Here is a 571793-nt window from a genome sequence, read left to right on the forward strand (position 1 = left end):
GGTTCGTTGTTTGTTTCGCCAGCGCTGTAACTGCTCACCCAAGAAGCAGTAGGCAGGAACGTGCTGATCAACTGGCCCCCTCCAGCCTCCGCCCGTGTTTCGCCCATAACTTCAAAGGCCGTGGCTCCCCCCTTTCGGCGTTCAGGCAAAGCCATGGGGGTAAATGGAGGACGAGGTAATTGAGGTGGCTCGGCTTGGCGTGGCTTGGGCGGGGCGGGTGTTTTGTTTCCAAGCGCTGGGAGCGAAGCTGTGCTCGTGGCCCTTTAAGAGTCCAGAGAGCAGGGTTGGCTCTGAGCGCATAACCACAGCGGCCTGTGCCGGGGTGGGATAGGCTGCCTTGGCAGGGATGGACTGGGAGGAGTCATCCCGCATCTGTAAACTCTGGACAGGGAACGGTGGAAGGGGGTAGAACTGAGGGGAGGAGGAAGAGGAAGCAGAAGCAGACGCCGAGGGTGCTGTGTGGCTTAAGCTTGCATATCCTAGTCGCGCAGCCGCTGCCCGTCTTTGCAATCGCCGCTCTTAAAAGTTGCGTTTCGGGAGGAGGTTTGGCTGTACCGACCTCCTTCAGGAAGGGGGCTCTTTGGTCTCTTCCCACCCCCACCCCTTTCCAACGCAAGATTTGCACTATTTTTTATTTTTGTTTCTGGGGTTCGAGCTGCAGAGGGCCAAAGCTATGCCCCGGAAGAGTATCTTGGAGGTGAAGGTGCTGGACGTGCAGAAGAGGCGAATTCCCAACAAACACTATGTGAGTGGCGTGAATGAACTGCCCAACCGACCCACTGCAACCGAGTGGGTCGGTTGGGCAGAAGATCTTGGAGTGCTATGCCTGCTCTGAAAATCTCAATTCGTTCCTCTTCCTCAGATGCAAAGCAAACCCTTTGCCGTTGTTGGAGTTACTGTGCTAGGATCCTGCACAGACACCTTTCCCTGTGGAAAGAGGCGGCGTGGGGGAGCGAGTTGGCTAAGAGGCGAAGGGATCTCCTCCTTCACTTCACCTTAGCCACTTCTGTGTGGTCCTCTCCTTTCCCTGCTGAATCCAGAATGAGTGAATGTTGTAGTTAGAATATTGTGCCCATGTATATAGTGTAACTTCCTAGCAAGCCAGGCAGGAAGTTCTTACCGCCTGTTCTTTCTTTCTTTCTTTCTTTCTTTCCTTCCTTCCTTCCTTCCTTCCTTTCACCAGTGCGGACTTTACAAAGGCAGGACTGTGCATGTTGACCAGTTCATCAGCCAGTGCTCTGGATGGTCCCATTGTGGGATGGGGAGGGTTCCATCTCGCTTGGCGTTTGTCTTAAAAGTTTGCTTGAAACTGCTGGAGGGGATCTGGAGAGCAGCTGCTCTCCTGGCACAGAAACTGCTACATGGGTCTCTATTCTCTCAGAAAGTAGTGGCTTTTCTCCCAGATTCTTGTTCCCAGCTATGAAGTCAATGGTCTGGTTTCATAAGGCAGTATGCCTACTCCATTATATCTTTGATGGTGTGTGTGTTTGAGAGAGAGAGAGAGAAGTTTGCTCAGATGTGAGTATAGCCAAGGCAAGAAAACCTCTGGTTATTCTCTGCTTTTGTGCTCACTTTGCTCTGCAGGAATTGTAGGATGGTGGGAACCGAGCAGCAATGTGTCAAAACAGTGACAGATTCTATCTGGAGTGTGTATCCATTGGGGCTTGTGACTGGCAGACTGAATGCTGCAGCATGTCACTTCAGCTAAAGCAGGGTGTGTCTGCTGAATGACAAGCACCCCTTCTTGCAGGATCTGTTCTCCCACCTCTAGTATCCTGTCTATTCCATGATAAATCCTAGAGATACACTGTTTAGCACGGTAAACATACATTATGCAAGACAGAATACATGGGAATGTATTCCCTACCCCAAATAGTTGAGCAGGACAGTTCATTAAAGAATTAAAGGCATTGTTTAATTCATTCACAGCATGCACACACACACACACACACACACAGTTACGGGGTGAAACTGTGCAAATAGGAGACTTCAGAAACTGAAGATTGTGTTGACATATGGGAAGCTGGTTGTTTCGGAGAATAATGTAATAGCAAGTTGAGTAGGAGGTAGTTAGGATGCAGAGGAGAACAAGGAGTGAATGGTAGTATAGGATGAAACGGGAATAGGGAATACAGATCTCTTAACTCCTTATCCTCATATGCTGCAGTAGGTAATTACTGAGCACAAGAAACACAAATAGGTAAGGTGATATCTTTTACTGTACCCACTTCTAATGGTGTAAATACATTACACAGAACTCTTAGTGATCAGAAATCAGGTTTTTGTTTCCTTTTTGTGATAAACAGCTCTGTGAATCCAGGCACCTGTGATGGTTTTCTGATTATAATGTATTTATACAGTGCCATTAATGTATGCCGGGATGGGCAGATTTCAGGATTGATGGATATATATATATATATATTACTAGAACTTTGAGATCTACCAACAAGAGCAGTGGTAGCACAGTAGGTGCTACTGGTGGCACAGTAGGAGCTTCCGTACGCTTAGAATTAAGGAACAGAATACCACTGAGCATATGCTTAACCCAATAATTTGTTTTCATGACCAGAACTGCTATTCCAGTCCTTTCACATACAAATCCATTTCAGTTTTCCCCCTGATTCAGCAAACTTGTTGGGGTGGGGGAGGGGGGAGCCTTTTTGTTGCTGCTTTTGTTAAACTTTGGAAGTCAGAAATTTGTGGATCTACTGCAAATCACCCTGATGTCTACCAATAGATCCTCACAACAACCCTGTAAAGTAGGCTAGGCCAGCCTGAGAATGACTTACTCAGGGTCACCCCATGAGCTCAGGGATGGGTGGGGGTTTGAACATGGTCTCCTCACTCCTAGTCCAACACTAACCATTACATACCACGCTGGTTCTATACTACTAGTGGTATACCAAGTTTTGATATGAGGAAGACAACATGTAGCGGGGCGGGCAGGAGAAAGAGGCAAATAAAGGGTAGCAAGGGATGAATGTGATTAAGGGTGATTAACATCCTGTACATGTTTACTCACTTCTGAGTAAGTCCTACTGTGTTCAACAGAGCTTGTTCCCTAGTAAGTGTGTTTAGGATTGCAGCCTAAATGCAGTTATATGCACTTAAGCTTGACTAGAGTTGGGGATGAGTTCTGTATAGCGCAAAATGTGTCTTCTTGCTCCAACCAGGTTGCTGCTGCTTTTCATAATGCCTGCTTTGTTTAAAAAAAAAATGTTGCTCACAGCATGAGATTTCCTTATGTGTCTTATTAGACTGGGACAGAGTTAGGTCTTGCTCTTTGTTATATATAGTGCTGGACACATCCCTGTTTTAACATTTAGCTGCTTCTTAACTGGAATAGCATCACCTTCTTTGGAAGGATCCACCAATGACTATGAGTTCCACTTCTGTCTGAAACTGCATAGTATGCAGAAAATTATAGATACACAAGGGCAGAGGGAAGACTGTAGGCTACCCAGTGCTGCTGTTACACTGCAGATCACATACAGAGGGCCGTAACATATGGAGGAGAGCAAGTCATTTGGGAAAAGATAATCTTAGAAATGGTATCTTCTGCTGTACTGCAGTACAAGACTTAGTTTTCCTTAGGACAGGGTAAATGAATCAATATGGTAGTATAGCTAGCTCTTCAGTTCAGATACTCATAAGAATTTATTGGAAGAAAAAGAAATGCAAGAAAGCAAAGTGGCTGTCTGATGAGGCTTTACAAGTAGCTGAGGAAAGAAGGGAAGCGAAAAGCAAGGGAGAAAGGGGAAGATATACCCAACTGAATGCAGAGTTCCAGAGAATAGCAAGGAGAGACAAGAAGTCCTTCTTAAATGAACAATGCAAAGAAATCGAAGAAAACAACAGAATGGGAAAGACTAGAGATCTCTTCAAGAAAATTGGAGATCTCAAGGGAATGTTTTGTGCAAAGATGGGCATGATAAAGGACAAAGAAGGCAGGGACCTAACAGAAGCAGATGAGATTAAGAAGAGGTGGCAAGAATACACAGCAGAACTATACAGGAAAGATCTGAATGTCCCTGATAGCCATGATAGTGCGGTCACTGAACTTGAGCCGGACATCCTCGGGAGTAAAGTCAAGTGGGCCTTAGGAAGCATTAGTAACAACAAAGCCAGCAGAGATGACAGTATTCCAGCTGAGCTATTTAAAATCCTAAAAGATGATGCTGTTAAAGTGCTGCACTCAATATGCCAACAAATTTGGAACACTCAACAATGGCCACAAGACTGGAAATGGTCAGTTTACATTCCAATTCCAAAGAAGGGCAATGCCAAAGAGTGTTGGAACTACCGTACAATTGCGCTCATTTCACATGCCAGCAAGGTTATGCTCAAAATTCTACAAGCTAGGCTTCAGCAGCATGTGAACGGAGAACTACTGGAAGTACAAGCAGGGTTTTGAAGAGGCAGAGGAACTAGAGATCAAATTGCCACCATTCGCTGGATCATGGAGGAAGCAAGAGAATTCCAGAAAAACGTCTATTTCTGCTTCATTGACTACGCTAAAGCCGTTGATTGTGTGGATCACAACAAACTGTGGCAAATTCCTAAAGAGATGGGAGTACCAGACCACCTTACCTGTCTCCTGAGAAATTTGTACGAGGGTCAAGAAGCAACAGTAAGAACTGGACATGGAACAACCGATTGGTTCAAAATTGGGAAAGGAGTACGACAAGGCTGTATATTGTCGCCCTGCTTATTTAATTTATATGCAGAGTACATCATGAGAAACGCCGGGTTGGATGAATCACAGGTTGGAATTAAGATTGCCGGGAGAATTATCAACAACCTCAGATACACGGACGATACCACCCTAATGGCAGAAAGCGAAGAGGATCTAAAGAGCCTCTTGTTGAGGGTGAAAGAGGAGAGTGCAAAAGCTGGTTTGAAACTCAACATTAAAAAAACGAAGATCATGGCATCTGGCCCCATCACTTCCTGGCATATAGAAGGGGAAGAAATGGAAGCAGTGACAGATTTTATTTTCTTGGGCTCCAAGATCACCGCAGACGGTGACTGTAGCCATGAAATTAAAAGACGCTTGCTCCTTGGGAGGAAAGCTATGGCAAACCTAGACAGCATAGTAAGAAGCAGAGACATCACCTTGCCGACAAAGGTTCATATAACCAAAGCTATGGTTTTCCCAGTAGCAACTTATGGCTGTGAAAGCTGGACTATAAGGAAGGCTGAGCGCCAAAGAACTGATGCTTTCAAACTGTGGTGCTGGAGAAGACTCTTACGAGTCCCCTGGACTGCAAGGAGGTCAGATCAGTCAATCCTAAAGGAAATCAACCCTGAGTGCTCATTGGAAGGACAGATACTGGAGCTGAAGCTCAAATATTTTGGCCACCTAATGCGAAGAGAAAAGTCACTGGAAAAGACCCTGATGCTGGGAAAGATTGAAGGCAAAAGGAGAAGGGGATGGCAGAGGATGAGATGGCTAGATAGCATCACCGATGCAATGAATATGGACTTGAGCACACTCCGGGAGAGAGCGCAGGACAGGAAGGCCTGGCGTGCTATGGTCCATGGGGTCACGAAGAGTTGGACACAACTGAACGACTGAACAACAACCATGACCTGCTGTGGTTAAAATGAGGTAATCCTGTGTTCTAGCTAACTATAGGGTTGGGCAGTTGCTGTAGTATTCTATCTTGGGATCAGGTCATACTATATGTAATACCAAACCATGGTTTCACATTGCAGGAACAAGCCCTGTGGTTTTTCCCTCTCTCCTCCATTTCAGAGCCTTGTGGCAAACCATAGTATTCTGTTACATCCAAACTGGCAAACTATGATTTGCACATGCCCTACAAACATCCTGCAGGACATGCACAGACCATAGTTTGCTGGTTGGGATGTAACGGCATACTGTGGTTTGCCACAAAAGACAAACTAGTTGTGCACTTCGTTAAATCCTAGGGTTTGTCCTTGTAGCACCAAACCATGGTTCAGTGTTAAGACCTGAACTGACTCTTAGCTTTCCGCTCCTTCTATTTGTGATATCCATCTTGAGGCTGCCTTGTGCATGTCCTCAGTGTGTAGGCTGTTCATGTAATGGAGCATGGGAACAAACATTTGTGGTGGATATTTTCCATTGCTGGAACAGGAGGAAGACTGCAAGTTGCCAAGAGGGAAGACAACTTTCGATCCTTTACTTAGAGCAGTAATTCAGAACGGTGTTATGACATCACCAACCCATTTTCAGGCTACTCCAAGGGGGAGAAGTTAATATTGTTTCTATCATAAATAACTGAAGGAAGAGCAACACAGGAAAAAGTTCTCTGAACACAACAATGAGTCTGAGGTTTAATTCAAACAATGTATTTTTTTCTCAGTGGAAACAGTCCTAGGTATGCAATGAAATGGACAATCATATCTCAATCAGCTCATCAGGAGTACATGGCCAGCAGAAATTCTGCAGCCATTTGTTAGCTGCTGGAAAAGGTCCACTTAAACTATCTTGAGAAACTGCATCTGACTCCTTGTGTAGACAGTCTTGTTGCGCTAGACTTGCTCCACATGGCTGTGAACCATGACGTTCCCTGGATGATCTTGGACCAGTCACTGTCTCTGAGTCTAACCTATTTTACAAGGTTGTTGTGAAGATAAAAGGGTAAGAACTATGCATGTGGCCCTTAGGCTCCTTGGAGAAAAGGTAGGATATAAATGTATTTTTAAAAAATATATCCCTGCTTCTGAAATTCTGTGAATTAAATGAGTGTTGGCATGAATGAGAATACTGCATGTTTCCATCTGAATCAGTACATAAGAACAAGCAAGATGCCTGAAGACAGTTAATTATATACACTCCAAGCCTATTTTTACAGCAGTAAGTGGGGAGGATGAGTCATCTTGCCGTTTACTCCCTACAGCAGCCTTCCCCAACTGGGCGCCCTCCAGATATATTGGACTACAATTCCAAAGACAGTTAATTATATATATTCTCATCTGGAGGGCTCCAGGTTGGGTTAAGCTGACCTACGGGCATCCTGTGCGATATTACAGCCAACCACAAATATGTTTAAATCTTCTCTATTACTCGAGCATGAACCTGCTTTTCTGTTCCCTAAAGGCAGCTGCTCTAGTATCCACGAACTTGGAAAACCCCTACTCCCAGTGTGCCACAGTCTGATCTAGAAATGACCTTGAAATTGAGATCATTTTGTTTTCTGGATAGATCAGAACGTGTACTACACTCTTTTGGGGGCGGGGGAAGTATCTTTAAGCAGTGGGACAGTCATGGAGGGACTGGCTTTCAAGGAAAAGGTTGCTGAAGATCCAGCATTTAGTATAACAAGTGCTTGCTACTCACCTGCAGAGTTCTAGAAAGTTCTCTTGTGGTTCTGGTACTGTGCTCATTTATGTCAGTGGAGGCTCTAACAGAGAGTACAGAGTAATAAAGATAGATGTCTCCTATTTCTTGCTCCTTTCCCTGCCACTTTGGAGAAAACATGCATTGACTTATCCTGTGCCATCTAGTTCAGGGGTAGGCAGCCTGGTGCTGCCCAGGTGGTTTGGGCTACAACTCCCATAAACCCTTACCATTGGCTATGCTGGATGGGGCTGATGGGAGTTGTAGTCCAAAACATCTGGAGGGTACCAGATTCCCAACCCTAGTTTAATGGGAATTAATGGCACATATAGCTCGTGGAATTTGAATATGCATTGACCTTCTGTCAGCATATCGGTAATTTACATAGGAATTGTCTTTTCTGCTGGGTTAGATTCTCATATTAAACTTTCAAAAGAGTAAGCTTTTGTATGCATTTTGGAACCTTTTTTTTTTTTTTTTTTTTAACCGTTCTTGATCTTTCTGCATCTTGGAAACTGTGCTGTTTGAGGCTTGAGTATCTGTCCCATGAAAACAGAGGCCCTCATATGTTGTCCCAGTAAGTGTCTCTCAGTCAACAAAAGTTCCTTCATGTTTCCCCAGCATTAACAGAATAAGAAACAAAGGTCTTGTAGCACCTTAAAAACCAACAAATATATTATGGCACAAGCTTTCGTGGACTATAGTCCACTTTATCAGATGATCTGATCAATTGGACTGCAACAGACTAATATGGTTGCTCTCCAAAAATATTAACAGAATGAACCCAATAGAATGGTGCTTGGATATAGCTTGTCTTAAGATGCCACAATGGCTAGAAACCCTGTAGGGCATATGTGTTCACTATTTTAGTGGGAAGAACAGTATCTTTAACTTCTCCCCAAGGGGCAGTATTTGCTACCTGAACAAATGCAATGGCGGTAATCTTATGTCCTTCCACTCCCATTCTGGTCCTGTGTGCTTCTGTCACGTTCTGTGTAATTTGGAAAAGAACATTGTTTGCATGGTCAGTTTCTGCAGGCGGTGCTGGGGCAAACCATTTGAACTGTGGGCATCAGAGTTTAGATGCCTTTTATTTGTGTGTATTGTGCAAGTGACTTTTACTTCTGAATATGCACACATAGGATTGTGCTGAAAGCCCTATTAAATTTAGTAGGACTCTCTTCTAGGTAAGCGTGTATAAGACTGCAGCCTAAATCCCCCATCACACAGCCAACTAAAAAAGGTTCTTTTGTTTGCTGTGTTTGCTTCATTTGCTCTTTGTTTGCTCTGTTGTGTCCTCTGATTCGGACCAAGTGGTAGTTGATCTTCACTTCATTTCTTTGTTTATGACCTGTTTGAGTTCCAGTACATTTTTCTTTTGCTGCTGAATTCTGAGCTAGTTTCATTTTGTAGTGTAATATCTGTGCCCCATTTCTTGTATTGTATCAGGATTTCTGGACAACTGGAATAGAGAGACAGACATGCTGGAAACTGGCCTCTTTTTATCACGTGATTCAACCCCCCAATTGCTTTGCTAACTGTCAGGGACCATTATGAGCACAATGACTCAAGCTTTCGTGTAACTTCCCACTAGGCAAATACCCTCTTATATATGGTAATGGAAGGGGCAAATTATAAATTGAAATAAAAATACGTCTTTGAAGTTTCCTTTCAGTAAACAGTGATTGCAGGATGTTCTTGTCAAGAAAGCAGTAACTGGGGTTTTTAACTTCATAAGTTTGTCATTTTCAAGCTGTTAGTATCCTCTTATTCATGTAGCACAGTGGCAACCCTGTAGTGAGACTTTCGTTTTAATAGCTTTTCACTAGACTCGAGTATAGTTCCATTATCCTGTTTCATCATTTATTGTGAGATAGAAACAGAGTCCTATAGCTATGCTCTTAAAAGGTAAAGCCAATAGAGTTTTAAGAGAAGTGGCACAAGAATGTGCCTCAACATTTGCAGCCACCAACTTTTATTTATTTTTTGCTGGCTATTGGTTGGCATGAGGTTGGCTTGCTGAGCAGGGGCAAACCTGTGCATGCATTCATCAGAAAGCATGTCCATATCTCAGTACTCATGGAAAGCCAAAATCCAGTTTGCAACATGGTAGAAGTGCTTCTGCCTACATGGCTCTAAGTTCCAAATGCAATTGGCTATGGGTGTAAATGTGAGTTCAAACATTCTGATCAGAAGATGCTTTTAGCAGCAGCACCTACACGGCGCAATTTAAAAGCTGTATATCCATCTACTAAAAGACATTGGGCTCTGTTTCTGGGACACTGGCAAGGTGTGTTTGTTTTCTGCATTGTAGTCATTGTCTGCCAGATTTTAAGCTTTCATGGACAATATTGGCTGCTCATCTTTAAAAGGGCATTGGATCTCTTGGAAACCTTCCAGAAAATAGCAGTATGTACTTGCTGTATGATTGGAATGTCTGGAGAAAAAGCTTAAAGAACTGTCTGTTTAGTCTGAAGAAACAAGTGCTTGAGCAGTGACTTCATGAAATCCATTTGGAATGGTCATATGGTGAACTAGAAGTACATTTATTGACTACGTCATATAGCAAAACGTAGTGGTGTTGTGAAATGGAATTGAGAAAGTGGCTTTTCATGGTTTGCTTCCTCCTCTTTGTAGAAGCAAGTTAGGATGGAGTTATGATATCATTTTATTATGAACTGCATTTTGTTATGAACTGAAATGTTTTCAGTCACCTCACGGCTGACACTAATATGTATCCTGATCTAATGAAAGGTTCAACACATGTTCAGTGATAAAGACGTCTGATCATCAGAAGATAAGTGGGACCATACATAAGTCTAGATGTGCTTGTTGAAGAATTAAATTTCCAAAGGTATGATCTGTCCATCCTGTCCATTACTTCTCTGACTTACAGAATGAATGGCCATTTGCAGGCTTCTCCCAAACTAAAGCATGAAATAAATTGTCCCACTGTCCGCCTTGTCGATAAAGCAGCATGCTCATCTGGTAGTCACCAGAAGGTATGCTGGAAGCCTGGGGGAGTAAACCTGTTGCCTCCTTTTGAATGAGCTTCTTCTTTAATTTGGATTCCTCTTGTAGGGTTAGATTCATATTGCCTGAGTCTGTTGCTCCTCCTGAGTCTCTAGGCATGGGTCAACAGTGAGTGCTACCAATTTTGTTCCAGCTTTTCCTCACTCCTTGTTAGTTACTACTTCTGAGAACTTTGGAATGGTATTAGACTCGACTCCTGAATGTTTTCATAGGCCCAGCTCCAAGTGTCCCCACCAAATTAAGTGAGGTGGGTAATCACTAGGGAGAAGGCCTTTTCTTGGTGGCACCCCACTTATGGAACAGCCTTCCCAGAGCGGCTTATCTGGCACCATCTTTATGGTCTTTTCAGAACCAGAGGAAGATCTTTTTATTTGCCTGGTCCTTTAAAGTAAATTATGTTTTATAGACTGGGTCTCTCTACTTAAAGTCCATGTTTTAATTGTGTGTTAGGTTTAATAGGTTTCTGTTTGTTTTGTGAGCCACCCAGAAAACTTGTGCTATGGGTTGCCTATTATAAATATAGTAAATAAAATGAATGCTATCTGATCTGATGAAGACAATATTGTCAACTGGATGTGTGGTGTGGTAGAAGTTAACTTACTATGGCTTTCACCTGATTAATTATATCTTAGTTGATTAATTGTGTGCATTTAACTGCCTGAATCTACATACATTTGCCCATATGTAAAACAATAGCTCTGAAGAAAAGAGCATCCTTGTCATAGCAGCACCATCTTCAAAGAAGTATTTCCTTTTGAATGAGGCAGAAGAGGCCATGTTTCCCAAGATGTTACCCACTGCATGTGATTCGTGTAAATTAGGGGTGAACAACCTCTGGGCTGCATTCTGCCTGTGGGCTGCATGTGGCCCTTGGCCACTCCCATTATGGGCCACAAACCTGGCAAGATCCCTTCCTCTTTCCTGCAGCTCAGCTGATCAACTGGATGGCGGGAGGGAAAAACACTGTTGCAGCGCTGCTATTAATGCTCTGATTAAGCTGAGCATCATCTTACTCAAACTGATTAAAGCTCTAATATAAACTTTATCCTACTAAATACACAGAAATGTGAGTGCTGACTTTGGGGTTTTAGTGGTACTTGACAAACATGCTCTCCCTTTCAAAATTGGTTCTTATGTGTTTGTGCTGATGATTTTTCACATTAGCTACTGTGGGTGTTGTGGATGCGAGATGGAAAGATGGGTTATAAATATTTCATATAATAGTTCTGAAACCTCAGTCTTGAGGTGCTTCAGCTCCTAGTACTTCCAAACAAATGGCATTGTGTAGCTGTTCCATCTTTCCCTCTTTAACTGTTCTTTGTAGAAAGAAAAAAAGACCATGGAAAAACACAAGGTGTGTGAGTGTGGTATGAATGAAAGGCAACCATTTCTGGACTCCCCTTAAAATTCAGTGTTTGCACAGTAAAAGCCTTGATTGGAAGCACCTTTGGATTAATTTGGTGGTGGTGTGTGTGTAGGAGAAGGGCAAAAATAATCATTAGTGCCATGGTTCCACCAGACCTAGATTGGTGTCTGAATTTCTCAGTGGCAGCAGGAAAATGAGGATGGTCTTGCACTTGTTTGCAGTGTGCGCACAGCTGCTGATACATAAAGAGAAAGGATCTCTGTTAGGCGTACAAGGTCTACTGTCCCATTTCCGTCTCTGATACCCTCCAACAGAGTACCATGATACAATTAAAATATAGCCATTTACTTCTTCATAGAAATATGAGTAAGCTGGTTTCCTTGATACAGCAGCCATTTCATGGGGGTGGTAATATGATTAAAAGAGACAGAGGTGACAAAACATATTGCTCCAGAACTTCTTAAAAAAGGGGAAGCTAATAGTTGAGTATTCAGAGCTGAGTCAGGAGCTTGTGTGAAGGCAGGAAACAAAGTGATTTGGTGGTTTAGATGGACTTGAAGATTAGCAGTGTTGGATTTCTAGGGGTATTGGGACCCCCCCCCCCGTTGCAGCTGATGAAGGGTGCCTTTTTTGGTAGCTGTGATAGGTTTTACTCTCGTACTGCTAGTAAGTAGGTATGTGCATAAAGAATGGGCTCTTGATGGATGTCTTAATAATGGAATTGGCTAGTGATGCTACGCTAGTAATGAATGATGGATGAGGAAAGTAGGTAATTGAAATATTGGTTTGGGTATATGGGGAGAAAGGAACTGATATCTCTTTATAAGGTTTTGGATACGCTATTCTGAGCTTCGGTAAACAGTGTTAGCCCATGTCCTGCTCTGAAGTGAGGAGCAGCCAGTGACTGCAGTAGAGCGCTGCAGGTTCTACTATATTGATGATGTATCTCAATTGTGCATTACTTTAGTAATGTACAACTGAGCCACAATACAGATCACAAGGTGTGATGTTGGTATGCCTCTGAAGGAAGTTGGGCTTCTGAATTGATGCTTGTGCAGAAATTGCTGCTGTTCTGTTTTGTTTTGATAAAAGATTCGAAGATGAGCTGAAGGCTCCAAAGTCTGGCTACATTGTTACATAGGTGCTCTCTAATATGAACCTTGTGTGAATTAGGCAGCAAGCATCAGATTCTTATTTGGCAGTAAAGGTGTGAGACAACATATGTGGCCCAGTGCCTCTTCTAACAGTACAGGTACTGTGTACGCTCTCATCTAGTCCTGAGATTGGACGACAGCTATGCACTACACAGCTGCTACCATGAAAATTCAGAAATGGTAGCACAGCTGTGGCATTATTCTTCTGGCTTTCCAGCCTCTAGGCAGAAAATGGAGAGCAAACCAAATTGGAAAAAAAACAGCAGCAAATTAAATGAAGGGATTTTAAGAAGAAATCTCGATTGTATCCTAGAATTTAACTCCTTGGTTTCACACTCTGTGCGTTGTGTTTTCGTCTTATGCTCTGTCTTAGGCCATCTGCGCTGCTCTTGTTAACAGATTTAGACAACTGATTCCCCTGCTGATAACATTGGGTGCTATGTGATGCTACATCTGATGAACTCTATTCCCTTAAGCAAGATTTTCCCTGCTCTGGTGTAAGTTGCTATTGGAAGTATCCTGTGGCTTCAAGAGTTGAGAAAAGGGGTTGTGACTAGCCAGTTTTTCCTCCTCTCCCCATTGAATTGCTTGAGTGGCATATTTTTTTGACAGTTCCGTTATGGTTGGACAAATACCATTTGCATTTCTCTAGAAGCTTGTCACTTCTGGCAGTTTTCCTTTTGGCTATTTTTTCCCAGTCTTGTTTCTCTCAATATGTGCTCATTACATTTTTTGAAGGGATATGGAAGATTGGGAGGGAATTGTATTATATGGATGAGATCATACAAGAAGGTCTCTGTGAGGAACAATCTTCCAGCTAGGACTTACAGCCCCAAAGAATATTTTCCTCCTCCATATGCAGTGAGGTTTTAATTAGTCGAGGCTAAGCTTGACATAACAAAGACCACCTTAAAAATATGGTTGTTTAAATATCCATGCTGCTTCTAATTTTATATTTTGCAACTGAATGTACAAAGATATTTTATATGTAATCACTAATTAAACAAATTATTAGTGGGAGATAACATCTGCTGTCTGCAAAGGAGCATCCTAACATGTTATGTTACAAGAGAATTGTTTGCCTTGGTGTATAGTTATTACATGGAGAGTTTGCGAAGTTTAATGTTCATATTCTTGTATCCTCATGAGATGTTAATATGACAGTAGGGCCTCCAACACTGATCTTAAAGGCCAAGCAGGTTCATATGGGAGCAGTTTCTGAGGTAACCTGGTCCTAAGCTGTTTAAAGGTTTATTACTATATGGAGGGTGAGAAAGGGAAAAGGGGTCCTTTGTATTTTCTTACCTCCCTGTATAGTGCAGAGAAGGGAGGTTTTTAAAAACCTCATGGTGTGTATTCCACCTCCAACTATAATGCCTACCTCCAGGTTGCTATAAGTTCTTAGGTACTCATGCAGGCAAATAGCCCCTCCCCCAATTTTTTCTTAGGATTTCCACAACTGACTTGCATCAGAGAGATCACCCTGTGCTGGAGTTGACCAAGGAAAATGATGCTGGATGAAGCTATTTAAAAAACAAACAAAACCCACCTATTTTCAGAGAGCAATTTTTTGTCTTGGCAGTCTTATCATATCCTTATCTACATTATATATCTCCCACAATGGTTTCCTTCCAGGATTAAAATCTGGACCAGATGTTACTAAAGCAATAGGTGAATTGTCAGGACACAACCTATTTCTGTCTGCCTTGGTCTCTTAGTAAATAAGGGATGATATAGCGTTCATCACTCTTTTTTGGTCTGTCTAATTGCTTTAGCAGTTAAAATTTAACTCATTGCCATAGTAAAATGTGGAAGGGGAATTGGGATAAAAGCTTGCTCTGTTTCCTGAAATAATTTATGAAATGAATTATTATTATACTAGCCAGAAATCTAGTTAAAACAATTTGTATAAGAATTCATCGTGGCTGAGATCCAAAAAACCACTTTAGGTATGACCAAAAGGGCTAAGATGTGCCCAGTGAGTTTTTAGAATTTATACCATATTGCAAACTGCTTTTAGGGCTCTCCCTCCATTAAAAAAAAAGTTACTTGCCATGCAGCATGGTGTGCAGAGGAGGCTGTTCTTAAACAAATGCAAGCCCAAATGTCCATTACGTATGCAGAACTAGTTGCACAGTTCTTTAGATCATATCCAATATCTCCTAAACTCAAGCTTAAGTCTATCTTGTTCATTTGGAGAAGCTTATATGAGGTGGCTTCATGGTACTTTGTACTTTTCCTGAAAACAGTTTTCTACTTCTTTTCATCTATATAAATTGCTGCAGGTTGGAAAACAACATGTACTGAGAATATTCATATCATAGAATCATAGAATAGTAGGGTTGGAAGGGGCCTACAAGGCCATCGAGTCCAACCCCCTGCTCAATGCAGGAATCCAAGTCAGAGCATCCCTGACAGATGGCTGTCCAGCCCCGTCCCGAATGCCTCCAGTTGGGAGAGCCCACCACCTCCCTAGGTAATTGGTTCCATTGTCGTATTGCTCTAACAGTCAGGCGGTTTTTCCTGATGTTCAGCCGGAATCTGGCTTCCTGTAACTTGAGCCCATGATTCCATGTCCTGCACTCTGGGATGATCAAGAAGAGATCCTGGCCTTCCTCTCTGTGACAACCTTTCAAGTACTTGAAGAGCGCTATTATATCTCCCCTCAGTCTTCTCTTCTCAAAGCTAAACATGCCCAATTCTTTCAGTCTCTCTTCATAGGGCTTTGTTTCCAGTCCCCTAATCATCTTTGTTGCCCTCCTCTGAACCCTGTCCACTTTGTCTGCATCCTTCTTAAAATGTGGTGCCCAGAACTGGACACAGTACTCCAGATGAAGCCTAACCAGTGCTGAGCAGAGGGGAACTAGAACTTCCCGGGATTTGGAAGCTATGCTTCTATTAATGCGGCCCAAAATAGCATTTGCCTTTTTTGCAGCCACATCCCATTGTTGGCTCATATTCAGTTTGTGATGGACAACAATTCCAAGATCCTTCTCGCTTGTAGTGTTGTTGAGCCACATATTCCCCATCTTGTAACTGTGCATTTGGTTTCTTTTCCCTAGGTGCAGAAGCTGGCATTTATCCCTATTAAATGTCACTCTGTTTTCTGCCCAGCGCTCCAGTCTATCCAGATAGACAAAACTTTGAATTTTGTTTCTGTCTTCCAAAGTATTCGCTATCCCGCCCAATTTTGTGTCATCTGCAAATTTGATCAGCATTCCCTGCACTTCCTCCTCCAAGTCTTTAATAAAAATGTTGAAGAGCACTGGGCCCAGGACTGAGCCCTGTGGTACCCCACTTGTTACCTCTCCCCAGTTTGAGAAGGTCCCATTGATAAGCACTCTTTGAGTCCGATTCTGTAGCCAACTGTGGATCCACCGGATCGTTGTTTCATCTAGCCCACTTTGAGCTAGTTTGCTCATCAGGATACCATGGGGCACTTTGTCGAAAGCTTTGCTGAAGTCGAGGTATATGATGTCTACAGCATTCCCACAGTCTACAAGGGAGGTTACTTGATCAAAAAATGAGATCAGATTCGTCTGGCAGGGCTTGTTTTTGACAAATCCATGTTGGCTTCAAGTAATCACTACATTGTTTTCAAGGTGCTTCCAGATAGATTGCTTTATCATCTGGTCCAGAATTTTCCCAGGGATTGATGTCAGACTGACTGGTCTGTAGTTCCCAGGTTCCTCCTTTTTACCCTTTTTGAAGATAGGGACAACATTAGCCCTCCTCCAGTCATCTGGCCCTAGATATATCCATATCTAACAGTTGACCTGAAAAAGAAAATTTTAGTTTTTACCATATTTCTAATATAGATCCTCATTTCTGTCTATTAGCATGATTACAAATTAGCAAACTGATTTTTTCCCTTCTAGTTAGGAGTCATAGGGCTGGTTCACACAGTCTCTGGTGATCTGAATGTGTGTTAGGGTATTGTGTTCTGCACAGGGGAGTCAAAGCTTAAAAAGAAAGTACCTCAAGTTATTTTTTGTCCCAATACATCACAAGTATTTGACCTGAAATATTTGAGAGGGGAAATTAAGGCACATTTAATGTGATCTAAGAAAACACACACAAAGCTACTGAAAACTGCTGACACACTAAGGGTGCAATCCTATGCATGTTTAGACAGGAACAAGTCCTACAGCTCCCATATTGGCTGGGGGATGCTGAGAACTGTAGGATTTTTCTGTTTAAATATGCATAGGAGTGTGCCCTAATAAATGTTAGCAAACGAAAGAACTGTGCATGATACGTTGATAACCTCTCATCTACAGCCTGAAACTGCAAGGTGCCTAATATTATATTTGCGATGGGCATCCATTCATTGCTACTAAGGAACTCATATGAAATGGAAAAAAGTCCACAGAAAAACAGAGGGCCAGTACATTTTCTGCCCCACATCAGTGGTCCTGCATTGTCTCTTACTTTGAACAGGTGTCTCATTTGGTTCTGATGCCACACTGTACATATGGAATTATCAAAATGGTGAGTGTGTGAATCGTCCTACAGTTTCAACATGCAGAAGTTGTACTGATCACTGAATCAGTAGCGAGAAGCTTGTCGGAAAAGGTTCCCCCTGCCCTTTCTTCTTCCTAGGATGTGAAAATTAGACTCAATCTTATTCTGCAGCGTGATCAAGAATTCAGAGGCTATATCTCTGGCTAATAAAGTGTTCCATTTCCTCTAGTGGACTCCCAAGGTGCAATTGGTTCACCAAAAGGGCTTGCAGCAAAGCAGCCAGCATGACATCATTTAGGTCTCTGGCCTCTAGAAGTTCTGGCTCGCTAAGCATTCTATAGCGTTTCCGTAATGGATCACTTCTGGCAGCCTGCCATGCGGGAGGGAGAGGCTTCCATTGGTGCTAGAAAAGCCTATATCTTTGTTGTTGCATTCCCTTTTTTATGCTGCCTCTGTTTTGAGCATATTCTCATGAGACTTTAATCAGATTTGTGGAAACTACTTACAGAGGACTGATTTTATTTAAAGCTCAGAGTTGTAAAACAAAACCTGTGGAAATAAGGGCCAGCAATACACTTTAATACATAGAAAAAACAGGGGACAGAGAAATAAAAATCTTTCTTGCAAAAGTGATAATTATAGCTCCCTATTTTGGGTTTCCTAAATGGTATCCTTGCTAGGGTTGTAATTGTCCAGGAGCAAAGCTGTACTAGTTGTCCTGGGGGGCTCTTTCCTTCAAATGGGAATAATGCATTCTCTCTCTCTCTCTCTCTCTCTGTATGTATTATGTATACATGCTCTGGCAAGTTTCAGTTTAGCATGGAACCACTGATACCTGTCACTGAGTGACACTTTGTCTTCATGTATGCAGTGTGTAAAGAGAATCATAGAATCATAGGGTTGGAAGGGGCCTACAAGACCATCAAGTCCTTGTGCCATTGCATAGAAAGACTGGCGAGCAGGAGAAGAAAAAGTTATAGGACTTAATTACAACAGGATTGATGTGAAATTTGTAGGTGCAACAGCAGAAAGGAGTGGAGAAATGTGGGGTTTTGGCTGAGAGGAAGAATGACTGCTGCCAAGAAGCAGAAAGGGTGTGTGCATAGGTCAGGAAAAATGTAAGTACTCATAAAGGAGGTAGCAAAGGGCTGGCCAAATAAAAGGGCTTGGGTCATTCTGCAGTGTAGCTGGGATACCCAAGAGGGAAACTCTCTCATTCTCCAGCTGTAAAGAAGTATGAAGCCAACTGATGTTTATTTGTCCAGCATCTAAACAGATGGTGGTCTGTATGTAAGTGAAAACACTCTAGAGTTGTTCCTCCATCTCCAGGGAGAGTGAAAGAAAGAATGAAATAGAGCCTTCATTGGGAGTTTCCTGTCTATTTTGTCACCCTGCTTGGGGTGGAAGTGGGATGTGAAGGTGAGCTCACCCAGTGCTGGACTTGGCAAAGACCCTGTGAAAGATTGAGGTTGGATGAAATTAACTTTGCCAACAAGGAGGCCAGATATGCCAACAACTATCGCAGATACCCTTGGAAGATTCCCCTGGATTCTGAGAAGTACTCCTGCTGTCAATGATCAGAGGCTGCTATTAGCAGAAGACAACTGGCCTTGCCCCACTAGCCATACTTGAGGCCTGCACTGCTCTCTCCAGGCCTGCACTGCTCTCTATCTTTGGACACTCATTGTCCTGACATGGATCCCTAGAACTGTCATTCCACCACCCCAGAAAGGACTTGCATGCTTTATTACAGGGGTGGGCAGAAGGTAGATCTCCAGATGTTTTGGACTTCAGCTCCCAGAAGCCCCTGCCTGCATGGCCAATGGTCAGGAATGCTGGGAGTGAAGGTCCAAAACATCTGGAGATCTACTTCCTACCCACTTCTGCTTTACTATGTGCAAGTTGTTACTGCTTCTCACCAAATGCTCTTATGCATGCGCCCATGTTCCATGTTTTACTGCCTGCACCCTGACTTGTGATATCGAGCATACTCTAATAAAAAGATTATTCTATTTAGAGTGTATGCAGAGAAGCTTTGTGAGGGGGAAATATATTGGTACATGCTTTTGTGAATCAGATTAATAGTCCAGGATAACTAGTTAATGATTCATCAGTGCCATGGAGACTGATTAGGAGATGGTTCCCAATCATCAGGAAGCTCCTCCATGTGTTTGAATTAAAATAACCATCAGGACTTGGAGGTAGTGCAGCCCTTTTGAATTGAGGGAACAGGTATTTGGAGAGAGAAACTGCAGTTTGTAGTGTTGAAGAGTTGGAGAAGAAAGCAGAAAGTGTTGAGCAGGAATTAGCTAGAAAAGGGGGTATAGCCTTGAGGGTGGGTTGCCCAAGTTGCTCTTTGGGGACTTGCCTTGCAGGAATTTCTGTTTTACCTGCTTCTATATTTGAAATAAAGCAAAATGATAAACACACGTCAGGTCCCTGGCACTCTCCCTCAGAGGAAGCTAAGCCTGGTAGTACTGGCACTTTTCATCACTCAGGGAAGTGAATTCATGGTACTATGGGAATAAGGTTCTTTGCCACAAATATAGTTAGCAAGGCTGGGAAAAAGTGCTTGATACCACAGATCTTGGATGCAAAATTCTCATTTCCCCAAAGGTGGGCAAACAGCAGGGAAACAAAGACAGCAGAACTCCAGAAAGAGATATGGCCATTATAGGGCATGGCTAACTGCTAAAACTAACAGCTTATGATCTCTAAATATTTACCCGTTTTCCCAGGCTAGCAGATTCTACAAGTGGGTGAGAACTAGCTAACTCTGAAGAACTTTCCCGAAGGAGCAGATTGCTGATGCTGCTTCTAACCCATTCTCAGTGTTGGATAGAGAATCTGCTCAGTGTCACTGTTGCACCCAGACACTTGGGATTGTAGTGTAGTAATAAACTTATGCCTAGCAAGTGGAAGCCAAATTGAGATGTTGTTTAAGTGGAGTATGCTCTGTCTCTTCCCACAGTGAGGATCTGAGACTAGAATATAAATAGTATAATACTATAAAGGCACAATCCTATGCACGTTTAGACAGAAAAAAGTCCTACAACTCCCAGCATTCCCCAGGCCTGCCATGGTGTTGTAGGACTTTTTTCTGTCTAAGCATGCATAGGATTGCGTCCTAAGAATTCTTAAGTGCTAGTCATAGGTAATTGATTGTGTATGAAAGCAACAGTTTAACAATATTTTAAGGTGCCGTGTTTTTCAAAGTGAAGGTTCTTAGTTGTTGTTGTTGTTGTTCAGTCGTTTAGTCATGTCCGACTCTTCGTGACCCCATGGACCATAGCACGCCAGGCCTTCCTGTCCTGCGCTCTCTCCCGGAGTGTGCTCAAGTTCATATTCATTGCATCGGTGATGCTATCTAGCCATCTCATCCTCTGCCATCCCCTTCTCTTTTTGCCTTCAGTCTTTCCCAGCATCAGGGTCTTTTCCAGAGAGTTTTCTCTTTGCATTAGGTGGCCAAAATAGTTGAGCTTCAGCTTCAGGATCTGTCCTTCCAATGAGCAATCGGGGTTGATTTCCTTTAGGATTGATTGATTTGACCTCCTTGCAGTCCAGGGGATTCGTAAGAGTCTTCTCCAGCACCACAGTTCGAAAGCATCAGTTCTTCAGCGCTCAGCCTTCCTTATAGTCCAGCTCTCACAGCCATACGTTGCTACTGGGAAAACCATAGCTTTGATTAGACGGACCTTTGTTGGCAAGGTGATGTCTCTGCTTCTTACTACACTGTCTAGGTTTGCCATAGCTTTCCACCCAAGGAGCAAGCGTCTTTTAATTTCATGGCTACAGTCACCGTCTGCGGTGATCTTGGAGCCCAAGAAAATAAAACCTGTCACTGCTTCCATTTCTTCCCCTTCTATATGCCAGGAAGTGATAGGGCCAGATGCCATGATCTTCGTTTTTTCAATGTTGAGTTTCAAACCAGCTTTTGCACTCTCCTCTTTCACCCTCAACAAGAGGCTCTTTAGATCCTCTTCGCTTTCTGCCATTAGGGTGGTATCGTCTGCATATCGGAGGTTGTTGATAATTCTCCCAGCAATCTTAATTCCGACCTGTGATTCATCCAACCCGGCATTTCTCATGATGTACTCTGCATATAAGTTAAATAAGCAGGGTGACAATATGCAGCCTTGTCGTACTCCTTTCCCAATTTTGAACCACTTGGTTGTTCCATGTCCGGTTCTTACTGTTGCTTCTTGACCCTCGTACAGGTTTCTCAGGAGACGGGTAAGGTGGTCTGGTACTCCCATCACTTTAAGAATTTGCCACAGTTTGTTGTGATCCACACAATCAAAGGCTTTAGCGTAGTCAATGAAGCAGAAATAGACGTTTTTCTGGAATTCTCTTGCTTTCTCCATGATGCAGCGAATGTTGGCGATTTGATCTCTAGTTCTTCTGCCTCTTCGAAACCCAGCTTGTACTTCCGGTAGTTCTCGGTTCGCATACTGCTGAAGCCTAGCTTGTAGGATTTTGAGCATCACCTTGCTGGCATGTGAAATGAGCGCAATTATGCGGTAGTTTGAACACTCTTTGGCATTGCCCTTCTTTGGAATTGGAATGTAAACTGATCTTTTCCAGTCTTGCGGCCATTGTTGAGTGTTCCAAATTCGTTGGCATATTGAATGCAGCACTTTAACACATCATCTTTTAGGATTTTAAATAGCTCAGCTGGAATAGTGTCATCTCCACTAGCTTTGTTGTTACTAATGCTTCCTAAGGCCCACTTGACTTCACTCTCGAGGATGTCCGGCTCAAGTTCAGTGACCGCACTATCATGGCTATCAGGGACATTCAGATCTTTCCTGTATAGTTCTTCTGTGTATTCTTTCCACCTCTTCTTAATCTCATCTGCTTCTGTTAGGTCCCTGCCTTCTTTGCCCTTTATCATGCCCGTCTTTGCACAAAACGTTCCCTTGAGATCTGCGATTTTCTTGAAGAGATCTCTAGTCTTTCCCATTCTGTTGTTTTCCTCGATTTCTTTGCATTGTTCATTTAAGAAGGCCTTCTCGTCTCTCCTTGCTATTCTCTGGAACTCTGCATTCAGTTGGATATATCTTCCCCTTTCTCCCTTGCTTTTCGCTTCCCTTCTTTCTTCAGCTATTTGTAAAGCCTCATCAGACAGCCACTTGGCTTTCTTGCATTTCTTTTTCTTGGGGATGGATTTCGTTGCTGCCTCCTGAACAATGTTACGGACCTCTGTCCATAGTTCCTCAGGCACTCTGTCTATCAGGTCTAATCCCTGAAATCTATTCCTCACCTCCACTGTATATTCATCAGGGATATGATTTAGGGCATACCTGAATGGTTTAGTGGTTTTCCCTACGTTCTTCAATTTAAGCCGAAATTTTGCAACAAGAAGCTCATGATCTGAGCCACAGTCAGCTCCAGGTCTTGTTTTTACTGACTGTATGGAGCTTCTCCATCTTTGGCTGCAAAGGACATAATCAATCTGATTTCGATATTGACCATCTGGTGACATCCATGTGTAGAGTGGTCTCTTGTGCTGTTGGAAAAGAGTGTTTGCTATGATCAGCGTGTTCTCTTGGCAAAACTCTATTAGCTTATGTCCTGCTTCATTTTGTACACCAAGGCCATGCCTGCCTGTTATCCTGGTGATTTCTTGACTTCCTACTTTAGCATTCCAATCCCCTATGATGAAGAGGACATCTTTCTTTGGTGTTAGTTCTAGAAGGTGTTGTAGGTCTTCATAGAACCGATCAACCTCAGCTTCTTTGGCATCAGTGGTTGGGGCATAGACTTGAATTACTGTGATGTTGAATGGTTTGCCTTGGATTCGTACTGAGATCATTCTATCATTTTTAAGATTGTACCCCAGTACTGCTTTTCCCACCCTTTTGTTGACTATGAGTGCTACTCCATTTCTTCTAAGGGATTTCTTGCCCACAATAGTAGATATGATGGCCACCTGAATTAAATTCGCCCATGCCTGTCCATTTTAGTTCGCTGATTCCCAAGATGTCGATGTTCAGTCTTGCCATCTCATGTTTGACCACCTCCAGCTTACCTTGATTCATTGATCTTACATTCCAGGTTCCTAAACAATATTGTTCTTTACAGCATCGGACTTTCTTTTCACCACCAGACACATCCACAGCTGAGTGTCCTTTCGGCTTTGGCCCAGCCACTTCACTCTTTCTGGCGCTACTTGGAAATGCCCTCTGCTCTTCCCCAGTAGTATATTGGACACCTTCCAACCTGAGGGGCTCATCTTCCAGCATCATCTTTTTTAACCTTGTGATACATTCCATGGGGTTTTCTTGGCAAGAATACTGGAGTGGGTTGCCATTTCCTTCTGCAGTGGACCACATTTTGTCAGAACTCTTCTGCCATGACCTGTCCGTCTTGGGTGGCCCTGCACGGCATAGCTTATGGCTTCACTGAGTTACGCAAGCCCTTTCGCCACAACAAGGCAGTGATCCACGAAGGGGAAGGTTCTTAGTGCAAGGGCTTTATTTAGCTTAAGGGGACAGTTAGGGTTCAGCCAAAATTAATGATTGATTTTACTGTTTTTATCTTGCCTAGAGTGAAGCCAGGAAGCATTGCCCTTACTTTGAATTGACTTCAGATGTCATAATGTAGTCGAATCATATTGGTGTTGCATCATCATGTAACCAAATCAGAATGAGAGTAAAACTTTCTGCTTTTGTTCTGGCATCTTGTGTGACGATGATAGTGACTGTAAGAAAGATGAGTAAGAGGGCTTTCTTTAAATCTTTCAGCTTTTTCCCACCCCTACCCCAAGTTCCCTTTTGAGCCAAAACAGTTTGCTACTGAACTTCTGGTTCAGCACTTGGGTTTGTCGATCTCATGTGGAGCTCGTAAGTGACTGACACAATGGCCTGTGTACTATAGCCCTGTTCAGGTATTATGCCTGAACAGGGGATATGTACAGGTGCAAGAGGGACAAGGCCTTGTGCGTCAGCCCTGCTGCCAATATCTCTGACTCCCCTGTTGTTGAGCAGGGAGGACTCCAGGGGGCTCCAGGCAAATTCGCTTGAACACAAGTAGAAGCCTCCATGTGACAAGGAGCCCTGCTTTATCAGGGTAGTTTTGTGCACTGGTAGTGGTTTGACCCAGAAATGCTCTGAATCTTTTAGCTGGTGTGTGTTTTTACTTTGATTTTGTGTGTTCTTGTGTTCAGTTAAGATGTTTATAAATTACTACGTTCCGAGCAACCCCGGAGCTGCAGCCAAATGGAAGTAGCACGTCTTGCCCACTGCATCCATGGATACGACTGTCACTTTTTGGTAGCGATTTCTGTATGGTGGTGTGCTTCTCATCTCCTGCAGTTGTATGAATTACTGCCCAAATAAAGAGCATATTCTGTGGAACATGGTGTAGTGGTTAGAGGGTTGGAGTGAACTCAGGAGATCCAGGTTCTAGTCTTCACTCAGCTATGAAGCTCACTGGGTGACTTTGGGCCAGTCACTGGCTCTCAGCCTAACCCACCTCACAGGGTTGTTATGGGGATATAATGGAGAGGAGGAGGACCATGTAAGCTGCCTTTTGTTCTTTGCAAGAGAAAAAAAGGCAGGGTATAAATGTAATAAATAATAAAGAAAGAAATACTGAGACTTTGGAAGCATCTTATAATACCATCTGATATGATCTGACTTCTCTAAAGTATCTACCTTTTTTCTTACAGGTATACATTATCAAGGTCACCTGGTCCAATGGCTCCACAGAGGCCATTTATCGACGATACAGCAAGTTCTTTGACCTTCAGGTAGGATTCTTGCTATGTTCCTGTTGTTTTTCTGAGTTTTTTGTTCTGGTGGACTATAACGTTATTTTACCGAAGTTTGAGTCTGCATACTATTTTTGTGAGGCAGGAGTTTTATACTTGTACACAACTGCCCCAAACAATCTGAAAAACTCTACAGCTTCAAGTCACTGAGCCAGAGTACCTGAACAGTAGACCAACTGACCTAGATTGCTCTCCTGACCTCTGCATGCTTGTGGGAATTGTCAGTGTTACCACATCACACCCTCCTTCTTTCTGAAGTAAAAAGTACCTCATTACCCATCCTCTATTCCAGTCATGTTGGGGCAGGATGGTATAGAGCAGCCTTCCCTGACCTGGTGCCCTCCAGATGTGTTGTACTTCAGCTTCCTAGTCCAACTCATCTGGAGGGCACCAGGTTGGGGAAGGCTAGTATAGAGGGTTAGGGGGGTGGGTGGAGGGGGTGTTCTTTGGATGCATGGGGGCTGTCAGACACTAAGATTTAGAACTTTCTCTACAGAAATGCCCCCTTTTTTTTGGTCTAGACAAATACCCACTGCAGATGTTGACATCAAAGTTTTACTGGAGCTGGGTTGTGTTTTATTGCTCCTGTTGCCTTTGTGTGTTTTGAATTTGTTTTTTAACCGGTGGCTTTATTGCAGGTTTTAAATTGTATTTTTCTGGATTGATTTTAATATTGTCAGCTGCATTGGCTGAAAAACAAGAGTGGAAATGTAGGAAATAAGAGAAGCAGCAGCGAAGCTACTTCACAACTTTACCAGAGTTGCTATATGTCATCCATGCTCAGTGTGTGAATGTGTTCCTTAAACCGCAACCATGTTGTTATGGAGGAGGATTTTGTTTCTCAGAAAAAGTCCATACAAACCCAATGTTAAGTTAAAGTGCTCCTCTGTTTGAGTACATAGTGTTGGGACTAAGATGCCTTTGCTTCTGCATGGGTGCAATTTTGGTCTGCTGCAGAGGAGACTGTATCCCCTTCAACATCCCCACGTGCATTCTGTGAGCCTTATGGGTCCAACAGTTTTTTTTGCCTCTAACAGTAAGGGCAGAGATGATGTTGTACTTGAAAGCAGGGAAGATAATGGCTCGCATGTAACAAGAAGCCACCATGGGTGAATTACCGTGGCAGCCATTTTGAATATTTGGGGTGTGGCAGGGGTGCACCATAGCTTCTCGTTACATGCCAACCTGGCGAGGGTAGGTTGTTGGGGTGGTTGACAAGCCACCTGCAATCCTAAAACAGTTCATGGGTTTTGGGTGGCTTGTCAACCACCCCCACAACCCACACTCACCGGGTTCGCATGTAATGAGAATTCATGATGATGGGGGGCTTGGACTAGCAACCTGGTGCTCACGGGCTAATAAACCATGGGCTGTGGTGATGGTGCAAACCAGGTCAGCAAGTTGGCTTCATCCCACTTGTTGTACAGGGTAGTGCAAGCCATTCTCTGTAAAGATAAGGTGGATCTGTACCATTTGGTGAAGGAGTACTTTATTAGATCATCAGGCTTAACTCTGTTGCCATCTCTTATGTTGCTGTTTCAGATTTTGATCCAAAAAATCATGCCATTTGTCTTCAGGCTTCAATTCAAATCTCTTTCCTTTCTGGAAGCTGCAGGGTGTCCTGTCTCCAGGTTGTGTTAACATTCTTGTCTTTCTTTGTAAAGCTTATACTTTTTAAAAAATGAACTCAAAGTGGCTTACAAAAATAAAACATTATTATTATTATTTTATTTATTATTTCTATACTGCCCCATATCTGAAGCTCTCTGGGCTGTTTACAAAACATCATAAAATATATAATAACATGTGCAACAACAAGTAGGAAACAACAATGAAACAAAAGTCACAAAAGGAGCAGCATTAACATAACAAGCCAAAAGAATACTCCAATAGCCAAAACAGCAACTCTGTAAAGGTGCCCTTTCCAAGCCAATTTGATGTACTTACCTTTTTCATATATGCCATAAAGCAGGGGTCCCCAACCCCCGGGCTGTGGACTGGTCCTGGTCTGTGGCCTGTTAGGGACCGGGCCACAGTAGGGGTGTGGGAACCCCCCCTTACCTTAAGTCCGTGGAGGGGGGAGGCGATCCGTCCCTCCCCCCCGCCCTGGAATCCTCGCTGGCCCTGGCCGGTTCTGCTCCATGGCGAGTCCATGGAGCTGCCGGCTGGCTCCGGCCCTGTTCTTTGCAGTAATAGCCTGTTACTGCAAAGAACAGGGACGTAAATGGCGTCTGCTATGCGGACGCCATTTGCGTCCCAGCGGCCAGAAGTCCTCCCCTGGCTGGAGCCAGCCGGCAGCTACACAGCGAGTCCAGGGCCGATGAGGATTCCGAGGGGGAGGGACGGATCCCCCCCCCGCAGACCCAAGGTAAGGGGGGTTCCCACACCCCTACTGCGGCCCAGTCCCATCCCCCCCCCCGGGTCCGTGGAAAAATTGTCTTCCACGGACCGGTCCCTGGTCCCAAAAAGGTTGGGGACCGCTGCCATAAAGGGTCAGCTTGCAGTAAAATAAAAAAGAGCTATATGGTTGGATAGATGTTTTAGTGTTACTGTTTTTTAAAAGCCCACTGCTGCTTAAAATATAGCTTTGCTGTGTGGAGTGATTGTAGGATGAGGATTTTGTTTTCCCAGATAAATTGAGGAACACCAATGTTGAACTGGTGATGCCTTATTTCTGGTACTTCGCTGTTTTTGACTGTTGGCTTGAACATTGTATAAGCTTTTTGTATGCTGAATCAGAGTTGTTGGTGCTACTAAACGATTCAAGAGTTGCGACCTGCATGGTTAGCTCGAAAATAGCTTGCTCCAGTACTCTGGATTTGATTTTCAAACTTATATTGTATGGATTATATTTGTTTTCAATGTACCTTTTAAGTGAAACTCTTTTTAGCTCCTTCTCATTGTGAGTGGAATACATTTCTAACCTACTTTTGGGTGTTACTCACAATGCTTCTGTGACCCTGTGGTGGGTTAGTATCCAGTATTTAGGAATTGCTCCTTTCCTGCAAACCCCTTCATTCTGTTATTCAGCTACTTTTCTAGTTTCTCTTTGAACAATGGTTCTAGTGAATTCTTTTGCTGGTAGTACATACTATAGAGTGCATACAATTAATTGTATAGCATATTAGCAGAATTGCGTGTTTATAGAAAGAATACATCATGACGTTACAGAGTTGTCTTGTTTCTCTGCAGTGTAAATATACCCTATTTATAATTTTTATATATGCTCAGTGGCTCTGTGATTTTCATTTGTAGTCAGTGATTTTTTTTCAGGAGGATTGCTTGGATGGTCCTTATGAAGGACAAAACCACAACAGTAGCCTGTTTGAGAAGTGGACTGGTCTGATGTGAAAGTAGGGAGAGAGAAAAGAGGAGAATGCCTGAAGGCAGGTCAAGTAGTATCTTGGGGGAAGGATGCCATGATAAAGTAGATTTTGGTGATAGTGGCCAAAATAGCACAGAAGAAATCTAACTAGTGCTGAACATATAATGGAGAATGCATTTTTCCAAAGGGAGATGCGCCAAGGGAACTAGCTGTGCTTTTATGAGCCAGAACACAAACTTGGCTGCTGGACACAGGCAGCTCTGCATAGATCAGAGAGCAAAATTCAGAAAGATAGCACCTGTTGCAGCTGTTTCCAAATCCTCATAGTCATGGTATCTTCTCGATGTTTCTGAATCTGACCATGGTCAGGAAATCCCAGACCTAGGACATGGTTAGTGTCTTGGAACAGATTTCTTACCAAGTTACTAGTTCAGCCTGAAAATTGAGGAAGTTAATACTCTGGGTGATTCTGAACTTGATTTATTTTCTGCTTTCTAGCATTAGGTAATATAGATCTTATTCAGTGCTATTAGCTTGTAAAAGGATAGCCAGATGTGTCACTTACTCTGTCCCTCTGCAGAAGAATGAAGATTGGACTCTTGAGTTGTTGAGAGAAGCAATGATCCTGGAGACTGATTAAAGCTTGAATTGTTTCTTCAGCTGTAGTTATCAACCTCAGCCTTAGTGGCTGAGTTGTGTAGGGAAGTGGGAGAAATGACATCAGGCGTTGTCCTTGATTAGCCTAGCCTGTAGTGGCCTACATATAGTAAAACTTCACTTGGATCAGAATTTAGTTTTGATGTGGTGAAGGTGACAGGGTTAACCTGTGTGTTACTCTTCTTTTGCATTACCATGGGGATATTAAAGCAAATAAGCAAAAATCAGCTGTTGAGTAGCTTAATTCCACCATCTCATCTTTCACATAATTAAGGACCTGCTCGCTGCTGTGCCAAACCAGACCCAACCATTTCTTCTGTCATAATGTAGGCATTCGTTGACTGGACAGAGCCACACTACCTTTCAGAATCACATGTATGAATTAGTATCATCAATCATCATGTTTTAGTTTTACTTCTTTTGGAACCTTCCTGCATTTGCTACCCCTTTGTCGAGGAGATGGGAACATACATCAACAGGGATTGATGCCTTCCTGTCCGTGTGTACTAGGTTTAAAGCAGTGGATTTTGCAGAAGGAAAATAGCAGTTGGGTGGTCTAGAGCCAAGAACTGAAATATGCTCCACTACCATCCTTTTTGCCCCCAGCACCACTGTAATTTCTTTGCAGCCTAAAACCTTCCTGCTTCAACTGTTTCTTGACCAGTCCAGTATACTCAACTTGCATTGCAGCAACTGTTGCTGTTTTAACTTGAGGGTGATTAAGCAAAGTTAATTTGGAGAACAGCAGCAGCTGCTGCTTTTATTGACCTGGTTTTTTGAAGTCTGCCATCCTCTACTTTCAGAAATGACTTCTAGAAGAAAAAAGGATCCAACTTCTTTCCTTTTGTAGATGGCTTTCCAGCAGCTGTTAAAACAATATACCTTTTTCTGGTAGCATATTCACTGGTGAAAGAAGTTGCATGTATTGACGTAGGAGGATTGCCATTGACCTCAGACAATAGCATAGCTAAGCTTGAGGCTTAGCTATCTGACATTTTGCTTGTAAATTGACAGTTCTGTAATCCTGAGAAGTTAAGGTGACTGACTTTGTAACTGTAGCAAAATGTTATTAACCTGTGCTAAACAGCATTTTTAGAAATAGTTTTAAATGGATGTAGCAGCCTGTTTGAGAAGTAGTATAGTGTTGTGGCAAAGAGATGGATCTCTGAGCCGGGAAGTCTCTGGTTTACATTTGGTCTTTGCCATGAACTCACTTCTTGTATTTAACAACTTCCCCTTATTTCATGTGCAATATGGAGAAAGGTTAGTGTAATTGTCATAGAGCCAAGCCACATGATAGTTTGAAAAGGTAGCTAATGTTTGCCAGCTTCTTGCTTACTCTAAAGTAAGTCCAACCCCACCCCCCAGTATGGATCAGGACTCTACAATGGGGGGTGGATGGAGGTTTAACTGCTTGTCTCCCACTCTGTTCCCAATCCAGGTTGCCCCACGCTATGCCTGTATTTTTAATTGCCAAAAAGATCCATTTGTTTTAATGGATCTAGTTTTGGCAATTAACATTTTAGGGACACCCCTCCATGATCCTTATTGAGACCACAATATGGGGCAAAGAGTTAAAGCCCCCTATGCTGCATGCTGATCTGTATTAGGAGCCCTGCACTGGCTTTGGAGGATGGAAAAAAAGACATAGCTACTAGCTGTGTCTTCAGAATAATGTGTTGTATTTTGGATCTTAAAGTATTTGTAAGAATTACTGAGGATAATATATATGAAGTGGTTTGAGTACTCTGAAATGTTACATAAATGCCATGGTGGGTCACAACAATGGTAAAACAACAATGAAAGATGAATAAAATACAGTAAATAAACATATAATAAAAATATAACATTCAGCAGTGAGACTGATTACAGTGGCAGCTAACTACTTACACATGTCCAGGTAAACAAGATGGGTTTTAGCTTGGTGCTGAAATGTCAATAAAACTGGCATTAGGTGTACTTCTTGGGGGAAGCAGGGGGAAGAATAGAAAAAAGAATAAAAATAGGAGAAGAATATTCTTTCTAAGAATAGGAAAGGTCCTATTTCACGTCACTGCCCAATGTATTTCCCCTAATGATGGGGTGATAAGATGGGCCCTCCTCCCAGAACTCAGAAGAGCATGGGCAGGCTGGACAGTGCTCGAGTGCAACACATCTGGAGGACACCAGGTTGGAGAAGGCGGGTTTAACCAAGCTTTTCAATCATGAAGAGCGTTTAGATTATCTGATCATGGGGAAGGGGAGTAATAAAAGGGTCAACTCATAAGCCACTTCAAGAGCAGTTATGTGATATCTTGGCCAGCTTGACTCCACTTCTGCCCTCTCCTGGTATTCTCATGTAGGATCACCCACCCTGCCAGGCCTCTGTGAGTAGAAGAAGGGCACATTATAGTTAAGTAAAATAAAGAGTTCCACCATGTAAAAAGGCAATGTGGGGGGAGGGGAGGGGAGTCTCTAACCTTTATCAAACTGTTTCACCGATCTTTCCTACAGGTGCCAGAATGAAGTGTTGGTTTTACATACCCAGATGATTTCAAGAAGATCAGTGAAAGTTTGAGGAAGAAAGAGCAGTTTAAAGTAGGGGTGGGGTGGGTGGGGGGGGAACCTCACTCAGTCGAAAAGTGACTTTGAGAAACTGATTGGTGACTTTCTTTGCACACTATTTCTGAAAGAACTATGGGCTACTCACTTAAAACATTGATGGTTTCCTATTCCTCTTGTATTGTAGTTGGTGGAATGCTATTTCTTTTTTCAAAATTCAGTAACTTTTTAAAAAAATGGTTTTTAGCATGTAATGAGAGCCTGTGGGACTCTCATAACAACATGCAGCTGTGCAAGCCTCTCTTTCTCCCTTATTTTCCAGCATTCTTAATCATATGGAGAACCTCCATGGATAAAGGAGGCTCTCCTCTTCAGTCTGCTGCCCTTGATGCATACCGGATGATGGATCCGACAATGGAGAATGGTGGGGCTGAAGTGCTCCCTCTCCATGTGTGTTGACTGAATATGGTAATAAGAACCCCTGAATAGAGCGACCATAGGGTCCAAATGTAAGATGTTTAATAAAATGCCATCTTGAGCATGGACTCCCTCTGAAGACTGCTCTGTTTTTGGATCCTGGAGGGCAAGAGTCTTTTGGATGACCGAGGATTCTTTGTGGGGTGGGTGGTGGAGAAATACTTGGAAGTCTTGGCTCAGGAATGTACATTAGGAACCTTTGTTTTCATTTATCTGTTTTCCACTGCCTGCAATAATAGGTTGAGCACTGCAATTGTTAGCTGTGGGTTTTCCACAATGATCACTGCAACATGAATGGTCTGTCACAGAGATCACGCTATGGAGAGCACTTCCAGATCACTTAAACACAAAGGTTGCATTTGCATGTCACGCCAAACCATAGTTCAGTGTAACGTAAACAACCTGGAATGAGTTGCAGTAAGCTTTGGGCTTGTGTGCTCCCCCTCCTCTTTTTCCCCCCTGTATGGCTGGGAGGAGTAGTTCGGAAGCTTCTGCTTTTGCTTACTGCAGCTGGTCATTTCATCCAAACTGACAAATTGTATTTAACATTAACAATGGTTAACACTTTCAATTTGGCTTGTTCCAAACAAACCATATTTAATGTAAACTAGTTTGTCAGTTCGGATGAAATGACAAACCATGGTTAAGCAAAAGCTCCCAAACTCCTCCTCCTCCTGGCTGTGCAAAGGAAGTAGAGGGGAGGGGTGAGTACCCAAGCCTGAGGCTCTCTGCAGCTCAACTGGGGTCGTACACGTCACACTAAACTATGGTTGTACGTATGTATATGTATGTACATCATTTGTTTAATGTATTCATGCTGAATAGCAGTTGAATGCATATGAATCAACTCCACTGAAACTTAGTGACCACATTCTCATGTCACACTAAACTATGATCCAATTTCTATCCAGCATGCGTGCATTAAATAGTGTATATACATGTGTGAACTAGACACATATACTGACAAAAGGGAAGAAAGGTGCTTCCTTGGTTCTTATCACTGTCCTTGCCTTCTAAGCTAGATAAATAGCTGAGATCTTAATCAGTGGCCTGAATAGAAGGAACCTGCTAAATTGCGTCTCAGATCCCAATAGAAATTAAAGGTATCCTGTTAGTTATTGTATCTATTAGTAGCTCCCATTAACGTCGCTTATTCCATATTGTTTGCTGACCCCCTTTCATTTCCTTCCATTACATTCTGCCTTATACCAATGAGCCACATTTTGTTGGTATAGAAAACCTCTGGATTAATGTGTCATCTTGAGCTTTCTATTCTCTCCTAGGTTATTTCAGATGGAAGAATTGTTTTCATAGAACAGACCTTTTTCCTATTAGCTCATGTCGTGCTGTACCAGGCGATATGTTGGTGTCGCTACTTTAGAAGCAAAGTGTTTTGCCATCAAAATGGAGATGGGTCTATAATGTGCCAGTGGTATTTTGGCCACTGATCTATTTGGCAGATATGGTGGAAATTTTACCTGGCGTGAGTACTAGTAATTGTACACCAAGTGGCTGCCTTACATTATGCAAAAGGGTTCCTATTGAAATGTGCCCACAAGTTAAATTAGTGCACAGTTTGATGGTTTGTTTTTTAAAGGAAAACCCGAAAGGAAATGGGCCTAGAGTATAACATTTAATTTCCCTCTCTTCACATGCAGCTAACAATGGATTGGAAATCCAACTGCTCCTACTCAGAGCTATGGGTTGAATTTCCTTTTGGCAGGTTCTCCTATCTGCAGTATCTACTGAATTTCAGAAAACCATTGATCTGATTCATGCTGGTTATTCTTTTGCTTTCTTGTATCTTAATATGGGGTTTGGATTTTTAATTCCACCTCCTTGGCCATGCCTTGCTTTACATTTTGACAAGTAAGCCATAGCTGATGTGAAACTATATAGCAGTGGCGACCAGTGGCCAATCTTCCTGGTGGGGCAGGAAACAGGTCACTGGAGGCAGAGAAAACTACACCCAAAGTTAAGTTCGGAGGAGCATCGAAAGGTTTAAAAATTGGCAAGACGATGCAGCATAATAGCTTTGAAAAATGTTACATGGCCAAAGCCAGTTAAGGGCAGAGGAGCATGAAATTTTATTTATTTATTTATTTATTTCATTTCTATACCGCCCAATAGCTGAAGCTCTTGAAAGGCGTTGAAGCTGGCAAGGCCATGCAGCTTAGCAGTTTTTTAAGGCATTGCATGGTGCAATCAAGAAACACAGGTAGAGGAATTTGGAAAGGCAGAAAAGCTTGCCAGCCAAGTGGCATATAGGAGGGTTTTTTTTCAGATTTAACAGAGTCTTGGAGCCTAGGAACAACAAAGGTAGTGGAGCATCAAACAATGGCTGTATCTGCTTGTGGGTGTGGAGTCAATTTAAATAGATCTTAACACATTTATTCCATTGCATGCTCAGAATAAATGTATAAAGATATATTTAACATGATTTCCCATTTTTTAACTTGACCCACAGACTCACCAATTAATTTTAAAAGCACACAACTATTTTTCCTTTATCCCAGATCCACCAGTGAATTTTCAAAAGACATCAATTACTGAACCACAGACTCACCACTTTATTTAAATAGAGAGTCATCTTATCCATTTTTGAGGGAAACACAGAGCCATCTGGCCCATTTTAGAAACAGGTTGAAATTGCATACAAGCCCTTTTATTTATTTATTTGTAGCATTTTTATTCCATCTTTTAGCCAAAAGCCTCTCAAGGCTGCTTAAAAAATAAGACAGTCCCTGCCCATAGGTTTACGATGTAAAAGACATGACACAAAAGGAAAGGGGACTGGTAGGGAGGAGGAAACACAGACCCATGTTGGAAAAGCCATGTGGCATAGCAGTTTCTAATTACACATTGCAAGGTGCATACACGAAGACAGTGCAAAGAGGAGGACAATCAAATCAAACATGCCATAAAGGCTTTTTAAAAAATGGGGTCACTTTGGACAAGCCAAGTTTACAACCCCCCAACCCGATATGCACATTGAACACAACAAGCCAGAAATTTATTTATTTATTACATTTTTATACCTCCCTATAGCTGAAGCTCTGTGGGCAGTTCACAAACCTTTTGTTTAACTACCTCAGGAAATCACTAGGGAAGCAAACAGTCCATAAAGCCTTCTTAGGCTGCAATCCTATATGTACTTACCTAGGAGTAAGTTCCATTGAACTCAGTGGGGCTTATTTATATAGGATTGTACTGTTAAAAAGCACAATGGGATCACAAAAGCCTTTATTTTTTGAATTCATGCTGAATAAAGATAACCCAGTTGCAAGAATAAATTTCTATCTAAAGTAATTATCCTGGTAGGCAGAGATGCAGTATAATTCATTTTTCTTCTGCCAGAACCACCAAACCAATTTAATCAGCCAAACATTTTCATCAAGGTGATTAACCCCAGTCCCCAGCCACTAGATTAGTACAGCCCTACATACACATATACCCAACCAGACATTGATTTATTTTTTTAGGGGAGAAAAAAGCACAGCAGGTTGCATGCAAACCCCACCCCCCTTTCATTAAATTAATTTTTCCTCTCCCACAGCAGCCACCATTGTGTCAATTTATTTTTTAGACAGGAATTTTCATGTACCCCAGCCAGCCATGAACTAAGAGCAGAGGGTGCTTACACACATGGAATCCTTCAAAAGCAACAATGACTCCTCCCCACCCACAAAGCATAGCAAAGCAACCACACCTAATCCACCTTTCTCCTGAATCCCTTCTCTCCCTCCGCCCCCAAATAAAAAATCCACATCCTGAAGTGCCTGGCTGAGTCCTGAATCCTTGGCCTTTTTAAAAAATTTTAAATGAAAGCTCTCTCTCTCTCTCCACCCCCTTCTTCTCTTCAAAAATAAAATCAGCTGCTCAGGTTCAAGTGAGGCGAGTCTCAGTCTGAGTTGGTTGCTGGCTAGTTCCTGCTCCTCTCCTCCTTGGAGGCAAATTGCAATCTGCTACTGAGTCCTGCTTGCAAATTTAATCTTTATGCTCACATTTGACCATAGATAGATAGATAGATAGATAGATAGATAGATAGATTCATTACCAAGGTTTTGTTCTTTATCTCTCTGATATATTAGCTGAATCATTATCTTGTCTTGCTTGATCACACCTGATACTATTATTGATAATAATGATAATACCTGATACTTGATAATACCTGATACTATTATTTAAGAAGTCTTTCGAAAACCCCCAAAAAATCTTTACAGCAAAGTGATAATTGCTAGCAATTATCTAACAATTATTAGTGTGGTACTGCTAGCAATAGCTGTGCCTCATTTATAAATCCTATTTTCATTTATCTAATCAAAATGTAAGAGGATGCATAATACTGCAACACTTACCCAGTGCCCATTCCAGGTTTTGAGGGCCCTTGGGCAAGATGCCCTCAATGACCCCCATCCCTCTGTGAGTCTACCTTTTCACCACCAATGTCACCAGCTGCTGTTGCTTTTCATCCTCTTTCTAATCATTGCTATCGCTTGCTTGTCAGGGAGAGAGCCAGTGAGCAATTAGGCAGTGGCATCTACTGCTCCCCTTTTCACCATCACCGTTTTCTGGGCCAGAGGCAGGTGAACAAGCAGGTTGCAATGGTGAAGACAAGGAGCAACTTCATGGGGGTCTTGTTAGTGGGCCCCTGCTGGGGTGTGGGCCTTCGGCAGGTGCCCCACCTTGTGGCTGGCCCTGCACTTACCCTACATTATCAGTAGTCTACTGGCTGTTAGGACAGTAGTGACTTCTATAAAGCAGGTAATCTCCTAAATTATAAACCTGCAATAATGTTTAAATACTGGTAATTAATGTGCTTATTCAGTCACTTTGGAGCAGCTGTATCATAGAAATTTTGTGTGTGTGTGAATTCTCGCTTTTCTAGTCTGGTGTTACAATCTAGTTGAAAACTGGCTCCTTGGTCTTGATCCCATTTCTAGTTTTCTTGCATTGGCAGCTAGCAGAAAGCTCCTTCTGTCAAGTGCGCTAGTTGCCAAAGTAGGCCAGCCAGGTTTGGAACTGGCATTGACAGGCACACTGTCTGCTGCTTTTTATGTAGTGCTGTGAATGGCACCCCATCTGATTTTTTACCTCATGGAAATTATTTAAGAAATTCCTTCATAAATTGTGCCAAACAATGAAAACATCACTATTTGCACATAAGAGAAATTCATGAGGGGTACATAGCTTTGGGGCCCTATTTTTTTTAATCCAAGATCATAAATGATCTATTTATCACTACTAATTAAGCTTAAACTGACCATTAATAGGACCTTAGATCCAGCTCTTAGCACATTACTGGGCATGAGTTCTCTTTGGCACAGCAAGTGTGATGAGCATGATAGCTAGACTTTGCCACTGACACTTTTGTTACATTCATATTGGCCTAAGTTTAAAAGCATGTTATACAAGAAAGTGGATTCCTATTTAGGGAATAGGGACATACTGTTCTTAAATTGCACAAAATCTGGAGGGCAGAAGAATAAGAGCAATTCAGCGAGCATGGGTATGTACTCCTTATACATAGGAAACCTGAGCCCAGGGGTTCCCAAACTCTGTGCCATTTGGACAGTCAGGCACAGAAATGAACAAAAATATGTACATAGCCACATCAGTGGGACTACCTTGGTTGGACATCACTTAACTAAACATGTAGACAGGTCCATGGAGCGGGGGTGCAAAAACTCAGGCCTCTGGGCCAAATCTAGCCCTCTGGGGTTCCCCAGATGGCCACTCCTCCTTCTCCTGGTCCTATCCCCTTTCCCCCCAACAACAGATAGTTGGGTAGTTACCTGGCTTTTGTGCAGTTTTTTCCACATTCTAAAAGGATGAAACGCCTCTCCTAATGTTTAGTTAGGGCAGGAAGAGCTTTAAGCTGAAATATGCTGGTAATTTTGGTATTTGGGCCCTGGCCCCTTTGTCTTTTTATTTATTTATTATTTATTTATTATTAAATTTATTAATCGCCCATCTGGCTGGTCACCCAGCCACTCTGGGCGATGTACAACATACCATAAAACAATTTAAAACAATAAAATTCTACCATAATTTTTTTTAAAAAAATACCCTAACCCACCCCAAATGCCTGCCTGAACAACCACGTTTTTAATGCACGACGGAAGCACATTAAAGAGGGGGCATGATGGAGTTCCCTAGGGAGGGAGTTCCACAGAGTGGGGGCCACCACAGAAAAGGCCCTCTCCCTCGTCCCCACCAGTCTAGCTGTCCTGGCTGATGGGACAGAGAGAAGGCCATCCGAGGCTGATCTTGTTAAGCGGCCTGTCTGGTGTTGCTGGAGGCGCTCCTTAAGATAGGCTGGGCCGGAACCATATAGGGTTTTAAAGGTCAAAACCAACACCTTGAATTTGGCCCGGAAAACAACTGGTAACCAGTGCAACTCCTTCAGCACTGGAGTGATGTGATCTCGCCGGCGGCTGCCTTTAATCAGGCGAGCCGCCGCGTTCTGTACCAGCTGCAGCTTCCGAACCATCTTCAAGGGTAACCCCACGTAGAGCGCATTACAGTAGTCTAAACGAGAGGAGACCAGGGCATGTACTACCGATGGGAGCAGATGGTCGGGAAGGAAGGGGCGCAGCCGCCGTATCAGATGGAGTTGATACAGCGCTGTCTGGCTCACAGCTGACACCTGAGCCTCCATGGACAGCTGGGAGTCCAAAATGACCCCCAGGCTGCGGACCTGGTCTTTCAAGGGTAGCCGTACCCCATTCAACACCAGGTCAACATCCCCCAGCCTCCTCTTGTCTCCCACCAAAAGTACCTCGGTCTTGTCAGGGTTCAGCTTCAGCTTATTCCTCCCCATCCAGCCACTCACCGTCTCCAGACATTTGGACAGGGATTCTACGGCCAACCTTGGTGAAGATTTGAATGAGAGGTAGAGCTGTGTGTCATCCGCATATTGATGACACTGCACCCCAAACCTCCTGATGATAGCCCCCAGCGGCTTCACATAGATGTTAAATAGCATCGGGGAGAGGATGGAACCCTGTGGCACCCCACAAGTGAGCGGCCACGGGTCCGAAACCTCCTCTCCCAGTGCTACCCTCTGGTACCTGCCGGAGAGGAAGGACCGGAACCACCGCAATACAGTGTCTCCAATGCCCAACCCCTCCAGGCGGTCCAGGAGGATACCGTGGTCAACGGTATCAAAAGCCGCTGAGAGGTCGAGGAGAACAAGGAAGGAGCATTCACCCCTATCCAGAGCCCTCCTCATATCATCCACCAAGGCGACCAAGGCCGTTTCTGTCCCATGCCCAGGCCTGAAGCCCGATTGAAATGGGTCTAGATAATCAGTTTCTTCCAAGTGTGCCTTCAACTGCACCGCCACAACCCGCTCAATCACCTTGCCCAAAAATGGCAGATTTGAGACTGGGCGAAAGTTGTTCAGAACTTGAGGATCCAAGGAGGGCTTCTTTAAGAGCGGTCTTATCACTGCCTCCTTGAGGGCTGATGGCATCACTCCCTCCTCAAGGGAGGCATTCACCACAGCCTTGATCTCCTCACCCAGTCTCTCTCTGCAGCTCATAATGAGCCAAGATGGGCAAGGATCAAGTAAGCAGGTGGTCGGCCTTACAGATGAAAGCACCTTGTCCACTTCATCAGGAGGAAGAAGCTGGAACCGATCCCACAAAACCGGTTTGCCTCAGGCCGCCTCTTGCTCACTAACTGTATCCACAGCGTGCAGAGTAACACACCTAATCTGATCAATTTTATCTGCAAAGTGCCTTGCCAAAGCCTCACAGGAGGCCTTAGAATGCTCCAGTGGTTCCGGAGCCACAGGACCGACCAGGCTCCGGACCACTTGGAACAGATCTTTGGCCCAACCACCACTGGAATGTGGCCCCCAAAAGCTTATTCAAAATGGAATTTGGCCCTCAGGCTGAAAGAGGTTCTGCACCCCTGCCATAGAGCCCTAACATCTGCAATAGCAGCCATGGTGAGGTGTTAAGACTTAGAGGGGTTTTATTATTTCCAAATGCTGGCAGGGACTGCATGCATGTTCTGGCACATAAATAAATCCCTGACATGCTCACGTTAAAGATGCAGGCAGAAGACTAGATTAAAACTTTCTGCTGCTACCTTTCTCTATGTAGGGAGTCACATATGTGGGACAATCCTCAAATATTGCAGTCCCTAGGTACCAGAAGACCTATATACACGATGATTAGGAATATGTAGTTTTGGCTCCCAGTCCTTCAAAAGAAAATGTATCACTATGTTGGTTTCTCCATGTATTGACTAGTTCTGAGTCTTTCAGCCTTTGTGAACACAGCCAGGAGAACTGTGTCTATGTGTTTGTTTCCCAGTCCTGTGGGTGATGTGATGGAAGCTCAGCATCACTGTGTGGGTGTGCGCTGGAAAGAAGGCAACGTTGACACATGTGGAGTGAACTGGAAGATAGGATAACTTTAAAATAGGCTTTTGACTTTCAAGAGTGAGCTAATATTTCCTGCCTTCCCCCAATCCCTTGGGAAGTGATGTATAGTATATCTGTGAGTATATGTTTAAACACTTCACATCTGCACTGTTTCATTAAAAGGTATTTGTACCTCCCTGGCCTCAAGTTAAAGGAGTATCTTAAGAGTTTGAGCTAATGTTCCACCACCCCACAATCACTTAATAAAAACCTGTGGTAGAGAAACACAGCCAATCCATTATTGGTGGAGTCTGGCTGAGGCTGCAAGAACTTGTCTTATGTGCTGTTGTTGCCATCTCTGACCATGACAAAATGAGGCAATACCATATTGCCTCATACTGGTGGAGACATAGGCATTAATTGTGGCCATGGACTGGCTGGGGGTGGGGGGTGAAACCCAGTTTATGTGAGTAATTCTCAACTTCTGTCTCCTCTCACCATGGTCTGGTTCAAAACCAGTGGCTTACCACATATGCTGTTATGCTACACAAGCTTTTCTTCCCAAGTGGGTTGTCTAGCTGGCTATATTCCAGCTAGAGGGTTGTCTGGCTGGCTACATTCCAAAAGTAACTTGCAAAAGGGAGTGATGGCTTTTAACATTAGAGATTTCTTTGTCTTTATTGATTAAACAAACCAGTCATCCTTAGCAGCCATCACATGAGAGCTCCGATTTGTTAAAGGCATTGTATATATGTGTGTTTGCGCAGATGTGTGAACTATGACATGTTGAGAAAAGATACAAAAGCCTTGTTGATGCATCGGTTTGCAGTGTTGACTTTAGTAGCATCTTCTGCTGCCTTGTATGCAAAGTCATGCATGGAACACTCCATTTAAATTTTGTTCACCCTACCTATTTTGAGTTACTAAACAGTATGGAGATGCTTCTTTTACTTGTTTCAAAGAAATGTACATGGAAAATCCTGAATGATCTCACTAGGAGATACTAAGTGAGTAAATATGAACAAAAGAAGAACATTCTTTGTGTAGCTCCTGTGACATGTCTGAAGATTTTTGCGTCTAGATGGAGAGAGAGAAATGCAAGAATGCTTTTGGGGAACGTATTAATTGCCTGATACACTCAGCAGCACTTTTGTTTGTTTTTTGCTGATCTAAGCAAGTCATTTATTCTGCACACTGATGTCAGAACAGAAGGTTTGGATGCAATGCTGTGCCAGGAAATTAAAGCAGGAAAAAAAAGGCATGTGCCTTTCGTTAGCCAAAAATTTACTGTTAGTGAAACCCATTATCCCACACACAAACTGGAATCTTTAAAGAGAAATGGGCCATTCCTGAAAAAGTTTAATGACTACGTGGAGCACAATTCTAGGTATGGACAGACAGCAACAACCTATTCACTTCATGCATTTACAGTTGCCAGACTAGAGGCTATTGGGCAGAGATTAGTGACGAATTATTCTTCTAATACATATATTAATATATCAGGGAAATGTAATATAGATGCTGATACTCTGTGTCTCTGTTTCTCCATGTCTGGTAAAGGTGCTGATTATCAGCCAGTGAGTGGGGATATTAGGCAGCACGTGACGCTACTCTAACATAATTATTTACTATCTAAAGCTGTTCTAGATAATATGGGAGTAACTTTGAGTTTTCCAAGAAGAAACATTCTTGTGATACCTGTTTAATTGCACTGCATTAAATCAATCCCCAACTTCTTCTTTGTGGTCTCTGTGCATCACACATACAGTCAGGGCCAGAAATATTGGAACAAGGATAACTGTTTTGGCAGTTGGCCTCTGTACACCACCACATTGAAGTTGAAAGGAAACACACCCAGATGGGAGCGAAGCCAAGACTTTCAGCTGTAATTCAAGGGGTTTGACAAAAGTGGGACACTAACCACTCAAGAAGTCCAGCCAGTGGCACCCACCCCCATCATTGGTGGCTCATAAGTAATGGAACAAATGGCTGACAAGCAGCTGCATGGCCAGGTGTGGCCTGTTTCCTGGGTACCCCATGACCAATCAAGCAGAGAAAAGGCCTGGAGGTGGTTCTGAGTGTTACATTTGTATTAGGTAGCTGTTCACTGGAACTCCCAACATGAGGTCCAAAGAGGTGTCCATGTCAATGAAGGAGGCCATCGTTAGGCTGAGGAAACAAAATAAACCCATCAGAGAGATAGCAAAAACATTGGGAGTGGCCAACACAACAGTTTGGAACATCCTGAAAAAGAAGGAATTAACTGGCAAGCTCAGCAACAGCAAAAGGCCTGGAAGACCACAGGAAACAACTAAAGTGGATGACCGCAGAATTCTGCTGATGGTGAAGAGGAACCCTTTCACAACATCTAGCCAGGTCAAGAACACTCTTGCGGAGGTAGGCATGTCACTGTCAACATCTATAGTCAAGAGATGGCTTTATGAATGTAAATACAGAGGCTTCACAACAAGGTGCAAACCACTGGTAAAGCTCAAGAACAGACAGGCCAGATTAGCCTTTGCCAGCAAACACCTAAAACAGCCTGCCCAGTTCGGGAATAAGATTCTTTGGACTGATAAAACCAAGATTAACTTGCACCAGAATGATGGGAAGAGAAAAGTATGGAGAAGGAAAGGAACAGCTCATGATCCAAAGCATACCACATCATCTGTCAAACATGGGGGAGGTGGTGTTATGGCATGGGCATGTATGGCTGCCAATGGAGCCGGGTCACTGGTGTTTATTGATGACCTGACTGCTGATCAAAGCAGCAGGATTAATTCTGAAGTGTATAGGGCTATACTTTCTGCTCAGATTCAGCCAAATGCTGCCAAACTGATAGGACGCTGCTTCATATTGCAGATGGATAATGACCCAAAACATACAGCAAAAGCTACCCAAGAGTTTCTCAAGGCAAAGAAGTGTGATGTTCTGCAATGGCCAAGTCATTCACCTGATCTTAACCCAATAGAGCATGCTTTTCACTTAGTGAAGACAAGACTGAAGGCAGAAAGACCCACAAACAAGCAGCAGCTGAAGGCAGCTGCAGTAAAGGCTTGGCAAAGCATCTCGAGGGAGGAAACCCAGCATTTGGTCATGTCCATGGGTTCCAGACTTCAGGCAGTCATTGGCTGCAAAGGATTTTCATCCAGGTATTAAAGGCGATCCTTAAGTTTGAAGTGATGTTGGTTTGTTCCATTACTTATGAGCCACCAATGATGGGTGTGTGTGTATGCCACTGGCTGTACTTCCTGAATGATTAGTGCCCCACTTTTGTCAACCCCTTGAATTACAGCTGAAAGTCCGGACTTGGCTCCCATCTGGGTGTGTTTCCTTTCAACTTCAATGTGGTGGTGTACAGAGGCCAACTGCCAAAACAGTTATCCTTGTTCCAATATTTCTGGCCCTGACTGTAGGGGCTCTGCACATGTGTGGAGCCCCACTTCAGGAAACTTCTATAGCTGAGGATCATTTTGGCAGGAACCCTCCCCCACTATCCACTGCGCAAGTCTAGTGTAGGCTCCTGCCATTCCCTCAGTTCTTCAATCACCATCGTGGCCTTGTTGGGAACTTCATGCATCTGTTTGGACTGATTTACTTGTTGCTGAGGTATTATTCTGTGTTTTTCCTCTGCTGTTGTTTTTCTTGCTTTATATGTTGCTATTTACTTCTTCGCTTTTTGTTTGCGGTCTTTGCCATTGTGCTGTCGCCTCAGATGATATGGCCCTGAAGGCACCATTTAGGAAGTGCGGCCATTGTGGTAGCAAGCTGCTGCCAATGGGCAGCCACTCCCTTTGCCTCTTTTCTTTGAGAGTTGATACGTTATCTCGTTGCCAGTCATTCACAAAGCAAGCCAGGCAAAACTGCTTGGATAGACTTTGTGCAGTTTTGTGGAAATGAACACTGGAGGCTGTGGAGGCACCTAAGACAACCATAGACCAAGTACACCAAAGACTGCAGAACAGCAGCATGAGTTACTGAGCCCAGCCTTACCAGTCACTCTGGCCTTAGCCAGGAAGATCTATGGCATCGTTGATGGCTAAAAAGCTGTCTAAAAGGGTGAGGACTCCTAAGACATCGGCACCTTAGTGAGAAAAGAAGAAGGATTTGAGAAAAGATGGTGAATCGGTCTCTAAAACTCACAGGCATGTACAGGCTCCACCTCCTTTGTTGAATTCTCCGATCCTGGTGAGACAAGTCAACTTGGTACCAATGCGAGATGTTCCCCTGATCATGTTGACATTAGAGGGGGAGATAAGGGACTCCTCTCCATCACGACAAAGGGATGAGCCAGTGCAGCGTTACTGTCCAGCCCAGGTTGCTCAACACTGGGATGGCTGTCCGTATACATTAAGATCGGGTTACTACCCTTCAGAACAGAACAGAATTATGCAGGGTGTTTGATCATCAGGATCCGTTGTGGTCTCCTCTGTCTGGAATGGTCATCACCACCTAGGCGCACTTACTATTGGGATGACTGGCCGTACTGTAGGGATAGAGATGCAGATTATGGTCACCCGTCATACCACGTGAGAGAGCCTGCTTGGTTTCATGCACCCCCATTGGCAACTGTGTCACATTCACTGGATGAAGGGGTTTTTCTTCCGCCACAGCCATCGTTGGAACCAAGACCACAATATGCCTTACCATCACCATAACCAATTCTGGTCCTGCTGGTCCCAAGATAACCAGCCCCTGCCTTGTCAACCCACGTCGATGCCTTACCTTGTTCATCGACAGAGAAAGAGCGTTCTGTTCCACCTCCTGCATCTCCTTGCTCTGGCACTGAGTACCAATCAGACTATACTTCGTACGTGTTGGTAGCGCCTTTGATCTTGTGCCCTGATGGAGTGTAGGCTCCCAGGATCTGAGTTCACCATCTGAAGACATGGGCTATTTTTTGGAGCAGATACTGAGAATGGTCCAGTCATTGGGTCTAGAGACTCGGCAACAGGTTGAGCACATCAAGGATCCATTCTTTGCTGCTGTTCACCTGGAGACATCAGTGCAGGTGGCAATCCCATTCCTGTAGATAGTCTAGCAATCCTGGAAGGCCCTGTCCTCTATGGCACCAATTTCTAAGAGGGTTGAGAACATGTACCATGTTCAAGAGAAGGATGTGGGTTTCCTCTTGACACATCCCCAGCCCAATTCTGTAATTGTTGAACCCTTACAGGGCCAATCTCAATGAGTGCACGCTTCTCCGGTGGACAAGAAGGGTAGGAGACTGGATTTGATGGGAGGCAAATCTACTTCTCTGCCACTCTTGGGCTCCATGTAGCCAACCAAGCGACCATGTCCTGCTACCAACTTTTTTTTGTGGGAAAAGGTTGGATCCCTCCTGGAGCACTTACCGGAAGAGAAGTGGGAGCTGACAAAAGTTTTTCAAGCAGAGGCTTCTTGTCTTTGAAGGCAGCAGATAAATACAGCCCACCACCAGGCAGATTGCGGGGCAAAGTCAATGGTGGGGTCAGTAGCACTCTGGCATCATGCCTGGTTGCACTCAGCAGGTCTCTCACAGGGGAGAGTCCATTTTATTGTTGCTATTGTTGAACTATTGGGGGTCAAATCTGTGCCAATCTACTGCAGATCACCCGGAGATCTACCAATAGATTGAGACTTACCTTCTGCCCACCATGTTCTAATGATTTGGATTGAGGTGTCACTTATCTACAGATGAAACCCAACTTTCCCAACAGATGCAAATGAGGGTGTGATTATCTTGAATTGGTGCTTGGGCACAATAATGAACTGGATGCCAGTAAATAAACTGAGTCAATTCTGCCAAGACAGAGGGTAGTTTGTCCACCTAGGTGAGTGGTATTCAACCCCTTCTGGAAGGGATTTGCACTCCCCCTAAAGGGTCAGGTTTGCAGTCCGAGCGGTACCTGTTGCTCCAGCATTGTCATTAGAGGCTCAAATGGCTTCTGTGGCTCAAAGTGCCTTTTATCAGCTTTGGCTGATAAAATTAGAGGTGATTGAAAGATGCCAATTGCAACCACACCTAGATAGAAATAGCTTGGCCACAGTTACCAGTGCTCTGGTAACCACCTGTTTAGACCATTGCAATGTGTTGTATGTGGGGCTGCCTTTAAAAATGGTCCAGAAATTGCAGTTGATCCAAAAACAGAGCCATAAGATTATTAACTGGGACTCGCATTTTGATCCTATTATGCCAGTGGTTTATAATCTGCACTGGCTCCCAGTCCATTTCCAGGTCAGTTTATCTGAAAGATTGCCTTTTCCTGAATGTATTTACCCAGACCTTAAGATCCTGTTCAGAGGCCTTGCTCCATGTGCCCCCACTAAGTGAAGTGAGGCGGGTGGCTACTAGAGGGAGGGCCTTCTTGGTGGTGACACCCTTTCTGTAAAATAGCCTCCCAAGAGAGTGCAGGAAACACAGGCTATATGAGATTAGTACTAATCTCCCTGTATATTTTCTTAGCACTGAGGACTATTAGAGGCCTAAACAAACTAAACTTCACTGTAAGGGGGGGGGCATATTTTGGTATGGAGATCAGAGGAAAATTTGTACTCTCAAGTGGATAGAGACTTTCACTTTCTTGTTGATATTAGTAAATACAAAGAGAACCTCTGGCTGACATGAAATGCGAGGCAAAAGGGCAAAGCTTCTGCCACTTCCCCATATGAAGTGGAGGAACTTCACTAGCCTGGGGTTGTGGACAAAGGTTGGGCATGTTGGAGACCATACACAGAAGCTTTTTGTACTAAACATTTTGTGATTACAGTGCAAAACATCTAAGAAAATATATGGGAGTGCTTTTGCTAACAGGATCCCAAAAGGCAGGCTGACCTATGTTAAGCCCCCAAAGAGGGTGCAAAAGGAAAGTCTGTGTGTGTGTGTGTGTGTGTGTGTGTGAGAGAGAGAGAGAGAGAGACACACACACACACACACATCCGCTCACACACGCGCGTGCATACACACTTACTGTGGTAGAACAGAAAACTGAACATGTTTGCTTACTGTGACATTCCTGCCTGAGGCGCCACCTTTTCCCCTGCCTCCACCTCTGAAACTGAGAAACAAAACCCTGAGGAACGCCTGCTTTCACTTGGGGACAACTGTACCCACTGTCCCACAAGCTTCAGACTTTTACTCTCACTGGGTTCCAGGGTCACTCAATATGCTCAATTGGTTCTCTCAACCCACTGCAGGAGAAGTCTTGTAGGCCCCTTCCAACCCTACTATTCTATGATTCTTAAGTAACCAGTCAATCAACACATGGGAATTGGGCTTTTAAAAACAAGTACAGATTTATTTAAAGCATGAAAAGTTATATGTTGTTAACCAGTGCTTTTTCCTGACTTTCCTACCTACTCTAGGCTGAAGGGGCAGGATTGCAGCTTGAGAGTGATAGGCATATGGTCAAGGAGCACCTAATTACTTTAAATGAGTTCAAATCTCCAGGGCCAGATGAACTGCAACCTAGAGTAATAAAGGAACTGGCAGAAGAACTCTCAGAACCACTGTCTATTCTCTTTGAGAAATCATGGAGGACGGGTGAAGTGCCAGATGACTGGAGGAGGGCTAATGTTGTCCCTATCTTTAGAAAGGGCAAAAAGGAGGAACCTGGGAACTACAGACCAGTCAGTCTGACATCAATCCCTGGGAAAATTCTGGAGCAAATTATAAAGCAATCAATCTGTAAGCACCTTGAAAACAATGCAGTGATTATCACAGAATCATAGAATAGTAGGGTTGGAAGGGACCTATAAGACCATTGAGTTCAACCCCCTGCTCAGTGCAGGAATCTAAGTTAAAGCATCCCTGACAGATGGCTGTCCAGCCTCATCTTGAATGCCTCCAGTGTGGGAGAGCACACCACCTCCCTACAACAATTGGTTCCATTGTTGTATTGCTCTAACAGTCAGGAAATTTTTCCTGATGTTCAGCCGGAATCTGGCTTCCTGTAACTTGAGCCCATTATTCCATGTCCTGCACTCAGGGATGATCGAGAAGAGATCCCGGCCTTCCTCTCTGTGACAACCCTTCAAGTACTTGAAGAGCGCTATCATATCTCCGCTCAGTCTTCTATTCTCAAGGCTAAACATGCCCAGTTCTTTCAGTCTCTCTTCGTAGGGCTTTGTTTCCAGTCCCCTGATCATCTTTGTTGCCCTCCTCTGAACCCTCTCCAGTTTGCCTGCATCCTTGTTCAAGTGTGGTGCCCAGAACTGGACACAGTACTCCAGATGAGGCCTAACCAGTGCTGACTAGAGGGGAACTAGTACTTCCCGTGATTTGGAAGCTATGCTTCTATGAATGCAGCCCAAAATAGCATTTGCCTTTTTTGAAGCCACATCACATTGTTGTCTCATATTCAGCTTGTGATCTACAGATCTACAACGACTCCAAGATCCTTCTCGCTTGTAGTGTTGTTGAGCCAAGTATCCCCCATCTTGTAACTGTGCATTTGGTTTCTTTTTCCTAGGTGCAGAACTTGGCATTTATCCCTATTAAATGTCATTCTGTTGTTTTCAGCCCAGCACTCCAGCCTATCAAGATCACTTTGAATTCTGTTTCTGTCTTCCAAGGTATTAGCAATCCTGCCTAATTTTGTGTCATCTGCAAATCTTATAAGCATTCCCTGCACCTTCTCATCCAAGTCATTAATAAGTCTGGCAGGATTTGTTCTTGACAAATCCATGTTGGCTTTGAGTAATCACTGCATTGTTTTCAAGGTGCTTACAGAGGGATTGCTTTATCATCTGGTCCAGAATTTTCCCAGGGATTGATGTTAGATTGACTGTTCTGTAGTTCCCAAGTTCCTCCTTTTTACCCTTTTTGAGGATAGGGACAACATTAGCAATCCTGCTCCTTCAGCCTGTACTTCGCCTTTGCCAGAGGGATCATAGACCTTCTTTTGGGAGAAGACTGAGCCAAAGTAGGAATTGAGCACTTCTGCCTTTTCCTTGTCATCTGTTACCATTTTGCCATCCTTATTTAATAGTTGAACAACCATTTCTTTCCTCTGTCTTTTACTATGCATATATCTGAAGAAAGCCTTTTTGTTGCTTTTAGCATCCCTCGCTAACCTCATCTCGTTCTCAGCTGTAGCCTTCCTGACGCCATCCCTGCAATTCTGTGCTACCTACCTGTACCCTTCCTTTGTAGCTTGGCCTTCCTTCCACTTCCTATATGTGTCCTTTTTTGTTTTCAGGTCATCTCTAAGCTTTTTGTGAAGCCACATTGGCTTCTTCTGTTGTCTTCCTCCTTTTCCTCTTGTTGGAATTGTTTGTAATTGTGCCTTGAGAATTTCCTTTTTAAAAAACTCCCACCCATCTTGGACTCCTTTTCTCGTTAGAGTCACTTGCCATGGGACTTTACTTATCATTGTTCTGAGTTTATTAAAATCAGCTTTCCTAAAATCCAGGGTACACTCGACTTTTGCTTCCCTTAGAACCAAAAACTCCAGTATAACATGGTCACTTTCCCCCAGAGTTCCTGTAACTGCTACTTTATCCACCAAGTCATCTCTGTTGGTTAGGATCAAGTCAAGGATAGCCGATCCTCTAGTTCCTTCCTCTACTTTCTGTAGGAGGAAATTATCAGCAACACAAGTCAGGAATCTCTTGGAGGGGCCATGTTTTGCAGAATTTGTCTTCCAACAAATATCGGGGAAATTGAAGTCCCCCATTCCTACTGCATCATGCTACCTTGAAACATTAGCAATTTGCTTTTCAAAAGTTTCATCCTCGTCTTCTCCTTGATTGGGTGGCTGGTAGTAGACTCCGACCACCAGGTTCCTTTTATTCTTTGCTCCATTTATTTTAACCCAGATGCTCTCGATGGGGCTATCAAGCTCATCCTCCTGTATTTCTGTGCAGAGATATGTATTTTTAACATATCTCTTTCTGTTCTGTTCTTTTTGAACAAGTTATATCCTTCAATTGCTGTATTCCAGTCATGGGAGTCATCCCACCAAGTTTCAGTTACTATCAAGTCATAATTTCCCTCCTGTATTAAGAGTTCAAGTTCGTTCTGTTTGTTTCCCATACTCTGGGCATTAGTATATAGACATCGAAGACCATGTGCTTCATAGTCTGGCTTTCTTCCTACATGTTTCTGAAGACTATGATTGGGCGCTATTAGAGCTGTTCTCTCTGTTGTGGTACATGAGCCTTCATCCATTGTTACTCCCAACTTTACTTCTTCCTTCCCCGTAGGATTCAGTTTAAAGCCCTCCTGATAAAGTTCTTCATTCTGTGGCCAAACACATTCTTCCCATCCTTCGTGAGGTGCAACCAGTCCCTTGCCAACAGCCCATCTTCCAGGAAGTATAGCCCGTGGTCCCAGAATCCAAATCTCTCGTGCCAGCACCACGTTCGTAGCCAGTCATTCACCCGGAGTATTTTTCGTTCCCTTTCTATCCCTCTTCTAACTACTGGAAGGATGGATGAGAAAACTATCTGGGCCCCAAAGTTCTTGTATTTCCTTCCCAAAGCTTCAAAGTCTGACGTGATTACTTTGTAGCTCTGCTTGGCAGTATCATTTTTTCCTACATGGATGAGAAGAAAGGGATACCTGTCAGTGAGCTTTATGAGTGCAGGTAACCTTTCAGTCACATCTCTAATCCGTCCTCCCGGGAGACAGCATACCTGGCACGTCCATGGGTCTTCATGACATACTTGAGTTTCGATCCCACGCAGCAAGGAGTCTCCCACTACTACTACTCTTCTTGTTATAGGCCTTGGTTTCATTTCCTCTGCTTGACTGACCTTCAGCCTCTTGCTCGCTCTCATGCAGGTTCCCCTGTAATTCTTCCTCTGCAGGCTGTCCTCCAGTCTCATCCTCATGTACCTGGAAATGGTTCCATAGTTTCAATGCTTCCGCTGGTGTAGAGTGGCTTCTAGTTCTTCTGCTCCTGTCACCCTTTTCCAAGGAGTATCCTCTACTTCATTTTTCCTCACAGCATTTTCCTCTTCTGCCTCAGCTTGCTGTTGCTCTTCTAGCTTCTGTTCTTCACTTTGCTGCTGTAGTTCCCCCATTCTGTCCAAGAACTCTTCGTGTTCTCTAAGTCCCTGGATGGTCAACAATCACTGCTCCAGTCCTCTTACTTTTTCTTCCAATATTATAATCAACTTATACTTGTTGCACATGTAGGCCATGTTGATCTCAGGCAAGAAAACAAACACTGCACAGACCTTGCAGGTCACCACCACTGGAGAGTCCTTTCCTTCCATAGTCTCTATTCCCTTTATGTTTCTAGCTTTCTGATTGTACTGAAATAGCCTGTGCTTTGTCCTCTATTCACTGGGGGTTAAAAACAGAGTCCCACTGGTATGGAAGTGTGTGTAACAAGAAAAAGAAAGTTTTTTTAAAAATGAAAAAAATAAAGAAAAAGAAAACGTTAGGGGACTCCTCCTTGACCTCCCCTGCCGAACTCCCCTGGCCAACTCCTGTTTGCTTGCTCTTCTTGCTCTTTCTCTGGGAACTTGCTTCCTTGTATAGCACCTAGACCAGCTGGAGCAGCTTCCTCTGCTCTGCTCAGTTAGGAGACAGGATTACTCGAAGCCAACATGGATTAGTCAAGAACAATTCCTGCCAGACGAATCTGATCTCATTTTTTGATCAGGTGACCTCCCTTGTGGACTGTGGGAATGCTGTGGACATAATATATCTTGACTTCAGCAAAGCTTTCAACAAAGTACCCCATGATAGCCTGATTAGCAAACTAGCTCAAAGCGAGCTAGATGAAACAACAATTCGGTGGATCCACAGTTGGCTACAGAATCGGAGTCAAAGAGTGCTTATCAATGGGATATTCTCAAACTGGGGAGAGGTAACGGACGGGGTACCACAGGGCTCAATCCTGGGCCCAGTGCTCGTCAACATTTTTATTAATGACTTGGAGGAGGAGGTGCAGGGAATGCTGATCAGATTTGCAGATGACACAAAATTGGGCGGGATAGCGAATACTTTGGAAGACAGAAACAAAATTCAAAGTGATCTTGATAGGTTGGAGTGCTGGGCTGAAAGCATCAGAATGAAATTTAATAGGGTTAAATGCCAAGTTCTGCACCTAGGAAAAAGAAACCAAATGCACAGTTACAAGATGGGGGATACTTGGCTCAACAACACTACAAGCGAGCAGGATCTTGGAATTGTTGTCCATCACAAGCTGAATATGAGCCAACAATGGGATGTGGCTGCAAAAAAAAGGCCAATGCTATTTGGGGCTGCATTAATAGAAGCATAGCTTCCAAATCCTGGGAAGTACTAGTTCCCCTCTACTCAGCACTGGTTAGGCCCCATCTGGAGTACTGTGTCCAGTTCTGGGCACCACACTTGAACAAGGATGCAGACAAACTGGAGAGGGTTCAGAGGAGGGCAACGAAGATGATCAGGGGACTGGAAACAAAGCCCTGTGAAGAGAGACTGAAAGAACTGGGCATGTTTAGCCTTGAGAAGAGAAGACTGAGCGGAGATATGATAGCGCTCTTCAAGCATTTGAAAGGTTGTCTCAGAGGCCAGGATCTCTTCTCGGTCATCCCAGAGTGCAGGACATGGAATAATGGGCTCAAGTTACAGGAAGCCAGATTCCGGCTGAGCATCAGGAAAAACGTCCTGACTGTTAGAGCAATACAACATTGGAACCAATTACCTAGGGAGGTGGTGGGCTCTCCCACACTGGAGGCATTCAAGATGAGGGTGGACAGCCACCTGTCAGGGGACTTGGATTCCTGCATTGAGCAGGGGGTTAGGCCCCTTCCAACCCTGCTATTCTAAAATCCTATACAGAAACCCCACTAATTAGATATTGCTTCCATGATCCCTAAGACCCTATCTGACTTCTGTCAGTTCATTCCTTATATAACCTCAGAATCCTCACACACGTACAAGCCCCTCCCACCTTTCACTTACTTTCTGACACGTTATTAACCCCATCTTACCTGGGTCACATTTAACAATGAAAACACTTACATTACTATAATAGAAATATGTTACACTTAAGGATACAATTAAGTTACAAGTTGATAGCCTCCTTTGGATGCTGTTTTGCCTGATGAGTCTGCATCAATCTGGCTAGTTTGTCCTTCTTTTGCTTAGGACTTGTAGAAGATGGCCCTGTACTGAGAAACTGGCTTGGACTGACTGAGTATCTTTAGGAAGTATGGAGACACTGGATATACATACTGCTTCTGATTCATGAATTCCAGTGATCTGGTAATATGGGGGCGAGTGAGGGGGAAGCTAAATAAACATGTCAAAGAAAGGAAAACATTATGAGTTTCCATCAAATTGGTTCCAGCAAGCTGCCCTTCTCATCTCTGGAACTGTGTTGACCCTGTTGCTAAACTTGGTATGGCTTAAATCTAGAAACACTATTTTCTCATACTCTAGGATACCACTCTTCTTTGAAAGATGGGAGAGAGCACACTAATCACTTACATATAGGAACTAAAATATATGTGAGTTCATATTGCTTATTGACTAGTGTTAAAACTAAAACTTCATATATACACAGCCTCTTTTAAAACTCTGTAGCTAACATTTATTGGGAGCGTTTACATGACTAGTAGTTAATAGCAGTGGCTGTAGCTACTGTGGTGCATGGGAGGCCATTTTGATGGCTAAAGATGTTTTTAAATACTACTGCTAGTAATAGAACACTAGTTTGTGCATGACATGGCACCAAAGGTAGTAATCGTCTTCTGTGCACCTTTTGAAGTAACCACATTGGACCCATAGAACAAGAAAAAAATAAAGAAATGTAAAGTTTTGTTCTTCTCTACGGGTCAAAACACAAAACTGCTCTTTTGAACCCAGTTTTCTAGTCCAACACCTATTTCTCAGAAGGCAAACTGATGAGACTCAGAGATAAGCAACTTGACCAAAAAAACAATTATGAGACTGAGGGATTATGAGACTGAGGTGGGATCTGAGCCCCAAATACCAAATCACATATCCCCCACAAAGCACAACAAAACATCAATTTCACAGTAGGCACACTGGTGATGTTCAGAGAAAGGCATACAGGCAAATCCACACTCACTCTTTACAAATCTGGCAAAACACACTTATACACCCCCCCACACACACACACACACATCAAAACAAATGAACTAATATGACCCTCCCAGATATGCACACACAAACAGCACAGGCAAAACATCTCCTACTACCTCATGTAGCCCCTAGGATGCTACCTGCCTCCCCTTCTAGTCCCCCCATGACACTCCCTACCACTCCCAGCTTACCCTTTTATTTTTTTTTTAATGCTGCTGTCCTAGAGCCAGTTATCCTAGCACACTACTCCATTTTTTACTTAGCATCTTGGCTTCAGGTTCACACAAGGTTCCACCTTATCCCCCCATGCTCTTTAACATCTACATGAAATTGTTGTATGAGGTCATTTGGTTGTTTGGAGTGGGTTGCCATCAGTATGCAAATGACACACAGCTCTCTTTCTACTTTTCTTCAGAGCCAAGTGAGGCGGTGGGGTGATGGATTGGAGCCTGGCCATGGTAATGGACCAGATGAGGGCTAACAAACTGAATCTTAATCTAGACAAGACAGAGGTACTGCCTGTGGGTGGTTCCTCAGCCCGGGTGAGCAGGACTCAGCCGATTCTGGAGGGGCTTGCACTCCCCCGAAAGACCAAGTATGTAGCTTGGGGTGCTCCTAGATCCATTACTGTCATTAGAGATTCAAGTTACCCATGTGGCGTGGAAAGCCTTTTACTATCTTCAGTTGGTATCCCAGCTACAACCCTATCTGGAGGTAGATAACCCTGTTAACCTCCCATTTGTATTACTGTAATGTGTTACATGGGGCTGCCTTTGAAGGCGGTCTGGAAACTTCAGCTAGTGCAAAATATAGCTGTGAGTACTAACTAGGACCAGGCGTCATGATCATATTATGCTATTCCTCTCTCATCTGCTTTGAATTTATTTCTGGGCCCAATTTGAAGTCCTGGTTTGACCTTTAAAGCTCTAGACAGCTTGGGACCTCTGTACTAGATGGAACACCTTCTGACATATGTACCTACTCATACCTTAAGGTCATCCATGGCAGCCTTTCAAGACCCCCTCATTCTGAGGCTTAGGACTCAAACAGACATTACTTTAAATCTGTATCTAACAGCTATATCTTCTTTTTTCATGTTTACTCTTGAATAGATGCAGGGGGCCTGATCCTCATTGAGACCCTAGAATTGGGGTTAGGGGGCTTTTAAGATCCAGATCAAGTCCCCTGCACCTACTCTAGAGTAAAAATGGGTGGAGGGGGATGCAGCTGCAGATTTAAAGTAATGCCTGTTCTGGCCCTTCGAGGGTGATGACAAGAGAGAGGGCTTCTTTGGTGGTGGCTCCCCAGCTCTGGAATGTACTCCCAAGGGAAGCTTTCCTGGTGGTCACCCTGCTATCTTTTTGGCACCAACCTAAGACTTTTCTGTTCTCCCAGGCTTTTAAAAAATTTCATTATTTTTAGTCTTTAAAATATATTATTCTAGTCTCTGTGGTGTAGTTTTACCTGTTGGTGGTTTTAGTTTTTGCATCTGTATTATATTTAATGCTGTGCTAGTAGATCTATTGGTTTTATGTTGTTTTTATTATTATTATGTTTTAAAACTTGTATCGTACAAACCCTGGAGAAATCTATTTTATTAGATGTTTAATAAATCAAATAAATAAATTAGCCACAGGTTTGCTGTGTCATATGAACCTGACAAACTCTTCCTACTTTTAAGAATGGTTAGTTTAAGCTAACCATATTTAAGAGTAATTGACGTTTTCTGGATTCATATGACATGGGAAGCTGTAGCGAAGCAAACGCTTCCAGTCTTCTCCTCCTGGCCTCATGAACCTCCGGGGTTAGAGAGGCCAAGCTTATTCATGGCTCACTAAACTACCCTTCCCCACCTAATGCTGGCCAGATGTGTTGGACTACAACTCCTATTGGCGAGGCTGGTTGGGGATGATGGGAGTTACACCAGGTTGGAAAAGGCTGCAGTAACCCATAGCTTAGTTTGACATCTGAATGTAAACAGTGATTTGATTCTCATGACCTTTACATACTTACCTTTGTTGTTGTATGAGGGCAATTGCAATCCAGCATCTGCAATGTCTATCTCATTTAAGTTTTTGGCAGAGAGCATTTGGTGAGGAACTAAAGATGTGTGGCAGTGCACTGTTCATTTTTTTACAGGATTCAGATAGTGCTGAGCCTTTGTGGTTTAAGCAGAGAAGACAGCACTTAGCTTTTGAAGATCAGGATTATATTTCCCAATTTTGGCATATACTTTAGTGGCTGAACTGTTGTCTTGCTTAGCTAGGCATTCTTTCTTGGAAATAAACCCCACCTTCTCTGTAAACTTGGGAACAAAAGTTCAGTTGGTGGCAGTTTTGACTACCACCCAGGCCTGTACTAGACAGATCAAAAAGGCTTTACTCTTGTGAAGGGACTTTCCTTTGCTGAAGAAAGAAGAGGGAAAAAGCAGTTCATTACCATTCTCCCTTGAGGCACTCTTTTTCTTCTTACTCTCCTCTAAAGGGGAAGCTCAAAATACGTATTGAGCAAAATATTAAGAATAAGTTTTGATCAATCCAGGATTGGGGAAACTCGCATTTTGAACAAAGGAATTTTTGTATTAAGGATACTGTCCCAAATGGTCACATGTTCTCTGTTCTTGCCACACAAGTTGCGGAGTTTGCTTCACTTGAGGTATAGTAGCCAGGAGCAACTTTCTAGAAAAATAAATACACATAGAGTTGTGATCTAAAATAAAGGGCATTCTATTCTATAGGAGTGTATTATTTAAGATCTACTTTCGTTTTTGTGGCAGAATTGAGGTCCAAGCACTACACGAAAAGCATTTCCTTTCCTGCTTTTCTGCTACATAACCTCTAAGTGGCACTGTGGTATAGCAGAACAGCACAATTACACAAATGAAAAAAGCAGTTTCTTTTGCTTTCACAATTAAATGCCACATTTTCCCTGCTCTGAAAAAACTTCCTGAAAGTACTCGTTAGACACTGAAGTGAAACTGAAGGGTCACATCATCTAACAACTGTGAGTAAGGGAATGACGAGCACGCAATAAATGCCTCCTGTAGAAAAGCCCAAAGGGAGAGGGCTATTGTCATCTAGTGCTGCTTGTGGGCTTTCCAGAAGCACCTGCCTGGCCACTGTGGGAAATAGGATGGATTAGATGGACTGGTGATATGGTTCCCTGCAATCCCACATAAAACGTAGAAACATCACTAGCCTTGCTAGATGATGCCACAGGAAGAAACTGCACATTACTTTCTGGCAGCGTTAGCAGCTTTTTGTGATTTTTTTTATTTTAGAGTTTGGGAACATGTGATAAGGTGATTATGAATGTAATGTGTGCACTAAGGGGGACATGCTTGCTTAATGTTTGCTTGGTCCCTAACTGTTGCAGTTGTTTTCTGTGTCTGTGTGCTCTCTCCCCTGGGCTCTGGGAGGCTTTTTGTGTTCAAAAAGTACTTTATGCTTGGGTCCACAGATGTGTATGCTTGGGTCCACAGATGTGTTGAAACCAATTAATTATGAGCAAGAAACCCAAATCGTTTAAGTTTTCAGGTGTAAATATTATATATGATATAAGGGTCCCAAATGGTGTATTATGTTGGAGTTGTAGAGATCACTGAAGCAGAAGTCTTCACTCATCTGTAAAGTATTGTTTGTCAGAAAGGTGTGGGGACAGGCATTTAGTTGCTGTTATAAAGCAGGAATGAGTAATCAAAAATGGGCGAGGGGCTGAATGATTCCCCACCCAGTCCACCACAGGTTCCTGGGAGCACACAGGATGGATGTTCCACCCAGTGTGTCTGCTGGCTTTGCCATGTGTGGGGCTTCTCTCATCAGAGAAGGCCTGCACATAGTAAAGCCTCTTCACTTGCCCGCGCCATCTGCCATCGGGTCTGTGATTGGAGATAATAAGGGGATTCTTCAGTGCGCCACGCATCCTGCATTGGATGGGGGAGCAGTGCGCAGGTGAATCCCCTTGTTATCTGTGATCACAGATTGGAGATAACAAGGGTATTCCTCTCCCCTTCTTATTTATTTATTTATTTATTCATTCATTTCATTTCATTTCTATACCGCCCAATAGCCGAAGCTCTCTGGGTGGTTCACAAAAACTAAAACCAAACAACACACAATAAAACAATTTAAAATATATAGAACATTAAAACCACAATATAACAATACAACCACAATAAAACCTAGCAGCAGTACAGGAGTTTAAAATACAGATTTAAAACAGCAAAGATAAAAATTTAGAAAGCTAAAATGCCTGGGAAAATAAAAAGGTCTTCACCTGGCGCCGAAAGGAGTACAATGTAGGCGCCAGGCGAACCTCATTAGGGAGCTCATTGCAGAGCCGGGGTGCCACAACAGAAAAAGCCCTCCTCCTAGTAGCCACCTGCCTCACTTCCTTTGGCAGGGGCTCACGGAGAAGGGCCGCTGATGATGATCTTAAGGTCCGGGCAGGCACATATGGGAGGAAGCGATCCTTCAGGTAACCTGGCCCCAAGCCGTTAAGGGCTTTGAATGTTAACACCAGCACTTTGAATCGGGCCCGGAAATGGACTGGCAGCCAGTGCAGCTGGAAAAGTACTGGCGTAACATGAGCTCGCAGGCCAGTCCCTGTTAACAATCTTGCTGCCCTATTTTGGACCAGCTGAAGTTTCCGGACCGTTTTCAAAGGCAGCCCCACGTATAACGCATTGCAGTAATCCAGACGAGAAGTTATCAGAGCATGGATAACTGTAGCTAGGCTATCTCTGTCCAGATAAGGGCGTAGTTGGTATACCAGCCTAAGCTGATAAAAAGTGCTCCATGCTACTGAGTTCACCTGTGCCTCAAGTGACAGTTCTGGATCCAAGAGCACCCCCAAGCTACGAACGTGATCCTTTAGGGGGAGTGCAACCCCCTCCAGAACAGGTTGAATATCACCTAGCCGGGCAGACGAACCACCCACTAACAGTACCTCTGTCTTGTCTGGATTGAGTTTCAGTTTATTAGCACTCATCCAGTCCATTACCGTGCCCAGGCACTGGTTCAGAACAGCCACTGCCTCACCTAGTTTTGATGAGAAAGAGAGGTAGAGCTGGGTGTCATCCGCATATTGATGGCACCTCAGCCCACACCTCCGGATAACCTCCCCCAGCAGTTTCATGTAGATGTTAAACAGCATGGGGGATAGAATAGAGCCCTGTGGAACCCCATGGCACAATTGCCATGGCACAGAGCAATAATCCCCCAGCACCACCTTCTGGAATCGGCCATCCAAGTAGGAGCAGAACCACTGTAGTGCAGTGCCTCCAACTCCCAACCCAGACAACCTATCCAAAAGGATACCATGGTCGATGGTATCGAAAGCCGCTGAGAGGTCCAGGAGAATCAACAGGGTCGCACTCCCCCTGTCCCTCTCCCGGCAGAGGTCATCCCACAGGGCGACCAAGGCAGTTTCCGTTCCAAAACCAGGCCTGAAGCCCGATTGAAATGGATCTAGATGGTTCTTGCCTCTTCCGAAAGCCCCCGATAACCTCCAGGGGCAGGGAGCGCAAGCCTCTATGGGGTAGATGGGCAACCTCTGCGGGCTGGATCAGGGCCATGGTCTGGAGGCTGCCCTCCCCTCTTTTAGAGAATGGGTGTTGCTGTTTTTTCTTTGGCCCCTTCCCTTCTGACAAGGAGGAGTGAGCTGCCTTGCCATAGTTTCTCAACAATACATTGTGGCAATGCCTTTTTGTGTATGGCAGTTTTGATTTCCATTGAGAAATAGTCTGAGATCTTCCTGCCCTCTAACAAGACTTCACTTTTCTAATAATGGCATCCTGCCTGAGTTGAACGGTTCCTAATATCCTTTTGTGGCAAACCTAGGATGCTCCTGGCAGTTGTCAGCTTACACAGTACTGAATATTTATCTCTCGTTTTTATAAGCTGAAGCATAGTTGAAGAACTCAGACATTTTTGATGACTCTGCTAAAGAAATTGGCTTTGTCTCTAATGCCATAAAACAGAAGCTAACTGCCTGTCTGCTGTTGGTCATAAAGTTAAAAAGTCTTACTTTTCTGAATGGGAGTGAGGGGAGAGGCTTGTCTAACTTTCTCCTATATCAGTTACTGCCTTTGGGATATGGAATTAGCATTTAAAAGACTACAGAATTTACTTTTGCCATTGGCATTTTAGGGTGCAATCTTACGTGGATTGCTGGCAGCCTCCAAACTCCAAATATCCAATGCCTCCACACTCCAGCCGTCCTGCATTTCTGCTAGATGGGCAATTTTGCCCGTCTAGCAGCAGCACCTCAGAGAGGGAGGGAGTAAGGCTGGGGTGGCCATAGGATGCGCCATATCACAGCCGCCCCAGTCCCCTCTCCTTCCCTCCCCTGGGAATGCCCCCTTTTCCCTGTCTCCATGCTCTGTTTTCCGAGCATGGAGAGGTAGCCAGTGCTGTTCTCTCTGTGCTGGCTATGAGGGGGAGGGAGTATGGTTTTTCTGGCTCTGAGGATGGGGTGTCTCTGACCTCGGAGCCAGGAAACTGAACTATCCTATGTCACCACCACCCCAAAAAAAACTGGCTGGGTGGGCATAGGATTGCTCCCTCCATGGACATGGCAGGGGACCACTCATATGTCCAAAATTTATTTCATGTGAGAATATTTCTAAACTACTTTTTATCTTATTATTTATAAGCAAATCTCAATCTTATAAATGCTTCATGTATGAATACAAGTACAGGTAGTTAAACAAAAATGGCAATATTTACTTAACTTCTGTTGATATTATACAGTCTTCACTATACATTATCATGTCAAAATGGAGTATCAATGAAATACTATGATTATAGCATACATTCCAGAAGTTAACAAAGAAATTCCAAAGTTCCAAAATTCCAAAGACAATATGTCTTGATCTTATTTATACTTCCCCGATTATCTAACCAGATGTGTTAACGTCACTATAGATAAAACGTTCTATAGAAATATTCGGGGCAGCATGTTTCCTAGCCATTATCATCACTGGCCATGAATCCTCTTCACAGCAATGGTAACATAGTAGGGGGAGCAGGACCCTCACTCTCCCAAAAAACTTTGCATGCTTTTTACATCTTCAGAATGACCAAAGGATAGCTTCTTTTAAACCCCCCACAAAGGCTTCCATAGCCAGCTAGTGATTTGAGAATTCCTGGAGTGAACGCCTGAGTAGTGCTGGCACAGTACTTTATGCAATGCTTTACCCCCACTTACTGTGACATTTTCTTTTCCAATCCAAATAACAAAGCCAGGGAAGGAAATAACTGCCAAATGGTGAGAGGCAAAGAGGAGAGCAAATTCAGCAGCAGCCTTCTGCAAAAGGATCAGAAGCCCATTCAAAGCACCCACAAATAAGTATAAACATGGGTTTAAAGGAGGAACTCTCAAGAACTTTCTGGAATTAATATTAAAGATGGTGCATGTTAAGTGTGTGTTGTGTGCTGATTTTTCTTCACACACTATTGTTTCATACATTATGGCAGAACTCTTTCAAGCTGAATTTCTTCCATTTTTATTAGAACTTTTCAGCCTTGGTTTTTATAATATTTTTTAAAGTAAAAAGGTGTGGCTCTGTGGAAATGAACAATGGTCTGCTAATTTGTATTACCTATCCTCTACCTTTTTAAATGTAACTGGTTCCTACTGATAGAAGCACATGGATGCATGCCTTCAGGCATGCACTAGCCATGGTGATTTTTAACTGGGGGCAGGGCTGGGTCTACCTTTTGTGGAACTCAGGCAAGAGACCTTCTATAGTGTTCCCTCTCTCCTTACATACAAACACAGCTGCACCATTGCTGCTGAGCAAGAAGTGGCTTGGCCCTGCACAGAGGAGGAGGAAGGCGGAAGATGCTTCTGCTCCTTGCAGACTGTCTGCCCTTTCCCTCTGGCCCCAGTCCTCTGGCAGAGTTGGATGGCAGAGAAGAGGAGGAGCCATTGCTGCTGCCACTCCTCACTGCAACATTGGCCTAACCAAGGTCTTTTTCCTTCCCCAGCACGGGTGGTGGTGATGGTATATTTGCAGGCAAAAGAAGTACAGTCTTGCTGAAATGGTCAAGGGCCACAATGGTGGCTGCTTCACCACACTGTCACCAGACAGACCCAGTGTCTGTGTTTGGTTTCAGGGGCCCAAATAGTGACTTAAGGCACCTTCGGGGGTATACCAGCTGCTCATGCCAGGCCTGATAAGGGAAGCAACCACAAGTTATACAGATGGATGAAAGGCTTTTTTGAGAGAGAGAATGAGAACAAACAAAGAAACATAGCAAGAAATCTATCCTATAGCTGCACTAAGAGTGCTCATCTATCCCCACTGGTGATTATAACAGCTGCAGGCTGATTTACTTCTCTTTTTATTAGATTTAATTGGGAAGGTGTCAAAGTTGAGGTCAGCACTGCATAGTACTTGAAGCTGGCTTTAATGTGTTGCCAGTGCATTTCTGGGGACAGCCTTTATGCTATTTATTTTTGCCCTTTCCAGCTGTGGGCCTTGTACATTTTTCTTATCCTTAAGCTAGTTAGAGCAGTTTATAACTAAATGTATAAGATTTCCAGTGACTTCATAGGAAATTCCTTACAGCGTGCATGCTGTTGCCATCCGTTATAGCTTCTATTTCTGGCTTGTGTTCCCTCTTATTCATCTACTAGGCTACCAATACAGTCATTAATTTGCTTGATGGTGAGTCTCACTGTGTTCAATGGTGCTTACTCCTGGGTAGCTGTGCATAGACTTGCAACCTAAGATATCTTTTTACATGGCTGAAGCAATTAGTGTCTCTTTGTGTGTGATGTTAATAATACTTTTTTCAAAAGTTAATTATGGTTTATGAAAAATGGACCTGGAGAAAAAACACACTTTATTGGAACTAGTGAATTATATTACTGTTCTTTAAGATTCCATCTAGCATTTTGATTTCTGATTCTGTTATACTTGGATGCCAGTTTCACTTACCTACCCATTTCAGGAAACTTTTGAGTCCATATGCCATATGTCTTCACCCAGTATTTGAGTTGCATTGTAAAGAGGTGGTGCCTATAAAGAAACAGAGGAAAAGGCAAATTCCTATAAATACGCATTTTGTTTGTTAGATTAACTTTGTACCCAACTGTGTGCTTGACAGAGAGGCCCAGCTCGCATGATCACAGGGTGGTTAACAAGTTTGTTAACCACCCTGAACATGCCAATCGTGTGCTGGCTGATTTGCATAATCACCCTTGACAGGCAAGGTTTCTCATGTCGTCCAAACCTGGTGAGGGTGGCTTGTTAAGGTGGTTAATAAACCACCGAGAACCCATGTCCTGTTGTAGGTTGTGGAGTGGTTTATTAACCACTCCAACAAGCCACCCTCACTGGGTTCAGATGCCATGAGAGGCCAAGGTGGTGGCTTGAATCAACAACCTGGCACCCATGGGTGCTGCCACCCACTGTGACTAATAAGCCACAGTGGGCTGCAGTGATGTGCGAACCAGGTCAGACTTGTGATGTTGCTAGATCTGATTTCAAAGCCTATCCAGTTACTTATGCATTTAAGGGATTGGTCAGCATTTAAGGAAATAAAATTTGTGGAGAGCCAGTGGTAGTGGCTAGAGTGTCGAACTGGGAGTCGGGAGATTCTGGTTCTAGACCCCACTCGGCCAGGGAAGCTCACTGGGTGACTTTGGGCCAGTCACAGTCTCTCAGCCCAACCTACCTCACAGGGTTGTTGTTGTGAGGATAAAATGGAGAGGAGGAGGGTTATGTACGCCGCCTAGGGTTCCTTGGAGGAAAAAAGGCGGCATATAAATGCAATAAATAATAACAATAATAATAGAATTATTATATGTTAAAACTAGATAATGTCCTATTATTTATTTCCACGTAGTCTGGGTCTTGCGTAGTTCAAGTGCTAGGCTTTATAGTAAATTTTTGAAGTTTTATATATCCATTTTGGTTATTTTTGAGTTTACATTTAATTGGAAATGCTTTAGCTCAGGGGTTGATTTTTGGGGTTATGATGCAAAGCTTTTTGGTCACCAAGAGACTAGTCTTGGAATTCCGCTAGACTCTGTATAGGCTAAAATATGTGCTTTGGGTGCAGCAAGTTCTGTAAATAGTACTCAGAGCTCTTCTGTGATCGTACTATAACACTGTGAAATTTCTGAAATCTAAATTTCCATCCTAAAACAATATTTCTGATCTGACACCAAAAATGGCACAAGCAGTGTCACAGATATTCACATCTTTTTATATAAGTGAGTTTGGGATGGTGGTAGTGCAAGAGTGAGTGAGGGAGAGAGAATGAATGTGCAAGTGCAAATGTATTATTACCTTATTAGAGATGGACCTATGAAACACATTTCTGAAAAGATTGAAGAGAAGCTGTGCTTGTATCCCACACTCTTATTTCCCTACACTGCTGTCTTTTATTCTCTGGAAGAGAACTGGACTGCTGTACGAAGGGTTTCCTGTGGTTCCACTGCTACTTACTAAGTCTGACCATGCAAGCTTTCAGACGGTGATCACTCTGATTAATGTGTCTGTGGCATTTTCCCTGTTGTGTTAGGAGCAGTGAGAGAGACTTTCTTTTATCTTTGAACTTAGTTCCACACTTGCAGTTGGTTTGCTGAAGGAATAATGTAAATCTCTGTGTAATGCTGTGATGCTTGACCTAAGCTTTCTTCCCCTAAAATGTATTTTCAGTATAGGAGGGACTTCTTTGTTATGTTTTGTAAGTTATGTCTTTGTAAAAGGCGAGCTTCAGTAGTTACACCCTCCTCAACAGTCGTCATACCTCAAGTGGCAATATTGTGGGTAGTTCATACACAGCACCTGTAGTTATAGCCTGAGTTATAGAAAATTCTGAGGAAATAATTTCAAGTACCTCAGACATGTTCTGAGTGTTCAAACTCAGGTACATTTTGCTATGTGAATGTGCAGAATGTGCACTGCTGCACAACCTGGTGGTTGATGGAAGCAGATCATTGCAAAATCTTGGAGTCACGATTGTCTGTATCTGTCTACTACATACAAAGTTGCTGTTTTGGTACCACGTACATAATCTTGCACCTTATGGCATGTATATAATGAGTTTGGGGGCTTCTCTAGGGCTAATTTTATCTGCATTAAGTAAGCCCAGAGTAACGTAATGCAGATAAAACAAAAGTGCAGAAGCCTATAAAACAGGGGTGTGTAAACTCATGCTCCCATGAGAAATCTGCCCCTCTGAGGTTCCCCAGATTGTCATGCTCTTTAATAAGCTTCCGCCACACATTAAAAACATGGTTAGGGAGGTGCTGGGCTCTCCCACACTGGAGGCGTTCAAGATGAGGCTGGGCAGCCATCTGTCAGGGATTCTCTGACTTGGATTCCTGCATTGAGCAGGGGGTTGGACTCGATGGCCTTGTAGGCCCCTTCCAACCCTACTATTCTATGATTCTATGGTTGTTCAGGCAGGCATTTGGGGTTGGTTAGGGTTATTTTAGAAATGTAATGTTTTTAATGTTGAATTTTATTGTTTTGAGCTGTTTTTAATGTTGTACATCACCCAGAGTGGCTGGGTGACCAGCCAGATGGGCAATTAATTAATTAATTAATTAAATGCTCCCTTTCCTCCTATTGCCAATTGTTTGGTGGTTTCCCAGTTTTTGCATAATTCCCCCCCCCCCATTCTAAAAGGTTGGAATGCCTCTCCTAAGGCTTAGTTGCTGGCAGTAAGAGCTTTAAGCTAAAGGATGCTGCTATTTTTAGTATTTTGCCTCTGCCCCTTTTGCCTTTGGTCCCCCCACCACAGGAATGTGGCCCCCAAGAGCTTCTCTGAAATTTTTTAAGAATTGGGGAGCAAGCAAGTAAATCAGACAGGAAGACCACAAATTCAGTTTGTCTCTCAGCAGTGGCCTGCCACATCACACAGCTGGATGGGGGGAGCAGCAATCTCCCCATTCAGCAGTTTAAAACATAAGCTTGTGGCTGAAGAAAAGCTAATAATCCATTCCAAGCAAAATAATCTCTCAGCTGGCTTTAGCCGCCACACATGTTTTGTGTTATAAAGAAACAAGGGTGAATGTCCAGAGGTTCCAGGCATTTGGTCACAGATTGGTTGATTGTCCTTGATGACACAATCTGTAGCTCCAAAATCTGAACAGAAGAGGATTTGAAATTACGTAAAAATTGAACTGCAACAGCTGGCAGGGGAGGAGCTTGCATTTGCCCCAATTACTGGATTGACTGTTGGTTAGTGTAAAAATTGGGAAACACACATGAGTTAAAATTTATTTGTTAGCTTCCTGGGGAAAGGTGTTGGTGGTGGAGAGAGGATGGGCTGCATTTTATTATGCATTAAGTAGGTGAGGGATCAAAACTTTCTGCAGTTTTAAGAACCATCATCCTATTCTAGAGAATATATGAAGCTGATGTGTCAACCACTATGTTTTTATGGCTAAGTCTCACCGCTATGTTTCTGTGGCAGGGTTTCCTTGCCATAGCAGCTACCAGTTTCTGTTATGGGCCCACCATTATGGTGTGTGTGTGTGTGTGTGTGTGTGTGTGTGTATATATATATATATATATATATAGAGAGAGAGAGAGAGAGAGAGTTATTTCTGCATTCAGACTCCTATGTACTGATTATTTAGAATGGCAGAAGTCCATTCCTCATCTTGTTCCTTTGCAAGGACCAAGTGCAGCTGCAACTGCCACCAATTGAAAAAGAAATTTTCTCAGTGCTGCTAGATGATTTAAATCACCTTGACTTAAATCAATCCACTCTGGGCTTCTGCACATGGGGCTCATATCATGTGATCAAGACTGGTTGCTCACAGAAGTTTGCAGGTCCTATACACGATGTCGTCAGCCTCCAGGGCCCCTCCCAAAGTTTATGTCATTTATCCTGCCTTTGTAAAGTGTGGGGAAAGTCTGATTTTTTCTCTCTAGGAGGTGCTATGAAGTGCTTTACTTGCTGGGGGTACTTCTGTAATGGTGCGATAACAGCAGTGCTATCTAGTGGCTATAAAATTAAACATATAGAACTTGCAGAGAAATAAAAACAGGACATGTCAGCCTGTGTAAAGGAGCTGATCTTAATCCCGGAAAGAATCTGGAAGCAGAAGCCCTGGTAAGGATGTGGGACTTCAGCCTCATGTGGTGAAACCCGTAGTTTAGAACCAGTGAGACTGACAGGTCTGAAACCAAAGTCCTGCAGAGTAGTTCATCTTAAGGGCACCAAAAAGTATTCTGTACTTGCTACAAATACCAGAGTACAAAATGCTTGGCCACCTCCAGGGTGGATTGATTTAAACCAAGGCGATTTAAACTAGTAAGAGAAAAAAGGTCAATTTAAATCACGAATTTAAATCAAGTTTCCCATTGAAACTTTCTCAAATATTTCCTGAAGAATGGGGCGAATCTGACCGGTATACCATGTTTTTCGAACTGTGGTGCTGGAGAAGACTCTTACGAGTTGCCTGGACTGCAAGGAGGTCAAATCATTTAATCCTAAAGGAAATCAACCCCGACTGCTCATTGGAAGAACAGGTACTGAAGCTGAAGCTCAAATATTTTGGCCACCTAATGCGAAGAGAAAACTCTCTGGAAAAGACCCTGATGCTGGGAAATATTGAAGGCAAAAGGAGAAGGGGATGGCAGAGGAAGAGATGGCTAGATAGCATCACCGATGCAATGAATATGGACTTGAGCACACTCCGGGAGAGAGCGCAGGACAGGAAGGCCTGGTGTGCTATGGTCCATGCGGTCACGAAGAGTTGGACACGACTGAACAACTGAACAACAACAAAATAGAGTATTATTTACATAGTTTCATTCTTATAAGCAGGATTTGCATCTATTTTGCTTGCATTCCTTTTTACCTATAGAGGGAATGTCTTTGAACTATTCCCAAATAAGGCCTTTCTTATGACCACCATTCATGATAATTTGAGGTCAACAGCGCAATCCTATAAAAGTCTCCTCAGAAATAAGTTCCATTGAGTTGAGTGGGCTTGCTACCAGGTAAGCGGGTATAGGATAGCAAACTTAGCTTAAGAATACAGGAAAATGCATGCTGGACAATTTTGTCTTCTCTTTATCTTTCTAGTGTTGCTCCTTTCTGTTTTACTCTGACCCGGCTCACACTTCATGCTGCAATTTTGGTTGTTTAACCCAGGAATTGCCAGGGATGAGTTGCCTCCCGTACACTCATTGTTTCCACTTTCAATTAACAACCCAGCAACACCCTATTCTTGGGTTGTTTCATGACATGTGTCCCCGGAAATTCTGGGTTCTTTATGGGTTAAACAACCCAGTCTTAACAGCAAACCATGGGCAATTGTTCCTGGGTTGTTAACTGATAGCAGAAATGATGAGCGCGCGGGAGGCAGTGTGCTTGTCACTTAGCTCATCCCTGGCAATTTCTGGATTAAACAACGCAACCCAGGAATTGCAGCATGACATGTGATCTGAGCCTCTGTCTTGACCCACCCTTGCCTTCACAAAATTATTATTATTATTAATAATAATAATAATAATTACATTCCTATACCGCCCCATAGCCAAAGCTCTCTGGGTGGTTTACAGAAGTTAAAAGAAATACAGCATCAAAAGTTTAAAAGCCATTTACATTAAAGCACACAGACAATATACACAAACAACACATAACTGAAAACAACTAACTGTCAGACATAACTAAAGACACATCCAGGACCGATTAAAACTCATCAAGTAGGAGTAAAATCACTGCAGTGCAGTGCCTCCCACTCCCAATGCAGCGCCTCCCACTCCCAACTCAGACAGCTGTCCCAGAAGGATACCATGGTCGATGGTATCGAAAGCTGCCAAGAGATCAAGGAGAATCTATAGGGTCACACTCCTAGGGATGTACGAAAGTCACTTACCTTTTCGAAGGGTGACATTCGTGCGGGGGGGGAGGTGCTCCGTCCCTCCCCCCGAAATTCTGGGATTCTGCGGAGCCGCCGGCTGGCTCTGCCAGCGGCCTGACTTCCGGCCGCTGGCTAGCAGGGACGCAAATGGCGGCGGTCGTAGCCACCGCCATTTGCGTCCCTGCAGTCAGCCGTGATAGGCTATGTAAATGTTTACGCGCGTACGCAAATGGCGGCACCCATGGGCGCCGCCATTTGCGTTCCTTATTTTGGCACGTCTTAGTCTACGTAAACATTTACGTAGACTAAGACGGCGAAAATAAGGGGAACGCAAATAGCGTAGTGTCTACTATGGGCGCCACCATTTGCGTAAGCGCATTTTTTTTTCTTTTAAATCAGCCGTGATAGGCTACGTAAATCTTTACGTAGCCTTATCACTTTTTTTGTTTTTTGTTTTTTTTAACTGGAAATGTTGGCGGCGGCCGGTCAGAAGACCGGCCGCTGCGCCGGAGCCGCCGCCGCCAGGAAGATCTGCCCAAGGTAAGTCCCGTCCCGGGGGGGGCGGGGGGGCAGACCATTCCACCACCGATTTCTGGGGGCCGAATGCGCTGGCATTCGGCCTCCCCGAGATTCGTGGCGAAATTCTCTGACATCCCTACACACTCCCCCTGTCTTTCTCCTGACATAAATTATCATGCAGGGTGACCAAGGCTGTTCCTGTGCCAAAGCCTGGCCTGAACCCTGATTGAAATGGACCCAGATAATCAGCCTCATCCAAGAGTGTCTGGAGCTGGTTGGCAACCACTTGCTCAAGGACCTTGCCCAGGAATGGAACATTTGCAGCCGGCCTATTATTATTCAAGTTCTCTGAGCACAAAGAGCATCAGTGATGAAGCGTCTCAGCCCCAGTAACAAAGCATCAGCAAACAAGCGAGAAGCAACTGTGCGGGTTTAGCAACAGGGCAAGGATGCCAAGGCAGTCGATTCTTTCCTCCCTATTCCATACTCACAGTGAGTAACTGCAAATCAATAACTATAAATAATTTCCCCAACTTCATGTAGTAAACAACTAAGTTTTCCAGGGAAAACACACCCAAATAAAAAACCAGTTATGAAGGTAGAAAGCCAGCAGGGGGGTGGAGGTTATCCGTTGTATTGCATTAAGTTCCACATGTATGACTATCTGCCTGTTAGGGATGTATGGAATACCTACCTGGCTCCATGCTGGGCAATCCGTGGGGGGGGCACTCCCTCCCTCCCCCCAGAATCCTCGACAGGGGGGAGGCACTCCGTCCCTCCCCCCGGAATCCTGCCTGGCCGGCTCCGCTCTGCGGCCAAGCTGCAGAGCCGCCGGCCGGCTCCGGCAGCCCACAGCCAGACATCCGGCTGCTGGGCAGCCCTGCAGGGACACAAATGGCGCCTGTCATAGCCGCCGCCATTTGCATCCCTGTATTGAGCCGTGATAGGCTATGTAAATATTTACGTAGCCTATCATGGCAGGGGGGAAAACCCCAGCATACGCAAATGGCGGTAGCTGCCGCCATTTGCGTACACTGGGGTTCCCCCCCCCGCGCCGTGATAGGCTACGTAAATATTTACATAGCCTATCACGGCCTGCGCAGTAAGTATTTATGTAGCCTGTCACAGCTATTGAGAGGAGGAAGGGAATGGCGGCCGCAGGACGGCCGCCATTTGCAAAGCAGCGCGGACGGAAGCAGGTAAGTGCTCCGTTTCGCGTGCCTTTTGTGGGGTGGGGGCGGCGGGGACTTCGTCCCGTGCGCCTTTCGTGGGGGGGGCAGGGGCTTCGTTCCACGACGGATTTCGAGGGGCTGAATGCACTGGCATTCAGCCCCACCAAGATCCATCGTGGAATTCTGACATCCCTACTGCCTGCTGGACAGAAGTTGCAGGTGTGTGCTCAGTGTTCGTTCCCTTGAGGCCGAGGTTGCTGACCTGGAGAAACTAAGAGAGGCAGAAGGATTGGTGGATGAGACCCTCAGGGACCTGTGTCCTATTCCCAGGGTGACAGCTCCTCTGCTGTTCTGAAGAATGCAGGTCTCAGGGAAGGAGAGCGTCATTCTGAAGAAGAGGGAAATGATCCCTTAGGAGGGACTCATTCTGAGGAAGACGAACAAATATCCTCTCACACTGAGTATGTGCCTCAGGAGGGGGGCTTGTGGTAGTGGGTGATTCGATCATTAGACACACAGACAGCTGGTTTGTGATGGGTGTGTAGGCCGCATAGTGAATAGCCTTCCTGGTGCGAAGGTTGCAGATAATCATGTGCCGTCTAGATAGCCTAGTAGATAGAGCTGGGGTGGAGCCAGGGGTCATGGTCCAAGTTGATACCAACGATGTGGGGAAATGTAGTCATGAGGTCCTGGAAGCCAAATTTAGGTTGGTAGGTAGGAGGTTGAAATCCAGGACCACCAAGGTGGTTTCCTCTGAAATGCTACCTGTTCCACGCACAGGGCCAGCTAGACAGGCGAAGCTGAGGAGTCTCAATGTGTGGATGAGATAGTGGTGAAGGGAGGAGCGGGTTCAGATTTGTTAGGCATTGGGGAACGTTTTGGGACAAGCCGAGCCTGTAGAATAGGGACGGGCTCCACTTGAACCAAAATGGAACCAGACTGCTGGCGCTAAACATAAAAAGGGTGGCAGAGCAGCTTTTAAACGAAATCCTGGGGGAAAGCTAACAGGAGCTGGGAAACATCTTGTTCAGGTTAAATCATCCCAGAGGGATGATGAAAATGTTTTTGATTGCCCAAATGTAGAAGGGGAGGGAATAGGCCAGGAGTGCATGGTAGAACATAATAGCCAATCAAAGGGGCCAATGTCCCATAGCAAAATATGCACACACCAGAGGCATCTGGAGAGTGATACCATGCATGCATAGGTGTTTTTATGCAAATGCTAGAAGCCTCTGAGTCAAAATGGGAGAGTTGGAGTGCTTGGTTTTAAAGGAAAACCTGGATATAGTGGGCATTACAGAAACCTGGTGGAGTGGAGAGAACCAGTGGGATACGGTCATCTCTGTATATAAACTCTATTGGAAGGACAGGAAAGGGTGTACTGGGGGAGGTCTTGCCTTGTACATCAAAGAGGGCATAGTGTTGAGCGGACTAGAACACCTAAAAGGGGCAGGCTCTTCCACAGAAGCACTGTGGATGACAATACCAGACTATGCCATTAAGTGCTAGGAACATGTTATTGTCCCTCGGACCAGAATGCTCAGAGTGACCTTGAGAAGGAAAACAAAATCAGGGAGGCCTCCAAACAAGGAAGTGTTGTAATAATGGGCGACTTCAATTACCCCACATTGATTGGATAACTGCATGTTCCAGCCACAAAAAAGAGGTTAAATTTCTCAATGCCCTAAATGATTGTGTAGTTGGTCATGGAACTGACCAGAGGGGAGGCAACCTTGGATTTAATCCTGAGTGGTGTCACCCAGGACCTAGTATAAGATGTAAAAGTTGAGATGTAAAAGAGAGCCAGTGTGGTGTAGTGGCAAGAGCTCACTGGGTGACTTTGGGCCAGTCACAGACTCTCAGCCCAACCCACCTCACAGGGTTGTTGTTGTGAGGATAAAATGGAGAGGAGGAGGATAATGTAAGCCGCCTTGGGTTCCTTGCAAGAGGAAAAAAGGTGGGGTATAAATGCAATAAATAAATAAATAAACAAACAAATAAATAAATAAAGTTGTTGAACCAATTGGAAACAGTAGTCACAGTGCTATCAGATTTAACATATATTTAAGGGGAAATTGTCCAGGAAGTCCAACACAGTCACATTTGACTTCAAAAGAGGAAACTTCTCTAAAATGGCGGAACTGGTAAAAAAGAAATAAAAAAGGGGAGTCAAGAGGATTAAATCCCTTCAGAATGCTTGGAGATTACTCAAAACCACAATAATAGAAGCTCAGCTAAAATGTATACCACAGGTTAGGAAAGGTAGCACCAAGTCCAAGAGATCACTGGCATAGTTAACAAGCAGTGTTAAGGGAGCTATTAGAGAGAAGGGAGTTTCCTTCAGAAAATGGAAGTCTTGCTGAAGTGAGGAAAACAAAAGGGAGCACAAGCTTGCACAAAGGTGATGCAAGCAGACAATAAGAGTTGCAAAAAAGCATTTTGAAGAGTATATTGCTAGCAACATCAAGGCCAACAATAAAGAATTCCTTAAATATATCAGAAGCAGAAAACCAGCTAGGGAGGCAGTTGGACCATTGGATGACAATGGAGTTAAAGGAGTACTGAAGGAGGACAAGGAGATTGCAGAGAAACTGAATGCATTCTTTTCATCTGACTTCACTGCAGAAGATATAGGACAGATACCTGTGCCTGAACTGATGTTTTCAGGAAGGGAGTCTTGAGGAACTGAGGCAAATAAGGGTGACAAAAGATGAAGTTCTCAACCTTATTGACAAATTGAAAACAAATAAATTACCGGGCCCAGATGGCATCCATCCTAGAGTTCTGAAATAACTCAAATATGTAATTGCTGATCTTCTAACCAAAATGTGCAACATGTCCCTAAGATCAGCCTCTATACCAGAGGACTGGAAGATGGCCAATGTAACACCAATTTTCAAAAAGGGATCCAAGGGGGATCTGGGAAATTACAGGCTGGTTAGCTTAACATCTGTTCCGGGTAAATTGGTTGAAGGTATTATTAAAGATAAAATTAGTAAGCATATAGAAGGACAAGCCCTGCTGAAAAAGAATCAATGTGGCTTCTACAAAGGTAAGTCCTGCCTCACTAACCTTTTAGAGTTCTTTGAGATTGTCAATAAACATGTAGCGGGTGATCCAGTGGACATTGTTTACTTGGACTTCCAAAAGGCTTTTGACAAAGTCTCTCATCAAAGACTCCTGAGCAGACTTAGCAGTCATGGAATAAGAGGACAGGTCCTCTTACGGATCAGTTAAAGAAAAGAAAGCCTTTTCTTTAACTGATCCATAAGTAGGATCAGTAGGAATAAATGGTAAATTCTCCCAGTGGAGGGAAGCAAATCGTGGGGTCTGTATTAGGGATTTGGATTAGGACCAGTGCTTTTCAACCTGTTCATAAATGAACTGGAATTAGGAGTGAGCAGTGAAGTGGCCAAGTTTGCTGACACCACCAAATTATTTAGGGTAGTTAAAACAAAAAGGGATTGTGAGGAGCTCCAAAAGGATTTCTCGAAACTGGGAGAATGGGCATTAAATGGCAAATGCAGTTCAGTGTAAGCAAGTGTAAAGTGATGCCCATTGGGGCAGAAAATCACAAGTTCAGGTATAACGTGATGGGATCTGAGCTAGCGGTGACCGACCAAGAAAGAGATCTTGGGGTTGTCGTGGACAGCTTGATGAAAATGTCAACCCAGTGTGTAGTTGCTGTAAAAAAGGCAAACTCCACATTAAGCATAATTAGAAAAGGAATTGAGAATAAAACTGCCAATATCATACTGCCCCTATACAAATCTGTGGTACGGCAACACTTCAAATACTGTTTACAGTTCTGGTCACCGTACCTAAAAAAGATATTGTAGAGCTAGGAAAAGTGCAGAAAAGGGCAACTAAAATGATCAATGGGCTGGAGTATCTCCCCTGTGAGAGAAGGTTAGAACAGCTGGGATTGTTAAGCTTGGAAAAAAGGAGGGCAAAGGAAGACATGATAGGGGTCTACAAAATTATGCATGGTGTGGAGAATATGGATAAGAGACATTTTTCTCCCTCTCTCAAAATACTAGAACCCAGGGCCATCCTATGAAGCTGATTGGTGGGAGATTCAGGACAGATAAAAGGAAGTCCTTCTTCACACAGCACATAGTTGAACTACGGAATTCTCTACCACGGGATGTAATGATGGCCACCAATTTGGATGGCTTTAAAAGGGGGTTAGACAATTCCTGGAGGAAAAGGCTATCAATGGCTACTAGTCCTGATGGCTATGTGCTATCTCCAATACCAGAGGCAGTGAGGTATAACTGGCAGTACACCAGTTGCTGGGGAACGTGGGTAGGAGGGTGCTGTTGCGCTCATGCCCTGCTTTTGGGTTCCCGGTCGACAGCTGGTTGGCCGCTGTGTGAACAGAATGCTGGATTAGATGGACCGTTGGTTTGATCCAGCATAGCTTTTCTTACATTCTTATGTTCTTATTATTGAGGGTTTCTGCATCTAGGAAGGATTTCTTCAGGAATGGTCTCACCACCGCCTCTTTCAGGCTGCGCAGGACCACTCCCTCTCACAAGGACGCATTAATCACCTCACAAAAAACAAAGTAGCAAACAAAAACAAAATCCCAGTGACTGACAGGTCAAAGCAAGATTTGATAGTTTACTGGGCTGAAAAAATCCAATGTTGTGTGTGTGTTTTTAATCTGGTGTTCTGGATTATTTTAAAGCTTCAATTTTTATCCACTCTGCTATATTATCTTTCTGTCTTAATTAACTTATCTGCCTTGCTTGGCCCAACTCCACCACCACATGATCAGATAACAGCAGTGGTATTTAGCCCATGTCTTTGCACATGTGATTTTAGTCAGAAAAACTGAAAGCCCAGAACTTTCAAGAAGCAAGAACAGTTAGTTAGGTCAAACAGAGCCATTTTCATGAGATGAAAAGCTGAAATGAATGCCCATATTTGATTGGAAGGTAATTTTTATGAGGCTATAAGTGTAGGTTTAGCATGTTTATTATGAGATTTAATTGTAGCTATGTTATTTTTTGTTAGGTAAGTTTAATATTGTATTTATGATGTGTTTTTTAAAAAAACTTTAACATTGATTTAAATTAGAAAAATCCCAAGTTTTTTGGTTTTAAAAAAATCAGTGATTTTTATCCACCCTGGATAAGGATAATGATACATCAAACCACAGTAACCAATAGTCTGGTTTGGTTGCCACAACAACCCACATTTTTTTTTAAATTGTGGATTTTTGTGCACCATACAGCCTGCTGGAACACGCTGCCTGATTGCTCCTCCTGCAAGTGGGAGGGGCTAAGCAATGGTTTGTTCTTGGGTTATTTCTCTGGCATGTCAGGGGATAGACAAGCCAAAGGTCTGGGTTTGGACACAGTGCCAAAGAACCCAGGGATGGGGTATCCCTGGGTTGTTTAGCTGCTCTCATTCGCAGCAGGAGTGATTGGGCTGCATGCATGAGTATGCTACCTTGTGCACAAAAACCAGGGTTTAAAATAACAACAACCGGGTTGTGTCAACCAGGCCATTATCTGCTCTCCATGTTCTATTGTAAGAAAAGCAGATCAGGGAAGGAGCAAAATTGTTGCTTAAGGGGAACGGAGAAATTGTAGTCCGTTTTCTTACAGAAAATCTCAGTGGTGGTGTGTACAGTTCAGTTACCTTTCCCCTTCAGTTCAAGAGAACTGAAATGAGAAGACAATTCATTTTTGTCTTAGGCAACTATGGTATTGATGAGTGATACTGTATCACTTATTCAGCGTCTGCCATAAATGTTCATGGCTTTCCCAAACAGGAAGCATGTTGCTACTCATTCACATCCTGTACATAAAATGATGGTCCTGTAAGGGTTCAGTTTCAATACTGTTGCATAATCCTTTATTTTTACAGGAAATATGAGCAACAGGGGCATAATAGAAACCAATAATTCTGGAAAGATGTCACTGGCCCTGATGGTTGTGTGGTCAAGGAAGCAAATGTAGTCTGCTGTGATAAACAAGCAGTTGTTATCCTCTTATTGCTGTGTGCAATTGTCCTCAATTACTAATTACTTGAGAAGGGAACTTGGGCAGCATTCATGCTTCCACAGTTAGCAACTGGAGCATACTGTCTGAGAAAAAAAGCATTTTTAATATTGTTTAGCAAAGACTAGGTGGTGAATTTCAACAGAAAAGCAAGTAAATACTTAGTGTATTGATACAAATATACACATATATATTTCCATGAGAAGCCCATAAGAGACTCGAGAGCACTTCCATTTTAATTATGCGATTAGTGTATTTGTTTTGGGCCGTCCAATGTCTTAACTACTACATAAAACTGAATGTTTCATCCAGAACTTTGTGTATGCTATTCTACAGTGCTTTCACAAATAATTGTGAAATCCAGGATTGTCCAGCGTAATATATTAGATGAATCACTTATGTGTGCTATGCAGTGGAGCCCTTCATTCAGTTTACACAGCATGCTGCATTACCATCTTTAGGGTGGGAAAACCCTAGAGTAAAAATAACTGTGGACTCATTTTTTCCTTCAAGAAGGCAGCTGTCATCTCAGGTAATGGGGCACTGGTTTGCTCCTGCCCGTCTCTACTTCTTAATTTTTTAAATTTTACTTCTTAAAATGTTTAAATGTAATTTTTATGAAAACTTCTTAATGTTTTCTTAAACAGAAAACAATCATGGTTTCTGATTGTGTTACAGTTGTAGCCTGGCTTGATATTGTGTGTAGATGGTATTACTTGATGGCAGAAGACTTGTGCAACTGTTGCATGTTATGCTATAGATGAAGAGAGTGTTTTCTCTGCGCTCTGCCTCCTGGGCTTGTAGCACCCCCACTTTTGGGATGCGCCAGTTGTCTCCAGGTCACAGCTAGTGATGCACGTTTTATTACAGTCAAAGGCAAGCTTATCTGGCTGACTTTCATGGTGAATGATATTAATGGGCTAGTCAGTGTTCGCTTGATGGTAGTGTGAACTAAAAACAACAAAATACTTTGCATTAACTGTTTGAGCAAAGATACCTGCAGGATTTGCTTACCAATCAACTGTTGGGGAAAGGAAAGGGGCCTGCTTGCATTTATAAGATGGCCTCAGGTAGCTTGAGTAATGCAGACTTCGCCTGCTTCAACCTTACTATAACATCTGTTTGAGATGTATCTGTGAATCTATGTTATAGATCAGGGGTGGACCACTTGTGGCCTTTCAGATGTTTTGGCCTAAAGCTGTCAGCCCTAGGGATGATGGGAGTTGGAGGCCAAAAGATCTGGAAGGCCACAAGTTGTTGTAGAAGAAGAGGTTGCATGCTGAAAATTGCAGTGGCTCAAATGGCAATTTTTCTTATTGTAATCATCCTGCCCTAACTGCGGAACTCCCTACCCTGGGAAGCTGGTCTGGCATCTTCTCCACTGAGTTTTAGAAAGTCAGTGAAGACAGTTGCTTCAGATTTTGGGCTAAAGTGGAAACTTAAAACTCCTATATTGTTGGCTTTTAATCCTTGCCTTTTGTGATGTGTTATAATGATTTTTATTGCTATCTTGTGTGTTGTACTGTTGGAATAGTTTGCACTGTGAACTGTTTAAGAGACCTGTGTTATGAAGCAATATAAACATTTAATTGACATTTCAGCAAAGATATGTTTAGCCAGAGAGCCTGAAAATTTGACACTGCTGTTGGCATCTGTCAGATTTGGCTCCTGCCAAGTAAATGAGGTAATGTGGGAGAGAGGGGTCTGCATTGAGAAGAGACTCCTCCTTTTGACTCGAGCTCTGTGATGATGCCTGGTTCACAGTGCACTTGGCGTCTTGGTGAACCCACTGTGTTCTTATCTTGGTTGTCTGCTGCTCTGTTTCTATTCCTGAAAGGTGAATCGCCGTAGTGCCAGTTGGTGTTAGTTTGAGCATGAAAGCTGCCTTTTGTACTGCATCAGACCATTGGTCCAGCTAGCCCTACTGATACTGACACAGTGCAGGAGTGGGGAACCGTAGCCCCCGGGTCACAATCTAGCCCCCCGGGGTTCTCCAAATGGCCACTCCTCCTTCTCCTGGCCCTACCCAGTTTCCCCCAATCACTGATAGCTGGGTGATTTCCTGGCTTTTGTGCATATTTTTCCTCATTCTAAAAGGCTGGAATGCCTCTTCTCAGGCTTAGTTACTGGCAGGAAGAGCTTTACACTACAATGTGCTGGCATTGTTTATATTTTGGGCCATGCTGTCTTTGCCTTCGGCCTTGCCTACCACCGGAATGTGGCCTCTGAGAGCTTCTCTGACACTGAATTTGGCCCTTGGGCTGAAAGGGTTTCCCCACCCATGCTAGGCCCTAGGGGTGTATCTGGCTCAAAGACTTTTTCTACCTGCCACTTAAGAGTCCCTGGGAACTGAACCCTGGACCTTCCATTTGCCAAGTATGTGCTCTACATTGACCCTTGCCCCCTTCCCTAATTTGAAATCCTTAATTTCCTAGGGTGTGTAACTATTCCAAAAAGTTTAAGTACCTGATTTTATTACATGAGCAGTAGAAGGAGCACATAAGGTTTTCACAAATATGAACTCATCATTGTGTGAGATCGGGGTCATCAAATGTTGGGTATCCTTGGTGGCCAGCCAAAACTGTGTGATTGCCAGGACAGTGCTCCTGACCCAAGGGCTACAGTCTTGTCCCTAACCTTGTGCTGCATTTCTGAAACACAGCACAAGGTCAGGAACAAGTGAGCATGCTGCTGATGCACCTCTAGTGTTCCTTTCTAGCTTGGAGCTGTTATGGGATTATGGAGGCATAACAACCTTTGCCTCTACCTGCAAACTTCAAACACTCAGCAGGTTCAGAGGCAAGCATCTCTGTTTCCTCCCTCTAGGTAGCAATCAAAGATGGGAGGCGGAGGTTTGTTCTGGCTCTCTGCTTGCATCCAGAAACTGGAGAGCTTAAACAAATTATAAACATGTGCCTGTCTTTTAGGTTGGGGAGTGGACAGGGATCATCTCTCCCACTTTCTAGATTCTGTGTTGGGAGGAAACCTTGGGCTCATCTCACTCGCAGAGGATGGTTGAGCAGTCACCATGATAGTGAGGCAAGCATGATTGTAGAGCCCTGTGTGAGATCAAAGAAAAAAGTAACCAATTCTACTGGTATCAAAGAGGAGCTTGGTAACGACTCAGCTGTTACCAAAACATCAATATAATTCTGGCTTGCTGTGGGTTTTTTTTCAAAGTTTTCCTGCTTGACCTTCTCCCCTCACTACCATTCTCTTATAAAATTATGATAGCTAGGGGTAAATTATATTGTCTACTGTTCTCATAATTTCTCTGTTGAATCAGGGGGTGGGGGGGTTGCATGCATTATGTTTTTTTCTTCTTCTGTGGCTATTCTAATTTTATGTCTCCCACCCCTTTTTTTAAAGATGCAAATGTTGGACAAATTCCCAATGGAAGGAGGACAGAAGGACCCTAAACAAAGGATCATTCCCTTTCTTCCAGGTTTGTAAGGTGAACACCACAGCTGTCAAATGGGACTTTTGCTTCCCCCATCACCACCCTCCCTTTTCTTTGCATAATACATTAAAGTGAAACTGAGCTGAGAGGTTTTTCTGGGCTAGAAAGAAAGACCAGGATTCATCAATATGTGTTTGGGGAATTTTAAATGTGCTTGGTTAATTCAGTATAAGCGCAGCCACTTTTCAGGCTTCTTTCCTTTGCAGAAGACTTCAAAGGCACAGTAATGTTGAGGTGAGGGGAATACTCAGGCAGCCAAGAACATGAGACAAAGCAGAATCTATATGCAGGCACAAGGGTCAGTATCTGAGAGGTAGGTCATCTGGGTAACCAGGTCAAGAGTTATTGTGGTCTGCAATCCACAGTGTTGGCACTGTTGTCCTTTTTACTGAAGGTTTTGGAGACTGTTAAGCCTTGTTAATATTGGTCACCTGCTCTAGTCTCTGAGAACCTCCTCCCCTTTCCTACTTTTCTTGTTTTTCCTCCATTTGGCTTTCCTCCATTCATTAAACTGTTATAGCAGAAGGCAAGAGGGGGAAATCAGGGGAGCAGTACATGGTTAGCTTGGTAGTATGTCAGTACAGATGTATTTAACATTGATAGAAGTATGTGACACTCATTTTTATGTTTATAATGGCCTTATTGAGAATTGCAGTATATAACTTCATAGGAGCAGCCATCAGATGATCTGCCTCTTGGGGAACTGTAACTTCTCGTGTTAGTTTCGTATAAGTTCCCAGATCTCCATCTCAGACTGCAGGGCAAATGGAGTTTGGGAAGAACCGAGTAGGGGTGTAGGTATAGTAAGAGGGATTTCCGTTTGTGTTTACTTGGTCCCTAGGTGTTCCAGCTCCCTGACAAAATTAGATTGGAACTTAAGTTTTCAGACACATCTGCTATTTCAGATAAGTGCATCACAATCACTGGAATATATTTTCTTTTTGCTATTTGGTTATTTGGGTGTACACCTTCCATGATTGTTAGTTTGGCTTCTGATTCCCTCCACTGTTTCCCAAACTACATAACCCATCTAGATAGCATTTCACCCATTTCTAGATTAAGTAAGCAGTCTTAATCAACCTCTATTAATTGACCCATGATAAGTGCATGTTTTTAGAGCCAGTAGTTTGCCAGAGGAATTAAGGCCTAACTATGGCCCATGTAGACAAGGTAGTAGTCAAGGTTAATTTCTGTTGAATGTAGTTCCTGTTTAAAGTGTAGCAAGAGCTTAAATCCAATATAGTCTTCTTCTTTTTTTAAAGATGGATAGCTACATCCAGCTGTTTAAAAGAATACTCTGCCATTTTTAAACAAAATTGCCATGCTTGGTTTTCAGCAGTATGCTAGGTTTCATTCTAACAGTCTAACTTTACAATGCTCAAATATGTATTTATGCACTCAAAAAGCAATGCTCACAATTCCTAAGTAAGGATAGCATTTCCTTAAAACAAGGATGGGAGACCTCTTTCAGCCTGAGGGTCAAATTTAATTTTGGAGAAGCTCTTCAAGGGCCAGATACCAGTGGTGGGTGGGGCCAAAAAACCTCAAACACCAGCTTATTTCAGTTTAAAGCTCTCCTGCCAGTCACTAAGCCATAGGAGAGGTGTTTCAACCATTCAGAATGGGGGCAAAACTGTGCAAAAGCAGGGAAACCACCAAAATGGTGGTTGGGGCAAGAGCGGTCAGGGGAAGGAGCGTGGCCATATGGAGAACCCGGGGGGGGTGCGACTCCAGAACGGCTGGATTTGGCCCCAGTGCCTGAGGTTCCCACCCCTGCCTTAAAAGAGTAGGACCACAATTGTGGGGTTTGGTGTGTTATACCTTGTGTTACCGCTTTTTGAAGCTGAACACTAATATGGTCTATGAAAAATGCCTGGAAAGAGGGCCGTTATATACCTAGAGCTAAAAGTACTGTAGCCAAATGCTAGTAAATGTATGTCAGGGTGGAAACTGAGCTGGCAGAGATTCCTCCTGCCAGCATTCCTGAGATAGATATTGATCCTAGCAGTGAGAAAGTGCGGGAACGGGGCTTGCTAGACGCTCGACACAGACGCAAAGAGCGACGAGCGATGGAGGGTGCGGAAAGGAGGCGTATCACCCGTTTAGCGCGCAAGCAACGGCCGCCTCCCGTGGACCCAAGGGAAAGAGGGAGGATCTCTCCCTAGCCCATAAGTTCAGGGTCTTCAAGTGACTCTCCTTCAAACGGGGATCAACTGCCTACTTGGCTCATAGGCCACTCTGCTGTTCCTTGCTTAGTCACTGGTGATTAGCATCTGAAAGAGTCATTAAGTTGTAAAAGGATTAAAGCCTTGAAAAAAATCCTTTCGTCTGTGTCTTGAGTTGGCTATTGGAGTCTACTGAAAGAGGCCACTGGGGCACCTCCTGACAGTGTATTGAGTACATGTAGTTAGAGTCGCTGGTTCCTGTAATTCTCTGAAATTGCAGGTGTTCATAATAGGATAAAGGTAAAAGGTAAAGGTGTCCCCAACCAGTCGTGTCCGACTCTAGGGTGTGGTGCTCATCTCCATTTCTAAGCCGAAGAGCCAGCGCTGTCCCAAGATGCTTCCGTGGTCATGTGGCTGGCATGACTGAACACCGAGGTGCACGGAACGCTGTTACCTTTCCCACCGAGGCGGTACCTATTTATCTACTTGCAATTTCTTGCTTTCGAACTGCTAGGTTGGCAGAAGCTGGGACTGAAGACGGGAGCTCACTCCGTCACGCAGCACTCGGTCTCGAACTGCTGTCCTGTCGACCTTCCAGTCTGCCGTTCAGCATCTTAACCACTAAGCCACCGTGGCCCTCATAATAGGATAATTGGATATATATGTGTTCCTTTTCTTCTGGGCCTTTCTAACAATTTATTTCTTTTTGTGTGTGGTATGTGCAATATTTGTGTCCATTGTTTGCTGGAGATATGGAAGTCTCTTCTGAAGATTCTGCTTCTGTTGTGGGTCTGCTTCTTTTCCCCAGCACTTGAACTGTGATTTGTTGCTTATATGGTGTACAATCTGGAATGTAATTGTGAGTGCCTCATAGGCAGTTATTGGCTAGTTCCTGAGACTCAGCTTCTGATGAGGAGATGTACTCCCCTTCCCCATGCCCATACCATTTTTAGGCTTATATTTTTAAAAGCATCAACAATAACAACTCTTCCTGCTAATTTTCAAGCTAAAACTTCCCACTGTGTCACTCAAGCAGGATCACTGATTGTATCCTTTTAATATGTATGTTTTGAAAAAAGAAGAAAATAAACTCTGGCTATTTCCCCTTTAGACTAACTCCTTTCCAACATAGATTTTCTGTCCCCATAATTGATTGTGGGGCTTCCCATTTGTTATGTCTTGGATGACACTGATTATCAGGATCTATTTTGATCTCACATCTGGCCAGGTTTGGGGATGTAAACAGCCTTGGACACCCCCCTGGTGGATGACTTTTGCCAGAGAATGGTGAGTGCAACATTAGTTATTCTCCTGGATCTCTCGATTCTCTTGATGGTAGTATCCTCCTGGACTGTGGCTTCAGGATGGGACTTGGAAGCATGATGATACAGTGGTTCTGGTCCTTTCTGGCTGGGCAGACTCAGACGGTAGTGTTGGGGGACTTTTGTTCCACTCTTTGGCTATTGTCCTTTGGGTTGCCTCAGGGTTCAATCCTGTCCCCATCCTTGCTAATTTCTATATGAAACCACTAGAAGAAGTCATCCTAGGTTTGGGCTGAAAAGACAACTATACATCTCTTTTCCATGTGCTAGTCTCAGGAGGCAGTAGAGATCCTGAACAGGTGTATGAAGGTAGTTTTGGGATGGATGAAGGCAAACAAACTGCAGCTTAATGCAGATAAGATGGAAGTACTGTGAGGTGGGAAGTCTACTGATCTGGATGAAGGTGAAATCAGTTTTGGAAGTGATAGGTGTTGCAATGTAGAGTTTGGGAGAGAGAGTTAGTGAACTACAACCCCCCACCCCAAACCTTCTAACTGTGCCAACTTTTCAGTATAGCATCACAGTGTTTCAAACATTCTTACGCTGTTTAAGAAGGAAATACATTTTGGCCATAGGTCTGGTTAAGCCCTTTAAAAGATGCTGTTTTGCAGCTGTGCCTTTCCTCAGACATGGGCATAATTGCAGCTTAGTAACCATCATAGTTACATCCAGGATGTGCATTCTGATTCCAGCTGTTCACTGTATTGTGGTATCAGCAAAACAAAACTAACTCTGGCATAAATGCAAAAAAAAAGAGTCTGCTGTGCAGTTTTTCATGCCAGTGGAGTGGGATGGGAGGAGCATAGAATCAGGCCCAACTGCCAGCATCTAATAATTGGACAAACAGGAATTACAGTTTGGCTGCATTCCGTTTCTGAAGTGTTGTAACCTACATTTCGAAGGCAGAGGGAGGCTCACTTCCAGAAAGGTTCCAGAAAGGTTGCTCTGATGGGTACATTTCACTTGCTAAGTGTCTTGCCTTTACTTCCAGAAGCTAAACCGAAAACTTAGCTTTTGGTGAAAATTATTTACTCTGCCAAAGTTCTACATTGCCAATTGTTTACATTGCCAAAGGAATGATGCCAAAATTCTTCCAAGCTGGGTTCAGAGGAGAAGCAAATTTTACAAGCCCTTGAATACTTCTCTGGTTTGCATTTTAATCTGAGCTGGAGAAGAAGTACCACCTTCCCTGGCTGGCAAATGCTTTGCACCACCAGGAGAGATCTCTTCAAGCTGAGCAAAGGCTTGTCAGCCAGGGATTGTGACCATTTTAGCAACTGAATATCAAGCGCACTGATAGCTCTGTCAGTGTGCATGATCTCTGGTTACCAAAGCAATCAATGTCTAACCCAGCTTTTGGGACTGTCTGTGAGGGTCTCTGAGACTGAACCCTGTTGCTTTCGCAGTACTGCAGGTGCAAAAACTGAGGGTGGGGCAAAAGCCCACCCACGGATGAGGACCATTTTGTCCCTGCAGCCTCCTAAATCTCCCCCTATTCATCCAGTGGAACAACTTCTATTGTTTCCATGCTCAAATGGCTTGGAAATTCATGAAAGCAAGAAGGAACAGAAGAGCTTATGAACAACAGAAGTCTCTTTGTCAGATGTCCCTCTGACTTTGCCTTTTCCCAGGCAAGAAGCTCGGGTTAGCAACCAGAGGGGGTGGGGAGTCATACAGTACTTTTTGGGAGCCAGATTGGATGTGTGAGCTGCAAGCTGCTAAGCCGTTCTATAGATAAATTATGCCTGTCTGTATGCCACCTTTTCCAAACGGTGTACTTTGCTGCAACCCTCTCACATAGCTAACACTTGAATTTCATTACCAGTGTGGGGATTTTGCTTCTGCTTTCTGTTTCAAATATGCTGCTTTCTGGGAAACCCTGATTGGTAACATTATACTTGTGGTTTCTGACATCTCAAAAATGTTTCCAGTTCCCCTGTCCATCCAGCTGCCTGTAGCATTCTTCACAAACCTCTAGCACAGTCAGACTTAAGGCTGTTAATAGGAACTAAGGAGGGGTGTTTGATTCCGTGCTCCAGATATTTTTCTATCTAAAGCAAATAGTCTTGGCTATAGTTTGTTTTTTACAGCACCAGCCCAGTGAGTTCTTTCACCTTTCCCCTCTGGTTTTTAAATGAAGTTTTACTTTCCATCTGGGACTGTCTCTGAAACAGCACAGACTTTGGTGTTCAGATTTAAAGCAGATCTTTAAATCCTACCAGAAAAAAATATTTCTGCAATGAAAACCGTTCCCCATTCTTTTCCTCACTGCAAGTATTTATGAATGTGAATTTAAGAAGACTGAATAGCAGTAGGATTTAAGATATGGTGCAGGGGGAAGTAGGGCACTATTAATAGCCAGCCAGCTAGCCACATTCTGGGGCAGCAGGGATTTGTGTGTTGTTATAGGGGGCATTAGAGATGAAACATTTCTCAAAAAATTGAAGCCATAGGACCTGCCCGCCGTCTTTTTCCCATTCGGGGGGGGGGGATTAAAATGGGGGGGGGATGGGAAAATAAGAAATCTTCTTTTTTAGCACTCTTTACAGATCCAGAGTCACCATTGCTTTCAGACAGCCTTTCCCTACTTGGTGCCCTCCAGATATTTTGGACTTCAGCTCCCATCAGCCTCAGGCAGCATGGCCAACGGTCAGGAATGCCAGGCATTGTAGTCCAAAACATCTGTTGGGTACCATGTTAGGGGTGGCTGTTTCATTCATTCATTCATTCCATTTACATCCCACCTTTTTTTCCTCCGGCAAGGAACCCAAGGTGGCTGACATAATCCTCCTCCTCTCACAACAACCCTGTGAGGTAGGTTAGGTTGAGAGTCAGTGACTCGCCAAAAGTCACCCAGTGAGCTTCATGGCCGACTGGGACTAGAATCTGGGTCTCCCAAGTCCCAGTCCAACACTCTAACCACTACACCACACTTGCTCTCTGGCTCACTCATTTTAGGAACATAAAAGCAGCCTTTATGTTCCTAAAGTTATATTATGTATAACTTGGTTTGCTCATAGAATTACCGTTATATTTAAAAAGTGTTAAAAGAAAACTCAGGGAGGGAACAATCCTATGTGGATTGACAGTCGCCTCCAACCCTGGGGGCGACTGCCTATCCAGTGCAGGGCAGGAGGAGTGGGGGGGAGCGGATCTCCTCCTTGCTCTCCCTGCCCTGCTTTCGCATCTAGACAGCCGATTTTGGCTGTCTAGCTGCGGGACCTCGGGGCATGGGAAGCAATGACCGGACAACACATAGGATGTGTTGTGCCAGCATTTCCGACCTCCCCTCCCCTCCCTGCCCCTGGGAACGCCCCATTTTCGCTACTCCGCCCTACTCTTACGTGGTCCACGCTGCCTACAAGGTGGCATGGGACCGGGTGGAGGTCAGTTCTCCAGGAACCGACCTATCCTATGGCTGTCTAGCCACTGACTAGTGGCCATAGGATTGCGCCCTAAATGTATATGGACTAAATGTACTATCTGAATAAACTTTACTTTTATATTTAATATACCAAGCACAGTAATTTTATGAACAAACCAAGTTATATATAACGTATTTTAGGTTCCGATTTATGTCTGACTTCAGCAAGTAGTCATCTGAACCATCCTAGAAGCCAGAAGAAGTAGGAAGAACTGGAAGGAAAGGAAGACTGTTGTATAGCATCTGTTCTTGTTTGTAAGAAAGTTCAGGGAAATTCATAAACCTGTTGCTTTTTGTGGGGTGGAACTTACGGAAATCTGATCTGAAGGAAAAGGTATTGAGATTTTATTTAGCTGGGAAAGCCTCGGGTTAGGAATGCTAAGCAACCATATTTAAGAATCTTTCAGCAATCTCAACATATTATTTGAAGAGCAGCATTTTATTCACTTTTGTAAATAATTTATGTTAATGAACAGTTTTTGTTCATTTTGAAAGGTTGTTGCTCGTGGTAGTGTCAATCCCATGCCTATGCCATAGGAACCAGGCTATTGAGTTTCTTTTAGGTAGAGAGGGTTTATTCTAGAGACAGCAGTTAAAAGTTTTTATAGCTGAGGCAGTGGTGAGGTCTAATTGAGAACTTTATTACAAACTGTGGCAGTGATTTCTATGGGTCCAAGCCTCAAAGTTAATTTAAAACTAGGGATGTATGAAAGTCACTTACCTTTCGCGGATTATGTTGATGTTGGGGTGGGAGGCGTTCCGTCCCTCCCCCCGGAATCCTGGATGGGGGGGTGCTCCATTCCTCCCCCCTGGAATCCTCCGCAGCCGGCTGTGCTCCGCGGCAGCTCCACGGAGCAGCCGGCCAGGCCCAGCCAGGCCAGAGCTGTCCGCAGCCGGATTTCTGGCTGCGGAGGGCTCTGGGGGGGGGGGACCGCGTACGCAAATGCCACCGCCATTTGCGTTCCTTATTTTTGCCGTCTTAATCTACGTAAATATTTACGTAGACTAAGACGGCAAAAATAAAAGGAACGCAAATAGCGTAGCGGACGCTATTTGCATTCCCCTTATTTTTGCCGTCTTAGTCTACGTAAATATTTATGTAGACTAAGACGGCCCAAAATAAGGAATGCAAATGGCGGCGGCCGTAGCCACCGCCACTTGCGTACGCCTTTTTTTTTTTTTTACCCAGTCGTTTTAGGCCACATACGTAGCCTATCACGTCTCTGTAAAAAAGAAAAGAAAAGAAACCCTGCAAATGGCGGCCATGGCAGCCGGTCGGAAGACCAGCCGGAGCTGCCGCCCCCGCCGCCCAGAAGATCCGCCCCAGGTAAGTCTTGTCCCGGGCGGGATCGGCGGGGGGGTGGCAGGCCGTTCCGCCACAGATTTCGGGGGGCCGAATGCACTGGCATTCGGCTTCACCGAGATCCGTGGCGGAATTCTCTGCCATCCCTATTTAAAACAAAGGAACATAGGTGGGATAACCCACATGCTGTTCTGTTGCATCTGGTGACAGTGGCAGAATAACCTACCGTGGGATTTTTTCACATGTGGGTTTTAGATTAGAACAAATTTATTGACTGCAACAATATGTAACCAGAACAAGCCCAGAAATGCAGGACTCTGTAGAACAAAACCCAAACTGTCAAGCATGCATATTTTCTTCCATATTATGATATGGTGACTCTGCTCACGTGTTGGGAAACTGAGCATTTCTTGGAGCAACGCTTAATGTCTATCAGTAAAAGATACACTATATCAATAATTTTAATAAGGAACAGAAGAAATAACTGCTGGAAATCTTACAGAGAGGATTAAAAAACATTTTCCCACATGACTTCATTATTTCCAGACATTTTACACATCTAGTCTTTCTATAAAAGTCTTCTTATTACATAGTTTTTAGAAATCATTTCGCAGGGAGTAAAGGCTGGGTAACAATATATGAAAACCTTGTCTTAAATTCTAAAAGAAAATATTTCATAACCCAAAGCTGTTCATTTTTTCAGGGAAAAGCAAAAACAGCCCTTGGGGAAAAAACTAGGGGAAAATGTTTTCCTCCTGATATTTTCCAGGTTTTTTTTCTGGGCCTTCACATCTCTAGGAGGGGTACAAAAGTGGAGTCCATAAGAGCCTGTGCTTGACCTTGTTCAGGTTGTGAGATTGAACACTTTCTTTTTCTTGCAGATTGTTTAGAGTTGCCCTTTGGTTGTTTTCAGCTAGGTCTGTAGTCGGTAGATTCAGGTTGGCCTCCTCTGATTTTAGTTTTTGAAGCAGAAAACTTGTTCTGACAAATAGCGTCTTGCATAGTTAACATCTGACTAGACTGAGCTCTATAGGACTATCTGAAAGTTGTCTCCAAGAATTACGATAACTGCTCAGGTAGATTACAAGACTCAGGTAGAGTCTTGATCAAGAAGAATGTCTGAATAAGGCTAGTGCAAACGGGAAACATACCTCCTTTCTCTAGGAGCTAAATTTGTCAGTTCTGCTGATAGCTGGTATTGTCATTGATATGCATATGTTTGTACATTATGAAAATGCAAAACATGTGACTATGATTAAAACACATCCTGTACCCCACAAGATGATGTAAAAGAAAAGCTCTGCAGTTTTCTAAATGTGCGAGCGACTGTGAACTCCTCTGAGAATGAAGGGTGCGCTGGAAGGGAAAAGCAAAGGTGGAGACCCCAAGAAAGAAAGAGCTGAAAAAACAGATGAGCTTCTCTAGATTAGCTATGTATAGGTCCTGCCAAAGCTTTCAGAAAACAGCTTTTATAAGCAGAACTGAGTCTTCCAAACTCTATATATCCATGGTGATCTAGAGGCTATTCCCATCAGTGTTTCTGTGGAAGGGCTAGATAAAACTGTATGGAAAGAAAATTTTGCCAAAGCTGAAGCTTTTAAATTTGGCTGTGAAATTGCTTTTGTGGAGGCTTAAACTGGAAACTGTGGCAGTCTCCCAAAGAAAGAGGAGATTTGACAGAATAGAATAGAATAGAATAGAATAGAATAGAATAGAATGGTTGGAAGGGGCCTACAAGGCCATCGAGTCCAACCCCCTGCTGAATGCAGGAATCCACGTCAGAGCATCCCTGACAGATGGCTGTCCAGCCTCGTCTTGAACGCCTCCAGTGTGGGAGAGCCCACCACCTCCCTAGGTAATTGGTTCCATTGTCGTATTGCTCTAACAGTCAGGAAGTTTTTCCTGACATTCAGCCGGAATCTGGCTTCCTGTAACTTGAGCCCATGATTCCGTGTCTTGCACTCTGGGATGATCAAGAAGAGATCCTGGCCTTCCTCTCTGTGACAACCCTTCAAGTACTTGAAGAGCACTATCATATCTCCCCTCAGTCTTCTCTTTTCAAGGCTAAACATGCCCAGTTCTTTCAGTCTCTCCTCATAGGGCTTCCTCCTCATAGTACTTCCCGGGATTTGGAAGCTATGCTTCTATTAATGCAGCCCAAAATAGCATTTGCCTTTTTTTGCAGCCACATCCCATGGTTGGCTCATATTCAGCTTGTGATCGACAACAATTCCAAGATCCTTCTCGCTTGTAGTGCTGTTGAGCCACGTATCCCCCATCTTGTAACTGTGCATTTGGTTTCTTTTTCCTAGGTGCAGAACTTGACATTTATCCCTATTAAATGTCATTCTGTTGTTTTCTGCCCTGCGCTCCAGACTAGCCAGATCACTTTGAATTTTGCTTCTGTCTTCCAAAGTATTAGCTATCCCGACGAATTTTGTGTCATCTACAAATTTGATCAGCATTCCCTGCACCTCCTCCTCCAAGTCATTAATAAAAAATGTTGAAGAGCACTGGGCCCAAGACTGAGCCCTGCGGTACCCCACTCGTTACCTCTCCCCAGTTTGAGAAGGTCCCATTAATAAGCACTCTTTGAGTCCAATTCTGTAGCCAACTGTGGATCCACCGGATCGTTGTTTCATCTAGCCCACTTTGAGCTAGTTTGCTCATCAGGATATCATGGGGCACTTTGTTGAAAGCTTTGCTGAAGTCGAGGTATATGATGTCTACAGCATTCCCACAGTCCACAAGGGAGGTTACTTGATCAAAAAATGAGATCAGATTTGTCTGGCAGGACTTGTTTTTGACAAATCCATGTTGGCTTCGAGTAATCACTGCCTTGTTTTCAAGGTGCTTACAGATGGATTGCTTTATCATCTGCTCCAGAATTTTCTCAGGGATTGATGTCAGACTGGCTGGTCTGTCTGACAGAATAAAACATTATGTTAGATTGTTGGCTGCGTTCTGCCTCCTTCACAAGCTGTACTGCTTGTGATCCAGTTAGCCTTTTTAGTCAGATCTCTGAACCTTCCCCATAAAACCTTGGCAACTTAGGATGGGTGTGTACTCGCATGGCTATTTTGCTCAGGTAGTGCCTCTGATACAGCTCAAATGCCTCCCCGAGAACAGTTGAAAAGATTGAGCCACCGCTATCAGTATGAGGCACTCAACTCTCTCTCATGTTAAGCTTGCTTTTCACTGCGATTCATTGTATTTGATGGGTTGGATCCAGAGGGTCCTTCCATGAAGATAATCTGAAGTCCAGTCATGTGCTTCTGTTAGCATAAGGTGCTGTTCATACTCTTGCCACAAGACTTTGCACAACATCTCAAGATGCATGTTTGCATGAACTCCATGTTGTGCAGAGTCTTGTGCTAGCTCCTGTGCAAGCGCTGCAGAGCAGTGCCACTGCGTGATTTTTCCCTACTGCTTTATCATCTCTGTATCCAACCCAATATGTCCAAGAAAGGTAGTGATTTTGCTGCTCCTTATTTAGTGATAGTAGTGATAAGAATTGGCATTTGTATTTGGACTATTCTTCGCACATGTTGTAATCCTTATAATAGCATGTAGTATTATTCCCATATTGCAGATAGGGGATGGGGCAGAATGAAGGCTACCTAGTCAGTGCATGGCAGAGGTAAGAGTCGAATTACGGACTTCCTAGTTCACAACCTGGTCTCTTAGCCAGTGCAATACACTAGTGAGGGAATGATCAATAGGGCTGTTGGTAAGGCCTTGATCTTTCATTTTTCATTGCTGTTTGGGATGTCTGTCCAAATTCCTTCTTGATTTGTTTGCTGTATCTGGGTTGTTTGTGGTTAACAACCCATAGTTAAAACAAAGTGTACGGTTTGCATGTAATGGCAACGCACAATTCAGCAACAACTCATGATTCAACAACAACCCATACTCCACCCATACTCCGGGTTGTTGTTATGTGCAAAGCAGGTCACTCTACGTGTGTCTATATGTTCTCTCATTTGATACTTTTCACCCATGTATTTAATTGCACGCACATGTTCTGAGAAGCTGTGATTGGACAATACTTCCAACATGTTCATATCCAGTGAAATATACACAACCGTCGTCATCATGCATGGCCAATTGTATGCTAGTTCCTACGACATGGAAGTTATCTCAGTATAGGAATAGTGTAATATTTGAAGCACCCTTAAGAGGTGTTAGAAATTTTGGAAACTCTTGGAACCTACAAGTCATTAAAAATTATAGCTTATTTTGTATATGTATCCTGCATTAAATGTCTAAAATGACTCATTAGAGTTTTCGTAATTGTGACAAATATTTTTTCAAGTGGGACCCATGTATAACTCAAAGCATCAAATATCAAATTAAAATAATATAAGAGTGTTACTTTAGTACTATGATTGAATCAACTAACTCAGCCAGTTAGAATCACATTGATGTCATGTTTCAGGGAGTGCCTGACTTGCCATTTCTGAATAGCTGGGCCTGTAAAGAGGGCATAAAACGGTCACACATCATGTTGTGATTGGGAAAGAGAACACTTCTAGGTTTTTATGGGTCTTTCCACCTTTGATGGTTCAGATAAGTAGGAAATAACCTCTTGAGCTAGCATAGCTTCAGAAGCATTTTGGTAAATGAAATAGTCAAGAGAAAGGGGTATAAATAGTTGAATGATTAGCGGGGTTATGGTTGCAAACTGATGTCATTCATGCTAATTTAAAAGTTCTTTGCATGTGTGACGTGATGCCATTTGTGGTATATTTGTAAGCCTTGCCATGCCCTTTTAACTGGCCAGGATCTCTAAGATCCTGCATTGTGGATGCAAGTTTGTATAATCTACTTTCAGAAGGGCAAAAATTAAATAGTAGCATTTCCCTACACTGACAGTACCCCACCAGCACCTTAATTATACCTGAAACAACCGTACTTGCATGTGGCACATAGTGCAAAATGGGGTATAGATTAACAGGCCCAGAAGCATGTTTGTATGAGTATCTTTGCAAGGCTTTGGCTTTGAACTCTGTCCTAAATGTTGATCTGCCCATTTCACTGTTTTCTTCTTTAAAGTTGCATTGAACATGAATGGCTATTGTGCAGAAACACATTTGGTTTTCTAAAAAGCGTGCGGTCTGTTCACATGTACAAAAATGTGGCATAAATAGTTGGAGGGTGCCATCCTCGTTCAAGTTTGCCTCTTACTGTTTTTGTCTACAGAAGGTTATCTTGGATGTGTGGCTCTGTGCCATAGCTCCAAGTCCATGAAGTCCAGACACTTGAAACTTGCCATGCATATTAATGGGGCTTTGGGGGTGTGCACCTCAGGGTAGTTTGGTTTTTAAAGCACACTATTTTTTCTTTTTAATTAACAAGCTAATTAATTTTAATTAATTTTAATATGTCCGTGTGTTTGAAACCTGCATTAGCATCTTCAGTCAAAAGGAATGGAGCAGGCAGACCCCTCTTTCAGGGGACTGTAAGGGTGTACTATGGCAGGACTGTGACTAGGGGTGCCAGCAGGCATGGCTTCACTCAGATGGGGTGGACACAATGTATCCAACTCTGACAGTTAGGAAATGTTGCCTGAAGACTTCAGTGCATCAGACTAAGTACTATTGCAGTCTGTGCGAATCTGGTCCATTCGCTAGTTCTGACTGTGTGTGTTGAAAGAGTTAGGTGAGGTCAGTGGTCCACTTTGGGAAGGGAAGAGTATTAGCCAGATGAGAGGGCTGCTGTGATGATCTTTGAAATGTAAACTCCTGGATAGGGTTGGATGTCTGGGTTCGCACATAACGCTAAACCATGGTTTATGTTAGTATGGGTTGTTGTTACATGTGAACCCAGAAATATGGGCTAACTATGGGTTGCTCACTGTGAACAACCCATGAAAAGAACCTATGGTTTGTTGTTCGGTTGTGAACTCTGGGTTGTTTAAATCATGGTTTGTCTTTACATGTGAACCCAAACTATGGGTTGTTAATGGGTTGTTTTTTCAGGCTATAGAGGTGGCAGGCAAGAGTGGTTAAAAAAAAAAAACCCACCCGGACATTCTACATACAAGTATTACAGTGCCACAAAGGCATGTGGGATACAGGGAGAAAGGGATGGGAACCAAACAACTCAGGAATTGAAAAAACAACCTGCGGTTTGCTCGATGGTCTGGCAGCCAAATCATGGGAAAGGCAACAACCCATGGATTAATTAAACCATGGAATGTTGTTACGTGTGATCCAGTATATAAACAAAAAGTGCTTTCCCCCCAATTTTTTATTGTGAGTTTTAACAAAACAAACCAAAAATGTAACAACCCCCCCACAAAAAAACAGATTAAAAAAAATGCAACAACATATTCTAAAATCCTCAGTTTCAAATATTACAGTATTCAAGAAAGAAAGAAAAAAGGGGGGGGGGAAATAGGTTATACATACACTTCAGTAAAAGCAGACCAAATATCCACATATAAGTCCATGTGCAAGTTACGCCTATATACCACTTTCAAAAGTTGCTAGTGTTGTTAGGTCTTCAGTCCACTGCGTTATAGGTGGTGGGCTTTTATCCCAATATCGTAATATCAGTCTTTTAGCAACCAAAAGGGTGCAAAAAATCCATTTATGCTGATCATGTGTTATATTCCAAGAAGCAGGTGAGTCATTTAAAAGAACATTTAGATCAGTAAATATTAAAGAACTTGCCATTACAAAATTGATCTGTATAATAACTTCCTCCCAAGAGGAGGCGGCCATTGGGCATTTCCAAAACATATGAATAAGAGAAGCATTGACTGCATTACACCTCCAACAATTAGCCGAATTTGACAAGCCTTTATTAAAAAGACATTGTGGCATCCAGTAGGCCCAAAACAAAATTTTTTGCTGAATAAGGCATAACCGAAGATCCATTGAAATATGTGATACAGACGCCAGGACAGCAGTCCATTGATGAAACAAAATAGGGCGTTCCATTTCCCTGTTCCATTCCTACTGTAATCCACTTGTATCATATTTATTCATTGATAATAAATGTTTGTAACCATGAATCATAGGTCAATATATCTGCTCACCTTCAATAAGTATTTCCAATAGCGAAAAAGACTCCGAAGCAGTAAAAGCAGCAGGACCGAATCTAGATACCAACAAATGTTTCAATTGCAAATACTGCCATTCCGCTGTAGCAGCCAAATCAAATTGATCCCGCAAAGTTGAAAATAACAAAAATAATCAACCCCCACTAATTGATCCAGGGTTGATAGATCATTTTATCTGTCCAGGTCCACCATAAAAACATTTTCTTGCCAATCTTAAATCTGGATTTCCCCATAAAGTCAGTTTAGCATGGGGAAATGGATCAAACTGTAATTGACGTGACATTATACGCCAAACTTCTCTAACTGCCAAAATTGTGGGAGGAGCTCTGTCTACCTTGATATGTCAAGAACCTAATGCCATCCATTTAAAGAGACTCCAGACAAGAAGATTCCAACACTGACCAAGGTGGAAAATCTAATCTGAGTGGAAAAGACCAAAATTTAGTAGAGGTCAGCAATTAGGCCGGATGGCACATAGTTAGATTGGGAAAACCGAACCCGCCTTCATTAATTGGAAGTTGCATCCTTTTTAAAGATATTCTTGGTGAAGAGGAACCCCAGAAGAATTTATGAAACAAAGCATTAACTTTTTGGAAATATTTGCCAGATATAAGTATACGGATCCCACGTATAACATAAATAATTTGAGGTATGGTATTCATCTTAAGTGTATTCACCTTACCCCATAAACTCAACTTTAAAGATGCCCATCTATCTATATCTTGTGAAATATCATTATTCAGCTTGTTTAAATTTAACCAAATCATTTGAGATATATCTCTAGGAATAATTATTCCAAAGTAAGTAATAGACTCTGGGCACGGTCGAAATTGCCAATTGTCTAATACACTAGAGTATACCCTATCTCCAGTCAGCATTATTTCCGACTTTGACCAATTAATTGAATAGCTGGACAATTCACCAAAGGTATTAAGTAATTTCATCAAAGCTGGAACCGATGACTGGAGTCTTGAGATAAACAGCAAAAGATCATCAGCATAAAGGCTAATTTTAAATTTTAAACTAAAATGGACAAAGCCATGAATACTATTATGTTTGGAACCTCTTGCACACACAAGGGGTTCCAAACATAAATTGAATATCAATGGGGAAAGTGAGCAACCTTCTCTGGTACCCTGCCCAAGTAAAAAAAAAAGCTGAGAATAAACTGTTAGTCATTACTCTCGCTCTATTCAAAATTAGTCAGTGTGATAAACATAAGTTTCCAATGAATTTTGTCAAAGGCCTTTTCTGCATCCAAGGAAATTATGGCCACCTGGTCAGTTGTTTTAGAGTTTAAAGCAACTAAATCAACAACTAATCTAAGATTATCAGCCCCCTGTCTGTTTTTAATAAATCCTACCTGGTCTGGTCTAACCAATGCAGTCATGACTTGTTGTAATCTATCGGCCAGGATTGTTGTTAATATTTTGATATCTACGTTAATTAACAATATATGTCGATAGTTAGCACAATAGGTATGGTCCGTTCCTGGCTTAGGAATCACAGTAATATAAGCATCATTTAACAATGAAGAAAGGGAGCCTGCTTCAAAAATATGATTATAGAGGCAATACAACTTTGGGGCTAAAAATCTACAGAATATTTTATACCATTCAATTGGAAATCCATCCGGTCCAGGTGATTTCCCAGTATTCATTCTCATTATTGCACTCATGATTTCCTCTAAATGCAGAGGAGCTAAAAGGAGCTGTTGTTGTGAAAAATCTAAACGTGGAAAATTAATCTGATAAAAAAGCATCCCTATCTTGCTCTGATATCTTATTACTGGTACTATACAGATCAGAATAAAACTTTAAAAATTGTGAATTTATCTCTGTAGGAGAAGTATATACTTTGACACTCTCATCTTTAATAGCTAAAATGACATTCTGATGTTGATGCTGTTTAAGACGGTGTGCAAGGATCTTACTAGGACGTTCACCACTTTCCCAATATTTCTGTTGTAGACAGGTCTAAGCAAATTCTGCCTGTTGTGAAAGAATATTATTCAACTCATGCTTAGTATTCTGTAGCTATTGATAAAGCTGTGCTGTGGGGGAAGTGGCAAACTGAGTTATAAGAGATTTCAGCTGCTTTATTTAAGTACGTCTGTTGAGTTGTTTAAGCTTCTTTTGATAAGAAGCATAAGAGATAATTCGGCCCCTTATAAAAAGCTTTACTAGCCTCCCATTCAGTGGCGCATGAGCTTGATGTGCCTTCATTAATATTGAAATACTCTGTTAGTTCAACTAACATCTGGGTTTTAAACTTCTCATCATTCAGAAGAGAAACATTTAAATGCCAAAGACTGGGGGCCCTAGGAGTATCAGAAAATTGCAGTTCCAAACATACTTTGGTATGATCTGACACTACCAATGTGTCAATCTTGCAATCTTTTATTTGACATACTAAAGTTGTAGAAATAAAAAAAATAGTCTAATTGAGAGCAGTTACGGTGAAGTGGTAAAATAAAAGTATACTCTCTATCAGCAGGATGTAAAATTATCCAAGCATCAGTTAAACCATATTCCATCATATAAGCCTGGACTGCCAATCTCACAGCACACTAAGTCTTAGGAGAAGGTGTACTCCTGTCTAATAAACAAAAGGTGCTTTGTGGCTTCTTTTATAGGAGTTGTGAGAACCATCTCTACATTTTACGATGCTGCCAGAGCGCCTATATCTACCAGTTATACTGACAGCCAAGAAGCGGGGATATTTTCTACAACTGATTGGTTAAATTTTCTACAACTGATTGATTTAATTTTTGTGAACTGCCCAGAGAGCTTCGGCTATTGGGCAGTATAGAAATGAAATGAATGAATGAATAAATAAATAAATAAATAAATAAATTGGCTATTTGGCTTCCTGCCAACACTGCTATGTACCTTAATTTATCAAGTTAAAATATGGAATAGTTTAGTAGTGCCTTGAATATGCATGAATTGATTGGGATGTTCATAAGACTATAAAATTGCAGCAGCCTTTAAAGATTATTTCTTTGAAATTAGACACATTCATGTTTGTAAAGCTATCTTAAAGGGTTTTTTTTTACAAGTAACTGAACAAAACTATTTCTTAAAGCAGGTAAACTAATCTTGACCTTATGTGACATAACAGCAGTGATATATGTGGCACCAAAGTTGTTTAAATTGTCTGAAATCCGATAAATCGGCACAGGAAGCAGCATCAGCATGTCTGTCACCAGCTGAAAATATCAGAAAAAATATGAGAACTATGTTCTACTTTCTATGAGCGCTTGAAGAACACTTTTGCTTTTATATTCTATTGTCTGCTGCCTTAAAATCACATAAGTTTAAAAGAATGCAATATCTCTGGATCAGAAAGAAAAACCCTAATGTTCATAAATATGTTGGAGAAATGAGTATGCATTACTGTGATTGCTTGTGCAAATGGCAAGAGAGATTAAGTGGCCATTTTCTTTGATTGCCTGCATGTTTTATGTGCACATCAATAAGAAAATGTGGGCTATAAATTGTCTTTTAACTCTGGTGGCTGAGTGGATCTCGGAAATAAGCCAACCCAATTTCTGTCTGAATTCTAAATATAGAAAGAAGCAGTGCTGACCCTAGTTACAGGAATATCCAGTTGCTACCAATTGGGAAAATAACATGAAAATTCCTTGATGATTTTATTTGGTAGAAAGGCATGTTTCAAATTTACAATGGTGACCACAGAGAATCTGAACCAAAATACTTGCCAATAAAGGAAGCCAACACTCCCCCCCCCCGATAATTAAATTTGCTCCATTTAAGAGTGGGGAAGAAAGTAAACATCTTAACATTTTCTATGGCAGAATTGTTCACAATTGTGTCTGACTAGATGACAATTTGATTTAAATGCTTGTGATCTTTGTGTTAGAACATCAAGTTGAGGGGTGCAGACTCCAAAGGGGTTGGTGAACTTGGAAGCAAAAGATGTGAGCACCTTCTTTCTGGTATATTATATATCTGAAAAAATGCTCCCTTTCTGAATTCAGAAACAGCCCTCCTGCTCTGCTCCCTTCTTTGTCCGCCAGTCCAGGGAATTTCCCCTGGCAACCATCAAGACATCGGACTATGCATCTGCCAAGGCATCTCTAGTCGTCCATGTCGCTGGATGTTGTTCCATGCCTCTGCTCCCCACTGCTTCTCACACCTGCTCCCGGACTCCCTAGAGATGGAGCTGGGGAAAGAGAGTTCCTCTGTGGTTCTCCCATCTCCTACCCCAATAAGGGCTGCAAGTTTCTCATCCTCAAAAAGTCTGCTGTGTCAAAGCAAGATTTTTATGACCCACAAAGTAACAGCAGATTGATCAGAAAAGGCAGGAGAGAGACGCACAATGGAAGTCCAAATCAGTAAGAGTAGCTGGAAAAAGAGAGCCCTCATCTTCCTTCCACCGAAAAGACTTCATCTTGATCATCATAAGGGCTTGACAGATTTGTTGACAGGCAGATTTTGGAGCCTGCCAGCTGACAGTAGAGCTTTCAAAAAAGGAACAAAATATCATAAGTAATTATTTCAACAAGTACAGGCAGATATGAAGAGATGGTTAGAATTAAAGTTGTTATGGATGGGGAAGGTTTCTTCATTCAAAACGATGTCCTACCAAAATTTATTTTCCTATTAGCTAACCTTCCAGTAAGCCTTCCGCATTCAAAGAATGGCAAAATTTGTGCAATAGGTTTATTTGGCCAAATAATTGTCCTAAGATTGCATTAACCACTCTGAGTTATCCTTGGAAGTGGGGAGGAAATAATAATAGCTGGACTTAACTGTGTTTTACTTTATATTTCAGAATTACATTTCCAAGTTTTGTTTATCACCATGGATTTAACCAATAGACAGACTTGGTAGCATTCAGTACCTTGATAAGTAAATGTGTGAAACCCAGTTCCCTTATTCCTAAACCTTGGAAATAAATGAGAGGCTTCTACTAGATGAGCCTGTAACACTAATCTAAGGTTAAAACAACAACAACATAGAGCTATTTTTACAGTATAGCAATCTGTTAGGTGAGGTGAAGTGTGTCCTTGCCTAAGGGAGGAAAGAGGAGAAATTATGTGGCTTCTATAACTGTGCTTTTTCTTTTATAGCTGGAAATAAGCAGGCCCTTCTGTTACTGCCTCTGGCATGAATGCTTGCGTTTAATAACTGCTTCTAGGAGTCTGGAGACATGATTAATTTTTACTAATTAGGTATTTGATGTAATAACCATTTATTACCAGATGATAAACTTCCTGTTTGGATCACAAAAAAATATGGGAAAGGGGCTGTTTGTTGTCAGCTTGGGCAATGAGTTGCTCTAATTGCTCAATCTTTACCCTAATAGGGTATATGTGTCCTATAATTATACTTTAATAGCATCTGTTGGCTTAGTCTAAACAGTACATGGTTCTCCCTTTTTATCTGAGCCATCTATGATGAGCCCATCAGCACTTTAAATTTTGGTATACCAACAAGGTGGCAAAAACGAAACTCGGCTTTCCATTGATTGGTTCCATTTTATTTTTTGTCATTCATCTCCTTCCTGTGTTTATACTGTATGTGCCATTCTAGTTCACTCAGAAAGGGCTTAGAATCCTGGCTAACATCTAGTTTTCTTGGAGGGCCACTTTGCAAAGGAGTTGGGTTAGAGAGCCAAGTCCTTGATTCTTATTCCCCAAACCACAAACTGGCAACCCCTTTTGCTGTGGAATACTAGGTATCCTGGGGGCTGCAGGTTGTGGACCCCTGCTCTAAGGTAACCGTGCAGGACCTGATCTGGACTGGGACTACTGGGTGCACAGAGATTTCATTCTTCCCTCAAAAGCTGCTTTCCTCCTGCAACTCAGCCCCCTCTCAATGGGTTTTTCTTTTAACTATGTTCCGTGTGTGTGTGTGTGTGTGTGTGTGTGTGTGTGTGAGAGAGAGAGAGAGAGAGATTGAGGAGAGAAGAATTACACCTCCCATCCTCAGTTGTGGTAGTCTCCATCTAAGTCAGGCCCTTCATACTTACTTTAGAGTAAAGAAAAACAAGAAAAGGAGCAGAATGCGAGTTTGCCCCTGAGTGAGAAAAAGGAGTAATACCCTAATCCCTTCACCTCTTTTGCTCTTGCAAACATTACAGTCATAAGGCTACTCTTCCCTTTCCTAGGATGCACTGTAGGAAGGCAAAGCCAAAAGGAACTCTGGGATATTCCCATATGATGGGATCTCTGGGGGAGGAGGGGAATAATAACATGATGGGCTCCTGTTATTGAAATGTGGACAGTACAAGTAAGCCAAGCTCTCTGAATAACTCCACCAGAGTACCTAACACTGTTAACTTAGGTTCTTGTGAATGTAGCCTCTTTTAAGAAAGATGTGCATAGCTAATTTTAAAAACAACTTAGAAATGAAAAAGTAATGTGATCAAATGTGATAGTGAAGGCATGAGGACTGACATGTATCCCAGTACACTTGATTCCTGAAGAAACAAGCAGCCAAGAGTTAAAATAATCATGGATGTGAATAAAATGTTTTTTCTGGGGGTGTTTCCAAAAAAGTTAAATAGTTCACCTCTTCTAATGTAACATTTTCACTGCCATATGTCTGAATGCACTTATGGCAGGGATGGGGAACCTCCAGCTCACGAGCCAAATTTGGCCCACCAGGTCAGCTTATTGGCCTGCAAAGCCTTGAGTAAGGCCCTGCCTCCTCAGGAGAGAGGGACGGGGAGAGCGACTGGCTGTGGCTCAGTTGCTTTGCTCCTTCCTCTCCTTCCCTGCATAGGGAAGGCAATGAGAAAGTAAAATGGGCTGCACATGCAGCTGGTGCTTTGGGGCGCTGGCTGAATCTGCTTTGCTTCTCCTTTGCCTGCACTACAGACATGGAAGGTGATGGAGGACTGATGACACGGTACACTTAGCTCCTGCTTCAAGGCCCCGGATGAGTCTGCTTCACTCCTATTCCGCATTCCCTGCCCCAGAGACATGAAGGAGGAGCTAAGTCCCCAACCGAGTGCCAGCCGGTGTCCCCAGCCAGTGCCTCAGGTGGGGAGGTGGATTCACTCCTCCTGGTTTTTCCCTGCCTGGGAAACGTCTGTGCAGAGTGAAGCAGGCTCTACGACTGAGGCTCTGGCTGGAGGAGCTCCAGCCTGCACCATAGCCAGGGACCTGATGATGTCAGAGGCTGGGGCCCCTCCCTCTGATGTCATCCGGCCCATGTGGTGTGTGTGTGTCAGGGGAGGGAATACATTCCTCAGACCCTAAAAGATTATCCAGCCCTGGATTATGGGATCACTTCAAAGTCTATGTATGAGCAACTGACTAAAGATTACCATCAGCCCTCAGTGTACTCTGGGGGGTGAGTTTCTGATGGGCCCAAGTTTTACCCAAACAACCAATGACTAGAATTGCTCTTTCTTGTTTCTACTGTAGGCAAGATCCTCTTCCGCCGAAGTCACATCCGTGATGTTGCTATCAAGCGTCTTATACCCATTGATGAGTACTGTAAGGTGAGTGATATTTTCTTCCTAGATTTGTGCTGATCATTAAGATACAGGCTTGTTTTGTAGCTGGTTCCTATACCCAGTCAATAGGTGTCCCTATGTGTTGATACGTCTTTCAGTAGTAGTGGCTTGTGCTAATGCTTTTCCATTTGACCAGGAATCTCAGTAGCTATGGGCTTGAACATAGCTTACTCTGTAGACTATCTCTAGAGTAGTTTGCTGAAATAGCAAATCACTTTGGATACGTGCAATGCACTATATAAATGCCAAAGTGTTATTAATTAATATTTCAATGCTGAATTATTGGTATTATTTATAAGCTTCATGTAGTTAAGCAAATTACATAATAATCTCTCCTCATGATCTGGGTTGGCCTCGCTTCTTGCTTGAAGAGAAGGACCTTACATTACACCCTAGGGTTCATGATCTGGAGGGGAAATATTTGTGCTAGATTACCCTACTTCCCTGTTGGAATAGCATGCCAGTTGAAAATAATTCAGGCTGCCTCCTTCAATTACCAGTCTCTATAATAATGCTGATGCTCAGTTTACTATGACTATCTCTATGTAGAAGGAAGTAACAAACCTGGGGCTTGGGGAGTACAGTTGAGAACTCTACCAGCTTTCACATGGCAGGTGTAATATGTCTTTATTGGTAGTGGGGGAATTAGCTTCTATCCAGAATATCATGTGTCTGTAAAATTTTGTAGTGGAGGTGTGGAAGCAACACCGAATGGAGATCTGGGAGCTGGCTTGCAGGGTTGAATTCTTAAGGTATATTTACTTCAGCTATGGATGGGTTTAAGAGAGAGTTTTTAAGGTGGGCTGCAATGTATGGCCAAAGGAAAGAGACATTCAGATGGTACCTGCTCGGTTCTAACCTCTGCCATCTGACCATCCCTTTCAGGAATAGTATGTTGAAATAGCTAGTCATATTTTGTGACCATTTTGCTCTATTCTTAAGGCTTTAATTCAGTAAACTTCCCTAGGCCAAACTGAGAAAGTAAGCTTCAAGTTCTTAACCCACATCTGTCACCATGGAGAGTATCTTAACTCTACAGCAGCAGTGGCTAAAAACACAGGCTGACAAAGGGGCGTCCCAAAGGTCAGAAGTCGTGAGATTGTTCTATTATTTGGGCCTTTAATAGGATTTGTTACCTAGTGCAAAGGTAAACATGGTTCCTGTTTGAGCAGGGAAGCCTCTATTGTGTCCAGCTCTCAGGAGGCAGTAAACAGAACAGGCTGCCTGGCTTAGTTGATGGTACCCTTGTAGCTTTCTATGGCTGCCTGGGCCCTGCCTCCAGGTAATCGGTGTCATTGGCTAGCCTTTGGGGGTGTGGGTGGGGAGTCTTGGGAGGACCATATTTAGTTATTTATTTATAAGATTTCTAGGCCGCCTTTCAGGCATGAGAGCAGGAGTGGGGAACATGGGCCCCTTCAGATGTTGTTAGACTCCAGCTCCCATCAGCCTCAGCCAGCAGGACCAGTTGTCTGTGTTTATGGGAGTTGTAGTTCAATGACATTTGTAAGGCCATAAGTTTCCCATCACTGCCATAGAGGGATATGTATCCCTCTCATCCAGTTCAGGCCTCAATTAAACTCAAGCTTCTGACACCATAGGATGATGTGCATTGGTTTTCTCTCAATGTGACCACTTGGACAAACAATTGACTTCTCGGCTAAACTTAGATTGCTTTCACACACTTATTACCTACGAGCCACTCTTCTGGTGTTTGTGCATGTGTGAAAGTCAGAAATGCAATTTTAAATGTATTTTTATCAGGTTTTTGAACCACTTGATGGCCGTGGAGGATGGTAGACTTCTAACTGCATTTCAGTTTCCATGTGATCTGCGTTTTATCTGTGAATGGTGTAGAAATGAGTAGATGTCTGTCATTCTGTTGTTCCAGGGCTTGGCCCTTCCCTACATTCTGCTTCATATGCCTTTCCATTAATTATCTAATGCTTCAACCACCATGTTCCCAATCCCCAATCACTTTAGGATCGTGTTTTTTCCCCCTTCTTGTGCACACATGCTGGAGTGAATAGTAATATTTTAATTTAAAAAAAAGAAATTGGCAATGTTCTGTAGAGGTGAAATTGATGATCATGCTTGCCTAAAGCAATTTGTTGTGCTAGGGGAAGATGGGAAGGAAGTGTGGAAAGACAGGGTTACACTCTGCATTACTGAATTGCACATGAGTAAAGTAGCAGGAAAGGAAAGCCTCGTGTGAGCGCAGAGTGGTAGGCGGCTGTATAGCTCTCCCCACGACCTGAGTTCGATACCAGTGGAAGCCGGGTCTCGGGTAGCTGGCTCAGGTCGACTCAGCCTTCCATCCTTCTGAGGTCGGTAAAATGAGGACCCAGCTTGCTGGGGAGAAAGGTAGTCACGACTGGGGAAGGCAATGGCAAACCACCCCGCTACAGTCTGCCACAAAAACGCTAGCGCAAGCAGCGTCCCTCTAGAGGTCAGCAATGACCCTGTGCTTGTACAGGAGGAACCTTTCCTTTAGGGCCGCGGTGGCTTAGTGGTTAAGATGCTGAACTGCAGACTGGAAGGTCGGCAGGACAGCAGTTCGAGACCCGAGTGCTGCGTGACGGAGTGAGCTCCCGTCTTCAGTCCCAGCTTCTGCCAACCTAGCAGTTTGAAAGCAAGAAATTGCAAGTAGATAAATAGGTACCGCCTCGGCAGGAAAGGTAACAGCATTCCGTGCACCTCGGTGTTTAGTCATGCCGGCCACATGACCACGGAAGCGTCTTCGGACAGCGCTGGCTCTTCGGCTTAGAAATGGGGATGAGCACCGCACCCTAGAGTCGGACACGACTGGTTGGGGACACCTTTACCTTTTTTTTTTTTTAAAGTAGCAGGGCTCTGTGGGCCAGCATTTGGGACAGGCAAGGAAGCAGTGTTTCCTCTTGTACTAGGTAGAGTGGGTGGTGATGGCTGTAGCCACACTTAAACCAGAAAAAGCACAACATGAATGGTGAGTAATGCTCATTAACTAAAGTGGGGGAAGATTCTCAGCTGATAATTCAGGTGTGTTAAAATGTATGTGATTGTATCCTTTGTGTGCCAGTTATCACTAATTTGAGTTCTTAAGCAACAGTCTCTGAGTTTTATAGTCTTTAAGCCATTGAAATTAGAAATGCATTAAGGTATTAAGATTCTGTTTTTCCTAAAATCTGGGAAAGTCATTTTGAAATGCATGTGTGTGTGGGGGGGGAGTGTGTGTCTGTTCTTATTCTGTTTTTATCATATGCATGTTTTATGTGTTTGGATTGCTGTATAGTTTGTTCTTATAATCCCCAGTAAGTTATCTGTATAATCAGTTTTGGGCAGGTTGTTTCTTTTAGGAAATGCATAAAGTAGACAATAATATGCCAAATAGGCATTGGCGCAGACATGTATACATATTAATTTAATTTTAAAGAGGAAGGAAGCCCCTAATTGATAAGAGGCTGCATCTGTCTTCTACAGAGTAATGCTATTAATGGCATTACATAGAATGAATCCATTTATTTGACTTAACATTATTCATAATGTTGTAGGTGTTTTATGGCCACTTTAGTACTCCTCTCTTCTAGTTAATGATTGCCAGATAATAAAGAATGCACTCTTCCTGGCCTTCCAACTACTGGTACTTACTTGTCCATTTGCTAAGAGGCAAGGGTAGTTATGGGACAGAATTGCCATAAAGCCTTTATACAAGCAAGCCCAGCTTAGTCATGCTCTTTTCCTTCTTGCAGTGGTTTCTGTTATCAAAAGCATGGGAAAGTCATATTCCAGCTAAGCAAAAAACAACCCCCAACACAAACAACAAATCATGGAGATTGCTGTGGTTTGTGGATATATAGCACATGCTAAGCATTACAGGAATTAGTTATAACCACGTCCTCTTCAGAAGCTGCCTAAGCAACAATTGCTTCTTCTTTTTTTGCTTTCCTAGGAAAGAGGAGGAAGCATCATTTCCAAATTTAATCCTAGAACCTCTGTTTTCAAGGTTGCATGAAGGCCAGTGAAAGACTCTCCCAGTCAGGCAACATCATACTCCAAGAGCCCATGCTGAGATAATTACCTCATAAGAAACAGAAGAAATGGCTATTTAAATATATTCAAATACCTTCAGTGGCAGCTGGTGCTCATTGGGGCTGCTGAGGTGGAGGTTAGGGCAGCTGACAGTAGGCAGAGCCAAGGCAGCAACCTCAGGCACAGAAAAGGGAAACTGAAGCAAATTAATGCCTGAAAAACAGAGGATGGGGCAGGGGGAGGCAGGGGAGAGAAGGCAAAACATAGGAAACATAACTACCTGCTGGCTGCTCTGGTGTCTGGAATCCAGACTTGATGAGCCTAGAGTGAGAGAACAGTAGCTGTCCATTTGCTTCTTCTGTGCCTGTGCAAGAATAGATATTTAAAATATCAACTCGCACTGATTTAATGTAGGTCCCCATTTCTGAAATTTATCCCTCACTCCTCTGATTGGCTCAAGGAACTGAACATGACCATATATGACAAACAGACAGAGTAGTCCTCCCAGATGCCTTGTCTGATATGGCTGTTGCTGTTGTTTCTGCTGCCATGTATGAGTCAAGAGGTGGTGAAGGAGAAAGGACTGTGTACATAGCTCTGCTCCCTTCCTTTGTGCATGCGCAATCTAGAAGGAGAATTGTTATTGAACAACTGTGTACAGTGATGCACATGTCAAATAACTTTCCTTCCTTCATGGATGTTTAGCTTGCTTTTGTCTTGGGGAATGTGTATGTGTGGGGTGCCCACTCTGGGACAAGATCAGGGACACAGGTGAGTGTGCTTCTCCCCACCTACGTATTTTACAAACATTGCAGTACCTTTGAATTCTAACAATGTGGAACGTAGGTATAAGTTATATGAATTCTCTTTTCTTTTTCCTTTTTTAAAAAACATATCCCTATAATCTGGAAATACTGTAATTAGAGGAAAAGAATGAGATATATGCATGAAAATACTGTGCGGATGGGGAAATCTAAAGATAAAGATGAAGCTGTAGCTCTCTGTCAAGTTATTCAAGAGTAGTTGCTTCTTTTCATCAGGGTCCTTAAGAATGTTTAGTGCTCAATAGGTCAGATTTGTTTCCTTGCTTTGCTTAGGGAGCATAGCTTGAAAAATAAGATATGTGGTGCTTCCAGATGAGGCTTTTATCATGCAATCACCTTTCCTCATTTATGGAATTTTACAGGGGTCCAGACAATGTTGTCTTTCACTTGTAACTCTACTGTGCTTTATCACCACTTCTTCTGCCTTTTTCCATTCTACAAAAAAGTCTGTTAAGGAGAAAATGACAAAATAGTTGCACAATGTCTTTTGATTACTAGTGTTAGGAGCTGAAGTATCCATGGACTATTGTGGGGGGGATATTGTATCACGGCATAACCAATGGGTCAGTTTGTTGATGGACCTTCAGCCATGAAGATAATCTTGTTTTAAAACAGAAATGCCTGCATTTGTTATGAGGAACAACTAGGATCTCTGAAGTTTCTTCTCTTCCTAGATCTGCTGATGATGATTGAGAATGCTGAGGGAAAGTAATTTGTGCTGGGGAAGTTTCTTTTGTTTTGACAATGAATTGCTTTTCAGAGATGATTTTGCTTATACCAAAACCTTCCATTCCATAATTTTAGTCTGCAAACTCTTTAATCTGAATACCCTCCTCAAACATCAAAAACGTAGTGGATAAAGGACTGAATCAGGAGGTTCTTGGTTTCAATCTCACCTCATGATCTCACTAGGTAGACTTAGGCAAGCCTCTGTCTCTCATCCACAGCCCCTGCCCCTCCTCTGTAATACGGGATTAATAATGCAACAATCCTGTGTGAGGAGTACTGCAAGAAAATGTATGGAAAGTGCTTGCACTCTCTTAAGCACAATACAAATGCTAAATGTTGGCAGCTCCAGATTATGGGAGCATACAATCTCCACATAATTTTTCATAGTTCAGGAATTGGGAGATGAGATGATGTCACTTTACCCTAATCCCATCCCAAAAATATCTAGCAGCAGACCATGAAACTTGTATCATAAAATGTCACCCAGTAATTGCAATTGCAGGTGCAGTCCCAAAAGTATTGTGCTTTGAGTGTTTGGAAATATCCTTGGCAGTATCCTCAGATAAATAGGACTGCTGTATTGAGGGAAGTTGTGTGGAATGTTAGCAACACATGAGAAATAAATGTGCATTTATTTTGCTAAAAACTGAATAAACAGAAAATCTTTGATTTGTCAAAGTGCTAGGACACTGCTATTAAGTTTTTACATGCAGGTGGCATGTTATAGTAGTGATTGGCCTGAACAGCCCACAGGCTGGACTAGGTACAGCCTGTCTCCTGTTTGCACTATGAATGATTGGCACATCAGGTCTTCATTTTTCAAATGTGTGTGGTTTTATTTTTCAGGCTCTGATCCAGCTGCCACCATATATCTCTCAGTGTGATGAGGTCCTTCAGTTCTTTGAGACGAGACCAGAAGACTTAAATCCACCCAAAGAGTAAGTTGGTTATAAGCAGCTTACACAGCTGAACTTGGGAGATAGAGAAACCAACATATGCTGTCAATGAAAACCCTATTCTTAATACCCCCTTCCCATGCATAGATTCTATTTGGAAAAATTAAACCAAGTACAAAAACCACACACATCAAGCATGTGGTCACATAATATTCGTTTTATGTAGAAAACAGGATACCAAATAAAACAATAATGAAAAAGAATAAAGAAAACAATTTGAGGAAAGGTTAACAAAACCCACATAACTAGAAGATCGAACAAACATGCAACCTATATTGCATATTCAAGTTACAAAAACAAACCATTAACTTTCAAAGAGCCAATTCATAAAAATAAAGGTATACATACAGGACCACCAAAAAGATAACAGATTGTGAGAAGGTATTATTATGTCTGGCATCAATATATAGAAGTACATTTAAATCTTTAGGGAATATGTTGCTTTTCTTCAGGAGATTCTGTGGGTAGTCTCCAATGCTACCCATGTGCTAGCATGACCCACTGCTAGCGCAATGGGAAGCTAGCAGATCCTGAAGCAAACAGAAATGAGCAAAGAAGGAAGCTCCGCTGACCTGTTCCATTCCAGAAACTACTGTTTCTGCTCATTTCTGGGATGAAAAGATGTTGTGATGGTTGCCATCCTGAATATTTGAGCTGAGGCGGGGGGGGGGGGGCACGGTAGCTTGTCATTATGTGCAAACCTGGCAAGGGTGGGGTTTTGGGGTGGTTTAGAAGCCACCTGCAACCCTAAAAAAGCCTGTGGGTTCTGGGTGGCTTGTAAACCACCCCAACAACCTACCCTTACCAGGCTTGCATGTAACAACAAGCTACGTAGGATATTCAAAATGGCTGCTGCTGCCATAACAAGAAGCCCTGTGGGGAAATTCACCCATGGTGGCTTCTTGTTATGTACGAACCAAGCCATTGGGTTGTTCAGGGTGGCTTGTTTTCAGAGTGGCTTGTCATGATGTATGAACCCGGCAGGATGGCTTGTGCTTGGTTTGTTGGAAAGGGGCTACAGAGCCACCTGGCAAGACTGGCAAAAAATCCGGTCATTCTTTGCGATCTTGCTAACTATATCCCCTCCCTATTATGTCTTGAAATGACACTAGTCAATTTATTCCTCCATTTCGTCACCTCCCTAGACAGTGAGACCCTTTTTTCCCCACCTTCAGGCAGATTAGCGCAAATTTAGTGTTATGGGTTTCCCCCAACACACACACACACACACACACCCCTTTGGGGAGATTTGTGCAAATGTAACTTTTGGTTTTTAAAATGTTGCTTTTTAAAAAACTTTCGGGGAGATCTGTGCAAATTTGCTAAAGTGCAATAACTACCCTGAAAATAGGCTGCTGAGGTTGTGCCGCAAAGGCCTGTGGGATACATGCTGGGAGCAGGTGGGAGGGTTAAGGGGGAAACAAGCCACAGCAAGTTGCAGAGTGCCTGATTGTCTCTCAGGAATGAGTTAGCTATCAAACAACCATCCCACTGTAGCTTATTTTCAGGGTGGGTTATCATCATGTGTGATCCAGCCCACTGTATCAAGAAATGAAGTGACAGTGGGGGTATTTGGACAATCATAGGGGAAGAAGCCATCGTGGCTTCTCCCCCCGCCCCGCATGCGCCATGTGCATGCCCATCATTTACATAATCACCCACACTACAACGCAGATTGGCGTGTTGTCCAAACCCGGTGCGTGGTATGGTGGGGTGGCTTTGTACCAACCCTATAACCCCTACTACAAGTTGTGGGTTTTACGATGGGTACATTGCGTACCCTGCTGTGTGCCGGGTTCAGACAATATGCCAACAGCACGAGTAATTATGTAAACAATGGGCACAGACATGGGAGGAGAAGCCACAATGGCTTCTTTTCCCCCTGTGATCGTTCGAACCCAAGCCATGTCTGTCTTCATCCCTTGTTCTTCATGCACTTAGCATCTCACTTGAACTTCCCATTCACAGTGCTACATGCTATATCAGTTGCAGAGATGGGTCTTTTAATTATGTTGTCACTGCCCCATCCCTTCATATTACTTTTTGTATGCCCTCTATAATATCTAACTAGCAAAATATAATTTTCAGTGCCTAACAGCCTATAATGGTTTTACTCCAGAAGTAAAATGGTTTTTGCTCCAGAAGCAGGAGCAAAAGGCACTTTCCTGTTGCCAATTTCTTGAGAAATTTATACAGGCAAACAGCAACCACATGCTTGTGTTTTCCATTCAAAACAAGGGATGTCTGCAATCTATCTCTTTTTCCCTTGAATGATGCAACACTTGCCTTGTGACTATGAGCTGCTAGAAGCCCTCTTCTTAAGCACTTGGAGCATAAATATAAAAACATCAGCCATCATCTCACTGGAACGTGCAATTATGCAAAGAGATAGATTGCACAAGTCGAAATTAAGAAATATTTATATTTTTAGAGGGATGATAACAGAGTTATTTTGTTCTCTATGCAAGAACATGGAGCCCTTCAGCACCCAAGTTGTCAGTAAAGAGTTGCTTTCTTTTAGTGCTGGCAGGTTTTATCTCTGCAGTTGCCTTTGGATGGTGAATATTGCTTCTCTCCCTTCATCTCTCTCATTTTCTTGATTTGTCATAGCTTCTTCTCAGTCATTAGCTTTGTCATAGCTTTGTCATAGCTTCTTCTCAGTGATTAGATAGGTGCAAGGGCCCCACAGCCTATTAACTAGTAACATACTGTCAGCCTGTGTTCCCATCCATCCTACCCATAGTGTTGTTTGCCCATTAATGCAAGATCCCTTTCGTAATTCATCAGGCAATGCAGTGAAAGACAATCCAGTGTGGTGTAGTGATTCAGGTGTTGGACTGGGACTCAGGAGACCTGGGTTCATGTCCCCACCCGGCCATGAAGCTCACTGGGTGGCTTTGGGCCAGTCACTGACTCTCAGCCTAACTTTCCTCACAGGTTTGTTGTGAGGATAAAGTGGAGAAGAGGAGGACTGTGTAAGCCGCTTTGGGTTTCTTGCAAGAGGAAAAAAGGCAGGATGTTAATGAGTAAGACAGGCTTGTGTACGTAGTTCCTTGAATATGGAGGTGGGTGTAGGGAGTGGCTTTTTGTTAGGACTGCATTTCTATATTAGGGTGAGCAATTTTAGAAGGTCCAGGGGTTAATTTCCTGCCCTTGGATTCCCTTGGGGGCCGTGTTCCTGTTGCCATACCACCTACAGCATCAAGAATTGGTGGCAAACTGCTATCTAAACTCAAAAGGGCCACATTTAGCTTGAAAACAAGCTTAGTCTGGTACTTTGGAATCTCTGTAGCAGTTTGCCACCAAATTTCAGCAGCAATCATTTTTTTTTTTTTGCCTTTGCACCGCTAAATTGCAGCAATACAGGGGCAGCAGCAGGGGTGGCAGGGGATACACTCAAGGCTATGGGGGGCCACACGCAGCCCCCAAGCTGCATGTGTCCCATACCTGCTGCCTATTATAGGAGGGAGAAGTGTGTTTTGGAGAGGCCTTATATCAGAGCCTGCTCAGACTTTGTTTTTAATATGGGAGAGTCAATATAGTTTCAGTAGGTGTCATTCTCTCTGCCCCATCCCCTTACCATGGAGCTGGGCTGGAGATCTTGGAGATCCCACATGAAGATGAACATTTGCCTGCTCCAGCCCAGAATGTTCCTCTTTCTTCATTTTCAGGCATCTGTGTGTCCTGTGGGGTCTTAATCTTTGGCCCTTCCTGGATTAATTAACCTTCTGGTCTGTTTTCTTTGATTCCACATGGCCTGCATTTGCTCTAGCCTTGGCTCAGACTCTGCTAAAAAGTTTTTCACTGATCCTGCTTTTGGTTCATCTATTCCCTCATAAGACTGCTCCTGCTCCAAAATCCTATTAATCTTCTGAGGTGCTGCTGCAATGCCCTTGTATGGGGATATACCTCCTCTAAACACTGCAAAGGACCCTACAGTGACTCTTTTCTGACTCTCTTGTGATCAGCCTCCCATATAGATTTGCTATCTTGGATTGACTGGAATGGTGAATCTGAATGAAATTGAAATTGAAGGATCAGTTTGGAAAAGTATTTTTTTTTAATTTTAATGTATAACAAATTCTGAAGCATAATGTTGACATCTGCTGGCTTATAAAATTATTCACTGGTTTGTGTTTTAAAAATCAATGAATAAATCTTCAATGGTGATAGAAAAGATCTGTAGAATCTTAGTTCATTGCGGTTGCGTTTAAGGAAGTCTGGCATGCTTAAAGAAATAAATCAAGCAAAAATATGGGCATTTCCCATACTATATAAAGAAAAAGCAAATGAATCTACAAAAATTTAAATGTCCTTTTTGTTTGTCCAGAGGAACGTGTGTTCACCTTCATGTTACTTGAATTGGAAGCTGAACCATACAGTTATTGGGGTGAGCGGAATGACTTAAACTAGAACTGAACTGAACTCAATTGAATTAATTGGAGCCAAAAGTTGTTGATGATGGAGGACGTTTAGTCCAATGCAGTTCTTATTGGCACTTCTGAATAGGTTGCAATTCAAATTGCCAGTGCCTGGCATACAGGGTTTTTACCATAGAGATACAGGAATAAATGGACATCCTTATTGGCTTCCATAGAAAGTCATGGCCAAGGCCAGCTTTCAGTTTACCTTTGGAAGTTTATGTTGTGCCACTCTGCTTTTTCTAATCTGTAGTACAGCTCCTGACCTAAGATTCTTCTGAGGACTTTCTGTAGCTTTGGAGCAGAAGCTGCACAGTTCAAATCACCCAAAGGCCCGCATTCATATTTGACTAGCTTGAGAGTTGTAAGAAACCTTTTTCATTATCATTTTAATTTTATTATCATTTTAATTTGGTGCTTTCTTGTTAACCTCGCTGCTTCTGTCTGTATCTTACAGTCTGTGCTCTTCCCTCTCTGTATTGTGACAAGATTCTCTGAGCCCCTCTCTCTGTTGATACTTTCTACTTTTCTTTCTCTACTCCATAGCGTGCACACATTTTCTCATGCTCTGTGCTCCTCATCTGTTCCCCCCTCTTTCTGTTTCCAGACCCACAGGTCTTTCTGCAACCCCATCTCCATTCTCCCCTACTCCCCACTTCTTCTGTTGGTCTCTTTTTGCTACAGCTCAGTGACTCATTATCTTGCAGACTGCCCTATTCTTCAGAAAACGTGGATAAAATGAGAGAATTTTGTAGACTCTGTCCTGTGCTTGTTGGAATAAGGACAAATAAAAATACAATAAATAAATAGTGGCTACTTTGGGAAAATCTTTCTCAGGGCACACATTGCAATGATGATTTTAAGAGTTTTCTTTGAAATTATAAGGTCTGTTGGAAACTCAAAATTTAGATGAGCTCCTTAGACTGTAATCCTCTCTTCACTTACCTGGCAACATGTTCCATTGCACTCGGTGGGACTTACTTCTGAGTAGATATGTATGGGATTGCACTGTTCGTGTTCTAAGAAAGCTGTTGTTCACACGACTAAGATGTTTATATTCCTGAGCAAGCAGGCTGGATATGTACATGCTTGTGTCTATAACTGCGTTAGAGTGAGGCTTAATTTGTGCATCTTGACATCAAGACAGTATTAATGGAGGGAGCTCTTCTCTCTGCGCCTTGCCCTTTGGCTAGAAGGAAAGAGGAAAGAGGAGACTTACCATTCTAAGAGTAGCTTAATAGATTTTTCTTGGCTGCCAGCAGTAATCTGCAGCAGTGTCTCAAGGACATCTCTGTTGTGTTTCATGGCCCAGCTGGAATGCTTGAGGGGTATTTATTAGCTACAATTCAAAATGTTAATAAAAGTCCTTGATGCTCCTCTGGAGGGACTGGTGAACAGTTTGCCCAGTGCTATGCTGCTTGATACACAGCCAGCCTACCAATCACAATATGAAACCCATGATTAGGTGGCTTGTGGTGCTGCATCTGGGGCTTGGCTGGATGTCATAATTCATGGACAAGATAAATACTTTCTCTGGGACCTTGAAAGGGAGCCAGGTCTTGCAATAATAGGAAGATGCCTTTTCATAAAGTAGCAAATATATGGAGAAGGGAAGTACAGATTATCATGCCAAATATAGCAATCATTCTGATAATACAGTCCATAATATTATGGTACTACATCTGCATTTTGGCCAAAATGGATTATGCTCACTGCTTTATTTATGCACTGTAGATTGTTATACATTTAGCACCCAGTCCTGATAGTATTAAAAGTTTTGGATAAAGTTTGCATCCATTCCAGAGGGTTAGTTGTGTTAGTCTGTTGTAGAAAAAAACAAAGACTCCAGTTGGACTTACGCTAACGTATTTATAATGATGTAAGCTTTCAGGGACTAGGGCCTACATCATTAATGCGTCTGAGGATGTGGGACCAGCCACAAAAGCTTATGCCATTTATTGCATTGGTGGTCAATGCTAACAATTATCAGACAGGCCGCTCCTCATTATTTAAAATTTTCCTCATCTGTAAACTCAGTACAAAGTACTCTAAAGAGACCTAAGCACAAATATTGTTGTTGTAATAAGGAGACACAATTCTACCTCACTGTACATATAGGTACTATGAGAGGTAGGCTTGAATCAGAATAAAGGATTTTTCTGTCACACTACATGTGTTAATAGGTTTACCTAGTTGCAAGATGTTTGTGTCAGCAGCAAGAACTGTACTGTGAATGGCCCCTGCAATAACATGTGCTTTCTGCATTTAATTTTTTTCTGACCTCACTGTTTACAATTCTCTCTCTCCCCTTCTATGTATACCTGAAACTCTCGATAACGCTTCATGCATCTGATGAAGTGAACTGTTATAATCCACGAAAGTTTATGCCAGAATAAATTTATTAGCCTTTAAAGTGCCACAAATTTTGCTGCAATAGACTAACACAGATACCCCTATGGGGGAAAAAAATCTAGTAGAAAGAAGGCTCTTCTGCAGTGATCAGGACAAAAGGCCATTGCTGAGTCAAGGGATTCAGCTGCTAAAAGTCTGCAGCCAAGAGCCTTCTTTGCACAAGTTCTAAGTGGTTATTAAAATGATTTGCTCTGTTCGACCAGAGAGAAGCAACAGACAGAACAGATTAGTCTCCTTGCTGGCTTCTTGTTCATTCCAGGAAACATGTCCTGCAGACACCTATACATCATAGTCATCTATGCCCTAGTAACATTAAAGAGGGCAGAGCTATTGCTCTTAAAGGATCACTGTAAATGTAATACACTGTGAGTTACACTGTGGTGGAGGAGGGAGATGAGGATTTTTTTATTATCTACAACTGCATCCCTTTCAAGAGGGGAAGCAAGGACTGTGATGGAATGTGCCTGACAAACATGTTTAGTGGCTTATCTTTTCCTTGGTGCCTTATCTATAGATCTGCAGGATCACTGAGTGTGAGGCCTCTGGGAGTTGTGCCCTTTGATTACACAGCACCAGACCATGCCTCTGGAATGGATGTGCAGAATTTCAAACTTCACCAGCATTTAAACTTGCAATATGCACAGGGGGTGACTTCATATTAGTTAATTAAGAATCACAGTTTACCTGTGCAACAGGTTAATTAACTACATTGCCCTCCTAGGTATCTATGTATTAGTTCATTGGCATTACATCATAAGAAAATGTGTCGTAATCGAAAGACAAAATGTCCTTTCAAAATGGGGACTAGAGAGAGATGCTTGTGTGGTCCTTGTTTTAAATAGGCTCAAGTCCAAATGTAAAAGATCTACAGAATATTAAGTGCAGTGATATGAGGGGGGGGGGAATCTTAGAGGTACTGTTGGTCATCTTTTTGCAACCACACCCATTTAGGCCCAAGCTATTCTCCCTTTAAAAGAAATAGATATTAACTAATATTATATAGTTAAGTTAATCAAAGCATGCACCTAGCACCTGATCCTCAGCAGTGAGCTACTGCAGCCTGTTGCCAAACACTTAGAATTATGGAGCAGGGTTTCCTTCTAGGACAGTTAGCAGGGCTCTCACATAGGCCTAAGGCCTATCAACCCCTCCTCCCTCTCAAAATTATGCAGTTTCCTCATCTCTCTTGACAGGATTCTTTGGGAAGCCCTCCAAATGTGTTAAGTGTTGTATGGTTTTTTAGAGCTGATAGGAGTACTTTTGTGCCATGCTGGTCTTCCATATCTGTTCAATTTTCACCACTGATTAGCTGAAACTGTAGGAACTTTCAGTGCATAACTGAAACCTTATCTGGTTTTATTTTACTTTAACTCTGTGTTCTGGTAGGCAAGTCCTTAGGAACATACCTGCTATCATAGTTTCTTGGGATACACATCCCTATGCATGTCTGAAACCTACTTTCAGGGAGTAAGCTCTTAAGTTCTGGAACATGAGTGTTTAGAGAGAATTTCATGTTAGGACCAGGGGAACTTTTTCCTACCATGGCCCTGGCTTTTTCCTGCTGGAGCACAGGCTGCTATCAGTCAAGTAGAACTGGCCCAGAAACTAGCATGTTTTACTGAATACCACAGAAGTACAGCATGGGTCATGTTAGGAACTTTGATCAAGATAGTGGAGTGCCCTCATAAGGTATCCAGGAGGGAGTAACAGGGATGACATCAGAGCTTTTCTAGAAAAGGAGTGAGTGGGTTATTGATTGCAAATTACAACGTGAATTACTTTAGGTGTTCCCAGGGGAGAGACTGGGTAGAAAGGAGTGAAAATGAGAAAAAGAGTGTGCACTATTCCTAGTCTGCTGAGAAGTACATGAAAGGGAGGGGAAGTGGAGATCATTGATAGTGAGGTGGCTCCAGGTGGAGCAGATTATCTAGGTCACAGCAAGGCTGTACCAGGTAAGGGTACAGCCCTGATAACCCATGGGTTGTTGTTAGGTGCAAACCAGGTAACTGAGACAAAAGAGGAAGTGCAAGGACAAAATCAAAGTGAGCTGATGCACTTTAGTAACATTTATTTATTTAAGTTATAAGCAGTGGAGGCTGGTGGTTCTGGTGTCAGTGGGGTGGTAAATCTGTACCTTGGATAGCTCCTTTAGAGTTCTGACTGGTTCTGACTGAAACTGGGAGTGGATTCACCACCCTGCTGACATTGGAACCACTAGCCTCCACTGTTTAAAAGTCAAGTAAAAAAGATGTGTCTTGACTCCCTTCCTGAATTTAGAGAGGGTGGGTACTAATAACTTCGGCTTCAGCTATGGGGCAGTAATTAAATAAACAAACAAACTCTAAAGGGAATATGTTCCAGAGTCTGGGACACCGAAGAAAGCCATTTCCCATGGGCCTGACACATGGGCCTCTGCAAGTAGAGGGAGTGGTGTTCAAAAAGGCCCCCTCCTGTTAATCGTAATAATTGAGCAGGTTCACACTGAGGCATGTGGTTCCTCAAGTAGCCAGGATCTAAGCTTCTTAGAGTTTTATTGAGCCTGGAAAATGATTGGTAACCAGTGGAAATCTTGCCATATTGATACTGTGCATCAGTTAGCAGCCTAGCTGCTGTATTTTGGACCAGCTGAAGCTTCTTGCTGCTCTCCAAAGGTAACCCCATGTAGAGTGCATTGCCGTAGTCTAACCGTAATGTAACCAAGGCATGGATAACTGTTGCCAGATCAGACTGACTTGAGAGCAGTCGCAGCTGGTGTATATAATCTTAGTTGTATAAATGCACTCATCACTACCGGTGCCACTTGAAGATCCAGGGACAGTGTAGAATCAAGGAGCACTCCCAAGCTACAAACCTGATGTTTCAGGGGGAGCACATCCCCTTCCAGAACAGGTTGAATCCCAATCCCTGAACCAAAGTTTCTACTGACCAACAGCACCTTTGCCTTTTCTGGATTTAATCTCAACTTGTTCACCCCCATTCATCCCATTATTGAGCTTAGGCAGTGTTCAAGGGTGTGGGACGCTTCCTCTGAGTTAGGTGACAAAGAGCAATACAGCTGAGTGTCATCTCCATATTAATGGCATCTCACTCCAAAGATCTGGATGACCACTCCCAGCTGGTTCATGTAGATGTTAAATAATACAAGGGACAGGACAGGATACCACAGAGCAACAGCCATAGTGCTCAACATAAGAACATAAAAGAGCCATGCTGGATCAGACCAAGGTCCATCTAGTCCAGCATTCTGTCCACACAGTGGCCAGCCAGCTATCAACCAGGAACCCAGAAGCAGGACATGAGTGCAACAGCAACCCCCCCCCCCCAATGTTCCCCTGCAACTGGTGTACATAGGTTTACTGCCACTAATAGTGAAGGTAACATATAGCTATCAGGATTAGTAGCCATTGATAGCCTTCTCTTCCAGGAATTTGTCCAATCTCCTTTTAAAGCCATCCAAACCAGTGGCCATCATTACATCTTGTGGTAGTGAATTCCATCGTTTAACTATGCACTGTGTGAAGAAGTATAGATAACTCTGGTTTCTAGTATTATGAGAGAGGGGAAAAAAGTCTCCCTAGCCACATTCTCCACAGCATGCATACTTTTGTACACCACTATCATGTGTCTCCTCACCCACCTTTTCTCTAAGTTAAAACAGTCCCAAATGTTGTAACCTTTCCTCATATGGGAGATGCTCCAGCTCCCTGATCATTTTAGTAGTCCCCAACACCACTTTGACTTCCTGTGACATGACTTGACAGGAAGGACTGGGATATTGCCCCGAAGGCCCAGCCTTGCCAAGCAGTTCGGAAGGATACCACGATTGACAGTATTGAAAGCTGCCAAGAGGTCCAGGACAGTTAATAAGGATGCACTATCCCCCATCCAGTTCCCAGTGCAGGTCTTCCATCAAGGCGACCAAAGCAGTCTCAATCCCATATCCCAGCCAAAAGCCTGATTGAATTGGGTACAGATAATTAGTATCATCCAAATGTGTCTGGAGTTGCAAGGTTACCACCCTCTTAGTCACCTTGGCCAAGAATGGAATGTTTGAAACGTGCCTGTATGTATGCATTTGTTTGTTTCAGATTTTGAATTCTGCTTAGAAAAAATGTTTCCTATCTTAAAAGCTGAAAGAGAGAAGCTGACAGAGCTGATCTACTGGAGCACCAATATTTTCCCCAAAGCACTGTACAGCAAGAACTTGTCAAACACAGACATTCTAAGCAGTTAAGTGCATAGACTGGGGTCCCCAACCTTTTTGGACCCATGGGCATACTTGGGAATTGCTGTGGATACCACCACAAAATGCCTAATAAGTGGATTGCTAAAAGACTGATACTACAACATTGGAAGGATAAACACTCAGCTCCTGTAATGCAATGGATTGAGGACGTTACAATGCTTTCAGTATTTGAGCAGGTGGCATATAGACACCACCTTCAAATGGATACTTATTTAGGCATTTGGGCTGCTTTTGTTGAAGTCGTATACCTGCTAGAAAGTTGTATGCATTTCATGTGTATTCATTGCTGTGGTGATATACAAATCCAAGGATGTGTATTTTAAAAAGGGGGGGGGAGTTTTGTGGGTGCCCATAGGCGCCGCATTGGGGACCCCTGGCATAGACAAAAATCTCAGTTATTAAGAGCTGTCTTTGGATTACCATACTGGAAAGAGGAAAATGTCAGGTTTCCAGCCACTCCATTCCATTTCCTTCCTCACCCAGTTCCAGGGGAGGGGGATGTTCTGCAACATTCTGTCAGCATTCCATGCCCACTGAGCATGCTCAGTTCTCATTGGGCTCTGCACATGCGCGTGCATGCACGCACACACACACAGGATTTTTTCCCCTACAGATTCTTTTTGTATGTGTTCAAGGGATTTCCCTGAGCCTGGTGATACCACCCTCTTGTCCACGGGTGCTGCTGTTTTGGCTACACAAAGATCTACATTTGGAGAATGCATTCACTGTTGTTACACAGTAGGGGTGGGCAGATTTCAAGCTTGTGGCCTCTACTTGTTCTTGTTTTTTACTAGTCCTGCAAGATCCACTAGTCCTGCAAGAGTCAGGTGCACAAGGCATACACTCAGAATTGAAGAGTTCTGAGTCCAGGAATTAGCTTCATGTACTAGAACTGAATGGAGCTCATAGATCTTGCACACAAAAATCCACTCCTGCTTACCCCAAGCTGTCTTCGTTTCAGCAGAATAATAGGCTGGGGGTTGTTTTGTTGCTGCAATTGTTAAACAATTGGTGGTCAAATATGAACAGATCACCTGGAGATCTACTTGTAAATCCAGATCTACTTTCTGCTCACCCCTATTATGCAGGATAATTGGAGAAGCATGGTTAGATAAAGGTTGGAATTGCTTCCTGTAGCGATCCTGTGTGCTCAGAGTGCTGCCAGTAAATCTGAATGAGAGAGCCAGCTGGGCCAGAAAAAGAGTTCAGCTGATGCAATTAAAAGTACTTTCTTTAGGGAGAATGTGACAGCATCCATGCGAAGGCTGCCAAAAAGTATTTACCTATACTTTTTGTATAGTATAAGTGCTCGCCATGCAGCTGTCATTATGTCTAAAGAACTATGATCACACACTGGCCCATACATGTGCAGCCCCTCTGCAGGGCACCATGCAGGCTAAAAAATGTACAACTATTATGCCAGCAGTGTGAGACACCTATTTTTAGTGGCCTCTGTATGGCTTCCATCAAGTTTAAATTGGTCCTTTGGTGTGCTAAGTTTGAAGCATCTGACTAGTAATGTCAAATCACTGTAGGGCACAATCCTATGCATGTTTAAACAGAAAAAAGTCTCACAATTCCCAGCATTCCCCCAGCCAGCATGGCTGCCTTGGGAATGATGGGAGTAGTAGGACTTCCTTCTGTCTAAACATGCATAGGATTGTGCCTTCAGTCATTTTCAGAGCAGCACAATATGGACTATATTATATGTTTTCGCTATCAATAACAGAGAATGTAATTGTATTCCTAAGGCTGTATTTATTCTGCAAATTTAGAAGTCTGCTTAATGAGAGAGACCATGCCAGATGTAGCATTTGCAGACTGCAGGGTTCAGTTACAGGCCTCTTTTGTCCATTTATGGACAATGCCTCTCTTTTCTTGAGAAATGTTCTCCAAACATCCTGGGGTGCCTAGAAGCCCAAAGATAGTACCGGCATGTCTGTACTGAGTAAACTTTGAAAGTCCCCTCTTAGCACCAGCTAAGCTTGGCCAGAATAGTGAGGCAAGGAAGTAACTTGCTTTCTGTTTTGAGGACTGAATTTGTTATGGCCCCACTCCTTCCTCTATATCCTATTTTTCTAAGCATAATGAGATACATGGGAAAATGTTGGTTTTGTTTCAGGGTTTTCCCATTTTGGGTAAACAGCTAGATTGTAATTCTTTTATGGCAACGAGTCAGCAGAGAGCATTCTTGGATTTACTGTTCACCCCCACTGAAATGTGTCGTAAAACATTCAAATTCACATAACATCCTCATGTTCTTTCACTTGTTAGCCTTTCTCAGGGGTCTTTATAGGCTCATTCCGCATGCCTTCTCCAGCTGCTGAGTGAGACGATAGGCAGAGGGGAGGAAGCTGCAGGCTGCTGCGAGCTTATTACTGTTTCCTTTTTTGTCTGAGCTCTTGTTCTTGGAGGTGCATCTGCTCATGCCAGGAAGGTCCCAGTAACAAAGTAAAAGTACAGTCTTGCTATCCCCTCCTCATTCAGACAGGAGGGATATAGTGGAAAAGAGATAGAGGGGGATGTGTTTCACTTAATACATTTAGCAGGCAAGGATAAAAAGGCACCAGCCTTCAAGGCTTTGCAGTTGTATGCTAGACTAGAAGAACTGCTTGAGTTCCCATCAGAGTCTATTTTTCCCTTCCTGGCCAACAAAGGGAGAAAATGCTTAAGGCTGATACTGTCATGATTTTTCTTGTCCCTCTGCTGGGAGTGTGGCTCATGAGCTATTGAGGTGGGTTGGACATAATGCTGAACTGTGGATTCTTATGTGCAGGAGTGTTGGGTTTCCATGCCCCTTCTTCTTGGTTCTAAGCAAACATAATTTGCCATTTCATCTGAACCAGACCTTCTGTGGTTTGTGGAAACCTTAGTTTACTCGCAAACCAGAATTGCAAAATAATAGTTTACCATTACTCTTGGTCTTATTTACCTGGAGAATTCTGAAAACCCAGGACATTTACTTAAATCCATGTGCTGCCTTTGATCCTATGCCCAATAGCCTTGTCTGGTTTCTGTGTCCACACCAGCTGCTTTTTACAGTCTGCTGCTGGCATTTATGAAAAGAGGGATGCAGTTTGCATCACATCCTGTGAACTAGCATGATTTTGCACTTTGTGTGTTTGGGTGCAGAAACATGGTGTCACTTCCTTGTCATTATATCTTGTCTTCACTGTATCAATCTGTGTGTGTGCATTTCCCTCTCTCCTCTTTGACTGAAGCTACAGCCACCTTCTTCTGTTCCATTGTATCCAGCCACTGCCTCCTCCTTCAGCACCAATTTGTTTGCTCAGTCACTTGAAATCAGGAAGGCTCATCAGTGTTTTTTTGCAGATCATAGAACACTAGAGAATATTTTAACAGATTTTCTCCAGTGTGAGAAAATATGGAAAAAGTGGAAGAAAACATGGGATGAGGTGGGATGACAGCAGAAGACTGACGATGTCACGTGGGAGCCCCAAAAATCCCGCAAGCAAGGCAAGCGAATAGCACATTAAAAGCCCATCTGGAAGAGCCCTAAATCTTCCTATCATAAGAAAAAAGATTAATCTTAGTGTGCCAGATGTTTCTTAGAGCTGTTGATGTGATCCCAAAAATCTTATATGGGAATTGTAAGCTATCATATGGCAGGTTGCTTGTTTGAAATAGCTGTGATGGACTAGACCAAGAGAGAATATCCTGTGGAGTTCCTTTGCATCGCGTATGTGTGTGTGCATGCACACCTGCACATGTTTGCACATCAGCTCCATGGTGTACTTGGGTATCAAATTAAAAACACATGTTGATAGGGTGAAAGGCCAGTCTGTCTGTCACAGTTTTCTTTCCTTACAACAGTGAGATGATTCAGGGGCAAATATTGTAGTTGCAGGAATTGTGTGTTTTAAATACTGTTAAACTCAGAAAACCCAATCTATTTGGGACTTGGTAGGTGCAGGAGAAGACTGTGTTACATAAGTCCTTTTGCAGGACTATCTGGCACATTTGGAGTAATGCCGTCACGTTTTTGCCATGTGTGTTTTCTCATATAAAATTTATAAAGATCAACAATTTTTTATTTGTGATTAAAGAAATTCTGTGAAGTATCATTTGTTACTAGACTTAGGGCACATGTTTAGACAGAACAAAGTCCCATAACTACTAGCATGCTGGCTGGGGAATGCTGGGAGTTGTAGGACTTTCTTCTGTCTAAACATTTATAGGATTGAGCCCTTCACTGTCTTCTTCTGGAAGGTGATGAAATAGACACCACCTTCAAAATCTCATTCCCAAGAGTTCAAGCTTGTGAGGGGGAAAACAGATAACCATGCAAGTACTGGTTGCCTGTGTTTTCCCTGAAACTACTGGAACCCAAGTTAAAGGGACACACAGAGAGAATGGGCAGGACCAGCTCCAGGTGTGAGAAGGTCCTTGGCAAAATGTCCTCTGGTAGACCCCTTCTCTACTGGATGGCCCTGGTAGATTTATCTGGTGGTGGTGGGCAGCAGTGGTGGCAGCAGTGTTCTGAAATGTGTCAGGTGGATGGATCTAGCTGGCCCAATAGCTGTGATACTCCGGGGACATTGTGGGAAACTCAGATGGCAGCTAGACTCAGCTGCCTGACACTGCTTGGAGCTCCAGCCCAGGGATTTTTAAAGTGGGCAGGGGCATGGCACTAGCATCGGCAGTGGATCCTGCTTGGACTCTGGGGCCCCTGCAGCTGCCCAAGGTATTTACGTCAGTCCTGAGAATGGGTATTTGCCCTCTTGAAGTAACTTGTAATAAATGCTTTGTAGTTCCCCCTCACCTCTGTACTGCCGCTGCCTCCTCGGTCTCTAGCCTTCATATATGCCAACTGTTTTTCTTAAATTAAGGCAACGTGTTTTGTAGAAGTTATTCACCCTGCTTAAGATCTACAGCTCCCAGAAAATTGAAAGCAATGTGTTAAAAAAAAAAAAATGGCTATATCATATGGATGTGAGTAGTAGCCATGTACAGGTGAGCAAAGGAACATGATTATGAGGCAGCAAAAAGGGAGGTGAGAGCGAGGATAACAATTGACTTTTGTGTATCATTGTGTAAGATTCATATAGTTGCAAAAGGAAGGGAAGATTCTCTTTGAAAATGTGAATTTGTCTCAATTCTTCTATTGCCAAGCCAGTTGCATAACGTAATTCAGAAAGTGAATGGCTGGACCACAAACTATCCAGAGTCTGGAGTTCTGTTTCATCACTCTAACAACCCACTTTTGGGCAGATAGACAGGGTTGTTATATTGTCTTGCTGATCAGTCTTTTTTTCTTTTCCTCCTCAGAGAACCAATTGGAAAGAAGAGATCAGGTAAGGCGATTACTTGTATTTTTTCTCCTTATTTCTGTTTTTTTGATCTGTTCTAAAGTTATTGGAATTTGCCCACAACCATTGACAAGTATAAAGCCTGAGGTGAAGTACATTCTTCCACAGGCCATCCACAGGGAAGGAGATTGGAAGAGTCCATCCTGACATGCTGCTGTTTGTCTTTCTATTATGCCATATTTTATTTCTCCTTCAGTGTGCAGGCTAATGGAGGACTAAGGTACATGTGTCAAAAATGTGATTTTTTTGTATGTATTGCATTATTATATATTTGTTGCTAACTGTGGGGCCATTAGCCTTTATTATCTTATCCAGAAATCGTACAGACTTTCTCCTGTTATGGGATATCATAGTAGGAGAGACTGGAAGAGCATTATTCCAGTCTGTTTGCAGCTAAGGTTGCCATTTAGCCAAAATTTCATTGTTCATGCTTGAAGCTGGCTTTGGGTTATGAAGCCTGGTAAAACATGGCACTTGAAGATTTTTGGAGAGAGAAAGTGTCAGAGTTACTGAGAAATCAATAGTACACATGTAGTGCAAAAGTGCATGTAAATGTATCTTCGTGGGAGTGGTCCCTCCACTGTCTTGTCTGCTAACTTTTGACATGCAGAGCAGCTAGATATATAGTATGCTGCAGATATGTTGCTGCCTCAGTGCTTCACTTGTCTTCAGCTCTGTTGCAGCACAGCTGGGTCTGAATCCTGCCCATGCCTGTCTGTCATCTTCCAGTGTAGCATCTAACCTGCCTGCAGTGCAGATGGCGAGCCTGTGTTTTTTACTTGCAACCCGTTCGTTCGCCTCTGCATAATGAGAGATGAGGCAGGCAGAGGCAGCCTTCCACAACCTGCTGCTTTCCAGATGTGTTGCACTGCAGTGGCCATGCTGGCTGGATTTGGTGTCCAACACCTCTGGAGGTTACCAGGTTGGGGAAAGCTGCTGTAGGGTTTGCACAGCAGAAAGGAGAGTGTGGGAGAAGCAGTAGCCTATTGGTAGGAAGAGGATGATGAAAACGTGTTCTTAGAAGGCTTTTCCTTTTGATCAGCAAGCCCCAAATTAGGTATGTGTCATTGTAAGCATTAGCAGGAGACTGTGTTCTGAGCTACTTTGTTTCCCTTGTGTTTTATTGCCTGACAAAGCAGGCTGGCCAAACGTGCCTGGGGCTGATTGCCGCAAACCAAGTTACCTCCTAGAGCAATACTTCCAACAATAATTTCACAGCAGGTTCACCCTTATGTTTTGGTCAAAAGAGCATATCAATCACATAACATGCCTGCTTTCTGTTATGGCTAAACATGCAGATTTTTCTATTTTGGCTCTGGGGCTCAGTGCTAGCTAGCTGGTTGCATTCCAAAATACCGTTTCATCAGGAATCCAGTCCTGTAGGGCAATTAAATGTCTTATTATTTCCCTAGACCTGCCTGCTTGCTTCAGTTTCCTTATTGTAGCAAATGATACTATTTTAACTCCTGGCAGCCTGAAAATATAATACACTTTAGAACAAATTTGTTTATTCCCAGTGTAGAAATACTATTCGGCTTAGTTTTTTCAAAGCTTGAATAGAACAGTCCCACTGAACATATTCCAGTTCATAAATACATCACACACACGAGATAACGATGGATAGAGATATTGCCAGCAATACCAGTGGCTGCTGCTCATGTATTTACACATACCTTAAGTAGAAGTAGCAGATAAGGCATTGGGTCTTCTACCTCTTTTTGTAAGTGGTTCTGATTTTTACCGCTGTCTCTGCCAAAGGACAAACTACTTGTTCATGTGGGCCATCTTGTGGGCCCAACTCCATCCTATGCTACTTTCTTCCTAACTTACAACTCGTTTTGGAGATGGGGGGGGGAGATATTCCCACCCTTATATTAATCCACCTCATGTGGAATGAAGGTTTAGGTGCAATATCTGTAAGGATGTCTTTTCCCACCATAGGAAAATGTTCAGAAAATTTGTATATGTTCTGTGTGCACAACAGATAAACCAGGACCCTTGAGGAGATGAAGGGGTAGCTGCCCCAGGTCATGTAAATAGCTGAGCTCTCTAACAAATTACAGCGGGTAAAATAGAACCATTTATTCATTTGTTTGCTCCAAGCCTGAAAACACTTGACCTATACCTCCCCACACCCCTACTTAGGTTTTTTCCCCCCTAAAACTTTTTTTTGTACTTCTGCAATCCTTGGAGTTGCCCCAAGCCTGCTGATACCACTGTCTTGAGTGAGGATTGTGCTGTTTGGGCTATATGAGTCTATACTTGGAGTATGAGCTCACTGTTACTATATATGATACCGTCCCTCATCTTGAGGAACAAAAATGACACGTTTTTCTTTGGTTAATCACCCCATTACTTTCACATCTCTGTGTTTCTATTCTTATACCACCCTCATTGCCTTTCTCCACCATTTTTGTTCCTTTATTAGGATTTATCCAGAGAACGGCTTCTTTCCTCCTGAGAGGTAGTAAAAGCAACTCATTGCTTGGACTTGCTTTCACATTTCCTTTCTCTTGGGCAACACGTGCTGTTCCTCTTGGGCAGTCCAGGCACCGCTACCTTGCTACTGCTTTGTAGGGTTGCTTCTGCCCTCTGGATAGGGAATAGTGGGGAGTGTGTGTGTGTGTGTGTGTGTGTGAGTTCATTTAACAAATTCTCATTGACTATCACTATGAATGAGTTAACAAACCCCCCACTGGGCTGGTTTACAGCTAGCTAGGTGGCAACTCTACTGCTTTGCTGGTGGTGGCCTCAAGCTTTAATGATAGGCTGGGAAGAAATCACACAGTGGGTTTAATGAAAAACAAGTTGAGTGGCTGGTAGTATTGCCACATCAGGCACAAATGAGTAGCTATTGCTCATGTGCACACAGTCATTTAAATATATGCAAATGTAAAACTGACCATTTACTAACACTGAGGTTTAACATCATATATATAACATTTTAGCAAATAAAAGCCAAAACATTCAGATGGTGTTAAATCTGTTTCTTATCATTAGCTTACTTTCATATATGAGACTTCAATAAATGGGCTAGTTTAAAGCCGACTAAATTGCTACAAATATTCTGTTTTTTATTTATAGTGGCTATTGGCCATAACAAATGGAGAAGGTCACAGTCATATAAACAATGTACATAGAATGCAGTTATTACAAATACTGAAACTTAATGATGTGTCAGTCCTACCCAACCTTCTTAATGGAATCAGGAATCATACAAAAATTGTACAAAAATTGGCTCCTTTGAAGGGCAGATTTAGGTGTTCATTTTTTGAAAGGTTGTGTTTTAGTGTCTAAATCTTAAGTGGAGATTCCCTACCACCACCACCTTGGGCTCACTGTACATACATACATGTTTTCATATACATGCCCTTTATTTGTCAATTTTGATTTGGCTAATAATTTAGGTTTGTTCGCAGATAATTGAAGACTGTTTTAAATCTTCCGATAAAAACATCTAATTATGCATGTTTCCACAGCAGTTAGAGGTAATGTGAATTGGGGCAAGGGACTTCTTTAGTGAGGTTCATAACCTATTGTCCTCAACAGCCCCTGGCCTAAATATGTCAATGATGTGTTGATGAACAGCAGTTTGGTTAAATATAACTTCCCCACTCTGACAAAGCTTATCAATAAATGAGATTCACAGTAACAGTCCTCATAGGGTTTCTATGGCAGTTCATAAGTTCTGTCTTCCATGGTATCATGGCATACTTTGTGTAGGAAGATTGTGGGGAGGGAGGAGCCAAAGAGGGCATAAATCGTCACTCAGACTAGACTTGACCTTCTGCAGAGAACATGATCATGATCAAATAATTCATGAAATTAAGAAATCAGAGTGAAAAATAACTTTGCCCTTGCCTTTTTGAGTGGATTTTCTGTCTCTCTCCTCCCCTTCCCCCTCCCCTTTCTCTTCTGTACTACTTACTTACTAGTCTCTGAAAGTGATATAAAATATTGTATTAGAGACAGCATACTGGGTTCCATGACTGTGCAGGACAATCTTATGAGCAAGCCTAATCAGAGGAGATTCCAAAACTAGATTGGCAGTTTTAAGTAGTGCCATTTTCTAGTTTTAATTAGTCCTCAGTCATGTGCTGAACCCTTGCTTTTGCACTCAGTGGGGCTATTGTCTGTCTTTTCTGGTGTGAAGTCACCAGTACTCAGATCTATGTAGCATATTCAAGTCCAATAGCTAGAGTACAGTTGTACATTAATATTGCACTTTAAATTTGAGATTTGTGACCATCTTGCACAAAGAAACTTTCTATCAGATATTCATATTGGCGATATTCTTCTCAGTAGCACTTTACAGCACTTTTGATTATTTTAATAGGTTCTTTGACCAACTTTAATCAGTACTTTGACCCTATTCAAAAGACCACTGATTAAGTAAAAACTCATTAGAACAATAAGTGTACCTGTTTGTTGTTCCAAGTGAGTTAGTAGCTTTCAACAGAATGTGACATGTCCTCATAGAATCTGTTTATGTTTCTTGATCACCTTCATGCATGCATGTTTATTGTTTAATATCTAATCACTTGCCGATTCCCAAACAAGTGTGGATTATCTCCAGTGAATTGTAATTGTCACAATGTTCGGTAATATGAAGGATCTATCTGCTGTGATTAATTAGTTGTAATCTGTAATGGCTGATGGACACAGGCAAGTCACACCTTGATCTACGTGATAAATATGCACGTGTGAACTGCTTTCAGATTTCCTCCCTACATCGGATGCTGCCTCCTGTTGCCTTCTCTTTGGAGGTAAAAATGCTGTGGTAGTTAAAGAACCTCACACTTATCTCAGAGAAGGCAATTTTTCTTGTTAATGCAACCTCACAGTTTAGCGGCTGGGAATAATTGTCCTGAGAGAAGGAGCTGCTGAAAACAATTCCCAGCTTTTCCGCTCAGTGCTGTTTACTGCTTTGTGTTGCTGGTTTAATAGGTACTTTGGAGGTGCCAGAGCTGCATTTCGAAGCTGCAAATAGCCCCAGAGCACTATGAGTAATTACATGGGGAGTTGGGGGCAGGAAAAAGGTTCTCTTCTCTTTTCCTGTAGTTGTTTGCTGGATGACTCCACTCTTTGGTCTAGTCAGAATGGCAGTTGGCATCAAACAAGGGATGGGGCCTACAGTTCTAAGGCACATCCATTCTTTTCCAAGAGTTATATTTGTCTCATCCTGGCAGCTCCTTCCAATCATCTTCTCTGGATGGGATGCTGTAATTAGAAGTAACTACGCCTCTGCACCGCTCACCTGAAACATTGTGGAGAGTTGTTTATGGTATAACATGATGGAAGATTGTCTTTTGTTCCTTTCAGTGAGCCTTTTCTAGAAAAAAATCTAACAAAACAGGTCTTCCCAGAGATTGAATTTTCTGGCAAGCTTGGAATCCGATACACTAAAAGCTATTAAAACCTAGCCAAGCTCGTTTGACCCTCTGTCTCTCCAACACCACCAGGCTGTTCTTTCCACAAGGCCTTCTTTCTCCGGTGCAGTTTTCATGGTGATGTTTTCAATCAGTTTTCTCCACTTGAATGAGTCTGTCTTGCCAGCTCTTCAATTCAGAGCCAACTGATTGCCCACACTTGGGGAACCCAGCTTATTTTCACAGCCCACCATGAATGTTGTTGCTCTGCTTCCTTTAACCTATTTGCTTTGCTTTGAAATTTTAGCTTTTGAATTTAAAGCATAGATTTTCTTTTCTCATTTAGCCCGTACATCTTTCTTTTGCCTGGTGTATCGAAGGGGAAGCAATTTTTGCTCTTTCCCTTTACTTGCAAGACACCCAGTTGGTATGGTTGGCAGAACAAGATAAACAAACAGTGCCAAAATATGAAAAGAGAGACATGCTTTCTATTTTTTCCCCTTTCCCCAAACATATTGTAATTAAAGGTGTTTCCCTCCTTTTGCTATTGAGACATGGACAAACTGAACTAATCTGGTGCACAGGGGTTAACTAGCAGAGCCAGCCCCAGACACTTTGCTACCTGAGGCGGGGCAGCACATGGTATGTGTCTTCCCCTTCCCAGTCAAGGTGCATAGTACCCAAGGCCATCAGGTCATTTTGGTACCTAAAACAGAAAATCCTGCAAACACTTCTTTCCCTCCCTGGCAGTAACAAATACAGTAGTGATAAATTTGAGTAAGAAACAATTTGCTACCCTTTCATGATATCCAAAATCTGCTGCTTGATGCAGCTGCATCACTCTCCCTAATGGTAGGGCCAGCCCTGTTAACTAGAGAACAAATGTAGTTTCAAACAAAACAAACAAAAAACATTCAGTGTGTGTAGTCAGTTTACACTGAGTTGTCCAAACTGAAATGTTACATAGGTGAAGAGAAGTAGATCTGCATCTGAAACGTTTAAAAGAAATAAGTGAGTCCCGGACAGGCATTGCCCCAAGGCTGCACTTTTACGTACACTTATGTGGGAATAAGTCCAATCGAACTTGGTGGGATTTACTTCTGAAGAAAAATACATAAGATTGGGCTGTTATGGAGTTCAGGTGATCACCCACAGCAGCAGCTAATCGAAATTCTGCCTTGGTATGTGTAGTTTTATCAGATAGAAATGGTCCTTTGATTATTACTTTTTAATCTAGTACGTTACATTGCTCCATCTTTTCCAGTTCTTTTTGTATCTCCTTCTTCTCTCTTAATGATGGGTTTCACACATTTTCCTTTATGGGAAAACTCTGCTGCCCCTTAGCGGCTCTGATTTATTTATTTAGCAAATACCTGGGGTATGGTATCCCAAAGCTGCCTCCACAAACAGCAGTCAAGATGCTGTTTTGGAATGCAAAGGAAGAACTATGTGTTAAACTGCAAAGATCAGCTGAATTCTTGAGGGTTGTGGTCCCTGAGGCCTAAAACCACATCCTCCGGAAGTAGAGGCCTAGATTTCTTGCTGGGCCAGATGGAGTGACCACAGGAAATGACTCCAGATAAAGAGCCATGCAAGACCCTAATGTAAAGCGAGAGTTATGCTCCCTTGCAATTAATATAGATTTGCCCACTGAAATGAAGTTCTCTAGATAGTATAGCTGTGCTTAATTGGAAATATCTTAATTGTTACATAAATTTGAAAAGGCTTTTGAATTATCACACTCCTTTTTAAGCATTTTCACTATTATTCTTTTACCTTCCTAGTGAAGAGAGAGGCTTTGCACATTTGTAAGATTAATAGAATTTCTACCCAGCAGTCAAATACTGTAGCTTAATCCTGCAAAACCTTGAGTCAGTGGAAATGTTGCAGAAAGCTTTGCTCATGACTGTGCTTTTAAAGTGAGAATTCTTAGTCCGTACTTCAGTTTGCCTGCTCAGTCCAGTCTCTGTCCAGTCGCTTTCCTTGCATGTCCTGCTAGCTAGATTTTAATGATGAAAAAGTTAATAAAATTGATTGGTGGAGGACAGTGATGTGAGGGAGGCCTTAAGAATACCTAGAAAGGCGGTGTTTTTCCTATACCTTCTCCCCAGTCTATAGTGTCCAAATTATTCGATCAAGACTGTGTGCCCAGTTCAGTCTTATTATCGAGGTAGGCCTGATCTTTGGATTCTGTTAGTGTTTAAGTTGATTAATGATGACTGGTTGAAGGACATGTAACACCTACCTATTGTCATTAATTTTCTTAAATCTGAGGAAAGCCCCAAAGATCAGAGAGAGAGAGACTTGTGACAGACTGATGATGCATCTACAGTCAATTAGAAATATTGTCAAGCCTTGCTACACAACTTCAGCCACAAGTTGTCACAAAATTCTCCAGAGTGTATGGCTGAAACTAGATGGTACACAGATCTTCTGATGACTACCAAAAGCAGGTGTCCCACATCTCCCAGTAATGTCTAGTGTACTGAAATGCATAACATTGGTCTGGTTTGCATGTAATGCCAACCCAGAGTATGGATTGTCATTGAATCATGGGTTGTCGCTGTGTGTGAACCCTGCACTATGGTGTAACTATGGGTTGTTAACCGTGAACAACCCAGGAAGAGAACCCATGGCATGTTGTTGGGTTGTGAACTCTGGGTTGCTTGTAGTTAACAGTCCATAGTTAAACCATAGTGCAGGGTTCACACATAGCAACAACCCACAGTTCAACAATAACTCACAATTCAGTGACATCCCATACTCAATCCATACCCTGGGTTGTCATTGTGTGTGATCCAGTTCTTTATATCATCACTTTGGGAAAATTCACAAACAGCAGGCAGTGAAGTGGCATGGGAGAAGAAAATTGCAGTATGAGGATGTCACTTTACTACCCATTTGTGATGTGTGTCTGGTAAAGGAGTTGTTCTACAACTCCGAACATGGACAGGGCACAAGTATGTTAGAAGGACCTAGCTCAGGGGTGGGGAACTTCTTTTAGTCTAATGGCTGAATTCAGTTTTGGAGAAGCTCTCAGGGGCCTCATTCCAGGGGTGGGTGGGGCCAAAGGCAAAATGTGTGAGGCCATAATACCAAAAATACCAGCATATTAAAATTCTTACTGTCAGTAACTAAGCCTTAGGAGAGGCATTTCAATGTTTCAGAATGGGGAAAAAACTGTGCAAAAGTTGGAAAGCCACCAAATAATTGGCAGTCAGGGGAAAGGGGTTTTGGCCAAGAAAAGGGGGCATGGCTCTCTGGGAAACCCCAGAGGATTGAATTTGGCCCACAGGCCTGAGGTTCCCCACTTCTGACCTAAGCTGCATAAATCTTAGTTGTTGCCTGTTCCCATCTCCCTATCACTCTGGCTGTTATAGTTCTAAGCTCTAAGATGTCCCTTGTCCTATAGCCATGATCATGTGAAAAATAAGGAAAAACACATGGTGAGATGCACTGCACTTGGTGACCAAGTGTTTTGTCTTTTTCCCTATAATACAGGTGGAGATTTGGCATCTGCCGATCCGATGGTCCTGGAACAGTATGTGGTGGTAGCAGATTACCAAAAGCAAGAGAGCTCTGAGATTAGTTTGTGTGCAGGCCAAGTGGTGGACATAATTGAGAAGAATGAATCTGGTAAGGAGAGCTCAGCTGGAACATGACATGAAGTTAGAACTTGTAAAAAGGATCTCTTAATCCCCATAGGTTCCTAATAAGATATGAAGTCAAGTGCTGGTCCAAAGCGTGATTTGCTGAATCCATGTATCTAGAAGGTCAGCTTGTGAGAACTTACCTGTGCAAGTAATGCCGGGTTTAAGGGCTACTTAGCTTTTATCCCAGCTCCTGCCCCACATATTGCTTGTGTACTTTATGCTGAATTGTCCTTAGCATCAAGCTACCTAGGCCCAAGGTTCCCATTTCAGAGCCTCCATATTAGATTAAAGAAAGGAGGATGCCTTTCATAGTTGCCTTTCCAGCTTCTTTGACTGGCAAGTAATTCACTCGCATTCCTGCAATTATCCTAATTTATTTAGTAATTTGACCCATCTAGAGGGAACTATGCTTAGAACTGAATTAAACGTTGTTTTTCAAAGAAAATAATATGTAACATGTTTTTGTCTTGCTTATTTACATAAAATAAGAAATAGGCTCTGAAAATAACACTGGATTTGCATTTTGAGTTATAGGGAAAATTATACTATGTGATTATGCTAGCTGGCAATTCATTTTTTTTCAGCAAGATGAAGCAAATTAGTTGCTGCTGTTGATGTGACTTTAAATTAAAGAAAAGACCCTGCTACAGTTTCTATCCACAACCTACCCATTGTGAAGCAGGGATGTAAACACTGTTGCTGTTCCAAAGCATAATGTAGTAAATTTTTATGGATAGTTTTTAACTTTTTATTATTCTCTACTCAAATAGCTTTTATATAAATTACCCATTGTGATTTGCGTTGGTGTCATACACAAGTCAAATAATTTCATAGCTGTTCACTGAATAGTTTCGGTTTCCATTCAAAATAGCCTTCTTATGAATTCTGAATTCACATAAAAAGCAGTAAATGGAATGATGGTATTAATTAGGCTGGGTTTACTGTTCAAGCTCAGGGAAATGCAGGAAAAGTCTACAGAAGTAACATCACCTATATATGTAAAGTCAGCTCCCGACATATCATTATTCTGTCATGTTTTAGTGTGACCAAGAATGACTCCAAGGCAGGGCTATGCAAATAGGATCTGGCTTGATTCTCTATGGCTCCTATTGGGTTCTATGGGACATTATGGGCTGCTATCTGAGACCCAGCTGTGAGGGGGCAGAACCTGCTTTGCACTCCAGAAGTGAGTATCTTCAGGTGCAGTAGCAGGTTTAGCCCGCATCCTGTTGGTGCCCCTGAGTGAAGGCCTTTATTTTCAACCATATGAGCAAATGATTGCCATTCATTCCTATGGAGAAAAGCACTTATGCACTTGAGGACAACATTGTGATGGAGATAAAAATTGCCAATCACCCTTGATACTGGGTGACCCAAATATGTCTTCCTCCTGAAGGCTCCTTCAGCACTCTGGTTAACTGCAGCTTTCAAGGAGGGGACCGGAAAACAATCTTTTGGAACCGTACAAAGTCTTACATATATAGTAGCATGGGGGCTGTTGAAATGTGGTATGCGGTAACCTTGAGTTCAGTGTTTTAGTTGTGGCAATGGGTGGTGATTTGTTTTGAGGGATTTTTTTTTCACAGAGCCTAAATCAAAAAGGACCAGATCCTTTGAGGCTGGTGGATAGATAGTTGTCGAAAGCTAGAACTGGATGTGTCTTTCCAACTAAGAACACTTCCTCTTATCTTTAGGCTGGTGGTTTGTGAGCACATTGGATGAACAAGGATGGGTCCCGGCTACATGTCTAGAGGTTCAGGATGGAATTCAGGATGAATTTTCAATGGAACCTGAAGAAGGTGAGAAAACAGCTTGAGACACCCCTAAAGTAGCCCAAATTGTTCCCAGGTTTGTTCTTTGAACCATTTTAGTCCAGTTAAATTTTGCAGGGTTGTATCCAAGTAGAAAAAAAAAGACTTAAGCCACTTGATCTGATATAATTGTTAGAGAAAGTGATGCTAACAAGCTTGTTTGTGGGAGCCTCATCCTTCCTCAGCCTCAGCACCCAAGTGTTCCTCTATCCACAAGCCACAAGTGAAGTATTCCTCCCATCAATGAGCCTCAAGCCACACCAGCGTAGGCTCTGAATTAAGACCCCCAATACCAGGGGTGGGCAAGTTGTGGGCCCCCAGATGCTTTAGCCTATAGTTCCCATCATCCCTAGACAGCATAGCCCATGGCGAGGGATCATGGGAGTCATAGGCCAAAACATCTGGAGGGCTACAAGTTGCCCGCCCCTCCCCTGTACAGATGCTTAAGTGGCTTGTCTTGGGTAGAAACAAACAGCAGGACAGCTGCTCTTTATCCCAGAGCAATATTCATTACAGCGATTAACGCTGGAAAGCAAGAGTAATTTAAATGGAGCCCACAGTGGTCTCCCATCCCAGGACTGATCAGGTTCTCACCCACTTAGCGTTAACAATGCTACAATATTATGTAATCTCAGAACCAGCACCGGTGCAAGATCCCTTCCACCTGAGGCAGGAGACTGCCCTCTGTTCTCTACCCTCTGGCGATGACAGCAACCACCATGACCACCGCTCTTCCCTCCCCTGGCTGCCCCCACCTCAGGCCTCTCCCTTGAAGCCTTGATAAGGGGTCCTTCCTCAGAGCATTTGTTGGTGGGGATGTGGCCCTGAAGACTGCCTGTGCCATGGCAGCACAGGTGATCTCCAGGGCCACCTCTCCTCCAGTGCCTCACCCTGAGGAAGGACTCCTTACAATGAGGCTTTTGGGCTGGGCTCTTTGGAGAGCCATGCTGGGTGCTCTCTCTTTTGAGTGGCTGGTGGGGCTTCTCAGAGAGTCTCCCTGTTTGCCGCTGTGCTCTGAGGGATCCTCGAAATGAGGCATTGGGCGCTCCAGAGAGCTGTGCCAGCCACTCTTTTGTTGCAGCAGAGAGCGACCAGCATGGCTTTCTGGACTGCTGGATGGGGCACGCAGTTCTTCTGGCAGTGGGATCCTCCGCTCTTCAGGATCAGCTGCCTGAGGTGGGGGATTCACCCCACCTCATAGAAGAACTGCCCCTGCCCAGGGCATCTGTTAGACCCTTCCCATGGTAGCCTCTTGAGTTACGGTGGGAGGAGAAACATAGAGACAAACATTATCAGAGCAGGTCAAAGTGCTTCTAAAACGATGTCAGAAGTGCCCCCACATTTTTATGAAGCAGTTTTCTGAGTGTGTGTGTGTGTGTGTTGTGGGGTTGTTGTTTTAGAAAGTGGAGACGGATACTGTCATTTTCGTGTAACTCCTTTGTTAAGCAAGGCATTCGAGTCTTTGAGATGGACCGGGGAGGGAAACATGTTGTCTCATTGTGGAATTGCGCCTCCTTTTAAACAAGGCTGTTTCTTCAAGAGATGAAAAGTTGCCTCCTTACACCCTGTTTTGTCCCTCTCCTGCTTCCCCAACATGCTCCACCCAGTCCCATGGAGATACTGGTCTCTCCCCAGACATGTGGGCCGCCGACGGACTCTTGGGGACTTGTACACCAGTGGATGGGGTCAAGGTGGATGCTGTGGAGATTTCTTCTGTTGACCTTCTGTTGTGCTTTGGACATTTGTCTGCCCCTGTTTCTGCATGTGCTACCCACTGTGGTGTTTTGCATGCCTTCTTGCATGTGATATATAATTTATTCCTCTGTATTTCCTTGTATGCACTGTTGGTCCTAAGTGTTAAACTGTCTTACACTTGTGATTCCCCCCCACCCCCCAGTCCTGCTTCTGATACAAGGTAAATGCCTCATGATTACAAGTTCTGCTCTTCAGTGCATTGTGCCCAACCAGATGTGACTTTTCATCTAACATGCCAGTTTTTTCAAAATGCAAATTGCATCAGCTGGGAGGTCCAAAAAGATCCCAGGACTACAGCAAGGGAGCAAAAGGCTTAATTCTCCCTTTGTGCCTGCTGCTAACCTAGTAATTATAAATCATACACACACACAGCTGATTCTGTTTGCATTTTTAAAAACTTGTACATTAAATGCAAATTCAAGAGAGTAGCTGTGTTAGTCTATTGCAGCAAAAACATCAGAGAGTCTTCTGGCAACTTAAAGACTAACAAATGTATTTTGGCATAAGTTTTTGTGGACTGAAGTCAACTTCATCAGGTGCAAGAAGTGGTCTTGACAGTTTCATGTACACATACAGTACAGGGTAGGAGGGAGAATTGTAAACAGTGAGGTCAGAAGGAGGCTGAAGTGTTCTTTCACTGAAATTTGAACTTTGCCATTCTGATGTCATTTAGTCTTTTCTGTAGAGACTGGCCTATTTGCTGTGTGTAGAATGTAGAAGGGCATTGCTGAGAGAAGATGGCATATATCAGATTGGAAAATGAGCAAGTGAAGGAGCCCCTAATTTTGTGGGTGAATATTAGGTCCTGTAATAGTGTTTCCAGAGTAGATACGGGAACAGAGCTGGCATCTGGGTTTGTTGCAAGGTCTTGTCCCTGTGTTAGTATCCTTGTTATATGGATAGTGAGTTGTTGCTAGTGATAGTTGTTGCTAGTGAGTAGCTGTTTTAGTTGGGGGAGGCTGTCTATAAGCAAGTACAGGCCTACGACCCAAAGCCTGTGAGAGGAAAGTGTCATTGTCCAGAATGGGTGGGTAGAAGGTAGATCTCCTGATGTTTTGGACTTCAACTCCCAGAAGCCCCTGGCAGCATGGCCAATGGTCAGGAATGCTAGGAACTGAAGTCTAAAACATCTGGAGATCTACTTTCTATCCACCACTGGTCCAGGATGGGCTGTAGGTCATTGATGATGGATTTAACATCACATCTGGTTTGACACTCAGTGTGGGTTTCAGCTTTTTGCATTGTGTTTAGAACTTATTCTATGGCAAATCTAGAAAGGAGAGAAAGGTCAGCACAGAACCCTTGGATACAATGGGGTGCTTAGGAGCTTTCATGTTTCTGCCATATTCCATGTAATTCTGACTGTATCCTGATGCCATAACATCTGTCTGATGTGTTCAGTGTTCATTGCTGCTGACAGTCTACCAATGTCTTGCTGACTTGTAATAAGCCTGTAGTGAAAACAGTTGTTGTGGCTGATGTTTCAGAACTACAATGAAAAACATGCCGGTTGTGTGCTCAGCCATTTGGACACACTGATAACATAGGAACTTCTGGCTCACATGCAAATCCACCTAAGGATTGTGACTGTGATTGTTGCTTCTGCTCTTCCTTCCAGGGGGATCATTAATTGGCTTTAAAATTAATTTCAATATAATTTATTTCATGTTCTGCACTAGACATATCTAGAAATGAGAAAGCACTGGGGGATGCAGATGAATATAAGGGGCTGATACAAACTGTATGGAAGGGCTCTAGCTAGTATCAGTTTGGTGGCTCTGCATGGGGAAAGTAGGCAACAAAAGCATAATTTGTTCCATATTGGCAGTGCAGGTGTTCAGTGTGCATTTGTGTGACTTTCTTCCTTCTCTTTTCATAAAGTAAAGCTGTCACACTTCTGCTGTCATTGACACAAGGTGGTGGTGTAGTGGTAAATCTTGAAGTGCAGGTGCTCATCGTGACAGCCCCCGTAGCCATGTCCCCAAGGAGAGGACAAAAATTCAGGCAGCTGTGTTGATCCTTACCTACAAAACAATTCTAGCAGTTTTCGTCTCCACCAGGAGCAGGTCTTTCATAAAGTGATTGGGTCTTAATTGCCCATTCAAGACCAGGCTACCCCTAAATACTTTGCATGACAACCGAGATGGCTCACAACTATATATTATTCCAGAGAAAAGTCATTCCTCCACCCGAGCTACTGTGGGGATTGCAGCTACGCTCAGAGGGAACAGGGAATTCTGAGGGGCTGGCTGGCAGATGGCGTCAGCGTGGCTGCTCATCGAAAGGTCCTGGTGCTGTGTCCCTGTGAACTCTGGCTCCGCTATACCACTGCATGATATTCTTCCACCTAGGCATAGCTGGTGCTTCTTTGGAGAGATATTTTAATGCATAACAATCTGTGCAGCATGGCTGGAAATCTTTTAAAGCTTTGTGTTCCTGGTGTTGGCGTAATGTGTATTCTGTGTTAAGTTACCCACAGAGTAGCCCAGTATTTGGGAGGATATACGAGATGAGAAACAGTTGGCAAGGTGGTAGGACCTTGAGCTGGTTGACCCTGGTGTATGATGCACCCAACTGCAAATCTTCCTCTGCCATGCAGCCCAGTTCAGAGTGCCGAGTTAAATAATGTTCAAAGGGTTTTCAAAATATGGCTATCTTTATGGGCTGTGATTTCTTCCCAGTTATTGCTCACCTTTTTTGTTCTATTTTGCTTTGAACAGAAGAGAAGTATATGGTAATTTACCCTTACACTGCTCGGGACCAGGATGAAATGAACCTGGACAAAGGGGCGGTAGTGGAGGTGATACAGAAAAACCTGGAAGGATGGTGGAAAATCAGGTATGTTTTCCCACAGAGCTCAGGAAGAATTAATGGGAGGCAGGCATGTGTAAGGGACAAGCTCCTTTTTTTGACTGCAATCATCTGTACCAAAACCATGGTTGCCTTTTCTCTCTTTCAAAGGACCTTTAGGAGGAAGGGAAGCAACTCAGGGAAGCAACAGGAGGAAAGATGTCCAGGTTAGGACACACAAGGCTACATCAGTATTTGGATGCAGAGCAGGGTTATAGATCCTCTTTCAGCCCAAGGGCCAAATTCAATGTTGTAGAAGCTCTCGGGGGCCGGATTCCAGTGATGGGCAGAGACAAAGGCAAAAGGGGCGGAACCAGAATATCACCATCTTTTAGCTTACACCTCTTACTGCTAGTAGTGAAGCCTTAGGAGAGGCATTTTAACTTTTTAGAATGGCGGAAAAACATGCAGAAGCTGGGAAACCACCCAACGTTTTGGGGGCAAGGGGTGGAGCCAGGGGAAGGGGCATGGCCATCTGGAGAATCCTGGAGGGATGGATTGGGACCCCAGGCATGCTGGATTTGGCCCATGAGCCTGAGATTTGACATCCCTGATGGAGAGGTGCATTTCATCCTCTTTCTGGGGCCCCATCTACACGAGCCTTTTCCTCCGAGGTGGCTATGAGTCAAGGTCCCTTGGGACAGATGACGCAGTCGCCACTTTGCAGGCATCCATGGTTTTCTCCCGGAAAATGCGGATTTCCGAGGAGGTGTTTTGCTGTGATTTTTTTGGTTTGCTGCAGGTTTCTTCACGGTTGCAAGCCATTTGTCCCTTCCATGAACTGACTTTGCATTTTGCAGCAGGTGTGTTGTAGGTGTGTGTAGTGCTTGTGTCACTCTGTGACACCCTTTTACACCCCCCATCCCTTCGCCGCTGTGCAGTTACAGAGGCACAGAGAGGCATTTTCATTTATTTAATCACAGTTTCGCACATTTTTGCAGTTTCGTATCTTTGCAACGGTTGCTTTTGGACTCAATGCCCAAGGGCTTGGGGGGGGGGGGTCTTGGGGGAGGACCAACTTCACTCCAGCCTCCATTTCAGAGTGATGGGTAGGCACATACTGCTCAAATGAACCATCACAAGAGTCTCAGGCTGGGGAACTGACAAACAGAGCCAGTGTGGTGTAGTGGCTAGAGTGTTGGACTGGGAGCCCAGCGATCTGGGTTCTAGTCCCCACTCAGCCATGGAAGCTCACTGGGTGACTTTGGGCCAGTCACAGACTCTCAGCCCAACCTACCTCACAGGGTTGTTGTGAGGATAAAATGGAGAGGAGGAGGATCATGTAAGCCGCCTTGGGTTCCTTGCAACAGGAAAAAAGGCGGGATATAAATGCAATAAAATAAAAAAAATAAAAAAAATAAACAGATGGCATGGAAATGAAGGAGCACACAACACCCACTTTTTACCGAACAAGGGACGGAAAGACACAACAGAACTCCTAAAATACAAAACAGCCACTGCAGTATCGCACGCCCACACTCACAAGGCTGCACAGCTGCACATTAAAGTGTAATGGCAAAAAAAGGGCACGGCGGAGTCTGTTAGAGGATTGCACAGTAAATCACAAGTGTTTACCACCAAAAGCTAATTCAAAGCTGCAATGCTGTGCATTTGCGATGGGATAGGGGGTGAAAGCGGTGCCATGTAGATGGGGCCTAGGAAATAAAAATGAGACACAGGCTCTTGAGGAAGAAAAGTGGACACATAGAGGCAACTCGTTTGGGCCGTGTCGCCCTTTAAGTGCCTTGTTAAAAGGAATTGCTCATAGAACTATCAACAGATGGTATGTTACATCAGTACAGATTCATTATATTTGTAAAAGCGGCAATGGGGTGTGCTGGGTAGATTGCATGGAAAAAGTACAGTTTGCAAGTATGGTGGTCCTGTCAACACATTCGAGCATTTTGGAAACACATGAAGTAAATAATCCTCATGTAACAGGGCATAATATTTCACTGAAACTATATTTAAGATTGCCCAGTGGCTATAAAAAATGCTTTTATAATCTGTAAGCAGCAAAGTTATGCATAGCTCAAAGTTGGGAAAATACTCAAAACATCTAAAATCCCATAAAGGACAAATATATACTGGGAAACAGTAGTTATACAAAAGCTGACATATTTAGCCTGTACGGTTCAAGGACTTCAGAAGAAAAGAAAAACTTCTGGAAAGCTGGACTCTTTTTCTAATCTTTGGAGGTGGTCATAAATGCTGAAAATCAGGCCAATATAAGACAATATGCATGTTGGAAGAAATGATTTTGCACAAATATCTCAATGGTCATGTTTTTTTAAAAGAAGTTATACCTGTGGTCTTGGGAGTGGGCAGGAATGTGAAAGGTTTCTTACTCTTTGTGTGTTACATGCCCCCCCAATGCAAATAAAATAGTGCTTAAAAAAATTAGAGACTACAGTTCAAGTCAGAGATTTTATTTCTTTCTAGCAATCCTGATGTCTAAAATTGACAAATCGTTGGCAGGGAGAAGGGGGAGTTATTGGCCCAAATCCTGCTAAAGTTTTGGCTTCAATCACATCCTGCTGCAGTGACCTCTGTAGACCAGTTGCCTAATGTAGGAAACTTATTTCCCTTTAATGGTAAAATGCTTTATCACACAGTGTGCCCTTAAAAAAGAAAAGTCTGATGTAGTGACTGTTTCATTTGAAAGGGGCTTGGTAATGGTTTAAGTTCATCCTGCAGTTGAAAATGTTGGATGGTGCACAGGTTGGTGCATTAGATTTGATCATGGCATGAGACTTTTTCTTTTGCTTAGTCTGCCCCGTCTATTATGGCCTCAGTCACTATGGTTGTTGTTGCCTTGTAAGTAGGATATTATAGCTACAAAGGACAAAAGGACTGAGAGACAAGGAAGAGCAGGAAGTTCTTCTTCGTGGTCTCTGTGCAACACACATATGGGCTCAGCACCTGCACAGAGCCTCGATTTGGGAAACTTCTATAGCTGAGGAATGTTTGGGGGCAGCAACCATCCCCCACTGTCTTACTGCGCATGTCCTAATGGTTCCCGCCCAATCCCTTAGTTCTCCACGGGAACTTCCTGAGTCAGTTTGACCATTCGTGTGATTCTGGCTGAGGTTCAATTTCTTTTTGTTTTCGTTTTATTCTAACTTTTTCTCTTCTGTTGTTACTATCTTTCTCTCTTGTGTTTTTTATTTCGCTTGCGTTGCAATCGTTGACTGCTATCTGCCTCAGCTGGATGGCCCTACAGGCACCATTTCAAAAGTGTGTTCGTTGTGGGAGTAAACTCCCTCCCACAGATGGGCTCTCCTTGTGCCTATTCTGCTTAGGAGAAGCTCATGTGGTAGAGGCCTGCCCACGTTGCCAGTCTTTTTCAAAACAGGCACGAAAGAATAGGGCCGATAGACTGAAGGTGACCCTTTGGAAAAAGGCTTTGGAAGTGGTGGATACATCCAAGAAACAGAGGTCTTGCATTTCAGAAGCTTCTGCAAAATCCTCAAGTATGGCATCACCACCACCTATGTAGCCAAAGCAATCAACTTTAGCTACAGAGTGCACGGCTCCACTGATACCTGGTCACTCTTTGTTGCTTTCGGTGGCTAAGAAGCTCACAAAGAAAGCAAAGACTCCAAAACCATCCATGGACAAAGAAGAAAGAAAAAGAAGGAGAAACTCTCTATTCCTCCTCCTCTGCCGATACCGACTGTTTCAGCATTGGTACCGATGGCTTCAGTTCAACTGTAGATCCAGGCCATTTGGTATTGATATCAGAAAGTAAAATACGTGACCCTTGCCTGTTTGGTCACATTTGACTACACCTGTGTGGGTACAACATTATCCACCACAGACTTGTCACCCTGACACTCCACGCTTGAGAGATAGATCTCCAGAGTAACTACGATAGCTGAGATTGGATTGTAGAATGGACCCTTATAGAGACAGAGATTATCATGCAAGATCTAGATCACCAATGCGGGAGTGGGACCGATATTCTGATTACCGAGATGCAAATAGGAGATCAAATTATTGGGAGGATTGGGAACATTGTGATTGAGACAGATAATATGATCGTATGTGTTACCTGGGAGCACCGGTGCCTTGATACCTCCTTCAGCGGAAGGAGCTGCTCCTTCAGCGTTGCTTTCCCGACCTCCAGTGGAACCAGTCTCTCCACTGCCGCCTCCGCCAGTGGTGCATGATTTTCTTCCTCCAGTGGTTCCTCCGCGTTCTTTGTCATTGGTGAACACACAACATGAGCCGCACCATGACCTACCTCTTTCATTCACATCACCGTTACCACTACCACATGTGGAAGAGGTTCTTGTGGCCACAATGATCCAACAGTTTGATGTTGAAGACTACCAATCGGATTCTACTTCTCATTTGTCAGTGCCTCCTTCCATCTGGCCAAGACAGAGCATCACCATTGGAGGATATGGGGCATTTCACTGATCAGGTGCTTCCTATGGCACAATCACTGGGAATCGAGACCCAACAGCCTATGGCAAAGATACAAGATCCAGTATTTGATGCCATCTATACGGAGTGTTCCACTCTGGTAATGGTACTGTTTCTACCTGCCTGTCTACAAACAGTACATCTTTCGTGGAAGGCCCCATCTTCAATGGCTCCAACTTCTGAATACTTGGAGTCAATGTACAGGGTGCAAGAGAAGGAAGCAAGCTTCTTGTTTATGCACCCAAAACCAAATTCCATTATCATAGAGTCCTTACAGGGGAAATTGCAAAAAATACATGCTTAACCGGTTGACAAGAAGGGCTGTCAACTAAATCTGCTTGGTCAGAGGATCTATTTGTCCACCATGTTAGGACTTCATGTTTCTAATTACCAAGCAACGATAGCCAGAATTCAGCTTTCTTTGTGGGAGAAAGTTGGATCTTTATGTGATTATTTACTCGATGATCAATGTGAACTGGCCAGGGTATTTCAGTCAGAGGCGTTGAAATTGCCAAAGCAGCAAATAAATACTCCTTGACACCAAACTGATCGGTGTCATGCGAAAGTGATGGTTGGAGTGGTACCGCTCCATAGACATGTGTGGCTTCGCTCAGGTGATCTAACCCTGAAGGCTAGATCACGAATCGAGGATCTGCCTTTTGACAGGGCAGGTTTGTTTAATGCTGGCACCGATGAAGCGATGGATAATGTCCAAAAGGCCAAGACCACGGTGAAGAAAATGGGACTGGGACAAATTCAGCAGCCTTACAAGCCGCGTTGTTGGTTCTGACAACAGCCTTATTATGCTCCTCATCAGAGTAATGACCATGCAGCACGCCAACAACCATTCCTTCAACAAAGCATTCCTATGTGCCCAGTCACTATCGTCAGAACTGAGGGAAGAATGAGTCAGCCTCAAAACTTTCATCATCTTTGACTTCCAGCTCACCCGTGCCTCTCTGCTATTGGATCCATTATTCGGAGACCGTCTGGCTTATTTTTCATGAATTGGACTGTAATAACATCAGACACTTGGGTACTAAATATCATTCATGGGTGATACAGAATTGAATTCAAAGACCTCCTGCCCCTATCCTACGGACATACTGCTGTTGGAAGCAGATACTCTCCTTGAGAAGGGAGTCATCCAGCGTGTGACGCTGACTCAACATTCAGATGGGTTTTATTCTCATTATTTTATGGTACAGAAAAGGGATGGAGGGTTTCAACTGATCCTGGACCTCAGAAATCTAAACTTCTTCATCTTCACCAGGAGGTTTCAGATGACTACACTCGCGACCATCCTACTGCTTCTACAGGAAGGTGTGTGGTTCGCAGCAATCTGTCAGGAGTGTTTCTGAGTGCAGGGAGTGGGATAGTAGTTCAGATTCTGAAGAAGAACTGCCAGACATGGGGAAGGTAGTTTCCCAGGCTAGTCCAGATGTAGCTAGGCAGGCTCCTGAGGTTTCAAACGTCCAGCTGGAGGAGGTGGGTCCCTCTTTACCCCCCCCCATGAGAGATAGCAAACAGGGAGAGGCGGGGTTTGGGGAGTCTGAATTAATAGATGCGCAGAGCTAAGAGGAAGAAGGCCGGGGAGGAACTTAAACGGTCTACCCAGTTGGCCTTGCATGAACATCTGTGCCTAGAAACCTCATGAGAGAGACCTCTCCCCACCCCTTAAGTTAGGCTAGTGAGACTGCTTTCCTAATCAAACAGCAGGCAGCTTTCGTAGCTATCTTTTGAACCCCCTGAAAGCATTTCTTTGTAGACTGAGAGTCACTGAGAATTTGCATCTGTATGACCCTTGGAAGTAATGGATTAAAAGCCATAGATTGAAGCCTCTTGTCTGTGTTTGATTTGGCATTTGAAGTTCAGTGGGGGCAAAAGGAATCCTGACACAATCGATCTCAAAGATGCGTACTTTCACATAGCAATCCACCCTTCACATCACATGTACCTTCGCTTTGCTATTGGTCAACAGACTTTTCAGTTTCGAATGCTCCCATTTGGATTGGCCATGGCTCCGAGGGTGTTTACAAAATGTCCTTACCTTCAGACCCAGCTAATAGAGATATATCCATATATGGATGATTGGCTAATGGTGGGACAGTCCAGATCGGCTCTATGTCTACAAATTGCTCTTGTATGCAGTCTTTTGAAGATTTTAGGTTTGCGCCTCAACAAAGAGAAATCCAAACTTTGCCCATCTCAAAAAATTCTGTTTGTTGGGGCTGTCCTGGACTACAGAGTTGGAAGAGGCTTTCTCTCACCAAACAGGATAGTGGTCATTACTGGTCTAGCCACAGAAATATTCCATCGGAAAGAAGTGACAGCTTTTTATAACCAACGTCTTCTCGGATTTATGGCGGCTACAGTTTCGGTGGTGGAATGGGCTCGACTTTGGATGCAACCTCTTCAAAATTGGTTTCTTCTTGTCTTCTCCATAACAGACAATACCCATTGGGTTTGAATACGGGTACCGGATGGCATCCTACAATCTCGTCTGTGGTGGACAGCAGTTCAGAATCTTTGCCAGGGACTCCCTTTTCACCCAACTCCCCTGTACCGTGTATTTCACTCCTCGGGTGGGGAGCATGTTGTTTGTCTCTTCAAACTCAGGGTCTCTGGGCCACATCAGAGAAAAGGTGGCATATAAATCACCTAGAACTGTTGGCAGTGTGGAGGGCATTGAAGGCCTTTGAATGCAGCTTGTCCAGTCATCATGTACAAATTGTGTCGGACAATACAGCAGTTGTCTGGTACATAAACAAGCAAGGTGGGACTCAGGCATGGGGTTTAATATCTCTGATCCTAAAGATCTACCATTGGGCCATTAACAGAGGAATTTGCTTGTCAGCAGTACACATCGCAGGGAAAGACAACATACTAGCAGATTCTCTAAGCAGGATCTTTAGGCAATCTCACGAATGGCAGCTTGCACCTGACATTCTCCATCATCTCTTTCATATATGGGGGCCCCCTACAGTGGGCCTGTTTGCGACTCCAGAGAATACACTATGCGAGAATTTCTGTTCAAGAGCAGGGATGGGAAATCGATCTCTAGGAAATGCTTTTCTCCTTCCTTGGACAAGAAAGCACTTTTACATGTTTCCTCCCTTTCCACTGATATCAAAAGTCATCAAGAAGTTGATTGTGGACAAGACAAAGGAGATTCTAATTGTGCCCTTCGTGGCTGCGACCAAGCTGGTTTGCTCCCCTGCTAGCCCTTTCTAGGGGCAGGAATTGGCACCTCCTGTTGACTCCGAAGTCACCGAATCAAGGGCAGGTGAGGCATCCAAACTTGAGAACTCTCAAGTTAACAGCTTGGAAGATTCAATAGATACCTTACCTTCTGCTGTGTGGTCACTTCTAGAAACAGTGAGGAAACCCTCAACAAGGCACTCCTATGCTAATAAATGGAAAGCTTTTCCTACGTTTATCGCTACTGACAACATGGACCCTCTCCATTGTTCTTTGGCTTATATTTTTTGTTTTCTACATTCCTTATTTTGCAAAGGTTTGAAATCTTCTTCTATCCGAGTTTATCTAGCAGCTATTTTTGCTTTCCATTAGCCCGTTGATGGTTGCACGGTTTTTTCTCATCCTTTACTAAGACAGTTCCTCAGAGGACTGAAGAACATTGCTCCTCCAGTTCGATCACCAGTATCTCAGTGGAGTTTATCGGTGGTGCTGCATGTCAGGAGTGCCCTAGCTGCCTCTTACAGTCTACTCCAATAGCCAAATCATGACACAGACAAAAGGATTCTTTTCAAGGCTTTAATCCTTTTACAACTCCAGGTTAGGCAGTTGGTCCCTGTTTGAAGGAGAATCACGGGAAGACGCTGAACTTATGGGCTAGGGAGAGATCCTCCCTGTTTCCCTTGGGTCCTTGGGACGCGACCGTTGCTTGCGCGCCAAACGAGCACTACGCCTCCTTTCCTCACCCTCCATCTGTCGTTGCTCCCTGTGTCTGTGTTGAGCGTCCAGCAAGCCCCCCTCCAGCACTCTCTTGCTGCCAGGGTCACTATCTCTCCCAGGAATGCTGGCAGGAGGAATCTCTGCCAGCTGCTGTGCCTATGAGAGATGAGCAAGCTCCTCTCCCACGGAGTGCTGTTCCTCCTCAGAATCAGAACTGCTCTGGGGTTCTATTGGCTCAGTTTCCACCCTGACACTGCACGCCCTCACAGCTAAAGCCTTTGAACCACTTGCCTCGGTCGATTTATTTATTTATTTATTGCATTTATATCATGCCTTTTTTCCTCTTGCAAGGAACCCAAGGTGGCTTACATTGTCCTCTCCATTTTGTCCTCACAACAACAACCCTATGAGGTAGGTTGGACTGAGAGTCTGTGACTGGCCCAAAGTCACCCAGTGAGCTTCCATAGCTGAGTGGGGACTAGAACCCGGATCTCCCAGCTCCCAGTCCAACACTCTCACCACTACACCACACTGGCTCCCTTTACATCTTTTATCTTGGAAAGTGGCCTTTCTTGTAGCCATTACTTCGGCAAGAAGGTCGAGTGAACTTTCTGCATTGAGAATCGATTCTCCGTACCTGATTTTTCACAGAGACAAAGTAGTTCTCTGTCCAGACGTTACTTTCCGTCCTAAGGTAGTGTCAGAGTTTCACCTGAACCAGGACATAAATCTGCCAACCTTCTTCCCAACCCCCATATCTCCGTTAGAAGTATCTTTGCATTCGCTGGATGTTTGGTGGGCACTGGCTTTTTACAAAGCGCGTATTGACTCCTTCCCTAAGTCCAATAGACTGTTCATTTGCTACGGAGGACAGCGGAAAGGTTTTCTGGTATCATCACAACAACTAGCTTCATGGGTTGTCCAGACCATTCGTTTGGCTTATGAACTAGCTGGTCGGACGCTGTCTCTGCAGATAACAGCTCATTCAACAAGAGGGTGGCTACTTCTGTAGCATCTGACAAAGGGATGACTGCCTGATTTATGTAAGGCTGCGACTTGGGTGAAGCCATCCACATTCATATGACATTATAAGTTGGATGTCCGAGCAAGAGCAGACTGTACTTTTCAGTCGTGCAGTCCTATCATCTATCTTACATTGAAACACTGACCCACCTCTGGTAAGTTAGGTTGTTATTTGCCCATGTGTGTGATGCACAGAGACCACGAAGAAGAAATGCAGGTTGCTTACCTGTAACTGTAGTTCTTTGAGTAGTCATCTGTGCATTCACCCAACCCACCCACTGTCCCCACTTCGGTGTCAATGTCGATGTCAGTACCAATGTGTACTTTTCCCTTCAGTTTCAAGATCTCATTAGGCGGTCTCAAGGTCCTGAGGGATTGGGTGGGAACCATTAGGACATGCACAGTAGGATGGTGGGGGATGGCTCCCACCCCCAAACTTTCCTCGGCTATAGAAGTTTTCCAAATCAAGGCTCTGTGCAGGTGAATGTGTGAATGCATATGTGTGAATGCACAGATGACCACTTGAAGAACCCCAGTTACAGGTAAGCAACCTGGATTTCTGTCCTGTAGAACGCCACCTCTGGTTTCAGATGTTTGGAAAAACAACTCATCCATGACAAAAAAAAAAATTCTGTACCATGATCAAAGCTAGAAATTATTTTTTAAATCTGAAACACACTCGCATATGCAGTCACAGCCCAACTCTTGTAAATTCCAGACGATTCATACTGTTGCTAAAGGTTCTGGTCCCATATTCTTTTTTCCCCAGGGCAGAAAGCAGCTTGGGGAGGGTGATTATTTTAACAGAAACATCACTGGACGGGAAAGATTCCCCTGCCCCACACATTTTCCACTTAAAACTGCACCTCCATGGCTACATTTTGTAAAGGACAAAATTGTCTGGGACAAACTACCCACAGTTGAATGTCATGTAGAATGTTGCCTCTTCAGCATAATATGCAGGGCTAGTTGCTGGGTGGGGCTTCTTCTGAGATCTGTTAATTTGCAAGGCTCACCTTGATAACTGTAAAGCAACACCAGAGTTAATCAGCTTGACATCTTTTCTGGCTAAGTTGAAACTGGGCTGTTCTTAGAGAAGTGTATTGCGTAAGACAGGAAGCATGCTTTGATTTCCATAACCTTCCACTGAACCTGTAGCACTGGCAGCCATCACACTAGAAAAAAAGCATGTTGACATTTTGAAATCAGCTTCCCAAAAGCCCAAGCATTATCTGATCCCAGTATCTTTGCCTCTGGCCATTGAGGTGGCATTGCCCTTTGGCTGGCATCACTCAGTGTTCCATGGCAGATGTGCTTGGTGGATGTGGTCTCTGTGAAGGCTTAGAGTGTGGTGTATTTTGTATGGATGTTTTTATAAGGTAAGATTGGCTTTTTATGGTTTTAGCGTAGGAAAAGAAAACAAACTGTAAATGCTAAAAAATCAGACTTCTCTGTATTTTCCAAGGAAAAACGTTAAAAGGTCAAGACTCGGGCGGCTTTACACGTTACTGTAAAGTGGGTGCATCTCTTTTATACCAAGTCTTCCCATGTTGTTTCCTGAAATGTATGAGAAACAACCCCTCTCTCTTTTTTAAATTGTGCTTATGTGCCATGGAGGAGTGTGATTGGCCAGCGGTATGTATATACAGTGTATGTCTGATGAAAAAAGGACTGCCCCTCACATATTGGGGGAATTCCTAAATACTTAAAATTCTTAACTTGTACTGTCATTATCATCCACTTATGTGGCCTCATAGATGCCTCATAGCTATCATAGCAGTAGAAAACAAGAGCCATGTTGTGCATACAACAGTATAGACTGCGTATGATCAAAAACTCTGGGAGAGAAATACCGAGGACCTTGAAGAACCTGAACAATGTTATTGTAACAAAAATAACAGACATCACTGTCTTATACTCCTCAGAGTTGGAATCATATTAGAAAAGTGGCCATTTAATTCAACCCTAACTTGAAGATCAGTGTAAGAATAAAGGTGTTTAATTAAAATCAGTAATCCCTTATCAATATTTGTATTGTACAAATAAAACCAAAGTCTCTCTCAATCTACCATACCCAAACCTAAGGATAGATCTATGAATGCCATATAAACAGGTTGATCCTTTCTGGAGGCATATTTAACCATCAAATGATCCAAAACAAAGCATTGGTCTATTGTTGATGTCCCTTTTTAATATCAACTTGTTCTTCTGCTATAATATTCTGCTCATCTGCCCTCTAATTTCTCTGATTTCTGAAGTCTCTAATTTCAACAGTAAGTCGTGGATATAAATTTTAGATACCTCATCCAACAGATTTATAGGGCAATAATTGTTTGGTTTGCTCTTAGAGCCCTTCTTATGAATAGGTACTATAATGCTAGATCCCCATGCAGATGGAAAATTGCTAGAATCATTAATAAAAGTAAAATGTCTTGCAAGTACTAGGGCCCACCAGTCAATATTCTGTTCGTAAATTTCTGGAGGCATCATATCCTCACCTGGGCCCTTATTATCAGCAAGGCTGTGGATAAGCTTTCAGACTTCATCCTGTGATACTGGAAGACATGAAGGTATATTCTTAATATTGAGGAAAGTTACTTGCAGACACCTTATCAATGCAATATTGCAAGAATAGTTAAATAAAAATCAGCCCTTTGTGTGGCTGATACTTACGCTTCCGTGGCATATTTGGTTTCCCTTATTCCATACGATACAAAAGTCAACGTTTTAGCTGATTTTTTCTCCATTACTGCACAACCTAACTCTGTCCAAAGCTGAAAAGGGAAATTCTCTTTTTTTTCTTTTTAAGTAGGTTCCTATAATTTCAACCTTGTAAAATTAGTGCTTGCAGACTCTTCTAGAGACTCTTCTGCAGACTTTCCTCTTCTAAAAATTCCATCTGTGTGTGCTTAGGCAGTTCCACTAGTAGCTCTGGCTTGGTCTATGCTACTGCAGAATAAACAGGCAGGATATTTGCCACACTTAATGTATTATACAGGGCAGGTAATGCACATGTAACAAATGCTTAAAGGATCTTCCTTCTAAGTGTCTGTGATCCACCCAGGAATTGGTTGGACTCCCATGTTCCGGGTTAGTCTTACTGTCCTTGTATGTCATAATCCATTCCCAATAACGGAGGCTGGTTATTTCAGCACAGCACACTGCCATTTATGGTCTTCCTTGCACCACCCTCTTAGAATGAGGTGCAGCCATCTTGGATATCTCTGTACGGAAAGGTAGATCAGCTTAAGTAACAACAAATAGACATATTTGTGAAAATGTGGTGTCTTGCAAAATACCCAATAGTTTGAGAAAGCATCTGTCAGATTCCCAAAAAACTAAAATAGAAAGTCACTCTCTTGTTCAGTCTGACAACTCAAATTTAATTTGGAACACTGGTTGTGCCTCTTGAGTACTGGTATGGATCAGGCTGGCTGTGCCTGGGGCTTTTGACCAGGATAAGAACAAGAAGACAGTCCAAATGACTTGACTGACAATGAGTTCATACTTCTTCAGGTATCAGGGTCAGGAGGGCTGGGCCCCAGCGTCATACCTGAAAAAGGGGAGTGGGGACATGTCTACACCAAAACCGGGATCTGCTGCTTCTGCCCACTCGTACGCGTTGGATCTGGATGGAATTTCTCAGCAGCAAAATGCAACAGGCCGAGACAAGGATGGGCCAAACAACCAAAGAGATGGAAAGTTTGATGGTCGCCCATTGCCAAATGTGGACCTTAGGCGAAGTAAGTTGGCAACAGTAAACCAAGCATTGATTTCTCTGTGGGCTAAACTTTTGGGGCAAGATGCAGAAAAGCCTACAGGGCTCTTGAGCATTGTGGCCCCTTCAGTTTATGGTCAGATGAGCATGGGTTAGGTAATTAGGACAGTTTAAGAAGCCTGACCTGTGAAGTCTGGGGTCATTTCTTGTGAGCTATATTTCATCACATTCCCCCACTCCCTCTCTCTTTCATTAACAGAGCACTGAGAAGAGAAGTAGACAGTAGCATCACTCCTTTTCAAATAGAACTGCTGCATGGCTCATCCTACACATGCACTCTCATGCTAACTTCTGCTGCTACTTGAACGAAAAATTTCTCAAGCTTAGTGGCAGACAAAAGACGTCTGAATCTAGGAATACAGGCTATCCAAAATTTGAGTATAGCTTTGTATGTGAATAAAACTCTCACTTGCACACTTACTCTCTCATGCAGCCACCTATACCAGCTTACCTTCTCTTCCCTTGCCCTTCCTCTGGGTTGGTCAGTCGAATGCCTTTTTCCACTGGCATCTGGTCAACTGAGAGAAGAGGGAAAGCTAGAGGCGTGCTTGAGCTTCTCTCACCTTCTGGAGTTAGCTCCTGTTAGTGTGATATCTTTGAATCACAATGAAATATTTTCTTGACAGAGTCACCAAAGATGAGGCAGAGGCCCCCTCCACGTCGAGATCTCACAATAGTAAGTATTGTCCCCTTGCGTTTAAGTGGGGAATGTTGGAGCATTTCTAGGCTTGTGATTTAAAATAACTAAATATGTAGAACAAAAGAAACTAGACCCGTGGCAGGAGGAAAGGACACTTATCTGGCTACATTTTGTGCTTTAGCACAGATTCCCATGTGCCAAATATGGATATACCAAAAGCTCACTTGTGTTCTTTTACCCTTTAAAAATATATATGGAAGTGCGTAAATAATGTTCAGGAATGGATTGGGCCATTGCCCCAATGCGCTTCAAGGGAAAGTGGCACTTTCTACATATGTGCCCTGTACAACAGGCATGATATATGCAAACATGTTATACTCCTGGTATTTGTAGCAATGCACAAAATTACAGCATAAGAAGTTTCCCTAATGTTCCTGTTTGGGATTTTTATGTGCAATGGCTCCGCCATACGCAGCTGTTGCAGGAGTTGGGCATAAAGCCCCAGGATCTCATTTCTTCTCTAAGTCAGCTGAGGGGTTTTTAGTCTTACAGATGAGTTACACTGCAGGTTTGAAGTGGCTATATGAACCTCTTCCCCTGTGATTACATGTGGCAGGTAGCCACAGTCATCTACAATATACCACACCAGACGTGACAGTTACCATGGCGGGTGCTATGAAGTAAGCCTATTTTCCTATCAAATGTGACAGTATACACTGCATAGAGTGTATGAACTTACTCCATTCTGTGAGAAGTGGCTTAGGGAACTTTTGGTTATCAGCACTGTGCACAAGTTGCTGTAGGCATACAATTTCTCCCTCCAGGCTGGAGATTGAACAAGGAAACCTTGCAATCCTCCCGCAAGGCTGTGGAGTGCACACAGAGTCAGCAGTTATGTAGAGATGAGTGAGCTTGCCCATCCTCTCCTTGGAGTGGTTTTGAAATAAACAGTTATTTTAAAGGAAATCAGAAATAATGGTTTATTTTCTGAGCCATTCCATGGCTTAGAACATAAATGATGGGAGGGACCCTGTAACCCCAAGGTCCTCCATAGGGATGGATGGATTATTTTCCCCACCTTCACATTTCCTGGGGGCAGCTCTTTGAAACAGCCTTGGAAGCAAAGCTTTTCCAAAGGAGCCCCTTTGAAAGGAAAACTCAGGGAAGTGGGGTCAAACGTCTACCTCCATGGGGAACCTTCTTACCCCAGCAGTTCCCCCATGTTGCTTCTCTAGAGAAAGTGCTGCTGGGGGTGGCAAAATCCCACCCATACAGGGGATCCTTAGGGTAAAGAGGCTTCCCCGCAGGAGGCAGGTTTTTTCTTCCTCAGCTGCAGTTTTCCCAAGAGCAGTCTTTCAAACCAGGGCTTAAGCTGGGAACAGTCCTCCTGACCCGATTTTTAATCTGGAGAATTCTGGAGCTCCTAACATTCGCCTCTCCTTTCAGGCGACTATTATGAGTTCTGGAAGCTTCTTTCCACTCCCAAGGCCAGCAGACTTCACAGCATGTCTGATGCTGTGTGGCTGTACTGGAAAAATGGGTTTGGCAGCTGTCTCAGTGTATGGCGACTCTAGTCAGTTCAGTTGCTTGAACTTGTTTGCCAAACACTACCCTCCTTATGGGCCGTGGGGGAGTGTTGCGAGGGGGGGGGGGATATTGTGTGGCCTGTCTTCTTTAGATGGAAATCAGCTGATGTGTGCTGTGTGTGTCTGTTGCTGCTACAGCCACGTTGCCTCAACTTGCCCAAGCCCCCTGTGCCACCCCAAGTAGAAGAGGAATATTACACCATTGCTGACTTCCAGACCATTATCCCTGACGGCATCAGCTTCCAAGCAGGACTGAAAGTAGAGGTGAGACTTCATTTTGCCCTGCCCTTCTACATACCTCTTGGGATCTTCCACGTGGCTCAATATGAAAGAGATTAAGACAGCTTCTTGTTCACGAGAAGGTCTCTTTTCTACAAGAACTGGCATGGTAGCATTGTCCAAAGGCCAATTCTAATAGTATACATGCTATATCAGGGCTAGGCAACCTGGTACCCTCCAGATGTCTTGGACTACAACCCACTTAAGCCCCAGTCAGCATGGCCAGTGGTTGGAAATCATGGGAGTCATAGGCTAAAGCATCCAGATGGCACTCTGTGTTAAATCCTTTGTGTTTTGTGGTAGTTGTCTAGCAAGGCTGCTTTGTGCATGGAAACTGTTCCTGCATTTGTTACATGAGCAAGGGGGACAAAGGGGCATTCCAGGTGGGTGTGGCAATGTGACCTACATCTCTCAGCCAATGGCTGACAGAAATGAGGTCATACTTCTCTCCAAGTCTAGGTGAGCAGGGAAGACTGTATGCCCTATTGTGTGCTGTGCGGGGTGTCGTCTTCCAGTGTTCTAGTTCAGCCTTCTCCAAACTGGTGCCCTCCAGTGGCCATGCTGGCTGGGAACTATGGGTGTTGTGCTCCAACACATCCGGAGGGTGGCAAGTTGGAGAAGCCTGTTCTAGTCTGACTGGTGCTCTGGCGTGATTCTTTTAAGGGGCATAGGAGAGCGCCCTTCTCTCTGCCCACCCAACCTGTAGTGCTGGGAAGGAGGGATGCTGCATAACACGCAGGTGGCCCTCCATTATGAATGGAACATGTGGTCAAAATTAAACTTACTTTTAACTTGAGGTACTGTGGGTCATGATCTCTGCCACCCATTTGCCATGCATTTGCGATTCTGGCTTTGTGAGATTCTCCTGTGTTAATATATCCATATGTTTAAAGTAAGAATTGTGGATGGTTTAGCACCTGGACCTGCCTTGGGATCCTGCCTGTGGATCTTCTTAGATGGCTCAATACTGACATCTAGTGGCTGTGCTGTTGTTGTCTTTTGTCCAATCAGATACTTGCACTGTGCCCAGGTTGCATGCAGAAACGAGATGACTTGGAAAGTAGCCCACTACTTTTGATGCTCTGTACATGCATGGACACTCCAGCACAGGCTTACACTTTCCATTTAGTAGCACAGATCACCTGGAAATACTTGAATACAGCTTGTATCTTCATTATTAGTATCTGGGCTATTTCATACATTACACAGAGGCAAACCTCGATTTGCTGCTGAGTATTCACACAACAGGAAGTTGCAGCCAATCATGGCTCCTGATTAGCATACCTGTGTTATAGATCTGTGGGTTGCATTAGCATTTTACGTTTCTAGGTGTGTACACATAAAATATCTTAGTTTTGTTCCTATGAAATGTCGTATGTTCTCTGGCCTTTGTCATACCTTGAAAACTTCAGTAGCAAAAGACTATAGAGCAGAGTTAAGGGATGAGGTTAGGACAGTATAAAAATCAATCCAAGTAAAACTGGAACTTTCAGCAGTCCCTCACTTTAACTCTGAGGTGGAATGCTAACAAAAATCAAGGCCTCTATAAAATTGAGGGGACAAACTAAAAATAATACTTAAGAGAACATGATGACATATAATTGAGGAACTTGACCCTTTACTGTCTCATGTCACAGTGCTGCAGGGTTGAAGCTCGTAATTCAAATGGAAACAACTCCTTCTGCTTTGTGTCCTGCATAACTGGCATCTTGGTCTACAGTGTTGTGTGAATGGAGGTCCCATGTTGGTTTAAGGTGATGCTTCTGGAAGCTGAGGATGTATTGCCATGGTCTCAGATGTGATGCACACATCTTTTTACTGGGTGTGTCTCCCCCCCCCCCGACTAATGTAAGCCGCCCAGTTTTTACGTGACCAGATGAGGCAGTGTGTGTTAAAGTTCTAAGGCATTGTGGCTTTGTTTCCTTCTCCAGGTGATTGAGAAGAACCTGAGTGGCTGGTGGTATATTCAGATTGAGGAGAAGGAAGGTTGGGCACCAGCTACCTTTATTGATAAATACAAGAAAACTAGCAATGCATCTAGACCTAATTTCTTAGCACCACTGCCGAATGAAATGGCACAGCTCCAGCTTGGCGATAGTACAGCAGAGAGCAGCTCTAATGGAGAAGCTCTTGGGCCATCCAGGCCTCTGCCTGAAGCACCACCTAATGGTCCAGACTGTGGCGTGAAATGGAAAGGGAAGGAGGTCTCCAAGGGTGCCGTGCTTGAGAGTAGCGATGCAGCTTTTTGCGTTGGGTACGAAGAGATCTCTGATCGGGATGCAGAGGAGAAGCCAAGCCTCCCTCCTAGGAAAGAATCCATAATTAAATCCGAAGAAGAGCTAATGGAAAGGCAGCGGTTGGAGCAGAGGCCACCTCCAAAGCCTCCTGGCATGGTTTTGCCTGTGATTCCGCCAAAGCAGACTGTCCCTCCAAGGGACAACAAGAAACCGGAGCTCAAAACAGAGAAGGGGAAATTGTTTCAACTGAAAAATGAAATGGGATTAGAATGTGGGCACAAGGTTTCTCCCAAAGAGGTGAAGAAGCCAAACCTCCGGCCCATCGTCAAGCCAGCCAAGCCAAAGGTTGAGCCCCCAGAGGATAAGCTTGAGCCAGCTGCCCCAAACCTCTTCTTGAAATCAAAACCTCAGATCAGACCCAAGCCACCAGCAGCAGCCCCTAGGACAGATCCTCCTCAGGCAGATGATAGGCTGGACATTTGCAATCTGAGGAGCAAACTCAAGCCTGCAAAGGCTCAAGAGAAGCCTTCCGAACAGGACCCTGTGTCTAGTGAGAGTGCCTTCAGCAATCATGTGCTTCCGGTAGAATCTTCTGTCAGATCTCAGGAAAGGCCAAATGTGGAGATGAGGCCTCCATCCAGACCAGACAGCCAAGTCTTTAAGGAAGTGGCTTCACCTAAAGTTTCTTTTGGCTCTTCAAAGTCCTGTGAGAGTGATCCCAAGAGCAGCTTTCCAGTTCCCAGGGATCCACCACAGCGGCCCATAGTGCCACCCAGAAGGCCACCTCCTCCCAAGAAAGCTTCAGTGCCACCGCCTGCATCTTCATTCACCCCCTCTCCAGAACATAAAGCCTCACAGAGGGAAGTGCCTGAAGTCAGAGCTGCCCCAATGCCTGGCAGGCCAATGTTGGTTCCACCAAAAGCCAAAGGCTACCTGCCAGCACCGTGCCAAGATGATGCCAAAGCAAAGAGTGGCTTAGGCCAAAAGGCAGTACCGAAGCCCCTGGAGAGGGAGAAAGTATCCATCCCCATCACCAATTCAGATGTCTCCAAAGAAGCCCTCTATGTGGCCGTGGCAGATTTTGAAGGAGATGAAGAAACCAGCAGCTTTAAAGAAGGGACCGTGTTTGAAGTCCGTGAGAAGAATAGCAGCGGCTGGTGGTTTTGCAAGATCCTTGCTGGGGGGCCGTGTTGGGAAGGCTGGATTCCTTCCAATTATCTCAGAAAAAAGCCATAGTCCCTCCGTTGTCTTCATATTAAGCAGCAGCTCAACATTCCCCATTTCAGTATCAAAATATTTAATTAGCTTATTTATAGTTTTTCATAAGGCTGGCTCTACTACTAAAGGGGAAAAAAGTATCTGGGATACCATACATTCCAATTTGTGTCTTTTCCAAGAAAGAATAGTAAGAGAAACAGGCCTTCATGTAGTGCAGCTCAGCTGCTGTTCCTTCTCTTCGTAAGTAATTTCCTGAACACTTTTTGACAGGTAACCCCTTTCCCTTTCCCCAGCCTCTGTGTGGTTTAGGTCAACCTGCCCCTCACAGAAAGATGAAAATGTTTTTTTAAAATTCTCTGCAAGTTTTGGAGCAAACAGTGTCAAGCAAAACAGAGATAAAGGTTGGAAAATGTAAAAAATATTTGGTTCCCATGAGCCTGCATTCAGGGAGTCTGAGAAAGAATCTGTTTTGAGCTTGGTATGGAGTCGGTCCTGCCAGCCAAAGAAGGGAAGTGAGAATGGGAAAGGCCACTGTTTGGCTGACTGTCCTTGTTACATGTCATGTGCCATATGATGCTGTTAACTATAATCAGGAGCTAAGAGACTCCATGGCAAAGAGAATAAATAATAAGTAATTACTATATATCTAGGTGCAAAGGCCTGTCCGAGTGGATAAGAAATTCTTTTTTGTCTTGTGTCCTTGTGGCTTGTCCCTTGTTTGAACAATGCCTCTGCCAGTATAGTTGTCCTTTGGATGATAGCTGCTTTTACATAGTACCTCTTTTGCAGTTGTATGCACACATGTGCTAATGGGGTTCAGTGTGCTCTCTGCTGCACAGACCTCTGCATAGACACCTGTATTTTTCCAGCATTATGGTCTCACTTCAGTAAATAGAGCAGACATTGTGTTAGGTTATCCATACTGTTCAGTCATAACGATCTGAATAACTGCAGACATTTTGGCAGGGGGATTGCTGGAAGGATGTGGTGTTGCCTTTTCAAGAATAGATTGCAATGCTGCATTCACAGCAGCATCTGCAAGTAGGTCTCATGGGGCTGTTCTGCCATGATTCCCTTGGTCTAGTAGAGGACACCTGCCAGGTTGGTAGCCCCCCAGTGGGTGCTTATCATTTCTAGTGCCGGACTTACCTGGGAGTAGCCACCAGATTTCACAAAGGAGGAAGGTTTTGCTGTGCCTCTCCCCAGTTTACCTTATCCATTTGCCTGTGTGAGCCTTTTCAAAAAGCAAGTTTTCCACCTTTGTGTTGGTTGCAGGAAAAAATAATCATGGAGTGAATGTAAGCCACCATGTCAGTGTCTGCCTGAAACATGCAGTCAGACTGAAACAATAGTTCTCCGAGCGGTGTGACCTGTTCTCATGGTCAGAAGGCCTATGTGGTTCCTGGTCTCATTTTTCTGTGAGGCCATGAAATTAGTTCTCCCCTGAGAGGAGGGCTGGATTCAGGAGCACCTTGTGCCAAGGGCCCCTTAATATGATGGATGTATACTTTGAAACAGCAGCCAGAGGGCACTGGATATGGAGATGTGCAAGTGTGAGCGTGCGTGTGTATGTGTGGCACTTTTCCTTCTACAAAATTTATGAGGGCAGCTTGTTCCTTTCCTGATCATTCCTCATGTATATTTACAGGGACAAGCACAAGAAAAATACACATGTGCACATTTTTCTTCTTTTTACATTTAATGCATGTTCCTCTCTGGGGTGTGAACATTGCCTCCTGCCCTCAATCCTGGATGGGCAGACTTTGTCTAGGACTTTCAGAAATGCAAACCTGAATGGATTTACTGAGCTTCTAAGATACAACTGAGACCCTGATATGTAGAAAATTCAGCATGCAGATTGCATTGACCAAGAGAGGTCCGGAAAAAGACTCTGGCTTTAAAGGGCCTCCCCAGAGCTATACATTTGTGCATTATTGGCATGAATTTGCCTACCTTGAACTCCCATGGACTGAATCTGCTTAAGTTAAATCTTCACACTACCTGAAATCTTCTTATATGTGGATTGCGTAATTTTTTTAAAAGGAGGATTTAGGAGTTCAGCTCCTTTTGCCTTTGAAAATCAGTACTTGAAGTTCATGTGTCTGCATTTTTTGTAAAGACATATTGTTTTGGCTCCTGCTTAACTGGGCACTGGTCTCTTAGTGCTGGCATACTTCTTCTGTCCATCCCTTAGACAAAACGTCTTGGTCTTTGTATGGTCAGTAGATAGGAATCCATTTTGGAGGCCTTTGTGCCACATGGGAGGTGAAATTGATTCTTCACTTCTCATATGCGCCTCTTCCTGCTCTTATCTTCATGTGTTTCTTGATACTGCTAGAGCAATTATTGAATGATCTGCTATCTAGCAATATCAATTCAACCCACACCTGTCTAGTAGTCTGGTAGCAAGACTACAACATAAATTAGATGGCTTTATACCAAAATAATTGGCATAAAGGGAAATAACTTGACTCATCCCTCTGTCATCCCCCCACCCCACCCCAGTTCACTGATTTTTAATCCCGAAGGCCCTTTCTTTCCCATTTTTCTAGGTATGAAGGCACTCCCACAGTAGGAAAGACTAAGAACTCCTCTCTTAGTACCCTTCCCTGCCTTCCACCTCTCTATTCCGTATATTCCGTATTCTCTGTATCTTTGCAGAGAACAGACTGAGGATCCAGAATGACCTGTCCTCTGGGCTGCTAAAGCACTGTGACTGAAAGCAAGCCACAGCACACATCTGTGCCTCAGTTTTCATTATTACATGAAACAAACAATGGTCCTGACCTGCCTTGCTGGGGTATGAGAAGAGCTGATGAGCTAGCACTCACCTCAGGACCTGGTTGTCCTATGCTGAAAGGTAAATTGCTCTAAATATGAAAACTTACTACCATAGCATGGAACTCACACTGCCACACATTTACTGCCCACTGAACTCGCTGGCCACATACCAGAGACGTTGTTTACTACTGGGATAAAGGATACTCATCCTCTTGCTTACCAAAGCCCGCTTTACAGCCCCTCTGACAGATGTTGTGGCCAGGTGGAAGGCTGCCTAAATGGCTTTATGCTCATTTGCAATCTTTAGAAGCCTGTTTTAATGTCTAATATTATGTAAACTCGTATCAGTCTGTACGTTACTGTGGGTGGGTGGGGTGGGTGGGATTTCTGAGGATCATAGATGTAGCCTGTGTAAAAATACCAAAAAAAACATGTATACTTCCAGCATTAAAGGATGGTGGTGGTGTTTTTTTAAGTAAAGAAATAATAAAAAAAATAGGCTTGACTGGTTTCAAGCACAATTGTTACAATATCTTGGTGTTTTTTTCCCCCTTCTGTGTACCCTACTTGCTGAATCTTGTCTTACCAGTGAAAGGCCACCATTAGGTAGTTGGGGAGTGCTGCTCTTTTGAAGACCATATTTCTTCCAGTTCCATAGCTGTCAGCAGGACTATGGCCAGATCTGCAAGGATGAAGTGCTACTCTGCAGGTGTTATAAAAGAATATTCCATATATGATAATTTGAAAGTCTTGCTGTAGAAGCATCCACAACATGCAAGCCACTACCAACAGTGCTGGAAAGTGGTCCCTTTTATTTGGTGATCTTTTGAAGCTATGAAGACCAAGGGTACTCTTTCCTATACAATGTGATCCATCTTGCCAGAGCAAAATGTAAGGTATTTGCCAAGGTTCCATGGCTTCTTTCCTAATATACTTCTTGCCTTAAATTGGTGGAATGGAAGATAAAAGCTTCATTACTTAAACACAACAAAGAACAAGCCTTGCTTTTGCCAAGGTCACAACTGTCTCACCAAACATTTGGAGTTGTCAACTAGCATGTGGATAGGGGTGATCTGTTTGCCGAAAGCTTTTCTTGAAGTTTAATTATACAATGTCAAAGTCTCTCACCAAAGGCAAATATAATGGGGACAAGTCCTCTTACAGTTTAGTAACTGGTTAAAGAATAGGAAGCTGAGAGGAGTAAACAAGCAGTTCTCAAAATGGAGGGTAGTAAGCCATGAGGTCCTGTAAGGATCTGTATTGGGATCGGTGCTATATAATTCATAAATGATCTGGAACTAGAAGTGAGCAGTGAAGTGGCCAAGTTTGTAGATGTCATCAAATTATTGAGGTTGATGAAATTCCAAGTGGACTCCAAACAGCTCTAAAAGAATCTCTCCACACTGGGTGAATAGGCAACAAAATGGAAAATGACTTTAAATGTAAGTAAATGGAAAGTGATGCACAGTGAGGAAAAAATCCCAACTTCACATATCTATGCTGGTGGGGTCTGAACTGGTGGTGACTCTCCAGGGGAAGAGAGATGGGGCTGTGATGGAATGCTCAATAAAAACTCAGTATCAATATACAACCTCTGTGGAAAAGGCATCCTAGGGATTATTAGGAAAGGGATTGAAAATTAAATGGCCAGTATCATAATGCCTTTAAGTCTATGGTGTGGCTAAACTTGGAATAATGTGTACAGTCCTGCTTGCCCCATCTCAAAAAAGGAGGTTGTAGAGCTGGAAAAGATGAAGACAAGTCCAACCATAACTATCATAGAGCTAGAACACCCGGTTTAGATGTAAAGAATAAAACATTTGGGCCATTTTAGTTTGAGAGAAAAAAATATGACTAAGGAAGGGGGCGTGAAAGAGATAAAAGAACATTATGTATGGCGTGGAGAACAGAGATAGGGAAATGTTTTCTTCCTTGAGTCAGAGCCTCTGAATTAGAGTGGCAAGTATTCAGGATGGAGAAAACAGAGTACTTCAGTCTGTTCCATGCTCAATTCAAGGTCTTGGACCCTGTCTCCACGACCATGGAAGGGGAAGGGAATGGTGGCTGACCCGGATTTTTCTTGGAATCAGCTTTGGTCCGGGCAGGGCTCCACGAACGGGTGCACCACAGCAGTATAAATCACTTCACAAAATATACTTCTGGGTGGAGTGAGGGGATTTGAGTGAACATCATCTGACTGGCAGGGGCTGCTCAACCAATAAGAGAGGCTTCCCCCCCGCCCCCGGCTCCCTCCCCTTTCACCTTCGATAAACTCCCAAGAGGTTTTGTCCTGTGTCACTACATAAATCACTCTCCCCTCCCTTCCTCTCTGTCTGTCCACACCCCAGCATTATTTACTCCGTTAAAGAACAATCACTAAAGGAACGCAGTGTTCTCCTTCCCCTGAAACTGATGATGCTGGGAACAATCTCCTCCCACCCCCGTGTTATTTACTCCCTTAAAGAACTATCACTAATGGAACACAATGTTCTCTCTGCCCTGATCTGCTGATGCTGTGATCAATCGAAGCTTCAAAGCTTCGTCATTAAGGCTCCTAAATGCTTTATTTCGATTCATAGTAACTTTGGGAGTGTGCATTTTGGGGACAAGCCTCATGGACCACGATGGGGGTTACTTCTGAGTAGACACACACGTTTGTGATGGGAAAGACAGAGGGGAAATGAAGGGATGGGAAACCAGCCCCCTTTCCAACCCGATGCCACGCAGGATCCAGTGATCATAGGTGGAAGTAGTTACTTCCGAATGGCAATAAGCCAAACAATAGAGATTTCCAGCTTTGGGAAAGCACTTTACAGCCTTTAGGGAATTAGTGCTTTAAAATGTGCTATTTCAATTGAGGGGGATCTCTGTAAATGCTGGTGTGCGCATTCAGGGGACAAGCCTCATTGACCACCATGGGAATTACTTCTGAGTAGACACTAATTGGTTTGTGCTGGGAAACACAGGGACAGGATACACCCCTTGACCAGGGTCATGGTGAAAGGCACACCCCTGGGCAGGGCTAGCATACCCGAGCTAAATGCAGGGGTTGGGGCACACAACTATATACCATTGAGAACCCCACTTAAGAAAAAGAATTAGACCTTAAGCAGTCTCAGGAAATCTGGTTTTTCCATGATACCCTCATGTATCCCTAACGACCTCCAAACGCAGCCACCTCAGAGTAAATCATTGCTGGAGACACCCCCCTGGTTATGACCTGTAAAGCCCTTAATGGTTTTGGACCAAGATACCTGAAGGGCCACCACCTTTCAGATGAACCAGCCTGCTCACTAAGACCATTAACTGAGGTTTGCTTGTGCACAGCACCAACAGCTGCTGTGTGTTTGGTTGGGACATGGGAGAGGGCCTTTTTTTGTGGCTTCTGGAACTCCCTGCCCTCAGCTGCCTGCCTTACTCCCTCTCTGATGACTTTCCACCACCACCACCACATGAAGACTTTTCCATCAGGCATATATCCTTGGAGGTAAGTTGATTTTGATTTTCCCTGTCATTAGTGTCTCACTCGTGTGTGTTTTTAAACAATCTTTAAAAAATTGTTTCTGTATAGTTTTATATCCTCAGCCTTCCATGGAAAGGCAGGATTGAAATATCCTTAAACCAAACAAAGTCTTTGCATGATACATCATTTAAATAATGGAATTCATTGTCGTAAGCTGTGGTGACAGCCACCGGCTTAGATAGCTTTAAATGGAGGTGAGACCATTCTTGTAGGAGGATGGGTCTATCAATGGCCATTAGTTATGATGCCTATATATGGAGCCTCCCAGATCATCATCACCCTAATAGTGATAGCACCACACACACACAAGGTATCAGCAGGCTTACTTTGCAGAAGTACTGGAAACAATTAGGAACATGATCCTGCCCCCCAGCAGATCCCTCCCCCCCAGCACACTGTGTGCTCCGTGGCTATGGAACAGTGACTGGTTGTTGTGGGGGTGAGCCTGAAGGGAGGGGGAATGGTGTGTCCTCAACAGAAACACTCTACACTACAACATTTTGTTGCTAGTTCTGCTTGTATTTCTATCACTTCCTGGAGGGCTGTTGCCTTCATGAGCTGCTTGTGGGATTCCCAGAAGCATTATTTATCTCTGGAATGTATTTCCCACCTTTCAAAAGCTAATTGGCATTCCCAGGGTGGCTTACAATGGCTGACCTCTGTTGGAAACAGGATATTGGGACAGATAGATGTTTGATGTGATACACTAGGGCTGCTCTTGTGTTCTCATGCTGGATGTGAAGCAAGCCCGGTCATTATTTAACTAGTTCCATCCATTTTTGTTTTTTTAATTTAGAAATTGGTGTGTTGGAGAATCTCTTTGTGTAAATAAGATATTTGGTCAGCTCAGTTTGGACATGGTTATTGTTTCTTTGGATGTGGGAGCAAAATAAGACAACTGATCCTAGCAGCAAGCATTAGACGCTCAGTGCTGAAGAGAAGCCTGTTCCCTACATCCAGGTAAATACTAACGGGGAAGCACGATCACCAGGACTACAGTTGGACACTAAATGCTCCTGCAGCCTTGGCACCATAACTTAGCTCCCTGTTTTTGAGTTTGTCCTGGAGCAGAGTCCAGGGAATACTTGCCACGCATACGCACCCAGCTCCTCAGAGGCACCTTCCTAGACCAGCCCATCCCGAAGCCCTCCAGGTATTTTGTACAGCAACTTCCAGCATTCCTGGCCATTGGCCATGATGGCTGAGACTGATGGGGAGTTGCATTCTAAAGCGTCTGGAGAGCACCAGGTGAGGAAGGCAGCCCTAGATTATATTGTTTGTTATAGTTGTGCGGCTCAGGGGGAGCGATCGCCTGCATTGCTCAGGCATTAAATCACACATCTCCACACAAAATGTAAATCGCTGCTAAAAGTGATTTAGAAATATTTGTGCAAATCAAAAGCCTGTACGCTTGCCAAGGTAAGGTAATTCACTCCATGGGATTACTTTAGGTTGCTTATCACTCTTAGACAAAACTATCTAGAAGAACAACTGGAAGAGCAACTATTATTCGTTCTGGGAGAGAGAGATTATAGGAGCCCCCACTACTGTTAGATGCCTCCTTTTATCCTCTGTTAATGAGCACTTGTTTAGCGCTTCCGATGACCACTATGTGGTGCTGTTAATGCAGTTACCAAGTGCTGTGAGCTGTTGTTGTTTTTCTTGCACTGAGCAGCTTAACTGCTAAGCAGCACCTGTTAGCTGGAGGCAGCGTGGAAGGAAATTTCTTGGGTTCTGCAGCATCCTTTGATCTTTTGACTTAGTCCCAGAGAAATGATGCAGAAGCCATGCTATGGCCAGCAGCAGAAATGGAATACAAAAAGCTGAGAGTGCACTTAGGCTTGGATATGATTGGATCTGGGGAGCCTAACTTTAAACAGTCCTGCCCCTGTGCAATCAGGCCAAGAGGATGGGACTGCTACTTATACCGAGACAGCTAAAGGATACATTCACTCTGCTGTGGGATTACGGTTTTTCTGTGAAATACTGTTACTGAAAAGCAGCCAAGGAGAGTTATTTTGGGGTGGCGGGGAGGTGATTGCTGAAGTTTTACTGTCTGTCCCTTGGATTTTATTGTAGTTGTTATTTAAAAAAAATACATTGAGAGAGGTGCATGGGAGATAATAGTGCTGAGGTCTGGATGATGAATAAAATAGTTTTCTATTCCAAATATACCAGGTGTTGTACAATGAAGTTATACGAAACTATACAAAACTGAAACAATGAATCCAAATATACCCAGCGAAAAAGATGGCTTGTGATATCCCACCTAGCCTCATCAATTGATCATTCCCACAGGTTAAGTCTCATATCATCTTTTATAGAAGCATCCTTTAGATGTGTTGGACTACATCCCCTATCATCCCCAGATAGCACAGCCACTGGCTATGCTGTCTGGGGATAATGGGAGCTGTAGCCCAGAGGGTACCACTTTGGGAAAGGCTGGTTTTGACCAAATATGCGAAGATACATTGTGGCATTTTTCAACCTGGGCCCATATTCTATGGTAAGAAATGAAACCCTTTTCTCATAGTGTTTGAGATGAAAATCATGGTGATGACAAGTGACTGGTGCTATCCATTAAATCCAGCATGGGTCCCCAACCCTCAGGCACCTGGGTAGCTGAATTAACCAGGGCCAACGTCTCCCACATTTGCCTTTTGTTCATAAATGGTACTTGGGCCTAGCAGAGTACAGCATATGGCAAAGAAATGTCTCCTTAGCACAGTTTCTAGCTCTGGGGGCCTTGGGCTTGAATTGACAGCTACAGTGGTTATGTTCTACTGACTGGAGCGCGAGCTGCAGTGTGGCGAGTAGCCAAGCTTTCTGTTTCAGTCACTCAAAGCACATCAAGCCCAACACCAGCTTCCTTCCCGATGGAAAGGCACGTGGAGGGGGTTGCACCACACCCAGAATTCCCTAAAGCCCTGATAAAGAGAAGGTTCCTGGCAACAGCTTGAACTTTGAACTCTTAAAATAATTAGTCTGAAATCAAAACATGTGCACTGCTTCCAAACGTAAGCCCTCTTTTTTAGAGTTTTATCCACTTGGTTTCATGTTTGTATCCAAATAATGGAGGGAGTTGCCCTAGAAGGGGCTATAGATAGGTATTTCCGTTGTTTTCTCTGTCACAGCGTCGCTGCCTCGGTATGGCCCCATCCTCTGCTCTACAGAACAAATATATTTGTTTTAATTCTGCCAAAGGCCACCTTCCATGCCTCCTTTTGGTATCATTCTTCAGCCAGCACTTGAATGAAGAGTTTGGCATGGAATAGACAACTGATGTAAATAGTCTAATGCTTTATGCCCTAGGTTCAGATGTTCACCAGTGGTGACGAGCTTCGTAAGGTGGAGAAATGGTTCCTCTCCATCATGACACAGAAACCCATATGCAGGGCTGCCATGTTCACACCATCTTTTACTCCTTTTTTGGTACGAGAGAATGGTGCAAATAAAGCAGCTGTGCATATGGACCTCCTTATGGGGCAGCTGCATTACCCAAAAGTTTGGATGAATGGTGGTGGGGAGGGGTGATGCATGGCTGCTCCAGCAGCTTGTTGCTATTTCATAAACATCTGAACTGGTTCAGATAAATTTCCATCAGCACATTCATCTGCATGCCATGTTGTTTAAAAAAAAAAAAAAAGCCCTTCAAGACTGTGTGTGGTTTTGTGTATTGGCTTCATCTTAATAAGGATATAATAGAGCTGGAAGGGCCCCCTTGAATGAATAGTACAGAGAAATGGATATAATGGAGTAGCATGGTGCTTTTCAAACTATTTTGTAATGGCAGATACAGACTAAAAGGGAGCATCATCAGCATCACTATTCACCTCTCTTTTCCAGGATTGTAGAAACATATGCAGGCAGGCAGACTGAGCAATGCCTGTCTTGTGTCTTTCTCTGGTTTTATGCACTTTTAACTACTCGTAGGCGTGTTCCTCTTGCATGAGCAGCGTGACTTCAGAAAAAGGTAGTCATAGAATAGGGATACGGCATGGTGAACATGTGGATGAAAGAATAAATTTGCTAGTCTTTAAGGTTCCACAAGACTCTTGGTTGTTTATGTAGAAATTGGTCTTTGTTGGGTCTCTGGCAATGGGTAGGGGCCTGGGGGGTAAGCAGGGGGCTTGCAGGTTGCTTTGCAGGCGGGGAGTAAGCAGAGGGGTTTGGGTGAGAAGCCTTGGCAGTAGGCAGATGAGGGGCTTAGGCAGGCGGCTAGAGGGCCTGTTGGCAGCAACATGCTGAGGGCCCACTGGAATCTGCCGCCAGCTCTAGAAGTAGGTGCAATCCTGTGTAGTTCCACTGCTTGAATCCCATTAAAGTTGGTAAGATATACGCACGCAACTTGTATGATGGGTTGCAGTTGCATTCCTTTGTGTGAGCACCCTCCTGTGATGTTTCCCAGCTAAGATGAAAGAGTGCTGTGGCACCTGTTTTTATCAATCAATTGAAAACTATGTTATTCAACTAAAATCTCTTGGCATTTTCAGGAAATGCACTAGATAATGTAAGATGTTAAGGTTGGAATCTTGCTGCAGTTGTTTTGAGAAAGGATACTAATGCAGGGACAAATGTCCAGTGACTGGAATGACAGAGTGTCAAGTGAAAGAGCTTTGGGAATTGTCTTTAATGTCTGTAACATGGAGGCAAGGAGAGCTCCAGGGAGGTTAGAGAAAATATACTGCAGACTCTGTCAAGCTACCTACAGTAAAATGGAAAGGGATGTGACAACATAGCTTAAAGTGGGTACTGGCAGGCAGCTACAGATGGGCAAGGGACCATGACTCCCGCCAGAATCAAAGAAGCTGAACTGACACTTAGTCATAGCTTTTAAAAAAATAGCAAGTTATTGTGGAAAACACCTAAACTATCTTTTTGCTGCCTTGCATTTAATATTGTTAAATAGGTAGAGGAGAGTGGGACTCTTAAGGAGTGAGGAGCCAACATCAGTATAAGAAGTGGAGTACCACACTTCGAAAAAAATACTGTTACTGATCAGTCAGTATGAAAAGGCAGCAGAACATCTCAGGTAGAGAAGTAAGTGTGTGTGTGTGTGTGTGTGTGTGTGTGTGTTTAGAAAACGGCAACCCTAACTTACTCTGCATTTGACAATAGTTATTAAATTGTCAAGCCAATGGACTGTCTCAGCTCCTATAAGATGTTGAGTATTCATCAATGTGCTGCCTATCACAATGCTCAGATGTAGGCTATGTGTATATTTCACAATAATATGTTTACTTGCAGGAGGCTGTGTCTTCCATGTAAAAATGAAAATAATGTTTGCTTTGGCACGAAGTCCTGGGCTCATGACACAGACATACTCTGATGCTCTCTGCTTTTACTTTCGGCCAGTGGGAATATTTACAAGCCAACATTTTATTTGAGTCATAAACACATAAGTTTTTATATTAATGTAAAACGGACCAAAATAAAAAACACATACACACACGCACTACAGATCACAATGCTAGAGAGTATTAACATGTAGAGAAGTGCAAACTTCCCTCCCCAAATAATTTGCTTTGAAAGTCTATTACAGAGAGATTAAAATCTGGCTTATTGTAGAATGTGATGTACAGATCACAGTCATGAACCAGAAAAATATCAAGAAGCTTTAGAAATCTGGAAACTTTTTAAAAAGCTTTTATACAAAGAGGAAATGGGGAGGAGGGTGGCAGCAAAAATTCAATGAAAACATACAGTTTTTCACTCCAATATCAAAAAAAAAGCAGAGTTCTTGGTGAACACACAAAATTCTATAAAACTACCAGCCATCTGTGTTAAGTTCTTTTTCTCTCTCCATTTTTTAAAGTAGCATTAAAAAGGATAAAAAGTGCACAGACACCCTTATAAGGCACAAACAGATCTTCTGAACAGTTTCTTTAAAAGAAGAGCAGTAACAAGAACAAATTGCTAAGTAGTCTCCACTTCCTAAAAGTTATTTGAGAATACCTTGTGAGACTGGAATCAGTAGAGTTGCATTTCCATTAATGCTCTTTTCCCAAGCTGCTTCAAAACCACACTTTGGCTGCAGACTTGTTATCCTGCCCAAAACCCTCTGAGCCTCTGTCAGATGCTGCTCCTTTTGGGAAATCCATTCCAACAAAAAGAATTAAGACAACATATGCCCTTCCATCTCTGCATCGTGTCTTGTTTTGTACCATCATTTTAGATGTAAATTTCAACTGCAATGGCAGCTGGTAAACAGTGGCATACTGTTCCAAATTCATTTAAGAAAACTAGTTCTAGGCCAAGGGTACTGGGCAAATGCTCAGGTAGGTTTTGATACAACACAGCAGCTGATAGAACGGAACCAAAATGATAGCTCAAAAGAAAAAAGGAAGAACACCAATGTGCTCTTGGGACAACCAACCCAAAGCAACACAAAAAGTTAGTAGCAGAATGCAGGTATTGATTAGCACCCAGGCGAAACAAACTGGTTATTAAATTGCTATGCTTCCTTAGAATTAGGTTATATCTGCAAAAATGTAAGCCTGTTCACTTCTTTCTGGTTAGCTTCTCCAACCACTTTTCCAGCTCTGGCTTTTGAGACTAACCATGGAAGCAGCTGCTACAAAGAAATTCCATTCAAATTCTCTTGAGTTATAATCACCATGTTTTCTAACGGCATGCTAGGTAAGCAGGATGGAATTAAGATGTTAGGGAAATATCCTCGTCATGTCTGTGGCCCCAAGCATCGGGGGCTATGATCACACACAATTATAAACCCTCTGAAATGCAGTGAGCAAAGGAGCCTCTCGAAATGGTTCAAAACCAAATAACAGGCAGCAGCTTCCATGTTCAATAGCAGAAGGTCCAGGAACATAGTGTCGCTGGCTTGACCCAGAAAAATATCATGCTTGAGAGAAAACTTTTGGTTCACACAAACACATGTACCAAGTGATAACTACAACTACCAAGAATAGCTTGATCGTATTAAATCATCCTTGCAGATCAGTTTTCAGGCACATTATGACAAGTTCGTCTTCCCCTATTGTGCTATAAAACACTAAAGCTTATTACGTGAGAAATATCACCTCAACTGCTTGGATGAATTGGCCCTTCTTCAGCTTTAACAGAGCTTCTGCAGAGATTTTGCAACCAATGGCCAGAGATTCTCACAACACAGTCAAATCCACTGCATCTCTCAACCCAAGTGGTGTATCTCCTCTGCTGCAGCTACCCATCATGAGCTTGCATATGGATGTGCATCATTCATGCATACCAGATCAGAACTTGATGCCAGCAAAAGCCTGTTATGAAGCTCAAAGAATGTAGAGGCAAAAATCTACACTCTACAGCTGATGCAAGAAACTGGGATCTTCTGATGCAATGCTTGCTTTACACTGCTGCTTGCACAGTGTCTCCATGTTGTGTAATTGCAGCATATTTAAAAATTGTCCCTCCGTGGTGATCACAGGTGAGTCCTGATGCCAGTTTATAACTTCAATGCAAAAGGCCGAATTAAAGTTACAGTTTTATGGACGTTTTTATTCACTGAATATTACTGCTGGCGATTTTAGACAACAGTTATTTGTCTCACCATAAGGCAGCTGCATGCCATGTGAGCAACCAGTTGCCTAGACTCTAGAGGAACGGATTACATTGTGATGCTAAACTCACTGTCCTGCAAGCTTCCATGCAGTAATTTGGATACACAAGTATTGTAGAATTACTGATAGGTATCCAATGCACCACAGTGTTGTTTCAAATCACTCTAACCTAAGCAGGCTTTACTGTTTACCCAAGATATATCTGCAACTTAAAGAAGCTTGAAAGGGGGAAGCTGATTTGTATTGTTTGATGCCTTTGAAGGGTCTTTCCTTATGCGATACGTAACTGTAACAAACTGCAATTTAAGAGTGCAGGCAGTGCGCCGCTGGCATTCAACAACTTCAAATGCAGCCCACGAACAGTGAGAGCACTTTGGAAAAATCACTCTGCCAAGAGCTGAAGGTTATAAATTGTCATTATCTAAAGACTGAGCAAAACGATGCTAAACTATCCATGAGGTACAGCTGCGACAGTCATGTTGGACAAATAGTGTGGGGAGCCTGGTCCACACACCAGTAAACATGAGGGGCTGGAGCTACAAGAGGAAGAACTCCACTTACAGAAGGTCCCTCTGCCCAGTTTTTGGGAATCCCCCCCCCCCATTCAGCATGGTTTCCTGACTTGCTACACAGCATTTTCGGGGAACTGGATGGGCTGACGTGGGAAGGAGGGGACAGAGAAGTCCACTCCCACCAATGCAGTGGATATTGCTTAAACCTGGATCCAGCCTGAAGCGTTTTGTGGATATAAACTGATTTAGTCTCACTTCAGCCCTTGCAGCACCACAGGTTTAATTATGATCCTTGGCCTACCAAGTGATCCACATGCCTTACCAGCTTGAGGCCAAATTGGTTTGAACTAGCCTGCATCTCCCTTATAAATCACAACGCCTGAGTATGCCTCAAAGGGGGAAAGAAAGGAAACCTATCAGCCCCCTGAATGAGAGGGCACACAAGCCGAGCTGTCTGGGGAAAACCCAGCGCAGCCCTGTGTCAGGGCTGAGATTGGGTCCTAGCCTGCCAGGAAGAGCAATGAGAATCTGTGCTATATTAATCCCTGTGGGATCCTACAAGCTGCTCCAGCACAGTGGATCATAGGCTCAGATCATAAAGCAGCTTCTATACAAGGAGTTCAGCTTCGGAGAGCATCTGTTGCATATTGGACTGCAGTCCCTACCGCTAAGGTACACAGAGCTGTTCCATTCCCATCTAAATCGTTAGAATTTCATCATAGCAGGCTTCTGGTGAGTAGAAAGGGACTGGTTATCTAGGGCTGTGTGCAATGCAAAAGGATTCTGCCATACAAAGCCTGATTAAGGAAAGAGAATGAGCAAATGGGCCAAGCATAGTTGTTTCAGTGCTTGCATGGCACCTCTAACCTAAAGTCCAAGGATGTTTTACATATGATTCAGGCTGCCACAGTTCAGAGCTGCCAAACACCACAACCAAAACTCACTTATCATTTAAGTCCAAGTGTCTAATAATAGCTTACAAATTCTGTTTCTAACAAACAATGCCAAGTAAAAAGCTTTTTAACTTCAGTAAGATGTCTCTATTGTGGAATAGAAGACAGCTTCCTGGAGAGGAAGAAATTGCTGCATACTTTGTTGACAAAATCTCTGGGGAGGAATGGAGGAAAACATCAATCAGCTGTGATCACAAATCAGGAAACTCTGGAAGCTTGAAATTCTAAATTCTCCATCACCCTTCCTCCTCTGCAGCCTGATTATAAGGAAATCTCTATGTGTTACAGCCCACCCATGGCCCTTCCTAACCTCCATGGTATACAGTGTTCCTCTTCTGCAAGCAGAGACGTAAATTAAAACTCTCCACCTCAATAGAATAGCAGGAAGCTTCAAGTTGCAACTTACAGAAGAGGAGAATGTCATCATTTACTTTTAGTACTCAGAGGACATTTATAGCTTTTTGAGTGCCTCAGAGACAGACTTACTCAGCCATGCCCTTGTCTTGTTTTGGGGTTCACAAACTGTGACACCACCTCAAAGATGTGGGGCACTAAACCATGAATGAGTCGGCCACATTGGAAAATGGAAATGAATGCAACAAAGAAAACAGATTTAAGAATATGTCCTTTCTTAGGTTGTTTTGAAATATGGATTCACTAATTAGACCTTCCTTCCATTTCCCTCATACTCTCACTCTTGACCTATGAATGGGGAAAAAAATGCCTTGAAATGGGCAAATGTCACCTTGGTGCATATGTTGACCTCTGCACAGAACATTGGTTATGTTCCACAATTATGGTAAGGAAGGTGGCCAGAATTTTAAAAATTGGTTCAATGCTGATTTCTCAAATACCTTCCCTGAGAAGGGATAGCTGTATATTTTAATAAGAGCAACTGCATGAGACAATTCTCCTTTCTTTTTTGGGATTGACATGGCAAGTCTATTTATTCCTCAGGCCCCCACTTTTAACCCAGTAGAGCAGCATCTTTACAAAGCTTTTCCCACTATGCAGCGGTACCTTCAGCCTCTACAAGGACCAGAGTGTTCCCCAGTTCACTTAATTATCCCAGATGTTTCTACTGGTCAAAACATGGAAATACAGACAAAAGAGCCACTCAGTAACCACCGACCAGCACAATAACCCATAAGCAGGGATGGTAAGGTGTGGTAATTGCTAACAATATTCTTCCTCCTGCCCCTCACCAGTCACACCCTGGGGGTGGTGGGGTGAGGTTAAGGACGGTAGATTTTAATGATGTCTTTGATGACCCGTCGGCAGATGGGGCAGCAGGCATTGAGTTGCTTCTTCAGCTTAAGACCACAGGTGTTGCAGAGGCACATGTGTCCGCAGGTGTAGATCACCACATCCACCTCACTGTCAAAGCACACGGTGCACTCCCCGTTCTTGCTGCTTGAAGGCTCTGGAGGTGGGAACACGGGAGACACTGGAGGGCTCAGAGGAGAACTCGGCGCAGTCACTGCAAGGAATGGGGAACCAAGGCATGTTGGTCAGAAGAGCCACTTCCCTTTCACTGAGGCCTCTAGCTTGGGCTGGAAACAGACAGCCGTGTGCTTTTCCCCCGGAGAGCTCAAAGGGCAACTCTTCATAATACGCTCAACCACATTTTATCCTTAGCAAACAGGTTTTTGTAATGTTTCAAAAACCTACAAAACCTTGTCACAGAGATGACAGTAGGACAAAACAAATGTCTGTACACCCTCTGGAGATCAAAGCCTGAATCAATCCTGTTTCTGCTCCCAAAAACGACTGGTGGTCCTAAGCCTAAGACAATCAACATACAGGAGGATTTTCATAGAACCAGAGCACACAGGATGAATGGGGTGGGGTGGCCATCGTATAGTCTGTGCATGATGATTTATCTGTACTGCAGCTGTAGCATGAACCACTTTCTTTGCTGCTTGGCATGGAGAGCAATCGTGCCAGCATCAGCCACTCCCTCGAAATGGCCATGCTGGGCTGGGGGCTCTCTTTAGTCCATTCTGCTGTGTGTATTACAGAAAATTCTGATGAATTTTATATGGCAATGTAAGCATATTTTCATAGAAACAAGTTTATTCCTTAAAATATCATTTAATTGTGCTACAGCAGGTTTGCATTTAATGAATGGGATTTAGAGCTGTTGATAGTTACCTAGCATTAATGTTTGCATGTTTTATATTGTTTAAGGTTTCGGGACTTTTGCTTATTATTTATTTATTACATTTATATCCCACTTTTCCTCCATCACAGAGCTCAAGGTGGCTACGTGTGGTTCCCAGGTAGTCTCCCCTCCAAGCACGGACCAGACCCAAACCTGCTTAGCTTCAGCAAGGTGGCTGCCTCCTGTGCCTTCAGACTATGCCTTACTTATTCATTTGTGATTAAGAAAATGTTTTGAAACAGATACATTTGAACCAGCCTTCCATTGAGTCTAGTTCAGAAGACACTTTGTATTACTAAGTTCCATAAATGGTATTCTACAGCATCTGCCTTGAACCAGCTAAGGATGTTTACTAGCTGTGAATATTTCTGGAGCAGGAGAGCTCATGATAATACACGGAGCAGCACCAGCTTTTGGTGCAGCTATGGTTCAATCGATATGGACTCTTTTATTTCACTCATCAACAGGACATTTAATCCTTATCAGGATTTCAATAGCACCATACGGAGTGACATTGTTGTGAATGTATCTGTTCTTTATCCTTTCAACGGTTGTACCTTTAATACAAATTATTTTATATTATAATGTATCATATTCCATGTTCTAGGTTTCATTTATTTATGAACCAATACACTTCAGGATGGACTTTGACTGCCTACCTTCTCCCTCTCCCTTGGTTTTTCCAGGAAGAAATCTCCTTGCCAGGTGCCAGAAGGCTGGCCGAAGTTGCACTACAAGGGGCACCTGCAGCAAGGACACGCCTTCACCCAGAGGCTCCATATCCAGTTTGCAATGTGTGTTCTGGCTCACAGCCTAACCCAGTGACGTCCCCATTTGAGCAGATGATGAATGAAAGGGGAAAATATGCAGGTGCTTTTCTTTTTACATCCAAGAATGCTGTAAAGACCTATAAAAGGGAGGGAGGGACTTGCTACAACCCACTACTACAGCAAGCCCCTACCTCCTCTGGTACTGATCCTTGGCAGAAAGACTACTGGAGAAGGTGGCAGGATTCTAGCTTCCACTTTGCCTCTTCCTTCCCTACTTCTTTGCACTTCCTCCTGAGGCCACTGCACCAGGAGAAACACTGTACTGGGCATGGGGAGGGGACCTTTGATCTGCAAGAATGCTGTCAGGCAACATCCATTAGTGTCTGAGGTTCTGGCAGCTCCACTGGCACAATGGAGAGGTGTGTACAGGACACAGTTGCAGCCCTTTTTGAGGATCAGGAGCTGTCCACAAAGCCACTGAACTCTCACAATTTCTGAAGAATATGATATGGCTTAGCGAAACAATGGCTCTTGGGGAGTCTTGATACAATGGCTTACCACTTACTCCCTTCCCTCAGAATAGTTACCTGGCAGATACTGTATTCATCGGGATTGGGTGACATGGGTCTTCTCTTGCTTATTATGCCATAGATTGTGTGTGATACATTTGTGAAGTTGCTTTAGTTTCTCTAGGCTTCAGTTTTCTCTACCGTCAAAAAGGAAGCCATGTACGTCATCTCCCTTATGACTCTTTGGATTAACACCTGTGTGCATTAAAGCCCAACAGGACACTAAGCAGCAGCCTCAGGAAATCTAGGCACTCCTCTCTCACAGCAACGAAGAGCGGCGGTTTGGCACACGTTGTGCAAATTGCAACATGTCTTCTTTCAGACAAGGCAAGATTCAGCCTGTAAAGCTGGGTTCATACGGTTTGGATGTGCATATTCCAGTGACAAGAGTGCAGCGGACATAAGCAAAAGGTCACTTACCTAGGGATGACTCAGAAGCAGATGAAGACCTGTTCACGCTGAAAGCCATATCTGAATCACTGTCATACTGTGAGCCTCCAGGGGATCCTGAGGGGGAGACAGTCACAGGACTAGACTGCACTGTGCCTGAAAATACAAAATATAGGTTCAGTCAGCTTCGTGGGTGGGGCAGGAACCTCCCAGGCATTAAATGCCGAATTTAACCTGGGAGAATGGCATCCATTTAATCTCCACAACAGTCTCTACAAAAGACTTTGGCTTCCTAGTTACATTGTACCACTTATTAGCATATTGATTTGTTTAAAGAAAATAAGCTTGCTCTGTTCCCAAGCGTGCATTAATTGTCTGCATTGATAAGGCTCACTTCTGTTCCTAACTAGTTCAGAGACCATCAGGGCCACAATCTGACAGGGAGTATCCAAGCAGGAGGTTGAAAGCCTAGATCCCTTTTGTCAAGTGAAATTGGCATTTAACCTAGAAAACACTGCTGTAAAGAAAGGGTCTGCCTGCCTAGCTCTTCTGAACAGGCACTCAACCCTTTTCCATGAAAAAGGGCCCCATGAAGGCCATTTACAATGGACCTTACAAACACAGAAGCAGGATGCCCAAGATGGACGATATCACATTACTAAAATGCAGCCTACCTCCAAGCCACAATGATTCAACCAAATGAGAGAGACCCCTATCAAAACTTATCAGCCACAATAGCTACATGAGAGCTTCCTTGTTCGGAGGTGGTACCTGTCTCGGTATCAGATGCTGGGGACAAAAGAAGAACAGAACCTGGCTGACATCCTCAAGCCATCGTTTGGCTGCTCTTGGATAGAATGCTGGAGTAGGTGGATCTTGGGCTGATCATGCAAGGCAGTTCTTACGTTCTGAATAAGAGAACTGCCATAACTCCTATTCCAAATTGATTGTACCTTCCAACCAGCAACGTAAACCAAAAATGGTCTGATCTTATGGACTGAGAAAGGGGCCCAATAAAAAATGGTGTGACCATAAGGGATCTAGTTCTGATGCTAGAGAACAGTTCGCATCTTTGCAACTGTGCTGAAGACCACTGCAGGTGCTTGCAGCACTGCTGCACCACACATCCTTGCCCAGCCCCTACTTGCATGCTCCCGCAAATGTGAGCAAGATCCCCTCCCCGCTACCCGCACTGCGTGGATCTTTGGGGCCCACAGAAACACTGCAGACTAGCACGCACACCTTCCGCAGATTCAGCTTAGAAAAAGAACATGGAAGCTGACTGGCAAACGCAGCCGTCAGCTGGCCCTGCCCAGCGCACCAAGTACAAGATCGTGCTTTAGCAATGCCAGTGCAAATCACTACTTGTGCCAATGAGGCTTTAATTGGTCCATAAAATCAGAGTGCTATGCAGAGAGGCAATGCCCTGTTGAAGCCAGCAGGAACATACTGCTTCTCAAAATGTTTGCAATGGTCTGTCAGTGTTTCACTATCATCACTGCACTTCATTATAATTATTTATTTTTCAGTCACACTTACCTAATATTTTGAGCTGATTGATTACACCATGGATGGTGAAGAATACCCACAGCGACTGTGAGGTATCAACACACATCAGCATCCCACGGTTCATCCCATTTATTCCATGGTGCACTTCTCCATTTGGCAAGACCACAAAGTTGAGGATGTCGCCATTGTTGAGGACTGGGAACCCTCGGCAAACCACCCAGTACTCCTTGCGATCCAGAAGGAAGTCTGGATCAGCTGGGAGCTCATTTGTCCGTAAAGTACCTGGATCACAAGAAGTGATGCCAAACGTGAGGGCTCCGTAATACGGCAGCCCCAGGTGTCCTACTTCCACAAAGAGGCTTTCGCCAATGTGCAACGGCCGGTCAGAAAACACCAAAGTTCTGTTGCTCTCTTGCCACTTGGTGCAGGCAGACACCCGGTCCTGAGAGAAGTTAACGTCAGGCCCATGGGTAGGGTGGAAACGCAGATCTGTATCTAGAAGAGCGGGCACCACCTGGGCAAGCTGCCGCCTGCTTGGGCAGCAAGGGATGCTGTGGTTATCTGTTGGCAGTCCAGGCATACGACTCAAGTTCAGACTGGCAATTTTGGCCACCACTTGGTTGTTCTCTAGTTCGTTGTTGTTAAAGTTGGCTGAATCGTGGCTGCTCTGCGGAAGGCAAGTGCTGAGTCGTGCATTGCTGAGACGGGTGGAGGTCATTGTCTCAGCAAACATGCCATCTGTAAGACAAGGACAAGCTCTCTTAGAGGCAAGCTGAGAATAGGGCCCACCCTGGCAGGGTAGTTGTTTTTCCAGCCTCTCCTTCGCCACGCTTAAACATCGCAGCTGATATTTTACTATAGCTTTCCCCAACCTCCCATCAAGCCCAGCTAGTTGGAGAGGCTGGGAGTTGTAGTACAATGCTTCTAGAGGGCACCAAGTTGAGGATGGCTGCTTTTCTAGTCCAACTGTGTTTCCATTTTTTTAAAAAAAACACATTTTAAGAGAAAACGACATGGAAGCATAGAATTTACAGGGCAGCGAAGAATCTTTCCATTAAACAACTTGTTATTAATGACCGCCCCTGTCCACAACCGTATTCTGGGTGTTTTGTGCAGGAATCCCTGCTCTGTGGAGCCTCTTCTTTTGCACTCACAAAAAGGGAACTCCACAAAGAGAAACCTGTTTCTGCTCACTGCTCTCTCTTTTGCTCTTGTTGAGTTGGGGGGTGAGCAGATTTAGCAAACTCTACTTGCTAGGGAGAAAGCATTCCTTCCCATGTCCCAACTCCCTCAGCCCTCCTCCTGTAGTCCTTGCCAATGTAGTTCACATAAAAGAGACTGGGAAAATAATACATTTAATCACTTTACAGACCATTAATAATAAATTGTGTAATACACTGCATGCTAAAATAGCACCAGTGACCTTTTAAAAATGTTTCAAAGCACAGTAGACTCTTTGTTACTGACAGGCCATGTGAGCAAGCAACAGACTCTCTCCCAGACCCGTGTCCCCTCTGATAGCATCAGATGTCAAGAAGATAGACATTTCTAGCCCACCAGCGTAAACACTAGAAGCAGATCTCTCCATATTAACCATCGTTCTCATGCCTACTGAGCGTTCATAATGAAAAAAAGGGAGGGTGATTTTAGCCAGACATTTGAGTTAGGATATTCAGATTCTGGGCAGGGCAACAAACCATGGCTAACCATGGGTTAAATAAAGCATGGGTTAGCATTATGTGTGAACCAGGTCAATATAGCATTTTTGTGAACCACCCAGAGATCTTTGGCTATTGAGTGGTATAGAAATGCAATAAAATAAATAGCAAGGTGGATAAAAAAAACATTTTTTAAAAAAGTTAAAAATGGATTTTTAAAATTTGAATTTGGTTTAAAAAAATGTAAAAACTAACTTAAATAATAACAAGGTTGACATTAAATCTGAACCTAAGCATGCTAGCTATAAGTTAATGTCTAAACTGAATGAATGCCTCTATCAGATACATAGAGTTAAAGGAGGGTTTTCTATCCAAATGAAAAACCAATTTGATTATTTCTCAAATATGAATATTTATACCCTACCCAAACCTAAGCATTTCATTTTCACCCGATGAAAATAAACTGTTGTAGTCCCCCCAGTAACTATAAAACTTTGTTTTGACCTATCATTTATGGGCATTTCATTTATTATTTCTAAGTATTTGTGAGGGCAAGGCTGGGCCAAGAAGACAGAGGGAAACAGAAAGGAGCAACACCAGAAAGAAAAAGAGAAGACAAAATTGACCAGTGTGTATCTGCCTCTATTCCCATACTTAGGCTGCAATCCTGTCACCACTTGCCTGGGAGTAGGCCCCACTGAACTCAATGGAATGTATTTCTGAGTTATTTCTTTCCACCTCAAACTGTCATGGGTGCTGGTCATAAGAAAACTTCTATATGGGAATACTTTAAAGACAAAGAGATGGAAAGCCTGCTTGTAAGAATGCAACTGTAAATAATCTCTAATTGTAGATTAACATAGTTTAGTAGTCAGATTTGCAGCATTATTCAGGAAACACATGAAAAAGGTGCAATGGGGAACCTGATTTAAATTGACCTTTTTCATTACTGATTTAAATCACCTAGATTTAAATCAAATCAATGGATTTAAATCCATCCCGATACATTTTGACATTCTTAAAAGTGGAATGTCTTGAAATGAGTTTCAAATGCTTAATATTGATTGTCAGTTCAAAATACAAACGAATAAAGCATGCAACTTGCTTTCAACGTTGATCAGCCCCAAACCTTTTCCTGACAATGGGCGTCTAGGAGGGGATGTCAAACCACATTCCCTCTTCCTCAGGGCCCCCATGTAGGCAGTTCAATATTTTAATGAAAGAAAAACTGGGTTTCTCAGTTTAGGTAGCAGATGTTCAGAACTGGTCAAGTAAGATGCTTCATATCTACCATCTTAACAGTTGAAACAAGACATTTCCACATGGTCCCAGTAGTGAGCAACTTTGCACTTTATGTAGTTGCTACAGTTCTATATTCTGGATACAGGATGATTATAAAGAGAAATACAATGAAGACTGTAAAACACTTTTCAAACTCTGCCCACAATCCAGCAGGACTTAAGTGCACTTACATCCATTGCATTCAATAGGCTTTAGCATGCTTAATTCCAATTTGGATTGTGTCCTATTTAAAACCATAAATGGTGGTTATACAGATGTTTGACAGGGCTCTGACAGCATGATCTATTGTAATGATGGGGAACATGTAGCCCTCTAGGTGTAGTTGAACTATGACTCCCATCATCCTTCACCATTGGCTATGCTGGTCAGGGTTGGTGTGAGCTGCAGGCCAACAACATCTAATCTATTGCTTCTAATGGCCGCAGCCCAACATCAATATGGTCTAATGGCCAGATTTTCAAATCAGCTGCATCCAAAGACTACCTAGAAGTTTGATCATCACGTCACAGAAATGGTTCTGCTCAACTCTTAAGTACAGGATCTGACACACCAAAGACCTCAATTTCTACTCCTTTTGTTAAAAGCTCTGGAACACTGCAGAAGGGCACAGGTATAATCAAATGAAAAGGTAAGGAAAATTTTCAGTAATGTACTAGGGCTCAGTAAGATATAAAGATAGGTGATGCAGAGCACAGGGTGGGAACGGTAAATACTAGGCACAAGGGCCGTGGCTAATAACATTGGTCGGTGACTGTTCAATCTTCAGCCCCTCATTTAGGGGTGAGAGGAAGGACATGGGCAAGAGGCTTGAGAGTCTGGGAGTCAGCTGAAAAAAAGAGGTAGTACTGATGGTTTTTTAAAAATGGTTTCCAAGTTTTAGGCAAGCTAATTTAAATGATGCTCACTTCAAAATAATTTGAACTAAGTCTCATTAAAATGTATTCATTATGTCATTTATAGAGCACCAAGTTAACATTATTGCTGATGCTAAATTATCTTTTGCAATCATGCCCACAGTAACATGGCAGGAGTACCAAGTCCTTTTATGTCAGCTCTAGAGCTGCAGATATATGGAGTAAATTAACACCAAAGAGGTAAAGCAGGGTGGATTGTGGCGGGTTTATTCAGATAACCCTACAGGACCCTAGAGGCATGTATCCAGCTCATGTTCTGAGAAGAGTTGAGGCAGCAGATTATACATGACAGGCAGCACCCAAGATTCCCAGTGCTTTGTAAACACATACTAATAGGCTTGTCTGTAAGGACAAAAATAAGTCCACAATCATGACTTATTGAAATGTACTTCTAGGTAGGCTGATGGAAGCCAAGTTATCACCTGAACACTGCAGGACAAGGTGATAAATCAAGCAATAAACCTCTTGTCTAAATGGGAGAGATTCAAGAAGGGGAAAAACCCAACACTTTGGAAAAGTTTCCAAACTCTTGGAAAGAGAATTATGACACTGCTGTCCCTGCTGGAGTTCTTTGATAAGCAGAGGAGCTGGCGTTTCTTTGGTGTCTAGGTGCTGCACTTTCTAAAAACCCTGATAGGGCAGGAATGTAACATGAGAGGCTCTAAGAGGCTCCTCAAAGGAGATAATAGATATAAAGCCTGAGCCAGGGAGGGAGAAAAAGGACGCATCTTAAGGATGAGTCATAGCACTCCAGTGGACCACAGCGCACACCAATTTGTGGAGCCAATGCAGAAGTGGAAGAGGCCACATGCCATTGGCTTGGTGTCCTTGGTCACTCATGTACACAGTTCCAGAAGTATAAATCCTATTTCACATTAAGGACACGACTGCAACATATCTGCAGCTTTAGCAAGGGAGTCTGTGCTAGAGAAACATGCTGGCAAATGTTGTCAACAGCTTCTGGAATTGTTTTTTTTAAAAAAATTATAAGTACTAACACATCAATTTTAAACATCTGTGATTATTAAATTCTGTTCCCAGCATGTAGGAATCATGATACAGTTTAGCTTATATCCAAACCAGTAGAGAGGCCACGTCTGATTTCCACTGGGTTCCTTGAGATAATACTTTCTTCGTGGATCCAACTGGTGACATACGGTGTTTGTAGTCAAGATTTGGGGTGCATGCTGCTGGTGTGCTTTAATTCCAGAGCTTGCACTGGAGTCACCAACAGCAACAGGCCACACATGCTCCGTTCACTGGGCATGGATAGTGGCAGGAATACTAAACGCCACCTGCAGTTTCAGGCTGCAAGAAAGAGTAGAACCCCTGGGGTGGCAGCTGGCAGGGCAAGGAAGGGAACACACACCAGGGCTTTAGGATAAGAGACCAGAGGCCAATTCATACGAAGAAGCACTGTACACAGGCTGCTTCATATTGCTCCTCATGGTGGCAATAGCCTCTGGATAGAGAGCTGTTGGACTACAGAAACCAATGGAGAAGAGGCGCCTTCTATTACACTACTGTAAAGATGGTGCAGTGGCAAGAGACTTTTGGATTTTCTATGTGGTATATTACCATAGGCAAACATGGCAATTTGAAGCAGCCTCCACACAGCTATTTGTTCATGTGTACCAACACGAAGGTGGCAGGCAAGTGGAACTATTTCACACTTAAGCACACCAGTCTGCGTATAGCTGCAGCTTTATCGAGGGAGTCTCTGCTACAGAATCATGCTGTCAAATGCTGCTAACAGCTTCTGGCATTGGTTTTTGTTTGTTTTTTATCTTTCACAGAATTGAAATAGTTCTGGATTCTTGAAGAATTAAAAAGGATGGGAAAGAGATGGGGAGGGAGGAGATAAGGTCCTTTCTGTGCCCCTAGTGGAGGCTACACTTAATCTGAAGGTTCCCCATTTTCAAGCAGGGATTTGTTTAACTGACTTCGAGAGGTGGTGCTCCGAATCTTTCAAGGGTATTTGCCTCTCTCTCTTCACAGCCATTGGAGCTAGAAAGGAGTTTTGTTTCAAAGTGATAGTTGAGATGCTCAGAATGCTGATTTGCATGCCAAATCATACCACATCCTTTGCTTTTTGTGTCCACAAAGGAGGCCTTTGCTACTCTGCTCTAGGGCACTACTCCTTGCCCAAGTAGGACGCACAGCTCTTGTGGTCATTTGTGAGGAAAACATATGTTCAAAGCTATTTTGAAGTCTGTTTATCAAGCCACAGATTTTTTTTCAAATGCAAATTGTGTGTTTTTTTAAAAAAAATCCTCCTTTTTGGGTATAAGTTCTTGATGCCTCACAATAAAAATAAACTAGAAGAAAGGCAACACCAAGCTACTAAAACACAGGTGGGCAACTCATAGCCCTCCAGATGTTTTGGCCTACAACTCCCATCAGACCTATCCAGCAAAGCCATAAGAACAGCCCTGCTGGATCAGACCAAGGGTCCATCTAGTCCAGCGCTCTGTTCACACAGTGGCCAACCAGCTGCTGACTGGAAACCCACAAGCCAATGGTGATCCCTCACCATAAGAGTTGGAGGCCAACATCTCTGGAGGGCCACAAGTTGCCCTTTTATACAGGGTGGCAGAGGCTGGGCAATCTTTTCTACTCACCATCACCTATGCATATTCCAATGGAGGCTCCATGCTCCAAGGACACAATGAGTAGCCTCTACCACACCTAAGTGAAAGGCACCAGAAAAAGGTTCCAAAAAGCACACACCACTTTAGTAGGGTTTAAAGAGCCAATAGACAAATTATATAATAATGTGAGTTTTTTTGCTTGCAGCATAATCAACCTCCATGAATTTTGCTAGGGTCTCTTCTGCCAAAGGGAAGTGAATATATTTAGAGACAGAAAAGTACTAAATAGAAGTGAATGGGTAGAAATGAAAAAGTAGAGTTTGGTATCTGGGTTTTAGATTTTCCGGCATAAGCAGCTGTTTCATTTGAGTTCCATTGCTCAAGACATTTAGATGGGAGAGACAAAAAGAACTCTGTAGGAAACTAGAAAACATTAGTCTTGTAACTGGGGCGCACTGGATCTTTATCAGTCGTACCTTCTGTGGTCCTCCTGGTTTTCTACTACAGGGTCACGTTTGACCAAAAGGTAAACCACAAAGCCAAAGACAAGTAATATGTAGCTGCCTTATCACAAAGGCTAGAAATTCAATTTGCTTTCCCTGTGAACATTTAACTGGTTTTGAAAAAGATGAGTTTATAGAGGGCTTTGAAAAAGAACATATATACATACCTAGTATTTGCACTTCATGGGTGATTCCATAGACATCTATCAGTGCCCAGAGAGGCCCAGAGACTTTGACGCCACAGTGAAACAGAATTGGCTCTTCGTCATTAATGCTATAGAAAACTCTCCCATGGCGATCAACCCAGAATGCCAGAATGTTGTCCCGTAGCGCAAACCTCTCTGGCAGAGCTTTGGCCCAGAAGCCTGGCCGTGTCACCAGGTCTGGACAGGCATACTTCGGTATGTCATCTCCACTCATCTGAGACGGATCGTGAGTGGTGAAGCCAAAGCGCAGTGCCCCACTCCACCCATGGTGCACGGACACCAGCTTGAGCCGCACTTTCTCGTAGAGGTGAATGGGCCGGTTGGTGAAAGTGATGCCATTGCAGAAACTGTTCCTCCGGGTGGCCTTGCGAGAATGGGCATCTAGGCGTATATTTTTTCCTTTGGCCTGGAAGTGGAACCGCGGAGGCTCAGCAATGGTGAGGACAGACCGCCTCTCATGGCTACCATTAGGCAGGGTGTGATACGGCCCGTGGGATACTGAGCGGGCCTGCTGACTGGTGTCTGCAAAAAGGGGGAAGAAAAGGCATTGTTAGGAATTTCTAATTTAAAGTAGCCATTCTAATTTAGATTGTATTACTAGGAATATGGCTTTCCACCGCCTAGTACAAAATGGAGAGAGTCTGAGCTATTAGATTTTAATAAACACATTTTGTACCAACCTAGTCCTTATTTGTGCAAAGTTCAGATACTTCTTGCTCTTGTAATCCCGATGAGAGAGAACAGCTCACAAAGGCCACAGCTTTCGGCCAGTCTTTTACTGGAATCCGTTTTAAAATGGATGTTCTGCTAAAATCCACTTAGGGATTTTATTATATTAAGCCGTATGTAAGTATTACAAATAAATAAACGTAGCCATCACCTCAACAGGTAAAAACAATATTAATTAGCAATGGTGCAACAGCTGGGGTGTCTAAATGCAAGCAACCAAGCATGTGACAGTCCCCAAAAGATACCCTATTCCATGTGCTAACTGCTGTATCGCACCTGCATGGTATCTACAGTATGCTTTGCAGCTCTAGAAACTGAATTTCAGTTGCAGTTGCTTTAATCCTTTAGATGATAATGGCTTAAATACTGGAAACTCATTTTGGGCATCTTGATTTCTGGCCTTGAGTTTCAGTATAAATAGTATGTATTTTCCCTTATCTGTTTTTTTTTTGTTAACGTGCGATGCCAGAGCTGAACAACAAGATTAAAAATGGTGGGGTAGGGGGAGAAAAACGCAGAAAGATAAATGAAGTTAACTAAAGCAGCCCAATACATGTGGGATCTATGAACAAAATTGGCTCGTATGAAGCTGTTTTTGCAGGTCTAACCTATGACTTCTCCTTATGGCAGGAACAGTGTAATGGCAACTATTCAGTAACCATTTCCCTTATTTTAATGAATGACACACATACTAAAAAACCTCAGTAAAACAAGATAAAAGCTTTTGTCCTAATAAACCACATTCCACAAAACACAAATATCAAAATAATTTTATTGTTCCAGCAGCCATTGGCCATGACAAGTAGCCACTTGCCAAAATGTTCATACAGCTGAAAGACAACACGCACACGCACACGCACACACGCCTCTTACATATTTTTCACCTATCCTACCAATCTTTCCTTCCAGATTAGCACAAATTTGGGGAAGGGATGGTTAAAAGGATGAAGCAGTTGAGATTTATGAAAAAGCAAACTCAGCCAGTATGGTTCAGTGGATGAAGTCCTACAGTGACATATGGGAGACCGGAGCTCAAATCTCATTTCAGACATAAGACTTCGTGAGAGCCAAACTACATGTTTAGAACTGTTGCACTGCACAGCCATTTCTGGACGGTACCATTTCAGACTCCAGGTGAGGATCATGGACTGAATGCTCCCCCATGATAAAAATGTGCTGTCTGTGAAAAATGTGCATATTTCTCCATGCTCTTGTTTTCTCTATGCAGTTTTTTTCCCCCTTTTAATGCGGGGAAATAATTCCAGAGTTTGATCCAATGTCTAATATGCAGCCTGAAGCATGGAAGTCTAAGAAGGGGAAAGGGCTGCCTGACACTGTAGTTCTTAGAATGTGGATGACTCTGGGTCTATCCTTTAGCCTCAGACCTTCAACTATATAGCAGGAACCACTGAGAAACTACTTCACATGGCTCACGCGGGGATAAATGAGATAAAGAAAATGCTGTGACTAGTCCCGAGCTTCAGGGATGAGAAAGATCATGTGATACTACTTATTTATATCTCTATCTCCTCTCCCCACCCCCTAATACTAAATACTGTTCACCAGCAGGGCTGGGCCTCCCAGGAGGCGGGGTGAATCCCCCACCTCATGCAGTGAACCTGGAATGGTGGCGGATCTCCCACGTGAGCAGCTGGGATTTCCAATGCAGCCGCTGCCACCCTGTGTCTCTCAATTTGGGGCACAGGGCGGGCAGGCATTCTGGAGAGCCCTACTGGCCATTCTCCTGCTATGGCAAATGCTGCAGCAGGAAAGCAGCCATAGTGGCGCTCTGGAGCAGCCTCTGCTGTTGCTGCCTCCACCACTGCCCCTCCTATGAGCAGGGCTGGAGCGAGTAAGGCACAGGCAGGTGGCCACCCGGCACAGCTCTCCACAGAGCCTGCCCAGCCAAATGCTCGTGCCAGCCCTGTCGATGAGACAAGCAAGGTAAACAAAACTTCCTAGAGTTACAGTCCATTTACAGGCACTGATAGAAAATATTAAGAGCCCCAGAAGTGTGACTTACAGTGGTTAAGACTCTTCAATAGACTTTCACCACCTAATGAAATGAAGCTTTGGTCCAGTTAATATTAAACTGGTGGTGGTGGTGGTGGTGGTAGTGGTAAGGTGCTTCTCCTGAGATTACAAGCATGGTCCTCGACACTTGGAGGAATTGGATTTTGTTTTAATAGCTTTTTACCTACATCACACTAAGGAGCTTCAGTACCACTGAACTGGCATTAAGTGGGAGAAGAGTTACAATTGCTTCAAATATTGAAGATACTTCACTTTTAAAAAATCCTAAACATTTAGACATTTACCACAGAGCAGTGAAAATGGAAACAAGCAAGGTAGTAGATGAACTCAGCAGCAACACTCTGAACAACCATAGAACCTCTATCTGAGCAGGTATCGGCTTTTCTTTTCCAAGGCAAAGATCTTTCTATCCCTACTCTCAATCCCCCTCAGAGATGTCCCCAGACACTGCCCAACAGCCAGAAATGCTCTTTTGTTTGTATATTTTTTAAAAACCCAGTTGAGTGTTAAACTCTCAGGTGCAGATTCTCAACAGCACTTCATGGGATCCAGACCATTCTGTGAAAGCAGCCAGCCTAAAGAGTGCAATCCTATCCACACTAGCATGTGAATACATTCACTGAGCACAGTGGGACTTACTTCCAAGTAAATGTGCACAGCATAGGACTGCATGACATTCACCCTGTCAGTTTCGGTGAGAAAGCCTGTTCCTCCCCACCCCACCCCACCCCTTGGGGTTGCCTGACTAGAAAAAACAGACTGGCCTGTTCCCCTGTCTTTTAACAGCAGCTTGACCTATAGAAATCAGCAGGAGAAACTTTTCATGACCTGGAGGTACGCACTATCACCTGCTAATGTCTGCAGATGAAGTTGCTTGTAAAGATGCAGGAAGAGGGGCTAGTAAAAACAAACAAAACCACAAACAAACCTGGCAACAATACTGCTTGAGCAATATCTGAAACAGGCCAAATCCATAGCAGAAGTTATGCTTGTAATATAAACATCCTGCCAAGGATGACAGATACGTTTTAAGAAACACTTCCCAAAAGGAGTGAAGCAAGATGACTACTAAACCTAAATAAATAAATGGGAGGGGAGCAAAGAGTCCCAAGAAAAGCATGTGGGCTGGAAACCACTCTCTGGCCTTTCCTGCACAAGACATTCACTTGGAAGAGTGGGGAGACCTGTAACCACTGGCAGCTTCCCACAAGTGAAAATATGCTGTTTGTGGCCACAGCATCCTGAGAATTTCACTTCATTACATTAACACCTAACTACATGACAGGCATGGAGAGGTGAGAAACACCTGCCCTTTTCAGGATTTCGTTTTAAAAAAACCCACCATGGGAATGGCATAACCACACAATTTTATCTTTAGATGAAAAATAGAAACAGAAACGGATCTCTGAAGATATTTCTTTTCATTACATTTATCAAAAGAACAAAGAGATATGGGGAAAGAATAGACCAAGAGATATAATAGCAGTACACACTTTGCTGCCTAATGAGTAATGAGTCACAGATAGGCTTAATAGTAAACATTCTCAGGCATTCAGGATAAGGTTTGCCCCACTGAATTGCGGAAGCTTTATCGTAAATTTCAATAAGACCATGATAAGGCTAAAGAACTCAGAAACAAAGACGGCCATGCATGAATGCATTAAGGCCTTAACAAACAGACTTTTGTGATTGGGCTGCAACCTGCTCCCATTTATCGCTATTGGTATGAACAATATAAAGTGGTTTGGGAATGATAGTCGACCTATTCACTATGGTACTGTAGCTTCTACGAAATCTAATCCACTTTCGCTAGCACTAACTGCAAGGAAAACCATTGTTAGGATCTACTCCTCAAGTTTTTAAAGCTGCATCTTCCTCCAAAATTGTCTTCTTTCCATTCTCCTTAGTAGACGAACTAGAGATGACAACTGCTACAATCAGACACCAGCCCAAGGGCCTTGATCAGAATGGCTGCTGGAGGAAGGGATATAGTGGGGAACATTTCAATAAATATACCTTTTGTATATACAAAACTGTTTCTCTATCTTCAAACACAGTGTTTGGCTGAGTATAAGCTATGCAGAAGGTGCTATTGTGGTATTTTAAACACTGACTTAACAGTCTCCATCCGTTTTTGTACAAGCTCAGTCCCATAACTTGGTAACACACAGGCCTAGCAAAGAAGGAAAGTATGCAAACAGAGAAGAACATCTAGCGGGGCAGTTTTATTATGATGAGAATTATTACACAGAATGTTCTGTGTATTGAGTTGTGGAATGGATAAAACCAGAGAATTGAAAATGAGACTGACCACTAATGTCAAATGAGATGGAAAAGCAGTTGCACAGCCAAACTGCCACCTTCATTCCAAGCTGATGAACAGGACGTTCAGGCCAGGGGTTATTTTTTTAAAAAACAACAACACAGGAAAGTGTGTTGTGATTATACAATAGGAAATTATCCAGAAGGAAATGAATGGATAATTTATTTATAATGCCATCCTCTACTAGCACGAACACCTGTCTGTTACCCTGTTAAAAATAAAGCATTTGGTTTGAGCCAGGAGAGGCATTAAGGCAAAGAAAGAGCAGCAAAAATGCAGCTGCCCTGCAGCAAGCATAATTTTTTACAAGATACTTTGCAAGACTACTAGCTTAAAATCTGTACTCTCCGCAAGACATGGGAAGAGAAGAAAGGCAAAAACAATGTCCATGCATAAAAACCCAGCATAGTCCAATAACTCCACTTTCACCCCAGGGGGTACCTTAACCACTTCTATTCTCAGGTCCACAAGTGAAGAGAAACTAACAGCCATAATGGCTAACCAGGTGTTGGTTTGGTACCTCATAGCGTAGCTTCAATTGGCCAGTAGGTGGTAATGGCCAGGAACTAACATATGCTGACTGAACATATGGCAACTTATGGCATCAATTTGGGATGATGTTTAAATCAGCAAATACAACATGACCAATATTGGGCCTCACTCACTAATCGACAGAAGATGGATCCAGATTTAAGCTGGATCAACGGCACTGGCAGAAGTGGACTTCCCTGCCCCTTCCTTCCCATAGCAGTCCCTCCAGTACCCTGAAAATGCTATACAGAGCATCAGGAGACCCTGCTGAATGAGCTGAGCTATGGTGTGGGAGGCAAGGGGATCCCCAAATATTGAGCGGAGGGACCTTCCATGAGTTGAACTCTTCCTCTTGTGGAAGGTCTTCTCCTTGCAGAAGGCAGAGCCAAAATCCAACCCTATTTTGTTAATAATAATATACTATTTTCAGCATTATGGCTTAGATATCACTTACGGTCTAGTGCTGAGTAGCAATATATTCAATTACAGCATCTGCTGGAGTCTATATATGGGCCATCAGCGCTGAGAGCTTTACCACTTCCTATATTGCTGGAGAACCAATTCATTGGTTCTTTACAGAAAGCTAAGCCTACACTAGGGGTCTATAAATGTCTTTTGGAATGTTGTAAAGTGGATGTTCAATATGTTAGAGGGGAGTTGCCTTAGCTTCCATATGTACTATTTCTGCAGATTTAAAACTGAAGCCAATTAAACAAAAAATTATGTTTCGTGTATATTAGACACCACAGAGGCTTATTAGGAAGTTGGCTAGCTCTGCTACATGCTGGCTAAGTAATGCGGACAGTGCTTCATTGAGGCATATAATGTAGGCATGCCCTGTGGTGGCTTCTTTTTGGTTGGAAATCATTGCTCTTATAAATTTTGTTCTTGAAAAATCTGTGATAATTGTGGATTTTCATGCACTTTTAAATTATATTCCTGTGATGTGGGGATTAACAGATGGACAGCAAAAGTACACTTGGAGAGCCCTCCTAGAGTTGCAGAGAGACTCAAGCTTGGAAGGATAAAGACCTATAATTCAATGGTCTGAAGATCTTACTGTTCTTGCTACTTCTGAACGTATTTCCAACAGTCGACAACTTTGTTTGGATGCTTATTTAGATATATGGACTGATTATATTAATGTATAAATTTGCAATATAATTTTGAATCTCCCCTACCCCAATTTCTTTTTCTTAATGGTGTTATGAACAATTAGGGCACAATCCTATGGCCACTAGTCAGCGGCTACTAGTCAGCAGGGCTATGAGGTCGGCTCCCGGAGAACTGACCCCACCTCCTCCCACACCACCTCGTAGGCAGCGCGGATCAGCCCCATGCTCTGCGCTCATAAGAGCAATGTGGAGCAGTGAAAACGGGGCGTTCCTGGGGGCAGGGAGGTCGGAAATGCCGGTACGACACATCTTATGTGTTGTCTGGCCGCTGCTTCCTGCGCTCCGAGGTCCAAAATTGGCTGTCTAGCTGCGAAAGCGGGGAGGCAGGAGTGGGGAGGAGATCCACTCCTCACCACTCCCCCCACCCTGCACTGGATAGGTGGTCACCCCAAGGGTTGGAGGCAACTGTCGATCCATGTAGGATGGCTCCCTTACTGTGGAAATGTTTTTATGTCATATTCTTCCTTTTCTCTCTCCTTTTTCCTCTTTCATCGCTCCCCCCCCCCTACTTTTCTCCTTTTGTTTTTGTTATATTTGCACAAGAAGAAAAAGAAAAAAGGATGTTATGGTTCTTCCACATCAGACAGAAATGGACACATAGTCCAAAGTAACCTTGATGGCCACATACATCTGGTAATGAACATTTTACATCTATTGGTTGAAGCCTGGGACGTAGCCGCAGCATCTGTTATATAGCAAAATTAAAGAAAAAGCAGAAACTCACAGGAAGCAAAGAGTAGAACTTAAAGAATATGGGGCATTCAGAATGGAGAAAGTCTTGCTCCACGTAATGTAGGCATCCTGAGGTTGTGGGGAGGTGGTGGTGGGAACTGTAGTGGCTATATTTACTAATAACATGAATTTGCCGGTATGTGGTTCTATACCTTAGAAAAACTGGAAACATTACAGAGGTCATAATTTTAATTCCTTCAGACGACTAGTTTGCAATTCTTCCAAATCATCTCCCAGCTCATGCTGTAGCCCCTTGCCCAGCTTAGTCATATACATACAGACACACACACACACACACACACACACACACTTCATGTCTCTTTTGACTGAATTAGTCAATTAACCCAGAGGATTTGGAGGAGCCTGGCTGGCTGGAAGTGGGATACAGATGCTGTATCCCACCCTGCTGGATTCAGAAAAGCTCTTGAATATCAACCCTGAGGTTTTTGTTCTTTTTTTATGAATTATTAATATAGAATTTATAAAACTATGATTGATGTGTCTAAAATCATGGGTTTGGTTTGATGGGTTTTTTAAATAATAAAAATAAGTTAATAATAGTTAAACACGGTACATTTCTGGTATTGTTTGGCATTGCAACTGGGAAAACTGTAAGGACAAGCAAAATCTATTTTTTTAATGTGAATTGTATTAGCCTCACTGCAGCTTTCAAAATTCTATTTTAGAACAAAACTCCTACAGTAAACAATACTTAAACCCAAAAAGATTCCCCAAGAATACAGCTTGCATCCTCTCCTCCAAAGCATGTATCTATTCTGTGCCTTAGTTCTCAGCCACACTTATCAAATTCACAATCACATGATGTTCATCTCTTGAATACTCAGGCAGCTTAACTTCTTTGGTGTCTCTGGAGAGCAACAGCAATAATCCAAACAAACTGGAGGAAAGGCTGAAATTAGAAGACGAGTTTATATAGCACACACGTCTTACTAAAGTGCATAGGAAGAGTGGCTTCAATGAATCATATTGCTTAAGGGGTCAGAAAATAATCTAGTCTAATGCCCTACATCATAGCAGGACTGCCACATGATAACCCACCCAATATTAATTTATATAATCCAGTCTACAATGTCCCACAAGCAGAGGGCAGGAGAGAACAAGGAGAACCAGGCAAAATGCCTAGAGATCAGATAGTGCCAGATGACAAAGAAGCCACACTCTACAGGAAAATGTGAATCCTTCCCAATACCTCCATTCAGGCCAATAGTCTATTTAAATCATGAGAAAATTCCTTCCCAAACCCAAATACGGCAAGAAATTAGACCTTGAGCAAGAAACAAACCATCCACTGAGTCTCCCTCACAAGGCCATTTTAAACAGGTCTGCTCTGTCCAGCATCCTGTCCCAAGCTGTGGGAGATTCAGTATCCCAAGAGAAATGGAAAACGATCTCAGGTGCGTAAAAGAATTCTTCCAGACCACAATGAGTCACAAGAACATAGGCATCAGATTAAGTATCATAAGATACTCTTCATAAATGTATTCAACTAGGGAAACTACTCATGTATTGGACTTTTAACACTCTTCACACTGAGCTTTTATCCTGCGATTGAGATTGCTCCTTCACGGAAGTTTGCAGGCTCTTTACATGACACCGTGATCATTCAAGGCGTCTCCTGCACTAAATGCCCTTCGTTCCATTTTTAAATAGATTGCAGATGAGCTATCAAATTACCCCATTGTGTTCTGCTTCAGTTTCTTCGGTGAAAAGAGCAAAAGCGGCAAGAAGAGGAGCGAGATCAGTGAAAGATAATGGAAGACTCAGATACGGGGAGAAGGAGGGGGAAGGTGTGGGGGAAAAGGAAGTACGTGAAAAAGGGAGTCGTTGTGTTCCTGCATTTAAAACAGAAGCAGAAAGCTCTGATTTAAATGCAGGATTTTAGGCTGGAGAAGAGATACCCTCTCAGCAGCTCTGTATGCTACTGGGATTTTTTGAAATTATGCACTGTGTAGAGGAAATGGAGAGATACTTTTTTTTAATCCAATGAAACTGATCAGCAGAGGCAGGAGCAACAAAAGGTCACATGCCTTCATACAATGCACAGTTAGTAGTCATGACTAACTTCAGTCCCATTGATTTCAATGGGCCTACTGTAAGTATGACTAAACCTGGATCCAGCCCAGTGTCTGGAATTTGCTGTCAGAAAATGTGATGACTGATTAGATGAATTAATGGAAGATAATCTGTCCATGGCTACTTGGAACCTCCATGTCCAGGGGCTGTTTGCCATTGAGTACCAGTGGCTGGGAAGCAACAGTAGGAGGTGCCCCCCTGCTTGTGGGCTTTCCAGGGGCATCTGGTTAGCCACTGTGGAACGCAGGATGCTGGACCAGATGTGCCTTTAATCTGAAGCAGTAGGGCTGTTCTTGTGAAGCGCTGGCAGAAGAGTCATTTGTGTATCCTCAGTTATGCTTCAAGTATTAACACGTGAAGGGGGAAAATCATACATCTCTGTGGTGAGGTTTCCAGATGTGTGTGAACTTCACACATCTTGCTATGTGTACCACAGATGTTACAAAGGAACCATGAACAGAGGATGCCTGTCACATCCTGTATTGATGCTTCTTAGTAAGATCCAAAGCTTCCCTTGGAAACTTTCCTCCTCAAATATTGTAATGGCTATTTCAGAACCATTTCTATACTCTTTCCCCACCCTCGCACACACGTGCACACACACAAATTTCTCTCTCCTCCACCTTTTGCATATTCAGCTGTTTTTACAGATACAAATAATATCCTAGCACAGGACTGCTTCCCACATTGATTTGCTCTGGCATGTTGAAAACCACCTCTTATCAAATGAGGCTGCATTCAAACACTGTTTTACGGTATCAATTTCAAGTAGAAAGGTCACCACACCAAAAATAAAAAGGAGAATAGGTCCTCATCTCTGCACCCTGAGCTAAACAGCAACCTTCTGGTCAGAGATAGGTGCTACATTCCTACAAATATTCTAGAAGCTCTTCTTTGCACTTGTTAACTTTTGCATACATTCGTCTACAACAGAGATTATTTAATGGTGTGGATGCAGTTTTCAAGATGAACCTTAACAGTGATTCATATATAATCATTAATATTTCCCTATCCAAATAGAAATGCCCCTCCAAATTCATCCAACAATTGCAATTACTTTTTCTGGTTCCTCCAGATCCAGTTTTGCAGTTACTTGGGCCATTCTCATAGCACTTTTCCAAATGACAACACTTTTCCTGGGGTGGCTGCAAATTACCTTTGCATTGCTACCGTACACTTTCTGTAGGGTCTGTCATCAGACTTCTAACCTGGACTGTAATCTGAACCTACCTTAAAAAAACAAAATAAGGGCTGGTAAGCCTTATTTCTTAATATAAATTAACCTGAGAAAATGCATTTTAGTAAAATTGTTGTATATCAAAGAGGTACAGTAGCTAGCAATTGTGCCCTGTCTACATACTTGTCCTGGCTTGTACCCTAAAAATAAAACTCTTTGGTGTCATGTATACAGAACACTCAACTCTAACCATCAACACCATGTAAAATCTTGTCTAAACCAAGTTGTGTCTTTTACCCAAGTCAATAGAACCATAGTTTAATGCCTGATGAGTTCATGCCCTCCTATAGTCCTGAGGCACACTGCCTGGTCTCATTTACACAGATGGAAAGCAAGAACAATTCTACTAAAAGCACAGTCTAAAGCACATGAGAAAAGGACCCCAGAGATCCCTATCAACAAGTCTCAGAGCTTGTTCTCACAAATCAATTACTGTTTAATGCTTTTCCATTTGACTTTGTTCTCTCCTGGGTGTTTAAAACAGTGTTTCAAGTACTCCCTTTGAGAACATGCTATAGAGGTTTTAATTAAGTCAGAATATATGATAGAGAGAACTTACAACAAGTAAGGTTATAATTATGGAATCACTTTAGGAAAGAGTGTTTGTTCAGTATTCTCCCCCACCCCCAGGTTATCTCCTGTGAGAGCCCCTTCTTCCCTATGGCACAATACTGCATTAGTTTATTATCCCATGCATGATAAGCTTCTACAGACTTTGTAAGTGTAGATGGAAATAATTTTGGGACAGTCAACAAGAAAAAAGAGACTGAGAACAAACCTGATGGGTGTCACTTTGGCGGCAATTGCTCCAGTTTTAACCTCAGAAACACAAAGTTATGAGAACAACCCCTTAATGACTAGAATTTACAGACTTTGTTGGAGTAATAGCACTACTGAAGATGTGTATTTATTATCTGAAGGTTGCAAAAGCACTTCTACTGGCACATATTCTGCAATGAAGATGCAACTGTGGAGAAGGAAGAAAGTAGTGGAATGCTAGAACTGTTCTAAGCAGAATAATACTATAAACCAACATTTTGGAGTAGCATATTTGTTGCCTCTGACAACGCAGCCCTTTTGTGGGATGAAGCCCCATGTACCTGATGAGCAATCAGAATTCATCCAATCTCTAGGCTTTGGATTACTGGGACCTAGTGAATCATAGAATGTAGGGTTGGAAGGGGCCTACAAGACCATCGAGTCCAACCCCCTGCTCAATGCAGGAATCCAGCTCAGAGCATCCCCGACAGATGGCTGTCCAACCTCATCTTGAATGCCTCCAGTGTGGGACAGCCCACCACCTCCCTAAGTAATTGGTTCCATTGTCGTATTGCTCTAACAGTCAGGAGGTTTTTCCTGATGTTCAATCTGGCTTCCTGTCACTCGAGCCCATTATTCCATGTCCTGCATTCTGGGATGATCGAGAAGAGATCCTGGCCTTCCTCTCTGTGACAACCTTTCAAGTACTTGAAGAACGCTATCTTATCTCCCTTCAGTCTTCTCTTCTCAAGGCTAAACATGCCCAGTTCTTTCAGTCTCTCTTCATAGGGCTTTGTTTCCAGGCCCCTGATCATCCTTGTTGCCCTCCTCTGAACCCTCTCCAGCTTGTCTGCATCCTTCTTAAAGTGCGGTGCCCAGAACTGGACACAGTACTCCATATGGGGCCTAACCAGTGCTGAGTAGAGGGGAACTAGTACTTCCAGGATTTGGAAGTTATGCTTCTATTAACGCAGCCCAAAATGGCATTTGCCTTTTTTGAAGCCACATCACACTGTTGGCTCATATTCAGCTTGTGATCAACAACAATTCCAAGATCCTTCTCGCTTGTAGTATTTTTGAGGCAAGTATTGCCCATCTTGTAACCGTGCATTTGGTTTCTTTTTCCTAGCTGCAGAACTTGGCATTTAACCCTATTAAATTTCATTCTGTTGTCTTCTGCCCAGCACTCCAGCCTATCCAGATCACTTTGAATTTAGTTTCTGTCTTCCAAGGTATTAGCTATCCCGCCCAATTTTGTGTCATCTGCAAATTTGATCAGCATCCCCTGCACCTCCTCATCCAAGCCATTAATAAAAATGTTGACAAGCACTGGGCCCAGGACTGAGCCCTGCGGTACCCCACCCGTTACCTCTCCTCAGTTGGAGAAGATCCCACTGATAAGCACTCTTTGCGTCCGATTCTGTAGCCAACTGTGGATCCACCTTATCGTTGTTTCATCTAGCCCACTTTGAGCTAGTTTGCTCATGCTCACTCGCTGAATCGTCACCTTGCTGTGGTGAGTGGGTTTGTGTGTTCCAATGAACCCTGTGGGCGTAGCCGTCGGGAGTCATGTACTCCCAGTAGGGTCACCCATGGCGGTAAGGTCGAGGGGGATGAACCAGACAAAGAACGATCCAAGAAAGTCCTCAAAGGCAGAACAGGCAGAAGATAATAAGGTGTATGTTACAACAGCTGAGAAGGCGGATGAAGGCTGCAGCAAATAAAGGACCACTGACTGTCATGATATCCATGCCACTGGATTAGAGCCTTTTTCTGTGAAGACTGTGTCATTGATCATTGTGCACTGATCTCCACACATAAAACCAATTCACGCACAGGCATCTTCCAATCACCCAAACCAACCAAAAGTCCCATGGTAATTGGCGAATGGCAACGGGGGCAGGACTGTGAAATCCAGAAGCCCCTAGTCATGGACCGGCAAATGGGCGGTGGATACAGACTCAGTCGTCCTGATTCAAGGACCGAGGCAGTTGAGTAGTTTGGCAGCTGTATCCATGACTGAGCAGTCCTATTCAGGATCCACTCTGCTCACCCCATATGGGGAGGGGGCTAGAAAAGGTGCCCTAAACATAGTCTGCCTCATCTTCTCCCTGACTGGATTACCGTGTCCAGTGGGGTCACCATTTAGCGGTCGCAAAAGACAAATTAACTTTGGAACATGGAATATATGGACACTGCTGGACAATACAGATAGTGAACGCCCTGAACATAGGACTGCCATAATTGCAAGGGAGCTGAGATGTTTTAACATTGACATAGCACCACTCCAAGAAACTCGAAGAGCAGGAGAGGGACAACTGAAGGAAGAAAAAGGAGGTTACACCTTCTTCTGGAAAGGACTACCTTTACAAGTACGACGAATACATGGAGTAGGCTTTGCTATTAAAAATGATCTTATGAAACTCTTGTCAGAAGTTCCTACTGGCATTAACGAATGACACTCAACCCTCCGAATAAAACTCGCCAAAAACCAGCAGGCAACTATTCTAAGTGCCTATGCACCAACATTAGGTGCTGATGAAGACAAAGAAAAATTTTACTCCCAGCTGGACACCATCCTATCAGAAATCCCTAAGGAGGACAAACTCATCCTCCTGGGCGATTTCAATGCAAGAGTTGGGCGTGATTTTAATTTGTGGCCAGGGACCATTGGGAAAGGAGTCAGCAATAGCAACCAGAATGGAATTCTACTTCTGACTAAATGTGCAGAGCATAATCTTGTCATTACCAACACACTTTTAATCCAGAAAAATAAATTTAAAACCTCATGGAACCACCCTCATTATGTAATTGTCCATGCCAGAGATCGCTCCGATGTATTCCTCACCAGAGCCATGACGAGTGCTGATGACTGCTGGACAGACCACCAATTAATTCGTTCCATGATGGTCATTAAGATTGTCCCTCAACGTAGGCTCCAAGGAAGAAAACCAAGGTATAAAATGAACACTCAAGCCCTTCAAGATCCTATTAAGCAAGCCTGCTTTCAAACAACTCTCAAGGAACATCTACCTATGGAAACCCCTGAAAATGTTGAGGAACACTGGAATAAACTGAAGACTTCCATTATCACAGCTTGTGAACAAACTATTGGATAGCAAACTAAGAAACATCAGGATTGGTTTGATGAGAATGATAGGGAGATTGATAAGAAAAGGAAAGCCTTCCAAATATGGCAAAAAGACATAAACTGTGCCGCTAAGAAAAAAATCTATGCCAGTGCAAAGGCTGAGGTCCAAAGAAGAACTAGAGAACTTAAGAACACCTGGTGGACAAAGAAAGCTCACGAAATCCATCATTTTGCAGATGCCCATGATGCATGGGGCTTTTTTAATGCCACAAAGGCCATCTATGGACCAACAAACCATGGTACAAAGCCCTTACACTCAATAGATGGTGCCAAACTTCTAAAGGACAAAGAGTCTATTGCACTGCGTTGGAAAGAGCATTACCACAACCTCCTTAACCGTAACTCTATTGTGGCTGATGAGGTTTTCTCGCAAATCCCACAAAAACAAACAAGAGATGAGCTTGCAGTATCCCTTAGTTTGGAGGAAGTCAGTAAAGGCATTAACCAAATGAAAAATAATAAAGCTAGTGGACCCGATGGGATCCCTGTTGAAGTCTTTAAAGAAGAAGGGCCTGAAGCTTCACAACAGCTTCACAAGCTCATTGAAAAAATCTGGATGAGAGAGGAGATCCCAGCAGACTTCAGGGATGCCATAATTATGACTCTCTTTAAAAAGGGTAATAGATCAGATTGTGGAAACTACCAAGGCATCTCCCTTCTAGCTACGGCAGGCAAAATCCTGGCAAGGATCCTCGCAAACCGCCTTCTACCTATCTCAGAAGACATCCTCCCTGAATCCCAAAATGGCTTCCGCCCCTCCAGGGGGACAGTGGATACGATCTTCACCTCACGACAGTTCCAAGAAAAATGCAGGGAGCAAAACCAACCCCTGTACATGGTGTTTATTGATCTGACTAAGGCCTTTGGTACGGTAAACCGTACTGCTCTCTGGACCATCCTTCTGAAAACCAGATGCCCTAGTAAATTTGTGAACGTCTTGTGGCTCCTCCATGACGACAACAATCTTGGATAACAATGGCTCTCAAAGTGATCCATTCAAAGTGGGATCAGGCGTTAAACAGGGATGCGTCATTGCTCCAACCTTATTTGCTGTCTTCATCGCTATGATTCTATACCCTGTTGAAGGGAAACTTCCCACTGGTGTAGAAATTATATATTGAACATATGGAAAACTTTTTAATCTTAGTAGGCTGAAAGCAAAAAGTAAGGTAATTACAACCTCTGTCATAGAACTTCAATATGCTGATAACGTAATCAGAGGAAGATCTCCAAACTATCCTAAACATCTTTGCAGAAGCATATGAAAAGCTCAGCCTCTCGCTTAACATAAAAAAAACCGAACTGCTTTACCCGCAAGCACAAATCAATCCCTCTGTAGCACCATCAATCCAGCTTAATGGTGTGATGCTGGAAAATGTCTGTCATTTTTCTTATCTTGGCAGCCATCTCTCCACAAAAGCTGACAAAGACGCTGAAATTCAGCAATGCCTGAGCTCTGCAAGTGTAGCATTCTCCTGAATGAAGCGCAGAGTGTTCGAGGATCGAGACATTTGCAGGGAGACCAAAATGCTTGTTTACAAAGCTATTGTACTACCGACCTTATTGTACGCCTGTGAAACATGGACCATCTATAAATGCCACTCCCAGCTTCTCGAAAAATTCCACCAACGCTGCCTCCAAAAAATTCTGCAAATTACTTGGGAAGACAGATGGACAAATGGCAGCGTACTGGAAGAAGCAAAGACCACCAGGGTTGAAATAATGATTCTCCAACATCAACTCTGCTGGATCGGCCATGTTGTTCGAATGCCTGATTATCGTCTTCCAAAGCAGCTACTCTATTCCCATCTTATGAATGGAAAATGGAATATTGGTGGACAGCAAAAGAGATTTAAAGATGTTCTCAAAGCTAATCTAAAAAAATGTAACATAAGCATTGAGAACTGGGAAGCTCTAACCCATGAGCGTTCCAACTGGAGGTCAGCCTATATTAAAGGCGCTATGGACTTTGAAGAAGCATGAGTACAGAGCGAAAGGGAGAAATGAGCTCAGCGAAAGGCACATCAAGCAAACCCTCATCGTGACCGCCTTCCACCTGGAAACCTATGTCCTCACTGTGGGAGGCGGTGTAGATCAAGAATTGGCCTTCACAGCCACCTGCAGACCCACTGCTAAAACTCTTATCTCTGGAAGACAATATTACTCGGTCACGAGTGATTGCCATGATGATGATGAGTTTGCTCATCAGGATATCATGGGGCACTTTGTTGAAAGCTTTGCTGAAGTCGAGGTATATTATGTCCACAGCATTCCCACCATCCACAAGGGAGGTTACTTGATCAAAAAACGAGATCAGACTCGTCTGGCAGGATATGTTCTTGACAAATCCATGTTGGCTTCGAGTAATCACGGCATTGTTTTCAAGGTGCTTCCAGATGGATTGCTTTATCATCTGCGCCAGAATTTTCCCAGGGAGTGATGTCAGACTGACTGGTCTGTAGTTCCCAGGTTCCTCCTTTTTACCCTTTTTGAAGACAGGGACAACATTAGCCCTCCTCCAGTCATCTGGCACTTCCCCCGTCCTCCATGATTTCTCAAAGAGAATAGAGAGTGGTTCTGAGAGTTCTTCTGCCAGTTCCTTTATTACTCTAGGGTGCAATTCCTTGACCTTATGCCTATCAATCTCAAGCTGCAATCCTGCTCCACCAGCCTGTACTTCGCCTTTGCCAGTGGGGTCATAGACTCTCTTTTGGGAGAAGACTGAGCCAAAGTAGGAATTGAGGACTTTTGTGTTTTCCTTGTCATCTGTTATCATTTTGCCATCTTTATTTAATAGTTGAACTACCATTTCTTTCCTCTGTCTTTTACTATGCGCGGAGCTGAAGAAAACCTTTTTGTTGCTTTTCGCATCCCTCGCTAACCTCAGCTCGTTCTCAGCTTTAGCCTTCCTGACGCCATCCCTGCAATTCTGTGCTACCTGCCTGTACTCTTCCTTTGTTGCTTGGCCTTCCTTCTACTTCCCATATGTATCCTTTTTTGTTTTCAGGTCATCCCTAAGCTTTTTCTAAAGCCACACTGGCTTCTTCTGTTGTCTTCCTCCTTTTTTTCTTGTTGGAATTGTTTGTAATTGTGCCTTGAGAATTTCCTTTTTTAAAAACTCCCACACATCTTGGACTCCTTTTCTTGTTAGAGTCACTTGCCATGGGACCTTACTTATCATTGTTCTGAGTTTAGTAAAATTAGCTTTCCTAAAATCCAGGGTATGTGTTTGGCTACACTCGGCTTTTGCTTTTTTTAGAACCAAGAACTCAAGTATAACATGGTCGCTTTCCCCCAGAATTCCTGTAACTGCTACTTTACCCACTAAGTCATCTCTGTTGGTTAGGATCAAGTCAAGGATAGCCGATCCTCCAGTCCCTTCCTCTACTTTCTGTAGGAGGAAGTTATCCGACACACAAGTCAGGAATTTCCTGGAGCGGCCATGTTTTGCAGAATTTGTCTCCCAACCAATATCAGGGAAATTGAAGTCCCCCATTACTACTACATCATGCTTCCTTGAAACATTGGCTATTTGCTTTCCAAAAGTTTCATCCTCGGCTTCTCCTTGATTGGGTGTAGATACTACAGCCAAAGACTAAAGGTAAAGAGGAACAAATCAATTATTATTAACAATGCTCAAGGCAGATAAATGGGCCTAAATGGAATTATATTTTATTGTAAGAAAAATATTTATTCCTTATATAGAGTTCAAGGAGATGTTTAACTACATCTTGAGTACTTTCAATTCTGAATACAGCAAGCAGTGTTCATGCCTCAGTTCTGCACAAGCAAAGAAAAGGCAGATTTTAATACTGAGTGCAAAATTCAAAATCCTAACAAATCAGCTTTCACTCTCTCTTTTTTTTTTTATAAAGCAAACTTTAGTCCAGGCCTGTGAAGATAGGCTTCTAAGTGTAGGGCTTGTATGCTGTACATACGTAGAGAAAGAAAACAGACTTTGCTGCAACTTTTTCTAAGAACAGTTACTCTCTTAAAGCATGTAAATTAAAAATGTAATGAACGTTCAATAAATAAATGCAACAGAACAGCGGGTATATTTTACATGTTTATTTAATTATGTGATCTCATCTGGAGACCAAGGGATAGAATCTGCCATAATTTTATATACACTGCTTAGAATGTTACAGAAATATGAGATAATTTCTTTAAATAGGTTTTCATCTTATATGTAGCACACTTTATTTTGAGATCCCATTGTTCAAATGACATGAATCAATTGTGATAGCTGGGTGGTTGCTGGATTTTTCGCGGGCTCCCTCCCTATCCAGGCAGCTCTTAAGGACTTCAAACAGCCTTCTGAGTGGGAAATGGAGAGGGGAGCCTTAGCATTGCCACAGATTCAAATGCAATAATTTCCTTTCTGAATTTTGGAAACTGTATGAAGGAGGGCTGCTGACTGTAAGAAGAGAGAGGGCCTGGCCTTCATGGAACTGGAAACAGTTTTGCGTTTTACATTATGCTATCTTGAAATATGCAAGTGTACAGTTTAGCTAACTAAGCGTTGACTTAACGGTCATATAAAAGCTTTTGCATTTGTCCCATGGGTTAGCTGACTGGAAGGATCCCTAGAACAACAGGCAGAGGTCCTTTACCAACTAGTAAGGGGCTCAGTATGACTCAAATTTCCAGACAAAGACAAATTGTGGGGCAAGGAACTAAGGAGAGAATGTGTGGTAGGAAATGAAACGTTAAACAGCATAAAGTTCACAAAAATTGCACCACAATTTCTATTCCACACAACCTTCATTCTATACCAATACCACATTAGCCCCATTATTTCCATGTGGAAATCATACCATTAGGACTAACATAATTACTAAACGATTATCAGTCTGGCATGGCAAGACATAGCAACCTATTTCCTTCTTGTAGTTTCATCTTGCAGCTATTGACTTTTTGTATAGCTTGCAGAACAGTAAACTGTGTTGTCCCCAGAGCAAATTTCTTGAGTTTCACTTGTGAATTTATTTTTCTCCATACCACCTTAATAATCTACCCTGTGACATGCCCTAGAGCAATGAACCTTTGTGCATGGCATTCCTCTAAAAATAAGGACAGTCTCATTCTCTGCAACTGGAGAGCTTATACAAGGCAGAGTTCAGTCCCATCATTAAAAAGCCGTGCACAATAGAAATATTACCTTGAAAGAGAAAATAACCTCAGGGCCATGTCATCCTTGTTAGCTGAGCATCCCTTCGCCATATTAGTGTCACAAGTCAAACTGCTGAGAGAACAAACAAGTGTTTTACTGAGGCTAGACTGAAATGGCCCTAGTCGGCTAACAAAAATACACAAGGCAAGCCTTATTTCAACCAAAAAATGATTTTACAAAATCTTCACTAAACTAGAGGCAATGACTGTGACAAAATACTCCATGGCCACCATTTTCTCCTTCCCTTCATGAGTAAAATAGGATATTTATTATAAAATTATTACTTTTAGATCTCCAAAATACATTCTGATAGTGTCCCATTCCAAGACAGCACATCCTTCATCCAAGCATTCCTGGGAGGAACAAAGGCCTGTTTTGGAAACAATAGCACTATGTGAATGAGCAGCAGTGAACCTTGAGTGTGCATGATCCCCCCTCTCTTCCCCTCCTCTGATGTGCTGCAAGGTCAATAGCCTCTGCTTCCTGTTTTAAACAGTCTGACATGGGAAAACTCTAGTTAGTTTAAATCTTTAAACTATGGTTTGTTCACAAGCCAGGATTCTGGCTTGTTTCAATAAAGGCCCAGATGTTACTCATTTACTATAAAGCAGGGGTGGGCAACCTTTTTGGGCCTGTGGGTACATTTGGCAATTTGAGAAACAGTCCTGGGCATTACTAAAAAATGGCTGTCATAGGAGGCGTGGCTAGTTACAATGAACAAGTAATCTCCCCAAACAACTGAGCACAAGGCAGAGATGGGGTCTGAGCCCCAACATACTAAACAACTCCATTGAACCCACAGTTTTCAGCATCAACAGAAACCTATTTCATAGGAGGGATACTTTGGCAGCCAAATAATTCCCCCTATCTCTTTTTCTCTCTTATTCTGGATCACTACCATGGATTCTCTGTCATGCACCCATCCATTCTTCCCCCCACACGCACACACACGAAGAAAGGTGCCCAGGGTGCACTGGTGTCTGTAGGTTCCACATTGCCTACCCCTGCTATACAGCACCCACATATATTTTCCAAACATTTAGGGATATCACATTTCTCTAGAGCTCAAAAGGAAAAAGAATGTTGTTGAGAAAAAAAATGCATCATGAGCATTTCCATTACTGTTGTAAAGACTGTGTGGAATAAGGGTGCATGAGTGTCACCATGGGACTTTACTGGATAGTGCGTGAACACCATTACTGATAAGTGGCAGTGCCATGATTCCTCCCACCATATACCCACATCACTGTGTGTGTTTACAACATTTTAGAGCAGCCCCCTCCAACCAAGTGCCCTCCAGGTAAGTTAGGACTACAATCTTCATCATCCCCAAGCAGCATAACCAATGGCCATGCTGGCTGGGGATGGTGGAGGTTGCAGCCCCAACACATCTGCTGGATATCTGGTTGGAGAGGGCTGCATTAGAGGTTGTACAAATCATGTAGGGACAGGACTGAGCTCTAGGAGAGCTGCTGGAACTCTCATACAAAATTCAAAATGCAGCTGAGGGATGTTTTCAACAGTTGTGTGGGAAAGCTCTAACCTCTAAGGAATGGAACAATATTGGAAGCACTAAGGACAGAGGAGGGTCTACCTGCCACTTAAGCAAATAATACTCTTCTATAAATAATTTCAGTCAAAAATCTACGCGTCTGTTCTTATTGTTAGGTCCTATTGTTTCCTCACTTCTCTTTCTGGCTCTTTCACTTCCTTTAGCTAGTGATCATGTTCGCACAGCACGATAAGTCAGAATTAAAAGAATGGCATGGCTGATGACTCTGGCTTTTCTGGGGAGAGGTAAGCCAGGGTTCCTGGTTTGCACATCCCATTAAACAAAACCATGCTGACCAGTTCACAATAGCAAGAATTCTTTAGAATTCTGGCTTATCGTGCCATGTGAATGTCTAATGTCTTTTGCACAAGCTACACAAAACTAACAGTACCGAGCAGCTAGCAGTAGTGATTATGACACTCCACATTTATGGAAACATTAACTGACGATTTTAAATTAGATTCAATGGTTTGTTCCTCACTCACAAAACAGTATTGTAACAGCATGTTATAACTAAAGGCAATACAATTAACACAGATGTTTATAGGGTTGGATCCATAGAAGCATGAGCAGACCTGTGCTCTCTCAACAATCCTTTACTGGTTCCTCCTCCCCACTGCAGCCATCCAAAAACCACTCACAAGGGTCAAGAGACCATCTGGAATGACATGCAGCAGGCACCAGGGCTGCAGGGAAATTGCCGGAATTCAAGGAGGCTGCCTTGTGTGAGTGAATGGAAGTGCCTTTCTGTTGGTGCAAGACACCTTTGGATTCAAGCCAACCAATACACACCTTGCTTTCTAGTTTCTGCTTTGTTTTGATTCAGCAATATGCATTCATCCTGAACTTCAAGTCCTCTTAGGAAGTAACTCTTTAATTCAACTGAAGCTTTTGCTTCCTTCATCAGCAAGTTAAGCATAATTTAAAAGGCAGGCTATAAAGTCTTTTACACTGAGACACTATGGCTAGCAATACCTTAAGATGGCTTTGGAAACATGGGAAGCACACACAGATCCATGTCCTCGGTTGCTGTTTCTGTGTAACATCCAGACTGCTCTTGGGTACTGATCTTTCCTAGCATGGCCTTAGGGCAAGACCCCAAAGCAGCTTGGAATGATCAAATTACCTTCACCACAGTGGCGGCTGGCAAGGTTTGGAGTTGGTGTGCTCAGTTTCTTTCTTTGGCTCGTGCATAATGTGCATCACTACAACAGTTGTAGTGATGCATGTGTACAACACACATGTACAGTTTTCTTGTGTGTATGCACACTTTTGGATAAACACTATATGCCCCAAAGCCCTTCACCGGCAATTCCTCTGTAATGTATTTTTCAAAAGCATTAACCTGCTACTCCTCTAGAAAATTGCACCTGATACAGTCACATCTTCCCTCATTATCACACTAATCTGATAATAATTGCTTGTTTATTTATATTTTTTGTAAATAAAGTTAGGCACCCCGAGGCCAGTCTATAGCATACCTTTGGGATTGTCAAATCCCAAAAACGATGAAGAAGGGATGTCCCCTTACATTAAAGATTCAAAGCTACAGTGTCTGCATCAAAATATACAGCCAACCTGATATTGCTTGATTCCATTTCCCCAAGTAACCTACATTACACAAATTTTATCATTGTTAATGAAATTATACCAGTGATGAGCACTCAGAAACATTATATAAATACTATTTTATTCTCCATACTGAAACCAGTTTCTGTATTTCCCAAAGATGGTCTTTCCTATAAAACAAATATAAGAACATACAGACACGTTTCTACTTTACACTCTGCTCATGCTCAAAGCCTTTCAGTATGAGTGCAGTAAAATAAACAGCCTCCATATTGGGGGCTCTGTGAAGCAACAACAAAAAAGACAATACAACCCTCTCAGGACCCCAGAGCAGGATAGGGTGTCAACTCTGACTGAAGTTATTCTTTGAGTCTTCCTCTCTCTCCCTCCACCTTCATATTTTACACAATAGCAAACTATTAAGATCTCCAGGATTACTTTCAGTAATGTCTTGAAAATTAAAACCAATTCCTGGAGACTTCAGGCAAATCCTGGAAGGGTGGAAATCCTAGTGCAGACCTGCACAAATTGATACTGCAAGACCTGCAAGAATATTTATGCTTTTTTTAATCTATCAAACAAGAAGTAATATTATACATTTCAGACCCTCACGCAGCCATGTAGCTAGATCACAGGGTGGCCTTAAGTCAGTCACTATCTCACAGCTTAACCACAGGGTTTTTGTGAGGATAAAAGGGGCTAAGGGAATGATATGTCTTCCACTTGGAGATCCTTGGAGGGAAGGTACACAAATGTGGATGTAATTCCTTGGAGGGCAGGAGGGAATAATGGGGTACAAATTTTAACATAAAAGCCTACTAGGTCAGGCTACCATTTTACACCAGCCAGGACTGTTAGAGAAACCAGGCTTGCTGCAAATGGCAAAGGAAGGGGGAAATCTATTTTAGATTTGTGACTTTTCTTCCTATTATGGCAATTGATTTCCATATGGCCCTGCCCTAGCAGAGAAAAGTCAGCCAATTGGAGAGGAGTAGTATCCAACAGGCATCTGAGGGGCAGGCCCTATTCAAGGCTCACTGGATTTATCCGATTGGCTTAAAATTGCCTTACAGCTGCTGGCAGCCTCTGGAGCAATTCGCTAAATGTTGTGCCAATATCTTGAGGAGAGGGGCCCAAAAGTGAAACTAGCAATTGCGTCTCCCCTGGAGCAAGGGAGTCTTGTCACACAAGTCTCTTGTCTACAGGCCCCTCATCCTTGCCCTGACAGCATCAGAGAGGCGTGAACAAAAAGCCACTCAGACATGAGAGAGAAGCAATGGGACCGGACAGCCAAAAGAAAACCAGTATTAATTAGTCAGTGACTTAGCCTAGGTCCCACAGAAATCTTTAATTGCTTAATTTAATGCAATTAAATATTTAAATGCTTTTGTTCTTGGGCGGGGGATTCCATTTGGCCCTATGAAGGAGCCTCTAATGCTTCACCACATATCTTCAAGTCAACTGTTCATACATGCATATACATCACTTGATAACTTGCAACTGAGTATCTTATCCGGCTATGATGAAAAGAATTGTGCCAGAAGCTATATGAAATGTCTTACCTCTGGGGTTTGATAAGTGATAGTTCATTCACACATGTAATTTTCCATTTGATGCTGCAATCATGTGGTGATGAGCATGCATCAGTGATGAATCAGCCCTTGGTTTGACCCTCAAGAGGGTGCAAAGTTCACAAGGAAAGAGTGTACAAAATGACCTTCAGTTTGAGTCAGCAAGCCTCCATCTTTCATAGCAGGTTTTCAGAGTGAAGTAGTGAGAGCAAGAAAGATGGATGGAGAAATGGCAGGGCATAAGTATTTTTTAGTCTGTTCCAGTACTTTCATGCAAAGGATAATAAAAGCAACTGCCTGATAGACTGGAACCTTGGAGGCTGTTTTGATTTGCTGTAATTGATCACATCCATTTGACACCCAAGTTCCTTTGCTCTTATATTTTCTTCCAACACTTTTGAAATTTTTGTCCATGTGCAAGGAATTGAAAGAATGAAAATAAAGGACACAGAATTGGAAGGAACCTTTGGCCATGAGCAAAGAAAAATGTGCTGTCAGCAAGTCAGGCAATTCATCTTACTACAATTAAATCTGCCTGTCATTTTCTAGACTATACTCATTAATATGCTTGGCATATAAGTTACAACACTGTGGACCACTAGACTCAACCAATGTTGGTTAATCCCACTTTGTACCAAGGTAACAAAATCTGATACACAAAGTGCCCCCACTTCTCCTAAAAGGCACCAATTTTAATTTTAATGCTTGTGATTGTTAAAGAAAATATAGGGGTTTTATTCAAGGGGGGGGGTGTTGTCTGAATATGTCATAACCACCACCATCCACTTAACATTCAGGTTGTAATCCTATGAACACTTACTTGGCAGTAAGTCCCACTGAACTCAGTGAGACTTACTCCTGAGTAAGCATGCACAGAAAATGGTTTTGTTTTTCAAATTTGAGCCATGTGCCAAAATGATATACTATGTCCATTTAATTGCCACTGTGATATGCCTTTCCCACAGATACGCCTGCCATAGTTTGAAGACTTGATCAAGGAAAGAGTTCAGTTCAGAAAACTGTCAATCCTACAAACTTTGGCACTAATATCAGTCTTTAGCATTCCACAACAAAAATGTGTCTAAATATATTGTATTAAGCATTAAATATGGATGCTGTATTAGCATCTAAAAACTATTCTATAAAGGTATTGCACAACACAAAATAAATGACAGACTTTGGCCCAAACTGCTGTTGTTTTGTGGCTGTTGCCTTAAACCTTGCTTAAGAAATATCCCTTTCTTTCAAAAGCATATCAGCTAAAGCTACAGGATTCCTCTTAAGTCCTGTTACAGCTGCTAGTGTCATACTCAACTTCTGCATTAAATTTCTATTATAAAACCTAACTCAATAATTCTTTTAAAATATTTATACTCAGACTTTCTATCAATGGATATCAAATATAACTGAAAATTATATTTTCAAAAGGCTAGAACCATCATAGGTGGAAGGCAACAGAAGAAGCCAATGTGGCTTCCCAAAAAGCTTAGAGATGACTTGAAAACAAAAAAGGGCGCATACAGGAAGTGGAAGTAAGGCCAAGCTACAACGGAAGAGTACGAGCAGGTAGCACAGAATTGCAGGGATGGCATCAGGAAGGCTAAAGCTGAGAACGAGCTGAGGTTAGTGAGGGATCCTACAAGCAACAAAGAAGCTTTCTTCAGTCACATGCACAGTAAAAGACAGAAGAAAGAAATGATGGTTCAACTACTAAATAAGGATGACAAAATGATAACAGATGACAAAGAAAAGGCAGAAGTGCTCAATTCATACTTTGGCTCAGTCTTCTCACAAAAGAGAGTCTATGACCCCGCTGGCCAAGGTGAAGTACAGGCTGAAGGGGCAGGATTGCAGCTTGAGATTGATAGGCATATGGTCAAGGAACACCGAGTTACTTTGAATGAGTTCAAATCTCCAGGGCCAGATGAACTGCAGCCTAGAGTAATAAAGTAACCAGCAGAAGAACTCTCAGAACCACTGTCTATTCTCTTTGAGAAATCATGAAGGATGGGTGAAGTGCCAGATGATTGGAGGAGGGCTAATATGATGTGGCTGCAGAAAAGGCAAATGCTCTTTTGGGCTGCATTAATAGAAGCATAGCTTCCAAATCCTGGGAAGTATTAGTTCCCCTCTACTCAGCACTGGTTAGGCCTCATCTGGAGTACTGTGTCCAGTTCTGGGCACCACACTTGAACAAGGATGCAGACAAACTGGAGAGGGTTCAGAAGAGGGCAACGAAGATGATCAGGGGTCTGGAAACAAAGTCTCTGTGAAGAGAGACTGAAAGAACTGGGCATGTTTAGCCTTGAGAAGAGAAGACTGAGGGAAGATATGATCACGCTCTTCTAGTACTTGAAAGGTTGTCACAGAGAGGAAGGCCAGGATCTCTTCTTGATCATCCCAGAATGCAGGACATGGAATAATGGGCTCAAGTTACAGGAAGCCAGATTCCAGATGAACATCAGGAAAAACCTCCTGACTGTTAGAGCAATATGACAATGGAACTAATTACCTAGGGAGGTAGTGAGCTCTCCCACACTGGTGGCATTCAAGATGAAGTTGGACAGCCACTTGTCAGGGATGCTTTGACTTGGATTCCTACATTGAGCAGAGCATTGGACTCGATGGTCTTGTAGGCCCCTTCCCACCCTACTATTCTATGATTCTATGATAAGACTACAACATTTGAAGATAACCTTGCTGATAGGTAAGCTAGCAGTAGTGTTTATGGCATTGTGTTTATGGGAGCATCTATTGAAGATCTGATTTTAGATTAGATTTAATGGCCTTCAAAGCTGCCCATCCTTTCGCATCCATTCACTCACAAACAACAGTGTATCAGCACATTTTATTCTGTTCCATCACTCAGACACAGTCGGACATGGAAAGGGTGTGTTAACGTGTACACCATTTCATACGGTGATACACTGTTTTCTACATAGGCAGGAACAAGGGGGGAAAAAGTTGTCTGTGGGAGGCAGGAAATCCATCCCATCCCCTTTAGACATGAATGGTCAAGGCATTACACCAGGACTAATTGGTAAATCATTGCAAAAAGAAATGTAAGCAAGTGTAAAGTGATGAATGGTGGGACAAAAAAGCCCAGCTTCAAGTATATACTGGTGGGAAGGCAGCCTAGAAATATTTTAAATAAATAAATAAAATAGGGGTGACTGACCAAGAAAGAGATCTTGGGGTTGTAGTGTACAGCTCGATGAAAATGTAACCCAGTGTGTGGCAGCTGTGAAGAAGGCAAATTCCATGTTGGGCATAATTAGAAAAGGAATTGAAAATAAAACTGCCAATATCATACTAAAAAGGTAAAGGTGTCCCCAAGCAGTCGTCTCCGACTCTAGGGTGCGGTGCTCATCCCAGTTTCTAAGCCGAAGAGCCAGCGCTATCCGAAGACGCTTCCGTGGTCATGTGGCCGGCATGACTGAACACCGAGGTGCACGGAACGCTGTTACCTTTCCCGCCGAGGCGGTACCTATTTATCTACTTGCAATTTCTTGCTTTCGAACTGCTAGGTTGGCAGAAGCTGGGACTGAAGACGGGAGCTCACTCCGTCACGCGGCACTCGGGTCTCGAACTGCTGTCCTGCTGACCTTCCAGTCTGCAGTTCAGCGTCTTAACCACTAAGCCACCGCGGCTACCTATGTACAAATCTATGGTGTGATCACACTTGGAATACTGTGTAATTTTATATTAACTGTTCTTTCTATATTATAATTCTTACAACAACCCTGCAAGGTTGGGTCAGTGGTATCCCCATATCAGTATTATCCCCATATTGCAGATGTGGGGCTGAGAAAGAGAAAGAGACTTGTCTAAGGCCACCCAGTGAGTTAATGACAGCAGTGACATTTGAAGCAGGCACTTGCATTGTTTTGTGCTGATAACGAACTTCAGCCTTGACCAACCTGGTGCCTTCCAGAGGTGTCGGACGAAAACTCCCTTTACCCACAGCCAGCTTTTGGCCATGCTGACTGAGGATGATGAGAATTGTAGTCCAACACTTCTGGAGGGCACCAAGTCAGGGAAGGCTAAGATTGTTGTTGTTCAGTCATTAAGTCAATTATTCATCCCTTATTACCCTGGCCTATCCCATGCCATCCCTCCCAATGTCAGAAATTAAAACTTTAAGCTCCTTGGGCCAAAGACCATTTTGGTGGTGGAGTGTTATCCTATAAAGTGCCATTTATATTGATGGCACAGTACCATCAGTCCCTCTACTTCTGAAGTTTGGAGGCAAGTGTGAATCTTTATCTATCCAGAATGGCACCATCCATAAACAAGAGCCTAAGGTTTGCAGAGAAAAGAAAAAAAAAAACCTTCAGCAAGAGGGGAAAAAACCCTAAGGGAAGGGAACCCGCCTCCACAAGCAGCCCAATATTTCTAGTTTTATTCTGTTTTAAACTTTTAAATATTTTTATATATTTTATTATGTTGTTATGTTTTACAGTTTTATGTCTTGTTTTATGAATTGCCCAGAATGCTTTAGACTACTGGGCGGTACAGAAATCTAATAAATAAATGAATAATGAGTACTAAGCATGCTCAGTGGCCACAGAAAGCTGACTGGCTGTTTGGAGTGGGGAGGTGAAGAAAAAGCATGTGGGAGAGGGAATATAATGGAGCATCCTCTAGGAACGCATGGCTGGCTGACTGGAACACTGAACAGAAGCGCTCTACAGTGCAATATTTTGTTGTACGTCCCACTTGTAAATACTAGTTGTGAAACACTCATTATGATTAATGTGATTAATTATGAAAATGATACAAATGCTATGAATTCCTATGCACATTCCTGTTGATGTAGAATACTTATTAGTTTCCTGCTTGCAGCCTTTCTAATATATTACACACAGACCATTCTAAGCACCCTGACAAGCTTACAATTCTCAGGGTTTGCTGGGGAGAAGTGGTAATGGTCGAAAAACATTTAAGCTGTTTGTTTTAATGTAAATGTGCCACCTCTCCCAATTTCAATTCCCATCTGTTAAATAGAAATACTGGTGACCCACTTCATGAAATTGCTGCAAGGACAAAGCTAAAGTCCACAATGGAACTTGGCCATTAGGAATGCATTCCTGTGCACAGTTACCTGGGAGAATGCTCCACTGAATTCAATTGGACTTACTTCTGAACAGACATGTATAGGATTCTGCACTAAAGGTGCAATCCTATGGATACTTACCTGTAAGTAAGACGCATTGAACAAAGTGGGACTTACTTCTAAGTAAGCATACACAGCAGTGGAGGCTGGTGGCTCCAATGTTAGTGGGGTGGTGAATCTGCTCCGGGTTTCAGTCAGAACTCTAAAGAAGCTATCCAAGGTGTGAAACCTCAAGTGGATTCACTGCCCCACTTACATAGGAGCCACCAACCTCCACTGATAGACAGAATTGCACTGTAAAAGTATACCTTATTAACAACCACATATGGATTAACATATGGAATTGGGGTGTTCATTCATTCAGGATCCAAACTCCTTTTTTACATGACAAATTAAGCTTGACTATTTATATAAGTAAAGTGTTGAGACTGTGCAAAGGAGAAAGACAAGCGCTCACCTCCCAAGTGACAAGCCAATGGTCAGACACGGTCATTTTGCTTTCTTAAATATCGTTATGACAAGAACCATGCTGTATTCAGCATTCCTGTTACTTTTCCTTCTCTTTTAGATAGTTGAAGAGCACAAACTCTCACTCATTTAGCCCCTTCATATGGTCCATGGGGTCACGAAGAGTCGGACACGACTGAACGACTGAACAACAACAAAGCAGAGTGATTATAGTCCCTTTTTACCTATACCAACTGATGTACAAACTGTTACCAAGAACAGATGCAGTTTTGTTTAAAAAAAAAAAGCGGCGCGGGGGGGGAATCATAGGACGGTTTCAATTCATGTAAGAAAGATGGGCAACCAAATTAGCAGTAGTCTCAACAAAGGCACGCATACAGAGTTTCTGGCCTCTTTAAAGGGAGCCACGAATTCCACAGTGAACAGAGGCTTACAGAAAAATGTTGCTTCCAAGGTCCCTGGACCCAGTATGATGCTGGATTGTCATCTGGTGTTTTACTTTTTATTTACACAAGGTTTAAAGAGGGTTCTGGCAAAGAGGAAGGAAAATGCTCAGGCGAAGAAGCTAAATAATCAACAACCTGCTTTTCAATCACTGCATTTATTTTATTTTTACACAGATCCCGAGATTGTAACACTACACTTTCAAAAATGATATATAGGGAATTCAGAGCAGGATAGTGGGGGAAAAGTTTATAGGTAATTTCAGAGAGGGAGGAAATATAGCTTTCCTGTTTGCTTTGTTACAGTTTATTTCTATTATGCCTTTTGGCCAAATAGGCCTTAAGGCGGTTCCTGAAAGGTTAACACAAATACAGAGCTCAAACAATAAAATGAAACTTACAAAAGATCAAGACAACCATATCTCAATAACATATCATGTTTATCATATCATTTAGTGGTTCAGTCAGGGATTCTTTTCCTGGAAAACGTTTATAGCTTGTAGAGTTTGGGGCAGAGCACAGAAACGGGGTTTAACAAATGCAATTCAGCAAAGAATTCAACAGATCTATCACTCAGTCCAAACCACTGTACCCACACGAAGATTTTTACAGTAGGCCACATGGTACACCACCATTAAAACATTGCAAAGAGGGTGTATTGGGGACAGTGTCAAATGGACATAAAAGTGTTGCCCCGCAAGGCTGCCTTGCATCTTACAAGAATGCTAATTATAATGTCTATAATGCTGATTCCAGAACAGAGCAATTGTGTCTTTGGAGCACCCCAGACCAGACCTATCCAAATGTAACTGGGAGAGCTGTTCCTAAGGCAAGGATTAAGTGTGTGCAATCAAATGTGTGAGAGCCAGTGTGGCGTAGAGGTTAGAGTGCTGGACTGGGGAGATCTGGGTTCTGCTCCCTACTTGGCCATGAAGCTGACTGGGTGACTTTGAGCCACTCACTGATTCTCAGCCTAACCTACCTCACAGGGTTGTTGTGATGATAAAATGGGGAGGAGGACTATTTGAGCTCCCTTACAAGAGGAAAAAGGTAGAATATAAATGTAATAATAAATAAAATAAATCTCAGCTCTGAAAACAGTACATGGAGCAAAGAAACTGAAAATTACTGTCCCCCTCATGTCATACAGCATAAAGCCAAAGAGATATATCTATCAAAGTGGGCTCCAGTCACCAAAAACGTATGTCTCAAGAAATCTACTCACCTTTTCAGGGGCCACTTTTGTTTTGTTTGTTGATGCGACAGACAAATCCACCTGGAATTGGCTCCTTATGTCAGGTAGGTCATGATGAGGAAAAAATTAAAACATCGCATCTTAATTCTCAAACAGGAAACCATCTATATAGACTTGTTGGGTGCAATAGGACTTTTACAGTGCAAACCTATGCATATTTACTTGGAAGAAAATCCCACAGTGTTCAGTGGTGCTTTCTTTCAAGTAAGTGTGCATAGGTCTGCAGCCTTAGAATCCTTTTTCTTGTTGCTAAATAATCTCAGCTTTTCTGTCTTCAGGGCATGATACAAAGCCAATTACATGTATTTTCAGAAGCTGAAAGGAGCTCTACTTGTGCAAAATGGAAGACATTTGGTGGGAGAAACATCCCCCCCTCCCATATCTCTTTAATACAAATAGTCTCTTTAATAAAAATAGTTATACCAAAGCAAAGAGAAAGCCATCACTACAACATAAAAACAATCTCTTTATCACCAGAAAAACAAAAATATGAGAGTTGCTAGAGTTTCAGGCACAAGTTGTGCTTTCCCTGGAAAAAAAAAACCATTTGTCAAAATGGCTGTCTTATAAAAATCCTGCTAGGGATGCCTACTTTGCCAGTGGAGAGGGATATGGTTCATTTTACACTTGAACCCTGGCCTCATTAAACCTTAATTGAAAGGAGCACAGGGTAGGGTGTGGAAAGAGAAACAACTGTTCTACGGGTGGATGTAAGCGGTGTCTCCCCCCCTCCCCACGGAAGGACATTTAGAGGCTGTGGAAATATGCACCCAGTGCATCATAAACTTCACATAGACAAGCTTCATTGAAAGGATAAGCTTTGCATGGGAGTTCTGAGAATATATATAAATTCATCTGTCATTCACTTCCAGATTTTGGTGGTTGGTGGAAAGGAACATGAATACAGTGCTGGACTCCATCTTTGACTCTGCTAATTACAACTGATCCATTTATATGTCACAATATTTCCCTTCTTTCTTAAAAAACAAACAAACCAAAACCTTGTCCACCATTTCAATGTCCCTAACAGAAGAGTAAGATCTTTGACATATTTAGAAGTGCTGGTAGAAGGAAGGGGGTTGATGGAAGGTGATTTTCTTACCCTCTCCTCCTTTGGAAAGCCTGTCCTGAGGGCCAGAAAACTGAATGGGGTGGGCTGCAGCTGTCAGGAGCACCCTAGCTGCCTCTTACAGTCCCCTCCAATAGCCAACTCAAGACACAGATGAAGAGGATTCTTTCCAAGGCTTTATTCCTTTACAACTTAATGACTCTTTCAGATGCTAATCACCAGCAACTAAGCAAAGAACTGCACTGGGGTAGTTAGCAGAGTAGCCTAAGCTCCAGGTAAGGCAGTTGGTCCCCATTTGAAGGAGAAGAGCAGGAAACCTCTGAACTTATGGGCTATGAAGAGGTCCTCCCTCTTACCCGTAGGTCCTCGGGACACGACTGCTGTTTTAGCGCTAAGCGGGCAGAGCGCCTCCTCTTGGCACCCTCCATCTGGCGCCGCTCCCTCCGTCTGCGCCGAGCGTCCAGCAAGGCTTCATCCCCCGCTCTCTCGCTGCCAGGGTCACTATCTCTCTCAGGAATGAAGGCAGGAGGAATCTCTCCCTGCTGCTGTGCCTATGAGCGATGAGCAAGCTCCTCTCCCATGAGTTGTTGCTCTTCCTCAGAATCAGAACTGCTCTGAGGCTCTATGGGCTCAGTTTCCACCCTGACATCAGCATAGGAAAGCTGAGAGGAAAGGGGTCACCAAAACTTGGGAGGAGGGTGATTCTGCCCAATTTCTGATGATCCCCCCTGCTTCCCCTTAGCTCCGCACGCTATAATCCACCCCATTCAGGTGGGTCCCCTGGCCCTCAGAAGACGGTTATGGGGGGCTATTGGGGGGTACAGGGTAAAGTAACCTTCCACCTGTTTCACTGTCCCACTCTGACAGAACTTAGCAAAATGTTTAATGTTTGTATGTTTAATGTTTGTATATTTTATATTGTTTTACTGTGCATTCTTGGTTTTAATTTTTGTGAACCACCCAGAGAGCTTCGGCTATTGGGTGGTACAGAAATGAAATAAATAAATAAATAAAATGTACTTCCAAGTGAATGTGGTCAAGCTGTTAATGGAATAATGTGAGAAAAAGTCTCCAACATCAAGATCTTGGGGGCAGTCTGTGCCCAGTCTCTTGGGTATGGCCAAACCTTTGCTTACACAAGAAACTGTTGCATGCTAGAAGTCTTACTAACTTTAAATAGGTCACACAGATAACTGGACCATGTTATTCTTTCCTTTAGCCCCACATTTAAGAAAAGACAAGTGCCTGAGCATGACTTCCTTGCCAGAACAACAGTCAAAGCTATAGCACAAAACATGAGCTGGTTGTTTTAGGCTTTAGCCAGTCTTACTACATTCAAGTCAAATACAGTAAGATTGCTTGTAAAATATATTTATGCATTCGAGAGTCTAAAGTTAACTGCCCTAAGGAAAGGCGTTCCTTGTGGAAACTTCTAATTTTGAGATGAAGGTTGTTAGGCAATAGTGCACAGCTGTTGCAACTCTGGGACGTGAGATTTTGGCTGTTCCCTCTCATGGAATTAATAAAACAAACCATGAACTACTGACAAACGTTTATGTTGTTCAGACAAAAAGTGTCAGGGCCTTAAAAGCATGAGTGCCTCAGCTGATCTCAGGAAAGAGAAAATCACAGCCCTACTGAATAAGGCCTTGCATGCACAACAGTTTAGAGGTGCTCAAGGATGTGTATATTTTGTGGGGCGGGGGCAGGACAGAGGGGCAGCAGGTAATGGTAAAGTAACCCAAATTCTCCTTCAAGTACAAGAAAATTCTGAGACTTGTATATTATTATGCAGATTGATATATATTTGCTTAGTTGGCAAAATATATTCTGCTAGCCATAGAGAAGGCATTAAAGGTATAACCCATGTTCGCTAAAAGGCCTGTTCAATTTCTTCCCCAGGAGTGTGGTTTTACAAGGCATTATCTATATGCTTTGGAACCTATTTTTGCAACCTTGATAAGCTTGAAAAACTTGCTTTAGGAACCTGAAAAGCTGAAATTCTCATGGTGCTGAACTTTGCACCCAATACCAAATTCTGCATTTATGCAGTGTGTTTGCAGAATACACACAGTGCTTGATGTACCAACTTCAAAGCATGTTAAGACACTACATGTAGACTTTGAGCCTAAGCCTTCCATCAGTGACAATGGGTCCCCCCCCCCTTCATCTTCTACTTCCTTCTGCTACTGACTCTGTTCTGCCATTGATCTTGAGGGTGCATTTGAGACTACACTTCCTCAAAATATACTGCAATGAGGCTTTACAGTTTTAAGCATAAGATACACTAATAGGATTCCATTGGGGGAGGAGAGGGGGAAAGAGCAGAGAGAGTCTCTATAGGCATGACTTTTAAAGTCAGCATGAAACAATGTAATTGATCTGTGTCTTTAAGGCTTCAATCCTATGCCCATTTTCCTGCGACTAAGCCCCAACAAACTCAATGGGACTTACTTCTGAGTAGGAGGATTGTGCTGTAGATTACTCTTCAGTTGTCTTTTCCACTTCAACAACAAGGGAGGAGAAATGATTCAAATAAATACACATTTCACCTAGTCAAAAGTTTACATCTTCTCAGAAAAATCACAAATGGTCTTAGAATTCATAAGGTCAATTCTCCTTTCACATTTAAAAATGTGTAGCACTTAGGGCACGACATCTCAAAATAGTAAAAGTCGAAAGTCTAAGAGCCACTTCCATAAGGAACATTTTCTTCTCCTACCAAGAGACATTTAAGGAGGTGAATTTGCAGTAAAGTATTTGCCTTGTTTAAATGTGTGTGTGAAAGTATAAACCTCTCACACATAACAGGGCAAGAGGAGAGTTTAAAATGTCAAATATGACCCAAGTATGACCTAGGCAAGACATTTCCATTAAAATTTTAACAGTTTAGGGGGTATTACGTTTGCAGGTACAATTGCCTGAGAAGCCAACACCTTGTATTTTTGCCCCCACAACCCCGCACAAATAAGTGGTACAACATATCCTGCTCCAGTTCTATATTGCTGGTTTTCATCCTTTGTGAAGCATGAGTGGGACTCAAACAACAGGCAGAAAAAAGCACAATACAAGTTATGATGGGATCCAAACTGGTGAGATCTAGGCATTTCTCCATAGGGCTTCCAAAGTTTAAGTGCAAGCCATCCAGCTATGCCAGAGTTCAACCTCCATTTACTTCAGCACAGCATAGGCAGAGTACTTGTTAAACGGAGCCCATTACTACAATATGGGATCACTGTGCTACTACAATGGACACCAAGATTTATATCACTCTTTTTTATATATATAAATCACTTTTAAAAGTATTTAAACATTTTTCAAAAACATTGCAAATGTAGAAGTGCATGCACTAGTTACTAGTCAATATCATTTTTAAAAATCACTGTTTAAATCCCCTCTCACACATTTCAAATTTACTTTCTTTTATCATTTTCAGCAGTGGGCTCTCTAGCAGTATGAGCTGAAAAGCAGGGTGGGAACTCTAACCAAAATGGTGTGGGGAAAATACGATTAAGAAGAACTACAACTAGAGGAGCTGTCCATCTGGGTGCTTCCAGATGGACAGCTCCTCTAGCACAACCAACAAAAGGCACTGTGCAGCTCTTCCATCTTTCCCTCCTTAATAGAATTTTGTTTTGTGGTAAGAAAAAAGATGGAAGAATCTGTGTGAAAACATGGGAGGGTTAGAAATGGAATACATTTTATATCAGGACATTCTTCTCCCACCCTTCCATCTAATTCTTCTAAAACAGAGGTGTTGTACTTCTTTTGGCCCAAGGGCCAAATTCCATTTTGGAGAAGCTCAGGGGATGCATTTCAGTGGTGGGTGGAGCAAAAGGGGAAAGGTAAAAAATTCCAAGCGTAACAGCATGTTTTAGCTTAAGCCTCTTCCTGCCTTAAGAGCCCAACTATGCCTTAAGAGAAACATCTCAACCTTTTAAAATGGCGGGGGAGGGGGGAGGCACAAAGATGGGAAGCCTCTGAACGATTGGTGGCCAGGAGAAAGGAGAAGGGATGTGGCCAGTGGGGGAACCCTGGAGGGCCAGTTCTGGCCCTCAGGCCTGAGGCTGAGAATCCCTGTTCTAAAATGTGTATACCATGTGTTCAAAAACAGCATGCTTTGTAATCTAAGTTATAACTGTCAACACACAAACTGCATTTATTTGCCTAATTTTAGCTCCTATTAATGGCCTATTCATCTTGCAGCTCAAGAGTCAACATCAAAGCATTAAAATATAAGCAGAGTGATTTGCCGTTTATATAAATAAATGCTAGTTATGTGAGGAATTTTTTGGAGAAACAAGACTTCCAGATTACTAACCTAAACAGTTTAGAGTTTAAAAATTACTTACTGTAAACTAGTGTATGAACAGAAAATTATTCAAATTAATTTAACACAAGACACTTCAAATTTAGGAAACCACAAAAAATTCTTGCCACAATTTAGCCCATGTGTGAACCCACAGAAGCCTGTTAGACAGATGAGCAGAGTTGAATAGGCTGGATCCTGGCTTAGTCATACTCAGGGTAGACCCACTTTAGTTAATGAAACTTAAGCTTGGCATGACTAATTTAAGTCCATTGATTTCAATAAGTCTTCTCCAGGTACGACTAAATCTGGATACAACCTACTGGCCCCTGACAGACATGTAACAAGTGACAAAACTCTTCACTTAAAAAAACAACAACCTGCACAGTGAGAGATTCTTGTAAGTGCCCTCCTCCTACACAAACAAATACAAAGCAAACAAAACACTTCAGAAAAGCTCAGGCATTTGCAGATTGCTGAGTCAATGAAAACCATTTCCTTTTTAAAAAAAATATTGAATTTTGTCTACAATAATAAAAGAGGATGTGTGTGTCTCTGTCCGTCAGCACCCTACCTCCAAGGCCATGTAACCTAGACATCTGAAACTTGGCATGAATATTTAGGGAACCATAGGGGTATGCACTTCAGGATAATTTGGTTTTAAAGACAAATTAATTAATTTTAATGTGTCTTCAGTGTTTGAAGCATGTTATATCATCTTTGGTCACCAGGTGGCATATGTCTCTACCCATCATATAATTTTGCAGTTGATACAGCGTGAAATCGGGGCAGTAGTCTGGGAGAGTCAGAGTTGTATGGTTACTCACCCACCCTCTGCTGTGGACTGATACCCTCCCTTAGGGGCTGCAGGGGTGCACCATGGCAGGGGCCATGCTGAGAGGTGCCAGTGGCCCTGGCTTTACTCAAATGGCACAGGCACAATGTGTCCAACACTTACAGCTTTGTAACTTTGCTTCAAAGCCTCGCTGTATCAAACTAAAGGCTATTCCAACCTGTTTGAAGCTGAGACCATTTGACAGAAAGGAAGAACATACATAATACAACAAGATCACTAACAAAAGGGAAAGGGAAACCCACGGAGTACCATCCTTAATATATCATGGGTAAGCTTGATTGGAATTGGATCAGAAGTTTGAAGAGCTTCCAGAAACCATTCCCAACAACACACAAATGGGTGATGTTGCTCGTGGTAAAAGCCCCAAACTAAGGAACAAGGGAAGAAATTGAAGTATGTGAAATAAGGAAGAATGTAAACGGTGGCTTTGTTTGCGTTTGTCCAAATGTTTACCTGAAAGAAGAACTACGGTATCTACAGTATGTCTCACACCAATAGCCATTTCCACCTTTTTGTTAAACCTTTTGCTTATAGTTTACTTTGTCTTGCTTTGCTTTCTATTGAGGATTTTAAAACTTAGGCTACAATCCTATACATGCTTACCTGACAGTAAGTCCCACTGAACTCAGTAGGTCTTACTTCTGAGTAGACATATATAGGATTACACTATTATTCTAGATGCAGGTTTCCAGTGGCAAAGAATGATTCTTGGTGTAAATACCTTCAAAGATCCATCAATTCTTAATGGGAAGGAAGGAAGGAAGGAAGGAAGGGATACATGATTACTAAGAAGGAACATATCCCCAGCAAATCACCATTAAGAATCGTGTTCTGAAATCATGGTGAGAAATTAGAGCAAATTCTACAACCCATCCTTCACCTTATTTATGTATTTATTACTCATACATCTGGCACTAGTGTTTTTTAATCAAACAACTCATTTTATCAAAAAAATTTTCTCAAAGCGACTTATGAAACAGAGCAAAAATTTAAACCACAAAACCCAAAATGAAAAGTCAGCAATGTTAACCATCAACATTTGAAACACTAAAACACACATTCAAGTCCACATTCAAGCCAGCCAGGTAAACAATAAAAAGCTAATACCTCAGAATGAAAGATTAAGGGTGCAATCCTATGCATTTTTAGACAGAGAAAAGGCCTACAACTCCCAGCATTCCCCAGCCAGCAAGCCCATCTAAACATGCATAGGGTTGTGCCCTAAAAAGGTGACCTGAAATTTAAAAAATGTCTTAAGGCAGGGGTGGGGAATATGTAGCTCCCCAGATGTTGGGGACATAGGATAATATCAGTTTCCTGGCTCCAAGCTCGGAGCCAGGAAACTGTGCTCTCTGCCCCCTCCCCGCCAGCATGGAGAGAACCACACTGGCTGCTGTTACGAACTTGCAAACGCGAGCTCATGGGGGTGAAAGGAGGCATTCCTGGAGCCAGGGAGAAGACTGGGGATGTGGGAACACAGGGCATCCCCAGCCATCCCCAGCCTCCTTTCCTCCCCCTCCCTGAAGCCTCCACGAGATGGGTGAAATCACTTGTCTAGCTAAAATGCAGAACTGAGTATCTGCACTGGATACTCATAAGCCTTTGAGTTGGGAGGCTTATGAGTACCCAGAGTGCATCCAATAGGATTCCCCCCTTAAGAGCTCACCTTAAAATTAAGGTTTTAAAGCAACGTGAAAGGTTATGCTCATAACCCTGAACGAAACTTCAAATCTCTGATACAAGGACAATGAGGGCCAATTTACAGTTTATGTTTGAGACTGAAGAGTCCACAACAGGGGTAGAGAGCCTTAGGCCCAGGACCTAAATCCAGCCTGCTGGGATTCCCCAAACTGCCACGCCCCCTTCCCCTGGCCCAGCCCCTTTCCCGGGTCACTGATTGTTTGGTGCTTTTCCAGATGTTGTGCAGTGTTTCTCCCATTCTTAAAGGTTGAAACGCCTCTCCTTAGTTCCTGGCAGTAAGAGCTTTAAGCTGAAATATGCTGGTACGTTTTATCTTCCCCCCATCCCTTTGCCTTTGGCCCAGCCCACTTTTGCCTTTGGCCCCACCCAGTAATGGAAGCACAGCCCCCAAGAGCTTCTCCAAAATGGACTTCAGCCCTCAGGCTGAAAGAGGTTCAGCACCTCTGTCCCACACAGTGACTATAGTGCTTCATTTCCATATGGGGAACCATCAGCGTGCAAAAGAAAAAAACAAAACTCTGGTTTGCTACAGCAGTTCTGCAGATGCGATCATCTCTTATGTTTCCACATGAGGGTCATTTTCCAGTAATTATTTCCCTTATACAAATAAGGTGGCATTTGAGAAAGCGTATCAGTCACCCATTCCCTTATATAACACCTACGTTTATATGACTAGCTATACTACATCATCATTAGCAGAAGGCGGCGGAGTTGAGAATTCACAAAACCATCAGCTACATATTAGCAAAAAACATCAGTCTGATCAGTTAAAAGGGAGTGACGGGAGCCTGACAAATATCTTGTTTACACAGAAAAGGAGTAAATCATATGAGTGACTAAAACTGATGTCTGTAGAATAGAAGTAATCAAAAAGACTTGCTCAAGCCATTTATTTATTTATTTATTTCATTTATATCCCGCCTTGTTGGTTGGTCAGTCATTATGGTGCGCCCAAAGCAGAACTCTTGTTGCATTTCAATTTAACCCACTTGTGTTAAATCTGTGGGCATTTTCTATATATGCACACTTAATTCCATTTATTTTGGTTAAATAAAAGTTCCTTTAAAAAAAATAGTGCTGATTTTATGTAATTCTACTAGTACACACCCTCAATATATTTAAATCAGTTTACTTCAAAAAGGCACAAGGACCTCCAGATGTGATCATATCACCCTCAGGTTCTGAGCTCCCTCATACTTTACTGTGGTAGTGTGGCAGAGGCTTCCCCATGTTTTCTTCCAGATCTGAGGCAAGCACAGCCCTGCTCACAGCCTGATTCAAGCAGGGTGAGCAGAGCTGTACCCGCCCCCCCGGTCTGTGAGCCACCTCTACCATCTCCCTCTGCACCATACTCTGGAAACCCAATTGTTTGTCCCATGTCTCAGCTAACGGCAATACCTGACAATACCCAAAAACTTTCACTTGGGACATGGGAAGAAAAAGGAGATATTCACTCCCAAGGCCCATGCAATGTGCCTTCTCTGACCAGGGGCTGGGCCAACTGGTCCGAGAATTCCCTGCAGAAATAATGCATATAGTGACAGCTTCCCATCGGGAGACTAGGATTGGGTCCTTAGCAGGACAAGGGGTATCTGCTGCTGCTTCCACCACCTTCACTTGCCCCCAAACACAAGTTCTTGGGTTTCCTGGCCAGGGTGGGGAAGGAAGGGACAGCAGGGAAAGCTTTGTGAGAGTATATTTAAGCCTTTTGCAAATGTTTCAGGGGAAAGCTCAGAGAAGTTCAACCCATTTGGGGGCAAACTATGGGAGGATTGTGCATCCTGAGTTGCAAAGCCAGAAGGGAGGACACCTACCTCATGAGAAGAAACCATGTGCTTGGTTTTGCCTTCCAGATGTTATTGCAATGGAATGGGAAGAAGCCATGCCACTGCGATAAGGTGTGAAGAGTCCCTTAGCAAGGCAAATGGATGCAACTGCACAAATGCACAAAACTGGGAAGAAAAAGGCTCTGAAGAGGAGATAGGAGAGATGAATTAATTGCCAGGATGCAACTGCATCCAGGAAAGGGGGAAACACAGACTTTTCCTTAAGACAAAAAAACTTGTACTGGTTAACAAAGTTCAAGCTTTTGCTTTAACTCCACCCCACTGGAATTAGAGGGCAGTGACAGATCAGAGGATGTAGTACAGATTGCATCCCAAACGTGTGTGAATATCAAGTGCAGACTGCGAAAAAGTGCTATTCTGAACACACATTTGTCTATAATCAAGCAACTTGCTTAAGACTAGTCACTTCGAAATCAAAAGGTCTTCTTTAGAGAAAGTAATTTCAGGGCTTGTGTTAGATAATCAGTCACTTCATTCTGAAACTTATGGCCAGAGTTATCTTTACTGCTCAAGAACCTAATAAAACTGTCCTCAAAGCTCTGAAAAGCATTTACAAGGACAGATGATACAGTGAACAGAAGATATGTGGGAGAACCTGGCAGGCTCCGCAAAAGGCACAGGAAAACGTAAGGAACAAAATATACTTCAGAGGCTAAGAAATGTTCTAGTTAACATACTTCACTTACGTCAGTCCCCAAATGCTGTGAATATCCTCAACAAAAAAGCTCTGATCAAGGATCATACAGCTTATAGTCAGCATATACAAAGCTTAAAATACCAGAGCTAAGGAACAACGGGTCCCTCTTGCTGCACACCCCCAGGAGCCAGTTGTGTTTTTTGCCTAACTTGGGTTGTGTGGGTGCAATGCTTCTGTGTTACTGACCACAAGTAAATGCAGTGCTCAAAGAAGAGAAAATTCAAATGTTCCTTCTCCTTCCATAAAACTGAACTGCTTTCTGTTTCACCTTCTCTGCAACGTTTGTGCGCAAATATGAGAGGCCATAGCTCAGTTGCAGAGGACATACTTTTATAGAATCATAGCATCATAGAATAGAAGGGCTGGAAGGGGCCTACAAGGCCACCGAGTCCAACCCCCTGCTCAATGCAGGAATCCAAGTCAGAGCATCCCTGACAAATGGCTGTCCAGCCTCGTCTTGAAGGCCTCCAATGTGGGAGAGCCCACCACCTCCCCAGGTAATTGGTTCCATTGTCGTATTGCTCTAACAGTCAGGAAGTTTTTCCTGATGTTCAGCCGGAATCCGGCTTCCTGTAACTTGAGCCCATTATTCCGTGTCCTGCACTCTGGGATGATCAAGAAGAGATCCTGGCCTTCTTCTCTGTGACAACCTTTCAAGTACTTGAAGAGTGCTATCATATCTCCCCTCAGTCTTCTCTTCTCAAGGCTAAACATGCCCAGTTCTTTCAGTCTGTCTTCATAGGGCTTTATTTCCAGTCCCCTGATCATCTTTGTTGCCCTCCTCTGAACCCTCTCCAGTTTGTCTGCATCCTTCTTAAAGTGTGGTGCCCAGAACTAGACACAGTACTCCAGATGAGGCCTAACCAGTGCTGAGTAGAGGGGAACTAGTACTTCCCAGGATTTGGAAGCGAAGCTTCTATGAATGCAGCCCAAAAGAGCATTTGCCTTTTTTGCAGCCTCATCACATTGTTGGCTCATATTCAGCTTGTGATCGACAACAATTCCAAGATCCTTCTCGCTTGTAGTGTGGTTGAGCCACGTATCCCCCATCTTGTAACTGTGCATTTGGTTTCTTTTTCCTAGGTGCAGAACTTGGCATTTGTCCCTATTAAATGCCATTCTGTTGTTTTCTGCCCAGCGCTCCAGTCTATCCAGATCACTTTGAATTTTGTTTCTGTCTTCCAAAGTATTAGCTATCCCGCCCAATTTTGTGTCATCTGCAAATTTGATCAGCATTCCCTGCACCTCCTCCTCCAAGTCATTAATAAAAATGTTGAAGAGCACTGGGCCCAGGACTGAGCCCTGCAGTACCCCACTCGTTACCTCTGCCCAGTTTGAGAAGGTCCCATGGATAAGCACTCTTTGAGTCCGATTCTGTAGCCAACTGTGGATCCACCGGATCATTGTTTCATCTAGCCCACTTCGAGCTAGTTTGCTCATCAGGATATCATGGGGAACTTTGTCGAAAGCTTTGCTGAAGTCAAGGTATATGATGTCTACAGCATTCCCACGGTCTACAAGGGAGGTTACTTGATCAAAAAATGAGATCAGATTTGTCTGGCAGGACTTGTTTTTGACAAATCCATGTTGGCTTCGAGTAATCACGGCATTGTTGTCAAGGTGCTTCCAGATGGATTGCTTTATGATCTGCTCCAGAATTTTCCCAGGGATTGATGTCAGACTGACTGGTCTGTAGTTCCCAGGTTCCTCCTTTTTACCCTTTTTGAAGATAGGGACAACGTTAGCCCTCCTCCAGTCATCTGGCCCTTCCCCCGTCCTCCATAATTACTCAAAGAGAATAGACAGCGGTTCTGAGAGTTCTTCTGCCAGTTCCTTTATGACTCTAGGATGCAGTTCATCTGGCCCAGGAGATTTGAACTCATTCAAAGTAATGAGGTGTTCCTTGACCATATGCCTGTCGATCTCAAGCTGCAATCCTGCCCCTTCAGCCTGTACTTCGCCTTTGCCACGGGGGTCATAGACTCTCTTCTAGAAGACTGAGCCAAAGTAGGAATTGAGCACCTCTGCCTTTTCTTTGTCATCTGTTATCCTTTTTCCATCCTTATTTAATAGCTGAACAACCATTTCTTTCCTCTGCCTTTTACTATGCACGTAGCTGAAGAAAGCCTTTTTGTTGTTTTTAACATCCCTTGCTAACCTCAGCTCATTCTCAGCTTTAGCCTTCCTGACGCCATCCTTGCAATTCTGTGCTATCTGCCTGTACTCTTCCTTTGTTACTTGGCCTTCTTTCCACTTCCTATATGTGTCCTTCTTTGTTTTCAGGTCATCCCTAAGCTTTTTGTGAAGCCACATTGGCTTCTTCTGTTGTCTTCCACCTTTTCTTCTTGTTGGAATTGCTCGTGATTGTGCCTTGAGAATTTCCTTTTTTAAAAGCTCCCACCCATCTTGGACTCCTTTTCTCGCTAGCATTGCTTGTCATGGGACCTTACTGATCATTGCTCTGAGTTTATGAAAATCAGCTTTCCTAAAATCCAGGGTACGCGTTTGACTACAGTCGGCTTTTGCTTCCCTTAGAACCAAGAACTCAAGTACAACATGGTCGCTTTCCCTCAGAGTTCCTGTTAACTGCTACTTTATCCACTAAGTCATCTCTGTTGGTTAGGATCAAGTCAAGGATAGCCGATCCTCTAGTTCCTTCCTCTACTTTCTGTAGGAGGAAGTTATCCGCCACACAAGTCAGGAATTTCCTGGAGCGGCCATGTTTTGCAGAATTTGTCTCCCAACAAATATCGGGGAAATTGACGTCCCCCATTACTACTACATCATGCTTCCTTAAAACACTGGCTATTTGCTTTTCAAAAGTTTCATCCTTGTCTTCTCATTGATTGGGTGGCCGGTAGTAGACTCCGACCACCAGGTTCCTTTTATTCTTTGCTCCATTTATTTCAATCCAGATGCTCTCGATGGGGCTACCAAGCTCCTCCTCCTGTATTTCTGTGCAGAGATATGTATTTTTCACATACAGTGCAACCCCACCTCCCTTTCTGTTCCTCCTGTTCTTTTTGAACAAGTTATATCCTTCAATTGCTGTATTCCAGTCATGAGAGTCATCCCACCAAGTCTCAGTTATACCTATCAAGTCATAATTTCCCTCTTGTATTAAGAGTTCAAGTTCGTTCTGTTTGTTTCCCATACTCTGGGCATTAGTATATAGACATCGAAGACCATGTGCTTCATAGGCTGGCTTTCTTCCTACATGTGTCTGAAGACTGTTATTGGGCGCTATCAGAGCTGTTCTCTCCATTGCAGTGCATGCGCCTATGTCCATCGTTACCCCCAACATTACATCTCCCTTCCCCGTAGGATTCAGTTTAAAGCCCTCCTGATGAAATTCTTCATGCTGTGGCCAAACACATTCTTCCCATCCTTTGTGAGGTGCAACCCATCCCTAGCCAACAGCCCATCTTCCAGGAAGTATAGCCTGTGGTCCCAGAATCCAAATCTCTCTCGTCGGCACCACCTTCATAGCCAGTCATTCACCCGGAGTATTTTTCGTTCCCTTTCTATCCCTCTTCTAACTACTGGAAGGATGGATGAGAAAACTATCTGGGCCCCAAAGTTCTTGAGTTTCCTTCCCAAAGCTTCAAAGTCTGATGTGATCTCTTCGTAGCTCCACTTGGCGGTATCATTTGTTCCCACATGGATGAGAAGAAAGGGATACCTGTCAGTGGGCTTTATGAGTGCAGGCAACCTTTCAGTCACGTCTCTAATCTGTCCTCCCGGGAGACAACATACCTGGCAAGTCCATGGGTCTTCGCGACATACTTGGGTCTCGATCCCATGCAGCAAGGAGTCTCCCACTACTACCACTCTTCTCTTCTTCTTGTTGTAGGCCTGGGTTTCATCGCCTCTGTTTGACTGACCTTTAGCCTCTTGCTCACTCTCATGCAGGTTCCCCTGTGATTCTTCCTCTGCAGGCTGTCCTCCAGTCTCATCCGCAAGTACCTGGAATCGGTTCCACAGCTCCACTGCTTCCACTGGTGCAGAGTGGCGTCTAGTTCTTCTTCTCCTAACTGTCACCCTTTTCCAAGGAGTATCCTCTATTCCATTTTTCTTCACCTCAGCATTTCCCACTGCCTCATCTTGCTGTTGCTCTTCAAGCTTCTGGTCTGCCCTTTGCTGCTGTAGTTCCCCCATTCTGTCCAAGAACTCTTCGTGTTCTCTTATTCCCCGGAGGGTCGACAATCGCCGCTCCAGTCCACTTAATTTTTCCTCCAGCAGCGTGATCAACTTGCACTTGTTGCAGGTGTAGGCCATGTTGTTCTCAGGCAAGAAAACAAACATTGCACACACCTTGCAGGTCACCACCACTGGAGAGTCTTGTCCTTCCATAGCCTCTTTTCCCTTTTTGTGTCTAGCTTTGTGATTGTTCTAGACTAGCCTGTGCCTGCTCCTCTCCTCAGTAGAGGTTAAAAGCAGAGTCCCACTGGTGTGAAAGTGTGTGTTACAAGACAAATAAATGGAAAAAAGTTAGTTAAAATAAAAAATAAAAATAATTAAAAAAAAAGTTAGGGGCCTCCCCCTTGACCTCCCCTGCCGAACTCCCCTGGCCAACTCCTGTTTGCTCCCCCTGTTCGCTCGCTCTCTGGGAGCTTGCCTGCTTCTGTAGTCCCTGGACCAGCTGGAGCAGCTTGCTCTGCTCTGCTCTGCTGGGAGGCGGGAAACAGTTATCAACCTGATATTTTTCAATATCAGGTTGATATCAAAAATATCAGCAACCTGATATTTTTCATACCCTAGGTTCAATCCATAGCATCCCTAGTTAAAAGGATCTCACATGGCAGGTGATGTGAAAAACCCTGTACCTGAGACACTTAAAAAACCACCAATCGGAATAGACCAGCCTTCCCCAGTCCGATGCCCTCCAGATGTGTTGGACTATAACAAATGAGATAGATGGAGCAACTTTCTGACTCTGAATTTGTACTGATTCCTAGATTAAATTCACTGTTGTTAGAAAATATATTTTGGAAAAATCTCTCCCCTGCAGTATAAGAGGTACAACAGCACTGTACCATATAAGAATGCATTTGGAGTAAGCATGTAGATATAGGAGTGGAGAGCACTGTGTCACAAATAAGAGGCACATGAAAATCCTGTGTTTATCCCCTAGCTCCAATTACAATCCCATAATGCTTAAGGCAGTGCTTTAAAAAATGTGGGAGGAGCTATATTGAACACTGTAATTTGGTAAAGCTCTCTTTAAAGGGAGCTCCCAAAAGTTAATTCTCAAGGAGTTTATTTTTTTCAAAAGCAAAATTAATTGCAGCAATCCGTATTGGGTCACAACATTAACGCTCAAAAGTGTCATCTAAGCTCAGATGGCTAAGGCAATCAAATCCTTCTGGAGATGTTTTGGGTACTATTAGAGACTTCCCATCACCACCATCACAAATCTTGTCACATGGTACAGCAACCTGATATACCAGAATGTTAATTTAGTATGAAGATAGTTGTTGCCAATAGTATTAATGCACAGAAAGATATCTGTTCACAGAAGATTATGATAATGAATAAGCATTTGCTTCAAATTCTTACTAAAAAAATGTCATCTTCCAGGCTGCCTTCCTGTGTTGATGTGGCCAGCAGGATGACGACTTCATATAAAATATTGGGACGGTATAAAAATATCGAGCACTGTTAAAAATTACTTCCAAAGTTGGGTCAGGAGAATGAATCAGCATAGGAAAGTGCAGACTATATTGAAAAAGGTATACATACCAAGATGCGCCAGTCAGACATTTCCAAGTCAAGGAACAGAAGACACAGACTGGGTTCGGACAATCAGCAGGGGAAACAACACAGCATTGGTTGTTTCCCCCACCCCGTGCATGTCAGTCATGCAACTGGGATTACCCTAATTACCCGCGCCGCATGTTGCCATGTTGTCCGAACCCAGTGCCCGATGCTGCTGTGATAACTTTACACTCACTCTACAACTTGTAGAGGCTTGTAGTAGGGGTTGTAGGGTGGGTAAAAAGGCACTACAGCTGCACCGCACACTGGGTTCAGACAACATGGCAACCTGCAACATGGCGCAGGTAATTCGGGTAATCCCAGTCACACGACCAACATGTGCGGGGGTGGGGGAAACAACCGACACTGCATTGTTTCCCCCACTGATTATCTGAACAACCTCAGTGTGACCTGGTTTGCAAGTCACACTGCAATTCCTGGGTTGTTTAACCCAGGAATTGCCAGGGATGAGCTAAGTTATGAGTTCAGAGCCTCCCATGTGCTTGTCTTTTCTGCTTTCAATTAATAAACGTCTTGTGACATGCAAAACCAGAAACTCTTGAGTTGTTCATCGATTGAACAATTAATGGCTAAACAATCCAGAGTTAACCCAACAACTCTGGGTTGTTTAACCCATAAACAACCTCATTCACATGTCACAAAACCACCCAAGAACTGCAGCATTGCTAGGTTGTTAATTAAAAGCAGAAACAAGCATGCGGGAGGCAGCGCGCTCATTGCTTCACTTGTCCCTGGCAATTCCTGAGTTAAACAACCCAGGAGTTGCAGTGTGGTGTGCAAGCAGGGTCAAACTCAACTGGGGATTTTCTGGTTAGGATCTACTGAACTAATGCTGCCTTACATTGAACCGAAGTAAACACCACAGCAAGATCCCAAATCTTCTGTGGGATCCTGTGTTTTACTGCAGGATATATGCTTCATCAAAATACTGATAACAACACTCTACTGCTACATGGAGCTCAAATGTAGTTAAGGCCAATTTGTCACCTATTTGCCCATGGTGAATAAAACATCTGTTTAGGTAGTTGGGGCCAGAAAACTATAGAGGGACCCTGGAAGGAAACCAAAGAGCTGGCACAGCAGTAAGGCTGCCTTCTCTTCAGCCTTAAGGGTGGTTAAGGTTAACCATTCCATTAATAGTAGGGATGGGCTGATCACTTACCCCGTTCCAGGTGGGGGGGGTCTGCGGGGGGGAGGCGATCCGTTCCTCCCCCCGGAATCTGTCCAGGCTGGCTCCGCAGCGCTGGAGATATAGCCGGCCGCCATTGCCATGACATATCGCTGTGCTAAGTCCGGATGCAAATAGCATCTACTATGCCATTTGCATCCCTGTTTTCACGCAATAGGCTACGCAAATTATATTTACGTAGATATTTGCATAGCCTATCATGTGAAAACAGGGACGCAAATGGCGTAGTGGACGCCATTTGCATCGTGATTTAGTACAGAGATACGGCACGGCCATATCACCAGTACTGCAGAACTGACGGCCAGCTCCGCAGGATCACCACTTGGAGCAGCCAGCCTAGACGGATTCCAGAGGGGCATGGAGGTGAGTGCTCCGTTCCGCCATGGACCCCAGTGGAGCCGGATTCTTGGAATCCGGCCTCACTGGGGTCCATGGTGGAATTCTCTGACATCCCTAATTAAAAGCACTTCTGTTAACCATGGATAACATGACCCATGGTTAACACTAACCATGGTTTTGAGACTGTGGCTGGCCTTGATTAAGAGGGAGCTTATTTAGCATTAAAGACAGTTAACATTGGTGCCCATATACTCCTTAGCTCAGGGGTGGGCAACTTGTGGCCCTCCAGATGTTTTGGCCTACAACTCCCATGATCCCTCACCATTGGCTATGCTGCCTAGGCCTGATAGGTAACTGGTTATAGCATGCAAGGGAAGGGGTGGAGCTCATGCCAGAGATGGAAGGAATGGGATGGTCATTCCCATGGGCCACTCCCTGTTTGTGGTTAAGAGATCACCAGTGTTATGCCAGCATCAGTCTGGTGTGCAGTTGAAACCTTTGCTTGAGTTTTTACACATATAGTGATATTCAGAAAGTGAGAGAGCACTATATCCCTGTTGTCACCCACGGTGAGTATATAGAAATGTTTAAAATGCAATAGTTGCTCCTTAGCATCCTTTATCTATCCTGTTATATTCACAATCAAGGTGATTAGAGAAAATGTACATTTTTTTATCCTTTCACTGCATGCTTATATACGTACAGGATTCTAATCTATATTAGTGGTTGAGAATACAGAACTGAAGTACGGAAATTATTTTAGATTAGCTAACTGGGTGCAAGGGTATGTATGTAGTGTGAGAATTGTGTGTAAACAACTTTCAAAACATTTCCACTTGTCTCTAAGTGAAAGTGTCTTATTCCAAATTTCTCCCCAAGACTTTTGTGGTCTCATCTCCACCTATAGTTTGGTTCTTGCCTTCCCCTCCTTCCTCATACCACCGTCAAACATGGAAGGACTCCAAATGAGGAACTCCCCTGCTGCTTGTTTGTCTGTGGTACAATAGGGATAAGGCTGCGTGGTGCTCAGGGACTAGCCCTCCACAAGGGCAGTAAGACTTATACAGGCATTTCTTGATGGTTGTGATGTGTAAAAACAGGAAACACATGTGAGAATGCAGCTGAAATTAATTTGACAAACAGCTATTCCACAGGCCTTAAGTTTATGGCAAAGTGAGATATTAGGGCTGTTCACACAACACGCTAACCCACATTCAGTTGTTGTTGAACTGTGGGTTGTTTGTTGAACCATGGGTTAGCATGTTGTTTGAACCCAGGACATTTTCCACAGCTTGTTAACCACGCAGTATGGCTTGTTAACCACCCTGAATAACCCAACAACAAACCATGGGTTCTCAAAGTGGCTTGTTCGAGGAAAATAAACCACACTGCATGGTTAACAAGCAACCCTGTGGAAAATGTCCTGGGTTCAGACAACACGCTAACTCATGGTTCAACAAACAACCCACCATTAAACAACAACCCACAATTCAACTACTGAGTGTGGGCTAGTGTGTTCTGTGAACAGCCCCAATATGAGACATGTCTTCCGGAAGTGTAGTATGTCCCCAACTCTGTGCCATTCCCTCCCACCTGCCACCCCCATATTTATTTGTTTCAGTATGCCAGCAAGGATGAAATAATACACATTAATAGTTCCTACAGGAAAATTTAAATTAACTTCCCCCTGTTCATGCCAAATATTGAATCATGTATTTATTCATCTCTCTACATAATCACCATCTTGCACTATATTAGTTCACCAAGTCCAAATCTCCCTGTTCTCACCAAAATGAGGCCAATTTGTTGTGTGTGAAAGTGCCCTTTAAAAAGTCTGCACGGAAAATCAAGGTTAACTTTCTATTTATTCCCTGTAGGTTGAAGAATTGATTAAGTTTAATGTCAGGGCCTTCCCTATGAAACATATATAAATCACATTAAAAAAAAAACAGCCTTCTAACCATAGTGTTGAAATATAAGAGAAAGAAGATAAACATAAGTAGAATTACTTCACTGTGCCCGTCTTCCCAGTTTAAAATATTGGGTATTTTTCATTAATCTCCAGCTTGTCAAGCATGGTAAGCAGCTTTAACATTTAACAGGTTCTCAGAGAAAGAAGTAGTAAAGCAACTTTACTTTTGAAAAAGCAGAGACACAATGGAAAATGTTCTCCCTGGGGATTATAGTGGGATCACTTTCAGTGATGTTCTGGCATTTGCATTTCTTGTGAATATTCCACTTCTTGTGGCCAATGACACCATCTTGAAGTTTGTGACAAAATTATTGTGATCTCATAAGAAACACAGAGACAAGTTTCTAGGGAATGAAATTCTTACTTTCAAGTACATAGTAAAACCAGAAATGCCTTCTTGCAGAAAATTCCCTGACAAATAGAGATTTCAATACTGCAACCAGAGGACAACTATTAGAGGACTCTAGGGCTTTCTGCTCTCACTGTCTTGTTATGGTGAAGAGGCTTGCAGTGAAGCCATAAGCTATGCCGTGCAGGGCCACCCAAGACGGACAGGTCATGACAGAGAGTTCTGACAAAATGTGGTCCACTGGAGAAGGAAATAGAAACCCACTCCAGTATTCCTGCCACGAAAACCCCATGGAACGTATCACAAGGCTAAAAGAGATGATGCCAGAAGATGAGCTCCTCAGGTAGGAAGTTGTCCAATATACTACTGGGGAACAGCAGAGGGAATTTCCAAGTAGTGCCAGAAAGAGTGAAGTGGCTGGGCCAAAGCCGAAAGGACACTCAGCTGTGGATGTGTCTGCTGGTGAAAAGAAAATCTGATGCTGTAAAGAACAATATTGTTTAGGAACCTGGAATGTAAGATCAATGAATCAAGGTAAGCTGGAGATGGGCAAGACTGAACATCGACATCTTGGGAATCAGCGAACTAAAATGGACAAGCATGGGCGAATTTAATTCAGGTGACCATTATATCTACTATTGTGGGCAAGAATCCCTTAGAAGAAATGGAGTAACACTCATAGTCAATAAAAGGGTGGGAAAAGCAATACTAGGGTACAATCTCAAAAACAACAGAATGATCTCAGTATGAATCCAAGGCAAACCATTCAACATCACAGTCATTCTAGTCTATGCCCCAACCACTGAGGCCGAAGAAGCTGAGGTTGATCGGTTCTATGAAGACCTACACTTTCTAGAACTAACACCAAAAAAAGATGTCCTTTTCATCATAGGGGATTGGAATGCTAAAGTAGGAAGTCAAGAAATCACTGGGATAACAGGCAAGCATGGCCTTGGTGTACAAAATGAAGCAGGACAAAGGCTAATAAGGTTTTGCCAAGAGAACACGCTGATCATAGAAAACACTCTTTTCCAACAGCACAAGAGGCAACTCTACACATGGACATCACCAGATGGTCAATATCGAAATCAGATTGATTATGTCCTTTGCAGCCAAAGATGGAGAAGCTCTATACAGTCAATAAAAACAAGACCTGGAGCTGACTGTGGCTCAGATCATGAGCTGCTTCTTGCAAAATTTCGGCTTAAATTGAAGAATGTAGGGAAAACCACTAAACCATTCAGGTATGCCCTAAATCATATCCCTTATGAATATACAGTGGAGGTGAGGAATAGATTTCAGGGATTAGACCTGATAGACAGACTGCCTGAGGAACTATGGACGGAGGTCCGTAACACTGTTCAGGAGGCAGCAACGAAAACCATCCCAAAGAAAAAGAAATGCAAGAAAGCAAAGTGGCTGTCTGATGAGGCTTTACAAGTAGCTGAGGAAAGAAGGGAAGTGAAAAGCAAGGGAGAAAGGGGAAGATATACCCAAATGAATGCAGAGTTCCAGAGAATAGCAAGGAGAGACAAAAAGGCCTTCTTAAATGAACAATGCAAAGACATTGAGGAAAACAATAGAATGGGAAAGACTAGAGATCTCTTCAAGAAAATCGGAGATCTCAAGGGAACGTTTTGTGCAAAGATGGGCATGATAAAGGACAAAGAAGGCAGGGACCTAACAGAAGCAGATGAGATTAAGAAGAGGTGGCAAGAATACACAGAAGAACTATACAGGAAAGATCTGAATGTCCCTGATAGCCATGACAGAGCGGTCACTGAACTTGAGCCAGACATCCTAGAGAGTGAAGTCAAGTGGGCCTTAGGAAGCATTACTAACAACAAAGCTAGTGGAGATGACAGTATTCCAGCTGAGCTATTTAAAATCCTAAAAGATGATGCTGTTAAAGTGCTGCACTCAATATGCCAACAAATTTGGAACACTCAACAGTGGCCACAAGACTGGAAAAGGTCAGTTTATATTCCAGTTCCAAAGAAGGGCAATGGCAAAGATTGTTCAAACTACCATACAATTGCGCTCATTTCACATGCCAGCAAGGTGATGCTCAAAATCCTACAAGCTAGGCTTCAGCAGTATGTGAACCGAGAACTACCAGAAGTACAAGCTGGGCTTCGAAGAGGCAGAGGAACTAGAGACCAAATCGCCAACATTCGCTGGATCATGGAGAAAGCAAGAGAATTCCAGAAAAACATCTATTTCTGCTTCATTGACTACGCTAAAGCCTTTGATTGTGTGGATCACAACAAACTGTGGCAAATTCTTAAAGAGATGGGAGTAACAGACCACCTTACCTGTCTCCTGAGAAATCTGTATGAAGGTCAAGAAGCAACAGTAAGAACCGGACATGGAACAACCGAGCGGTTCAAAATTGGGAAAAGAGTACAACAAGGCTGCATATTGTCACCCTGCTTATTTAACTTATATGCAGAGTACATCATGAGAAACGCCGGGTTGGATGAATCACAGGTCGGAATTAAGATTGCTGGGAGAATTATCAACAACCTCAGATACACAGACGATACCACCCTAATGGCAGAAAGCGAAGAGGATCTAAAGAGCCTCCTGTTGAGGGTGAAAGAGGAGAGTGCAAAAGCTGGTTTGAAACTCAACATTAAAAAAACTAAGATCATGGCATCTGGCCCCATCACTTCCTGGCACATAGAAGGGGAAGAAATGGAAGCAGTGGCAGATTTTACTTTCTTGGGCTCCAAGATCACAGCAGATGGTGACTGTAGCCATGAAATTAAAAGACGCTTGCTCCTTGGGAGGAAAGCTATGGCAAACCTAGACAGCATAGTAAGAAGCAGAGACATCACCTTGCCGACAAAGGTCCGTCTAATCAAAGCTATGGTTTTCCCAGTAGTAACGTATGGCTGTGAGAGATGGACTATAAGGAAGGCTGAGCGCTGAAGAATCGATGCTTTCGAACTGTGGTTCTGGAGAAGACTCTTACGAGTCCCCTGGACTGCAAGGAGGTCAAATAAATCAATCCTAAAAGAAAACAACCCTGACTGCTCATTGGAAGGACAGATACTGAAGCTGGAGCTCAAATATTTTGGCCACCTAATGCGAAAAGAAAACTCACTGGAAAAGACCTGATGCTGGGAAAGATCGAAGGCAAAAGGAGAAGGGGACGGCAGAGGATGAGATGGCTAGATAGCATCACCGATGCAGTGAATATGAATTTGAGCACACTCCAGGAGAGAGCGAAGGACAGGAAGGCCTAGCATGCTATGGTCCATGGGGTCACGAAGAGTCGGATACGACTTAACGACTGAACAACAACAAGGGCTTTCTGAAATGAAATACAAACCACAACTACATAATCCCAGAAGGAGGAAGCAGAAAAAGGAGTAATTAACTAAACACATTCAATGAGCAAACCAAAGAAGCTGTTGCTTCTGACAAAGGTAAAATGAAAGTATTTGTCAGAGTCCTACATAGCTGGCTAGGGAATGCTGGGAGTTGTAGGACTTTTTCTGTCTAAACATGCACAGGATTTCACCTTTAGCTAGCTTTTCTTTTCTTTTTTTTAGTAAGCATCTCTGGTTTTATCCAATGTGTGAACCTGACCTCATCTACTCCCAACAAAAACAGAAGCAGTAGCAACCCACTGAGTTGTCATGGCTTTAGATAAGGGGAAAAAGTCTCCCAGGGAATCAAACCGAATCTGAACCAAAAACCAGAATGAACCTTTGTTTTTCTTGAGCTAGAACAGAACCTGAACCATTATCTGAAAGTTTCTGTTTCTAAATAAGAACTGGAACAGAACTTTGCTGGGGGGGGGGGGATGAGGCTCCTACCAGTTCAGAGTAACCATTCAACCAAACAACAACAACTCCTGATGTAGTACACTCACAAGATCCATCAGAGAAAGAATCAGAACAAGCACATAAAACCAATGTACTGGAAGATTTGTATACTTTTGGTATGTACAGTCTTCTATACACTGCCCTCTTCAAGGGCTGGGCCTGGGAAGCATTAGGGAAGGGACTGGACTGAGGCCAGCTTCCCCTCTGTGATGGGTTTGATTGGTCAATATCCAAGTTGCAACATGGAAACTGATTTGGTTGAATCTTTGCCTAGAACGCATGTCTCTATACAATTAAAATGAAACAGTACCAATAAAACAACCATGTATTTGTTAAGTACTTAGACATTAGTTTTTGTTTCACACACACTTCAGAGTACTTATTGCTAACGCTTAGTTGCAGTAATTTTAGAGCTATTAGCTTGCTCCACCCCACTGTGCAAGTGATCATTATAAATACTTCATTTTAAATTTTCTCATTTTAATTGGAACTGAACCTGTTGGCTAAGTGCGCTGAACCAGTTACTGAACCTTTATTGGCCTGAATTGGAACCAAACCAGAAAAACATCGATCGCAGTTGAACCTGAACCACAACTAAATGAAAAAAATGAATGATGCGACTTCTTGCCCCCATGACGTCTGAAACCCAAATTCAAGTAAACTAGAAAAAGATGCTGGCATGTTCAAATTGATCTTAGGTGTTACAAAGAAGATGTACTAGGTAATCTAGTGGTTCAGAGAACAAAGAGGAGACAAAAGATTATCAGAGGGGAAGCTACAAGGATAGATTGAATTAAATGGAAGTTAATTTGGATGCATGTGCTAACAGGATTTTCCTTCCCCAAAGGGGGGAAACTTGGAAAGAAGGACAATGGGGTATCAGTACAATAAGCTATGTTTATCCAATTTCCTCCTCTCTGTCTTTCAGAGACTTTTGACCCAAAGTGATATACTTCTTTTGGGGGAACCAGACACAAAGGAGGATAAGCTCTTGTATCCTTTCATGCTTGCAAGAGAGAATTTCAGTACGTGTGACTTGGTGAGAAAGCTGCCACAGAGGGAATCCCCTCTTTCATACAACCATGACTGGTTAAAGGAGCCTGCTGCATCTGGTTCCGCTAGAAGATGCATGTCACTCCAGGTAAAAAGTATCTGAAAAGGAAAAAAAGGCAGTTAGGCAGAGGGCAGCATGGGATAAAATTGGCTTATTGTAATGACACCATAGACACAATATAAGGTGGTTCAGTAATTTTAAAACTATAAGGTGGCAAATTGTGACAAGTGTTCCTTTAATAGACTCCTCTTCCTTCTTGCCTTCTCGTATGAGATACACTCCTGCTTTCTTTTGAGACCACATCATTCATAGTCATCACACACCTTGCCACTATCTTATCCATTCCACCTCTGACGCTAGTTATAAAACAGCACTCTGAAAAATTAAAGTAAATAGAGCAGCCTTGCCCAACCTGGTGCCCTTCAGATGCGTGCTGGAGTTGAAGTCCAACACATCTGGAGAGCATCAGGTTGGGGAAGGCTGAAATGAGAGGGACAAGGAGAAGTACAGAATGGAAGTTTCCCTTTAAGGCAACCACATGACATAGGAACATGGTAAGCTGCCTTATACTGAGGCAGACCATTGGTCCATCCAGTCCAGTATTGTCGACACTGACTGACAGCAGCTCTCCAGGGTTTCAGGCAGGGTTTTTTCCAGCCCTTCCTGGAGATGCCAGGGATTGAACCTAGGACCTTCTGCATGCAAAGCAGGTGCTCTAGCACTGAGCCATGCCCCCCCCCCCCATGCCTGCAACAGGCTCTGCTTACAAAGAGCTAGTTTTATTCATGGGTGCTGCCAAAGAGCAAGATGTTTATTTCCATCTTTGATTAGAGCAAGAGTGGAACTGATTTGCAAGAAGATTTTTAGAATACGAACACGGATGTTATGTAATCTTGCAAATGAATCATTATTATCAGTCACACATTAAATTTCACATTTTCAAACAGAAGATTTTGGAACCCTAACATTTTCTCTATAATTGGGTGCTCAGATTATCAACATTACTATGGGCATTCCAGAAAACAGAACAGTGTGAATGAATAATGAATAATCCAATGGCCTGCAATAATTTAAATACTGCCAAAAATGAGGTAACAAGAGAGACAGAGCAACCAGTTAGGAGATAAAACTTAAATGAGCATAATTATTTGAAATTGGCAAGCATGTGGCATAGAAAGGACTTTTGACAGTTATGCATTTGGAAATACACAGAGGAAACCCTAATATGAGGCAAGACACAGCAGTCACTTCAAGCATTAGATTTGGGGCACTTTTAGGGAGTGGTAGAATGGGGGCAGACAAATCTCACTCATAGGGCACAATCCGTCAGGAGCTTTTCATGTGCAATTTCCCACTGAAATGAACGTGAGATACAAAAGAGCATAATATTACAGGGGAATGCCCTGGGAGGTCACACTGACCACATTAATTAGTGCTGGGGTCTCCAACATAGTGCCCATGAGTACCAACGTGCCCACGGGTACCTCTCTTGGTGCCTGTCGGGCTCTCTGCCCCTCCTGATTTTTATTTCTGAAGATTTTTTAAATTAAAACTTTTTTTTAACTGGGAGGCTGACATGTTGCAAAGCAAAGGGCTACCCTCCAGCATCATCATTATTTGGGTTCAAATAAGTGGTTTTGTGTTTTAGAGCTCAGTCCCCAGCTCTGCCTTGTATTTTAAGTTCTTGGGAAAGTCACTTTTTTAGTCTCACCAGTTGCCTTCTGGGATATGCATGTTTTGTGACCAGCCATGCTCACTACGGCAGCCGTTTTATGAATGGGCAACCCCCCGTGGCAGCCATTTTGTGAGTATGCCCACCAACTTGGGGACCCCTGCATTAGTGGGATGGAAAATGGGAAAATCCATTCGAACCTTCTGCCTCAGACACCAAAATCTCACTGACTAGCCCAGGAAGTATATTATCGAACCAACATTTGAACCACCTTGATACATGCAGACAATCACACAGCCCTGAACAATCCAAATGATGACAGCAAAGTCTGGATTCCTCAGTACCCAGTGAATGAATTTGTTCATAGCCAGTCTATTTACATATAGCGAGGAAATGAGCTACATGAACATATCTTAGGAATAAACAGCAGTTGCACTGGTTTGTTATCATAGCAGTTTCCCTTACCAATGAAACATGCAAGGCAAGTCTATTTAAGCTATGACTATGTGACTGTATTAGAAATAAAGCAATTTATTCAAGATTACAATGAAGTCAGGGCAGCTTCTCACACCACATCGTATACTCAGGTTCACAGATCAGAGTACAAAAATACATGCTGCATACCACAGTCAGTTGCAATGGATGCATGCATGTAATTTGTTACTTTTCTTTTCGAAGAACACTGTGCATATTTAAGCCCCAAACTTTTGACTATAAAGGCTGCAAGCTGAATTCCACTGAAATCTGTGCATCATCCTTCTCTCCCCAGCCCTATTTTTCTCAGTGAAGTCACAGTTTCATCCAAACAGAAGAAAGCAAACATGTTCTTGTGTTCATTAGCTTGCAATGCTCTTCCCTAGTATTTATACCACTGAACATGTCAGTAGAAAGCAAAATTCTAGGTACAGATATTAGCTGAGAGGCTAACTGGTATGTTTCTCAGTTTGTGCTTTGGCCAGCTGCTCAGATTATGCCTACATGCCTACCATTTATTCTCTAGGGTTGTTCACTGCCTTCCCGCCTTCCCTGTGACTTTCAAACTATCCAGGACAAGTCATCTCAAATGTGTGCACTTTATCTATATATTACTAGCCTCCCAATTCAAGGTGATCCAATTTAGGGATTCTTCAAAAATGTCTCTCTTAGCCTGTCTCAGGCAAGCCAGGAAGTCTTTCAGTGCCTTCTGGACATCCAGAGAATGCTGTGAGGTCTCCTAAAAAGGAGAAGAGAAGCAATTGGTCTGAATGGAGAACTCAGAAAATAAGAGATGTAGATGAGGAGAAAGAAGAAGATGACTACGGAGCCAAGGCATAGAGGAGGAGTCAAGCTTTGGACAGATGCCACCAAGGGCAAAGGAGAATGGGGTGGGAGATGGGGAGAGACTGTAGATGGGATGTGGATTTGCAACAGAAATAATAGATGTCAGGGCAAAGATATGAGAACAGCATAATGGCTAAGAAATTAGGGGAGACAGATTCCATTTGATACTCCTCAGTATAATGCAGTATACCCTTACTTGGTCTGGGGATTGATTTGCAAAAGAAGGGGGGATTTTTTTGGAACTTTCAATAAATTGTTGTTGTTCAGTCGTTCAGTCGTGTCCGACTCTTCGTGACCCCATGGACCATAGCACGCCAGGCCTTCCTGTCCTGCGCTCTCTCCCGGAGTGTGCTCAAGTTCATATTCATTGCATCCGTGATGCTATCTAGCCATCTCATCCTCTGCCGTCCCCTTCTCCTTTGGCCTTCAGTCTTTCCCAGCATCAGGGTCTTTTCCAGGGAGTTTTCTCTTCGCATTAGGTGGCCAAAATATTGGAGCTTCAGCTTCATTATCTGTCCTTCCAATGAGCACTCAGGGTTGATTTCCTTTAGGATGGACTGATTTGACCTCCTTGCAGTCCAGGGGACTCGTAAGAGTCTTCTCCAGCACCACAGTTCGAAAGCATCAATTCTTCGGCGCTCAGCCTTCCTTATAGTCCAGCTCTCACAGCCATACATTACTACTGGGAAAACCATAGCTTTGATTAGACGGACCTTTGTCGGCAAGGTGATGTCTCTGCTTCTTACTATGCTGTCTAGGTTGGCCATAGCTTTCCTCCCAAGGAGCAAGCGTCTTTTAATTTCATGGCTACAGTCACCGTCTGCGGTGATCTTGGAGCCCAAGAAAGTAAAATCTGTCACTGCTTCCATTTCTTCCCCTTCTATATGCCAGGAAGTGATGGGGCCAGATGCCATGATCTTCGTTTTTTTAATGTTGAGTTTCAAACCAGCTTTTGCACTCTCCTCTTTCACCCTCAACAAGAGGCTCTTGAGATCCTCTTCGCTTTCTGCCATTAGGGTGGTATCGTCTGCATATCGGAGGTTGTTGATAATTCTCCCGGCAATCTTAATTCCGACCTCTGATTCATCCAACCCAGCATTTCTCATGATGTACTCTGCATATAAGTTAAATAAGCAGGGTGACAATATGCAGCCTTGTCGTACTCCTTTCCCAATTTTGAACCAATCGGTTGTTCCATGTCTGGTTCTTACTGTTGCTTCTTGACCCTCGTACAGGTTTCTCAGGAGACAGGTAAGGTGGTCTGGTACTCCCATCACTTTCAGAATTTGCCACAGTTTGTTGTGATCCACACAATCAAAGGCTTTAGCATAGTCAATGAAGCAGAAATAGACGTTTTTCTGGAATTCTCTGGCTTTCTCCATGATGCAGCGAATGTTGGCGATTTGATCTCTAGTTCCTCTGCCTCTTCGAAACCCAGCTTGTACTTCCGGTAGTTCTCGGTTCGCATACTGCTGAAGCCTAGCTTGTAGGATTTTGAGCATCACCTTGCTGGCATGTGAAATGAGCGCAATGGTGCGGTAGTTTGAACACTCTTTGGCGTTGCCCTTCTTTGGAATTGGAATGTAAACTGACCTTTTCCAGTCTTGTGGCCATTGTTGAGTGTTCCAGATTTGTTGGCATATTGAATGCAGCACTTTAACAGCATCATCTTTTAGGATTTTAAATAGCTCGGCTGGAATACTGTCATCTCCGCTAGCTTTGTTGTTACTAATGCTTCCTAAGGCCCACTTGACTTCACTCTCGAGGATGTCCGGCTCAAGTTCAGTGAGCGCACTATCATGGCTATCAGGGACATTCAGATCTTTCCTGTATAGTTCTTCTGTGTATTCTTGCCACCTCTTCTTAATCTCATCTGCTTCTGTTAGGTCCCTGCCTTCTTTGTCCTTTATCATGCCCGTCTTTGCACAAAACGTTCCCTTGAGATCTCCAATTTTCTTGAAGAGATCTCTAGTCTTTCCCATTCTGTTGTTTTCCTCGATTTCTTTGCATTGTTCATTTAAGAAGGCCTTCTTGTCTCTCCTTGCTATTCTCTGGAACTCTGCATTCAGTTGGGTATATCTTCCCCTTTCTCCCTTGCTTTTCGCTTCCCTTCTTTCCTCAGCTACTTGTAAAGCCTCATCAGACAGCCACTTTGCTTTCTTGCATTTCTTTTTCTTTGGGATGGATTGAGTTGCTGCCTCCTGAACAATGTTACGGACCTCCGTCCATAGTTCCTCAGGCACTCTGTCTATCAGGTCTAATCCCTGAAATCTATTCCTCACCTCCACTGTATATTCATCAGGGATATATTTTAGGTCATACCTGAAAGGTTTAGTGGTTTTCCCGACGTTCTTCAATTTAAGCCGAAATTTTGCAAGAAGCAGCTCATGATCTGAGCCACAGTCAGCTCCAGGTCTTGTTTTTACTGACTGTATGGAGCTTCTCCATCTTTGGCTGCAAAGGACATAATCAATCTGATTTCGATATTGACCATCTGGTGACGTCCATGTGTAGAGTCGCCTCTTGTGCTGTTGGAAAAGAGTGTTTGCTATGATCAGCATGTTCTCTTGGCAAAACTCTATTAGCTTTTGTCCTGCTTCATTTTGTACACCAAGGCCATGCCTGCCTGTTATCCCGGTGATTTCTTGACTTCCTACTTTAGCATTCCAATCCCCTATGATGAAGAGGACATCTTTTTTTGGTGTTAGTTCTAGAAGGTGTTGTAGGTCTTCATAGAACCGATCAACCTCAGCTTCTTCGGCCTCAGTGGTTGGGGCATAGACTTGAATTACTGTGATGTTGAATGGTTTGCCTTGGATTCGTACTGAGATCATTCTATCATTTTTAAGATTGTACCCCAGTACTGCTTTTCCCACCCTTTTGTTGACTATGAGTGCTACTCCATTTCTTCTAAGGGATTCTTGCCCACAATAGTAGATATGATGGTCACCTGAATTAAATTCACCCATGCCTGTCCATTTTAGTTCGCTGATTCCCAAGATGTCGATGTTCAATCTTGCCATCTCATGTTTGACCACCTCCAGCTTACCTTGATTCATTGATCTGACATTCCAGGTTCCTAAACAATATTGTTCTTTACAGCATCGGATTTTCTTTTCACCGCCAGACACATCCACAGCTGAGTGTCCTTTCGGGTTTGGCCCAGCCGCTTCACTCTTTCTGGCGCTACTTGGAAATACCCTCTGCTCTTCCCCAGTAGCATATTGGACACCTTCCGACCTGAGGGGCTCATCTTCCGGCGTCATCTCTTTTAGCCTTGTGATACGTTCCATGGGGTTTTCTTGGCAAGAATACTGGAGTGGGTTGCCATTTCCTTCTCCAGTGGACCACATTTTGTCAGAACTCTCTGCCATGACCTGTCCGTCTTGGGTGGCCCTGCACGGCATAGCTTATGGCTTCACTGAGTTACGCAAGCCCCTTCGCCACAACAAGGCAGTGATCCATGAAGGGGTTTCAATAAATACATAGAAAAAAATCTTAAGTACTGAAATCCTGTTTTGGTGACCCAAGATACATTATGAGCATGATCTAATATGGCCATTATGAAGACTAATCACTGAGAGAAGTATCTGGACATTTTTGTTGCGGGTTCAGATGCAATCTCCTCTAAGGAGCATTTCACACCTACACACACACACTGATATTTTGTTGTCTGGTCCTGACCCACAATAAGTACCATATAGAAATGGCAGAACAGAGGAAAAAGGTGGTAATTAGACATCCACAGGGATAATTGATGGAGGAGGAAGAAAAGGTGAAATGAATGCCAATGGGGAGCCACAAACCATAGTGAGACGAGATCCACTGTGAATGACGAGCAAGCTGTCAGCTAATTTAGATAAGGGAAAATTAGTTTCAAGCCATAAAGGGTTATCATTACCTACAAAGCCAGTGTGTCACAAAAATATACGTTGGCATGTTGCTTATAATCCAACAACATCAACTTTGCCTCTCAGCCAGTTTTTCAAGGCAGAAAAAGCCTTAGCCATTCACTGCAATGTTGCAAACCTAATTCATCAGCCAGGTAGGAAGTAGGAGACCAAGCAACTGAATCTTGTACTCTTGGAAATGTCCTAGGAGCTACTAATAGAACAGATGAGCCCAAGAATAGTTTCATAATTCCCAGCATTCCCTGGCAAAAGATCATCATTAAACCAGCTGAAGTCTGGGGCACTGATATACTGAAAGGGTGTTCCCAGTATGCCCTCAGTAACTCCCCCCACCTCCTCCGAAAGAACAAGATCCTAGCCCCATGTTTTCCACTGGATGGAATGGGAGGTCTATGGGAGGATTTCTGCTCCCTAGACATTTGTTATAATTTACAGATCTGATATATCATGTAAAATTGTATTTACTTATATTTTAATTTATGAATGTGCACACCACCTTCAATGACAAGGTTCAAAGAGGAATTTACAACCATAAATATAACAATAAAAACATATAATTGTAAAACAATTCATCAAGAATGTTAGAATGGAAAATTCAATTAAGGGAGCAATCCTATGCAGGTTTAGACAGAAAAAAAAATCTGACAACTCCCAGCATCCCCCAGCCAGCATAGCTGGGGAATGCCAGGAGTGGTAGGACTTTTTTCCTTGGGCTTGCATGCTCCCACTCCCCTCCCCTCCCCTCCTGTGGCACAGCAGCCAGAATAACTGAAGTTAATCCAAAATTGAAAGTTTCCAATATCCTCCTCATAGCCACCCCAGAAAAGGGGGGAGTGCACAAGCCTGAGACTTGCTTTGGCCTATTGTCAACATGATAAACCATGGCTTATCGTGAAGCCTCACCTGGCTCAAGGTAGACCCCTGAACAACCTTCCTTGGGCGGGAATTCCAAGGGTGACACTTCAGTAGCCACTTGAATCTTGCATTCAAATATCTCTTAGCCACCCCCAGTATGAAAATGGCGTTTCATTCACCCTATTTTACCCATTCCAGAATGGTGCTATTGTTGTGAATATAACAATTGCCTTTATCTTCAGTGTGTTGACTACCAAATGCTGGTCAAGTAGATGTCAAAACCAAGATCCTCCCTAAATGTTCTCTTAGTGTTAAGAGCAGAAAGGAGAATAGTAGCTTTAGCTCAATGCTTAACAGCAAAACAATCCTACATATCTACTCTCCTATACATGTCTACTCAGAAGTAAGTCCCATTGAGGTCACTGGGACTAACTCCCTGATCAGTGAGTACAGCAGGGGTCCCTAACCTTTTTCGATTGGTCAGCACATTTTGAATTTTGACAAAGTGTCATGGGAACTCTCACAAAACGGCTGCCATGGGATGGGGCTTGCCCATTCATCAAATAGCCAATGTGGTGGGCATGGCCAGTCACAAAATTTCCTATAATTTCCTATAAATTTCCTATAACTGGTGAGGTTAAAACAAAAGGAACCTACCAAAGAACCAACTTACAAGGAAGAGGTGAGTCTGAGCTACAAAGCTCAAATCCACTCTTTGGCACTCAAATAAAGAAGATGCTGGACAGCAGCACTTTGCTCTGCCGTATGCCAACTTCCCAGTAATTGTTTTTAATTAAAGAAAATCTTTAAAATTAAAATAAAAGCCAGGAGAGGCAGGGAGCCTGGTGGGTGCCAAGAAAGGTGTCTGTGGGCACACTGGAGCCATGGACACCACATTGGAGACTCCAGGAATATAGGATTGCAGTTTTACAGTGCAATCCTATACATATCTACTCAGAAGAGCAAATTACTTACTCCCTGGAAAGTGGGTATAGGATTGCAGTCTAAGGGCGCAATCCTATGCATCATGAAACAAACAAAAAAGTCCTACAACTCACAGCATGACTGGCTGGGGAATGCTGGGACTTGTAGGACTTTTTTCTGTCTAAACTTGCGTAGGATTGCACCCTAAATACCTTTAAAAGCAATAGGAAGATTACTTCAGAACTTTCAGTTCCTCCCAGTATTTCCCATTAAAAGTTACAGTATCAAAGAAATAGAGTCATGTTGATTATTTGGACTTTTTCCATGATGTAACTGAGAATAGTCTGTCTGGAGTTTCTCTGCATGCAATCAAAAGAAAATTATCCCCTCCAACTTCAAAAACCATCCAATGCTGAATTCAAGAAAACAAACAAAAATAAACACAGCAATGAGTTTGATGCATAGAATACAATTTTTGCTTAAGTGCTGGTCTAATATTAGGCTGATTTGTCCTAGCTTTTTCCAAACTGTTGCTGCTTTACCAACAGGGAAAAAAAATGTTTATATATTTAAACAAGAAAGAGCATCTGCTGTCGCGATTTAAAGAAGGCACTCTTCAGGTTTCTGTGAAGAAAGAGATGAAAGATTCCCAAAGATACTAAGGCAGTCATACAATCATTCTAAACACCCATGGCATTTTCAAATGGGAATTGGCCCAAGAATTTAAATATGCACAGAAGAATTTTTAGTTCTCCAGCAACTGTTGTGGAAAAATGTGAAGACATGCCATGATCTAGAATGACCATTTCAAAAGGAGGAGCATCACCTGTGCAACAAATTACAGGCATAATCCTGCATATCCAGATAATGTGGAGTGCAAATGCCATATTTCATATATTTGTAGTTTGTGCTCTACATGTTAAAGAATGTGCTGTCTTAACATAAATAAAATAAACTGGTCTTTTCCTATTTTAAGTCTTTTATAAAGTAATATGTTCGCTTTTTATCAGTTACTCTTACTTAGAACACACATAATTAAAAAACAGAACATTTCTAACAATAGACCCAGCATACTACAATTTCAATTGGAATCAGGATTTAATGATGCAAAAAAAATTTAAAGGCCTGTGACAAAATGACATATTTCATAAATTGTACAGCTTCCCCACAACAAAGTGGGAGAAATGGATGTTTATCACTAGGAACTGTTCATGCCTAAATAAAAATAATTATCTGTAACTTCCTACTCATTATTAATCTACAATGTTAGATTCAGTTAAAAAAACAAAAGGGCATAGCAAATAAATGGCTATTTGCAAGGAAGAAATCTGTTCTTTGTCATGTACGTTACAGTTGTGCAATCAAATTCAGAATGGAATCCAAATGAATACCCATATGTACAAGCAATGGGGTTTTTTATAATTGCAAAAGCAACTCTGCGCAGTTCCAACTGTATGTTGTAAAGCGTGGGAGAGTGAGAAAGCTCTGTGCTAGATAAAAGCACAAGTCCTTCATGAGTTAAGGATGTTAAACTCCTAGCTATTAACATTAATGTTTGTGTAGGGTGCTCCACTCAAAAGCTGGCTTGGTAAAGATAAGCAGCTAAGTCTAGCAAAATGACAGAAGTAGCCTTAATAACCTCTTAACCTTTGTGCATTGCATAAATGAGCTTCTCATTGCTTTCCACATCTGAGGATGTAGAGCTTAAGTCTTCCACCCCTCCCTGCCTACCACCCTTCTGAGGTTCTGCAATTTAATGGGTATCATATTCCCCCATCCGCATGTCAAAACACTGTCAGCTCAAACCTACGCAGAGTTCTTTGCAGATCCTATGTTTTCAATGGGTATGCCTAACTGTGCTTAAAACTGGGCTGCCTGTGACTCTTTAGCTAGTGGGCTTGAAGCTGTCATCAAGCCTGTTTCTAGAATCAATTTTATGGAGTAAGGTGAAAATAAATCAATTCTGATCCTTCAGATAGCAAGAATGCAGTTCTCTGGGTATATGATTTGTAAAAATATATTTGTAGCCTGCCCTTCCTCCAAGGAGTTCAGGGTGGTATAAATTGTTTTTTCCCCATCCATTCTATCTTCATGACAACCCTGTGAGGTAGGCTGCATTGAGAGATAGTGACTAGCCCAAGTTGTACACCTGTCAGTGATGAATATAAGGCAATGACACAGCTGCAGCTACAGGTGATGTTTTCAGACAGAAGCTTATCTTCTTGTTCTTCTTGCCCCATGATTTCATGCACCTTAAAACTCGGTGTTAGTTTCAAAGGTCTAAAATATCTTTCAGTGGCACAGCTAGTGTATGGATGAATAACTTCCGGTAATATCCTCTTTGTAGAATCAACTGCTTGACAGATAAATTAAGGGCACTATTCTATGCATGTTTAGACAGAAAAAAGTCCTACAACTCCCAGCATTCCCCAGCCAGCTGAGAGTTGTAGGACTTTTTTCTGTCTAAACATGCATAGGATTGCACCCTAAGTAATTTATTTTGGATGTCTAATCCCACCCCTAAGAATGAGGAAGAATTAATTAAAAAAAAGTCCATGAAAATCAAGCTAAATAAAGCATGGTAGCATTCCTTAATGCCAGCTACCAAAAACCAGCCCATATTAAAAAGTTTGCCAACTTTACCCAGAGAAGTTCAGGCTTGGACTCTTATGCCCCCTCATGCAGCAAAGGAGCTGTGAGACAGCCAGATTGGGAGTGTGCCTGTAGCTTCACTAACATAGCCATGTGTATTAAACTTGACATATAAGATTGCTGGAAGGAGAAGGAAAAGCAAGAGAAGGGGAGGGAGGGAGAGGCAGCTGAAGACACAGGTTCACAGGAGCTTAAGGCAGTAATTCAATACTGCTAATTCTTCATCAACCAACTGCCCACTGACTCATAGACAGGGATGAACGGAGGACTCTCAATTACAAACATGTAAGCAAATAAAGAGGATTTGGTTTCCGTTATATCAGAACAATACTGGCTGGGGATGAGGGGCGGGGGCGGGAGGCAGAAACCTTTATCAGACCAAACTGTACTGAATAGATTTCAGATGTGCTTTCAAATTATTTTTTCCTTTTGAGTTGCTAAGTAGAAACTACATACCAATTCTTCAAAAATAAAAATAAAGGCCAATATTCTCTCTCTCACACACACACTTCACAATGAAGGGCAGTGTCTCCAATTCAGTTGCATAAATGGCTTTTTTTTTTTTAGCCAGAAACACTAGTTTTGCCTTCTTTTGTTTCCCTTGTAGGGGATCATGAAACATCCCAGCTGCTGCTCAAGTTCATTCTTTTTATTTTGATGGGGGGGGGGAGGTGCTTTTAAAAGCATATTCTTTCTAAACAATCCTGCCCAAGAAAACGGTCTGTCTCTGAAATTGTCCATTTCTGCTGCCAGCATGCCACTTGGCTACCGAACAAAAGCCACCAGTTCCAGCATCTGTTCCCTTCACACATGTCTAATCTGCCTACCATGCTCGTTAAAAAGGCAACAACAACACTTTCTCCCTGTACATGCCCCAACCCTCTTAAGTTATTTCGTACCCATTTCGAAACATATTTATTTAGAAGGAAGTCCCACTGATTTCCACTGGAGTTTACTTTCAAGTAAGTGTACTGAGGATCACAGCTTTTGAAACATACATCGTGTTTAATACTCTTTTACACACAAGACTGTATCAAGTGGGATACATTGAGAGGATACAGATATTTAATTCATATCAAATTGGGCTTTGATAGTTCCCTTCATGTCAAAATGTATTTAAATACAGAGAAGACAGCTCTTCCCTATGAGCAAATGAAGTTGCCTTACACCCGGGTCAGACCACTGGCCCATCTTCCTCAGTATGGTCTACTCTAACCGGCAGCAGCTCTTTAAAATCTCAAGCCGGGGTCTTTCTCTGCCCTGCAAGCTTTTAATTAGAAATGCTAGGGTAGAACCCGGCGCTTATGCATGTAAAACAGGTTTGCTGCTACTGCGCTATGACCACTCCCCCTTTCTAAGGTTGCGCGGTCCGATCCCCACTTACTAGAGAGTAAATCTTAAGAATGCAAGGGTCACCTGGGAACAAACAACCAGTGCAGAAAAACTGGGAAGAGTCCAGGATCTGCCCTAGAATCATAAATCACAGAGGACTAGAACGTTGCTAGAAATCATCTAGCTCAATTCCCTGCTTTGAAGGTTCTAATTTTGAAGGGGGGGAGTCTTTATTGAAACAGATTTTTCTTTTAACGAGGTTCAAATGGCAAGAAGGCAAGGAAGAAATAATAATAGCAAGAAAATAAGCTCTCCTCGGTAAAGTCACATATCTTCCGTAACCGAACCCTACATATTCAGTCATGCCATCTAAATCAGACAGCTTGTCACAATCAGAGTGGAGGGTGGACCGGTGTGGCACAAATAGCCTGTCCTCCGGAGTAGGCGAAACAGCGAGTGACAGAAAGCAGCACGTGCAGAGCACAAGAAGGGGAAAAGGGGTGCGGGGGGGGGGGCTACAGTAGGATAAAAATGCCAAATACCACTGCTTTTTGCTCCAGCAAAAGAGAGCTGCAAAGCACCCTGGACAATAAGACTACAAAACCAATGCAAGAGCCATTTGCTGGGACACACAGAGACAACTGCTTCCAAGGAGGTGCGGCAATTCCTTCAACAACACGCGCGCGCACGCACACACACCAGTTACACAGCTCTGCATTAGTGCCCGAGCGGAGACGAGACGAAGGGGGTCGTCCTTGCCGAGCGGCTTAGGGAAAGGGGCTCCTCCTCCTGAGAGACGCGAGGGAAGCTGGAGCCCCTTTCCCTAGACCCGCGTCCAGCACGACCTCGGCAGGGACTGGTGCTGGAGGAAGATGGGGGGCGCCCTTCGACGACCAGCCACCGCGCCCCACTTACCTGCCAAGGTCTTATGCACCGTGTTGCCCATCACTCCCTCTCTCCCTCACGCCGCGCGGACAGGCTCGAGGCACGAGGCTCCCGGAGCGCCCTGAATCAGGGCCATTGACGAGCGCAGAGAGGGAGGGGGGCTGCCAGCTCCTGCCGCCCAGGCTCGGCTCGGCTCGGCGTTTCCCAGCACTCAGCCCGGACCAGCACTGAACCAGCCCTGGCAGTCAGCGACAGCGCCCCGAGCTCCGCGCGGCCAGGGCCGCCTCCAAAGGGCTGGCCGAGGGCTGGGAGCCCAGCCCTTCTCCCCGCCCAGCCGGGGTGGAGCCCGCCGCGCACGCATTGTTTGAAAGTTGGCGACTGCCTGGCTGGTATACGTAGGGCGGGATGGCTGGGGAGGGGCGCGGGGGCCGCCGCGCTGAACCCACGGAGGACGCAGAGGCGATTCTGTCGTCACAATTGCCCGCGGCGAGAGGGGAGCGGAGGCGAGCGCGCCGCCGCTGTCACGTGAAAGCAGATCGCCGCAAAGGTGGGGAGAGGTGCGCTTTGCCATCAGGTGCCTTCTGGTTCAAAGCAAAACACTGCCGTTTAAACTTAAATCCACGGCCCCGCCCCACGACTATTTATTTATTTGTTTGTTTGTGGGGGGGGGTTGAAACTCACGCTTGAAAAAGAAAGCATCCCGAACCCCACCCATGATGAATGCATGGGGGTAGCTGGAAGACGCTGGGGAAAGACGGTCACGGTGGTGTATTACTGGGCTGGAAAAATAAAAAGAGGGCAAATTTATGGCGAGTCACAGAACGCTTGGGAGTTGGAATATAGCTTGAGGTCGGTCAAGACTGGCACAATGGCTTCCGTTAGGGCCAATTCACGCTCACACAGCAGATGGATTTCCTATTTGGCGGATGCCTCTAATATGGTTAATGCTGGGCTGCTTAAAAATGCACCTTGCATTACGAATTACCAGCACTTACGGTGTTCAACCAAACCTGACAAAGCTTCTTGTAGTTTTTGGGTGTTGCCAGAGAAGACGTTTATCTTGCAATCACCCTGCCTCATCCATAGAATTTTACGGGAGAGGGGGGCATTGTTTTCCTACCCTTCCATCTTTTTTCTTTCCACAGGAATTATTATTAAAGAGGAAAAGATGGAATAATTGCACAATGTTTCTTAATTGGTAGTGGTAAGAGCCCTCCATCTGGAAGCACCATTTAACTTTGACAGTACCAAATAGATTTTGCTCTTTTAAACCTGCATGGTATAGGGAAACAACTTATCCATAAAGATCTGTTCTTCTATTGGATGCCAAATATGAGTTCAAAAAGAAAAAGAACAAACTTTGTCACTTTAATGTATATTTCAAAGTATTATCAAATACAACATGTAGTGTTCCTGTGCTGATTTCATCATCCTATCAGTTGTAGATTCTAGTGTGCTTTTAACTTTTTGAATTGAGGTGAGCTACTCCCCAGCATATCACTGTGTAAAATGACACTATCAGACTCACAAAATGGTAGCATATAAATAACACTGAACACACAGAAAAGCACTTTCATTTCAATGCAGCAGTTATGTAAGAACGTGACAGTTTTATAATTTTCCCCTCCACGCTTCTAGTGTTGAGACTTTTATACATCTGTAACTATGGGGTGCCTTGGTATTTCTAAATAATTATACCAAGTATACTCAAAATTGCTCAAAATCTGTGTTTATTAAATGTACAAGACTAATTATTTACTATAACTTCTCTGAGTCCTGATCAAGAACTTTAGGCATACTCAATGCCCTGTGTGTATCCCCATGTAATGCTTTATTTTCTCTTTGAACAGGAGACCCCAGTGCCATTTCACAACTTCTTTCAGTTTCAGAAGTGATTTGCCATGCTGCATGGAGGTCTGCTCCTTGAGATATATGTCCAAAGCACACAAGGGTACATAGAACTAATTGTTCAGATCTTTGGAACTTGGCACTTACGTTTTTGAAACAAGTGGGCAGATCCCAGTTTTTTACGTGTGCAATGTAATCCTGTTTTAACTGAAGTATTTTAAGATGTTAAAAATTGTTTACATGTTAACAATTACACTTGCAGCTATATCCCAAGCAATACACTTGTGGGCTCTCACACTCCAAATAATACCATAAAAGTATTAGCTTTGTTTTCAATCCATAACTGATAAAAATTGAGTCGATTTTGTAAAATTATCAGCATACCAAGTATACCAAAAATAGTTTCATTCTGAACAGGTATAAAGAATATAAGAGGTTCAGTATTTATGAAGGTCTGGAAATTATTGGTAGAAGATTCCAGCTCCCTGATCAGTGGGTATTTGGAAGATTTCAAAGGCTGAGCATTATGTATGCTACACAGCCATTTGGTTAAAGAAGGTCTGTTCATAATATAATTATTCCACAAAATCAAAAGTATAGCTGTGACACATTTTAAAATATACACTGGAAAGACATTTTGTTCCGTCATCTGCCTCAGTTTATATAACATATCCTAATTACTTTAGTCCAAATACATGTATTTTGTGTAGAGGTCACATTTGCATGAAAATGTGACAAAAATCCAGACATTTGTAAAGCATTAGCAAACCTTGCAGTTTTGGGATTGCTGTAATTAACACCCTTACATAGGTTTATACATTTCCTTGAACCTACTGTTCCCTCTATTCAATTGAAGGTGTTTTTATCCCACTGTCATTCTCCAGCTTCATTCCCAGGAAGGTCAATTTCAGGGATGTTTTCCCCTGAAATGTGAGTTTCTTAGGAGTTCATTGTCAGATGATTCTCTGTTTTTGTGCAAACAAGCAAATAGTTGCCATATTCAGGCATTCTTACTGCAAGGAGCTGCCTGGTGCATAGTCTCAGGTCATCCTAAGGTGCTCCAAGCTCTGCTGCCCATAAGGTTGATTGTATCACCATTTTCAAACAAGCACAAACTTTTTTTTATATCTACACTGCACTCAATTTGGGGCTACTCTATTTCTATTTTTCTTCTGCACAAAGACTTTGAGGAGCAGGATGATGTTGAAAACTGCCTTTTGTTCTGCTAAGACAAATTCTGTATTTCCACCCCAACCCACCACCTCTAACATGAGAACTTTAAAGTTTGCCTCAAATCCTGGCCTACGTAGTGCCCAAATATGAATACACATCAGGGTTAGACATTTGGACAGGCATCTCCTTTGGCTATTTATTAGTAATTCATATGAGCATTCAAGAAAAAAAAAAAAACTGCTCATGAAACTATCCTGTTATTTTGTCCTTTTGTGCCACATGCAGCACAATCTTATTTGTGTGTACTCAGAATTAAGTTCCACTATGTTCAATGGGGCTTACTCTCTATTAGCGTGTTTATGACTGCAGCAACCCAATCTTATTGGGGTTTACTCAGAAGCTACTCCCACCATGTTCATTGGGGCTTACTCCTAGGTATGCATGCATGGAAAGATTGTAGCCTTGCAGCACAATCCTGTTCTTGGTTACTTCGAAGTAAGTCCTCCTATGTCCAATGGAGCTTACTCCCTTGTAAGTGTGTTAAGCATTGCAGCCTAAGACCTCACATTTCTGAATACAGTTGCAGGGTATGCAACTGTTGCACTCATAATACAAAGGAAAGTAGTTTCATTATGGCATTGGCTAAGAATACTCTTCCTAGAATTAATGAAAATTAGGGTGGCTTCAGACATCAGTGTAACATAACAGAGCCATTTGTTTTCCATAGGTGTGTTATCAGAGAAACACTAGATTCTAGATAACATGTCACAACATGTACGCACTAAAGATAGCACAACACCAAAAAGTACTAACCAGGATGCTCTTTGGTGCCATGAATCTTTCGCTGATACCATGCAATGACACACAGATATGCACATCACACCAAGTTATCTAATAACATGCCTACTCAATAACATGATTTAATCCAACTGATCCAGGTGTTAGCTTATAAAACCATTACATCACTGCATGGAAAACTTGCCACAGCACAAGCACCTCATGATCAATATTCCCAAGTGTAGAATAGCGTGGAACATATACGACTGTATTCTGTTTGCTAGGTTTTTTTCCTGACACAAAATCAGCTCAACGATTTTTCAAAGGTACAAAGGTCAATGACATTCACCAAGATGTTTTTAAAGGGAAGAACATGGGAGCGTGGCAAAACTTTGTTCTTAGATCAAACTTTGTTTAATAAGCAAAGAAAAAAAAAACCCCGAGTGCAGGGAATATTAACTGATGCAACAGCTCCTAAAAAGTTATCCATACACAGCATCCAGAAAAATGCAGGGGGGATTAGTAAAAAGTGATGGTATAAAAAGTCATCAAAGAGTTACTGGTTTTCTGTACATGAACACACAGAAGAGTTCTCAGAAGAGAAAAGTGATTCATGGTAATTATCTTTGTTTGGGGTGTATCCTCTTTTTTTCTTTTTTTGCTGTCTAGAGCAATCTTCCACTTATTAAAACTACTGACAATGAAAGGTGGTTTCCACTCTTCTTCCTATCTATATATTCTCCAAGGGTAACAAAAAATCCTGTCTCTGGAAAATGAGTATTCTAACCACCCATCATACCAATTACTATTAAGGATCACTCCCCATCTCCTACTTTGGATTTGGATAGCTGGGGAGATGCAGTTGTGCAGGCTGTGTGCTACCTAGGTCCTTGGGGCACTTTGGAACATTTTCCCTACAAGCTTGTCTGACGAATGACCATCTGCCACCTCCATACTGGCCCTGGACTGTGCAGTAGAGCAGGAAGGTACTTGATAGAACCAAGCTTTATTAAAACCTGCCCATGATTCAAAGCCCAAAGGACGGGAACAGAATTTTAATTTTTTTCCCATTGATCAAAAGCTGCCTGGACAGAGTGCCCAAGAACTGTGGGACTCAGTGCACAAAATTGACAGCCATTGAAAGCCAGCCTATAGAGCAAATCAACAAATTTTCAGGAGAATTAAATCTTTTAAAGAGAAGAGAATAAGACTTCTCTGGCAGCATATGACAGTAATGCCACCTGCCACCCTCCAGCAACCTCAGTCCTGGCCTTGAAGTGCCCCGGCCTAGAAGTGTTCCACAAGTCAATAATAATCCTCAACCCTCAGCTTCCTCTCTCTCACATTCTGAAATGGAGGGATCTGCCTTTTATGACTTCCTCTCCCTTCCCTGATCATCCCTGGAGGAGAGAGAACTCCCTCCTATCACAATGCTGGCTGAGTGACAGCGTCATCCAAGCTAGAGACAATATGTGCTATTGGTCCGGTTGCCCTGAGTAACAAGGCAAATATAAAACCTGTCCAAAATAACCAACACTAAACCCCAAGAATCAGTTCACTTGAAATACAGTATGCTCTTTCAGCAAGGAAAGTGTGTGGGGGTGAGTGAGATGGACAGAAAAAAGCAGAGGGGAAAATGCTCCTCATTAAAGAGCACAGGTTGGGGTTGATTTCAAGAAGAGAAATTTCCCTTCAGCTAATTCACACCTCTGAGAGAATTGGGGCAGATATAATTATAGGGCTTAAAGAACTTGAAGAACAGAAGGGTTGTGGTGTGCAGCTGGGTTGCCATCTTCTAAAAAGCAGGTTGCTTTTGCTTTCCCGAAAGAACAATGACACAAAGAATTGCTCCCACACAACCCTATCCATTTCAATGAAGCTCAGAAGGAAATGCCATGCACCTTATATTTCTACTTTGGTGAAAAAAGCCTGCACAACAACATAGCGCAGAGGATGTCAGGAATAACCAGAATCCTCGTCTTTGGCCTGGGATAAGCATAATCGAAATAAGAATGAAATAATGATACAATATATAGGACATAACCAGGCATGAAAGAAAGGCAGTAGAAGTATATTTCCTTATACCTTTCCCTGATGAAAATAAGTGCAGGCCGATTATTGTTTTGTAGTTAGGATTATTTTGACAGATAACACCTGTCTAGCTTACTCTCCCACATATTCAGACATAAAGAGAGAAATCTGAGAGCCTCTAATCCTTTTAGATTGCCTAATCTTCTACCAATACAAGACTAGATCAATTGCTTTTCCACCCTTCCTGTTCCCCAGGTGTGTCAAAATGGAGCAAATGGAAGAACAGCACCTCGCTCTGAGTCCTAAATGGAAGTCTGGCATCTATAATCCTCCCCCACCCCTTCCACCATCCAGACATCCTCTGTTGGTGCTTTGGAGGCATAAAGGCTCCTACAGTTTCTCCCTCTCCTGTACCAACGCCAGATAAAAGAAATATGACATCACTTCCTGTTTTTTCTCTGCAGAGAAGGCCAAGCTACGGGCAGAAGTGCCTTCCAGACACAGGAAGTGATGTGTCATCTTCTTGTCACAGAACATCAAAGAGCTGTGCTATTCCAAAATATGTTAGTTTTTAAAAAATGAGTACAAGAGGCAGGCACCATATATTTGCTCAGGTGCCTATAAATACTTCCGGCATTCCTGCTGTTCCCAGTAGAACTACCCAAATATAAAACCAAAAGCATAATCTCTGAGCAGTTCACAATTTTATTTTTTTTAAAGATACCCACTTCCCCATGATACATTTAAGTTATATGCCACTAAAATGCTGGTGGACAAGAGACAGAGGGAAACTTCTCATTCTGCTTTTAATGTATCAGGTGAACATACGAAGCTGCCTTATTTTGAGGGTGTTTGGGAGATCACGGGAATAAAAAAAGCCATTGTGCCTTCTCCCCCACCCCCCGCATGCTATTGCAATATTACCTATGATGCAATGTGGGTTTCCATGTTATCCGAACCTGCCGCACCCCAGGTTTGGATGATATGGCAACCCATGCTGTGTCATGGATAATTATGCAAATGGTGGCCGCGCACAAAGCATGCATGGGGGGAGAAGCCACAATGGCTTCTTTTACCCCTGTGATCATCCAAAGCCAACCACTGACTCAAACCATTGGTCCATCTAGCCCAGTATTGTTGACACTGATTGGCAGTGGCTCTCCAGAGTTTCAGACAGGATTTATTTTCTAGCCCTACCTGCAGATGCAAATTATTGCACCCTTAAGAGGTATATATAACAAGTGGGGCCTACAATAAAATGTGGTAATGTGGCATGCTCCTGTTTAGGGTGCCAGCCAGCCAGCCATGCAATCTTCCAGGATTTTCCATTTCATTCCCATTCTCCACACCCCCGTTTTCTGTCTCCCCATCCCCCTTCAACAGTCAGCCAGCACCACTGGATGGTGCTATTCTGGTTACATAAGAATCGGAACTCAGAGAACTGAGTTGACTATTTGTATACGTGATGAAAAGACTCAACAAATGCGATGCAGATTGTTAAACAGATCAAGAAGAATAAAACTACATCAAAATTAAACCCCAGAGTGCACAACTATCTACAACTGAAAGTTATAAGAGTCCTAGCTAACTACAAAACAGGAAAAGAGAGACCAAGGAGCAATCTACATGAGTGATTTCATGCGAAGGGAGAGCAATGTGAGTTCCTTTGCAACACATGATGTCATAGCCAATCCGCAGTCACCAGCTGCATCTCTCTTGAAAAGCTGCATTTTCTGAAAATCCTTTTACTCTGTATTTTTTACTTGAAGCAGCTCCCAGAGGTTCTCCTGCAGTATGCCCTGCCCCTCTGTATTAAATCTGTACATCATGAGAAATGCCGGGTTGGATGAATCAGAGGTCGGAATTAAGATTGCTGGGAGAATTATCAACAACCTCCGATATGCAGACGATACCACCCTAATGGCAGAAAGCGAAGAGGATCTCAAGAGCCTCTTGTTGAGGGTGAAAGAGGAGAGTGCAAAAGCTGGTTTGAAACTCAACATTAAAAAAACGAAGATCATGGCATCTGGCCCTATCACTTCCTGGCATATAGAAGGGGAAGAAATGGAAGCAGTGACAGATTTTATTTTCTTGGGCTCCAAGATCACCGCAGATGGTGACTGTAGCCATGAAATTAAAAGACGCTTGCTCCTTGGGAGGAAAGCTATGGCAAACCTAGACAGCATAGTAAGAAGCAGAGACATCACCTTGCCGACAAAAGTCCGTCTAATCAAAGCTATGGTTTTCCCAGTAGTAATGTATGGCTGTGAGAGCTGGACTATAAGGAAGGCTGAGCGCCGAAGAATTGATGCTTTCGAACTGTGGTGCCGGAGAAGACTCTTACGAGTCCCCTGGACTGCAAGGAGGTCAAATCAGCCCATCCTAAAGGAAATCAACCCAGAGTGCTCATTGGAAGGACAGATACTGAAGCTGAAGCTCCAATATTTTGGCCACCTAATGCGAAGAGAAAACTCTCTGGAAAAGACCCTGATGCTGGGAAAGACTGAAGGCAAAAGGAGAAGGGGATGGCAGAGGATGAGATGGCTAGATAGCATCACCGATGCAATGAATATGAACTTGAGCATGCTCCGGGAGAGAGCGCTGGACAGGAAGGCCTGGCGTGCTATGGTCCATGGGGTCACGAAGAGTCGGACACAACTGAACGACTGAACAACAACAATGCCTCTGTGACCTGGCTGTGAGGTGGTCAAGGGGTGGGGCTGCTCACCCCTGCATTCCCTCTTTTCCCCCATTGACACTAGTGTCACTAGTCAAGAGTATCTACCCTGTCTTTCCAATTCATAAAAGTGCTAGAGTGCTGTTTCTCCTTCAGAATCCCGCTGTACTTGCTTTTGCCAGTTAGAGTATCTACCCTGCCTTTCTCATTCATAAAAGCTTCTGAGCTGGCTAGGAACCAGAAACCCTCCCCCTGACTGGTTAGGAAAAGAGGAAAAAAGGGTGGGGAGAGGGAGGAGACACAGGGTGGGGGGAGAGACATTGGTGTTTCCTTTAATAGACATAGGAAGTGGGATTTTCTCTTCAGAACTGGCAGTCGAGCATTAGCTTCCTGCCTATGTCTACCTCCTTGGAATGAACTTTGGGTAAGCCCTCGGGGTGCCTGAGAACCACCTACTCCAAACTCTTCTCCCCTCAGCAGCTGCTGCCCTGCTTCTTCCATTCTTCCTGCTCCCATCACATCAGTGCCCACAGCTCTTTTTCCCTCCATCCCCCTCAATGCAACAAACATACCATAATACACTACATCTCCTTTAAAAAACAAAGGCACCTTTCCCTTGAGAATCTGTAGCATCTTTTTCCCATTGAGAAAATCGGAGCCACACTGCTGGTTTCCCCTTTCTTTTGCTATTTCAATGGGTCAAGATAGGGGCTTATTCATAGAATGCATTCTTGTCCCTTCTTAAAGGCGCAGTTTCACTATTCAGATCAGTCAGGATAGCAGCTTGACTCATTCATAGAATGCAGGCTGTTTTCTCCATTCATAAAAGTGCAGTTTTAATCTTTGACATATCTCAATGCTGGATGAGAGTCTCTGTGAAGCCATCCCCCTGACTTGTGTGCATGTTTACTCAGAAGTAAGTTTTGCTCCCCAGTAAGAAGTAAATTTTGCTCCCCTGCAGTCTTAAGCAGGGGAGTAAGCCCCACTGAGTTCAATGGGACTTAATTTCAAGTAAGCCTTCATGGGGAACATGCTGTGGGGTTTGTTTTTTCTCGAGCTACAGGGCAGGGATTCACCCAATGCTGGATGAGAGTATCTGTGAAGCCACCCCTGCCCCCCGTGTATGCATGTTTACTTGGAACTAAGTTTTGCTCCTCAGTAAGAAGTCAATCTCGCTCCCCTGAAGTCTCAAGCAGGGGAGTAAGCCCCACTGAGTTCAATGGGACTAACTTTCAAGTAAGCCTTCATGGGAATCATGCTGCAAGGTCGACTTTTTCTCCAGTAAACTTCCTTGAGCAGGGGAGCAAGGACAGGGGCTCTCATTTGCTGAGCAGCACCTACAGGGTTGATTACATTTTTCATGAAATCAGCTTTGGCCCATTAGGGCACATGAAGCAAGAAAAGCGGAGTTTTAGGTAGTGCATACTTGGCTTATCTTGCTTCGTGTGCTGCTGATGGGCTAAAGCTGATTTCATGAAGATCTGGATAATACCCTGACCTGCTTCTCACCCCATTGTCGTGTAGATCCATCCCCAAACACAGTAAAACATCTGGTTCAGTGATTCCCAAGCATTTTACAATGGGAACTCACACAATAAAACTGAGACTCCACCTGCTGCACCCATTCCACGACCCAGCAGTTATAGCTGTGCTGTTGTTAGATAAGATACAACTTGTAATCAACAAGGCTGGCTAGGAGATGGAGTTTGAGAGGACACAAGGAACAAGAAGTAGGAAGGAACAAGAACTGGTGGGACCTAGACAGAATTCTAGAGCTATGTAGCAGTGATACAATTTTAGTTTGGCTAATATACTGTGCTGGAACTTAAACTGTGCCTCAAGGTAAAACAGGGCCAAAGCCAGGAGGGGGAGATCTCCCTCTGAGAAATATCCCAGGCCTTGTTAGCTTTCATTAAAAAATAGCAGTAAGTCTCTAGCCCTTTTATTTGTGGAAATATCAGGAAAAGTGTGCAGGTAGTATTCTACTGACAGCTCACTAAGGGCTAAGCTACACACTACATTAAATATGTAGCATGCAGTGCTGAGCCTCACTTTTTAAACCTCCACATAAGCGTTTGGAGCCCCCATCTGGAGTGGGATGACTGTGTGCAGGGGTAGGGGAGGTTTAAACCTTCCCACCCAGCTGCTTTCCCCCCCAACCCCCTCACACAAGGTAAAAAACCAAGCCCCCCCCCCCGCCACTGGCGCCACATGCTGAGCATCTGGCAGCCATGGGAATGGCTCCTATTCATATACAGATATACATGCATAGAGCTCCTCTACCCAGCTTCCTACCTGAATACATGCTGGATGCTTGTTTGAACACTCCTCCTGTCTTCACCACTATGTGTTACCCGACATAACATGTACCTGCTCAGGTCATCTTCACAGGCCCTCCTCCAGATGTCCCCACCACAGGAAGCTAGGCAGGTGGCTACAAGAGAGAGGGCCTTCTCAGTGGTGGTACCCCACGTAAGGAATAAACCCAAAGAGGTTTGCCTGGTGCCTACATTGTTTTTGCCACCAGGCAAAGACCTTTCTTTTCTCTTAGGCATTTTAGAGACCTAGTTCTAGATTATGGATGTTTTATTGATTCCTGTGCTGTTTATTGTTTGCATTATATTGTATTTTATTCTTTTAAATATTTGTATTGTATTTTATATTTGTAACTGTGTTTTAAAATGGAATTTTAGGGTTTTTTTTTAATTGTTGTAATTCCCCCAAAGAACATTAGTTATTGGGCGGATTTGAAATTTACTAAATAAATAAATATAAATAAATAAATAACACATCTCCTGCTTCAGCCCTTTTGTGTCACTTCATTCTAAACCACTTACATCTGTCGACCTGCTGACCTACTCAAAAAGCTTCCATGATTCTGTGGGCAAAAACTGCTCTACAATTTGGGGGACACTGATCTTGTTGTATGCCCCAACAGATGGCACAGACCAAATGTCATCAACATGCTATAAAAATATAGATTGTGAAATATATTTGTCTATGGCAGTTCATGCCACAATAAGCTAATTAGGATCCGAGATGCCACAGTCTTTTTGCTGCTGGATGAGCATACTTTCTGATGAGATTGGAAGCATGTTGAAAGCAATAACTAGTATTTATTTGCACAGAACTGGAGAAGGAAAGAGAGTTATTGTGGTAGCATGTAGAGTCTATAAACTCCTTGGGGCTTAGGTTCTTTGGAAGGACAGGTATATATAAGTGGAAATGACCATTAATATCAGCCAGCATTCTTGAATTTAATAACCAGAGGTTGTACGTAACTATAGGCTAATCACTTTCATTAAGGCAATGATGAAGCATCGATACAAACCTAATGACAGACCATAATGCTGCAGACAGCCTAGTTTCCAAACTGCTTTTTGGAAAAACAATTGTGACATTCTCCAAATGCTTACTATGGCTATAATAAATTGCCAGTTGCTATGTCCCTTTCCCTAATTAATGTCTTGGACTCATAATTACTTACTCTGCTTTAGTTACTCCCTTAATACCGTTTAGCTTTGCCATTTTTATCTTATGTCAGCTAGTCTCAAGTTTAATGTGCGCTACATAAATGAAGTTCTGTACTCCTTCTGGAAGTGGCCAGTTAACAAGAGAGAGTGAAAAAACAACAGCAGCAAACAAAAGTAGCGGTGTTGACCATAAGAAAAATTCCAAAAACCACATTAGTGTGATGCCTTTATTAGGCCAACCAAAAGATCACAAAAAATTGCAAGCTTTCAAGATCTCCAAATCTCTTCATTAGTTACAAAAAACAGGGGTGGAGGGAATAGGGGAGAAAAAAAACCTGACTTGATTACTGTGACTTGACCATCAAGTCAGATTTATTTTTCTTCCCTATTCCCTGCTGGGTTGTCCTTACCTGCAAACCAGGCCATTATCTCAATAAACCTGACCACACCCTTGCAAGCATTATCCTCTCCATACTGTAGTGGGGTGGGGGCGGGGTGGTGGTGAAGCAGGGAGATAGTGGCTTGCCTCAGGGCACCTAGCAAGTTCATTGCAGAGGTCATTTCAGTTAGGAACTTTCCCTCCCATACTCTTAACTACAACATTACACTAGGCCTTAATTCTTGTATACATGGTTTAATGTATTGTTATCAGAGTGGAGCCTTTGTGATTAGATGGGCTAGAAATCTAAACAAATAAGCAGCAGCAGTGCACACTAATATACTGCAAATCTGTACTCATCGGGTACATGACAATGTGGAACTGACTGGAGGAGCAGCAAAGGACGCTCTAACATGAGATAAAGTGACACACTTTCCTCATGGCAGATTTTGGTTGTCATTAGGATCAGACCCATGGGCACCTTCCATGGGAGGTTTTCCTATCCAAGCCCCAAAGAAATTAATGTGAACATAGCTGGAATTGTTCATTCATAGGCTTACATAATATAATTTTAGATTTATTTTGTTTTGAAGCATTATTATGGGGCGGGGCGGGGCAGGGGGAATGCTGCACTCAACCCTGAGCTAGGGATAAGATAAAGTACAAATCCAAACAAAAGATAAATACACTTATCACATAAATAGGAGGTTGGCAGGATAAATCTTTAATTACACTTTAATTTAACCTCTTTAATTCTCTTCCTGAACAGAAGGAATACTAGATCACACTCATCTTGTGCTTCTGGCACTTTGGGACTTGAGGCAGAAAGAAGTATAGCTACAGTAGCTCCCAACACATCCTGAAATCTAGTTCCAATTCTCTCTACCAGCTTTCAAAAACTCCCAGTGGAGTCTTTCTAAGCTACCTTTCTATGACCTTGTGTTCCATCCTCCTTGTTTCTTTTCATGCATTCTATTAGCATAATAGGATTTAGATGAATGAATGTATGATTACGGGAGGTGTCCTTAAAGTACAGGTACACATTCTTTCGGTTTGAACCACACTCCTGTGGTTCATGTGTTGTTTAATGATCTTACCAGCAAAAGGCACCAATAGGTCTTAAATACAATGGACTTTTTAAAAAAAATAGCAATAGCCATTGTTCTCGCTCTGACTGCCTTTGCCCATGGTTGAACCCAGGGCCTAGCTTCAACAAACATAAAAGGCAGAGGCCCTTAAAAATACAGGCACACATTCAACTAAATCCTTTTGCCCTAACATGTTGACCTTGTGTGTTGCCCCATCTACAGGGACAGCACAAGACCTCCAGCTGCCGCCACCCTCCCCCAATTCCTCCCTCTCCCTTGCCAGCCGTAGCCACCCACCTTCCCTTCAATACCTCGCCCAGCCCACACAGCCTCTTGGGGTTCCCCATGGAGGGATCCCCTCAGAGAGCATCCCGGCTGCTACGTCAGATGTCAGAACAGAGATAGCAGTGGGGAATGCTGGGCAGCCTGGGCCTGACTAGCCCACAATGGGGAGAGCTGTCACTCTTCCCCACATGGGCTTGTCCTGGCACCCCTCATTCCCACTGCTGTCTCTGAGATAAGAGACAGCAGTGGGAATGTGGGGCAACCTGGGTATTGGGACTCACCCATACCAGGGAGAGCGGGCGTTCTTCCCCACGCACAGATGAGTCTCAATGCCTGCTGCTATCTTCAATCTCAGGTAGCAGCTGGGAGGGGGCCCACTCGCCTTTCCCTCAATACCTTGCTTTGTGCTACACTCTCCAGGCCCACCTCCCCGCCAATGCCTCGCTCTCACAAATGACCTCTCACTCAAAGTCAGGCAACTGGGCTGGACAGGCTCTGTGGAGAGCTGCACCGGCCAAGCTCCTGCAGGGAAGTTGCCAGCATGGCTCCCAAATGAGCCTAACTGTCTGAAGAGTCGCTCTATGGGGTCCTCAGAGCAAGCCATCAAGTGGGCACCACTCCAGGGAGCCGTGCTGGGCACCCTCTTGCTGTGGTCGGTACAGCTCTCCAAAGTGAGGCATGACTGGGATCAGAGACATAAAGCAGGTGGCCGCAGTTGCTCCAGAGAGCCTCAACAGCTGCTTTCCTGCTGCAGCATTTGCCACACAGCAGGAGAGTGGCCAGCGAGGCTTTCCGGAGCAGCCACCCTCGCTGGCCTTACTTTGAGAGGCACAGGGCATCTGCGACATCGGGATCCATGGCCCTCCCGGCAGCAGGGCAGGCAGGATCTGCCACCCTTCCAGATCCACTGCCTAAGGCAGGGGATTCACCCACCTCATGTAAGGACTGGCCCTGCCCATCTAGCCAGAATCCTCTGTCCCCCTAAGATGCATCCCCCTCTTTCTCTCTCACATAACTCCCCTAATGTACAGTAAGCACAGAAAAAGAAGGATGGTATCTGAGAAATATGACACTAGGTTCGTAATTAATCTAATGGAACAAAAACATACTGGAATTATAAAACCCCATGCACTATAATGGGAATCATTTTTCTATTTAAACACCGCTTCACCCATTTCAATAAGTAATGGCTGCTTCCATGCAGAAATTATGCCCTTAGTCCTCCCTTCACCAAGTATTCTGAAAGCCTTCATTTAAGGACGGGGCATTAGTTTAAGTATGACAGGACTTGTTGTTGTTGTTGTTCAGTCGTTCAGTCGTGTCCGACTCTTCATGACCCCATGGACCATAGCACGCCAGGCCTTCCTGTCCTGTGCTCTCTCCCGGAGCGTGCTCAAGTTCATATTCGTTGCATCCGTGATGCTATCTAGCCATCTCATCCTCTGCCGTCCCCTTCTCCTTTTGCCTTCAGTCTTTCCCAGCATCAGGGTCTTTTCCAGAGAGTTTTCTCTTCGCATTAGGTGGCCAAAATATTGGAGCTTCAGCTTCATTATCTGTCCTTCCAATGAGCACTCAGGGCTGATTTCCTTTAGGATGGACTGATTTGACCTCCTTGCAGTCCAGGGGACTCGTAAGAGTCTTCTCCAGCACCACAGTTCGAAAGCATCAATTCTTCGGCGCTCAGCCTTCCTTATAGTCCAGCTCTCACAGCCATACATTACTACTGGGAAAACCATAGCTTTGATTAGACGGACCTTTGTCGGCAAGGTGATGTCTCTGCTTCTTACTATGCTGTCTAGGTTTGCCATAGCTTTCCTCCCAAGGAGCAAGCGTCTTTTAATTTCATGGCTACAGTCACCGTCTGCGGTGATCTTGGAGCCCAAGAAAGTAAAATCTGTCACTGCTTCCATTTCTTCCCCTTCTATGTGCCAGGAAGTGATGGGGCCAGATGCCATGATCTTCGTTTTTTTAATGTTGAGTTTCAAACCAGCTTTTGCACTCTCCTCTTTCACCCTCAACAAGAGGCTCTTGAGATCCTCTTCGCTTTCTGCCATTAGGGTGGTATCGTCTGCATATCGGAGGTTGTTGATAATTCTCCCAGCAATCTTAATTCCGACCTCTGATTCATCCAACCCGGCATTTCTCATGATGTACTCTGCATATAAGTTAAATAAGCAGGGTGACAATATGCAGCCTTGTCGTACTCCTTTCCCAGTTTTGAACCAATCGGTTGTTCCATGTCTGGTTCTTACTGTTGCTTCTTGACCCTCGTACAGGTTTCTCAGGAGACAGGTAAGGTGGTCTGGTACTCCCATCACTTTAAGAATTTGCCACAGTTTGTTGTGATCCACACAATCAAAGGCTTTAGTGTAGTCAAAGAAGCAGAAATAGACGTTTTTCTGGAATTCTTTTGCTTTCTCCATGATGCAGCGAATGTTGGCGATTTGATCTCTAGTTCCTCTGCCTCTTCGAAACCCAGCTTGTACTTCCGGTAGTTCTCGGTTCGCATACTGCTGAAGCCTAGCTTGTAGGATTTTGAGCATCACCTTGCTGGCATGTGAAATGAGCGCAATTGTGCGGTAGTTTGAACACTCTTTGGCGTTGCCCTTCTTTGGAATTGGAATGTAAACTGACCTTTTCCAGTCTTGTGGCCACTGTTGAGTGTTCCAGATTTGTTGGCATATTGAATGCAGCACTTTAACAGCATCATCTTTTAGGATTTTAAATAGCTCGGCTGGAATACTGTCATCTCCGCTAGCTTTGTTGTTACTAATGCTTCCTAAGGCCCACTTGACTTCACTCTCTAGGATGTCCGGCTCAAGTTCAGTGACCGCACTATCATGGCTATCAGGGACATTCAGATCTTTCCTGTATAGTTCTTCTGTGTATTCTTGCCACCTCTTCTTAATCTCATCTGCTTCTGTTAGGTCCCTGCCTTCTTTGTCCTTTATCATGCCCGTCTTTGCACAAAACGTTCCCTTGAGATCTCCAATTTTCTTGAAGAGATCTCTAGTCTTTCCCATTCTGTTGTTTTCCTCGATTTCTTTGCATTGTTCATTTAAGAAGGCCTTCTTGTCTCTCCTTGCTATTCTCTGGAACTCTGCATTCAGTTGGGTATATCTTCCCCTTTCTCCCTTGCTTTTCGCTTCCCTTCTTTCGTGAGCTACTTGTAAAGCCTCATCAGACAGCCACTTGGCTTTCTTGCATTTCTTTTTCTTTGGGATGGATTTCGTTGCTGCCTCCTGAACAATGTTACGGACCTCCGTCCATAGTTCCTCAGGCACTCTGTCTATCAGGTCTAATCCCTGAAATCTATTCCTCACCTCCACTGTATATTCATCAGGGATATGATTTAGGTCATACCTGAACGGTTTAGTGGTTTTCCCGACGTTCTTCAATTTAAGCCGAAATTTTGCAAGAAGCAGCTCATGATCTGAGCCACAGTCAGCTTCAGGTCTTGTTTTTACTGACTGTATGGAGCTTCTCCATCTTTGGCTGCAAAGGACATAATCAATCTGATTTCGATATTGACCATCTGGTGACGTCCATGTGTAGAGTCGCCTCTTGTGCTGTTGGAAAAGAGTGTTTGCTATGATCAGCATGTTCTCTTGGCAAAACTCTATTAGCTTTTGTCCTGCTTCATTTTGTACACCAAGGCCATGCCTGCCTGTTATCCCGGTGATTTCTTGACTTCCTACTTTAGCATTCCAATCCCCTTTGATGAAGAGGACATCTTTTTTTGGTGTTAGTTCTAGAAGGTGTTGTAGGTCTTCATAGAACCAATCAACCTCAGCTTCTTCGGCCTCAGTCGTTGGGGCATAGACTTGAATTACTGTGATGTTGAATGGTTTGCCTTGGATTCGTACTGAGATCATTCTATCATTTTTAAGATTGTACCCCAGTACTGCTTTTCCCACCCTTTTGTTGACTATGAGTGCTACTCCATTTCTTCTAAGGGATTCTTGCCCACAATAGTAGATATGATGGTCACCTGAATTAAATTCGCCCATGCCTGTCCATTTTAGTTCGCTGATTCCTAAGATGTCGATGTTCAATCTTGCCATCTCATGTTTGACCACCTCCAGCTTACCTTGATTCATTGATCTGACATTCCAGGTTCCTAAACAATATTGTTCTTTACAGCATCGGATTTTCTTTTCACCACCAGACACATCCACAGCTGAGTGTCCTTTCGGCTTTGGCCCAGCCGCTTCACTCTTTCTGGCGCTACTTGGAAATACCCTCTGCTCTTCCCCAGTAGCATATTGGACACCTTCCGACCTGAGGGGTTCATCTTCCGGCGTCATCTCTTTTAGCCTTGTGATACGTTCCATGGGGTTTTCTTGGCAAGAATACTGGAGTGGGTTGCCATTTCCTTCTCCAGTGGACCACATTTTGTCAGAACTCTCTGCCATGACCTGTCCGTCTTGGGTGGCCCTGCACGGCATAGCTTATGGCTTCACTGAGTTACGCAAGCCCCTTTGCCACAACAAGGCAGTGATCCAGCAAATCATGCCTTGGTCAGAGAGATCTTTTGGTGTTCTCTCATCTTGTGATGTGGTCGCCTCAAAGCCAATAGGCTGAGAACATTAATAATAATTACCCCAGCCATGGCAGAGCAAATTGATCAATGCCCATAAAGAACATTAATTATAAGAATTTGGGAAGGGTTTGTGTACATCGTGTCCTCAATTCTTGTACAGAGCTATCATGCCACCCACACAGCCTACATGCTAAAAGCAATTGTTTTCTTTCCCCTGCGCCCTTCCAGCACAAGCATAGGATGCCAAGAATCTCAACGGGTCATGCAAAGGAACAGTTTTCGGGGTGGGGGATGGGGAGTCAAGGGAAGCAGGAGCTTCCAGTTCAGCCAAAGGAAAACCTACACCCTTCAAAGAGCATCTTGAACTGCCCTTGGCTGCAGAGCAACAGAATGTGTTTCCTGCTGGGAATCTCCACAAAGGCCTCTAGGAAGCTTAAATTATGGAAGTGTTTGTTTATTCAAATGTCAAGTAGTTTATGACTTCTTGTCTTCAGAGATGTCGGGGTATGGCATAGGAACTGAGAAATCCTCAAACCACATTCACCAGATTAAGTAATAGTGAATCCCAGATAACTGCTCCAAATGATTTGAGGACTGCAGCCTGAATATGGCCCATGGTTACTCCCCTTTCCTTCATAGGGAATTTGCTCATAAGGTGGCCAGGTGTCCAACTTTATAGGAGACAGTCCTCTATTTGAACGTCTGTCAGAGGACAGTCCTCAATTTCAAGGCGGCCTCTATTTGAGGGGCCGTCCAGTGCAACTCTGGTTTCAAGATGAAGAATCCTAAGGGGGAGGGGGATGAAGTTACCCATCAACAGGTAGCACCTGGATATCAGACTGAGCAGACACACAGGTCACCTGGTCACAGTCTTCTACACTATGGTGAGATGTCTTGTATTTCTATTTAAACTATTAGCAGTTATTTCTAAATGTGCATTTATATGTATAAATTATCATATGCAATTTTTGGGCAACCCTGTGTTCTCTTTTTTGACAATGTATACCTGGCTGCTTTACTTCACAATGGCTGCACACTCATAATCCTTGGGCCACAGGCAGCATATTAGTCATGTAGTGTGCCTTCCTCACTGTTCGATAACCTTCCCTGGCAGGTGACAAAAATAAGTTACAAACACCTGCGAGCTGCAGTGCATGGCTGGTGTGTCATGTGCAGCTTGGAGTCTATGAATTTGACAGACCACGCCAACATTTAATACCGGCATGAAGCAATAGTGGGCATCTTTAGAATTGTAGCCCCTTCGAAATGTACCATGAACTGGATGGAGAGTTGCGTATATAAAGCTCCTAATGCAATCTCAACTATTCAAGGAGGAGTTCTATGCCCATGATCATTTTGATTTGGCACCTATCAGAAGCTAATCTAATTTAAGTCATCTAACACTTTCTGTACTTTATCTTAAGACTGTTACATACTGCAGAGTTTGGGATTTTTCCAGCATGCCCTGAAACATTTTCTCTCTCTCTTAACCGTTGCTTTTTTGTTTTATTTGAACATTCAGCCTGAAGAAGTGTTCTGGGAAATGCAAAAGCTTACTCACTGCTTTCTGTTGGTTCCAATAAAAGGTGTTACACTACTGTTGCTTTTGGATTTTTTTTCTAAATGGACCAACAGAGCTACCGGCAGTAACTAAGAAGGTGGCTTTGAAGAATGCATGCACACACACACACACACACACACACCATCAGCCCCCCCCCCTTTACACACACACACAGAAATCTGGAATTAGGAAAAAGGCCTTACAGGAAAGCATTGTCTACAGGAGGCAGCCCTCCAGTGTCATCTAATTCCAGGAACCATCCCCTATGAATAAGACATCATTTCCTGCTGGGCTATGTAAGTTGCAACCCACAATTAAGCTGTATGATGTGGAACTGTACAGCACAATGGCAGGTACGTAGATCGAGCCATATGCTATTTTAGAGGTGGGTGGGAATTGTTCTGTTTTTGTAAGGAATCCCTGAAAAACACAGAGAATAGGCTTTGGCTTCCATATTCAGAATCTACAAAGGACATGTGATTCAACGATTATCCTGCAACACAGTAACAAAGGCCAAACTCAGCTATCTCCCTACCAAAAGAAGAACACAACAAGTGGACATTTTATGACCTAACAACAAGCAGCAGTGCACTCTGGATCCAGGTCCAAGTCACACTCAAGCAGAGTGACTCATGTGTATATTTGTCTGGCTGTTTGTTACATTTATATATATCTTTTTAACAAAAGCTCTCATGATAGTTTACATTAAAGTAATTAAAATAAAAGAAAGTTATAAAATAACATATTCGTCCATGATTAAAAATAATAAAGCAGGCAGCAAATTACTGCAGATTAATAAACATTTCAGTAAAACCAATCCAGTAGTTGCAATTTCAGCAAGCTAAGTTTTTCAAACCAGAACCATACATGTTTTCAGTCAACTGCAACATTGAGACTTTTTAAAAAACTTTAGCTCCGCTCCTTTGCCTTAAACAAAACCTCCATACACACAAATTAAGTAGATGAAGCTTTTTCCTGGCATGGAGATAAATGATGGGTGGGAAAGAAGCTCACCGCCTTATTTTCTGCATATCATCATGCTGTTAAAGGTGCACAGAATTGGGCCTTTCAAACTACAGGCATTGGTCCGCCAAAGAAAATTTCAAATGGTGTCAGTCCCGTTCGCCTGTTGGGGGTATTTCTAACCTTCATTAAAGCCAGAGGTAAGGCTTGAGGCCATCTTAGGCCTGTTGACTGACTAATTTTTGCTTCAGAGTTTTTCAAGGTGCTATTTATGTGTTCCACCATACCGAAGGACTGTGGATGATATGGAGTGTGAAATTTTAGTTTTATGGGCAATGCTTTGCATAGCAGCTTCACAACAGCTGCTGTGAAGTGGCTCCCTTGGTCAGATTCCAAGTGTTCTGGCAGGCCGAATCTTGGGAGAATGTCGTGTAGTAGGACTTTTTCTACTGTTCTCTGGCATGGGAAAGCTTCTGCCCATCCTGAGAACATGCACACGAGTACCAGACAATACCTTTTCCCTTCAGAAGGGGGTAACTCCATATAATCCATTTGCCAAGCCACCGCAGGCACCTCCGGACGGGGTGTGAATCCTGGTTGTGTTGGACTGCAAGCCCCACATTATGAGCAGCGCAAATAGTACATTTTTGAGTAATTTCATCTGCTATGGCATGGATGCCTGGAATGTACCAGTGCTTAAGAAGGTTAGTCACTACCCCCCGTTTGCACATGTGTCTTTGTTGATGGGACAGGTGTGCAAGCCAATAAGCTAGGATTCGAGGTGCCACTGGGCAAAACTGTAAAGCAAAACAATCTGTAAAGCAAACAATCTGTTAGTTTGTTGGGAGACTCCAGCTTGAACCCAAGCCTTCTGTTCTTCTGGAAAGGCTTGATTCTGGAAAAGATAAATTTCAGAAAGTTTTAAAGGGGTAAACAGAGACAATTGCATAGAAAATGGGGGCAAGGGTTTGGACTGCAAGGCCGCTTTTGCTGCTGCATCAGCTCTTGCATTTCCTCGGGCAACTGGACCTGAGATGCCCATGTGGGCCCTGCAGTGAGTAATGGAGACAGTGTGAGGCAAGTGTATGGCATGCAATAAAGTGGCAATCAATGGTCCATGTGCCACTCCACTCCCATTGGAAGTCATGAAACCACATGAGGGACATCAGTGAGATCTGAGTGAGGTCTAGTGTCCAATTCAATAACTTCCCAAAATCATGCAAAAGCTCATTGTCTTCAGACGGAACTGGGAGCAGGGTAGTAGGATTTAACACATTACAGCAAGCAATAGTAATAACAGGGTTAGACAATAAGGCTTGTTCATAAGTAGTCTGTCGACGGACAGAGAAGTGCTGAGTATGATGCACAGTTAGGAGAGCAGTAACAGAGTCCAGTAGTTGCAATTCCAGCAAGCTAAGTTCTTCAAACCAGAACCACTCATGTTCTCAGTCAACTGCAACACTGAGACTTTTTATAAAAAATAGCTCTGCTCCTTTGCCTTTAACAAAACCTCCATACACATAAATTAAGCAGGTGAAGCTTTTTCCTGGCATGGAGATAAATTATGGGTGGGAAAGAAGCTTCACCAGCTTATTTTCTGCATATCATCATGCTGTTAAAGGTGCACAGAACTGGGCCTTTCAAACTACTGGTCCAATGAGCAAAGTAATCTTGCTGGTGAAAGCTGGCACAAGGGACTCCTGCAGAGTTGACCCCAGGTATTCTTCAAAGAAAGAATTCATGAAGCATAGCAGTGCAGGGCATTGTGGCATCTTGTCTTTCTGTTACTATTTTGCCAGAAAGACTTGTTTAAAAAGGATTACAAACTAGGAGACTTGCTTCTGAGGATGTGCATAAAGATTTCAAGATGTCACTGTTAGTAATGTAGATCTTCCATTCAAGGAGCCCTAAATGTGACCCAGGCAGTTTCCAGGGGTATCCTAAACGCAATATTTGAGAAACAGATTTTGCTGAATTTGTTATGCATATAATCAGTCATCTAACTCATCCCCACCCGCCACACAGAGCTAAGCAACAAGAAGCTGGCTGGAGACACATCTATTTTTAAAGTGTGTGTGTGTGTGTGTGTTCTTGCCTCCTGAAGCTATGAGAATTCAACACCCTAGGCTCTGTTCAATCACAAAATTATTTAAATAGAAAAATGCAAGATTTTGGATTTTTTTCTTCCTCAAGGCACTGCTGCTGAATGGTGTGGGAGCAATTAAGCTTCATGTTGCCCAGGCAACATGGCCTGTGAGATCTGAATATTGCATGTACTCCACTGGGGAGACCTACAGTTAAAAATACACGCACCGTTCCCCATGTAAATGTTATAGGGTAACTTCAAGTTTCGCTGTTGTTTTTCTCTCGTTACAATCTGGCAACATATCACCTCTGGCACACAAGCACATGCCAATGTGCCTCATAAACTAACCTATAGACCCCAGCATTATGAGCAGGAAATAAACCACGTCAGTGTCCATATTGTTTATCTAATACTTAATTGCTGCTTGGCTTGACAGCAACAAAGAACAAACCATCAGATATGATACACTGCAAGGGCCGAGCTCAGTAAGTGCTTTGCATGCATTCAGTAGCAGGCCTGGCAACTCATTAAACTGGCTCTCAGGTAGCAGGGATGGGGAAAGTCCTCTCCACCTGATATTTGGATAGCTGATGTCAGTTAAGAGTAGCCAATGTGAAGCTACCTGGAGTGGGGAACCTGTGAACTGAGGGTTCTACACAGGGCCGGCCCAAAACATTTTCCTGCCTGAGGGAAAGGGCAAAATGTTGCCCCTTCCCATTTTGCATACAAAAGCTGACTGGGCTGGTAGCTGGCTCTTTCTTCACTGCTAGCAATGGAGTACTACTGTCCAGCACTCCTGAAGGCAGGAGACTAGTTTAGGAGACGCAGGGCAGGTCCGTCAACACCTTGCTGCCTGAGGCAACTGCCTCACTCTGCATAATGGTAGGGCCAGCTCCAATTCCACAGGTCGCATGGTATCCACAGATTGCACAGCATCCACAGGGGATCGCTTGGCCCTGTGGATGTTATGGTCCTTTGCTTGTTCTCTGGACCATCCCTTGGGAATCACTTCTTCTTCCGATCTATGGGGTGTGAAGGAGGAGAGAAAACATGGGATGGCACAGACACAGACAGGGGTACACAATCCTCCAATGCTGTAAATTCCACCCACCGGGTGGGCTCTGGCTCCACCCACCATCAGCTGCAGCCCCGGACTGACTTTTCTCATGGGTCAGTGGCCCTTCATAGGAAAAAAGCTCCCCATTTCTGGGGTATGCCAACAGTCTCTCAGAATAAGACAATTTCATAAGTAATAAGTAGTAGTTTCTTTTTCTATATAATAGGCTATTATAACTCAGAATACATGCTTTGCATGTCTACAGTCCCAGAATCATTCCATAGCATCTTCTGTGGGGTACAGGGAAGGGAGAAATAGAATCTTAGCTTGCAGTGCTCAGTAAGACTTCACATGGGGACCCTGGAGAATCACTGCCAGCCAGAGCAGACAGTACTGTGCTTAGGACTGCCACTGCGTTTTTTGGTCTTGCTCGTGTGCCTTTAGAAGCCCGACATCCAGAATACAACAGGTAAACCTCTGTGCTAGGAAAAGCTTCACCCCATAAATTTCTATGTATCAGGGCTGCGGTTACAGACACAGGAGCAGGGTAAGTTCAAAGGGTGGCCACCCAAGCTGGGACAGATAGATCAATCCCCTGAGAATCTAAGGAAGATTTATGTGGCTGAACATATGGCATCATATGAATGTTTTCCTACTGGAAAGTAGACTTAAAGAATCAGCTTTAAACTAGCCATTATCACAGAAGAGCTTTTAAATTCAGCTAGGCGAGGTGGACTAAAACCAGCAGTCTTGAACTGCACATCTGTAAATGCTATAACCAGTCCCCTCAAGCTATCTATTCCCCATGTTTTGGTTAAAAATAAACAGGTCCATATTTGGTAAAGTGTCCTTAGCTGTTGCAAAGCTCTGACACACATTCTGAAAGCTAACACATGTTGTCCTCTGGTTAGCTGCCTGCCCTCATTCTGAATCCCTAAAGCTTGGCTCCGCTCATGTCTCTGACTGCAATAAATGTGCTGCTGCTAAAATATCTCAGGAGCCACATGTGTATACAGGGAGGGAGGGTCACAAGAGGCAGCCTGGAGGAAAGGAATGCTAGCTGCTTAAACAGCCACCAGCATCAGACAGGAAAATATGGGTGCATACTTTCAACTTCCAAAATGGAGGGTCAGTGGGTTTAAGTGAACAAAATGAATTGACATAGTCGTTTGGGCATATGATGCATTACTGTAATAATGAGCTCGCTATTACCTCATTTGGGTTTTTTAATGCTTTTATGATTGTGCTTTTATAAATTGTTTATTTCTTGTTAAGTTATTGATTTTTTAAAAAACAGGCTGCTTATAGTATCCTGCACAGAGCTTGGAATAGAGTCAGATAAAATTAAAAGTCATGGTATGTATTTGCTAGCCCAAAGAGTTGCCTTCATACTCAGACAAAGGCATAAGGTAATATATGGAATGAATCAGGGCCACAATTTTATTTATATGAATTATCTGCAATGAGACTAACCACTCATCTACTGTCCTATACCCTTTCTCAGTGTGGGTATTGCTCTTATAAAAAGGGCCAGGATGACTACATCATCCTTTTTGAGGAAATCACCCTTTCTCCTAGCCTCAGTTCAGCCACTGTTTGATTTCTGCTCCTCACAGTCAACCTTCGCAGGGAGCTGAGAAAAATCCAGACAGCAGCATCCCCTCAAGCCATCCAATGTTTGGGGTCCATAAAGCCACCTGTGCCCCCTAGGAAGATCCCCATCCTGATTCCCTCACACCTGTCACCCTCCAGGGTCAGTCTGGTTAGTTCTTTATTTTATTTGTGCTGTAAAATATTTACATCCTGCCTTCCTTTGGAAAAGTTCAAAGTGGATCACAAACAAGTACCGTAACATTAAATGAAATCAGAACCACAATAACTAAACAGAACAGCAGACAAGAGATAGAAACCGTTAAAACACCAGCAATAAAATATCCTAAAAACTCTTCTTCCCTTCACCACCTTGATGTATACACCCATATCCTATTGGAACTGACCCTGCCACTTATGGCCAACTACAAGTGCCCCATGCCGGGTATCTCAGCCTCACCAATGTCCAACAATGTGAAGTATGTAGGTAGAAAACAAACAAAACTGCCAACCCACAACATTCAGGCAGGAAGCAAAGCGTTGAACCCTATAAAGATCAGCCTTACACTGAGGCTTGGGGAGGGAAGTGCAGTCTTCAAATAGCTCTTCATTCCTCACATTTCACTTCCTAATCACATACTTTTGCCCCTAAGAGGTGGGGCAAAACCGTTCCTTCCCACTGATGAGAGGGGGGAGTTATAACCTTCCACCCTCTTTCAGTTACAAAGATTTGCTCTGTCAATAGAAATCTGCATAATTAGTCCTCCTTAGAGTTGTCTAATAACCAGCTTTCTTTTGACTACCAGCAAGGATAGAGCAACACCTGTCATGTATGTAGCATGTATGTTAGCAACAGGCAACTTCAGTTATGCTGCTGGGGAAAAAGTAGAAGGTGAGATATTGGAAGGCAGCAGACTGCTTTTGCTTTCTGGTATGCAAAAGGGTGCTTGTACTGCTTAAAGGAATGGTTTTATTTACATTTGACTGACAATAATGAAGGTGCTATGCAACATGTATACATTCCGGTGAGCAGAAGGTAGATTGGGATCTGCCAGTAGCAATCACTGGACGATTTGCAGTAGATTAACTGCTTGGAGATTTTATTATATTAATTTTATTGTATTCAGTATTACTAACATATAATAATAGATTGGGAAGGGTTTCTGACTCACATATTAACAACAGCAACAACTAAAGGGCATCCTCTCCTCCCCCCCACCCCCCGCAATCCTGTGCATACTTACTCAGAAGTAAGTCCTAGAAGTAAGTCCAAATTGATTGCAACATCAATTAGGAAGTTAAAATGGAGACTTCGGGGGGAAACCGGGGGGGGGGGATCTTCACGACAACGGAATGAGAAACAGGTTGGATTATCTGGATTTTCATGGAAACTAAAGAATGCGGAGAGGGAGGAGAGGAGGCGGCCAGAAGAGGCAGGAGCAGCAGCAGCGCTAGCGGAGGGAGGCAAGTCCAGCCAGCCCTTTCCCTCCATGCAGAGAAGCAGCAAAGTTACACAAGTATCAGAGAAGGCTCTCAATGGGGCTGGGCTGGAAAATGGAGGCTACTTACTCCCACTGGCAAAAAGGAAGTATGGCGTGATTCTGAAAGCAGGAAGAGCGTTCCAAGTTACGCTGTGATGAGTTGGAAAGGCAGGCTAGTTCCTTTAGTTACCTAAGTTACTGAGGTCACAGCCAAGTGAAAAACACACCCCTAGGAATGCCCGAACATACCGAATTTAAAGAGGAAGGATGCGCACACAGCAGCTGAACCGCAGGGGAGCCGTATTAAAGGGGGGGGAGTAAAAGTACTCTGCAAAAATGTGGTTTCCCCACAGGTAAACTCCAGGGTGGCTTCAGACTGGCCATGATGTCATGTGCCACAAAGCACCTCCAAACAGTCCCCATCCACAGCAAATCACCCATGAAGTCAGGCCCCAAGTGTGGATTTTTGAGTGATTGGATTGTGAGCTCAATTCTGGTCCTGAAAACACATTCTGGAGCTGGGAGCATTCCTTAATCCTCAGGGTATGTCTACAACCCTGAGCTACTGCATTGCACCTGTTTCCATTGGGTTGACCTTAGGATTCTACTAAACACAAAATAGGTCCCACAAATCTGGCCACTCCGGATAACATTAAACATTTGTCATTTCACCCAAGTAACTTCAACTCATGATACTAAATTCTGTATGCAGCCCCTAAACAAGAACTCCCCTGCATATTATTAAATAGAAAGAATTTAGTCCCTGCTTACTTAATATAGTAAACATGGATTAAATGTTTAGAACTGGCAACTGGAAGTGAGGGATTAATTTATTCAGGAGATCAGAGAGGAGATATGAACTTGCTATATCCATGCTAGCAGTTGGCACTTTAGATCCCTCAGTAGATAACATCTGTAGGTTGCTTAATAAAGCATACAAAATCAGTTGTTTGGTCTCGCCCTATTTCCCAATAGCTAGGCGGATACTTCTAAGGGTTTGTTCGCACATTTATTCTTTAGTCCTGAAAGCCACACAGTGCTTTCAATATAACCTGCAGCGCATATCTCCTTTCTCCTTGCAATGGTTTCTTGTCTGTCTCAGTGGGCTTCCCTATTCTCGTAACCCCATGCAAGCAGAAGAACAATAACATGGGTACTAGGGAGGCATGGAAGTGTTTGTTTAAATGCAGAAAACACGAATCAATTTCACCTTCCTCTTCACAAGAGGGAAAAGCACTGTATGATATTTATTTTAACTGCCTTGCAGGCTCCCTCTCCCTTCTAATTGGTTATAAGGCTCAGCAGAGGTAGATCACACCACCCAAAGGGGAATGTATGAGCTCTAATAATAAAACTTCTGTCATTTTCTTCCTCTTCAGATCCTAAACTTCAAGCCAGCTCAATCTTCCCATTGCAAGATGTCTCACATTTCCCCCCTTCACCTTAGATAATGCGACCTCTCTCATTAAAGCCCTATTTAAAAGGGGGCTAACAGCAGGTCACTCCATAGCTGTGGGATTCCTTGAATGCTTGTTCTGAAGCACCCGATCCTGGTCACTGTGAAAAGCATTTGGGGATATACAGAGTATTAGCCCTGATCCAGCCTTACAGCACTTGTGTTTTAAGCTCATATTTTAACATACATGCATTTCACTACCTGTAAGAGATAAGGAAAGTAATATCTCCATTTTACAGATGTGGAGTGATGAAGCTGAGGGTTTATTTACACATGGAGATTTGCCAGAGCCAGGAGCTGTTGCCAGTCTTCCCAAGCTTCAGGGGTCTTCTCTTTCACTGAATTGGAAAGCACTTCTTACGTTATTAGTCCTCCTCAAACTTGGGATCACCCAAGGCCAAAGGAAGTCCTTTTTTTCTTTTTACACAACATATTGTTATTTCACGGAATTCGTGATCAAAAGTTGTGGTGATGATTGTCTCAGATGTCTTTTTTAAAGGATTAGGCAAATTTATGGAAAACAGATTTATCAAAACTTTTATTTATTTATACATTTATAGCCGGCTTTTTTTCCTCTTGCAAGGAACCCAAGGCAGCCTAGATGGTGGTCCTCCTCCTCTACATTTTATCTTCACAAGAACCCTGTGAGGTAAGTGAGGCTGAGAATCAGTGACAGACCCAAATTCACCCAGTGAGCTTCATGACTGAGTGGGGACTAGAACCCACGTCTCTTGAGTCCCAGAAAGACTCTAACCACTACAACACACTGGCTACTAACCTTTATGATCAGTGGCAACATATGTCTGAATATTGGGGGCTGAGGACAAACAATAGGGGGACGCTGTTGTCTTTATGTCCTGCTTGTAAACCTCCCAGAGGCATCTGGCCAGCTACTTTTGGAAACAGAATGTTGAGCCAGATGGAGTTTTGGTCCGATTCAGCAAGGTGATTCTTATGTTCAATGGCTGACAATCATCACTAGCAACATGAACTGACATGGGTTGTTCTTTAAAAAAAAAAGGTTGGTGTGTAGTAATAAGATGTGGGGGCAATATGAGAATAGCTTCTCATGTCTGTCTACAGGTTGCATCCAGCTTGAGACTTGACAACAAACTAGCAAAGAGCAATCACAAATAAATGTCTTGGAGCATTAAATTTGTGATTGAAAACATACATAGTCATATGCCAATTGCAGAAATATAGGTAGTCAAACGATAAAATTTCAAATCCAGAGCTTTCTTTCTGCTTTCCTGAAGTGATCATTCACACCCGATAACGTGTCTCTGTGCAAATATCTTCCCGAGCAAACACCCATTACAGAATTAGCACAGGCAGCCAATTTGATTGAGATCTGTAATGTCTGAAAATATCCTTTCTTTGAACTGGCATGATCACAATGTCAGCGCAAGATAGAACAACCCTGGAGCCAAATTTTCCTAAACATGGAAACAACTATGCCATCTACTTTCAACACAGTTAGAGAATGGGGCACAACCTTATCTGAAGCATGGGGAAGACCTCTGGGTACTATGGTAACACTTCATCCCTGATTGTGGGCGATGGTTTAAAATGTGGTTGATTGTTTAAAAAATTGTTTTTAGATATATGTTGTCTGTTTAAAAAATTGTTTTTAGATATATGCTGTCTGTGTGTCTGCTATATGTTTAAATGTTTTTATGTAAATAGTTTTACACTTTCTATAATGTGTTTTTAATGGTTTCTAACCTTTGTGATCCACCCAGAGAGCTTTGGCTATGGGGCAGTATACAAATGTAATAAATGACATGAAATGAAATGATTGGTCCCCCAAAATATTCATACTTGCTGTACTCAGACAACTACTGTTCAAAACAGGAGGTGAAGAAATATTAGGGATAAATTCTGAAATTTATTCTTTTTTGGCCACTCCCTCATCTCCCATCACAGGAAAAATATCTGCCTAGCCCTTTGATTTGTTTTGCTGTTTTGTTTTTATCTAAAATTGAAGATGCTAAATAAATACCTTATTCATATAGCTTATTAAGACAGAGCAGTATGCACTGATAGTTCTTCTTTGAAGGGCAAGGAACAATTTTGTGTTGGGGAGGAAGGAATAACAAATAGCTGCATATTTTAAAATAAATGTCTGTAGTCAAGTGTCACATAGCTATTAAAACTGAAACAAACTGACAATAGAGATGGGAGAACCAGAACCCGCCCTGCTCATTTGCTGTTACACACAAAACTATCTTCAGTGCTATGACCTCCTCCAAGTAAAGATTTTGAGAATGAGGTCATCCATTTGTAAGGCCACTCTGAGAACAGAATTACATTTGCCTGCTTTGCCAAGCACTTTGCACCCACTTGGGTGATTGATATAATTAAACTTAAACCCATATCTTTCCAAGCCTGATCTTCTAGCTTTTCAGCAGCCCGCATTCAGCATCCTTGGGTGCGTCTGACATGTTGCCGCCCTTATCCCCAGACAAATGACAAAGGATCCAATCCACAATGTTCTTCTTGGGGGCACATTTTGCAAGATATGATTAATAGCTGTATACATAGTGTGTTCTCATTCTTGTAGCAAGCAGCCAGTGACAGCATGGCTTAAGTAGCACTTCTGAACCATACCATTCTCTGGTCCAACAACCCACCCCTAACTGAAAGCCAACAAGAAAAGACATCATGTTGTAGGAATGTTGCAGAAGCTGCTGCATATACTGTTGCCTTTGTTGCCTTTTTTCCTTTTCTTCCCTATCCCTTTTAATTTCATGAAACAAGGCCCAGTTCCAGCAGGCAAGGGAAACACAGCTAGATCGTGCTTCTATTTTCTCTGAAGGCCAAGAAATCAGATTTCAAAAATGTACTCAGTGGGTGTTTGGTGGGACAAGTTCTCTCACAACTCAGTTTTAGTTCTTGGTAGTAAAAAGAGAGGAGATATAAGATGCCTCTGTTGTGTATTTTCTATTCTTCCCTTCTGCTGCCAATTCTCTAAGCAGGCATAGTATATATTTCTGCATATGGCTGTAGAAAATGGCCAACCACCATTTTTAATTGAAAATCCATTTCAAAGGCAGCATGCTTTAGACTTTTTGAGCAGGACTTGGCAAATAATTAGAATCAAATTTACTAATAAATTAGTTGTTCCTGAATGATAATAATGTACAAGGAACCAGTGGAGTGCAAGAAAACCTAAATTGTAATAGAAACTAAGAGACCATATGGTACGATTCATTCTTCATATGAGAGATGAGTTTTGATGTTGATTCCATTGCATGGCTCCCAGTCAATACCCATATTGTTTGAAAGGGAAATTTGTATCTGTAAGTACGTAGGAATGGATCTAGGAACTATCAATCACATCTGCCTGATGTATGTATCTATGTACTTATGGATAGATATTTCCTCTTCAAATATGTTACAAAGGCAAGCAGAAAACTTACCTGCAGCAAACAATGAGAACTAGCTGAAAGAGATTGGTTGGCTTCCAGTACAGGAGGAGTGGGGTATCCTACCCCCCCCCTTGTGCCATTTTCCTACTGAAAATGGCCTCTCCCATTCCCACTGCTTTTACCTTCATAATGCAAAAGGTTTGGGGATCCATATCATTTCCCCAACAAGTAAAAGCAGTGAAGGGAAGCGATTTTGAGTGGGATAATAGCAAAGGGGAAAAGGTTAAGAAGCCATTTCAAACTGCAGCCTCAACAACTGTAAATACACTATATGTTATGTGTAGTTCTGCCCTTAGGTGTTGCTGCTCCTGGAGCTATCCAAGTAACTGAATAAGATTGCAGTCTTATACAAACTTACCTGAGAGTCCCATTGAACGCAATGGGATTTACTTCTGAGTAGACATGTATAGGATTGCACTGTTAAAAGTTAAAAGCAGGAGCTAGTTTAAAAAGCCACTCTGGATCTTTGAGGGAAAAGAGACTAGACTGCACACACAGACAGATGGAGAAGCAAAACTGTTCTTGGACTGTACCACTTCAGACTGCGTGTGGTACTGGTGGTATGTATTCACCCTCCTACACACACACACACACTTACTACACACACACAAAAATCAGCATGTCATGGAGAAGGCTACACTACAACCCACTCTTTCACATCTAGTTTTCTATGAGGAGGGAGATTTTTATACAGGGGAGACTCCCCATCAACAGTCTGAAGTGGTACATCCAGGAAGTTTTACTACTACCTCAGTTGCTATTCATGTAGAGACAAAGCCACTGTTAGAAGCTGGGAGATATGTCTTTGGAATAGCTGAAGGACAGTGTATAGGTGAGGAGGCCATGGGGCTGGGAAGACAGATAAGACATTTGCTGGCCTAAGTGGAGGGGTGTGTGTGTTTAGAATTGTAAACACTTCTGCATTATGAATTATCTCCAAGCATTTTGCAAACTTTTGCAACTCTGAAGTACATGTCCAACTGGTTTTTAATTAGGCACATGTTTTTTAAGGAAAATTTCATCACCAGGTCATCCTTGCCTTCAGAACATTCCTATTAGTTTCAGTGGAGTTCCACCAGAAATAAACATTGTGTGTGAAAAACAGCAGTCCATACAAAAGAGATGAATAACAGTTGCAGGGGCTTCAGTAGACAATTGTGCAGCCTAATCTCTATGGAAGGGGTGTTGAGCCACTTTCAGCCCAAGGGCTAAATTCCATTTGGGGCTAGAGGTAAAAGGGGCAGGGCCAAAAATATTTTATTTATTTGTTTTTATACCACCCAATAGCCAAAGCTCTCTGGGTGGTTCACAAAATTAAAACCACAAAAATACAACAGAAAATACAATATAAAATATAACAGATTAAAACTACAGAATAAAAATACAACCAGAGTAAAACCTACTAGCAGTGCAGATATTTAAAACGCAATAGCAGATTTAAGACAGCAGAGCTAAAAAATTAGAATGCTAAAATGCTAAAAATACCAGCATATTATAGCGTAAAACTCTTCTTGCCACTAACCAAGCCTTAGGAGAGGCATTTCTACCTTTTAGAAGGGGGGGGGAAGTGCCCCCAAACGAAGAAACCACCAAACTATAAGTGGTTGGCAGAAGGGGACATAGGCATTGCAATAACCCTAGAGAACCGGATTGGGACCTGAGGTAAGCTTGATTTGGCCCCTGAGCCTGAGGTTCTGCAGCCCTACTCTACTGGATGAGAGGTCCTACCTCAACCCCTAATTCTGTAAGACTTCGGGGTGGGGGGTGTCACCTTCATTTACATTTTGTCTGTTCCTGCATCAGCTTGCCAAGCCAATCTTTGGGCTGAACTGAGGTATCAAATAAGATGGGGAAGGAGAACCCACATTTGAGTAGAAAACTAACGAATGGCCATGCTTGCATGCAAGTTGTCTTTACTGGCAAATATGAAAAAGGGGCGGTGACGATGACAGACTCTGTGACGATGAAATAAGTTTGTAAATTCAATAAATTGCCATTTCCCATAAACTCCAGACAGTTTTCTCAAAAAGTGGATGCGTTTTCGTGACTGCTAATGTTAAAATTTTCCCCAAGGGCACATGGGCCTAAACCTGCTATCTTAGCTGCTCAATAAAGGCAGGATATTAAAAGAAACCACAACAAAACCCAAGCATCAGCAGCTTAGGGATGAAGACAGGAGCCCTGTAGCTGTGGAACAAAGTCTTAACTTTAAGTAACCTTCCAAAATAAGCTTGAAGGGGAGGGGGCAGAATCTGTGGACGGAGACAGCAAAGTCATAGCTCATTGCAAATATCCTTCAACCAATACTCAACTTAGCCAAAACAAAATGGCATGTATATCTCCTCCACCATTATAAACAATGCTGCAATCATGAAAGAACTTAGGGCTGATTCTCTAGATGGACGTGTGACATGCTATATCTGTTGCTGGTGCTGATTTAAAGTTGCACAGAGCTGGTGGTTCACAGGCTTTTGTATATACAGAACTCAGTCTTCACTGATTTTAGCACACCCCTGAGTGTGCTGGGTAAGGCCTGTTTACAGTAGCATGCCAAAAGTCAATGTGTACCAGATTCTGTATGCACTAGCAGCCTGCACACAACCACCATCACTCAGGCTACCAACAGTTTGAAGTCAGCTGCCATAACACCAGTGTCCATGAGAGTAAGAGCTCACACCTAACGAAAAGTGCTACTAGCCACTAGTAAATGGCTTCTGTACACTCATTTAGAGATTGTTCTTGAAACAATTAAATGGGAACAGGATGAAAGAATGAATTGGGAGAGGATTCTGCTCTCTCCTGCAATGGTGAAAAACCTCTGATGTGTGCTGAGAAAAACAGACTATAGTTGGCTGATGCCTTGAGAGATAGCATAGGGATAGCTCTTTGATATAAAATCACCAGGGCTGGCCCTACCATTTGGCAGAATGAGGCAGCTATAATTGGGCAGGGCTGTGTGTGTAACTCTCCCCCTAAGTTAGCCTGCTGCCCTCAGGTACGGTGGAGCACATTGTATCATCTCCAGCATTCAAGCAAGTTTCAACTTTTGGCTTCTCTACATGGAATGGGGAGAAACACCATCTTGTCCTTTGCCTCAAGCAGCAAATGTCTGGAGCCAGCCCTGATCATCACTTTTCATAGGCACAGCTGTTGACGCAAGGCACCTGCTGGACACTTTTCATGTTACAGCTGAAAGGTACGAGTGCATGCAGGAGTGAAGTTTAACACCGGGACCATTAGATGTTAGCGGACATGTAGAGCAAAGCTAGTAAATGGCTCTTCAGATTACTATTCATTTTCACTCCAAGACTGGTAACATTACTCCTATATCTCCAGAAGGCAGCTGTTTGATACTGGCTTATTCTCATATAGACACACAGGACTATGGTCATGCCAAGCAATTATTCCAAACTAAAACCACAAGCCAGATCTAAATTAGCAAACCATCTGGATTTCAGGGGATCCTGAGCATGCTGTACCAAGGTTTGTGATTATTCTGATCCTTCTTCCCAGACATCACTGCAAAGCTCCCTAGAGAGCATGGAGACTTGGGATCATGTCTGGCCATGAATATAAATCTGTGCAATGCTCTGTAAATGGTAGCTTGTGTAAGTCCAAAGGGTTAACCAGAGGAAACCAGAGGATCAGACTGTGTATTACAGCCAAATGAGGGATGCCTAAGAGCAAGATGAGGGAGAGATTTCTGGGGTAGGGGCCTGTTGGAAACTGAAGAAGGGATGACAAAAGACAATAGGAACGCTGGAGAAAGGGCAGAATCAGGAAACCAGGGCTGGAAAGTCATGGGAAGTAAATGTGTTGGGAATCCAAGACAGGTTTGAAGGACAGGATCCAAGAAAAGGCTCAGTTTGGAAACTCTAGCAGTTTATCTCCACTTCTCATGTGAGAGAAGATCCTTGAGCAAGGGTTGTTAAACAACCCTCAAATAACCCATGACTTGTTTCAGGGTTATTTGAGGGTTGCTGCCTGGGTTCGCACAACACTGCAAGCATGGCACCCGGCATGACTGGACAGCCCCCACACGTAAATTAAGCCATGGTGGGCTGTTGTGACATGCGAACAGGCCCACTGTGTGTGCAGACTCAAAAATGCTTATTCAAAAATGTATAGGCTGAGTATGGCATGTGAGGATTAAAAACAAAAAATGTTGTGTGAAATGTAATAGCTTCTGTGTGTTTTATATCATGGAAAAGCTGGAACACATTTCATGGAAAAGCTGAAAGATATTTGCTAAAAGCCAGGTTGTTTGAAGTCTTTTTTTCTTCTTGTTAATCACAGCATCAAAAGTTTTTAAACACCATGGGATCTATAGATGTGGTGATAAGAATGATTTGACTACAGTATGGACAGGTTGGATATGAGCTCTCAATTTGTATGAAGTTGTTGTTTTTTATTCGGTCAGTCGCTTCCGACTCTTCGTGACTTCATGGACCAGCCCACACCAGAGCTTCCTGTCGGCCGTCGCCACCCCCAGCTCCCCCAAGGTCGAGTCCGTCACCTCCAGAATATCATCCATCCATCTTGCCCTTGGTCAGCCCCTCTTCCTTTTGCCTTCCACTTTCCCTAGCATCAGCATCTTCTCCAGGGTATCCTATCTTCTCATTATGTGGCCAAAGTACTTCAGTTTTGCCTTTAATATGATTCTCTCAAGTGAGCAGTCTGGCTTTATTTCCTGGAGTATGGACTGGTTTGATCTTCTTGCAGTCCAAGGCACTCTCAGAATTTTCCTCCAGCAACACAGTTCAAAAGCATCTATCTTCCTTCGCTCAGCCTTCCTTACGGTCCAGCTCTCGCAGCCATAGGTTACTACGGGCAATACCATTGCTTTAACTATGCAGACCTTTGTTGTCAGTGTGATGTCTCTGCTCTTAACTATTTTATCAAGATTTGTCATTGCTGTCCTCCCAAGAAGTAAACGTCTTCTGATTTCCTGGCTGCAGTCAGCATCTGCAGTAATCTTTGCGCCTAGAAAGACAAAGTCTGTCACTGCCTCCACGTTTTCTCCCTCTATCTGCCAGTTCTCAATCAAGCTGGTTGCCATAATCTTGGTTTTTTTGAGGTTTAACTGCAACCCAGCTTTTGCACTTTCTTCTTTCACCTTCGTCATGAGGTTCCTCAGCTCCTCCTCGCTTTCAGCCATCAAAGTAGTATCATCTGCATATCTGAGATTGTTAGTGTTTTTTCCAGCGATTTTAACTCCAGCCTTGGATTCATCAAGCCCAGCACGTCGCATGATGTGTTCTGCATACAGGTTGAAAACGTAGGGTGACAGTATACAACCCTGCCGTACTCCTTTCCCAATCTTAAACCAGTCCGTTGTTCCGTGGTCTGTTCTTACCGTTGCTACTTGATCATTATACAGATTGCTCAGGAGGCAGACAAGATGACTTGGCATCCCCATACCACCAAGAACTTGCCCCAATTTGTGATGATCCACACAGTCAAAGGCTTTAGAACAGTCAACAAAACAGAAATAGATGTATTTCTGAAACTCCCTGGCTTTCTCCATTATCCAGCGGATATTGGCAATTGGTCTCTAGTTCCTCTGTCTTTTCTAAACCCAGCTTGTACATCTGGCAATTCTCGTTCCATGAATTGCTGGAGTCTACCTTGCAAGATCTTGAGCATTACCTTACTGGCATGTGAAATAAGTGCTACTGTTCGAGAGTTTGAACATTCTTTGGTGCTTCCCTTTTTTGGAATGGGGATATAAGTTGATTTTTCCAATCTGGTGGCCATTTTTGTGTTTTCCAAATTTGCTGGCATATGGCATGCATCACCTTGGCAGCATCATCTTGCACAATTTTAAACAGTTCAGCTGGGATACCGTCGTCTCCTGCTGCCTTGTTATTAGCAATGCTTCTTAAGGCCCATTCAACCTCACTCTTCAGGATGTCTGGCTCTAGCTCACTGACTACACCGTCAAATCTATCCCCGATATTATTATTCTTCCTATACAGATCTTCCATATATTCTTGCTACCTTTTCTTGATCTCTTCTGCTTCTGTTAGGTCCTTGCCATCTTTGTTTTTGATCATACCCATTTTTGCCTGTAATTAACCTCCGATGTTTCTAATTTTCTGGAAGAGGTCTCTTGTCCTTCCTATTCTATTATCTTCTTCCGCTTCCACACATTGCTTGTTTAAAAATAATTCCTTATCTCTTCTGGCTAACCTCTGAAATTTTGCATTTAATTGGGCATATCTCCCCCTATCACTGTTGCCTTTTGCTTTCCTTCTTTCTTGGGCTGCTTCCAGTGTCTCAGCAGACAGCCATCTTCTTGATTTTCCTTCTTGGTTTTCTTTTTCTTTGGGACATTTTTTGTTGCTGCCTCCTGAACAATGTTGCGAACTTCTGTCCATAGTTCTTCTGGGACCTACTAATAGATTTATCTACTAAATCTAGTCCCTTAAATCTATTCTTCACCTCCACTGCATATTCATTAGGAATATTAGTGAGCTCATATCTAACTGAACTGTGGGTCTTCCCTATTCTCTTTAGTCTGATTCTAAATTGTGCAATAAGAAGTTCGTGATCTGAACTACAATCAGCTCCAGGTCTTGTTTTTAACAACTGCATAGATGTCCGCCACCTTTGGCTACAAAGGATGTAGTCAATCTGATTTCGGTGTCAACCATCTGGTGAAGTCCATGTATAAAGTCGTCTCTTAGGTTGTTGAAGAGAGTGTTTGTTATGCACAGTGAGTTGTCTTGGCAAAATTCTATCAGCCTATGTCCTGCTTCATTTTGTTCTCCCAGACCATGCTTGCCTGTAATTCCAGATGTCGTTTGACTACCCACCTTAGCATTCCAGTCTCCTGTAATGAAAATAACATCTCTTTTTGGCGTACTATCCAGTAGGTGCTGCAGATCCTCATAGAACTGATCTACTTCTGCTTCTTCAGCATCTGTGGCTGGGGCGTATATTTGGAACACTGTGATGTTAAATGGCTTACCCTGAATTCGAATTGAGATCATTCTGTCATTTTTTGGATTGTATCCAAGCACAGCTTTAGCCACTTTATTATTAATTATGAAGGCTACTCCATTTCTTCTGTAGTCCTCTTGTCCACAGTAGTAGATCTCGTGGTCATTTGATGTGAAGTGGCCCATTCCAGTCCATTTCAGTTCACTGACACCCAAAATGTCTATATTTAATCTTGACATCTCCCCAATAACCACATCCAATTTGCCCTGGCTCATAGATCTTACATTCCAGGTTCCTATGGTGTGTTGATCTTTAGAACATCGGATTCGTCGTTCACCACCAGCACCATCAGCTGCTAGCCGTCCTTTTGGCTTTGAGCTAGCTGCGTCATCACATCTGGGGCTAGTTGGACTTATCCGCTGTTCCTCCCCAGTAGCATTTTGACCATCTTCCGACCTGGGAGTCCCATCTTCCGATGGTATACCGACATATCTCTGGTTGTACTGATCCATTTAGTTTTCATGGCAAGAATACTGGGGTGGGTTGCCATTTCCTTCCCCAGGGATCGTATTTAGTCTGACCTCTCTGCCATGACCTTCCCGTCTTGGGTATCCCTTCACGGTTTAGCTCATGACGTCATTGAGGTGCTCAAGCTCCAGCACCACGACAAGGTAACGATCTCCTTTGCTGAAGTTGTATGAAGTACCCATAGGTAATGTGCACACAGTGGCTTTGCTTCATGGAACAGTTCCTAGACTGTGGAAATTAGAGGTTCATGCCAATTCAGACTTCTATGCAGGCAAAAGGAGATTTCAATAGTAAAATCTGTAATTTTTAGAATAAAAAGTCTATTTGATCCTTAAGCACTATCGGGAAACAAGTGATTTCCTCATCCCCTACCATGCTACATACTATCCTAGACACAGTCTGCCACCTAAGATTTTGTCTCCTATTGAAATACTTGTGTCAGAAAGCACCAGTCTCTTAAATGGTGCTTTCAAAGCTTGTGAGAGTCTCTCTGGATTGACTCCAAAAGAGTCACTGGACTGGTACCTTCACCCCACCAACCTGAGTTATGCTCTCCCAGTCAACTGCAGTTTTCAGCACCTTTATGCTACTCCTGACCTGTACACAACTTAGTTAGCATTTCTCTTCTGAGCCACAGCATCTGCTTCATTTCCAGTTCTTGGCATTAACTAAGGAAACTGTCAGGAATGTGCAAAATACAAGAACGCTCCATTGTAGACAAAAAAATTAGCTTAGGAATGGATTCTCAGTGGTCATCTACAGAAGACACAGAAGATTGGGTTTCAAAGGCACAAAAAAAAAAAAATGCTCCAGCATTTATTAACATTCATGAATTAATTAAATCACAAAGGAATCAGTTAGCACCACTCCAAGTTCATGGGCTGGACTTTCATCTCAGAGGCCTTTTTTGGTGCAAGGTCTTGCAAACAGTTGTTCAGGATACAGTGTGGGCAGCTCTCAGGGAACTTCTGTATTTCCCTGTATTATCTCCTTACTGGAACTATTTTCCCCTTTCATTGCTGAGCAACCTAGGGCAATGGTCCTGGTGAAAGGGAGGCAATGGTGTAATGGAGCCAGGGCTCACAGGGTCAAAGCACCAGGTCTCCAAGTACGACTAACACTGGATACAACCCAATGGGAGAACCCCAGAAAAGGTAGCCTGTAGCTGAAACTTTTTTTTGTGGCTATGTTATGCAAGAAAGGCTAAGGGATGTGTCCACCATTCTGCCTCACCTGAGCAGGAAGGGAAGGCGGAACCTCTCCTAATTCACACAAGAGGAAAAGTAAGTATGGTAAGTAATCCCTACAAAAATTTTACCTCACTGCAGCACCACCTTCTGTATGAAGTTCCTGCTTAATTACCCAAGTGAAAATTATTTCATCTACTTATTAGTCCTGACCAACTGAGACAGGTCTCCTTGTATATCAAGCATACTCCCCACAACCTATAAATTACTTATGGACCAACTATATCTTGGTCTACATTAAAAAACAAAACAAAATAAAAAACATACTACATTTTTTAATGACCAGTAAACAGGAAAGGAACTGATTCCCCCCCACCCCCCTTGAACTCTACTGGAAAATGCTGTAGGATATTGCAGCAGGACAGACTATATAAAGGGGTACATGGTTGCTAAGAATGTGCACAAACCTGACTAACAGGATGTGCACAAACCTGACTAACTCCTTCTTGTGGGAGAAGTTAGTAATAGGAATTGGGTTTTAATAGTTCAAGTGGCTTGCACAAAAAAATACTCTTGAAAGTAAGGCAGTCATGTACATGTATGTATTCAGTTGTGAGCTGGCATGAAAAAGAAGGGAGGGCAAATTGCAGCATTTGATATATCACAGATAAATTTTTTTTTTCCTAAGCGATAACTTAGCTGAAGGACTTAATTCAGAACAATACATAATCATCTCCCCCTAGGTTTTCACAATAATCAGGTAGGAATAGTATTCAAGGAGACTGACAGCTTGTTTTGCTTGCCCATCTTGCAATGCATTATTCTCCGTTTGTATTTAAGTTAATGCACATCTTACCTGTGGTATTTGCATAATGCACAGGTGGAAGTATCTGCATGGTCTGAGTTATTCAACTTTAAAGAATAAAGAGCGCTCAGCTTCAGTTTTCAAGACTATAAAATACGTATAACTAACTTAAGTCCCATTCATTTCAATGGGTCTACTCTATCAAACATTAACAGTGGATACGACCCAATGTATCCTTTCCTCCTCTGGCACAATCCTCGTGATTGTGCCTTTTAAGTATTACATGAATATGCAAGAGTATTGCAGTAGCTTTTTTTTTTTTTTAAGGTTAAAAAGACAGAAAGTAAACCCCACCCTTGAATCCAGTTATCATAAAATAATTCGATAAGTGTGTAAAGCAAAAATGACACTAAGTATGCAACATTGAAACATGGGAAGAAGACGACCATGCAAAGCAAATGAGCTGTAAAAACCTCAAACCAAAGCCGCACAGCATGTTACCAAAATAATCTATCTGTACATTTGAGGATGTTCAGAGGGGTTAATTCAGATTCAGTGACATAATTTGCTCTAGGGTGATGTTCACATTTTTTCTATTCACTCTCACAGCTGCTGTAAGAAAGAAGTCTGTGATTCTCAATCTCAGTTTTTCCACTCTCTGGGTGGGAGTAGGGTGGGGGACTGCTACACACGCTTCCCAGTAAAAGAAATAAAATTGTGCCAAGGTTTCTTGCAAACGAACTTACTTTTATTCCCCTTTAACAGAGGGATGATGCACGCACAGTATAGGAGTTGTAATTACACTATCTCAGCAGTGATGAGGGCTATTAAGGTGCATTTTGCAAGCTCTCCTATCTAGAATGACTCACCAGCCCGCTGTGTAGTCATTGTACTGTGGCTTTCTGGTGCACTAAAGCCTGTCAAACACCTTTGGAATAAAATGCACCCTGTGTGCAGAATTCTTTCTTAAAAGACAATGTAGATCTCTGTTTGTGGTACTCATACTGGTGAAAGATTCCAGATTGACAGCTCTGGAGGCTCATGCACACTCTGTGAAATTTAGTTATATAACAGTCATTGCATGTACTTTCCAAGCAGTGCCTCATACTTGTCATGATAAATAGGTCACCTTTTAAGAACAAAAAGGAAGTCCAGTCTACCCCATGCTTAGACCTCTCATTTACTTCACCAGCCCAAATAAATACCCAGCAAGTTTTGGAGATGCAGATGGTTCACTGGAACTGTGGTCGACATCACTTCTTAAAAGCCACCAGAGAGCTGTCAGTTATATAGTTTTTTTGAAGATGCCAACTCTGTCCTCATACCTACTCTGGGAACATTACTACAGGACCTAAAAATGTAATGCACAACACCAGGGGTTCATTCATTTTCCTACGTGATAGATGCCATCATTTGGCAGCAGTGCCTTTCTGCGTTCTACGTAGGACAAACTGGTCATTGCCTTTTTACACACACAAACACACACACACACACACACACAATACATGGACACAAATCTGACATCAGAAATATTCAAAAACCAGTAGGGGAAAATTTCAGCCTTTCAGGCTACTTTGTACTGACCTTAAAGGTGGCCATTACTGAACCAAGGAATATCAATGGGTGACTAAATCAAGAAACTGCAATTCATCAATTTTATCTCCTGTATAGGTTTGTTTGTTCATTTTAAATCATATTACATGTGTTAATTAACTCACCTGATGCCAGGATGGTTGTATTATCAGCAGCAACTGTTTTGTGAATGGCCACTGTTAATAATGTTAATTGTCACTCTGCACTTTCTCCATTTCATTTCACTGTTTACTCCCAACACCCCACCCTAACTACACACACACACACCCCTGCAGCTCAGGACAACACTTGCTGGGTATTTATTTGGGCTTGTCAAGTCAGTGAGATGCCTAAGAATGGGCTAGACTGGATCCACAAAAGCTGACACCATAAAAAATGTGTTAGGTGCCACAAGACTCTTTCTTATTAACACAGCAACCTCACTGGAAAACAGTTTATAGACATTGTTCTTTAACAATATGGAATTCTTTTTTTTATCTAGCCTTTGTATTTAGCCTTTTTATTTAGCCAGAGTCTTAAGTTGCCAAGAGACTCAGAAAGGTCACCCGTGTCTTTACTGACTCTGTGGTCAATCTGGTCTATTATGTATTACTCACCTATTATTGTTGTTTCTTATTATTTAGTCTTGCCTGGCATTGTTTCTCAAATATTCCTTTTTTAAAGGCACTGGCTCTGGCTCAAGGGATGACGGTAACAGGAGCAGTAATAGAAACAGATGCAGCTCTACAGAAAGCAGCAGTAGCCAGAGGATGAAACTAAATGTGTGAAGACAAGGTACTTGTGCCCTTTATAGACAGCAGACTCCTTGGAGCACACACTGGCTGTTTTGATATGTGGTAAGCATTTCAGATAGGGATGAAGTCAAAAAGGGAGGATCAGAGATGCTGCCAGGTTTATGATTTCTAGGATGAGGATGGCATCCAAGAATAGTCCACTTCTCCTCCCAAGACCATCAAAGTCTCAAATGGTTTCCTTTTCCTCAAAAAGGAAACCAAAGTGGGACAATTTTTTTTTTTAAATATGCAACAGTTCAACTGCTAAAGCGAAGAAGAGAAATGTGGTTTATTTTAGGCCTGTTGCATCTCAGAATGCAGGGAATCTAAAATATAAACACAGAAGGTAAATGCAGATGACTATATCATCACTCATCTGCAACTGGTTTGTTTGTTTTTATTTAAAATATTTCTTGGCCATCTTTCAGGGCAGAAACCTCCCAAGGCGGCTTATAGCAATTATATAAAAACAGTTAAAATATTAAAAGTGATAAAAACATAAAAACAATAAAAACAACAATAAAAGCCAATAATAAAACCAGCAACAATGTTAACAGCAGTAACAGCAACAACAGCAGTCATATCAAGAGAAGGCCAACGTAAAATAATATGTTTTCAAGGCCTTCTTAAAAGTCTGCAATGATGGAACACGGTGGACCTCCGATGGCAGCTTGTTCCAAAGGTATGAGGCCACTGCAGAGAAGGCCCTCTCACATGATGTGTAGTAAAATTCCAGTTACCATTTAAGAGGATGATAAAGTGGCCCCATTTTATCCCCGTGATATTTTTAGACTTTTGTGTGATGTCTGGTTTTAGCCTCTGCTGCTTTTAATTGATAGCTCTTTTTAGTTGATTGTTGTATTATTTTGGTGTTTTAAAAAATTTATATGAATTCTATGTGTGTTTTTATATTATACATTGTCCTGACAGCTATTAGTTGTAGGGTGATTAATACATTTTAGAAGTAAATAAATGTACTCTGAGAGCTGCTTTTCCATATGTTCACCCCCATGGTGTGACCACAATGGCAGGACCAGTCTTGGAATCAACCCATGTGATTTGCCCTGCAAACGTGGCTGCAGACTTCTAAATGTTACAGCTCCAATATGGGATGAACCTACAGAAAAACTGCTCCTACAGCAGCATTGTAAGATGCAAAGGTACCACAGATAACCTAGCTATCCTGTTGAGGAGAAACTCACCTTAGAGTCACCTGTATGGGCTTTGACAAGCAGCTTAATGAGTTTACATGCACATTGTGGTACATTACAATTTGGTAAATGTTCACCTGTATTCACCCACAGATTTGTCTTCCACTGATTTTTAATGACAAAAGAAGTCTTGATGAAAATCCATTCTTATGTCATTTTTTCATTACACAGGCCTTTGAACTTTACTCAGTAAACCTCATGAAAACAAAATAAAATTAACCTTTTGATCAGAATAATTTCAAAAAAGCCTAACATTATGTCTGTTTGATAGGCTTGTTTGTACACTTGCTCTTGCCACCAGAAGAGAAAATGAAATGACACCTGAGCACCCACATGATAATTAGCAACGCTCTTGTTACATGAGCACACATTCCTTGAGACCTTTAATGATGAGGCAGGCCCCTCTGCTCTACTTGTTTCCTCCCAGCATAAGAAAGGGCTTCAGGCTGCAATCCTGAACCCACTTACTTGGGAGTAAACACCACTGGACACCACAGGGTTTACTCCTGAGCAGACATATGTTGCACAGTCAGTCAGTTAAAGTACCTCTCTGCCTAGCTTGTACTTCTTTCAGCTCAGCATCTTTAATATGTATGCAGGTACAGCACAATATAAAGCACCAGTGTGTCTGTGTACGTTTACTGACACATACATGGTCACAGGATGAAATATGCTACAGCACAGAAAAACAAATGGAATGAATATATGGAATTGAATCCAGAACCTTGGACTTAAGTTCACAAGATTAGACATGACATCCCTTTATGACTGGATCTTAAGAAGGTGCAAAATAAAGTGATATTCTGCTGGCATTTGACTAATGTCAGATTAAAGGAGACGGCCAAGCTATACGCACGTTGAAGATGTAGCTAACATTTACCTCTTTCTTACTCTAAAGTAAGCACAGGGCCCCTGATCTAGACTGGGACCCTAGCTTGATGGGTAAAGTGGATTTAACCCTTCTAGATCGGAGGCCCTGTTCTCATTACGTGGCCATCTTAGCACAGATCTAACATGGGGGGGGGGGGCTTTTCCAGATATAGTGCTCCATACCATGGGCTTAATATTTCAAAGCACTTTGCCGCATGCTGACTATAGCATGCTGCAGATATTTAAATTTTCCCTTTAGTTCCCCCCCAACACACACACACACACACAAAGTATCAGCAGAAGAACCAAACAGATTAGGCTGGACCTCTGGTGTCCTGAGGTTGTTCAAATGAGCAGACCACTTTGTACATTCATCCAGCAAAAGGTAGTCATTCTGTGGAGAGAGTGCATGAGCAAGGTTAGGAATCAAGCCTCCATGCATAATGAGGTCCTGGCTCACAAAGTGATTTATATACGTGGTAGGACGAACTGACTGTATAGATAGTGTCATTATACAGTTTAGCCACTAGGAAGCACTGGACTTAGCTGTATCTGGGTGGAGTCAAGAGTTTCTTACGGCTGTTTTGTTCTTATTGAATAGAGACAATAAAGTTCTTGTCTAGCTTCCGGGCTGATGTGTCCTCTAAGCCTTTCATACACTTCCACACTTGTTGCTGTTGTTGTTCAGTCGTTAAGTCGTGTCTGACTCTTCATGACCCCATGGACCATAGCACGCCAGGCCTTCCTGTCCTCTGCTCTCTCCCGGAGTGTGCTCAAGTTCATATTCATTGCATCGGTGATACTATCTAGCCATGTCATCCTCTGCCGTCCCCTTCTCCTTTTGCCTTCGATCTTTCCCAGCATCAGGGTCTTTTCCAGTGCATTTTCTCTTCACATTAGGTGGCCAAAATATTTGAGCTTCAGCTTCAGGATCTGTCCTTCCAATGAGCACTCAGGGTTGATTTCCTTTAGGATGGACTGATTTGACCTTCTTGCAGTCCAGGGGACTCGTAAGAGTCTTCTCCAGCACCACAGTTCGAAAGCATCAATTCTTCGGCGCTCAGCCTTCCTTATAGTCCAGCTCTCACAGCCATACATTACTACTGGGAAAACCATCGCTTTGGTTATACGGACCTTTGTCGGCAAGGTGATGTCTCTGCTTCTTACTATGCTGTCTAGGTTTGCCACAGCTTTCCTCCCAAGGAGCAAGGGTCTTTTAATTTCATGGCTACAGTCACCGTCTGTGGTGATCTTGGAGTCCAAGAAAATAAAATCTGCCACTGCTTCCATTTCTTCCCCTTCTATATGCCAGGAAGTGATAGGGCCAGATGCCATGATCTTAGTTTTGTTAATGTTGAGTTTCAAACCAGCTTTTGCACTCTCCACTTTCACCCTCAACAAGAGGTTCTTTAGATCCTCTTCGCTTTCTGCCATTAGGGTGGTATCGTCTGTGTACCTGAGGTTGTTGATAATTCTCCCGGCAATCTTAATTCCAACCTGTGATTCATCCAACCCGGCGTTTCTCATGATGTACTCTGCATATACGTTATGTAAGCAGGGTGGCAATATGCAGCCTTGTCGTACTCCTTTTCCAATTTTGAACCAATCGGTTGTTCCATGTCCGGTTCTTACTGTTGCTTCTTGACCCTTGTACAGGTTTCTCAGGAGACAGGTAAGGTGGTCTGGTACTCCCATCTCTTTAAGAATTTGCCACAGTTTGTTGTGATCCACAAAATCAAAGGCTTTAGCGTAGTCAATGAAGCAGAAATAGATGTTTTTCTGGAATTCTCTTGCTTTTTCCATGATCCAGCGAACGTTGGCGATTACTCCCTCCATAATCATCCTCATCTCTCACAGGCCTCAGCCAAAGTGTGCAAACTGACCTCAAGGGTTTGTTTTCAAAAGCATGCCACAGATTATCCAATAAATATTTATGCCACCTTCACAATAACCTTGGAATCAGCAACTAAAGAGATTGCACTAAAGCAGCAGCTGCTCAGAACCTCTAATGAGACATAAAGTATGTCAATAACTTGAAAATGCATGCAAAAAACAAAACCATTTTGCAATGGTAGAAGAATCTCTTTGGTCAGGAAACACAAGCCCCACCACCTGGCTTGTTTAATCTGTAGAAAACTTCCTAGTAACCAAACTCTACCTTTAATCTTTGCCCCTTGAAGTCACAAGTCAGCTACAGAAGTAGGTTTTTAAAAATATATATATAAATGCATCAGCATATTATTATGTCAGAGGTTAACACCCACAGGAACTTTGTCCCCATCCTTACTCACCTGTCAATAAAGTTGAACACATCAGCTTTTCAGAGGCATTAAAAAGAGCCAAGACCAATTCTTCCTATGTAATTTCTATTCGATGCTAATTATGCTTCTGCAGGTGTAAACCAAGTAACTTACCCCGTGAATAACTTGGACGCTTTCAATCATTTCAGCAACTTGTTATGCAGTCCACTGAGAGAGGTATATTAAAGCTGATACCTGCATAACTAGCAAGATTCCACATTTCCTAGTCACATCAGATTGCCTAGGGGAATTCCGAAGTTTCTGGATGAGATGCTGCAATTAGACTGCTAATTCTCACCTCATAATGGCAAGGGGTGGCTGTGTGATACCAAAATAGTGTAACTAGCTGAGTTTTCAACAGAAAATCTATTTTGGGAGCTGGGTAGAGGACTCCTTAACCTTCCCTCTGGGAAAGAATTATTGCAGATGATCTCACTTGGTGGCTATCAGTGTCCAGTGGCTGTAAGATACCTTATGCTCTTGGACTTCTGATCACGCATGCATCTGCCACACTAGCTAATTAAAGAAGCAGCGTCTGCGCTTTCTCCTTCTGCTTCTTCTTGCTGCTCTCTGTTCCAGAGATGGTAGCTGATGCATGACAAACCTTGTGATCCGAGGCTCGTTTGTGAGCTAAGATGAAAGAAGCACTCACAAAATAAGTTGGAAGAGGTGGAGGGGGGAGATTAAACACCTTTAGCTAGGGAATTGCAATACACAGAGCGAAGAAAAACCAGCTGTGACTCTTAGGAGTCCAAGGTTAAATTTGTGGGAGATTATATTATGAAAAGGAACCGATTATTTTGCGGAAGGGCCAAACTAGTTGTAATGACGGTAGATTCATGTCTCAGAATCAGGTTGCTCCTGAATCCTACAAAGCAGTGTTTGGAAAAGACTTAAGAGGGGGGGGCGAGGAGCTCAGCCCTTCCCCTGCCTACACTCCCCCCTTCTGAAACTGCCTTTTTAAAAAAGCAATTTTTCTCTCTGTTGGGCCCCATGACTGGAAGAAAAACAGATTTAAAAAGCTGTTTCAGGGTGAAATACATATGTGGGGGAAGGGTTCCACTGCCCCACTCCCCACCCAACCCTGTCCAAGCCGCCTATGCTGCTACAAATCTCCCCTGCTTTGTAGGGATTTGCCAGGAGCCAGACAGGGTTGTATCACATTATGTCCAGTTTCACCCTAAGATGAAATGTAGAAGTACTCAATATCTGAGACACCATCGGGGTGGGGTGGGGGGCAGACTTCATGTGTTTCTATGACAGTCTCTCCCTGGAAGATGGAAAGGAAAGAAAGAAGGAATTCTGTCACAATTCCAACTGACTGCTGCTGTTTGTTCATAGTTGGGAACTTTCTGTGATGCACCTATAGTAAACATGATGATGATGATGATGATACTTAGGAGCTCCAAGACCCCCACATACATTTATCCCTCTACTATTTATTACATTTATCCCTCTATTATTTATTACTAGTTAAGCACCAGTTGAGAGCACCTCTGTGATTACAAGACAGTTCCAGAGGTCAGGACTGAATTCCAGACCAATTTTGACACATACTGATAGGGAGTTTTGCAATTTTATTACTTTCTTATCCAAACAATGATTATCTATGCTATACAATCACTTAACTCTGGTTTCATCTTCCCCATGACAACCAGGGACTCCCCCCTCCCGCACAGGATGTTTTACTGCAGGGATGACCCATAGTTAGCTCATAGGAATCTTAAACAAGCATCTATTGACTTCTGTTGGGAGGTGAACTTGGTGGTTCAGTTTAAGCTATACTGAAAGGAGATTCGTTTGCACCCAAATGGGAGTTGTTCCACATCTGGCAATCATATTGCGCCAATATTTTTGTGGCTATTCTGACTCTCTCAGTGCCTAGTCCGGGGTACTTCCCATTGCCTACACATCTACACACTCACTAAACTTGTGCTGGTTTCAACATGTGATCCTTTCACAAAGTGTACATCCGATTATTGTGGCAGAAGCAAAATTGCGTGTCTGCACAAGTGAATTTAATTTGGGATTAGAGAACTAATTTGCTCCAATAGAATTCAAGGTTAAATTCTCTATTAGATAGGCAAACAAGCAGGCCTTATACCTTAGTACAGGTCTCAAAATCTATCTTGTGATTAATACTAAATCTAATTTTGTCCTACTGAATAGAAGTGAATGGCAGTATCACGGAATATTCCATTAGCATTGCAAAGAGGTTATATCCAATTCACTTTTAGTACCTACCTAAAGAATTGCTTGTGCAAAGCACAAGTATTAGAAAGAATGGTGATAAGAAATTTGAGTAACACACCTAAGCTCCATCCTCCCAACACTATTTTCTGGACTATCTAGAAATAAACATCAGAACTGTCAAGCGACAACCTAACCTCCATGCTGCATTTTTTACTGAGGTCCTGGTAACTCATGGGGCCCAAATATCTCCTACAAAATGACTAAAAAGAATTCTTTATGTGCAAAAGAATAGCCTAAAACCACCACCTGGTTAACTTTCAGTGAAAAGTGCTCGGCTTCAAGGTGGCACTTCAGGTAGCCATTAGAGGAAGTTACTAGAGGATGCCCTAAACATACTCCAAAACAGGTACAAAAAGTGTGGTCCATGGGCAACAGGCAACCCCCCACCCCCAGGCCTGTCCGGTCAACCCCAGACTCTCAACATCTGTCACAGTGAGGGGAAAAGAAAATCTGGAGAAAGGGCTCTAGGAACAGCCTCTATGGTTCCTAACATAGAAGCCTTATTCCTAGAGCTTCCCTGAAGTTCTGGAAGGCACCCCTATAGCATCTAAAAGATGGTGAAAACCAACCAGTGCCCTCTGTCAGGTATGCTGAGTGTACACCTACTTCGGGCCCATCTACACCGAGATGGTTTCCAATGCAATTCAGTTAAAAACAGCATTTTCATAAAATCAAATTTGCTCCTCCCATGGTACACGCAGCCAATTAAAGCAGCATACACAAAGAAACGGCATTGGTTTGGGCATATGTAGCTCGAGTTTCCAGACATCAAGCTTCCTTTAAAAATAACAACAACCCAGCTTCGTGCTGAGTAAGTGCAGTGCAACTCAATGGGAATTACTTCTGAGTTGACATGTGTAGCAGGCTGCTTTCAGGGCAGAAGTAGAGGTTTCAAAAGAACAAAAGTCATTCCACAGCAATGTGCTGATTTTAAGGCTCATTTGGGGAAAAACAAACATGTGCAGTTCCAGTCCTCTGGATATGATGCAATTTTCCCTTCCTCCTATCAGCGCTGCACCCCACAGCCCACGCCGAAGACAGTATTGCTAGTTGAGGTCACACAGACTTCCAAACCACACTGAAGCCGGCACAATGGGAAAATCTGTCACAAAAGGACTTTGCAAAAATGCGGATTTTCTGGCATGAAAACATGCAGCTGCTGTGGGAGGGGGGACTGTCATATGCCGGGATCATCTGTGAGTGCAGTAGAACCGGAGTAAATCCCCTGTGTGGATGGGGCCCAGTAGATCCCTGGCCCCATGCTTTCTTCCTTAAACAGGGTGGAAGGGGGCAGATGAATTCAGTAGAAAAGTTGCTGTAAAGATCACCTCTACTACATTCCTTTATGCAACGTGGAGCTGATCTGAAGTGAACAATCCATTCCTCAGTCTGATATAGCTTCTCATCAGTTTAAGTCTTAGAGCCTCTAATACTCTAACTTTATCTCTAATGTGTTCACTGCACACTAAAATGAGCGGTGGGAAATGTAGTAGGAGTCTGATACTTTGTGCCCTCTCCTCAACCCTTGTTCAAAGAGCTAAACATGTGTGTCCAACTCTGTTACACTATGCCAAAGGGCAGAACTTCTATTCTTGTCCACTGTGCCCAGCAGCCCTAATGCAAAATTTCTGCCTTGGCCTTCTTCAGCTCAGCCTCTCTCTACAGGAACCACAAATGAATGAATGCTAGTTTACAAGGGACAGAAAAATAAAACCAAACCTCAACCACAGGAATGTGTTTGTCATTTCACAAAAAAACCCCATCCCTTTGGATCTCTGCCACCTTTGCAAGGTTACAAGGTACGGTGGAATAACAGCTTCTTAGCAGCTATGTATGATACTGGGGAAGAAAAGTGTAGCACATCTGCCTGGGGTGGAAGGGCAATCAGTGCAGTGCCTGGATTTATTTTAAGTGTACAAGTAGGAGTGTCCATCTGTGCCCTGACAAGACCTCTTTCTGCTCAATTCTAGCCCAGCCCCAATAGATGCAGGATTTGGAAATAGCCAAGACGCACGGAACATATGCAGCACTGCGGCTCCTCCCTTCATCTGTACATTACATGGACACCTGGGCCTGCTGCCAATTCCAACATTAGGAGGGATTGCTACAGCTGACTTACCAGTTCCAGCTGACACACTCCGCTTACGGTGTGCCTAGAATATTGCAAATATGGCCTCGGAGTTAAAACAAGTTGAGCACTATTGGTGTAAAGCACACTTCACACCTGTTGTGGTACTTTCTTAGCAACAGAAAGCTATGCAGTGCAATCCTAGGCTTGTTTACGTGGAAGTAAGTCCTACTGTGTTCAGTGGGGCCCATCTCCCTAATAAGGATGTTTAGGACTGCAACTGAAGTGTGCAAAATGTTCTATCACATTGTGGCATCGGCGATATACAGGAGGGCCAAATCCAAAACAAACTCCTTTTCTTTTATGCCCTCAGTACTTTTTATGCCTCGCTTTCCCATGATTTTCTCATCTAGACAAATCAACCAATGGATGTGGAGATTGTGGTACCATTCATCGTCCTGGGCAGGAAGCACAACGGCAAACATTAGGTACCTCAGATTGTGCTGCAGTGGGGTCAACAATTCCTGGAATTTTTGTCAAGTTGGCTCAGGGCCATGCCCCGCCTCCTGTACAGCAGTATGCTGTTGATTGACTGATTAATTTAAAACATGTATATCCTACTTTTCTCTTTAAAAAGTTCAAGGAGGCTAACAGCCTTGGGTGAAATGGGGTCCCCAACCTTTTTGGGTCTGGCATTTTGAGAGTGTTGTGGACATTCTCATAAAATGGCTGCCACGGTGGGCGTAGCCAGTTACAAAGCACTCATGGTGAGACTAAAAGAAAAGTAACGTGCCTGTGAACCTAAGTACAAGGTAGAGGCGGGCTCTGAGTTCCAAAACACAAAACCAGTCTTTTGATCTGAAATAAAGATGGTGCTAGAGGGCAACACTTTGCTTTACAGCATGCCAGCTTCCCAGTTAAAAAAGGGGGAATTAGGAAAAAAAGGAAGGAAGGAAGGAAGGAAGGAAGGAAGGAAGGAAGGAAGGAAGGAAGATAACATCAGAACAGATATGGAGCCTAGCAAGTGCCAAGAGAGGCATCAACAGGTACCATGTTAGAGACCCCAGGGTTAAAACAAATACAATCAACTTTACAAAATTATTTCTAGAGCTTCCCTGGTTGCTAGATTGAACCTGGGACCTTTTCTGGGCAAAGCATGTGCTCTACCACTAGGCTATTGCTAGCACAGGCAATCCAATACCTTCTCCCCCACCCCTCATTTTCTTCCACATAAATGAATTCTCGCTTTGCCCAGCAAACTGGAATCAGCACCTATTGTAAATTGCTGGCCCATAACTTGCCCTTTGGGACATCTGGCCTAAATTACATTACAAGCTCTCCAGGGAACAAATGTTGTAGTCTGGCAAAAATTACACTGAAGAACCAGGTTGTGGCTCTTGCTATATGTACCACAAAAGACATGAAAGATGAAAGGCTAAAAGGACCATCATTCAGAATTTCCCTTTCTGCTCCTCCAGGAATGACCATTTTTGACCTGTAAAATTTTCCTTTTGACCAGAGATAATGCCGCGGAATGCATCAGTGGGTACAGTGAAGTGGACAGTTATTCTAATTTCATTCCTTGTATTATAATTAATTGAATGTAATACTCTATTAATGTTGGGCCTTATCTTGTAAGGCTGGGGGATGTTGACCTGGTGTTGAATGGGGTGCGGCTACCCTTGAAAGACGAGATCCGCAGCCTGGGGGTCATTTTGGACTCCCAGCTGTCCATGGAGGCTCAGGTGTCAGCTGTGAGCCGGACAGCGCTGTATCAACTCCATCTGATACGGTGGCTGCACTCCTTCCTTCCCAACCATCTGCTCCCATCGGTAGTACATGTCCTGGTCTCCTCTTGTTTAGACTACTGTAATGCCCTCTACATGGAGTTACCCTTGAAGATGGTTTGGAAGCTGCAGCTGGTACAGAACGTGGCAGCTCGCCTGATTAAAGGCAGCCGCCGGCGAGATCACATCACTCCAGTGCTGAAGGAGTTGCACTGGTTACCAGTTGTTTTCCGGGCCAAATTCAAGGTGTTGGTTTTGACCTTTAAAACCCTATATGGTTCCGGCCCAGCCTATCTCAAGGAGTGCCTCCAGCAACACCAGACAGGCCGCTTAATAAGATCAGCCTTGGATGGCCTTCTCTCTGTTCCATCAGCCAGGACAGCTAGACTGGTGGGGATGAGGGAGAGGGCCTTTTCTGTGGTGGCCCCCACTCTGTGGAATTCCCTCCCTAGGGAACTCCGCTATGCCCCCTCTTTAATGAGCTTCTGCCGTTCATTAAAAATGTGGTTGTTCAGGCAGGCATTTGGGGTGGGTTAGGGTATTTTAGAAAATGTTTTTATTGTAGAATTTTATTGTTTTAAACTGTTTTATTATATACTTGTACATCGCCCAGAGTGGCTGGGTGACTAGCCAGATGGGCGATTAAATAAATAAATAAATAAATAAATATTGAGCCATTTTGACTGCTTGTAAAAAAAGACAAATAGGTTATAAAACTTCTTAAAAAATTAAATGGCGAAAACAAAATTAGGGTACAATCCTATGTTTGTTTAGACAGAAAAAGGTCCTAAAACTTCCTACAATGGTTGCTGGGGCATGCTGGGACTTGTAGCACCTTTTCTGTCTAAACATACATAGGATTGCACCCTTAATGGTTTACCACAAGTACTTGTCTATATGACAAACATGAGGCAGAAAAATGTTAAGCATAAGGTGGCTGGAAGAAAAAGATAAAATCACACAATCTCTGTTTCTGCCTGCTCCACACGCAATCCTCCATCATATTTTCATGTAAACCTGCAGTTCTGCTACAGTAAAATAGAATGGTGATATTGCCACAAATAACTTACCTACCTGAGCAGGATCCACTGCTCAGATTCAAGCACCAAGCCAACCATCAGGTGACCTGGCAAGGACTAAATATATTTATAATTTCTGTATCACTTTTTGGTGTACAAAAAGGTAGGTCAAGCTCAGAAATGGTGATTTCCTAAGGCAACCTAGTGACCTACGTGATTCAAGACCAAACTGGACAAGACATGGGGAATCCATATCGGTTCTCTCAATATTTCCTTAAAATTAACAACAACAACAACAACAACAACAACTGAAGGGGGAGTTGGTCTGGGCTGCATCAGTGGTTGACAGGGGAGATTCAAGCCTTCCTGTGTATACCATTTTCCACATTGAAAGCACCCCCTGAAGCAGCTATTTGCTCAGCTTGGAAAAAAATGCGTGTGGCAAACAGCAACTGGCGGGGGGGTACAATATATATATGGAAATGGTATCAGGGAGTATTAAACCCAGTACAGTTGCCCTAATCCAATTCCCGGCCCCTTGCTTCAGCATCTCATCCACTTTGACCTTGAGCAAGGATTTGAACCTGGGTCTCCCACATCCAAAATAACCCCATTATCCAATAAGCCCCACAGGAGGGGTCTTGGGGGCTAATTCATCAACCTTTTGCCTCCATAACTTTTTAAATAATATCCCAACATATGAACTCCAGTTAGGTATTTTTAAGTGAGGTGTGCTTGCAGCCACATTGGTAGGAAAGTATAGATATGGTGCTGTCATTTATCTAAACAACTTGAGTACTTGTTTGCTATGCGAAGCTCTGAACTGCACAGAAGTCTAAGGTAGCCTTACTGAATGGCCTTTGAAATGGTAGCCTGCAGGTAACAGACAGATAGGGTTGGATACTTAAGCCTGTTTTCCTAGGGCTCTACACACCCAGCACCAGCTCCCCCTCCCCAAACCAGATTGACTGGCAGTGCAATCCTATGCATGTCTCCTCAGAAGTAAGCCCTGCTGAGTTCAATGGGATTTCTTCCCAGGTAAATGTGCATAAGACTACAGTCTACATCAGGGGTGAGCAACTTGTGGCCCTCCAGATGTTTTGGCCTACAACTCCCATCAGCCCTAGCCAGCATAGTCAATGGTGAAAGATTATGGGAGTTGTAGGGCAAAACATCTGGAAGGCCACAAGCTGCCCACCCCTGGCCTAAATGAAGGCTATCTACAGATTTCTGGCCTAGTCTACCACATGTGTAATTCTGTTCCTCCCGTTTGAAGGCTAAAGAAACCATCACAACCACTTTACTTCTCCATTACATTAAAATGCACTTTTATAGAGATTAGTCTTAGAAATGGAATGCTTTCTTCTCTGTCCAGTTTGCTTGCTGTAATCTGGAAAGTACAGGATTCTCTTGCTTCTGGTCTTTACGATAACCAGTAAGAAGACTTTGCTCCATTTGTTTTTTTACATCACCAATTACTTCTCCACAGCTCTGGAAGTATGATTTCTTAATTAGCTTTGACACCCTCTGCTGGCTGGCCCAACAAGAACTGGAGGAATACATTGTAGGGTCACAAACACAAATGGTTTGTGTGTTCTCTCACTGAGTGACACCAGATGGGATTTGTCTCTTTTAAAAAGCCAGACTATCAACGGTTACAACTGCTGGAGTTACGAAAGCTCTGCCTCTCATTGTCACCCATGCTGGACAATATTGTTCATGATGGTGAGAAAGGGGAACAATGAAATAGACCTTGGCCTCCATTTGTCCTGAGTTCAGGTCCTATATCCCACTGAGCTTCCAAAATACCTTTAATGGATTTTTGCCAATACAGTAAGAAACAACAAGCAAATACCCACAGAAAAGGAAGTGCAGTCAAGCGCATCATTTCAGGCAGCTTCTTATCTAACAGTTTCCACATCTTTTTGTAAAAACCCCGGAAGCTATGCAGGAGATCAGTATAGATAATTTATTTTCAAATGATTAAAATAATTTTTCCATATTATGCCACACACTTTTCACATTATTTATACCAGGGCTTAGGGCTAATATATTTCATATTCCCAGGTTTTTCTTCAGACTTTTGAGAGATCACTCAAAACCTGTGACAGGAGGGGCAGCAGCAGGAGACAGAATCTAGCACTATTTCTGAATATAGTGCCAGATTCTCTCTCCTATAATATAATGACTGTCTGTACTAGTATCTGAAGGTCCATCAAGTCAACTGCATTTTCAGCAACTGGGGTGAAAAACCCAGCTGGTTGTGAGGCTTACAACTTCCCTTCATTATACATGCACATAGCAGTTTAACATTGTCTGGCAGGAAGAAAGTATCTCACCCAATCAGACCTGACAATGACCTGAAGCATCAATACTCATAAATTAATTAACAGATGTCAATAAGGTTGCCTGGATGTAGACAATGTTCAATATTTTTGACTGAATCTTGTTAAGCTCTGTGCTCCAGTAAAACAAATTAAAATGAGTTGCAATGTGTTAATTGCCTTTTATCTGCTATAGATGTGTTGACTTTTTAACTTCATCAACGTATTCTTGCTTTTTTTATGCCATGGGAAAGCCATTTACCCATTTGGCCTTCATGAGATCATTGAGTATTTTATTTTAGCTGGCTAGGTAGGCTAATATTCTGTACATTATGCTATATAATACAGCAAATACCCCAGTTCTGGACTGCATAAAATATAACCAAGTCGAAACATGGAATTTTCAAGTCCATGAACACCCCCACCCCTTCTCTCTCTCTCTCTCTCTCTCTCACACACACACACACACACCCCTCTTCTTTTCCCATAATGCTCTTGCAAATATTTGCTCTTACATTTACAAGACTAATATCTCTATAACTTCAGAAACGTTATATTTAATTAAAGATTTGACCTGAAGTGGCTGTTAAATATATGCAGAAGAATAGAGTGAGGGTATGTGCTAACTTTATATCTATGACTTGCAATGGCTGCTTATAACTCATTGCCTGAAGGTCAAGTAGACAAGACATGAGGGATCTGTGATCGGATCCCCCATTTCCTTCTTTTCCCCGTCAAAGCAGCCACTGGGAGCCAAACTGGATCAAGACTGTGTGGAATTTTAATCCTTTCCCCCCTTTCTCCCCATGCCATTTTCTCCATCTAAACTGCCTCCTCCCTGAAGTTGTTAGTTGCCCCACTGGAACAAACATACTGTATGTTTCCCCAGCAATGCCAATAGCAGCTTCTCAGGGGAATGGGATGATTTGGCCTTCTTCTAGTTTGGCCCTGAGGCTATACTCAGTCAGGCAATGTGCAGCACAGCCAGCCCTGCCCATATCAATCAGTGTTGTTTTTATTTGTCCTACTTTCCTGCCACCAATATTCCAGGACTGCTCAGTAGCTTTTATTTGTTATCACGTATTTTTAAAGTGGATTTATAGCCCACTGCATCCCATGAATGGATAACATTATGAACTCATGAAAAGGGTATTTTATACTTATAGGAAGATGATTGTTTAAAACAGGGGTGGCAGAAGGTAGATCTGGACCCACCGGTAGATCTCTGGGTGATCTGCAGTAGATCCACAAGGGTTTCGGTCTCCACATTGTTTAACAGCAACAATAACGGAAGGACCTCCCACACCTGCAAATTATGCTGCTGAAGCAAAGAAAGCCTGAGGTGGAGGGGAAACCAGGAATGAATTTTTGTGCAAAAGGGCTGCGAATTCATAGAATCACAGAATAGTAGGGTTGGAAGGGGCCTACAAGACCATCAAGTCCAACCCTCTGCTCAATGCAGGAATCCAAGTCAGAGCATCCCTGACAGATGGCTGTCTAGCCTCGTCTTGAATGCCTCCAGTGTGGGAGAGCCCACTACCTCCCTAGGTAATTGGTTCCATTGTCGTATTGCTCTAACAGTCAGGACATTTTTCCTGATGTTCAGCTGGAATCTGGATTCCTGTCACTTGAGCCCATGATTCTGTGTCCTGCACTCTGGAATGATCAAGAAGAGATCCTGGCCTTCCTCTCTATGACAACCTTTCAAGTACTTGAAGAGCGCTATCTTGTCTCCCCTCAGTCTTCTCTTCTCAAGGCTAAACATCCCCAGTTCTTTCAGCCTCTCTTCATAGGGCTTTGTTTCCAGTCCCTTGATCATCTTCATTGCCCTCCTCTGAACCCTCTCGTTTGTCTGCATCCTTGTTCAAGTGTGGTGCCCAGAACTGCACACAGTACTCCAGATGAGGCCTAACCAGTGCTGAGTAGAGGGGAACTAGTACTTCACGTGATTTGGAAGCTATACTTCTATTAATGCAGCCCAAAAGAGCATTTGCCTTTTTTGCAGCCACATTACATTGTTGGCTCATATTCAGCTTGTGATGGACAACATTTCCAAGATCCTGCTCACTTGTAGTATTTTTGAGCAAAGTATCCCCCACCTTGTAACTGTGCATTTGGTTTCTTTTCCCTAGGTACAGAAGCTGGCATTTATCCCTGTTAAATGTAATTCTGTTGTTTTCCTGCCCAGTGCTCCAGTCTATCAAGATAACTTTGAATTTTGTTTCTGTCTTCCAAGGTATTAGCTATCCCGCCCAATTTTGTGTCATCTGCAAATTTGATCAGCATTCCCTGCACCTCTTCCTCCAAGTCATTAATAAAAATGTTGACCAGCAGTGGGCCCACGACTGAGCCCTGCGGTACCCGGTTTATTACCTCTCCCCAGTTTGAGAAGATCCCATTGATAAGCACTCTTTGAGTCCGATTCTGTAGCCAACTGTGGAGCCACCAGATCATTGTTTCATCTAACCCACTTTGAGCTAGTTTGCTCATCAGGATATCATGGGGAACTTTGTCGAAAGCTTTGCTGAAGTCAAGGTATATTATGTCCATAGCATTCCCACAATCCACAAGGGAGGTTACTTGATCAAAAAATGAGATCAGCTTAGTCTGGCAGGATTTGTTCTTGACAAATCCATGTTGGCTTTGAGTAATCACTGCATTGTTTTCAAGGTGCTTCCAGATGGATTGCTTTATCATCTGCTCCAGAATTTTCCCAGGGATTGATGTCAGACTGACTGGTCTGTAGTTCCCAGGTTCCTCCTTTTTACCCTTTTTGAAGATAGGGACAACGTTAGCCCTCCTCCAGTCATCTGGCCCTTCCCCCGTCCTCCATAATTTCTCAAAGAGAACAGACAGTGGTTCTGAGAGTTCTTCTGCTGGTTCCTTTATTACTCTAGAGTGCAGTTCATCTGGCCCTGGACATTTGAACTCATTCAAAGTAATTAGTTGTTCCTCGACCATATGCCTATCAATCTCAAGCTGCAATCCTGCCCCTTCAGCTTGTACTTCGCCTTTGCCAGGGCGGTCATAGACTCTCTTCTAGAAGACTGAGCCAAAGTAGGAATTGAGCACCTCTGCCTTTTCTTTGTCATCTGTTATCATTTTGCCATCCTTATTTAATAGCTGAACCATCATTTCTTTCCTCTGTCTTTTACTATGCACGTAGCTGAAGAAAGCCTTTTTGTTGCTTTTAGCATCCCTCGCTAATCTCAGCTCGTTCTCAGCTTTAGCTGAGTTCTGGGACTGAAAATTTCTTTGGATGAGCATGTGCTCAGACTTACTCTGTTCCTAAATTTTAAGTGTGCCCATCCCTAGTCACTATTTTGCACCTACTTCCTGTTGGACCTTTATATAGCTGAGATTGAGCAAACACTCACATTACTCTTTTGTACCAGATATGGGTAGGTTTAGTTGCAATCATGCTCAAAACTACATAACAAAACAAGCAAGTTCAGAAACATGGGTCTGAAATTGTCACCTTGCCTTAGGTCTTGTAAGTGACTATCTATCCATCTCACTTCTTGAGCTAAAATATCTCTACCATTGGCAGCTAGGATAATCTCTGTCACTCTCTGTTGGTAATGGATTTAATATGATCATTGGGAAAGTAACTAATGTCAGACCTACACTAAAGAGACAACCAAGAAGCTTCATGACTACCTTTTTCCTATCCTGAGATGATTTTTCAGTGACTCTGACACGATCCACCTGGATCATAGAAGTGTATCTTTTTTCTTTTCTTTTTTAAGGTTCATGCTCATATTTAATTTCTCTGCCATAGCACAATGGACAATGTGTTGTCCATTACAACAATTCCAACCAGAAAAAAGGGTAGACGATAATGGAAGAAGCCAATGTGGCTTCACAAAAAGCTTAGAGATTACCTGAAAACAAAAAAGGACACATATAGGAAGTGGAAGGAAGGCCAAGCAACAAAGGAAGAGTACAGGCAGGTAGCCCAGAACTGCAGGGATGGCATCAGGAAGGCTAAAGCTGAGAAACAGCTGAGGTTAGCAAGGGATGCTGAAAGCAACAAAAAAGCTTTCTTCAGATACGTGCATAGTAAAAGACAGAGGAAAGAAATGGTGGTTCAGCTACTAAATAAGATGGGAAAATTATAACAAAGAAAAAGCAGAAGTGCTCAATTCCTACTTTGGCTCAGTCTTCTCCCAAAAGAGAGTCTATGGCCCCCTGGCAAATGCTGGAGGGGCAGGATTGCAGCTTAAGATCGATAGGCATATGGTCAAGGAACAACTAATTACTTTGAATGAGTTCAAATGTCCAGGGCCAGATGAACTGCATCCTAGGGTAATAAAGGAACTGGCAGAAGAACTCTCAGAACCACTCTCTATTCTCTTTGAGAAATCATGGAGAATGGGTGACATGCCAGATGACTGGAGAAGGGCTAACGTTGTCCCTATCTGCAAAAAGGAGGAACCTGGGAACTACAGACCAGTCAGTCTGACATCAATCCCTGGGAAGATTCTGGAGCAGATGATAAAGCAATCCATCTGGAAGCACCTTGAAAACAATGCAGTGATTACTCGAAGCCAACATGGATTTGTCAAGAACAAGTCCTGACAGACTAAGCTGATCTCAGGTAACCTCCCTTGTAGACCGTGGGAATGCTGTGGACATAATATACCTCGACTTCAGCAAAGCTTTTGACAAAGTGCCCCATGATATCCTGATGAGCAAACTAGCTCAAAGTGGGCTAGATGAAACAACGATCCAGTGGATCCACAGTTGGCTACAGAATCGGACTCAAAGAGTGCTTATCAATGGGACCTTCTCAAACTGGGGAGAGGTAACAAGTGGGGTACCGCAGGGCTCAGTCCTGGGCCCAGTGCTCGTCAACATTTTTATTAATGATTTGGAGGAGGAGGTGCAGGGAATGCTGATCAAATTTGCAGATGACACAAAATTGGGAGGGATAGCTAATACCTTGGAAGACAGAACAAAAATCAAAGTGATCTTGATAGGCTGCAGCGCTGGGCAGAAAACAACAGAACAACATTTAACAGGGATAAATGCCAAGTTCTGCACCTAGGAAAAAGAAACCAAATGCACAGTTACAAGGTGGGGGATACTTTGCTCAAAAATACTACAAGCGAGAAGGATCTTGGAATTGTTGTCCATCACAAGCTGAATATGAGCTAACAATGTAATGTGGCTGCAAAAAAGGCAAATGCTATTTTGGGCTGCATTAATAGAAGCATAGCTTCCAAATCCTGGGAAGTACTAGTTCCCCTCTACTCAGCACTGGTTAGGCCTCATCTGGAGTACTGTGTGCAGTTCTAGGCACCACACTTTAAGAAGGATGCAGACAAACTGGAGAGGGTTCAGAGGAGGGAAACAAAGATGATCCGGGGCCTAGAAACAAAGCCCTATGAAGAGAGACTGAAAGAACTGGGCATGTTTAGCCTTGAGAAGAGAAGACTGAGGGGAGATAAGATAGCACTCTTCAAGTAATTGAAAGGTTGCCACAGAGAGGAAGGCCACAATCTCGTCTCGGTCATCCCAGAATGGAGGACCCAGAATCATGGGCTCAAGTGACAGGAAGACAGATTCCGGCTGAACATCAGGAAAAACGTCCTGACTGTTAGAGCGCTACGGCAATGGAACCAATTACCTAGGGAGGTGGTGGGCTCTCCCACACTGGAGACATTCAAGATGAAGTTGGACAGCCACTTGTTAGGGATGCTTTGACTTGGATTCCTGCACTGAGCAGGGGATCTCAGTAGTCTTGTAGGCCCCTTCCAACCCTACTATTCTATGATTCTATGTCTCGATGGATCTTGCCACCCATCTAGGGGGGATGGGGCACTATTGCACTCATGTCCTACTTGTGGGTTTTCCATAGGCATCTGGCCGGCCACTGTGTGAACACAATGCTGAACTAGATGGACCCTTGGTCTGACCCAGCATGGCTCTTTTTATGTTTTTAACAAGGATCTAAATATCACTGTATAGAAGAGACACACACACACAAAATCTCCCTATAATGGAGAGCAGCAGTAATAAAAATGCAGGGGTCTGTATAATGTAGCAAGTCTTTGGACTGATGGAAGAGCCATCTAATTCAGAGTTCTGAATTACATAATTTCAGTAGTGATGGTGCTGTGGAAGAACCTTCACCACATTCTGAGGAGATGTATAACCTTCTCCCCATTCATTGTAATGCTTGATATACAGCTGAATCTCATTCTGCACAACTGCGACACCTGTGTGCATATAATCCCACACCTAATAAAATTCAAGGACTTAGCTCAAATTCAAGGACATTTGTTACTGTCCCTATTTTTTTTCATCATAGGATGTTAGAGTTAGGTACCTTAAGAGGTCATCTAGTCCAACTCCCTGCTCAATGCAGGATCAGCATTCAAGAAGCAACTACAACATCCCTGACAGATGGCCATCTAGCCTTTGCTTAAATACCTGCAGTGAAAGAGAACCCACCATGTCCAGAAACACCCTGTTCCTCTGACAGACTGCTCTGGCTGCAAGGAAGTTTCTCCTAACGTTAAGCTGAAACCTGCCTCCTTCCCATTTCCACCAATTAGTTCTAGTCCTGCTTTCTAGAGCAACGAAGAACAAACAGCAGTGCTATTTGCAGTAACAGTACTACAGTTTTTCTCCTCCTTAGTATCTTCAATTTGGATTTTAATTCACCAGTTGCAAAGGTAATTGGTTATCTGTCTCCTTCAGTGAATAAACTGAACGAAATTATAATAGCCACATTTTCCACTGAGAACAGGTTATACAATGCACCCTAGTCCCATTTGTTGCATACAGCTGCTTATAACAGTTAAATCTAATCATCACTTTCTATACATGGCATGATTAAATGTTTTTTGTTTATATTACCCACTCCTTATACTGGACAAAATAAACTTGCACTGACATAAATTTGCACTGACAAAGGAAAAACTCCCCAGGGCTAATTACAGCTGATTCGAGCTGGCTGGGCCCGAGCTCCCTGGGAAGACACTTATCTGCCCAGCTCGGACGCCGAGTCAGCCATTCGAAGCCTGGACCAGGCAGGGGAAGGCAGCCGGGAGATCAAACAGAGGCAGGTGGGCCAACTTACCACCTTATTGGCCCTGACTGGGACTGTATTGCTGCCAGTGAGAAGCCACCCCCTGGCTGGAGGGGAAGGAAAAACTCCCCCGGGCTAATTACGGCTGATTCGAGCCAGCTGGGCCCAAGCTCCCTGGGAAGACTCTTATCTGCCCAGCTCTGACGTGGGCCGGCAGCACCCCAGGGGTGCCGCCACCGCCAAAGGCGGGGTCGCCCCTTTGGGGGGAGACGCTTTGAGGGAGACACAAGGGCAAGGGCCACCCCCCTAACACTGGGTTGACTGGTCCTTGTGGCTTCTGTGTGTGGGTGTTGGTTATTGTGTTTTTGTTTTGCTTAGGATCCTGTTATTTGCCTGGGTGAGAAGATATATGGCCAAGGTCAGGCACTTGAGGGGGCCCAATTAGTGTGGTTACGGGTCAAGGGAGGTATGGCGTTGGGAGGAGGGCTAGCCAAATTAGGGGAACACGGCCCAGACAGTTAACGGCTGTGCTGTGTTCCGACCCTCCCCCCAACCGCAGGCATGGTGGTTGCCCTGTCAGCCTGCCCTTGGGTCTCCGGATGCTGCTTTTAAATGCCAGATCAGTTCAAAGTAAGACCTCCCTCATCCATGACTTAATAGTGGATGAGGTGGTCGATCTGGCATGTATAACTGAGACCTGGGTGGGTGAGCATGGAGGAGTTAGTCTCTCCCAGCTCTGCCCACCGGGGTACTTGGTTCAGCATCAGGGAAGGCCTGAGGGCTGGGGGTGTTGTTGTTGTGGTCTATAGGAATTCCATCTCCCTCTGCAGGCTCCCTGTCCATGTGACTACTGGTCTGGAGTGTTTGCACCTTGTGTTGGGCCAGTGGGACAGATTGAGGACTCTGTTGGTGTACTGCCCACCCCGCTGCTCAACAGACTCCCTATCTGAGCTGACAGAGGTGGTCTCTGGTGCGCCGTTGCGATCCCCCAGACTGTTGGTTCTGGGGGATGTCAACATTCACACTGAGGGCATCTTGTCTGGGGCGGCTTAGGATTTCATGGCCTCCATGACGACCATGGGACTGTCCCAACAGGTCATTGGCCCAACACATGTAGCAGGGCATACTCTAGACTTGGTTTTCTCAAATGGACATAGAGATGGTGGTCTGAAGGTAGAGGACTTTGCATCAGTCCCCTTGTCATGGTCAGATCATTACCTGCTGAGGTTTAGACCTACAGCAGCTTTCCCCCTCTGCCAGGGTGGGGGACCTATTAAGATGGTCTGTCCCCAGAGGCTAATGGATCTGGATGGTTTCCAGAGGACTCTGGGGAGGTTTCCAGCTGATATAGCAGGCTCTCCTGTCGAAACCCTGGTTGATCTGTGGAATGCAGAAATGACCTGGGTGGCTGACATAATTGCTCCTGAGCGCCCTCTCCTGAGTAGAGCTCAAACTGCTCTGTGCTATACCCCAGAGCTGAGAGCGATGAAACAAAATAGGAGACGGCTTGAGTACAGATGGAGAAGAACTCCTAATGGATGCAGTCGAATGCTGGTATGTGCCTATGGTAAAGTGTATTCAGGGACAGTGAGGGCGGCAAAAAACCGTCATCTTGCTGCCTCTTTTGAATCTTCTATCTGCCACCCAGCAGAGCTTTTCAGAGTACTCCGGGGGCTATTAAATACCGGCCCTAAGGACACTGTAGATTTCTCTGAGGCCTGCTGTAATGCATTTGCTAGGCACTTCCAGGATAAGATCTCTTGCATCCGCCGGGACTTAAGACTCCAGTGTTACAGCAGGGGAATCTGGTGAGGTATCCAGAGCACAGCCTTGTCCTGTTCTCCTGGATGAGTTTCAGTTGGTACAGCTCAAGGACGTTGACAAGGTGCTCGGACAGGTTTGTGCAACCACTTCTGTACTGGATCCTTGCCCCTCTTGGCTGATAAAAACTAGCAGGGAAGGAACAGCTGGCTGGGCCAGGGAGGTGATTAATGCCTCCTTGAGAGAGGGAGTGGTCCTGGGCTGCCTCAAAGAGGCAGTAGTGAGACCACTCCTAACGAAACCTTCCCTGGACCTGGAAATTTTTAGTAATTTTACGCCAGTGGCAAATGTTCCTTTTTTGGGCAAAGTTCTTGAGCGGGTGGTTGCCAACCAGCTCCAGACACTATTGGATGAGATTGATTATCTAGATCCATTTCAGTTGGGCTTCAAGCCAGGTTTTGGCACGGAAACAGCCTTGGTTGCCATGTATGATGAACTATGTCGGGAGAGAGACAGGGGGGAGTGTGATGTTGATTCTCCTTGATCTCTTGGTGGCTTTCGATACCATCGACCATGGTATCCTTCTGGGACGATTGTCTGAGCTGGGAGTGGGAGGCACTGCATTGTGGTGGTTTTGCTCCTATTTGGTTGGTCAGCTCCAGAAGGTGGTGCTTGGGGAATACTGCTTAGCCCCATGGATTCTCCAGTATGGGGTTCCACAAGGGTCAGTTCTGTCCCCCATTCTATTTAACATCTACATGAAACTGTTGAGTGAGGTCATCCAGAGTTTTGGGGCGCGTTGTCATCAGTATGCTGATGACATGCAGCTCTATTTCTCCTTTTCATCTTCTTCAGGTGAGGCTATGGATGTACTAAATCGATGCCTGGCTGCAACAATGGACTGGATGAAAGCTAATACACTGAAGCTCAATCCTGGCAAGACTGAGATGCTGTTGGTGACTGACTGGATGGAGGGTGCTCAACCTGTTCTGGATGGGGTTGCACTCCCCCTGAAGGAGCAGGTTCATAGCTTGGGGGTTCTCCTTGAGCCATCTTTGTCACTTAAGGCTCACGTGGCCTCAGTGGCATGGAGTGCCTTCTACTAACTTCGGCTGGTGGCCCAGCTATGCCCCTATCTGGACAGGGGTAACCTGGCTTCAATTGTCTATGCTCTGGTAATCTCCAGGTTAGATTACGGCAATGCACTCTAGGTGGCGCTGCCTTTGAAGATGTTTCAGAAGCTGCAGCTAGGGATGGGGGAGAATTTCTCCCCGAAACTTCGGGGGGCCAAGTGCCAACGTATTCCGCCCCCCGAAGTAGTTTCGGGGAGAAATTCTCCGCACACCCCCCCCCCCCAGATGGGACTTACCTTTCCCGAATGTCCCTCCCAGCGGCAGGTCCCGGCGGCGGTTCGGCAGGTCTTCGTCAGGGGCGGGGGGGGGCAGCCGGTCTTTCGACCGGCTGCCACCGCCGCCATTCCAATAAAAGTAAAAAAAAAAAAAACGCCCCCGTGATAGGCTACGTGACGATTAACACAGCCTATCACGGCTAGATTTGCAAAGTCAGCTGTGATAGGCTACGTTAATCGTCACGTAGCCTATCACGGGTGACTTAAAAAAAAAAAAAAAAAGCGCGTCCGGCTAATGGCGGCCCCCATAGGGAGCCGCCATTCGCGTTCCTTATTTGGTCGCTGTAGTCTACGTAAAGATTACGTAGACTACGGCGACCAAATAAGGAACGCGAATGGCGGCTCCCTATGGGGGCCACCATTTGCGTACGCACTTTTTTTTTTTTTAAAGTCACCCGTGATAGGCTACGTGACGATTAACGTAGCCTATCACAGCTGACTTTGTAGATCTAGCCGTGATAGGCTACGTAAATCGTCACGTAGCCTATCACGGCTGACTTTGCAGATCTAGCCGTATAGGCTACGTAAATCGTCACGTAGCCTATCACGGGGGCGTGTGTTTTTTTTTAACTTTTTATTTCGCGGCCGGGCGAGGCAAGGCACCTCCTCCCCAGCCTGAATTTCGGCCGGGTGAGGCGGGAAGCCTCCCCCCCGGCCTGAATTTCAGCCGGGCGAGGCGGGAAGCCTCCCCCCTGCAGCCTGAACTTCGGGGGGAGCAGCAAAGTGCCTCCCCCCCACCGTGAAGCAAGCTGCGAGACCAGGTAAGTGGCTTTCGTGCACCCCTAGCTGCAGCTCGTGCAAAATGTGGTGGCCAGACTGATAACGGGGACCAGAAGGTCCAAACATATAAGACCGACTCTGGCCCGCTTGCACTGGCTGCCTGTACGTTTCCAAGCCCGATTCAAGGTGCTGGTTTTAACCTATAAAGGCGTACACAGCTTGGGACCACAATACCGAACAGAGCACCTCTCCCAACATGAACCTACCTGTATACTACACTCAGCATCTAAGGCACTCCTCCGGCTTCCTATACTGAGGGAAGCTTGGAAGACGGCGACAAGAGAGAGGGCCTTTTTGGTGGTGGCCCCCAAATTATGGAATGATCTCCCCAACGAGGCCCGCCTGGCTCCAACATTGTTATCTTTTCGGCACCAGGTTAAGACCTTTCTCTTCTCCCAGGCACTCTGCAGCATATGGTAAGTTTTAATCGATCCTGGAATGTCTTATGGTTATGGTTGCTTGCTTTTGAGATTGTTTGTTTAAAGTTGTTTTAGATATTTTTTTTGTGTATGTTGTCTGCTCATGTGTGTTTTTTATAAAAATGGTTTTTAATCTCTGTATATTGTATTTGTAATGTTTTTAATCTTTGTAAACCACCCAGAGAGCTTCAGCTATTGGGTAGTATAGAAATGTTAATAACAACAACAACAACAATAATATCAGCATCCAAAATAAATTCAGTGCACAGTGAGAAAAAAAAACTTCCAGGATATGGAATTTCCAGACTGTAAAAAAAAGTAGTATCAAAACTATGAAAAGAGGAAAAATAGACAAATTTAACAACCAGTCCACACAGTAATTTTAATAGTAGTCAAGTCCTCATGTGAAAATGGGATGGTAAAATTACCACATGGGGAGCAATTTTGTAAAAAATAAACCACAACTGAAAAATAACACTATCATGCCAGACAGCCTTAAAAAAAACACACAGGGGGAAAATTTCCACTTTAATATAAAGTCTCCTTTAAAAAAAAAACCCAATACTCTGGCTCAAGTAAAGGAGTACGTCCCAAAGCCATGTACTAGGGAGGTAGTGTGAGAAAAGCACATTAGGCTGCTGAGCTTTACTTGTACACTCAAAATGTGCATTTTGTGCCTGCTTTGCTGTAAACAGTGGAGGATCTACACTAGAGCCCCTTCCATGTGTGAAGCAGTGCTGTGGCAGTATTTCTTCAAAATGTAATAGTTTCCATTGAGGCAGACGCTAATGAAGACGACGTAGTATCCACTGTGTTCATAATGCTATCGTCTGTCACACAAAAATGCATAGTGTTCTAATTGCAGGAGAAGTAGGAGGAGATTGAAAGGCCATGTGAGCATAGTTGTGTCACTTTATAATGTAAATCTGTGCCACACGTTGCTTTGTCGAGCTTGGGCTGTGTTATAAGGAAGAGCTGCTGCCTCTGGTTTCTCTCTCTCTCTCTCTTCTTTCTTTTTTGACTCAGCTGACAGAACACACACCTGCGATGGTGCAAAGCAACAAAGGTTTTCGAACAATTCAGAGCTCCGCTCCACCATACGTGCACAGTCAAAAGTAGCTGGGGAAAAAAACTGCAGAGAAACAGGAGAGAAAGGACACTGAAGAGGGGGAGAGCTTCTTTTGCATGGCAGCACTGAGCAAAATGGCCCCTTGCTGCGCCCCCCCCCCATGTCTCTGTCCTCTTTCTCCTTTCATTCCTTGCTCTTTCCTCAGTGACAGCAGCAGAGAGGGGCCATTTTGCCAGGCAGCTATGTGACACCAAGTGAGAAAGGAAGAATGCATGGGGTATAGGGTGTTCCTGCTCACAAATCTCATTCTTCGCAGATGCGGAGGTACCCAAGAAGAATGGGGGGGACCCCAAATTGGTGGATTTGATCCACTCCCAAGGATAGCAGCAAATGTTGAGCAAACCCACTCCATACCCTGTACAGCCACATACTAATTGTTCCGCCCCCACTGAGGGATTGACTATCACTGAAATGAAGCCACTCCCAACAGCACAGGTAACAAAACTGCAACAATAACACACACCACAGCATATAGCCTGCAAGTAAACCGCACAATGGCCCCAAATCATTATAAAACAGTCTTGGAAATTCTGGAACATTAGGGCTGAAATAGCATGAGAAAAACGGATTAGGGAGTCCATCATGTGCCATGCAATAACAAAAAAACAGTAACAACCCTCTAGTATAGATTATCCCCAGGTTTGAGCATGTCATGAAGAAAGGAAACCCGGGCTGCAAACCCAAGCACCATTAACGTGTTATGGAGGCAATTAGGATGTTATTTAGGCCTATAACCTCAGGTGGGAGAATTGGCAGAAAGAAAGAGTTGAACATCCAGTTCTGTGCAACAGTTGTTAGTAAAAGAATGCATACAAGAAACTCCCACCCGAAGGGCAGATAGCAACTAAGCAGCCTCTTTAATGAAGGGCAATGTTTTCAGAACCTTCCAGAAGGAGTCTCGGGCAAGAAATGAAAAGTAATTACCCTAGTTGGCAATAACCCAAAGTCTTGTTTAAGGAGTTGCCTTGGCCTTAAAAACTGAGGTGAAGTCATGTGCATACACTTTTTGGCCAGAAAAGCTTGAAGCCAAACTATGTGATCATCATACCCTCAGTTACCATGCCACTGAGGAAACTGTGGTAAGTATTCGTAATTTAGATGGAACACATTTTCCTTTCTAGTTGAGAAACCTTAAACCCTGGGCTTGTTTCAGAATGCAGCATGTATGCTAACAATGAGGCCTCTAGGAGAACAACCCTATCATCTTGCTAAAATCCATGCCTTTAATATGGAGCTGCATTTGCATAAAGAACCTCTTGAGCTCAGACTCAGATGCTTCTCAAACAGTGCATGATGGAAAGCTAGTCTAGATGGATTAAACATTCACAATGAGGGCAAGGGTAGCTGAAATACGATATATTTAGAGATACCGACTTTTAGGTGGCTGCAATCTACAATCCAATTACTATGGAGATGTTCACCATAGCTCACTGGGACTTCTTTGAACTAAGGCAGTGTTTCTCCTCATGGGAGCAGGTGGGGCACCAGCAAGCATTGCAAACAATTTGAAATATAAAATGATAAAACACCATATAAACATTCAATATCAGAAACAACAGTTTGCAGCATAACAATTTTCAGCAGAGAGAAAAAGTAAAACCAGGTAACTCCAAAATACACAGCACATACAAACAGTAATTCACAACACTAAAATCACATATTTGTTAAAATCACATATTTTTTTAAAGGCCTGAAAGAATTAAAAAAAGTATTCGGCTGGTGCCAAAATGACCATAAAGGAGACTCCAGGCAAGCCTCTCTGGCAAGGGCATTCCACAATCAGGGAGCCCCAATGAGAAGGGTCTCTTCCTAATTGCCTCCTACCTTACTTCATTTGGCAAGGGCATGTAGCGAAAGGCATCTGAAGAGAATCTCACAGTTCAGTTAGGTATAAAGGGAGAAGGCAGTATTTCAGGTATTCTTGTCCCAAGCTGTTAAGGCAGGGATAGGGTACCCCCAGCCTACGGGCCTAGTAAAACCCATGGGGGTTCCCATCTGGCCCAGCAACTCCTTCACCTGGCCACTCTGCCACTGAGGCAAAAGCTTTTATTTCCTATCAGCAGCTGATTGGAGATGGGCTTTTCCTTGCTTAGCAAGGACCCTCTTTCTCAGTGCCTAGCAGGGGAAAGGATTTATCTCTGTTCAGCTGCTGATTGGAAATAAGAGCTTTTCCCTGCAGGTCAGAAGGTGATTCAATAATGCTCCCTTCTGAGCCTTGCCCTACTTACTTCTGAGTAGTTCTGTAGAGGCTTGTACTGCTTCCTTCTGAGTAGACATGATGCTCATGCTTACTTCTGAGTAGACATGCTTCCTAATAAAAATGGGTAACAACAGAATTGGGGAGTGGGGTGGATTTTTCAGCCACTCCCACTTTTGCCTTTGGTTCCACCTACCACAGAATGTGGCCCCTTAGATTCTCCTAATCGGAATCTGACCCTTGAGTCAAAAAAGGTTCCCCATCCCTGTATTAAGAGCCTTAAATGTTAAGACCTGCACTTTGAACTGGGTCTAGAAATAGACTGGGATTTATAGTTAACTAGCTGATATACCCGGCGTTGCCCGGGATGTAATTTTGTCATAGGCACTATTTGTTAGAAACACATTAAGGTAGGTTTATGCTTCTCGGAAAGGCCCCATAAGAAAGGTGAAAAGCTGAATCCACCAGACTTGATTTAAAAAGCACACACAATTATAATGAGCAGATTGAATAAAAAACACTACTAAAAATGCAAGAGACTGAATCTGTAAACACTACTACAATATAATCCACACTGAATCTCATACCACTATTGAAATGTTCAACAGAGGCTTCCTTGCTGGATATTGCAGGAATAGGGGGGAGAAACTAAATGCTCTCCACAGTCAGAAAAGAAACCATGAGTAAAGGGGAGGGAGCAAACAGCAGCCAGCCAATCCAAGGTGACGGAAGTCAGAGTGAATGGGAGAGAGACCAATAGAATGAAAGATGGCCAACAGGATGACTGGTAGCTGAAATCAGAAACCTGGCCTGTACCATGATTGAGAGGGTGTACTTGTTAGTAAGGAAAAGTATAAACAAAGTAATAATGTAACCCAGTGACTCCTGTCATACACTCTGGCAAGGGAGAACGTGAACTAAAAGTGGCAGCAATTCTAGGGCCCAAATGGCAGGCTCAGTGGCTCCTGCAGTGTGATTAGGCCCAGGGCAGCTCCCCCTTATTCCCTGCATTACAGACGGCCCTGCAGCCAGCCACAAACACACAAACCCAAAAATCTTCAATTCAGCTATACGTAAAACTCCGCTATTTTGCCCTTCATTTTGCAATTGCCTTCTCAATTCCCCCCAGTTCAGTCTTTTATGACTAAAGCCCTAAGTCTCCACTCTACTGTGTCATCCCAGCCCCTCAGACAGGCGAGCACACACCGCACCACATTTCACATTAGTGTTAATCACACACTACTAACAGATACATCTGGCATTGAAAGGGGTAAAGATATCTAACACTAACTTGCTTGCTCGCTGGATATTGCAGGAAGAGGGGAGAGAAACTAAATGCTCTCCACAGTCAGAAAAGAAACCATGAGTAAAGGGGAGGGAACAAACAGCGGCCAGCCAATCCAAGGTGAAGGAAGTCAGAGTGAATGAGAGAGAGACCAATAGAATGAAAGATGGCCAATAGGATGCTCATAGCTGAAATCAGAAACCTGGCCTGCACCATGATTGAGAGGGTGTACTGGTTAGTAAACAAAGTAATAATGTAACTCAGTGACTCCTGTCATACACTCTGGCAAGTGAGAATATGAAGTAAAAGGGGCAGAAACTGTAGGGCCCAAATGGCAGGCTCAGTGGGCCCTACTATGTGATTACACCCAGGGCAGCTCCCCCTTATTCCCTGCATTACAGATGGCCCTGCAGCCAGCCACAAACACACAAACCCACACACAATTTTTGACTTTTATATATATATAGAAAATAATATAGACAAAACAATTACAAATCTCACATATTGTTTCCTTCAACAAACAATGCATCAAGGAGATTTGGCATCTCTTATCATTAGCAGACCAGTCTTGCAAATAGCCACTCATCTGTGAGTTGAGAGTTTTTGTTAACAAGAATTACCCCCAGCCAACCAGGTGAGTCCTCATTCCCCCTTCTAGTCTTAAAAAGCTACTCATACTCCCAACTATAGTCTAAAGCTATGTGCAAAGGTTAGCTCTCTCTTCCTTCCAGTTACAAGTTCTATAACTGGAAGGAAGGAACAGCTAGCTCAATGACTGACCTCAAGAAGGAAAGAGTAAAGATGTGAAGATGTGGGAAAAAACCAGAAAACTTCCCAAAAACCCATCGTTTTTTTCCGGGTTTTTTTCCCCCAAGGACTGTTTTTGTTTTTTTCTGAAAAAATTGAAAAAATGAACAGCTTTGGATTATGAAATATTTTCTTTTAGAATTTAAGACAAAGTATTTATATATTGTTACCCAGCCTTTACTCTCCTCAAAATGATTTCTAAAAACTATGTAATAACACTTTTATAGAAAGACTAGAAATGTAAAACATCTGGAAATAATTAAGCCATGGGGGAAAATGTTTTTTAATCCTGTCTATAAGATTCCCAGTGTAGTTATTTCTTTCATTCCTTATTAAAATTATTGATCTAAAGTATATTTTACTGATAGACATTTATGCTCAGTTTCCCATCATGTGAACAGAGTCACCATTGTGCATTCTTGACAGGAAATGTGCATTCTTGACAGTTTGGGTTTTGTTCTAGAGTCCTGTGTTGCTGATGATATAGCAGCCATTTAAAATAGTTGCAAGTGTTAAAATATGATACTTTTATGAGCAAACAAGTTATATATAAAATAACTTTAGGAACAGATAGGCTGCTTTATGTTCCTAAAGCAGCCCTCCCCAACCTGGTGCCCTCCAGATGTTTTGGCCAGTGCCCAACATTCCTGACCATTGGCCATGCTGCCTGAGGCTGATAGGAGTGGAAGTCCAAAATATCTGGAGGGCACCAGGTTTGGAAAGGCTGTCCTATAGCAACAAAGTCATTTTAGATCTGTAAGGAGCACTAAAAAAAGTATTGCTTATTTTTCAATTTTCCCCCAAATTCCCATCCTGCCCTACCAAAAAAAGGGGGGGGGGGAAACAGGTTTTTCCATGGCCTCAAAATTTCCAGAAATTTTACATCTCTACAAAACAGCTTCCTCGCTGTCAAGAGTTGCAAAAGACAAATGTTAAGGGGAAGGGGAGGAGAACACTAGCCACTGACTCATGCTCCAATGAAAACCTGGCGCCTAATGACTATTATTCAAACCTGACCAAACACAGTCTTCTTTTTTTGCTCATTGCAAAATCCAGTTCTGTAAATTCCCCCACCATTTCACTTTTGGTTATGCTGTCCACAATGCCAATGGTAAAGTAGTTCCAGCTGTTTAGAGCACTGATGCAAACCCAATAAAAACAAACTACCCTCTTATTGATGATTTTGGAGGTTCTTCTGAATCCACACCAAGCTACATTAGAACTCCTACTCACTCAATTATCCATTCTTGGGGCAGCCCAGTCAACAACCACATCCCTCAGCTCAATCTCAAGTAGATTAGATAGCCCCAACTGTGCAAGTACAGCGCACATGGACCCATATACCCAACCAGAAGGATGGTTCCACTTTGAGTGTCATACAGACAGCAGATAGCTGCACTTCCCACCACTGCTAGTTCTGAGAAAGAGAAGTGACGTGGAATCGTTGGAGAACACATTCTGCTGTGAACTAGACACCCACATGCAGTTTCTTCAACTCTGCTTCCCAGAAACAACCAGCTAGTAATGGCTGGAGTATGGAACCAAAAAGCAGGAATGGCATTGCCCAGACACTGGCTGCACAGCAATCCCGTAGGCAAAGCATCCAGATAAATACCCCACCTGTCAAGCAAAACTGAATAAAATATCCACAACAGCCACTCTAATTTTCTCTAGCTGAACCTTCACAAATGGAGCTGACATGCGGAAAATCAAGAGGTTGTATCTGATGTTAGTCTAACTTAAGTCCCATTCATTTCAGTGAGTCTATTCTAAGTAGAGGTAACACTGAATATGACCCAAGTCCATGAAATTCAAGATGGCTTTATTCCCTTGTTGCCATTGGCTTCCAGACTTGTCTTCTTAAGTGCCCACTCCCAACTTGCATGCTGTGAGAACTAATGCAGTCCTGCTGTGCTTCTTTCAATCTATAATGGTAAGCGTAGGTGACAGACTATAATCCTTTAATGCTGTCTTTCCATCTTTCCATTCCCATGACACTCAGGGGTATCTGAGACCTACACATGTGTCACCATCCCATCCCATGACTCAGCCTATTGTTTTTGTATCTTCCTCCAGTCCCTTCTGAAGCAATGGATCCAATTTGTCATTAGTATGACTCCAGGATCTTTAATGAGGATGAATCTGACCTGGACTCTCCAGCGTGACAGGAGAGGGGGGAAATGTGCAATGTGGTAACTAAGTAAGACCTGACCAGAGGCGATCAATGACATTTAGCTCACTTGGCAACCAAGTATTCCTTTCAACAGCATTGTTGGAAAAGTACAACCAATGCATCTGTAAAGAAACAAGAGTGGTACGGTGACCAATATATTTCCTCTAGCAAATTTAAATGATTCCCAAAAATTAATAGTGGGAAATTAAACATTTGGACTATTTGCCTAATATAATATGTGACTCCATTTCATGCAGAGGGCCCCTTTCCCTCACATTTCTCCCCATATTGAAGCCTCGCACAATGCTTTTATTTTGGCATTTGTTATTGTCAGCATGCAAACACTCCAAACACACATGGATTTGATTGCCTCATGTAAGCCAATGGAATTCTATCCTCTCCCCAAAAACAAGAGAAATCCCCCAGTTGCAGGGAAGACCCCTTTAAGCAAGTAAGCACAGTCCTGCAGTCTTGAGCAAAACAAGACAAAAAACAAAAGGAAAAAAGGGTGGCAGCATTTCTGTGCTCTGCTTTTCAGGCTAAATGTCTCCTTTTAAAAGCCATGGCTTGGCCTTGTAACACTCATGATTTGGAAAAGCCACAGATGGCCCAAACAACAGCTGAGGATTACTTTGGTGCAATGGGGTTTACTTGCACATTGAAGGACAAGCCCTCCTCCACTGCACCCCTCTGCAGAGTAAAACTGGCATCCAATCCACAGAAGCATTGTACAAGGGCCTCTTGCAATCCTGTTGATTCTACCCCTTGTATCAGCAATGCCATATCACAGTATCAAGGTATCTTGGATGGGAAGGATGAAGCAGAAATGACGGCCATGGCAGAGGAAATATTAATTCAGCTTCAGTGCCTCTGAAGAAATGATATGCTACCCCCTATGGAGAATAGCAGGGGACTAGCTCCCTCCCATTCTGAGGCTACGAAGAACTCATTTATTCACTTACACTATGACGAGCCTTTAAAAAACACAAACCAATAAATGCATCCTAGGAGGGCCTCTCAGCTATACTTCTGTCCTAGTGCGTGTCTATAACTGGACCAGAGGAACCATAAAGTAAAGGTGGTGTCCTGGGAGAGAACCACTGATATTTCAGAAAGCTAGGTATAATGTGTCAAGCAAGCCATCCAAGGAGAGGGAAATGTCCAACTAAGCCACAGAACTGCAGAAATGGATACTCAACCAAGTGAACACTGGATTAAACACACACACACACACACACACACCAAACTCAAAATCCAAATATCTCAGATATAGATTTCTACAATGAAGAAAAAATAATTTCTTGTTCACACAGTCCACAGTCAGGAGATGACGCTGACATTTTCCCTCTATATTTAGCATCCTCATTGTCTGGCACTAATGTGTGGCTGTCAGTGGCTGCTTTTAATTAGATGACAGAAGAACGAAGACGTCAAACTCTATTCCATTCCCCACAACCACTACTTTTGCAAATAATCCTTGAGCAAATCTATCTTCTAGAGTGATTGCAATTCAGAAAGATGCAAGTCTGCCTTTTTTTGGATGGGTTTCTCACCTTGTCCCATGTTTTCCCCTCATCTACTTTGATTATTTAAACATCCTAAAGGGTTTCTTTGCATTTAATCTACCAGTCATCACAGACATTGTTTCAAATTGCCATAAATACTTATCACTCAGAAGAAACTGCTGGAGCACTTACCAATTTTCATCCACAGATTTTAAGCCACTTGTCAAAACTCAGGTAAACATCAAATATCCCTCTTTCAGGAATGTTTTTAAAGAACAAAGCAGGGAACTCAGTGGGGTAATTAGTGGACTCACAGTAGTAACTATAACTATGACCCTTTATATTTGATTATCTGTACTGTTCCTTATATAGCTATATCATACAACTTTTAATAGGCTAACACTTCTACATTATACACTATACATTGAGAACATGGCATGCAATTTTAGGTTAAATATATATTCATTTATTTATAGCTATTGCAAATATTTTCCCCCTAAACATGCGTTCTACCAATGACAGAACAAAGACAAATATCTGCCAATGACAGGACGTTTTTCCACGTTCTCTGGAATAGATGGGGAGCAGCCTGTTGCTATATTATGCCATCTGTGAACCAAATCTGCACAAAACACAGAATTATTAAGCCAATACTTCTATTTTCTAAGACTAAAGCTTTTGCCATGATACAAACAAAAAGCTTACAGCCCAACTCCACAGACCCCTGCTTTTGCCATCAATTTTTTTTGGCAAAAATCACAAGTGAGTGACAGTGGGAATTTGGATCCTGGAGGTTTAATCCTCTAAAATATACTCTATTGACATGGAGTCAGTGGCCCATAGCACCATATTCCTCAGGCTTTCACTACCACTTGAGGCTGGCAGAATATATAGTTGCACCACGAGTTTCCAGGTAGTGATGATTCAGTTGGCATAGGCCACCCTATTTAAATGGCATCAGAGGACAAGTCCCAAGAATGATGGCAAATTCCCAATCCTGCTCCTCAACGGGCACTGCTTCAGAGCATATTAAGCTACCTAATGCTTCAGCTGCAAAGCTCTAGTAGTTTGATGAATAAGCTAGAGTCCAACATCATAAAAGATCATTACCTCTGCATATCTGGTAGACTATATGCCCTTGTAATATTAGCCAATTTTAACTTATTTTTACTCATTACTCATACTTTCCTTTTAGAATGTATTCTTGTGTGCAAAGCCTTAGCCTTCTTGCAAAAGTAAGGCAGCTTTGTTGGGAAACAAAAAGTGAAGCGAAATGTTACAATGAAACAAAAAAGCCAGCGTCAGTTATTATTTATAGCAGCGTGAATGCTCCCAATAATCTCAAACAATAACTAGGAAATTGAAAGCATTGCTGCTTTCTTAAATGTTTGGCTTGAAGGTCATTCCCCTGGTGTCATTCACAGCTGCCTCTAATTGGATCATTAATGGTAGACAAACATTGTGACAAGAGGGCCATTGAAAACCATAAATGCATGCCCCTGAGTACCAGCCACAGGAAAGCGAGAGCAGGAGGCTACTGTTGCCTTCATGTCCTCTTGTGGGCTTCCTAGAGGCATCTGCTAGCCACTAGACTAGATGGACTTTTGGTCTGAACCAACAGAGCTCTTCCTATGATAATTATTTGCAACAAAATTTCCATGGATATCGATTTGTATAACCCAGGATTGGAACCACTGCAGAGCACATAGGGAGAAGCATAAAGCCACAAATCCAGGAAAATTCCTTTGGTGAGTCAGATAAAACGTAAATCCTATTGCCAACAGTAGCCACCTAGATGCCTCTGGAAAACGCTCACAAGCAGGGTATGATAGTGATGCACAGCTCTACTTTTTATAGCCGTATGCAGGCATTTGCCTTCACATGCAAGGGCTTAAACTTGGGGTCAGGGGAAGAGATGCATGTGAGCCCCAGCACAAACATCCCCAGGCAAGGAGGGTCCTCTAAATACCTTTTGTTCAGTGCTAAAGACTGAAGAGGGTTTGTAAGCACTTTCAGCCTAACATGCTTACAACCCCCCTTCAGACATTACTGCTAAATGGGCAAAGGTCTTTAGGGGACCCAGGCATGTAAGAGGCATGGGGGGGGGAGGCTTGCATGTGCGCCCCTGCCCCACCACACTTTTAGTCTTCATGTGAGTAGGCTGAATACGTGCATAGGGTTACTAGCATAAGGCAATTAGATGCATATTGCCTTTCTCCATGGAACGTCCATTTGGCTGTCACAACTAGTAGTAGCCACTGAAAAACCTATTCTCCATTAATTTGTCTAACCCTTACAAAGGTTTCTGGGCTAATTCTTGTTATGTGCTAGCTGTCAAGAGTTTTATAATTACATTTATTGGTTCATGCACATGCGCGCGCGCGCACGCACACCCATCCTTTAGCAATGCCCTTTCTTTACCAGAACAATGTAACCAGAGCAGATGGAATCAAAATTACGCAAAGGCTGCTAGAAAAGGAGTCATTTCTTAATCCTGGCATGGGCATAACATTGTAGTACCAACTCTTAAGTTATCATGGAGCCTGCCATGCAAAGTTCAAACACCAGTGCTACCCTTCTAGGAGGCAGGTGCTGGTGCAAGCATTCTCTATATAAGGATCTACAATGACATGATGTCCATTGCAACACCTTATGTTGATGGACTAATAATCACTTCAAAGCTTTTTTCACGCAAGTTTTAGTCCTAACTCCATCACTTGATTTCCAGAGAGGCTCTTCACACCCAGCTGCCATTCAAGATTACTAAGAATGGCTAAAATTCAGCAAACAGGCCCAGAGACAAAGACAGCAGCATAAATTCAAGCAGAATGAACCAGGAAATCCAAAGACCCAAGACATTTTAGTCTGCAAGAGGCAGGTCTGCTCAAAGATCACGACCTTATAATGGTTTCTGCAGGCAGTCTCCCATCCCTTTATTTCCCCCATGCACACACAACCCTCCCTCCTCGTTTTTTTAAAGTCTAGTGTGTAAGTCTGAACATCTACAAAAATTAAACATGTCCTTCCTAGTTGAAATAAAAGTTCTCCTCTTCAAATCTTTTAATCACTGTCATTTCTAATGTTAGAGCCATGAGATGACAAGCATTAGATTGCTCGGGGAGAGGGGGTGCCAAGGGAAACACAATGGATGTATTTATTTCTTGGCTCCTTGACATCTAGGTCACCTGTTCTGCTACCACCAACTCCCATCAAGATGGATGTTCCTTATCATATGCAAGCGCTGTAATCAGAATAGTCTTGGTATGCAAAGGGACACCTCGTATGCACAATGTACAGGGTACTGTCTAGAATAGGTAAAATGGGAAATCTGTTGGGAAAGTATGCATTGTGCATAGTTCGTAAGGTTTCGCTGATTCTTGTCAGAGTAATATGCATCTGCCACATTATTAACAAAATCTGTGTTACCATGAAGATATAAGAGTCCCCCTGGAACTATACCACTCCAGAATATAGGTGTGAGATTGCCTGTTTGAATGCTCCCCCCAATAAAATACCTCCCTTTCAGCAAAAACCTACCATGGTAGAAAGGTTTCCAGTCAAGCATTTTCCTAATGTGGCAGTTTTCCAAGTACAGGGAATATTGTATAAATACATGATCTGCTACTTATATTCTGATGTAGTACAATCCCAGGAGGATTTCTGGACATGTATTTCAGCTCTGTAGTTTCTCTTTAAATCAGATCTATTGGGTTTGCGATAATCTGAGGGCTGATTCTGACATTATTTCGACTTGGAATTCTGTACACGTATTGGGAGCTGGGGCAGCAGGTGAGCACTTGCAATGTGGATGTTGTATGCATATCCTATAAAGGCACATCTGATTTGTGCAATCCCCACCAACACCAACACTTCGGGGGGGGGGGGAGTAGTGGAAAGGACCACATGAATCAGATGTACACTTTTTCCTCTCTCTTCAAAATCTTCCGAAGTTCATGGCAGCAAAAGAAGTTGTGCAAGCCAAAGAGAATGGAGCAAACAGTGACAAGCACTAAAAGCCACACAAACTGCACTAAGGGAAGGAAGAAAATATGGCTCTGTGCACTACCCGAGAGAGATGGGCTCCACAGCCTTTTTATGCCTCATACAATAGAACAAAGGTAGTCAATTCACTGAATCTATTTAAAGAAGCAGCGGCAGTTTGATCTGTCTGTTGTCAAAGCCCTCCCAGGGGTGCGCACACCACTGTTGTTGAAAAGACTGGAATAGCAGGTATCAAGAGGGTAATATCCTCTCCAGATTTGCACATAGCAACTGTGCAGGTTACTATAGAAACCTGAGGATTATTTTTAGAATTTATCATGTTTTAACATTAGCAAGCCCATCATGAGTCTTCAAGAGGAAGGCTGAATTCTTCCCCACCCCACCACTCTTTTTCCAGTTTTGTATGATGTCAAAACTATTCTGTGATGTCTGCGAGTGCGTGTGCGATGAAAGCATTTTGCCCACAACAAAAGCAAAATTATTCCTTGTCAGTCACCATGTACTTGCAGAGAGAGTCCTTCATCGCATTTCTTCCACAATGGAATCATACTTACTAAAATGGTACAGCCCAAGGCCAAAGAAGAAAGCGCTAGGAAGTGGGTTAAGGAAATAGAGCTGTGAGTGAATCAATCTATCAATACTAAAGCAAAACAAAGTAAATCAACTGCATATGGAATTGTAGCACCCTACCAATGCATTGTGCATGCATCAATTGCTAAATCAGAGCTAAAGGACTGCTGTTGAAGGTCATCTGTGCAGAAGTAGACTATCACAATAGTACCAGGCAGAAGAGGGTATTGAGGGAAATGGCCCATCATCAGCTTACCTACCATAGCCTTATAACTGGGCATATAAGCTGCCCAGTTACTCTTGCATTGCTGTGGCTGCTGGAATGAAGAAGGAACAAAAAGGATTCTAAATGCAAGCTCTAATTCCCACACTCTTCTTTAATTTGCTCATCTGCCTCAAACACAGTACAATATGAATCAGCCCAAGTCCCCAAAGTAGTACTCTTCTAGTCTGCCATAAAATGGAGATTTATTTATTTATTTATTTATTTATTTCTATACCGCCCAATAGCCGAAGCTCTCTGGGCGGTTCACAAAAACTAAAACCAAACAACACACAATAAAACAATTTAAAATATATAGAACATTAAAACCACAATATAACAATACAACCACAATAAAACCTAGCAGCAGTACAGGAGTTTAAAATACAGATTTAAAACAGCAAAGATAAAAATTTAGAAAGCTAAAATGCCTGGGAAAATAAAAAGGTCTTCACCTGGCGCCGAAAGGAGTACAATGTAGGCGCCAGGCGAACCTCTCTTTACGTGAGATGGGAAGAACCTCACGTAAACAGAATGTCCCTGCCTGGTCATACTTAAGAGATGCGAATGCCTGGGGGGAAAACATGAGGAGAAATGGGATTCAGGGGCAAAGGTTTTTTTCTGGTTTTCCCCATGGACAAAAAAAGTCCCTGGAAACAATTGTGTTTTTTTTCCTTCAAGTATTTCCATTTTTTACCTGTCTCTCTCTCCGCGCCCCCCCCCCCTAGTTTTTTGCCAGGTCCAACTAGCCAAAAAGATTCCTGGGTTTGATGAGCGTTGTAGGCTCATCACTTATTACAGTGACTGGACAGAGCCACTTGCAAAATACTACAAGCAGAGAGAAAGAGCCACCTAATGCCTTGGTCACATGTCACAAATCCCATTGAATGTGCAGATGATCTAATGTCTGGATTGTTTAGAGATCTCCAAAACTTCTAAAAAAGAGTGAATAGGAGAACCTGATGGGAGTCCTCAGAATCCCAGATATTTCAACTTAAGAACATGGAAGGTGGTGTCTTTTTCAAATCTCACAGAAAAACACAGCCTGTTTGGGTATCTTGCACTTCTAAAGAATCTTAGCTCACATCTCCCAATCCTGCTCTTGCCTAGCCATTGCCCTGTATGTCCCAACTCTACTTCACTAAAACAAAAAAATACCTCCAGTGGGATAAAGAATGCATATCAAACAAATTTAAATAAATTATTTTGCATAATTAACTACAAACCACAAGAACTGGACATGTATGTCACACAACTGTGCTTTTATCTTATTATTCTAGAGCCAGCAACTAATATTGGCCTTTGGGATTAGAATCAGCATAGGTATCCTAGGGCACAATCTCAGCTCACCCATTTAGGAAAATTGTCGATATTGTTTTCCTAGGGGTGCAATCCTATGCATGTTTAGACAGCATGGCTGGCTGGGGAATGTTGGGAGTTGTAGGACTTTTTTTCTCTCTCTAATCATGCATAGGATTGCACCCTTAGACAATGAGTTGGGTGCTATGAGTGACTTTTACTGTCCCTCCACTCCACCCATCCCTGCATACTGCACTGCATTACTTTTTTTTTTTAAAACCTTTTATTTCAGAGCTATTTTGAGACTTGAGAGAAATGAGAATTGTAACAACCTGCAACACCCTTGACTGAATGCAGTTCATTAGAACGGCTGCTGCTGTTACCACCATATGGAATCTTTCACGCCTGCCAGTTTTCCTTTAGCACAGAGTTTAAAAAAAAACTAATGTCATCCACTTTTCTGAATGTGATTACATGCCTCACATTCACAGAAGGAAATTAAGTCTCACAAGGTGTTAAAATTCAGGATCTTTCAACATTGCTTGTTGTACATTTCGAAAAGCAATGAGGTGCTGCTAAGAAGCGTATCAGGTGTTCCCTGCTGAGAGTACTGAGTCCCATGATGTTGGTCCCAATGCACATGGGAGATGGAAACACTTTCATTCGTTTGTTCATGGAGATATTTAGATACAAGGTGCTGCATTTCATGGTCTCCACTGCCTTTGATTTGAATCAGCAGCCAGTGGAAAGATCCAGAAAGTGATGACAATGAGGACAACATTCTTCCATTTAACACTTCGTCATACTGGCCAGTGGAAATCTTCAGGAATAGCAAAGTGGGATGTATGTGCAGTTATGACACATTTGGTAGCCTATGTCTGCCGCCAATGGTTTGCAGTCCAGAAACCAAGATTCTAATAGAAAGTCCGTGTTGTGGGCAAACTTATGAAAAATAACAGAACAGAATCTTTTGAAAAATAGGTCTGAACAGGAGCTTTTACAGGATACTTTCCATAGCAGGAGTCAAACTGAGAAGGACAGGGTCCCAGGAACAAGGAGGCAGAGCCAAGATACTGCAGCAAGGATACTGCAACTGCTGATCATCATGCTTGCAACTTTCTCTTGCTTCCTTTTGAACAGTCTGTTGGAAGGCAATGTCCAACACAGTTTGGCTAGTTGAAGAGGATGAAGGCTAGCTAGGTGCAGAATAGGTCAGAGGAGTAACTCCTGGCACCCCATACTGATCAGATAAGTCCACCATACTTTTTTATTGAAGCGTGTACTTTTATGGTTGTCCTGGACCAACTAACCACTGAGCCTAGGTGCCTCCCACTTTTTGCTAAATGTATGCAAGGATGTAGGGCATTATCTTAAGAATATGAAGCCCATACTAGGCTGTGTCTGCCAATTATGAAATTACTGAGTGTGAGGTCCATGGATGTTCAAACACATTTTCACATGCCAACCAGAACCTAACCACAAAGCCCCTAAGGCAAGTAAGCAAATGAAAACAGAGAAGCTTTAGGTTAGTGGTGCATATTGTATAAATAAGGCTTCATGGTTTGGGCCCTTGTATCACCAGTTAAAAGGTTTTTGCTACCCAGAAAACCTTCTGCCTGAGTCCTTGGAGGTCTAAATTCATGATCTGCTGCCAATAAGTCATACTGGGCTAGACAGATCACTACTGGGCTTAGTAATACAGCAGCTCCTTTATGCTCTTCAATGGGAGAGCACATGACTTTGCATGCAAAAGGTCCCAGGTTCAGTCCCCGGCATCTTACAAGGGGCTCAGGTAACAGGTGAGGTGAAAAAACATTGCTGGAGATCCTGGAAAGCTGCTGCCAGTCAGAGTAAACAAATATTTGGTTAGATGGACAAATAGGTGGACCTGGTATAAGTCCACTTCCAATGCTCACCTATGTCCCCTTCCATGACCTACTGTATGCCAGGGGAGTCCTTTCAGGTCTCTGTAGTGCATGATGAAAAACATTCAAATATCAGTGGTTGGCACTTCCTTGGCTTCTGTGCATTTCACTCCTTCCTAAGGTGACAGAATATTTTTTCTAATTAAAATATAACAGTGAATTAATTACCAAAATTTTTTTGTGTGAGGAGAGTGAAATCTATTCCAGCAAAGTGTTTACCAGAGCTTCAGGCACTTCTAAAGATGAACACATTGCTGGGTAAGGCAGGAGTTAACATCCCATGAATACCAACGTTTGCCCTATCTGAAGCAAATTATGAGGACAACATTTTCAAAAGCTTCCAGGAGCAGAAGTACACATTATGATAAACACACAGGGCTTCCACCAAAAATGGTACCCCCTTTGGAATTCTCCCCCTTCATAATGTACAGTGAAACGGACCCATGTCCTGTTGTCATATGGTTCCCTACCCCTGCTCCATATTATTGGCTGCTGGTGGTGTGGTTGGGAACACTATGCTTTTTTACAAGAACGTATGATATATAACTCCTTTGGTACTACAGTTAAAGAAACCTTGATAGAAATATTGTGCATTATCTGTAGAATTACCAAACTCTTACCTATATAGTAATTAGTACATATACTCCAATGACCACAGGAAAAGTTACCTTTTACTTCGTCCTCTAAGAGGGTTCTATCAGCCAATTTGGGTTTAGGCCTTCAAGTACTGTGCACCAATATATATCTAAAGTTCTGTTTTCATTTATATGCAAACATAAGACCACCATGACATCCAGGTATATCTTTCAAAAGGTGCCAGCTTCTATTAATAATGTCACAAATTTTACTAGTATGTTCATCAAATGTTAAAGGGACCACCATCCTTTCTATCCTCTGTTGAGTCTCGGATAGCAGTAACTCATTTCTGTTACTATTCAGGGTCCCACACATGGCCCCTCTTATCAGTTTCAGTGGGTATCTTCCACTCAGTTGGGTTGTAAGTATTTTTGCCTGTTTACAGAAATCTTGTGTGCTGCTGCAGTTTCTTTGCAATCTAAGCATCTGTGAATAAGACAGATTGTGTTTCATGTGAACAGGATGGTAACTATCACTTCAGAAAAGAATTTGCACGTGTATTTTTCTGATACAGATCAGTAATGAGAGACCCATTCTTAACTGTGACTACAATATCTAGGAAGTTCAGCCTGGATTTGTTATACCTGATTTCAAATGGCGATGGGAACACATAACATCATGATCTCACAATATGGGGCAAGTGACACTAGTTATTACAGAAAGGAAGTGGGGAACTCAGCACAGGGCTGCTGTTTACCGTAACCTATAGTTCCAGCCTAAGTAGCTTTCATTGCTGCTCAGGGGTCACTTTTTCTGAAAGTAAAACACTCAGATCTGATTCTATAGTCTCCCCACCCCCACCCCCAAAAGCTGGATACTTAATTCCCAGAAATCTTCCCTTCAAGGCCTATGCTTTAAAAGTAACTCTGGCATAATCAAATGAAAAATATATTGATTTTTCCAATCAGATAGACAGTTCTCCTGTCTCATTCTCTGGGTTGTACACACAGGGACTAAGTCATGTCAGTAATACAAGCAGTTTAATGACTCACCACAACCCTGGTCCTTATAATAAGGGTACTCTGATCCCACAATGCTACTGAAGTATGTTTCACAGTGATTCCCAAATGATATGTGGCTGAGATCCAGGTTCTTTTGAACATTTTACTCTCCCCCTTTAAATTTATTGGGAATATAAAAGGAGAGGATGTCACTGAAGAGCTTGTAGGAAAATAGAAGCAGGACTAAGAAACATTCAAGAAACATCCTAAGAAGAGTGCTTGGCAGATGCACTATTTTTGCAACTTATAACACCCACATGTGAACGGACTAGGAGACAGCATGCAAGAAGCACAAATGTGCAAAACCATTTTCTCATGGAATTCATACACCGGAAACAAAATGGAGATACTGTGTAATCCATACATATCTACTTATAAATAAGTAATTACCTGTTCACTGAAGATTCTGTAATGTTGTCAAATGCACGCAAATACAGATCATCAGCCCACCAGTCCCCCACCCCTATTCCCAGACCCCTCCTTCAGACCCCAAACCCTTACTGGCACCAGAAGGACGTATCAGTGCATAGACATAAGCATAGTTCTACCACCCTCTGAGGCGTAGCAAAAATCCACCAACAACAACTCCAACAAACAAGCAAACAGAAGGAGAGAGATGGGGGGGTGCAGAAGGAGAGAGAAGTTCTTCTTTCCACAATGGGTTCACTTTGTCAAAAGCATATACTTATAGCCTCCTTCCAAAGGTCGGCCATAGGAAAAATGAGCTTACAGTCTTGTTGACAAGAGCATGACAAGTGTGTAACATCATTACAAGCTTTTGACTGCAAGTTCTGAAAGAAGCAGGAGCACAGCACAGCCAACTGTGCATGTGATCTTTCCATAGTCGGTGACCTTATTCAACCTGGTAATTGGTGTCCTACTTAGCTTAATCCCTGGATATCCTGGACTATGACCTAAAAGACCTGCCTGCAATGTGCACAGTACTATAATTAAACCACAGATTTTTCCCAAGAGTTTTGTAGACCTTGGGCTATAGTTCCATTCTACTCTGTTGGCTAATTAGTGATTCCTAATGCAGAGATTAAACAGCATTAGATGGCACGTGGAAGGGAAAGTACCTAGTTAACGATTACAGGGAGCTTAACTATAGAGAGAATATAATAGCTTCAGATATTGGGCGGTATAGAAATGTAATAAATAAATAAGTATACTCCGTAGACAGTATTTAAGCACAATTCAATGACAGCCAAATCTAAAGGATGACCTGGTTTGCACAATCACCACAGTCCACTGTGGCATATTTAAGCCACAAAAGGCTACGGTCTGTTGTTCGACTCTCGAACAACCCCTGCTGCCCAGGTTCGGATGATAAAACAAACCATGGCAACCCCCTGCTGGGGGTTGAATATTCAAAATGGCTGTCCACGCACACAGCAACCTGCCGTGCATTAAATAATCATGCAAACCAGCATGGCTACAAAAAGCTGCCTGACATTTAGACGCAGGTCATAAGCAAACTACTTTGCATAAAAAGACAGACCAGGTACCTGACGGACTACCTGTTTGTCAGATGCCTTATCCAAATGCAGCCACCTGTAGAGGTTAGGCAAGTGGAACCAGAGACGGGGCCTTGTCTGTGGTGGCACCCTGGTGGTTGCGTAGCCTCCCTAGAGGCACTGAAATGGTGATTACTCTATTAGCTTTTAGGCACCAAGTAAAGACATTTTAGTTCTCCTAAGCTTTTAATGGATGATGTGTTTTTATTTCCATTTTATTGCTCTTTGCTGACGATGATGATGTAAAAGGTTTATGTTATTTTATTGAATGCTATTTTATTGTTCTTAAGTGACTGATTTATAATATTTGTTCTTAGGCACATTGTAGGTTTTACCCTGAATGGCAGGATTATAGTGTTTTATATTAAATGAAAAAACATGAACAATCTTCTTAATGCCAGATACACATGGCCATATTTAGGAAGCTGTTATAATTTCAGCATTTTGCTGACATTTGTTCCTCACAAATCTTATTAATGCCCCTTAGCAGTTCTCTCTACTGGAGATATCAACTACTGAGGCAGGTGCTCTGCCATACAACAAGGTGCTCCCAGAATTAGCCTGATTACAAAGTATGCCAGGATACATACAATATAAAATGTCTGCCATGTTTGCAATGCATTTCAGTGGCAAAGCCTGCTGATGCCTTTTTAGAATTTAAATCATTCCAATTAATTCCCTCTTACTAGGCAAGGAAACAAACTATATAGAAATAATTTGGGCTATCATCTAAACCCCCCCACTCTTTCCCCATATCCATTCTGAATGAACAAATTACCAACCAAAATGTTAACAGAGGAGGACCCCCCTTTCTGCTCACACAGGACAAGGCAATTCATTCTGGATTGGCCAGAGAACTTTGCCATCCCATGAAGGGCAAATGCTTCTGAGGCTGACCATCTGGGCTGTCCAGAAAAAGCAAATAGCTCTCTGGACCAAGACAAGAAGCAGAAAGAGACAGCCCAGAGTAGAAACTTTTATTCCAGGGGAACAGGCTGTACCTTTTTCATAAGCTTTGACAAGACAATGTGTACTGCAGACAAGAAGCCCATCCTCCCTTGGATTATTGTCATGTTTGCTCTGACAGGAGGATGGAATACTGCTATACCAGCAGCCGTTACACATCCTTGGCTTCATCTTGCTATAGCTGTTGCTTCTCATCTTTGGAATGGTAGCCCGCCCTGGATATGTCAAATGGGGCTATTAGCAGGAGTAAGCATGACCTAATTCCAGCACCAATGGGGCATGTCAGGCCTCACTTATGAATTAAGAAGAAGGTAGCTCCCACCCCCCGACCCCACCCCCAGATGATAGGATATAATTATGTTCTTCCCTCGCCATTAAACAACTTGTCTGCCTACTCTTCATCAAAGCAAACAGACTGCCAATTCAGAAATTAGACCTGACACATTATGTCAAATTGTGGTTCTTTGCACTGCAGGCCATCACTGAGCACTAAGCACCTAGGCAAGATGTGAGCTAAATAAACAGATGACAAAAAATCTGAGGCATTCTGGAACCTGCTGTAGTCTATTTAATGGTTGGGTTGTTTGTGTATATTTAATCTTTTGATTAAAATAAAAATATTTTTTTAACCTGAAATTTAATTATCTAGATACTTCTACTGTTTTCTGTTAACCTAACATGAGTAAAAGGTTAAATACTGGAGGACCCAAGATAATAATAACAATAAAGTAGACTGGGCCCACCCTTTAAAATAACTTATATTTCATATTGTATTTTCTGTTGTATTTTTGTGGTTTTAATTTTGTGAACCACCCAGAGAGCTTTGGCTATTGGGGGGTGTAGAAATGTAAATAATAATAATATACTCCACCTCTGGATTAAGGATACTTTTAAAAAATACTTTTTATTCTATTTTTTATCTTTATAAATGAAATAAACAGTACCAACATCCTAGTCATTATCTACAGTTTCCAGCAATACAATATTCTTAGAGGACACAGCAATAACAAAAAAGAAATAAAACGAACAGAAGAAGGAAAAGGAAGAAGAAAGCAAGAAAGAAAAAGAAAAAGAAAAAATATTAAAACGTTACTTAAAAGGATTACATTTAAACTGCATTACACACAAACTTCAAGTATCATTCTACTTAAAGGTTATACCTATAACATTGCCAATATTACAATTCAGTACAGCATAGATAATCAACCTTACATTTCAATATCATATCTTCAGTCTTATAGCAAGGGAGCAAGCCTACAATTCATTTCCAATAACCATATATTGCCCTTCAGTTAACATATAATAGTAAAGCTTAACAATTTAACCAGCCAAAAATATTACTAATGAAAGTGTCATAATAATGATAGTAATAATAATAAAAAGGAAGGAAATTAAGAAGGATAATAATAATAACTTTATGCGATCTGTATTTTAGATAGTATTTCTAAATCTATGTACGAATGTATACATATCTATATACACACAAACAGGAATTTTATTATACAGTATATCATGTCTAATGCAAAAAAAGAAGAAGTAAGAAAAAGAGAGAGAAAAAAAGAGGATATATGTAAACAGTCCTCTGGACTGGTGTACTGCCTGGACCTTATAACGCAAATAAATCCAAAGAAGAACTGAAAAGTTCCCAGCTCATGAGGCTGGGGAAGATGTTTCCCGTGCCTTACTTTGAACGCCAGTTAGCCAAGCCTCCTCCATTTCATGATTTAAAAACTTTTTCATCTGGCCTTCAAAAAGAATACAAAATATAGCAGGATATTTGATATGACATTGTAGATTCATTTGTCTTGCCTGATTTCTCGCCTTGGTAAATTGCCTTCTTTTGTGAGTGATTTCTTTAGTGTAATCCGGAAATAACATAACTTTTTCTAGTGTTGGCCCCCCCAAAAGTTCTCCCACTTCCTATGCCAAGTGCAAAATATGATTTTTGTGGAAACACTTGCAAATTGAACTATAACAGTATAGGCAGTCCCTTTGGTGCCATGAACTGGACCTGGAACACAGTATGCATGCTCAATATCAAGTAAATAATCAGATGGCAGAGCGAGTAGCTCATGCAGAAATTTATCCAAGAATATAAACAGACTCAGCAGGCAGATCTTTGATACCAAGGATATGCAGATTCGCTGTATGAGTATATGCCTCCAGTTGGGAAATTCTCGCAGACAGGATATTATGGGAGGCATGCATAAGGTGTCTCTTGTGCAGACACCTGGTCTTGGAGAGCATTAACCTTCAATTCCATCTTTTGCAAATAACTATTAATTAGATCCACAGCCCCTTGAAGGTTAGTAATAGAATCTTGGATTGTATCCAGCCCCTTAGCCTGCTCTGTTAATTGAGAAGACAAAGTTTTTATCAGAGCCAGCAACTCCTCTACATCTCCGGCATCTCTAGAAACCTTTGCCAAGGGAGGGGTTGAGGAAGTTGGCAGTGGTCCCGCAGCTTTTTTCCTTCCCCTTGATACTGCCATCCTCCTCTTCCGTAAAGAAAGCAAGTAGGTATAATTACAAACAGTCACTTCAACAGATTTTGCAGGTCCTCAGATACTGTTGGTATTTTTAATTCATAAATACTTTTGGAACTCATCAGCCCTGAAGTCTCTTAATTACATAGGAGTTTCAAAACAGCTTTGAGTAGATAATGCTCCGGAAAACTGACCTTAGAGTCCAGCTCTTCTGCTGCTCCGCAAAAGGAGTTGTTCTTCCAAGATCTTATCCAGATGGTACTCTAGCTTCCCCTTTTAATTCCAGGGGAAGATTAAAAGGTTTTTCAACCTCTTAAAAGCTGTTTGAGGAGGCGACATGTGGAGCCTCCGCATGACACTTGCCAGGGCAACATGGCTCCTACCAGAAGATCTGGATTAAGGATACTTCTAAACAGTCTGGATTATTTTTGTTATTAGGTGGTACATAAATATTGAAAATAAATAAATAAGATACATTTCCCTGTGGTTGAGAAATCATGACATGTGAAACCTTCAAAATCCATACCGTCTACATGTATCTGGGAGGATAGCAGGATCTGCACACACCTTTGGCCAAACAAGAGCAGTCCCTTCACTCGTCTTACTAGCAGATGGTTCCTGTGATACCTGTCTTCAGAACAATTGTGCCTTTCCATCATTTAACATATATGTTATTAAAGCCTTGTGATACATTACCACAGACTACATCTTTTCCAATAAGGAATTCTTTGTGGCAACATGACACCCTACCTCTTACAAGTGTGAAATAGCTGTAAACTTTCAGTTAATTACATGCTCAAATTTATCATGTAATGATAAATTCTAATTTCTTCAAGGGGGAGGGGCCGTAGCTCAGTGGTAGAGCATATGCTTTGCATGCAGAAGGTCCCAGGTTCAATCCCTAGCATCTCCAGGTAGGATTAGGAAAAACTCCTGCCTAAACCCCTGGAGAGCTGCCGCCAATCAGTGCTGTCAATACTGGGCTAGATGAACCAATGGTCTGACACAGTAAAAAGCAGCTTCTTATGTTCCTCAGGCTGAAGTATTAAATCCCCTAAAATGTTGCAAAAATAGCCTCCTTGATAGGTGTGACAGAGAAGCACTAGGGGGAAGAAGGAATAGAACCAAGGGACATTTCAGTCAATCAAATAATTAGTTCTTAGATTCACTTTAGTTTGTTTAACCCACGAACAACCCGAAGTATCCAGGTTCGCATGTCACACAACAACCTACAATCAGGCCTGTCGGAGGTTGATTATGCAAGGCCAAAGTGGCTTGTGCACAGCATAGAACCCGCCGTTATGTGTGAACAGAACCATTATTTTTCAGCTTTAGCACTGCCATCTGCAGTACAGGGATAATGAATATGCTCATATGCCTGACAGAGTTGCTAGAAGGACTACTGAGATAATTGCATAATACAGTTTGAGAACTCAAGACATCCTATATAAATGGTGGGTATCACTATTATTTGTGTTGACAATACTACAAAAGTTTGTATTTTCCACTCTTTGGCAGTAGCAGCAGCAATAATTGAAACCTCCTGGAAAAGTTCAGCAGATTTCTCTATCAGACTTGGTTTTGGAGGTTTTGTATTCTGGTACCTATTTTTGAGGTATGTTGATCATACATCCCAGATCCACCCACTCCTGATCATTATAAGCTCTTGCTGACCTACTAAGAGAAAATAATTATCTGAAGTTTTTGTAATTCTGTACTCTAACCTAGTTTGCATGTAACAACAACCCATGGTTTAAACAATCCATGGGTTGTCAAGCACAAGTGGGAGAGAACGAGTGTGCTGCCTCGTGTGCACCCACCACTTCCGCTTTTACTCGACAACCTACAATCAGCTTGTTCATAGGTTGTTGAGCATGATATTGTGAACCTGGACCAATGGGTTGTTTAAGAGCTAGGTAACCCAGTGGTTAACTCATGATCTGTTGTTGGGTTAACCAATTGGGTTGTTTAGAGGTTAAACAGCCCAGTAGTTAATCCATGGTTTATTGTTGGGTTAACTGCTGGGTTGTTTAGCCCCTAAACAACCTATTGATCTGGGCTTGCACGTCACCCATAGTTTATTTAACCCATGGGCTGTTGTTACATGTGAAGTAGCTCTGCATCCTAACTAAATATATTGTGTATGATTAACTGTTTTCTTTTAAAATCTGGCCTATGTTTAGCCTGTTTTCCTTGTGTAATGGAAAATTCTATATAAAAGTAAAGTATAGATCTATATTTTTATCACAAATTTAGATAGTAGAAGTGATTCTTTGTGCTGTAGAGTCATGAACATGTGTGTGGTAAATGACACTTGACAAACGTGCTTCCTGCTAGATCCCCCAGTAAACTCTGCTGGAGGGCATGGCATGTGTGTAGCTGGTATGATAGATGTCCTCCATTGTGGGGACGGTTGGCTTGCTTAAGGATGAATTTGATAAGTTACATTCACAGTTGTTCCAAGAATAGATCTATATATAGCAGTCCCTGCCATAGCACTCTTTTGTTCTGAAATTTATCACCTCTAGGCTGTTGTGTCCTTCCACCTTATCCAGAACATCAGTGCACAAACCATCATTTACTGCCTAGTTTGCAGCCCCAAGGTAGTTTTTAAAAAACCTTTCTGTTGGTTGGCTGGCTGGGTGAGGCAGAACTTTATTAAAATTAAACTTTACAAACATCTGGGGGCAAAGCCATAGACAGGCTTAACTCTACATCTTTCATGCTAATCTCCCTCCCTTTAAAAATCTCACTTGCATTCAGTTGACTCTTTTCTGTCCATGGCATTTATTAGAAATTATGAAAGAGTTTTGTGGCAATTGCTTTACTTCAGAGTTATTTGCTTACACAAGAGATACCAGGGGTGGGAGTACTGTCCAGTTTTTGGTTTGGTGTATCATCTTTGAAAATAAAGGCTGCTGTGCATTGAACTTTGACAGATAGATGGGCAAAGGTGTTCTGAACACAGGAATAATCTGATACGAAACCACACAAAGGGTTGTTCTCATGTGGCTAAGGGTTTGTATAGCTCCTGCCACCTCATCACACACACAATTGTTGTTATGGCCAATGGTATCCATGGTTCTGTGCTAGTGACCTCTGGGGTTACTGCCAGTCTCCTGGAATTTAAAGCATGCAAACAAACATAACATAACATGTTACTGATGGGAGTGATAAATTCTTAGGTAGTGGTGCTAACTACTCTCCCATTATTTCTCTTGCCTACAAATATCTCCAACTCACTCCGAATAACACTTTCCCCTTGTTTTCATCCACTGCCTTCCAAGGTTTATTTCCAGAATGCTGGGAATACAAAAAGTAATCAGGTAGAGAAATGCCTAGAGCAAAAATGGTACCTTAAGCCACATAGAAACACAGTCTACAGAAACATGGAGAATTAAAAGGCACTGATTCCCAGACAAGGGTCTATATAACCACCTTGTGTACAGCCTTGTACAAGGTGGTTATGTAAACCCTTGTATAGGAATGGCTTTTTAGCAGATGGTCTTGGTGACATTTTAGCAGATACAGTGGTATATAAATATTAATAAATACAAAAATAACAAGGCAGCCTCCTGAATACCCCAAATTGTTTGGAGTGGTACAATGGGATGGATTCAGCTTTGATTTCAGCAGCCAGGGCAGCCCTTGAGCAAAGTTCCACTCAGAATGCTCCCGCCAACAGAAGAGGGGAGAGGCCATCTTCACCAATTCCCCCTTCCTCTGCAGCCCTCAACCCCACCTCCCCCACTGTTCCAGAGGGCCCCCAACCCTCCAGAGCAGATTTTCTAGGGGTCATACAGTGGGAGGGCTGAACTGACAAAGATCACCTCTGTCCTGTTTCAGAAGCCTCCTGCAGAGAGAAGCCTCCTGCAGCCTCCCTTTGCATCTCTGGGAGGGTTGCGCCCAATATGTCCCTCACTACCGCTTGTGGTTATGTAGTGTCATGATCCAGGAGCGCAGCAATGATGTGGACTCTGAGGCCGAAGACCCAGTGGTGCCAACAGAGAAAACTCCAGGTCTGAGCACCACTGCAGAACTTCCAGAGTCCTCCGAGCCCAGTCCCAGCACCAGACCACCACCCTCTTCTGCAAGAGCCCCACATTTCAGGAAGCTAATGCATCAACGCCGACAGTGTGCCAGGCATGAGCTCTTGGCAGGCTAGAGGAGTGCTAGGCTACAGGCCAGAGGCCTGTCCCTTTAAGGCTCCTATTCTGCAGGAGAGGGTAGAGTCTGGGACTGTAGCATAAAAGGCTTCAGTTTGGCCCCAGACCTGGTCGGAGCAAGTTGCTCATTAGGAGCTCTCCTGGGTGCTAAAACTTCTAGCCTGCTTTGCTTTGACTCGTTGCTACCTGGTACTGAGCTTTTGCTCAGTCCAGAACAGGACACGTAAGCCTTTTGCAAGGTAAAAACAAATTAGGGACAGTTAGTTTGAGATTGAATTGATAAAGGTACATTCCAAGAAAGGAATAGAAGAAGTCACTCCAGTGGATTATCCAAAGAACCCTGCAGACCTCACTTGAAATAAATCCCCATTCTCAGTATACTTCATGTATCTATGTACATTCATAAACAGTACTAGTAGTTGCCCTGTGAGGGTCTGCTTGCAACAACACTCTAGTCGCTATTTGTCCATTGCTATCCCAGAAACAATCTTTGTGTGTTTCCAATCTATACACACAATTCTACTCCTAGAATTGAATGCTCGGGATTTTATTTTATTTTTATTAATAAAAGTTTAATGCACTGGTATATCTGTATTGTCCCCCACTGTGTCGTTTGATACAGTGTTTCCAAAATGATGGGGAGATATTGTCTCTAGATTGTGATGAGTTTCAGGGTTCATGATGCAGCCATATTGAAGCTTCACGAAGCTTTATATCCCCTGCTAGCAGTTACAATTAGTAAGTCATCCAGCTAAAAGTATACAGTAGTCAATTTCACAAAAGAAAGAAATAAAGACAAGGCTCCAATAGTAACAGATGTGGGGAAGGACAATGCACAGGAAGTTACTAGACAAGATTTGGGTGTGCACCAATCATGGCTAAATTATGAGGAAAACCAATAAAGGTTGCACATACTAGTGACTGACTGCAGGATGTGGTGCTGGCTGCCCCCTTCTTATGTATATATCTGCAAGTAGCAGCAGAAGTCATAAAAAAGGGCAGCTAGTGAGGACAAAATCTTATGTATATACACAAAAGGGGAGGGCAAAATCTGAAAAAATATACCTTCCATTTGAAGGAGGCATTTTGCAATCTGACATCAAGAAGAACCTGGTAACATAGTTAAGAATAAGCGTAACATCCCTTAATGCTCAAGTCAATTGTAAAGCTCAAGTTGCTGTCAGAGGATGCCGATTCAAGAGCACAGTCTGTATGGACCTGACAATATAAAACACATTTGTAAGCAGGACAGGCCATTGGGGCACTGTAACAGAGTTGATCCAGCAATTCTTGGCACTGCAACCCTTCATCACTGTGCAACCCTATATTACTCAATAAGCATATTCACTCTCTGATCTCTGAGAGACCATATCCAAGTTATTCCTTGTCAACTGGAACACCACAATCTTGCTTGTTGTTTTTGTGATACACAAGAGGTTCATGCAGCTCATGACCCACAATGTTAGGAAGAAAATCAGGCTCTTCTGTATGTCTGACCATAAATGCTATCCAATTCATCCAGAGACCTTTAAAACATAGCCCACAGTATCAGCAAGAAGGACATCTACTATAGTAATTTCATTTCTCCTAAAGATAGCCTTCCAAACGAACAAAACCAAACTATAATACAGAGGTTTCTACCAATTTCTCTCAATTGAAAGCATATTCAGGCATTGAGGAAGTGGCCTGTATCACTACAGAATGGTGGTATAGAGTCAGATAAGTGACTGTGTCAGCACGCCTGTATCTCCCTCAATGTGTAAAGTTGGCATCAAATAAAAGCCTTCCTTCCCCCTGATGTGGTAGTTTTGCAAATGCAGCAAGATGAGGATTTTGCCACATACCCCTTGCAAAATGTCTAGGGCTGCAGTCCTATAATAAATTACACTGAACTCAATGGGAATTACTTCTGAGCAGACTTGTATAGGATTGTACTGTAAGTCAGTTTTTGCACTAATCTGGGAGTCAACCATCTTCTTTGTTCAACATTTCCTTCAGCCTACACAAATAACCAAGACAAGACGTTTTGCTGCCTAAAGCAAAGAACAAGATGGTGCCACCTCCCATTCCATGTACAAAGACCAACTGGACTGGCAGCTGAATCTTTCTTTAAGCCTGATGAGAGGCGAGCATCCTCCACCGCACCTGAAAGCAGCAGACTAGCTTAGGGAGTGCAGGGCAGGCTCCGTGGCATACAGTTCTGTCCTCCAACACCTTGTTGCCACCTCCCAGCCTCTGCCACCTGAGGCAACCGCCTCACCATGCTGAATGTTAGGGCTAACCCTGGAAATGGCATGTACTACGGTTCTTCCTGGAATATACCACTTTAGAGTGCAGTGGGATAGGATTCCTTATTTGAATGTTCCTCCATATAAAAACCTCAGAGTGAAGGGGTTTAGCCTCGCCTTCTGTATTTGAAGGGGGATATTTTGGCATATATCGACTACATTTGTTCCCCCCGCCCCCCACCAAAGATTCCTTAGAAGGCTAAAGAACTAGTATAAGAACAACCAAAATGAAAGAGTCCTCTGTGACACTTTCAAGATGATAAGCTTTCCAACTAGTGGTGTATTATAAGTTGGAGGATAAGATAAATGTCTTGAAGAAGATTGTAACACAGGGTAGCTGCTCTGCAACTTCACATATCAGGCATTATACAGAAGGCCCTGAATCACTGCAGAGGGTTGGACTGTTTGACTGTTCAAGTCCACAACTTTATGGTCCTGTCATTGTGAGAAACTGGAGAGAGAAAAAAAGACTGCCTCAAAAAAAGCAGCTATGTAAGAGGATGTGTGTGTTTTTTTCAAAAACAGCCCAGCCAATAGTTGAGAGGTGTTGTTGTTGTTGTTGTTCTTGTTGTTTTTAACCAAACACAGCACACACACAAGTTGAACAGATGGTGAGAAAGGCTCTGGAATATCCTCCAGTCTTTCAAACTAAAATACCAACAGCTGAAGAGAGATTGGGTTCTTATTCTCAGTTATTTCTAAATTAAATAGTAAGGGCTCAATCTTATGCATGCTTAGACAGAAAAAAGTCCTACAACTCCCAGTATCCCCCAGCCAGTCATGCTGGCTGGGGAAGGACTGGAGGATATTCCAGAGCCTTTCTCACCATCTGTTCAACTTGTGTGTGTGTGCTGTGTTTGGTTAAAAACAACAACAACAACCCCTCTCATCTATTTGTCATGCTGGCTGGGGAATGCTGGGAATTGTAGGACTTTTTTCTGTCTAAACATGCATTGGATTGCACCTTAAACAAGTTAGAAAGGTCTTTACAACAACAACAAAATTAAACAGCAAGGATGTCCTATTCCATTTGCCTTGCAAACTTGCTTTGTGCAACCTGGAACATGAAGGTTCAAACCTTAGCTTTGTTCTTATTTTCTGACAGCATATTCCTGTTTACTCAGACTGGATGGACTTCCCTTGAATTGTGGTATACTTGGCAGCCGCCTGGGAACTTAAAATCCATCCGATTACCCCTCAGCCATGGGAAGATCTAAACTAAGACCAGTGAACTGCAATCTTAACTAAGGCCACTGAGCTACAGTCTTCATCCTCAGCTTCCACTGAGATTTTCTTCTAAACAAAACAAAAGGAAGATGAACAGAGAAACTGATGCTCTAACAGCCTTCCACAATCTGATGCTTTCCAGATGTGCTGGACTATAACTCCCATCATCCCCAGCCAGTAAATCATTACATATAGCGCTAACAGGATGGTACTGCTCAGAAAGTTGAAGAATAGCCAACACTACTGAGTTTATGTTGCTGGTTCTTTTTGGTATATATAAATAACACATGGGTGTATTATTCATGTTGTGCAGGGCTTCTCTCACTAACTTGTCCTGGGGTACTTCCCTTCTCTTGCATTTGCTTGTATGCATCACCCAAACAGATGACTACTCCCAAAGCCCTATATTTAAAGCCCTATCCTACCCACCTTCTCTTTTAGTTTCTTCCTTAGAATTTTTATTTTCTCAGAGATTAATCAGGCCTTCCCCAACCTGGTGCCCTCCAGATGTTTTAGACTTCAACTCCCATCAGCTCCAGCCAGAATGGCCAATGGACAGGAATGCTGGAAGCTCTAGTCCAAAATATCTGGAGGGGACCAGGTTGGGGAAGGCTGGATTAATACATCGTAGTCCCCTTTTCCAAGTATTAAGAAATGACTATAGGAGCTGAGGAACCTTCTGACTAAGGTGAAAGAAGAAAGTGCAAAAGCTGGGTTGCAGTTAAACCTCAAAAAAACCAAGATTATGGCAACCAGCTTGATTGAGAACTGGCAAATAGAGGGAGAAAACATGGAGGCAGTGACAGACTTTGTCTTTCTAAGCGCAAAGATTACTGCAGACGCTGACTGCAGCCAGGAAATCAGAAGACGTTTACTTCTTGGGAGGACAGCAATGAAAAATCTTGATAAAATAGTTAAAAGCAGAGACATCACACTGACAACAAAGGTCCGCACAGTTAAAGCAATGGTATTCCCCGTAGTAACCTATGGCTGTGAGAGCTGGACCATAAGGAAGGCTGAGCGAAGGAAGATAGATGCTTTTGAACTGTGGTGTTGGAGGAAAATTCTGAGAGTGCCTTGGACTGCAAGAAGGTCAAACCTGATATTAAATGATATTAAAGGCAAAACTGAAGTACTTTGGCCACATAATGAGAAGACAGGATACCCTGGAGAAGATGCTGATGCTAGGGAAAGTGGAAGGCAAAAGGAAGTGGGGCTGACCAAGGGCAAGATAGATGGATGATATTCTGGAGGTGACAGACTCGACCTTGGGGGAGCTGGGGGTGGCGACGGCCAACAGGAAGCTCTGGCGTGGGCTGGTCCATGAAGTCACAAAGAGTCGGAAGCAACTGAGCAAATAAACAACAACAAAGTCCCCTTTCCCAAGTATTAAGAAATGACTATAGCAGACACAATTCAAACTGATAATGGCATAGCTTCAAGAAGTTGTCAACTGCATTACTTTTATTTTGTTCCTCTGTTAATTAATTATCCCAGCCTTATTTGCACAGCTTGTCTATGCAAGCTGTAAACTTTGCTGGGCAGGACTCCTCTCCTGCTCAATTATCGGTTACATGACCCATATTTCGTGCTTCATATTGTAATAAAAAGAGATGGAAGAGTGAAACTGTTTTGCAAGGCACAACCCAGCAGATAATTTAGTTAGAGCTTCTGCACTCAAGCTGTGCATCATAGGGCATGGCAGAGGAGTTTGTGAATGGTTGCATAGCAAACAATTGCAACAAAGTCCTCAGCTAAGAGGCAGAAGATCCGATGCCAGCCAGGGCATCTCACAGGCACCATCTGGATCAAATCATAAGAGCTGCATGGAGATATGCCAATTGACATCAGCTCATGCTGAGCCCTCCGAGCCACAAACAGGGCTCCACCAACAAACACCACAGCATTATATGAACTCCCTTGGCACTGGTGGAGCAGGCCTGGCATGCTTTCTTCCTTTCTTTCCTTTTTGCTAAAACAAAGTATTATGCTGCTCTACAATACAGCATCTCAGTGCCAAACCCCAGAAAACTTATCTTCCATAAAAGTAAAGCAGACGGCAAAGTCTGATGCCACGTCACAATCCTCCTACCAAAGACAATGCCCTCGTTATTCAAGAATCAAGGTTTTCTACTGCCCAGAGATTTTCAGAGTGGGAGGAACTTCAAGTGCTGCTACCATGCCCCCATCCCTTGTGGCACAACAACATGGCCGCTGTTGTTGTACATCCTTGGCTTGCCTACTGTTTGACTTCACTACTGTCATACTTGGCTCCACCTGGCTTCAAGTGAGGGAGAGGAGAGGCACTGAAAACCCTTCCTTTGGCCTGGCTGGGATCAAACACCGTTTGGTTCCTCCTCCCCTAGAACATTTCCCCTCCAGCAGCCATTTCCACCTGGCTGCATTCAGGCATGACATCAGCACCCAACCTGGTGGGGGAAATGCCAGGGCCCACCAGAGATGATGCTGTAATTGCACCCCTTTTAAAAATATATTTTTAAGAACTAATCATCCAGTGCTTTGACAAGAAGTGCCAAGTGAAACAGCTGCAGCCACCACTACCATCTTTATTACCACATAATGTCTCTGGGCCCCAACAGAAGGTAAACTGGCAATTTGGTCATTTAAGAAGTACAAATTGGGTGATAAAGGAGAGGGGAATTTTTTTTAGAGAGAAAAGCATATAGCATTGCAGCTGTTGAGCATGTAGACTTTATGGAATACAGACCTCTTTACAGATTATTTTACAATATCAAGGTCTTGGGATGCTTCCTTCCAAGTCTCCTCTTCTACTCTCTACTTCCTCAAGCTCCCTCTGTATTTGTGCAGCTGTTTGATACTACACTGCACTCAATCTCTCATTCTATACGTATAGATAAGCCATGAAAAATGTCTATTAATAACACAAGAAAGCAGTTCTCAGCACCATCTCTTTCTTCCATGCTCTGCAGCCAAAAACAACAGAACTGTAGCTGGCTCTAAGGCAAATGTTTCCCCTTCTGAGGTGGGCCTACAAAATAACTGGGAGCTTCAGCACAGACATTTCATTTCTAGAGGATGCCTCGTTCTCATGCCTGCCTCTTCCTTTAATATCCCAAGGGACATTTACATAGTTTCAGAGCTATGTTCCTCCAGATGGCAAAATGAGCTTGCTGCTCAGATGCCTCAAGGGCTGGACTTATTTTGTTGTCTTACATCAACAGCATTGAAGAGGGTTTGCAGCTAAATAAAACAGGGCACACAACCATTTCCTGAGAACCCACCGTAGGACATTTTCACACATGCTTCCATTGCTTGCAATTCAAAATTAAAGCTTGCATATTATGAGTGAACATTCTGGGCATTTACAAATGCTTGTCTGATCACTTATTAATAGTGCTGTGCCAAAAATCTATCCCACATTTTTTGACCATTCTCATTCAATTTGATAGAAAAGAAATTGCTTTTGAAAAGAAATTCAAAGGAGAAGAAATTTTAGAGAAATTCTCTTGGGTTGGGTTTGGGGCTCTTGTTCTTACTTTACTTATGAAATGGCCATGGAATGTGTATGATTTTCCTGTTGTTCACTGTACAATAATCTCTGTGGCAGCCTGTAGCCTCCTCAGCTTCCCACACTTCAATTAAAGGCATCGTTAGGAAGACTTCATGAAGCAATGGGCTTTTTCAGTTCAGGAAGTGCAAGTGGCCTGGGAGGCTGCAGAGCAACGGAAAGATGTGTAATAGAGAGAGAAAACACACACAGCACCCTTGGCCACCCCGCAGTGATTAGGTAAGCTCAAAAACTATAAGAAATTCAAAATTCTGCCTCAGAAAAGTAGAAGTCTCAACATAGTTGATGCTGTTGCCACTTGCAGGACCAGTGCCATAAAACAAAAACCCTTAGGAAAAAAAGAAAGAACCTGTGCTACAACCCCTGGCAATAGTGAGCCCTATCTGCGAGAAACTGTTGGAGAATTCCTCCTCTCCTACGAGAAAGTCAGTAAAATTGTCCCCCCAATTTCTCTAACCACAAATAGGCTGGAGAATTTTGAGAGGCCATTTGTGCACAGCTCTACTTATTAACATAACTGGAATGAAAGAGGCTTAGAGACAATATAATCATCATGTATGAAAACATGTTTAGTCTTGACCTAATAACTACAATTGGTTTGCTTCCTGCAGACTCTAGCATTAACAGGGCTAAAACAGCAAGTCCTTTATGTTAGCGGATGGAAGCTTCCCACCCTGCAAATACCTGATCAACTAAGTCTCAGATCTTCCTATGTTACCACCCAGCATCATACAGAAGCTGCCTGCAGACATTTGTCATTCTTCAGCCTAGCCCTATGATTGGCCCAAAGGTCTCTAAAGCTTTCTGGTTCAAGTCAGCTCCCAACTCGGATTTCTAAGTAATCTCCTTCCTGCTCCATCAAACCCCCTTGTCTTCTGCATTGATATCCTAATCCTGCAATCCCATCCTCTAGTTCCCATCTACCCTTGTTTGGCACATTCCCCTGCTCTATGGATTGCCTCTGTGGTTAATGACTCCTTTTTTGCTTTAATGATCATAACACGCATTTAGCCCTTACAAATTGTGATCTTGAATGCCCCATGCAAATCCAGGTCTCAGATCCCACTTCCGTCTCGTCAAGTGTCTTAGGTAGTCTCAAGTAACAGTAACACAAAACAAACTCAGATTAAGAGGCACAGGGCATAATTTTTCAGAACTGATATTTAAGGCCTGATTTATTAAATAGTCTTATTTTAAAGGTGATCTTAAAAAAAAGAAAAGAATGTGTTTGGCTTCTCAGCTTTAAGACTGCACTCCAGCTACAGGACCATTTTTCCCTGGTATAAGCACAGTGCCTAGAAGCGTAATGCTTGTATTGTGACATATGAGTCCAGAATCTACAACAATCCACAAAAACCCTGTGCAGATGGTGATCAAATGCATAAATTAATGTGCACCCGCTGGCCCTGCCTTCCAAGTAGTTCATTCCTTTTGCGGAGGGTCCTAACAGCACAGGCTCCCCATGATTCATAGTCCCAATTTTTGAAGTGTTCAGAATGTGTGCAGACCCCTGTGCAAACATGACCTTGAATGCATGAAGGGTGGAGCAGAGCCAGCAGGCCTCATCCTGATCCCCCTCCCTCCATATGTTCATTTGTAGATGACCATCTACATAGGACTATACCTATTCTTTTTCAGCAAGAATTTTAAAGAGGTAAGAACTGACCCCCATCCCCATTTAAGATGTTGGATTCCTCTCTGCCTGCCCCCCTCCTTGCTTAAATTATAGCTTTTTTCTCCAGTGGAGTTATATCCAATACTTCCTGTGTAGTAAGTTATCTTTATAACCAGGAAATGTGCCTTTCCATCTGGACTCTGTCAGTTTTTTAGCTGATCCAACACAAACTTCAAGAAATCCATATCGCTGCCTTCTTATCCACCACCACCCCACCCCAACCCAAGGAAACTTGGACTTCTTGTTTTATTTTTCTGGATAGACTCCAAGAAAACACAAATCCCATAAAGCCCCAATGACTGTGGCAATCTTCCAAATGTGATATGTGGACAAAGACACAAAGAAACAAGTGTCACAAGTAAACAGAAGAATTCAGGTTATTTATTTATTTATTACATTTCTAAAGTTCTTGGCTACTGGGCGGTTGAGAAATGTACCATATATATCAGAATCATATATACTGATCTGAATATATAAGACTAGTAACTGGTTAAAAAGAGGAGCTGTTGCATCTACTCTTGCCCTTATGCCTCCCCTAGCATTTTTCTTTTTAAAATATTATTTGTCAGCCAAGGACAAGCACATTCTAAGGAAGAGACTCAAGAATATGCAGTAAATCGTAGTGCTTTTTCACATGTAGGAAATTCAGCTGTCTATATAAGGGGTGAGCAGAATGTACATCTCCAGATGTTTTGAACTTCAACTCCTAGAAGCCCATGCAAGCGTGGCCAATGGTTAGGAATGCTGGGAATTGAAGTCCAAAACACCTGGAGATCTACTTTCTGTCCACCCTGGGATCATAGGCAACGGGCATTTATGAAACATGGAGTTTATGTGTAAGTCAGTGTACTTGTACTTCTGAGGCAGGGAAAGTGAACAGGCGCCTACTTAGTGGTCAAGTCTCAGTGGCTCGCCATGAGCCTCTGGAGGTGGAGTTATGCAGGAGGTATGTAGGAAACACAACACAGGATGCACCCACCAGTACAAACTTATAAATTGGGTAGACCAGATAAAGCCCATAGGCTGTATTCAACCCATCAAGCCTTCTCCTGACCAGTACAGGGAAGAGTCACTGCTTAGACAGACACAAGACTGCATGGGTCTGAGGTGTGTGTGTGTGTGGGGGGAACACTGGAGGACCAGATTCAGAGCTCCTTCACACAGAGCTTTTATCCTGAGATTGAGATTGCTCCTTCACGGAAGTTTGCAGGCTCTTTACATGATGCTGTGACTCTGCCGTGACCCTCCAGGGCATCTCCTGCACGAAATGCCCTTTGTTTCGTTTTTAAACAGATGGCAGATAATGAGCTATCAAATTACCCCGTTGTGTTCTGCTTCAGTTTCTTCCATGAAAAGTGTTAAAGTGGCAAGAAGCGGAGCAAGATCAATGAAAGATAATGGAAGACTCAGATATGGGGAGAAGGAGGGGGAAGGGGAGGGGGGAAAGGAAGCACGTGTAAAGAGAGTCCATTGTGATCCTGCATTTAAAATGGAAGCAGAAAGTCCCTTTTTAAAGGCAGGATTTTAGGCTGGTGTAGAGATGCCCTCAGACTTTACAGCTCTGCCTTAAGACAGCTACTCCAGCTTGTAATCAGAGCTTCAGTGCACAGAAAGAAAGATGCTGCTGCGAGAAAAACAACCATTAGTATCGCACTGGAAAATGTCGCATTGTAAGAGTAATAAGGAGTCTTAGAATTCTTGCCGTCAGTCAAGGTATTCTCCATTTTGACGGTAGCTATTAAAGCTCCAGTAACAGGTCCAGCCTTTCATATTTCAATAATAGGAAGCAATATTTTATGATAAAACTCTGCTCACAATATGATAACCAATACATGATAAACAATAGTTTTAGCTTGCAATAATCTGAGTGGCTGCTGAAAAGACCATAAAACTTCTTCTATACAATCCTTGTCCCAGCCAGTGCAAGACTTGTGTCCTGTATGTCACCCCATTTAAAATGGCCAAGGTGTTCAAACTAGTGTCACATTCTTATAGTATACAGTACATCTCAAATGGAAAACGATTTGCCTGTTTTATCTTTATTTTCTGTTTTATCTGTATTTTATTATAGTTAGCCACCTTGAGTGCCATTTTTGCTGCAAAGGTAGGATATAGATTTAGGGCTGAATCAATTGGTACTGTTCCGCCAGCGGAAGGGAAATCACTGGCGGAACAGATTTCCCCTCCCCGCTGCAGCCCCCCCCCCCCCCAGCACACACTCTAAATCTGCTCCAGGGGGATGGGGGAGCAGATCTGGGAAGTGCACAGGAGGAGGAGAGGACTGGGGAGTGTGCAGGAGAAGGAGAGGATGGTCACACTGTACTGGATCCAGTCCTTAATAAATGAATAACATTTTTAAAATGTTTCCAACTACAGTATTCATACTACTTGGGGAGGGGGGAAGTTTAAACATGTCCTGTGCCATTGGAAGGGATGGGTAAAGGGTAGTGAACATGTCTAAATGTATGCATATACATTCAAAATAATACCAGTGCAGCCAGAAGAATTATATCACATTTCACAAGACGCATACCGCCCCCATTCTCCATGGCTACAATTGAAGTTTTCGTTAGCCATTATTTAGCAACAATAAAGAAATCAGCCATGGGAACCTTTTTCAGCCCAAGGGTCTCATTAGTTCTGGGCAAGCCCATTGGGATCCACATGCCAGCTCTGGGCGGAGCCACAGCACAAAGTGAGTAGGATGACCGCCACAGCGACATATTCTTGCCCAGACAAACAAATACACGCACATGCATTCACACAAGCGCAGCACTCACACACATACTGGGCAGCGCCAGGGGAGAGAGATCATGATCTCCCCGCTACCACAGTGCTTAATTCAGTGGAACCACCACCTCAAGGTGCTCCCAGCACCTTCAGGTGGCAGCTCCCCAATGAGTTGGCTCTGCTCGGCTGTGCAAAACCTTGTGGAGATGCCATCTCAAGGCTCTCCCAGCAGCTCCCCAGTGAGCCAGCTTCATGCAGCCCTTGCCTTTCCCAATGGGAAAGGCAAGGGCCATGCAAAGCTCTACACTCCCAGCAGCTTGAAATGGTGGCTCTTCTGTGAACCAGCTTCACTTCGGGACCACTGCTTCAAGGTGGCTCCCAAAGGAGCCAGCCAGCTCCTCTCACTTATGAAAGAAAGAGGCCAGGCTGGATATGGAGGCCTGGTGGGCCAAATTTGGACTGTGAGTCAGAGGTTCCCCATCCTGTTCTAAGCCATCTTTTCAATCAAACAAAATATGTCTAACAGTGCATGTTTGTGATGCACCATCTTTTATATTTTATCTCTTCCCACCCGCTTTACTTTACAAAGGCAATGATATGCCAAAGAGTCATTCCAATTTGGGGCCAAACTAGATATAATGCTACATGTGTCTTGCTGCTGTTAATAGTGGGGACAATTTTCACCAGGTCTGCAACAAGCTTTTGTTTTTCATCCTTTCTTCCCACCCCATCCCCTCATGAGCCACAGCAGCATTATCCCCATCTAAAACACACATATAAAAGAGCCTGAATATGTCAATTCAAAAAAAGAAGACTTTCTCAGATAATCTTCCCAAGGTTACATGCAAGGTACAGCTTATTCCATGGCTGCTGTATCGAGAGGTGATTCCGTCATTTGCTTTCAGGCAGCTGCAAGCATATGCCCAACCAGTAACTAGAGATAATCCACTAGAGGTAAGCAAAAGTGTACCACTGAGTACCTGCTGCCTAGCGGAACATGGGAATACATGATAAGCACCTTGGAGTAAAATGAATTTAAACTAAAGTAGATCGCACAAAAATTAAACAATGGATAAACCCTCACTATTCTTCACTATGCCCAATAATTTTAAGTACACCTTGCCTCACAGAAAAGAAACATAATGTTCCACCTTCTCTTGCACAGTTAAGTGTCAAAATCAGAGATCCCCGAGAGCCATTATTTTGAATTCTCCCAGCCTTCTGAGGGTTAGATGCGGGCCTTTAGAATACCATTTTCTCAGGTCCCTGATCTATTTAATGGCCATATAAATCCAGCAGTGACAAGAGAGTGTTTCTTGAAGCAGACAGGACAGGATGTTTCCCTTTTGGAAATGCAGTCTTTATGGAAACATATCTGTATTTTCACAAGATAAGGACTAAATGCCACTTTGTGGTAGGAAAAAAGAGTGGGAGGGTGTCAACCTTTGCTAAGAACCTTCCCTCTTGAAAGACACTGGAATATATTTTAAGAAGCAAAAGTTATCCAGGACATCTTTATATTCATTTTCAGCATCAGTTACAAGCAGTGGTAGTGGTACATTCCAAAGTGCAGGAGCTCATCATGACAGCCCCATAGCCATGCCTCCACAGTGAATCCATAGTCATGCTCCAGGGACATATATATTTGCATGCTTTGTTTCTATTATTTATACTCAAATGACATAACGCTCTGGCTAAAGACTCTATCATAAACACATCCAAAACAAACAAACAAGACACTAATAAAAGCTCACAGTTACGTTTATGGGGCATGACTACAATCCAAAGTACCCTGGGAATAAACTCAATTTGACTCAATGGTGCTTCTGATTGGATACATTCAACTTGTAAAACACATTGAGCTTTAACGAAAGGTCATCAGCCAGACTGAAATGCAGCCTTTTGCTTTTAATTAAAAATAGAAACAATCTTTCAAACAAGTGTTACCATTTAGATTGCTAACATGAAGGAGAAAACCCATTAAAGGAAAAAAAAGAAAAAAGAAAAAGGAAAGATATATCCAACCTCTGCTTGATTATTTTCTTCATTCTCTGACTTCCTCTATGCCAGTGTTTCTCAAACTGTGGGTTGGGACCCACCAGTGGGTCTCACCCAACCTTCAGGTGCGTCTCGGTGCTGCAGACTACCCAGTGCCCCCTGGCCTCACCATGCATAAGCAGGTGTACCAGTGGGAGTTGGTTAGACAGCAAGCCTAATATTTAATTTTATTTTTTTTTTAAACTGGGAAGGGGATAAGAGAGTGAAGCTGTTATAGGACAAAGTGAACGCAAAAGCAGCTGGAGGGAGTCATGAAGAAACAGGCAGTTAAGGATAGGGTACAAGTTAAGTGTGAAAGAAGAAGGGGAGAAGAAATGACAGGAGATGAGTAAGAAGACTTAAGAGAGGAATGTGGGGAGAGGAGAAAAACCAATATAAAAGAAACAGTTTTCTCTACTTAGAGCAGCAGTCCATAACCTTTTCGGGTTGGTGGGCACATCTGGAATTGTGAGAGACTCATGGGCACTCTCACAAAATGGCTGCCACAGAAGGGCTTGCTGCCATGGTGGGCATGGCCAGTCACAAAGCACTCATTTCCCAGAAGGCAAACTGGTGAGACTAACAGAAAAATAACTAGCCCAGGAACCTAAATACAAGGCAGAGGTGGGGGGGGGGGTGTCTGAGCTCCAAAATACAAAACCACTCTTTTGAATCAAAATAAAGATTTTGGCCAGAATCTCACGTGTCCTTCGCATGTGCAGCCAGCCCCACCAATTCCATTCCATAACAGCCTCACCACTTCCAGAATGGCGATTTAGCGCTTTCGGGGAAACCCGAATCAAGCGGAAGCACTCGTTTCTAGAAGGGGGCATGTCGGTGGAGCTCATATAAGGGATCATCTGCCAGCTCTACTAGTGGATGGGCAGCATTGGATTCTGCCCCATGAACCCAAATACATGGCAGCACTTTGCTTTGAAACATGCCAGTCTCCCAGTGACCCCCCCCTCCAAAAAAAGATTTAAAATAATCTTCAGAAGTAAAATTAAAATCAGAAGAGGCAGGGAGCCTGATGGGCACCAAGAGAGGTGTCCAAGGGCACATGGGTTGGAAATAGGGATTTATGGATTATGTTAAATCCGTTCTGTCTGTGTTTCACAGATTGTGAGGTATCTTTCATTCTGTCATCCGCTCATTCACAGAATCGGAATTATTTTTAGACACGAGACGTTTGTTCCAATTTCAAATGCACACTTGTGTTAATGCGGATTAGCGCACCTGTGCACATTCACTAATGCACAATTCTGCAAATTCCCCCCCCCCCAAGTAAACTGGTACACAAGTCTGCAGAATCCGCGCAACTCAGAAAAAGCCAGTCTGCTGTGCAATCTGCAGGTCGGATTCATAGAAATCCGAACTCATTTAAATTCATTTTGGATTTCTCTGACATCCCTAGTTGGGAACCCAGACTTAGCTGCCTTGACTGCCATTTTTCTTGGAAGAAAGGCAGGGTACAAATCAAATCAAATCAATCAATAAATAAGACCTTATGTACCTATATTTCGGGAAGAACATCTATATTCTTCCCAAAATGGGGAGGCTGAGCCCATTGGGTCTGATACCTCCAGAGCCAATGTGTTATACTTTGAGGAAAGCTGAATTTGGAACTCCTTGCTACAAGGAAATGACTTGCCTTAACAAGAAGGTCTGTGCATTATTGGTAGAATCATAGAATAGAAGGGTTGGAAGGGGCCTATAAGACCGTCGAGTCCAACCCACTGCTCAATGCAGGAATCTAAGTCAAAGCATCCCTGACAGATGGCTGTCCAGCTTCATCTTGAATGCCTCCAGTGTGGGAGAGCCCACCACCTCCCTAGGTCATTGGTTCCATTGTCGTATTGCTCTAACAGTCAGGACGTTTTTCCTGATGTTCAGCTGGAGCCTCCTTCCTGTCACTTGAGCCCATTATTCCGTGTCCTGCATTCTGGGATGATCGAGAAGAGATCTTGGCCTTCCTCTCTGTGACAACCTTTCAAGTACTTGAAGAGCACTATCTTATCACCCCTCAGTCTTCTTTTCTCAAGGCTAAACATGCCCAGTTCTTTCAGTCTCTCCTCAGAGAGCCTTGTTTCCAGTCCCCTGATCATCCTCGTTGCCCTCCTCTGAACCCTCTCCACTTTGTCTGCATCCTTCTTAAAGTGTGGCACCCAGAACTGGACACAGTACTCCAGATGAGGCCAAACCAGTGCTGAGTAAGTACTTCATGAGATTTGGAAGCTATGCTTCTATTAATGCAGCCCCAAAAAGCATTGGCCTTTTTTGCAGCCGCATCGCATTGTTGGCTCATATCCAACTTGTGATCTACAACAGTTCCAAGATCCTTCTCACTTGTAGTATTGTTGAGCCAAATATCCCTCATCTTGTAACTGTGCATTTGGTTTCTTATTCCTTGGTGCAGAACTTGGCATTTATCCCTGTTAAATTTCATTCTGTTGTTTTCTGCCCAGCACTCCAGCCTATCAAGATCACTTTGAATTTTGTTTCTGTCTTCCAGGGTATTAGCTATCCCACCCAATTTTGTGTCATCTGCAGATCTGATAAGCATTCCCTGCACCTCCTCATCCAAGTCATTAATAAAAATGTTGAAGAGCACTGGGCCCAGGACTGAGCCCTATCGTATGGAAGTCAACTGGATGTAGACAAAATCCACTCAAGATATGAGGGAAGAGTAAAGTTTTTTTTTCTTTTTATAAAAGAAACCCAAGCCCCATTAACTTTTTTGGGGACAGAGATTTCAGAGTAGCAGACATGCACTGTGAGCTATGACATGATAACTAAGGAGGTCTCTGGTGTGGGAGAGCTAGGGTGACCATGTTGTGTCCTAACTTACAGTCCTCTATTTGAAGGGCTGTTAGTAGACAGTCATCTATTTGAAGGCATCCTCTATTTGATGGGTTATCAGTCTAAATTTGGTTTAAAGATAAAGAATCATCAGAAGGGAGAGCTGGGCCTTGAATTTGCCCATCAACAGTTACCACTGGACAGCAGACTGAGCAGGCACACAGGTCACCTGGTCCCAGTCTTCTCCACTAGGATGAGATGTATTGCATTTCTATTTAAATTATTGTAATTATTTCTAAATTGATATTGACACAAATTAGCATATGCATATTATATGCAGATCTATGTCCTCTTTTTTGATGATACATGAGTGGCCACCCTAGAAAGAGTGCTAAATACTAAATAGTCTAAGCAGGTTCAAAAACAGGTTAGGACTAATGCTGATAATACATGCCAAGTGTATTCAGGGCAGCAACAGTCACCTGCTTAGCATGCCCCTTAATATCAGAGGCTCATGACCCAGAGTTCAGGCCCAATCTATATGCTACATAAAGTGAAAATATTTATCCCAGTATTAAAAAGAAGAAAATCTTATGCTTTTTATTACAATGACTATCAACAGTGTCACCAAAGGGAAGGAGGAAGAAAGACTGATGATGCTCTGTTGAATACACAGTTGATGGCCATCCCCAAATGGTTTCCATTGCCCTGAGTGCTGTTCTGCATTATCAGTGAGGCCCAAGTTTCCATGTCTATATAATTAAAAACACTGCGGTGCTACTAATTTGTCTGGCTTGGGCTTGGCAACATTTCTGCGTTAGGAATGCCACAGTTCACAAAAGAGGTCTCTTCGCTCTGCCATTCTAATCCATCTTTACTAGCAAAGATGAGTGCTGGGTATAAACAGACCATACTACATGTCAACAGCCTACAGGCCCATGTGCAGCAAGAAACCGACACTTCCTTCCTCTTTGCAATCTGGAGGACACCAATAAACCAGCAAATATTTAAAGCGTCAGTGCTTAGGCTAACTTCAATAGGCTGCAGCTTTGCCATTTTTATTGTGTCATTTATTTGTAGGGTAATATTGTGACATTCGTTTTATTTTAATTCTGCTTCATGAGTTACTTTGAGTGCATTCATGTAGAAAGGTGGGGCATAAATTGAGTAATAAATAATAAATGAATAAAATATCCAGAGATTAACCTTAGTTCCTGGTGTGTTGTGCCCCTTATAAGCCACGATCACAAACCACACTTTGCTCTTGTTTTATGAATCTTGGCTTGTTTTGAAGCAACAAGCCAAGAGCCTTGGCTTACAGCACACTAAACAAACCATTTCTGGTTTATTTAGCAGCCATACTAGTGGGGAGGAGCAAAGTGGGAGCAAATGGGCTGTGTGCACCAGCATGCTGCTTGTTCACAGTAAACCAGGATTCTCTGGAATCCTAGCTTACTATTGCATCCAACATGGCCAAAGTGACAGAGTAGGACCAGAAAGACCTCAGTTCAAATCCCAGGTCAGTCATGAAGTTTACTAGATGACACTGGGCCAGCCACTCTCTCTGAGCCTTCCTCCTGATAAAATGGGGGAAAATATGTATACCGCACTAAGTTCCTTGGAGGAAGAGTGAGGGAAAACTTGTAATAAGTCATGAAGACAGAAATGATTGACTTTGATAAACAGAGACAGAATAGTCTGGCTTTGTGTTATGGTTGGCAAGTTTGCAGGGAGATTTCACTTTCAACAAAGTGGGGAAAATATAAAGTAATTTTTCCTTACTCTGGACTGTTACAATGACCTGGAAGATAAACTAGTATGCAGATTCATCTAGAATCTCTGTCACTTCTAATACACCCTTTACTATAACATCTGCACATAGGGTGTGTGTGTGTGTGTGTGTGTACACATACACACACACGTACAGACACACACACACACACACACACACATATATATATATACTAACCGAGTATTCAAAAATATACTTTAAGCTAAACATTTCAGCTTCCGCCGTATATATATATGACACTGTTTTACAGAGAAAAAGCTACAAGCCTAAGTGTTCAAGGGACAATGAATGTTTGCAAATACCAATTAGTATAACTAACTTCAAAATTAGGGTGGGACTGATGCTCAGAATGCACATCTGTCTAATGGCTATTCGCCAAGTGAATTAGGAGCAGCAGAAGTCACCTGCTCAGGATATCCATAGCGATGGGGAAATCCATATTTACCTTTATGTAGTTACAGAGTTCCGCAACTTGATCGGGTGTGTTGCACAAGCATTTCTCTGTGAGAGTTTTCATAATGCAAAAATAGGCTTCTTCTAAAGATGATCAGAAGCCATGTATCATAAAATAAACGGCAGGGAGTGAAAATCCCAATGAAAAAGCCTGTCACGATGAGGAGAGAAGTACTGGGGTTTTATCAGAGGAATGTTTCTTTTGAGACTAGTGTGTGTATATATATGACTAGCAAGTCTGCTTTCTGAATAAATGAATCAAAGTGCATGGCATGCACATTATTATGGGGTTGGCCTGAATGACATTTTCGGAGTTCCTTACAGCCCAGTGCCTCTGGTTGCTGAGAGATTCAGGATCCCTTCTAACTCTGTAACTCTTGACTCTGAGGCTCAGAATAGACATTACTTTAAATCTAGCAGCTACATCATTTTTTATTTTTTTCTTTAGAGGAGGTATAGGGGGCATGATCTAGATTGGGCCCATAGTGGGGAGAAAGAATTAATCCCCGCTACCCTCCATGCTAGGGTCCTGATCCAGGTCAGGGGCCCTGTGCCCTCTCTAGTGTAAAAACTAAACTCTGTAGCTGCTAGATACCAATCTAATATAATGTCTGATTTCTATAAGTACAGCTATCAGCGGGTGCCCTAAGGCACTACCTCTTAAGGCCTGCCAAAAGACAATGAATAACAGATAACATTCTGCTGATGTGTTTCAGTGGGAGCTAAGATGGCCCCCAAAGGCATAGGTGATGGGTGGTGATGAGTCATTTTCTTCCCCCTAGTAGACAAGGAAAGGGGGTGAGTGAGATCTGCATGTGTAGTAGGAAGTTAGTCTGTGCTGGAACTAAGACTGAAAGGAGGCAGCAGAAAGCTCTCTTTCCTCTCTTCAGGAAGTCATATGGCACTATGGGTTTCCCTAGACTCTAATGGGGAGCAGGAATATGTTGGAGTGCTAATGCTGTGAGCCCTCATCTTATGCTCAGCCTGTGTATATGTATAAATAAACCTCATAGAAACATTGTAAGTCTCCAGTGACCTCCTTTTATGGAAACTGAGACCTGAGTAAGCATTGGAATACCTGAAACTTCTCACCAGTCAGATGTGGGGGGGGGGGAGACACATGTATAACCATATATATCTTGGGGCCAATCTACATGGCTGATTTAATGCAATGGTAGAGCACATTGGGGTCATTTGCAACAGATGATGCTGTCGCCAATCTGCCACCAACCTGTAGCATCCGTCCCCAAAATGCGTATTTTTGGAAAATCCTTTTACTCCATTGTTTTCTTTAAATGTGGCTCAGGAACAGTTCAAACGGCAGTCTGCTCCATCCCCCCCCCCCCGCACTAAAACCCAGGTGTGCCTCTGTGACCTGGCTGTGACCTGCAAGTGACGTTGTCAAAGGGTAGGGCCGCCTGTCCCCCCCCTTCCCTCTTTTTCCCCATTCGCAGTAGGGCAGCTTTCACAATAAGTAACCTCCTTTTCCCATTAATAATAGCAGTAGCGCTGTTTCATTCAAATAGCAGAGTAGCCCATTTATATGTAACACACAATGAAAAATACACAGAGCTGAAGGAGAAAGGGCAGCCAGTAGCAGGAGCCTGCAGCCGTGGTATTTCAGAGTCATGCTACTGCAATACACCTACAACTTTGCAGCAGCATGCCACACATACAATCAAAGAATACCCAGAACAGAAGGAGAGAGGGTGGCCAGCCTCAATATTTCACAGTTGCAATACACCTGCAACTTCGCAATAACAATACGCCTATAATTTCGCAGTCACACAATACACCTACAACTAAGGAATACCCAGAAGGGAAGGAGAAAGGGGAGCCAGTACAGCAAGGTAACATGGGACAGGGCAGGCAACAAACCTCCCCAATGATGGAATCCCTCTGGGTCACCCCTTCAGAGCAACACAGCAGTTTGCTTTTTCCATTCACAGATAGCAGCCACTGATTCATTCATGTCTCCATTTCAGAATAGTCCCCTGTGTGTGTGATTTTCCTGTGCGTTTGTGGGGAGGAGGAGGCTTAGTTCAGGTCGGGGAAGTGGGGACAGCTGCCGCTGCTGACTCCAGAGCGCTAGCAGAGGGAGGCAATTCCAACCCTTTCCCTCCATGCAGGACCTCCTGTCTGCCTGCCTGTAGGTCTGTCACCAGGCTTCAGTATTGCTGGTTCAGAGTCAGTGGATGCGAAGGGAGAGGTGTAGGGTAAACTATCCAACATTACTCATCTCTTCCATTAAACTTCCCTGAGCAGTGGAACATGGAGAGGGGTGGGAGCAAGCCTCTCTCGTTGGCTGAGTGATGTACACTTCTACTAGTGGGACTCCACCCATCCAACCGTAAAGTAAGGCAGATGAAAGTGCAGTTTGACCTGTGAAAAGTGGGTTTTAAGGTAGTGCTTACTCCGCATTTTTTGCTTCCTGTGCCTGGGACAGACCAAAAGCAATTTCATGAATACCAAAAAGCGATTCTCATTCTGTTTCCATGTAGACTTCCCCAGGGAGAACTCCTCTGGACTACTAGGCAATCAGAGAGTAAAAGACTGAACCCAAATGAAGAGCTGTAAGGAAATCTGGGAATAGAGGTACAAATGTCAAGTTCTACAAATCTCTTGCCTCTTTAAAACTTTCCAGTTTTCTTTACATAACTGAAAACCCAGAAGGTTGGTGGGAAACAGAGATCAACACAAATAAAAAGTTAGCTTGTATTATGAATTTACCAGAGCCGATGCCAAGTTACAGGTGATTTAATCAACTGCTCTATTGAAAACATTAGGGAAATCTGAGTAAATGCGGCCTGAAGATATAATTGCATGTGTCAAGTTGCATCATTTCATTGGGCAAATGTTGTAACCAATAAAATGTAAAAGTTAAAAAAATGTGGAGAGAAATATCTGAATTAGCCTCCAACACAACAATAATTGTTCTTCTATGGTGGTCAAGCAGGCCTCTCTGTGCCTTTCTTCCCTAGTTCCAGCAAGCACAAATAAAAACATGATCATGAACCAAGCAGGCCTATTTTCCATCTCTCATCTTTTTAGAGTTCTTTGCACAGTTGCACACCTTCCTATGCAATTTTTTAGTTAGACAGGCAGAACTATAAAGCCAGAGCAACACAAATTGCAAGGAACATCCCACAGGTAGGCAAATAAAGCAGTGGGGTTCCTGTCCATTTCAGTGCCTATCTTGAGTGTTTGTATTTTGTGTTATATGCTCGGGACAGATTAGGGATTCTGCCCACCTGCCTGAGCGGATGAACGTTGTCTTAGACCTGTTGAGAACTCTCAGCATTTTTCTGGGGGATCATAACCTCCATGCTGAGACTGCCATACCCAGGCAGCTCAGGACTTCATGACAATGATGGTGCTGTCCCAACATGTCATTACCCAACAGAGTGTAACATTCTCCGTTCGGTTTTCTCTGCCAGGCAGGAGGGTGGTGGTCTAAAAATGTGGGAGTTTATAGCTATTCAATTGTCATGGTCAAATCACTTCCTGCTGAGATTTAGATGTAATAAAATGACTCTTTCCCTCTACCAGAGAAGGAGAGCTATTAAAATGGTCCTCCTGCATAGCCTAATGGATTCTGTAGGATCCCAGAGGGTTCTGGGGGATTTTCCAGCTGGTATGGCTAGTGCCCCTATCAAAACCCTCCTTTGTGTAACGCAGAGAAGACTGTGTAATTTTCGAGATCCATTTCAATTGGGATTTTGACTTGATTTTGGTACTGAAAGTGCCTTGGTTGCCCTGTGTGATGAACTTTGCCAGGAGAGGTGTCTGGGTGTGGCAGGAGGTGGGGTGGGGGGGTGCTACCCTGTTGATTCTCCTGGACCTCTTAGCTGCTTCCAATAGCATCAACAATGGCATCCTCATGGAGAGCCCATCTGACTTGGGTACTGGAAGTACTGCTTTGTAGTTACAGAGAAGGATGATTTTAAATGCAGCTTTAAACATATTATTGGCAGTAAAACGAAATAAAACAAGCAGCAACTAGAAATTAAATTCAAAGGCCTGAGAGAATAAAAAGGTCTTCACCTGGTGTTGGAAAGTCAACAAAGGACAGAACAAAGGAATGCCTTCTTGGCAGGGCATTCCGCAATTTGGAGGCTTTCACAGAGAAGACCCACTCACAACAGCCACCCGTCGATTCTCTGTATGTGGGGGTGCTCAGATCAGGGCCCCGGATGATGATCTCAAGGTGCAGGCAGGAACATATGGAAAGAGGCAATCCTTCAGACACTGTGCCCCCAAGCTGTGAAGACCTTTGCAGATTAACACTAACACTTTGAATTGGGCCTGGAAACAAACTGGATGGCAGCAAAGATGATACAATACCGGCATAATATGGCCATAGCACCTGGTTCTCGTCAGTACCTTAGTTGCCATATTTTGCCCTGGCAGCCCCAATATTTAAGTTTCCTCCAACCATAATTCTGGGAATCCTCAACATCAAATTTCAGACCACCTCCATCAGAGATTGTCATCTGAGGCCATTCTTCAAGTTCCCCCGCCAAGTGCAGTATGGCAGGTGGCTACAAGTGAAGGGGCCTTTTCAATAGCGGCACTCCAGTTATGCAAAAACCTCCCCAGAGGGGTCCGCTAGACACCTACTCTAATGTCCTTCTGGCACCAAAGACCTTCTTTTAATTTTCCCAAGCCTTTTAAGTATTGTTGTAGCTTTTGACTCTTTTTTAGCTTTACTGTTTTTTATTTTCTGCTTCTGCTTTGTTTCCAATCTTATCATGTTTTAATGTGTCATTTTATCTTATCGTATTTTTATTGTATCACTGTATATTTTCATTTGTTGATTTTATTTTGTAAGCTGTCCAGAGAACTTTCTGTTATGGGGCAGACTATAAATAATCTTAATAAATTAATAAAACAGACTCCACCTATATAATTCTGTAGCTGTTTTTAAAATTAGATGGTCTGATATAAAGGAGGATCAGGTCCCGCAAAGTAACACCAATGACATTTTGACTTCAGTGGGCTTCAAGATACACAAGCCCTAATCCATTGCCTTTTTGTTCATTTGACAGTGGAAAGTAGCTCAAGACTGAGTCCAGATCAGTCACAACTGACTACCTTTTCTGGCTTTAACAGAGTTGTGAATATATGTGGGGTTTGCTTGTCTTCTCCTCCATGCTACGATTATGGCATAGCACCACAAAAGACAATTACTCATGTGGTGGAAAAATGCCCAAGCCAACATCTGGAGTGCAGTTTCAGTGGCTAGAATTCCTGGATACAGAGTCTGTTCTCAGGCTCTTGGAACATGACACAGAGTTCTGATGGACCCCTAACTTGAAAGAAAGATCCAAAGACTGGTCAAAATATTTCCTGAATTAAGACGAGCCAAAATGAAGTTAGGTGCACACCTATACACAAAACACTTGCATTGCCACTTGATATTGCCAGGTATCAATCAAACAGGCACAAGGAGCCTTGAATATACATGCATATGAATAATTATGCACACTGGAGGATGTTTTATGCATCACATTACTTGTATGGTTATGGTAGCTTATAAAGGAATCTTCATGTATTTTATATGGCTCAAGCCTAGAGGGCCATTTACATAGGTTATGACAAGGTATACCCTGAATGTTGATTTAACCCTCCAACATAGGCTAACACATATGGACAGAGGTATATCAGACATTCCAGAGTATAATAAAGCAAGATGCTGGGTATCTCAATACTGAAACTACAGGACCTATCATAATCATAGTCAGAGTCAATTTACTTGTATACCACATTTTCAACAATACATTATGCTCAAAGCAGTTCATCAAAACAAACAAATAACCAGGAAATATTTGTACCAAAGAACTACTTCTAACAGGTGACTCCTGGGTTAGAAAACTTTAATGTACAGGTGAGCATGATATAGCAGAGGGGTACTGCCAGGTTCTAGAACATCCTGGAGTTCAAGCTTGTGCTCCTACAGAATGTGAACAAAGTAAGAAAGCACAACACCAAAGGTTTTGTTAAAATAAGGTAGCAATTACTAATCATTAATAGGTGTTTTGCACCACTTCTAACTGCAAATACGTCAACAGAAGGCCTGAACTCAAACCCACCTCTACACACCAGGGCTTGGCAACACGCAACCTTAATTTCAACATATATCATGGGATTGAAGAGGAACGTTACATCTGTTGTAGGATGTCAGCAGTTATTTTCTCATTTCCAGTAGTGTTTATTAATTTGGGAAGTACACGGGTTGAATCTGGCAAGGCAGAGCTGAAGCCTCTACTCAAAACTCTATGACCCAGTCAGTTGCATAATTTATTTATTTATTACATTTCTATACCGCCCAATAGGCAAAGCTCCTTGGGTGGTTCACAAAAATTAAAACCACAAATACAGCATAAAACAATATAAAATGTAAACCGCTTAAAAGTACAATGGTCCATTTGTTCCCAGATAATGTACCAGTTGCTTCAGAAGAGCAGGAAAACAACAGGAAGATCTTATAAGCACTAACGGTCAGGGGTGACACCACCCTCCTTGATGAACAGTCAATGCATTATTTTAAATTACGGCTATGTTTAACCATTTAATAGCTCATATTGATAGATTAACAATGTTTTGATCAAAAGTGGCACCAGGTAAGCAGCACCAGATTTTATTAATGTTCTTAGTAATTTTCAGTGCAAGACTTTATAAAAATCTTAGGTAAAAAGCACCATCTTAGATAAGAGGCATTCGCCTCCCCATCCCCCCCCCCCCGCTTGCTCTGGGCCATTCTAAACGGAAGCGATATGGGTAAAATCCGCATTTTCGCAGAATCTAATTAGCTCTTTCCATGGTACGCACAGTGCTATATTCCTCCACTTCTGACGTTTATGCGGGAACTGAAGCCGCATTAGTAGGGCTGGGGTCCATGAGTCCCACTGCAAGTAGAAATGAACGTCAGCAATTGCGTAGGTGCAGGGCAGCCAATGAGCAGAGGCTTGCTCCCCTCCCTCACGTGTTCAACGAAGTAGGACTTGCTTATGAGTAGATGTTCATGACAAACCCTGTATACCCCACATACACACGCTTTTATGAGGTAGGCAGGGAAGCAGGCAGCAGCTGCCACCCAGAGACTGAGCAGAACGAGCGGGAATGCAAGAGGCGCTGAGAGCAGAAAGCGCAGAGGTGGTGAGGAGGGAGAGTGACTAGCGCATTGACTTTGATGTATATTAACTGCTCAGTCAACAGGCTTCCCCCGCTCCACACACACAAACATGGGCTCAATGAAGTGCTTCTGAGTATGTGAAAATCCTTTCTTAGCTGTGCAGCTTTGAATCAACAGCCATCCACAGTTTCTCAGCTGTGCTCCTGCGCAGCTGCTAGGGATGGGCAGATTACTTACCCCGTTCCAAGTAGGGGCATCCGCTGGGGGGGGGAGGTGATCCGTCCCTCCCCCCGGAATCCTCCCTGGCTGGCTCTGCTCCGCAGCAAGTCCGCAGAGCCACCAGCTGGGCCCGCGCGCAGCCGGACTTCTGTCCGCCACCAGGCTGCGGCCACAAATGGCGTCGGGCATAGCGTGCACCATTTGCGTCCCTGCGTTAGCCGTGATAGGCTACATATATATTTACGTAGCCTATCACAGCAAAGAGCAGGGACGCAAATGGCGCCCGCTATGCCATTTGCGTCCCTGCTATTTTCGTGATAGGCTACGTAAATACTTACATAGCCTATCATGGCTAACACAGGGAGGCAAATGGCAGCCGCAGACTGGGGCAGCCATTCACGGCCACAGACTGGGGCAGCGGACGGACTGGACCAGCCAACACCAGGTAGAGTCCATCCTGGAAAAATTTCACGGGGTGGCAGGGGGGACTGCTCTGTTCCACCACGGACTCCGGGGGGGCGGATTCTAAAGAATCTGGCCTCATTAGAGTATGTGGCGGAATTCTCTAACATCCCTAATAGCTGCACAGTTTCAAAACAGCAGGGCTGGCTCCCCTGCCCCCACTCCCAAGCTCGTCTATTTAAAGTAAGAGGCAGCGACGTGGAACTAAAGGCAATGAGTTACTTCCGGGTAGACATGTTTACCCCTCTGCTCTCCCCATGCCCCTGTTCCACACTACTTTCCCTTCCGCCAATCAGCATCACTTCCACCAGCCCACGCCAAAGCCAGCTGAGGTCACACAGACTCCTGAACAGCACTGAATCCACTGTGACAGGAAAATCCAAAGTGAGTTTGGAAAAAAACCAACAGATTTAGGGAAAGAAACGCCAGGCTAGCTATGGAGAGCAACGTGCGTCATCTGACACTATCAATTTGGGGGTGGAGTAGAACCACAGTAAAAGCCCCATGTAGATGGGCCATCTCAGGCCATATGTATCCAATGGGCCTTTGCAGGACATCAGCAACCTTTTCCACTAATGAGCGCAAATGCATTATTATAGTGGATTCAAGTTTATTTTGTAGAATTGTTTTTCACCTTCGGGGAGATTCGCACATATTTAACATTTTTTTAAAAACCCTTTGGGGTAGATTTGTACAAATTTGCTAAAGTACAATAGCTACTGCGAATAAGTGCAGTTGTCCTGTTTCAGTGCAGGCAAGGGCCTTGGGAAAGGCGCAGCTAGTCCTAGTAGCAGCAGCGAGAGAGCAACCAGGTCAGTCCAAAGTCATACACAGAAGTTCCGAGGAGGGTTTGCAGGCAGAGGCGAGGTCAAGGCAGCCAAAGGTCAGTTCACCAGCAGTCCATTTTAGCAAGTGTCAGGGGGATGTCCGAAAGTGTTGTCTACAGGGGTAGCCAAAAGCCTAGGAGCCTGTCAGATCGGGTATCTTGAAAGCAAAGCCAAGGTTAAGGCGCTGTTTACAGCAGAAAGCTGGCGTCGGCGAGGCTGAATTTATAGCTGGTCGTTAATCAGCACTGCTGGCTAATTCAGTCAGCACGTTGCTTTTAAGCGAGGCCCCACGCTGTGACTTCCTTTTGTTCTTTTGCTGCTCGCGTCTGATTCTATGCCGTTCAGAGGGATGGATCACCCCAGAGTCTGCTTCCAGCATTTGGGGAAGTTCAGGAACTCCTTGAGAGGGGCCAGGTTGCTAATGTTTCCACGAGAAGACTGTCAGCCAAAGCCTCCTGTTCCTTGCTGAGCTCTTCCTGGGGCCCATTGTGCTGGCTCTCCCCCTCCTCTTCTTCCTCAGATGAATCTTCCTCCAGGTACAGCATGATAGCAGTAGACTACTGTGAATTTTAGCAAATTTCCCCCGAAGTTTTTTTTTAATTAATTTGCGCAAATCTCCCTGAAGGTGGGGGGAAGCGTCACTGTCTAGGCAGGCGACAATGTATCAGAAGAGGAGCAAATGGCAGGGGGAAATGGAAGCGGGAGGTGGCACTAGCAAGATCACAAAGAGCAACTGGGTTTTTTGCTGCTCTTGCCAGGCAGTTCTGTAAACCTTTCCGACAAGCCATGCAGGCGCATTCATGCCAGGTTCGCACGTCACCATAAGCCACTCCGAAAACACACCACCCTAAGCAACCCAATAACAAGCCATTGGTTCTCAGGATGAACACAGGGTGACTTGTGCATGATTAACAACCCATGCTGAGGAAACTGTGCCGGGTTAGGACATCACCCTGAAACAAACAAGGGTGACAACCCACTGTGGGTTATCTTGTTGTGTAAACCAGGTCACTGTTATCTTACCAGAAACATGTGTGGCCAGGGAAGAGGCTACAACCACAATACTATCCAATGAAGTGTTATGTGCACTTTAGCCCACTGAAGTTAATGTGCTTAAGCATGTTTAACTTTGTTAGATTGTGGACTACAGCTTTTTATCAACAAGTTGGTCACATTATCATGATGTGTTAGAGCTCACTAATCTTTTCCTTTACTGGATGAAACCTGGTAAATGTCTCAGTGAAACCAGATAAATTAGACATGGGAATATTTTGTGTATCTTCCATCTTGTCTAGTCATCAAGCCACAGAACATGCTGTGCTGTTATTGATTTAATCCCGAGCGTTTCCAAACTGCCTTGGGAGAAACAACAATGGAATGAAGAGAGACCATGGAATTGACAAGAAAAAATAAACTTCTATATTTTATGTATATAAAAATACAGGCAGAAGGCCAAGCATCTTCCCCCCTCTTGGAGAATACAAATGCAGGGATCTCATTTCGCTCCACATGAATTACTGTTCTGCTTTTGTAACTATTGGACTCCAGCTGCACATTTTTGAGCGGCACAGCCTTTATCAATATAGGGAAAATATTCTAGCAGCTGGGAATTGGGACTGAGTTTCTTTCCCAACTCCAACACCGATTTGTTGAGTGATTATAGGATACCCTATGAGCTGATTCAGTACACAATAGATACGATGAGGAATCACAGCTTACTCTTCTTTAAACCAGACACACACATTTTTGAGGGGAAGTTTCTGTTTCGGTCCAGTAAATACCGTACATCAATATTAATAATTGTGTAACAAGAATGACAGCAATTTATGGGAAGTCTGGGGAAAGATTTTGTTCATTAGAAAGAGAAATGAATAGTTCTCTTGCTTTTGGGGGGGTGGGAGGGAGGAAGCATTTCCCAACCGGCTTTGTTGATTCTTTTCCTATAAATCTTTTGTCTCCTATTCTATTAGTACTGGAACAACATTCAGTTAGATCCACTGCTGTCTGTCCACCAGGAGAACAGAAAATGCTGGCAAAACAGGTTTACTCTCCTTCCTGCAATTCCCCAGACCTTCCTCCAAATCTGCTCTGAAGGGTTGGAGGACCTTCAGGAGCAGATTTGGGGTATACACGGACCTCTGATGGGGAGGAGATCAAGGAGAAGCTCCATTGTGTGAGTGGACAGCCATTGGATTTAACCCATTGAATTTGATATGAAACTTGAATAAATGTTTAATGTAACATCAGGGCCATTTCTGTACTATTCAGAAGGCCTTAAGTTGCAATATGTGGAGATGTTGTGGTGCAATGGCTAGAGTTTGGGGTTTAAGTATAGAACATCGAAGTACAAACGGTACCTGCTTGGCTATAGTTTACTTAGCAAATCACAGAACTGGTTCACATGCAAAGCTCCCTGGCTTCCTAAACCATGGAACAAGCCAGAATGAATGTCGGGCTCACACACACCTCCCGTCCCGTCATGCACCAGTTTCAGCACGGTGATCCTTGTTTGTATAAACCAGAGTTCTTCATTATGTCTGAAAACAGGGAACTCTGGCTTAATAGTTTACTAACCAGGATCTTAGGATCAGATTGTCTTTTGGATGAACTGTGCAATATGTTCTAAAGAGGCCACATCATCCCATTTCAATTTGAGTCAAATGCAATGAGGCTCGTATGGCCAGGGCGCCACAGTACCAATTCTGGGGACACAGTTCCAGCTGTTAGCAGAGAATGACAGCAGCTGTGTCTTATCAGAGCCACAGTGCTGTTAATATAGTCTGTCACTGCTGGATCTGAAAGGGCCTTTGTTTTATTGCAGCCTTTCAGGAGCCTGCAAAATGGTGCCAAAAGAGATTCATTTAATGTCATAGCAGCAAGTGTGTTCTGCCTCAAATTATGAGAGCTGGAAGGATTGGCACTTAACAGCCTCTGAACCACATTTTAATAGTCTGCTGCTGCGGCAGTTATTCCAATGTCTTGCAGCAAGATCCCCGTCAGGCAGCCTAAACCTGAATCTCTAATAACGCTTCAGGAACAGAAACTTCACCTTAACCTCTGAATATTGACATCAGATACATTTAACAGAGAAGGAGATTCTTCCGCCTGTTTCAACCTGGAACAAGTTTTAGTAATCCACAGAGCAATTCTGGAAATTTTACTTGTAACTTGACTTTGGTTCTAGATCAGGGAAAGATCCATTCAACCACTCCTTGGTTTCCTCCTCATTATTTGAGGCATGTCTGCTGTCAGTTAATGGCTTCTGGATCCAAATGAGCAGGAAAGCCCATTCCTCAATCACATGGCCATTTCTTATGCTCTTCCTTATTCTAAAAGGCTGGAAGGACCCAAGACACTTATGAATCTTTATCATCGTATTCTCATGTTACTCACCTCAATATAGTCTTAGAATATACAGGATAGATTTCATGATACTGGTAATTATAAACCATCCATTTGTGACATTTGAGAATTGACAATCAACAATAAAATGCACGGAGTATTTTCATATGTGCCAAAATTCGTTAAGACCAAACTAAATGTTACACCACAACTGCATGTAACATTAGTAGGATGATAGCTTCTCCCTGTCAATGCACCCTCAGCAATGGGTGATGTGCACTGAGAAGCAGCTGGAAGGAGTAATTTTTCCAACCAGATGCTTTCCCCTTGAAACTCTCCCCCTCACAGCTGCTTCCCCACCAAGTTCCAGACCCATTTGTGAGTAGGAGTCCACACATTTTTGCTGGCTCTGATGGCCAGTCAAAACTATGTTGTCATGAGGACCATGCCTCATGTCCAAAGGCCGACAAGTCATCCCTGACCTTGTGCTGTGCCTCTGAAAAGCAACTAGATGCCAGGGGCAATCCCCTGCTCCCTTCTCTGGTTCCAAGCTTTGAGCCAAGTTGGGGGGTGGGGGAGGTAGAGTTTTCCACATAATGCAGAAACAAGCCCCCACCACTTCCAGCTTGGAGTTGGGGTGAAAACTTGAGGCACTTCCAGATGGAGGGCTCCTATCGCTAACGATCGAAAAGCCATTCTTTCTTCCTTAAGATGAAACAAGCAGGAGGGCTACAAATTGAAGATGACGATGTCTGGACCAACCATAAAATTCCATGAATGAGGCAGGATGATTGCACAATAAAAGCCTCATCTGGAAGCATCCTATGTCTCTGCACTTATTGGGTGCTCAGAGCACCTGGCAAGTGCAGAGCCAAGCCAACAAGCCCCTGCCTCCCCTCCCCAGCTCGGAGCTTGAGGAGGAGGGGGGCTTTGGTTCTGAACTGGCAAAGACTGCAAACCCAAAACAAGTCCCAGGTTTCCTTCAAACATTTCCAATGAATAATAGCTATTTGTGCATTTTAAGAGGAACCAGAACAAAGAAACACAAGACAAAACCGAGCTCACCTAGTATACCATTTCAGCTTCGTATTCAGCTTAGGTAGGGAGGGCTGTTTTCTGTTGTTGGTTTTTCAATGAATTAATTTTATTCCTATTTACATAAGTCGGCCAAAGTCAATGCATTTCTGTCAGTTTCCATCAGTTCTGCATATGCATGTAATCATATACAATACAGACAAACACAGTATCATACAATACAGACAAACACAGACATATTCATTCTCAAATATATTTTCCAAAAGATTGAAATATCAACCATATTACATCACTTCTACTCCCTGTCATAGAATGTCTCAATGTTTTTAGACTTTTCCCCAGAATCATTTTTAACCTGGCAATGAAATAACAATGTATGTTGCCTGTTATTATACACTGGATGATCAATAACAAAAAACAGTAAGGTGACAACACAAAATGCCTTTCACAAGAGACAAGACACATTATCAGCAGTATGACCAGAGAATTAGGGACCATATACCGCCTGCACTGAAGCCCTATAGATTACTTTAAAGTACACTCGTATGCAAACCTGGACTGTCTTTACTGACTACTTCCTAGATAACATATTCTGGTTCTTATAACAATGATAGGGAGATGAATGGCCTCACAGAAATGGCCTCCACAGTGGGTCAAATCTCTCGGGGTTGGTTGATGCAGTATTTTGGTCAGGTTGTGAGCCATTTCTTACCTTTAGAATGACTGCAATTTCCATTCTTCACTTCATCCCTCAATGACATTGATTCACAAGGGTCGGCACATGCTCCTGGGTTTCTGAGCTGTTCAACAAGCCCTTCCATCTTTGCCCCAAATTTGTTCATACCACAAACCGGTATACAGAGTGGTGTGGGACTGCTTCAACCTCAAGTTACCAGAATACTGCCTTCTATCTGGCCACGCTCTAACCCAGTAATGTTCCTGGAGACTTTTATGTGAGAGGTGCTGGAGCTCCCCTTAGGGAAACCCAATCCAGGAGCAAGAGCAGTTTTGAATTACCAAGCCAGAGAAATGGGACTCATCTACCATATGGGATGCAGAGGATCAGTGACACTAGGAGCTGCACAGCTGCGCTAGGAGACCATGCATTCATTACTCACTTGCAGCAGGAATGAGGACTGTAGACATATTATTACACTAGGAGATAGTTGTTAATAATGCAAACATTCACTGAGTAATGCCAACTGAAATATCCCATATATTTTTCACTTTCTATTCCATTAACCCACTGGAGAGACTTTAGCTGGTTGAGAATAGGACTAACAGAATACCAGTATGTAGTAGTAACCCAGAATCCTCTCTCTATGCAACCTGGAGTGCAACAAATGCAAAAGAAACTGTATACATTAAGATTGTATACATCCCCCCCCTTTCAAACCTGTATGGGTGAGCTGTTGTTGTGGGGCCTTTTTGGAGTGAGAAAACAGCATGCAAGGAAAGGATTATACATTCCTCCCTACCTGCTGCTTTTCTGCTTTGTATCATTTCCTCCAGAAGAGGCTTTTCCTCTTCAAAAATGGCTGTCAGGCTTCCCTTGCATCATGAAGTTTGTCCCTTATGCACAACTGTTAACAGAGGCATCATAATACACAAGCCCACCTGGGCACGGGCCCTGGATCTTTTGAGCTGTGCCCCAGATCTTTTGAGCTGTCCTAATTGCCATTTTTTTTACATTTTCCCCTTGACTTGCATTGGAAAACAGAAATGGCCATAACTTTTGTAGTTTGTAGGATAAATACATGACATTTGGAAACCTGGTAGCCCCCATGGAGCTGATTGAACCTGATTGAAGTTAGGTCCAGTGGCTTTTGCGCCAGTCACAGGTAAAATTAGCGATTTTCAAGAAAATCTGTCAAAGCAAAGACCTATAATGTTTTTGTGCTTCCACCTAAGTGCATAGAGTTTGGGGACCTGGCAGCCTCTGTAGAGCTGACTGAATCTGCCAAATTTCAGACAGCCCTAGTGGCTTTTGTGCTGGCCACAGGTAAAATTTGCTTTTTTCAAGAAAATGTGTCAAAGCAAAGAGCTATAATTTTTTTGTTCTTCTACATAAGTGCATGGAATATGGGAACCTGGCAGCCCCCATTGAGCTGACTGAACCTGCTAAATTTCAGACAGTTAGATTCAGTGGCTTTTGTGCTAGCCATGCATAAAGTTTCATTTTCTCAAAGACCAAAACAAAAAGTTAAAAACGGTCAAGCCACACAAGGGATTAGAGACCCTAATCAGAAGGAGTGTAAGGTAACCATTAGGAGGTCACTATCCCTAATCTCTGGTGTAGGTTTTTTTGAGGTGCAAAAAACTTCTCTCCTCCTACTCACACACACACACACACACACACACATACATACATATATATGCGCAAATTTGTTTTATGTGCCTGTGCCCCAGATCTTTTAAGAACCTAGCAATGCTCCTGACTGTTACAAATCAGGGAGTGACTCTATTGCAATCAACTGTTAATGTAACTAGAAGGGGAACTCTGCATGGAAGAATCTCTTCCACAAGTTCCTGACCTTGCAAAGCTGAGTTTTAGAGGAAAATTCTCCCCCCGCCCCAATGCAACACTGTATCTTAAGTAGTCTAATGATAATGTCACCCATGAAACAATTAGCATCTTTTGCCCACAGACTGAGGCACCAGCTCCCTATCAGTTAGCTCCTTAAAGAGAAGTGAAGAGGCCCCACTTGAAGAGGAGGAGCAATTGGTGACTTTACTGCATTACACAGTATCAGTGAAAGTCTTGAACTAATGCCATCCACACTGTGCCTACTGAAATGCAAATGGAATTTGTCACCTTCAGAGAGGATCTTTGAGGTTGGTGGGGGACTCTGAATTTCTACTGCACACCTACAGAGCGGGATTTTACATCTAACTGAGGTGACCTGAGACATTTTGGCTACATCTATCCTTCCCCAAAATGTGTCACACAACTTGACTGATTTTTCTGTAGGCAACTGTGTGGGAGGACTCAGTGTTGGAACAGTAAACAATCTGCCCAGCCATCTACAATGGATCAAGAACAGCAAACTATCATCCAGTACCAGAATAGGAAAGTGATAGCTTAGCTGAATTTCCACCCCAGCCTCCTTGATCCATCCCCATACATACCTTCTCTGAGAGCGAAAGCATGCGAAAGTCACCTCTGCTGCCACAAACCAAGCCCAGGGAATTGTAACCGCGGGGTTCACTTCCATTTCGATGTCCTACAGAGAGACTCTGGCTCACTTACTGAGGGTGGAAGGCTTAAGCAAACAACTATCACTCAACTTCCCATCTATAATATGGGGATAATAATACTGGTCTACTTTACACGGTAATGTATTACTGAAGTAATGTATGTGAAGCACTTGAATGTCCAAAAAGCACTATATACAGGCTAACAGCACATTCCTATGCATGTCTACTCAGAAGTAAGTTCTACTGAGTTCAATAGGGCTTACTTTCAGATGAATGTGTATAGGATTGAGTGTGTATAGGATTCTAACTTCAGACTGCAGTCCTATGCACACTTACTTGCGAGTAAGCATGACTGAACATAGTGGGGCTTTTGAGGAAACATGCACAGGATTGCACAGTCAGTATTTATAATTGTATTCCATTTGTGGTATCCTCTGATGTTGATTGGCTGGGCTAGTGGGAACATTCAACTCACAAACATTCCAAACCCCAGGAAAGAATGATATCAGAATGTCTGCAGAAGAGACAGGGAACTGAGGCAAGAAGAAACCTTATAATGTTTGAGGTCAAGCAACACTGTATGATATGGTAAGGAGGGAGACCAGAGCTGTAGGGAGACAGGTCAAGAGAAAGATTGGCTGGAGAAAGTGAACAAAGTACACAGTGGGGTGAAAAACAGGGACATGAGGAAACCATGGATGATGAAGAAGGTTAAGAGTTAAAGAAAAGAAGGATACTGTGAAAAATAGGAACAAGAAGGTCTGTGCATTATTGGTAGAATCATAGACTCATAGAATAATAGGGCTGGAAGGGGCCTACAAGGCCATTGAGTCCAACCCGCTGCTCAAAGCAAGAATCTAAGTCAAAGCATCCCTGACAGATGGCTGTCCAGCTTCATCTTGAATGCCTCCAGTGTGGGAGAGCCCACTACCTCCCTAAGTAATTGGTTCCATTGTGGTATTGCTCTAACAGTCAGGACGTTTTTCCTGATGTTCAGACGGAATCTGGCTTCCTGTCACTTGAGCCCATTATTCCATGTCCTGCACTCTGGAATGATCGAGAAGACATCCTGGCCTTCCTCTCTGTGACAACCTTTCAAGTACTTGAAGAGCGCTATCATATCTCCCCTCAGTCTTCTCTTCTCAAGGCTAAACATGCCCAGTTCTTTCAGTCTTTCTTCATAGGACTTTGTTTCCAGTCCCCTGATCATCTTTGTTGCCCTCCTCTGAACCCTCTCCAGTTTGTCTGCATCCTTCTTAAAGTGTGGTGCCCAGAACTGGACACAGTACTCTAGATGAGGCCTAACCAGTGCTGAGTAGAGGGGAACTAGTACTTCCCAGGATTTGGAAGCTATGCTTCTATTAATACAGCCCAAAACAGCATTTGCCTTTTTTGCAGCCACATCATATTGTTGGCTCATATTCAGATTGTGATCTACATCAATTCCAAGATCCTTCTCTCTTGTAGTATTTTTGAGCCAAGTATTTCCCATCTTGTAACTGTGCATCTTGTAACTGTGCATACACTTCCTTCCTGGTAGGAAGGAAGTGTATGTGTAAGAAAATGTTAGGGGGCCGAGGACTCCGGACTAGGGAGCATAGGATTGCTAAGACTACAGTCTAGACCAGGGGTGCAGAACCACAGGCCTGGGGGCCAAGTCTGGCCCTCCTGGGATTCCAATCCAGCACTCCAGGGATCCCCAGATGGCCCTGCCCCCTTCCCCTGGCCCTTTCTCCTGACTGCCAATTGTTTGGTGATTTCCCAATTTTTACGTAGTTCCCCCCGCCCCCTAATTCTAAAAGGCTGGAATGTCTCCCCTAAGGCTGAGTTGCTGGCAGTAAGCTAAAATATGCTGGTATTTGGGGTATTTTGGCCCCAGCCCTTTTGCCTTCAGCTCCATCCACCACTGCAATGTGGCCCCTGCGAGTTTCTCAAAACTGGGATTCAGACCTCAGACCAAAAAAAGTTCACCACTCTTGGTCTAGACTATAACAGGAATGCTCTTCTAAGGGCAGGATCCAATGGGCACTTACACCCCCACCGATTCCTTTCCCCCCTGCCGATTCCCTTCTGCAAGTGCTGGGTCCCGCTGATTCTGCTGCGTAAGTGGGACCCATCGCATACACAAAGGAGATTTAGCTCTTCCTAGAGGAAGCCCCAAAATGAGTAGAAACACTGGCTTCTGGAAGGAGGCAGGTTGATGGAGCTCCGTTGTGCAAGCTCCATGGGCCAGTCTCCTTCCAGAAGGCAGGTTAAGGTTCAGGTTGTCCCAGGAAGCACTAAATCTCCCTTGCATAAGCAGTGGGCACTGCTTGTGGAGGGGAATCTCTGGTGCTCAGGAGAATCAGGAGGGGCATAAGCACCCTGTTGGATGCTGCCCAATAAGCTGCATAGAAGGGGAATTTTGCCAGCTGTCGCTTCTACTGGCACTGCCACATAGTGATCTGCTGACCCTAACGGGGTACTGAGGGCCAAGAAGCAGGGAAAGAATGGAAGCTGAATTTTACATACTGATTCAACTAAGCAGCAAGTTCCTTGACTCCAGGCTTCCAGATGTTATTTGCTATACTTCCAGTATACGTCCGACTGAGTTCAGTATGTCTTAGCCACAGGTAAATGTGTATAGGATTGCAGCCTTCTTTATCTAAGTACGTGGACAATAGTTCTACAGCACTGTATACAGTGTATAATGACACCGAGGCAATAAAAAGGCCTAAACTGTTCTTCGATTTATGACTAAAATGTCACATTTCAGGAGATGTAAAACATATAAATAAGATGCTGCACATTCAGATTCACTGCAAGTATAAAACCACTACCGCATAAAAGATAGCAAAGGCCTCACTGGCAGGCAACTGCTTTTCTCCCTCTGAAGCAAAGTTAGCATTGCAGCACTCTGATGGGCATCTAGCTAGAATGCCTGGATTAATAAATGCAACGCAAACTCTGGCTCCTCCAAATTAGCCTCACTGCTCTTCAAGCCAGTACTGTGCCATCAGCAAAGGTGCTACAAGTGCCATTAAGGCTAGGGACTCACCAACACCACTTGTCTCTGGTATTGCTGATACAGAAAGGAACTCAAACTGATAAGGAAAACGTATAGAGGCTGTCCGTATCACCACCTTCCTGGAGATACTAGGAGATTTTCAGGTGGTGGTATGTAACACTTAGCCTTTAATAGCCACCCTGATCCAAATGGGGCCATTGCACTCCTATCTGATGCTCTTCTTAGCACCTTCCACTCACGCCTCTCAAACCATTAAACAATTATGCTTTAAAAAGGACTCCTTGGCTAGATAAGCCATATTATAGTATTTTCCATTCCCAGAGTTGATGAAGTGCAACAGGCAGGCTAAGGACAGTTATCCTGCAATAGTCAAGTAACAAAACTACTACCAGCCTCTACACTGATGTGGCTCAAGCAAAGTATATACTCTAAATCAGCCACATAGAATTTAAAAGCTAGAGGCCATTTATTGGCTGGAAATGATCATTTGCCTGATAGGTAAAGCCTGAAAGAGCAACCCTTAGGAAATATGACAAGGCATATAAGCATTCCTAAATGGAATTATAAATAGTGGTGATTGAAATGATGCAGAATCCATTTTAAATGTTAATTCCCACAATACACAGGGTCACAGACATAGGAGTGTCCATGCAGACCACACTCTCTCAGGAATTTCCGAAACCCACTCCCTAAATCTTCAGCTTTCTTTTTAAGTGTTCGGGGGGGGGGGGGGAGACAGAGAGAGAGAGAGAATGACCAAATATGCTTCCTAAGAATCTCTTCAAGAAGCAGACTGGCAGTGGCCCTTTGCTTTTCCAGAAAGTGCATGGAGTAGCAATTAAGTAAAGTTTACATGAAATACATAATGAACATTTTCCTTAAAAATGAAACTTTTGAGAAAATATTTTATGACATTGCTATGTAGGACTGCTGGGGGCTAGATAAAGTTAACCTAGCCCATTGCTGAGGTAGGCTATTATTACATAGCATGAAGTATCTTGAGGGGTTTTGTTTTACATTTTCCCTTTTAACACATTAATATAAGCAGCTATTGAGATCGCGCTGTTTGCTTTGGGGTAAATTCCTGGAAAGTTTCCATCATGGCATGATCAGTGTGGAGAATACACCTAATATTGAGGCTCTCCATTTTTAAAGGTATGTCTGTACCAAAAAGAAAACTGTTAAAAGAGTTCTTGGCTTCATTAGGCCTCACTGCCTTTGGGGCTGTTAGACTTCTCTTCCTCCACTAAGCCAGTGCACAATATTCTCTCCTACACAAATGTAGATTGTCAGATAAACAGGAATGTATTGTAGCTGTTGGGCTTGTGCTTTTTAAATGAGAAAGTGCGGGGGATACCTTTTAAGGAAAAGACTAGCCTGGTTACAGTTCCCTGAATAATAAATATTCATTACCTTTGCTCTGAAATACATTGACAACCCTACAAATAGAGTCACAAAGAAGTTAAGTGAGTCACATAAGTAAAATCCTCTGTTATCCAAGTATGGTATCATAGACAGACTGTTGGGTTTAGATGTGGAAGGTACTGGACCAAGTCCCTCCTCAGCCCTCCGAACACCATATGTGTCCTACTCATGAGCCAAACTCTTTATTCTACCTATTCTTATGCCCATGTCAATTGAAGGTATTTGTAACAATAGGAGAATGTAAGCTGCTATGTATTATTTTATTTCTCGCGTATATCACCCATTTATGGCCTAAGCTTCCAAAGTTGCAGGTTTATGATATAAAATGCAGGTTTATTTTACAAAATGGTCTTCTGTGAACTAAACTGAAGTATCCCCTGTTTTGGGGTAGTGTTTAGAAAAGAAAAAAACCCAAAGATCAGTACTTTAATTCAAATGAGTGCAGCCTTCCTAGAAAGTGCTATGCCTTCTGAAGGAAAGACATCCAATTATTTAGACAGAAAGACAAATCTTTTCCTACAACAGTGAGGTCCCAAAAGAGACAAAACTTTGGCTATTGGGCAGTATAGAAATGTACTAAATAAATAAAGTAATTGAAATGGTCATTTTTCTCCCTCACAAACAGCTGAGGGTAAACTAATAGAAGAAATAATAGAAATATAAACTAGCCGACTCAGGCAGCAGAGTGGTGAATTGCACCCTCCCCTCCCCCTGCCAGGATGGTCCTCTGCTACCACCTTGCTCCAGCAGGTCCGCGCTACAGCAGGTGCTCCAGAGCGCCCCACAGTTACTGCAGTGGGAGGGCAGGGCTGGCAGGACTCTCCAGAGTTGCTGCCCACCTGGTGGCACAACAGTAGATGTTCCAGAGCCCCACCAGCCCTATTCACCTGCTGTGGAAAATGCCGCAGCAGGAGAGCGGCTAGTGGGACTCTCTGGAGCAGCCACCAACCCAATGTCTTGCTCTGAGGATCCCCTCGGAGCAAGCCAGAGGGAGGGCAGTCAGGCTCTCTAAAGCGACCCAGATGGGCTCAGTTGCACAGAGTACCTTTTACCAGCTTTGGTGGTTTGCCAGCTGTGACCATTTTTTGATCAGGATAGTCTGGCCATGGTGATTCATGCTCTGGTAACCTTCCGGTTGGATTACTACAATGTGTTATATATGGGACTATCTTTGAAGATGATTCAGTAGCTCCAATTAGTGCAGAATATGGTGGTGAGGCTATTGACTGTTATGTCTAGATTCATATACATTATGCTATTTTAAAAGAACTTCACTGGCTGCTTGTACACTTCTGGGCCAAATTCAAGGTGCTTCCTTTTAAAGCCCTAAATGGCTTGGGAACGAAGTACGTGAGGGAGCACCTACTTCCATATTAACCTGCTCATGCATTAAGATCTTCTGCAGCCCTTCTTTGAGTTCCCCTTGTATCAGAATTCCATCAATGCATGGTTTCTCATTTGCAGTGCCCCGATTATAGAAAGCCCTCCCTAAAGAGGCCCTCCTGGCCCATATGTTACAATCTTTTCAGCACCCTGTAAAAAAATTATTTTCCTAGACATTTTAATTTATTGTTTTTAGGTTTTTTTAAGCGTGTTAATGTTTAATTACTAATTTATATTGTTTTATTGTGAAATAATTCTAAATTGAATACCACCCTGAAACCCAAATAGGATGACGGGGGTGGGGTGGGATGGGAGAGTATATAAACATTCTAAATACATGTATACATGCATGCATACAAGTTTTTTGATTTCCTACAGGGAATTTAGAATACCTGCCACTCTTTGGAGCAATTTCATCTGAGCTTTTGTGTTATTTTTAAGACAATGCTGCCATTATAGCTTTTCTGACTCAACCACTTATAATGAAGGAAACATCCTTTTTGATCTGCTCTAGTGAAGACCTATCTTCTTTAAAAAATAAACTCACAAAAGCAGCTACTTGGTTAGAAAGTAATAAAGACAAAGAAAGTACAGGGTTAAAAGGAAGCAAATTTCCTGCCCAGATGGACAGCTGCCCTTCCAGTTTTCCCAAAGCAGTCAAGGAATGAAAAAAGATTGGCCAATTACTTTTATTTTCCTTCTTGATGTTATTTGTGTAGCTTTCTTTCGTGAGATTCAGCATCTCTGCCCTAGCAGCTTCCAGATTCCGTTGTCCATTTTACATGTTATCAGACGCATCATGTTATGAGTAGCCAAATGAAGGCATCAAATCAGCAATTGAATTTGCCTTTTCTAGTCTTGCTACCGCAAGCAGCAGACTGAAGATTCTGTTTGTCCTAGATGTTTTTATAGGCTTTCTAAGTTGCTACAGATGTGCAGTGCTGATAAATGGTTTAGCATAGCCATGTGCACTACTGTGAAGAGAAGTAAGGGCATGAGGGAAGATTCCAGAGGTACATTCAAACTAGCACTCCTACTAATATTGTCTTCCTATCAATATGTGTTTACATATACTACTTTTAAGGAATAAAAATACAGTGCTTTTAAAAAGATAGCACCTACTCGATTGTAGGTGCTAAATAAATAAATGCTTTTGGGCTCCGTATATAACCTAGAAGGCACTGGAATGGACAGTGTTTCAAGTAGAAGAAGATACTGAAAGTGTTTTTAAAAAAGACATCCTCAGGAAGAGCCACATTCCCAGCATCCCCTAGTAGCAGAGAGAGAAAGATTCACACAGACCAAAGTGAATTCCTGGGAAATTAGAGTTCCCTTCTGTGTCCACTTGCATAACGTATTTTTATTCCATACAGCTCTTTAAATCATTTCAAAGCATTACAATTTAAAATATTACTTAAAAAAAAACAGGAAGGATGATAATGACCATACTTTGCCAACAAAAAACATTTTCAAATATCCCTAGATCTAACGACAGCAAATCACAGGAAATAGCTCAAGCAAAGCTGTGTTTCAAGGGCCTCTCCTAGCATTAATAATAAAGGTGTGCTGCAAATATTACACTATTTATCTTACAGAGACAATCACAATAAGCATGTCCAATTATAGACCCAAAAGACTGTTCCAACTGTCAGCTGGTTGCAAATATTCCCTTTTGGGGCATGGTGCTCAAGTGGTTGTGGCAGTACAAAGTCAGGCATTCTTGGTTGACACTGATTATCTGGATCCATTTCAATCTGATTTCCTGCCTGGTTTAGGCAATGAAACTGCTTTAATCATCCTGATGGATGTATCAGGGTTCAGTCCTGCCCACATCTGGAAACTAGTGTCTCCTTGGAGGATGAGGATACCCCCTTCCTAGCAGACTCCCATACCGCCCCTCCAATCGCCCTGAAAAGCCTTTGAACCAAGTCACGACAGCCCAAGAACCAAGGTCTGCATGCCAGTAGCTTGAGTTCCTGGCTGGCTCTCCCTGCCCGCCCCCCAGCACCCCCAGGACTGCAGGAACTGAGTGTGCCAGGGAGGAGTTTCAGTGCTGCCACTGAATTGCACACATCAGTCTACTCCAGACAAGGGGGAAGCTCATGTCTAGCTGATAACCAGGAAGGGATGGGGCCTCCAGCTCCAATATAAGCTCTCAATCTCAATTGCACCATTGCAGTGAAAACAGCTTCCTTAAAGCTCCAAGCTGCAGTGCAAAGCCTTTGTGAACTGGGGAAATAGACAGCATAACTTGGTCTGTGAAAAGGGACAGTGGGACCCTGCTGATTTTTCTGGACCTCTTAGCAACATTTGATCTCATGGACCACAGTACCCTTTTGGACCAGCTGCCTGGGATGGGAAGCAGGGATACTGTGCTCCAGACAGTGGTTCTACTCCTATCTGGATAGTAATCTCTAGGAGGTGGTGCTATGAAAACACTGCTCTGCTCATTGACATTTGTGCTATGGTGTTCCCCAAGGCTCTCTCCCCCCCCCCCATGCTGTTTAACACCTGCATTTAATTCCGGAGTGGGCAACTTGTGGTCCTTGAGATGTTGGGCTGTAATTCCCATCATTCCTCACCATTAGCTATGCTGGCTAGGACTGATGGGAGTTGCAATCCAACAACATCTGTAGAACCACAAGTTCCCCATCTCTGGGTAAATTGCTGAGCTCATCCAAAGATCTGGAGTGAGTTGCCTTCACTCTACTGATGACATCCTCCTCTATTTCTGCTTTTCACAGAATTCAGCTAAGGTGGTAGAAGTGCAGAATCACTGCCTTGGATTAGTGATGAACTAGATGAGGGCCAAAAAACTGAAGCTCAGCCCAGAGAAGACAGAAGCACCATTAGGAAGTGATTCAATATTTTGGAGAAGTGGTGGTGTTCAACATGTCGTGGATGGATCTGCACACTCTCTGAAGGACCAGGTTTGCAGCTTGGAGGTACCTGTAGATTCAGTCTTATCTTTGGATGTCCAAGCAGCATCTGCATTCTGCATTGCCTTTCAACAGTTAAGGCAAGTAATTCACCAGCTATTCTGGCCAGGGATGCTGGGAATTGTAGTCCAACACATCTGGAGGGCACTAGGTTAGGAAAGGATGGTTTAAACTGTTTTTAAGTTGTCTTAGTTATGCTTTCTTCTGTAAGCTACCCTGGAAATGTGTACATTAATAGGGTATTAATACTTAAAATAAACAGAGTTGAGAACACCTTCATATCTCCTCTGCAGACAAGAGGGAACATGGAGTGTGAGAGACGCAGCTTTTCACATGGTATTATGAAGGCAGGTAAATACACTTGAAGGTTTGGGAGTTTTAGAGGTGTGCTGGGTTTTTTAAATTATAGTTACCAAAGGCCGGGAACTTTTTGTCACATTTGTCTATGTGAAAGTCCATGCCAAGTTCACTGCCAACTAACAGGCCTTGGCATTAACAACTCCTGATGTGTCTAGCAACAATAGTAATACAGTCATAAGGGGATGATGAGCCACCCTCTGCTCCACTCACTTGTCCACTTCTCTTCTCCTTTCCTACGCCAGGTCCTCTTCTTCAAGCACTAAAGAGCTTCTGGCTTCTAACATTATGAGAAACAGCGAGAAGAGAGCTAGAGCCACCTACATGCAGCCTCACTGGCTATACTCTGTGCTTTACAGAAAGCAGTGATATGGAAAGTCAGGCATTGCTCCCTCTCCTTTAGAGTCAAAAGGCTACTAAGGGAGCATTCCTATGCATGTTTAGACAGATAAAAGTCCTATAACTCCCAGCATGCCCCAGCCATGCATGCACATACACACCCCATGCATGCATGCATGCATAGCACGGTTCTACTAATGTGCCACAGGCAGCTCGTGACTTGGCTGTACCTTTGGGGTTTGTTGCCACTCACCCTAAGCAAGCAGAAGAATGGCAAGCTGCAAGCAAGTAATGGCCAAGCTAGGGATCTGAAACTTTGTATGTTTATGAAGGAAAGCACTGGCCATTTGCTTAGCTCAGGTAGCTCATGGGGTAGGTTGGCTACTAGACAGGGAGGGGCCTGGTGGCAGGCAGAAAACTATTCTTGAAGCTTGTCATATCCAAAGTAGCTGTCCACAGGTGAGAAGGAAGTGACAGGAAGAAGAGCTTAGATGAAGCTTGCATACTAGGAATTGGGGAGGGGGGGAGGAATTGGCAGCTAGATGCTATTGTAGATACCTGATGCTGTAGCTGTTCTCAGACAAGCCAAGAGAGATTTTCACTTTATGCTTGGAATTGGCTGGCACAGTCTACTGCTGCTTAGAAACTGATCTCTAGTTGCTGTTGAAAGCTTACCTGGAAACATACCCAAGTGGATAAAATGCACTGCTAGCTTGGAGCAGCAAAATCAGCATCCAAGCCTTGCTAATTCAGTTCCACCAGCTTATATACCGGCTGTTGAATACTGCATTTCTTTAAGGTGTCTATTGTAATTAGCATTATTTATATATTACATTTCAGTGAAGTAGTTTTCTATTTACTAAATGTATGCCCTGCCTTTCAGTCTAGCAAACCCACAAGGTGGCTTGCAAGAAGAATCATAGGATCATAGAATAGTAGAGTTGGAAGGGGCCTACAAGACCATCAAGTCCAACCCGCTGCTCAGTGCAGGAATCCAAGTCAGAGCATCCCTGACAGATGGCTGTCCAGCCTCATCTTGAATGCTTCCAGTGTGGGAGAGCCCACTACCTCCCTAGGTCATTGGTTCCATTGTCGTATCGCTCTAACAGTCAGGACGTTTTTCCTGATGTTCAGCCGGAATCTGGCTTCCTGTCACTTGAGCCCATTATTCCGTGTCCTGCACTCTGGGATGATCGAAAGAGATTGTAGCCTTCCTCCCTGTGACAACCTTTCAAGTACTTGAAAAGCGCTATCTTATCTCCCCTCAGTCTTCTCTTCTCAAGGCTAAACATGCCCAGTTCTTTCAGTCTCTCTTCATAGGGCTTTGTTTCCAGTCCCCTGATCATCTTTGTTGCCCTCCTCTGAACCCTCTCCAGTTTGTCTGCATCCTTCTTAAAGTGTGGTGCCCAGAAGTAACGGGTCAGAAAGACCCAAACACAAAAAAATAAAAATCAATGCCTAAAGAATACAACAATGTTGAAAGCATTTATAGCAGCTTAATTGCAAGTTATAGTATGCAGTAGTATATTGCTAAATACTGTTCTTATTCCAAGTGTCACTGAATGATTAAAGGTGGCTTTTTGGTAGTCTCAGGCTAATTTTCAAGACAGCAGTTTCGCTGGTGACAGTAGTCACAAAGATGGAAGCAAACCAAGAAGAGGTACCTATTACCATAGGAGGGTTGTGCAAATGTTTGTTGCTCCCTTCATGCCAATAGTGCAAGGATGTTTGGACTAACAGTGATCAAAATAGTGACTGGCACAACTGAAATCTGATTTTATTTATTTTAGAAATTTGTATACCGCCCTTCATCTACAGATCCCAGGGCAGATTATATCTTAACAATAACATATAATCAGTAACCAGGCTGGCATGTCAGTGATGAAAGCACTATGACGGGTGGAGACAGCCATCATGTGAAAGTGTCCCTAGTCACCAGTTTCCATTTTAAAACAGTGGTTCAAGCTGAACCAGATCAGGCCTAGCTATCATCTTTTGTTTATAACCTAAAGGGCCAATCCTCTGTTCCCCTTAATTTCCATGGAAATTTAGAGTTAGATGAAAGTATTAACTTGATTTAGACAAGAGAAAACAAAATGAATCCTGACTACCTTTTCCTATAATGTAGGGTATTGATGAAGAAAAGGGAGACATTGGTCAAGAAAGGGAAGGAAGGTCCATGCCAAGTTAAGAAGAGAGGAAATGAAAGGAGAGATAAAGGACAGAGAATATGAGTGGGAAGAGTGTGGCAAAATAAGTGGGAATGACACAAGAGCAGAGTAAATTACAGTACTGATTAATCTGATGTTGCCAGTATATCCACGTAATACCTGGTAATGAACCAGAAGTTATTGTGAGGTGCCTAGCAGTTATTGTGAGGTGCCTAGAAGACTAGTGACAACCAGTCAGAAAAGCATAATTATAGTTTTCTTTAAATCAATAAGTACTTTTAATAAATCTGGTGGCAGCATGCCTGTGGCTCTATGCCTTTTAGGAGATACCTAATGAACAGCAAGTGCCATGTTCTTTATGGAGAAACAGTCAAGTACTGTAGTACATTGGTTTTCATTCTGCAGATTAGTCTCAAAATCATTCATGGAAACTGCAACATCTTCAATGGCTAACAAGGGGCTATTTAAAACTTAAAGACTGGAGGAAAAAGGTGGGGATCCAGTTAAATAATGTAGGGCACAATCCTATGCATGTTTAGACACACACACAAAAAGGCTACAGCTCCCAGCATGTCCCAGCCAGCTGTGGGAGTTGTAGGCCTTTTTTCTATCTAAATGTGCATCAGATTGCACCATTAGAAGCTGAATAAGTACACAGCTAGTAGCAGGACAGGATGATTGACAAAGGCTAAGGGAGGCCCAGAGGAGAGTGTGAAGGGAACATACGTTAGGAATTAAAAAGAATAACATTGGGTAGTTATTTTCTCCCCCTCAATATGCATTTGCAATTGCTTGGAAAAAAGGAGAGCAAGGGTAGACATGATAGAGGTCTACAAAATTATGCATGGTGTGGAGAATGTGGATAGGGAGACATTTTTCTCCCTCTCTCAAAATACTAGAACCCGGGGTCATCCTATGAGGCTGATTGGTGGGAGATTCAGGACAGATAAAAAGTACTTCTTCAAACAGCACATAGTTAAACTATGGAACAGTTGACAGGATGTAGTGATAGCCACCAATTTGGACGGTTTTAAAATGAGGTCAAATTCCTGGAGGAAAAGGCTATCAATGGATATTAGTCCTGATGGCTATGTGCTACCTCCAGTACCAGAGCCAATGAGTCTGTGTACACCAGTTGCTGGGGAACATGGGTAGGAGGGTGCTGTTGCACTCATGTCCTGCTTGTGGGTTCCTGGTCAACAACTGGTTGGCCACTGTGTGAACAGAATGCTGGACTAGATGGACCCTTGGTCTGATCCAGCAGGGCTCTTCTTATATTCTTATCTGCCTGGCTGAGAAATCCATTCAGCAGTGACTGAGCAAAGATTGTTATAACAGATGTACTTTTGTTAAAATAGTAAAAATAGGTTTTAGACTCTACTTTATATTTGGACAACTATGTACCTACCAGGAAATTGAGGTTAACAGCTATTATGAAATTTTGGCTTTATTCAGGCAGCTTACCTATGGTTCTGCATGGCTGGTCATTCTACATGCTCCCCTGAATATCTCTGGCCAGCCTTTATTGCAAATTCCACATAGCGCTATCCAATCCTCTAACCATTTCTTTTAGGCAGATTTATTGAATATTCTCAAATGTACAGAAGCTATTTTCAAGGACTGTCATGTGTGACAGGTTATTTTCTGCATGCCAAGCCACAAGGCCCCTCCCCCAAATGTCCCCAAAATACCCAGAGGAAGAGCTGAAGCTCCAAATGTGTCAGGATCCTTTCATACATGTTTTATACCGTTTGGGGTTTTCTTCTTTTTATCACCTTTCAGAGCACTGTTCTTGAGGAGCTGAACATAATGTCCTGGTCAAATCCTGATAGCTGTGCCCCCCAACCTCACCCCATAGAGTCCCCTCTTCCCCACTGCCCAGTTGTTTTCTAACTCACCTTCCCTGCGACCGCCCCACTCCCCATGCTGCTCAGCTGGTGGGAGTTGTGTATGCCTGCCTGCGTGTGAATGCTCATTTTTGTATCTGGCCTTGCCTACCACAGAACGCGGCCCCTAACTTGAAGAATGATATTCTGGCACCATAATTTCCACTCATTTCCTATGTCGAGACACTTCACATTTTTGATAACATTCCAACCAAGTACAGTTGTCTGTATTTTTTCTGATTAATATGCAGAACCACACAAAATTACATACACTTTCACATGCTCCTTTTATATGTTGTAGAAGTTGCATTTTTATTTTCATTAGATACTGAGCTCCTACTTAGGCCGTTTTATTGTACATGTTCCATAAGCATATCTGTTATAGATTCAGATTTATAATTAGTGCATTATTTTGTTTCTTTAGTGATTTTGATTTATTATGTACATTCTTCTTTTTGTTGCCTTTATTTTGTTAACCTTATTTCGAAGTAAAATAAAATTTCACGAGAATGTGGTCCCTGAGAGCTTGCCCATGCAGAATGCAGCCCTCAGGGCCAAAAGGGCTCCCCATCCCTGCCATAGAATACTAAGGAATAGTTATCTGTTTTTCATACTTTCTCCAAGGAGCTTAGGGCAGTGTACATGGGGGTAATTCCATTATTGTTCATACAACAACCCTGCAAGGTAGATCAGGTTGGGAGAATATAACTGGCCCAAGGTCACACAGATTTTCATGGCTGAGTGGCCTCAGATCTTCCCAGCTCAAGTCCAGAACGCTGCCCACTACACCAAAACTGAGAGCCAGTGTGGTGTAGTGGCTAGAGTGCTGGACTGGGAGTCGGGAGATCCGGGTTCTAGTCCCCACTCGGCCATGGAAGCTCACTGGGTGACTTTGGGCCAGTCACAGACTCTCAGCCCAACCTACCTCACAGGGTTGTTGTTGTGAGGATAAAATGGAGGAAGGAGGAGGATCATGTACGCTGCCTTGAGTTCCTTAGAGGAAAAAAGGCAGGATATAAATGCAATAAATAAATAAATAAATAAACAATAAAACTGTTGCGACATTTCAAGGGGAAAAATGTACTAAAGACACTGAGAAATAAAGGGATGTCCCATACTCTGCCATTCAATTTCCAGTTTCTGGCAGCCTGATATTTAGCAACAACAGTGTGCTGAAGCTTGCATTCCCTGGCTTTTTGATTATTCATCACTGCTATAGATCTGTCTCCTGTACAATATCTATTTATTTTTCTATTCATTTCTCACTTTGCAAACCCAGTTACACTATTGGTCATCGGAGTATACAGTGACAAGAAGATCAAAAGAGTGTATAAAAACATAAAAACTTCTTGGCTTTTTTTTAATATTGGAAGACACATAATGAAATTAACGACCAGCTATCTGATCACTATTAATTTTATTAGGTATCTCCCAAAAGCCATGAAGTCACAGGCATGCCATCATCGGATTTATTAAAAGTACTTATTGTTCTAAAGAAAATTATAATTAATTATGCTTTTCTGACTGGTTGCTACTAGCCTTCTAGGCACCACACAATAACTTCTGGTTCATTACCAAGTCAAAGTCATAACCAGTGGAATCAATCACGCTTAATATAGCAAACAGCAATTTGAACAGAATCCACATTTGGGGACAGGAAGGAATTTCTCCCACTGGCTCCATTGGTCTTGGGAGTTCTTCCAACTTCCCTTGGAGCATTAAGCAAGATTTGCATAGCAGGAAGTATAAGTGATCCAATGAATGGAACATGGATTACCATGAAGAGCTGTAAGTGGAACGTGACTTCTTTCGTATGGTCCTCAATAAAACATCCAAGCTTTTCAGTTCCTTGGGTTTCCCTTCTGAAAAGTAGGAATGATCCTTCCCTGACCCTCAAGATCTACAGATTATTTACACATTTAACAGCGTATGGCTCAAGTCCTGTATCTCAGCCTTGAACAATAATCCAGCAATGGGGCTATCTGAGCCAGGGATGACAGCAGTGAACAATTACTACTGCAAGTCACTTACCAACTTTCTTCATAAAAAGACATCCACAAATAGCTACCAATATTACAGACAGACAGAGACAAGACAGAGACAAGACAGAGACAGAGACAACCATGGAGACTTAAATAAATACGTAACAGTTCCAGTCTGATTAAGAGGTCTAGGGATAAAGTATCCCAAAGAGAAGCGATATATGATTTGTCTTCTCTATTCTGCTGGTGGATGACATCAGAGTATGTGTAGGAGAGCAGTTCCCCAGAGGTAGAGTTGCCAGAATTAAGTCAATGGACACTGGAGCAGAACTATAGAAGAGCGAGAGCACTTCCAGACAACAGGGGCTGGAATATAGGCAAGGACAGTGTTCCATTACTAGTCCTTTTGGAATAATGCTATTGAGTCCTACACAGGAACTTCTGAAATAGCTTTAAAAGGATGAAGGACTGATTATTGTCTCAGTGGTAAGCTTATCACTGGATGAAATTACAAATCTCTTTTCCTCAAAACTAGTCTGCATCTGCTCCATAGACACACATGGATATATCTGTTTGAAATAATCGCATTTACTCCTGCATGCATTTAGAGTTACCACCATAGACCATAGTAGCTTTGCCACCACATAACTAAGGGCGCAATCTTATGCATATTTAGGCAGAAAAAGTCCTACTCCCAGCATTCCACAACCAACCATGCTGGCTGGGGAATGCTGGGAGTTGTAGGCCTTTTTTCTATCTAAACATGCATAGGATTGCACCCTAAGAGGCATTTCAGAAGTGATGATTAGAGTGGGAGGGAGGAAACAAGAAAGCACAATGTATTGGTGTTCTTGCTATCCACGCTTCTTCAGCAAGGAGATGCACAAACTCCCACTGCAGGAACAGCTTGTGCATCTCCCCAATGAGGAAAATGTGCAAGATCTATTTCAGTCAAGATGGGAAAGCACGGACAGCAAGTAGCACACATTAATAGTGTTTCCTGTCCCCACTCTTTCTTATTGACATATCCAAAATGGATCTAGTCTCAGACCATTTGTATAATTACACTGGTCAATATGATGCCTCTAAAAGATGTTGTTTGAGGGTTGCAACCTAGTAGTGAAAGGTTGCACTAGTAGGTCAAAGTGTTCCCCACCCCCAGAGAAGTAATATAATGCACCCATGCTCCACCCAACACCTGAAGGTGTTAAATCAGCCTTCCCCAACCTGGTGCCCTCCAAATGTGTTGGACTACAACTCCCATAAGCTCCAGGCATTGGCCATGCTGGCTGGGAATTATTGGGAGGTGCAATGAACACATCTGGAGGGCACCAGGTTGGGGGAGGCTGTGTTAAATACTACAGTTCATAAAGAGCTCTAATACGTTCCAGCCATGAAATTCCAAAGGCAAATAGGGCAACTTCAGCTTGTATTTTGATAATACTTGCAGAAATACCCTCACTGCCTCATAGCCCACCTTGCCTTCCACTCTCTCTTAAACTTTTGGAAGTTGTGTGACTTGCTTTTTCCTGCCCAGATGTTCCAGCTGTTTTATTTGCAACAAGATGTTCAAGTTTGTTCCCTGACGACTTGCAAAAAATCTAAAACTCAAAGCTAATAACTAGTGCCCGCATACAAGATTAATAATCAAAGGGCTTGAGGGAGAGCACACGTGGAAAGAAATCATTATTCCCATCTCTTAAGTGTTTTGCTTAAACAGAAAATGTTTATTTACCAGATTTCCCAGAAGCGGAAAAGATGACAGAATGCCTCATTGAGAACCTCCTGTTTATCACTATGCTAGTATGCAACTAAACATTCAAAACACGCACACATTTCTTGGTCCAGCCTAGAGACATTCCATTCTGGATCTCATCCAAAAACTTAATGGCTTTTATTTGGCACAAAAGAAAGTGCCACTGAAGGACAGCCTATACGTTATTCACCCTAGTCACTTCCACATAGTGACTTCCCACACACACACACACAGCAGCTATAATATCTAACTCTAGTTATTACCATATAACACCTTCTTATCACATGGCCAGTTTCCACCCAAGTGCCAGTTATTCTTAACAGAGACCAGGGCTTGTGAAGAAATTGAATTTCCATATGGTAGGAAGCAGTTAGAGAGAAATAACTGGAGTTAAACAGCTGGTGTTGGGGGTGGAAAATTAGCAGACAGAAGCACTGAAAGAATGGATAACGTAACATATACACCAGTCCCCATATCCATGTTCTAGTGGATGGCTTTGACATAAAATTAAAGAGCTGAGATGCTAGATCAGGAACGGAAACTCAGGTGAACAAGTACTCTGACTATTCCATCACCTGGGATCTGGCATGCAACTTTGGATTGGAAACACTGATAGTAGGCAACCTCACTTTGCATTGGCCAAACAACACAGGTAACATCTTCAAATGAGAAACATTCTGGAAACTGATCTAGCTCCACTCTTCTAAGTCTTGTCCTTATTGCTGTTTCTTCTCTCTTCCTTGCTGCCTTCTTTCTGGCCCCCATGCACGACAAGGCCCCCATAACCCTCTGCAAGGTCAGAACCTGGCAGGGGCAGAAAAAAAGATTCTGGATCCTTTTGCAGCAAGATAGTTGGGCTGAGATGACTGATCAAGAGAGGAGATGAAATCACAGTTGGAGGGGCAAGGTGAGGTCAGGAAGGAAGACAAAGCAGACAAGCCAAGCACAGAAACAGAAGCACAACTGGTGGCATCAAGGAACCAGGGGATGTGTTGTAGGGCCAGTGAGTCATGCAGGAACAGGCAGAGGTAAAGCAAGGACAGGAGAGTATACTGTAGGTGCTTTGCTGCACAAGCTGCCTGCTAAAATTTATACAGGGATAAGAAAGTGCAGTGGTTGAGGTGAAGCAAGGCAAAGAGCGAGTAAAGCTATGTGGGCTACAGGAGGCCTATGGTTTCCAACAGAGGTGAGGTGTTTTGCCTATGGTTGGTACTCTGGTTTGCTCTGTACAGATCACCTACATCAGCCTTCTCCAACCTGGCGCCCTCCAGATGTTTTGTACTACAACTCCCATCAGCCCCAGCCAGCATGGCCACAGGTCAAGGTTGATGGGTGCTGTAGTCCAAAACATCTGGAGGACACCATGTTGGGAAGGCTGACTTACATGATCCCACAGCAATAATGTGCAGGATGATCCATCCACCCTTCCTTCCCAATCCACTCATTATATTCTCAAGTTATTTCTTACAGATGTATGGAATTCTGTCAGAACCACATCATCATTACATGTATATGGTGGCATAAAACAGTAGGACCATCAATGGAAACCAGAAATTTTAGCAGAAAATAATCACCTAAATCTGAAATAGCAAAAGTCATACTGCAGTGGGTCAACTGAGAGGCTAAAGACACTATTAACTCACTGCCCACTCACAATTTCTAATTTAAAAATTTAGTGATGCTAACTGGAAACACTCAGACTTATTTGGATAATCAGCAAAGATATCTTTGGAAAAGGGATATCTTTGGGAAGGGAGACAAGGAATCACAAAATGGAAACTGTCATTTTCTCAAATTGTCATTCTGTTTCATAACCATGCAACTTACTGTACACTGCTGTCTTGAAGATCACCTTCCAGTTAAGCTGACTCATTAGAAAACAATGCACATTGCCTGTGAAGAATTATTTTGACACACTGTTAACCTAGGCTTCCCTACAGTGCTGCTCCAATTATTTATAATTAACTCTTTATTCTAAGTAAGAACTTGTCAAGGCCAGCTTACACAAAGATGTTAATCTACATTAACCTTTCCTTGTCCTTCCCAACAGAATGTTAGTAGTTTCCCTACGTTGACCTTTTTTTAAAGAAAAAAATGCAATGATTTCTCAGTTAACCCCCCCCAAACACATCCAAGTGTTGTCAAGGTTAAGAATGTAGGTAATTGCACTACATGAATAGTGCTAAGACACAGGAGATCAGAAAGCATGTAAAAAATAGGATGAAATCCTAGATCACAGGCAGTTTTACTGGTATCCCTTTAACTTACCAATCAAAACGTAATTAATTTCATCCAAAAGCAAGATCCACTAGAAACGTAGGAAGTTGTCGTATACTGAGTTGGATCACTGCAGCTGCTGCCGCTGTTAGGAATGTATGAGAAATTCGTTCCAGTTCGTTATTTTATCAGGATTTACCCACTTCATAGCTTCCGGACCGAATACAGACTTGGATGCAATCTGCTGTTGAAGTCCGTACATTTCCGAGCTTGCAATGTGATTCACGGACCAAAAAAAAATGTGTTCAACAGCATTAGTACATTTGAAAAATGTGCATGAAAAAATGCGTACTTTTGACAAATGTGCATGAATACACTTCAATCATTAGACAAATGCGTACATTTCAAAGATGCACACAACTGATGCATACATTTGAAAAAATGCACACAAAAATGCGCCCGGATTTTCATGTGAAAAGAAAAAAACGCTCACAATCTGATACGGACAGACTCAAGTTGGAACAAGCTTTGAGATGGAAGTTGGAGAACTTCATTCTTGAGTTTTGCTGATTTGCACATCCCTAGATGATGATGAAAAATATTTCTAGGCTGCTTTTCAGGGCAAGAGCCCTCCGAACGCAGCTTACACAATGAAGTTCCATACAGTAAAAACAGCAAAATGTAATACAATCAACATCTTGGTCAGCATTGTCTATACCAGCCTTCCCCAACCTGGTGCACTCCAGACATGTTGGATTACAACTCCCAGCATCCCCCAGCCAGCCATGCTGCATGGGGATGCTGGGAGTTGTAGTCCAACACATCTGGAGAGTGCCAGGTTGGGAAAGGCTAGTCTATACTGATGGGCAACCACTCTCTGGGATTTCAGACAAGGTTTTTTCCTAGCCCTACTAGGAGAAGCCAGATATTGAACATGGGACCTTCTGCATGCAAAGAACGCTCTCTGTCACTGAGCTGCCATGTCCACACACACACACACACACACACACACACACGCAAAGTCATATAGTCCTTTTCTCTTAATGCTAGCAGCACCCAACAACATCATCTATTCAGTCTAAGGAAAACCCTGATGGATTCAGGGCTATGCTAGATGGGGATAACTCAGTATACTTGGGTCACAAACACCGCCATGACACATTCACAATGCCTTAAGAAAGCCCTTCCCACTATCTCTGACCAAAAACCACAATATTGCTGTTACTTTCCCCATTTGTAACATGAGATTAAGAACATCCCTCTGGAAAGATTGTTAGCTCTCTTTTTTTAGCCCCATGTTAGTGCTAGCACTTAGCACCATCTGCAGTTCCTTGCACATAAAAAGAAAAAGCATCTCTCTTATCCGGGGTGTTTCCAGACAGAGGACTCCTAGCACTACAGTTCGGAAGACCCTGAGCAGCTATTCCGTCTTTTCCTCCTTAACAGATTTTCTGCATTAAAGATAAAGATGGAAGAAACGTTAAGAAAGTGGGGGGGATGAGTAGAAGATGACAACAAAGTCTGGACCCTCTGAAAACATCTGTGAATAAGGCAGTGGTGCCATAAAAGCCTTATCTGGAAGCACCCTTATTTCCATCCAAAAGCAACCATTCTCTCTTAAAACTTTCTCCCCATCACTTTTTCTGCCTATAATTTTGATTTAGAAAAAGAACAGAACGATAGACTCCATTTACTTGGGACTAGTGTGCCTCCTCCCTTCCCTTTTCTCCCCACCCACCCCATCCAACTGAAGTCTCCCTTGAAGAAATCACCTCTCATTTTTCTTCTGTCAGCCCTTTTTTGACCCTATGCCCTCTTGTCGTAACAGTTTGACATATGTTCTCTCTTGTTAGTGTGCACAACACTCCTTGGGTAGAATGTGAATACATTTACATTCATGCACAGGAGCCATCTTCTTTGCAAAAATGTTATCTAAAAGGCATTGTCCATGTCATGCATGGCCCCCATGACATGCAGTTTCCAGAATCTGTCTGTCTCCCCAAAGACTGTGATCTTTAGTGTTGGTGATCTGTTTCCTGCCTCCCAATATCCCATCTTACAGCTGCTATTAAAAAAACACACTTCCTCACTAAGCAAAGCCAAAAACATCAAACTATTGTTCCTCTTCATCCCAGATTTCTCTTTTCTCCCTCGCTTCTCCCTTCCCTGAAATTTCTCCGCCCCCAAACCAACGCAGAGCAAAAACATTAGAACTATGTAACCCTAGGTCGCATTTCAATTACCAAGGGTTAAAAATGGAATACGTCTTTACTTTCCCATAGGAAATCTGTACTCCATTTACCCACGGTCAGAAGGGGTCGTCTGACACTTTTTCTAAAGAAAAACAGCAACATTTCCCATCCCTGCGTGGACAGTCTTTCAGAAACCCTTATAATTCTCATGGTCCTTCTGTGTAGAATTAACATCTGTCTTAAAATGACACATCTATTTCACTGGCACAATGTAATACAGATGTTTGAGAAAATAGGGGGAAACTTTGCTGAAATGCTAGATGAAGCAAAAAGTCAAAAACATTTACTCCCATTATCCTTTTATTTCTGTACTGCAAAAGAAAAAAGAGCACTTCTGCAGTGCTCTTTTCCCCACACAGTCGGTTAAGCACTGCGGAGCAAAACTGGAGGTGTCCTTACGTGCAACGCAGCACAGGAGAACCATCTGTCAACACTGTAACTGAGTCTTGGAGACTGCACAGCCCTACAGCTAGATCCATTTGTAGTGCAGACATGAGGGACCAGTTCAGGTTGAAGAGATCATGTATATGTTCTATGAACACTGGATTCACATCCACCACCCCATAAAAGCCTCCAGATTTAATGTGTCCTAAGTCTGAGGGCCCATGAAGACATATACATATTTAAATCCTTCCTGTTCATTTTCGCCTCTTCTGTGCTCTCTATCATGTCTGAAATCTATATGATAGTGCACTAAGGGATTTTTAGTGGCAGCAGGAAAACTCCCTGCCCTTACTGGTTGAGCTGCTGTGATGTCATTAAAATGTTCAAACATAACTGTTGACAGAATGCAACTTCTGTGAAGATAGTGAATGATAGGACAACCCCCTCACACAGGTCTAAGGGACAGGAGGATCTAGGGAGAGAGGCATGAGGACTAGAAAGCTCAAAGGAAAGAGGTCTCAAGTGGCACAGGTGTTAAAGGGCAGGGAGCTGAGAAGGAGCATAAATAAAAGGCAGCAAATGAGTAGTGAACTAAAAAACAGAAAAAGACAGATATCTGAGGAAAAGACGAGCACACATGGCAGGAAGTTGAGGAAAGACAGGCAAATCAGAAAGGGGGCAGTGAGAAAACCTCACAGACCTGAGATATGTAGAAATTGGTATATTGTTGGCAGGAAGAAACTAGGTGGACATAATAGATCAAGGCAGTGAAAGAGAGTGGCCTGGAAAGCAAAGAATCTAAGAAACCTTCAAAGCAACCTGTTGAAAGGAAGGGAGTGGACAAAGGAACTTTGAAGACTTGGAGACTGTGCGCTAGGGAGCCAAGGAGCATATGGTTGCCACATCTAGAGCCTGAGAGGGCTCCTACAGAGTTAAAAAATGCATGGAAGGACAATTTCTACTACAGCACTGGGACCTGGTAACCTATGAGGCAGTGGGAGCCAAGAGGCACTGCAGGGAGGCTGAATTTCATATATTGATTTGAGCCAACCTGCCAATCATTTCACTGCAGGCTCCTAGTATTCTTTTTGGAGTCTGGTTCAGACGTAATGCTAAATCAAGCCATGGTTAAGAGAAGGAGCAGTGGTCGGCCTTGGCCTCATGCACTTCCACTCCTCCTCATTTGTATGCAACCGAAGGAGATTGAAAGTGTGCACTTTTCAGTTTTGAATAAACAGAAATTTCTCATAGCATCTGAATGCAAAAAAAAACAGTTTCAAGAGAGCTTCGGCTATTGGGTGGTATAGAAATGAAATGAATGAATGAATGAATGAATGAATAAATAAATAAATAAATCCATTCTACATGGTTAGTTCAAACAAACCAGGATCAAAACTGTGGTTTCAGTTTCTAGTTTGTTTGAAATAACCAGTTAGAATAAACCACAATTTCCCACGTTTACAGGGAAATTGTATCAGGAAACACTGGTTTATTCAAACCAAGTGTGCAAGCTTGCCATCTCCTCCCTTCACACACAAAGGAGGAAGAAAGGGAAGAGGAGCATGTGAGCCAGAATCTGTCTCATTGAAGACTGTTCTTGTAATGCTGAACCATAATTCAATGCTAACCCATGAACTGGGCCAGTGTGTTTCAGTTTTGTTTACATTAGGCAAAATAAACTATGGACTCATTATTTTGGAGTAATACAACAGATACAAGGTTGACAGATTGTATGGATAGCTTTTCTGCCTACATTATCCCCCCGCTGAGCTTGTTTTTGTGTTTTTCCCACTTCAATATTGAATAATGCTTAAGCTAAACATTGATGGTTCTTCTGACAACAGATACTATAATCGAGGATACCTCTATGGCTCCCATAGTATCCAAAGGTTTAGAACTATCCTTCAGAATGGTAATGTCCAAGCAAAATGGCTGAAGTCAAAGCTGTAGATAATCTCCATTTTAAATTGCCTCTTCCTTGAATTGCCCAAGACTTGAAATGGTCAGGAAAGGACACAATTGTGTCATGTAGTGGTGCTTTTGAATGAAAAAATCTCACAGCTCCTCACTTACTAATATCAAAGAAACAACCATTTGATTGCTTGAAGTTGACAACTGAGTGTGCAATCAGCAGATGGAGAAGGCAACTAAGCCCCCATGTAGACCACCACATCAAAATGTACGTGCTCGAAATGCTCGAAGCTTCACCACCAAACTGCACAATGCCTGCTGGGTGCTACAGGCATTAAGTATACTTTCATGTGGCTGAAATCAGACCCACACTTGTTCACTACCAAATCCCCACCTTGTAGCATGTTTCAAAATGCACCTAGCATGAATCTGGCCCATTTCAGAAACAAGAAGTGCCCCTTTTCATTCCTTAATTTATGTTAGGATAACATCTCTTCCCAACAGTACTGCAATGCTCTCCCTCCTCACAATGTCCCCTTGCCCCAATAAATTATTCATTTCTCATTTGGCTAATTATAGAACTTGTTCCACGTCCCATCCAGCCCAGGGCAACCCATTAGCATTATGATTTCTGTCCAAAGCTGTTTCTTTTTGGATTAGAACGTAGGTGGCTGCAAAAGCAAAAGGCATTGTGGAAAGGTTTTAATTTTCCCTATTCTCACCCACATGCTCTCTACAATCAAAAGCCATTAGCTACAGTGTGGGAGCTAAGAAGCTCAGGTCCCTCGGCGCTTTAGTTTATTCAGCTCTGAAATGAAGGAGGGTATTTTAAAGGAGGAAGAGAAGCAGGAGCTGAGAAAAGTTTACACAACAGGGAAGGGTGTAAGCCATATGTCTGCCCTTCATAAGTGTGTCCCCTTTCCTGCAAGTCTAGCAATGTGGGGTGATATTTTTTTTTTAAAAAACCAATAGCACATCATCATACGGTATAGAGGAAATTGGCAACACGCCCAGACATAAAAACCTGCACTGCAGAATGAGAAATGGAATCATCATACCCTCTGGATGGCAGATTTATGAAGGAAAAGCTGGGGTGCTGTCCTTTTCCTTTCTGCAGGAAAGGCGATTTTCAAGCCTTGGGATTTCCTTGTGGTTTCTGCTTGTTTTCTCAGACATGCAGCTGCTGATGAAATCATTAAGATCTCTGGTTTCAGAAATAAATACATAATACAGCAACTTTCCAAAACCTCATGACTACAGAACAAAGCTTACAGAAATGACTGTAGAATGCCCCAAGAACTCAGAAAAGGGGGAGAAATAAGGTAAATCCAAATATAAAGGGCTTCATTTAAAAAATTATATATTTGGCTAGGAAAAGACTCTGCTACTATCATAGAGCAAACTCACTGCAAGGAGGATTTTGAAGATATACCAAACTTCAAACACTTCCAGGCAGCATCTTTGATCGCAGCATCTCATCAAAGGCATTCATCTTAAACCAAAGGCCAACCAGCTGCAAACCCAGAAAACTTCCATTAAATACGAACACAGATTTGTTGTAGCATCAACTTAAGCTGAAGGCCAAACATGGCCAGAGAACAAACAAGGGCAATATTGCATGACAATGACCTCACTGTATGACCTTAGACAAATTATACTGAGTTTCTTTCAGTTCTCCCTTTTACACTTATACTGACTGAAGAATATGGGGAAGGGAAATATTCTCCCTCTTACAGGAACTTTAACAGCCTCATCAAGTTGAAGTATCCAGGTTTAAACCAATCTAGTGTTTCATTCTACCTTATAAAGCAGCTACAAAGTCTGCCTTTTCCACAAGAAAATAAGAGGAGTCCTGCTGAATCAGTACAACGGGCTATCTAGTCCAGCATCCCGTTTCCCACAGGGGACAACCTCAATGTCCATGGGAACCCCACAAGCTGGACATAAGGTAACAGCCCTCCCCCCCCCCCGTTATTCCCCAGCCTCTAATCCTGGAGATATTAAATGACCATCATGACCAATAGCCTTCAATAGTCTTATCCTCCATGAACTTTTCTAATCCTCTTTTAAAGTTGTCTTAGTTGATGGCCATAAACTCCTTATCATTTATGAACAAATTAAAAAGCACTTATTCAGATCCTTAGTGGACCCCACTTTTTACATCCCTCCATTATGAGAACTGTTCATTTATACCTACTCTCTGCTTCTTGTTCTCTAACCAGTTACCAGTCCTTAAGAAGGCACATCCTCTTATCCTATGAATGCTACGTTTACTCAGGAGTCTTTGGTGAGGGACATTGTCAAAACTCTCTGAAAGTTCAAGTACACAGTGTCTACCAGATTACCCTTCACATGCTTGCTGACACTCTTGAAGAACTCTAAAAGATTAGAGAAACAGGACTTACCTTTGCAGAAGCCATGTTGATGCATCTTCAGCAAGACTTGTCCTTCTATATGCATGATAATTTTATCTTTAATAACACTTTCCACCAATTTACCCAGAACACAATCTTTAAGCTAACCAATCTTTAATTTCCAGCAAAAGGGTACCAGACAGCTCAACCCATCAGCAGAACTGACCTTGCTGTTTAATTTAACAAAAGTTGTCCATCTCTGAATGTAGAATCAAACCAATCAGTTGTTTGGTTCATCTATGCGGCCTACAGTGCTCTAGGACATCACACACAGCAACATCATAGCAGCTGAAAGGCAGCTGATTCATTTGCAAGAATAACAAAACCCAACTGTGACATCAGGAGGCCTGAAATAGCTGATCAAGTTTTATTGGCTTTAGAGACTTCCTTGGCAAGAGTCAGAGTAGATGGGTTTGTCTGACCAAGGGGGCAATGTCCAACCTGTTGTAGATGGGGGTTTGCTCCCCATAAAGGATCCAGTTCACATTTAGGAGATCTGTTAGATCCAATGTCCTCCCCCAGGGCAGCTCACCTGGTGCCTCATCTAATAAATTTTAAACAGGCCAAAACCTTTCTGTTTGAGGTTTTATTATTTCCACTGTTAAAAACTACAGCTTTGTTTATTGTTTTATGGTTTGTATTTCTGGTGTGATTATATTATTGTTTTTAAATGTGTTTGTTTTGATTTGACTATTTTTGTAATGGTCTTCTTCTGAGACCATTTACACGTAATAGGTTCAAAACCTAATATGCTGTAGCAGAGGGAATTAAAGATAATTAATGTTCTATTTCAGCAGTCAATCAGATGGAATAATTGTGAATTATCCCTTTGTTACCATGAAGTTTCCTTTGTTCCTTTGCTTTGGTTCTGCGGATTTCAGCAGTTAGGAATCTGTTGAAGACAGGGCAATAATACAGAACAGATGAAACAGAATGGAAAGATGACAGCACGAGAAGTTCAACACTCCTGGTTTAATGGGCAAGCCCTCAGTTAGAATGCCTAGAATACCAGTACTCTGGTCCAGTTGACTGGGTTGGAGATTGGGCTGTAAGGTCCACAAATTAAAATAATGTCTTTACATGCAAAGCAGTAGTAGTGGTAGTAGTAGTATGCCCATCCCGCCAAGTGTCTTTTCACTGAGGCCTTGTTTGCATTTTCCTGGCTTAATTACAAGTACAAACTTCATTAAAAGATTGCACACAGATCTGAGAATGGGAATACAGTCAGGAAACTTGGAATGGCGAGGCATGACATAGGAGGTAGTATAGACTCCATGCAAAGGGGCAGTAGGCAATATCTTCTGTCCTGCCCACCCCCTTTTCAAGCTATGGGGCACCTATTCTGTTTTATTCAGTATCATGGGCCAGCAGATGGATCTGAGCTTGTGTAGCCCTGGGCAAGTCACAGTCTCAGCATCAGTTCCTCACCTAATAGTGGGGAAAACGTTCCCAGGAAGGTGACTAATAAAAAAGGACTACAGAGCAGTTTGTCATTTTAATAGAATTTTCAGTATGCAAATAATAATGTTTGGACTATGTAGCATTTATTACATTTTTAGTGCATGAAGCACTGGGAATCTGCCTCTTAATTCTTGAGTTCCCTGAATCACGAAGGCCCACCGCTAAATGTGTAATTCATCAGATGAAAACCTAACAGAGCTTGAATAGCTGCAAATGTCATGAAGCTACACAGCAGCCTTTCAGCTTAAAAGGACACCAACAGCCTGGGAGAAAGGCTTGCAAGCTGTGTAGTGTTACTAAAGGTCTTCCCTTCCAGCTGTTAATTCAAGACTTCTTCCAGTTCAGATCAAGAAAACTGGCTGTCTGATACACAGCCATATTGTAACACAGTGAATGGAAAGAAACCACCTGTAGCACTAATTCTGAGCCCATCAGCATATGGCCACCTCCTGGAGCTGGATACTTGAGTTCACCTATTATTCCCAGACGAACACCTGAGAACTAGATAGGATAGCAGAGTACTAGTAACAAAGGATGGGAATAATGTGGCACAAGAAGGAAGGGAGATCCCTTTGGCATAGGGCTTGAGATTTCTATTGATGGATTTCCAAGATGTTCAGTGTAATCAAACCAAAGGCCCACAATTTGATGCAGGACCCAGCCAGTGGAAATCTAGATGAGGATCTCAATGACCTCTCCTAGGTTTTGTCTCCATAGCCCACCTGCAGAGCATATTTGGGAACCTGGTCCCCCAAGGACCCATTTGATCCCATGCATGGTATGATATGTTCAGAGTGTAGTGAAATATACACAGTCAATATGCCACAAGTCATTGCAATTAGCATTCATTGGCAAGGAACAGAAGCGATATTCCATCCCATTCCCCTCTGCTATGGGGAACAGTGCCAGGAGCAGGTTTCATCCATCCCATGAAGACAGAGAATGGCGCAGTGGCTCTGACTTTTGTATTTAGAATTGAGCTGCATGGGATCTATCCAACATGGGTGGTGGTGAACCCTGCCTGTCCTGGCAGAGTTAAGCCGCTGTTTAGAAATAAAAGGAAGGTAAGCACAAGGGTCACACCACAGTTGTCATGCCTCAGGGGGAACATAACACTTCTAACACAAGGGGAGAGGAAAAGGTCTGGGAGCTTACGTGCTGAGGCACCCAGGTTCTTTCACATAGACATACCAAGAGGGTCGGAGGTGACAATGAGCATCCAGTGATGGGAGTCAGGCAAAGAAAGGTCTCACAAGGGCGGTAGCCCCAGCTCTACATCTCTTTGATGCCCAGACAGGCATTGCATGTGTCTAGGCAGGAGGGCAGTTGCTTCTTAGTCTTACCCACTCTCCTCCGCTGCCTCTCTAGCCATCCAGAGAGAAGGATCCATTTATTATCCTGGACCTCGAATCTCTGCTCTGCTGCCCCATTCTCTTTGCTGTCCCTGAAACTGGCCACTGCTTGTTACCATAGTTTTGTTTTAAGGCTGCATGGCAGCTGCCTGGGAGCTCAGCATTCATCAGGTGAGGTGCTGCTGGCACAGCCTGGTACAGCCAGAATCCCGGAAACCTGACAAGGGAGGGGGACTAATCAGGCAGGACTGGTTTGTAGACTATTTTATTCTGACAGCAATGCAGGCAGCTATCTTGTAATTACATTGACTGCCCATAAGCACACATTATGGTGCATAGAATAGCACCCTGCCCCCCCCCCCCGATTTTCAGCCATCCTAAGCAAGTTTTTCCCAGTGAGCTCAATGGAACTTGCTTGCTGGGAAGTATGCTTAGGACTGCAACCTTAGCAAAATAAAACTAAACACACATATTTGGCGAGCAGCAATTCACTTTAAGAGAAACGTAGAATAAGCGTGAGACTTATGAAATGGTGCTGTCTACTCTGAAGAGAGCTAATCTTATTTTGAACATTAATGAGCTAGAAAGTCAACACTGACTGGTGGTGGCCCTCCAGGGTTTCAAGCAGGGTTTTCTGCAGCCCTATTGCTTTGTCCAGTCTTATCTTTAACCATGACTTACCCCCATTCCCCTCTATAAAATACACAATCTTTCCACATCCTATGCTGGACAATGGCACATGCAGTAATATCCAGCCCACCCCCTAGGTTCTTTCTATATACATTTAGAAGCACGTTGGAAAGCAAAAAAGTGTCCCATTAGCTACAGAGTTTGCTAAAGAGCAAACAATTACTAAACACACACACACACACACACACCTTGTAGGTTTGTTTAAACCATAGTGAATGTAAGGCAGATGATTTGAGTCTATAAAAATGCATCCAGCACCACTTTCAGTAAATATTTGTGAAAGAAGATGACTGCAAGCAGAACTTCATGTGCCAGCCAAGAGTGCAGAAAGTTGCTCCCGGTTTGGAAGTGTTTAAATAGCTCCTAGGGGCTTTCATTGATGACCTTACTCAGAACACTAGATTGCCACACGCAACAGGATAAAGTTTCCCACACTGGTTCCCGGTTCAGGATGCAAGAATGCAGATCTAGTAGTCTGAATTATTGCCCTGTCATGCCACAATACAAGCATTTCTGCAGAGCAAAGTTTGCCGCATTATACGATTTGTAGTATTTATTTCGAAGATTTATTACCCACCCTTTAGCTCAGCCTTCTCCAACTTGGGGCTCTCCAGATGTTTTGGACTATAACATCCATCACCCCAGACCATCCCCCATGCCAGCTAGGGTTGATGGGAATTGTAGTCCAAAACCTCAGGAGTGCACCAGATTGGGGAAGTCTGCTGTAACTAATGGCTCTCAAGGCAGCATACAATACAAAGTATGATGGAACAGCCCCAGTTGTCTATAAGAAAGCTAATGGGATCCCCACCACCACGGTAGCATGCGATTTCAAAACAAAATACTGAACAGAATGATGCAGAATAATGGCAGCCCACCTTTTTGAGGCCCAAGTATTAATAGTGTCATTCCAGTGTCTTGTTGCCTTTAGGCTACTGAGCCAGAAAGTAGGTAGTAGTACAACACAGGAGGAACGTAGGCTTGATTATATGCCATAATCAGACCTACAGGCAAATGTTCCTGTTGGCTGTGCCATTTTTGGCACCCATACTTCACTAGTGATGAAAGAGAGCCACCTTGAGCACAATTCTGGGTGGAAAGGCAGGATATAAATGTAATTAATATATAAGCAAGTGATAAACCAGTGGTCTCATGCCTTCTTTCTTCCCATCTTCCACAAATACTTGGCAAAAAGAAAAAAGCACAAATTATACACCAACTGGTCTAGCTCAATACAACTGCTTGGTCTTCAAAAATCTTCACCCTAACCACACTCTCAAGCTACGGCTTTAAAAACAGAAAGAGAGGGATTCCATAGCTCCTCCAATGCACCTACTGCATCGTGTGGAAAACGTGTACTGCCAGTATAGTACTAACAATATATTACAAGTCTGATGGGTGAAAGGTTTGCTTCTTGTACACTGCACATGCACTGCCTATCATGAGCCCCTTCCTGAAGGCACTACTTGGAATGCAGAGAAGTCTATGATATATGCAGTCATTTAGTCCCACATGGCAGGTCTCCAGCTCTTTAAGCAATTTTGGCTGAATGTGCAGGGCCTCCCAGTTGTAAACACTATCCCAACATGCTTGGATTACATTGTCTAGCATCAGGCCAAGCAAACACAGTGCATATTTATTAATGTGAGGAGATCATTTCAAATAGCCTTTTTATTTCACACAAGTTCACTCTGAGAACATTCAGGAATAAACATTCTGCAAAATGTTTTCTCCATGCAGCAATGCTAGCCACAGGGAAGGCAGCCTTCACAAGTTTGTACAAATGATTATTCCTCCCTGCATGAAGCCGAGGAAGGGGGACAATGTTAATCAGTTACATTATGTTTTTTGGCATTACAATAGAAGCAGGTATGGCTTGAGCATAAGGCAGAAATGTTCTATTAAGCCAGCCTTTGCCGAAGTCAGAAGGCTGTATAGTGGAATCCTGTAATTAGCACCATGCTATGGTAGTCACTGCTTTGGGGCTTTGCTTTACAGAATGAAACAATGTTGCTTAGAAACATTTTTACTCCTACATCATGTCCCCAAGAGAAATATATTTCAGACATCTGTATTTAAAATCTAAAAACTATACACAATAGACAAAGTTGTCTATCAAAAACAAGAACTCTGTGTGTGTGTGTGTGTGTGTGTGTGTATGTGTGTGAACACAGAGAGAGAGAGAGAGAGAGAGAGAGTTGTTTTCAGCCAACCCTGATATTGCATCTTTCCTACAAAAGTGATGTGGTTTTACAGCACCTATATCCTTTGTACTACTAGCTACAATTTCAATTCTGGACTAATAAACCATCTCATGTTATTTTGACCTCATAAAAATGTAAAATATCATCTTCCTGAAACTGACATGCCCAGTGCATTCTGGAAGGGAAACCTGAGAAAACTTACACATGCTCCTATAGCGCAGGAAAAAAATCAGTATACTTGTCATCTAGCCATGATGCACATATACTGCCGCCACCTACAAACATAGTAGTTGCCCCACACACATGCACAGGTCCGGTTCAGATGTAACGATTCATAATGTAATGTGTGTCTGAACCAACACCGTCTCCAGGTTTTCGAAGGCCCTTGGGCTAGACACCCCCAATGGGCCCCCTCCCTCAGTAAGTCTACCTTCTCACTGCCATTGCCACCAGCTGCTATTGCTCCTCATCCTCTTTCTCAGCACTTGCTTGCTTGACAGGCAGAGAGCCAGTGAGCAAGTAGGCCATGGCATCTGCTGTTCCTCCTTCTCACCACCACCGTTGTCTGGGCCAGAGCGAGAAGCAGGTGAATAAGCAGGTTGCACTGGTGAAGAGGAGAAGCAACTCCAGGGGGCTCCTGTCAGTGGGCCCCTGCTGGAGTATGGGCCCTCGACAGGAGCCCAACCATACTTTCCCTTGATGCCGGCCCTAGTCTGAACACTCCTCCCTCCCCTCACACACCCAGCTTTGGTGGCTTGTTAAAACACAGTTTCCTGTGATGATATTTTCCCATTTCAGCTAGCCGAAGCCAGGCACAGAAGGGATAGGCGGAAGTGGAGGGCCAAGGAGGGAGCACATGGCTCATTCTCAGGCTAATAAACTAAGCTCTGGTTGGTGGATCTCAGGGTACTGGTAAACTTAAGTAGATCCCACAAGCCTGAAGTATGCCGATACCTAATTTAGGGGAGGAGCTTTACTTCAACATAAGCAATAAAACATCTAAACCAAAAGGGGAAATTTTTGTACCCTACTACACTCTGGAAAAGTATTAAGAGAAAAATATTCTGCCCGGTCAGGTCAGCTGGTGGCCAACCTTTCTAGAATCCCTTCATTACCACACTTAAGTCCTGCTTTGCCCTAAAAGATCCATACAAATACTTCCTTAATGTGGAGGAACCATATCTCTGTGCCAGAACACATGATGTGCGTACAGAAGGTCCCAGATTTAGCCCTTGGCATCCCTTGTTAAAGGATCTCTCATGTAACAGGGCTGGGAACAACCTCAGAAGAGAACTTGGAGAGCCACTGCTGGTCAGAGGACAAGACTAGGCTAAATGAACCAATGGTTCGACTCCATATAAAGCAGCTCCTTACTGTAATTCCTTCTCACTTATATTCCTTTCTAATTGAAGATATCAGTCTCTCTCTAAACCCCAAAGTTTGCCCATCTGCTACTCAGATGCACCATTTCACAGTTCCAAGAATCACATGTACGCAAGTTGCTGTTAGAAAATGGACTTCCTTCAAAAAGATACCCAGCCCATGTACATCATCCTTACTACAACATACCCAACCATCTACATAGGGATAGGTCCTGTGTGCTGCTTCCCCTCAGAGTCCCTAATACCCTCTTCTTCACAGTACTAAACAACATATCCATATTAGAGATTTAAATCAGTTAACAGTTATTCCCACTTCTCAGAGACTCCTGGGAAATGGCGGTTCTGTGAAGACAGAGTTATGTTTCTCTGAAAAGAATTCTCAGCACCTCACCAAACTACAATGCTCAGGATTCTTTGGAGAAGCCACGACAATTAAATGCTCTATGTTTGGAGAGCAGAGGTGGGCAACTTGTGCCTCTCCAGATGTACTGGCCTACAACTGCCATCATTCCTCACCACTGGTTATGCTCTAGCTAGGGCTAGCGGGAGTTGTAGGCCGAAACATCTGGGGGGCCTGAAGCTGCCCAGCCCTGTTGTAGAGTATACAGGGAGAATATGTAGATATGTTCCAGGAGGTTAGTGGCATCAATGTGGGTGCATAGTCCAAAAATAAAAACAAAACAAGGCAAGGCAACTGCCTATGTTTGTTGCACAGAATCCTGTGCAAAAAAAGGAACTGCGAAGACTCAGATGCCAATTCCTTTGTTTCCACTTCAGCACTAATTTACACATCCAGCAATACATGATTAACCATTTGGCTGTGGCCTAAGCTAGGGATGGACACATCAGGCCATCTCCAGTTTGTGTCCCTTTCACATGTGTTCACTCATAAGTCTGTTCCATCTTGTTTCTGCATTAATCCAAGGTTATTATTTTTTTAATCCATGCAAACTATTACTGCAAAATATGCATTTCTAAACATATTTTCTCTGAAATACTCTTTTTAAAATGCATTTCGATACATTTTTGAGCTGAACTGCATCAAAACATTATAGAAGTGCAAAAGCCAGTGAACAATTAAGCTCTGATCCTCACATGCATCTGGGAGTTGCATGTCAGTTCATTTCAGAATTCACAGAGATCAGAATCCTCAAGCAACCATAGCCTAAGACTTTGCAACCCTCCTGATCAGAAGTCGATCACCTAGCCTTGATAAAAATCCCCTAGAATATTTAATATTAGATATATCAGTGCACTGTTCATGTCAGGGTGGGGAACAGCATGTTTCTCGACCTACAGTATTCAAGAATGCATGGTTAAGTAGTACACTTGCATCAACAAACTTGCTACATTAATGAGCAGTAAAATATTCCAGAGGAATATTAGCAAGGAATTATAATTCTGTAGCGAAGAGGATCTCAAGAGCCTCTTGTTGAGGGTGAAAGAGGAGAGTGCAAAAGCTGGTTTGAAACTCAACATTAAAAAAACGAAGATCATGGCATCTGGCCCCATCACTTCCTGGCATATGGAAGGGGAAGAAATGGAAGCAGTGACAGATTTTACTTTCTTGGGCTCCAAGATCACCGCAGACGGTGACTGTAGCCATGAAATTAAAAGACGCTTGCTCCTTGGGAGGAAAGCTATGGCCAACCTAGACAGCATAGTAAGAAGCAGAGACATCACCTTGCCGACAAAGGTCCGTCTAATCAGAGCTGTGGTTTTCCCAGTAGTAATGTATGGCTGTGAGAGCTGGACTATAAGGAAGGCTGAGCGCCGAAGAATTGATGCTTTCGAACTGTGGTGCTGGAGAAGACTCTTACGAGTCCCCTGGACTGCAAGGAGGTCAAATCAATCCATCCTAAAGGAAATCAACCCTGAGTGCTCATTGGAAGGACAGATAATGAAGCTGAAGCTCCAATATTTTGGCCACCTAATGCGAAGAGAAAACTCCCTGGAAAAGACCCTGATGCTGGGAAAGACTGAAGGCAAAAGGAGAAGGGGACGGCAGAGGATGAGATGGCTAGATAGCATCACGGATGCAATGAATATGAACTTGAGCACGCTCCGGGAGAGAGCGCAGGACAGGAAGGCCTGGCGTGCTGTGGTCCATGGGGTCACGAAGAGTCGGACACGACTGAACGACTGAACAACAACAAAGAGATGGGTGTGCAACAACATTGTATGCTCCTAAGCACTCCCACGTCCAGAAACTATGAAGGGGTGCCATATGCCACACTTGTATACTCCTCACTGCATCACATCATCAGTAGAAGTAAAAAAAAACACAAAAAAACAGCCAACAAATACTGGGCTTAAAACATTTTTTCTCTCCATCTGCACTTAGTAAAGACAAATGCAAGGATATATGACTCCATGTGGTCTTATGAGGGATGCAATTTATGAAGCACTCTTTGAAACTTAATTTGGCCCATTTGGGCCAATATGAAAGTCCAGACTGCACAGAAGTTGCACAGCTGCTCCAGAGAAAGGCAACCCTTGACAACTAGACCATCCTAGCTGGTATGCTAATCTCTAGTCAGAGAACAGAAGAAAAGGAATAGAAAAGGTACTGATCATTTTCTGTGAAGCGTGTATTTGAACAACGCAGTAAATCCAGCCAGCACCCCCACACACACCCCTTACTGGCTGCTCTCCTTTGCTAAGAAAAATGACAACATAGAATCCACAGTGAGGTTTAAACAAGCATTCTTATTTTATCTTTCATTGTTGCTGTGGTGGTTGTTATTGCTGGAGAAACCCTCAGGTTTGCATTTGATCACTCTGGGAAAAGTCCAGAATAGATTAAATAGAATTCTTTACACAAAACCTCTGCTGCACCAAGTGGCACTTTGCAAGCACCAAATGTCAGTTAAGTACCTGTTCTTTCTATTTGCAGCAGATTACACAAATACCTTCAGGGGTACATACAGTGAATGGTAGGGAAGGTAAAGCTGGATTGTGTGTAGAAATGGAAAACAGGAAAAGGAGATATGAGAGCTCCAGGTCTGTAGTAGAAAGACATAAGGACAAGTGACCAGTATGAACATGACTTTTGAACGTTCTGTTTGTGAAATTTTATTTATTTATTTATTTGCAATATTTATATACCGCTTCACATCAGAAGATTTCGGAGTGGCGAACAACACAGTAAAAGAATAAAACAGGTTAAAAGAGTTAAAACGTTTTTTAAAAAGTCAAACCCCAATAAAGTGGAATGTAACAAACCACAGCTGGTCATGCAACAAAGGCCTCTTGGAATAACAAAGTCTTCAGGAGGCGCCAGAAGGAACACAATGTTGGTGCCTGCCTGACCTCTAAAGGCAGGGAATTCCACAGGAGGGGGCCACCACACTGAAGGCTCTTTTCCGGGTGGACTCCAACCAGACCATGGGTCCATGTGGAACCACCAGGAACATGCCCTCTGCTGACCTCAGTGATCGGGCAGGTTGGTAAGGAAGGAGGCGCTCTCTCAGGTATCCTGGTCCCAAGTTGTTTAGGGCTTTGTACACTAGTACTAATACCTTAAACCTGCCCCAGTAGCTAATAGGCAGCCAGTGCAGTTCCTTCAGCAGAGGAGTTACACGCTGAAAAGGGGCAGCTCCCGACAACAGCCGAGCTGCTGCATTCTGCACTAGCTCCAGCTTCCAGACCAGCCTTAAGGGCAGCCCCACATAGAGTGCATTGCAGTAATCCAGTCTTGAGGTTACTAATGCCTGTACCACTGTGGTCAAGCTATCCCTGTCCAGGACAGGCCGTAGCTTGTGAACCAGCCGAAGCTGGTAAAAGGCACTCCGAGCTGCTGCGACCACTTGGGCCTCCAGTGACAATGATGGATCTAGGAGTACCCCCAGACTACAGACCTGATCTTTCAGAGGGAGTGCAACTCCATCCAGAACAGGTATCTCCCAGACCTGGGAAACACCCACAAGGCTTTCGTCTTGCCAGGATTCAGCTTCAGTTTATTGGCCCTCATCCAGCCCATTACAGAGTCTAGGCACTGATTCAGGACTTGAACAGCCTCTCCTGATTCAGATGTCACAGGGAGATAGAGCTGCGTGTCATCAGCATACTGATGGCATTTAGCTCCAAATCCCCTAATGACCATTCCCAGTGGCTTCATATAGATGTTAAACAACATTGGGGACAAGATGGTACCCTGCGGCACCCCATAGCTCAATTGCCAAGGGGCCGAGGAACAGTCACCCAATGTTACTCTCTGAAATCAGCCCCGTAGGTAGGAATGGAACCACTGTAGCACAGTGCCTCCAATACCCATCCCACGGAGTCGATCCAGGAGGATACCATGGTCGATGGTATCAAAAGCCGATGAGAGATCGAGCAGAATTAACAGGGTTGCACTCCCCCTGTCCCTCTCTCAATAAAGGTCATCCATCAGGGCGACCAAGGCTGAGTCAGTCCCGTAACCAGGACAAAACCCAGACTGAAATGGTTCTAGATAATCAGTATCCTCCAAGAGTGCCTGCAGTTGGTCCACCACAGCCCTCTCAAGTTCCTTCCCTAGAAAAGGGGTATCTGCGACTGGGCAGTAGTTGTCTAATACCGTTGGGTCCAGAGTGAGCTTCTTCAGGAGCGGCCGCACTACTGCCTCCTTAAGGACAGCAGGGACCACCCCTTCCCATAGGGAAGCACTTATCACTCCCTGGACCCACCCAGTCATTCCCCCTCGGCTAGCTTTTATTAGCCAGGAGGGACAGAGATCAAGAGGGCACGTGGTCGGTCGCATTACTGCAAGCATCTTGTCCGCATTATCAGGCCGTAACAACTGGAACCGATCCCACAAAATCGGGCAGATGGTGGCATCAGACACCTCGACTGGTACTGCACTAACAACAGGAAATGCAACAGGAGTCATATTATCACAGTGTACATTAAGGCTACTGTACTTAAGACCCTGTACTTGAATTGCATCTGTGACATTGGAAATAGAAGTCCAGCACCTATTTTTGTCTAGATCCCCAGGGTTAATGGTATTTGGAAAAGAGGCATTCCAGTTCAATTTTATACATGCAACTAAATTCAGAAAAAAACATGAATTAGCATTTCTTCTAATGAGACAGGAGACTTTGTGGATGAATTGATCTAAATGACCTCTATTTCAAATCGCAGCTAATCACATTACAAACACACACAAGCTTCGACTTAGGTCTCTAGTTTTACAGCATGATCCTAAATATGTTTATTCAAAAGTCCCACTGTGTTCAATGATGCTCACTCTTTAGTAATTGGAGTTAGGATTGAAACAACCTCAATCAACTTTCCAATTTCTACTCAACTCACATAAATATTAGAACTTGAAGCAAAATGGAGTGTGTTCATTAGATCTGTTACTGCTTTTTGCTAATGAGGAAGGTAGCCTGTAATAAGTAATACAAAGTATAAGTAATACAAAGGCTGGTAGTACAACAGAGCTTCTTCATGAACTGTAGCACTTCATTTCTATGCTTTACACTAAGAACATAATAAGCGCCATGCTGGATCAGACCAAGGGTCCATCTAGTCCAGCATTCTGCTCACACAGTGGCCAACCAGCTGTCGACCAGGAACCCACAAGCACGACATGAGTGCAACAGCACCCTCCTGCCCATGTTCCCCAGCAAGTCGTGAACACAGGCATACTGCCACTGGTACTGGAGTTGGCACACAGCCCTCAAGAGAAATGTAGTAGCCATTGATAGATTTCTCCTCCAGGACTTTGTGTAACCCCCTTTTAAAGCCATCCAAGTTGGTGGCCATCACTACATCTTGAGGAATGTGGAAACAAGCAGAAACTATGCATGGGCCATTGTACCAATGCAACGTTTCGAGTCACAGCGTTGCACCAGTGCAACAAAACACCCAAAAGATTGCACCAGGGTGGCAAGCCAGAAGAGAAGCTTTCATGTTTAATCTAATTTTTAAAAGAGCAGAGAGGGGTGTGGCAAAACTGGAATGGAAGAGAAATGATTAAGCACATGTTAAACCCATTGTCAAAAACAAAGTATTAACTTTAAAACTATGAATACCAAGTGGTAATGCCTAGACAAGTCCCCACAAAATGGCAATTTTAAATTCCACCTTGCAACAGCTATCCCCATATGGCAAATCCTTCCTGCACATCATTTTGCCATGTGGATCAGACAGTCTTTCCCACACACTGTCAGGGCCCCAAAAGCAACAAAAATGTCTGCTGCAGCATTTATAAAACTGCCTGATCCACGTAACAGGTTGATGCACACAAATTTCTTTATATGTTGAGACAAGCACACATATCGTGTTCACCGGCTATTAAAAGGCCAAAACACACTTTACTTTAAATCTCTATCTAGGAGCTACATCTTTGTTTCATGTAGAGCAGATGCAGGAGGCACAATCTGGATCTTAAAAGGGCCCCAAAGCTCCATACTAGCGTCCCAATCTGGATGACGGCCCTGTGCCTACTCTAGAGTAAAAATGGGGGGAGCACAGCTGCTAGATATGGATTTAAAATAATGTCTGTGTTGGCCCTGAGCATCAAGTATTTTGTCATGGAAAGACCATTTTCCACTTACAGACTGAATCATAGAATAGTAGGGTTGGAAGGGGCCTACAAGGCCATCGAGTCCAACCCCCAACATTTCTGGAAAGTCAGGTGCACTGAGGACTTTCGCTATGCCAGCCTCAAAGAATTATCATCATCTAACTCAGCTGATTATTTGGAGGCCATGAGCCTAACTAACAAAGCTCAGGAATCCTTATTTGAACCATATAGTGGATGCCAGTGGAATGCTGGAGTAAGAAGTAAAGCTGTCAGAATGGATTAACAGTTGCCCACTGATGCCATTTTGTCTCAATGAAAGATCTAGGAGGCCACATCACATGAACTCATTCCACAAATAGGAAATGATGAGTCTGGTGAGGAGGAGGAGAGGAAGATCATGAGGCCGGATGGCTGGGGAAGATTAGACAGCCTTCATAAAAAAGTTGATTACTGGAGACAATGTTGGACTGCAAACCCTCCTCTATTGTTTGAGATTCCTTCCGAGACAGCTGGAAAAGAGCATTCTTCCTTCAGTACAATGTCAGCCTTTCCAAACCCCTCTGTTTTCTTTGGAGCTGAAATTAAGTGGCACTGTTTAGCAAGAGCTCCCAAATAAGAGGCTTGAGGAAGCAAGAGAAAAGAAAAGGGGCATTTTTGCCAAAAGAAGCATTTTCTTAAGGGTATAATTTAATTTAGTGCTTAAAAGCTTCAACAAAGCCACTTTAAAAACAATTTTTTGTCTACAACTTTTCTCAAAAAGTATTATGCCTCAAAGCACTTGAGCAAGTTCACGCTCACAAGTCAAGACAATGGCCAAGAACGTTAACGTAACTTTCTTGTGATCATATACGACGGTCAGTGGCACAACTCAATAAAATAGCACAACGAGGATGTTAAGAGTACAATCCTAGGTTTACAATGAGCTCAATGGAACTTACTCCCGAGTAAGTGTCACTGCCAAGTAAGTGTCCACAGGACTGCACCCTAAGCCTCCCGCAGTAGCCATGAGAGAAGTATGTCTCATGAAACTAAGCTGTGGTAACTGGTTTGTGCTGAATTTCATAGACTGATTCAATGGTATGATGGTGAAGAAAAGGAATTAATAGAAATTAATCTTCCCTGAAAGATCTGGATTGAGCCCAGCTGCACAGATGCTTGCATCTTAACCCTTTTTAACCTTACTGTCAATCCTTCACTCTTATGTTCAACATGGCACAAACAGAAAATTATTCCATAAAGAGAAATTCAAAACTTTGAAGGAAAGGCATCATTAAAAGGTTACATGAGCCTGATGGACTATGAGAAAACCGGAAAAAATATATAAGTTTCAGATTTATTTATTATTAAACCATATCTGTGTCCTGCCCGTCCTTCTAGGAACAGAGGATAATGCCCATGGAAATATTGCTCTCTCTCATTTTATCATCACAACTCTATAAGGTAAGTTAGGCTGACAGAGTAGAGGGCATTTTTCCAAAGGACTACAGGGTTAGCTTCATACTGAAAATCCAGTTTTAAACTAGGGAGACCCACCAAGGTTCAAGACAGTAACAATCCAGTTAAAACAGCATCAATAGAGAAAAATATCTACAGACCTTAGTAGAGATGTGAAGGCCTAGGAAAAAAAAAACCTGGAAAAATTCAGGGAAAACCCTTTTCCTTTGTTTTTTTTCAAAGGACTGTTTTTGTTTTTTCCCAAAAAATTGAACAGCTTTGAATTATGAAGGTGTTTTATATTGTTACCCAGCCTTTACTCCCCCTATGCCAAATGCTTTCTAAAAAATGTGTGGTAAGAACACTTTTATAGAAAAAGATATAAAATGTCTTGAAACAATAAAGCCATGGGCAAAAATTATTTTTTAATTCTCTCTGTAACATCCCAACATACTTATTTGTTCCATTCCTTATTAAAATTATTAATCTAATGTATCTTTTACCGATAGACATTTAGGGATGCTTCAAATCATGCTGACTTGCCCAATATGTGAGCAGAGTCATCATATCATAATATAGAAGAAAATTATGTTTTTGGTGCCCACCAGATGTTTTCGACTACAGTGCCCAGCATTCCTGACCTTTGTCCATGCTGCCTGAGGCTAATGGAAGCTGAAGTCCAAAATATCTGGAGGGCACCAGGTTGGGGAAAGCTGTCCGAAATCAAAAAAGTAACTTTGGATCTGTAAAGAGCACACAAAAAAATATTGCTTATTTTTCATTCCCCCCCCCCTCCCAATTTCCATTGGGGTGGAATACAATTTGTTTCCCCATGGCTTCTATTTATTTATTTACCTATGGCTTCTATTTATTATTTATTTATTTATCACCCAATAGCTAGAAATTTTACATCTCTAGACCTTAGATCTCAAGTCTGGTTCAACACAAGAGTATAATTTTATGTAACATGAATGTTGGAGAAACAATCTAGTAGAAATGGTTATACAATTAGTTCCTTTTTTTTTTTTTAAACAAAATACAACTCTCTACAACCCAGGGTCTCAGCAGTTCCGTGCACAAATGATCATTCACATTGAACATGACTGTATATGCACAGGTCACATATCAGCAAGTGCAACCAAAATGCACTGCTGTCTTTTTAAAACAAACAAACTTGTGAACAACAACAAAACTATCAGAAAGGATCAGTGTTAGAAGAAACCCTATTCTCATAATGCAACAGAATAAAGCCCATAATTCTTTTTTAACATGCATTTTATTTAGGAAGCTGCGTTATGCTGAGTCAGACCGTTGGTCCATCTAGCCCAGTAACGTCGACACTGGCTGGCAGCAGCACTCTGGGGTTTCAGGCAGGAGTTTTTCCAGCCCTACCTGGAGGTGCCGGGGATCAAACCTGAGAGCTTCTGCATGCAAAGCCTGTGCTCTACCACTAAGCCATGGCCCCTCCCTCTATTTCGAAAAATTTATAACTGATCTTGGTGAAGCATACGTCTAAGCAGGTGTTCTTAGGCTTGCAGGTGTAAGTTCTATATACATGCACAACCTATTCCACTGGTGGTACATTTTCTTCATTAAAGTACACAAAGGAGTAAGTTGTAGGAGTGAATGTAGGAATGTTATTACAGCTCATATACCACTTCTGAAAGTCAGAGCCACTAATTGTGTACACACCAATATCAGAAACAGTGCAACACTTGTGTTATTTTATTGTGTAGACCATAAGTTGGCAATCTGGTGCCCTCCAAATGTTTTGAATTACAACTCTTATCAGCCCCAGCCAGCATGGGCAATGGCCAGGAATCATAGGAGTCATAGTTCCAAACATATGGAGGGTGCCGTGTTGCCTACCCTTATTTAAGAGAACCCCCTAAGTGGTTCTCTTAAATAGTACACTTGGATTAGTGTAGCTTGGATTTAGCCCATGAATGAATCATTAGATTGCTAAATTCTATTCTGTTCAATGGTACTCACACCAGCATAGCACTATGGCTAATCTCATTGCAATATACAAACCACTTTACCCAGTACATGTATAGATAAACTTGTTTTGCCCCATTAAAGATAACTGGTCTTTAGATTACACTATAAATTATCTGATATTAAGGTATCTCAGCATCTTTCAAAGTAAAAGACAGAGTATGCACTGAGAATTTTAAGCTCAAAACTCATATTGCTAAGAAAGGAAATGCTTAGCTACTGGGGGAAGGATATGTTCTTCTCCAACTGTATTAACGTATCCTAGCTTATTAAGAATTTTTAAAAATCCAATGTAGTGTTTATCCAAAGTGTATTTTTTGTTTATACAAAAATATATTGCCTATCCAAAGAATATATACAAAAGTTTGCATATACTTGCATTTCATTTCATTTGAATGATTGAAGGGTCAATTTTGCTTTCTCAATTTCAAATCATGGTTCTTAAATTCTTTCATAACTCAGCAAATACATCTGGCAGGAATCTAAATTTCTGACATGTTTAAAAGCAAGAGGGAGAGGCCAAATGAGGGGAGAAACTCATGTTCAGTATTCCAATGCAAGTCATTTAGGCGAAAGCCTAATTACTGATGCATTTAGTTTTAAATGCAAGTTTTGGCCAAAACACTGGTCAACCATGTCACTTTAACCCTCTTTGATGGCTGAAAACTACAAGTGCTCAAGGGGGATTTGTGAATGAAGAAAAGGGCACTTTCCACTCTCATCTGTTACAGCTCTCTGACACTTTAATTGATTTTCTCCCCACACAATAAAAAATGTGGGTTGCTTTATTCCTAATGCAGCAGATCCTTCACCTTAGCAAAGCTGCCACAGGACACAGAAAATGTTTGCTCACTTTATCTGAAAAATGCCAACAAGGTCCACAGAGCCAGCTTGTAGGGTGTAATGAGAAGGTCTTCCTTATCTCAGCTGTATAAAGAATTTACTCCAAATACCAAGTGGGGAGGCAACAGACATGAGAATTGTCATTTCAATGTTTATGTTGCTGCAAGTCCTCCCTCCTCCAGCCCCCCTCACTCCCAAAGTTCTGGCTAGCAACGACATTTTCAAGGAATGGCCGATGGCATCATCTGAACATGCATAGTTTCAAGCCTGAGAACATCTCTCCCCAAAGACATGACCCAAAGGATTTCCCCCACCCCCTCCATAACCTTGGCCAGCTCACTGTTCTGTTTGGGATTTGTCAAAACTTCCCAGGGCTTAAATCTGTGGATCATTAAATGTCTAGGCATTTAATGGAAACTAGATTGGGATTAGAGAGTTTCATACCCCTTCTTGCAGGCCCTAAAAACAAGAGGAAGTTCATACAGAGAAATGGAAGTGAGCAGACAGTCATTTCAAAGGCATCGCCAGAGGGGTAGCCATGTTTTTCTTGCCTTTGCTGCAAAAGACCAAGTCTTGGGGCATCTCTACACTTCCAGTTTATTGCACATTCATGACTGGCCACTCCCTGAATTGTGCAGATCTATTACATGATGCTGTCATCGTCCAGTCATTATCCCACCATTTCCACCCACCTATTCCGTGTTTTCCTCAAATGGAAAAAATGTGGTATTTTTCCAAATATGAGCAAATGGAGCACCATGCCCTCCCCATGTATTTCTCCCCTAGTGCGAATGAACCGCTGCGTGTTGGCAGCTGTGGGCGTGTGGTCATGAATGGCAAAGGTGGTGACAACGGGCTGTGGGGCATCTTGCCTTCCCGTGCCTGCGCCATTTTGGGTCCTCACCATTTTTGGCCCGCAGCATTCTGAATAAGGTGGCACAGCAGCAGGTCAGCAGAGCAGCAGGTTGGGACTGCCGGGACACCCTCCCCCCCCCCCCCCCCGTTGTGCACTCCCAGCAAGTAAATGGCTAAGGAAATGGCACAGATTGTCAAAAACACTGAACAGGGAGGCAGGAGGCCCAGGGAGATTGGGGGGGGGCTGTCTGCATGCCAGTCCCACCCCCACCAGTAACATTCAAGGGAAGGAAATGGGGAAGGAACCAGGGAGGAATTGTTACACCCCGACTGCATGTAATGCTTCTTTGCAGAAAGGTGGCAATGCCTCTAAGCAGCATCACCGCCCCCGTGAGAAGGAAAGAAACGAAAAATAATGAGATGGGGACAGCCATCTAAAGAGAATAACCCAGTCCTACAATGATACCGGATGGGGAAAGTACCGGCACTGATGTGGAATTCTCCGCCCATGTGATGAAGTCCTGAGTGGTCTTTTTTCCATGGAAGCTTTTCCCAGCTTTCCCCAACCAGATGCCCTCTAGATACATTGGAATACAACTCCTGTCATCCATGTCATGTATTTGTTAGTGCCAAAAGACAGCCTCAGTAATTAATCCAAGTATGGGCAACACACAGCTTGCATGCAGCACCCCCATCTTTGTCCCCCCCACTCCCGCTTCTGCATTTGCTGCAGAAGCAGCAAACAAATTGGCAGTTTGCCACCAAAATTCAGCAGTGGCAGCAAAAGGGATTATTTTACTTTAAAACAAGGCATGCAGGGAGCACACACCTTGTTTTCAAGCAAAATTATGCTCTTGAGAAGATGCTTGAAAACAAGGAGCTTCCAGGAGCGTGATTTTGCTTGAAAACAAAGGTACATGTTCCCTGAATGCCTTATTAGTAAAATCACCCCTTGTTTTCCCGCCACTGCCCCACTACCAAATTTCAACAGCATGTCTAGTGGCGCAGTGGCAGGGGGCAGGGTTGCAACCCCTGGTGGGGACCGGGGGGCAATGTGGTCACCCAACCCCAGAGGCTGCCACCTCAAATTAGTCCTTTACGTTGTCGCTTACTAAATGCAGGCCTCTTCCATGTATTTTGATCATTCCCCTTTTTCATTACTTTTCCAAAACCAATTTTACCTATTATGAAGACAATCATGAATTATATTTCACATTGTACTTTTAAGATACCTGAAGGGTATTATTATGGAAGATTATCACAAACTGATATTGTATCTTCTAACTACTATAAATATAAACACAATTTTTAATTGAAAATCTATGGTACCATCACCTTTAATAGATTGGTATGCAAGTATGAACAGTGGCATTCTTAACTAAGCTAATGTACTGTTAACTCTCCTCCTCCTCCTCCAAGCAGTGAGAAGTTCCAGGGGTATAGCACTTACCTAGATTCAGTTTCCTTTGGAAGGAGATCACTGGAAGTTTATGGTGTTCTGTAATATTTGCATTTATTTACAAATATACTGATTTAGGATAGGTAGGGGCAAAACTTCCCAATATACAGCCAAATCCATTGGCCCACATCATGCTTCAGAAGGAAGCACCCCTGATGTTGTTCGTTTACAGAGCCTCAAAAACTCAGCCCAGGTCTCTGTGTCTTTTTCAGTCTGTCTCCATGCCTCACACTGCAGCTTCTATTGTTTTTACACACAGAACTGAGTTACATCATCCTTAACTAGAGGTAGGAAGGCCTGGTTTCCCCCACTGTGAAGACTTTAGGAAGATCCAGCTATCAAGAACAATCATCTAACAATTAGCTCCCATGAAAACACATCACCTGAATACCCTGGGCTATTATCACTCTTTTGTCAAATCCAAGACTCTGGCTAGGTATTGCCTTAAGGCAACCAACAGTGACAGTCGTATTCATAGAAATCTGATAATAAAATCCATTACAGAACTGTAAAAAAGCAAAGGAACACATTCTTTGGATAGATTTATGGACACATTGATTTTCTCATTGCAGCTATTATTTATTTTGCCTTGGTATACAACAGGGGGCCCCAACCCTTTTGGACCCATGGACACATTTGGGAATTTGAGAAACTGCTGTGGGCACCACCACAAAATGGCTCCCACCGAGGATGTGGCTAGTTACATAATGGCTGCCATGGCAGGCTAGTCAAAAGTGAACTAAAGAGTGGGAGAGAGAGATAGTGAAGCTAGATGCTGGGAGGGAGGAGAAAACAGCAAGGCAAATGAGTAGAGGGGAGAGAAAGAGCAAGGCTAGAGGCTGGGTGGGAGGGAGGAGAAACAGCAAGGGAAAGAGGTGGGGAAAGAAAAAGCGAGGCTGGGATGAAGGGGGAAATAGCAAGGCAAAGGGCAGGGAAAGCAAAGGGGGAGAGGGCAGAGGGCAGAGAAAGAGCAAGGCTAGAGGCTAAAAAGGGAGAGAAAGAAAACTGCCCTAACATTTTCCAAGATTTAAACAAAAAAAGGGCAGAAGAGAGCTTTTGAAGGGGGCAGGGAGGGGAAAGCTTTGCAGGCACTGTTGGAGGTCCCTGTGGGAAGCACGTTGGAGACCCCTGGTTTAGAGTAAACACACGAGGAGAGGGAGTACACTAGCCCTCTACTTTCGTCTCCCTCCATATGTGGAGGGTGACTTTCTGAAGAGGTGAGCCTCCTATATCTGTGGAGACTCTCCACACAATTCAGCACACTGGAAAGTCAGCATTCTGCATCAACTAGAGAACCTCCACAGATACAGGAGGCTCTTATCTTCAGAAAGTCATCCTCTACAAGTTCAGGATGACAAAAATGACAATGGAGGGGGGTGGAGCTAGCACACTCCCTCTCCCCACATATTTACCATACACAGAATCAGAGCACCTAAAGACAGCTAACAGCTTCAAGCAACCGCTTTCTTTCTCAAAGCTCTTTCAAAAATGTCTCTTCCTTTCCTTAATACCATAAGTACCCACATAGGGGAGGGGAAATCGTAGTAATGGAAGCCAGAGGGTTCACAGACAGCATCACTAGGAGGGGTAGTTCAACCCTAACTACCTGCATATGAGATAGACCAACACACAATCGTGGCCAATAGGACACAAATGCCATTGCTTGTGCGTTAATTACTTGGCATACTGTAAAGACTGTTTGCAGCTATAACTTTAACAGCTCCAACTGCACACCTGCCAGCCTACCAAACAGCTGTGTTGGGAGCCCTATTCTGCTAGGAAAAAAGGTGCACTCTCTGTGTGCCTTGTTTCCCAGGAGAATCACTGGGATTTCATGGTTAGTGGTGGTAAGGACCAAGGAGGGGACACAAAACGGCCATGGCTGGCCATGTCTTGCCCACCCATGAATTACATCCACTCAGCTTCACTTTCGTCTGCTGTGGGACAAGTAAGTCTCTGCACTAGTTGTAAGAGTCACTTATCTTAGGTATGGTTTGAAAGAAGGGAGAGGTAAAATCATTTGGTGGGTAGCTTGCATGCTCTAAAATGGGTTTCTGGAATTAAAGAATTATTGGGTTAAACATGCTTCACATTAACAGAGCCAGTTTATTTAAATTACAATTGACTGAACCCTTTAGGGCCTAATTAATGCAGGTCAGGACCAATCTAACCAAATCTCAGGACCAATCTAACTAGTGTTAATCCATGTGCAACACACACAGCATGTGAGAATTAAGTGTTTTACAGAATAATTTGAGCTGTGTGGCTTGGAAAAAGGCACACAGCAGGGTTGCGGGGGGATAACATATGCATGAGTGATGATCCAAAACCCCAGCAGTTTGTACGTGCAGCCTTCTGAGAACACGTAGCCAGTTAAACTACCCATTCTCCATTAGAATTGCTACTTTTTTACTAGCCCCATTCTTGTCATGCCTTTAAAAGCAGCCTGACATAAGGAGATTAAGCGGGCAAAACTTCTTTCCCCCACCACTAATCTCCTTGCAAGGAAAAGCTTCACCTGCTTCATTTCTTAGCATCAGGCTGACGTTAAAAAGCACAGGAGCTGGCCTGGATTGTAATTTTTTTAAGTGAGAACCCTATTTTTAGGCAGGATTTAAGATGTTGACTGGCACTGATATATAGATATATTTTAAAACTTGTGCCTGGCCATTTGAATTTTAAGGCAAGCCATATATATTTGGCACAAATGCAGAATCCTAGCATTGCAAATAACAGGCATGGGGGAACTTGATTCTGATTGGGACCACAGCGTGGGCAAAAGGTTAAAGACCCCGACCCCAACACACCACAGTCCTGATCCGACTTAGGGGAAAAGTGAGGCTATTTGTTTGTTTGCTTGTTTGTTTTAAATCTTGCATGCTAGGGCAAACCACGTGACAAACATAACATCTAGTTTGGCCCTTAAGAAGACAACTAAGAAAAAACTATAGTTGAGAAATACTTGCAATAAGCACTGCAGTTTCAGGCCAAACTACACAACATGCGAGATTTGTGATCAGATCGCATGACATTTTTTATTTTTGTGTTAACGAAGGTGCGGTGGGCACCAAATTTGCTTGGAACAGCATCACTGGAGGGGGGCAATGCTGCTTTTTCCCCTCCGTGCCTTTTTCTAATCTCAGTTAGTCCCAAGCTGTTACTAGATACACAATGGGGGGGGGGGTGACCTGCAGGCAGGGCAGGAGGAGGTTGGACCTGCAGACACCACTGCAAGTCCAACCTCAGCTTGATGGAAACTGACTTATATCAAGAAAACAGTGGGGGTAAGATATGAAATCGTCAAATCCTGCCCCCATCGTCACTACTCCTGTCAAATCCAGAACTTCCCCACCCCATCCCATACCTGATTTAAGTTAAAAATTAAAAGATTGGGAGATTCAATCACTGTGCCATGTTCAGCCCTTGCACACCCTGAAAATAAGCAGAATACGAAATGAGTGCACCATGTGCTCACACTTTTCAGAAAAACGAGAGTGGGGAAACGAAACTATTGTGTAAGCAAAGGAAATCCCCCCCCCCCAGATTTGTTCTAGCTGTGGTCATAGTTATGATACTGCGGTCTTAAAGTATTGTAAGCCAACTTCAGTAGTGCATAGGGGGAGGGGGGATACAGACATTTTTATATTAAAAAGCAAACAAATAGGCAGTCTAAAAATCCCTTTTCTAGATCCTCCTAGACTGAGTGGCACAACTGTCCACCCCAAAGAGAATATGGAACTCCCACCAAACTAGAGCTTGTATCCCACCATACAGAACAGGGGTGGGCAAGTTGTGACCCTCCAGATGCTGGATTGCAACCCTTATGATCCCTCACTAATGTCTATGCTGGCTAGATCTGATGGGAGCTGCAATCCCTGGAGGGAAACATGTTGCCCATCCCCTATAATAGAAGGTTCTAACAGCACTCAGGGAAAGCCCTATCAAGCACACTGGCAAGACTGGAAAATGAAGAAGAGGCAGAATTCCATGATGGGAAAAGGCGTTGGGAATCCAACTGGTGCAAGCTGTTCAACAGCCCACAATGAATTTAGGGCAGGCTTGGAGTGAGACCTACCTACTCCTACCAAAAACATGGACTTCTCCTGCAGATTTTGATTAGTACTTTTACAGAAGCTGAGGTCAGTGCCTACTCCTCTATCAGTGTATTCCAAATGTTGCTATCTCTGGAACTAATTTTTTAGGAACCATGGGAGAAGAATATTACATAGTCTCAACTTATTTAGCCAATGTTCTGTCACTTAAAGCCAGCGCCGTTTCCTTAGCAATGTCTTCCTCCCACGGTTTCCTGTTCCTGCAAGCTACAGTAGACAGATGCATTATGTACAGCAATGTGATGCACAAGCAGATTTGCAGCCTCTAATCTCTCATTCTCTCATATATATATATATATATATATATATTTGTACATTTAAAATAAAGCAACCGAAAGAAAGAAGCTTACATTTGAGAAATTGCAAAGATTTCTGTGGGCTTTGTAAACCTAGCCTATCCATGAAAGAAGGGAATAAAACATTTCCCCCCAGTGCCCCACTTAACAATTTGGATTGGGATGTCAGTTTGACATCCCAGTCGTGAGAGCACCAAGCTTACACACTGCAATACCTCCTTAACACAACAGCCTGACATTGTTGCCTGCAGGTCTCCTTCGAATGAACCTCAACCCAGTCTGTAGCCTCCTCCAATTCACAGTGTTACTGAAAAGCTCAGCTATGATGGCTTTAACACATGCATTTTGTTGGCATCACCCGAGCCTGCAAAAGGCTGCATGTGGCAGCCAGAAGCAAAAGGATACTGATGGTAAAATGCAAGCTATGTATCCAAAGTTCATGACCTGTGTGCCCTTTACTGTAATGAAATGGAGTTGCCATTCTGTGAGGAGGCAATCATTGGGAACTCCAGATAAAGGTAAATGCTTTTCTGACTTCTAGGTGACCACCCTAGTCAAGCAACCTACAGGGTAACTTAAATTGGACGGGCTAAAACTTTGGTGGGAAATGTGGCCCATCCTGAAGCATCCTCACCACAAAATAGATCAGAACATTTAAGCACTACCAGGCAGTGCCATCTCCAGGTTTCTGAGGGCCCTTGGGCAAGGCACCCTCCATAGCCCCCCTCCCCCAGTGACTCTACCGTCTCACTGCCATTGTCACCAGCTGCTATTGCTCCTCCTCTTTCTCATCATGGCCACCACTTGCTTGACAGGCAGAGAGGAAGAAGGCAGTGGTATCTACTGTTCCTCATTCTCACCACCGCCGTTGCCTGGGCCAGAGTGAGAGGCAGGTGAACAGCCAGGCTGCAGTGGTGAAGAGGAGGAGCTACAAGAGGAGTTTCTTGTGAGTGGGCTCCAAACAGGGAAGCATTTGCAAAACGGAAGATAAATTTGGTACTCTCTCATGTATATTGCAGGCCACCAATAAGGTGTAAATGTGTGTTCAAGGTCAGGGTGGGTTAACGACAACATGTACTTGCCTCTGTCATCCCCAAATTAACCCTGTAAAGATGGAGACACTTAAGGAGATATATGCTGCAAAACCTTGGACTTCTAGGGTACTTCCAGATGAGCCTTTTAGCACACCAGCACCCTGCCTCATTCATTAAATTTTACCGGGCAGTGTGGGGGTGGGGAGGTGTCTAGACAACATCATCTTCCAGACATAACCCTCCCATATTTTCCCAACACTTCTTCCGGGAGGAGGGGTTACTGTCGGAAATCCGTTAATGAGATGAAGACAGAATAGCTGCACAATGCCTCCTACTTGGTAGTGCTAGGAGCCCTCCATCTGAAAGCACCCTTGGTCTCCCAGGGCCAGCTTTTCCTGGACCACACTGACTCCGGAAGTCAAAACATCCAATCCTTCCTGCCATTATACAGAACTCCTACTTCTGTTCTCCTGTCCCCTTTTGGTGAGCACCAGCCCAGAGGCAGGTGGGCTTTGTGCTGAATGTGCTTAGGCACATTCAGAATGAGTTCTGTTTACATTTACTGACAAAAGCAAGTGAGGTGCTGGATTTGTTTGGTTGCTTAGTAAGATGATTTAAAGCCAAGGAGATAAAACCCTTGAGGTTGTGCTGTATATGAGAGAAGGATTCGTCATCTTCTTCCTGTTCACTCCAGCCAAGTCTCAAGTTTTGAAAAGATGAATAACTATTACAAAGACTCCACTGCCTCCCACACATTCCACTCAGGAATCTGAAGAGAACACTCTGACTCCCATCAAAGTAAGACAGCACCATAGACAGTAGACACAAACACCCATTTCTCTTCCTGAACTTCTGTGCTGAGCTGAGGAAAGGAACACGTTCCTACAGCCAACGTGCTGGCAGGAGAAATTCACTCCCACTCCACCACATGCCACAAGTCAAACAGCAGCCTGCCTGCTGCTTAGGCACATAAGAAAAGAGGCATACGCACCCTAGAAACAGCGTATCTTGCCTGCTGGGGAATCAGTACAAGTCAATTCTGTCACCACACAACAGCTACCCACACTCCTGACTGCAGGTCCCACAGCAAAAGCTCTGAAGAGTCTCCTCAGGACAAAGTAGGTACTCTGTTCCTCTGGGGCACCCCCATCATGCCAGCAGTGGGAAGCCTGCCATGCAAATTCAGAGTCCAGGCTGGTCCTACCTACAGCCCTCTCCCACATCACCTAGTACCTGAATGTGGAAGGAACTCTTTGTGTAAACTGCAGGGATCAAATGTACTGCACTAGCACATTTACAAATCCCAAATAAATGCTGTAAAGGCATGCCCACAACAGGCGGGTGGTGCTGTCCAACTGGCACTTGCCTTCACAGAGGGAGCACCAATTGAGTTTTTCTTTCTTATTTTAGCCCCCATGCAGGGGGTGGGGATTCGAATTTAGGGGGAGACACCTAGGTGGAAAGGTTTAATGCCTTTTACCTGTGAGCAGTGGGTCCCAATCCAGATCAGGGGGAACATGCACTTACACTCAAGTAAAAAGAAGTTAGGATCAGGTATACACTCTACCAGGGGTAAGCAACTTTGGGGGGCCTGTAGGCACATTTGGCAATTTAAGAAAGTGTCCTGGGCACCACCACAAAATGGATGCCATGGGACATGTGGCAAAGGACAAGTAATGTGCCCAAAAGGCTAGGTACAAGGCAGAGGTGAGGTCTGAGCCCCAACACACACTAAACATCTCCTTTGAACCTGGAGTTTTCAGCACAAACAGAAACCTATTTCACAACAATCCCAGCTGCCAATAAGAAAATTTCTTAATTTTTATTTTATTTTTTAAGTGGGAGGAGTAGGGCACCTTGGCAGGAGGAAAAAAGGTGTCCAGGGGCACATTGGTGCCCATGGGTACCATATTGCCTGCCCCCTGCACTATGCATTTAATGTAGCGTGTAGTTTTGCCCTGATCGTTTAGGACTTACAAATGGCTCCTTTAGACCACAACTTAATTTCAGCATGTGCTGCTCATATTGTCTCACCTACATAAACCAAACACGTGATTCTTTCAAAATGATTTTCCTCTTTATGGGGACTTAACCCAGTTTCTGGAGAGACCTTAAGAAAGACACAATAGCTTACAACAGGTAGCTTAGCGGTTGTGTATTAATTTTTTCTTCCATAGTCCGTGTCTTTGCTCAGCAGTCTTACCTTACTCACCACTGACCAGTTTTCTTTACCTGTTAAATTTGATTTGTCTGTTTATTAGTTTCCTTGGTATCCTACCCTTCCTCCAAGGAATTCTCAGTAGCATTTTAGCTCCACAGCTATCCTGAGAGGTAGGTGAGGCTAAGAGACAGTGACTTGCCCAAGGCTACAGAGTGAACATCATGATCAAGCAGGATTTGAACCTGCATTTCCTACTTCTAAACCAATACTTTCGCCATCGCACTACACAGAGTCTCAGAATATTATTTGTTACATCTGCAACCATTCTTTTCCCAAAGAATTAATCAAAGTGGATTACATATGCCACCCACCCCAAAGACCTTTTCCATCAAGGCTAATGCGCTGGGCCACAGCTACTTAGCTTCAGCAGTAACATTGCTTATGTAGCTTCTCTGGGCCAGTTTAATATGCTCCTTGAGGAGGACCCTCATTTCAAGGCCAGAACTATCTTGGAGGTCCCCTCACAAGCAAAACTCTTGCCCACTTATATGGGTTCATTCCAACTGGGGGGCAGGCGGGATGCAATGTGCCATCAATATCAAGAGTGATTCCTTCCCAGTGCTATCCTTTTTGGCCCAGACTTATCCCTATATGATGGATCATTAAACTAGCATGTTTCTCAAATGGAAGGAGTTTCAAAGAGATGGCAGGTGAAACACCCATTCATTCAGTCAGCCAGTCAGTCATGACAGTCAGTCATCATTGACATTGTCATCACTAGTTACTACCAACTCCTACAGAAAGACAAGGACTTTTTTCTAGACTCATAGAAGTGTTTAGTTTAGGCAAGAAATAGCATTTTTATAACTATTGTACATTTTATACATTAGTATGGATTGCCCCTGGCTCGAGAGTTCAGATCACACTTTAATTTTATAGTTTGGCACTGCTGGGCTACAAACTGTCAGTGTAATGCAAATCTGCATGCACTATTAAACAACAACAACCCCCCCCCCCGCCGCAGTTTGATTTTTTAAAAATCTTTTTCTGAACATTTACTATAACTCCAAAATAATAAAACCATGAAATAATGCAATTAATCAGCTAACGGCATGAGCCCAACCTTGCGTTATGCCCACTGGGTGGGGTAGGATCATTCCTAAGTTCACCTGCGCCAGCAAAACACAGCACTATGCTGATAGGAAACACTTCTAGCAGGGCAGCAATATTCGTGCATTGGTAGGGTGCTATCAGCAGTGGAACACTTATGCTGGTGGAGCATGGTGAAAGGGCACTTTGCACAAGCAGCCGAGGCTCATGATTTAGTGGGAAGGTTATATTACTAACACTTCTCAGAATATTCACAAGTATTCTGCCTCAAGACTCCAGATATAAAAACCCACCCAGACCCTCAACTCGACTGCCTCTATTGGAGCTTTAAGGACAGAGCACTCTACAGCTAGTGGGCAGCCCATATCTCAAAATGGAACATCCAAACTCCCTCCCATCTCTTACCCTAAGCAACCCAAGGTGTTCAGAGCATTCAAACTACCATGGCCCCAGGGTGTCTCCGACCCCTCCCCTATATGGAAAAACCATGTTGTGGCTTGCCAAGCTTACTCTACAGGTTGTGGCAGCCTCTGCCATACTGGTTAAGTAAGCAGTTTACAGAAAGGGGGAAGATAAGCTGCCACCATGCAGTGGTGTAACTTATGAGTTCACCTTAGCATTTCCCCCATAGCAGGACTCAACCCTACATCTCCTATTTTCTGCTGCACTGCACTGCTCGCTCACTCTCTCTCTCTCATGGTGGAGCTACCAGGAATGCCCTGGTGTTGGCCCCTGTGAACATCTCATTGTGGTTTCTGCTCTTCATTAAGCATGCGTCCCTCTCTCTTGCAGAAAAGCTTGCCTGCCTCTCCTGGGTGCTGACACCACTGTGATGTCTGGAGTGTTCCGATGAGCATCTGCGTGGGAGCACTTATCCCACAGCAGGAAGTAAACCCTTCTCCTGGGGATCCCAGGGGAGTCTCCATTCATGCCTCCTAGTCAATGGAGCTGGTTGGATGATGCTACTGGAGTGTCAACCCTTCCTTTCCTGTGTGACCTGGTTATTTGCAGGCATTCTTTCTTTGTCCTGCCAGGGGAATTTGAATCCCTGCCTGCAGGAAGCCCTGGAGTTTGTGGCTATAGGTGCTAGTTGCTCTCCTCCTGGCTGCTGCAACATGCTAGCTGCTGTTTGAGCACAGGACTACAAACAACATTATGCCAACATCAGCCCTGGCATAGCAGCCACCTGCTACAGTGACCACCCTGTAAGGCTGCACTCTACGCACACTTACATAGGAGTGAGCCCCATTGAACTTTAAGAGGCTCTACATCTGAGTAAAAACAAAGATCAGGGTACACATTGACATTTACAAAATGAGACAGCTGTTCATCAAAAGACTTAATTGTGAAGGCCGACAGTGCAACATCACATAGGGCCATTAGCTTCTTATTCAGTGCCATTATAATGCGTACTATCTCCAATGCATTGTCATAACAGTAATATTTTGCAACTTAGGTTGCATTCTCTTCATGACGTGGGTGGGAGAGAAATGAAAACTAATCTGTACAACTAGCTTAGCTCTTAATAAATCATCAGTCAATTGAGGCAATTAAACTTATGAATTCAGAGTGCCATCTAGTGATGGACATCTACCACTGCTGGCTAGAGAGAGAAAAAAGTATAATTAACATAAGAAGATGCAAAAGCAAACACTTTTTGTTCTGCAAGAATGACTGAAATGCAGCCACTGCTGGCTCCTCACTTTGGGACAATGCAGCAACACTGGGAATGCAAGAGAAAACGCAAAGCAAGAGTGGGTTTCTACTGGGGCAATTAAAGGAAGAGCAAACCACAGATTATGGTAGGGTGCTGCCCCCTACTGGGTCAGATAGGAGATCCCTTTGTGGGTGGAGAGTACGGCCACTTGAAATGACAGCACAAATGTCCACAAGAGATACCACCGGCATGAGCAATTAAGGGTTTTTAATTGTTACCATGCAGAAGGGATGAGGTATCAGTGCATGGAAGGCAGTCAATAGAAGCCAAATTGGGTAGCTCTACCTAACAGATGGAGCGAATGTACCCTCAGAAATACTTAATTATAAAGGAAGGGCGTGAGGCATGACTTGCCTGTGTGCTTACGCGGACGGGGCATGGGTTCTTCTAGCATTGCTACATCTCCCCTTTTACATCTAAAACTACTGTTGCCATCAGGATACCCAAAAAGTGGGCTTTGTCTTATGAAGGCTGAACGTGCATCACCCTGAGGTCGGACGCAGACTTACATCTCCTGCCTCCCACTGCATTGCCTCTTCCCACTGAGCGAATGGGCACGCAGTGCTCCTACATGCAACTCCATAGCAGCTTGTGCATGGGAAGGCACTGTGGCCTGTGTGGCTGCCTGACTGTGCATTGTGTGTAAAGAGGGTGAGTGCACTGGGTTGGCCGATGTGACTGGATTGTTCAACCATCACCATGCATTGAGTGGTACCTTTCATGCATGGCTGACATGGGAGCACTGTCAGCATGCAGTCATACTTGGTGGAGAGTGACGCCCCAAGGCCGACGCATTGTGGGAGTGTACGCCACTGTGATGGCTTCGCTTTCATACCTGTTGTGCTGTTCATTCTGCTGCTGGCTGAGTAAAAGAGAGTGATTAAATTACACTAGCGTTAACTCTGGCATAATACCCACCAGCTTAGTGGGACTGTAGGATCACCTAGCTAGAGTGGCTAATACTCAAAACTACAAGAGTGCTGACCAAGGATGCAATCCTATACCCACTTGGCTGGGAGTAAGCCCCCACTGAACCTAATGGGTAAGATCCAATATTAGTCCCAGTTAGAGGAGACCCACTGAAATGAATGAGACTCAAGTTAGTCATGACTAACTTAAACCCCACACATTTCAATGGGTCTACTCTGCATAGGACTAAAATTAGATACTACCCAATGGGACTTACTTCTGAATAGACATGTACAGAATTGTACCATTAATCATCTTCTTGGGTCATGTTGTAATATACCAATAAACCTGGACTGGCAGAAACTATGAGCCAGGTGAATGAACCTAAGCCTTAGCCTTCCTGGTAAAAAAATGTATGACACAAAAACTGTGGCAATGTATGTTTTTCCTCTAACAGTCAAGTTGCTGCATTTGGCTCTCTCTCTATGAGCCTTCAAGAACTGGATGAAGAGCTGTGACTTGAGTTACTTGATTACCTCAGGCTCTAGGCTTCCCTGTAAAGTATTTACCCAGGAAACAAAGCAGAGTAGCAGCATGTTTAATCAGAAATACATCCCATTGGGTCCAAAGGTTCTTACTCCCTAGTGTGTTTAAGATTGTAACCTAGATGAGATAAATCAGTACAGGATATCAGGCTTTATGACATCATTTTTAAGGGTCCTTCATGTTTTTAGTTGTGAAAACTCAAGTACTTAAAAAACCCCAGAGGGGTATTATTTCTAACTCTAAAACACTGTCACTCCCTTTGTAAGCAAAAGAGGCCAGACCACACTAATATAATGTAATGCAAAGCACTTGGGACATGCTAATGGGTTATACAGATGGTGAAGAAGATGATTATGGGAATGGAAAAGTGTTACCTCGCTACCCCATGAATATTAGATTGAATACTGGAGTGAAGGAACTTTTTTTATTTTTAAGCAGCTTTTTAAAACAAAAACACGCTTTGCAAAGACCCATCTCATTTAAGGACTAAAGACAGGACCAGAAACTGATGCTTTTGCAAATACTATTGTCATTTTGCCAAACAAGGGCCAAAATGACTGCACAGAAAATGTGGTGTACACTGTAAGTAATATACAGTCAGGGCCAGAAATATTGGAACAAGGATAACTGTTATGGCAGTTGGCCTCTGTACACCACCACATTGAAGTTGAAAGGAAACACACCCAGATGGGAGCAAAGTCAGGACTTTCAGCTGTAATTCAAGGGGTTTGACAAACGTGGGGCACTAACCATTCAGGAAGTACAGCCAGTGGCATACACCCCCCCCCATTGTTGGTGGCTCATAAGTAATGGAACAAACCAACATCATTTCAAACTTAAGGATCGCCTTTAATACCTGGATGAAAGTCCTTTGCAGTCAATGACTTCCTGAAGTCTGGAACCCATGGACATGACCAAATGCTGAGTTTCCTCCCTCAAGATGCTTTGCCAGGCCTTCACTGCAGCTGCCTTCAGCTGCTGGTTTGTGGGTCTTTCTGCCTTTAGTCTTGTCTTCAGTAAGTGAAAAGCATGCTCTATTGGGTTGAGATCAGGTGACTGACTTGGCCATTGAAGAACATCCCACTTCTTTGCCTTCAGAAACTCTTGGGTAGCTTTTGCTGTATGTTTTGGGTCATTATACATCTGCAATATGAAGCGGCGTCCTATCAGTTTGGCAGCATTCGGCTGAATCTGAGCAGAAAGTATAGCCCTATACACTTTAGAATTCATCCTGCTGCTTTTCTCAGCAGTCAGGTCATCAATAAATACCAGTGACCCGGCTCCATTGGCAGCCATACATGCCCATGCCATAACACTGCCTCCACCATGTTTGACATATGATGTGGTATGCTTTGGATCATGAGCTGTTCCTTTCCTTCTCCATACTTTTCTCTTCCCATCATTCTGGTACAAGTTAATCTTGGTTTCATCAGTCCAAAGAATCTCATTCCAGAACTGGGCGGGCTTTTTAGGTGCTTGCAGGCAAAGGCTACTTTGGCCTGTCTGTTCTTTAGCTTTACCAGTGGTTTGCACCTTGTTGTGAAGGCTCTGTATTTACATTCATAAAGCCGTCGCTTGACCAGATGATGACAATGACATGCCTACCTCCTCAAGAGCATTCTTGACCTGGCTAGATGTTGTGAAAGGGTTCCTCTTCACCATGAGCAGAATTCTGTGGTCATCCACTTTAGTTGTCTCCCGTGGTCTTCCAGGCCTTTTGCTGTTGCTGAGCTTGCCAGTTAATTCCTTCTTTTTCAGGATGTTCTAAGCTGTTGTGTTGGCCACTCCCACTGTTTTTGCTATCTCTCTGATGGGTTTATTTTGTTTCCTCAGCCTAATGATGGCCTCCTTCACTCGCATGGACACCTCTTTGGACCTCATGTTGGGAGTTCCAGTGAACAGCTACCAAATGCAAATGTAACACTCCGAACCACCTCCAGGCCTTTTATCTGCTTGATTGGTCATGGGGTACCCAGGAAACAGGCCACATCTGGCCATGCAGCTGCTTGTCAGCCATTTGTTCCATTACTTATGAGCCACCAACGATGGGTGTGTGTGTGTTTGCCACTGGCTGTCCTTCCTGAATGGTTAGTGCCCCCCTTCTGTCAAACCCCTTGAATTACAGCTGAAAGTCCTGACTTTGCTCCCATCTGGGTGTGTTTCCTTTCAACTTCAGCGTGGTGGTGTACAGAGGCCAACTGCCATAACAGTTATCCTTGTTCCAATATTTCTGGCCCTGACTGTACATATTTAAAATTAAACATTCATGCTGATGAACAGATAAGAAGCAGTGAAACCCTAAGGTTACAACAGCATTGGCATGAATATATATAGCCACAATACTCTCACACTCCAAATCTAAAACCTGGAAGTAAGTTCCACTGATTTCACCACTTTGCTAGCTTTCCTGGATCTATGCCATAGCGACTTTAACCTGTGCGAGTAGCCAAACATTATATTTGAACAGGGCTAACAGCAATGTTTAACAGCATCCATCATAATTTTTTTAAAGTTTATATCCTGTTTTTATATTCAAAATTAGAAACTCCAAGGGCTTGTCAGACTACTGTATCAGTAAAATAGTCTGACAAGAAACTAAAAATATACTATAATAAAACCAATAGTGTAAACATGTAACAACAACAGCTTTCCACTAAAAATGAATTTCTAGATTAAATATTCAAAAAATGCAAGACTACACACACACGCTATTTGAGTCGGGCCCGATTCAAAGTGCTGGTGTTAACATTCAAAGCCCTTAACGGCTTGGGGCCAGGTTACCTGAAGGATCGCCTCCTCCCATATGTGCCTGCCCGGACCTTAAGATCATCATCAGCGGCCCTTCTCCGTGAGCCCCTGCCAAAGCAAGTGAGGCGGGTGGCTACTAGGAGGAGGGCTTTTTCTGTTGTGGCACCCTGGCTCTGGAATGAGCTCCCTAGTGAGGTTCGCCTGGCGCCTACATTGTCCTCCTTTCGGCGCCAGGTGAAGACCTTTTTATTTTCCCAGGCATTTTAGCATTTTAGCTTTCTAAATTTTTATCTTTGCTGTTTTAAATCTGTATTTTAAACTCCTGTACTGCTGCTAGGTTTTATTGTGGTTGTATTGTTATATTGTGGTTTTAATGTTCTATATATTTTAAATTGTTTTATTGTGTGTTGTTTGGTTTTAGTTTTTGTGAACCGCCCAGACAGCTTTGGCTATTGGGCGGTATAGAAATGAAATGAAATAAATAAATAAATAAATATTTTCTTTCCAAAGGCAGTGTAGAGTCAGATTCTGGCATATCCCCTCAAGGAGCGATTTCCACAATTTTGCCACTACAACCAAACAAAAATAAGGTGCACGTTTCAGGTTTTTTTCTCACTAGTAAATGACACTTAGTACGAAGCCACCTTAATACAGGGTTGATACAAATCAATTATTGTTTTGTTTTTTTAATAATTTTTTAAATGTAAATTAGATTTTTAAAATTGAAATCAGATTTTGAAATTTTCTCAATTAGTAAAAAAAAGAGCCTACGTCAAAGATATAATGTATACTAATTATACAACTTCTAATGATATTCTATGAATATGTTAACAGCAGTTTATGGAGATGGGAGATAACCTGATCAGTCCTATTCTGCAGTTCAGGTGGTATACAGAACAGGATGTGTTCGCGCTTGCTCGCTCGCACTCTCTCGCTCTCTTTCTCTCAGCCTTGCCTCTCTCTAAGTGCAAAGATTGAGAAGGTCAATGAACTGAGAATTTGGGGAGATGGAGTATATCTGAACAAGGAGGAGAAGTCTGGATATAAATGCAAGGGACAGGGGAGGGGAATAGAAAGTGAAACCAAAATTGAACAGCACATATTAATGCAGCCCTGACTCCTGAGGAAACTTCTGCTGCATGTATCCTCCACAAAAATCCATGTGTGTGTTTTGTTAATGCTGTTGTTTCTTGAAGACGAAAACTAACCAGAAGAATAGACAGTCTTATTTGTATAATTTAAAGCCTGATTGGTGGTGGTGATTCTGGCACATCATGACAAAAATATCATAATTAATTGAACAGTTGGAGCTGGTTCATCTCCTGAATGACTTCACAAGTTCACTCTGCTTTAGTACTAAAATAGCCAAATTATCATCCCATTTTTTTGAAGAAAATTAATCTGAAAACAATTCAGAATAATTGCTTAGTGTGTGCCTACCTTCTAATGAAACCTACATCTCTGAATATATATTAAGGTTATAGTAAACAAGAATGTACTTCTACTAAAATAAATTTATTTATTTATTATATTTCTATACCGCCCAATAGCTGAAGCTCTCTGGGTGGTTCACAACAATTATAGAGACCTGTTCCATCTATGTTGTAGGCATTTATACATAAACAGGTGTTACAGCTACTTTTTTTTAATGGAGCGTATAGGGGCAGGATACTTTTGGGGCGGGGGCAGAGAGTTTTGCAAAAGGAGCTTATGAATCTGATACTTCAGTTGCAGTTAATATACAAATTGTATATTACTTCTTTGAACAGGCTATTGTTAATCTACAAGTAGTGTTGCACATTTATTCTACAATACTCCAAGTTGTTACCCTCAAACACTTTTGAAATATTTTAGTGTTTGTAAACCTGTTTTGCACTTTACTTACCCTCCTTGCTTCTAATTTTCAGCATCTGACATGTTCTGGGCAAAAGCTCTTTTTCAGGGGAAAAGGCCCATAAGAATAACCACAAGCCAATTTTTTTTTAAGGAAATTTCTCTTCTTCCTCTGAAACTGTGCTTATTCTCAAAACATGTCAGCAACCTACAGCTACTTCTGTGCTCTGGAAACATCCAAGACCAAGCAGTGTTGCTGCAGTAGCTGAAAGTCCTTCTGGCTTCAGTTCCAATGAACCAGAGATCAAAGGAACTCAGCCACCGCTGCTAGGCTAAGCCAGACTTTAGGGAATCCTGAGGCACAGTCAGGTTCTTCCCTCTGTGTTCAACTTCCTCAAACACCAGTACAAGCAGGAAACTTCTTGGGATGGGGAAACTTTAAACAACAAATCCTCATTACTTCTTCAACTGGCCCAGGATAGGTCATACACCAGCTCTGGCTGTCAGGACAGTCATGAAGGCCTCATGCTAGAATGCATGTGCTATCAACAGACTTTAAAAGGGATAGTTGGTTGTCCCTCCCCACACTTTCTTTGCCGGGGTGGCAAGGATGGGGAGCTTCTTTGATTGTCCATATTTCTTTATGATTAAATAGCATCTTCTTCACTAGTGATTTAGACTGTGATTTATATCATTAACATTGAGTCCTTCAGAAAAGCAATTTAAATCATTAAAGCAAATCAACCCTACTTTTATAGATCAAAAAGGGCAGAGATGAGTGATATAAGGGAAGGCACTCTCTAGTGTACACTAGGAGGAGGCTGTGAATAGGTTTTAAAAGGGAGCCACCAACAACTTTCCATTTTTTCCAGAATGTAAGTACAACTGCTACAACACTGATCTTGTGTGCTCTTAAGCCCTATTCAGGCATTATTGAAACTAGTAAAACTCACCACATAAGCAGGAACGGGGCTGCATCAAGTAGACCTGCCCTCAATGTTGCATCACAATGTGGCTCCACCCAAAGGCATCCATGTGTACAGCATGAATGCCTGCAGTGGGGAGGAACTCACACATAAAACTGGACAGGCATAGGCTCCCATGCAGTTTGAAACCCTGCATGATGAGGGTTCCAAATCACATGCAAGCGTCCATGCATACAGCTTTACATGTGAAGGCCTCCCTGCTGTGGCGAATTTTACTAGTTTCAGTAATGCCTGAAAAGGACATTAGTGTCCTGTTCCAAGAAGAGGTATGCAATGGGACAGTTGGGTTGAAGGCCCTATCTCAAGCAGCAAATTACAAGGGAGCAATTTAGGGGGGAGCATATTTTGGATAATCACTCTAGGAAGACTGTGTGCAATGTGCATGTCTTACACCATCCTGAAGGTACTACTCCACTGTCAGAGGAGACAGACAAAGTGCAAGCATGGGAGGAGCAGCCCCTGTAGAACATATTGCAACCAGTAGTCAGTGGGTAGTATTAAACTGTGCTCCAGTGCTACTACTAATTTGGCACCTCTTCTTCCCATTGCCCTAGCAAGCACTAAGTTGTGCAAGCATTGGTTTACACTAGCGCAACATCATTAGCGGTAATGCACAGTTGGATACTACACAATCTTTACGGTTACCAAAAGGTGAGTTATGGTTGCCAGGTTCCTGTTCTCCAGAAGGGGATACAGCTAATGTATCAGATGTCACTAGCGAAAAGAGCTCCTTGTGAACACTGCCACCTGGGTTTCAGGAGCAGGACTTGAACTGCCCACATCTGAAACATGCAACTTGGAAGCAAAGAACTCACATAATAATCGTCTGGGCATCTTTTTCAATCAGTGCAAGTGTGTTTCCCCCTGCCCCCCCAACACACAAATTAAATATACATAAGATAAACTGGTCATGTGAATCCGCCTCCATAAGCGCAAAGTGCTGGTGTGGCTGTGACAAGCAGCACCAACTTGCTCACAGAACCAATGGCTCAGAGAGCAGCCTTGTGATTTAGCCCTATTTCCAGTTATGCCTTTAGGATGCGAGTAGGGAGAAATAACAGGGTAATCATCCTCACACACCACCATCCCTACTAATTGTATCTGTACAATGCGCCCAGAGGGATGACTGTGTTAGTCTGTTGCAGCAAAACCAACAGTCTTGAAGCGCCTTAAATATGCACACATTCATTGTGATATATGCTTTTGCATGCCATAGTCCACTTCATCTGATGAATTAAGAGTTCACCTGTGTGTATGTGAATATAAGCACTGAATACAAAGAGAAAAGCAATTATTTAAGCATAAAAATAAATAGCACTAAGTATGTCACAGTACCATGGAGAGCACAAATGAATACAGAATCCAATCAGCATGGCTGTGACCCACTGCTGATTCACAGGCTCAGCCACAGGAGATGAACAAGCAAGAGTGTAAACAAACAACTAAAGAGGGAAAATTACTTTTTCCAGTGAACTACCTATTCCTGGGATTTGTCAAGACAGAATTTGGTAGTGTCAAATACCACAGAATTTGATCTTAACTAAACTTAGGAGTTGCTAGCTCACTACAGAAAGTAACTGTCCCTTTTCAGGTTTTTACTTACACTAGCAATACTATTGATATTGCCTATGGCTATTCATCACCTGTGGCTGCTACTCAGGAGTGCCTCACAGCCATGCTGGTTGGATTCTGTATTCATTTGTGTTCTGCACAGTATCACAGCACACCCACTAATATCTTTTGCATTACTTGATCCTTTGGCATCCCTACTCACTTGCGTGACCACCTCATGCAGCTGACAAAATGGGCTTCAGCCCTCTTTTATACTTTTTGCTACTACCACTCAAAATTCCTATTAAAGGCGGTCTCACCCCTCAGCTTGCAAGCCCCTATGAGAAATCTGTTTCTTTCTACTGGCCCACAGGGTTTAAACATAAGTAAAAGAAGAAGAGCCCTGCTGCATCAGACCAAGGGGCCACCTAGTCCAGCATTCTGTTCACACAGTGGCCAACCACCTGCCCACAGGAAATCCACAAGCAGGACATGAGTGCAACGGCACCCTCCCACCCATGTTCTCCAGCAACTGGTGTACACAGGCGTACTGCCTCTGATACTAGAGGTAGCGTAAAGCCATAGGGACAAGTAGCCATTGATAATCTTCTCCTCCATGAATTTGCCTAACCTCCTTTTAAAGCCATGCAATTTGGTGGCCCTCACTACATTTTGCAGTAGTGAATTCCACAGTCTGACTATGTGCTGTGTGAAAAAATACTGCCTTTTATCTGTCCTGAATCTCCCATCAATCAGCTTCATGGGATGACCTCGGGTACTAGTATTATGAGAGAAAGAGAAAAATGTCATCCTACCACTTTCTCCACACCATGCATAATTTTGTAGACCTCTATCATGTCTCCCCTTACCCTCCTTTTCTCCAAGCTCAGCAGTCCCAGCTGTTGTAACCTTCCTTCATAGGGGAGATGCTCCAGGCCCTTGATCATTTTAGTTGCCCTTTTCTGCACTTTTTCCAGCTCTACAATATCTTTTTTAAGGTGTGGTGCAAGTTCTGGGGATCAAACGTGCCTGGAAGCAAAATTTTCTGCAGCATAATCCCTTCCCCACAATTCCATTAGTGTTGTAAGGGAGGGGGCGTGGTTATTCCATATTAAGGGAGTGGCATTCTACACAGCCAGAAACCTCTACATCTTGATTAACAGAGTCTGCGATGTTACCCCCTATTACTTCTGTAGGGAACGGCCACCCAGGCTTATCTTGTATACAGTTAAGCAGACTGAACCTCTTGCATTTCAAGGCCATTTAGCCTTACTGGTGTCTACAGTTTTATTCATACACCTACCAACGGAGGATAACAGTGGTTTCCTTTGATGACAGGGACTGCTGTAATCTACAAAAGTTTGCTCCTTAATAAATCTGTCGGGGTACAATCCTATGCATAGTCACTGAGAAGTCCCACAACTTTTTTTTTCTGCCTAAACATACATAGGATTACACCTTCAGTCTTTAAATGTGGTGCCACGCTTAAACTGAGCGTGGCAGAGCGGCCACCACGGATGTTACTGACGACCATTGCACTTACCTAGGCGAAAGGCGTCGGGGATCCTGCTGCTGCCGCTGCTAAAACTGATGCGAATCCCTACCCCTAGTGGGACAGACTCTGCATTGCCCATGGCTGCGCGGTACGTGCGGTGACCCCCTTCCCTGGAGACCGAGGGGCGCTGGAGGAAAGTAGGCGCGGGGTCGCCTGCTCCGATGTCTGCGAGGCTGGCTGGCTGGCTGGGGGTCCGGGGACTTTGGCCTTTAGAAACTGCCAGCTCTCCCGCCGGATCGGGAGTTCAAAGCCGGCACGTGGGCGAGGAGGCCAACCAATGGACGACGGCGCGGAGCACCTGCCAAAGGGGCGGGCGGCGGGATCCCGCTCGGCGCCTTCCCCGTCAGCCCGGGGTGGGGAGACGCCGCTGCCGGGGCGGATCCCGCCCGGCTGGGAGGCAGATGCCGCGTCGTCGCCCCGCCGCCATTGGAGGCGTTGCGGGGCGGCCAAGAGGGGCGTCCTCAGCAATCAGACACGGAGCTGAGAAACGCGGGCCTGAGGAGAGGCGCTTCGGGAGTCCGACACGCTTCTCGCTGCAGCCCAGAGTATACACGGGAAGTGTCGTGCCTGAATGCAGGCCGCTTTCACACGCTGGTGCTTTTAAGGCGCAGTCCTACGCCCGTTTAGACGGGGGAAAGCCTTGCAACTCCCCGCGTTCCCCAGCCAGCGGAGCCCCCCTACGGATTGCTGCCTTGCAGGGCAACACTCCGTCATCACAACTTCGCTCCTCAATTCGTAACGTGCTTTTAAGCCCCCAAAGCGGGACGGGCCAAAACAACAGCACAGCGAATGGCAACGGAGGAACGCGGTTCCCCCAGACCCCACAAGCAAAGCCCGACGGCCCCGGGCGAGGGGCGGCGGAGGCTCCCGGTTGCCCGGAGACGCGCGTCCTTCTGATATGCACGTGACTGCGGCCCCGCCCCCGCCGGGCCGATGCGGGGCGGACAGCAGCGCCACAGCTTCCCGCCGCGCGAGAGTGGCGAGCCCGCGGGGGGGGGCGCGGTCTCCGAGGGAGCCGGTACCCTGTCGGCGGGCTCTCTGCGTCGCGGCGTTTCCTGCTGTAGCCGGCGAGCGAGAAGCGTGCTTGTGTGACTGAGTCACACGTAGTTATTTTTGTAGCGTCTGGCCTGATTGAGAGTTCTTGAGATCTTGATAACTTGCACACGTTGGGTTGGCCTCATAAAGATATTACACCAGTATGGGTTTTGGAAGAAGTTATCTGTATCCCCTATACCCAAATAACTTCTGGAAAGCGTTCTGCCTGTAGAATCAGGAGAGCAGTACATGTGGCAGAGGACCAGTGCTGAACTGGGGTTTCCCTTCCCAAATAATTCGCATAACTACAGTCCCCCGGAGATGTCTCTGGTAGGTACCCTTCAGAGGGTCCTTACCTTATCCTTCCCCAGCGTCCTTTGGGTCACTAGGTCAGCTAAAATAAATGAGTGTCTAGCTGCCCCAGCTTTACCACTGGAACTAAACCCACCCTATCATAGCAAGAGTGTGTGTGAACATGGATGTATATTGTTGTTCAGTCGTGTCCGACTCTTTGTGACCCCGTGGACCATAGCACGCCAGGCCTTCCTGTCCTGCGCTCTCTCCCGGAGCGTGCTCAAGTTCATATTCGTTGCATCCGTGATGCTATCTAGCCATCTCATATATATATAGAGACTCATGTAAAGGGGGATTCACATGTAGAAAGGGATATCATGGTTGCCCCCAGCTCTGCCTCAACATCTATGCACATAGGTCTACACATATCCTTACCCTGCTCAGACATCAATGCCTAATACATGGACATCAGGGGCAGGCTCATATGTGGATATTTGGGTGGGATGGGAGACTTCACACCAGTAAGGCATGAAGGGGGTACAAATATGTACAGACATATATGCTTATAAATGAAATGTCACTATGAATGTTATTGTAGTCACATGAATGATCACCTGGTAGTTTTGTTTTTGTTTGTTCTTATCAGTGGGAATAACCAATGTATTCTGGTTGATGGTATTTCCTTTAATAAGTATGACACTGCTGCTATATCAGTCCTGCACTGCAAAGGCACTGCAGTTCTATTGCTCTTACTCTCCTTTCAAAATAAAGGGACAGTTTCCTTTAACAGTCTCTTTAGATTCTTCTCCGTACTAGGGCAACATCTGCTGGGCTTCATGGGATGGGATAAGAATGTAAGAAGAGCCATGCTGGATCAGACCAAGGGTCCATCTAGTCCAGCATTCTGTTCACTTCAGCTGTCGACTGGGAATCCACAAGAAGGACACAAGTGCAACAGTACCCTCCCCCACATGTTCCCTCACAACCGGTGTACATAGGCATACTGCCTCTGATATCGGAGGTAAATGCATGTATTTTATATCCAGAATAATTATAGTCAGAGAAAAAGGGCAGGGAGCAATTCATAGCCAAAAGCAAACAGGTCCAAAACAGTGTCATTTATGTGATTGCTTTTGAAAATTGAAACGTATCTAATTTACTTGAGTGCTGCAATGTTTTTTTTTTTGCAGGAGGGAAAAGGATGGCAACAATGTGTTTGCTGCAGGGATATGGCTCTGTCAGTCTCTTCTCAAATGATACTGCCGTGAATATAGTATTTAAGTGAATCTTGATAATGGCCTAGTAAGGTTGAAGCTGTGGAATGATTGTGACATCTGGTTGCTACTTATCTATCTACTAATGCACTTCTTATCTTCTCCATTAGAAGTAACTACGAAGTTTATTTCTGCAAATCATAATGGCTGCAGAGCTAGACTCCAACTGGGGTTTAAGCAACCTTACCATACGTAGGATTGCAGTCATAAACAGTATTTGACATTACCAACCTTTTGTGAGAGGATAGAGCTTAGAGCCACCAGTACAGAATTTTTGAAAGCAACAAATTTAACACTAATTAATGCCAACAGCACTTCTAGTGGTTACAGATGCTTAAAAGGCTCATTTGGAAACACCCAAAGTACAGCAGCAAGAAAAAATTGTGAACCCCTTAGGATTGTCACATATATCCAATCTAAAATATTATTAGATCTTAATCTAACCACATAACCCTAGATAAACAGATAACCTGATTAATCAAATGACGCATAAACATGCTTTTTCAACATTTATTTATCCACAACTGATTCAGCATTCACTATCCATGTGTGAAAAAAGTATGTGAACCTTTAGATTCAGTACCTGGTGGCACTCCCTTGTGCAGCAATGACTTCAAGTAAGCATTCTCTGGAACTGTTGGTCAGTCTCTCACATCAGTTTTGAGGAATTTTAGCCATTCCTCCCTTACAGAACTGCTTCAGCTCAGTGACATTTGAGGGCTTCCTTGCATGCACAGCTCGCTTCAGGTCCTGCCACAACGTTTCAATGGGGTTTAGGCCCGGACTTTGACTAGGCCATTCTAAAACATAGAATTTGTTCTTCCGCAGCCATTCTTTTATAGATCTGCCTGTATGTTTAAGATCATTGTCTTGTTGCATGACCCACTATCGCTTCAGCTGATGGATGGATGGCCTGACATTCTCCTCTAGAATCTTCTGATACACTGCAGAATTTATGGTTGTGTCAATGATGTCAAGCCAAGTCCTGAGGCAGCAAAGCCGGCCCAAACCATCACGTCCCCACCACCATGCTTATTGGTTGGGATGAGGTTCTTCTGTTCGAACTCAGTGTTTGTTTTTCACCAAACATAACATTCCTCAGCCCCAAATCCTTAGAAATGGTTTTGTAACCCTTTCTAGACTGATGAGCAGCAATAACCGCTTTTCTGAGGCCCTCAGAGATGCCTTTTGATCGTGGCATGATGTGTTTCCACACAACCATATGGTGAAGACCAAACTCACAAAGCATCTGATCTTTTTATAGGGTGGGGCCTCCCAAACTCACCCCTGAAGATCTACCTAATTACTTAAACATCTGATTCTAATTATTCCCTTTAATTGAGCAGATACAACCAGGGGTTCACTTACTTTTGTACCTACCCTGACTCTTAAGTACTCATTGTTTGCCTAATTTATATATCGTTTTATCACAAGAACTGGATATCACAAGACACAGAACTGGTTAATATAAACCCTACTGCATATTTAGAAAAGAACTAGTTTGATTCATGAAGGCTATCATGGTAAAACTATGGGATTTCCATAATCAGCATTAGGGTTCATAAACTTTATCTTATCACTGTAGGTCTCCCATTTTACAGCTGAAAAAACAGTCACCCCAGATCAAATTATCCTTCTTACTCAAATCCCAACCATGCTGCCACCCAAGCAATGAGAACCAAAATAAAGACTCCATTTAATTAAGATTTGTGTAACTATGTCAGCAAGTAAGAACCTGTCCTACAGATGGTAAAGAAGCAGACCATATACACCAGTCTCCCCCAACCTGGTGCCGCATCCAAATGTTTTGGAATACAACTCCTAGCATTCCTGACCATTGGCCGTGCTAGCTAAGGCTGATGGGAGTTGAAGTCCAAAACATCTGGAGGGTACCGGGTTGGAGAAAGCTGCCATACACAGACGCTTGCTACACGCACACTGTAGTTGCGATGATGTAAAATTCTCTTTATCAAAGCCTCAGCCAAGGACAACTCCTGGAGCTCCACCAAGGAATTCCAATTAGATAAGGACAGCCTCTCTCAGTCAAAGTGTTTTCTCACAGCTGCTTGAGTATCTGCCTTTCTGTTCCCAAGAGGATGGAGAACAAGAGCCAGACCAAGCAATGAAAACGCTAAACATCGATCTGACGGCTCACACTGTCACATTCACTGACGCATGGGGCGCAGTCTTGGCCATGCTTTCATGAAAGAGGCCTGACATAGTCTGCAGAAGATAAGCCTAATGATGGAAATAGTTACAGTATGACACAGAAACTTGATGCAACCGCTTGCCTAGAAATACTTTCTCTTGATCCAGAGGGCTAAGGTATTCAAATCATTTTTATACTTGCCACCAACCAAAACAAAGATTGTCCTACTTGAAGTGTCAAATTTTTATTTTAAAGGCTCTACTGATCACAGCAAATACTAGCTACCAAAACATGTAGGAGAGCGATGCAATTGTTGTTGTTGTTCAGTCGTGTCCGACTCTTCATGACCCAATGGCCCATAGCACGCCAGGCCTTCCTGTCCTGCGCTCTCTCCCGGAGCGTGCTCAAGTCCATATTCATTGCATCAGTGATGCTAAGCGATGCAAAAGTAGAAAAAGAAACCAGATTCAAAACTACACAATAATGCTGGTTGTGCAGGTTGCTAAATCATGCAGGGAGCCTATGCACATAACAGCACATTACCAGCTCCAGGTTTTTGAGGGCTTTCCTTGTTGGACAGGAAGAGAGGAAGCAGGCCGTGGCATCTCTCTCCATCTCTTACTCTCCCCCCACAAAATAAATTAGCTCTCCACTCAGTTGAAAATGGCAGTTGACCTCCACAACAAAGCTCTGCTCCCAAAACACAAGCAAGATGGTGCAGTCCTAGTCAACAGGTTCAACCTCTCCATTTTCTTTACCAAATAACCTTGATTATCCTATCTTAGGGGGCCCTGGTTCCCCCCTCTTCTGGGACCCAGGGCTAGCCCTTCCACTAGGCAGAGTGAGGCAGCCAATTTGGGGTATCTTAAAAGGGCAGCAATTTGGGGTATCTTAAAAGGGCGGCAATTTGTTATTGTTGTAGTTTTACTACCAGGGATGGGGAGAAATACTTTTTTTGCCTTGGGTGGCAAAATAACTTGACTGCCCTTGAGTACTGTGCACCTTGCTTAGAGAGGGAGAGGGGTTGCCATTTGCTTCTCTGTCTCAGGCAAAACATCTTGGCTGGGCCTACCAGGACCCATGATGCAACCTATTTGTCTGAAATAAAATACATATATGGACATGCTTATTGTTTTAAGGGATTGTTGTTGTTGTTCAGTCGTGTCCGACTCTTCGTGACCCCATGGACCATAGCACGCCAGGCCTTCCTGTCCTGCGCTCTCTCCTGCGTGCTCTGTCCTGCGTGCTCTGTCCTGCGTGCTCAAGTTCATATTCATTGCATCCGTGATGCTATCTAGCCATCTCATCCTCTGCCGTCCCCTTCTCCTTTTGCCTTCAGTCTTTCCCAGCATCAGGGTCTTTTCCAGGGAGTTTTCTCTTCGCATTAGGTGGCCAAAATATTGGAGCTTCAGCTTCAGTATCTGTCCTTCCAATGAGCACTCAGGGTTGGTTTCCTTTAGGATGGACTGATTTGACCTCCTTGCCGTCCAGGGGACTCGTAAGAGTCTTCTCCAGCACCACAGTTGGAAAGCATCAATTCTTCGGCGCTCAGCCTTCCTTATAGTCCAGCTCTCACAGCCATACATTACTACTGGGAAAACCATAGCTTTGATTAGACGGACCTTTGTCGGCAAGGTGATGTCTCTGCTTCTGACTATGCTGTCTAGGTTGGCCATAGCTTTCCTCCCAAGGAGCAAGCATCTTTTAATTTCATGGCTACAGTCACCGTCTGCGGTGATCTTGGAGCCCAAGAAAGTAAAATCTGTCACTGCTTCCATTTCTTCCCCTTCTATATGCCAGGAAGTGATGGGGCCAGATGCCATGATCTTCGTTTTTTTAATGTTGAGTTTCAAACCAGCTTTTGCACTCTCCTCTTTCACCCTCAACAAGAGGCTCTTTAGATCCTCTTCGCTTTCTGCCATTAGGGTGGTATCATCTGCATATCGGAGGTTGTTGATAATTCTCCCAGCAATCTTAATTCCGACCTCTGATTCATCCAACCCAGCATTTCTCATGATGTACTCTGCATATAAGTTAAATAAGCAGGGTGATAATATGCAGCCTTGTCGTACTCCTTTCCCAATTTTGAACCAATCGGTTGTTCCATGTCTGGTTCTTACTGTTGCTTCTTGACCCTCGTACAGGTTTCTCAGGAGACAGGTAAGGTGGTCTGGTACTCCCATCACTTTAAGAATTTGCCACAGTTTGTTGTGATCCACACAATCAAAGGCTTTAGCGTAGTCAATGAAGCAGAAGTAGACGTTTTTCTGGAATTCTCTTGCTTTCTCCATGATGCAGCGAATGTTGGCAATTTGATCTCTAGTTCCTCTGCCTCTTCTAAACCCAGCTTGTACTTCTGGTAGTTCTCGGTTCGCATACTGCTGAAGCCTAGCTTGTAGGATTTTGAGCATCACCTTGCTGGCATGTGAAATGAGTGCAATGGTACGGTAGTTTGAACACTCTTTGGCGTTGCCCTTCTTTGGAATTGGAATGTAACTGCCACTAGAGGGGGCTGATTTGTCTTTTCTGATTCATCAAAACAACTACACCAAGTCTGATTGGTTGGACAGTCTATCCAAGAGGGTGCTGGATAATTTCTAAACTGCAAATTTTTTTTTTAAGTGTTTACTTTACTTCTATATACTCCAAATCATAATCCATTTCATAGAAGCCAAATGGGATTTTATGCAGGTGTCTGTTGTTGTTGTTCAGTCGTTCAGTCGTGTCCGACTCTTCGTGACCCCATGGACCATAGCACGCCAGGCCTTCCTGTCCTCCGCTCTCTCCCGGAGCGTGCTCAAGTTCATATTCATTGCATCCGTGATGCTATCTAGCCATCTCATCCTCTGCCGTCCCCTTCTCCTTTTGCCTTCAGTCTTTCCCAGCATCAGGGTCTTTTCCAGAGAGTTTTCTCTTCGCATTAGGTAGCCAAAATATTTGAGCTTCAGCTTCATTATCTGTCCTTCCAATGAGCACTCAGGGTTGATTTCCTTTAGGATGGACTGATTTGACCTCCTTGCAGTCCAGGGGACTGGTAAGAGTCTTCTCCAGCACCACAGTTCGAAAGCATCAATTCTTCGGCGCTCAGCCTTCCTTATAGTCCAGCTCTCACAGCCATACATTACTACTGGGAAAACCATAGCTTTGATAGGTGTCTGTATGACTTGGCAAAGAAAGGTGTCATCCCAGCAAATTCCCTATTGAAATCTATGGTTGCCAGTTTGTAACCTGGATACATTTTTATCCCACCCTTCCCCAAGGAGCTCAGACATTAAGTATATTTGATCAGGGTCAGTACCAAAGGCAGCCCAATATCCAAACAAAGAGAGTTCCAAAAAAAAGCATGGTTAGCAGGGTAAAAACAAGGCAGAGAGCTAATGCCTAGACATTATTCTAGCATTCTGTGCCTTGAACTGAATGCTTTTAAGCCTGAGCTTTCAGAGCCCAACCCAGAGCACAGCTGCAGTTCATCAGTGCCACCTGAGGATCAGTCTACTTGCAAGTAAAGCCTTACTCATGTGTATACCTTTACTCATGAGGAGTCCTTATTGCTCAGGCAGGCAGCCAACCCTGAACCTGTGCTCCCTGGGGCTAGGTGGCTGCTGGGCATCTGCCCAGTGGAGGCTGGTGGCTCCGATCTTGGTGGGGCTGTGAATTCACTCTGGGTTTTAGTCAGAATCAGCCAGAACTCTACAGGGGCTATCCAAGGTGCTGAACCTATTTTGGGAATAGTTCTTGGTTCTGACTAAAGCCCAGAATCAAACAGCCCCACCAGAATCGGAGTCGCCAGCTTCCACTGCATCTGCCTCCAAGTCTGAGAGGGGCCTAACACAATCTTGAGGGAAGGATCAATGGCTGTCTCCCCACAAGGGCCTAGGGTCCCCCTAACCTGCCTCCAGGTCCCGTAACACAGCCAGCTCCCCTGTGATGTTTGGCTCCTGGGGGGCATCAGTCTACCCTCCAAAGAGGAATCCTCCAGAGGGAGTGTCACATTGGCACCTATTCCACCTTGAATTCATCCTTCCTGAAGACTGGGGGTCAGAAGTAATCACAATGGACTAGAGCAGGCTGCACGAGTGACTTGTACAAGGGTACCCTTCTTCTTGATCAGTGGTGCCATCAGGGCAAGATGCTGGGGCAGAGGTCCAGGGCCCCACTCAGCAGAATGGGCAGGAGGGACCCCAAAGACATAGGAGGACCACGAGGGGCCTCAAAGACATCAGGGCTGGTTTACCATATTTTGAAACAAGTTAAGTAATTCTCATCACGATCTGGGTGGGCGGGGGGTGGGGGGATAAGACCATTAAGTCCAGCATATAAAATTAGCTGACTGCACCACTGTTCTTGATTCCCACTAACTGTGGATTTATCCTCTTTGTGCAGCAGCTGCATCACACTGACAGCCCATGGCCATATTTTAATCAACCAATCTCTTTCCTGCTCAGTTGTTTCCAAATTATGACCGCCGCCCCCACCCCTTGAATAACAAATATGCTCCAATGCATGACCTTCTTCTTGGTAGTATTGCAGTTCATTCCATTTTGATTGCTCCAGCTCATGAGGTCATTCAATTTGTACCACATAATTTCCTGATTCTTCTCTGTATTAACAATACCTCGGTGCTTGGTGTCATCTGCAGATTCCATCAACACTCTTCTTACTCTCCTCTGACAGGTCACGTATCAAAATATTTAATAAAAATGGGCCATAAAATTGATCATAGACTCTAGTGATGATTTCGCTCCAACTAGCAAGCTAGCTTTTGAGTACCACAGAGCTCAAAAGCTATTTCAAATCTTACCTGTAAGACAGGGGTGGGGAACCTGTAGTCCTCCAGATGTTGTTGGACTGCAGTTCCTATCATCCCTCACCATATTTATGCTGGCTACTGCTGATGGGAGTTGCTGTCCAACGATATCTGGAGGGCCATACATTTCCCACCTCAAGCTCTAAGGACATTAGTTGGATGGGACCTTGGACATCATCTAGCCTCAGTCCCTGCTCAGAGCAGGCTGTCCACTGCAGCATGCTGCTATAGCATCCCTAACAGATGGCCTCTGCTTAATGGCCACCTATCAGGGATGTGGCTGGCAGCCACCTGGAGATCACTTCACTGTCTCCATGTGATGGTTCTACACCAGCCTTCCCCAAGCCTGGTGTCCTCTGGATGTGTTGGACTAGAACTCCCATCATCCTGGCTGCGGATGACAAAAGTTGTAGTCCAACACATCTGGAAGACTTCCGGTTCAGGAAGGTTGCTCTACATAGTATGCCATTTATGTGCACTAGCTTCTCACAAGATAAGTCCTCAAGATGTGGGAATCTCTGTATCAATGCCACACATTCAAGGAGCTTGTGGTGGCAAAGAGACAAACTATACCATGGGGACCACCAGCCCTTGTGACAAACAGTTTTGAGCAGCAGTATAGCAAGGGAAGTGGTCTTTACTGTCCCCTTGTTAGTCCCAACCCAATTCGCTATTGAAGGATCTGTGAACAATACACAGATAAGTATACTGTGAAAAATATTGTCCCCCAGAAGTGAACTCTGTAAATATTACTTTATATTTTGTACTTGGGATTACACCTATCTCTCATCAATTCTGAAGGGCACGTATGTGTAAATTTCAGTACATGCCTTTTAAAATACTGAAAAGTGGTTAGTGGGAAATAAGGTATCCACTTCCAAATATTTTAAAGGAAGGTATGCCCTGTTATGTATATATGAGTACTTTTTACACTGATGAGACATGCATGTCTTGTTCTTGGGTATCCACATTCAAGTAACAATTTATTACATTTATTTAAAGTGCAGAAGTGAGGGAGGAACAGTGTTTGCCATTCTTCTTCCGTTTTTAAAAATGTTTCCCTCCTCTTGTGAGCTAAATGTTTCCCTCTGTTGGAGGCATGGTTGGGAGCTGGGAGAGCTTTGGAACGTTCAGATCCAGACCTTCCCCTGCTCCGCCCACATTATGCCCCCACTCCTCCCCAACAGCAGATCTCGGTGAGGCGAGAAGCGTGAATCTTTCTGCAGGGGTGGGTCAGAGGGAGAATCCAAGATCAGGTGTCCTCTCTGAAACTGTCTTGGATGGGGGAGGGCTCAAAGTTCAGCCTTGGAGGGAGATTTATGATCTATCCTATGGCCTTTGGGACACTGTCCCAGAGACCATAGGATTGCCCTGTTAGCCATTTTTATCCCACCAAGAAGCTCAGGCTGAGTCACAAGGCTCCCCCTGCTGCCATTTTATCATCACAACCACCCTATCTATCTATCTATCTATCTATCTATCTATTTATTGCATTTATATCCTGCCTTTTTTCCTCTTTCAAGGAACCCAAGGCAGCTGACATTATCCTCCTCCTATGAGGTAGGTTAGGCTGAGAGAGAGTGTTTGTGAGTGGCCCCAGGGCACCCAATGAGTTTCATGGCCGAGTGGGGACTGGACACTGAGTCTCCACGGTTTTAGGCAAATAGTCTAACCATGGCACCATAGTGGCTCTTTTGCTAAATATTAAGTGAGAATCAGCCCTAAGGCCACATGTCATGCCAGCAATTTGTAATGCAATCTGCTGCTGGCATTTGCATAAGGAGGGCAGGAGTGCTATTTACAGAGGAAGGACACAGTCTATATTACTTAATATCATCCCTTTGATACACCATTTTGTGCACAAGATCATGCCAAGGGGTTTTTGCAGGACAGATGCAGACTGTGCCTCTTCCTGCCCGTTGGCCCACTATTCAAGCCACTTTGTTGTAGTCGGTTTTCGCTCTTGGATCTTGGAAATTACTTTGCTAATTCTAGCCCTATTTGGACATTCCATTCGCATGATTGTAATCAGGTGGAGGGGAAGAGGGAGGCTGCGCCTGCAGGCACTATCCCTGTATCACATCCCTGCTGGCACATCCCCCATTATCCACATGTTGAGGGGAACATCTGTAAAGGGGAGTCCACTGTAAACATATAGGATACCTATGTAGGTATTCTACACTGCTCCAATATCTCTATTATTATTCCCCCCTCCCAGATTGGGAACCCTATGTGATCAGGGTCCTCAGTCACAAGGGGAGGTTACATTTGTACAGCAAGCTCCCCTTTACAGATGTTTTCCCCAACGTGAGGATGGCAGGGGCAGAGCTCTCCCACTCCATGCAATTATGATGATATGGAGGGAACAGCCAAATAGATCTCCTAGCTAAAGAACTAGTTTCCAGATCTCCTCCACAATCCTGGAAAGTCAACTTCTTAAAAAGTAAAGTCAGTTTTAAAAGTACTTATAGGTAGTGCCTGTTCCATTGTGCAGGTATAGAATTTAATAATGTTTTTAAAATTAAATGCCTAAGTATGCAGATCTCAGAGTTGGGGGGGGACAGATGTGCATAAGAAATGCAAAATATTATATCGGGTCAGTGAGAGACAAAACTAAAAATAATCTGAAAGGAAAGTATGGTTCAAGCACAGTCTCGGTTATCGACCCCCACCCCCAACATGCACAGCATTGCCTGCAGTTTCTCCCTTTGTCCAGAAGATGGCAGAATGAGACACAGTATATCCTTCCTATTATTGTGTGACTCTGAATTCTTGCTTCATTTCGCATTCGATGTGCTGTCATATCAGACCTCTAACAAGCACATCAGACGCAGGTATCACTTCTGTGCAGAGAATCCACATATAGATCATGTATGCACCATCATGTGAGGAGTGTACATGTATTTGGCATGTATGCTCATACTTAGCTGCACTGGGAAGCAGAAACCAATCACAGCTTCCAGGGTGCACCTCTGGTGGTATATACTCATCCCACATGATAGTGTACATTCAGTCTACATGTTGTCGATTTTGACAGAAGTCATGTCCTTATAGGAAATCTTTGTGTGGGTGAAGTAGCTCTGAGGTTTTTTTTAAAAAATGAAACACTTTCCTTCATTCTTTAGGCCAAAAGGCATTTGAAGCAGAAAAAGGACAAGGCTGTAATTGTGTGTGTGTGCTTAATCAGTAATAAGCCCCCATTCTACTCAGTTGGAACTTGCTTCTGAGTAAATATTCATACGTTACAGCTGCAGAATCAATAGATTCTATTGACAGAATCAATAGAAATGTGTATGTCTTTACTGATGGATCAAGTTTGTGTAACTAACTGGAGAGAGTTCTCCACTGATATCTACCTCTGATTTCTTGTAGTTACGTAACATATAGTCTGCCTGGGTTATCCACCTAAATTGCTTGTGTTTTGTCTTTAGTTCATTTGTTTATTTGGCCCACTGTTCATTTGTTTTGTTGTGCTAGCTGTATTTATTGGCCTGTATCTTTAACACAACTCAATAAATATAATGTTTGTTTTCGGTATCTAGCAGTAGTAATCTTTTACCTCTTGCAGATCAGTGGAAGGGCTGCTGCTCTGGGCTGGTATCTTTACCATCTGGGTTCATCTGTAGCTCATCTCCCAGTCTGGTTTAGTAGACGTAGAGTTAGATCTGGAGTTTGGTTCAGATCTTTGCACAGTTCCTGACTGCACTTATTGGGCATATCTTAATTCCTGAGCCTGAGTTCCCCAATCTGTAAAATAGACATATTCGGGTGCAGTCCTATCCAGATAGGCGGCCGCCTCTGAATTCAGAGGCGACCGCCTAGCCAAAGCAGGTCAGGAGAAGCACAGAGGGGATTGTTCCCTCCGCGCTTCTCCTGCCCTGCATTTTTGGCTAGACAACCGATTGTGGCTGTCTAGCCACGGGAGGATGGAGCGGAGGAGGAGGCTGCTGTATGACACATTGAATATGTCATACAGGCATGTCCGCCCTCCCCGCCCCAGAACGCCCCCAGCCACGCCCCTTTTCGGCCACTCCGTGCTCCTCTTGCAAGTGCGGAGGATGGGGCTGTTCCCACTGCCTCCAAGGCAGCGTGGAAGTGGGGGGAGGTCAGTTCCCAGGTAACACAATATCCTATGGCTGTCTAGCGGCCATAGGATTGCTCCCTCCATTACCTATCTCGCAGGTTTTGTGAGGATTGTTACTAAGGCTAGAATCCTATTGACACATACTTGGGAGTAAGTCCTACTGAATGTAAGGGAACTTACTTCTGAATGGACATGCCTAGGGTTGCACTGTTAAAGTGTTGTAAAAATGACTTTAAAAAAAGATGCTATCTAAATCTAGCCATAGTACAAACAAAGAAACAAACAAATGGAGTAGCATACTAGGTGATCACCACTTTTAGTTTTAGCTAGATAGAACCAAAACATTTGCAGTAGTTCCAAAGTAGATATGATGAGACAATGAATACCTTCCTTGGGGATCATGGATGCTGAATGAGGAAGTCCAGGAATGTTGTTCAGTGTGTAAATAGGAAGGGTTACATAAAAATCAGCAAAGTGGGTCAGGACACTGGTCAGTTGAGCTCAGCATCCTGTCATCAGTGTTAGCCAGTGCAAGGAAAAGTGCACAACATGACAGGGCAATTGTAATGATGCCTGTCCTCCTCTTGTTTACTACTAGCTTCCGGCCACCAGGGTTAGCAATAGCATCCAGGAGATGGCAATGCTGTGCCCTGATTGTTACAGAGCACACCCAGGGTCTAAAGTGCTCATGTAGCACATTTGATCTGTGCAAGTTACAGGCCCATCCTTAGACTGTGTCTAATGACCTGAGGGGGGGAATGATGGCCTGAGCATAGGTGAGCACAGTGCACATGGGGAAACAATGAGGTTGGGGCAGGAAAATCAGCACCATTTGGGACCACCTGCTTTGGGGGTGCTTCTCGCAACACTTCCGGTTTAAAGCTAAACGGCCAAATGGAAGCACACGAAGCTTCTGCACAGACATGCCTGTAGTTCAGCTTTCCCCAACCTGGCACCCCACAGATGTGTTGGCCACAACGCCCATCATTCCCAGCCAATGGCCATGCTAGCTGGGGATGATGGTTGTTGCATGAACTAGGCATTGCATCATTCAATTCCATGAAAGGGGGAAAACAATCCTTTCAAGTAAAATGGTGAACAGCTGCCCTCTAGCCACCCTTTCCAAAACACTAACAATGCACATCTCATTCTAGCTTTGCAATCCTATGTGCTCTGATCTTTTTATCCTTTACCTATACGGAAGATGTTCAGCATCCCAGATATTTTTGTGGCCTTCATACCACTGCCTTTTCTAGCTCTCCTACATCTATTATATGACAGCGAGATATACAAAATACTCAAAACTGAGGTCATATATTTTTAATCATATCTTTTAGAATCAGCATGCATATGAGATGCTCTATGTTATTTTCTCTTCCTTTCCTTATCATCCCTGACACTGATGCAGCACAGTGAGTGAATATTTCAGCAAGCTCACTGTAATATGATTTCAAGACCTCCTTCATGAGAGGTTGTGGCTAACTCAGTATTCAATGTGATACATCTATAGGGAGAATTAATCATCCCCCCCCAAAACCCCTTTAATTTTTTTTTAATGTAATGTTATTTGTATTCTATGTGTTTCGGGGTCTTATTGAAACTTAGCCCATACTGCTATGAATTTACCTATCTGGAGTAAAATATACATCATCTGACATTCATCTTTCCAATTTGTCTATGGACTAGAAAGTCAAATAAACAGTGAAGTGTCAAAATTACAGGTAATGTTTAAAAAGCTTAAATCTCAGCTGGCACAGATCCGTGTGTGTGTGTGTGTGTGTGTGTGTGTTACACTGTTTATTTCCATTATAAACACTGATTAATACGCTTACCTTCTTTCCTTCTAGCTTTTAACCAAGGAAACATTGATTTGGTTAGTTGATAGATAATTCAGGTTTGCTGATTGCTGAATAATTCCAGCAGAATATTTTATTAGTTTCATTATGAAGCAATTTTGAAATGATTCTTCTATTCATGCCATGGAGGGGGGGAGATGGAATAAAAGTATTTTGGTCCTAATGCAGATTGAAATGTATAGTGATGGCAGGTTACCCATTTGGGTATTGTGGAACCAACCCAACATTGTCACAGCAAATAAGCAATGCCAGGACAGAGTTAGCCCCCTTATTTAAGCTCTATTGAATGCTGTAGCAGACTTCAATTCCTGTTGGAGAACAAAATATAGTAATTTGTGCTGTGCATGTGCTGACTTGTAGGTACATACCTTTCTTCCAGTACCATGGTCATCAAAGGTCCCAAAGTTGTACTCCCAGCACGCATGAAGCAGGGTGGATTAAAAGTGTCCAGAAGCCATGCTACCATTCTTGGGCCTTGTCACTCTTTTTTGGCCTAACTTATCTCATGGGCTCTTTGTTGGAAAGATGGGAGATATATATATAGTATACACACACACTAAACATATGATTATGTCTGGCATTACTATCCTTCCAGAGCCACTTGGAATGGAAGCAAAAGGGTGATAAGACTAGACTTAACTACATAATGGAAGGATACAGATAACCACCTCTCTCCAAGGCCACAGGTGCTACATGGTAAATTTTTAAGCAGCTACTGAGTGGCTTCCAGTAATCTGTATCAATTCCCAAACAGATGGGATTGGTGAGATGAGGCTCCCAATTTACCTCATGATCCATCACTCCTTTTAGTAATGAACTCAGGTGAGTACTGACAGATTGTAAGCAAAACAGGGCCTTGAGGTTTGCAGGAAAATCCTTGAGATTTGCAAGGGGGACAGGAATCAAGAAAAAGAAACCTAAGGAGGCAATCCCTACCCTTTAAAGAAAAAAAACACCAGCCTAATGAGGAGGATTGAACATGCTCAGTAGCCATTGAATGTTGACTGTCAGATGGAAAAGAAAAATGGAGAACTGAAGATGGGGATGGAATAGCCTACTGGAGGAGGGTGTGGCTGGTTGGCCGCAATGCTGAACAAGAGTATTCCTATTAGAAAGTGAGAATACAATGTAACACCTTATTGCAGGTCCCACTTAGAATCACCGAATTTTGGTTCCACACTAGTCCCATTGTGCCCTTGGTAAAGTTGTTGTATTTGTCGTTGTCTCATTTTCTGTACCTGGAAGCTTACTTTACAGCAGTTCTTTGTCTATTTTTAAGCTGAGAAGATCAGAGCTCAAGCCACTATACTGGGCCACTGGACACTTGCATTATTCATCTACCTCTATCTGGGACCTACTCTCTAACCTTGGAACAGTAATTTTACCATGTACCTGGGTGCGGCTTAGAAGTAGAGCTCTGTGTCAGGGGTCAAATCCAGAGTGGATCCAGTGGTGGAATCAGGAAGAGGAGCCCAGCAATTTTGGGCAGTTCTGTGCGTGGTGGAGCTCAGCCATTTTGATAGGCATGTGGAAAGCTGTCTATTTACCTAAAGCAGCCTTTCCCAACCAAGTGCCCATGTTTGGCGGGGGTGATGGGATTTATAGTCCAGCACATCCGGTGACCACTAGGTTGGGGAAGACTGACCTGAAGTGTGCAGTGTAAAAAATGGCTGCCAATGCTTTTCTAGCAAGTGTCCCCAAAGCAAAACAAATCCTTAGTCTGGCTGTTTTCTTTTTTTTTTTTTCTTATTTATTTTATTTTATTACATTTCTGTACTGCCCAATAGCCGAAGCTCTCTGGCCAGTTGGCAAATCTTGCAGCTTAGCAACAATTTTTCCAAGGAAGACCTTTGATTTGCTGATGTGTAAGATTAATGGCAGATGCCAGTCTTTAATAAATTGTGTGTGTGTGTGTGTGTGTGTGTGTTAGTGGTAGTGGTGGTGATGGTGAGTCTGTGTATTCATAAAAACATGTCACAAAGTGATTGCTAAATCTTTCAGCCCCAAATTATATTGTTAATAGGCTGGAGTGGGGAGGGCTCTGATAGACTCAAATAAATTGGGCTTAACCTCCTTTAAGAAAAATAATCACAACTGAGAAGCCCAATAGTGTCAAAGTCACAGATTCCTTTTTATGATATCTTTGCTTACTCACACACCGTGAACAATTACAGCCTGTACATCAGCCTTCTCCAACCGGGTGCCCTCCAGATGCATTGAGTGGCCTTGGTGAAAACCACAGATGGACCTCTTCTCCGTGAAATTATATATCCTTTGTATAACTGTTATAGGAACATAGGGAGCCGTCTTACACCAGGTCAGACGAGTTGCCCATCTTAGCCCAGTATTGTCTACTCAGAATGGCAGTGGCTCTCCAGGGTCTCCAGCAGAGACCTTTCCAGTCATCGGCTATCTGATCCTTTTTGACTGGTGATGCCAGGGGTTGAAACTGGACCTTCTGCATGCAAAGCATGTGCTTTACCTTGGAGCTACGTTCCATCCTCTGTCATGTAATTATTAGCACCTACACAGTTCTTTTTTAGTATGCAAAGAACTTTACAGAGCCAGCTGTAATTGCAGGCAATTGATGGTGCATCACAACCAATAGCCTGACACAGGGATGACCATCAAAAGATGCATCCACTTGGTTCAACAAAGCCCAGATAAGCATTGTGATGGGGATGGGCTTCTCAAAGTGCATCTGCATCCACATCAGCTACGTGTGTAGAAGGTTGCTTTTGGACACAGATCTCCCTTGCAGGATTGGGGGAAACTGTCTTTCAGCAGCCCCATGAACTTGATCATAGGATAGCATGGATCTTAATGAGCATGGCAGTCATAGCTACTACTGGAAGTGAGAGTTGGCAAGAGTGTTCAGGAAAAAGAGACTTATCAATAAGCTCACATGCAACCTGGAATGTCATGGAATGAAGACGGGTATGCATCAAAAAGCAGCTCATGGAACTGCAAATGTGCTTTGAGCTCACTTTTTAACATATATGTGGATACAGCATATCAGCCAGAAAAAATGCCAGCTTATGATGCTGCTACAACTGCTGGCAAGCCTCTCCATCACTGCCAACACCTCCTCTTCCTCAAACCTCTCTTCCTGGTGGCAAGCAAAGTGTTTCCCCACAGGCAGTTGCATGAGTCAGGCCACTTCCATCTCAGGTGCTCAGCAGGGGGAAGCAGCAGCAGTAGCAAGGAGGCAGGTGAGCAAACAAAGAAAGCAGGCCTGCAGCAGCAGAGCACTTTCTTTCACCTGCCTGCTTGTTACCACTGCTGCCACTGCCTCCACCTAAGAAAGGAAGCACCCTACAGCCAAGGGCCTGAAGTAGAAGCAGGCTGCTTCTGCCTCAGGAATCAGCTGCTGGGTGCTTGCTTGTTTTCCCAGCTGGAAGAAGGAGGGGGGGGTGCTTTCTTCACATGGAGCTTTTATCCTGAGATTGAGATATTGACATTGCTCCTTCACAGAAGTTTCCGGGCTCTTTACACTAAATGCCCTTTGTTCCGTTTTTAAATAGATCATAGATAATGAGCGATCGAATTACCCTGCTGTGTTCCACTTCATTTTCCTCCGCAAAAAGAGGAAATGCGGCAAGAAGAGAAGTGAGATCAATGAAAGAAAATGGAAGACTCAGATATGGGGAGAAGGAGGGGGAAAGAGGTGGGGGGAAAGAAAGCACGTGAGAAAGGGAGTCGTTGGATTTCTATACCAGCCTAAAATCCTGCATTTAAAACAGGGCTTTCTGCTTCCGTTTTAAATGCAGGAACACAACTGATTCCCTTTACATGCACTTCCTTCTCTGTAGATGGCCATTCCCTTAGTGTTATGTTTCCATGAAGAGGCATTACACACACTCCAGCTTCAGCGATACCTGCTCCTGAGTTCCTGCCCCTTTTCCTCCCCTTGCACATTACTGGTGGATGGGGACTGACACGCTGACAGCCCCCACCCCTGATCTCCTTAGGCCCCACCTCGCTCTTCCATGCTTTTGGCCAGTCCCTGCTGCTCTGCTGACCCCCCTCGCTGCCCCCCCTTGCTGCCGCTCCGCCACTCTGTTTTGAACAGGCAGGCTGAAAATGGCGAGGAGCCAAAATGGCACAGGAGCAAGAAGGCTGAACACCCATTACACCTTCATCACCACCTTCGACATCCAACAACCACATTCAGCGCTTAATTGACACTAGGGGAGAAATACACAGGGAGGACATGGTGCTCCATTTGCGCATATCTGGAAAAATACTGCATTTTTTTCCATTTGAGGAAAACATGGGATAGGTGGGAAGAAATAGTGGAATAATGACTGGACAACGACGACGTCATGTAATGGACCCGCACAATTCAGTGAATGAGCAACCATGAATGCGCAATAAACTTGAAGTGTAGAGATCCCCGTTGTGATCCTGCATTTAAAACAGAAGCAGATTTTAAATCCCCATTTTAAATGCAGGATTTTAGGCTGGTGTAGAGATGCCCTCAGATACGGGGGAGAAGGAAGCATGTGGAAAAGGGAGTCGTGATCCTGCATTTAAAAGGCTGGGCAGCCATCTGCCAGGGATGCTCTGACTTTGATTCCTGCATCGAGCAGGGGGTTAGACTCGATGGTCTTGTAGGCCCCTTGCAACCCTACTATTCTATGATTCTATGAAAAGGGAAGCAGAAAGCCCCATTTTAAATGCAGGATTTTAGATGGGCGTAGAGATGCCCAGACAAAGAAAGAGGGAGAGAGCGGGCAATGGAGTAGCCAACCAGTTGTGGGTAGCATATACCAGCATTCACTGCACTGAATGCTACAGTCACACACACATGAACCAGAGCGTGCAAAGAAGCACATTCCCAACACTGGGAACCTCTTTATACCTCTTTGTCTTCTCTCAAGGACCTTTTTACTGGGAGAAAGACTGTCAGGGCATTTAGGTTGCATCTTGTGTTACGTCTTCTTAAAAGATCTGTGTGGTGATATTGTCCATCTTGTTCTTTGAAAGCAGCTTTTTAATTATTATTTCGGTAGCACTTGGAGAGACTTTATTGGGCTATCTGCTATACAGCTGGCCTCTCCTAAAAAGAACTTTGCAACCGGTGAGCCAATCTACATTACAACTTTAAACTGGTTTCAAACCAGTTTATCTAAAGGGATCCTGCAGTTTCATGAGGGTACTGAGAATTCTTTGCTAGAGACCCCTGTCCCCTGCCCAAGCGGCCCCTCTTCCTAGAGCTACAATTCCCAGAATTCCTGTATTTGGTAGCCGTAATCACTAAAAACAGGTTTGAAACCAGTAATGTAGATTGCCCACTTGGCAGGCAAGTTATAAAAACGGCTTGGCAGACATAGCCCAAGCCTCCAGGCCTCCTGCCCGTCATACTGTCTTCCCCATGATCATGAAGCAGCATATTGAAAATACTTGTTCAGCTAGACACTGTTGTACGGTGTGTAGCCCAGGGCAAGCAGAAATGTAGCTACCTTCTCTGCTCTCCATGGTTACACCTAGCAGGGTGAGACTTGTGGGTGCCACAAAATGCATCCATCTGAAACTCTCCTGGAATTTTCAGTGCATGCTGGAATTACATAAGACAGAGTGGAAAGGTGTGTCGTTTATAATGCTTCAGGGCCTGGCAAAATCCAGACAAGGGCAACAAAGGTGACTAGCCACATGCTGTAGTATTATATAATAATCATGGAAACACAAGAGATGGGACAAAACAACTGGCTTGTTAGTCTGAAAAAAGGGTGTGCCAGAAGAAGCACCAGGGAAAGGATTAAAGTGCAGGAAGTAAAACATCCTACTTCCATTCCTTCTGCCATTAGAGCTATTCCACCGAATGAGATTACTGATATTGTAGCCAGTCAGTTCTGAACAAAACAAACAAAATAGATACTGGGTGAAAATTGAGAGTGTGATCCAGCAAGTCCCTCACCAAAGGCTCCTGAGTAAACTGAGCAGTCATGGGATTTGAGACTGGGTCTTCTTTATGGATTGGTAACTGGCTAAAAATCCGGAAGCAGAGAGTAGGAATAAAGGGACAGCTCTCACAGTGGAGAGATGCAAGTGGCTTTCCGCACCCCGAGGATCTGCGTTGGAACCAGTGCTTTTTAACTTGTTCATAAATCGTCTGGTGTTAAGGATGAGCAATGAGATGGACAGCTTTGCTGATGACACCAACTGATTCGGTGTTGTAAAAACAAAAAGGGATTGCAAAGAGCTCCAAATCCCATGGTGTGATGGGCAATAAAATGGCAATTGTGGTTACATATATGTAAGTGTTAAGAAGGTGACAACAACAACAAATCCTAACTTCACACGTACACTGATAAGGTCTGAACTGGCACTGGTGACTGACCAGGAAAGAGATCTTGGGGTCATGGTAGATATTTCAATGAAAAATATTTCCACCATGCCAGCATATGATGCTGCTACAAAAAAGGCAAATTCCATCCTATGGATCATTAGGAAAATGATAGAAAGTAAAAAATGGATCATTAAGGAAAGGATAACAAATAAAATTGTCAGTAAGTAATGCCTTTATACAAATCTGCGATGTGGGTACACTTGGAATACTCTGTACAGTTCTAGTCACCACATCCAAAAAGGATATTGTGGAGTTGGAAAAGGTGCAGAAAAGAGCAACTAAAATGGTCAAGGGCTGTAGCAATACCCCTATAATGTCTGGGACTGTGTCACTTAGAAAAAAGGCAAATCCAGGGAGACATGATAGTGGTGTATAAAATTACACATGCTGGGGAGAAAGTGGATAGGAAGAATAATACTAGAACCTGGGGTCATCTAATGAAGGCGAATGTTAGGAGATTCAGAATAAAAGGACATATTTCTTCATACAATGCATAGTTAAACTATGGAATTTGCTGTCACAAGATACTACTAGTGATGGCCACCAACTTGGATGGCCTTAAAAGGGGATTAGACTAATTCAGGAAGAGAAGGCTATCAATGGCTACTAGTCCTGATGGCTATACGCTACCTCCAGTATCAGAGGCAGTGAGACCAAACGCTGGGGAATACGAGGGGGTGGTTGCTATTGTGGTCATGTCCTGATTGTGGGCTTCCCATAGGCATCTGGTTGGCCACTGTGGGAAACAGGAGGCTGGACTAGGTCCCTGAACTGATCCAGCAGGGCTCTTCTTTGGTTTCTTAGGTTCCTAACTATAAGGCAGGGGCCACAGGACCAAGGAATAAGTTGTGAAGATTAAGGTCTGCGTCAATGTTAGTAGGTCACATCTGTGGTCCTGAGACCACGCTAGCTGTAAAGAGGGCTCAGGCACAAGGCATCAACCAAGCACATGCAAAATGACAGGAATGTTAAAGTCACCTCCCCATGTTCACATACAACAATAGTTTGCAAACTGTATTCCTGTGATTCTTGAGGTTCCTCAGGAGCATAAGTCCTCTATGAGAAGACAAGGAATAGTGAACAAGCTTCTCTGCAACACAGCTTGTCCATCTTCACCTCCAGTGAGTGGTCACAGGATAGTGATGGGGTGCATTCTGGATGCATTCTCTCAGGGACAAATTCTAAGCATGTTTAGACAGAAAAAAAGCCCTACAACTCCCAGCGTGCATAGGATTGTGCCCTCGGTTTGTGTGAGGCAACAACAAGTCCTTACAGGCCTGGCTAGCACCCTGTGTAAACTGAATGTATGCCCTGGGAGAGAGGCTCATCTGCTATGTGGAGGGGTTCCTCAGTAGGCAAATTGATACAGGGGTAGGAAATGTGACCACTGCTGCCACATTGCTGCTCAAATGTATCTCATGGTAATAGATGCAGGAGACCGTACTAAAGAGATGGACAATCAGGCTGTTCTTATGTGGCTTTGATGGCCAAAGCATAATGGCCATAATACATTACTCACAAGTTAACTATGAACAAAGTCCCAGTTTCTCTACCTGGAATCTGCTTTGTTATCTATCTGTCCATCCATCCATCCATCCCCAACCAGGCCTTGATAGAGTATGGGCCCCAACCAGGCCTCTTCCTGCATCTCAGCTCCATTGTACAAGCTAAAACAGCAGATGGTACGGAACAGATGAGGTCTTGGAACCATGCATAATTATAGGAATGAGAGAAGAAGACCCCACACAGTAGATGGAAGAAACACAGCCTGTAGTGATTTACACATGGTCTAAGTCCATCCAGATGATCTAAACTGTTTCAGCTCAGGAAGTTCTGATCCAAGGATGTGGTTTGTTCTATAGTGGAGGAAGAAGCCATCTGTGGTTTACAAATACGGACAGTTCAAATATGGTTCCTGCAGTATTTGGAAATGGATTTAGCAGGCAGAGAAGTAACACTCTTTCCTACATTTTCTGGATCCCCCCACCCCCCAAAACCCCTCCCTATGTTTTACGGGAATGTAATGCAAGGTAGCCTGAATAGTCAGAAATTCTGAATATAGAAATGTAAAGCATATCTCCTGCAGTGACCATGGCCAAGGCCCTAAGCCAGCATAGAAAGCAATTTATTAGCCACAGTAGCCCGGCCAAATTATAATACAAGTGTGCTTTAAACAAAAGATCCTGCCTCCATTTTGACGCTGAAGAAAAAAATAAATTCAAAATTGTGACAGAGAGTGGGTGGTAAAAGGGGGAGAGTGAAACATTCCAAAATCAAATATGACATCTCTGTTTGTCTTTTGTATGTCAAGCCTCATGCTTGTCCAAGCACACGTGGTCCAGTGGGAAGCTCAAACGGATATGTGGCGCCAGCTTTACTGCAGAGCCCGAGGATGTCTGAGTGTGTGGCAAAATATACTTCTGCTCCCTAAACCACTTTCTAGAAAATTGAGTGACCCTGGAAGAGAATTAAGAATTTGGCCATGTCTGTCCTACGCTGAAGTGGGTGGCCAGAGTGTTGCTAGGTAGTTAAAAGATTCAGGTCCCTGGCCCACAAGACACGAATCTGCATAAAACCTGCATATGCTGCTTTATTTCTTTACATGCAAATTTAGAAATAATTACAAGGATTTATTTAAATTTTACAGGAGGCAAAGCCAGTTAGTTAGTTTTTCATCCAAATCATCTCAAATAAAATACATGCTTCAATTTATTTACACCCTGACCCAGATCTTCCCAAACCAATGAAAAATAAAATTCCCCTAAGTTTAATTGCAATGGAGGGAAATATTTTTGAGAGGCATATGGGGAGGGGACGGTTAACCCTTCCCTCCCCAAGCGCAATTACCCTTGAAAATCGCCCCCTGCTTGGCAATTAAGCTGAGGGGGGAAATTGCACCAAGGGGCGTGCCGGGTTCTGTGGAATAGATCCAGGGGCCCGGGAAATAGATTCAAGGCCAGGTCTCCATTGGCCCCGCTTAGCAATGCCCCTGCCGGGTGTCGGTAGATTCCTCAGATACAGTCTGCCTGATGCAAAGCGTCCTTCATGTTTACCTTGGGCTGCTCATTCACAAGACTGAGGGCACAGAAGCAGGGCATCCCCAATGCCGAATGAACCATTGTCATCAGCACTGAATTTCATTGCCAGAACTGTGGTGCCATTATTACCATGGGCAAGTTCCCAGTTCCCAGAAGCCTTGCCATTTGCTGAACTGGGGAGCCTGGGATATCTAGAAAAACCAGTTCCTGTGCTGCCACGAAACCCTGCTGTGCAGATGTCGTTGCTATGTTTGGCGGTGACTAAGCAAGGCCCATTTCTTGCTGCAAGCACTGACGTGAGCTGTGCAAATCTGGAAGTAGTTACATTAGGCCACAGCATTCCTGAGTTCCTACTTGGGCCAATGAGCTCTGTGTGTGCCTCTCAAACTATCATATTAACAATTGCCTTCTTAGCAAGACAAGGATGAGCACAGCACTGGAAAGTACAGTAGCTTATTCAGGCTGGAAGGAGGTTATGATTTGCTGGAGTAACTAGCCCAGCTTCCTATTTACACCCCCTATGGAACAGAGAAAGAGACCCCAAATCTGTCTGGTTCGAACCTAGCGACTCTTCCTAGTATGTGTGCATGTTTTGGTCCTGGCATTCAGTTCAGCCCACCACTAGTTGAGGAGCTGGTTCGCAAAATGTACTTGGAAGGTGGCTAGGGAACAATGAGTTGCGGGTGAAAGAGTCATGTTTCTTGGACTGGATGCCTATTTCTGACACCATACAGACTCAGGGTTGGCATTGCTATGAGGCAATCACAGGCAACAACATTTGTCCCTTTCCAATGCCTCCTGCGCCTTTTGATGCTTAGGAACAGTTATTGGGTGGGAGGGTTGTATTTACTTATTAATTTATTACGACATGTATATACTACCTTTTGGCCCTAAAAAAAGGCCCCATCGAGGTGGTTTACAGCAGTCAACATTTCATTACAGTACAATGCACTGAAGATCATTAAAAGCCAAAATAGAAGCAGATAAATGAATCTACAGCTGACAAGGGTAAAATGTAGGAAAAGCCCGGTGGAATGACAGTAATTGTAACTGCCTGCCTAAAAGACATCAAAGAAGGGGCCAATTTAACCTCCCTTGGGAGGGAGTTCCACAATTGGGAGACTGCCATCGAAAAGTAGTATGAGGGATTAGAGAAGGCTGGGAGACATAAAGAAGGGCCAGGCCACAAGCAAGGGGATGCCACAGAAACAGGTGGGCAAAGTGTACTGTAGTTCCAGGGACCCATGAGAGATTGGGGGGCAGCAGCAGCTGTCCTTAGGACTAATGGCTTAGGCCTCCATTAAGGGCTACACATTCCATTCACCACAGGTCTAAGCATCCTCAGTCAGCAGAGAGTTTCAGACCCACGTGCTGACCACCAGTCATATCACTTAGTGTCACTCTGCCCTGTGCCATCACATTCTTCAGTAGGAGAAGGAGCAGGGAAATCTGATGTAGTGCCTGTGATGATGTATGCAGTGAATGCTGCTAAGTGATATGGGCTGAGGAAATGGGAAACGTACCACGGGGTGCTAATCTTTGTTGCAAAGGTAATGTATAGCTCAGGGCTCACTGAGAGGCGCAAGATGGTTAAGTCAACAGGGCTTGGCTAGTCAATAAAGCCCCCTGCTGGGAACTGGGAGGTAAAGAGGCAAGCAGCACAGACAAAGAGGTGGTGGCGTGTTCTGAAATGTGCGGTTTTGTTTGCTTGTTTGCCATTTTAGTATTCGCCTCACTCCAAGAGGTTCCCAAATACTGTGAAAAGATCTGTGTTGGCTATGTACCAATACCAGCATCCCTGGACTAGGACCCAAGTTCAAATCCCCACCGAGCCATAAAGCTCACAGACTGATCTGGGGCCAGTTACTACCTCACAGGGTTATCGTGGGGATAATTTGATATGGGAGGGTGTAGCAGCATGAGCACCGCCCTGAGCTATGTGGACAGGATAAAAGTGTAATAGATGAATATGGGAAGCTCTCATAACTCGTAGTGTTTTTCTTTCCAGAACATTCTTCAGAAGGAGACAATGCAGGTGGCTGCACCCTCCTCCCATCTCACCCTCACTGGGACTGTGCAAGAACACAGGCTTCTTGTGTCTGAAGTGCATTTTTGCCAGTGTTACTAAAGTATGGCAGGTAAGTAATTTTCTCCAAATGTTCAGTTTCTACCAGGCTTGTTGCATTTCTCAAAAGAATCTATGAATCGTTTCATGAAGAAAATGCTTCAGTTAGCTCAAAGGCACTTCAGTAAATATATAATAGCCTTATGCAAATATGCTCTTGCTTTTTTTTTTTTTTTTTTTAAGATCTTCCACAATTCAGAAAATGGATGTGGAATGAAATGAATCGGATGCCTCCACCACCACTCTAATCTCTTTCATTGCAGCCTTTGAAATAACAGCGGATATATTATTTGTTAATAACAATAATATATTATCAGCAGGGAAGTGACTTGCTTACGGCTATTGGGCGACTTAGCGGCAGAGTCTGGAAAATACAGTGGCACATTCACTGAAACAGAAACGCAATGGTGCCTGAATGCTGATTTGTTTATATGCTCCTGCCAGTGGCCTATGTTAACCCTGGAGTCAAGTGGACCTTAAGGGTGATATTCTTACTTCATCTTCCTCAAAGAAGGAGTTCTTCATTGTTCTCACCCCAGCCACAAGGGGCGAGGGGGGGGGGTGGGCTGATATGGTCAGCAACACTGTTTCTGCACTGCTGATGCCTAAACTCTCTGGAAAAATACAGCAAGTGCCTGAGAACACCAGACTGCCGCGCTCGGGAGGAGTTTGTTTTCACCATTGCATGTGAAAAGAAATATAGATCTGGAGCTCTGCCATGGAAAGGGGCTTCAATAATAGCCTGAACTCCCCATGAGACTCTCCTGGAGACTGGCTCGTGTGATGAGGAGAGGGGGGCAACATGCCAGATCTCCACTCAGTTATGAGTGGAATGTCTGTTGCTCCTTTCAGGAACACTGTGTTCCTTCCTGCGATACTAACGTCACCATCTCCAAGCAAGTAGGCCGGGCAGGAAGGCTCCAGCTGCCCTTCAGGTTCCCACCCTCCTTTACCCTTGATCCTAGTGGGGTTGGGGTTGACTTTTTTTTTTCTTTTCTTTTTTTGGCCTGACATAAACAATCCCTCTTTTCATAAGCAGGAGGTGAGGGAAATGAATGGAACAATGGTAGCTGGTTGGCCAGCGTAGGCCGATTAGTGACTAGAGGGATTTAACTTCCTAATCCCACAGCATTATCTCATAGTTCCCACACACTGAGGTCCTTACTTGTTTTGGGCCTTGGTCGTCAGTGGTGTATTGCTGGTGTGGACACTCTTAAACATGGCTGTAATGCTCTCCTGAAGATGCTTGCACTTAGATTCCTCCCACACAATGCAACAAAGAGTACTTTAAAGTTTGCAGTGGACTCCAGTCCATGAATGCTTCTGTCACAATAAAGTGGTTCGTCTAAGATGCTACAGGATTCTTTGCTGGTTTTGCTGCAACAGACTAACACAGCTGCCTCTTCAGGAAGTTTCTTCTGTACTATGGTGATCCTCCATCCACTCATGTCATGTCACTCTTGCCCTGCCCCCTCCACAGACTGACTGACTGACTGACTGACAGACAGACAGACACACACACACACACCTTCCTTAAACCCTCCACTGCAGCTGCTTCCCCAAGTTGGCTGTCTCTGCTGGACACAACCCACGCCTGCCACACGGAGAGCCACTGCTACTACTTTGGCCAAGGAGCACAGCTGTGGCTTTTTATAGAGAATGAGTGAACCCTAGACGTGAGGGAAGCAAAGGGCTCCTACATCCCAGACCCTGCTTGAACTCTGCATCAGTGGTTCACACAGCTTGGGAAGGGGACAAAAATACCACAGCTTCTACCAGGCAACGGGGCAAACAACAGAGTGCAGCTGTAAACAAACCATGGCCTCCTCATTCCTGACAAGTGACTGCACTGTTGGCAGTGGCCCTAATATGAATGTGAAGCAAAGGCATCCAGGTTGCTGTTTCTTGCCCAGAGACCCTTGATATGATAGTTCTCCTTTCATTGTCTCTGGGATGAGATTTTTCTCCAACTTGAAACAAAAAAACAATTTTAATGCATATTTAATCCATATTTAAAAACACAGGCACCAGAACAATTTGAGAAGGGTCTTTGTGCACAAGGCTCTTTGATCATTTTGTCGATCCACTGTAAGAGTGGAACGGGATGTAAGAAATTCCCCCAACTGACAAGATGTGTGTTGCATTGCACAGGAACTGTGCCAGTTCTCATGCAGGTGGGACACAGTGAGAAGACATCGGAGGTTGTTGGAATGAGCATTTCTGGAGAGTTTTTTAAAAGGCAAGTCACACAGAGTCATCAGATAGAGTCTTTTGGTGGAAGAGCATGACTTATTCATAGATGTGAGCACTAAATTAGGAATGAGGTTTGGTGAAAGGTTGCAGACAGTTTTGTATGGCTGATAGTAACTGGCACATAGCAACTCTAAGGGTGCAGAGACTTATTGGGAGATTCTATCTCAACAGGAAAAAGAAGAGCACCGGTAGCAATGTCAGCTCTATAAAACTGCCAGCTTGGATCGAGGGCAGGGATATCTCTGTACCTTTAAGAGTTTTGTGGAAAGGGAGAATTTGGGAGGTAACACAGCTTCTCTTACCACTGCCGCATTAGATCAGCAGAAGGTGCACTTGCAAAACCATCACTCCTATCCAGCTTTTAAAGCTACTAGAGCCCTAATTCTTCTGCATTGAATTTGCCTATGTAGACCTAAGAAGGGCATGAAGGTATTGGAAGGCCAAATATAGACAGGAATCCTATGGACTTGGATGTATTGATAGATCTGAAGGTGAGAGTTCTATACATATACAAGTCTACTTTGTATACCAGCCTATCTTATATACTGACCTTATACAGTTTATAGTTTGCGGTAATAATGGAGACTTTCATTCAAGAATTCAAATATTTGGCTAAGCTATACCTAAACAAAGGAAAAAATGCCTTCATTAGGGTATTATTACTGCCCTTCCAAAGGCAATGGAACTGCCTATAATACGGAGGGTATCATATGGCCAATAAGATGAATGTAATGGTACTTGAATCTGTTGGGAATATTCATGTCTACTTTGCTTAGTAACAAGAAAAATCAGCAGCACAAGACCAGCATGTTCATAAGGCTACTTGGTGGAGGATTTAATCCTCCTTCTAAGACTTACCATCCATTTCTTTCTTTAGGATTAGGTTGGAAAATAAGTATTTTGTATCCATCCAAGAGCCAGCTATTTACTGCCAGTCATTACTAAATAAACCCCAGATCATTCTTCAGTCATCAATGGAAAAAGTTCCTGTGGTTTCCTAAGACCCAATTCTTCTCCAGATGAGCAGAAGAATGAGAGGGAAATCATCTATCAATCATATGCCCAGACTGAACCTTTAGAAATAGCAACTATTTCCATTGCAGATACTTCCTTATTTTTTTTGTTCTCAAGGACTTTCAGAGATATGTTGGACTGAAAGCAAGGACGCTGCTTTCCCCAAACATTCAGAATTGTAAATCAGCCCCTCTCACTCTTTAAAGTGGCCTGCCAATTGTGAGATTTTAGATATTACTTTTCATATAATGTGATTTGCTCCTGTTATTAATTGTTTAATGGTGGAATCCTGTTACAAGAATATAATCGGATTGCTACTAAAGCCCCTTGGACCAGTGGAACACAACCATTCACTGGCATAGTGAATACACTGGTTTAGCAATACTGTTGCACTAGCATTATATCACTCCAGGGATGGGGAATGTGTGGCCCTCCAGATGTTGGACTACAACTCCCATCAGCCCTAGCCAGCCAGCTTAGCTATTGGTGATAGATGATGCGAACTGCACTCCAACAACATCTGGAGGGCCATGGGTTCCCCATCCCTGTCTTACCTTAACACGTAGTCACTATGCCAGCATGATGCCTCTGGTGGCAGGGGAACAGTACGTATTTGTTGGAATCCTCTGCTGGTCGAGAGGTCAATTTCACACACACCCCGCCCTGCCCCAAGGCCAGTATAAGGCCAGGCCTGTGGCAACCCCATGAGCCCCTTGGTATTGCTGCTACTCTTCCTTGCTGTCGCTGCTCATGCACCTGTCCTGTCTGAGTGAGTGAACAGTGACAGGAGTGAGAGGAAGGAGAAGCAGCATGTGCTTGCCTCACCTCTCCCTCTAGGCAGCCAAGTGGACTGGGCCCAGAAGAAAGGGAAAAGGGGGCGGGCAGGGGGTGACAGTGCCAAGGAGGAGGGGGCCTACTGCATGGGCAGGCTTCCCAAGGGGCCCTCTAAAACCTGGATCTGGCACCGACTACCTTGTCTCCCCTAGCAGGTGTATCTCCAGATGTAGACTTCAGGGGGACCACTAATGGAAGAATGGGAGCTAGGCTGAGGCATGCGGAATGCAAGAGTAAGTAGGTGGCAGCATCCTCCCTCAGCTCCTTACACAAGAAGACATTACAGTGCTCTGAATGTTAAAAGTGCTGTATAGACAAACCATCATTGTAGTAAATGCTGTGCTTTAAAAAATCCTCCCAGTGCGAAAAAAAAAGCCTCCTCACTCTGCCCTTCTTCTACCCCAATGCTCTGGCTCATACTCCCCTCCTCTCCTGCTTTGGGCGCAGGCAGATATAGGTGATTTGTGTGGTGAGACTGCGGTATAAGTGCACTCTCTGCGTTTTGCTCAAATGTACCATTGTCTCTTCTGGACTGTGCTCAGGGAAACCAATTCTATGTGTTTGCAGCAGAACCCAGCTGTGGACCACTCTGTCTGGAATCCCTGATGTTACAAAACCACCTCCTGCTCCCCTTGCCCAGAGTAGTTTTTCAACTATTTTAAAATAGATTGCGCTTTTAAAAAGATGGGACAATGTGTGCTTAATTTACTAAATGTACGTGCAGCATGTTGTTGTTGTTATATTTTTAAAAGCAAACCGGATGCCCAAAGTATGGAGAAAGGGAACAGATTTAATCTACTGAATCCGCATTTCATTAGCTAACGAGTATGTCTACCTTTTGCATTCCTAATGCAGAGGAAGCCATGATCGCTCTGCTGGGGAAAAGTACTCTCCAACTCCTTGGTTTTGGTATGCATGGAATCTGGATGCACCCTCAATTTCGGTAAAGGTAAGTGATAATTTAGAGATAATTTTAAAGAGTTTTCTCTAACATCATAATTTGGACTGTTTCATGTGTGCATGTGGGGGGGAATCTTTTAGTCAAATGGTTCTCCATTTTAAAATGAGATGGTAAAGTTACTGATGTGTGCAGCTGCAGCTCAGATTTAAATTAATGCATGGCTGAGGATTGGACGAACGTCTGTTGTCAGAGGAACATTTGAGAACAAATTTTTCAGTAACACAAAATTTATTCATCTGGAAGTATTCGTCTAGCGGAAGCAGAGGGCCTGAACCATTTAGTGCCTGTACCATTTAAAGCATGAACCAATTCCCTGGACACCAATTAGAGCCCCCCACCCCACCCCACCCCCTGCCCTGCACTGCCCCAGTTATGTGACTCTTCTCCAGCCTTATCTTGGTGCTTTTCCTCTCTAGCCTATTTGAAACCAAACGCTATGTGTTTCACATGAAAACATTTCCACAGCCTCCAGGAAGATCATTTCATACTAGGAATAGAGCACACTGTAATTGGGATACAGCCCAGGCCAACTTAAAATAGCTCAGTGTGTAACCCTCAGTGCCATGCATCCGCTCTGATGTCTGTAACAGATGGATGGAACAGTCCCCCCAATGAGTGGGTCTGTCACTTACACAATGCCATAAATGACCAGAGTGCTCTCAGTTGCTCCAATTGGCCAATGGCACATGGCCAACGAGGTAGGGAAGGATCTTTAACTCTGCCAACTAGCCACCTATTTCCCATTCCCCCAAACCATCCCCACCCTTTTTTATTCACCCCACCACCCTCCACAAAAAACAGCTCACGTTGCATTTTACATTCCAAGAGCTTATGGAATGCATTAGTCCCGGATGAAAGTACAACAAACTCAGATGTATAATTCTGACGTCAACCATCCCTGGAGTTTGGAAGAGAAGCTATAAACAGAGGGATGAAAGGAAGTTATAAAGACCATCTGCTTTGGCTTTCATGGACACATATTAGACACGCACAGACACAAAAGGTGATGGAGAAGGCTGGGTTTATTTCTTTGCCGAGGTGGCCACTGGTTGCTGGAAAGGAGCAGAAAATGTTAGAAAGAAATACAGAAAATCTGTTCCTACTTTCAGACTTTGATCCTGCCTTCCTAGTCCCTTTTGGATTGGTAAGAAGGTATGAAAAGAAACTATTGTTGGATCATCTTAACTATCTGCGTACCATCTGTTTTCTAGAGGAGAAACTGACAGGACCATGAGTCATATGTCTTAGGAATCAGATAATTATGTTTGAATACTGAAGATGTTCAGAAGCTTTTTGCAGAAAATTATTTGAGCTTGTCTATATATTTTTTTAGATGCTATTTCCAGGCAGTATCCATCTGCATCTCCAGCACTTTACACAGCTTCTGGTAGATCAGCTTTTCTGGGGGAAAGAAGGCCTGCGCTGTGTATAGTTGTCTAACTATGTTCTCTGATTTGATTACATGTACAGTACAGAAGAAAAGAGGGTTGGAAACGTACACCATGCCAATTGCTCTTGAACCCTGGTTTCTGACACTGCCAAATCAATGTGTACCTACATAGGTTACAAATGTAGACATGGATGAGGAATGTGTTTGCAATCAGTTCGAGAAAAAAGTTTCAATGGCCTGCTTCACATATAATGCTAACCCACGGTTTGGATTGTTGAATTCTGGGTTGTCATGATGTGTGAACACATCCTTGGTTTGTTAACCACAAACAACCCAGAAAGAGAACCCATGGCTTGTTGTTGTGCTGTGAACTCTGGGTTGTTGAAACCATGGGTTGTTTTTACATGTGAAACCAGAGCCATGGGTTGTTAAGCCAGGCTACAGAGGTGGTGGGCAAGAGTGGTGAAACAAAACAAAAAACCAGCCACTCTACATGCCAGTACTACAGTGCCGCAAAGGCACTGGGGACACAGGGAGGGAACAGGCAAAGGAGGAGAGAAACAAACATGCCAGGGATTGAGAAATCAAACCACAGTTTGTTCAATCATCTGGCAGACAAACTCTGGCTAGGGCAACAAACCATGGGTTAAATAAACTATGGGTTAGCAAGTGTTATGTGCGAACTGGGTCAATGTATAGCTAAGGTGACTCTATGTCACATGTATCACATCAAATCTGTTATTTTATTACTGAGGTCACAGCCAGGTGAAAGACACACCCCTATTCAATTATACCAAATTTAAAGTGGAGGGATGGGCACACAGCAGCTGAACTGCAGGGGAGCCAAATTAAATGGAGTAAAAGTACTCTGCAAAAATACAGCTTCTCTACAGGTAAACTCTGGGGTGGCTGCAGAGTAGCCATGACGTCTTGTGTCCCTAGCAACTTTAAGCCACAGCAGCGTTGGAGAAAATCTCCCATGCAGACGGGCCCCAGGACTCCATAGTCCAGGCATCTGTAATCCAAATCCCAGACTGTGTCTTTCCAGCTACCCTTGCATATACCCTGCCAGACTCAGACTGGGTAAATTAATGTCAGCCCTTCATAGATGTGTGCAACTCATATTCCTTCCAGACATCTGGAATAGGCAACTGCCCATTAAAGTCCATTGTCTCCTATCAAGGACCAGGGTCATACCAAAACTTAGAAGCTGCCATGCCTCCACTTTTCGGAAGAGAGCAGCCTGGTTCAGGACTTCTTTTATAACTGTGCACACCTCCACCAGAGTTGCATGCACGGCATGCTTCTCTCTCTTGGTAACTAGCTGCTGAGCAGTGGGAATGTAGCCAGTGAGCACCATACTGCAGTTAGCATGATTATGATGGCAGTGTAACCATGTGAAGGTTAAATGCATTAAAGTTAAGCAAGCGACTGTTCACAATGGCTGCTGCTGCTGGGTGAGGTGGCTTTTATTGTATTGGATTGCACTGAAGTGTTTGACGTTCATTTGTTAGCTGCTTTGGATGTGCATTTCCAGCAGTGAAATGGGGTATATAAGTATTGTAACATAAATAAAATTACATCATGTATCTCCTGACTAAGGACAACACTATATCTATTAGATGAAAGGGACGCTAGTCCATGGAGGCTTCTGCCACGATAGCAGTACAATCCTATCCTATGCCTGTTTACCTGGAGAAATAAGTCCCACTGTATTCAGTGGTGCTTACTTCCGGGTAAGTGGGCATAGGATTCAGCTATACATATTTACTGGGGGCGGGGAGAGAAGTCCTATCGAACTCAAGGGGAGTTACTTATGAGTAAACACATATAGGCTTCGACTGTACATCTGTTCAGGTGCTTCCAGATGAGTCTTTTAGGGCACAATCCTATTGGGATAGGCAGCTGCCTCCGAGCTTGGAGATGACTGCCTATCCAATGCAGGGCAGGAGCAGTGCAGAGGGGAACATCCCCTCCGTGCATCAGCTGCCCTGCATTCGCAGCTAGACAGCCGATTTCAGCTGTCTAGCTGCAGGAAGTCGGAGTGGGGGGGCAGATGCTGGATGATGCATAGGAAACACCTTCCCCGCCCCAGGAACCAACCTATCCTATGGCCATCTAGCCTATGACTGGTGGCCATAGGATTGTACCCTTACTGTGCAATCACTCTGCCCCATTCGCTGAATTTAAGGGGGATGTCCAGACATCGTCATGTATTATTTGTAGCCCTCTTGTGATTGCCCTCTGCTTCTTCCATCTTTTTTCTTGCAAAAAAAAAAAAAAATCCATTAAGGAGGAAAAGACAGAACAGCTGCACAATGTCTCTTGACTGTTGGTGCAAGGGGTCCTCTGGCTGGAACCACCCCTACCTAGAGCATCTCTACACCAGCCTAAAATCCCGCTTTTAAAATGGGGCTTTCTGCTTCTGTTTTAAATACAGGATCACAATGGACTCCCTTTACACATGCTTCCTTCCCCCCACCCCCTTCCCCCTCTTTTCCCACCTTATCTGAGTCTTCCATATGTTTCATTATACAGTGGCTAGATGATGCTGTGGTCCAGCTTCTCGTATTGTAGCTTTTCCTCTTTTCATGGAGGGAACTCAAGCTCAGTAATCTGATAGCTCATTATTTCTGATCTTTTAAAAAAACGAAATAAAGGTCATTCAGTGCGGGAGACACTCTGGAGGTTGACGATGTCTTCTTAAGGGGCCACAAACTTCCATGAGTAACCAATTTCAGTAGCAGGATAAAAGCTCCATGTGAAGAAGCCCCTAGTCTATAATGTGCCAGAAGACCCTTTGTTGTTTATTACAACAGATAACATGCAGCCCCCATTCTGGAAGTGGCTAATCAATCAGGAGAGTCACCGTTGAAAGTCACTCTCCAAACTCTCTTTTGGAGGTCAGTGGGCCGGAACGGTGTGTGCACTCTGGTGGGAGCTGGTTAATAATACCCATGATTACAACTGATGTCCCTCTTCATTTTGCTTTTGCTTTCAGCAGCTTTTCAAGAGGGGAAGCCCATCACATCTTACTTCCTCATTTAACAACTGATGCGAACAAACCTAAATGCTAGCTGGGTAATCAGGGAAATCCCAGTAAGAAATCAGTCGACAATTATTTTTTAATTTATTATGGGGATTTCTACTCTATCTATCAAACACGTTCCCAGGGTGGCTAGTCTTTATATAGATATAGGAAGCTGCCTTATACCAAGCCAAGCCGTTGTTCCATCTAGCCCACTATTGTCTGTCCTGACTGGCAGTGGCTCCACAGGGTTTCAGGCAGGAGTTTTCCCAACTCAACCTGGAGATGCCAAGGATCGAACCTGGGACCTTCTGCGTGGCCCTTCCCTGAGGATGTCTGTGAGAGAAAAAATGAAAAGTGCTTATACATGTCAAATGTCCACTAACAACACAACTCTACACAAGTCTACTCAGAAGTAAGTCCAACTGAATTTGATTGGGTTTACTCTCAGGGAAGCAAGTATGGGATTGCAGCCTAACTGTGCCTTCAATCTCTTCTAATCCCCAATACACCGGATACAGATACTTTAGTCACTGGTGTCACCTACAATGGAGAGTATGGACTGTGGTGGTGAAATACTGGGTTGGATCCAATGCTGGTCATCTCCTAGCACCTAGCGGGACAGAAACCGCTAGCCAAGTGGATTTCCCTTCCCCCCTGAAGACCCACCACCACCACCATGTGCTCCCCAAATCTGCTTCAAGGGGTTGGGGAGGCAGGCAAAGGCCAGCGGATGTTGGGTTGCGTCAGCAGACATCCGATCACACAACTGCTGCGTCTAACCCAGTTTGGTTCATTTCATAATAACTGGCTTGACTGGAGCTGTGTTTCATGACTCTCAAGTTCAGGTAAACACTGACCAGACTTGCTTCGCTCTTGCCCTGTGGCACTAAATCCATGCCAAAGGGAGAGAAAAAACAACTACTAGTGAAATGAGCCTACCTTGCCAGCTTATATGATGATGTAATTTTGCTTTCAAGCAGTTATCTTATATGTCATACTTTACATACTTTACTAGGTGGATTCCAAGGGATTATTTATGTGTGGCAGTCTTTAACATGCACACACACAGTTCTCTAACAAAGTTCAGAGGCAGTATATATATGTACACACACACACACACACTCCCCCTGAGAATCCTGTGTGCTCCATATGTCAGTGTTTATTTGTGTACTGTAATTCATGGGTAATGATAGTGTTTTTATCATGTACAAGTTATGTGTATTTGTGTGTGCTAAAATCATTGCTTGCTCATTTACACTCAAATGGCATTTTTTTCCCTAGCCCCTTCCCCTGTCAGTGGCCACAATGCTGACGGTGAAGCTGTGCATGTATTTGTAGCATGGCATAGCAACCGGCTAATATTGGAGCAAGTTCCTCTCAGCACCAACAGGCCTTTTTACCAGTTCATGACAAACTGTTCTGTCAGCAACAGGAAGTGATGTTATTGCCTTCCTCACAAAAGGGAAACTCCTAGTGGTTTCCATGGGGATATAGGCAACTGTGTAATTACAAACTTATATAACCTTAAAGTTACACACACAGACTTGTGGGGAAATGAGAAAGATCACTAATACGAAGAGGTTATTGAACACCCAGATCAAAGGGAGTGTTAAATAAAGAGCAGGCTGGGTATCAGTGCACTCAATTTATGTGCCATAATTTACGTAGGCAGATCAAACTATAGTGTGTGTGTGTGTGTGTGTGTGTTTGGATGTATACAGTACCTAGCAGAGATATTAGGGAACATCTAAACCCAGGAAAAAGAACTTTGATCAAAATAACCTTCGCTTCCTCCTCTGTAATAAATCACTGAACACAAATAAAACTCTTAAAAAATAACAGTGTGGCCTTGTGCCTCAGGAGCACAAGTTGCAATCAGCTGGAATGGGTTTGTTCAAGAACATTAAATTGCCCCCAGAACTGCAGTCAGGTGCCCACTTAGCTTGTAAAGTTGATTGGCTGCCAGGTAATGGGTTCTATTCTATGAAATACATAAAACAAGTTTTTGCAGCTCATCAGGGAATTGAATTCCATTGGAAATTCAATTAAGTAGGTAGAATCTTTTTTTTTTCCTTTAAAAAAAAATCAGACATAAGACGGAGGTTGCCAAGGTTGTATTTTTCCACTGAGTGTGCTTTGGTTTAAAGGTGAGATCTCATTGTACTGCCCACACCACAAGCAGAAATAGCTGTTACATAAGAAACTGAGGGAAGGGTGGAGTGGGGAAGGGAACAATACCTTGAAACACGATGGACTTTTTAAAAAATTTACTCTACATTTCAAAGTAATTTCCCAAACCTTAAAAGCAGCAACAGAACACAATAATAGAAAACAAAGAAAACATTAAAATACACAGCAGCATTAAAAATCAGCAGAACACAGTAAAAAGAGCAGAGTCAATGGCAAAATGTTTTCAGGAGAAAAATGTTTTCAAGCATTGTCTAAAAATAGGAAGGGAGCTTGCTGGACCTCCCCAGGGAGAGAATTCTATAACTGTGGGCCACCACTGAGAAGGTCCTGTCCCAGGTTTCCATCAATTGGCTCATTGCTAATGATGTGCCAGAGAACAGGGCCTTTGATGCTGATCTTAAAGCCTAGGCAGGCTCATATGGATAATGGTGGTTCTTAAGATAACCTTTGACGCTCTAAACAGTCTGGGACCAGGTTTTTTTCCAGGACTTAAATTTGAGCCTGGCAATGAATTGGTAATCAATGCAACTGATGTAGGATAGATGTCATATGACCCAACCACCTTGCTGCATTTTGGTAGCTGCATTTTGCACCAATTGTAGTTTCCAAACGTGTTTAAGGCTGCACAATGTAGAGAGCATTGCAATAATACTTTAACTCCTGCTTCTGCTCCTGCTTCTTACCTTGCTCTTCCTCCAAATTGCTCAGGATAGCATACATAATTTTCTTCTTCCCCCGCTTTTATTCTCACAACAACCCTTTGAAGAAGTTTACACTGAGTGTAAGACCTGGTTCGCATGTCATGCCAAGCTATGGTGGGTTGTTATTGTGGGTGGTTGCAGGGTGGCTTATATCCGAACCTGGAGCAGCTTTCCGCCATGGGTTATTTTTTGCAAACAAACTACTCCATGGCTTGTAGTAGGGTTGTTTAGAGTGGCTGGTTGTGATGTGTGAACCTGGCAGGGGGGTTTTATCATGGGTTCTCAGGAACAGCTAGAGAGCCGCCCAGCAAGAGTGGTGAAAACCGCTGCTGCTCCTCATGATCTTGCTAGTGCCACCACCATCCTCCCTCATCTCTTCTCAACATCCTCTGCCTCAGGATGGATTTTAAAAAATAATAGAAATGTTGAAGGAAGGTCACTGGAGAGTGTCCTGAATGCATTCATAATTTTTTTTCAGTCCTGTGCAAATGCGCAGGAGTGAATGTCTGCTGTAGGAATTTTGCATAATTTTCCCCTCGGTTTTACTGCTCTGCCATGAAACTTGCATATTTTTTAGCAATCTGCCTCATTTGTGTGCCTTGAAATTTTCATATGTTTACCCACTCAGCACTAAGTGGAGGATGAAATTGACAAGGACATTGACAAGAGGGGGATATGGCTATATTGGGTTCAATAATAGACAGGTGGCCTTGTGGTTCTGTGCACTTGTGCAAGACCCCTAAAATAAAAATTAAAAGTTTGTGAATGTGTTCCCATGTTCATAAGGGCTCAGAAACTGAAATCCCTTTGGTGATCTGATGTGGGGTGGGGGGAAGTTTCCCTCATGAGCTGGCAATCCTAGCGGACCAATTGTAGAAAGGCTGCTGACGTAGGGAATGAGGATTTCTGCCATGAAGGCCCTAGGTATATGTGACAGCAACAGCCAGGAGGACTGAGAGACCGAGGGGGAAACAAGCCATGGCAAGCTGCTGAGTGGGTGATTGTCTGTCAGGAGTAACAGACAAGCCTCCCACCCATCCACCGTGGCTTATTCTCACGGTGGCTTAGCATGATGTGTGAACTTGCCCATAGTGACTATATCAAACTCATCCAGGCAGTTTATGGCTGCATGGGGATTTGAACCAAGGCACCCCAGTCTAAACTGGGGAAATTACCAAGTCTTGGTATGGGAACAGGATATAGAAAAGTTAACTTGTGAATATTATATTCAAGTCCTCATGCACACAATAAATATTAGGAATCTTTGTTTATTTGGCTTTATGCTTCTTCTTGGCCGTTTGGGCATGTATGTCATCTATTGTTATTTTTTCTTCCCTATACAAATCAAAATATATGGAAATCTTCACATACAAAGCTTTCCAACCAAGGGCATGATCTCCAAAAGAATCTAGATTTATACAGAGAAGAGTTAACGAAAGATCACAATGGGATGTTTGAGTGATTGCTCCTGTTAGCCCCCACAACCACTAAGTAAGGGTCTAACCAGTGGTCACACATCACCTTGGTCTTCAGGCCTTGATTTAATGATTCGTAGTTTTCAGATGAAGTCACTGGGATATAAACTCCTCCTAGTGGCACCTTCAATTGTGATTCAAATGGCCTGCAAGGCAGAGAAAAGCAGAGCTTGACCCATCAGATTTTAAAGACATAGAGCTAAAATGGCTGTCTATGCTGCTTTTCTTTTTTAGCACAGCTAACAGCATAAATAACTCCAAAAAGGAAGGAAATGGTGGATCCTGTGTGACAAATTTTGCTAGAAACCAAGGGTAGATAGCATACAAAAAATAGTTTAGTCCATTGCCTAGGGCACTCACCTTGAGGTTAAAATAGGATGGAATCAAATCCTGGATTAGCTACATCCCCACTGTCTGGCCTCAGGGAAGCTAGTTTGTGTGACCTCAGTTGCCCACCTGTAAAATGGGAGTAATCAAAAAGACTACAACACACCCAATATTCAAGGATATCTGGATGCATTATAACAATTGATGAATGATTCCAACAAATGACATGTTGGTGACAGTCCTATGCAGAGTTATGCACACATAATTCCTATAGTAATCCATGTTATTTAAATGCATCTGCCCAATGACATTCACCAGATCCCAGTGTAGGGTCCACATTATATTACCTTGCATGCAATGCACTGACGTATCCCAGATACAACTTTTAACACTAAAACTTTGGGTGGGGGGAGATTACTAATCTCAGCCACACCTCTTCAGTGCCCTTAAGACAGCACCATCACTTGCCATCACATCTGTGAAATGAGAACAGTGTGGATTTACCTCATCTGGAGAGATTAAGGGGAGAGTGAACAGCCAGGCTGTCTCGAGCTCCCCCTCGATGCGTTCTTCCCTGCCCTACCAAACACACAGACCCTGTGCTCCCAGAAGACAGGAAGAGAAACAGGATGCACTGCCACCATTAGATGGGGGGATGGTTTGGGGTGGAAACCACACAGTGCCCTTATCCAAAGAAGGACCTCACATGACTGCTTTTCCTTCAAAAAAGGAGTGACCAGCAAAAACATTTTTTTTTAAGCATTTTAATTTAATGAGAGTTTGGCCACCTACATTTCCATGGCCCAGCACTCATGATGGCCTCTTTCTCTCTTCTCCTTTCCTTAGAATTAGAGCAGGGGTAGGCAACCTGGTGCCCTCCAGATGTTTTGGACTACATCTCCCATAAGCTCCAGCCAGCAGGGTCAACAGCCAGGGATTATGGGAGCTGAAGTCCAAAACATCAGAAGGGCCCCCAGGTTGCCTACCCCTGAATTATAGTCTCAGTCTGGGAGAGAGGAAAATCCCCCTGCCAACCAGACCAGCATTAAGCAAAGCTGACAACAGAAACTGTGTGAGAATCTTTGGAGCTGACCTGGTTACCTCAGGAAATTTTTACTCACCCCCACCCCACGCAACCAAGAAAGTAGCTAATCACAAGCCTGTCCAAACAAAATTGGGGGGGGGGAACCAAAACAGAATTGGACCCCATTTCTGCTATGTAAAGTACTACTATTTGTTCTCAGCTCACTAACATCTAGCTTTCTAATGTCATAATGGATGTGCCTGGATGCTTGCTTACAATGTGTTGCAGGAGTTGAGGGTCCTAATCCAGACCAGTCATGAGGCAGAAGACTAAGCTCCCATTTCTGTACTCAAGGATATACCCACCTCATCCCATTAACTTCCATCATTTTCAGACTATTGTTAGCTCAGCTACTGTCAATGTAGATTACCGATAGTGGGGGCAATGGAGGTGGTACCACATGCAATCTAGGAACCCCCTTTCCTCCTCTTCCTCTCTCCTCTCAACAGCTGATCAGAGCTGACAGCCCTAATTGTCTGTTTTGTGCCTTACGTGCCCCCAGTATGCTGAGCAGCTGTGTTTCTCTCCACTGCAGTAGAGAGTTCTCTCCATTTGCAGAGTGCAATAGGGCATCTTCTATTTCTTCACAAAGACTGTGAACAGGGACAGTTTTCTTTTACTGATTATTTGCAGGCCACTCTAGGAGACTTTTTGTCTGAGAAGCGAGATAAACAATACTTTATACAAATAATTACCTAAATAAATTTAAAAGTGCACCTCTATATGTTTCAAGGGTGGCATCTTCAGCATTGAAATTAACTGGGATTGCAGCCTAGACCAATGGCTTCACTGCTGCAGACCTGTGTATAGTTTCTGGCATCTGGATGATGGAGGAACAAGCCACGATTCGTACCCAGGCTACAATTTCAGGTAAAGGGTGCTCTTTAAAAGCCTCCCGCACCAAAACTTTGGGCTTCCTGGGTCTCATTTGTCTTGCACTTGAAATCTAAGGTCCACCAACCAGAGCCAGGCGCCATGTCATTTATTTGCAAGCCAAAGGCCATTAGTACAACTGATACAAAATTACAGAATGTACTGTGGGAAATAAAACACTGGAGTAATTAAAAAAAACAAAAAAGAGCACAGTGAATCTGAACTAAAATGCAGCTAGGCCTTTACACCAAAGGATCGTGCCAGGTGTAAAATAGTGGTGGGGAAAGGTGAAGCCAGTGGCAAAGTGGTGGCTTGGGGTGGGGGAGCTAATTAACCCCTGCATCTCATAAGCCACACACTGGGATGTGTGTGCCATAGAGAGTGTTGGACTGGGGCTCAGGAGACCTGACCCTCTCAGTCATGAAGCTGACTGGGTGACTTTGGGCCAGTCACTGACTCTCAGCCTAACCCACCTCACAGGATTGTTGTGAGGATGAGAGAGAGAGGAGGAACACGTACACTATCTTGGGCTCCTTGGAAGGAAGTTGGGATATAAATGTAATCAATTAAATAAAATGTCTTATTTTGTTTTTTCAGCATTTGAATTTTTTTTAAACAAGAATGAATGTTTTTCTTCAGTAGAAATGTCATAATTTATTTGATTTGTATAAAAAGGTATAAACAAAACCCATATCTTCTTTCATAAGAAGAAATATATTATTTCACATCATAAATAAATCAGCAAACAAACAAAGAACACAAGCAGTCCTTTGTGCTTTCGATGTCAGTGCTTCGGAAACAGTTCAAGATATATTTACAGGGTTACAGTACCCAAAAAATACTGAGGTATTTTGTTTTCTTTTTTTAAAAAAAGAAAAAGAAAAATGAAACTTCAGACTTAAAATGGCAAAACACACAATGAAGTAACACCATTAAAAAATAAATAAATATCAGGACTTTTCATGTACAAGGGGGATGGTGTTACTGTAGCCCAGCATGCCCAGGGAATGAGAATACTGTCATATTTACTAGTGAAACAGACTGACACAGACAGAAAACTGTAAGAGGAATATTTCAGGAGTAGAAAGCATTGTCCCATGTGCTTTGTCTCCTTTGTATAGGCATCCAAATATTGGTCAAAAATGCATCTCAGCCAAGATCATCTAGCAGAAAGAGCCTTGCTTTCTGGAGTCATCTGTGCTGGTGATTCTGTATTGCTCTATAGCTGCGATGAAAGGGAGACCCATGCAAGCTCATATACCTGCCCCTCCCCAAAGTTATTGCACCTGTCAGGTAAGCACGACTGTCAAGTCTTTGTTTGTAGAGGGTCAGCCTGCCCCTGCCTTTCAGCAACTCGGAGAGGTGGTGATGGGGCTCTGAAGGTAGCTTAGTGCACTAGAAGAAGAGTGGACAGGGATGGAGACTGGGAAGTTAAACACAGTCGTGGTGGATGCTCCCCTGTCCAAGGCAGACATGGCAGGGCTCCCAGCCTCCGCTGAGCAGTTTGGAGCAAGGACCTGGGACTCGAACTGCAGCAGCTGCCCCATGAAGCTGAAGTTGGGGGAGATGATGCTCCTTCTCTGCTTCACAAACTCAAAGGCTTCATCCAGTTTGACTCGGTTGGTCCTCATAAGGTACGCGAGGCAGATGGTTGCAGAGCGGGAGATGCCGGCTTGGCAGTGAACAAACACTCGCCCACCGTCACTTTTAACAGAGTCTGAAACATCAATGAGCAAAACATCAAGGTCAGCAAGCGTTTTCTTGCAAAGCTTCAAATGCACTTTCCCACTTTCTGCACTTAAAGGACAAGCTTTCCTGACCATCTATAGCAGCACAGCACTTTGCTAGGAATGGATGCACAAAGGAAGACTGCTGGTCAATGGAGATGGATGCTCCCTTTTAACTCCAAGATGGTAATAACCAGTGCCACTCATTCCAGCTTAAAAAGCTACATTAGAAAATGCTACCAGCATGAGACTGGCTCAGATTACTGAGGGTTGCAATGCCCATGTTACTGGAGTCAGTGACTCTCTGTATAAAGCCTGAGATGTCCTTGGCATTTTGCAAAGCTATCCTCCAAGGAAGCACAAGCACCAGTATGGCTACAGATTTATTTCAGCTGGTGCTATTCAAGTCCCCACATAAAATACCTTGTATCACAAGTTTAAAAGGAGGTTAGGGATGTCTGTTAAGGTGCTGGCACCCAGAGATACTCTAAATGCGTTACTTCAGTGTGCAGGCTGCAGAGAGAACATTTGCTTACCTATGAAGTCGATGGCCTCGTTGAACCAGCAGCTGATGTCAGCTTTGTGGTTGTCCTCCACCGGGATGCTTTTGTACTGATAGTGTCCCTCAAAATGATTCGGGCAGTTGGCAGAAACATTGATCAAGGCTGTGATCCCCAAAGCATCTAACATATCTTTCCTGGAAGCATGATAGGCGCTGCCCAAGTACAGGAAAGGTAAGATTTCCACTGGTCCACCCTAGAATAGAGAAAACAGAGGAACACGATCTGTTAATCCCACCGTAAAAATAGCTTTCCCTCCCCGCTGTCTCAGTACAACTGCTCTCTGCTATATCAAAAATCTATTTTGTCTGAAACATCTTCTCTTTCCAACTGGAATATTTGGATGCTTCTCTGTGATGTGTCCCCATTTCAGACAGTCAGTTTCACAACTGTATGGGGAGAGGAACCCAAATATTGTTTGATTCTGGGCTGCTTTGCAACTGACCTGATCATAGAGAGGGGTCCCGCAGGAGCTGCAGTTTGAATCTGCGCTGCCAGGCATGTTGTTGGTGCTGAGCGGCAAGGTCAGACCCTTAGGAGCGGATGGCTTTGTACATAGCTCAGGGCAGGCAGAAGAGAAGGCGTCATATCCTCCTGGAAGAAGATAAAAGAAAAACAGGGTTAATATTTTCAGAACTGTCTTTCATTAGCAAGGGGTAGGTGGGAAAGGGTGGTGGGTAAGGCTCCCTAGGGTAACTGTGTTACTAAACACACACACTTAGTCACAGAGAGCTGATTCCCACTGCACTAGCTGGCCCTCTCTTTACAAAATTCAACTAGGATTGCAATTTGACCAGGACTGCAATGGGCCACGAAGGTTCTTTGTCAGCACTGTTTTATTCCCGCTTAGTTTTGATCCCTTGGGGTGTGCCTTGGCTTTAGGGATCCACTTTTGTAGCCCAGGGGGATGGATGGATTCCCAGGGAAGAGGGGATCTCCTTCCCTGCCAGCACTCACCCCTGAGGAAGCAGATGCGGGTGTCGCGGGCCTCCCTGCACAGGGTGTTCAGCGCCAGCAAGAGGGTGCTATCCCGCTTGGGCGCCTCCAGGTCGGCGCTGCGCTCGTCCAGCAGCACCACGGCGTGGTAGAGGCCCCTGAGCAGGCGGGCGCGCACGTCCTCGTTGGGCAGGATGTGCTCCAGCCCCATGGCGCCCTTGGCCCGCCGCCGGACGATGGTGCTGAGGCGGACGTTGCAGGAGCCGCCGACGTGCGCGGAGTTGAAGGAGAAGAAGGAGCGGCAGTCCAGCACCAGGCACTGCAAGGCGCGGTCTTGGAGCAGCCCGCGCAGCGCCTCGCAATCCAGGGCGCACACTTGCATGTTGACCATCGCTCGGGCAGCCGGGCAGGGGGCAGCGCGGGCGGCCGGGCAAGAGGCCACCACCAGCGGCGCGCTCGGGGCCCCCCTGTTGCCTTCGCGCTTCGTGACCCGAGGCCAAGCGAGCCCCTCGCCACTTATTCCCCGTGCCTGTATCCCAAAGGTGCCCGAAGAAGCTGCTGCTCCTAGTTGCTCGGACTTGGCTCTTGTTCCTAGGCAGCCGCGTGGCGCTGCTGCTGCTCGCTCGTCTGGTAAGCGCTTTGCTGGCTTGTCCGCTCAGCGGTGCAACCTGCCCTTATATACCCGCCGGAGCTGCGGGCTCGGTCCCCCTCTTGTGAATGGAGCCCTGTCACGTGACGGCTTTTCAGGGAAGACGTCACTTGGCGGGCCGCCAGGCGGACACTCCCAGGCCGAAAGTGCGCGCGTCATCGAGCGGGCTCAGCAGCGAAGTCACTTCGGAGGCGCACAGAGCCCCGCCCCGCCCCGCCCCGCCCCAAGCGGCTGGGGAGGGCGCGCGCGCCCCCTCGCCCCTCCAGGGCTCCCGCCGCCGCCGCCGCCGCAGCCGGGCCTTTCGGCGGTGATTAAAGGGCACGCGACGTGCAACAGCAACACGCGCTCACCCAAGTCAGAAGCCCACGCAGCCCCCGTTCATTCTTTTTGTTTCCCCGACATCCATATGCTCCTAGAGGGCTAGTATGCGGGGGCCGCGCTAGGCCTCGCCACTGCCCTCTGCTGGTTGAAATTAACTCACTGAGGGCTACCTTATCTTAGGAATAAACAGCTTTGAACGCAATTGGGTTTATTTCTGAGTAAACTTGCATGGGATTGCACTGCTAATTGCCATTCGTAGAGACCGCACTTCTGTAAAACGTTCAAGGCGTCCTCGATAAGCAAAAGGGGAAGATTCCCAGCATGGTGTTTGGTATATACTGAAAGAGAGGCGGAGAAGGATTTAGGGCGATTGCGCGATCAAGGCCTCACTTCGAAGCCGTCTTCGTCTTTAAGATCTGCTAAATTTGAGATCTTCCCCATGCTGTCCGGGGAATGCTGGGAGCTTTAGGATTTTTTTTTTCCCTGTCTAAACCAGCATAGAATTGCACCCGTAGAGCACTCTCCGTCATACCAGCCATGCACCCAAGTCCAAATAGTAAAGGCGAATGCCTGCCCCACAACTGTGGAATTCGGTTTACAGACTATTTTCTAGAAGCGGTGCGTAGCTTTCTTATGTGGATTGGGTTATACTGGTCATAGTTAATCACATTGGGGTAACTGTAATAATGTTTTTTCAATTATTCATCTGTCTTTTTAAAAAACTTAAAATTGTTGCTTGCCCACCCTGAGCCCCTGAGATGGGGGAATACAGAAACAGGAATAATACACAGACTGTGGTTGCCTCCATGTTCACTTGTTGATCTGGTATACACACAACATAAACACCACTTGAACTACTGTATGCACAAAGTCCATTCCCCTCCCCTTTAAAAAAAAAATCCACACTATTAATAGCTCTGGGATTCCTGAAAGATCTGATGCAAACATATGCATTTAAGATGGCCTGACAGTTAAAATATAACTGTGTGTGCCAATAGTCTAACAGTCAACATCTTTACCTACATGACAATCAAGCACTTGGATGAGATAGTGTAAGCACTTTTTCTTTTAAACCTACTCATATATCACAACTTCTCGATCAAATTCTGCTAAACTGGGGTATATTCCAGTTTAGCATAATTTGGTCTATCAGTTGTTTAAGGGGCATCTTTTTTTTTTCCTTTTTGTCTGTGAAGCCAAGCAGCACAGATGGCTCAATAGCACCATTTGGAAAGCTTATGTTTTGAAGGCAACATAAACATCGTTTTGCATGCTGTTTGTAAAGACAAAAGCATTGTTCTTCCGTTTCAGCAGGGCTGACCCATCTTTAGGGGAACATAAATAAATGCATTACATAATGTGTGTACGTAACAGTCATTTAGCACTCATGAAAAGTGCCAAAGGGAACAAACAATCTGGAGAAAGAGGAAGTGCAGGATCACTCCCGATATCCCAATCAACCAGTCTGAGAGTTGAATTACACCCTTCCTAACCTATTTGGGGTTTATCCCTAACAGCTTCTGTTGGTGGAGTATAAAGCTAGAATAATTATTCACCCTCTTACTTTGGGGTTGTCCTGAAGACCGCAGAAAGTCTGACTTAAGTCCCACTGAAATCAGTGGGTCGAGTCAGTTGTGACTAATTTATGACCCATTAATTTCAACAGGATTGAAGCGCAGCTCACCTTATCTGAAATGAAGCTAAAGGGTTCTTGGGTTCCTCCTAATGGGAAGTGCCTCAGAATATACACTCTTGGGGAAACTACAACTCCCATCATCCCTGACTATTGTACATGCTGGGGAAAACAGAATCCTGGATGTAATTTCTTCTTTCCAAAAACGGCTACACAATGATAACTAGATTGCTTATATAATACTGTCGAAATTATTATGAAAGCCCTACATTTTTTAAAGATGTAACAAAGTCACAGCCACCTCTTTATGCCCCTCTGTGGAATGTATTCTCTTATAAACAGCCTCCCATCTCCAATGGAGGGAAGGGACAACCTGCCTAGGAATTAATCCAGTACACAACCTAAAGGAGGGAAGGATCTAGCAACCATCTTCTGGGCTCCAGCTTACTTGCAAACTCTCATGCGCCTTTGTGATTGGATGCTGACCCCTTTGCCCATCTACTGCTCCCTACTAGACTTTTAAAGGGCAAGTTTCTCCCTTGGGGCCTTTGTCTCTCCTTATAATGCTTTGTAGGACGCATGTGTAGGATGATTTCATCCAGACCTTTTTAGGAAGAATCACAGATTGCCCTGACATACCACTCTCTAGGTCAGGGGTGGCAGGGCTGGAGCAAGCTCTCTTGCTGCCTGAAGCAAGAGACAACTTGTACCGCCTCCCGCTTCGCCACCCTCCCTCTCGCCACCAAGTGCCCCCATTAGCCACCCCCTTACATTTGCTGCTGTACCATGTGGAAGTGGCCTCCTGGATCTTGCGAGATCTTGGGCTCCCACAGGATCTCGTGAGACATGGTTGGGCTTCCACAGGAGCTGTTTCTTCTGGCTGCGTGGCTTTCCCTGAGAGCAACAGATGGCTGGCAGGGCTCTCTGGGGAACCCACTGGTGGAGGCAATGGCAGCGGCAGGCCTTCCTGGCTGAGGCGGGGGGGGGGGCGGGGGAGTGGAGCACTTTGCCACTCCTCTGGCTTCACCGTTTGATGCAGGCACATGAGCCCATGTAATAGCAGGGCTGGCCCTGAGGGGTGGGCAAGCTGTAGCCCTGCAGCTGCAAACAGCCCTTGGCCTAATTTCGTGCAGCCCTCAACCTATTTTCAAAAGCCATCTGCATGTGATCAGTTCAGACCACTGGCAAGAGCAATCTCTCCATTCCCTGGCAGCCCACAGTGTGGGAAGGAAGAGATGTGGGGAGAGAAAAGTGGGTGGTAAAAAGAGAAAAAAGGTGACCACCCCATTTTGGCTCTGGCCCTGCCCACCACTGCCTTTGCCCCCACTGTCAAGGGCTCCTTGGAGGTCTCTCTCTGTCTAAACCAGTAGCCAAGTCCAGACACAGACAAAGGAATTCCTGTCAAAACTTTATTCTTCTTTTACAACTTAACAACTATACCGATTGCAACTAGATCTGAGCAGCACACTACCTATGCCCTAAGTTGGAACAGTTGGTCCCCGTTTGAAAGGGAATTACTGGCAGACCCCTGAACTTAAGGACTAGGGAGAGTCCCTCCCCTTTTCCCTCGGAGCCTCTGGGCGCAGCCGTTGTTTGCGCGCCAACCTGGCACTTCGCCTCCTTTCCGCGCCCTCCATCTGGCGCCGCTCTCTGTGTCTGCGTCGCGCATCCACCAAGTCTGCTATCTGTGCTTCGTCACTCCCTGGACTGCTAACTAAACTAGGAATGCTGGTGGGAGGAATCTCCGTCAGCTGTTGGTCCTGGGAAAGAGGAGCGCGCTCCTCTCCCGGGAGCGACTGCTCTTCCTCAGAATCAGAACTACTCTGGGATTCTATGGGCTCAGTGTCCACCCTGACACCCACCCACTATTGACATGCCACCCCTGACAGTTTATCTGCAAGGGAATGTGGCTCTTGGGAGAAAAAAAGATTGCCCACCCCTGCTCTGGCTGAGCCTGAATATGTCCAAATCTAATATTTCCTGATGAGACAGAGCTACATGCATTTATTTTAAATATGACAATACAAAAAAGCAATTTGAAAACCAATGTAATGCAAAATGAACAGGAAAAAAACAGATTCTAAGCTCTTCAATTGTTTTGGGAAAGGATGGTTCTTGATCTTTTATAAAAGGCCAGAAATGCTTTTGAGGCATTTCTGTGCCAATCTTGCCTAAATACTGTGGTTAACAATTTCCATGTGTATGTGTGTGTGCGCATGCGCATGCATGTGAACCTATGTGTATAGATACACCTACCCACCAGATTATTCATTCAGTTTAGATTAGACTCATTTAAGGACTTTCAAACGAGGAACGATTTGTAACCTTGAAATTCTCCACTAGCCTTGTGTACTGGCATACCCATTCACATTAACTAACGCTTCCCAGACTCTAATGGGAAGTAACAATAGTCATTTTTTCACAAACCCACAGGCCTTGACTGGTGGTGAGTAACTGGCAGTGGAGCTGTTCAAATCCCCTATTATACCCTTTCAACAGAGCAGCTTATCCCAAACAACTGGAGTATGTCTTCCCTTAAGAGTTTCTGGAGGTGGCTGCTTCTATTTCTATTACATTGCTAGAAAACATCAGTACATACATTCCCACATCACTCTCTCCTAATCTTGCTTTGTTTATTTTTTTGTGTTGTTGGTTTGTTTTTGCATTTACTTTGCTTTGTGACTTTTTAAATTGTTTCTCCCTCAGTTCTTCTCAATTTTATTATTATGTTCTCACATTTTTATCTTCACATCCAAGTTTCTCTTTCATTCCAATACCTTTTCTCAAAATTATATTTTCATCCATTTGAATGCTCACAAATTGGTTTGGATTCCCTTCAAACCATTTGCCACCTTTTCCACAACATTTTCAACTCCCCCAGTCTTTTTTCACAGGCATCTTACTTCCCCTTAAATAGTAAGCAACTGTTTATATGAGAACTTTTGCAACACTCAGCTATTGGCAGAAGCAAACATCAGTATGGCTGCTTTCCAATCTTTATCTTATCCAAAAATGCCATAAACTTCCAGAATCTTCTCTTCAGCTGATTATTTTCAGTTATACTATTTTCATTTGTGAGCGTCCCAGCACACTTCAGTCATAAATATGTGTCTGTGTTGAATCATGAGGACTAAAAATATACTTTTTGGTTTCAACAATGTTGAAACTTTTCTGAATTTATTGTAAGGTTTCAAATGGTTTAAACCTCCAGCAAACTTACTCCTAGCATGCAAATTGGCAGCCTTCTGTAACTGACTGCGCAATTGTCTCCATTCAGCAGGTTCAGTGCCAAAATTCAAGACTCAAACCCAATCCAGATTTTGTTTTCTTAGAAAAAAACATGGTCAGACTCATGTTTTTTCATTTCTATTTATTTATTTATTTATTCATTATTGTTATTATTGGTACAACAACTCCAGGAATTCGTGACAGACTGTGAACTAAAAATGCCATGTTCTAGGAATAAATTCCACTCTCATTCCACAAAGATGGTTATGAAAACAGCACAGTGTGAAAAAAAATATTCTTAACTAGTAGATTGCTTCCCCAAAGAGGCCATTAGGCCCAGTGAAAGGACACAAGAATGAGACATACCCGACAGTAATGTTACTGGGTTTCAGCAAGCCATCAAAATATCATACATATTCAATGGCTGGGAATAACTACCAAGCATAGAACACAGAGATGCTAACACATGTTTTCAGCATGTGATTTTAGGAGCTTTGTAAAATCTAAAACCACAGAACAGGCAATAAAAATTGTGAGACCATGTTCACCTGTTTAAAGAAGAAGCCAGTTTGATCTCACATGGTTGAGAACAAAGCCTGAAAATGTACCTGCTGTACCATCCCAATGAATCAATATACTCCTGTGTTCCAGCTCAAGTGCTACTTTCATAGAGATTTTGTACATTTAAACCAATCTAATGATTCTGGGTACTTATGGAACCCTTTTGGGAATACATCTCTGAGAATACTTTGCAGTGGGTGATTAATGTCCATTCATCATGATCCTTGAAATAACTCTGCTCATTATGAACTAGAGTGGGTGACACACTCTGACTTTACGGTGTGACACAAATGGTATTTTAATCAATCAAAAATGTTGTCGTTGTAAGCCCAGACATCTACAATTCTCTAGTATTAACCAAGGCTACACAGATCTCTTTCAGAAAAGTATTAACAATTGCAACCATAATTAAGTGTCACTAATGAAGAACTGAATCCAAAACCAATTTTAAAACAGTAGGCATAAGGCTGAGGTTGCTTGTTGTTGTTGTTCAGTCGTTAAGTCCCGTCCGACTCTTCGTGACCCCATGGACCATAGCACGCCAGGCCTTCCTGTCCTGCGCTCTCTCCCGATGCAATGAATGCATATTCATTGCATCGGTGATGCTATCTAGCCATCTCATCCTCTGCCGTCCCTTTCTCCTTTTGCCTTCAGTCTTTCCCAGCATCAGGGTCTTTTCCAGGGAGTTTTCTCTTCGCATTAGGTGGCCAAAATATTTGAGCTTCAGCTTCAGTATCTATCCTTCCAATGAGTAGTCAGGGTTGATTTCCTTTAGGATTGACTGATTTGACCTCCTTGCAGTCCAGGGGACTCGTAAGAGTCTTCTCCAGCACCACAGTTTGAAAGCATCAATTCTTCGGCGCTCAGCCTTCCTTATAGTCCAGCTCTCACAGACATACGTTGCTACTGGGAAAACCATAGCTTTGATTATACGGACCTTTGTTGGCAAGGTGATGTCTCTGCTTCTTACTATGCTGTCTAGGTTTGCCATAGCTTTCCTCCCAAGGAGCAAGCGTCTTTTAATTTCATGGCTACAGTCACCGTCTGCAGTGATCTTGGAGCCCAAGAAAATAAAATCTGTCACTGCTTCCATTTCTTCCCATTCTATATGCCAGGAAGTGATGGGGCCAGATGCTATGATCTTAGTTTTTTTAATGTTGAGTTTCAAACCAGCTTTTGCACTCTCCTCTTTCACCCTCAACAAGAGGTTCTTTAGATCCTCTTCGCTTTCTACCATTGTCTGCGTATTGTCTGCATATCTGAGGTTGTTGATAATTCTCCCGGCAATCTTAATTCCGACCTGTAATTCATCCAACCCGGCGTTTCTCATGATATACTCTGCATATAAGTTAAATAAGCAGGGTAACAATATACAGCCTTGTCGTACTCCTTTCCCAATTTTGGACCAATCGGTTGTTCCATGTCTGGTTCTTACTGTTGCTTCTTGACCCTTGTACAGGTTTCTCAGGAGACAGGTAAGGTGGTCTGGTACCCCCATCTCTTTCAGAATTTGCCACAGTTTGTTGTGATCCACACAATCAAAGGCTTTAGCGTAGTCAATGAAGCAGAAATAGACGTTTTTCTGGAATTCTCTTGCTCTCTCCATGATCCAGCGAATGTTGGAGATTTGATCTCTAGTTCCTCTGCCTCTTCAGAACCCAGCTTGTACTTCTGGTAGTTCTCGGTTCACATACTGCTGAAGCCTAGCTTGTAGGATTTTGAGCATAACCTTGCTGGCATGTGAAATGAGCGCAATTGTATGGTAGTTTGAACACTCTTTGGCATTGTCCTTCTTTGCTACACATACTTTATTGTCTTCAGTGTGGAAAACTTCCCACTTACTGATTTTAAAAGGCGGCCAGTTTATCTAACCCTTAGGAAAATGGCCAGCTTTTTTTCCATTCAGGCCAACACCCTGGCCAGACGCCTAGCTAAGGCAAAGCAGGGCTATGAAAGATCCACTTTAAGTGCAAACTACAGCTAAGTACCCACCATTCAGCCCATCACCTTGGGGTGTAGCTGCCTTCCCTAGCCTGGTGTCCTCTAGATGTTTTGGATTACAGCTCCCGCTATCCCCAGCCAGCATGGCTACAGAAATGATAGATGAGGTGGCAAAATTGTTCCTGGGCTGTACCACTCTTGCAAGTGACAATGGAGCGGTCAGGCACCCTCCATCATGCCTGGATTCAGCTCTAGCTGAGCGGTGATACAGTAACATCTTTCAGTTGTGAGCAGAGAATGACCAACAGCTGTGAGTTTGGGCTAATGGTACCATCACTGACAACTTATTGGGATCTTTCATCTGTTGTCTGTTATTAATCTATAATATTGTTCATATTCCCAACAAAATTGTAGGCCTGTTTATAGATCCATTTTGAATCCTCAGAAGCCTGGAACGTGAATCCTATGAGACAGAGCACATACTAACTCTCTTGGATCCTTTTTGTATCTTGGGTACTGTCAGGTCCCTTGGTCCTCCCCCTTCACAATCAACACACTCCAAGATACCAGGCTTCAGGCTCACCACTTTATTAGTTAACGACCATGTCCTTTACAAATGCAAATCCTCAGAGACTCTCAGGCTACAAAGGAAAACAGCTACTCCACACAATTACAAATAACAAAAGAGGAGCCAAGTGGGAATCAGGTTGCCAGCAGTTTGAAACAAGAACTTGCCTGCCAGAATAACTTAAGGGGGGGGATGCCCCTCCCTTACAATTGTGCCCTCCTACGTAGGCTATCACGCATAGCCAACTGGGTGGAACGTCTGTGCTGCGCCTCTAACTTTTCCTGCTTTGCTCTGCGCTGGACTCTAGCATCCTTCAGGTCACACCCCGCATTCTTCTCCTCCTCCGAGACCTGAGTTCTAATGGAGGAGGAAAGGGGGGGGCTCAGGTCAAGCCATCTGTGTGCCAAGGTCCTGAGAAGAACACCTATCCATATCTGAGCTCACCAGGGAGGAACAGTTCTGGCTGTTCCCATTCTGAGACTGAGAAGGTAACTATCTCCACTGTCAGGAATGCCTTGACGGCCTCTCTTAGTAGATTCCAATAGCCAACTCAAGACACAGACGAAAGGGAATTCTTTTCAAAGCTTTAATCCCATTACAACTTAATGACTCTTTCAGATGCTAGTCACCAGTGGCTAAAGCAAGGAACAGCAGCGTGGCCTAAGCTTCAGGCAGGCAGTTGATCCCCGTTTGAAAGAGAGTCACTTGAAGACCCAGAACTTATGGGCTAGGGAGAGATCTTCCCTCTTTCCCTTGGGTCCATGGGAGGCGGCCGTTGCTTGCGCGCCAAACAGGCGCTATGCCTCCTTTTCGTGCCCTCCATCGCTCTTTGCGTCTGCATCGAGCATCTAAGAAGCCCCCCTCCCGCACTCCCTCACTACCCGGGTCACTATCTATCTCTGGAATGCCTGCAGGAGGAATCTCTGCCAGATGCTGAGCCTGGGAGGGATGAGCTGGCCCCTCTCCCATGGATTGCTGTTCCTCCTCAGAATCAGAACTGCTCTGGGGCTTTCTGGGCTCAGTTTCCACCCTGACATCCACACACTCAGAATCATTCCTGACAGGTACAGCCTTTCAGATTCCTGGGCTGGCTCATAGGACTGAAAAGACCAACTGTGGACCCCTTAAGCACAGTGTTTCATGGAGCTGGACGACCAGCAGGATGTAACTCAGTGGTAGAGCACCTGGTGTGCATGCAGAAGGTCCCAGGTTCAATCCAGGGAGCTTCTCCAGGCAGGGCTAGAAAAGGATCCGGCCTGGAACCCTGGAGAGCTGTAACCAGTCAATGTCAACAATATTGGACTAGATGGACCTATGGTCTGACTCAATATAAGGCCGCTTCCTATGTTCCTATGTTCAGCAGTTCAGGAAATGACTGTCAATACTGATCTGATACTAGCCTTATGTAGGTGGGTGTTCAGCCTCCTCATGTGAGGGCTAAAAGTAGAGATAGGTTGTGGGCACATGCCTAAGCCCTATTCCCAGCTTCCCCATTCCTGCCCACTCAGGTCTAAAACAGACATTACTTTAAATCTGTATCTAGCAGCTGCGTTTTTTGTTCATTTTTATACTGGAGTAGATGCAGGGGGCTTGAGCCAGAACTTGAAAGCCCATTATTCCCCACACTAGGACCCTGATCCAAATCGGGGGGTGGGGGGGCTGTGCCTATTATAGAGTAAAATTGAAAGGGAAAATAAGATGTAGCTTCTAGACATCATGTTCGTTTTGGCCCTCAGTTCCTGACCTTCCTGTGTTGAGGGAGAGGTTCTGAAGAGGGCTTCTGCTTACATTTACTTGAGTGTGAGTTGAAGGGGCCCTCCATGCAGTGAGAAACCCTGATACAGCAGTTTCTTCAATCACATGGATGCTTCTACTTGCGTTCAAGCCCTTTTCAGACCTCTCTTCTCAATGTGGGGAGATTGAGGACATAGGGGATGGGGACATAGCGGTTGTGGGTGGGGGGCAGGGAGGCTTGTATGTATGGCAACATTTTGTCTCCAGTTTTAGCTGTCATGTCAGCAGGCTGAACACCAGAATAGGGCCAGTGTAAAAGAGCGTTTGGGTTCTAATCTCACATCCTAGACTCTAGGACCTAGAGGGTAGGACCCAAATGAAGATGTTCAAATTACAAGAAAGGGGATTTTGACTAAACATATCAAAGAATTTCGTGATGGTACGAGCTGTTCAACAGTGAACAACTGGTGGATTATCTTTTGGTAGAAATTTTAAGCAGAAGCTGGATGGCCTATCAGCAATGCTGTAGCAGTGAACGTCATCTATTGGATGGGGCTTGGACAAGATAACCTTTGAGGTCCCTTCCAACTCTGTGATTCTACCATCATGGACTTATTATGTAAATGAAAAGCTAGAGGAAAATTAAAATATGAAGAAGGCAGAGATATTCTGACAACATTCCCTTGCTTTATCTCTTCTTTATTAGTTTTTTTAAAAGGTCCTTTAAAAGGGGGCGGGGGGGGGGAGAAGGCAAGGCATGAAACCCTAGGGATTGTAATGTTAACATCACATTTAAATATCTCTAGTGACTTAGGCTTGGGTTGGACTTCCTTCCTGGCTTAACAAAAGTCTGGAAATGCAAAGTTAACTTGCTGTATCTCACGAAAGCTTAGGCTACAATAAATGTGTTAGGCTTTAAAGTGCCACAAGACTCTGTGTTGTTTTTGTATCTCTAAGAATCACTCTTTCATAAAGAACAACAATATTCAAACAGTAGTGGCACAATCGTAGAATAATTGTTACGAACTGTGCTCTGATGCCTGACGCACAGAAGCAGCTGTTTATTCTGAGCATATGGGACATATCTAGAGTATGTACAGACAGACATATCTAGAGTATGTACAGACAGACAGGAGAGTGTGTGTGTGTATGTGTGTGTGTGTTTCATTTTGAGCCTTGCTCCCTATCCCACCCCACCCTCACAATACATTTGACAGGCATATTGGCCAGTAAATCTCAAGCTGATTTAGTAGTCTGTTCACCCCACCCCCCAATGCCTGAGGCAGGCTGTTCACTTCACTCTTTTAAAAATAAAAATAAAGGCATCTGCATAACTTTTATAGATTTATTCAATAAAATGTACATTTGTCCCTTTAAAAAGCACCAAAAAAAAAAACATTGAAAAACTGCTGTAGAAAGCAGGGGGAAGTAGATAATTAACATTATCATTTCCATCCAATCAACACTGATCTCTGGTGTAAACATGCAGAACTTCTTTCCCCTGAACCTGATGTGGGAGAAATGATTGTAAGTCTAAACCTAATGCACTGAATGCACTTCATCAGTGGGCCCCCAGCTTCAATTACGTTCATGTGCACACACCCTTACATTCTTTGGAGTTTCATATTCCTTTCAAAAGGCAGAGGGCTGAGGATCGGTGGCTTCATGGTTCTTGCACAGTGTATTATTGACACGCTCATGGTGACAAGAGAGCCACATGAGATTAATTCCTCATCATACGCAAGGGGAAGGAGACTCATTTCCCGCCACCTCCCCATGATTTCATAGCCATCATTTACTGAGCCTTTTACATGTCTGACCTTTCCCTATACAAATCAGTAGTGCAGCAGAGAAGAAGGGTGAGCTATTCCTCTTGCTTTGGGTTATTATTTCAAGGGGGGAGGGGGGAAGAAGTTTCAAAGGCCACTCTGACATTTATAGAAGTGTGTAATAATTAACTGAGAATGGACAGTGGCCAACACCAATAGTTCTTTGCTTAACAAACCAGTGACGTTTAAAGATAACCTCTGGCCTGGCGTCTCCTTGCTTGTATGAACTTTATGCCTGCCCTAGATACGCCTCTGTTCCAAAGCTCTGATGGGGGCCCATTGCAACTGCAACTCAGGGTCACATTTAGGGCTCACGCCAGCGTGTGTAACCCCACTGATATCTGACTGAGACTACATTTAGGAACAAACTGCACACTGCACCAAAGACAACTTTTTTTCCTAAAGGCCCCAGCCATGTACAAGGGGCGATTTCCACTCCGATCAAGGCTGGGCCAGGAAGAAGTAAGCCTCCCTTCACCATATGCAACATTTACAGTAGGAACTCCCCACACCTGTAATTTAATTAACCAAAGCTGAAGTCATAGCTGTGCACTACACAGTAAGTGTAACTTGTGGTTTGTCCCTTAGATTTATCCTGAAATTAGCAACCAGCGAAAGAGGCCAGGACATCAGCAACACCAATGTATATCCCACAGATCCCTATCTGTATGCCAAAGCAGATGTTATTTTTATTCTGTGGTTAGCAACCATGCTGGGATTTTTTTTTTAAATGTAATACTGGAGCATCTCTGCTCCCACTGGGACCATAGCATATGGACAGGGGAGGTTTAGCCCCATACTTCCCAGCCATGATGCTGACACTCCCCCCTCCATGCATCAATTAGTGTTAGGCAAAAAACAAAAAAAAATCCCATTAGCATCACTGGGAGTGGGTTTTTTTTCCCCTAATTCTAATTGCCGTGTTGGGGTAGGGGTGGGATTTTTGTCAGGATTGCAGCTGAGGAGAGATGGGTTAAATCTCCCCTCCCTGTGCACTGCAGTCCCAATAAAAACTGCCTCCTCATGCTGCGTAGAAAACATTTTAAGGTCCAGGCCTGGTTGCTGCAATAAGAGTAATGTCTGGTTTGGCTGTGAGATGAGGCTATGGAAGACCAAGTCTGCAATGAAAAGGACAATGAAAATGAATGTACAGAAAAGTCAGGCATTCCCCCTTCAGCAATTACAGTGGTGTGCCAGGGGAGAGCTCCAAGTCACACCTCCGCCAACTACCTCTGCCACTTTCTGCAAGTTGGAGGATGAATTTCTGACGTGGGCAGGCCGCACTATGTGTGGAGCTCTCCCCTGCTGCCCATTTTAGAAATTGTGCAGGGTTCTAAATCAGGTGGGGTGCCTCCACACATGAAGCAGTTTCAGGTATTCCCCCTCCAACTCATTGCGAGTGGTGAGGCCTGGTGACAGGGATTTGACAGAGGGCCAGGGCCAGCAAGCACAGCCTCTGCCTGAAACCTTGGAGAGCCACTGCTGCCAGTCAGTGTCAACAGTACTGGGCTAGATGGAGAAAGGGTCTGAATCAATATAAGGCACCTTCCTATGTTCCTATGACCATAATCACATGAGGAGGAACACCTGAATAGGCTAAAGCCAGATGAGAATTCAGGTTAATTTCTTAGCAATGTGTAGCATTTTTAAAAGCATATTTCAGGCCCAGCCTCCTTTTTTGTTCTGGATCTACATTAAAAACCAGTGATATAAGTGGGACCCGCAACAAAATGTTGCAAAGTCCTCTTAATACAGGGGTGGTGAACATCTTGCAGCCCAGGAGCCACATTCCAATTTGGGAAGGTTTTCGGGGGCTGCATTCCAGCAGTGGGCGGGGCTAAGGGGCAGGGCAGGGCCAAGGACAGATGTAATTCTTACTAATCTGGACATTTCCCCACCAAGTGCGCAAAACACAGCTCAGTTCTATGCATGTCAGGAGTAGCCTGACATGCGTTTTCAGGAGCTAGCCCCAGTGCAACAACACTCAGGCCTGCAAAAGCGCTGCTCAGTTCTATCCAGGGTATTTAAAGTGTATTTGCCTTTAAATTCCCTCTTATCTCTGATCACTGATAACAGCAGAAAAAGCTTGCAGGGCTGGATGGTTGAGATGGACACTAGGTTCATACCTTTATTGCTGCCCCTTCTTTATAGCTTGGTGCACATCCCCTACTGGAACATGACCGTTCCAATTAAGCACGCTCTGGGAGAGAGCGCAGGACAGGAAGGCCTGGCGTGCTATGGTCCATGGGGTCACGAAGAGTCGGACACGACTGAACGACTGAACAACAACAAAATTCCTTACCCAAAACCATAGCTGTGTCAACTCATGACCATCCAAATTTGGAACAAATCTATTGGAATCCTAAAACTTTATACAGAAAATGTCTTCGAGGATAACAGAAGATAATAAGATGTAGAAAACAACAGAGGTATTTCGATTCCATGAATGCCACCTTTGTTTCAGTGTGGAACAGGGCAGAGGAATGATGTTAATGACAGGAACACTTTCAGCATCAAACATTTTGGATATTATTTACTGTTTAGCTGGGGTAAATTGTGACAAAGACAAGGGTCCTGTTCAGAGCCCTCCTTGGCTGCAAATATGGTTGAGGCTACTAGCCTCCTTAACAGGACAAGAAGGCTGTTTTAACTCTGGAAATTATGGGATTCTGTTATCTCCCAGCAGTAGTGTCAAAAAACACAGTAGCACAGGGGAAAACAGGGAAAACAGCAACAATGATGGTCAGTCCCATAACTTTGTGGCCACCCTTCAATTACAGCATTGCTCCAATGTCCCATGTTAGCCATGAATGGAAAGCACCAATCAACATACTCTGCCAGCACTCACAGCATCATGATGTCACTTAATCCACTCCACACTCCCTCTTGATACAGTGTGCAGCATGTTGCCAGGAAAAGCTCACAGTGCATCATCCCAAATAGCTAATCATAGAATGATAGAATAGTGCTGATGCCAAAGCACAGTGTTTAGGAGGCACTATACGATACAGGGATCCCCTGAAGCAGGGTTTTTCAAATCTGGTGGCAGCCCAAACACAGCCACCAATAGAACAAACCATTTCCCAAGGAAATGGCCTGGGCCACACAGGAAAGGAAGGGCTACCATTCTAGTCACAACATTCACCTAGCATTCCATTAGCTCAGAGGAAGTCTGCACATAGGGCCCATAGATGGCAGGCCACCTGGAGGAGGGTTTGAGTCCCACTGTGGGACCAAGGATTCCCCAAATATGGCCCTAAAGACATCACACACAAAACATCTGTGTGAGGGGAATATGCTATTTGAAAAGGAGAGGGAAGAGAGCCACTTAGGCATGGGAAAACGGACGTTACAACAGCAAGAGCTCACAGGAAGCACTCCTGTGGGCTGCCTCACAGCTCACCTGGAAAGAAAACCACTGCAGTTGGAAACAGGAGAGTAACATTGTACTCCTCTCCAAGGAAGATGGAACCACATCTGCCACAAGACAAAACCTGTGTTTTGCGTGTCTGGCTGGCAACAATAATTGTAGTCAGAAAAGAGGGGAGGCAGCAAGATTAGAATTCACACCTCCCACTCTGCAGGGCAACAACATCTAGCCACAGGAGGAGACATGACCGAAGCCACTGAGAGGGCCTTTGTTGTTTTCCAGAGGCCAAATGTTCTGGCCCATCATGATTTCCGTCACCAGGAAGAGGTGATGGCCCGAGTGAGATGGCCAAAGGTGGGTCAAGGTTTCAGAGCTGACTTGGTGCTGAGGGCAAGGTCAGGACCCTGGCCAGGGGCAAAGGTGCTGAGAGTCCAGTGGCCATCGTTCAGGACCACAGGCAACAATCCTGCCACTGAAACAGAAGAAGCTTGTTTCCTCAGCACTGGCTTGGAGCAAATGCCACAGAACTTGACAGAGTCAGTGCTGAAGCCATGCCCGCTGAGTGCTGTACTTGGCCAGTTAAAGGACCAGTGCTTTTTAAATGCAGCTGTTGGCTTCTCCTAGGCAGTGGGGTTTTGGATTGTGGGGACTTAGTCTGGGGATACTCCTTGGGGCTTTCCTGATCCTCCAATGAGTCCAAGTTCCATTCACTGGTGTCCGGCACCAACAGGACCTCCTCAGAGGATAGAATGCAGAATCTGGCACTGATGGATTGACTTGGGAAGGGCTGGGGAGGGGATCTCTCTCCTCCTCCTCCTCCTCCTCCAAGCTACTAGTGCTTGGGCTTCTGCAGCCAAGGATTCCTGGTCTGGAGCTGTGACACCTGGCATGTGTTGTGCTCCATTCCCTCCTTGTCTGCCCCTACAACAGGGGTGGGGAGCCTCAGGTTCAGGGGCCAGCTCCAGCTCCCTAAGGTTCCTCAGATGTCCATGCCCATTTGCCCCAACCACCAGTCAGTTGGTAGTTTTCTTTTTTAGCTGAGGAGTGCAATTAAAAACACTTTAAACAGAGAAACAAATATTGACTAGTCCCCATTAGACCTTTGAAGCAGCCAAAGCTTTTTATGGGACAGCAAATATTTTGGCCACCTAATGCGAAGAGAAAACTCCCTGGAAAAGACCCTGATGCTGGGAAAGATTGAAGGCAAAAGGAGAAGGGGACGGCAGAGGATGAGATGGCTAGATAGCATCACCGATGCAATGAATATGGACTTGAGCACACTCCGGGAGAGAGCGCAGGACAGGAAGGCCTGGCATGCTGTGGTCCATGGGGTCACGAAGAGTTGGACATGACTTAACGACTGAACAACAACAACCATGTGTAGAGTACTGACAGCATTCCAGAGGTCAGGGGAGCAGGTAGCCAATCTTTGTATCCCTGCAGGGTTCCTGTGTTTGAGAAAGCTGCAGGACAGAGAAAGGAGGAACAGAGGCAGCTCCCTGCATCTGTGCAGTGCGCTGCCCAATCGGTTACTTTGCTTGTCCTTTTAAATCACCTTGTAGCGCCTAACCCTGTTTTGGATTTCCTGGTTTTTCTTCTCCGGTCCCTGTTTTCTTGGACTGTTCTTGATCTTACCCAGTGAACCTCCTGTTACTGTTCTGTGGAAAGGCACAGAGGCCACCTTAGAATAAAACGGTGGCAAGCCCACAGAAGAAACTATGACTTCACGCCTGTCACTGCTGGTGTTCTATGTCTTGCTTGTGATCTGTAGGGCCCTGGGGGTGGGGAACATCCTTCCCTCTGTGTGTGTAGAATGACTGTGGGGAGACAAGAGAAAAATGGGGGTGGTAATGAAACATGGGCTGGCAATGAGTCATAAGTGGGAGCTGCAATGGATAGTTGCCGATTAGGGGTGGTGAGTGGGGGCTTGAGAAAGGAAGCTGCCACCTGGCTGAGGCCATTCTACATGCCTCAGCCTGGCTCCCCACTCCCCATTGGTAGTCTGCATAAGGAGACGTGTCTGCTAGGAGAGACAATGTAATAATGAAAATAATACCCAACCAATGCCTCCACTGGTGCATGGTGGGAACTTGTATATAACGGGGGGTCCCTGGGCAGCGGACACTGCCTTATAGCAAATGTATCATGTGACCTCTATGTGGGACACTCTTCTTACCTGAATTGCAAGGGGGTTAGGTAAAAAGAGAAACACTCTGTGGCCAGGGCTGTTTGGGTATGCTGCACAACCCTCTCTAGTGTGCTTGTGTGGGGATGGATGAAGGATGTGCAGAAACCTTGCTTTGTAGAAAATGCTATCTCCCTCCCTGGTGAGTCCCTCCTTGTGCCCCAAGAAAACAGACACATGTGCAGCTTACCTGTGCAAGGTGCCTTGTCCTTGTAGCCCCAGTTGCAGTGATGGAGTTGGGATTACTGATGGATGTTTGTGTCTGGAGTTCTGGTTTCTACAAGGGGATTTTAAGAAGAGAAGCATTACTAATCTGCCCTCCCCACTCCTCTCTGTATATATGTATTTTAGCTTTGGCTCTTTGCAGTTGTGCGAAGTGAGTCTGTTTCATCAGTGTTCCTATCTCTTGTTCCCACTTGCTCTGTTCTCTACTAGACTAGATGCATGTAGCCCTCTAATGTCGGTCAGATGTCCATTTACTGGGTGAGGCTTATATACTGCTCATGGTGTGCCATTATTGGCTAGAGTTTGGTTTCATTCATTCATTTATAAAAATAGGCCATCCAATAACAAAATGTTCTCTGGGTGGCTCACAAAATCAAATAAAAGGACTTACGCTAATGTCCTTTTAGCACCTGGCAAATATCTTTGCTGTTGTTATTGCTGATGTTTTACTTTTCCAGGCCTTTCAAATCATCTTGGGTTGGATCCAGATTTACACTGGATCAACTGCACAGGTAGTTGGATTTTCCTGCCCTTTCCTTCCCAAGCAGCTGGTCCATCCCCCTGAAAATGCTACACACAGAGGCAGGAAAACCTGATGAAAGGGGTGAGCTGTCGTGGGGGGGGGATCCCCAAAAATTGGGCTGAGGGACCTTCTGCAAGCAGAACCCTTCCTCTCATGGAAGGTGCCTTCCTCTTGAGGAAGGCTGACCATGGATCCAACCCCTTGCAGCTCTTAACCCCTTTTTAGCTTTGTTTTGCTTTTTTCTTTTCCAATCTTGGTTTTCTTGGACTGTTCTTGGTCTTCTCCCATGTTCTCTTAATGCTGAATTTCATCTTTTTGTATTTTTTATTGTATTGTAGTATATTTTCACATTATTATTTGTTTCTGTGAGCCTCCCAGAGAACTGTTTGTTATTGGGCTGCTCACAAATCCAAAACAATAGGGGAGGGGGAAGCCCTAACCTAAAATCACCAGTCCTTATATACTATTGTGGGCAAGAATCCCTTAGAAGAAATGGAGTAGCACTCATAGTCAACAAAAGGGTGGGAAAAGTAGTACTGGGGTACAATCTTAAAAATGATAGAATGATCTCAGTACGAATCCAAGGCAAACCATTCAACATCACAGTAATTCAAGTCTATGCCCCAATGACTGAGGCCGAAGAAGCTGAGGTTGATCGGTTCTATGAAGACCTACAACACCTTCTAGAACTAACACCAAAAAAAGATGTCCTCTTCATCATAGGGGATTGGAATGCTAAAGTAGGAAGTCAAGAAATCACCGGGATAACAGGCAGGCATGGCCTTGGTGTACAAAATGAAGCAGGACAAAAGCTAATAGAGTTTTGCCAACAGAACATGCTGATCATAGCAAACACTCTTTTCCAACAGCACAAGAGGCGACTCTACACATGGACGTCACCAGATGGTCAATATCGAAATCAGATTGATTATGTCCTTTGCAGCCAAAGATGGAGAAGCTCCATACAGTCAGTAAAAACAAGACCTGGAGCTGACTGTGGCTCAGATCATGAGCTGCTTCTTGCAAAATTTCGGCTTAAATTGAAGAACGTCGGGAAAACCACTAAACCGTTCAGGTATGACCTAAATCATATCCCTGATGAATATACAGTGGAGGTGAGGAATAGATTTCAGGGATTAGACCTGATAGACAGAGTGCCTGAGGAACTATGGACGGAGGTCCGTAACATTGTTCAGGAAGCAGCAACGAAATCCATCCCAAAGAAAAAGAAATGCAAGAAAGCCAAGTGGCTGTCTGATGAGGCTTTACAAGTAGCTCACGAAAGAAGGGAAGCGAAAAGCAAGGGAGAAAGGGGAAGATATACCCAACTGAATGCAGAGTTCCAGAGAATAGCAAGGAGAGACAAGAAGGCCTTCTTAAATGAACAATGCAAAGAAATCGAGGAAAACAACAGAATGGGAAAGACTAGAGATCTCTTCAAGAAAATTGGAGATCTCAAGGGAACGTTTTGTGCAAAGACGGGCATGATAAAGGACAAAGAAGGCAGGGACCTAACAGAAACAGATGAGATTAAGAAGAGGTGGCAAGAATACACAGAAGAACTATACAGGAAAGATCTGAATGTCCCTGATAGCCATGATAGTGCGGTCACTGAACTTGAGCCGGACATCCTAGAGAGTGAAGTCAAGTGGGCCTTAGGAAGCATTAGTAACAACAAAGCTAGTGGAGATGACAGTATTCCAGCCGAGCTATTTAAAATCCTAAAAGATGATGCTGTTAAAGCGCTGCATTCAATATGCCAACAAATCTGGAACACTCAACAGTGGCCACAAGACTGGAAAAGGTCAGTTTACATTCCAGTTCCAAAGAAGTGCAATGCCAAAGAGTGTTCAAACTACCGCACCATTGCGCTCATTTCACATGCCAGCAAGGTGATGCTCAAAATCCTACAAGCTAGGCTTCAGCAGTATGCGAACCGAGAACTACCGGAAGTACAAGCTGGGTTTAGAAGAGGCAGAGGAACTAGAGATCAAATCGCCAACATTCGCTGCATCATGGAGAAAGCAAGAGAATTCCAGAAAAACGTCTATTTCTGCTTCATTGACTACGCTAAAGCCTTTGATTGTGTGGATCACAACAAACTGTGGCAAATTCTTAAAGTGATGGGAGTACCAGACCACCTTACCTGTCTCCTGAGAAACCTGTACGAGGGTCAAGAAGCAACAGTAAGAACCAGACATGGAACAACCGATTGGTTCAAAATTGGGAAAGGAGTACGACAAGGCTGCATATTGTCACCCTGCTTATTTAATTTATATGCAGAGTACATCATGAGAAATGCCGGGTTGGATGAATCAGAGGTCGGAATTAAGATTGCTGGGAGAATTATCAACAACCTCCGATATGCAGACGATACCACCCTAATGGCAGAAAGCGAAGAGGATCTAAAGAGCCTCTTGTTGAGGGTGAAAGAGGAGAGTGCAAAAGCTGGTTTGAAACTCAACATTAAAAAAACGAAGATCATGGCATCTGGCCCCATCACTTCCTGGCATGTAGAACGGGAAGAAATGGAAGCAGTGACAGATTTTACTTTCTTGGGCTCCAAGATCACCGCAGACGATGACTGTAGCCATGAAATTAAAAGACGCTTGCTCCTTGGGAGGAAAGCTATGGCCAACCTAGACAGCATAGTAAGAAGCAGAGACATCACCTTGCCGACAAAGGTCCGTCTAATCAAAGCTATGGTTTTCCCAGTAGTAATGTATGGCTGTGAGAGCTGGACTATAAGGAAGGCTGAGCGCCGAAGAATTGATGCTTTCGAACTGTGGTGCTGGAGAAGACTCTTACGAGTCCCCTGGACTGTAAGGAGGTCAAATCAGTCCATCCTAAAGGAAATCAACCCTGAGTGCTCATTGGAAGGACAGATACTGAAGCTGAAGCTCCAATATTTTGGCCACCTAATGCGAAGAGAAAACTCCCTGGAAAAGACCCTGATGCTGGGAAAGACTGAAGGCAAAAGGAGAAGGGGACGGCAGAGGATGAGATGGCTAGATAGCATCACGGATGCAATGAATATGAACTTGAGCACGCTCCGGGAGAGAGCGGAGGACAGGAAGGCCTGGCGTGCTATGGTCCATGGGGTCACGAAGAGTCGGACACGACTGAACGACTGAACAACAACAACAAGCCATCATATATGCTCCCTGTGTCTCCATTGTGCCTCTCAGATTTCACTGTGAAGCAAAAGCTGTCAGAGACCTGGAGTTTACAGTTTACTTTACCTCAGGCAAGAATCTCTGATAGCCCATTCTTCACTGAAGCCTGCAAGTATGCATACATTGTATTTAGCCAAATGGCAAAATGTTGTGGCCTGGCCATGTATCAGTGCACAATGCTAGGTGAGCCATGTGGTAAGGTTGGGCTTTTGTGGGCGGGAAGTAATTTGAATAGAACATTAGGGACATTCCTTGTAACCAGGCAGCATTGAGAGCTGTGTCTACATCATGCAGAACTAAGAGACAGGGTCTACAGTACAATAGTTGCCTGACGTCCTGTGGGTTCAGCTCTTGTATACAAGTTCTTGAACAGTGAAAACATAATCTGTGCTGTGAAAGCTCTCCTTCAGGGCACAGAAGGCTCCTAGAAAAAGTCTCCCTTTTTATAATGATGATTTAGTAATGACACTCTCGGCTACAATTGTGTAGAGCAGTAAAAAGCACTGGGTGTGTGTTTTAATTGGGTGGAAACAGCGAGGAAATTACTCCCTCCCACTGCTCTTTTTTTTTTTTTTTAAACACAATGCATTTACCCCTGTATTTTATGGCATCTTTCAAATTTAGGTGTGTGTATAATTCAAAGATTCTTGTTATGAACCTGTCCATCTATTAAGATCTTCAGGAGAGCCCCTCCTGAGGACACTGCTGTCCATGGAGGCCCGTTTTCAAGCATGCCGGAAAGGGCTTTCTCCTGTGTCCCTCCAGAATTGTGGAATGCACTCCCTCCAGAATTACAATTGCCTCCCCCTCTTGGCTTTTGTAAAAGGTGTTAAGACGCATCTCTTTAGCCTAGCCTTTAAAATTATGTAAGCTATTGTTTTAATTTTTTAGTGGTTTTATTAATGCCCTTTTGTTTTTATAGTTGTATTGTTTTATTTTAGATTGGCTGTGCACTGCCTTGGTGGCCTTTTGGCAAAAAGGGCAGTATAGAAATATTAATAATAACGTGAATAAATAATACAAAATCAAACCTTGGACTTTGTGTCAATTAATTTGAAATCATCAACATTCTTCATTCTATAATCATAGTTACTAACATAGATTATAATCTGCATTTCACCCAGAATGTCAGTGCTGGAGGAAAAATCTACTTTTTAGCAACAGGATAGTTAAAGGATGTTATCAAAAACATAGATGGCAAGGACCTAGCAGAAGCAGAAGAGATCAAGAGAAGGTGGCAAGAATATACGGAAGATCTGTATAGGAAGGATAATAATATCGGGGATAGATTTGACAGTGTGGTCAGTGAGTTAGAGCCAGACATCCTGAAGAGTGAGGTTGAATGGGCCTTAAGAAGCATTGCTAATAACAAGGCAGCAGGAGACGACGGTATCCCAGCTGAACTGTTTAAAATTGTGCAAGATGATGCTGCCAAGGTGATGCATGCCATATGCCAGCAAATTTGGAAAACACAAAAATGGCCACCAGATTGGAAAAAATCAACTTATATCCCCATACCAAAAAAGGGAAACACTAAAGAATGTTCAAACTATCGAACAGTGGCACCTGTTTCACATGCCAGTAAGGTAATGCTCAAGATCTTGCAAGGTAGACTCCAGCAATTCATGGAACGAGAATTGCCAGATGTACAAGCTGGGTTTAGAAAAGGCAGAGGAACTAGAGACCAAATTGCCAATATCCACTGGATAATGGGAAAAGCCAGGGAGTTTCAGAAAAACATCTATTTCTGTTTTATTGACTATTCTAAAGCCTTTGACTGTGTGGATCATAACAAATTGCGGCAATTTGCCACAAGTGGTATGGGGATACCAAGTCATCTTGTCTGCTTCCTGAGGAATATGTATAACGACCAAGTAGCAAAGGTAAGAACAGACCATGGAACAACGGACTAGTTTAAGATTGAGAAAGGAGTACGGCAGGATTGTATACTGTCACCCTACCTTTTCAACCTGTACACAGAACACATCATGTGACGTGCTGGGCTTGATGAATCCAAGGCTGGAGTTAAAATGGCTGGAAGAAACATTAACAATCTCAGATATGCAGATGAGGACTGAAAGCGAGGACGAGCTGAGGAACCTTATGATGAAGGTGAAAGAAGAAAGTGCAAAAGCTGGGTTGCAGTTAAACCTCAAAAACCCCAAGATTATGGCAACCAGCTTGATTGATAACTTACAAATAGAGGGAGAAAATGTGGAGGCAGTGACAGACTTTGTATTTCTAGGCGTAAAGATTACTGCAGACGCTGACTGCAGCCAGGAAATCAGAAGACATTTACTTCTTGGGAGGAGAGCAATGACAAATGTTGATAAAATAGTTAAGAGCAGAGACATCACACTGACAACAATGGTCCGCATAGTTAAAGCAATGGTATTCCCCGTAGTAACCTATGGCTGCGAGAGCTGGACCATAAGGAAGGCTGAGTGAAGGAAGATAGATGCTTTTGAACTGTGGTGTCAGAGGAAAATTCTGAGAGTGCCTTGGACTGCAAGAAGATCACTCCAGGAAATAAAGCCAGACTGCTCACTTGAGGGAATGATATTAAAGGCAAAACTGAAGTACTTTGGCCACGTAATGAGAAGACAGGATACCCTGGAGAAGATGCTGATGCTAGGGAAAGTGGAAGGCAAAAGGAAGAGGGGCCGACCAAGGGCAAGATGGATGGATGATATTCTGGGGGTGACGGACTCGACCTTGGGGGAGCTGGGGGTGGCTACGGCCGACAGGAAGCTCTGGCGTGGGCTGGTCCATGAAGTCATGAAGAGTTGGAAGCGACTGAGCGAATAAACAACAAAAAAAAGGGATGATATGTTTTCATTAAGTGATATTGAACAGGTGCCTTAAAAGACTGAAAGGAGAATAGTGTCTATATTTAAGTAATTTGCTATAAGGCAGCTTCTTATGTTCCTATGCTTCTATGTTCCTAGCAATACCAATCAAAAGGTATTCTGGAGTTATCCCTTCTTTACCTCCTTAATGGATTTTCTGTGGTAAGAAAAAAGATGGGAGAATTGGTGGGAGAATGGGAGGGTTACAAACAGAAGACAACATTTGTCTGGACCCCCTGTAGAATTCTGTGAATGAGGTAGGGTTATTTCACAATCTGAAAGCATCCAGAGACTAATGATGTTTTCATACCTGACCCTAAAAAGCACATTTGAGCCTTTCTCTGGCTTTGTATGTCATGTCTGAAAGCTATTGAGAGAGAGAATTCAGAAGAGAAATCTAATGTACTTCTAGCCTATGTAAATTTTACATTTCCTCCAATGTCACCCTTGTCTGTGAAAATGCTCTTACTCCACTTTTTCATAGGATTTGGCACCCACATTCCTGTACAACCATGCCTTGGAAACCCCTTCACATTGTCTATTTTTAATGCTACCCCCAGTATCACTAAACACAGAGGTGCTTATTCATTTTCTCTGTGCAGTAAGTACATTAAAATGTTTACAAGAGGACATGTCTTTCTCATGTGACTGTGTGAGGTGATGCTTGTGTTTCACAATGAGAGGCTAGCAAGAATATAGCATTAGTCATAAAAAAAAGAGGGAAACAATAGCTGACTGTTCTGAATCTGAAAGTCCTTAGACTGTGGAAAGTTAAACCTTGTCCCACTGTGTCAGTTCCAGAAGTACATCACGGTGTATACGGACGGACTGACTCATATAGTGTGGTGCTCAGTGTACTGGATCTCCCTGGGAAGTGTGTGTTTTCACACTATTCGTAGCTCATGTGATATGCTGGCAATGTTTTCCTCTCCTGTACCAGTGTTCTCCCAGTGCCACCATATGACTTTCGGACTGTTACCACATTGCATTTCTACAGAGTCCAAAAGCACCATAAAGGCTAGATGTATTATGGCATATGCTTTGATGTTATCACTAACAACTGCTGTTGCAAATGGTTGCTGTGCTTATTTTGCATACATTTAAACCTGAATGGTCACAAACAGTTCATTTTGCATTGAATGACATTTGACCCCACTGTTTACTTATTCCTGCCCCCTGTCCACCTGTGTATATAAACCTGCCAACTGACAATAACATTGCATGCAGCTGATGAAGTGGATTCTAGTCCAAGAAAGCTAATGCTGTAATAAATTTGCTAGTCTTTAAGATGCTACAAGATGTTTTTGTTTTTGCTGCCACAGACTAACGCAGCTACTTCTCAGGAAGACATTACATTGATTTCAGTTTATCATTGATTCTATGCCACTTGGTACTGTACATCCTCAGAGGCATCTCCCTTCCAATTCAACATGTATATGCATTACACAACTCAGTGGATTCTCTGCACTGAGTAGTTAGTTATACCCACACACGGAGTAGCTAGTTATACCTAGGGATGTACAAATCCCTTACCTTGTTCTGGTCCAGGGCATCTGCGGTAGGGGGGAGGCAATCCGTCCCTCCCCCCGGAATCCTTCCTAGCCGGCTCCGCTCCACAGCAAGGCTGCGGAGCCGCTGACTGGGGCTGGCCACAGCCAGACTTCCAGCCGCTGCCAGGCTGCTGCGGCCACAAATGGCGGCCGTCGTAGCGGCTGCCATTTGCATCCTTGCATTAGGCCGTGATAGGCTACGTAAGTATTTACGTAGCCTATCACAGCAAAAGGCAGGGACGCAAATGGAGGCCGCTACGCCATTTGCATCCCTGCCTTTTGCCGTGATAGGCTTCGTAAATACTTATGTAGCCTATTATGGCAAAGAGCAGGGACGCAAATGGTGTAGTGGCTGCCATTTGCATCCCTGCCTTTTGCCGTGATAGGCTACGTAAGTATTTACATAGCCTATCACGGCCTAATGCAAGGACACAAATGGCGGCCGCTACGACGGCCACTGGAGTCCGTGGCGGAATTCTCCAACATCCCTAGTTATACCCACACAGTTCTCAATGGGTTGGACTTTACCTCCAATTTACAGTGAATGTCTAAAGTATAAGTACCATGAGGAACTCAAAACAATCTCTCAAGATAACTCTTAGTGATTTCTTTTATGAATGTAAAGCGTGAATAAGCCTTCAGTTGTTTTTATAAACACCCAACAAATCAGCATTTCAACCTACCTTAAATAAATTGCCCTTATATGGAATCTATTTGTCACAAATACATTTTCCAAACATTCATATCTTCTGGTGTTCTCTTGCACTTGGACAAACCATTTCCCAATGGGAATGAATAAGTTATGAAATCATAAGAAAAATCTGGCTGAACAGAATTTGATCAAAGATGGCCCTTTCCTAGGAGGGTTTGGCCAGACTCGTATTCTAAACTTTACGTGGATCCTGGAACTAGCTCTGAAACATTATTTAAGCTCCTTACTTATAGGACACATCAAATTCAGTTTAGATAGAGCCCAGGTAGGAGGAGGGAGCTTGACCCAAATATGTTTCTTTAAAAAGAAGTTGTCAAAGCAATTTATCCACACACAGACAAGAAGATGCACAAAGCCAGAGGCAAAGTCAGAGCATGAGGATCTACAGTCCACTATGTCAAAAAAGAGGAGTCTTTTTCAGATTTCAGTGGGCAATGTGGATTAGGCTCTCATGTTTATGAATCTCTAAATTCCAAGATGCCCAAGCATCCACTCTAGACAGAATATATCTGTCAGAACAAAGAGGTCATTCTTTTCCAGCAGCACCTTAACCCAGCTGTCTTAACCAGATGACGCACACACACAAAGAGACCTTTGGTATAGCGAAGAGGGAACTTGAAGCTGGACAAAACCCCAAATCTATCCAAAGTTTTTGAGCCTGAATTTCAAACCACGGTTTCTTAAAATTAAAAGTGAAATAAATCAAGAGCGAGACACAACGTATGGGATTGGATCAAATATTAAAAGAATTTTAAAACAACAACATCTGATATTTTTTATTTACCCCATAGTATTGTACCTTACCCCCCAAAAGCATATCTGCTCCTGTATCCAATCATTATAGTATATCTTTCTGTATTCCTATTATTATTAGTAGCAGTAGTAGTATTTGCAACGATAAGGACTAGAATATCATAGGCAAATTATCTTTTGTATGTCCCCCAGGGAGTACACACAATACAGAAAAACAGATTTTCCGAACCTTTGAAATCAAGAGCCATCATTATGGTCTTTTATTCATTACTGCAAAGAGAGTTCCCATGTGTTTTAGAATATTGGAAGTTAAACTTTTCCCCACAGAACCTGTCACAAAATCCTGAGTGCTAGCTTTCTGGGCATTTTCACATATGATGCTTACAGTGGTTCTTACTTGAATTGGTTTTGGTGAAAATGTAAAACCTACTTTGGCTAGAATGCTCACTGTAATTTCAAAAGCCTCTCTTTTGCTTTCTCTTCCACTGCATGAACAACGATCGGATGTTCACGTAAAGAACAAGAGAGAATGACTCAAAGGTATCTTAAGCCTCATATGTGAAAAAGTTCTCAGTAGTGCTCAAAGATTCATCTCTTGATTTTGATCTGTTCATTCTGTTTCTATTGCTATTCTCATTTTATCTCACAGCACGACAAACCATTTGCTTCCTTCCGAGTTGACTTCTTTTTTAAAAAAGGAAAGAAAAGGAGGAAGAGCCGAACAATTACGAAAGGCCCAAGCAGTTTCTGAAACCGTAAATAAAAGAAGTGCATGAATCATCCTTGTCCAGAAATGACAAGTAAGGACAAAAAAGATAGCAGTTTGCAAAACCAAAGCTTTGTTCTATCCAGTAGCATGAATGAGCTCTCTGGACTTAGAATGAATCATCAGAATATCACAATCACATTACCAGCATAAAACACAGAAAAGTCCCAAGCTAAGAAAACACTAGTTATTATGAAACGAACCTAGTGGAAGGTGTGACTGCTTTCCAAAACATTATGTACTAACTGGTTGGCTCATGTACGAGATAGGAAGATATGAGCATGTAATAACAATACAGTATCATGGGAAGAAATGAGCCTAATTTTTTCTTACACCTTTTGGTAGAGAGATATGCTTCAAGATATAGATTCCTATATTTAAATAGATATTTTTGAGAGCATACTATGAGCAGGCTGAAGCATGAAGGTATAAGTCATATGATTGGGTTTTTTTCTTTTTATGTTTTGTAATTTCTACATTGGAATTGCATTTCTGTTTTAGTGGGAAAATACAAGATTTTAATTTTAAAGAATGCAGTATGGCTTATTTACACATCTCCCATTTCACAGGTTAAGCAGCTAGAAGTCAGTTTCTCCTTTGTCCAGCAACCGCATCAATGCTTCAGAAAAAAGTTCTGAAAAGTAGAGTGTCTTCCCACTGGAGAATGTTCTTAGCACAACATGGACCTCTTTAGAATAGGCTGGCTTTGTCTTGTGGTCTCTAGTATGAGGGATGTAAGAGAAAGGAATGGCTGTGGGATGGTTCACATCTAACATCAGATCAGTTGTAACGGTATTCTGGATTATTAGGAATGATTCTGAATGGCCATTAAGACAATTCTATAATTTCAGATAAGATCCTGCCAAGCCCAATTTAAGACTAGGATGTGGTATACAAGAACCTGTAACAAGGTGCTGGTCTTCAACTGCACATATACTGTGCTTCAAGATAATGGGTAGAGTGGGCTTAGGGCCTCTAAGAACTACCGAAGGTCTCTAGTGTCTCCCAGAGCCTTTTTGTATGATCAGTTGTTCTATGACAGGGGTGTTGAACCTCTTTTAGCCTCCATTTTGGAGAAGTTCTTGGGGGCTACATTCCAGTAGTTGGTGGACCAAAGGTAAAAGGGGCAGGGCCAAAATACCAGCATATTTTAGCATAAAGCTCTTCCTGCCAGTAGCTCAGCCTTAGAAGAGGCATTTCAACCTTTTAGAATGGGGAAAAAATTGCACAAAAGCTGGGGAAACACCAAACCATCAGTGGTTGGGGGAAAGGGGGTAGGCCAGGAGAGGGAGAAGTGGCCTTCTGGGGAAACTGGAGGACTGGATTGGGCCGGATTTCACCACTACCCTTGTGGTTCTGCATCCTCACTCAAGGATAACTCCCCCTAAACCCACTTTTACTTCTAATTTGATGCAGTGGGTGAATGAGAAGTTGACCCTTTAAAAAAAAAGTCAACAACTTCTTGTAAGATTGGATTATTCTGATTCTCTTTCATTATTTGGTAATGGATCATATAAAATAATCCACAGCAGGCTCATTACCTCCAGTGGATGGAATTCACAATTCCACAGAGAAGCACACAATGCATGAATGTCATAAGACAGAAGGTTACTATCTTAGGACAGGGGTCGGCAACATAGTGCCTGTGGGTGCACTGGTGCTCGCCAGGACCCCTGAGAGTTCCTGCTGGGCCCCACCGCCAGACCCCTTCCTCCTCCAGGCCCCTGCCTCGCCCATCTGCCTGCTCACTCACTGCTGCTTCCCCTCACCTCTGCAGCCACGAGGCAAGCTTCCTGCTTCCTTGCTGCTGAGGTGACTCAGAAGTGGTGGTGGCAGGCAAAGTGGCTGGCAGGCGGTGGAAGAAGCAGCGGCAAGTGAAGCAGCAGCAGGACAAGTGCGGGTGGCAGGCGGATGACAGGTGAAGCGGTGTTAGCGGGTGGGTGGCAGAAAAGGCGGGGGAGGAGAAAGAGAAGGAGCTGGAAGGAGGGGTGTCAAAAAAAGAGGAAATTGAGGAAAGGGGTCAAGAAAAGGGGGGATCCAAAAAGACAGAGCAAGAATAGGGGAAATCTGAGAAGGAAAATATGCCTATGCCCTCCCCCCAAATTGTCACATGTGCCCGCTGGCCCGAAAAGGCTGCCAACTCCCGGGTTAACGTGTGAGATAAGCACCCTGAATCTTCATCGTATAAACAAGACCTAAGTGTATAATGTGGTCTCAATCCAGAAAGACTTAGCCTGTCCCACCGAAATTAAAGGGATCGATGTTTGTTGTTACTTACTTGTTCCATTTATTTATCTGGATTGTTTGGGCCCTTCTGTCCTATGACTGCTGTGGAGAAAATGGTATAAGAAAGAAGAAGTCTGACTAAAAAAAATGAGTCAGGGAGGGTATAACAGATGCGTGAAGTTTTTCCTCCCTTCCCAGCTAGCAAGAGGAACAGCTGCTGTGTCCAAGCAGTCTATATGGCATGTTCGGCTTGGTGGTGAACTCTGTTTAGAGGAACAAAACTAAAGAACATGTGAGTCATTTTGGCTACTTCTAGTCTCCTGCTGATCTACGTTGGCTTTAAAAAAATCCCCCATTGCTCCCCCACATCCATTTCTTTCATTCAACATATCTAGTTCAGACGGAAAGAAAAGTCATTTCCAACATAGGGCGTTATCTCCACCTACACTCAAAATACAGCTGCCTCTCCAGCACAATATAAGAAGTCATTTGCAATATCAGCATTACACAATCACTGGCCTTCTCCAACCCATCCTCTTCACCTGCCCAGCAGCTTGCCTAGCCACTGGGTGGAAGGAGCATGAGGCTGGACTTGTTCGATTGCTGGGCCCCACAAGTTTTCCCATCTCTTCTGTGATCTCACTGACAGCGGGAATCCTGAATGACTGTTGTGCCATACCCTCTCACAACTTAGGACATTATCAGAGGCACTATTTAAGAACAGTGGTGTGTGTTTGTGGGCAGTGGTGGTTGGGGAAAGAATCTGCGTGTGTTTCAGATCTCATGTGATTATTCTTCTGGATCCCTTTGCTTAATAAAAGGGTAGCAGCTTGACCCGTGTTGATAACATTGCTATAGTTATTCTAGTATGTAAAAAGGTATTTCCAGCAAATGCTCCTAAGGTACCAGGGCCAGTGTCTAATGTACACATGGGTGGGTGCTTGCTGAGGATCCACACCCCAGCAGGGGCCCACAGACAAGATCCCCCTGGAGTCGCTCCTCCTCTTCACCATTGCAACGTGCTTGTTCATCGGCCTCTCGCTCTGGCCCAGACAACGGTAGTGGTGAGGGGGAGGAGAAATGTCTGCCACAGCCTCCTTACTTACTGGCTCTTTGCCTATCAAGCAAGCAAGTGGTAGCAGTGCTGAGAAAGAGGATGAGGAATAATAACAGCTTGTGACAATGGTGGTGAGAAGGTAGCCTCACTGAGGGAGGAGGCCCATTGAAGGTGTCTTGCCCAAGGGCCCTCAAAAACCTGGAGTTGGCACTGCAGTGCACTGCTTTTGCTTTTTTGCTGTTTACTCTTCCCCATGAACCTTCCTGAGAATCTCTCCCAAGAAATATGAAATGTCATTCCTACATATTATGCCATTTTTGCCGGTAGATACACCACTAACATTCATATTAGTCAGTGCAAGCCCTCAGTTTTTGAAGGCTGGTGTAGCAATTGAAAACCTACCCCAGGAATGTGCTCATTTTTATCTATGTACAGTGCCTACTCCAGTATAGGCAGGGCTGGCCCAAGATATTTTGCTGCCTGAGGAAAAGGACAATATGGTGCTCCCCTCATTCCATGTATAAAAGCTGACCAGGCCTCCTTGCTGACTGGCTTTCTGCCTGTCAAGCAAAAAACTGATGCTGACACTGGTTAATATGAATGTTAGTGGTATATCTACCTCCAAAACTGGCATAATATCTAGGAATGGCATTTCATATTTCTGGGGAGAGAGAGGACAGGAAGCTTCATAACGAAGAGTAAACAGCCACAAAAAAGCAGTGTATCACAGTGTCAGCTCCAGGTTTTTGAGGGCCCTTGGGCAAGGCACCTTCAAGGGGACCCCTCCCTCAGTTAGTCTACCTTCTCACCACCATTGTCACCAACTGCTGTTGCTCCTCATCTTCTTTCTCATCTTTGCTACCAGGAGCTTGCTTGACAGGCAGAGTACCAGTGAGCAACGAGGCCTGGCCAGCCTTTCTATGTGGAATGGGGGGAGCACCATCTTGTCCTTTGCCTCAGGCAGCAAAATATCTTGGGCCAGCCCTGCCTATGTACTGTACATGTATACAAGTGAGAATGTGCCTGACCAATGAGATGGGTTTTTAGTTGCTACCATAATAATATAATATAATATAATAATATTATGTTCACACCATAATAATAAAAAAGAAGGCAATGGAAAAGAGAACATGGAGGGAAAAGGTGGAATGATTATGAAAATGTTTTGGAATGGGGTGCCAACTGAATTTTGCTGGAATTTGTCGACCCAGTTCTCCTAAGTAACTGTGGCCCACATAATTTAACAGCTATGGAATGTAGATTACACATGCCAGGCTAGTCAAAAACATCTACATTCTCCAGTCAGGGGAAAACACACACAAATATGGTATTCGTAACAAAAAAACATATTACAACTGGAGGTGTGGGTTAGGGAGAGAGACAAAGGGGGAAACAGAGTGTGAGGCACATTTCTCAAGAACTGTGAAACTGCTGGAATGCACTGCAGTAATGTCATTTACCAAGAATGTCAGCCCATCCCAAGATGCAGAAGGTTCCTATTAGTGGTCAAAAGACCACCAAAGCTAAAAATATTTCAGTTGTGTTTTAAAAAGAACTGGACGAAGTTTTCTGTTTTGTTTCTTTCTTTAAAAAAAAAAAAAAGCTGCCTCACATAGTTTTCTGACTTATAAATGTCATTTGCTTGGCATGTCTCATGGATATGGGTTGGATTCCAGTCCATACGCCACTCTCGTAACATGTTTGGAGCCCTTCCCTCCCTAGTGATTTTAGAACGTTTTTACAATTGGCATTATAACGTATTGTCTTATTTATTATTTTAAAACATTTGTGCCCTGCCAGTGCCTTTCTATGAAAGGTGCAAAATATTCATATGGGACATTTAAGCAAAAAGGAAGAAAGCATATCAATGAATATCTCAGATATACCAGATTAGCAGAATAAACAAACAAGATTAAAACCTATATTAAGTATCTGCTTGGTCGACTGACTCTGGAGTTGGTCATTCCAGTGGAGCAGTGACCCAGAAAATTGGCCCAGGGAGAGCACATGTGAGTGGATGATGTTTCTGGGACACCTCCAGGACCAGCAAGGACTTCAGCTGCATGTTGCATATGTGCAAGAGGTCTACTCTTTTCTTGCTAGAAGGGAAGGAAGGAATATAGTTGAGAAGAGATTCATGTTTAGCTGAAAATGGGAAGTGATTCTGTAGATAGGTCTGTGTGAGGTCTTAAAAATCTGCAGATGCCAAACAGCTGAGCACAGTGGCATCCTCTAGGGTGGGTTATGGGATGATAGTAGGCACCTTGACTTCTGTTTAGCACTCAGCTCCTGCTCAACTTGTCAAAGGGGAACCTCTCCCTCCTCAGTAGGCCCAAGTATTCTAGTATCAAATGAGGGATTGCAGAGTGAAATTCTCCACCAGCTCCTGGGATCAGGCCCCAAAATCCTTTCATCAACTTATGTTAATTCCATCTGACTTCACCACCAGTCCTATTTTGGTGCATTCTATTTTATATTATTTTTAAAGCGACATACACAGTATAACTACAGTTTAAAATAAATAAAAACAACTTACTTTTAAAAATCATGTTATAATTATCTGTTTCCACCCTGCTTTTTTGTTATAAAGAAAGGAGGGGGGAGCTACTGACAGCTCCAGCTTGAAACTTGCTGCCAGCTTTCGAAAGGGAAAGCAATGGAGCCAAGAGCAATCCTAAGCACGGGGAGGTGGGGAGTGCAGAGGCGGATGATCCACCACATCCAAAGCCCTGCCGGCTTTAGGCGGGAGTTGAAGGCCTGTTTTCCTCTGGTGATTTCATCAGTGGTTGTTTATTTTTTGTAATCCCCACCACCACCACATTGGTTTTAAGCGCAGTGGAATTCACTATGCCAGTTGTAGGCTGGCCTGAGAGGCTTGAACCCTGGGGCCTCTCAGGGCAATGAAGGAGCTTTGGAGCAAGCACAATGCTACACTGACTCCAACCTGCCTGCCCCTGGAATGGCCCAGTGGTAGATCTATGCCAGAGGACCTTTCCATGAATGTGCCAGGGGCTACCATGGCTCCCTCACACCTGCAAAGCTCCTCTCTGCCAGCGGAGGGGTATTTCCGCCCCATCCAAGCCCCTCTCCGTGTTAGCAGACATGCAGCTTTGGATTGCTCTGTTACTCCTTCGATGTTTAGGTAGCAGGGCTTATAGAAGCATTCCATGGTCCATTCCCATTCCCCAGATCCTCAGAATTCATATCTCTCTCATAACTGATGTGCCTTTCTACACTGTTAGTCACAGTAATGCCCTAGCAACTGCTTGCATGGTTATGGTATAGGTTGGGTGGCCATGTGTCCTCCTGTACTGAGGACAGTCCTCTATTTGAAGGGTTTCCGGAGGGCCATCCCCTATTTGAAAGTGTCTTTTATGGGCTGTCCTGCCCAATTCCAATTTAAAGATAAAAAACCATAAGAACTGTTGTCCATCAACAGGTAGCACCTGGAAAGCAGGCATACACACAGGCGACCTGGTCACAGTCTTCCACACTACGGTGAGATGTGCTGTATTTCTGTTTAAATTATAATAATTATTTCTAGATTTGCATATATACATATAGATTAGGATATGCAACTTTTATGCATATGTACGTCCTCTTTTGGGGTGACGCATTTCCTCTTTTTTGGCGATTCATAAGTCAGCACCCTATTGAGGCTGCCTCGTTCTAGAGCTGGTTCTGTCTCAGTCTACGTTTGGCATTCTGCAAAGTAAGGCGTGTGATAGCTGGCTAAGCTACTGTACTTTTCTGTCCCAGCCTGTCAGCCAAAGGGGATTATTCATAGGAGTATAAGAAGGTTGACATTTGATTTATTTTTACAGGGGCACAGTAGTAAGTAACCAAATACATTTTGGCATTATTTTTTTCCTCTTGAGACGGAAGACGTTAAAGCTCAGGACGTGTTTTAAAATGATCTAATATGTCATTCTTCCATGACGAAAGGAAACTACGTTAGTTGGTTGTGTTTACATCCACTTCCTGACCTTTCCTGCAGTGGGGGTTCCTGACAGCAGGCCGCAAAAGGCTCACGCAGAAGGATATGAGGCTTCCAGACCAAGAGGTAGAGCTGAAATTGGACATAGCTCCACCCTGTGACCTAGAAGCTTCTCGCCCATCTGCTACAGCCTCTGCAGCATACATTAGCTGCGAAAACTTCAGGGAGCCCTTAATTTCTGGTAGGAAATAATTGAATGAGGCATCATATGCCACATAAGCCACAATTGGCAACATATTTGGGGGTGGCATTACTGACAACCATATGGAAAGCAGAGTTGTTGGGGGTGCGGGAGGAAGTGTGGAGAAAAAAATATTTTCATTTCTTCCTCAAGCCTTGCATTGCTCAGGCTCCCATCCATATCCATCAATTGAGGCTCTGTTTTCCGTGCTTCAGGAACTTATAGCTAGGGAACTTTATGCCTGAAGCAAAGGAAGCTGCAGAGCTTTGGTAAAAACTGGTAAATACCCAAAGGCTCTTTCTCTGCCCATGATGAGGAAAACACAACCTGGGAAGAAGGGTCAAAGAAAACCTGATTTCTACCTGCCTCATGTGGCATAGTGTTTAATTATAATATCTGTCTTCAGATCTGCTGGCCTTTGGGTGGGCGTGATTTGGATGATGATCAGGGAATGTTGTACAGTTATTGTCCAAGAGCTCTTCTAGGGTGGTCAGGTGTCCTTTTTTTATACAGAGGACAGTCCACTCTTTGAAGGGCTGCCACAGGACTGTCCTCTATTTTGAAAGCATCCTCCATCTGAAGGGCTGTCCTGTCCACGTCCAGGTTAAAGATAAATAATCATCAGAAGGAAGATCTGGGCCTTGAAGTTGCCCATCAACAGCACCTGGACAGCAGACTGAGCAAGGCACACAGGTCACTTGGTCACAGTCTTCCACACCATGGTGAGAAATATAAATAGAATTATAACAATTATTTCTAAATTTGCATCTATACATCTAAATTAGCATATGTAAATTTTAGCCAAATAGGTGTCCTCTTTTGTCCTCATTTTGGGAGATATGTATCCTTTTTTTGTTGATTCATAAGTGGCCACCCTAACCATAGAGAAGCCTTCCCCAACCTGGTGCCCTCTGTATGTGTTGGACTACATGCTGGCTGGAGATGGTGAGAATTGTAGCCCAACACATCTGGAGGGCACCTGCTTGAGGAAGGATGGCATAAAGCATGGAGCATTTGGGTGAGAGATGTCTAACATGGAATCTGACACTTTGAGCAGAATCTTAAACATAACTACATAACTACATAAGATGAACCCTGCTGAACCAGAGCAAAAGTCCATCTAGTCCAATATCCTGCTTATCACAGTGGCCAACCAGATGCCTCCAGAAAGCAGGGTTTGAGAGTGCTGTTGCTCTCCAGCACTGCTATTCAATGGTATACGTGCTGGCTCTGAACCTGAAGGTCCAATATAGCCATCATCATGGCTATCCTCCATAAATGTGTCTAATCCCCTTTAAAGCCCTGTTCAGACATTCTTCTGAACACATGTATGGGGGGACAGCATCCACTGGCCCTGCCAAGATTGCCATTGTGAACCATAGAAGTAGTGCAAAGCATGCATATAGTGTGCTTTTTTCCCCCTTGCCCAATATGCATAATTTATTCTAGGGGGTTTCTCCCCGAGTGATTTACTCCAAGATGGCTACATTTGGAGGTCTTTAGGGATACATGATGTCATGGCCACCCAGCAGCCACCCTGGAGCTTATCATGGGAAAAACCAATTTTTTGAGATTGCTTAAAGTCCGATTCTTTTTCTTAAGTCAGGTTCTCCCCGGTATAGTTGCTGTGTGCCCCAACCACTGCATTGACCTCAGGTATGCTAGCCCTGCCCAGGGGTGTGCCTTTCACCATGACCCCAGTCAAAGCTTGTTTCCTGTCTCCCACCCTGTGTTTCCCAGCACAAACCAATTAATGTCTACTCAGAAGTAACTCCCATTGTGCTCAGTGAGGCGTGTCCCCTGAATGCCCACATCAGAATGTACAGAGATCCCCCTCAATTGAAATGGCACAGTTTAAAACACAAATTCCCTAAAGGCTGTAAAGCATGATCTCAAGGCTCAGATTCTCTGTTGTTTGGTTTATTGCCTTAGGAAGTAACCACATCTTCGTTATAGGGATCCTGCACAGCATTGGGTTAGAAAGGGTGCTGTCCCCCACCCCCATCTTTCCCAGCACAAGCATATGTGTGTCTACTTGGAAGTAACTCCCATTTTGCTCAATGAAGCTTGTCCCCAATATGCGCACTCCCGGGAGTCACTGAAATTCCCATGAATCAAATAATGCATTTAGGAGCTTTGATGTCAAAGCTTCAAGCTTTGATTGATCCAGCATGGCAGCTAGAACACTGTGTTCCTCCTCTACTGATTGTTTATTTAATGAAGTAAGCAATGGGAGCAGGGAGGTGGGGAGAGAAGGAGATTGTTCCGCAGGGAGAACTCTCTGTTATTTTAATGATTGTCACTTTAAGAAAGTACTTAATGCAGGTGCAGGGAGGGGAGAGAGAGAAGGAGTGATTTTTATGGAGACAAAATATGTTTCCCATTTCCTAACACAAACATGTGTGTCTATGCAGAAGTAACTCCCATTGTGGTCAATGAGGCTTGTTTCTGAAATGCAGGTGCATCTGGAGCTTCAGGGGAAAGGTAAAGGGGCAGGAATGCCTGGGGGCATGGAAGCCTCTCTTATTGGTTGAGCAGCCCCTGCCAATCAGATGACATTCACTCCAACCCCCACCCCCACCCAGAAGTATGTTCTGTGAAGTGATTTTTACTGGTGCAAAGCTCACTTGTGGAGCCCTGGATGGACCAAAGCGCAGCAAAGCTGGTTCCTTTAAAAAAAAAACACCAGTACTCTTCCATTCGCTTGTCGTGGAAACACACCCCAAGTTGCAGAGTTTGGATTTTAGGGTTGCAGAATTTGCTATGTGTGGGGAGTGGAGTTGTGACAGTATTCCAGAGACCTTTCTGTTGCCTTTCTCTGATCATAGCAATACATGTGTCAGAAACATGCCGTGCAACTTGGGGTGTGCACAGGTCTGTGTGCGAACTGATGACATTTTTCCCTTTGGAGTGTGAGGCCAGCTTCTGTCTACCTTTGCAATGCAAATTGCAAACATATTTACCAGTGATTCGAAAATAGCCTCTCTGTCTTGCCCCTCTCCAATACTTTTGGGAGGCTTGTCCACTCCCCCGCTCCCCATTTTGTAGTGCACATAATAACCATTTATTCAACATCTTTTTTTGTTTAACATTAGGAAAGCAATTAGTGTTAAGGAGATGAAAAACCACTCTGGGAAGGGGGAAAGAAGTGACCTTGTGACATCACAGGAGGCAACAAATCAGCACCGAGTAGAGCCAGCTTGGGCTGCAAAACAAGCAAAATGGATTTCCCCTCAGCTCAGTCCTGAAGAAAAGATGATACATCTGTGCCCAAAACATGGTGAGTTCCCTTCCACGGTGGGCTCACCACTCAGCTGATGCTCACCTTCAGGGCTGGTGTCAGCACCTGGCATCTGTGGGCAACTGCCAGGATCCCAGGATTCTGGCAGGGTTCACTGCTAATGCCTGCCCTGATCCCCTCCCCCTTAATTCCCCCTGCCCTGATCTGGCACTCCAAGCATTGCCAGTCTGCTGTATCTAGTCACCCTTTAAAATTCCCACAGTGTCCCTGACCTAGCATCACTCTGGGCATTGTGAGAAATCACAAGGGTGGCTAGACCCAGCTCCCCCCAGCACGCTGCCACCACAGCCAGGTGAATCTGCTGGAGGGCACTTTGCCCAAGGCCCTTTCAAACCTGGAATTGGCCCTGTACATCTGAATGCACTTCACAGGTAGACAATTCCATGGGATCTCTGTTGTACCTTTGAATGTCTGTGCTAGACCAGGCATATATGGATAACTTGTAATGGACTGTGATGCTGTTACATTTTATTATTGTCTCTGTGGTAATGCTTTTAATTATGTATTATTTTATATTGTTCTAACAGTTTTTACATTGGTTTTATATGTGTATTGTGAGCCACTTAGAAATTTTAGGATATTAAGCAGAATAAAAGTAGTATGCAGGTATAGAGAAATCAAATTAAGGTAAAATAAAGTCATTGGGGAGCTATCATTTGAACAACCTTAAGAAGCCTAAAATGAGCAGGCCCAGAACTAAACGATGGCAACATCGTTGAAGGTGTTTCCAAACTGAGGTCTCCTAGTGCTACCACTCAAAATGCATTGTGTAGCTATTCTGTCTTTTTCCTCCTTGACGGATTTTTTTCTGATAAGAAAAAAAGATGGAAGAAGTGGTTGAAAACCACAGGTGGGCTACAACTGGAAGACAACATCAGCTGGAGATGGACCCCCTGTAAAACTGTGAATAAAGCTGCGCAATTGCACAATAAAAGCCTTCCCTGAAAGCACGCTGATTTCCCTCCAGGCAGGTTAATGAACACTTTTTCCTAACAGCCTTGTTGTCTCTTTGGTATGAGCAATTCCAGAGTTCCCTCTTAGGCACAGTGGGAGAAAGATTACCTTTGTCAGTGTAATGCCCATACAGGGGTTTCTTTCCTTTTGCAAGACTTTTTGCTGGAAAGGGTTTTCCTCCTTGGTTCTGTGTGCTCCCCTCCAAGATCTGTTGTAGTTAGTGGTTGGCTGTTAAGTAAAGACAGCTTTTATGGAGAATTCACAGTGATGACACCATATTTGCGCTACTAGTCCAAATGTTTCTGCCTAGAATTTGAAGGGCCTAAATAGACCAGTCTTTTACATTCAATGCCATTGTGAACAGCAGAAGGTCTCTCAGTCAACCCTGCTACAACTTCCAGTACAGATGGGCAGTGAGCCTGCTGCCTGGGCCAAAAATCTGCTGGGCACTTCAAGTAGGCACTCTAAAAGGAAAAGTACAAGCTGGGAGGGTTAAAAAAAAAAAAAGAGAGAATTTGAAGGGCCCAATTCACTCAAAAGGCTTGATTCTCTCCATTGCCTGCTGCACTGACCCCTCCCACCAGGGCAGGGGCCTCTCACTGGCTGTAAAACACTGGTGGGGAACATTTGGCCCTCCAGATGAGCCCTCCTATCAGCCCTAGCCAGCATAGCCAATGGTGAAGGATGATGGGAATTATATCCAACAGCATCTAGAGACCCACATGTTCCCCAACCATGCTGTAAAGAATGCTGCCAGCATCATTTTCTGCCAGGGATCATGGAGGTTGTAGTTCAGTCTCTATGAACCCCCATTAAAAATGATGCTGGCAGCATCAGTACATTGCCAGTGTGTTTTACTTGTGGCTGCTGGGGACAAGAGGCTCAGCAGGCCTCTTCTGTCTTTGAGGTAGCTCTGTGTAGCCTTGCTACATTAATTCCCTTCCCCAAGGTGACTATTTTCCCTCTGGAGAAGTGGAGTGATATGGCAGGTGGCAAGGGGAATCAGGACTGAGGAGAGAATTGGAGCAGAGGGCTTGCTTGCAGCTGGGCCTGCCTTGATTCTGCTCCCAAGAAGCTGAGCAGGGGTGTTTACACGGTCGAACACACCTGTTTCATATTCTTGCCCCATCTGTAACTTCCATTAGATGGTACAATACGGTTACCACCTTCTCAGCTGTCCTCTATAGTTGTGCCTTGAAGAGCAGCTTGCTCATTTATACTTCCATGCTGCAAAAAGATTCACCTGCTGATTTCTATGCACCCCGCTGCTACTAAATGCACAAGAGCTTGGCTTTTTGCAACGTTATTTCATATTGTGGAGATAATCAAGGCTTCTCTTTCTCTACCAAATGTTATAAATAAGGACTTCAGAGGAAACAGGGGCTATGATGGTAAGAATATGAAAGTCTTTGCCCATTGATGATTGTTACATATTTTATTTGTTTATTATATTTTTAATCCATCAGATAACCAACATTCTCTGGGGAGATTACAAACAGTTAAAAAACTAAAATGCCATACAAACAATTTAAAATATAAACTATAATACAATATAAAAGAATAAAATACAAATGTATAAAAGAATACAATACAATCAGCACAGGAATAGATAAAACAGCCATAAAAATCGAGGGCTAAGTCTCTAAAATGCCTAGGAGAAAAGAAAGGTATTTGCTTGGTGCCGAAAAGATAATAATGTAGGTTATCTTTGTTAAGGTTATACCTCTTTGGGGTGGGCATTACAAAAGAAGGGTGCCATAACTGAGAAGGCCCTCTCTCTTGAAGCCACCTGGTTAGCTTCCTTTGGGGAGGGTCTCTGAAGATGACGTAAGGGTCTGAGCACACGGACATATGAGAGATGTTCCTTTAGATGCTCTGGTCCCAAGCCTCTTAGGGCTTTAAAGGTCAACACTAACAGTTTGAAATGGGCTCAGAAACAGACTGGAACCCACAGCATCACATGGTCATATCAGCCAGCCTCAGTAAGCTAGCAGTTCCAATGTCATATTCAAGATTTCCTTTGATGTACATTTTTAAAGTGCCGTAAGTAGAAGTGGGGAAATTTATACTATTTCAAACTGGTTCAGTTTTAAGCCCAATTAATGTTTGTAACTTTATGTTTTTATTTAAGACATAAAAACAAATAACTGAAATCCATATTAACACCAGAATATATTTTTAACTTGGTTTTGCAGAAAAATAATTACATATCATGTCTTGACAACATTTAAAATCCAGCAATAATAAATGGGTACGTCTTCATTCCAGTTTTCATATTTTTACAGTATGTCTGATTCTATGTGTTCTTCAAATCAGAATTAAATCACAATAAAACTCTTGTGAAGACCAGGCCTGAATCTTCTGCCACATGAAGTTACTTTTCCTTATGCAACAGCATAAATATCATTCCCAACCCTATCTCTAAAAGTGCATGGCTTTCTGAATCATGCTGTGAATTTAAGAAATGGGCTAACTTTCCTGGTGTGGGCAAGTACAGAACCAAGTGTACAACCCCTGTGAAAGAGTTCAAAAAACATGCAAATTGCATCCCATAACCAGCTCTTAGTCATTCTGCTTGGGGAACTAGCCTGTGCAATGCCATTGCCTCAGTACATAGTGTACATTTGCTCCTCTGCATTCTTTTACTGTCTATCAAGTGCCACAGGAATGTTAGATACTTTCTTAAAAAAAAAAAAGATTGTAACTTACAGCAGATGGAAGGAAGTATTTTTGCTCCCTTGCCACATACCATATTGCAATACTCTGTGTAAAATCACATTACAGCTTGCATAACAACCAAGATAGTAAAGGAATTCACACAGTGCTTTTCTTCAGCAGTGCTCCATTAATTAGGCCTATATAACATCAAGACAAAGGGTTGGATCCAGAATTAGTTGTAGTTAGAGAAATCCCATGGAAATCAAATGGAACTTCAGTTAGTCATGACTAACTTAAATCCCATTCATTTCAATGGGCCTATTCTAAGTATGACTAAGTCTGGATCCAACCCAAGAAGATTAGCAGCATTGTTCATGTAGGATTGCAGGGCTGGGCAACCAGTAGTCCTCCAGATGTTGTGGCCTACAATCCCTAGCCAGCATATCCAATGGTGAGGGATGATGGGTGTTGTACGCCAAAACTTCTTGCCCACCATGTAGCATGATCTCAAGGCTTGGGTAGGACATAGATTACCATGTGATTACACAAATATCATGCCATCTTGTGGAGAGGAATTTGTAGCATAGTTTGTGTCAAGAAGGGATAGAACCTTTCTGCCTATGTTTTTTTTACATTCTTAATCCATGTGTCCCAAGAAAAATCTTCATGAAAAGAGATGTACACTGATACTAGCCATGCTGTAAAGTTGTTGTTTTTCATTTATTTCATACTAACAAATGCACTTATTTCATAGATTATAAGCATGATGGGTGTATTTGCATTAGATTTTGTTTTAATATTTGATTGTATCCAAATATTATTACTGATCTGTGGTTTCTTTTCTTAAAAACACACAATTAAAATAAAGAATTAAAAAATAAATCTGTTACCCATACATTTTGTAAAAAGAACAACTTTCAAATTGTTCCCTTCAGTTGCATACAAAAGTAAGATTTATTGAGCCATCAGACCACCATGAAAGTATGCCACAGTCTGTATCCCAGGTTTATTTGCACAGGGCTCACAAGAAAGTAATTCCTCAGGATGCGTGAATCAGCAAAACTCAAGTTGCCGAACAAAGTTCTCCAAATTCCATCTTGAAGCTTGTTCCAACTTGAGTCTGTATCAGATTGGGAGCCTTGTTTTTTTTCTTTTTGCATGAAAATCTGTGCATATTTTTGTGTGTATTTTTTTCAAATGTGCGCATCAGTTGTGCACAGCTTTGAAATGTACGTATTCTTCTCCCATTGATTAAAGCATATTTCTGCACATTTTTCAAATGCACTTTTTTTTCATGCATATTTTTCAAATGTATGCATGCTGTCGGATACATTTCTTTAGGTCCAGGCATCACATTGCAAGCTTGGAAACGTAAGGACTTTGACAGCAGATTGCATCCAAGTCCATATTCAGTCTGGAAACTGAGAAGCGGGTAAATCCTGATCAAAAATGCACTGAAACGAATTTCCAATACATCCCTAGTACTTCCCAGGGCAAGTTTAACTTTTAGGGATAACCTTACAGCAGAACCAATACAAACCAAGCCACAGCAAACCACATAGTTCATACGCTGCTGCCGCATTCCCTGCTAAACTGGAGGTTGTTTTAGATTCTCCCCACCACCACCACCACCTTTTCTGACCGCCAAAGAAAAGACATGATCTTTGATCAGCCCAAACATGTGTGTGTAGGGAATTGTGTCTCCCAGAGAACTGTTGATGGCAAGAAGCATACAGGATGATTTAGGGATTAGCACTCCCCTTTCTCCTCCTCAACATGGCTAGCATTTCAATTCTAAATACATTGGGTTGGATCTGGGATTTGCCTTTTGTCAGAGGAAGGGATCCTCTTACAGATGGTGCCTCTGCTCAATTTTGGGGGATCCCCCTCCACTCACACCTCAGCTCACCCCATTCAGCAGAGTCTTCTGACTCTCTGTGTAGGATTTTTTTTGGGGGGGGGCTAAATGGGCTGTCCTGGGGACAAAGGGCAGGGAAGTTCACTTCTGCCAGGGCAGCTGATCCAGCTTAAATCTGGATCCAGCCATTAGGTGCAAATATGTTCCACTGAAATCAATGGATGTATTGACAAGGGCAAATACTGTGTTTGGGACTGGGGTATAAGCCATGATATAGTGAGTTATGTCCATAGGTTTTTTCCAAGGCAGGTCAAATGGCAGTTTCGGGGTGGGTGTGCGTGGTATTTTCAGTGGGAAAGCAGCAGAGGGAGAAAGGGTCCAACCCCTCTCCTCCCATGCCATGATCCCAGTCCAGATCACCCAACCTTTCCTCCTGGCTACCTTTTGTAAAATAGAAAGACACTGAGAACTCAGATCACAGAACTCCCACATCATGTCAAGTTTGACCCTTAGGCATGACATGGAAGTGTAAGCTTCTTGCTGTGGACATTGCACATCAGTTACCCGCAGCTTGACAGAATAGCGCCTAGGGTGGCCACCTATGAATCGCCCCCAAAGTGGAAATGTATCCTCAAAAAAGAACACTGATTTGTATACAATTTGCATATGCTAATGAACATTTATAGATGCAAATATATAAATAACTATTAGCATTTAAACAGAGGTACAGTACTTTTCATCATACTGTGGATGACTGTGACCAGGTGTCTATGTGCTTGCCTGTTCAGTCTGCTGTCCAGGGGCTCACTGTTGATGGACAACAGTTCTTATGGTTCTTCATTGTTAAACTGGAACTGGACAGGGCAGCCCTTCAAATAGAGGATGTCTTCAAATAGAGGACTGTCCTCTGGCAGCCCTTCAAACAAAGGACTGTCTTCTGAAAAAGAGGACACATGGGCACCCTAATAGCACCTATTTGTTTTGTACCAGCCATTTGAAAAAGGACAATGAAGTAGAATTTGAAACTGGTAGTACTGGAGGATTGTATGAATAGACTTTGGATCATACCGAATAAATATCTGCTTCTGTTTGTTCTACAAGGAACAAAGAAAGCCAGGCAGTTCTTATCTGAATGACACTATTTGCAAGTAACTTTGAACTTTTCTTTCTTTCAGCGCTCCTGTCATGTGTTACGTGACCCAGTTGTCCCTCATCAGCAGTGGGAGGGCCAGTTTCATATGCTCTGTCGTCATAGCTTTTGTATGTTTTTAATAATCTTAAAGTGAACTAACCCTCACTAAATAAGAAGCTCCTCTTATGGGGGATAATAAATTTGCAGTCTCATGCACTTTGGCCCCAAAGCTATATGTATCTGTGTACCTACACTGGGTGAAAGAACGCTGTTTATTGGAACATCTTCAGTCTTCAAAGACGTAATAAATCCTTTTATCATCACAATACAAATAGCCACAAATGTATAGCAGGGAAATAGTTACATCTCCCATATTTGTGTTTTTAATCTGCTGTAATAATTGCTTCTTCTTACACTGAGGCAGGTTCCTTATCTGCCATGGCTATACTATCTTGGGCTGTGCATGCCATCAGAGAAACACAGAGGTATACTTATTTTTAAAAGCCTTTAAGAGCAGGCTTCAATAATGATGCTTTCCATGCTCACCATGGTGTGGCACAGCCCTCTGGTGAACTTGCAGGAGCCTCCTCTTCCTACTTCTCTTTCCTGCAGGAAAGAGAAACAGGGAACATGTGGGCTTCAGCCAATGCTTGGCAGTGGCGTTCTGGGCTCTCTGCCAAGCAGCAGCTGCAGGAGCATCCTTCCTTCTGCAGGAGAGGTTGGGGAGGGGATTCCTTTGCTGCTGGAGGCAAGAGCAGAGGCACTTGCCTCCATCCAGCCAGGAGGAGGTAGGAACCTGGCGACCACAATTTTTGGCTTGGCTAGCAAGGTTATCCCAAAATTGTAGATCCCTGTGTAAGAGCTTTGAAGAGCATCACAGCCAAAGATTGCATACTCTAGAGAGTATATCATGCCTATGTGAACCCACCCATCTGTTGACATCATCATCAAGGGGGATGCTCTGTGTTCCCTTGATACAGACAAGGGAAGCCATCTGTAACACGTTACACATAGCGGGGCCTTTTCAGTGATGGACCTGGGATTCTAAAATGAACTTCCTCAAGGGGGGCGGGGCCATCACTCAGCGGCAGAGCACATGCTTTGCATGCAGAATGTCCCAGCTTCAGTCCCTGGCTTCCACAGGGAGGGCTAGAAAAGGATGCGGCCTGTAACCCTGGAAAGCCGCTGCCAGTCAGTGTTGATAATAGTGGGCTAGATGGACCAGTGGTCTGACCCGGTATAAGGCTGCTTCCTCTGATCCTAAGTGGTGTAACAACATCCCTCCCTCCTGGCCTTGAGATCGAGTAAATCTCACTTATTCAGGCAAGGTGTGTGGCATAAGAACAGTTGGTTATTTTTTTCTTTATTGGTTTGCTTTGAGAAGCACGTAGAGGGGTAGTTGGAAAGAATGTTATTATTGCTATTGTGATACAGCCTTCATTGTTGTTTTTATTCTGGTTTTAATGTTGTATTATAAACCACCATGAGCTTTTGCGGGTAGACATTTTTAAAATAAACAAAACTGAATAGCTGGCCTGCATTTTTAAAAAGAGGCTCGTATTTTCCATTTACGGTATACCTGGCTTTTGAATTGACATGATAGATTGGATCCAAGGGTGCCCTGTGTGAGCAAAAACAAAAGGCTCTTCTGTTCATGTAAGGTGATCCCCTGATTTTCACCAGTTTCCTCTTTCTGCTGCAGCTGTACTACATCCCATGCTGTTCCAGAGAGTGGTGTTGTAAGGGGTGCAGTGAGGAGGATGGTGAAGGAAAGCCCCACTACATGAGCAGAACCCTGCTTGTGCTTCTTTGGATCCAAGCTGATTCAAATTAATTTCTGCCAGACAATCCCAGACTGCAATAGTTAGATGAATAACTTCATTTCTGTTATATTTCAACCTTGCTTGAAAATATAGGTCAGGGTCATCCATGGACAAGAAAGGGAAATAAGTCAAAGGTCTTAAAGTTGATTGTCTGGTCAGCTTTAACAAGCTGATTAGCTGAGTAACCTGCTGACAATTGCTTTGTGGATACTAGTTCCAATTTTTTCCAAATTTATAGCAGCCGAAATTATACACATCTAAGGACAGTTTGTGTTCGTGTGTGAAATGTGCCAAGTCCCTTTCCTAGACAAGTGTGTCCTAAATACAAAAAAACCCAAAAAGCCACCAGCACAGTAGGAATGAATTGTCACTTTTCCCCAGCTATCCTTCTCAGAAGAAATGTCAGTGAAACAGGGAGCCATTAGAAACAAAACTCTCCTCTCCATCCTAAGAAGTGGCTATTCTGTGTCCAGTTCTGGGACATCATGTACCCCTCTATGAAGGAAATACAATACTGTTTTGGCCAGCTTAGTTGTACAATGGGAGCGTCATCGTCTTTCTTTTTGTTGTTTTGGGCTGCATTGCATTTAATTCCTGCAAACCACATGAGTCTGTAGTTCAATCTATGTGGATTCTCTGTCCATTATGACATCAGAAACAAACCATAATGGGGTTAATATATACCATGGTATCTACATGACCCCAGGCAAGGTGTCAGTGTGGGGTTCACAGTTGCCACAGCATACCTATTGATTCTCAGCCTGTAGGAAAATTTGCAGGGTCTGTTGCCATTGGAGCACTGAAGACATATGGTATCTTTGTAACAATCTATTACAATATAAAGGTTGAGTGGGTACTGGGACATAGAAGCAGTCACCCAAGTAGACAATACTTGTCCCAAAGTATCAATTCTCTCCCCAAATTCCATATCCGCAAACTGCTTTTTTCCCAGCTGTCCATGAACATACAGTGCAAGCCAAAGATAGTTTTCAATTCCTCTACCTCCAAGATTTGACTTAGTACATTTCAAGGTGCCTTTAGAGCAGGGGTGGGCAACTGTGGGAGGTCCAGGGGCCATTTTTGCCTCTAGACCCCCTACAGGACAGACTCCACGAGCAGTCACATAGTCAAGCCCAGAAAAAATATTTGGCGGTTTGTTCAATACTATACAAACAGTAAACATTCCCCCATCCTGCTCCCCTTGTCCTCTTTCCCTGATTATTATGGTGCTTTGTCCTTCCCACCATCCCTTCTACCTATGTACAAGGAACTCTGGGACTGGTAGTTCTTGAGAGAGCATGTCACACCTAGGGAAGCACAAATCTCTCTATCTCTCAAACTACAAGTCCTCGCTTAACTGTCCAAGCATACACTCTCTGTTCTAGAGATGGGCCTGGGCCAGCAACTGACTGACCAGTTTGTGGCTTGCTCTGCTTTAACACTGCTTCTGATTGGCTCCATCAGATCTCACAAGAGCTAGACAATGGGCGTGTCTGGATGATCATGGAGGTAAAAGAAGCCATCATGCTTTCTCCCCCAGCCCCTGTGCATGCCGCGCAATTTGCATAATTACTTGCAATGCAGTGCAGGTTGCTGTGTCATCTGAACCTGGCACAGTGCACAGTGGGGGTGGCTTCTTACCCACCCTACAACCCCTACTACAAGCCATGGGTTGTGGCATGGGTAAGAAGCCCCACACACACACTACAGCAGGTTCAGATGACATGGCGACCCGCACTGCATTGTGGGTAATCATGCGCACAGCATGTGTGGGGGCAGGGGGGAGAAGCCATAATGGCCTCCTTTACTCCTGTGATCATCTAAACCCAGTCAATAGGTACATAAATGTGTGCAGAAAAGTTTCCATTAATATTGTGAAGCATGAAATGCATTTTAGCCTCAATTTCCCCTCCCCTCACTGTAATGGAGTTGCAGCCTGGTCTCACACACATCAGCCTCATGCATGGGCTCCCCTTTGGACCCTGCTCCAGTTCTGTTATGGGTATAGAGTTGGCTGCATTATTGCTGTTTGATGTAATGCTAGCATTTTCCACAATCCTTTTCTTTCTTTCTTTCCTTTGAAGCAAATAAAGTAGCTAGTGTGCTTTCATTGAACCATCTTGATTGGTGAGAGTATGCAAACTTTGGCATTATCTTAAGATCTTCTCCAGGAAAAAAAAAAACAAAACAGAGTAAGCACAACCTGGACATAAATACACACAACCATAGTTTGATTAACAATACAAGCGCTTAGGACGCAATTCTCTTTACACAGAGAAAAGGCCTACCATTCCCAGCATTCCCCAGTCAGCAAAGCTGGCTGGGGAGTGCTGGGAATGGTAGGCCTTTTCTTTGTCTAAACATGCATAGGATTGCACCCTAAGTCACTTTGGGTCAACTAGGATCACTGACTATTACAGTCCTTAGTTATCAAACAGATTGGAGACAATAGAGGTGGTTTATGGTTGTCATAGTAATTCAGCAGCCCAAGATCTATGTTTAATCCTTAAACTTTGAAAACAAGGAGTTACAGATGTTGGTTCCCAGCTTTGTATTTTAAAGGTGGAATAAATACTCCCTTTGAGTACAAATGCAGAGAGGTCAGAGATGGAGCAAACTCTCCTTATCCATGGGTGGTATACAATAGGGGCAGTGCGTACAGCCGGCCTCACCAGCCCCCGGTCTGGGTACACCCAGCTCCACTGGCCCAGGTCTGCATGCAGCCCCTGCTGTGCACAGCCATGATATAGCACTTCTGGGGCTGAGCCCTGATGCACGAAAAAATGCTGGTTTCTGGAAGGGGCAGGCTGCGAAATATTTAGCTTGCCCCTGGAAGTGCTATCTTTAAATAGTAGCAGTGACAAACATCTTTTCCTTGGTACTTTCTGTCCCAAGCAGAAAGAACCAGTCAATAACATAAAATGTACTGTAGGTTGAAACTGACAAGGGTATTCAGCAGTAATATCTCAACAATGAGAACCCAACCCAACCATCAACTTGGTTTTCATCAAGAGATAAGAACATAAGAAGAGCCATGCTGGATCAGACCAAGGGTCCATCTAGTCCAGGATTCTGTTCACACAGTGGCCAACCAGCTGTCGACCAGGAACCCACAAGCAGGACACAAGCACAACAGTGCCCTCCCACCCATGTTCCCCAGCAACTGGTGTACATAGGCTCACTGCCTCTGGTACTGGAGGTAGCACATAGCCATCAAGACTAGTAGCCACTGCTAGCCTTTTCCTCCAGGAATTTGTCTAACCCCCTTTTAAAGCCATCCAAATTGGTGGCCATCACCACTTCCTGTGGTAGCGAATTCCATAGTTTAACTATGTGCTGTGTGAAGAAGAGGAAGATATTTTGAGTATTTCCTGACGACGTCCAAAAGTAATACGGAGGATACCAGGTCATCAGCAGGCACTGAAAACAAAATGACAAATGGTTTGCACACACTCCTTCTGCCTTGTGTAATATAATACCAAATATGTCACAGTATTGTAATATCTGTATTTCCACATACTGATGTGATTTTTACCTCATATTGCTTCAATATTATCATACGATTGACTTCCCTTTGGCAGCCTGGTGCTTCCAAGTGCCTACCCCAAAGTGGCTTTAAAATGTCCTATGAAGTGAGCCATATAGAGTGTAGGGTGGTTTTAAAGAAAAATGAGGATATCTGATTAATTATATGATGTCATAAACACATGGGATGACCATACATATATTTTGCTGTACATATATGTGGTATTCATGCACTGGAACTCATGGCCAATCATGGCTTCCTAGTGAATACTTTTCGTGTAGAAAAAGCATCATGTGTGAAGTGACCCTTAGATATTCAGTCTTTGCTCCCCAGAGGACATGTATCTGGAAGCAGTCTTGTTCAAACTTTCAGTTCTCATGAAAGCATGAACGCCAACCCCATCAAGTCCCATCCAACTAATCCTTTTCCCCGCTTCTAATTGGTAGGATATCTCCACATCCATAATCTTCCCAATAAGCATGTTCAGTTGAAATATGTGAAATAACACAAGCCAGGCATAGGAGTTTGTAAAGAGAATGGGTCTACTTTGGAAGCATTGGTAAGTTGAACATTGGTAAGTTAGCAGCATTATCAGCTTATTTTTACCCCCAAATGCAGAGACTCTGAACAATGTGGGCTGAAACTAGCTTAAGAAGTGCTTCTCTCTACCCACGTCCTCTCATGCATTAAATATCAGTTGGAGAGATCCTGCTGTGGACCTCCTTTATGAAAGTGGTGTCATCTAGTTAGGCCAAAGACAAAGTTTTCTTGGTTGTCGCTCTGAAAATTCTCCAAAATCCCCTCCCCACTATAGTTAGCTTTCAGGAAATTGGTTGAGATTTATTATTGTCTTCTAAGATATAAGGATAATTTAATGTTTTATTGTGTAGTGTTCTGAATGTCTACATATAACAAAATAAATAAGAGGCAACAACCTGACTTTTGGGTGATGGGGGTGGGGGGAGTCACCAGACTCTGCATTAACAAATGTGCTTCCAGATGGGGGACTCCCAGCGCTACCAATCAAAAGGCATTGTGCAGGTATTCCAGCTTTTCCTTAACAGATGTTTTTCTGGTAAGAAAAAAGGCTGAAGCAGTGGTGGAAAGACACAGGAGGGTTACAAATGGCAGATGTCATTGTCTGAACCCCCTGGAAGATTCTGTGAACAAGGCAGGGCAGGGCCATTCCACAATAAAAAGCCTCATCTGGAAGCACCCAAAGACACCTGCACAGGACGTCCCCAAATGATGCGTATTGGCAGAACTTCATCTCAAGGCAGCATCGACACTGCATACTTCCTATGGCCTGGAGAGGACTAGGCAGGGGTGGGGCTTCCATCCTAAAGATCAGCTGACCAAAGATATCCTGGACAGGAGCAGGGCACTTGCCTCAAACAGCCCACGCATGTGGAAGTTGGTTGGAGACTGCTAGAGAATGGGCAGTTACAAGTGGAATGCCTATGGCAGGGAACTCTTCTGTGGTAGGGGTATCTGAATGCAAGCCTCAGGGTGAATGCATACAGCAAAGGCCCTCTATGCTTTAGAACTGGTTTAGGATTTTCATGACCGACCCTACCATTAGGCAGTGTGAAGCAGCTGCCTCACTGTGTGGTAGATGCTGGGGGTTCACAGAAGTGGCCAAGTGTTGGAGGTCAGAACTGTGTGTGCCACGCAGCCTGCCCTGAGCCCCCTTACCTAGTCTGCTGCCCTTAGGTGCAGTGGAGGATGCTGTCCTGTCACCAGTGCTGAAGTAGATTTCAACTGCTAACTCCAGTCAGCTTCTGTATATGGAATTGGAATGGGGTGGGGGAGGGGAGGAGGAGATCTTGTCCTTTCCCTCAGGTAGCAAAATGTCTTGGGCCACCAATTTTTGAGTAACACTCTGCCTCAACTAGCTTTCTTTAACTTTAATAGATTTCTTAAGGGCATAATCCTATGTACGTTTAGACAGAAAAAAGTTTTACAGTTCCCAGCATGCCTCAGCCAGCATGGCTGTCTGGGACATGCTGGGAGTTGTAGGACTCTTTTTCTGTCTAATCATGCATAAGACTGCATCCTTAATCTTTTAACAGGTTTCTAGTACTGTCATATTACCCTGCCATTTGGATGAATACAGACCAGAAACATACTCTTAACTAATCAAAAACCACAGGATCATCATGTTCTGAGCATTGTTATGTGCCACTTCCCTAATTCTACGAGAAACTCTAATTGTACGTGGCATACATGTTCTAGTTTTTCAAGAGTTCAGTGTGCCTTTTGGCTCTATAAAGTTCAGTCACCCACAAGAGTTTTACCTGCTCCCCTGTATCTGCTGGCAAAATGCAGAGAACATGAGTCACTGCAATGATGCATAGCAGGAACAAGGGCAGCTAGGAGGGTCAAAGTCCTGGAGCCTGATTTGTCTCTTGCTTCCTTGCATGCTAATGTAACTTCAGAGGGACGAATGAATGATAGCTTTCACTTGCACTGGGGTGAATATGATGAGATTTGGGCCTTCTGTCTAGTTATCAGATCATATCATCTGATGGGGACATGTGGTTATGTGTTTCACCCCCTCCTGGGATCTGGCTGCTTTCATCACTGCTGCCCAGGATAAATTGCGTGTGCCAAGGTCATTATAACGTGCCATGCAGTTCTTCCGTTGAACTTTGGCTCGTAACAGTATGAGTAACTGGAAGACCTGTTCAAGCCTTTAAACTGACCCCAGAGGAATTGGTTCTCAGTGTATAGCATACGTCGGCCACTATCCACAGCTTCCCCATTTCAAAACCCCAGCTCAACGTCTGTGTTCCAGTACTTGCGTCTTAATGAATTTTGCAATCAGAGCCATGAAAGACAAGCCAGTCAGTGTCAGCTTACCTTAATTAGTCCAGGGCTCCACAAAGGTTGTATTATCAGAGTTACTTGCCACTGAATACCTGCTCACCCCCACCACATGTAGCCGTATGGCAGAAAAACCAAGACTTGTTACCACTGTAGAGAAGAAGCAGTGGGGGAGGGGCTGGAGGGACAGTGCAAGACAGCGTGACTGAGCTGAATTCCAGACAAAGAGAGAAAACAGGAAGTGACAGCAAGGTTTCTCATCTATATATAACTCTTCTGCCATGTCCTTTCATTTTACATATGTTTACCTTGCTGCCATGAAAAGCCTCTACGCAGCATGTACATCATGTGTTGCTCACATACTTTCATGGCATCCATTTGACCTCAGTTAGTGGTCAGATTAGAGACAGAAATAAGTACTCTGAAGAGGAAATTTCCCTATGGTTGGGAGGAAAACGTTTTCTGTTATTTTTGTTGTTGCTCAGTACCATTATTCTTGTAATTTCCCATAGAGGCTTAAAACTCAGTTTATTTTAAAACCATAGAGTGGCATTTCTCCCTGGGCCCATAGCCCTATCAGCATCTATACATAATCAGCTTTTTTCAAACATTACTCTGGGAGGTGAGGAGGCTGGCATGTCACAGTGGTTTCCACCTCACTTCTGGTAACTTTAGGACCATCTCAGAGACAGCAGCTGCTACAGAAAAAAGTTGTCCGTCCATTACCAGGTCTACCAAGAGCACATTATTTTCTGGATCTGCATTGGCCATATTACTTTCCAGGCACCATTCAAAGTGATTGGCACAAGGTTCAGGGATAGGCAACAAGGTGGCCATGGGCACCAATGCACCCCGCAGACATCATTCTTGATGCCTGCCAAGGTGCCCTACCCCTCCCACTTAAAAAAAAAAATTAACACATTTTCTTAGCAGCAGCTGGGATTGCTGCGAAATAGTTTTGTGTTGGTGCTGAAAACCGTAGATTCAAAGGAGTTGTTTAGTGTGTTGGGGCTCAAGCCCCACCTCTGCCTTGTGCTCAGTCTTTGGGGCAGGTTTCTTGTCCTCTGCCATGTCTCCCATGTCAGCCATTTTGTGATGGTATCCCATACACTTTCTCAAATTGCCAAATATGCCCATGGTTCAAAAGGATTGCCTACCCCTGTCTTACAAGAACTGTTTCCTTCCTGTTTTATGTTTCAAGCTCTTAAATGTGAGATCAGGAATAGCAGGGTCTGAGAACAGGCAAACTACAGAAACTCCTTCTACCCTAATAGTAACATTGTAGGCACACTTGCATCGCATTTTGGAGAACAAATGATTTTGCTGTCTAAAAGGTCAACTTTATCAAAAGGTCTGAATTATTACATCATGTCTTAAACAGCTATTTCAGGAAACTACCATCTCTGACCCTTTTTAAACTAGCTCAAACCAGTTTAGTAGTTTTCTCAACTTTATTACACTTCCCCAATAAAATGTGTCTTTATTTGGGAAAGGTGTATTCACCTTTGTGAAAGGGTTTTGATTTTAAGGGTGTTTCCCTTATGGTAAGGAGGGTTCTTAGGGCTACTGATTAGAAGGCATCGTGTAACTAATCTATCTTTTTCTCCTTACCACATTTTCCATCGTGAGACAAAAGATGGAAGAAGTGGTGGGAAAACACAGGAGGGTTATAAATGGAAAACAACAGCATCTGGACCCCCGTAGAAGTCTGTGAATGAAGCACAGTGATGGTGTAATAAAAGCCTAATTTGGAAGCACCATAAGAATCACCTGAGTTGCCTGTTATGGTTCTGAGATGAACTAGAACTAGATGGTTCTAGTGTTCATTCTAGCGTTCATACCTCAGAACCACAAATACAATTATTAGAGAGGTTAAGAAGACATGTTTCCTCAACCATCCCTGGCCACTTCCATTCTAATCCATCAATTTTGGAAGTAGTCAAAAGTGCTGCTCATTGGGAACATTCTAGTTTACTCAGAATCATAAATGTAATCACTAATCGTGCCTAAGGCAGTTCTTGAAGCTGCCAGTACCTACATCTGATGCTGCTACTTCCTCTTTCCCTGGTTATGGCTGCCTCCACAAACAGCTCTTCTAAATGCCATCCTCAGGGCCAGCTCTGCCATTAGGTAGGGTGAGACAGTTGCCTCAGGCGGCAGATGGTCGGAGGCAGCCGCAACATGTTGGAAGAGAGAGCTGTGTGCCATTCAGCCTGCCCTGTGACCCCTAAGCCTTCTGCCTTCCAGTGCAGTGGAGGACGCTGCCCCATTGCCAGTATTGAAGAAAGACTCAACTGCCAGCCCACTTGGCTTTTTTACTTGGAAAATGAGGGAGTGCCACTGTGTTCTTCACCTCAGGCAGCAAAGTATCTTCAGCCCGCCGTGGCTGTTCTCGTTAATGCTGGTTGCTGGTCTCTGTGATTTCAACTCTATATTAGATCTGGATACTTTATTCTCTTTTAATTGTTTCATTTGCCAAACATATGCCTAGAGACAAGATCAATTCTAACATTTGTTGATAATCTCAAGTTGACTAAAACCAAATTTATTTCCATTTACTGACACATGTTGATATTTACCAAGGGAGGTTGGGGGAGGTCCAAAGTAAGCCTGATGCCTCTCAATCAGTTTTGAGAATAAGCAGTACATCTCAAGATTTTCCAGGTACTTTCAATGAAATGGCTCAGCTTGTTCTTAATTTCCAAGATTTACCCAAAACAATTATTGTCTGCCAGGACAAGATAGGCAATGTCCAAAATTATTTGGATGTTTTCCAGTCTGTCTTGGCAAATGTAATAATTTACTGGTAAAATAAGGGGGGAAAGTATCATTGGACAAAAGCACCTCACAGTTCTTGAGATGTACCAATAAATATCACCAGGTTTGTTTTTTGTTTTAATTGAAACTAGTGACTCAGTATCAAAGTCCCAGCATTTTAAGAACTGTTTTTAGTGCTTTTCATTCTCTGCTCTACTGCTGGTTTTATAATGTCATAATGGTTTTATTTTTTTGCTGCTGGTTATATCTTGGGCCCCATCTATATGAACCTTTTACTCTGGGGCAGCTGCAAGTCGAGGTCCTTTGGGACATACAATGTAGTTGCCACTTCGCAGCCATCTGTGGTTTTCTCCTTGGAAATGCAAGGAGGCATTTTGCTGCAATGTTTTTTATTTGCTGCAAGTTTCCTGCGGTTGCGAGCCATCTGTCCCTTCCCCAAACCGACTTTGCATTTTGCAGTGGGCGTGTTGCAGGCATGTGTAGTGCTTGTGTCACTCTGTGACACTGCTTTACTCCCCCCATCGCTTCGCAGCTGCGCAGTTACAGAGGCACAGAGAGGCGTTTTCATCTGTTTGATCACACTTTTGCACATTTTTGCAGCTTCGTATCTTTGCAATGGTTGCTTTTGGACTCAGTGCCCAAGGGCCAGAGGGGTCTTAGGGGAGGACTGACTTTGCTCCGGCCACCATTTCAGAGTGATGGGTAGGCATGTACCACTCACGCTTGTGAATGAGAAGCATCGTGAGAGTCTCAGGCTGGGGAACTGACAAACAGGTGGCGTGGAAATGAAGGAGCACAAAACACTGACTTTTTACCTAACGCGGGATGGAAAGACACAACAGAACCCCTAAAATACAGAACAGTCACTGAAGTGTGGCACCCTCATGCTCATGAGGCTGCACAGCTGCACAAAAAGTATAATGGCAAAAAAAGGGTGCAATGGAGTCTGTTAGGGAAGCCCGCAGTAAATCATGCGTGTATCCCAGCAGAAGCTAATTCAAAGCTGAAAAGCTGCACAGCTGCGACGGGGTGAAGGGTAAAAGTGGTGCCATGTAGATTGGGCCTTGGTTTTATTCTGTGCTGTTTTTAGTTTTTGTTTTAATGTTTGTACTGTATGCTTTTAATTTATTGCATACCACAAATAAAACTTTGGCTACTGTGTGGTTTAAAATGCAGTAAAAAAAACCCCTCAAACACTCTGATTCTGTAAGATACATTAATCCTGCCCCATAGTGACCCACCTATAATCTAGAAGATTATATACATTTCCTAGGCAACTTGTCTGATTACCCAATTGTTCTTACAGTTATAAAGGGAAGGGTTCTCCTTGTTTTTAACCTAAATAGACAAGCTATTACGTGTTTTGTTGCAGACTTGTGTTTTGTGCAGGTTTGTTACTGAAGAACATGTAAAACTGCTACAGTATTTTGATTACCTTGTATCTGCAGTATTCCAATCCTTTTAAAGATTTTTTCCTGCTTTATGCCGACTGAGACTTACCAGTAAGGAGAGCTTGATGGGAGAAAGGAGGAATGTTATTCCCTTAATTACCTATAAAAGGAGGCAGAGCACTTAGAGGATGAGTTTGTTCCTCACCTGAAAAGTATAACAAGCATCATTCCACTGGATTTCGTCATCTGACATGATCGACTTGGGGGTGGAGTAGAACTGGAGTAAAAGCCCTGTGCAGATACCCTCTTAGACAGAACTCTGGGGCAGGTATTGCATCGGAAGCATTGGGAGTAACCATGAAGAGATGTAATTGGGGAAGTCTGCTTCACATCCTAGAACTGAGTCGGAAGACCTCAATTTGGTGATGGAAGTGAACCACCCAGTCTAGAGAATGGATCCATTGTCATTGTCAAAAGCAGCACAAATGTCACTAGACTTTAAAGAGACTGTCGAAGGATTGATCACATTGGCTTCTGTGAGGGTGGCTTCACAAATGATGCTAAGAATGCATTTTAGTCCAGAATGTGTCACTTATGAAGGCTATTAATTGCAGTACAGAAAGCAGAAAAGCACCCTTTAAAAATCAAATGCATATTCTTGTCAATGTAGCTCATTCATATGATTTGTGGATGTGGGAAATACAAAAATGATTTAAATATAACTTATGAAAATGGCATGATATTACTCTAAAGGGAGTTCTTTGAGAGATGAAGTTTAAATCAGTCAGATTAGTCGTCTTCTGTGTAAAAGCTTTGGTTCTTTGTCACCCAGTATTATGTAAAAATATCACCATCATTCAGTATTCCTGTATCCAAAAATATCATTACCATCATTCACTTCAATCTTATATATTTGAATCTCTTGAGATAATTGTTCAAGTATACTTCAAAAAAATTTGTAGCCCAAATCAAAGTGGCTCAAGCTTCAGCAAAATATATATGCTGGAATAGCCATTTGTATAATGTTTCCAAAGCCTATCATTCTATCATTCTTTGTGGCTGTGGCAGATATGGATTATAGCTTATTTCCAGGATAGCTGGAAGGCAGCATATCCATCAGTTTCATGGCCAAAAGTGTGGGCACATGCACCACTGAGCATGCATTGCATCTCTGCTAGTTGAGAAGATCAAGTGCACCTTCTACCTCTCGGGATTTAATTTATTCAATCAGGGTTCAGAATTTATTTTTGAGATGTCGTCCTGGCAGGATTTACACTGGAATCCTGTTTGTTTGTGAGGCACTGCTGTGCTGGTACTTTTAAAAAATTCAGTTGCTGCTTTGGGGACCCACGTTGATGAATACAGTGCGGTATCCATTGTGTTTATAATGTGGTCAAGTGCCACACATCAATGCATAGTGCTGTAATTGTGGGAGAAGTAGGTGGAGTTCAAAATATCACTTTGTTGTACTGTTTGTGTTTATAGCATGAGCACATTCCACAAGCCACAATACAGTGCTGGAATTGTGGGAGAAATGGAAATGGGAAGGCATGCTTCCATTTTAGTCAGATTTTTTTAAAGTTTGCTACATGCATGCACACCTTCACAGATGTGCAGGAATGCTGGTTTAAAAACTGTGTGGTGATTCACAGCTGCATAGCTGTGTAGGTCAGGGGAAGGCAACCTCTGACCCATGCTGGGGCCCAATTCAGCCTGCAAACCCTCTGTGGGTCCCACCTTCTGGCCTCCCCAAGCCCCTCCCCCTTACCAAACCCTGCAATCTGGGGAGAGGGATCCCCATGTTATCTCCAGTTGGAGATAACAAAGGGATTCCCCTTTGTGCTGCTCATCCTCCATCATCCCTGATCAGGGATTGGAGACAAGGTGGAGATTCCCTCGCACCATTTGGCTGGGCCACTTGTGCCCTGACTGGGACACAAGCAAGGTGGAAAGGAGCTGCTTGACTCAGCCAGCACTTGAAGGAGCCAGCTCCTCCAAGCACTGGATGAATCCCTTCCTGCCCAATGTGGAACACAAGTGGGGCAGGAAGGATGCACTTGGCTTATGCTTGCAGCTCTTGCCAAATGCCGGTCAAGTCACTTTCCATGCAGAGAGCGGTATGGAGCTCTATGCCTCTCTCAGCATGGAAAAAAGTGGGTGATGCAGTGTCAATGATGTCATGAGAGAGGGAGGGGCTTTGTGGAAAAGCCCCACCCCTTTGTCAACATTCAGCCCAATGAGGTTGCTCCATGGGGGGGGGGGGCAATCTGCCTCCTCAACCAAAAGAAGTTCCCTGCCCCCTACCTTGGTGTAGGTGCTTAGTAAAAAATAGCCATTAAAAAATCACAGATTTCCTGCCCACAAATCCTACTGAAATTCTTCCAAAGAAAGAACAGGGAATGGGAGGTGGAGGAGGAGGAGGAGGAGGAGGAGGAGGAGGAGGAGGAGAAAGGCATGGGGGATGAAAAAGAAGGTGGGGGAAATGCTGAAAAACAGATTATGTGGTTTTAAAGCCACTCTCATCAGAAAAGTTATAATACCACTAGATTGGACTTGTAGTGCATGGAAACCACAAGCACTGAAAAAGCATAAAAGAAATATGGGAGGAAATGAAATATTGAGGAAGAAATAGTATCAGGGCACTGGGTTGGGGAATGCAAAGGGTACACTGTGCAGGAGCCAGACATTATAGGACTGGATAAAACGTAGATTGTGTAGTTGTCCCCGCTCTAACTGAACAAGGAATTCTAAGGACTTTCAGCCACTATTTCTTTATGACTATCTGGAATCAGGGTAGCTTTGCATGGAATGTAGAAACACCAAAAAAGGAAGAGCAAGTGTACCTCCTCTTTCTTGACTTCTGAGGTAACGTGATGTGGGGGAGATTCACTTCAGAGGTAGCTTGTACTTCTCCCCATGGGAGACATACATAATTCCCGCCTTTTCCTGCCTTAACACATGCTTTCTGTTCTGTAACTTCAACATAATGTGCAAAGCTGCCCTGTGTTACATATTAATGTATCCACTGTCAGACATAACAGCTCCGCTCTTGTTGATATCATCACTGATCCCAAGTCAAAAGTGCAGTAGAGAAGGGTCCCTGAGTTTGTTACGAGTTGTTGACTTTCTTTCAGCTCACTTCAACATCTGATTCAACTCTTGAGTATATAAATTAACTAGAGAATTGAAGAAAGTGCAAAGGTTCTTATTGGAGGATAATTAATAATGTAAGGAGGGCTGCATGAGCCTTGTCTGCTGGATCCTGTCCAAGGTTGTTGCCATGTGATCCTGAGATAATCCTGGTTTTTATCAATAAAGCTACCAGAGGTTATTCAGAAAACAAGTCTGAATTAACTATCGTGTTTGAAACAACACAATCCTTGATTGTGCAAACAAACCTTTAACATTGCTTGCAAATGCTGGCTGTAAAACTGCATTGATGATTACATCTGTATTCTAGTCCTGCCATCTTCACTTGAGGGTGAATCTAGCTCCCTTAGAAGAGTGACTCTTTCAGAGGGGAATTCAGTCCCCTCTGGATCACTGACTCACATAATTAATCACTGTGCAAACGTGAGTATGTCTGCCTCTTCTTTTTGCTTCACTGGTTTTTAATCCCCCCCCAGAATGTAATTCGTGAAATGCAATGACACGCTCTGTAGAATACTTTGTCATATGCAAACCAACATATCCTGCAAAGCAGTATGAACATGAGATTCCCTGACGCATACTCACAAGTCAAAATCCTATAGTTCAGAAAGCAGCAAAAAAAGATCAAATGGAGCATATCTGGGAGATGATTCAATGCATGTTCAAGTTCATCTGGAGTAGGAGGAGCATGATGTCAAATGTCATAACTGGGGCTTCTTCCCTCCAAGGCATTGGCACATATTCAACCTATGAACAAAATCTGACTGATGTACAGCATAAGGGCTGTCATCTATTTTTCCGGCCCTGCTTTTGCCTGACACACAGAAGGCTTTCCTAGCATGGAGATAAAGGGACCAAGAAAACTCTCACTACTAAAAGCTGGTATTTACTACTAAAACCTGGCAGTCCCTCTTTTCTGTTACCTGTTCAGAAAAAAATAGGGTTGCGTGCCCTATTTTTGAATTTTGGGGAGATGTTGAGAATGCCTTTTAAAAATGTTCTAGGATATAATTCCTTGGCCTGGTTTACACATAATACTAACACATGGTTTAGGTTGTTGAATTCTGGGTTGTCATGATGTGTGAACATGGCTGCACTAAAAAAAACCCATGCTTTATTAACAGCATTCAACCCAGAAAGAGAACCCATGGTTTGTTGTTGGGTTGTGATCTCTTGGTTGTTTAAACCATGGGTTGTTGTTACATGTGAATGCAGAATCATGGGTTGTCCATGGGTTGTTTCGCCAGGCTACAGAAGCTGTGGGCAAGAGCAGTATAAAAAACCCCCACATGCCAGAACTACAGTGCTGCAAAGGCATTTTGGGAGGGAGCAGGTGAAGGAGGATAGAAACAGGGATTGAGAAACTCAAGGATTGAGAAAACAAACCACAGTTTGTTCAATCGTTTGCCATAGACAAATCCTGTGTAGGGCAACAAACCATGGATTAAATAAACCATGGGATAGCATTATGTGAGAATCAGGCCTCTGAGAGTCATATAGATGATGTATCTCAGCTCTAATACACGTGTACGCAAATGCATGCACTTTGATAAAAAATTCTAGGGCGCCCCTTCCCTTCCTTTCCACACCTCCACCTCCACCCAATAACCATCTTTCTAGGTAGTAAATGTTTCTGAATGTGTTTGAACTGCAGCTATTCTAAAACAGAGACAACTAAATTCACTGTTATTTTATTTATTTATTGCATTATATCCCACCTTTTTTCCTCTTGCAAGGAACCCAAGGCAACTTACATTATCCCCCTCCTCTCCATTTTATCCTCACAACAACAACCCTGTGAGGTAGGCTGGGCTGAGAGACTGTGATGGGCCCAAAGTCACCCAGTGAACTTCCATGGCTGAGTAGGGACTAGAACCTGGATCTCCCGGCTCCCAGTCCACCACTCTCATCACTACACCACACTGGCTCTCTCTGTTATTTTGTTTGTTTGTTTGTTTTAGTGTCAATTGTTATGTCAGTTTCCCAGTCAGGGAAAGCATGGGGATAATGAAGCTGGCTCCCCAACTGCTGGCTTCGCTGCTCCATCTCCTTCCCCATGTTGGGAAAGGAAGCCAACAGAGAAGCAAAGTGGACTCAGTGTTCCTTTGCCTTCCACATGTGGGGTTGGTAATGGAGGAGCAAAGTGACTGAGCCACTGCTCAGTGGCTCTCCTGCCCCCTCTGAGGGTTTTAGGGAGGGGCCTCACCTGAGCCCCCACAGACTGGATGGGCTGGCTTGATAGGCCAAATTTGGCCCACGGGCAGAGGTTCCACATCCCTGATGTAGCCTGTTGAAGAGTTCTAAAAAACTCATAGGTTTGCTCATTATTTTGTAACATTTTGGTTGGTCCTAATAAAGGTATTATGTAATTGTAGATTTTCAATATTTTCTAAATATTAGTGAACCATAAAACAGTCTGCCCCCACACTGCAAATAATCAGGAAGAGAAAAAGGTAACAGAACCGCACTGCATTATGAGTATTAGGGTGCAATCCTATGCATATTTAGACAGAAAAACATCCTACAGCTCTCAGCATTCCCTAGCTTGCCATGCTGGGATTGTAGGACTTTTTTTCTGTCTAAACATGCATAGGATTATGCCTGGAGGGGGCAATCCTATGCCTGCTAGTCAGCGGCTAGATGGTCATAGGGTAGGTCAGTTCCCTGAGAACCAACCTCCACCCCCTCCCGTGCTGCCTTGTAGGCAGCGCGGAATGGCCCCACACTCCGCACTCAGAAGAGGAGCAGGAGTGGCAAAAACAGGGCATTCCTGGGGGCGTGCCAGGGCGGGGAAGTCGGAAATGCCAGTACGACACATCCTACATGTCGTCCGGCTGCCACTTCCTGCGCTCCAAGGTCCCATGGCTAGACGGCTGAAATCAGCTGTCTAGCCACAAATGCAGGGCAGCTGAAGTGCAGCAGGGACGATCCCCTCTGCACTCCTTCTGCCCTGCATTGGATAGGTGGTTGCCTCCAAGTTCGGAGGCGGCTACCTATCCTGATAGGATTGCGGCCTTAATCTACTAGCTCCTCAGTAGTACTTTATTGGGGGCCAGACAGTTATAAGTAGGTAGGTTTGTTTGGTTATTTATTCAGATGCTTTGAGAGTTGTTCACAACAGGTGCTGTTGGGAATCCATGGTATAGCTTTTAATAAAATAGTAGGTCCACATAAAACAACAATCCCCTTTAAGACTCTTTTAACTACTATCTCATATACTCTACACGAGTGTTTCCCAACCTGGTACCCTCCAGGTGTTTTGGACTACAATTCTCAGCATTCTTGAACACTGGCCATGCTGTCTGGAGTGGAAGACCAAAACATCTGGGGGGGACCAGGTTGGGAAAGGCTGATCTACACATACTAATAGAACTCTGGGCCAAACCACTCCAGACTGCAAGTGGGATATCGTATTTTTATAAGCTCCCTCCACTCAACACGCCCCCCCGATGTAGCAAACCAGCACCCCAAGGAGTGAGCTTTAATAAACTTTTCATTCTGATGGGCTAGTTTGTTATCTTCAGGGAGCTTTTTGCATGAGTGAACATTTAAGAATGCAATCCTCCATCTGCCATCCATAGCAGTCCAGTCCAGAATTCAACCACCTCATTCTACGTAATGTTGAAATTGGCTCTAACATTTGGAATGCTCAATTGAGCAAGAGGGAGATAACGTTACACAAGTCATAAATCTAAGCAAGTTCCTTGAAAGTACCCTTGCTCCAGATTAGAGAAGGTAGTAACTGGATCTTAGTCATACATAACCTATGATGTTTCTGAATCTTTCAAATATGAGACATGGGTTTGGAATTCAGATAGAGTCACCTATAATGTATTCAAATGTAGAAAGTGATCAGGAATCTGAAATGTCTTGCTTTTCGTCTGGAGAGAAATGAACAAAGGACAGGAAAGCAGAAACTCCATATTACTAAATGTGATTCTGTAACTCAGCCCCTTGGTGGCTTTGATCAATTCACTTCACTGCCTCATCTTCTCCATCTGTAAAATGACACCTTCCAAGTAACACTGCAATGGTCATTTGGTAAAATATGCCTTGAACAGTCTCTCTACTGCCTTATTAAGGTTACTGCCTACTGTACCTTATTACTTACAAGCAGAATATATTGTTCATTTTAGCTCCAGTTACCAGCGTCAACTAATTTCCAGTGTACTGATTATATTACACTCACCTCATTTAAACTCTTGTTTGAGATCTCGTTCCGGCACAGTCTGTAATGGTCTAAGGAACTGCACCCAGTTGGAACACAGTCAAATTCCTGTTTCTTATCTCATACTTCCTAGACGACTCATGTTATTAAACAATGTAATGACGATGGTCTTATCTCAAGAAATTAATGTCTTAATGCTTTGACAGAATAAAATGTGGAGCCAGGTCAGTGTTTCAGCAGTCCTTTTGTGGGCTCATCTGTTTTTGGAGAACCGTGACCTTTTTTTCAAAGAGTTCTTTCAGACATTATGAAATGTATCCTAGATAACTCAACGTGGGGCTCCAAAAATTGACTTAATAACATGTGAAAATAAGTACTGCTATTGTTACAAATAAAACCTTCCTAACCATGCCTGTATAATCAATTTAGAACAGTGCCCAGCCAAGGTTAATAACGTTGAAGTCCCATTCATTTAAATGAGAGAAATAAGTACAGCAATCCTATACACCAATCCAGTCATGTGTATGGTACATGGGAGTTACACCATGGATAAGCTGGCAGAATGGCTGCTTTTGGTCCACCCCTCCTCCTGGCAACACATGTGACTTCCCCCTCCTGCTATTTTGAATGATAGGCCAGTGCTGCCAAGTAGTATCCCAGTAGACCTCTTTGCCCCTTCCCCTTCTCATTCCTCTCCCCCACCCTCGAACTGCTTCATACACCTTGCGGCGGCATTAGGCATACTCTTCTGTACCCTGGGAGGTGTGTCCCCTCACAGTTCAGAGAACCTCCGTGAGCAGACAGTGGTGGATCTGCTATCAAGCTTCCTGCCTGCCTGATCATACTGAAGTGAGGCAAAGGGATCATTACCTACCACACACTAGCAACAAACAACACAAGTGGCAAAGTCATAGCCTTTATTGATCAGCATCCAGGATGGAGGAGATCCTGAATAGGAAATGCACCTGTGTGGGGTTGCCAACCACTCATTCCAGCAGGGCTCCTGTGCCTTGGACAGTAGCTCAACAGACAGCAGGGTAGCAAGTGCACTGTCCTGTATGGCACCAGTTCCATGGTAGGAACACTTTCACCTGTTGTATAACTATCTGTCATGGAGCTTGCAAGGGTGCAGGAGCCTGCCTGGAGCATGTAGGTCAAGGGTGGGCAACTTGTGGTCCTCCAGATGTTTTGGCCTACAACTTCCATCAGACATAGCCAGCATAGCCAATGGGAGTTATAGGACAAAACATTTGGAGGGCCACAAGTTGCCCAGCTCTGATGCAGGTTATTAACCCCACAGGAGAACAGCTGGAGACATTCTGGTCACTGTTGCTGGTCACAGGGTGGGTCTCCTTCATGGTCTGCATAGGAGAAGATTCTGTTCCTGCGGGAGAGGGGCCAGTGGAGAGTAAGGAGTGGCAAAGAAAAAGGAGAGCCATTTTCAGTAGCTGGAGCACACAGTCCCTGAACCTGGATGTAAAGTAAGTCTTTGTGTGGGAATGAGAGAGAAGAGAGAGTGGTGTCACTTGACTGCCTATGCCTCCCTCGCCAGGGTGGATAGGAGGGGAGACTGCAGTGACTGTGTGTATATACACCCCTTCCCTCTTGATCCTGCAGGACAGAAGTGTTTGCATTTGGTTGGCAGTGGTAGTCATTGGGGTGGCATGTCCAGCCTTTATCAGCGGAGCGCTTACACGTGTGTGAGGATGAGTGCCTGGGATCCAATGCCCCCCACTGTTGGGAGGACGAAGAATGCTAGAGAATCCAGTTCAGACAGGGCACAGTAATCATATATGGTAATGTGGGTGGGAAAGTCATGGGAGACATTTATAGCAGTTCTACTT

General features: G+C 43.5%; 3 protein-coding genes across 7 annotated transcripts; 1 reads left to right on the forward strand and 2 right to left on the reverse strand.

The window, feature by feature from the left end:
• The first annotated feature begins 404 nt into the window (after nucleotides 1-404).
• On the forward strand, nucleotides 405-164090 carry SH3PXD2B (SH3 and PX domains 2B). Of its 4 annotated transcripts, XM_084838686.1 has the most exons (15): nucleotides 405-745; nucleotides 25017-25097; nucleotides 80443-80518; nucleotides 103219-103295; nucleotides 109715-109806; nucleotides 126193-126218; nucleotides 128662-128697; nucleotides 135104-135238; nucleotides 136950-137054; nucleotides 138674-138757; nucleotides 141542-141659; nucleotides 154560-154786; nucleotides 155448-155497; nucleotides 157186-157311; nucleotides 159258-164084. In XM_084838686.1, the coding sequence occupies exons 1-15, from the start codon at nucleotides 674-676 to the stop codon at nucleotides 160797-160799; spliced, it is 2847 nt and encodes a 948-aa protein (XP_084694812.1). In that variant the 5' UTR covers nucleotides 405-673; the 3' UTR covers nucleotides 160800-164084. The 4 variants fall into 4 exon arrangements, with proteins under 4 accessions (XP_084694812.1, XP_084694807.1, XP_084694808.1 ...); XM_084838681.1 differs by lacking the exon at nucleotides 138674-138757; XM_084838682.1 differs by lacking the exons at nucleotides 128662-128697; nucleotides 138674-138757 and having other exon boundaries at nucleotides 159258-164090.
• An 8338-nt stretch (nucleotides 164091-172428) lies between these two features.
• Nucleotides 172429-458405, reverse strand: NEURL1B (neuralized E3 ubiquitin protein ligase 1B). 2 transcript variants are annotated; one of them, XM_084832402.1, is made up of 5 exons: nucleotides 457969-458405; nucleotides 188644-189204; nucleotides 181539-182246; nucleotides 180030-180155; nucleotides 172429-177586 (listed from the first exon to the last, which is right to left on the reverse strand). In XM_084832402.1, the coding sequence occupies exons 1-5, from the start codon at nucleotides 458057-458059 to the stop codon at nucleotides 177342-177344; spliced, it is 1731 nt and encodes a 576-aa protein (XP_084688528.1). In that variant the 5' UTR covers nucleotides 458060-458405; the 3' UTR covers nucleotides 172429-177341. The 2 variants fall into 2 exon arrangements, with proteins under 2 accessions (XP_084688528.1, XP_084688529.1); XM_084832403.1 differs by lacking the exon at nucleotides 457969-458405 and adding an exon at nucleotides 259172-259501.
• A 43341-nt stretch (nucleotides 458406-501746) lies between these two features.
• On the reverse strand, nucleotides 501747-504999 carry DUSP1 (dual specificity phosphatase 1). The gene is made up of 4 exons (XM_084838693.1): nucleotides 504372-504999; nucleotides 503860-504008; nucleotides 503391-503610; nucleotides 501747-502844 (listed from the first exon to the last, which is right to left on the reverse strand). Exons 1-4 carry the CDS (start codon nucleotides 504739-504741, stop codon nucleotides 502474-502476), a joined length of 1110 nt encoding a protein of 369 aa, XP_084694819.1. The 5' UTR covers nucleotides 504742-504999; the 3' UTR covers nucleotides 501747-502473.
• Nucleotides 505000-571793: the final 66794 nt, after the last annotated feature.

Source organism: Heloderma suspectum, chromosome 2 (genome assembly GCF_057233095.1).
Source record: "Heloderma suspectum isolate Gila_16-S chromosome 2, 16-S_ref, whole genome shotgun sequence".
Taxonomy (NCBI): Eukaryota; Metazoa; Chordata; class Lepidosauria; order Squamata; family Helodermatidae; genus Heloderma; species Heloderma suspectum.

Bases quoted from the DNA above. Each gene is read 5' to 3' on its own strand.
- NEURL1B (XM_084832402.1), bottom strand. From the start codon at position 458,059: ATGGGCAATGCAGAGTCTGTCCCACTAGGGGTAGGGATTCGCATCAGT. The intron at 189,205-457,968 runs GTAAGTGCAATG...CCCTTTTTGCAG, and splicing joins CCCCGACGCCTTTCGCCTAG to ACACCAGTCAGCAGGCCCGC. The intron at 182,247-188,643 runs GTATGTATATAT...CTTGTCTTACAG, and splicing joins CCATGAAGTGCAAATACTAG to ATGGCATGTTTGCTGAGACA.
- DUSP1 (XM_084838693.1), bottom strand. From the start codon at position 504,741: ATGGTCAACATGCAAGTGTGCGCCCTGGATTGCGAGGCGCTGCGCGGG. The intron at 503,611-503,859 runs GTCAGTTGCAAA...TCTCTATTCTAG, and splicing joins GGACCCCTCTCTATGATCAG to GGTGGACCAGTGGAAATCTT. The intron at 502,845-503,390 runs GTAAGCAAATGT...TTGATGTTTCAG, and splicing joins CGAGGCCATCGACTTCATAG to ACTCTGTTAAAAGTGACGGT.
- SH3PXD2B (XM_084838686.1), top strand. From the start codon at position 674: ATGCCCCGGAAGAGTATCTTGGAGGTGAAGGTGCTGGACGTGCAGAAG. The intron at 126,219-128,661 runs GTAAGGCGATTA...TTCCTTTATTAG, and splicing joins AATTGGAAAGAAGAGATCAG to GATTTATCCAGAGAACGGCT. The intron at 154,787-155,447 runs GTAAGTTGGCAA...TTTTCTTGACAG, and splicing joins AAATGTGGACCTTAGGCGAA to AGTCACCAAAGATGAGGCAG.